The sequence below is a fragment of the Amphiura filiformis genome, chromosome 8 (assembly GCF_039555335.1).
Source record: "Amphiura filiformis chromosome 8, Afil_fr2py, whole genome shotgun sequence".
Classification (NCBI taxonomy): Eukaryota; Metazoa; Echinodermata; class Ophiuroidea; order Amphilepidida; family Amphiuridae; genus Amphiura; species Amphiura filiformis.
In genome coordinates, this window is record NC_092635.1 from 48,674,115 (window position 1) to 49,226,005 (window position 551,891).

The 551,891-nt window shown below is 37.1% G+C and overlaps 11 protein-coding genes across 15 annotated transcripts; 6 read left to right on the forward strand and 5 right to left on the reverse strand.

Moving 5' to 3' along the window:
* Positions 1–104,704: 104,704 nt before the first annotated feature.
* LOC140159143 (serine/threonine-protein kinase ULK3-like) lies at positions 104,705–299,298 on the reverse strand. The gene is made up of 15 exons (XM_072182503.1): positions 299,122–299,298; positions 295,756–295,896; positions 293,463–293,583; positions 292,201–292,305; positions 289,172–289,315; positions 287,709–287,791; positions 283,980–284,135; positions 218,625–218,730; positions 217,932–217,972; positions 215,886–216,237; positions 214,826–214,893; positions 213,543–213,618; positions 212,909–212,997; positions 211,892–211,958; positions 104,705–104,915 (listed from the first exon to the last, which is right to left on the reverse strand). The coding sequence occupies exons 1-15, from the start codon at positions 299,221–299,223 to the stop codon at positions 104,899–104,901; spliced, it is 1,668 nt and encodes a 555-aa protein (XP_072038604.1). The 5' UTR covers positions 299,224–299,298; the 3' UTR covers positions 104,705–104,898.
* On the forward strand, positions 267,407–275,515 carry LOC140159142 (uncharacterized). Its single transcript, XM_072182502.1, has 2 exons — positions 267,407–267,518; positions 272,650–275,515. The coding sequence occupies exons 1-2, from the start codon at positions 267,502–267,504 to the stop codon at positions 275,111–275,113; spliced, it is 2,481 nt and encodes an 826-aa protein (XP_072038603.1). The 5' UTR covers positions 267,407–267,501; the 3' UTR covers positions 275,114–275,515.
* Positions 299,299–299,365: 67 nt separating the features above from the next.
* Positions 299,366–315,900, forward strand: LOC140159144 (N6-Methyl-AMP deaminase-like). The gene is made up of 9 exons (XM_072182504.1): positions 299,366–299,424; positions 306,293–306,450; positions 308,779–308,924; positions 310,318–310,399; positions 311,323–311,449; positions 312,392–312,472; positions 314,186–314,321; positions 314,854–314,954; positions 315,608–315,900. Exons 2-9 carry the CDS (start codon positions 306,335–306,337, stop codon positions 315,797–315,799), a joined length of 981 nt encoding a protein of 326 aa, XP_072038605.1. The 5' UTR covers positions 299,366–299,424; positions 306,293–306,334; the 3' UTR covers positions 315,800–315,900.
* A 4,568-nt stretch (positions 315,901–320,468) lies between these two features.
* LOC140159145 (N6-Methyl-AMP deaminase-like) lies at positions 320,469–338,957 on the forward strand. The gene is made up of 9 exons (XM_072182505.1): positions 320,469–320,554; positions 328,497–328,654; positions 329,088–329,236; positions 329,775–329,856; positions 332,525–332,651; positions 333,672–333,752; positions 334,438–334,567; positions 335,305–335,405; positions 338,634–338,957. Exons 1-9 carry the CDS (start codon positions 320,492–320,494, stop codon positions 338,823–338,825), a joined length of 1,083 nt encoding a protein of 360 aa, XP_072038606.1. The 5' UTR covers positions 320,469–320,491; the 3' UTR covers positions 338,826–338,957.
* Positions 338,958–384,003: 45,046 nt separating this feature from the next.
* Positions 384,004–389,075, forward strand: LOC140159146 (cytochrome P450 2J4-like). The gene is made up of 3 exons (XM_072182506.1): positions 384,004–384,410; positions 386,905–387,858; positions 388,638–389,075. The coding sequence occupies exons 1-3, from the start codon at positions 384,059–384,061 to the stop codon at positions 388,823–388,825; spliced, it is 1,494 nt and encodes a 497-aa protein (XP_072038607.1). The 5' UTR covers positions 384,004–384,058; the 3' UTR covers positions 388,826–389,075.
* A 2,199-nt stretch (positions 389,076–391,274) lies between these two features.
* On the forward strand, positions 391,275–397,236 carry LOC140159147 (acid sphingomyelinase-like phosphodiesterase 3b). Its single transcript, XM_072182507.1, has 6 exons — positions 391,275–391,457; positions 392,446–392,644; positions 393,292–393,539; positions 394,449–394,612; positions 395,002–395,200; positions 396,600–397,236. The coding sequence occupies exons 1-6, from the start codon at positions 391,364–391,366 to the stop codon at positions 397,091–397,093; spliced, it is 1,398 nt and encodes a 465-aa protein (XP_072038608.1). The 5' UTR covers positions 391,275–391,363; the 3' UTR covers positions 397,094–397,236.
* Positions 397,237–403,865: 6,629 nt separating this feature from the next.
* Positions 403,866–410,375, reverse strand: LOC140158289 (uncharacterized). 2 transcript variants are annotated; one of them, XM_072181396.1, is made up of 6 exons: positions 410,104–410,375; positions 407,604–407,699; positions 406,741–406,923; positions 405,925–406,032; positions 404,822–405,121; positions 403,866–404,462 (listed from the first exon to the last, which is right to left on the reverse strand). In XM_072181396.1, exons 2-6 carry the CDS (start codon positions 407,625–407,627, stop codon positions 404,019–404,021), a joined length of 1,059 nt encoding a protein of 352 aa, XP_072037497.1. In that variant the 5' UTR covers positions 407,628–407,699; positions 410,104–410,375; the 3' UTR covers positions 403,866–404,018. The 2 variants fall into 2 exon arrangements, with proteins under 2 accessions (XP_072037497.1, XP_072037498.1); XM_072181397.1 differs by having other exon boundaries at positions 410,100–410,375.
* Positions 410,376–410,753: 378 nt separating this feature from the next.
* LOC140159148 (uncharacterized) lies at positions 410,754–431,096 on the forward strand. The gene is made up of 21 exons (XM_072182508.1): positions 410,754–410,943; positions 413,220–413,433; positions 415,254–415,445; positions 415,704–415,796; positions 417,081–417,263; positions 417,570–417,728; positions 419,207–419,393; positions 419,800–419,870; positions 420,430–420,679; positions 420,982–421,205; positions 421,885–422,111; positions 422,449–422,692; positions 423,206–423,386; positions 423,885–423,994; positions 425,376–425,559; positions 425,679–425,789; positions 427,890–428,089; positions 428,599–428,719; positions 429,337–429,479; positions 430,042–430,077; positions 430,767–431,096. Exons 1-21 carry the CDS (start codon positions 410,936–410,938, stop codon positions 430,893–430,895), a joined length of 3,267 nt encoding a protein of 1,088 aa, XP_072038609.1. The 5' UTR covers positions 410,754–410,935; the 3' UTR covers positions 430,896–431,096.
* A 1,000-nt stretch (positions 431,097–432,096) lies between these two features.
* Positions 432,097–485,305, reverse strand: LOC140159151 (uncharacterized). Of its 4 annotated transcripts, none has more exons than XM_072182511.1 (13): positions 485,190–485,305; positions 457,340–457,426; positions 454,913–455,014; positions 452,373–452,606; positions 451,168–451,500; positions 449,873–450,054; positions 447,531–447,840; positions 446,854–447,088; positions 442,162–442,505; positions 441,440–441,573; positions 440,141–440,275; positions 436,186–436,342; positions 432,097–434,458 (listed from the first exon to the last, which is right to left on the reverse strand). In XM_072182511.1, the coding sequence occupies exons 2-13, from the start codon at positions 457,416–457,418 to the stop codon at positions 434,436–434,438; spliced, it is 2,268 nt and encodes a 755-aa protein (XP_072038612.1). In that variant the 5' UTR covers positions 457,419–457,426; positions 485,190–485,305; the 3' UTR covers positions 432,097–434,435. The 4 variants fall into 4 exon arrangements, with proteins under 4 accessions (XP_072038612.1, XP_072038611.1, XP_072038615.1 ...); XM_072182510.1 differs by lacking the exon at positions 485,190–485,305 and adding an exon at positions 458,978–459,102; XM_072182514.1 differs by lacking the exon at positions 457,340–457,426.
* Positions 474,481–484,333, reverse strand: LOC140159150 (uncharacterized). The gene is made up of 8 exons (XM_072182509.1): positions 484,173–484,333; positions 483,282–483,371; positions 480,309–480,410; positions 478,081–478,311; positions 476,905–477,519; positions 476,108–476,202; positions 475,463–475,767; positions 474,481–475,207 (listed from the first exon to the last, which is right to left on the reverse strand). Exons 2-7 carry the CDS (start codon positions 483,361–483,363, stop codon positions 475,486–475,488), a joined length of 1,407 nt encoding a protein of 468 aa, XP_072038610.1. The 5' UTR covers positions 483,364–483,371; positions 484,173–484,333; the 3' UTR covers positions 474,481–475,207; positions 475,463–475,485.
* Positions 485,306–515,548: 30,243 nt separating the features above from the next.
* On the reverse strand, positions 515,549–518,793 carry LOC140158381 (uncharacterized). Its single transcript, XM_072181473.1, has 2 exons — positions 518,593–518,793; positions 515,549–517,656 (listed from the first exon to the last, which is right to left on the reverse strand). Exons 1-2 carry the CDS (start codon positions 518,791–518,793, stop codon positions 515,920–515,922), a joined length of 1,938 nt encoding a protein of 645 aa, XP_072037574.1. The 3' UTR covers positions 515,549–515,919.
* Between the last annotated feature and the right edge of the window lie 33,098 nt (positions 518,794–551,891).

A 551,891-nucleotide genomic window follows, 5' to 3' on the forward strand; every position in this document is an offset into this window, starting at 1 on the left:
CATGATCTCTCGATATATCTATAGCTATATATCCCGAGTCACGATAGGTAAAACGCTATCTACCCCTGATAGCACAGATAGCAAGCGTTCGTATAATGGCATCGACCTCTCTTATGTCACCGTAATATTTACCCCGCACTGGTGTAAATTTTTAATGGCACGAACATCTGACTTCTGTAGTACTCATTTTTGTTAACAAAATCTGAGATAAAAAAAGTTTCGAAACACAATATGCAGCTGTTGTGAAGACAGTTATTATATAATGCAAGTAGTACTCCAAAACATGCATCGATAGCGTTACCTTGGTTACCGCATACTTGCCGAATACTATAAAATGTAACTTTTCATTTGTTCGGAGTTTAAAAAAAAGATGGAGCAATCACAATATTACCAGTGTATCTTCTGTTTCGTTTTCTAAATCACCCACCCCAAATATATTTTTCATATTTTGAGCATTTAAGAAAATCGTAATGATCTACATAAATATACAAAATAAAAAACAATAAAAAAACACCCAATCAAAATTAATGCTCTATTATGCATTATGTACGACCTCCTTAATTCCAAAATGCAAAAACAAACACAAAAAGTATTCAAGATAAAGCCAAATCTTAAAGTGTATATTATTACTAAGGGTTATTTTTAGTGTTAAATATTGTGCTTTTATATTAAAATATAAACAGCAGGACTGTGTTAATAATGTTAATAAAAGCAGGAGGGCGAATTTTTACAGCGTGTGCACCCTTACTACATTTTATGTGAATTAATCAATGTGTTAGCTATGATGGTGTGTGGCTGTTTGTAATATTTAGCATCTTTAATCTGCAGGTCAGATATATCGATGTTGTTGTAATAATGTAAGATTAATTAACTTTTGTTGTAGGTACACTAATTGAAAAACATCAATTGATGAATTGCATGAGATTATATTGATTTATTCCATTTAAGATCCACATCCACTGTGGCAAATTTTACTTGGTCAACCCAGCTGCTGGAATAATTTGAACTGTTGAATTTGGTAGAATCTTTACCCAGTGGGGATGTGTTTTTCAAATGGAACAGCTCATTGCTTGAACAGAGGGAGTGTAGATATGAGTGAGATCAACTCTATCAACCCTCCCAAATAACAAAACACGGTGTAGATCTGCTTTGTTTGAAATTACTAACAAATGATATGCGTTTTACAGACTGATTAAAAAACTACCTTCCAAGTATCCGCCGTTCTATCAACAAAAACGCGTTTTGACAGTAAATAACAATTTTAAATCTTCGCAATTCAACGAGTGTGACATGGTAGAGAGAAGCATAAACCCAAATAACATAATGAATTAACAGTAAAAATTCCGATATTACATGTATTGTAAAAAGTACCAAATATACCGGCTGTACTGTACGCATGTCATAATAACTGGGTCTTGTTTAAAACAGGATTTCCAACTTAACAGTGTATGTATTCCGTCCTTTAAAAAATTATAATCGTTCTACATTTCAATTAATTGATTATGACATACACCCCGTGATAAATTTGTGGCTATTTTTTGCATTTTTCTCAAAAAGACAATAACACACTGATAACCAAAGTTATGTATATTATACGCTGGCGAAGTTACGAAATAATCGGATTAACTACCATAGCAATAGGTGAAAACAATTTTGAATATACCGCGCTGCACTGATACGTTCACGCGGTACCTCTGCATTGAACCATATCATGCTAATCACTTGCACCTGTAAGATTAGTATCATTGAAAAGACCAGTATTGTATTCAATCTATGATTGCACACATACAAAGGTGATGGGTTTAACCTGATTGTAGTGCAGCGCGATATGTTCAAAATTGTTTTCACCTATTGCTATGGTAGTTAATCCGATTAATTACGTAACTTCGCCAGCGTATAGGGGCAAGGAATCCAGTTACTGAAGACGAGTGGTACGTTAAATTTATGATAAGAAAAGAGGTACCGCTACATTTCTGAACCACTTGTCTTGAATCACTGAAACTTCAGTGAAGTAATTGGATTCCTTGCCCCTATAATATACATAACTTTTATTACCAGTGTTTAGTTATATTTTTGAGAAAAATGCAAAATTGGTCACAAAATGTATCAGTGGTGTAGTACCACCTTAAGAGTGATCCATGATCTTGAATGAAAAGGGGTAAAAAAATTAAATTGCTCTTCCGTGACCATCGTTTGGCTTGTTTCAGGGAGATGGAAAATATCACATAAGAATAGGAGGCAACTCAGTAAATCTATTTATTTATTTTTAATTTATCTAATTTTATGACAATTGGAATAATTATTATTATTGATCTCATGTTGATGCAATAAGAGACGACTTCCTGTGCGACTTGTAAAAACTAATTTAAGGTGGTACTACACCCACTAATAAATTTTGTGACCAATTTTGTATTTTTCTCAAAAATAACTACACACTGGTAACAAAAGTTATGTATATTATCATGATTATAAGGCAAGGAATCCAATTACGTCACTGGAATTTCAGTGATTCAAGACAAGTGGTTCATTATATATGTTTAGAAATGAGGTACACTCTATACCTCTTTTCTTATCATAAATAACGTACCGCTTGTCTTGGGTCACTGAAATTCCAGTGTAGTAACTCGATTCCTTGCCCTATAATATACATAACTTTTGTTACCAGTGTGTTATTATTTTTGAGAAAAATGCAAAAATAGTCACAATTTATCAAGGTGTAGTACCCCTTAAAGTATAGCTTATAAAAGTCAAGGAAAGAAGAAATTTCACCGTTTTAAAACAAAAAAAATTAAATGTAAAGAAGGAGTAAATAGCTCTATAGCTTTGCATTGACGTATGTACCTGTCGCTCAGTTAAGCTTCAGGTATAGGAGAACTATTATTAGCTAAAATTATTCCAACAAAGATCATTGATCTAAACGGCGTATTCCGTTTGTAATCCATACACCCCCTATGGAAGACATGACCTTAGTTTTCCACACAGGGAGTGTACATTTTAAATGGGGTTGCCTGAATGGATGACTCTATTTGAAATATACTGTATATACACCCCTGTATGGGATATTAAGGTCATGTCTTCCATAGGGGGGAGTGGATTATAACTGGAATGGCACATGATGTTGTCGACCTATTATGCCGGCGCGGCTGTTTTTGTCGCCAATGTTAAGGCATTTATGCAAACCATTATATTTATTTATATTATATGTTTCTAAATATATCGTTAGACTCCGTGTACATCCAGAAACAAATATATGTTTAACAAATAGGTAAATGCATAACCACAATTGCAAATTATACTTCTATTTGCTGATAGAATTCAGTACCGGATAAGCCTATGTAATCAACATTATGACAAGTGGCTTTTCATTCATAGCAAATTATTATATTCTATGTTGACATTTGGGACGTATTTATAGGTCTGGAGTCCGGATCAATAAGTTAGCAAATAGCTTTGGCTATGGACCACAATCGTCTCATCCCAATGACATAGTTCAATAACCTCAATTAAACAATCATTGGGCAAAATTTGACCTCAAGTTGCAGAGTATGAGTTTTTGTACACAAATTTTCAAAGGTCATTCAATGAATGTACAAATGTATTGGGGTTAACGAACTGTGCTCTGATAGATGAGCATGTTGTGGATCCTAGTATTTGGCAGACGACATAATTATAGAATGTATAAAACTTGCCCCTCAAAATACTATTGATAATTTCCAACGTGAACTAACAACTAAAATTGGTTGACATTTTTCAGGCACCAGTCATGACACACACGTGGCGTAAACTCTACCACAAAATTGATTTTACTGTATAAATATGAACATTGAAAATGTACAATTGTATAAAACTACCGACATGTCTGACTTGAGTTGAAATATCTTAACGATGTACATGCAGGTTTTTATTTTAGGCCGTGTAAAATGAATTTGTTGGTTCTCGTCCCCTTCTGCCTCAATTTCAGATTGATTTCTATATGTTTTCAGATTTTTCAGAAGAAATAAGACTTTGGAATGCTTAGGAAAACTTCATACATATAAATAAGTTTGATTAAGCACAAGGATCACTTTCAAGTATTTTTGTGGTATTATGACTATTATCCCTCAGAATCTACCATTTGACAACAATAGAAAAAGCCGCCTCGTTTTCCTCAAGCACTCATTTTGGAAAAGGGCGAAAACTATTAAGTTAGCTTAAGTTTTACATTGAAAAAAAGAATAAAAACACCTCCTCTCGTAGTTCGTAAACGTTTTTCGGACAAGAACCAACAGATTTATTTTATGTGGCCTTAACGATTGTTTCCACATTTTCTCTGCATGTTTTCAATATCAAGAGAGGTTGAAAATTACTTTATTTAATAAGAACAAGAGTAAGGTATGATCAGAGAAGATGTAATGACAAATACTATTTTTATGCATAAATTTGTAAAGAGGAAATGTACGGTCACATCTCCGTCACCTTGGTATGGTATGTACCTAAAATTCAATTGTCTTGTAAATAAAATATAAATGAATGAAATAAGTCTCCCGCCATTTTCACAGTTGTGCCGTCTGCTCACCGTCACTTTGAAAATTCTTTAGCCAAACCACCATGCAGCGGGTAGGCGAGCAAATGAAATAACCAATAATTTTCATGAATTTTCATAGAACTCAGCTCCGGTCGGTTTGGTCAGTCGTAGTTATTTTTCTCCTTGTGTTGGTTGTCCTACACGTATGCAAAATCGATTTTGTTCACCATTCCGTTTATTTGCTTAACACTTTTAGTTCACTTTAAACGCCCTGATGGTGGTATAGCTCTTCCCAAGAACTTTGAAATGATGAAGCGTTGTAAATGACAGGTTTACCTGCAAATGAGATCGAAGTCCATGGCACCTCTTTAGTATTTTGAAAATGCATGGTATTTTTATTGTGTGTAAGGGACCATCATCACCATGTTTCCACTTTTTTAATGTTCATTTCAAATTGTAACACCAAGCAGCAGCCCCAATGCTCTTGGGGCCGGGGGTGGGGGAGGACCTAGAATATGTTATAAATTGTGTATTCCGAAGTGTCTGATAGCGTGTCCATTGTCGGTCCATTGTCGCCCTCCTTTAACCATGTGCATGATCAGTGATGGAACATAAAGAGCACCATAATCTTCTATGCAGGGGCTCCACTATATTATCCTTCATGTGCAATTTTGTACCAGGTTTGAGCATTGTGGTATAGAACCAATCCAGATCGATTCGAATTAAAAAGTTCCGTTTACAACCTCCTTCGATTGAGATAGGCCTAGTAGGAGTATGGCATGTTTTCGCTCGATAGTGTCGATGAACTACGTATAAAACGGCTTTTATGTTAAAAGTCATCTAACTAAACATGGCTTGAATTTCGAACATACACATAATGGGCTATTCCATTTAAAATCCACACTACCCCTGTGGAAGATTTCAGAAGTATCTTCCACAGAGGGAGTATGAATTTCAAATGGAATGAACACATAGTACTACAGCTCCGTTTGAATTTCATACACCTCCTGAGAAAGTTTCAATCGGAATATTCCACAGAGTTGGTCAAAATGTGCTAATTCCATTTTAAATTCATACTCCCCGGTGGAAAATATTTCCAAAATCTTCCACAGATGGAGTGTGAGCTTTAAATGGATTAGCCCATCGTTTTCACGACAAATTATTATATTCAAACAAAAGGAATGTGAAAAAAGTAAAAAATACCCTATAGTTAAACCTCCGAAACGTTTTTTCATTAACGTCTCTGGTGTGAGCGTTTGGAGGGCATTTTGTGTGGGACATGAGAGCACATCAGACATATCGAATTACATTCTGATATCAAATAATTCTGATTTTTTGAAATTCGCGATATAATACACATTTTATGGCAAAATGTGTATTATATTCCCTTCCTAAGCCAATGGTATGTAGTCGATCCCAAAGAAAAAATTCATTTAGGAGGTGTTGTTATTTCAACAGTCCGACCATGCAGATGGGCACACATGAAACAATCGTATTGAACTTGAGAACAACCCATTAATTGGCTATTGTGGAGAATTATCATGATAATTACAATTATCAAAATATTATTGAAATAATTGCGATCAAAGCTGGCAAAATAAACAGACCAAAATGAATTTTGCATGCTTCGCTGGTTGTAATAATTACAAGGCATTTTGTTATTTCGAGCAGTCAAACGCACAATAAGTACAAGTCGTTTTGTTATTTTTAACAGTTAAATGTACAATAAGTACTATTTATCCAAAAATACTGAGTATAAAAAGTTCAAAAGATATACAATTACAATGAAGTAATATTTTGAGTGGTCTTTCGGGTGGGCGTTTGGTTACATGGTCACACTGATGGTCAGTTGTACTGGCTTTGGTCAGTTTCTATTATTATTTGTCATGTAAGACGCATCATCTTCTGGTTCAGCGGGGTTCAATAGCCTTTTTCTTATTGAAGTCTTGTCGGAGTTAATTAAATTACACGGATTGAGACAGAACTACGTATGTATACGTATGATGATGTGAAGATTTCAATTTGAGAAGCAAGGACCACAAGCAACCTTCAGAGTATGACTGTGATTACATAAAAACAGTCATCCAATAGCTGTCCAATAGTATACGATTGTCCGATTATTAAGTTGTTTTATACCTGGGAATAGAGATTTAAAAGTTGAATATAGCTATGACTGCATTTCATATCAAAACGTACTTCAGCACTAGTTGAATTTATGCAAGTAATTGCTCTCATTAAGCGGCTTTGAAAGTGATAGCATATACCATGTATACATAATATTCTACGTGTTGTACAAAATAATTTACTTAAAAGGGGAACCGTTCCAACTTTAAAGGACTGTCATTTATGGTTAACCAGATTCTGGTAAAACGACATTGGTGTGACTGTTGAAATACACCATGGTTTGTTTTTTCTTGACCTATGACATTTTTGAGCATTTTCATAGAAGTTTTCTTCGTTTTACACACACCACACACCCCATCCCACACCACTCATAGACCTACATTTACACTCCTACATCACATCCCCCATACCATACACACACCCCACGCAATCAAGCGAAACTTGACATAAGAAATCGACGTATCGTCTGTGAGTATATGTTTCTATTTGTGCATGAAACAAGTCCCGTATTAGCGTGCGCTTTCCGGTACCAGGATCTCAGCTCAAAAATATTTCGGCAGTTAGATTCGAAGCATACGGTATTCATTCATCTGCTCCTTGAGTCGCATGCACGTACATCCTCCAAACACACCCCTGTTTGTAAATACGTTCAAACGAGGACCTCGACTTTAGACGGATCTAACCGAGGACTTACACACCCGTTTTTAATCGACACACCGTGGACCTCACGCAAACACACCAGGCAACTTACTATCCAACTGAGACCCGTCCTATACCCGCTATGGGGGACCTATCTTATATGCTATCTTATATGCATATTTGCATCATTTACGTCATCCTGGGCATAGTTTCAAACCGAGGACGTCCTCGTTTGGAGGTATGTCCTCGTTTTACGGTGTGTATCCATATGTAGGTCCTCGTTTGACGGCATTTACAAACGCACACCCCACCTTCACACACACACACCCCTCACACACCCCACACAAAGTAAGTTTTAGTTCTGCTTAAAAAATAAGACTGCAATAATATTAATCATTCCACCGTAGTACAGACTCATGATTGATGATGATTGATTATGCTTAATAATTGTGAGTCCCACACGACGGTCAAATTATTTTATGATGATAGAACAAAAGAGGGACGCACAGCCTTAGGGCTGATGAACTGACCTCATGGCCCATCGTCAGCTCATCCTATTGAAAAATCCATCAGAATTTCCTGTCAAATGAATGAAATGATCATCATGATAACTCTTTATTAAAGTTGAGAAAACCACTAAAATTACCATTTTGAAAAAGGCGAAAAACATAATTTGCATTGACGCATCGCAAGATAATAGAGATATCTGATTATTGATGGGGTTTTCTACACGGGTAATAATGCGTGTAAATGGCCAACCCATATAAGTTTTACCTCTATTATAGTTATTATAGCTTGAAGTTCAACTGCGTTCATTAGTTTCAACGCAACGCTGATTTCGATTTCATACGTCTTAATTTCTTCTACTTGTATAGCCAAAACCTGACCACATTTGGCGGGTTTTTGAATGGACTTTCACACAATGAAATATAAACATCTCAAAAAAGTAACTGACCCCCCTTAAATAATGACTATTATCCAAAAACGGGTGATTGTATTACAAATCTGTAAAATGCGTTGGAAGCAGAATTAATTTTTGCACATTTTGACACCTCATTTGCAGCAATAGACTAAATATTGACGTCACAGCGTACATTTAAATCAATGTAGCCCAAGATTTGAAAGTTGCAGTAAATTTTATTGATGTGGCATTCAGTATAGGCTAATGGAAGGAAATCTGTGTAATGATATCTAAGTGTTTTTGTATTGTACAAAAATTGTATGTAAGTGCAACTTTCAAATCTGGACCTCACCACATTAAATTGACCGGTGTTTTATTGTTTCTGGGCTATCGTATCAAATGAGGCACACCGACACCGCCTGGCTAATAATTATTTGGTGGAGCAGGGACACTAAAATGAATACACGGGATCGATACACGTGAATTGCTATGCACGATTTTGATATCAGACGAAAATCTTCGAATACTGGGTTAGAAATTGATGAATATCTCCCGCAAATGAATTTTTCTCAAGAAACCAGATGTGGTCTCATACACACGAAAATACGTGTTGAACAGATATGATAGTCGCTAGAATGCGCTTTGAAAATTGGCCGTGCGCTTTGAAGTCAAAATCTGACCATTTTATATTGCGTTGGTCCTGTAATACCCTGTGTGGACTACAGCGTGTAGTACAGCTGCACTCACTGTAGGCAGTATAAAAGTCGATGACCATTTACCTCAATGGGGGATACAAGCTTATTCACGCACAACCAAGATCAATTACCCGGCTATTGTGAGTAGCCTTAGTTATGTCCCTCGACTAATTATTAGTTCTAAAGAGCTTTAAAGGTTTGAACCAAATGGCTAATCGTGGCTGTGGATTCAACCTACCATGGCGATTCCTGCCATGAAGATATAGGGTCGATGACACTGTGTGAGGTGTCAAAATGCGCAGAAATAAATTCTGCTTCCAACGCATTTTACAGATTTGTAATACAATAGCCCCTTTTTGAAAAATGGCCATTATTTAAGGGGGGTTAGTTACTTTTTTTTAATACCTGCATTTTCCAAACGCACTATTGGATCAACTTGGAATGACCCAGACTTTCAAATAAAGTCTGCTCATTTCATGTGGATCCATGGTTTGGAAGAGGCGGGCTTTTCAAAAACACACACACACAAAAAACCGGATGAAGAATTACAATTTATTTTGAAACAGCCTGTATAGCAATTAGTATTTTTGGTTCAATATTATGCCTTTAAAATAATGAAACTTTGCCCAATATTCCGGTGATTTTATGGGACTGTGTTTCTTTGTTTTTGTTTTTGCTTTGTTTTCGTGTGAAACGAGTGTCTGTTTTGTCTGTACATGAAAGGGGCGGGATAGCTCTGATGGTGTAGAACTAGACTCGCAATCCAAAAGTCGCTAGTTAGAATCACGCTTCAGTCAGATATTCTCTTCCACTTCTTTTTTTGATGATTGAACAGCCACAAACTTTAGTTGTGCTCCACTTTGTTCTAGTCCGTCAAGAGAGGACACACGAGTGTGTTAGCACGTGGGTTCTTTCTGACGGACTACTTTGTTCTGATATATAACTTTCGTTGACTGTTCAAAAGTCACATCGTTGCTGGGCAGGAAAACCCTTCTGTGTCATTGGCCCCTGAACATGTTTAAAGCAAAATCTCCTATTTAACCTTTTTGTAGTTTTCTTTTTTAAACATGTTTAAGGGCCACAAGTACGATATATCATGTTTTTCCTGCCCAATAACGATATAGCTCCAGGTTTATACACGCATATCCCATATCCAAAAGCGATCAACCGAGTATCACTCCAACGAAACATGTTCCGAATGCATATACTTTTATGGTCTCTATATTAGCTTCAGCTTTGATCAAATACCAAACTGAGCTTATATACTGCGCCAATAAAGTATCCTTACACTTGGAAAAATAATCATAATTCCATACCTGAACAATATTGGGGTAAATTTGTTTTTTTAATAGATGCACTATCTCATCCTGCACATTATGACACCACATTGAATCCAATGTGACCTCTAGAAGTAAAGTTACAAGCAATTGAATAGACGAGGGTCCAGTTTTAAAAGTGACAAACTGGCCTATACATGGCGCAAAAAGATTCCAACAAGCGAAACAAAGAGACAACACAATTTCTTTATTTAAAGAAGTTTTTATTTCAGTTTTTACTTCTCTATATTTTTCATAACTTTCATTTTATTTGTCAGTTCTTTTGTTTCAGTGTTCTTTTGTTCCTTTTGTTTAAAATTAAAGCCAAACGCATAAATTAGCCATTCACCACTCTCAAACCAGATGTCTAGTCTGTGGAGTTTTGAATAGGCCAGTTTGTCACTTTTAAAACTGGACCTTCGTCTAATCAAATGCTTGTAACTTTGCTTCTTGAAGTCACATTGATTCAATGTGGTGTCATAATGTGCAGGATTATGTAGTGCATCTATTAAAAAAACAAATTTACCCCAATATTGTTCAGTTTGGAAATTGTGATTATTTTTCCAAGTGTAAGGATACTTTATTGGCGCAGTATAGTATTATATTATACTGCTAACGTAGAAATCACGGGTTATAGAACTCGTGATGAAACACGGGTTTGGAGTTGTCTTTATGCTGTCACCCTTAATTTGTCTTGGCATTTTAAGAGCATCAAACACACAAGTTACCGTAGTGATAGCTCGGTAGTAGTATATAGTTTACATGTAGTCATATATTTTCTATCAGAGAAGAAAGGTCATCTCTAGTACACGGAGATATGAGTTTAATACATGACACCGTCAATGATCTGTACTACGCACTGGGTTGTACCGTCAATGAATCGGGGACGATCTTGGAACTAGAAAATTATGTTGTATTTATATTATGCTATATTATTCGATAAAATGTTTGCCTTCCCAGGTACAAAGTAATACAGTTTTCGTTTTGTTTATTATTACCAGATACTGTCTCTTACTTCCACAGGGGGGGCATGAGGGACAAATACCCCAGTCAGAATTCTTTCCCCTGTTGCCCCCCCAGTAAAAAAAACCAAATTACAAAAATTTCACCTTTTTGCGGTAATTTTATCCAAAATTTGTTGATTTTGCCCCCCCCCCTGAAATTCACTTTGCCCCCTCAAAGCCCCCCGGTAAAAAAATTCCTGGCGCCGCCACTGCTTACTTCGGGGAAAACTGATCTTAAAACAATTTTAAAACATCTACCTCTCATACAAAAACGAATTCTCTGTTATTATGATCACTTGGAGATCATACTTCATAAATCTGTTTCTTTCTCTTCACATACAATAAGCTATAAGCTTGGCTTGAACATTTTGCTGTGGACATTAGGACCGAAACGAGTGTCCGCCAGAATCAACTGCTTAAGGGGGTACAACACCCCTCGATAAATTTATGTCTATTTTTGCGTTTTTCTCAAAAACTGATATTACAGTGGTAACAAAAGTTATGTATATTATAGGGGCAAGGAATCCAAATACTACACTGGAATTTCAGTGATTCAAGACAAGCGGTTCGTTATTTATGATAAGAAATAAGGTACCGCTAGGATGTACCTCAATTCCTGTCATATATACTGACCCGCTTGTCTTGAGTAACTGGAATTTCAGTGTAGTAATTGCATTCCTTGCCCCAATAATATATATAACTTTTGTTACCAGTGTGTTATTATTTTTTAGAAAATGCAAAAATAGTCACAATTTACCACAGGGGTGTAGTACCCCTTAAACACTTGACAAATAAACAAAAGCACTCTTTTCGCAATAAGGTATTTCTGATTATACTGTGTTTTTTACGTCATGCACTACACACCATTTGAACGACTAAAACCAAATTATAGCAGAACATACGGTATATTGAAAATGGATTTTCGGAACTTTCTCGCATCGTGGAATGATAAAATATAATGTCAAATTACAGTGTTCGCTATATGAGATAAGCCGATGGTTTAAATCATGATAGTCCTACTTGACAGTTTTGAGACACTCGAAGTTTTAAAGGTTGTCCCTATATATATTACACACAACATACACCATCCCCGCATGCATGCTATCTTCAGTAGACAGCAATAAAATCAATGTGGCTTCCCAACATTTCATTAGGTCCCTATTTTCTTACATTTCACAATATTGTTATGAAAAAGTAGCACATATCCCAACATTATCACATATAGGAAATTATGTGATTTCAAAAGATTTATTTTAAGTTCCGTAGGTGTAGGGGTCTTAAGTTAGGTACCTCAAATAATGAAACACTAAATCGAAAAGTACGCATAACGAATTTAATTATGCATCTTTTGCGTTTCTCGGATAAAAATTGAGACAATCGCAGTTTTAACCCACTCCACGCGGGTGTTGACTGCAGACGACAAGTTTCAAAATTTCTTTCAAAATTCAAACATTTCAGAATTGTCCATTTTCATGACCATATTTAGCATCAGCATGAAAAATGCACTAAAATGAATACAAACAGTGTTTCTTGGTATAGCTCTTGATATTTTGAAAAAATCTAAAAACTTTTTTACATTCTATATACATTCGCATTCTATAGCCTACATTCGAAATCTACATTCGCAAAAAGGGGGCCAAAGCAATCAACCGCGACGAAAGTATCGTTTCTCTCGATCCACTGCTCTAAACCAAAACATCATCACTTCCTGAAAATGCCAACAAGCCGTTTCGCGGGAAAAGCAGTGGACCAAATCAATTGTGATCAAGCCATCAGCCCTGGTGGCGAAAGCTATTCGTGAGTACTCATTTTATGGATTTGTCAAGCAAAAATGTTTTAATTATGTATCTACAATCATAAAAATGCATCTATTTATTGGACTTTTTATGTTGAAGCCCATGGCCAGTATACACTGCAGGGCATTAAAGATCATCCTTGCCTGCACATATTGCACACAACATAGGCCTACATAATTCCCGCATGCTATCTTCAGTAGATAGCAATAAAATCAACGTGGTCTGACAACAAGATTAAGTGTTTGATTATTGTTTGTTTTGTTAGTTGGTGTCGAGATTTTTGCACGTTCCATGAATCCTTCCTTTACTGAACGTTCCGATTTGAATAAAATCAACTTTGTCTTACTTCAAATAAAAAATAAAAATCGCAAAACAAACTATACGTAAGACCTCATCACCGCTCTCATGCACTGACATTTTCAAGTACAAAGTCTAACTTCACGGTGTTGTAAATTGTTCCAATTAAGCCAGCTGAAGCGCCGTGCTCTCTTATTTACCTCCGTATACTGCCCATAGCCCAAACGAACCACGAACTTTAGCCAAGCAACTATACCTCTCAACAGTGTAATTTACCAAATGCCTTAGAGCCCTACTTAACCCGGACAAGACGTGATGATGACACACACCGTATTATATCGTCTGATGCAGATAAAGCTCTGCCTAGCCCGGTAGATCTGATGCTTGAACATGTTTAAATGCTAAGCGTTTGATGATCAACTTGTCCTGGATGTTTTCTGTATACGTGTTATCATGTACAGCCCCTACTTATATAAAGAGAATGACTTTTCAAACCAAGCATAATCATGACAAAAGGCTTTATATTTGATTTGTTCGGGTTGTGACAACCTTGGATAACCCAAGAAAGCCTCTATTGAAGCTTATTTCCATTGGGGTCCATTTGAACACCGGGACGGGTTGGGAACAGTCAGGGGTTAACACCCTACTCTTTTCGAAACTGACTGCGAGATACATGTACAGGTATGGCTCTCTGCACACGGGACCGACGGCTTAACGTCCCCTCCGAAGGACGGAGTACTTTCATGATTCATTTACCCAATTCTAAATGAACCATGGGGGAGAGCTGAAGTCTAAACTTAATCTACAGATGTTGCCAATTAATTTCAGACTTTTTTTTTTCCAAGTCAATATCCCAGCAAATCGCCACCGCCGGGAATCGAACCCGGGACCTCATGCACCAAAGGCAAGTAGACCATATAAAGTAGACCATACGATCTAACTTGACATTAGCCTTGACGTTTATTTTACAGCTATGTTTGCGGCTCGATAGGGAAATGTAAGTGATCAAATAATTTGTCGAAAATGAAGAGAACTCTTTCCTAACTGATTAAAGAGTTTAACTTCAACACTACACTATTTTTCGCTCACCTGGAACGTTTTCACTAGTTCGACTAGCGTCTTCAGCAGATGGTGATGCTGTGATGATATCTTTCCTAACTGTTTTAAAAGTCATCTTGCTTAAAATTGACGCTATATCTTATATTAACCATTAAAACGTATGTGGATAAGTTCAGTTATTAAAATAGTCTTTAATTAAATGAAATGATTCCCTCAAAAATTATTACGCATCTTTTTATAACTCTTTTATGCAACAGCATCATTGTTTTAGGTAAATGCCCCGTCATGAACTTTATTACATTGTTCAATAAACATGATGATAAAATGAAGAAGATTGACTTGGTAGCCATCAGCCCTATGGCTTGTATACAATATCACTAACCATTGACGTAAGTATATGGTAAGGCAGAAAAATAGCTTTTAATTGGTCTGTTATAAATGCCAACTGTTATTTGATGCCAGAAGCAATACTCGCTATATCATCGGCCATGACATCTATAGGCCTTAAGTTAGCTTTCCTCCTTACTAACTCCGATGATGGCTGCTCCAAGGACTAAATAATTGCGGGACGAAGGGCAATTTTACACATGGCTTCGAAGAGTATGAGTATATCAACACAAGATGATTCTTTAAAACTGTCCCATGATTGGATATAGGGAACACTTGAGGTTTCGACAAAAAACAATCACAGAGGCCTGCTTTCCAGCTAGAAGCATATGGAAAGGTTTCTATACAAAAACTATTCTCTTCTTATAAACCATCATTCGCACAGTTTCCACCTCGATACACCTGAGCACACATTTTCGCCCAAGAGCTCTCAAGCAGTGAAGTTGTCGCCGCACAGTCTTTGATTACACTACACGGTTGAGTGCATAGCAATGTAAGAGCTGTGGAGCTTCTAGCTGAAAATGGGCCTCTTTGATTGTTTTTTGTGTTCCCTTCATCCAATCAGAATTTTTTTTAAATATCAAACGAAACCTAACACTTCCCCCTAAAAACACTTTTCGTCACTAGATTCTTAGGATCGTTTTTATAGTAAAAGGGTTTCGTGAACTTACGGAAAAAGTGCTTTGTCATTCATTGGACTATACATCTCAGCTATCATAATATAGAAATAAGTGAAAGGCCCGCAACCGGCTTTCTTCTCAGAATCAATCTTTTAAAAAGCTGTAAGCAAATAAAAGTTTAATAACACATGGAAAGATACATTACAATAAACTGCAAATATTTTGGTAATAGGCCTAGTGGTCTTTAACTTAGTGTCAGCAAAAGTACTGTACGTAAATTCTAATTTCTTTGCACTTTCAAAAATTCACACGCGTACGATTGTTAAAGATTCACCAGTTTTGAGTATTGTGGTGACCCGGGTGTGGTGACCCATCGAAACACCGAGTTACGTCGACATAATTATTATTAGGTGATAACATAAATGTTACTATATGAGTTTTGATTGACTTCGTTCATACAAACATAATTTTATAGAGTCTGTTTGACTGACAGAAAATGTTATAGAACTCAATGTCAAATCACGTGCACTTTCTTGAATGTTTGCATCAAGTTCTTTCCTCAAAGCAACAAAATTCCTACACTGCAAATGTTCTCGAACACATGACGCTTCTCAGACGCGTCCGAGGTGTTCATAATTGTCTCTTTAGAACACTAGTGTATTTGAAAATATGATAAGCCTTGCACAGTAGTGTTCTTTTAGTATAATGTAGAACACACAGTATTGATCAGACGTGTCACAAGTGTTCTGAATGATTATATTGAATACTGGTGTTCAAAAATGGAACGCATGAGCAGATAGAGGCGTTGCAGAGCTGCGACGTGTCAGCGAGAAATACACGGTGCTCCTTTGAAGGAGGGATATAAGTAACAACAACAACAACAATGGTGATGCAACGTGGAAACGCTCCCGGGAAACGCTATTCCAAACTGTCTTTTTCAAGACAAATGGGATGATAGTGAGAGTAAATTCGAAGGATTTAGGGAAGAATGAAATTCAGGGCAACTTTGGGAGCGACTCGTAGTCCGTATATCTGTTGACAGCGATGAACAAGCATCGGAGAGACACAAGAGGGTGAGATGGCCGAGCGATTAATGCGTTGCGCTGTCGGCCGGGAGAAAACTCTCTGATTTCACCGGAATTCTTCGGAACACCGCCATTATCTTGTTTATACTTCCATGCATTTGTTTATTGTCGAGTAATGCGATTATGAAAATGTATAAATAAAGGTTGAACACCAGCATTCTGAAAATCAATGTTTGAACACGTGTCATGTGTTAAAAAACCGTTACATTTCTTTCATGTGTCCGAGGTGTTCATAGATAGTAATTTTGAACACCAGAGTTTAAAGGATTAGAACATGTTACACTAGTGTTCTGAGGTAATAACACCTGTGTTCTCTACATTAACACTAGTGTTCTCTAAATAAGTTGAACACGTGTCATGTGTTAAAAAACCGTTACATTAATGAACGTGTTCCATGTGTTCTGGCCAATTTACAGTGTACTGTGCAGTAGCCTATTTCTGTGAGGAATTTGCATGCTCATTACCTTTAACCCCTATGTGCTTAGTCGGTTATACCATGGAGGTATTTATATACCTCCATGGTTATACCAAATAGAATACTTTATGCGTGCCTAAATCTTGAGACTATCTCCAAACATTGTTATTGGTGCAAAAATACACGGTGTTTTGAATACATCTCGACAGTGTTACACCATGCACATTTTCATGCCAATACTGTCAAGAAATTGGCCATCGTGTGAACACGGTTCAGGAATGCAAATAAAGTTTTGGCATTTGTATGCAAATTATATGACGTATGTTGTTGTTTACTTGAATCCCACCTGTCATGCTCTGAAGATGAAACAAACTTCTATTTGGATTAACCCTCTCCACACGGGTGTCAACTGCAGACGATAAGTTTCAAATTTTCTTTAAAAATACAAAAATTCCAGAATTGTACATTTTCATGACCATATTTGGAATCATCATGAAAAATGCATTTAAATGAGTACAAACAAGCCTAGTATTGGTTCAGTGGTTCTTGAGATAGCTTTTAATATTGTGAAAAATGTTTTGAAACTTTGGCTTTTTATGTTGAAGCCATATGGCCAGCAAGCGAAGGTGTTAATAAATCAATTGCGATACGAATCACATGTAGAAAGTCTATAACATGATAAAGTCAAAGTGTCTCGTGATTCAATATTTTCCTTTCTCAATTCTCAACAACAGTGATTTGTTATGGAAGCTTCTAACACCAGTAAACTATCATTATTGTCATGTTTTATCATTAGATTTATAATAACACCATGCTCTGCAGTTAACTTGCACCTTAACCCCCTGAGCACTACTTGCCGATCTAACGTTGCCTCTGATTGGTCAATTACATGATATCTTCACTTTAATCACCAATCAGAATGGAGCTTTGCAAATAATTCACCCCAATTTTTTGCGTGGTGAAATTATTCTAACAATGTTGCTGATTGGTCCAATTGATAATGAAAACTTCTTTTTGGCCAATCGGCAGGTATAGTTCTCATGGGGTTAAAGTCAAGAAAGACCAACGACGATACATTTTTATTTTAGTGCTATCTTCGGTAGAAAGCACTAATGAATATTGTGTCTCTTTACAGTAAAAAGGACCCCGTAATCATGATAATGCATTACAGAGTTACATGATATTACCTGTGTTTCGACTACAGCATAATAATACGATTTTGATGTCGACAGCGGAAATTTATAAATTATAGATTTGCTGTTTTGTAACCGAATCTAATTTTTTTGAACATGTAACAAGCAAGCAAGCGACAATTCAAACACATATCGCAAGACACATAAACATGGTAAAGATAAGATAACCCAGGATATTCAAAAAGATCACATCTTTCATCTGTGACAGAAAGCTAATCTTTAAATCTAATTATTTCATCATAACAAATTTTCTGTCTTCTATAAAAATTATTATGGTAGATACCGTATTGCAAGTGCACCATTCCTATATCTGTGGCTGTAAGCCATTCAACTGTAATACTGCTTATATCTAGATTTCACTAACTTAAACAAAATAGATCTTTAAAGCTTCTGAACAGTTCAGATCAACAACCCAAGTTGTTACAAAGAATGACATTGGATATTGTGATGACACGAGTATTCTGTCTGGTATGGGCAGTAATGATATGACTTGGCGCTGCCTATTACTTAACATGCCATCAATAGTGATCATGATGATGATCGCTGTCCATTGGAATAATCCTCGATGCTCGGGAAAAAGTCAGGGGTGTGATTCAAAACTTATGAAATATCATGAAAGTAGTAGAAAATAATGAAAAACAGCGTGAAATTGGGCTAAAATGTCCCCAAACGGACTGAAAATCAATAAAATTGCGTAAATTTTGCCCCCCCCCCCATTCAGGAAAGCAGGAAAACACTGAAGAATCACATCCCTGAAAAGTAGACGTAGATTTCAGTATAAAATTATATCGTCTTGTTTTTGTTTTCTTTATTATTTTAATTTTTTAAGTAGAAGGACAACGATGTGGATGTTGAACACCAAGATTATTTCGGGGTTCACACTATTACTACAGCATTTGACAAAGTGTATAAGCCTAAGCCTAATCCATGCAATTGCAATACCACGAATGCGGATATTGAGACATTCCATAGAACTCTATAGTCCATCGCCATCTGGACACATATGGAATAACTTGTCTTACAGTTTAGATATGGATTCTGTTCCATTAAAATAGTTCTATACGAGGCCTCATGTTTATATATACCGTGTCTATTAGTTGTAACGTCCACAACAAACATATACATGTTCTTAACGTTATATACGTGTTATAAACATATTTTGGTTTTATTCAAAACGTACAAAAATAAAATAACATTTAAATGTTGGGTTATGCAAAGGTCATGAAAACATTTTTTAAACGTTTTATATGAAAATAAACCCCACTACAACAACATTTTCAAAGTCAAATAAGGTCATCATGGTCATGTCTTCCATAGGGGGTGTATGGATTTCAACTGGAACACTTTTGTGAAATCCAAAGATTTTTGAACCATGTAATAAGTAACTTGTCCCTTGCAGGCTTTGAAACACTCGATGTCTATAACGCCAGGTCTTTGCTTATATTCGTCAACATTTAGTCACGTTGCTGTCCATCGATGTCGTCTCATGAGATTTACATTGCTGACCATGCTGACATCGAGGGGCATTGAAGGGCATCTGTACAGACCATCCTCTCCAAGTGATACTGCAACCATTGACATGAGGCCAAACCATTCATTCATCTCAGGACAAACGTTGGACAAACAACGTATCCAATTTTAAAATTAAGACAACTTTTATAACACGCTCACAAACATCGCTGATGTTGAGAGTGGCTTTTATGTGCCCACGGGTTGATGGGATGACAAGATCTAAACAAATGGCCGTTTTCAGGTCGATGACCAAGAAGACGCTTAAACAATCAAAGTCAAGAAATGTGAAACTTTCACTTGATGCATAATGTCCGTTCTTTATTTATTCTACTACCTTTTCCTGCTCCTCCTTTTCCGCCTCATCTCTTCTTCTTTTTCGTCGACGTAGTCATCGTTACGAGCATAATTATCAAGTTCATCATCATCTTCATCATCAATCGTTGCCACCACTATATCCACCACCGCCATCACCCACACCCGCACCACCACCACTTGGCACCACCACCACTACCGTTACCACCATCGCCACTATACATCCACCACTACCACCACCATCACCATCACCACCACCACCAACCACTTTTCGTCGTGGTGGTCATCGTTATGAACATCAAGATCATCATCATCTTCGTCATCGTTGCCACCACTATATCCATTATCGCCATCACCCACACCGCACCACCACTACATCCAACACTACCACCACTACCATCATCACCACCACCAACCACATTTTCGTTGTCATGGTCATGATTATGAGCATCATTATCAAGATCATCATCATCAGCAGCAGCAGCATCGTTGCCACCACTATATCCACCACCGCCATCACCCATTCCACTACCACTACCACTACCACCACCACCACTACCACCACTACCACCACCCAACCACCACCACCCCACCACCACCACCACTACTACCACCATTACCATCATCACCGCCACCACCACACCACCACTATACCCAGGCCCCGGGACCCAGGCCTGACCCTACCACTACCACCACCAACACCACCACCACCCAACCACCACTATCACCACCACCAACAGCAATAACAACAACAACACAGCAACAACTACAGCAACAACGTCAAAAACGACGACAGCAAAGCAACAATTGGCGTAAGTTGTATTCTAGATATAGGATATAGGCACAGTTTGAGTTGACGTGACATTCATGACAAATCACAGCTGAGTAAATGGTTTGGAACTCAAGTCTTCCGGCAGTAAGTTTTAAAGTATCATGTAAAGCCTTTATGATCTTTTGAGGAGATCTCAGGCTCTTCTACATGTGTCTTTTCATGTCGCTTTTGGCGAAAAGAGAGTATGTGACAGCGTGTTCAAAATAGATCTCCGATCATCTCCGAGTTCATAACTTTTGTGCAGCTTTTGTTTTGTAAGAAAAATAATGTGCTATAGTCCAATTCAATCGTTTAAGCACAGTTTATAGAACAATTTTTAAATCAATTCTTAACTTCAGAAATGATTCCTAGATTCAACATTATTCAACAATTTAAATCATGTCAGTCATATAGCTTTAGACATGGCAGGTGATGGAGCAATGGACTATTCCAGAAAATAGATGCACACCCCCTATAGAGGAGTTCGGATTTCCGGACTTTTTGTCCAGTCGTGATTGTTGGAAATCCAGACTTTTAAATTGTCCAAAGGCGAAAAAAATCCAGCATAAATATAGTTCAAAACCAGAAATCTTCACTTTGAGAGCTCATTTTGGACATTTCCGTGATTTTTTCTTCATTTAATTGGATTTCCAGGCTTTTTCAAATGACATTTGCAACTGGAATTCCAGTCGTTTTCAGAGAGCAGACCTGGAAATCCAGACATTTCTTAGATTGAAAAGTTACTCCTAGGGGGTATGCACTTATTTTCTGGAATTGCCCAATATCAGAACAAAAGCACAGGCGAGATCTTAAATAAATCGGGACGTCTTCCGCCATAATCACATGAGTTAACTTCAAGAGTACATGGTATGAGGACATCTAAATCATGATGACAATGACTCTATTTCCGAATTCTGAGCTCCATCACGTATTTCATCTAAGAAGCGTACTATTGAAGATCTTTTGTGAGATATGCAACAAGTTAAACGAAGTACAAAGAATCACGCTTTATTCAGTCAATCAAAACAGATTTTTTTCCCCAAAAAAGCTATGTTGGAACTTGCACCTGCACGTGGAATCGGTGTAAATATAAATAATCATTATTGCCCATCTGTAAAACTTAATATTATAAATATAGAAGAATTCATATTGAGAATCTAACCCAATTTTCTTCGCCTATTTCTCCCATTCAGTAACATAACAAAGCATACGCGTGGGTCGCAATGGCTCCACGCGACAGTGAGCCGATAGTCCTTTTGAATATCTTTGCCCCGGGCATGATTTTGACAGAAAAATGATAAATATACTGGTGACAAAACTGGCCAGGTTTAGGTCAGAAAAGTATATTGGTAGCATTTGTTTGGTGTTGATTTGTGGATATTTGCTGATGGACCTAGTAAGAATTAATGGCAATATAAATTATTATAAATAACACATACAAATTGTTGAAATTCTTTAAAAGTTATAGGGTCATACGGGTTAAAAGCAGATTTTTGTAAAATTTAGTTTCAAATTAGCGGTTTTATTCACAACAAGTGTATTTGTTTGTTTACGAGATCAGTCTCAAGTACATGTATGAAGTAATGAATATTATTGCCCCATCTTCATAAAATATGTTAAAAAATTATTTATAAACATGATATTACATGAAGCCTGCCAATAGGAGTGGTGTTACATATTGCAAAGGATTCTGGGAAGGGTAAGATGTCTTTTCTCACTACTTGCTATCTACAGTAGACAGTAGACACAAGCATTACGCATACATATGATGATAATGCATGTGTTATCTTCAGCAGATAATACAAACTTGCAAATTAGTTACATCATGTGATTTGCTATCTACAGTAGATAGCATTAAATGATGAATATACAGTGCGCAAAAGAATTAAGTTACCACTGTACCAGTTATGTTCACCCAGACCCAGATATGTCAACATTTCAATATTTGGAACAAGCCAATAGCTGCATCATTTATAGCTCGAATTAAAGGCCTCATTCAATGAAATCGTTCAAGAAATAGAGGCACGACAATCCAAAAACCCAAGGAAGATGCAAATTCAAAAGTTGCAGTTTGCTGCATTACATGCCCTATTAATTTGTTCTCGAACAAGAGAACTAGCGCTGTACTGTGCTAATCGCGGATTAACACGTTAAAACTAGTGTCGTGATTTCATTGATTAGAACACAAAAGTGCAGTTTTGATTTCGTTTCTTAGGTTTTAGATCACACTTTCTTTAATCATGTTCATTCTCAACCAATTTCAACAAATAAGGTCTAAATTCTAAAGTACAGGTTTTAATTTGACACACTTGTCTTTGTTTAGGATATACAGGGGTGAACACAACTGTAACCTTAATTATTTTGCTTACTGTACATGTCTCGTATGCTTTATTTTCTACATTATTATGTTCTTAACACGACTTGTTTTCTGCAATAGACATCACTAGATATTGAAAATTGTTTTTATGAGGTGCTATCTACATTAGACTTTTGTGTGTATTTTCCCTGTATTTCTTGCTATCTACAGTAGAAAGCATGAAAAGTTGCCAATTATTTTCAACTGTTTGCGAAAAAATCACCGAAGGAAAATATTCACCAGTGGGTAGAAAATACAGCCAACAATGTGTGTATTTCTTTCCTTTACACAATAACCTCTCATTTTTATGATTTTAGGTTTAACATGTTTAAAATGGTTGAGTTTGTATACGAAGAGAAAAGACACCCGACAGCCCAACACTATCCAAAATTTTCATTTAAGGGCAACACAACAAATTCTATTTTTAACCTATTATTTTCGAGCCCGCAGCACAGACAGACACAGCAAAAAAATAATAAGTATGATTTACTTTGCAGCTCATTATTTCACTAAATTACCAATAATTGGTGAATTTGATCCATTGTTAAAATCATGGTTGAGGATATCAGATTAATAGAATGGAAGATAACGAGGACTATAAGTAACACATCAGGTCGTTCCGATCATCAGGTCCAGTTTTTATGTCTGTGAAGTTCAAGTCAAGCTTGAAGCTTTAATTGGACACGATTAACACCCTTGTCAATCAAAGTTAATGTGACACATATGACAATCAACTTTGGCCTAATATGGTGAAAGGGTGTATCTGTTAGGTGTGTCACTAGCATGTTACTTCTATTTGCCTTGGCTGAAGTTAACTTTTCTATTTGAGTCATTCCCATTGGAAAAGGTTGTATTGTAACATACGAAGAGTTAAAACTGTCGTTTGCCATAGGTTGGTTAACCCCCTGAGCACTACCTGCCGATATAACATTGCATCTGATTGGTCAATTACATGATATTTTCACTTTAATCACCAATCAGAATGGAGCTTTGCAAATAACTCATCCCAGTTTTTTTTGTGTGGTGAAATTATTCAAACAATGTTGCTGATTGGTCCAATTGATGATGACAACTTCTTTTTGGCCAATCGGCAGGTAGTTCTCATGGGTTTAACCGCACAACACCTCTACTTGTTTTTTATAATTACATTCTTTTCCCATGCGAGGGTCATTGAAAATGTTGACTAAAACTATGGACGAATCTGCAATTTCTCTACATAAAATGAGGCTTCAACTTTGTCACTGTTGTTTTCCTCGTTTTTTGCCAAATGTTTAATTTGAAAAAGTACATATAAGGACACGATATCCCGTACTTGTTTGCCTTTTAAAATTCGGTCGTGTGTTGGGATATTTTGCAATTTGGTTCAAAATCGTTTCAACGGATGTTTGGGACTTTCTTGTTTTAGTTTCATAAATGAAGACGATTCTTGTGTAATTTCTCTACACTGCCAACAAATATTTTACTCAACATTGAGTAAAAAGGTCACAACTCAACAATTGAGTAAAAAATTACTCAACATTGAGCTCATATAGGTCACAACTCAACAAATGAGTAAAAAATTACTCAACATTGAGCTCATGTTGAGTAATTTTTTACTCATTTGTTGAGTTGTGATCTATATGAGCTCAATATTGAGTAATATTTACTCAAATTTTTTACTAAACTGTTGAGTTGTGACCTTTTTACTCAATATTATTTGCAGTGTATAATGGCTATAAATTTGGCATATTCACCGTTCAGGTTGTTTACCTATCCCGTTTGCTTTTGTTGTTATTTGTCATGTTTATTGTGGCGATGAGTCAGTGATTTGGTTGAGCTGGGTCATCTATTAACTTTTTAATTAATCTTTTGATATTGGCAGGTGAATCTTCTTCTATTCACGTGTCACCAAGTGGAACAGGTCACGATAACGTAACGCAGTGGCTTACATAATTTTTCTTCCACTTTAAGGGCTCAGATAGCGTATTAATTTTTTTTTTAATTCACAATTAATATAATACAAATTTGATGGCAAATTATCACAAATTGATGTGTTTTACATTTAACAGTCCTCGTAGTAAACGTTCTAAATCTATAATGATATGTACTCTTCTTCTTCTTAGCGTGTCCAAGCGCAGGGTCAAATACGCCCGAGCCAATAGCTGACGCAGTGACGAGCAGAATCGTTGAATTCAGCTAGGTCCTCATGTGTGCAGTGTTGCCCCATCTGTGGACACATCAACAGGTGTTCCATAGTCTGTGGAACCGTTCCACACTCACAGGTAGTGTTTTGCCCTTCTGGTAGGTAGCCCCATTTCTGCAAAGCGACCTTGCACCTTCCGACCCCTGATCTTAGTCTGTTGAGACACCGCCACTCAGGCCATGTGGAATCAGCTCCAGGTGGTATAGCTGCTCACTGGGTTGCAGTCCCATAGCTGGTGAATTGGGAAATCTCTCTTTCCACAGGGTGAGTCTTTCCGCTTCCTTGGAGACTGTCCCAAGAGGATGAACTTTGCTTAGGAAGCTTCCCTGGATGTAAGGCGTTTGGGTGCAGCAGTCTGGTTGAACATGGGGTGCTTCATATCAGTGGTCTGACGCTCACGCTCTCGCATGCTGGTCACTTGTCGACGTACATCTGGAGGGGCTATAGCAGCTAAGGTGTAGAGACTCTCCGTTGGTGTCGATCGGAGGCATCCAGTGATAAGTCGGCAGCATGAGTTGAGTGCTGGGTCCACCTTCTTGGCATGAGTTGATCTTCCCCACACTGGGCAGGCATATTCAGCACTATAGTAGCATAAGGCCAAGGCTGTTGATCTGAGAGTGTCTGGTCGAGCTCCCCATCTGGATCCAGTGAGCTTGTTCAAAATGCTGTTTCGTGAACAAACTTTGCTCCTTGTCTTCTCAATGTGGGTCTTGTATGAGAGTGTGCGGTCGAGAGTAGCTCCCAGGGTGTTTCACAGTGCTCTAGTGTGGTTCCAGACCAGGTCACCTTCAGTTGACGTTTAGCTTCACGGTTGCGGAGGTGGAAAGCACACACCTGTGTCTTGGATGGATTGGCACGGAGGTAGTTTTCCTCATAGTATGGCGTGAGCTCATCCAGGGCTTTGGAGAGTCTCTGTTCCACAACAGTGACGTCGGTGTGTTGTGCACTGATGCCAAGATCGTCTGCATATATGAAGCGTTGGGTGTCTTCACTTCTCGGTTGATCATTGGTGTATATATTGAACAGGAGAGGTGCGAGAACACTGCCTTGGGGTAGCCCGTTCCTGAGTCTTCGCCACCGGCTCTTCTTGTCTCCAAGCTGAACAAAGAACATCCTGTTGTCAAGCATACATTCGATGAGCTCCGTCAGGTGGATATATTTGGTTAGCTCCAGGATTTTGCTGAGGAGGCATCTATGGTTGACGGTATCGTAGGCTGCTGACAGGTCAACGAAAACAACTCCGGTTACCAATCCTTCCTCAATGTGCTGGGTAAGGTTGAGAACTTGGCTTGTTGTTGACTTGCCAGGGCGGAAACCTGCTTGTTCTGGAATGAGTTGTTCGTCTACCACGGGTGCCAGTCTGTTGAGCAGGAGGCGTTCGAATAGCTTGTAGGTATGGCTGAGAAGCGATATTGGTCGATAACTCTTTGGGATGGATGGATCTTTCCCTGGCTTCAGCAGACCGATGATATGAGACTTCTTCCAGATCTTGGGGAGTCTGTGGCTGGTACGACAGGAGTTGTAGAGCTGTAAGAGCCATTTCTTTGCCTCTGGACCAAAGTTCTTCAGCTGCTCAGTTGCGATGTTGTCAAGGCCAATTGCTTTCCCTGGTTGGAGTTTCCTGCTTCCAGCTCCTGCATAGTAAAGGGCTTGGTGAAGCCGGGATCTCCGCTGTATTTCTTGCGGTCTAATTTGGTCTTCTTATGTTTCTTGCCACTTCTTCCATTCAGGAGTAGTTGGTGGGCAACCTGGTTGGGTGTGACTTTGGGCTGCTGTGGGGCTGTTGTAGGGTCGGGTCACCTTGGAGTTTGCGGATGGTGGACCATGCCTTCTTCCTGTTGCGGGTCATGTCTGTTGACTCTATGAGAGTATGCCAGGTCTTACTACGCTCATGGGAGATGGATTCCATAACTGCCTCACCCTTTGCTCTTGTTTCCTCGGCAAAAGGGTCAGCTTCAAACATGGTTACATACTCTTGGTATTCTTCTGCACATTCCTTGGAAAGGCCTGGTATGTATTCCTCCCTGCAGCCTCTTGGTATATGTCTACGAGCAGTCTTAGAAACTAGTTGGGCGAAGGTGTCATAGTTGTCTGGAGTTGGAGTAATTCTCTTCACCTTCTGATCTAGCTCTTTTGAGAATCCGTTCCAGTCTGCTTTCTTGTAATTGAAGCGTCGCTGAAAAGGCACTTTGTTTGGTGAGATTATGGTGTTAACATGGATCCCAATTGGCCGGTGTTGTGTTTGGGGAACTGGATCCAGTACAATCTTCTTGCACATGTCAAGGATGTTGTTGGTGACAATAGCTATACGGGTTGTATCCTCTCTTCCAACGGGCACTGTGGAACGAAGGAGGAAGTTTGGAATCATGAATAAGGCTCAGCTGGTGTTTGTCTATCCATTCCTCAACTGCGGCTCCATCGTTGTTGGTTTCTTTGTAACCCCATTGAGTGCTGTGGCTGTTGAAATCGCCGATGAAGATACATGGCTTGGTGTCAGTGTTAGAAGTGAAGAGAGGGAGCTTGAAGTCTTCTGCTGGTGGCTTGTAGACTGATGTTATTGTTACGTTACTGAGCTCAACGGTGAGGACTTCAATGTTGTTGTCGTCAGACATCATAGTGGCTTCAATCACAGTACCTTCTTTCACAAATATCGCACTCCCGTATTGACGATGCGGTCTTTCAACGACAAGGACCATACCTGGTATGGTTGGGCGGTGGTTAGTCGCTCCTCTATGGGTTTCCTGTAGGCACAGGACATCACAGTGGAGATTGTTGCACAATCCGCTGATGATATTTTGCTTGGCGGTAGAGAATCCTTCAACATTCAGTGATATAACTGTCAAAGCAGGCCTTAGAAAAGGTCTGCTTGGACTTCCTTTGGCGATTCTGGGCATGATGGAAAGCTTCTTGATGGTAAGTTGCGATATGATATGTGCTGAAAGTGTCTGAGATATGACCTTTTGTATTGAAGATGTGCATTTTTTCCCCAAAGACCTAAAATTTTAGATGTTTTGGGAATAAATGCATACTGTGCAAATGTTGCTATCCGATTTCTTAAACCAATTTTTGGGACCGTCAAGCAATGACTTAGTCGATGCCTAGTCTTTAACATTTTAAGAGATCATAACCCCCAAACCTGATTTTGTTTAATGCAAACATCACAATCAACTATGATTGAATTTTTATCTGATACATTTTTGTAAACGTAAATTATGGTGTCAAAATAACCTTTTGTGGTACAAATTTGACCAAGTCATAGAGCAAAATTTCCTCCCAAATATCGCATTGTGATATGTTGTTTATAACAGACAGTGAATAAAGATATTCTCCACAGCATAATTCATAATCAAATCTTATATATAGTCTGAACTCAATTTACTGTCAATAGCCTTTCTTAAAAAATAATTTAGAAACCGTGGTTTACCCAGAATTTGGTTAACCACGTGATCCATTCAATGTGCTTATCCAATTAAAGTCCGCGCTCCCCCCTGTGGAAGATTTTGGAAATATTTTCCACAGGGAGTATGAATTTTGGGTCGATCCTTCATGTAATTATTTCGTGTAAGCTAATCCTAACCCTAATCCTAACCCTAACCTAACCCTAATCCTAACCCTAAACTAACCCTAATCCTAACCTAGCCCTAACCCTAAACTAACCCTAATCCTAACCATAACCCTAACCCTAATCCTAAACTAACCCTAATTTCGTGTATAATTATACATGAAGGAGTAACCAAATTTTGAATGGAATGGACACATTTGGCAGCTCCATTTGAATGGATTTCATACACCCTTTGAGAAAGATTCAATCTGAATATTCCATAAAGGAAATGTGAGTTTCAAATATAGAGTTGGTTAATGTGCATTTTCCATTTGAAATTCATACTCACCCTGTCAATCTTCCACATGGGATATTGTCAAGGGAAGTAAAATAGTGATACTTATCTTCATATAAAATCAACTCCTAGATGCTATATCCATGACAGATACTAAATCGTTTCAACCGTATTTTGCAAAATCCTGGAATGTTTTCCCGGCATTTCAGTAATTCTAACAAATTTCCAACCATTCAACTTGAATGTTATAATTTTTATTGTCTTTTATCAACCTTTATATTTGTATACCTTTATATTTGCATTGGTAGGCATTTACGTAAGTTGAGTGTGTGAAAGAGGACACAGTTTGTGGGCCTTGTGCCTTTTCGCAGTTTTGCACCACACATTGTATTTATATGTTTTTGTGCAATAAAGGTATAAACTAATGCAAACTATACCATACATAATTCAAATCCCATAAATTTCCATTAAAATGTCGTGACTAAATATCTTTTAAAAACAATTCTTGTATACAATTAAATAAAAACTTTTTTCAATGACATACGTATTAAAGTAGTTGATTCCCTCGGATTATAGCTTTCGTCTATATACCAAATGTATCATCATTATAACTTTTCCAAGTCATGAAATATTATGTGTTTGAAAACAAGCAAAACACAAAATAAACCAAATTTCGCGACTTTTGTTTGAAAACAAATTTTCTGGCCTACAACCATTTTGTGTTCCCATCCAAACAATTTCAATAGCGAAACACAAGTCATCAAACGCCTCATTTGATTAAGAATTATCACCATCATTTATCAGATGTTCAAACCCCGCAAAATGTACATCCGTTGTCTGCCGATTCCTAACAATTAATTTAATATTGACATGGAAACACGGTCAGTTGGGTATTTTATTCCACTGTCTCATCCCGCGTTGGAGAATCTTTATTGACGCCTTTGTCATTGACGACAAGGGAGACTCCAATCTCCCATACGAGTAATTAAACAGAAACAAAAGACTACAAAAACAAAAAATACTTGTAATCTTCGATTCACACGGAAATGAACAACATTGTACGCGTGTAAATCAAGCGTGTCGCCCCAACCGACAAATGGTGGTGTGTTTAATTGATTGTTAAATAATTAAACAAAAGATGAATAAATATCGGCATGATATGAGAAGATAATGTTATTTGAAATGAGAAATAAAACTTGTTATGTTATTTTATGCTATAGAAGTAAAGCATGTTAAGATATGAAGTGACAAAAGGTCGAGACATTGAACCAAATAAAATAGATCTTGTTACATTACGCGTGTTGCGTGGTCGAGACCATGACTGCTGTCTACTGAAGATAGCACATGCAACATTGCACGTAGTGTCAATCTCAGATCTTTAACGATATGCTGTTATATTAATTTTGTAATGTTTAAAATGGTTGTTCTCTTCATATTGACGTAATAGGTACGTTAGATTTCAATTGGTATAATCATACCCTATATTTAAGAATTGTTAGTGTGAAATGTTTGTTTTCAATCATGTATCTAACTAATTTAAACTAACCGATTGCTTTTTCGTTGACGCAAGTTCGTGTATATTTTTTTTCTTGATACGCTTATACGTTTATTAAGTGAAGTAAATGGAACAAGAAATAGAAAAGGAGAAGGATATACAAAAATGAATTCTGCGAAATAACTTTGTATAATGTTTTTGACGTGAAAATCTTTGTTTAACTATAAATACTATTTCTTGTTTGTATGTATTTGCCTTGACGTAGTAAAATCAGTTGTTCCCGGTTCCCGCAAAGACCATAAATAACCGGACCAAACTTGGCTCAGCATGTTGAGAAATAATAATTAGTCCAGAAGGGTGGGAGAAAAACAAAGAAAGTAATACCCATATAGGCTTTTAAATATGTCAAAATCCTGGGTACACTTAAAAAACGAAATAACCGGTACAAATTTTAATGGAAATTACTCATAATACTATAGTATTCGCCCTTTTAACTGATATTTCGCAACTTAAATCCTTGTTCCAACTCCCAGAGGCGTATTTAACATGCCCAATTGATCTTCGATTATTGCCTATATTATTTTTGTCATACTCAATTGCGTGACCATACATAAAAGTCTATAGATGACCATTGGCGGTGGATTTGCTTTAGCATGGCTAAACATGATTGACTTTGGCGTTACTGATATTTAATGGTAGTGGTTCTTATACACTTTGTTGCATCAATGAAACGCTGATATGTATTTCACATATATATTTTGATGAGTGATTGTTCTACCAAAGCAGGTAAAGAGTGCAGGTACACTAACTCAACCAAATGATCTTTAAATTTTATTTTTTGACTTTTTGCTCAACTCTTAGCTTATTTTTCAAAAAACATTCACTCAGCTTTAAGGTATACCGGTAGCTTAGAGTAAGGTTATAACGTTAGGGTCAGTGGTGGCACCAGATGTTTTTTTTGGAGGAGGGGGGGCATCGGGAGCAAAAGTGAATTGAACAAATTTTGCCCAAACTTGCCGCAAGAGGTGGAAATGCTTTGCAATTTTGGGTACGGGGGCAAGGGTTATGACGAGGGAATTTGACGGGGCTTATAAACATATAATTTTACGCACAGATTCTTTACTCCTTGATGAAACAAATGCATGCCATTATCCAGTCAGTCATCTTGTAAATTGTAACAAAATGTCAAGACTGGTGTTACAAAAAAAAAAGCAAATAATTGTTTGTTTTTATATAAAAAGAATAACAGCGATGAAGATAAAATATCGAGCTTGTTTGTGATTGTAAAATAGAACGTACATAACGTATATATATAAAACAATATAGTCCTATGAGAGTGAGATTAAAAAAACAACAAGGAAAATACTTGTCCAAGAAAAGAAACGAATGAACATCACTTTTGTCTATACCTCTTGTTCATCTTCAATTACAAATCTTGGATAAATAGCTGCGTCTGTCTTACAGAGTGCACGTGTACTTTTCCCCCAGTGATAATGGTCCGATCAAACAAAATAAGGGTAATGTCGTGAAAAAATCATGTTTCTAATTTTTACATCAAGATAAAATGCGCAGCTTTTTGTTTACGCAAATAACATCAAAATGTGACTTTAGAATGTCAATTTATAGTTGAAAAAATACTGGGTGCTTAAACAATAAATAACAGACTGGTTTGAACTTCAAATCAGCTCATAACTCGAAAATAACTTTGCCGACATTGCTCTCGTTTTGCTTGAATGGGTCACATCTATTATAAGCAGCTATATATTGGAGACTAATCGTGCAATAGATGTATAAGATGTATGTAGAAAGCATCTGCAATATTAAAACTTATATTATGAACATTGCTTGAACCAGTAAAATAGCATCGGACCCGGAGCCAAATAGCAAATCGTCAATTCATGCGGAATATGATAGTACTTGGTCTCTGATGCCAGCCAGACGGTGTTGTCAATTTTAAAATAAATTTGGTCGGCGCGGCGCGTCAATTGCGATGATAAGACGCCCAATTTATAACCATTGGTAGCATATACCCAGCAAACACAAAAACGTTTTAAAAACGTTTAAAAAAAGTTATATTTTGGCTTTTGGTTTCGGTAAAAACGTTTTAAAAACATTAAAATGTCGGGTTATATAAAGGTCATGAAAACGTTTTAAAACGTTTGGTATGAAAACACACTACAACAATATTTTTATAATGTTTTCAAAATGTTATTCTAAACTATTTTTGCAAACATTTTTTCCAAATGTTCTTAAAATGTATTTTTCAAAACGTTTTAATAACATTTAAATGTCGGGTTATATAAAGGTCATGAAAACGTTTTTAAAACATTATTGCAAATATTTTGGGCAAACATTTTTCGCAAAATATGTTGTCAACCCCATAATAACATTCTGTTTAGAATATTTTGTATCAAGTTTTCAAAAATGTTTTTGGAACGTTATAAAAACGTTTTTATACCCTTTATATAACCCGACATTTAAACGTTTTCTATAAAACATTTTGTGTTTGCTGAGCAGTTGATTATCAAGAAATGTTTTTAAGGTTATGAAAACGTTTTATACTCTTAATATACCCTTTATATAACCCGACATTTAAACGTTTTCTGACAACCTTTTATAACCTTTTGCGAATGATGTCGAAAACGTTTTGTGTTTGATGGGTAGGCTACATCAGTGTGAGACAAATATTATCTTATATGTCCTGTATATAAGAGTCGTGTCTTGGCAAGATTTTTGCAATGTCTTGCAATTCCAGTCACTGTGTGAGATTAAGGCCATGTCTTCCACATAGGGTGTATGGATTTCAATTGAAGCTAGTATTATCATGATATGGCCCAATAGAAAACTTACAAATAGAAATATTCCGTTATGTCTTGACTGAAGACACATACGATCCATTGAGACATGTCTTCCTTCAAGTATTGTCTAAACCATGAGAAGACGCGAAATTAAGATATGTATCAACACTTGTCTTGCAAGGAGACACGTCTTTGTGTCTTCGTTTAGGAGATATCTTGTATTATGAGAGACATGACTATATCTTCCCGAGGAAGCATCTCAACCCAGACATATCTAGTTGCAAGTCACTTTAAGGGCTCTGGTATGAACGTGGACACTATTTTTTGTTGGACATGAGAGCACATCAGACATATCGAATTGCATTCTGAATACGAAGAATGTCCTATACTGATTTCAAATAATTTGTATTTTTTGAAATTCGCGATATAATACAAATTTTATGACAAATGATTAAAATTTGATATTCTTAAATTGTTGATATTAAACAGTCCTCGAAGTAAACTTTATAGATCTAATGATATGTACATAAAGTGTACCGTATGTATCTGGGATGAAAAGCCGACGATCAATTGAAAATTTGACATTTCCTATTGAAGATATACATTTTCCCCCAAAAGACCTTCGGCTTTTCATCCCAGCTACATACACTTTAAGTACATATCATTAGATTTATAAAGTTTACTTTGAGGACTATTAAATATCAAAAATATCCATTTTTAATCATTTGCCATAAAATGTGTATAATAGCCTATAACGAGAATTTAAAAAAAAAATATCAAAAAAAAAAAATTTGATATCAGAAAGACATTTTTTGTATTCAGAATGCAATTCGATAAGTCGATATGTCTGATGTACCTTGTTATTTTGGCTCTATAAAATGGACGTGATTGGACGATACCTTATACAGTTATTACTAATATTATTTCAGCATTTTGAGTAAAGAATAACAAAATTAAAGTTTGATGAAGATCGTTCATTTATGGCTTTAATAAACGTGACCAGCAATTTTATAACTTGATAAATATTCCTTTTTTAAACGTTAGCACCGATGAAATTTTAAAAGCAGCCCAATCCAGTGCTAAATAGCGAAGTTGGCAATACTCGAACCATTACACATTTCATCGCAGAAAAGGCGATATTCAGAGCTGATTGAGATTAAAATCTACGCGCTCAGTAGATATGATTACGTGCAAAAAGTCAGGACGGACAGCTGGAATTGGGCAGAAAACATAAAAACAGCACAAAATCAGTGCAATCAATAATAATCAAGAATGCAGAAGGGCTTATTCAGGCAATTTAGTTGACTAGAACGTATGGTGCGATGTTGATGCATTAAAGGGCAGGGAGGGGTGGGTGGTGAAGAAACGCTTTTGGAAATTTGATTAACACCGTGGGCACTGTACCGTACCAAATTCGACATTTAATAAGTGAAAGGGAAAGGGAAAGGTAGCCATGGTAATACAAGAAATTTGAATGGTTTAATTGTTTCGACATTTAAGTCTGTAAATTTAGATAAACTTTTAATACAGCAAGCTATTCAACGCAAAATGTTACAACCTACGCAAACGTGCCTACTCTATACGCAAAAATGCATCGTATACACGCATGGTTTGCAAATGCATGGCAGTGGAAGTCCTCAACAGATCGAATACCGGATTTGAAGAAAGAAAGCAAGAATTATATAGCAAGTACGAGTTTGAATGGTTTTATTTTTTCGACATTTAAGTCTGCAAATTTAGATACACTTTTAATACAACAACTTACATGCAATTCAATAAAAAAAAATTACAACCTACGCAAACGCGTCTGTTCAATGCGCAAAATGCATCCTTATACACGCATGGTTTGCAAATGCATGGCAGTGGAAGTCCTCAACAGATCAAATACCGGTATAAAGAAAGAAAGTAATTTACAATTACGAAAGCATGCAAGATTATAGCAGCGAAAAAGCAAACAGTTGAACAACCGAAATAACCATGCATCATTAGCAAGAACATGAAGAAAGAAAAGAAAAACTATAGAATAAGCGAATGATAGAAATAAATAAATAAATAAATAAATAAATAAATAAATAAATAAATAAATAAATAAATAAATAAATAAATAAATAAATAAATAAATAAATAAATAAATAAATAAATAAATAAATAAATAAATAAATAAAGAAAGAAAGAAAGAAAGAAAGAAAGAAAGAAAGAAAAAGAAAGAAAGAAAGAAAGAAAGAAAGAAAGAAAGAAAGAAAGAAAGAAAGAAAGAAAGAAAGAAATAAATAAATAAATAAATAAATAAATAAATAAAGAAATAAAGAAAGAAAGAAAGAAGAAAGAAAAAAGAAAGAAAAAAAGCAAGCAAGCAAGCAAGAAAGAAAGGAAGGAAGAAAGACAAAAGAAAACGAAAGAAAGAAAAGAAAAAGGAAGAAAGAACAAACGAAAGGAAGAAAAAAAGAAGGAAAAAAAACAAGGAGGAAAAAAGGAAAGAAGAAAATCTATATCTTTTGTTTCATATCAAACAACCCTATGCTAACAGAAAAATATATACCCACTGGTATTTTCACACACAAATCATCAAATAAAAGTATCATGAAATAGTAATAACACCACTATTTGACGTATATAAACTGATTAAACTTGACAAACATGATCTGAAAATAATATGAAAAGCGAACAACACGTATACCAACAAAGACATAAATATTGCATAGAGCATTATGAGAGAGATATAACGCGGGAATACCAGGCCACCAATAATCATGTGATCATCCGCAAACAGCTGGGGTTGAAAAGCTTTGATAAATGAAACTTGAAAGAAAGCATGAGAATAAGGGATATATCTCCCGAAATATCTATATTTTTAATGTCAGGCACACTGGTAAGCGGATCAAAGATTTGTTGACAAATTACAAATGACAAGAAATAGAATGAGAATTAAAAGCTATTGAATAATATTTTAATATTATAGCTTTGTTATAAGAGACTTCTGATATTAGACTATGCCATAGTCGAATTTTATTAAAAATATGTTATTATTAGTCATGATGAACCCATTTCGTTGAACTCAAAATTATACTGATGTTTATTAAAATTAAAGTATTCAATAGTAAAATGGTCATAAAGAGTTAAAAATATCAGACGATTAGTGACAATAAAAGTAATTGAATGCAACATTATCTTGCATAATTATAACGGCTCACTTTAATACTGAACAATTCTGATTTTGGAATCTACCAGTTTATTGATAGCGAACCCCGAAATTTTGGGAAGCTAACAAACAGAGGGAGTAGGGTGACTGATCAGATGTGAAAATCTATCAATTGTGCACACATTAATTAAATCAGAGTTTTAAGCTTAAATACAATATCCAGAGTACATGCACAATGGGCAAGTGGACTACGGGGTAGTCTATTCTGATAATGCCTCGAAATTCCCGATAAAGCTGAAATACATGCTAACTGATCAAATAAAAACACACGCCAGATGCCGTTTTCAAGACAAACGTGTTTTTAAAACGTTATAAAAGTGTTATAAACACGTTTTGGTTAAAACATTTTTAATAACATTCAAATGTTCAGTGGGTTATATTAAGCCCATAAAAACGTTTTTAATACGTTTTATGTGGAAAAACACTACAACAACATTCTAAACATGTTGTCAAAATGTTAATGTAAAATATTTTGTGGCGAACATTTTTGCAAAATATTTTGTCAACATTTGAATAACATTATGTTGGAATATTTTGCAAAATGTTTTTGAATGTGTTTAAAACGTTTAATACCATTTACCCACCCTTTATAACGCGACCCTTTCTGTAAAACGTTTTGTGTTTGCATAATTTGTTATGATTATTTTTTGTCGACAATTGATCCATGCTTGTCGACAATCGGGAAAATTGCTTTGTCGCCAATATTGTCGACAACTTGATACGCGATAACAGCCTTGTTGATACAAATTCAATTCCTATAACTCGAAATGTTGTGTCACAGTGATTGTCAACTTTATACTCGCGTTTTATATTATTTCTAAAAATAGCTGAACATTATATGAAAAATGATTTTAAAGGTGCTTCTGAAAGGGTGCGGCTCCTGGAGCCTCGTAAAACCCCTTTTCATATTATACGTCTTAACTTAATCTCGAATATGAAAATTTATTGTGATTCCATGTTTGTTAAGGGATCTGGAATGAGCGTTTTAAGCGTTTCGACAGTATATTTTGTGGGATATGAGAGCACATCATACATATCGAATTGCATTCTGAATACGAAGAATGTCTTTCTGATATCAAATAATTTTCATTTTTGAAATTCACGATATAATACAAATTTTATGACAAATTATTAAAATTTGATATTTTTCACATTTTGATAGGCCTATATAACAGTCCTCGAAGTAAATTTTATAAATCTAATGATATATTCTTAAAGTGTATGTAGCTGGGAGGAAAAGCCGACGACCAATTGAAAATTTTGACCTTTCATATTGAAGATATGGATTTTTCCCCCAAAGACCTTTTTTTTTTTGGTGTTTTGGGAAAAAATCCAAAAACTTTAAACTCGTTTGAAGGAATAATACACGTTTTGTGTAAAACTTCTTGGTAAAAGACGGGGAATGACGCTGAAAATAAAACAGTGTTCTTCCGGAATCACGTTGTGTTGTAGCGTGAGTCAATTCATGATTAAATTTAAACGGATTGACAAAAAAAGAAGAACCTAATAAGAAATCTGCAACCGCAGTAGGCCATGCCAGTTGAAATCCATACACCCCCTATAGAAGACATAACCTTAATCTCATGCAGTGGTAGTGTCAATTTCGAATGAGGCGACCCATTCAGTGTCGTCTGCTCCAAAATGGGTTATTCCAGTTGAAGTCTATACACCCCCTATGGAAGACATAACCTTAATCTCATACAGTGGTAGTGTCAATTTCGAATGGGGCGACCCATTCAGTGTCGTCTGCTCCAAAATGGGTTATTCCCCGGGATTCCAGTTGAAATCCATACACCCCTATGGAAGACATAACACAGGGAGTGTGAATTTCAAAGATGTCAAAACGGGGTTACCTGAACGAGCGACTCCATTTGAAATCTACACCCCACTGTCGGGATATTAAGGTCATATCTTCCAAAGGGGGTGTATGAATTTCAAACAGAATATCCCAATGTCCCTGCAGATATTGTCGCCGAATTTTGTCATAATTTGGTTTCTAGGTTTCTAGTGAATAACGTGATCAAGTGATAAATAAACAACTTCTCTTTCAGAGGGCACTTAGGGTGTGCGGAGCCCGTCAATACACATCACAGATTCCGTGGCTAGACGAGTATTATTCTTCCGTCTTTGGGCGATATATCTCCGCAGCATCAGCGGGAGTTGATGTATTTGATCCAATAATCATGCCCGATCATCCCAAGCCCCCAGAAGCATGCAAAGCTAAAAAATACGAGGGTCGTTCAAAATGTTCTGCAACAAACGTAAAAACTCCCAAATAATATCCTTGTCCTCTGATCCGTAATCCGTAAAAACTCGATAGTTAGCATATGTGCTTACTATCGAGCGCTTTTAAAACATGCAAACATGAAGTACCCCATCCACAAAAGTGTAAAGGGTTTTGAGCAAACCATCCAGTTATATACAAACAAGTAAACCTGCAAATTGTGTCTCAACCTAGCCCAGGCTTCTGGGCTGTATATGTACTCTGATACATGTATAATGATCTAAAGATCTACACTCACTTCCCGCTTTGCTCCCTGTTTGAGAGGCGTCGCGGTTTGTAAACGGGGCTAGTTCTAGCAGGCCTATATCAGTCCCATCTCAGTTGGTATTTACGCCAGACTTTGGTACAATTTCGTTTTTTCAAAAGCGCTCGATAGTAAGCACATATGGTAACTATCGAGTTTTTACGGTAGACCATTTTATTTAAAGGGACGTTCAGTAATCCGTCAAATTATTCCATACAACAAGTTCCCCCACATCATTTTCCATGATGTCATTTTGTACATTCTTCTCTTGGTTTTGTCTTCACAAATTCATTAACTTAAACTACAAAATAGAAAGGATATCAAACTCGAATTATGCCCCGTTTGAAATTCACACTCCCTGTGTGGAAGATCAATAGCATGTCTTCCATAGGGGATGTATGGATTTCAACTGGAATGGCCCATTGCATCACAAGGCAAATAGGCCCCCAAGACACAATTTCATTGTTAAAAATATCATTACCTTTCGCGACAATAGAGAGGTAAAAGCAGAACTTTTGAATGACCCTCGTTCGCGTCAGTTTGTTTTTACACACTCGTGCCTTACCACCCAGTATATAAATTCGGTGCGGCCGTGTGGCGGGTATTTAATATAGCCCCAGATCGTGAATATAGATATGTAATGATATGGAACCACACCTGATGCGTATAACGGTTATCATAACTTGAACTCACACACCTAGTGTCATCAAGAGTTCATCATCCTAGGGCATAGATGCAGCTATAGTATTGCAACTGTTTATCATCCATAGGGCATAATATAGCTTATAGTATTGCAACTGTTTCAATATCATCCATAGGGCAAAAATACTGAAACTGTTACAAAGTTAAGTTGAATATCTGAGACGTGAAGAAAAACACCTGAAATAATTCATGTCATTCGGTTTATAAGATAGAGATGTAGAGATGTTCATTGTCGTGCAATGCAATACAGTGCAGTACAATACTACGATACAATACAATACAATACAATACAATACAATACAATACAATACAATACAATATCATACAATACAATGTCGTGAAATACAATGTAATGCAATACAATACAATACAATACAATACAATACAATATAATACAATGCAATACAATGCAATATAATACAATACAATATAATACAATACAATGTCGTGAAATACAATGTAATCCAATACAATACAATATAATTCAATACAGTACAATGTAATGCAATACAATGCAATACAATACAGTACAATACAATACAATACAATGCAATACAATACAATACAATATAATACAATACAATATAATACAATACAATGTCGTGAAATACAATGTAATGCAATGCAATACAATACAATACAATATAATACAATATAATACAATACAATATAATACAATACAATGTCGTGAAATACAATGCAATGCAATACAATACAATACAATATAATACAATACAATATAATACAATATAATACAATATAATACAATACAATGTCGTGAAATACAATGTAATGCAATACAATACAATACAATACAATACAATATAATACAATACAATATAATACAATATAATACAATACAATATAATACAATATAATACAATACAATATAATACAATACAATGTCGTGAAATACAATGCAATGCAATACAATACAATACAATATAATACAATACAATACAATATAATACAATATAATACAATATAATATAATACAATACAATGTCGTGAAATACAATGCAATGCAATACAATACAATACAATACAATACAATACAATACAATATAATACAATATAATACAATACAATATAATACAATACAATGTCGTGAAATACAATGTAATGCAATACAATATAATTTAATGCAATGTGATGCAATAAATGAATCCCCATGTACAATATAATTCATTATTATGTTTTCAGGGTTATTAGGAGTTAAGAAAGCCTAATAATGATAATATTGGATGGCTTATTTCGCATGATACCATAACATATCGAATTCGTCATACAAATATCAAACTCGCCGTTGGCTCGTCCGATATTTGTATGACTCATCCGATATGTTATGGTATCATGCTCAGCCATCCAATATTATATCAATACAATGTCATGCAACATACAATGTAATATAGCTTAATATATTACAATGCAATACAAAATAATTTAATATAAGGCCTAATATAATAATACCAATACAAAACAATACAATGCAATAGGCCTGCGACTTGGTAACGTCAATGCAAGAGCTATGAAGAGCTATGAGTTTAAAGATATTGGACGAGACGTAAACTCATAGCTCGACCAATTATAAATATGGGCTCAATCGATCCAATTTTATATCAATATACGATTCAATACATTGATCATGCATGATCGTTTTAACGCTGGTGCGGATAATATGACCCTTCACATTGCTCTTAAAGCGGCATTTCGTGATCCACAGCCTCATCCCCACTTTTCTCAAAAAAAGCTAAGATTTTTATACTTTGGCTACATTATGTTTATGTACACAAAAGTTCTTGCCGATTAATTCGTTTGGCGAAAATAACTCGCAAACGCAAAATCGGAATCCTACACTGCAAAAATTGTGTCTTAGCTGAGGACACTATTTTAAGACGCGACTTTGAAGCCACTTTTTAGCCATGTCCTTATGCATGACTTGCATGGAGACATGTCTTGTGGAAAGACATGACTTTGAGCTATGTCATTATCCAAGACATGACTAGCTACAAGACATCAACAAAGTATGTAGCTAGCCTTAAGTCATGTCTTAATTATAGGATCAGAATGGGACATGTCTTACTTCACGTCCTAATTAAAGACACATTATTGAATAAGTGACTTCTAACAAGTCACCAATGCTTCGAGTCGTGTCTTATCGCAATTTCCTATGTCTCTAAACTAGACATGACTCATATGCATAAAGTCATGACTAACTACAAGATATGTGGTTATGATATGTGACTTGCACAAAGACACTAAATTATGTCTCCATGCTAGACACAATTTTTGCAGTGTATGAAATTGTTGAATAAAAATTGTGGATATCTACTGAAAATCTACCACTAAAGAGGATATGCTACTATCACGAAATACTCCTTTTTTTTTGTTTTATACTCAAATGTCATGTGTATTTTTGTCTTAAAACGCCACAATAATAGTATTGATATCACCAAAATAAGATGCATCGATATCAGCTACTCTCCAACAAACATGTTCAAACTGTCATCATTCAGTGTGCTGCAATAATGGCAGACGTAGACTTGATGATCTCGGATTGACGATAATACATAAAAGATACAAAATACACGACCCATATACTCAAAGGAATTGCATTGAAAACAAACATTTCAAAAAGTTTTTTAATCGGCAACTTTTCTCCAACCCCGTGGCTGTTATTTGTAAACGTGAGAACTGAATACGATGTCAGAAAGTCGTCTCAATGTTGTGCCAAGTGTTTGATGTTTCTACAAAACTATAACCCTTTTGGCATATTTGGCAAAAAATGGGACATTTAAAAAACACGGTCTGTGTTTAAAAGGTGGCAATGTTTGATGTTTCCAACTGCGACGCGAGACATTAATCCTAGAATAGGTTAATATAAAGAAATATTCTTTGGGAAATTAAATGGTGTGAACGTTGAAGATGAGAAATCTCAGGCATCTTCACAAAGGAGTATTTTATTATAATATAATTACGGTCGGTTGTTATTTAAAATTGGCACAATTTGACATCAAATAATAAACATATTTATAAATGGGTAAGTGGAAATCAGGTCACATAACTGAACATGTCGTTGCAGACATGCACAGTTTGGAGTCCACATACAGTTCATATAGTTGTAAGATAGGCCTTTACGACTGTAAAGCTTTCGTCAGGAGTAGCTCTGACTTCTTCAGGACCTAAGCCGCCTTTGCCTACTGATGGCTCTGCCAACCGTTCACTGAAGACTGCTCCTTGTCAACAGAGAACAAGCAGATCTCGTCTATCTGCTAAATGTGAAGGTTTGGTGGCTCTGAAAAGAACCGTTCACTGAAGACTGCCCGTTGTCTACAGAAAACAAGCAGATCTTGCCTATCTGCTAAATTTGAAGGTTTGGTGGATCTGAAAAGAGCCGTTCACTGAAGACTGCCCCATGTCAAATATGGTGTTAATATGTTGTTTGCTGATGATTTGTTGCTGCTTTTAGATGTCTTTCAAATATCTTTGAACAGTTTCAATTAACTTGTTAGATGTTATTTGTAGATCTTTTTTGATATTTGAACAATTTCCATGGATGTCCAGTTATTTTCATGGATGTCAAAACATTTGGATATTTTCATAGATCTTTGAAAAGCTTCAAAAACCCTTTAGATCTTCAAACTGTTTCAAGCCCGGTTTCAAGTTAGTTATAAAGACTATATGGTGTATAAACAACGACAACTTAATATCTATAGCAATGAAGATTTTTAAAGCGCAAAACAAAATGGTTTTAAAACCTAAGACAACCAACATGCTAACATACAAGAGCATTTGATGTTTCATATCGCACAAAGCTATAACCCTTTTGGCATATTTGGCAAAAATGGGACATTTAAAAACACAATCTGTGTTTAAAAGTGGGCAATGTTTGATGTTTCCAACTGCGACGCGAGACATTAATCCTAGAATAGGATAATATTGAAGCAGTGAATATTAAACGGTGTGAATGTTGAAGATGAGAAATCTCAGGCATCTTCACAAAGGAGTATTTTATTATAATATAATTACGGTCGGTTGTTATTTAAAATTGGCACAATTTGACATCAAATAATAAACATATTTATAAATGGGTAAGTGGAAATCAGGTCACATAACTGAACATGTCGTTGCAGACACAGTTTGGAGTCCACATACAGTTCATATATAGTTGTAAGATAAGCCTTTACGACTGTAAAGCTTTTGTCAGGAGTAGCTCTGACTTCTTCAAGACCTAAGCCACCCCTTGTCTACTGATGGCTCTGAAAAGAGCCGTTCACTGAAGACTGCCCCTTGTCAACAGAGAACAAGTAGATCTCGCCTATCTGCTGAATTTGAAGGTTTGGTGGCTCTAAAAAGAGCCGTTCACTGAATTGGTCTGCCACTTGTCTACAGAAAACAAGCAGACCTCGCCTATCTGCTAAATTTGATGGTTTGGTGGTTCTGAAAAGAGCCGTTCACTGAAGAGTGCCCCATGTCAAATATGGTGTTCATATGTTGTTTGCTGATGATTTGTTGCTGCTTTTAGATGTCTTTCAAATATCTTTGAACAGTTTCAATTAACTTGTTAGATGTTATTTGTAGATCTTTTTTGATATTTGAACAATTTCAACAGTTATTTTCATGGATGTCAAACATTTGGATATTTTCATAGATCCTTGAAAAGCTTCAAATAACCCTTTAGATCTTTAAACTGTTTCAAAGCCCGGTTACAAGTTGAAGACCATGGTGTATAAACAACGACGACAACAAGTCGATAAAAACAATATCTATAGATTTTTGAAGCGCATAATAAATGGGTTTTAAAAGCTAAGACAACCAACATGCTAACATACAAGAGCCAATTTATATATATTGATATATAGTGGAGGCCAACAAGGTTATACATTCTAACATTACATGGTACAAGTCAATTAATACTACTCAGTAGTAGGAACATCACCAATTTTAGTCGGGTCGTCGACCAATTTTCGTCACAACGTTCCTGCAGAGAGAGACCTGTCCTCCCACTTGTTTTTAGACGATCAGGCTATTCCAGTTAAAATCCATCCACCCAATATGGCAGACATGACATTAATTAATCTCTCACACAGGGGGTGAATTTTCCAAATGGAGTCATCCATTCAGGTAACCCCATTTGAAATACACACTCCCTGTGTAGAAGATTAAGGTCATGTCTTCCATAGGGGTATATTGCTTTAAACTGGAATAGCCCATTTCATGACATCATGCATGTAGTCAACCAATAACTGATTGGTGTACTCAGGTAACATGGCCTGGGTGACGATGTACTTAAATAAGGACATAAACATTATCTTTAAAAATACGATGTGTTTTTCTACCACCGTTGACGTCATCATGTCATGGTTAAATTTGGTACCAACCAGAAGAGTAAAGATCGATCATTAACCCATTGAATGTTCAGTTGTAGATTTAAAATTTTAAATGTAAATAAAAATGGATGAAAAATGAGCATACAAAAGTTAATAATCACAAGAAAATTACAGATATTACAGCCAGGACAAAAATGACAAATGGTTGACAATTGATAGAACACTTTATATAGAAACAATAATTGATTAGGATAAAAAAAAAGATTTTGTGGGACTTGCATGAGTCTAGCCTGGTCACATCAGGACTCGTGTGTGTCTTCACATGGAGCAACCATACCGTTTAAACAAACGAACAAGTGACTTTCAGGGCACTCACACTAGAATCCACAATATGCTCATCCACCAGGGGCACAGTTCTCTAACCCCAATACATTTGTACATTCATTGAATGACCTTTGAAAATTTGAGTACAAAAACTCATACTCTGCAACTTGAGGTCAAATTATGCACTATATGATTGTTGAATTGAGGTTATTGAACTATGTCATTGGGATGAGGCCATTGTGCTCCCTAGTGTCTTGATGAGCAATAATCCTGCAATTCCGCTTCGAAGCCATCGTATAAATGGCCTCGATACAAGTTCCTTAACCCTTTTCTGCGAAAGCAATGACATTTACTCGCCTCATTTGTCGCATACTCGCGTAACCATCTTAATATTTTTATCATTACCTGATCACAATCTACAGATGATTTCAAGTTCATCATCATATAGCAATCGTGATTTAAACGTCTGTAAGTCACATGTGAAATATCTCATGTTGAAATGCAATAGTCCGCGGCAAGTTTCTCCTGGGACACCAAACACACAGAAAAGATCTTGTAGCCTGCAGATACGCATGCATGCTGCATCGTTCTTTTTGACATGCAATCAGTTTGGTGAATGTCTCAATCCTAATATAGGATTGGCGAGAGCATGTTTTAGGCGAGTTACAATATGGGCGAGTTAGGTAAAGGCGAGTTAAAAAGGCGAGGTACCCCCCCCAGAGTCAGGCTATTTTTAGATATTCCCATGGGTAACACTATGAAGTCCTGGTGGCGAGTTACAGTAACACTATGAAGTCCCGGTGGCGAGTTACAGTAACACTATGAAGTCCCAGTGGCGAGTTACAGTAACACTATGAAGTCCCGGTGGCGAGTTACAGTAACACTATGAAGTCCCGGTGGCGAGTTACAGTAACACTATGAAGTCCCGGTGGCGAGTTACAGTAACACTATGATGAAGTCCCATTAGTGAGTTGATGGAATATTCATCGAGACTTTTATGTTTTGAATTGATAATTTGGTACGGCTAATGTTTGTGGATACATTGCCACCAAGAAAGTTAAAAAGTTGTGTGTTTTTAAAACAATTTTAGATATTTTAAATGCTTGGGAAAAGAAGATGAAACCAGCAAAGTTTTCTTGCACATGCATGCATGCAGACACATAGCTTATCTGGTTGTATAACAACCTTGACCATGCACAGCAGGAGCCCAGTGTGATATTTTCTGAAAATAACCATGTGTTTCTCAAACCCATGCAGACACATAGCTTATCTGGTTGTATAACAACCTTGACCATGCACAGCAGGAGCCCAGTGTGATATTTTCTGAAAATAACCATGTGTTTCTCAAACCACATGCCATCAGTGGCTGCAATGTATTCTGGGGTTACATTTAAACAACCTCTGAAGTATAATTATGGAACTGACATGAGTCAAAGAATACAAGTATCAATTTTTTTAAATAATCAGTTTTTGAATTTTGACCAAAACTGCATTTTTGGTTCAAAATCTTGGACTTTCCGGAAATTCACAACTCGCCACATGGACTTTCCGGAAATTCACAACTCGCCGCGTGGACTTTCCGGAAATTCACAACTCGCCATGTGGACCTTCTGGAAATTCACAACTCGCCGCGTAGACTTTCCGGAAATTCACAACTCGCCGCATGGACTTTCCGGAAATTCACAACTCGCCGCATGGACTTTCCGGAAATTCACAACTCGCCACATGGACTTTCCGGAAAACACTGCAGGGGGTAACTCGCCATTTTAACTCGCCTTTTTCTAACTCGCCTATTTTATAACTCGCCAATAACCTGTTCTCAGGATTGGCAGAGGTTTATACAAACATTCTTCTTTCTCTACAAAGATGTCCTGCCGTTCTAGATAAAGCTCATGTATTCAGCAGTGTGGGCAATTCCCAATAATGGTGTTTGTGATATTGTTGGGCAGGCAGAGGTAGATGAACCCGATATAAGACTAGATGAAATCAATTAAGTTGAACCAAAGAAACATAAATGTTGGTGACATTTGTATATTTGAAGTTGTTGCTGCTGCTAAGTAAATTTGTGTCAAATATTTCAGGAATAAAATAATATCTTGCCGGCGGTGAAAGAGAATACTAAATGAAAATGATTACATAACATGATGAACATCGGAAAAGTTATGAAGCAAAAATAAAACAAGAGGCGAAATGGAATGAAAAACAAAATTAGCGAGTGATTGGTTTCTAGCCAATGAGGCAGTGCGCTCAAGTTTTTGCGCGTTTGAAAAAAAAAATCCTCATTGGTAAAATACCAATCGCTTGTTGCTCAGCGATGGAGTATAAATCCAGCTTTATATTAAACTTAAGTGACCTTTTCGGTAAATCCCATAAGCCTCTGTGAGTACACCTGAAATGTCGTCACGCCGACTGCGCAGTACGATGTTTGCTTAACGATATTCGCATCGGCGCAGATCGGCGTGACGTCAAATGACGACATCTCAGGTGTATACGCAAAGGCTTATGGGATTTACCAAAAAGGTCACTGTCAAGAAAGAACTGAAAGAAAGACATCTTCGAATAACCTACAAACCTACTTAAATAAAAGTTTCGGTTCTATGAGATGACAATTGAAAAGTTTAATGTTGTAGTTCATGATCAAATATGAATTAATGACAAATTATGATGATGAGTGGAAGGACGATAACATGACGTACATGTAGTAAATGATGGTTGATGACGGAGTTAGTTTGCAGGAGTTCATTAGTTATCATAACAACGGCGACTAATATTGAAATTGGTAGAATGACAGAAAGATCAAGGCTATCATACAAAACGCCTTTGAACATGCTGCCTCATTTACTTCCATCGTCGGCATCATCATCGTATAAAGTCGATTTTAGTAGTCGTCATCACATGCCATAGTCCTCCACCTCTATAGAGGTTATCCGTGTTCTATAAGCTGCATATACTATCAGCGACTGCTATACCTTGTTTAGGACTTTCAAAAGAAGTACCTGCATGTGCAACCATAAATGTTTCAAAATAGCCCGCCAAAGTCATACAGGTAACTCCGAGGTCGTGCATTGAATTAGTTTGAATGAGGAATACTACGGGAACCAACGCCTTTTGTTAGAAGTCACGAATGAGTAAAGTGGATAACCTCTATTCGATAATTGGAATGGATCATCGTCGTTACCGTCCTCCCCGCATTGTCTTCCTCCTCTGCTTGATGTACCAACATCCTCATTATCTCTCTCTCTCTTTTGCCTTTGTGACTACTCATCGTCCATCTCCTCATCTTGAACAGGCAATAGAACCAAATTAGTTCGGTCTTTCGATCGACCTCCGATGTTTGGTCGATCATTATTTATAAAAATCAATTTGACTATTGTTAATTGTGATTACATATACAAATACAAACTTATCAGTAATTCCGATCGAAGCAGTATCGATGGTCGATCCAAAGATCGAACAAATTTGGTTCTGGTGCCTTACCAACATCATCATCATCATCTCTCTCCCCTTTTGCCTCTGTAAGGAACTTGCCCTCCTCTTCCACATCGTTACCTTGGTTTCCATCCTCCTCTCATTGTCATTACCGACATCATCATCATCTCTCTCTTTAATCCTTTAAGGAACTCAACGCCCTCTTTCTCCTCATCGTTACCGTCTTTCAGACTTAGTCCTCCTCATTGTTACCGCCCTCAGACTGCCCTCCGCTTCTTCTTCATCGTCTTGCTCCTTTGAATCAATACCAAATTTTTGTTTCAGGTATAGTTGTACAGTTCTTGTTTCAAAATCCACATTTCAAGGACAAATAAATGAAAAAAGAACGATTTAAAAAGAGGTCATCTAACGTTTATCATTCTATAAACTTCCGTTTCCATGGTTATTAAAATCTCATCAAAAGTCTAAAACGGTTTTCCCAATTCAAGTATTGTCAATGATGCGCATCGTTAGTCTTCTGCAGCTGTTTTCTGTGGTTCCCAAAGCTCATCGTTCCTAACAAGCCTGTATGTTCGTGATAACCACATGCAGTCTGGGCCCGAGTCTAGCGCATTGTATGCCATGCATGGGAACAATCACATAGTCCCACACAGTGTCCTGGGGGCACCTGCATACGAACCCCACTAGAGCTGGGACCCTCTGGTATCACTTGACGGGAATTCAACCGTGTATAAATGTGGATCTGGGTGGGCTCCTGTGTTCCTAACATTGAAACATGTCAACATCATGAAAAGAAGAAACATAGCTGATAGCTATGTGTTCAACTTCATGAACTTGAAGTTTAGGGGTACCTGTGAAGAGTGATGAGTTACCGCCTCCTATACATGGACATAATAATCATGTGGACGACCGAACTTGAGATGGAAGCCAGGATGAAGGAGACACGAATATTAAACACAGCACGTTGGCAACTAAAGGGGTACACAGACATGCTATGCAGAAATACCGTTCATTTTTTTAAAAAAGAAAGTGTAAAGCATCACATTCGACATCTTTGAAGGGGGAGGAGAGGGAGAGGGAGGAGGAGGAGAGGAAGAGAGGAAGAGCAGGATGAGAAAAAGTAGCAGGGAGGAGATGAGGAGGAGAGGAGAAGGAGCGAAGTGGAGCAGGGATGAGAAGAGGAGGAGGAGGGAGGAGGAGGAGGAGGAAGGTAACGATTCATCTTTGAGATTCAGTAAAATCAGTTATTATAAAAGCATTCAGGTTTTATCCCTTTTTGGCAGCATATTTTGTCTTGTTCAATCTTTCAAAGTACTGAAGTTGGACTTGTTTTCTGGGAAACTTTACCTGGTGTAAATGTTGTGTTTAAAAAAATTATGACAATTACAGATTATGATACACTGATCGGTTAGCTCGGGCAACTCCCAACTATGACGGTTTTTATTGGGACTGAAGAAAGGTCCTGAATCCAATCTCATAATTGTATTTCTTTCCTTTGTTCGTTCTTCGTGCTTTGTTTTGCTTAGTTTTGATCATGGATTTATTTGAGTTGAAATTAAAATAGATAAAGACAATTCAAACCACATGCGTGGTATCTTTGAATGTCACCGCTTTGAATCCTATAGATAAATGACCAAGTGGTGGTATAAAGGCATCTCCTACAGTGATCACTGCATGTCTGAAATTATTCACGCTTATTTCATTTATTCTGAGAACAACTCCGACAAGGGACATGTCCATAGCCCTTGTGGTTTGGACTAGCACTGGCTTCTGTGCTGTACTCTGATACCTGTATGATGATTTTCCAATTGTAGGATTTTCGCTACGCTCGGTGCTCCCTTCGGTCGCTATTCGAGAGGCGTCGCGGTTTGTGGAACGGGGCTAGTTCTAGTTTGGACATGTTGAATGATATACAAACGTTTAGAACCCAGGAGGTTTCCATCAAATTTTATGTAGCTCTCACCAAACGAAATTTTAAGTTTTGATCCATGTTGCACAACTCGAAATCTGGAGGAAAATTTGTTTACACTATGAGCCCAAATACCCTCATTCCCTATTGCAAGTTTCATTAACCTCAATTTAACACTCATAGCTCAAAATTTGACCTCAAGTTATTGAGTATGAGGTTTTGTATACCCAATATATCAAAGGTCATTCTTTGAATGTACGATGATTTTGGGGTCATAGAAGTTATAGAACTGTGCAACGGACAGATGAGAATATTGGCTGACTGACTGTTGCTGGTTGTCAAATTCCTCCTGTTTTGAACATAGAATTTTTAATTACATTACAGTATTGGCAAATTAAAGACAATTCTGTTAAGTTTTGATGTTTTGAAAAACAGATATTACATGTCAATAACTGTGAGATATGATTTCCATTACCATGGTAACAAGATAAAAACTTGAGCAGATGGTGTTATGGTGTAACCATAGTAATGTGTCTTCCACCGCCTCCTGGTTCTGGTTTTAGTTCAGGTTGACTTACGGCTCCTCACAATGTACTTTAAAATGCAAAACCGTTTAATGTCAAACGCACATTGCAGGCTTTGTTGCAATTCATTCTAAAACCTGGACATATGTGACGTGTCATATCAAATATATATATTGTCGCCGAATTTTGTCATAATTTGGTTTCTAGGTTTCTAGTGAATAACGTGATCAAGTGATAAATAAACAACTTCTCTTTCAGAGGGCACTTAGGGTGTGCGGAGCCCGTCAATACACATCACAGATTCCGTGGCTAGACGAGTATTATTCTTCCGTCTTTGGGCGATATATCTCCGCAGCATCAGCGGGAGTTGATGTATTTGATCCAATAATCATGCCCGATCATCCCAAGCCCCCAGAAGCATGCAAAGCTAAAAAATACGAGGGTCGTTCAAAATGTTCTGCAACAAACGTAAAAACTCCCAAATAATATCCTTGTCCTCTGATCCGTAATCCGTAAAAACTCGATAGTTAGCATATGTACTTACTATCGAGCGCTTTTAAAACATGCAAACATGAAGTACCCCATCCACAAAAGTGTAAAGGGTTTTGAGCAAACCATCCAGTTATATACAAACAAGTAAACCTGCAAATTGTGTCTCAACCTAGCCCAGGCTTCTGGGCTGTATATGTACTCTGATACATGTATAATGATCTAAAGATCTACGCTCACTGCCCGCTTTGCTCCCTGTTTGAGAGGCGTCGCGGTTTGTAAACGGGGCTAGTTCTAGCAGGCCTATATCAGTCCCATCTCAGTTGGTATTTACGCCAGACTTTGGTACAATTTCGTTTTTTCAAAAGCGCTCGATAGTAAGCACATATGGTAACTATCGAGTTTTTACGGTAGACCATTTTATTTAAAGGGACGTTCAGTAATCCGTCAAATTATTCCATACAACAAGTTCCCCCACATCATTTTCCATGATGTCATTTTGTACATTCTTCTCTTGGTTTTGTCTTCACAAATTCATTAACTTAAACTACAAAATAGAAAGGATATCAAACTCGAATTATGCCCCGTTTGAAATTCACACTCCTGTGTGGAAGATCAATGGCATGTCTTCCATAGGGGATGTATGGTTTTCAACTGGAATGGCCCATTGCATCACAAGGCAAATAGGCCCCCAAGACACAATTTCATTGTTACAAATATCATTACCTTTCGCGACAATAGAGAGGGTAAAAGCAGAACTTTTTGAATGACCCTCGTTCGCGTCAGTTTGTTTTTACACACTCGTGCCTTACCACCCAGTATATAAATTCGGTGCGGCCGTGTGGCGGGTATTTAATATAGCCCCAGATCGTGAATATAGATATGTAATGATATGGAACCACACCTGATGCGTATAACGGTTATCATAACTTGAACTCACACCCCTAGTGTCATCAAGAGTTCATCATCCTAGAACATAGATGCAGCTATAGTATTGCAACTGTTTATCATCCATAGGGCATAATATAGCTTATAGTATTGCAACTGTTTCAATATCATCCATAGGGCAAAAATACTGAAACTGTTACAAAGTTAAGTTGAATATCTGAGACGTGAAGAAAAACACCTGAAATAATTCATGTCATTCGGTTTATAAGATAGAGATGTAGAGATGTTCATTGTCGTGCAATGCAATACAGTGCAGTACAATACTACGATACAATACAATACAATACAATACAATACAATACAATATCATACAATACAATGTCGTGAAATACAATGTAATGCAATAAAATACAATACAATACAATATAATACAATACAATGCAATACAATACAATACAATATAATACAATACAATGTCGTGAAATACAATGTAATCCAATACAATACAATACAATATAATTCAATACAGTACACTGTAATGCAATACAATGCAATACAATACAGTACAATACAATACAATACAATATAATACAATACAATATAATACAATACAATGTCGTGAAATACAATGTAATGCAATACAATACAATACAATACAATATAATACAATATAATACAATACAATATAATACAATACAATGTCGTGAAATACAATGCAATGCAATACAATACAATATAATTCAATACAATATAATACAATATAATACAATACAATGTCGTGAAATACAATGTAATGCAATACAATACAATACAATACAATATAATACAATATAATACAATACAATATAATACAATACAATGTCGTGAAATACAATACAATGCAATACAATACAATATAATACAATACAATATAATACAATATAATACAATACAATGTCGTGAAATACAATGTAATGCAATACAATACAATACAATACAATACAATACAATATAATACAATATAATACAATATAATATAATACAATACAATGTCGTGAAATACAATGTAATGCAATACAATACAATACAATACAATACAATATAATACAATATAATACAATACAATATAATACAATACAATGTCGTGAAATACAATGCAATGCAATACAATACAATACAATACAATATAATACAATACAATACAATACAATACAATGTCGTGAAATACAATGTAATGCAATACAATATAATTTAATGCAATGTGATGCAATAAATGAATCCCCATGTACAATATAATTCATTATTATGTTTTCAGGGTTATTAGGAGTTAAGAAAGCCTAATAATGATAATATTGGATGGCTTATTTGAGGACACGGTGGCTCAGTGGTTACGGCCTTGGAATCATAATCTTAGAGCTTGCTCGACGTGCGTGGGTTCGAGGCCCCGTCCCACCACCGTGTTGCGCCCTTGGGCAAGGCGCTTTGCCTCGCTTGCCTCACCCCACCCAGGTGCAATGGGAAGCTGTTAGGGGTAGTCACAGTCGTCGTACTGATGAACCCTGCGCCATTTGTAGGCTGCAAACGTGGTTCCGACATATTCTAATGACGGCGGAATAAATGTAAAGCGCTTTGAGGCTGTTTACGGCATAAAGCGCTATGATAAATATCTACATTTTTTTATTTATTTTTTTTATTTCGCATGATACCATAACATATCGAATTCGTCATACAAATATCAAACTCGCCGTTGGCTCGTCCGATATTTTTATGACTCATCCGATATGTTATGGTATCATGCTCAACCATCCAATATTATATCAATACAATGTCATGCAACATACAATGTAATATAGCTTAATATATTACAATGCAATACAAAATAATTTAATATAAGGCCTAATATAATAATACCAATACAAAACAATACAATGCAATAGGCCTGCGACTTGGTAACGTCAATGCAAGAGCTATGAAGAGCTATGAGTTTAAAGATATTGGACTCGACTACGTCTCGTCCAATATTTTAAAACTCATAGCTCGACCAATTATAAATATGGGCTCAATCGATCCAATTTTATATCAATATACGATTCAATACATTGATCATGCATGATCGTTTTAACGCTGGTGCGGTTAATATGACCCTTCACATTGCTCTTAAAGGGGCATTTCGTGATCCACAGCCTCATCCCCACTTTTCTCAAAAAAAGCTAAGATTTTTATACTTTGGCTACATTATGTTTATGTACACAAAAGTTCTTGCCGATTAATTCGTTTGGCGAAAATAACTCGCAAACGCAAAATCGGAATCCTACACTGCAAAAATTGTGTCTTAGCTGAGGACACTATTTTAAGACGCGACTTTGAAGCCACTTTTTAGCCATGTCCTTATGCATGACTTGCATGGAGACATGTCTTGTGGAAAGACATGACTTTGAGCTATGTCCTTATCCAAGACATGACTAGCTACAAGACATCAACAAAGTATGTAGCTAGCCTTAAGTCATGTCTTAATTATAGGATCAGAATGGGACATGTCTTACTTCACGTCCTAATTAAAGACACATTATTGAATAAGTGACTTCTAACAAGTCACCAATGCTTCGAGTCGTGTCTTATCGCAATTTCCTATGTCTCTAAACTAGACATGACTCATATGCATAAAGTCATGACTAACTACAAGATATGTGGTTATGATATGTGACTTGCACAAAGACACTAAATTATGTCTCCATGCTAGACACAATTTTTGCAGTGTATGAAATTGTTGAATAAAAATTGTGGATATCTACTGAAAATCTACCACTAAAGAGGATATGCTACTATCACGAAATACTCCTTTTTTTGTTTGTTTTATACTCAAATGTCATGTGTATTTTTGTCTTAAAACGCCACAATAATAGTATTGATATCACCAAAATAAGATGCATCGATATCAGCTACTCTCCAACAAACATGTTCAAACTGTCATCATTCAGTGTGCTGCAATAATGGCAGACGTAGACTTGATGATCTCGGATTGACGATAATACATAAAAGATACAAAATACACGACCCATATACTCAAAGGAATTGCATTGAAAACAAACATTTCAAAAAGTTTTTAAATCGGCAACTTTTCTCCAACCCCGTGGCTGTTATTTGTAAACGTGAGAACTGAATACGATGTCAGAAAGTCGTCTCAATGTTGTGCCAAGTATTTGATGTTTCTACAAAACTATAACCCTTTTGGCATATTTGGCAAAAATGGGACATTTAAAAACACGGTCTGTGTTTAAAAGGTGGCAATGTTTGATGTTTCCAACTGCGACGCGAGACATTAATCCTAGAATAGGTTAATATAAAGAAATATTCTTTGGGAAATTAAATGGTGTGAACGTTGAAGATGAGAAATCTCAGGCATCTTCACAAAGGAGTATTTTATTATAATATAATTACGGTCGGTTGTTATTTAAAATTGGCACAATTTGACATCAAATAATAAACATATTTATAAATGGGTAAGTGGAAATCAGGTCACATAACTGAACATGTCGTTGCAGACATGCACAGTTTGGAGTCCACATACAGTTCATATAGTTGTAAGATAGGCCTTTACGACTGTAAAGCTTTCGTCAGGAGTAGCTCTGACTTCTTCAGGACCTAAGCCGCCTTTGCCTACTGATGGCTCTGCCAACCGTTCACTGAAGACTGCTCCTTGTCAACAGAGAACAAGCAGATCTCGTCTATCTGCTAAATGTGAAGGTTTGGTGGCTCTGAAAAGAACCGTTCACTGAAGACTGCCCGTTGTCTACAGAAAACAAGCAGATCTTGCCTATCTGCTAAATTTGAAGGTTTGGTGGATCTGAAAAGAGCCGTTCACTGAAGACTGCCCCATGTCAAATATGGTGTTAATATGTTGTTTGCTGATGATTTGTTGCTGCTTTTAGATGTCTTTCAAATATCTTTGAACAGTTTCAATTAACTTGTTAGATGTTATTTGTAGATCTTTTTTGATATTTGAACAATTTCCATTGATGTCCAGTTATTTTCATGGATGTCAAAACATTTGGATATTTTCATAGATCTTTGAAAAGCTTCAAAAAACCCTTTAGATCTTCAAACTGTTTCAAGCCCGGTTTCAAGTTAGTTATAAAGACTATGGTGTATAAACAACGACAACTTAATATCTATATAGCAATGAAGATTTTTAAAGCGCAAAACAAAATGGTTTTAAAACCTAAGACAACCAACATGCTAACATACAAGAGCATTTGATGTTTCATATCGCACAAAGCTATAACCCTTTTGGCATATTTGGCAAAAATGGGACATTTAAAACACAATCTGTGTTTAAAAGTGGGCAATGTTTGATGTTTCCAACTGCGACGCGAGACATTAATCCTAGAATAGGATAATATTGAAGCAGTGAATATTAAACGGTGTGAATGTTGAAGATGAGAAATCTCAGGCATCTTCACAAAGGAGTATTTTATTATTATATAATTACGGTCGGTTGTTATTTAAAATTGGCACAATTTGACATCAAATAATAAACATATTTATAAATGGGTAAGTGGAAATCAGGTCACATAACTGAACATGTCGTTGCAGACACAGTTTGGAGTCCACATACAGTTCATATAGTTGTAAGATAGGCCTTTACGACTGTAAAGCTTTTGTCAGGAGTAGCTCTGACTTCTTCAAGACCTAAGCCACCCCTTGTCTACTGATGGCTCTGAAAAGAGCCGTTCACTGAAGACTGCCCCTTGTCAACAGAGAACAAGTAGATCTCGCCTATCTGCTGAATTTGAAGGTTTGGTGTCTCTAAAAAGAGCCGTTCACTGAATTGGTCTGCCACTTGTCTACAGAAAACAAGCAGACCTCGCCTATCTGCTAAATTTGATGGTTTGGTGGTTCTGAAAAGAGCCGTTCACTGAAGACTGTCAAATATGGTGTTCATATGTTGTTTGCTGATGATTTGTTGCTGCTTTTAGATGTCTTTCAAATATCTTTGAACAGTTTCAATTAACTTGTTAGATGTTATTTGTAGATCTTTTTTGATATTTGAACAATTTCAACAGTTATTTTCATGGATGTCAAACATTTGGATATTTTCATAGATCCTTGAAAAGCTTCAAATAACCCTTTAGATCTTTAAACTGTTTCAAAGCCCGGTTACAAGTTGAAGACCATGGTGTATAAACAACGACGACAACAAGTCGATAAAAACAATATCTATAGATTTTTGAAGCGCATAATAAATGGGTTTTAAAAGCTAAGACAACCAACATGCTAAACATACAAGAGCCAATTTATATATATTGATATATAGTGGAGGCCAACAAGGTTATATATTCTAACATTACATGGTACAAGTCAATTAATACTACTCAGTAGTAGGCCTAGTAGGAACATCACCAATTTTAGTCGGGTCGTCGACCAATTTTCGTCACAACGTTCCTGCAGAGAGAGACCTGTCCTCCCACTTGTTTTTAGACGATCAGGCTATTCCAGTTGAAATCCATCCACCCAATATGGCAGACGTGACATTAATCTCTCACACAGGGGGTGAATTTTCCAAATGGAGTCATCCATTCAGGTAACCCCATTTGAAATACACACTCCCTGTGTAGAAGATTAAGGTCATGTCTTCCATAGGGGGTATTGCTTTAAACTGGAATAGCCCATTTCATGACATCATGCATGTAGTCAACCAATAACTGATTGGTGTACTCAGGTAACATGGCCTGCATGGGTGACGATGTACTTAAATAAGGACATAAACATTATCTTTAAAAATACGATGTGTTTTTCTACCACCGTTGACGTCATCATGTCATGGTTAAATTTGGTACCATCCAGAAGAGTAAAGATCGATCATTAACCCATTGAATGTTCAGTTGTAGATTTAAAATTTTAAATGTAAATAAAAATGGATGAAAAATGAGCATACAAAAGTTAATAATCACAAGAAAATTACAGATATTACAGCCAGGACAAAAATGACAAATGGTTGACAATTGATAGAACACTTTATATAGAAACAATAATTGATTAGGAAAAAAAAAAAAAAAGATTTTGTGGGACTTGCATGAGTCTAGCCTGGTCACATCAGGACTCGTGTGTGTCTTCACATGGAGCAACCATACCGTTTAAACAAACGAACAAGTGACTTTCAGGGCACTCACACTAGAATCCACAATATGCTCATCCACCAGGGGCACAGTTCTCTAACCCCAATACATTTGTACATTCATTGAATGACCTTTGAAAATTTGAGTACAAAAACTCATACTCTGCAACTTGAGGTCAAATTATGCACTATATGATTGTTGAATTGAGGTTATTGAACTATGTCATTGGGATGAGGCCATTGTGCTCCCTAGTGTCTTGATGAGCAATAATCCTGCAATTCCGCTTCGAAGCCATCGTATAAATGGCCTCGATACAAGTTCCTTAACCCTTTTCTGCGAAAGCAATGACATTTACTCGCCTCATTTGTCGCATACTCGCGTAACCATCTTAATATTTTTATCATTACCTGATCACAATCTACAGATGATTTCAAGTTCATCATCATATAGCAATCGTGATTTAAACGTCTGTAAGTCACATGTGAAATATCTCATGTTGAAATGCAATAGTCCGCGGCAAGTTTCTCCTGGGACACCAAACACACAGAAAAGATCTTGTAGCCTGCAGATACGCATGCATGCTGCATCGTTCTTTTTGACATGCAATCAGTTTGGTGAATGTCTCAATCCTAATATAGGATTGGCAGAGGTTTATACAAACATTCTTCTTTCTCTACAAAGATGTCCTGCCGTTCTAGATAAAGCTCATGTATTGAGCAGTGTGGGCAATTCCCAATAATGGTGTTTGTGATATTGTTGGGCAGGCAGAGGTAGATGAACCCGATATAAGACTAGATGAAATCAATTAAGTTGAACCAAAGAAACATAAATGTTGGTGACATTTGTATATTTGAAGTTGTTGCTGCTGCTAAGTAAATTTGTGTCAAATATTTCAGGAATAAAATAATATCTTGCCGGCGGTGAAAGAGAATACTAAATGAAAATGATTACATAACATGATGAACATCGGAAAAGTTATGAAGCAAAAATAAAACAAGAGGCGAAATGGAATGAAAAACAAAATTAGCGAGTGATTGGTTTCTAGCCAATGAGGCAGTGCGCTCAAGTTTTTGCGCGTTTGAGAAAAAAAATCCTCATTGGTAAAATACCAATCGCTTGTTGCTCAGCGATGGAGTATAAATCCAGCTTTATATTAAACTTAAGTGACCTTTTCGGTAAATCCCATAAGCCTCTGTGAGTACACCTGAAATGTCGTCACGCCGACTGCGCAGTACGATGTTTGCTTAACGATATTCGCATCGGCGCAGATCGGCGTGACGTCAAATGACGACATCTCAGGTGTATACGCAAAGGCTTATGGGATTTACCAAAAAGGTCACTGTCAAGAAAGAACTGAAAGAAAGACATCTTCGAATAACCTACAAACCTACTTAAATAAAAGTTTCGGTTCTATGAGATGACAATTGAAAAGTTTAATGTTGTAGTTCATGATCAAATATGAATTAATGACAAATTATGATGATGAGTGGAAGGACGATAACATGACGTACATGTAGTAAATGATGGTTGATGACGGAGTTAGTTTGCAGGAGTTCATTAGTTATCATAACAACGGCGACTAATATTGAAATTGGTAGAATGACAGAAAGATCAAGGCTATCATACAAAAACGCCTTTGAACATGCTGCCTCATTTACTTCCATCGTCGGCATCATCATCGTATAAAGTCGATTTTAGTAGTCGTCATCACATGCCATAGTCCTCCACCTCTATAGAGGTTATCCGTGTTCTATAAGCTGCATATACTATCAGCGACTGCTATACCTTGTTTAGGACTTTCAAAAGAAGTACCTGCATGTGCAACCATAAATGTTTCAAAATAGCCCGCCAAAGTCATACAGGTAACTCCGAGGTCGTGCATTGAATTAGTTTGAATGAGGAATACTACGGGAACCAACGCCTTTTGTTAGAAGTCACGAATGAGTAAAGTGGATAACCTCTATTCGATAATTGGAATGGATCATCGTCGTTACCGTCCTCCCCGCATTGTCTTCCTCCTCTGCTTGATGTACCAACATCCTCATTATCTCTCTCTCTCCTTTTGCCTTTGTGACTACTCATCGTCCATCTCCTCATCTTGAACAGGCAATAGAACCAAATTAGTTCGGTCTTTCGATCGACCTCCGATGTTTGGTCGATCATTATTTATAAAAATCAATTTGACTATTGTTAATTGTGATTACATATACAAATACAAACTTATCAGTAATTCCGATCGAAGCAGTATCGATGGTCGATCCAAAGATCGAACAAATTTGGTTCTGGTGCCTTACCAACATCATCATCATCATCTCTCTCCCTTTTGCCTCTGTAAGGAACTTGCCTCCTCTTCCACATCGTTACCTTGGTTTCCATCCTCCTCTCATTGTCATTACCGACATCATCATCATCTCTCTCTTTAATCCTTTAAGGAACTCAACGCCCTCTTTCTCCTCATCGTTACCGTCTTTCAGACTTAGTCCTCCTCATTGTTACCGCCCTCAGACTGCCCTCCGCTTCTTCTTCATCGTCTTGCTCCTTTGAATCAATACCAAATTTTTGTTTCAGGTATAGTTGTACAGTTCTTGTTTCAAAATCCACATTTCAAGGACAAATAAATGAAAAAAAGAACGATTTAAAAAAGAGGTCATCTAACGTTTATCATTCTATAAACTTCCGTTTCCATGGTTATTAAAATCTCATCAAAAGTCTAAAACGGTTTTCCCAATTCAAGTATTGTCAATGATGCGCATCGTTAGTCTTCTGCAGCTGTTTTCTGTGGTTCCCAAAGCTCATCGTTCCTAACAAGCCTGTATGTTCGTGATAACCACATGCAGTCTGGGCCCGAGTCTAGCGCATTGTATGCCATGCATGGGAACAATCACATAGTCCCACACAGTGTCCTGGGGGCACCTGCATACGAACCCCACTAGAGCTGGGACCCTCTGGTATCACTTGACGGGAATTCAACCGTGTATAAATGTGGATCTGGGTGGGCTCCTGTGTTCCTAACATTGAAACATGTCAACATCATGAAAAGAAGAAACATAGCTGATAGCTATGTGTTCAACTTCATGAACTTGAAGTTTAGGGGTACCTGTGAAGAGTGATGAGTTACCGCCTCCTATACATGGACATAATAATCATGTGGACGACCGAACTTGAGATGGAAGCCAGGATGAAGGAGACACGAATATTAAACACAGCACGTTGGCAACTAAAGGGGTACACAGACATGCTATGCAGAAATACCGTTCATTTTTTTAAAAAAGAAAGTGTAAAGCATCACATTCGACATCTTTGAAGGGGGAGGAGAGGGAGAGGGAGGAGGAGGAGAGGAAGAGAGGAAGAGCAGGATGAGAAAAAGTAGCAGGGAGGAGATGAGGAGGAGAGGAGAAGGAGCGAAGTGGAGCAGGGATGAGAAGAGGAGGAGGAGGGGAGGAGGAGGAGGAGGAAGGTAACGATTCATCTTTGAGATTCAGTAAAATCAGTTATTATAAAAGCATTCAGGTTTTATCCCCTTTTTTGGCAGCATATTTTGTCTTGTTCAATCTTTCAAAGTACTGAAGTTGGACTTGTTTTCTGGGAAACTTTACCTGGTGTAAATGTTGTGTTTAAAAAAATTATGACAATTACAGATTATGATACACTGATCGGTTAGCTCAGGCAACTCCCAACTATGACGGTTTTATTGGGACTGAAGAAAGGTCCTGAATCCAATCTCATAATTGTATTTCTTTCCTTTGTTCGTTCTTCGTGCTTTGTTTTGCTTAGTTTTGATCATGGATTTATTTGAGTTGAAATTAAAATAGATAAAGACAATTCAAACCACATGCGTGGTATCTTTGAATGTCACCGCTTTGAATCCCTATAGATAAATGACCAAGTGGTGGTATAAAGGCATCTCCTACAGTGATCACTGCATGTCTGAAATTATTCACGCTTATTTCATTTATTCTGAGAACAACTCCGACAAGGGACATGTCCATAGCCCTTGTGGTTTGGACTAGCACTGGCTTCTGTGCTGTACTCTGATACCTGTATGATGATTTTCCAATTGTAGGATTATCGCGACGCTCGGTGCTCCCTTCGGTCGCTATTCGAGAGGCGTCGCGGTTTGTGGAACGGGGCTAGTTCTAGTTTGGACATGTTGAATGATATACAAACGTTTAGAACCCAGGAGGTTTCCATCAAATTTTATGTAGCTCTCACCAAACGAAATTTTAAGTTTTGATCCATGTTGCACAACTCGAAATCTGGAGGAAAATTTGTTTACACTATGAGCCCAAATACCCTCATTCCCTATTGCAAGTTTCATTAACCTCAATTTAACACTCATAGCTCAAAATTTGACCTCAAGTTATTGAGTATGAGGTTTTGTATACCCAATATATCAAAGGTCATTCTTTGAATGTACGATGATTTTGGGGTCATAGAAGTTATAGAACTGTGCAACGGACAGATGAGAATATTGGCTGACTGACTGTTGCTGGTTGTCAAATTCCCTCCTGTTTTGAACATAGAATTTTTAATTACATTACAGTATTGGCAAATTAAAGACAATTCTGTTAAGTTTTGATGTTTTGAAAAACAGATATTACATGTCAATAACTGTGAGATATGATTTCCATTACCATGGTAACAAGATAAAAACTTGAGCAGATGGTGTTATGGTGTAACCATAGTAATGTGTCTTCCACCGCCTCCTGGTTCTGGTTTTAGTTCGGGTTGACTTACGGCTCCTCACAATGTACTTTAAAATGCAAAACCGTTTAATGTCAAACGCACATTGCAGGCTTTGTTGCAATTCATTCTAAAACCTGGACATATGTGACGTGTCATATCAAATATATATATTGTCGCCGAATTTTGTCATAATTTGGTTTCTAGGTTTCTAGTGAATAACGTGATCAAGTGATAAATAAACAACTTCTCTTTCAGAGGGCACTTAGGGTGTGCGGAGCCCGTCAATACACATCACAGATTCCGTGGCTAGACGAGTATTATTCTTCCGTCTTTGGGCGATATATCTCCGCAGCATCAGCGGGAGTTGATGTATTTGATCCAATAATCATGCCCGATCATCCCAAGCCCCCAGAAGCATGCAAAGCTAAAAATACGAGGGTCGTTCAAAATGTTCTGCAACAAACGTAAAACTCCCAAATAATATCCTTGTCCTCTGATCCGTAATCCGTAAAAACTCGATAGTTAGCATATGTACTTACTATCGAGCGCTTTTAAAACATGCAAACATGAAGTACCCCATCCACAAAAGTGTAAAGGGTTTTGAGCAAACCATCCAGTTATATACAAACAAGTAAACCTGCAAATTGTGTCTCAACCTAGCCCAGGCTTCTGGGCTGTATATGTACTCTGATACATGTATAATGATCTAAAGATCTACGCTCACTGCCCGCTTTGCTCCCTGTTTGAGAGGCGTCGCGGTTTGTAAACGGGGCTAGTTCTAGCAGGCCTATATCAGTCCCATCTCAGTTGGTATTTACGCCAGACTTTGGTACAATTTCGTTTTTTCAAAAGCGCTCGATAGTAAGCACATATGGTAACTATCGAGTTTTTACGGTAGACCATTTTATTTAAAGGGACGTTCAGTAATCCGTCAAATTATTCCATACAACAAGTTCCCCCACATCATTTTCCATGATGTCATTTTGTACATTCTTCTCTTGGTTTTGTCTTCACAAATTCATTAACTTAAACTACAAAATAGAAAGGATATCAAACTCGAATTATGCCCCGTTTGAAATTCACACTCCCTGTGTGGAAGATCAATGGCATGTCTTCCATAGGGGATGTATGGTTTTCAACTGGAATGGCCCATTGCATCACAAGGCAAATAGGCCCCCAAGACACAATTTCATTGTTACAAATATCATTACCTTTCGCGACAATAGAGAGGGTAAAAGCAGAACTTTTTGAATGACCCTCGTTCGCGTCAGTTTGTTTTTTACACACTCGTGCCTTACCACCCAGTATATAAATTCGGTGCGGCCGTGTGGCGGGTATTTAATATAGCCCCAGATCGTGAATATAGATATGTAATGATATGGAACCACACCTGATGCGTATAACGGTTATCATAACTTGAACTCACACACCTAGTGTCATCAAGAGTTCATCATCCTAGGGCATAGATGCAGCTATAGTATTGCAACTGTTTATCATCCATAGGGCATAATATAGCTTATAGTATTGCAACTGTTTCAATATCATCCATAGGGCAAAAATACTGAAACTGTTACAAAGTTAAGTTGAATATCTGAGACGTGAAGAAAAACACCTGAAATAATTCATGTCATTCGGTTTATAAGATAGAGATGTAGAGATGTTCATTGTCGTGCAATGCAATACAGTGCAGTACAATACTACGATACAATACAATACAATACAATACAATACAATACAATATCATACAATACAATGTCGTGAAATACAATGTAATGCAATAAAATACAATACAATACAATATAATACAATACAATGCAATACAATACAATACAATACAATATAATACAATACAATGTCGTGAAATACAATGTAATCCAATACAATACAATACAATATAATTCAATACAGTACACTGTAATGCAATACAATGCAATACAATACAGTACAATACAATACAATACAATATAATACAATACAATATAATACAATACAATGTCGTGAAATACAATGTAATGCAATACAATACAATACAATACAATATAATACAATATAATACAATACAATATAATACAATACAATGTCGTGAAATACAATGCAATGCAATACAATACAATATAATTCAATACAATATAATACAATATAATACAATACAATGTCGTGAAATACAATGTAATGCAATACAATACAATACAATACAATATAATACAATATAATACAATACAATATAATACAATACAATGTCGTGAAATACAATACAATGCAATACAATACAATATAATACAATACAATATAATACAATATAATACAATACAATGTCGTGAAATACAATGTAATGCAATACAATACAATACAATACAATACAATACAATATAATACAATATAATACAATATAATATAATACAATACAATGTCGTGAAATACAATGTAATGCAATACAATACAATACAATACAATACAATATAATACAATATAATACAATACAATATAATACAATACAATGTCGTGAAATACAATGCAATGCAATACAATACAATACAATACAATACAATATAATACAATACAATACAATACAATACAATGTCGTGAAATACAATGTAATGCAATACAATATAATTTAATGCAATGTGATGCAATAAATGAATCCCCATGTACAATATAATTCATTATTATGTTTTCAGGGTTATTAGGAGTTAAGAAAGCCTAATAATGATAATATTGGATGGCTTATTTGAGGACACGGTGGCTCAGTGGTTACGGCCTTGGAATCATAATCTTAGAGCTTGCTCGACGTGCGTGGGTTCGAGGCCCCGTCCCACCACCGTGTTGCGCCCTTGGGCAAGGCGCTTTGCTTCGCTTGCCTCACCCCACCCAGGTGCAATGGGAAGCTGTTAGGGGTAGTCACAGTCGTCGTACTGATGAACCCTGCGCCATTTGTAGGCTGCAAACGTGGTTCCGACATATTCTAATGACGGCGGAATAAATGTAAAGCGCTTTGAGGCTGTTTACGGCATAAAGCGCTATGATAAATATCTACATTTTTTTTATTTATTTTTTTTCATTTCGCATGATACCATAACATATCGAATTCGTCATACAAATATCAAACTCGCCGTTGGCTCGTCCGATATTTTTATGACTCATCCGATATGTTATGGTATCATGCTCAGCCATCCAATATTATATCAATACAATGTCATGCAACATACAATGTAATATAGCTTAATATATTACAATGCAATACAAAATAATTTAATATAAGGCCTAATATAATAATACCAATACAAAACAATACAATGCAATAGGCCTGCGACTTGGTAACGTCAATGCAAGAGCTATGAAGAGCTATGAGTTTAAAGATATTGGACTCGACTACGTCTCGTCCAATATTTTAAAACTCATAGCTCGACCAATTATAAATATGGGCTCAATCGATCCAATTTTATATCAATATACGATTCAATACATTGATCATGCATGATCGTTTTAACGCTGGTGCGGTTAATATGACCCTTCACATTGCTCTTAAAGGGCATTTCGTGATCCACAGCCTCATCCCCACTTTTCTCAAAAAAAGCTAAGATTTTTATACTTTGGCTACATTATGTTTATGTACACAAAAGTTCTTGCCGATTAATTCGTTTGGCGAAAATAACTCGCAAACGCAAAATCGGAATCCTACACTGCAAAAATTGTGTCTTAGCTGAGGACACTATTTTAAGACGCGACTTTGAAGCCACTTTTTAGCCATGTCCTTATGCATGACTTGCATGGAGACATGTCTTGTGGAAAGACATGACTTTGAGCTATGTCCTTATCCAAGACATGACTAGCTACAAGACATCAACAAAGTATGTAGCTAGCCTTAAGTCATGTCTTAATTATAGGATCAGAATGGGACATGTCTTACTTCACGTCCTAATTAAAGACACATTATTGAATAAGTGACTTCTAACAAGTCACCAATGCTTCGAGTCGTGTCTTATCGCAATTTCCTATGTCTCTAAACTAGACATGACTCATATGCATAAAGTCATGACTAACTACAAGATATGTGGTTATGATATGTGACTTGCACAAAGACACTAAATTATGTCTCCATGCTAGACACAATTTTTGCAGTGTATGAAATTGTTGAATAAAAATTGTGGATATCTACTGAAAATCTACCACTAAAGAGGATATGCTACTATCACGAAATACTCCTTTTTTTGTTTGTTTTATACTCAAATGTCATGTGTATTTTTGTCTTAAAACGCCACAATAATAGTATTGATATCACCAAAATAAGATGCATCGATATCAGCTACTCTCCAACAAACATGTTCAAACTGTCATCATTCAGTGTGCTGCAATAATGGCAGACGTAGACTTGATGATCTCGGATTGACGATAATACATAAAAGATACAAAATACACGACCCATATACTCAAAGGAATTGCATTGAAAACAAACATTTCAAAAAGTTTTTAAATCGGCAACTTTTCTCCAACCCCGTGGCTGTTATTTGTAAACGTGAGAACTGAATACGATGTCAGAAAGTCGTCTCAATGTTGTGCCAAGTATTTGATGTTTCTACAAAACTATAACCCTTTTGGCATATTTGGCAAAAATGGGACATTTAAAAACACGGTCTGTGTTTAAAAGGTGGCAATGTTTGATGTTTCCAACTGCGACGCGAGACATTAATCCTAGAATAGGTTAATATAAAGAAATATTCTTTGGGAAATTAAATGGTGTGAACGTTGAAGATGAGAAATCTCAGGCATCTTCACAAACATGACAAAGGAGTATTTTATTATAATATAATTACGGTCGGTTGTTATTTAAAATTGGCACAATTTGACATCAAATAATAAACATATTTATAAATGGGTAAGTGGAAATCAGGTCACATAACTGAACATGTCGTTGCAGACATGCACAGTTTGGAGTCCACATACAGTTCATATAGTTGTAAGATAGGCCTTTACGACTGTAAAGCTTTCGTCAGGAGTAGCTCTGACTTCTTCAGGACCTAAGCCGCCTTTGCCTACTGATGGCTCTGCCAACCGTTCACTGAAGACTGCTCCTTGTCAACAGAGAACAAGCAGATCTCGTCTATCTGCTAAATGTGAAGGTTTGGTGGCTCTGAAAAGAACCGTTCACTGAAGACTGCCCGTTGTCTACAGAAAACAAGCAGATCTTGCCTATCTGCTAAATTTGAAGGTTTGGTGGATCTGAAAAGAGCCGTTCACTGAAGACTGCCCCATGTCAAATATGGTGTTAATATGTTGTTTGCTGATGATTTGTTGCTGCTTTTAGATGTCTTTCAAATATCTTTGAACAGTTTCAATTAACTTGTTAGATGTTATTTGTAGATCTTTTTGATATTTGAAAAATTTCCATTGATGTCCAGTTATTTTCATGGATGTCAAAACATTTGGATATTTTCATAGATCTTTGAAAAGCTTCAAAAAACCCTTTAGATCTTCAAACTGTTTCAAGCCCGGTTTCAAGTTAGTTATAAAGACTATGGTGTATAAACAACGACAACTTAATATCTATATAGCAATGAAGATTTTTAAAGCGCAAAACAAAATGGTTTTAAAACCTAAGACAACCAACATGCTAACATACAAGAGCATTTGATGTTTCATATCGCACAAAGCTATAACCCTTTTGGCATATTTGGCAAAAAATGGGACATTTAAAAACACAATCTGTGTTTAAAAGTGGGCAATGTTTGATGTTTCCAACTGCGACGCGAGACATTAATCCTAGAATAGGATAATATTGAAGCAGTGAATATTAAACGGTGTGAATGTTGAAGATGAGAAATCTCAGGCATCTTCACAAAGGAGTATTTTATTATTATATAATTACGGTCGGTTGTTATTTAAAATTGGCACAATTTGACATCAAATAATAAACATATTTATAAATGGGTAAGTGGAAATCAGGTCACATAACTGAACATGTCGTTGCAGACACAGTTTGGAGTCCACATACAGTTCATATAGTTGTAAGATAGGCCTTTACGACTGTAAAGCTTTTGTCAGGAGTAGCTCTGACTTCTTCAAGACCTAAGCCACCCCTTGTCTACTGATGGCTCTGAAAAGAGCCGTTCACTGAAGACTGCCCCTTGTCAACAGAGAACAAGTAGATCTCGCCTATCTGCTGAATTTGAAGGTTTGGTGTCTCTCAAAAGAGCCGTTCACTGAATTGGTCTGCCACTTGTCTACAGAAAACAAGCAGACCTCGCCTATCTGCTAAATTTGATGGTTTGGTGGTTCTGAAAAGAGCCGTTCACTGAAGACTGTCAAATATGGTGTTCATATGTTGTTTGCTGATGATTTGTTGCTGCTTTTAGATGTCTTTCAAATATCTTTGAACAGTTTCAATTAACTTGTTAGATGTTATTTGTAGATCTTTTTTGATATTTGAACAATTTCAACAGTTATTTTCATGGATGTCAAACATTTGGATATTTTCATAGATCCTTGAAAAGCTTCAAATAACCCTTTAGATCTTTAAACTGTTTCAAAGCCCGGTTACAAGTTGAAGACCATGGTGTATAAACAACGACGACAACAAGTCGATAAAAACAATATCTATAGATTTTTGAAGCGCATAATAAATGGGTTTTAAAAGCTAAGACAACCAACATGCTAAACATACAAGAGCCAATTTATATATATTGATATATAGTGGAGGCCAACAAGGTTATATATTCTAACATTACATGGTACAAGTCAATTAATACTACTCAGTAGTAGGCCTAGTAGGAACATCACCAATTTTAGTCGGGTCGTCGACCAATTTTCGTCACAACGTTCCTGCAGAGAGAGACCTGTCCTCCCACTTGTTTTTAGACGATCAGGCTATTCCAGTTGAAATCCATCCACCCAATATGGCAGACGTGACATTAATCTCTCACACAGGGGGTGAATTTTCCAAATGGAGTCATCCATTCAGGTAACCCCATTTGAAATACACACTCCCTGTGTAGAAGATTAAGGTCATGTCTTCCATAGGGGGTATTGCTTTAAACTGGAATAGCCCATTTCATGACATCATGCATGTAGTCAACCAATAACTGATTGGTGTACTCAGGTAACATGGCCTGCATGGGTGACGATGTACTTAAATAAGGACATAAACATTATCTTTAAAAATACGATGTGTTTTTCTACCACCGTTGACGTCATCATGTCATGGTTAAATTTGGTACCATCCAGAAGAGTAAAGATCGATCATTAACCCATTGAATGTTCAGTTGTAGATTTAAAATTTTAAATGTAAATAAAAATGGATGAAAAATGAGCATACAAAAGTTAATAATCACAAGAAAATTACAGATATTACAGCCAGGACAAAAATGACAAATGGTTGACAATTGATAGAACACTTTATATAGAAACAATAATTGATTTAGGATTAAAAAAAAAAGATTTTGTGGGACTTGCATGAGTCTAGCCTGGTCACATTAGGACTCGTGTGTGTCTTCACATGGAGCAACCATACCGTTTAAACAAACGAACAAGTGACTTTCAGGGCACTCACACTAGAATCCACAATATGCTCATCCACCAGGGGCACAGTTCTCTAACCCCAATACATTTGTACATTCATTGAATGACCGTTGAAAATTTGAGTACAAAAACTCATACTCTGCAACTTGAGGTCAAATTATGCACTATGATTGTTGAATTGAGGTTATTGAACTATGTCATTGGGATGAGGCCATTGTGCTCCCTAGTGTCTTGATGAGCAATAATCCTGCAATTCCGCTTCGAAGCCATCGTATAAATGGCCTCGATACAAGTTCCCTAACCCTTTTCTGCGAAAGCAATGACATTTACTCACCTCATTTGTCGCATACTCGCGTAACCATCTTAATATTTTTATCATTATCTGATCACAATCTACAGATGATTTCAAGTTCATCATCATATAGCAATCGTGATTTAAACGTCTGTAAGTCACATGTGAAATATCTCATGTTGAAATGCAATAGTCCGCGGCAAGTTTCTCCTGGGACACCAAACACACAGAAAAGATCTTGTAGCCTGCAGATACGCATGCATGCTGCATCGTTCTTTTTGACATGCAATCAGTTTGGTGAATGTCTCAATCCTAATATAGGATTGGCAGAGGTTTATACAAACATTCTTCTTTCTCTACAAAGATGTCCTGCCGTTCTAGATAAAGCTCATGTATTGAGCAGTGTGGGCAATTCCCAAGAATGGTGTTTGTGATATTGTTGGGCAGGCAGAGGTAGATGAACCCGATATACGACTAGATGAAATCAATTAAGTTGAACCAAAGAAACATAAATGTTGGTGACATTTGTGCATTTGAAGTAAATTTGTGTCAAATATTTCAGGAATAAAATAATATCTTGCCGGCGGTGAAAGAGAATACTAAATGAAAATGATTACATAACATGATGAACATCGGAAAAGTTATGAAGCAAAAATAAAACAAGAGGCGAAATGGAATGAAAAACAAAATTAGCGAGTGATTGGTTTCTAGCCAATGAGGCAGTGCGCTCAAGTTTTTGCGCGTTTGAAAAAAAAAAATCCTTATTGGTAAAATACCAATCGCTTGTTGCTCAGCGATGGAGTATAAATCCAGCTTTATATTAAACTTAATTGACCTTTTCGGTAAACCCCATAAGCCTCTGTGAGTACACCTGAATACTAAATGAAAATGATTACATAACATGATGAACATCGGAAAAGTTATGAAGCAAAAATAAAACAAGAGGCGAAATGGAATGAAAAACAAAATTAGCGAGTGATTGGTTTCTAGCCAATGAGGCAGTGCGCTCAAGTTTATGCGCGTTTGAAAAAAAAAATCCTCATTGCTAAAATACCAATCGCTTGTTGCTCAGCGATGGAGTATAAATCCAGCTTTATATTAAACTTAATTGACCTTTTCGGTAAATCCCATAAGCCTCTGTGAGTACACCTGAAATGTCGTCATTTGACGTCACGCCGACTGCGCAGTACGATGTTTGCTTAACGATATTCGCATCGGCGCAGATCGGCGTGACGTCAAATGACGACATCTCATGTGTATACGCAAAGGCTTATGGGATTTACCAAAAAGGTCACTGTCAAGAAAGAACTGAAAGAAAGACATCTTCGAATAACCTACAAACCTACTTAAATAAAAGTTTCGGTTCTATGAGATGACAATTGAATAGTATAATGTTGTAGTTCATGAACAGAGATGAATTAATAATGACAATTATGATGATGAGTGGAAGGACGAAAACATGACGTACATGTAGTAAATGATGGTTGATGACGGAGTTAACTTGCAGGAGTTCATTAGTTATCATAACAACGGCGACTAATATTGCAATTGGTAGAATGACAGAAAGATCAAGGCTAGCATACAAAAACGCCTTTGAACATGCTGCCTCATTTACTTCCATCGTCGGCATCATCATCGTATGAAGTCGATTTTAGTAGTCGTCATCACACGCCATAGTCCTCCACCTCTATAGAGGTTATCCGTGTTCTATAAGCTGCATATACTATCAGCGACTGCTATACCTTGTTTAGGACTTTCAAAAGAAGTACCTGCATGTGCAACCATAACTGTTTCAAAATAGCCCGCCAAAGTCATACAGGTAACTCCGAGGTCGTGCATTGAATTAGTTTGAATGAGGAATACTACGGGAACCAACGCCTTTTGTTAGAAGTCACGCATCAGTTAAGTGGATAACCTCTATTCGATAATTGGAATGGATCATCGTCGTTACCGTCCTCCCCTCATCGTCTTCCTCCTCTGCTTGATGTACCAACATCCTCATTATCTCTCTCTCCTTTTGCCTTTGTGAGGAACTCATCGTCCACCTCCTCATCTTGAACAGGCAATAGAACCAAATTAGTTCGGTCTTTCGATCGACCACCGATGCTTGGTCGATCCTAATTATTTATAAAATCAATTAATTGACTATTGTTAATTGTGATTACATATACAAATACAAACTTATCAGTAATTCCGATCGAAGCAGCATCGATGGTCGATCCAAAGATCGAACAAATTTGGTTCTGGTGCCTTACCAACATCATCATCATCATCTCTCTCCCCTTTTGCCTCTGTAAGGACTTCCTCCTCTTCCACATCGTTACCTTGGTTTTCATCCTCCTCTCATTGTCATTACCGACATCATCATCATCTCTCTCTTTAATCCTTTAAGGAACTCAACGTCCTCTTTCTCCTTATCATTACCGTCCTCCAGACTTAGTCCTCCTCATTGTTACCGCCCTCCGCTTCTTCATCGTCTTGCTCCTTTGAATCATACCAAATTTTTGTTTCAGGTATAGTTGCACAGTTCTTGTTTCAAAATCCACATTTCAAGGACAAATAAATGAAAATAAGAACGATTTAAAAAAGAGGTCATCGAACGTTTATCATTCTATAAACTTCCGTTTCCATGGTTATTAAAATCTCATCAAAAGTCTAAAACGGTTTTCCCAATTCAAGTATTGTCAATGATGCGCATCGTTAGTCTTCTGCAGCTGGTTTCTGTGGTTCCCAAATCTCATCGTTCCTAACAAGCCTGTATGTTCATGATAACCACATGCAGTCTGGGCCCGAGTCTAGCGCATTGTATGCCATGCATGGGAACAATCACATAGTCCCACACAGTGTCCTGGGGGCACCTGCATACGAACCCCACTAGAGCTGGGACCCTCTGGTATCACTTGACGGGAATTCAACCGTGTATAAATGTGGATCTGGGTGGGCTCCTGTGTTCTTAACATTGAAACATGTCAACATCATGAAAAGAAGAAACATAGCTGATAGCTATGTGTTCAACTTCATGAACTTGAAGTTTAGGGGTACCTGTGAAGAGTGATGAGTTACCGCCTCCTATACATGGACATAATAATCATGTGGACGACCGAACTTGAGATGGAAGCCAGGATGAAGGAGACACGAATATTATTAAAACACAGCACGTTGGCAACTAAAGGGGCACATAGACATAGAAATACAGACATGACATGCAGAAATAGGCTTCATTTTTGAAAGAGAGTGTAAAGATAGCATCACATTCATCTTTGATGCGGGAGTGGAGGAGGAGGAGAAGAGGAGGAGGAGGAGGAGGAGGGGGAGGAGGAGGGGCAGAGTAGGAGTAGCAGGGAGGAGAAGAGGAGGGGATGAGATGGAAGGGAAGAGGAGCAGGGATGAGAAGAGGAGGATGAGGGGAGGATGAGGAGGAAGAGGAGGCTGGACACGTTTTCTAAGAAACTTAATCTGGTGTAAATGTGGTGTTAAAAATGATGACAATTAGAGAATGATACACTGATCGGTTACATTTGCTACTCCAAGAATGGCGGTTTTCATTGCGACTGAAGAAAGGTCCTGGATCCAATCTCATATTTCTTTCCTTTGTTCGTTCTTCGTGCTTTGTTTTGCTTAGTTTTGATCATGGATTTATTACCTAGCTGGGGGGTTTACACCCCCCAGCTAGGTATTGTAATCGTTCGGGTTCTTCCGCTGGCAACAAACCACTGTAATCTTCCCGTTTTCTTCCGCTGGCAACAAAGTGAAAATGCACATGTTTTTTTTTGTTACCCTTTGAGTATGAAACCGTGACTTGATGCTATGTAAGAATTATTTGACTAGTGAAGATATGGTTTGGTCTTTTTGAATCATTGTTTTATTAAAGGAATGAATGTGTTTGTTAGTTTGTTACTGTAATTTGTTATTTAACCTAAGGCACTTAATTAGTTGAAAAGGTAATTAATGACCTGTTGTTTCTGCAAGCCCAGGGAATGTATGTGTGGGAGGATTGATGGCTAATATGATTTTGGATGCAGTTAGTTGGAATTGAAAGGTTGTTGCAGAAAACTTGGATAATAGTGACAGTAGTTTGTGTAGGAAGCAATAGTTGAAATAATGGCATATGGGCACATGAACAAAGTGAATAACTTTAGGTGATTGCAAAGCCAAAGGTTTTCTTTAAGGTTGAATGTCAATGCAGTGGAAATAAGCAGTAATGGCATATTTATATAGGTTTTTTTTAATAGAAATGTGATTTTTGATATGAACCATGCAGGTGTGTTAAAGGCACTCCTTAACAGTAATTGTAGTATAAATTTATAGGTTTAATATTATGTTTACTATTAAAAGTACTAGTATTAGGCTCTGGCTTATCTTTTGATTTTGATTTTGCACCCGTATTTTACAGACTTTGGTGGTATGTTTGGAAACAGGGGATTAATGAGCCAGGCTTTAAAATGTTTAGCATTTATTTCTGTATGGTTATGTCCGACCTCTTTCTTTGTATTAATGAAAGTGTTCTCTGGCCTCTTTCTTTGTATTAATGAAAGTGTTCTCTGGCCTCTTTCTTTGTAATGAATGTGTTTTTGGCTTGATTAGTAATTCCAATGTTAGTACCGGTATATGAAACTATCAGATGTGTTTCCTTTGCAGTAGGAACTTTAATTCTTTCAGTGCCATTATCATGGCAGTTAATATCAAACTCTAGCTAGCATTTGTTTACAGGCTCTATGTTTTGCTTAAGTAAATGATTGTTGGGGATTTTCTTGTCTTCTGATGTTAGGGTTTTTGTTTTATACTTATATCTTAGAGTATGTATCTTATTTTGTTTGATTAAAAACATCTTGCATTAATATATATTTGAATTCCAGTTCCTAATTTGTGTGGTTTAAAACATTAACAATTGGTGTTCTTGTATTTTACAGGGAAATTAAACATGGTTTAAGATTATGCGCAACACAAAAATAGCTTGCAAATGGAATAGACCTACATGAATGCGGACATGAATTCATTTGTTTTCCTACCTTTTTTGTTTGTTTATGAAGTTGGGGAAAATAGTATAAAAGCCTTTAAAAGTCTAGTAATTGGTAACTGTAAAAGAAGGGCAGGAACCCTTCATGATACCTCCCGAGTCCACTGGGTATTATACTGTGTGCGTGGCAGCAGCACTATTGTGGTGCCACATTACATTTGATGTAGTATATATGTCATGGACTGTAACATTTGAGCTGTTTAAGGGGTCAATAGGTCAGGGTATACAAGTAATATTGTAAATAATTTTTATTGCACAACCTTATGCCCTACAACAAGTTAAAACTGCATTTCTAAAAGGTTTCAGTGTTAGATGAAAATTGGTCAGTGCATCGTGGTATGATAAAATTCCTTCTATAATCTGTGGATAAATGTTTATAATCTGTGAGTTAATGGTACCAGTACATTTTATTGTTATCATGGTTATCACCCATTTGCTGTTTTCTGTAATCATGGTGATCTTGAATGAGAAATACTAGCTAGTACTAACAAGGTAAGACTGATCATAGTTTAATTAATTTAATTCTATTTAGTGATAGTTACAGGACTATTCATGGGTATTGGAATAATTCTGGTAGACCCTGCGCACAAGTATATCCCTAACCCTAAGCAACCCCAATTATAACCCTAACCCTAATCCTCACCGTTTATAAACCTAACCCTAATCCTAACCCTAATTTAAATTTAAATTATAAGGGGCTGTCATTTTCTTTGGAAGGGGGGTCATGAATATACTGGGGAGTGGGGGTCATAGAATTTTAGACCAATTATAGGGGGTTATAATTTTTCAACACCCAAAATAGGGGGTATAGAATTATTAAGGGCTGGTGACTCAAACTTTTCGCGCGCTGTGCATGTATTCTTGCACACAATCTTTCATTATATAATGCAGATATTTTGCGCATATAGACGAATCCAAATACACGCATTCCTACACCTGACTAGCAGCCTTTAGTTGGGTAGCCGTCGGCTACAATGCACTCAAAATGTGAAATGATTCAGCCTTGGCGGAAATTTTAAACTGCATTCCATCACCCGTTTTACACCTTCCGCGAAAACACAGGCAGACAAAAGAATAACACAATACAGTTCCCTTCGACAAAACACACAGCATGGTCTATTCGCTGTTGAAGTGACATAATAATCGGATTAATACACGCGGTATCTATGCATTGATGTACTTGCGAACAAAAGGGCTATATGTATGAATAGATGCGACGGGATTACCTGCGGAATTATCTCCATTATATATATTATTAGCTATTATTCTATTAACCCTCCTCGTCCTTGCATCTTCTATAGGTGTTAGGCGGCTTTTATTTGCACAATTGGACGCTCAAAGCACCAGGTTGGTGCTAGCGGCTACCCAAAGATGTCCGACCAAATCCTGACCATGACTTGGCTACTTGGATTCGTCTATAGCGCGCCTTCTTTACACACACAATTAAATTTTAACGCACTCCACACACTTTCTTTGCTCTAAAAGTTTTGATGCGCTCCTCGCCTTTGTTCCGGCAATGAATAATTTGTCTTGAGTCTGTGTAGGTGGAAGGGGGGGTCATAAAATTTTCGACCCAACATAGGGGGGTCTAAAAAAATTGTGCCCGCAATAGGAGGGTCATAAAAATTTTTACTCCGGTCACCGACCCCCCCGACGAAGAAAATGACATCCCCCTAACCAAACCCTAAAACACAGGGTGCACAGGGTAAACCAGAATTATACCTGGGTAATAATAATAATTTCTATTCATGTTTTAGTCCAAGACACAATATGTTTATCAGCACCGTTCAACATCTTTATTAACCACTCCCGTTTACTAACTGCTCCTGTTTACTCTACTAGTGCACCTGCAGCTGTGAGAGCCCTGATGCTGTGAGAGCACTGGCATGATAGCGATACTGTTTGATGACCTAAGACCTCGGTGTAATTTTTTTTTTTTTTCCCCTCATACGAAGGATTCCACCTATCAAGTTTAAGCCCAATAGGGCAAAGTTTAAATTTAGCCCCTACATGACCTTTGACCTCAATTTTGTTTTGCGCATATATTCCCTCGTATCAAGGATTCCACCCACCAAGTTTGAGGCCGATAGGACAAAGTTTGAAATCCATGACCTTTGACCTTTGACCTCGGATGACCTCCATATAATGTTTTTCATGCTCCCCTCATACGAAGGTTTCGACCCACCAAGTTTGAGCCCGATCTGACCAAGTTTGAAATTTGACCCCTCCGTAATGACCTTTGACCTCAGTCGACCTCGATTTTATTTTGGGCATATATTCCCTCATATCAAGGATCCCACCCACCAAGTTTGGGCCCGATTGGACAAAGTTTGAAATTTTGACCTTTGACCTTGACCTCCGATGACCTTCGAAACTACCTGGTAAACAGCGCCCGCCCGGTACCCATCTATGTGTGCAATATCGGGACGATGCGTCGAAGTGCGGCGGAACGCATAGCTGGACAGACACACACACAGACAGACACACACACAGACAGACAACGGCTATTAGTGCACCTGCAGCTGTAATGGCCATGTAGCTATTAGGGCACCATCTGCATGAGAGACACACTTTTTGACCCCAGCTGACCTTTGAACTGGGATGACCTCGATGTAATTTTTCATGCTCGATCATATCAAGTCTAAGCACAATAGGGCAAAATTTAAATTTAGCCCCTAGATGACCTTTGACCTCGGCTGACCTCAATTTTGTTTCGCACATATATTCCCCTTATATCAAGGATTCCACCCACCAAGTTTGAGCCCGATAGGACAAAGTTTGAAATCCATGACCTTTGACCTCGGATGACCTCCATATAATGTTTTCATGCTTCTCTCATACGAAGGATTCCATCCACCAAGTTTGAGCCAGATCGGACAAAGTTTGCAATTTGACCCCTCCGTAATGACCTTTGACCTCGGTTGACCTCTATTTTATTTTGGGCATATATTCCCCTCGTATCAAGGATCCCACCCACCAAGTTTGGGCCCGATCGGACAATGTTTGAAATTTTGACCTTTGACCTTGACCTCCGATGACCTTCGAAACTACCCGGTAAACAGCGCCCGCCCGGTACCCATCTATGTCTGCAATATCGGAACGATGCGTCGAAGCGCGGCGAAATGCATAGCATTTTGAATAAAATAAACACACTATCTGTGGTCATCTTGTGACTCCCTACATTTTGGTCATCAAAAGTATTATGCCCCCCCCCCGTATTTTTCTTTCCTAAAATTTATGACCCCTGTATATTTGGGATCCTCCTTCCAAAGAAAATAATAGCCCCCTAAGGGGTATTTATGGGGCTCAAACTCAGTGACAACAAACCTCACAACCAGGGGGACATTTTGCAGGGGTCATGTCAAATCTTAGAATTGCTGCATTTTCTGGCAATATGTAGGGGTACGGAGCTCAAACTCAGTGACAATAAACTTGATGAGAAGAGTAACATTTTGGAATATTTTGCATGGATCAGGTCAAAGGTCAGCTGGGGTCAAATCTTCGAATTTCAATATCTGGACATCTGTGAGGGGTACTGGGCTCAATCTCGGTGACAACCTCATGACCTGGGGAACATATTGGAACATTTTGCACGAGTCAGCTCAAAAGACATCATTCTGGGGCCAAATCTTAGAATTGCGTTATCTGGACATCTGTAAGAGGTACAGGGCTCAAACTCAGTGACAACTCATGACCAGGGGTGAATTATGGAACATCTTGCAGGTGTCTGGTCAAAGGTCATCTGGGTCAAATCTTAGAATTGCATTTTCTGGACATCTGTGAGGAGTACAGGACTCAAAACTCGGTGACAACAAACCTCATCACAGGGGAACATTTTTGGAACATTTTGCAGGGGTCAGATACCTCCACAACACCAACATGCCCCAGCTAGGTTTGTGGTCTATGACCACCATTTGCCTCTAGTTTGAGTTGAAATTAAAATAGATAAAGACAATTCAAACCATATGCGTTGTATCTTTGAATTTCAGCGCTTTGAATCCCTATAGATAAATGCAGTGATCACTGCATGTTTGAAATCATTCACGCTTATTTCATTTCTTCTGAGAACAACTCCGACAAGGGACATGTCCATAGCCCGTGTGGTTTGGATATGTTGAATGATATACAACGTTTAGAACCCAGAGGTTTCCATCAAAATTTATTTAAGTTTTGATCCATGTTGCACAACACGAAAACTGGAGAAAGTTAAACTATGTGGGATAGAGGGCGGGTATTGAACTAAAGGATATTAACATCACTGCTCTTCTCCATCTGACTCATTGGCTCATTTGGTTGAGCATTGGTCCGGTGATCCGAAGGTCCCAGGTTCAAATCCTGGATGGTCAGTGAAATTTTTTCACTGGCTGTAATTTATGTATGTGTAGACTTGTGTTAAAAAAACCTTTCTCACATGGAGAAAACTTTGTTTAGTTTTAATCAACAGACTGACTGTTGCTTTTTGATGTCAAAGTACCTTATCACATATAATTTTAATTACATTACAGTATTGGCAAATTAAAGAGGATTCTGCAAGTTTTGATGTTTGAAAAACAGATATTACATGTCAATAACTGTGAGATATGATTTCCATTTCCATGGTAACAAGATAAAAACTTGAGCAGATGGTGTTATGGTGTAACTATGGTAACTTGTCTTCCACCGCCTCCTGGTTCTGGTAGTTCGGGTTGACTTACGGTTCCTCACAATGTACTTTTAAATGCAAAACCGTTTAATGTCAAACGCACATTGCAGGCTTTGTTGCAATTCATTTGAAAAACTGATCATATATATTTGAAGGAGTAAATGAGAGACTATATGGAGAGGTAGAGAAAGATATGGAGAAAGAAAGAGAGATACAGATAGAGAGGGAAGGGAGAGAGGGTAAGAGAAAGGGGGGAGAGGGAGAGGAGAAAATAATACATAAAGAGTTAACTAGAGAGAGAGACGGGAGAGGAAGAAAGGGAGAAGAGAAAAGAATACATAAACAAGAGCACCAATGGCGCTGTGGCTCTACGCTTTTTTGTGGGAAAGCAATTGTTCTTGGAGTCGAATGCGCAACAAGTTGGTAGTTTTATGGAAAGGTTGGGTAGGTCGATCAATTTTTAAACCTTCAGTTTGAAAAAATCCCCACAAATATTCAATACGGTCCTTGAAACTCGATGCGGGGTCAATCTTCCTCCGCCGCATTATTATTTTTTGCCGCATTAGAGTTGCAAAATCTGAAAATTTCATTATTGTGGAAATTACTACTGAACCAGCAAGAATAATTTGTTCTGCAAAATTTTAAAATCCCTTTTTTTAGTATTTGAAGCTTTCAACAACTATAGGAAGCCTTGACAACTATTAGAATTCATCTAAATTGACCTCAGACGACCCCGAAATGACCTCCCAAAATTTGGCTCTAAATGGTGACCTCAGATGACCCCGAAATGACCTTCCAAGATGACCCCCTGAGTGACCCTGGATAACTCCAGAATGCCTTTCCAACAAAAATTTGGCTCCAAATGTTGACTGTTCCGACCTTGTTTCATGCCCATACAACAGTTTGAATTTATTTGACCTCAGATGACCCCTGGGTGACCCCGGATGAGCCCAAAATGCCTTTCCAAAAATTTGGCTCCAAATGTTGACTGTACCCACCAAGTTTCATGCACATATGAAAGTTTATAGTAATTTGACCTCAGATGACCCCTGCATGACCCCAAAATGACCTTCCAAAAATTTGGTTCTAAATGTTGACTGTACCCACCAAGTTTCATGCCCATACGACAGTTTTTGCTAATTTGCCTTCAGATGACCCCTGGATGACCTCTGGTGACCGTGACCCACTAACCAATACAAACTTGTTCTGTGCGACCCCACAAAATTAGGCTCCAAATGTTGGCCGTACCCACCAATGCCCATACAACATTTTTAGCAATTTTACCTCAGATGACCCCTGGGTGACACCAGTTGACCCTGAAATGACCTTCCAAAATTTGACTCAGATGTTGACTGTACCCACCAAGTTTCAGGCCCATATGACAGTTTTTGCTAATTTGACCTCAGATGACCCTGGATGACCTCAGGTGACCTTGACCCACTAACCAATACAAACCTGGTCTGCCTGGGGTCAAGATGCACCCACCAAGTTCGAGGAACATGCAACCCCACAAAATTTGGTTCCAAATGTTGACTGTATCCAGTTTCATGTCCATACAACAGTTTTTAGTAATCTGACCTCAGATGACCCCTGGGTGACCTAAAATGACCTTCCCAAAATTTGATTCCAAATGTTGACTGTACCCACCAAGTTTCATGTCCATACGACAGTTTTAAGTAATTTGACCTCAGATGACCCCAAAATGACCTTCCCAAAATTTGACTCCAAATGTTGACTGTACCCACCAAGTTTCATGCCCATACGACAGTTTTAGTAATTTGACCTCAGATGACCTCTAGGTGACCCTGGATGACCTCAAAATGACCTTCCCAAAATTTGACTCCAAAGGTTGACTGTACCCACCAAGTTTCATGCCCATACGACAATTTTTAGTACCTTCCCAAAATTTGACTTTAAATGTTGACTGTACCCACCAAGTTTCATGCTCATACGAGTTTTTAGTAATTTGACCTCAGATGACCCCTGGGTGACCCCGGATGACCTTCCTAAAATTTGACTCCAAATCTTGACTGTACCCACCAAGTTTCATGCCCCTACAACAGTTTTTGCAAATTTGACCTCAGATGACCCCTGGATGACCTCAGGTGACCTTGACCCACTAACCAATACAAACTTATGCTGGGGTCAAGATGCACCTAGTACAGGGATTTTGGGTGGATCACCGCATCAGAAGGCATTTTACACATAAAATACACGTAACCCACACACAATGCAATTGAATAACAGGCCGGTACTGTACAGTGCCGCTGGTTACCAGTTGTTCTCATTTATGTAATCAGCAATTGGAGCCTACAAAATGTGGTACATTTATAGTGTACGGTACTAATATGTGATATCGGGAATTGACACAAATTTTACGGTAACAAAATCAGTCATACCCAGAAAGGATAAAATTCGAATTGAGAAAATAATGTACGTGTGACTTGTTGTACTAAAGATGCATCCACCCACCAAGTTTGAGGAACATGCTTCCCCTACTATGCTAGTCTGAGGTGCTCTGACGATAACACTCCGATCGCCATGCAATCTACGTTTAGCTTTAGTAGGCCAGTGGGACAACGGAATCACTACGTGAACGAGCTACTACTACACTAGTCTGAGAAAAGAGGCAGACACAGACAAACAGATTCTAGTGAATAAAATAGTATGATGATCAGTTGTAGCAACTACAAATTTCGAACGTTTGTCAGGGGGTCAAACCCCCACCATTTATTACTACACTAGTCTGAGAAAAGAGGCAGACACAGACAAACAGATTCTAGTGAATAAAATAGTATGATGATCAGTTGTAGCAACTACAAATTTCGAACGTTTGTCAGGGGTCAAACCCCACCATTTATATTCCCCCGCACTTTTTAGACAGACACCCTTTTGATCAAAAATTGAACCCCCATACTTATGCAGTGTTTGTGAGTGACCAAAGCTTTATACAGGGGAATACAGCATTACTTTATCAAATTCGGAAGACTGAACATCGGCGCTACCGCCGTGTCATACAGTCACTTTCTGCGCCATCAATCCATTTCAGAATCCGAATTGATGCAGAATTTATCCTCATCTATGAAACACTCATGATTTTCTTATTCATCTGAAACATTTGCGACATAATATTGGCAAAACTGCATCACTGCAATCATCTTTCGAAAAGATACGACTTTAGATTGTTTACAGCATTACTTTATCAAATTCGGAAGACTGAACATCGGCGCTACCGCCATTTCATACAGTCACTTCCGGGTCTATTTTATCACTATCTGCGCCATCAATCCATTTCAGAATCCGAATTGATGCAGAATTTATCCCCATCTATCAAACACTCATGATTTTCTTATTCATCTGAAACATTTGCGACATAATATTGGCAAAACTGCATCACTGCAATCATCTTTCGAAAAGATCCGACTTTAGATTTTTTATCATAAACACATGGGCATATGGCAAAGGGCTGAGATCCTGATCTCTACTCTCTACACAGCCGCTGTGGTTCAGATCGCTCCACTTCTAGTGTGAGCGAGCGGCCAAAGCGGCTGGTGTAGAACTGAAAATTGTATTCATTCATAAAACTCACGGCGCGTCGATTCTACTACGGGTGACGTCGTACGAATTGAAAACATCAGCAAATTAATTTTTGACATTTTCTTTCCAGATTTATAAAGAAAATATGAATGTTTTTCAACAGATCATCAAATTACTTTATTATATTTTTTTTTTTTGGTAGCGTTACACACACGCTTTATATATTGCTCCCACGCTTTTTAGAAACCCACCCTTTATTCCGCAAAATTTATTTCCCACCTTTTTACAGATTTTCAGAATTCCCAACCCACACTGTAGAAAGCGTGCCAGACAAACAATGATAATGAATAGCCATGTGACCTTCGCTGCCGAGACGTTGTTTTCAGGGTTGTCAAACCCGCGATTTGGTAACCCAATTAGGCGACTTTTGAAGATTTTCCCCGAGACAATTTCCTGCCCTATAGAATACAAAGGGCAAAGAAAAAAATTGGGCGACTTTTCGATTATTTGACCTGCGATTCGGGCTGAATGTTTTTGGCAACCCTGGTTATTTAGCGTTAATTTAACTAAATTACTACGCCGCTGGTCTCTAAATATTTTGAAGTGTTGTCCCATGGTAACAAAACTCCCGAGAACTCAATAAACAATCTGGACAAAGGAATCATCCAATCACGTTTCTATCCATGTGAGATCACCGCAAAAATTCATGATAAAAGGTCACTTTCCCAAAGAAAAATAGTGCAATCCGGCAATTCCCGCCATGATCTCACAACTTAAATTACTCAGACCAAAATAATCTCTAGCGCATACAGGGAACCAAGCAAAACGATAGAAATGACTTGTTTCTCAAGACGACTTTTGACTTTTCTCACTTCAAAATAAGTACTTTCCCCACCCCAAATCCACTTCTAAAGGAGTGCAATCGATTGCTAAATAACTAAGCAAACCTTGGAACGTAAATTCAAAGCCAAATATCATAAACAAAAGAAACCTTAGCATAAAAAGCAAGAACACAAGTGGCCAAAATATGTAGCAAAAATTTATTCCTCACTGAGTGCAATGAGTAAGGCTCACCTAGCTACGCTAAGAGCCAAAAAGCAACCTAAAGAGAGATAAAGAGAGAAAGCGACAGATAGAGGGGGAAGAAAGTGTAGGAAAGGTGGAAAGAAGGTGTGAGCGAAAGAGAGGGTAAAGAATACATAAGAGACCAAAGTAAAAAAGACAGAGAAAGAGAAAGGAGAAAATAGAGGAAGGGTGGTAAAAAGAGGTAGAGAAAAGAGAGGAGAATAAGAGAGGACAAGAGAGGAAAGGAGAGAAAGAAAAAGAAAGGATCAGGAAAAGAAAAGAGAGAAGAAGAGAGAAGAGGTGACAGAGAAAGAAGAAAGTGTGCATCACACACTTAATTTTAATAGTGCATGAACTTTAATATTTTCATTTAAACGCGAACTTACAGAAACACTTGACACCAGGAATTAATATCTGAAAAAGCCAGGAGCCAGGGAAAACAATCAAACAAACACACACCTACTCTCACTTAACATTTATTACTTTTTCCTGTTATATATCTCAACTTGGACATTTAGTTGCAGGTCTTCAAAGGTGATTATGGACGAAACAATACCTTGTGGCAATGTTTTAGAGCAAATTAATAGGGAGTGATCAGTATTGTTCAAGAAAAGCGTTGATGCCTATTGCATTAATACTGGCAAATTATCAAGTACCAGGAATTGCTTAATTGAACACCAGGGTAGTTCTTGGAAAAAAAAATTATACGGGGATGTGCCATGCAGACTTTTGGATGCTGCATTACTTTCTCTATAACTACTTTTTGTTGTTTTTGCAACCCATCAGTATACCCATTTTTCGCAAAAAGCACCCCAAATTGTCCAAATTGGGTGCTTTTAAGGGTATTTTTGTCCAAATGCCCAATTCCACTGAAAACCAACTCATCGATATACCAAAATTGCTGTAAAGGTCCTCTAAAACTGTGGCAAGTCCCTGTACACCTTCAACCAAGAACATAACCCTCCCAGACTGAGCTGTGTCTTAAGTTGTGTCCTCAGCCAAAGGCACATGCATGTTTCTGGTTCTATATTGTTGAAGAAGACACTACCCCCTGTGGAAGATTTTGAAAATATCTTCCAGGGGGTATGAATTTCAAATGGAATAAGCGCATTAGTGGAGGATTCAGATTGAATCTTTCTCAGTGTGTGTATTAGATTCAAATGGAGATGCCTTATGTGTTCATTCCATTTGAAATTCATACTCCCCCTGTGGATGATATTTCCAAAATCTTCCACAGGTGAAGTGTGGATTTGAAAAGGAATTAATTTAGTCACTGCATGAATTCTATTGTACACTGTGTTCGCAGTTCTTAACAATGTACTTCTAGTTCTACATCAAATATTGTCTTGGCTCATTTTCACAGCTCATATTTCGCTCCACATTCTCCTCACAGTCATAATGTACACTAGTGCTAATTAAATAAGATTTGGTTTTGAAACTATTGCAAAAACAATCCTTGTTTTATATCCAAAATGCAGCTACAAATTTAACAGCACTTTATTAGCCAAGTTTATTGCCTTGCAAAGTATAGTCATTGTGAGCGTCACAGTTAAAGGTATACTATCAGTGATTAGCAAAATCAGAATTTTTTTTATCAAAATCTGATTTTTGCACATTTTGTAAAATAATGTGTGTGCTAACCCAGCATACACAAAACCTTTTACATAAAACATTTTATTATCTGGTTATATGAGTATAAGTGTATAAAACGTTTTAATAATGTTCCAAAAATATTTTTGAAAGTTTGATGCAAAACTCAAACTAAAGCAAATGTTTTGAAAATGTTCTAAAAATGTCACGTGACCTGCTCCCACACAATGAGTGTAAAGTCGAAAGTTGATTTCGAGACGTTCCAATTGTTGAGTTGCGGTTCTTTGTTGCAATAGAACTAGATCTGGTTCCTCGAGGGGGTGCGTGCGAAGCGTGTATGGCCGCGAAGTGGTCAGCGAGGCGCGCCATAGGACTGGTGGATTTTGTAATGTCAGAGAGGGGTTGTCATGGTCCATACCAGGCACTGAACAAGTGCTATGTTGGAAGACAACTGTATAGCCAGTGGTATTTGTGAATGTGGACATAATATGCTGTACTCTGTGTTCAATTCTGTCCCCATTCACAAAGGGCATACCACTGCCAATACAGGTGTCTTCAAGCAAAGAACATCTCAAAACTGCCAGTGGTGGCACCACTGGAGGACTCTTGCTCTCAGTTGCCCCCCGTAAAAACCAAAAATTACAAAAATGTCCACTTTTGGCAGCAATTTTGCACAACATTTGTTGATTTTACCACCCCTGACATCACTTTGACCCCATGCCCCTCTCCCCCGAAAAAAAATCCTGGTGCCGCCACTGCTTTACGCTCATTTCGTGGGAGCAACTTTGCTTGCATTTGATGAGATAGTGCCTTTAAAGGAGTTGGAAGCCAATAACCATTCTAACCCAGGTGTTGAATTTCTTTACCCAGCTTGGCAAAGCCTATAGGGGAATTCATATTACAACTAGTGTTGTGTGATTCAACAACTAACATTACTATAAACAGTCAAAGAAATTACTTTTCATGCCACTGTAGGGCTGATCCAGTTGAAATCCATACACCCCCTATGGAAGACAGGATCTTAATCTCCCACACAGGGGGGTGTAGATTTTAAATAGAGTCACTCATTCAGGTAATACCATTTAAAATTCATACTCAGTTTGACGGAAGATTAAGGTTGTGTCTTCCATAGGGGGTGTGGACGACAACTAGAATAGCCTCTGTACTATTTTCAGTCTAAAATAGCATGCACAAACGACAAGAGCTATAATTAACTACATGGGAGGGAAGGTAAGGTAAACCAAAAGGGCCCCACTAAGCATGCCAATGACCTTTGACTAGTTTCAAATAGTTGCTCCGAGCTAATAAACATTGGATGGAGGAGGAGTAAAGAAGGTTTATGTCATTGGTTGTTGTTGTTACTGTTGTTACAAAATGCGACTGTTTGACTTCGACAAAGTGCCTCTTGCAATAGTGTGGGTTGAGAGTAACACTATGGACCACAATGGCATCATCCCAAATGGCATAGTTCAATAACCTCAATTAAACAATCATAGTGCAAAATTTGACCTCAGGTTTCCGAGTATGAGTTTTTGTACCCACATTTTCAAAGGTCATACAATGAATGTGTAAATGTATTGGGGTTAAAGAACTGTGCCTTGATAGATGAGCATGTTGTGGATCCTAGTGTAAGAAACCATCTTTTAGATTTTGGTTACGGTTAGTAAAACGCTTGTGGCACAACATGATGTGTGTGTGAAATAGGGGCGTAGTCATAGGTCAGGGGGCAGAGTGTGCCCTGCGGAAAATATTTTTTGATAAAATTAAAATAAAAAAAAGTGAGAATTTGATGATTGAATGCAAGGAGATAGTAAATGTACAGAATTATAAAGCACTTATCGACTGCTCAGTGCTGGAAGTGGGTAAGTGCAATAGCTGCCCTGTGAACATTTGGCAATTTACACACAGTATATTGTACTCATCTACACATGTCAGTTTCTTTGGTTTAAAATAAAAAGCCAGTTTCAGAACAAAACTGACCCCGACAGAAAAAAAGAAAAAAGGGCAGAAAAAAAGCAAAGAAGTACATCTATGGCAAATGGTTTTACAAAATAATCATTAGGGCTGTACTTGTAGCTTCAAACAGTAGTGTTTTTTTCGACTTTTTTCCATCAACTGCCTTTGAAATAGTAACTATTTCTACCGAACTATGAGAAATATTTCAAAGCGGCAATATGGTATGATCACTGACCTAAGCATGATTAGCCATGGCTGTAATTATAGTTGTAAACATGATTAAATGATGTCTTTGTGGTTAAACCATACTTAGATATGGTTGACCACAAGTGATTTGGTTAACCATAAACTCAAATCATGGAAGTATAGCCAACCATGGAACTATTATTTTACAAACAGGCTTAGATGTAGTTGACCACACTTGACCACACTAGGGAACCACACTACTCTGGTTGACCACATCACATGGACAATTAACCACAGTTCACCATGACTGACCATGACGAACCACTCTGACATCAATTTCAGTACATGTAAACAGATATTATTCCTTTGATTTTGTTCCCATTAAAATATCCAGCCAAATATTTTGTGGGTCGCTGGCTGCCCTGATATTTAAGATTTTCAGCCTTTTTGTTTTGTACTGTTTAGCCCATTTTTGTCAAAGTTGTCCCCCTTGAAAGTTGCTTGCCCCCCTCTGAAAAAGTCCTGGCTATTCAGTGGCGTACATTTCTTTTTGAAATATCTTGAAATATAGTGAATCTAGCACCTTTTGGCGACAGAATACATTTATGGGACAAATGTGTGTGAAGCGCGTGAAAATGTTTGCCATATTGAAGCTAAACTGATGAAATATGGTGTAAAAGTTGAATAAACCCAAGCGAAGTGCACAAAAATTTGCACTTTTAGGGCTAAAATGGCCAAATATGAGGTTAATTTGGTCAGAAACCCACATAGGTGTCATCATTGGGGGAATTTATCCCCCCGGATCTATGTCTATATATGTGGCTATGCCAGCACCTGTGAGGTACCCCATAATAAAGGTATCTGCTTGTGTAATGTGCTACAATACTCAGGGTAAACAAAGTCAGACTGCAGCATACACTATGAACCCAAAATGGCCTCAATTCAATGTCAGAGTTCATTAACTGCCATTCACTAATCAAGGCTCAATATTTGACCTCAAGTTAAAGACTATGAGTTTTATCCCCAACATATTCAAAGGTCATTCCTTGAATGTATAGACATTAGGGTTAAAGGACTGTGCCCTGATAGATGAGCTTATTTGGATATTATAGTGAAACTCTCATCATTGGAGTACTACCTGAAGCAAAGATCGCACTCATCAGTGGCTCAAAGGAGCAACAATTACACACTTGTATTGTACGACAAGCCTTGCAGCAACCCGGGCTATTCCAGTTGAAAAACATACACCCCCTATGGAAGACATGACCTTAATCCACCACATAGTGTGAATTTCAAATAGGGTTACCTAAATGGGTGACTGCATTTGAAATCTACACCCCCTGTGTGGGAGATTAAGGTTATGTCTTCCATAGGGGGTGTATGGATTTTAACTGGAACAGCCCAATGCACCTTGCATAGAATGCTATCATCATGTGCAACAATAGTCTCACTGGTAAGATGCTATTAGTTATTAGGAAGAGCTTACAGTATGGTACTATTACTGCCTTCACAAGTGACATGGCTGTATCTGCTTTGTAAGTTAATACCATATACTGCCCTTTACTTTGTGAGGACTAGTAAAAAGGGAAATGACGGTATCTACTGTATGTTTTACTTGAGAAGTCTAGCTTCAAAAATCCACACACCCTCTATTGAAGACATGACCTTAATCTGCCACATTACCTGAATGAGTGACTCCAATTTGAAATCTATACCCCTCTGTTAAGATTAAGGTCATGTCTTCCATAGGGGTGTAAGGATTTCTACTGGAATATCCCTATGTACCTTGCATAGAATTCTATCATCACCAATAGCTTCACATTGGGCTATTCCAGTTGAAATCCATACCCCCCTATGGAAGGCATGACCTAAATGAGATTCCACATCACAGGTTCATTCTGATGTTTTTTTGCTGCATCATGATATGTGTGTGAGTGCATAGAAAAGCGCAGCTTCAATCAATAGTTTTGTATGTGTTACTCTCTTGATTTGCTGCAGCGATGCCGGCCCCAATGATCAATCAAATAAACAAAGGGCTATTCCAGTTTAAATCCATACATCCCCTATAGAAGACATGACCTTAATTTCCAACATAGGAGTTCATAGGGGGTGTAGATTTCAAAGAGAGTCACCCATTCAGATAACTCCATTTGAAATTCACACTCTCTGTATGGATGATTAAAGGCTTAATGTACGATTTCCTTCAAATTTTAAATTTGTCATTATATACTCAAAATGCTGAAATAATACTAGTAATAATTATCGGGAATGGTTTCTGTTAATTTTGAGCTGAAATAACGAGGTAAAGTGAAAGAAACACTGCTTGTTATTTTGGCCGTTTAACACGCAGTTCTATGGGAGGACATAAAGTCATAATTCTTTGAATTATGACTTTATGTCGAACTTTACTCTGTTTACCTACAAACACAAGAAATTTGGCTGATTCCATTTAGGTGCAAGTTGTGACATGTGTAAACATTACAAACTAGATTTCGCAGTTCTCGGGGTGGGGCGGTTCTCGTGATAGGCCTATTTCTAATGACCCAACACCCGTTACCCATATACCTGCCCTGACCTTTTAAACTACTATGAAAAACTTGTAGCTGTGATGCTTAGGCCTACTTGGTAGTTAGGTAGGCCTACCCATAATCTGAAACCCATCATTCGCTTCTTCCAAGCCTTGTCCTGCTACCACATTGGAGGACCCGAAATTAGTATCTGGACGTGGATATAGGCCGTTACTAAAGTAATGACATCAATCGGGAGAAATAGGCCTATTGGTCCGATGAGATGCACCTGTTAGTGTTAGTCACACTGTAATGCTTTCCGATCGCGCACTGTACTCGCGCCCATTGATACTCCGCGATAGCACACCGCGAGCACGCGAATGTGCACAGCGCGAACGGGAACCACGCGAACGCGATAGCGCGAGGACGGACGGACGGACTGACGGACACGCCATAATTAGTATTAAGATATGCCAAAAAATCAGGTTTGAAAACAATTAACCAAATTCATATTATAAGATCGTACATTATGACTTTAAGGATGATATATGGATTTCAACTGGAATAGTTCATTATAGGTTCAAAGCTATCAAAATCTAGTAGAAATTGATGAAGCATGACACCGTGTAACACAATGGAAGTTCGGAAGTAACCACAACTGATCATGATGATCAAAAGTCTTGTTAAAATTGCATTTTGACTAAATATAGGCAACCTTTGCTCTATAAGGGAACAAACTAAAAGATCGATGACGTCCTATTAACGAAACTAGTTTCGTTTAGGGGGAGGGGTAAAAATACTTGATTACGTTTGTACAAAAACATCGGTCTGAAGAATGTGTCATATGTCAACATTTTCAACATCTCATTATTACGTTTCTGACAGGGAGGGAGGGGGTTGGCTGAGAAACGAAACTAGTTACGTTTAAAGGACGTCATTGATCTTTTGGTTTGTTCCCCAAGTGGTATATAGTTGACTCATCAAAATAGCAAATTTAAACATCAACAGAATATTTATGTGCGTGCAAAAAATGTCAACACTGATTTTCCGAAATACAACAGCTTTGAATGCGTAAATCTTGTGGTCAAATATGTATTTTTGTGTAGCAAGTATTAAAATTAAGTGCTATCCACTGAATGCAACATTATGTGTATTGCTATCTACTGTAGATAGCACTTTTATGTTGCAATTAATAACCAATGCTTTCTAAAGAAGAGAAGTTTCAATTTGTATTTTTGTGTAGCAAGTAATTCAATTTAAGTGCTAAACACTGAATATAACATTGCATATGTTGCTATCTACTGAAGATAGTACTTTTGTGTTGCAACTAATAAGCAATGCAATGCTATCTACTGAAGAGAACAGTTTCAAATTGTATGGTTGTGTAGCAAGTATTTAAATTGAGTGTTTAGCTACTGAATATAACATTGCCTGTTGCTATCTACTGAAGATAGCACTTAGCCTTTGTGTTGCAATTAATAAATGATGCTTACTACCGAAGAGAACAGTTTCAATTTGTATTTTTGTGTAGCAAATATTCAAATTAAATGCTATTTAAGGCGATTTAATACCCCGATTTTCATCAGTACCCATCTTCTTTTTTTTGTTGCAAATTTATAAAGTATATAAATATGTTCATCATCTCATGTCCTGAACTTATAAAATATCTCGACATAAAAAGTGGTTTAAAACCATTTTAGAAAATCATTTTAGCCCTATATATTTTTTTGTTTACTGTATCCTGGTAACTGAGATGTGTGTTTCATAACAAACCATAATTTATTCTATTGAACATGTCCAGTAGAATACATGAATAGAATACATTAAATCCTTTGTTATACTATCTATAGAAATATACTCACTGAATATAACACTGAATAAATTAAATAGGCCTAAATAATCTCTTCCACATAGACAATTTATTACTACACCATGTATGTATCTTCTATAATATGTTGTTAGGAAAAGAGATTAAAAAAGGCTATAAGGTCATCAAAGGTCAGGTTATAGGTCAATTGGTTCAGGTCAAATTCAGGCATCAATTATGAATACATGTGATAGTCTGTGATATCATACATGTCATAATGAGGCATCAATTTTGATATTTTGTCTGTTACTGGATATATAATGGAAATGTGTGAGGTGGATATACTAAAATACCTTGGGATGTAAATGGTGAGTACAATTTAGATTGCCTAGTTGAGTTGGATTGGGCAAATAAATATAAAATAGTTACCAAAATCACAAAAATGAAGCTTACGGAAAACTACCTAATATGGTGGTATAGGTGACAAAAAATACAATCTTTTCCAACATTGCTGTAGTGTGGTTGTGGTAACCTGTGACCTATGGCTTAATTAAGTTTCAGTGACATATTGTTGCAAGTTCAAAATACAAAATATCGCTCGACATTGAAAATAGAAGCATTTTAACCGGTTCGTTTTTTGATAGTTGTGGAGCACCAAGTTCATGAAGTCATAAAAGAAATCAGGGACCACTTATTCCCATTTTACATATCAACATTATTTCCCTAATGTGTTAGCAACACATATCCAAAATTTTAACGAAATCCGTTGATAGTAAGCTTTCCAAAATGAAGTGAATTTAAATCATCAGTGATGTACCTCCTTTTGGCTTCTATCTTCAAAAGCATGTAAGCTACATTGATACCGATGCCACCAATAAAACGAGAAGATTTGCCCCTTCATTTTGCATACCACTTTGTCCAATTTGTTTTTGTAATTTCTTCACAAAATGCAAAAAAATGCACAAAAAAATCAATGGGTGTAGTACCCCCTTAACTGAATATAACATTGTATGCATGTTGCTATCTACTGAAGATAGCACTTTTGTGTCGCAATTAATAAACAATGCTTTCTACCGAAGAGAACAGTTTCAATTTATATTTTCGTGTAGCAATTTTTCAAAATATATGCTATTTAACTGTGTAATAACATTGCATGTGTGTTGCTATCTACTGAAGATAGCACTTTTGGGTTGCAATTAACGATGCTTTTTACTGAAGAGCAGTTTCATTTTGTATATGTGTGTAGAAAGTATTCAATATAAGTGCAATCCACTGAATATAACAATGTATGTTGTTGCTATCTACTGAAGATAGCACTTTTGTGTTGCAACTAATAAATGATGCAATGCATTCTACTGAAGAGAACAGTTTCAATTTGTATAGCAAGTATTCAAATTAAGTGCACTTAACTCAATATATTAACATTGCATGTGTGTTGCTATCTACTGAAGACAGTACTTTTCAGCAGATTTTTTGATACATCCACACCCCATCCCTACATACACTTAAGGTATAGCAAGTATTCAAATTAAGTGCAATGAATCAACTAAATATAACATTACATGTGTTGCTATCTACTGAAGATAGCACTTTTTAGCAGATTTTATGATACATCCACACCCCACCCCTACACACACACAGAAGGAATACACCATCACAATATCTCCCTTTTGCTTTGCTTTTCACCCTGCAAAAATCTTTCAGGAAATTACAGATTCATGTAAAATGTCTCAATTTGTCTTTAAAAATGACTTTTAATACACAGCTTTTGGCTTAACCACTAGCAGGCTATGTTAGCACATCTATGACACTAACAAAGGCACCAAAATCTGAATTTTGATGATTTGTACAATCCTCCGGATGAGCAAATCACCGAATATACCTTTAAAGAACTGTTCCCTGATAGTAAGTTGTGGATCCTATTAGCTCTAAGCCACCAAAATAAATGTAAAAGGAAAAAAACCTACACAATGTTTTACTACCTGATCTTCTAAGTAACTTGGCAGAATGAAAAGGTCATGGCATTTTCTTCTTCACACTTATTTTATTATTCCTGTCGTCATTGGTTGTTGAGCGGAATAGTCATTTGGCTCGTCCATTTAAAATCTACCATCCCTCTGTGGAAGATTTAAGGGGGTACTACACCCCTGTGGTAAATTGGTGACTATTTTTGCATTTTCCTGAAAAAATAATAATACACTGGTAACAAAAGTTATGTAGATTATTGGGGCAAGGATCCCAATTATTACACTGAAATTTCAGTGACTCAAGACAAGCGGTTTAGTATATACGATTGGAAATGAGGTACATCCTAGCGGTACCTAATTTCTTATCATAAATAACGAACCGCTTGTCTTGGGTCACTGAAATTCCAGTGTAGTAATTGATTCCTTGCCCTATAATATACATAACTTTTGTTACCACTGTGTTATTAGTTTTTGAGAAAATGCAAAAATAGACACAAATGTATTGAAGGGTGTAGTACCCCCTTAAGAAAAGTCTTCCAAAGAGGGGTTAATGTTATTCAAATGGAATTGGTTATGATGCATTATTTTGAAACCCATACTACCCCCTGTATTATGGCTTTAAGTATATCATCCACAACTGAATTATTTAAAATGGAATTTACAAATTGTATATTCTATTTGAAACATACACCTATACACTTCTGTGGAAGTCTACAGGGGGAGTGCGATTTCAAACCGAATATCCCATTTTGGCATTCAAGGAGAGTGAGAAAAAAAAAAGCAATTCTTGCCACTCTTGTGGATCCCGCTTACTGTTACAAAACCACTCACTGCTTGGTAATGTCATACATTTTAATGAAATATCATAAAAGTGGAAATATTTACGCAACATTTATTTTCGCGCTTTTCAAACAACTACCGTGAAAATAACAACATGCAAGTATATTCCTTTTGTGTGTTAAGAAATTTCAATGTAAGGAAATTTAGAATCGTGGGGTTATAAACAAGGCGAAAAATTAATCGCGCAAAAATTTCCACTTTTATAGTATTGCGTACTTGGTACGAAAGTGATGGGTAGAATACTAAAAAGCTGTAAAATATCACTTGTATTTATTTTATAAATTATGTGTACACAAAATCAAGTTAATATACATTATGCTTCTGTATGCATACAAATATTTCACGATATGATATTACCAGCTTGCTCGGTGTTGTTCCATCTATTGCACTTACCCATTTCTGACATAAAATGGGACAACCTCACAAAATTTCTATTTGTTTGTGCATAGAAAATACCAATTTGCCTTTACTTTTGTAATTATTAGGAGTTTATTTCCCTGATAAGAAATTGAACTTTCAGAATTGTTTAATCGACAGGTATGTATTTTATGGCAGGCTTTGTGATTTTTTCCATTTGAGCACAACAGTAAATGTCCCCTTCATGCCAGAGGGTGTGAGATGGAACAGCAAAGCTCAGCAAAAATAACCAATGCAATGAAGTGATCTACTGCAAGTTACGTCATGCCGATCCACCGAATACTAATAATTGCTAATAATAGTTAGGCATCAATAATGGTTTCTGATTCTTTGAAATGTCACTTTTCCCATTTTAATACAGATATCTTAAAATTACTGTTTACTGCATGTAAATTATTATGAGTTCAGCAGAAATCAAATTCAAAGAAACTTGAAGAAACAAACACCTTAGGCTATTCCAGTTGAAATCCATACACCCCCTATGGAAGACATGACCTTAATCTTCTACACAGGGAGTGTAGATTTCAAATAGAGTCACCCATTCAGGTAACCCCATTTAAGATTCACTCTTGCATATCGGCCTCTAGGTAATTGTTGATCCTTTGATGTAGTTATACTAACTATTTAGTTCAGAAAATCTCTTAAAATCCCATTTGAAAATGACTTAATGGCCTCTTGTGCATCAATTCTATTATTTTATCATGACAAATAAAACAAGGCTATTATCTATGCCTTTTACGAACAAAAGTAAATAAATCAAGAAATACTTTGTTCTAAGAAAAGTAAGAAATAAACACCTCTTTCTTCATCCATCATAATTTAAATGCAAGCACACATCATTCATCCGTTCATTCATTTACTTGCCACAATCATCATCCCGCCCACCCACATTACGAATCAAAATGACATCATCTCCAATGGCTAAGTTCAATAACCTCCATCCAACAAGCATATCTCAAAAGTTGACCTCTAGTTTTGGAGTATGAGTTTTTTTAATACCCAGCACCTTCAAAGGTCATATGTATGTAGAAGCCGATTGGGGTTTATGAACTGGGTATTAATGGATGACCATGTTTGAAATCCTAGAGCCAAACTCGGGCCAATTTATTCGGAGCTGTTTAGGGTCCCTACGAATATTAACGCTGAAATATTATCAGAAGTGTACCTTGAAATTTGATCTAATATCTTCTGGCGGCACGGATTTGGTGGATTGCGATGTGATAAGAGAGAACCGCTAAGTCTCCAACGGCACAGTTCATTGACCTCTATACAACAAGCATAGCTCAATAGTTGACCTCAAGTAGTTTTGGTACCCAACACACACAAAGGTCATTTTTATGACTGTACAAAGATATGAAGATTAAAGAACTGTATCTTACAGATGAGCAAGTTTGAGATGACTAGTGAAACAGGATATTCTAGTTGAAATCCATACACCCCCTATGGAAGTCATGACCTTAATATTATTAGGCATGTCACAGTGGCTGCACAATAATTCTGCCACACTGTGCATGCAAGCATAACAGTAAATTGAAAAGCGCGCGCATCAAAGTTGTTCAATTTTGGCAAATATCCATGTCGAAAAATCAATTTCCTCATATGTGCTATTTATCACAATTGTTTGAATTTTTGATATATGGTGTGTGAAACCTTTCTGTGACTACCATCGGGTTTTTTTAAAATAAATATTGCTTCGTTTAAGAGCTATTACCTGTTTTTATGGATTGTTGAAGATCCCTCATAAATCAATAAATATAGGCCTTTTGAAAAATCAAGACCTACCACCATTTAGCTGAAATACTAATCTTTCTAAGCATGTAAATTATTTCCGTCGACAAAGAATGGCACACTTGAGGAAAACGAGTTAAAACAAACCATTTTTAAAGTGAGTTTAAAGGGAGTAATATTTCAAACCACAATAGCTCTAAGCCATTGTGTGTGTCCAAGGCCACACCATTTTTGTATACGCGGTATAGTCGAGTGGCTGTGCCTTTTACCGTTTGTCTTCCCATGTTAATCCAGATAACAAAATGTTAATTTAAAGTCTCATTGCAAATGAATTTTTATTTTTACTTTTCGGATTTGGCTTTGAGCAATGGTGACACATACCATATTTACAGAAAAAAATAAGATTCTATCCCAGACACCGTCAAAATGTCAAAGTTTGTATTTTTTGTATTATATTAAAGTAATTAACTGCAGATTCTTTACTCAACATCATAACAGGTTCATACTTGACAAATTTATGATGAATGAAAAGACTTTCATGAAATATTGAAAAAAAAACAAAAATTACTCATGCCTAATTTACATAATACATAATTAGCTGTAATTAGCTAATTTGCATAATTAATTACTTTTTGTGTATTTTTTGTTATCAATTGAAAGAACTTTGTATACATATGTAAGCGAAAAAACCGCACCCTGATATCATGTACGGTTTTCTATTGGCATCAATTTTGCATATTAATTAGCTGAACTTAGTCATTTTTTCAGCTTCAATTTGTCTGCAGATTGGCCGCAATTGCTAAAATAGTATATTTGGTTAATTTATTATAATTATTCAATGATAGATTTTTTAATTTTGTTTTCTTTGACGAAGTTAGAAAAGATAGGCAATTAACCTGTGATACTTAAATTAACGTTGCTTTTTCAAGCAAGAGTCCAAATAAACCTTCAAAATCTCGAAATGTGCCAATTTTGTCATTACAGCAATTTGTGGCAGATTTGCATTCCATTTATGAGCATCTTAAAATTGACACTACATCACAATGCATTGACCGATTTCAATTCGTTTTTTTGATTTTTGATGCTTTAATAAAGCTTATTCATGTAGAAACATTTAATAACGTGTTTTTGCTGCGCTTATTTTCGAGGTGATATACCTATATAATATCCCACACAGGGAGTGTAGATTTCAATAGAGGCACCCATTCAGGTAACCCCATTTGAAATTCATAGTCATATACTCCCTGTGTGGAAGATTAAGGTCATGTCTTCTTTCATAAGGGGTGTATGGTAGTTTAGAGCAAGCCTTGACACTTTGATGTGTTTGAGAAGGAAAAGGAAAAGGAGGAGGAGGAAAAGGAGAAGGAGGAAAAGGAGGAGGAGGAAAAGGAGGAGGAGGAGGAGGAGGAGAAACTACACAGTAACAATATACCCTGCATGCTATGCATGCGGGTATAAAACACAAGAATCAGTGATCGCACCTAAAAATTGCCAAAAAATGCGCCTAAAGTAGTGCAATTTTCAGTGATTTATTGTTCAAATGAGGCAGGGAAGGAGGATGTCCCCTTGTGATGATACCACTCAAAAGAATTTGACCACTTTTATGGCAGAACTCAAAATTTTTCTCTGACTCATGAGACTCATAGAGATGGATTGCTTCATGAATGCAATCTTACAATACAGCACTAAAGGGCTTATGTCAGGGAAAACAGCACTTGTTGAAAGGAATGAATGACATGCAAAATTATATTCCCAACATACACAAGCGACAGTATAATTTGTGTGGGTGGATGGAAATTGGTGTCAATCTTGGTTTCTGTTCATGTTACTTGAGTACCAAGATGAAAAGCTTATGCCAGTGGGAAGGGAAACCTCATTTTTTTCTTAAAACAATTTTTTATAATAGAGTACTTCTAAACCATGATGGACTTGTTGAGCATTGAATATGTGCTTCTAGGAAGTCAAAAATAGCACATTTCTGTGGAATTTGCCGATCGCAAGGTAAGAGGACGCAATTCTGTACAAATTTAATGTATTACACGGAGGTGTTATTTGAAAAGAGCATATTGTTCTGTAAAATGAGTGGATGTTTTTAACCCTGTCGACTACAGATGACAAGTTCCAAATTTTCTTCAAAAATTCAAAATTTTCAGAATTGTACATTTGCATGACCATATTTGGAATCAACATGAAAAATGCATGAAAATGAGTACAAACAAGCCAGTATTGGTTCAGTGGTTCTTGAGATAGCTCTTGCTATTTTGAGAAAATATTTCAAAAGTTGGGACTTTTTATGTTGTAGTCTTTGGCTAGCATGCAAAGCATTAGGGTAAAGCTAATAAATGGAGCGATAAATGGGTCATTGCTTGCTTGAAACCACAAATGAATAATATAAATGATGAAGAAACTAAATAATAATATTATTATTAATATGAATGATGAAGATGAAATAAAAAGATTTCAATAGTAAAATGGTGTGAAAAACAAAAAAGAGATGGAGGAAAGGAAAGGAAAAGAAAGAAGGAAAGAAAGAAAGAAAGAAAGAAAGAAAGAAAGAAAGAAAGAAAGAAAGAAAGAAAGAAAGAAAGAAAGAAAGAAAGAAAGAAAAAAGAAAGAAAGAAAGAAAGAAAGAAAGAAAGAAAGAAAGAAAGAAAGAAAGAAAGAAAGAAAGAAAGAAAGAAAAAAGACAGAAAGAACGACAGAAAAAAAGAAAGAAAAAAAGAAAGAAAGAAAAGAAAGAAAAAAGACAGAAAGTAAAAGCTAGTAAAGAAGGAAAGAAAGAAAGACAGAAAGGAAAGAAGGAAAGAAAGAAAGAAAGAAAGAAAGAAAGAAAGAAAGAAAGAAAGAAAGAAAGAAAGAAAGAAAGAAAGAAAGAAAGAAAGAAAGAAAGAAAGAAAGAAAGAAGGAAAGAAAGAAAAATGTTTTATGCCTAAAAATATTTTGTGTTTGCTTGGTTGTTGTGTAGTCACTGATTTGTTTGGAAAGAGGTTATCTTTTGTAGACTGTCATTGATATTACAAGTAGTACTTTGACTGACACCCAGTGTCCAAATTAAGAAAATAAATGGGGTTGTCCCACGGACAACCAGGTTATAATTTCTGGTTGTCCACCAAAGTTTTTGGTTGTCCGTAAGCTGCCACAATCTGAAACAACTACATGTGACCAATAAAGTGGAGTGAGTGTAGTCAATTTATGAACAATTACTCTTTTAAAAATATTTAACAATTCATCAGTTGTGTCAGGTTTGAGCAAACTAACATGCTGAAAAAGTGGCTTTTGGCTGTAGATCTTTGGTTGTCCGCCGGACAACTAGAGCATTATTTTTGGTTGTCCGGTGCATGTTTTGGTTTCCCGGGCGAACGGACAACCAAAATTTCAAACACTGCTGACACCTATACAAGGTTACCTGAGTAGTCTATCAAATGAGTTTCTTTCTTCAATCTTTTCTGAAACTCTTAAATAGCAAATGCAATACAACATTATTATTCAACAAATTATATTACACAGAAAAAGTATCTGTACACTTAAAATCAATTTCTTGCAGTTACCGCTGCTCATTGCAGCATGACGGATGAACGTTCACGTCACTTTGTTCATAATTTGCGTCTTTTTCATTAAAATTGCCAGAAGTTGAGGGAAATAATGTCACATCGTGCTGAATAAGGTATCAAATTACTCAGAACAAAATGCTTCATCTATCGACTGCTTTAATTGAAATTTAGCTTTCAGAAATTACTTTTGTTTTAAATATACAGATACTTTTTGTGCGCAGTATAGATACATCAATAAGACTTAAAAGGGCTATTCCAGTTGAAATCCATACACCCCTTGCTGAAAGCATGATCTTCATCTCCAACACAGGGAGTGTGACTTATAAATGGGGCTACCTGAATGGGTGCCTATACATTTGAAATTCACACACCCCGAGTGGAAGATTAAGGTTATGTCTTCTATAGCTGGTGTATGGATTTAAACTGGAATGGCCAACAACAATTCACAAGTTAGCACTGTTTCTGTTTTTTTCTTACTGTATATGAGATACTTTATTTCAATTGCACTTTTTAGACACCTTTGTTATAATTAGGCCTGTAAGTTTATCTACAAAATGTAATTACATGAATAGTTTGTCAACGCTTACTGTATAATCCTCTAATAGACTAATAAACGCCCCAGGGGCATGACATTTTTCGAAAAGGGGGTGTTTATTACAGTCATTTTATTACATCAATAATTCCAGGAAAAATCATCAGGTAAGCTTAACAATCACACCGAAATGACAAATGATGAACTTAAGGATCAATGACTTCCAGGTTTACGGTGTATGTAATACCAACGCCAATGTTACCGATCTTGTGTGGACTGTGGTAAGCTTACTTTCACAAGATAGCATGGAAATTGTTTGTTTCAGGGGGAGGTAGAAGGGTGTTTATTTAATTCAATTTTTCAAAAAGACTGAAGGGGCGTTTATTAGAGGGACGTTTATTAGAGGATATACAGTATATGGTTTTATCATGTGGTTTTATCCACTGCACTATGTACTTATGCATAACTCGCTAATTCAATGTCCAAAACAACTGAAAGTTTGGAAATAAGCACATTCACTTCTATGATATACATTATCAAATTTGTGATGTTAGTAATGTTAAAAATATTGTCTGATAGTTTCAGACCGGAATATAACTAGCATCTTGTATTTTTTGAGACATTTTTCAAGGTAATTCCTACTCTCAACATTGTCAATAATATTTTTAAAGGCTGATATCTCAATTTCCAATTTTTTAATACCATAACTTACAAACTCAATATCTTCGCTTAGGAATGTCCGATTTCATTGGGGAAAACGGTGCTGTGGAGCAAACTATCTCTATATTTAAGATATGTAAAAACCTCAAAATTGATAACCTGCCCAAAAGTGTCTGCCCTTTGATATGACACGTCACATATATCCTCGAATAGTCGCCCCCATTTTCCAAAAGGGGGGTGTTTATTAGAGGTCATTTTTAGAACGATATTCCCATTAAAAACATGATAAACTATGAACTTAGGAACAATGACTTCCGGTTCACTCCACGAAAAAAAAAAAAAGACTTCTGGTTCACTTCTGGATTTTTGATCAGACTTTCGCCAACTACTGATGCCATTTAGCGACAGTGTGTACACCTTGGTAAGCTTCCTACACAAGATAGCATGGGAATATCAGCATTTTTTAAACATCTTGATTGAAAAACATGGTGGGGGCGTTTAAATGAAGGGGGGGGGGCAACTATTCCAGGATATACAGTAATTGTTGATTATATGGTGGTAGACAAAACATTGCGTGCAGAAAATCTCTGAATGGGCCTTTAAGCCAGAATGGACTGAGCATCTTAAACAAATTTATGTTAAAACAAGAACTGTCTTTAAAAAAGACAACACCATAGATGAAGATCATGAAATTCTTTCAAACTAAAAATCTGAGTAACCAATCAAAATAGAGCATTTAGATCTCTTGGAACTTTTAAGCTTTATCTCCTGTCAACCCTACTGGCTATTCTTACCATATCTCTGATTGGCTAAATACAAGATATACCCCTCTTTGTAACCAATCAAAGTAGTTCTTAAGAGGGCATTTTGTGATCCACAGCCTCAACCCCCCACTTTTCTCAAAAAAAGTTGAGATTTTTGTACCACTTGAAACCTCTGGGTACATTATGTGTATGTACAAAAAATTTCTTGCAAATTAATTCATTTAGCAAACATATCGCCAAATTCGAATTTTGTTCTGGTGTACCAGAATGTCGTTCAACACATTAGCCTATGGAGCAGTGTAATGCACATAATCATACATAACTCTCAAACACAAAATTGGAATCAACTGAAATTTTGGGAATAAGCTTTTTTTCGTGAATATCTATTGAAAAATGTCATGAAAAGAGGATGCTATGGTCACAAAATCCTCATTTAAGAGACAGATAGTTTGGTCGGTAGCACCCATTATCATTGTCATTATTAGGGGCGTTACTTAGCCTAAATACAGCACTCTAAATCAAGGAACAATCAAGTTATCAATGATGTGCATGCCTTTCCTTTTTCAATTTCAACTCGGCTCTGCACCAAAAATACATAAATATAGCTATTACACACAAGCATGAAGCATTGAAAACTTGATCACACTTTCTGAGGCTACTGTATTCATTCATTCTTTCATTCATCCATACACATATGATAGTACTACTTGTCTGTGTAGCATATGATATAGGTGTGAAGTAAAGCGGTATCCATGTGTGTCATCGACCATTGGATGGTACTGCTTCTGGCATCGGTATAGTCAGCCGACATGGCCTGACAATGATTGTTCACTACTGCTATTCTCCGATGCACTCTGCTGCTGCTGGCTGATGTTGTTGCTCCCTTCATCACTGAATTGAACAGCCTGCAGTGTAAGATTAGGAGATAGAGGACAGCGGAGGAGAGGATGGGATGAATAGAGGGAGAGAGAGAGGGAGAGAGAGAGAGAGAGTGTGTCAGAGAGGAGAGGGGAAGAGAAAAATAGAGAAATAGAGAGAGAGAAAGGAAGAGGAAGAGAGATAGAGGTGGAGAGGAATAACAGAATCAAACAAGTTGTATTACTAAATTCAAAATATAAGCCTTAAGCATAATTGGTTGTTTGCTGTATAGAAATACATGCAACAATTATTTGACTTTGAAGAAAAACGCTCAATTTGGAGTTGGGTCACATGGGTTGATAGTGACAAAATATATCTCAGTGAACAGAGCACATCCAGATCTTGCAAAATATGCACCGGCGTCAGGGGCGTAACCAGACCTGACCTTCCGGGGGGGGGGGCAAGATTGAAAAATTTCCCAATTTTGACCAAAAGTTGTATTATTTATGTAAAGATCATGAGCGGCTTGCCAGCAAGTGATAAACGGTGGGGTCCAGGGGCCGCCATAGGGCCCTGGTGGGGTCCAGGGGCAAAGCCCCAAGGGGGTCAAGGGTGCGGAGCCCCTGAAGCTCATGGTTTTGGCATATTAGAAGCTAAAAATCCAGTGTTCAGAGTACAAAATTTCACAATGAAAGTAGTATAGATCTTCTTCCCTCTTTCTTTCCCTTTCTCTTCTCCTTCCCTTTTCTCTTCTCCTTCCCTTTTTCTTCCCTCTTTTTCTTTTCTTCTTTCCCTTTCTCTTCTTCCCTCTTTTTTCCCCTTTTTCTCTTCTCCTTCCCCTTTTTCCTTCCCTCTTTTTCTCTCCTTCCCCCTTTTCCCCTTCCCAATTTTTTGCTCTTCTTCCCAGTTTTTTGTGTCCGGGGCAGCTTGCCCCTGGCCCCCCTAATGGTTACGCCACTGACCGGCGTGTCCAGGATCTGTTCCTGCGGGGGCTCAGGGTAGACTATGCCATAGTCGATTTTTGATAAATAAAAATATGTTATTAATCATGATGAATGCATTCAGTTGAACTCGAAATTATACTGATATTTATTACATCAAAATACTAGTATAAAATGGTTATGAAAAATATATAATTATATTTTGACAGTAAAAGTAAAGTATACGTTAGGATTATATTATTGAATGTAACATATCATAATGGCATAACTATAATGGTACTTCAATACTGAACAATTCTAATTTTAGAATCTGCCAGTTTATTAATCGCGTAAGCCCGAGTTAAAAATCGACTATGTACTTTGAATTTTAAACGGGACTTTGAACGGGCAAACATACGTAATTTGAATACAGCCCCCTGGAAAGGGAAAGGACACTGCAGATGTACGTAAACAGGCAAAATTTTAATAAAGAACCCTGAAAAGGGAAAGGACGCTGCAGAATTACGTAAACAGGCAAAATTTTAATAAAGAACACTGAAAAGGGAAAGGACGTTGCAGAATTACGTAAACAGGCAAAATTTTAATAAAGAACACTGAAAAGGGAAAGGACGCTGCAGAATTACGTAAACAGGCAAAATTTTAATAAAGAACACTGAAAAGGGAAAGGACGCTGCAGAATTACGTAAACAGGCAAAATTTTAATAAAGAACACTGAAAAGGGAAAGGACGCTGCAGAATTACGTAAACAGGCAAAATTTTAATAAAGAACACTGAAAAGGGAAAGGACGCTGCAGATGTACGTAAACAGGCAAAATTTTAATAAAGAACACTGAAAAGGGAAAGGACGCTGCAGAATTACGTAAACAGGCAAAATTTTAATAAAGAACACTGAAAAGGGAAAGGACGCTGCAGAATTACGTAAACAGGCAAAATTTTAATAAAGAACACTGAAAAGGGAAAGGACGCTGCAGAATTACGTAAACAGGCACAATTTTAATAAAGAACACTGAAAAGGGAAAGGACGCTGCAGAATTACGTAAACAGGCAAAATTTTAATAAAGAACACTGAAAAGGGAAAGGACACTGCAGAATTACGTAAACAGGCAAAATTTTAATAAAGATCACTGAAAAGGGAAAGAACACTGAAAAAGTACATCAACAGACAATCAACAAACAAAATTTGAAAACATGCATAAGCCTGAAAGGGAAAGGACGCTGCTGACGTATGTTGACACAGTTTGTATACAGAACCCCGAATAGGGTAAGGACACTGCAGACATACGCACACGGCCCATTATTAAATAAAGAACCGAAGAAAAGCCAACAAAAAACACTAACAAGAGGACCCAATAATCAAGTGTAAATAGCCATACCCTGGCAAAGTGACACTCTATATGTTTGTAACAGACAATTTTTAAACACTAAGGCGATAACAAAAAAACAACCCTGTTCTACAGACCAACTGACCCAGATTTGGGGATTTTTTAAAATATTTTTTAGCTAAAATGAAATTATAAACAACTGGGTAGAAGATTTTTTTAAGGGTAATTTAGCATGTTTAGCCTCTTTCTTATGCTTATCAGGTGATACCAATAATTACACTAAATAAACATAGGAACTAGTGCAGTCGGATAAAAATATTTGTTCACTCCGATAAAACCATAATTGGCTCTACGGGTCATACCAAATGGGACTACACACCATAAAAACACTTTCAACACAGAGAGTACGAGCGTATATTTTATTGGCACAATCAATTTACAGCAACTTCTAATGCCCTATTTTTGTTTCGACTTGTGTCTCCACAAGAAAAACGATCTCCATAAGGTTGTTCTTGAACCCATAATTGGCTCCACAGGGTATTAGTGTTAAAACCACCAAATATTATTCATAAACACTATTAGGAAAAGCTATTATAACTTCTAGAGAATCAATTGCTATCTATTGCTGATAGCAATAAAAAAGTTTCTGACACAGCTATTAGTAAAACAGTGTGGAAAGACTGCTACAAGGCTACAGCTATTTGCTATCTACTACTGATAGCAAAATTGTGAAGGCTTTTTTTTTACAATCTCAAGATGGAATATTTTCTGGCATAGCTATTAATAAGACAGATTATAAAGGTTGCTATAACTTCTACAGCATCAAGGCTAAAGCTATTTGCTTTCTACTGCTGATAGCAAAATTGTGAAGACTGTTTTTATAATCTCAAAAGGGATATTTTCTGGCATAGCTATTAATAAGACAGATTATAAAGATTGCTATAACTTCTACAGCATCAAGGCTAAAGCTATTTGCTATCTACTGCTGCTGATAGCAAAATTGTGAAGACTGTTTTTTATAATCTCAAGATGGGATATTTTCAGGCATAGCTATTAATAAGACAGATTTAAAAGGTTGCTATAACTTTTACAGCATCAAGGCTAAAGCTATTTGCTTTCTACTGCTGATAGCAAAATTGTGAAGACTGTTTTTTATAATCTCAAGATTGGATATTTTCTGGCATAGCTATTAATAAGATATATTATAAAGGTTGCTATAACTTCTACAGCATCAAGGCTAAAGCTATTTGCTATCTACTGCTGATAGCAAAATTGTGAAGACTGTTTTTTATAATCTCAAGATGGGATATTTTCTGGTATAGCTATTAATAAGACAGATTATAAAGGTTGCTATAACTTCTACAGCATCAAGGCTAAATCCTTTGCTATCTACTGCTGATAGCAAAAAATTGCAAAGGCTATTCCTTTTAATCTCACAATAGAAGTATTACAATAACAATATCAAAGTCACAAACTGTTCTTAAAAGACTTCATACAGACTTTGTATATTGTTTACAACTTTGAACTTTTCCTGATGAAGCACATCATATCAAGTCATCTCTTTCAGCACTTCAGATAGCATGGAAAGGCTGCTATAACTTCTACAGGCTATGTAATGATACTTGTATCTACATTGTGAATATAGTTACTTGATTTGAACAGAAGGCATGACCACAAAATGTGCTTACAACTTTATATAAAAGCTTACATATTGTTTACAACTTTTGCTGACTACACCCATCATATCAAGTTAAAAAAAAAAAAACACGTTAAGAGTCCCACGTTACATCGCATGGTAAAAAGTTAAAAGAAACTGAACAAAAAGGTGTTGTTCAACGATGTTTTAATATAAAAATAATTCACTGACGTTTTGTACAAAAGTACTTTATCTTTCTTTCTCTCCTTCTTTCTTTCTTTCTTCCTCCTTTTTCTTTCCTCCTTTCTTTCGTTTTTCTTTCTTTCTTTCATAGGCCTTCTTCCATTATTTCCTTTCCTTTTTAGTTCTTTTTCCTTTCTTTATTTCTTTCTTCTCTTTTTTTTTTTTTTTCTTCTTTCTTTCTTTCTCTCCTCCCTTTCTTTCTTTTTTTTTTCTTTCTATACTTCTTTTCCTTTTTTCTTTTCTTTTTATTTCTTTTTCTTTTTTTTATTTCTTTCTTTTCTTTTCCTTTATTTCTTTCTTCTCTTTTCTTTTTCCTTTCCTTTCTTTCCTCCTTTCTTTCTTTCTTTCTCTTTTCTTTCTTTTTCATTCTTTTCTTCCTTCATTTTCATCTCTCTCTCTTCCTCTTTCTTTGCATTTCATTTAATATCTAGAGTTTGTATGTGATCGCTTATGCTCGCACAGTCGCGCTGCTTTAATTTGCGTTTTGCGCCACTAATTCTAGTACGCACCTTTTAACATTGCGTTTCTCATTTTTGTTTTCCGCGCTCGCAGACATTCTCTATTTCATCACTTTGATAAAGGCCCATTCTCCGTTAAAGCGTCCAAGTTTGGTCACAGGAATGACAAAATGCCAACCACAAAGAATTCATAAAATTCATTCAGAATCGTAAACTTTAATAGTTTAAGAACACAAAACAATGCATGGGTGATTTTTCAACAATATTTCATTTTTGAGCAATATTACTTGTACCTATTGGGGGTAACGTATCAGTGAAAACTGACCGACTTAATACCCATACTTGATCAGTCATCACCCAATGTAATAAAGTCTGGTATGGTATTTGGCTTCATTTATCACAGCGTTTTTTCCGAGGAGAGTAGAATTTAGGTAACGATATCTGTGAAGGCATGAACGTAACGTCAGGACTTTTGCCATTAATAGACCTGATTGTTTTTACTTTGAAACCATTGTGTTTTGTTCCATATATATAATATAACTATGGAGCCTGCTTGATCCATCACATATGAGAACATTCATCTAGCCAATTATTTTCACAGATTGTTATCCATTAGAAATATGGTAACGTATCTGTGAACAATATTGGCGACATAGTCTGAAAGACCTGTTGGAAAAATTTAATAATCTGTGTTGTGATGATTTATACTTTATAATTAGGGCATGATACCAGCTAATGAAAAGTACCTATAATCCATTATGTGCGCATGTTTAGAGAGCAGGGACACATTATACTGAACACACCTTGGCTGGCGACATGGAGGAAAACAATGGACATGCATAATCAGCTTTATTGTTTTATACTTTCTAGGCATGTTACAACCTCTAGCCTCACACATTTTAAAAAGCAACTCCTAAGTATAAGTTATATTAATAAAAGTTATTTCTTTCTGAAGAAACAAGTCTGAATACGACTTGACACTATGGGCGACACATATTTGGCATTTTGAACACTTTATCGGAGAATGTGCCTAAAGTACTTTTGTACGAAACGTTAGTGAATTATTTTTATATTAAAACATCGTTGAACAACACCTTTTTGTTCAGTTTCTTATATCAAGTTAGTGATCTCTTTCAATACTTGATGCCAAAACTTAATTGGTAACATCAGGGCCAGATTTACCTTTTTGGGGGCCCTGGGCCAGGCCAAAATTTGGAGGCCCCAAAAGCACTGTGAGAAAGGCATGTGCACTCAAGTGGCCAAGTGTTAGATTTTACTAGGCCATTTACGAGCGTAGACATTTTAGCCCAAATTGAAGCTGAATTTTGTTATAAACAGGCCAGTGGGCGCGAACACAAAATTTTTTTGTAATTTTTGTACCCTATTTTGGTCCAAAACATGGTGTTTTTCGGCTAAAATGGAAAATGCACACTGCAATTTTGGGGGCCAGGGCCCATCTGACCCTATGGTAAATCCGGCCCTGGGTAATGTAAAGATTTGTTTTCACATTGCTGTATACTGAAGACTCCAAAAATCAAAATTTTTGGCCAAGTTTAATGCAAATTGCCAAAGTTTTTACAACTTTTTCCAACATTTTTGGCAAATGTGGACAAATGACCCATCCATATACCAACTTTGACCTAGAAAAAGGGATCACTGATATACCAATTGACCAGAAATGCAACCTATGTTTGTGACACATCCCGAATGGTTATTTCTACTGAGTATCTCCCCTGATTAGCAATTTGGCGCACAAGTTAGAGCAAAATCTGTCCCATTACTGACCAGCATACAACATTAGTTCCATGCATTGTGATGTTGATGTTATATCATATTTTCCTGGTGTGTTTAGTTTGTTGATTTGATCAGTTGATTTTCCCTTGAACACTTTACTATACTGCTTCAACCTAGAAGTACAAAACAAATCTGTGGCATAGGGGGTCGTTGCTTTGCGTCACATGCACTGTGTGTTAAAACATGATGCATAAAGAGCGTGGTGCGTTCGGCAAGTACAAATCGCACAGCAGTTGGTGTGCCAAAGAAGCATTTACACACGCATTGCACCGAAATAATTATTCTCATACCTCCAGTTTCCGAGGTCTATTTACTTTGTACTTCTGAGTTGACGGACTATAGTGGCTTTTTTTGCTTGTGAGCTTACTTGTGACAAATCAGCAGGGGGCAGTCGCCGCTTTGGGCTATTCCAGTTGAAATCCATACACCTCCTATGGAAGACATGTCCTTAATCTTCCACACAGGGAGTGTGAATTTCAAATGGGGATACCTGAATGGGTGACTCCTTTTGAAATCTACACCCCCTGTGTGGAAAATTAAGGTCATGTCTTCTATAGGTGGGGGGTATGGATTTAAACTAGAATAGCCTTTTGTTTATTTGATTGATCATTGGGGTCAGCATCGCTGCAGCAAATCAAGAGAGTAACACATACAAAACTATTGATTGGAGCTGCGCTTTTCTATGCATGCGCACTCACACACATATCATAACATCATGTCTTACCACAACTGGGCCAGGGGCGTAGCCAGCTTTCTTGGTCGGGGGGAGGGGGGGAAAAATAAAATTTTGGGGGCACAGATGAAAAAAATACATATATACCGCTTTTTTTTTAGAGAGAGAGTCTTTGAGCTTCCAAAAAAAGCTAAATTGGGACTATGTGTACTAAATTTTGTATTTCACACTATTTTGGCCAAAGATCGGGGTGGATTTTGGTGGAAAAGGGGCTCCTTGCCCCTTTTCTTTTCCTTTGCCCTCCACATTTTCTCTCTCATTTTTTTTGTCAGAGGGGCACTTTTTTCGTTCATTTTGTATCAAGGGGTGAGCACTCTGCCCCCCCCCTCCCGCTGGCTAGGCTACTAAACTGGGCTATGCAGGAAACAGCCTGCTACTCCAAAGGGTCATTAGTTTGAAAAGGGATAAAGTTGTGGTTTAGGCAATTGAACCCATTGTTTTCAAATTAAAAATGGAAGACACTTGAAATAATTCATTTGGACGGCACAACACGGTCAAGTATGTAGCGCAACACAATTACTAGCGTGTTTATTTTTGGCTTTTTTCCAATGCGGCATGCATCACCTATACCTTATTACATTTGTGAAAGAATCAATAACCAAATAATTAAATCACAAGCACTGTATTGGGCAATTCCAGTTGAAATCCACACACCCCCTGTGGAAGACATGACCTTAATCTTCCACATAGGGAGTGTGAATTTTAAATGAGGTTTCCTGAATGGGTGACTCTATTTGAAATCTACACCCCCTGTGTGGGATAGTAATGTCATGTCTACCACAGGGGGCGTATGGATTTCAATTGGAATAGCCCATTTTTTTCTCTCCATTCTCTTGCTGCACAACCACTGCAGCAAAATAGAATTGCATATAAACTGACCATCACACCTTGGTCCAGTAAGCCAAAATTAATAGCTCCGTGCGAGAAAAAAGGGCGTTGGGTCAAGCCGTCAGGCCGACTGCCCTAAGTGATCTGTCAGGAAAGGATCAGCGCAACAAATCTGACTAAATTTGTAGCAAATTTTGGCCTATTCAATGGATTTGTACACAAAGTATAGAATGAACTGATTCACCTATGCAATTACCCTGTCACCTACTGCTTACATACACTGTGTAAAACTCAGTGATTTTATCAGGAAATCCAAAAATGACACAGATATGTCAAGAACCACTTGAGTAAGACTATGCATGTTTGTAGTTATATATATGCATCAAATTTGATCATTATACATAATATTACATTATGAAGTAAAAAATAAAATAAAACTGCAGTAAACAAAAAAAATAAACTGCTGTTGAAACCTGCATGCACTGGGTTATAAATCTATACCAGGAATATGACCAACGTGCTCTAGCATCAACATAACGGTATTGGGGTCAATCCCCTACGAGTTTGATCAATATAGTCACGCTTTTTAAGTACCCAAATTAGCACACAGTTGATCGAGGGATCTTTTTCTTATCCACATTTCCACCCTATACTTACACTGATTGTGTTAGATTAAGGGCAATGGGATGGCAGGAGCTATATTACGTTATAGCGATATCATGTGGGAAATGTTTATACATATTTTCATATCACCAGAAAACACCTTTAGCTGTCCATTGGTATCAAATAAACATCTCAAAAAAGTAACCAACCCCCCTTAAATAATGGCCATTATTCTAAAAGGGGCTATTGTATTACAAATCTGTAAAATGTGTTGGAAGCAGAATTTATTTCTGCACATTTTGACACCTCATTTGATACGATAGCCCAGAAAACAATAAAACACCGGTCAATTTAATGTAGTGAGGTCCAGATTTGAAAGTTGTACTTATACAATACAAAATACACAGATATCATTACACAGATTTCCTTCCATTATACTGAATACAATTTACTGCAACTTTCAAATCCTGGGTTACATTGATTTAAATGTACGCTGTGACGTCAATATTTAGTCAATTGCTACAAATAAGTTGTCAAAATGTGCAGAAATAAATTCTGCTTCCAACACATTTTTCAGATTTGTAATACAATCGCCCGTTTTTGAATAATGGTCATTATTTAAGTGGGGTTAGTTACTTTTTATGAGATGTTTATAACAGTATGGGACATTTTAAGGGACATTTATGGGACATAGCTGTACTATACGGTACAATAGATCAACCTACTTTGTACAGCTAAGTATACAATTTGTCTTTTTATCAAATTCATTAATCACAGTTTGGTGCGAATTCGTCCAAATCCAAACTTCCACATCTACCTTAGGCATAGGCCTACATTAACTCAATATGCTCATATTTTTTGATTCATCACTTTACCAAATTCATAACAAACAAGCCTTGGGATCTCCCTTATAGAACCGATTCATACCTCTTGTATGTCAGCTTTATTTAAGCTCAATGTGTTTAAGTGCAAATACCGCTATGACACGCTCCACTCCGATCTGCCTTAAACACAGATACTCTTTCTCTTCAGTAATCTGTGTACTGGGCTATTCCAGTTGAAATCCATACATCCCTATGGAAGACATAACCTTAATCTCCCACACAGGGAGTCTGAGTTTCAAATGGGTTTACCTAAATGAGTGACTCCATTTGAAATCTACACCCCCTGTGTGGGATATTGAGATCATGTCTTCCATAGGGGGTGTATGAATTTCAACTGGAAGAGCAAATTAACAGAAGTAGGTCTGGTATTTTGCTTTAAAGATTATATATCTTTCTGCACACTTTCAAATAAAAAGAAAGAAGAAAGAAGAAAGAAGAAAAAAAATAAAGATCATCAACCTAAGAAATAAAAGCGGTTTTTATAGTAGACTAAACATAATTGTACTCTCCTTATCGTCCGTCCGTGCAGAACCATGAAACCGGGAGGATACGTGTGTGAATGCATTTTGATGTGACATTTTGTTACTACTAGAATATAAAAAGTCTAAGGTTGAAATATGTGCACCATTTATTGAGCAAGCAGTCTATGATACAAGTTTGGAGTTGGTTTGCACCCTGACTATAACGCCATCTTCTGCAGTGACACCGACACAAGTGTGGGGAATTTAACTTGGACTTTTTCCGCTGGTTACTTTTCTAGTTAAACACAAAATTAAGGAAAATCCTATTATTTTAGGGAAATTTTTTATAATTTAAAGCATATTTTTTTGGGGGGTTTGGGGGTTGAAAAATTTGATCTGATGATTCAGCCATGTCCCCTATTAATGCTTCTGCTACCAAAAAAAAAAAAAAAAAAAAAAAAAGACCAAAATTTAAAATAAATATCGCAAATAATCTTAGCACCATACGAACATTGGCTCAGACTGGCTTAAGGTTATACGATGTATTGTTGGTTGAAGCAGCCAAAAAAAATGATTTTCATTATCTGAATCAATATATTATTGAAAAATAACACTTTGGTGTTTTGCAAAAGTTCATTCTACAAATCATATACTTTGAAAACCTGCTTAATTTATTGTTGTTAATGAGTTATGTACGTTTTACAAAAGTGTTGTTGTTTCAGCCCTCTTTACAACATAACTCAAAAACCACAGGACCTAAAAGTATATCTGTGATATTTGAATTCCCTTACATGCTCGCTATTAATTGAGCAATGCAATCTTTGCTAAAGCTCACTACCATTCGCAAGATGCTGTGAACTACATTTTTTTGTTGCTGCTTCGACCAACAATACATCGTATTACCTTAAGGTGGTACTACACCCCTTGATAAATTTGTGACTATTTTTGCATTTTTCTTTAAAACTAATAAAACACTGGTAACAAAAGTTATGTATATTATAGGGGCAAGGAATCCAGTTACTTCACTGGAATTTCAGTGACTCAAGACAAGTAGTTATTGATTTATTGATCAAATATTGGGTTTCCCTCATTTTTGACTGTAACTCCGCAACTTTTGTCTGTGCTGAAATAAAATTTTCAGTGCAATAGTTGTAGTCCTTGCCCCTATAATATACATATCTTACTTGTCACCAATGTGCTATAACTTTTGAGAAAAATGCAAAAATAGGCACTAAATTGGGCAGGGGTATAGTACCCCCTTAATAGCACACAGACCTTTTCAAAAAGTTAAGTACGCAGAATTGCAGCATTTTATTGAAACAAGATACTAATGAAGAAGCATTTGACTGGGGTTCACTTTTCCTCATCTCAATCAAAGATTTGTCATTATTCTGAGTGTTTTGCCTGCAATTTGATAGGTCTGACCTGGTACACAAATAGGAACAGATTTGATAGCAATTGCAGTAAGTTCAGCTCTTTTACATCAGCATGCTCAGGGGGTGCATGCAGGAACACTAACTATATGAAGCTAAAATTCAGTGTTATAGTTGAGACGGCATGTCCGAGACCAAGACCAAGACTGAGACCAAGACCAGGCAGTCCGAGACCAAGACCGTGTCCCGGGCTTCAAATTAATATGCATTATGGATTTAAATATCTCAATGACAGGTACACAATGGACCATACAATCATTTATTTACCACTAGGTTTTCAAATAAGGGGTCAAAATTTTAATTTTTAAAAAATTATAGATTAAAAAAATAGCAATAAGGGGTTCAATTTAGCAACCTTTAAATGGTACTAATTTTGTCTGCCAGAAAATAAAAGAATGCATCAAAGCAACCTACAAGTATGATCCCATAGAGCTCTGCTATACATGGAATCAATTTGTTCTCTCCCCCAGAACTTCCCATTTTATAATAAATTTAGAAATAGTAAATGCTAAAAACTCTTCTTCATGGAATTGGAACAGAAGCTGTAAGTAGATCAATGATTGTGAAGCATAATTTTGTTTACATCACTGTATTCAGGAAAATGGAAACAATGACAAAAATGCCATATGTAAAGTCATTTATTCATGATACATCACCTCATTTCATCAAATGGCACTCCCAGTACTTTGCACAGCTTCCATTTTGAAAATATACTGGCTATTTTTGGGGTGATAGTCAAGAAATAAACATATATTGCAAGATCTGGATATGTGCTCTGTTAGTTGCATTACATTTCATCAGTGGCGTAGCCAGTGCCCCCCCCCGCTCGTCATGGGCGTCGGTTCATGTAAGGCTGTCGGTAGACGGAAGGCGTTGTTGACAAAAAAAATTGGGTTAACAATAGACTATTTTCCACCCAGGGTGACAGAAAAATGAGGAGAATTGTAACGAAAATGATGAAAAATTGACAATTGCACATAAAAAGTATGTGTTTTTATGTTAGCAGCGCCTATTATCCTTTTTTTTTGCTCTTCACTTTTTCAAACCATGCTAAAAAATTTGGGTCAACAAATCACAACTTCCGTCGGTAAAAAATATTTCCGTCGGTACATTTACAAGTTGTGCCCCCTCGGTTCCAAAATCCTGGCTACGCCACTGCATTTCATCACTATCGACCCATGTTGCACTACAGTGGCGTGTCCAGGGGGGGGGGGCTTTGGGTGCTGAAGCCCCCCGCACTTTGTTAAAAATCATGTAAAATCAGCCGCTTTTTGGCTATTATAGCCATCAAGCCCCCACATAAATCTGAAAAAGGGCTGAGCCCCCAAGCAGGAAAAGATCCTGGACACGCCGGTGCACTAGATAGCAAATCAGTATTGAATTGGGAGAAATGCATCATGGGAAGTGTAAGCAACCTTCTCTGGTGTACTTCCAATTGATGTTATATCAAAAAGCTTTCAGACCATGGTAATACAAGTTATGGGTGATTGGCTAGACTCATTTTTCAAATCGGTTTGCTATTTTCTTAGAAATGCCTGCATCTAATATTTGATGAAAGTGATATCCATCTTAAAGAGATGATATGCAGAAAAACCAGGGAGGTAAATAACATGTTAACTGGGTGGGCATTTTGCCCACCCAGTAAATTCAACTTGCCCATTGCCCAAATGTGCCCACCCAGTAAATTATTTTGCCCACAAAAAATTTGGCACCATACAATAATTACCATCTAATTTTACTGCTTTTTTTCCTACGTAGGAGTAATGGTGAGTGATAATTAGTATAAGATTTCTAAATACCCAAAGTAAAATATAATATGGTATACAGTTTTTCTTGAAAGTTGCTACATGAGTATGCTAAAATTTAGCAGAAGATGCAGTTAGGGAGAGGGTAATGTACACTTTTTACATCAAAGCCAAAATGTACGCAAAACGAACAGGTCTACATTTCTGAAAATCCAAACGCCTGGATGCCATTAATTATCGCTGCCCACCCACTAAATTATTTTCCATTATTTGAGGGCAAAAATGAATTAAATCGCCCACCCAGTAAATTATCCTTATTTACCTCCCTGAGAAAAACAATTTAAAAAAACAACAACTTGTAATTACTTTGCATACCTGATTCAAAAGATGCTGAATTATTTACTTTCAAAGTTTAAAACCATCATTAATAATTACTGATATCGAATCCCTAAATCAAGTTAATACTCCACAATTCTGCCAGCATCAATCAAAACTCAAATTGGCCGAGTCAATAATATTAAACAGATGATGAGACAGAATTAGCTTACGCTCATCTCTGTATAATATTAGATTACTCTACCATGCAGCAGGCTATTAGCATTCATAATATTTACTTTGTTTTATTGATTTTCTTTTTTTAAACTGCTTGCTAAAACGAGAAGCCTAATGCATAAATCAAGGCTTAATTAACCTTGTGGACTATAAGACCAATTCTAAATAGATTACTACGAGGACTGGATCCCCAGGACTGGATCTAATTACAAGCTGAATAGCATCATCTTTAAATAGAATCCATCAGATGACAAGATGGGATACCAACAAGCCAAAGTGGGATGCAAAGAGATGAGCCCAGCTCAGAACAGTGGCGGCGGAAGCATTAAAAGTTAGGGGGCGTCGGGGGATGAGCATATTTTTTTCCGGTTTTACTGGGACTTTTTTTTTTTTTGGGTGTGTGTAGCATGCAAAAAAGTTCAATTTCAGACCATTTCTGACTGACCCTACTTGAAAAGTCCATCCTTTGTAAAACAGTGTTGTTTTTTGGTTGACCTAAAAAAATGTTGCAAAACTTAAAGACCCAGGTCTACATGTATGAGGGTTGACTAACCTGTTTTGTGTAGAAAAATGCATTAGGATATGGTTTTGATGGTACACAACAATTGCATCTGTTTTGGTAGAAGAGAAGTGGGTGGAGAGAGAGATGTTGTGGATCAAGGCATCACACATCTGCTGTGTCCTTGTGATTATCAAGCATATCTTCACTTCCGATCTAAATTTGGTATGTTTTGGATTGGATTTATGCATGGTATTGTCATTTCGATCTATTGCATATGGTGTATGACAGTGTATGCAGGTGTGTTGATGTTATACATGTGTAGGGGTTATTCCTCCCTTTTGCCATTTTCGGCTATTCCAGATGAAATCTTTACACCCTCTATTGAAGACATGACCTTAATCTTCCACACAGGGGTGTAGATTTCTAGTGGAGTCACCCATTCAGGTAACCCCATTTGAAATTCACACTCCCTGTGTGGAAGATTAGGGTCTTGTCTTCCATAGGGGTGTATGGATTTTAACTGTAATGGCTCATTACACACAGAGCACAGCACATCACACAACTGTTATCGTGCACAGGGGGTGTAGATTTCTAGTGGAGCCACCCATTCAGGTAACCCCATTTGAAATTCACACTCCCTGTGTGGAAGATTAAGGTCTTGTTTCCATAGGGGGTGTATGGATTTTAACTGTAATGGCTCATTACATGCAGAGCGCAGCACATCACACAACTATTATCGTGTTTTGGCACAGCGTTCTGTGTTTGCGTGTGGCTCAAAAGATGAAGGCACTAAAAAAAGCATTTACCTACAAGATGCCGGACATGTGATGTTACATTGATTAACTCTATAGTTACATATCATCTTTATGATCTTTGTGGGGACATTTTTAACATCCTCCACTAATTAGCATTTTAAGCAAATTATTATAAAATAGAGTTATGTATATGTATATATTATAACAGCTCTTTATCATTTAAGTAAATATTTAAAAAAAGGCATATTCCTTTAACCAGAAATTGCATATGGCTAAAACAGACAGAGATGTTTAAAACTTATATCAAATTAAAAATCATTAAGATATCTATTTTGCGTATGTCACAAAAATAGTTGCATAAAAGTTCATTGCATAAGTAATTCTGTTCTCATAAACATGACTTTCAGTAGAAAGGCCAGCCCCATGACATTTTCAAGTCATATTAGACAGACAAAGGTTTCAAATGGACAAATCATAATTATATCAAAATGTTCAGAAGATTCTGGAGTATCTTTTCTACTCTGTTGTCAAAATTGTAATGCGTGCCAGTGGCGTGCGCAGGATTTTTTTACTAAGGAAGCACATAAGCCTGTTCCCCCTGTGCCCAAAAAAGTTGACCCAATTTTTTTATGGTTTTAAAAAGTGAAGAGCAAAAAAAAAAAAAAAAAAAGATTATAGGCGCCAGCGACCAAAATCAAACAAATTTGACGTATTGGTTTCACAATTTTTTAAAACCTCCCAGGGTGGTCCCGGGTGCAGAGCCCCAGGAAGGTTCCCCTGAATTACCATTTCCCCCCGACTGACAGGTCAAACCCCCCTTTGCGCATACCACTAATGCGGGCATATATTCCGTTTCCTTGCAACAGTCATTTCTGGTATTGTAATTTTTTAACTAAATATGTCATATTTTAACTAGCTATTTCCCCATGACTATTTCTAAATAGGAGTACACACTTCATATTTGGTATGGAAAATACATGACACATTGATATTTAATATGAACAAAATCATCACTAATACAATACATTAATTTTGTGTGGGAAAGTGTAAAATTTTGATCAAAAAATCTAGTGTTTACATGGGAATTTTGTTGAAAAATGATTTGATGCATCATGAAAAGTATATAAATTTACTGAGATGGATGTTTGGATTACATAAGTCAATCACAACATTTTCTGTGACCTATAATTTTGGACCTATGACCCTTGAAATTCATTCAGGAGTGGGCACAAAATGAATCTTTTTCAAATTGTTATCAATTTCTTGCATTACTAAAGTTACACTTCATTGATATAAGGGACCATTCACAAACACTTGTAAGGGGGGCCTGATGCAAAAAAATGTCATCGCGAAAATTTTTCGGGCCCCTTTACAGACCTCAAAATTTTTAGGGCCCCCCCTTTTTGACATGAAAATTATGGGTCAACCCTATAGAAAAGCATATTATGAACTCAATTTTCCCAGGAAAAATTTCAGGGCCCCTCTTTTTGCATCAGCCCCCCAACAAGTGTTTGTGAACGGTCCCTAAACTATTAGGATAATTCAAATATCAGGCAGTTTCCATTCATAAAATATCTTATCACATACATGAAAGAATGTGAAGATTTTACAACAAATTCTATCCAGCCTGTGTTACCGTGCATTGTATACGAGTAAAAATCTCACACATGCCACCCCCATCAGTTGATCCTGAATTTTACCATTTTATAAGCGTACTACAATTATGTATGTGAAGTTAGATGAGATACTTGAACTTTGAATCCTGCTCGTAGTAGCGGTATTAAATGAATCTCGTCGGTAGCATATGCACCTGGAAGCATGAAGTGACAGTTAAGAAATAATAAGTGTACTAATAGACAGACAAGCCTGAAACAAAATACTAGAGCTATTTGACAAATGATTAACAGGCAAGATGCAACTGCCTACAACGACCAAACGGGCGACAACGGTTGCCTGGGATGCTGCTACAGCTCTCGTCTCCCAATGAGTAAAAATAGATATTGGTGGAGCGTCGTTGCACGCTATATAACTCACTAGCCATGCCAGTTGATTGATGGAGGGGTCTAAGTGATGATAGCAGCGCAAGAGCGTTTCACTTGGAATCCAGGTTTGTGTTAATTATGCAAACAATGATGTAGCGAGTTATAGCAGCAGAGAGGAAAAACGGATGATTTGGTAGTTGAATGTTATGATATCCCCCTAGGGTATTATACACTATGGACCACAATAGCCTCATCCCAATGGCATAGTCCAATAACCTCAATTACATAATCATAGTGCAAAATTTGACCTCAAGTTGAAGAGTATGAGTTTTTGTACCCAAATTTTCAAAGGTCATTCAATGAATGTACAAATGTATTGGGGTTTAAGAACTGTGCCCCTGATAGATGAGAATGTTGTGGATCCTAGTGATAGATCGTTAATGTCAGATGAATTATTGGATATTACAATAAACCCGTTTTTGACTAGCTAATAATGTTTGCTCGTTGATTATGTTTACTAACATTCAAGTTCAATCACTTCATTTTGATGCGGATTATTGTATTTCTTAGGGGCAATTGAAATTGTAATGCATGCGATGAAAATATTTCTCTGTAAAAGACCATGTTTTTATAATATGTTGCTTTACTTAAATTGTATTTAAGACATAATTATTTTGAAAATTCTCCCACAATTTTGAAATTGAATATACGATGCTAGCTGATTATTGTTTTACTATTTTTTCTCTCCAAAATTACATTTCAAATTAATCTGTGCATCTCATACAAACTCAAGGAACAGAAAAATGTAATGTTTTCCATTAAAGGTGGGTAACCTGATTGAAAATCTCATCCCCCACTTTACCTCATCAAAATGCTGATTTTGGTATCAGATGAAAGCTCATATTTTTCTCATAAACATATTGAAATTTGGCGTTCCAAATCGGTGTATTTCCGAAGAAATCATCAAAAAACTGCAGAATTAGTCAAAACTATGGTATCTTAATTAGGCAGTTTTTTGATGATATCTTGGGAAATACACTGAGTTGGAACTTCTAATTTCAATATGTTTATGAGAAAAATAGGGCCTTTCACTTGAAATCAATTATTACATGATCATGATGATTATCATTAATAAAAACACTGTAGACTACCAATATCACACTGTATAAATGTTGGTAATTCCATTAGGAATTAGTCACATTTACAAAAAACATTAACATTTTCTTTTTGCATGAGTGCTTGAAAGGGATGACATTTTATGTTATACATAAGTTTTAAAGAATTTGATTTTCCAAATATATCAGGTCACCTTCCTTTAACCCTTGTGATTCCTTTTGCGTCGATTGCAAAGGACAAGTTTAAAATTTTCTTTAAAAATTCATAAATATCAGAATTGGACATCATCATGACCATATTTGGAATCAGCATGAAAATGAGTACAAACAAGCCTAGAATTGGCTCAGTGTTTTTTATTTGATATTTTCAGAAAATATCTCAAAATTTAGACTTTTTATGTTGAAGCCCCTGGCTAGGGTTGGGATTTTCGGGTAATTTTGTGCCCGGGTACCCGACACATTTTTCGAAATTGCAAAAAAAATAAAATTCAAATGTTTTTTTTCCGGTTTTGTAGTGTGAATGCATTTTGATATCATTAATAGAGTATGACATGAATACAAACTATCAAGTTTCATATTAAAAACACAAAACATCATGCAATTAAAAAAAATTTTTGTTCATAAGTCAACCATGAATGATCCTAGCATATAGATCTAGGTCCAGGGACACTACAAACCCGAAAAAATAAATAACTTCAATTTCGGGTACCCGGGCATGGAATTTCCTTTTCCGGAACTCAAATTCCCGGGACTCAGTCCCAACCTTACCCCTGGCTAGTACGAGAACATTAAGTCCTCAAAATGGGTTGAAATCTTCAGATAAAAACGTAAAAACTAATATTTTGAGGTACTCTGAAATAGCATCATGCAAACACACATAACACACATTCAATTAAAAATGCATCCGATTTGCACCAGGTTTGATTCTGCAAATAAAGATGTCTGCAAAAAAAATTAAACCCCATGTTGCAATTCTATATTAGCTAGCTGAGAACTAAAGATGCTCCTACACATCTCGACACAAGAAAAAAACAGACATCTTTTCTCTCAGCACCGCAAACTTTTGACCCGCTCGCTATCCAGGCTACTTGCCTGCCTCTAAAGCCTAGATAGGGACTGCCCACTTTTATATTACAAGTGCAACTGTAACAGCATAAAGCCATACAAATGTTTATGCTACAATATTTTCATGTTTAATTTTTTTCACAGATTTGTAATCTAAATGTATAGGTGGTGGAAGGGGAAGAGGAGGGGAGGATGGATGATTGGGGACATGTCCCTCCTAAATTATTCCATAGGGGGTTGTACCCCCTTCAAAATCCTAATAGAAGAAAAAATAAACCAATTATAATTGCCCTGTGTATCTTCTTTGTTAGCCCCAAAACACTGTTTTTTGGCCAAAATATGGTAAAATTGCACAATTTTGAGCACTAGCCTATCAAATAATAAAGTTCACCTTCATTTGGGCTAAAAACGAAATATGCTCGTCCACAATTTTTGTCCGTGTGGGCAAATAACTTTCTCTACTTTGATAAAATGACTCTCAGAATAAAAATAATCTGCTTTTATCAATCAGCCGTAGAATGAAAGAAACAGTATTAAAGAGCACAGTAAGCTTGGCTACCTGCAGAGCCTATTACAAACCCCTGTTACCGATCAACTTCCCCATCATCTTGTAACTGAAACTGGCATAAAATACACACACGATAAATTAATAATTACAGTCTTGAAGCTGACACAACATACTGCAAAATAAAATATACACGTTCCATGTGTTTCCATCATATCAAATTTGCCTATGAACCATCACACAAAAATTGGTTTGTAAAATTAGTTCCATTTCAAGAATTGCCTTTAAGAAATGGGCTATATGTCCACACTCCACGTGTGGAAGATTTTGGAAATATCTTCCACAGAGGGAGTATGAATTTCATATGGAATTAGCACATTAACCAAATTGATTTGAAACTCACCCACCCTCTGTGGAAGATTCAGGTTGAATCTTTCTCAGAGGATGTATGAAATTCAAATGGAACTGGCTAATGTGTTAATAATTCCCTTACATCTGGTGAGCAACGGTTGGATGGAAGCTGGCAGATAGAAGCTCTGATAGATTCACTTACTAGTAATAGTGGTAGCAGCTCCTAACACAGATGATCATAGACCAAAGATGGCCTGAGCTCAAGAAGCCCAATTACAAGTGAAAGAAAAAGGCACCCAAAATCCTGTTATTTGGGTGCTACAAACTCGGTGGGGGGTACTCAGTACAAATGACCATGGGGTATATCAATGACCCCTTTTTCTAAGGTAAATTTGGTCCTTTTTCAAAATTGTTCGTAATTTTTTCTCTGGAAAATATCCCAATTTTGCCTCAATGTTAAGCCACAATTTTTGAAATTTCCTCAAAATTTTGGGAAAAGGTTATAAAAATAAAGACAATTTGTGTTAAATTTGGCCGACAATTTTGACTATTGGTATATCGATGGGTCCATAAGGCAATAACCTCTATCCTGATTTACAATGCTGGTCATAAGTGTTGGGATGGTTTTGATAGGGTAATGGGGTAATCAGAACCTCTGAACCAATACTGGGCATGTTTGAACTCTTTTGAATGCACCTTTTACATAGATTTCTAAAACACCAATGAAAATGGTAAAATTTTCATTTTTGATTGAAAATTTATGAAATTTGTACTGAAATGTTATGTATGAAAGTGTCTAGAAGGTTAACTCTCTCTATATGCGGGTGTCCCACGGCAGTTTCAAATTATCTGTAAAAATTCAAAAAATTCAGAAATGTACATTTGCATGACCATATTTGGAATCAGCATGAAAAATTCATTAAAATGAGTACAAACAAGCCCAGTATTGGTTCAGTGGTTCTTGATAAAGCTTGTGATATTTTGCAAAAATATGTCAAAACTTAGGACTTTTATCATGAAGCCTATGGTTAGCATGCAGAGACTCATTCTGTTACCACACCTCAGCATGCATCTGTTGTCACTGCACTGCCAGGTGCACTATTTTGGTACATGGAATAGGTGAAAATAAATCGAGAAGAAAATCTACATAGATATATTCTGGATCTAGAACTTGACTGGTCTTTGAACTCTATGTTAGTCTGATAAGTAGGACCTGTTTTTTTTCTAGTTATCAGATTATCTACTCAGAAGCTCTCAGACTGATCACTCAACAAAGATTAACTGCGAAAGTCATGTACTAACCACCACTGCTAACCACCCGCCCGCACAAAAAGGAGTGGGATGATTTCGATAATTATTTGGTTTCCCTTCTACTGTATGCTGGGTGATCATACACATATAAAAAACAGGTCCTACTGGTAAGACTACTCTACGTTATCATTGATGTCAAAAACATGAAGAATCAACATGAATAAATTTTGGGAACATTTCAGCCACCCCCAGATTGTGAAGATTTCTGGGCATTTGATTTTGTTTTTTCTTAAAAAGATTCTGAGCATGCCCTTTAAACCAATTTTAGTTCACAGACCCACAAAAATGTTGAAATTTCAGTTCATCAAGCCCTTATTTTGCTCCAAAATCAGTTCTTAGTTCCCAAAGTTTGGCGCGCCACGTCGCACACCCCTATCAAAATTTAAGTTGACTGCCCCCGGGCCATTAGGCTATTCCAGTTGAAATCCATACACCCCCTATGGAAGCCATGACCTTAACATCACACACAGGGGGTGTAGATTTCAAATGGAGTAATCCATTCAGGTAACTCTATTTGAAATTCACACTCCCTGTGTGGAAGATTAAGGTCATGTCTTCCACAGGGGGTGTATGGATTTCAATTGGAATAGCCTATTATTTACCAGACAAACATATTCTCAATATTTACATAACTTGTATTTATATAAATCAATATTAAAAATATAATTTTTTTGCTGGTAATAATGGTATGCTATTACTTAGGAGTAATTTGATTTAACTGATTCTAGTTAAAGTAGTTGAGTGTATTCTTGCACGGAATTATCATCTGAAAACACAAATTAATGACAATTGATCAATCCAAATAAGATTTTATTATGATTATGGCTTTTTATGAATTGCTAATTGTCTCGTCTCAAGTTAGTTGTATAATTCCCAGGAATAATGGTGCTTTTAACTTCATAAGATGTGGTTAAGGGATGCACCAGGGGGCATATGGCAATTTTTTTTCATCTGATTAGTGGGCAAAGTTTTTTTTTTTCCGTCTGGATACCATGCGCCTCTGGAAATCAAATGGTGTGCCCCTAATACTTTAAGATCCTAGGCGTGTTCAGACCATAACAGAATTCTCGAGTATCAAAGTACTCAAAAATTGGATTCCTAAGTTAAACCCGGAGCTGCATTAAGGTATTTTGCTGATAGCGATCGACAGGCAGAGGACATGCTAGGAATGAAAAGGGCTCAAAAGTTATCAAATTTGTCACACATGATTGTGGATTTGCGCCTTTTTCGTTCCCAGCATGCATCACTTTTGCCTATCGACCACTATCAGTAATATACCTTATACTGAAGACGGGGATCTTCGCATCTTGTCATGCCTGATGACATCAGCTTTGGAATAGCGAAATCCCCTAAATTCCTTGGAAATATAATATAATATATTTGGGGATAAATTAGGGGACAAACTTAGGGATTGGAATCATCAAGACACTTCACAAGGCGGATGTGCCCAAGTGTGGACATATACCTCCTATTACTCATCCCTTTTTAAGGGATTTTTTATTAAATACTGAACCATCACACTGTTGTTCCCGTAAGACAAATGCGGTTTTCATCAACATGTGTATTTATAACAAAATCCTTTTATTTATACAAAGAAATTAGACACTTCTGTGACCCAAATTTCACTTCATCTCAAAGCCAACTGAATAAAAAGTGTTCCACACAAAACAAACGTGATACTGCCTGTGATACCCGCTACTGTAAAAGTGCTCATTTTCGCGAGTTTAATTTTTCGCGGTTTGTCGATTTTGATTTATTTCGCTTTGTTCTTAATTTCACGATTTTGAGTTTTCCTACATAGACCTATGCATAAAAGAATATATTTGCGAGGTGTTTTTTTTGCGGTAGTTGCTAGAAATGCGAAAAGCGCGAAAATAAATGTAGCGTGAAAATGTCCACTTTTACAGTAATTTATCATTTGTTTATTTTCTTCTTTATACTGGGTCCATATTCAGGGGAAAATTTAAGTATTCCCCTGTTCTTCCATATTAGATCCCTAAGATCAAATGCAGATCCTTGGCAAATCAGGTATTGGAGTAAGCATGGTAAGTACATAGACCAGCTACTAGTATATGCCTTTAATATTGTGAATAACATTTACAAAAGATCACGTAACTAATAGCTACTGAAAAAGGTTGTTGACCAGTAGCATCGCAATCGAAGGAAGGGGTACAGTATCAATTCCAGTATCAATAGCCTCTCCATACTAGTGGCATATAGCCATAATTTTTTTCAGGGGGGTGAGGGGGATGTAAGGTGACTTCCAAGGGGGCAAATTTTAACGAAAATGGGCAAACAAAGCCTCAAAATCTCAAATACCATGACGGCCAGGCACAAGATAGAGGAGAGCAAGAGGTTGCTGAGTTGGACCAGCGGCATATAGCAGGGGGGGTGGCAGCTTCCCCCCTGTGAGAAGTCCTGTCTTCCTCCTCCCTGTGGGATGCTGGCCACCCTCTGATGTGCAAGAATTGTAGGCCTCTTTTTTACTAGTTTAGTCCATATTTGACCATTTCCCCCCTTAAAAGTTGTCTTACCCTCCAACCTTTGCCCACCTTCTGAAAAGTACTGGCTACACCACTGGGTTGGACGCTTCAAGGCTAACATGTGGAAATGGGGCTTGTCTGACAGGGGTGCGTGTGAGTGTGGAACAGAAAACCAAACAGCTGATCACATCGTCTCTAATTTAAATGCCCCTTCTTCTAGTATAAAGGACTGGCAAATGGAGCATCCGAGCAACTGGTATCACTGAAGTTGATGCATAAACAAGGGACTGTCCGTTCAGAAAGCATCCTGATGAGATCTAAATATCTCCCGGTTATTAGGTTTCACACCAGTGGCGTAGATTTCTTTTTGACATTGGGGGGGATGAAGTTAGAAAAAAATCTTGAAGTATTATACTCAATCCAGCACCCTTTGGCGACAGAATTAGTTTATGATATAAATGCGCGCGAAGCGTGCGAAAATGTTTGCTATTTTGAAGCTAAACTGATGAAATATGGTGTAAAAGTAGATTAAATGCTGTAAGCGTGCGTAAAATTTACACTTTTGGGGCTAAAATGGGCAAATATGAGGTTAATTTGGTCAGAAACCCATTATCAGGCGTCAACATTGGGGGGATGATTGTATGGACCATCCCCCTGGCAAAATATTGGGGATAAATCCCCCCATCCCCCGGATCTACGCCTATGTTTCACACTCAAAAAGAAGAACAAATTTGCAATCAAATATAGTGGGTATGACTGTGACATCATTGCCTTGTCCTTGCTCTATAGCAATAAAATACACTCCGACAACACTTTTGCTAACAAGGCAGAAACATGATATATTTCAAAGTGCTAAATTGTCTATATTTAAATACCTAAAAGTATTATTTCTGGCCTTTAACTAATGTAGTCACCATCACGTATTGTGGGTATGACATCATTACATTTCCAAGTAAATTCTACTTCATGATCATTTAAGTACTAAGGTGTTCTTGAAGCCCACTGCCCTGGCTGGCATGCAAGCTACTCTGCACTACCATGTAAATACACAGCATATGGCAATGTGGCATAGATTTCTTTTTGACATGGGGGAGGGGGTTGTATAGTGAATCTGAACACCTTTTAGTGACAGAATAAGCTTATGGTGCAAATGAAAATGTTGTCATATTGCCTGCCATATTGAAGCTAAAATGGTGAAATACTAGTATGATGCGAAAGTAGAACAAGTGTGCAAAAATTGGTACTTTTCAAGCTGTAATGGCCAAAAGTTAATTTGGTCAGAAAGCCTAGGGTATCAACATTGGAGGGGAGGAGGGTGATTGTGTGGACCAACCCCCCTTATCAAAATATTGGGGGGATTCATCCCCTCAGCATCTACGCCTACAATACAAGCATCTGGTTTGTTAACTACTAGCAGATACTACATATCACTTTGAACTAGCCCTGTTCACAAACCGTGATGTCTCTCGAATAGCGAGCGAAGCCAGCATCGAGCGTAGCGAGGAACTTTAGGAGCATGTGTGGCCATGTGGATAAGGCACTCGACTCATAATCCATAGGTTGCGAGTTCGAACCCCACTTGTGTCAACGTGTTGTGTCCTTGGGCAAGGCACTTTATCCTCATTGCCTACGGGTGGGGTATGGTGGGGATGGATGTTTGTATAGTTGTTTGTTTTGATGTTGCAATATTGGCGCTGATTAATCTGCTGCCTTCATTAATAGCATTGTTTCTGTTTAGATATGTTTAATGTAAATTCTAGCAATTTGACCTGCAGGTCACCATTAGAGTTTGAAATAAAACTTTACTTTAGTTAATAGATCATCATCATACAGGTATCAGAGTTCAGGCCAGAGCCTGTGCTACATATCACTTTGTGCTTGAACCAATTCATATAACTGTTATGTTATCTTCATACACTTCTATATCAAAGCAGCTAATCAGAAAAGCAGTAAGAAAAGTATGCAGAGTGCACATGCATTGATTGTGTTAATGACTCCATGTATTTAGCGCAGTGCTTTCACACGCGTTAGCGTAGGATTGATTAACTTTTTCGGGTGGGTTGATGCATTTATATTTGGTTCTATTTTCCAACATTTTAGTGATAATTTTATTATAAAAAGAGCAAAAATCTCATGCTCGTGTATGAAATAGGATAATAAATGTGTATTACTTGTTGCTCCAGAAATTTTACAAAATAATGCATTCGTACTGAGATGTTGATGCATCTAATGTACTCCCCCTAATGGGCATGTGCATTAGATGCATCAACTTCTCAGACTGCATGCATTATTTTGTACAATTTCACTCCCAACAAAGTGATACGCATTTATTAACCTACAAATCAACATACTCCTGGTATTTTTCTAACATTTGCTCTCAGGTTCTCACAGTCTATGAGTGTATGAATTATTCACATATACTGTGGTTTTACGTGGGATGGCAATAATACATGTCAATGTCCAAATCCAATATGATTGTCTTCAACCACCTAGCTAGCTGGTTTATTAAAAGTGTGTCTCTCTCTTCTCACTTGATCCAATTGTGGTTTGCCTACAAGACACCCAGGGCTATTCCAGTTGAAATACATGCAACCCTTATGGAAGACAGAACCCCAAAATTACGGAAACTTTTTGGCATCATAATTGCTAAATTGTTGGTCTAAAGTATATAAAAGTATACCGGTACATAGTTAGAATTGCAAACACTTCTGTGAGGTTAACTTGGGCAGAAATACTCATTTTTGGAGAAAATGCCCCCAAAATGGCTTTAACAACTAGATAGAAATATCTAGGACCCATTTTTTTACTGAAAATTTTTGACCATGCAACTTTGAGAAATTTACACCAAACTGCTAAATTTTGCCCAAAAATCACAATAAAGCCTGATTTTGGCACAAATTGCAAATAGTTTTGGTGTGAAGTTGATCAAAATTTAAAAAAAAATGAAAAAACGTAAAGTCCATGGAAAGCTAAAGCTATATTTGTTGTATGAGCTCTTGATGTAAATGAACTCAAGTACTCAACTTGCTACATCTTGAACAGTAGAGGGGGTGAGTACTCTGCATAAGTCTGTTAAGTCCAAGAAATTGAGCCTGGGCAAAAGACGATCTACTTTAGAAGAAGCAGGCTTAGCTGTTCAATAAAAAGAAAAAAACTGATGGGTACTTTCAAACCTATTTTGTATCATTCCGGAATAGAAATACACTGTTGCAATGTCTTTCGGTGAGAGCCTAGACACCGGAAAACGGGGGGTCTTTCAGCGAGAAGGCCCCCCAAAAAGTGGGGTTTTCCATGAGACTGGGGAATATCTTATCAAAAAAGGGGATCATTCAGTGAGACTGGGAAAAATTTTGGGTCAAAATATAGGTCTAACAGTTGATACAAAATTTTGAAAAAATTGAAGAAAAATAATGAAAACACAGGGTCATTCAGTGAGAGATTATCAGAAATTTTCCTAAACTTTTTGAAAAAAAGGGGGTCTTTTGAAAATAAAAAGGGGGTCATTGGGTGAGATGGAGAACAGTAAAACAAAAAATGGGGTCATTGGGTGAGAGGGAGCTGAAAAATTGGGGTCAATGTGGCTGCACATCCCCATCACCCATTTTTAGTGAGTGCCCCACTGGGCATTGGTCATTCAATCAAAAATTTATACTCATATTTCACTATGCAGATTTTTTTATCCGGACATGCTTGGTCCCATCATGGCTGGATAAAAGAGGTTGGACTGTATACCACAAACATATTCTACTGCCTGCTGATGGCAAAGCTTACTAACAAATTACTAAGGCAATGTCTACTCTGCAGAGGATGCTAGGTGATGCGTAGGCGATATCATGTTTTCATCGCATAGTAAGTGTGTCTATCAGAACTGACAACGCTCACAAGAAAATGTCAATTAATCCTATTGCTTTTCATTTACCTGTCATGTCAATTCTTTAAGCGTGTCATTCTTCAATACAGCATGATTTGCCCTATCCATTTATCTGATGTACAAAGTGGGAAACTCTCATATGTTTGGACCTTTCCTAGCAATATGCAAGAACGTTGGACAACATTCGGGCATTTCAGTAGAAATCCATACACCTCCTATGGAAGACTTGACTTTTAAGTATTAAAAATATTTAAATATTTAAATAGTTTTAAATATTTGAAAATATTTCAGTAAAAATCCATACACCTCTTATGGAAGACTTGACTGTAATATTCCACACAGGGTGCAGTGGCAGTGCCAGGAATTTTTTGTTGTAGAGGACATTGGAGGGGCAAAGTGAATTTTAGGGCAGGGGGGGGGAGCAAAGCAAAAATTGCCACAAAAAGGTTTTTTTTGTAATTTTAGGTTTTTACTGGGGGGCAACTGGGGAATGAGTTCTGGCTGGGGACATTTGCCGCGACTGACACAGGGTGTAGACTTCAAATGGACTTACACATTCAGGTAACCCCATTTGAAATCTACACCCCCTGTGTGGGAAATTACGGTCATATCTTCCATAAGGGGTGTATGGATTTCAACTGGAATAGCTCATTACTATAGTAATAATTTTGCCCACCTTACGAACAATTTCCCCACCTTCATTCCCAATTTCATAATTATCGCATGTAACATTTCTCTGCATGGTTGAGTTGGAGTCGTCTGCAGCCAACCCACCATGTAAGATAGTGATCTTTAAGCGGCTCATTACTTCCTAATGAATAGATAGCTAATTACACCTCATGCATTGTCTTTTGAATACAATAGACACTATGGACCACAATAGCCTCATCCCAATGGCATAGTTCAATAACCTCAATTAAACAATCAGAGTTCAAAATTTGACCTCATGTTGCAGAGTATGAGTTTTTGTACTCAGATTTTCAAAGGTCATCCAATTAATGTGCAAATGTATTGGGGTTATAGAACTGAGCCCTGATAGATGAGCATGTTGTGGATCTTAGTGAGATAGCAAGGTAGGCAGGCAGTGGAACAGCCACGCTGTCTATGTCTCCCCCTGTCTCCAGGTTTTCACAGACTTGGTGTGAATTTTGAAGCCTCGGTTGGACTGAGAACCTGACGTAGGTATAACACATTGTTTTGCACTGGTAAACATGATAAACACTAGTTTTGCGGTTAAGAATCTAGCTGTTTAATTTATTTGAATAATATCATAATTCACTGGTGTGTCCAGGATCTTTTCCTGCAGGGGGTTCAGAGGGCCTTTTTAGAGTTATGGCTAAAATGGCCAAAAAAATGGCTGATTTTACATGATTTTTTAACAAAGTGCGGGGGGGGGCTTCAGCACCTTCCATATGATTTTGCTAGCCACCACTGTTTTGTAAACAGAAGAGGATGGAAGCTGCCAGGGGGGACAGGGGCAAACCCATCCCAAAACTGTTTTCTTTGCCCCTCCCCAGTTTGACCAACCTCCCCTCCACAAATCAAGACAAAAAAAAATTCACAGGAAATGAGTGGGTGGTATTTCAAGAGAATGTGAATCGCTCGTAACATAAAGGCGATACTTCAAAGTGGCTTTAAATAGGAAGATTTTCAACATAGGAGGGGCTGACCAAATTAAATTTTGTTGATGACCCATGGGAGGGGGGTGCCTGAGCAGTGGCGTAACTAGGGTTGGTAGCGCCCGGGGCAAAAAAAATAAAATTGGCGCCCCTACCCTCCCCCCCCGAGAATATCTTAGACGCGGGCAGTGGCGTAGCTAGGGGCTAAGGATACAGTGCCCCCATTTGGAAACAACAAGCGCGCAAAATTTTGGACATATAAGGCCTATATACTACTTACTAGAAGTTGAATATCGGTCTTAACATGCTCTTTCAATTGATTTTGTGCTGAAATGCGGGCGAAAATTTTGACTTTCATCGCTATTGGAGGGGCGCAGAATCGATGCTGAATTGGTCAATTTGCTGCCCCCCCTGTAATTACGCCACTGTGCCTGAGGAGGTTTCCCTCATGGTCAAATTAATCAGGTGACCACATTTTTTTACTTTACCTGGAATTATTGTGCTGAAGTGTATTCCAGCTCCAACACCATAAGTATTGAGGGGCTGAGCCCCCCCCCCAGTTCCAAAACAAATGCTCAGACAACCAAGCAACATTACCAATGTATTTTCACATAATAGCCAACACTGGCTGAAATGAAAATTCAGTATAGATACCGCCTCCAAAGTATTAACATATCTCTTCCTGCATCCATCTCTTCTGCTGTAAATTATCAATTGTTCACTTGATTGTTTGGAGAAGCTTACTTTCTATGGGCAATTCCAGTTGAATTCCATACACCCCCTATAGAAGACATTATCTTAATCTCAAACAGGGGGTGTGAATTTGTAATGGAGTGCACCCATTCAGGTAACTCCATTTGAAATTCACACTGTGTAAGACTTATGTCTTCCATATGAGGGTGTATGGATTTCAACTGGAATAGCCCAATGTTAGTTCCCAAGTTTGTTTGGTAGCACTAGGATCCACAACATGCTCATCTATCAAGGCACAGTTCTTTAACCCCAATACGTTTGCACATTGATTGAATGACCTTTGAAAATTTAAGTACAAAAACTCATAGTCTGAAACTTGAGGTCAAATTTTGCACTATGATTGTTTAATTGAAGTTATTGAACTATGCCATTAGGATGAGGCCTTTTGTGTTCCATAGTGTAGGGACATGCAAGAATCTGAAAGTGGACCCATATTTATACCAATTTGCCAAGAATATTGGACCCATTCTTATTCTGAAATTTCGACTCCCAATTCAAAAATATTTTTTAATTTTTTAAAAACATTTATACAAAAATAAAGTTTAACACAGTGCAACAAGTTAAACTCAATTTACCCTAGCTAAGAAATGGGCGAATCCATGTTATTGTTTACTGGGTCAGAGGTCAATCATTGTCATGCAGATAAATTTGTATTGTTTGGCTCGACCCGGAACCAATGGATTTTTCAAGGGTTTCGGGCGTGATTAGTTGGTGATTTATTCACTGTTGGTTTTGTATTGGACACGACAACAACAAAAATCTTTGGCTACCGATTCTTAGAAATCAACAGCAACTTCATAAGACATAAACAACTGACTGATTGATGATAAAAATCAAGCTTTGGGAAGCTTAAAATGTGCACGCTTACTGCATCAATAACAAGGACACGCTGATTTTTCTACCTTGTTTCTGCTTACTGCACAACAATATAATCAGGATTCAGGTTCCGCATTTAATGCTGCGCTATGTATAATTGGTGGCGAGTTCGGCGCTGGCATGCAGTGCTAAAACTTGGATGTAAAAATATTGATACAGGTAGTAATATCAACATTTTGTGCACGCTTTTGTGAGCTAGCGAAGTCAGTATTCTATACAATCGTCAGGAAAATTCCCGGAAAATTACGGTAGACGAATCCCACTGAACAGCACAACATGCACGCAAAGCAGTCATCTTCAAGACTTCATGAAATTTGTGGTTGAGTAATTTCTGATTAGACGGAGAAATATCCGGGTGAGAATAAATTTATTTAATTTATGTATAATGCGGGAGTCGAAATTGTATTTAAATCCCGATTTAAATGCATCTAAATAATATTTAATGGTGTTTTCTTGCACACGAAAAGTGCTCCAAAACTTTGCAATAGTCCTGTGGCTTTACGCATAATATTAATGTTTGTTTACCAAGTGTGGTTCTATGAATAATTCATGAGGTGTAATTGTTATGTAGGGGCAGGGTTTTACAATGCACATGTAGCCATTATCCAAATAAGGCAAGGCGTAATAAAAGACACGCTCATTATGACGTCAGGGTCCTTGAGAATTTGACATGGGCGAATCAATCGATATCCCGATTGGCAAACAATGACTTCCCATTGCAAATCAATGGCGAATTTTTCCGGTGTCATCAGTATACATTTGAGCCATAGTTTTTACCCGCGAATTTGGACAAATATTACCAAAGTTACAGCAATTGTCGAATCAGTTTGGCAGCTCGGAATTCGGGATGGCAAAATTTAAGCAAATTAAACTATCGCTTTTGATTGCGTCGGTTCATTTAAGTAGGTTTTTTCAGCATCGGATATGTTTTTAGGGTAAAGTTGACAGTCGATTTTAATTTGGTGCGAATTCAGTTCAAGCAGTGCCAAGAAATATTGTCAGTTTTCTTGAAATTAATGTGGTTTTCATTCAAGGGATCCCTTTATAGTTAAAACTCAAAAATGTTGGGATCATTTGGCTTACGAATTTACGTATTAAAAGCTGGAAAATCATAAGTAGAGAATTTACAGATGGTCAATTTTATGTTCCTACTTGTAAATAACAAAATCAATAAAAATAGAATAAAAAGGGAAGATGTAAGACGCCCGGGGTAAGACGATGATAATGTCGGTCAACGATTACGTTTTGGGTTGGGAAATCCCTAATAATGATAATAGTTTTAAGTAGCAAAATATACGGTGTACAGATGATAATATTTAACGCCACTTGTAGCAAAATAGTTCACAAAGGCAATTTATTTTAGCCATAAAAAATCTGGAAAAATCCTTGTGCAATTTCCCGTCTCCCTCGTTCAAGTCAAAATGGGGTAAAGACAGCCCGTCCCCCTGGCGAATTTTATGATTATGCTTTGTGGTAAAATTTTAGACAATTTCTAGGTGTGATTTCACCTTTTTATGTTAATGCAAGCATATTTTAGGTGATAATTGTTAGTATAACATTAGCAGGCCAGGTTTTTGTGGCTTATTGAAAGGAAGGGTATCATGAGTATATTTACCCTTGGATATAATGGACGATTATGTCTAAGCTTACTCTGCATAAAACGTATATAATTTACATGACAGAGTCGGTAATGCATTAGTTTTGTTTGTTTGGTTGAATTTGGTTTGATTGTGGCATAATGCCTTACTTAAAAGGTAACCTAGTTTCATCCATAAAGTGGTCATATAGTGTAGGTCTAATTTTAGTCACGGGTTGTAGACAAAATGTATCGAAAAACAAGGATAGCCCGATATGTCCCTAGACGAGAATTGTTATTGAATACTTGGATTTTGGATTTGGATTGGAAATTTGATTGGACTGGAATTGTAATGTTCTTTTCTTTGGATTTGGATTGAAGTTGGATTTAAAAATTGGATGTGAATTTAAAATTGAAAAAAAAAAAATAATAATAATATATGCAATGCTCTTTTCTTAGGATTGAATTTGGATTGAAAATTGGTTTTTGGATTTGGATTGGAAATTTGATTGGACTGGAATTGTAATGTTCTTTTCTTTGGCTTTGGATTGAAGTTGGATTTAAAATTGGATGTGGATTGAAAATTGGAAAAAATAAATAAATAAATAAATAACATTGCAACGCTCTTTTCTTTGCATTGAATTTGGATTGAATTTTGGATTGGACTGGAATTGTAATATTTTTTTTTCTTTGGATTTGGATTGAATTTGGATTTAAAATTGGATTAAAAAATAAATAAATAAATAAATAAATAAATAATTGCAATGCTCTTTTCTTTGGATTGAATTTGGATTTGGATTGAAAATTGGATGTGGATTGAAAATGGAGAAGAAAAAAAAAATAAATAAAAAAAAAAAAATAAAATAAATAAATAAATAAATAAATAAATAAAAGGTATAATAAATAAATAAATAAATTTGGATTGATAAATATTTAAATAAAAAAAAAAAATAAATAAATAAATAAATAATAATAATGAAAGACCAGGGTTTATCATGTGTGTTACGGTCTGTGTGAGGGATTTTGATCATAGTTGCATACCTTTTTTAACCTTGCATCCCTTGTTAGGCTTTTATCACAGGCTCAACGGGAATGTGGACGAGCTCTTCGAGTCTTTATAGAACTTGATGGTATTAGTAATGTGAAGTTCAGAAGTTCAACGGTAGATTTTAGATCATAAAACTTGGTGAAGAAGGATCTTGGATAGTTTAATAATCTTGTGGTAAATCTCAGGTCAAATATTTGGATGGTGATTTAAGGAGGAGTAGTTATGAGTGCCGCAAGTACATGGGTAATCGGCCTGTTGGCCAGAAGGGGGTCAATTTAAAGTAAAGTAAAATAAATTGGATGGTCATGAAACCAATATAAAGATATCTAATTAGGAAAAATCGTTAAGCAGGGTCAAAGAACTAATTAATGTAGAAAGGATTTCATGAAAAACGGGGATAACAAATTCTTGAGGTCAAGTAAGTAAAAGCCGGATTATGTGAAAATTGGGAAAATGTGTTCCCTCATCCCTTGCATTTGTGATACAATGACAAGGATATATTGTGTCAAAGCATTTTTATTGTGGATTAAGGGTAATTAAGGCAAAGATTGCTTCAGTTTCTGGAATTAGTAATTAGTAAATGTCATATTTTGAAAGGGTTAAATTTGTATGAGAGTAGATCGCACAAATAAATTGTCATGCTTATCCACATAACACGATGGTTCATAAAAATGGTCAGGGAAAGAAATTAATACAAATTAAATATTCATCTGTCTCCTGATAACTTGTGTTGGATCACAAACAAAATCGAGGAGGTTTATTCAAGTTACACAGGGTAATTAGTATAGATGTGCTGGCAGGTTGGTTCCCATTTCTTTCTTTTTTTCTTTCTTTTATTTATATTGCAGGCGATACCAATGACACTTTGATGCTGGTGGTAAGAAACAAGCCTGGCCTGTATGTACATGTACACCTGGACACCCATATAATTGCTAGTGACTACTAGACTTTGTGTGAGGCGACAGTAGACTTTGACATGTACAGCGAAGCATATTGAAAATTTTGTGTCATCTGCGAAACTGAACTTGCGCACGAGCAATACAAGGAGAGCATGCATCTTTTACACAAATTGTACTGTCAGAAGTCTATTGAACCAAATAAGTTCTGAAGTTCGGAGTCCAGCTAACGAAAAAGTTAATACTTTAGGGCTTCTCTTGGTCTATATAATAGCATCGTTTGATCAACCGCAGTTGAACTTTGCATGGGAAATATTAATTTGATCATTCCTTCGATGTCGAGAAGTGGAAATTTGAAAGATGGGTTGTGCATGATTTAGCCATGACCGGCGCTTTGGTAAGGCAACTCAGGAACAAAGGGTCGCATGAACGTCGAGAGTGCTGAAATAGAATAAAAGAAAGCAAGACATCAGGCAGAATGCTGTTAGCCACATTGGTCCCATATTTCCGACGCTTAAATGGAATTAAACAACCCAATCACTGGGTTCCAGTATGTGCGGTTGTGCGTAAGTGTACTGGCTAGGTGTCTTACTCGGATTACAAGGTCTATTTCACTACACAACAGAATAACCCGATTTCTGCCTGAGATAGACGAAAAGATTTTTCAATTGCGATGTTGATAATCAAAAAGCTCAAATCAACTTCTTCAGACATTTGAAGAAAGAAGAATTAACTTAAAAGAGGCGTAAATTCATCCAACTTCGCATTGGTAGTGGACAACATATACAAAAACAATTTATACAATTTTGCAGAGTTGGACGAAAAGGGTCAACATGGGAAGTTCCATTGGACAAATGAATCTCATGGGACTTGGAATATCACTAATATCTGGGTTTCTAAAAATTGAATTGCATGGTACGTAAAATCTTACAAGAAACAATTTATACAGTTGTGAGCCCTCTGATATTATATTATGATGTGCTTTATGTTATGTAATAGTATGACTATAGGGGGGTTATATATCTCAACAACACATATATTCTGTTGTACATTTGAAATTAATAACATTGAGTCAATCGTGCTGGTTTTTGTTTGATTAAGTCTGTGTTAAAGGGAAGTAGGAATCAACTCCAGGTTGGCATGGGGTAGCTAGACTCTGGGGCCAAGTACTATGCCCTCATTTTTTCTAGTTTTTTTGTGAGGTTGCGAAGCCGGCTAGTTATCGCGTTGATTTCTTTCAATATCCTATTGTGAACATACAATATAGAGGTCAATGTATCTCGCAGCATATAGAGCCAGCACAATTAGTAGTGTTATTGTGGAGAATTATATGGATTACAGTCAATATCCAGCAAAGAAATTTTAGTGCTGTTTTATGCTAATGAACAATTAGTGGCACAGAGCCAAACGGTGATTTATATTTCAATGTGCCAACAATAAAATCCTTCATTGAGGCACCAGTTAGTTATCAGTAGCATTATCAAACATAGGCAGATATATCTGGTTCATCCATCACCATGTGGTTTCTGGTATTCAAGCAGACGCTCTCAAATGCGCTAGTCAAATTTAAACATGTGCCTCATTCCATTGTGTATCCTCCAGGAGTGTTAGAGGAGGTTTAGGTAATGGTATCCGTGCGGCAAAGTGAACAAACAAGTTTAGGGGGGGGGGGGGGGTTAACCAAGTTCCATATAAAATAAGTCCCTTGTGTGGGGTTTTGAATTATCTTTTCTGTATTTATTTATTATGATATATGTACATGTCATAGAATGCTAACATTAATACTTTATCCTTTGTAAGTTCAGGTCGATCACCTGTTGAGAGTCTCGAGAATTGTTCCACTCGGGAGCGTCTGACCTGTATGCACCAGTACCGTAATTTATTGTTGAGTTTCCAGCCATTATATATTGGATTTAATGATCCAAGGGTTCGGGGTCAAACGCTCAGAATTTGAGCTTGGTGGCGGCTACCGAATGCAAGTTTGGATCACGTGTTGGTTTATCCAAAACGAGATTTCTCTGCGCCTTTGGTCGTTGTATCGCTAGAGTCTTGGGTTGGGTATTGTTCGCTCGATTAGAGAATCTCCTATTATATATTGAGAGTCTCCAAAACGAGATTTCTCTGCGCCTTTGGTCGTTGTATCGCTAGAGTCTTGGGTTGGGTATTGTTCGCTCGATTAGAGAATCTCCTATTATATATTTTGCTATAGTACGGCTGAGAGTGTAGGTACTTGTTGCGGTCCTAAACAAAAGTCAATAAATGGTTGTGGTGTCTGATTGCCAACATGCATGCAATTTTTATCCGAGTGTTTTTCAATTTCTCTGTCTTAGGGTAATAAAGTTTAACACAGTGCAACAAGTTAAACTCAATTTACCCTAGCTAAGAAATGGGCGAATCCATGTTATTGTTTACTGGGTCAGAGGTCAATCATTGTCATGCAGATAAATTTGTATTGTTTGGCTCGACCGGGAACCAATGGATTTTTCATGGGTTTCGAGGCGTGATTAGTTGGTGATTTATTCACTGTTGGTTTTGTATTGGACACGACAACAACAAAAATCTTCCCACCCACCGCTCCCTGTGTGGACATGTGAGAAGGAAGTAAAATATAATTATGTGTGACAGTAATGAGATAATGACCTGTATAAATACAGATATATTTTATCTACTACATGGTAGTGTGTTAAATAGCTAATTAAAGCATTTAAGTGTCTGTAAGTTTAAAAAGAAAAATCAAGAATTATGGTCCCTGTAGATAAGGAGGGAGGAATAAAGAGTTGGCGCCAATCATTAAAATTACATGTGACTTGCAATTAATTTCCCTTTCTCAGTTCTTCAAAGATACAATGTACACTGTTTAATTAGATCATGTGTTCAATATGTTGCTACATAAATGTTTATATAATTATTCTGTATCAACCTTTTTAGGATGATAGTTCAAGAGGGAAAGTAAGTCGTCAAAACTATATAATTCTTAATATGTACAGGAATTGACAATCGTATTGTTACATGCAGGCACAGGTGTCATCAAAAACAGTAAAGTAGTCTTTTATAAGGTCAAAGACTTCACACAGTAAGCAAAAGAAAATAATGCTGGGTTTTGAATTATCTTTTCTGTATTTATTTATTATGATATATGTACATGTCATAGAATGCTAACATTAATACTTTATCCTTTGTAACTTCAGGTCGATCACCTGTTGAGAGTCTCGAGAATTGTTCCACTCGGGAGCGTCTGACCTGTATGCACCAGTACCGTAATTTATTGTTGAGTTTCCAGCCATTATATATTGGATTTAATGATCCAAGGGTTCGGGGTCAAACGCTCAGAATTTGAGCTTGGTGGCGGCTACCGAATGCAAGTTTGGATCACGTGTTGGTTTATCCAAAACGAGATTTCTCTGCGCCTTTGGTCGTTGTATCGCTAGAGTCTTGGGTTGGGTATTGTTCGCTCGATTAGAGAATCTCCTATTATATATTGTGCGTCTCCAAACGAGATTTCTCTGCGCCTTTGGTCGTTGTATCGCTAGAGTCTTGGGTTGGGTATTGTTCGCTCGATTAGAGAATCTCCTATTATATATTTTGCTATAGTACGGCTGAGAGTGTAGGTACTTAGTGCGGGTCCTAAACAAAAGTCAATAAATGGTTGTCGTGTCTGATTGCCAACATGCATGCAATTTTTGCGTCCGAGTGTTTTTCAATTTCTCTGTCTTAGGGTAATTGACATACATGTAGAAAAGAGGCTATTTTCATTATACCACAACTCCCGAAAATGAGACCCATATTTGCGGCACATCGCTGTATAGTCATTTGTACTGAGTGCCTATCTTCCATTCCCTTTCATGTTATAGTAACAGTATGTTATAAAGAGGGAGCAAGACTTCTCACAGCAGGCAGCTTTCCCCAATGGCTATGCCACTGCTCATGTTCATAAGTCACAGCCAAACTTCCAAACAATTGACAAGAATCAGTGACGTGTCCGGGGGGGGGGGGCTTTGGGTGCTGAAGCCCCCCCATGCAAAAATCAGCAATTTTTTAGCAAATTTAGCCATTAAGCCCCCCGCATAACTCTGAAAGCCCCTCTGAGCCCCCCACAGGAAAAGACCTTGTATACGTCAGTGAGAATTCATACTATACATATGATTTGGACATCCACACTGCTCCTTTCAATAACCAGTAAGTGTGTTATACACACAAAGTACAATTTTTAGCTTTACTTATCGTGTACAACACGTACAACTTGTTGCATATGAATTGGGAAATAACTTTATCACATATATCACCGCTTTCAGAGACTCGCTACCTGTCACAACGATGACTCATCGTTACAGATTACAAAAAACTAAATAAATAAATTCCAACCATCAAACAAGAAATCATTCACCAAACTTTTTAGCCCACTTTTCAACTCGGCTTTTCGGGGTGAGCTCGGTAAACAAATCATTGAAATTGACAACAGGGTTAGCCGTGGACAAAGGCACGCCGATCTAGACAGAGCGCTTGCTAAGCCCACTGTTAACTAATATAACAATGGGATTCACATGCGATCAATCACTGTATCTGTCATTCGTTATCTGCACCGCTCAAGCGTGGTAGCAAAACTGGCTCAGTATGCATGGGAATGAACTACTACTGGAAAAAACAAGCCATGGCATTTTAAAACAAATTTAAGCAATCTATGGAACTAAAAATAGGATGAATAAAATAAATTATATGGACATTTGTCATTTTTATTGTTATTTTATGTAGAAATAATTCTAGCAATGTTGGAGAAGATTCTAAATGAACAGCTTTATTTTGCTTGTCAAAAGTGAAAATAAGTTGTAAAGTGAAATATACATGTATTATATACCATTCATTTGATTCTCAAAGTAGTGTCATATATTTTGTGTTGCATAGATTCGGTTAGATTTTCAGTCCCGGGGGGTCACTCCCATTGTGGCCTGTACACCATCCGCGATAATAAAAGCGAGTAAAAAGGGTATTTTTCAGGTAGGCACGATCACGCGCGATCGTGTTTAGGGTGTCAAAAACATGAAAAATTGGAAAAAGGGTAGCAAAATTGCAATTGCTAATACGCGGAAATGAAATTTAGGGTATGAAATTTGATGCAAGGAATAAAATCCCTGTTTAGGATGTGAAAACAGGCGCGTGTTACCTCGCTTTTAGCCAAGGGTTAAATCCTTGTTTAGGGTGCTTTTCAAAAGTTGATTATCGCGGATGGTGTACAGGCCACAATGGGAGTGACCCCCGGTTTTCAGTACAGATACGGAAAATACATCCCTCATTAATTTTAGTTTTCTTCTCTGGGCTAATCCATTTAAAGACCACACTCCCCCTGTGGTAGATTTCGGTAATATCTTCTGCAGGGGGAGTATGAATTTCAAATGGAATTAGCAGCTCGATTTGAAAGTCACCCTCCCTCTGTGGTTGATCCAGGTTGAATCTTTCTCAGAGGATGGATAAAATTCAAATTGAGCTGCCTAATGTGTTCATTCCATTTGAAATTCATAATCCCCCTGTGGAAGCTCCCCCTGTGGAAGATATTCCATACTAATATTTCAACTAATATATATAATCGAAGACCAAATACAATTGTATTTCTTGTAAATTTTACAAGATATTACCATAAACGCACACACTTCCTTTGAGAAGCCTTGAAAGTTTTATAGAACTATTTTAAAATAGCACACTTTCCTTTGAGAAAAGTTTTGAAATGTTTTCCAACATTTTAATTTCAACATGTAGAAATGTTTTAAAATAGCACATGTAACTACCGAACTTCATTTGAGAAAAGTTTTGAAAGCTTTTAACTTAATTTTAGAACTGTTTTAATTTGTATGCACACACTTCTTTTGAGAAAATTTCTAGAATTGTTTCAAAATAGCAAATTTAACTACCTACTTAACCTTGTGAAAAGTTGTCATTTTGCGGACTGTTACACGCAAGAAACAAAAAAATCAATAATACAAGTAAGGGTCAAACACTTTGCAAAAAAGCTAAGTGCTTTGTTTTGTTTGTTGGTTTAGAACAACAAGCCAAGTGCTACACAGGATGGGGCTTGTGTGTATTTTTAGTCTACTTTTTCTTGTTTGTTTTTTATGCCACTACATTAATAACTAAAAAAACCCTGTAAAATGGCCCAGTGCAAGTAGGTAATCCTTGCTGACATACGTTTTTCCATACATTTGTTTTATTTGCCTTAAAACAAGTAGCTGACACTACAGGGTCAAGAAGTCTGTGTTTTTTCTGCCCGCCCTACTACGGGACATCTTAGCAGAAGGTCTGTCAAGGCCTTTTTATGTTCCAAGCGGCAAACAATGTTGGCGCTTTGATATAGGCCCCTATACTTGCTTCTATATCAACTTTGTACTTTTTACCGATTCATATAAATGAAATGAAACAAAGTAGAGATGCAGCAATTATACAAAATATCCAAACGCATGACAGAAGACAGATAGGAAGAATAGTATCAATAATTCAATACAACAGAAAATAAACAATAGTGCTGTTATAATACAACAAACTAGATTCACATGGGTCAAATAATGCATTACTTGCGATACAAATTTGAATGTTGATTGATATGAGTTATATCCGATTTATATAACAAAAATCACAATGAAACAAAAGTTTATCAGTCAAGCGTGACAATTTGATACTATGAGGAGTTTACTAAACTTGGTACAATATGCAGCTGGTCTTATACAGACAAGTGGTGATATAGAGGAGATAGGTTCCACACTGAAAGCAGTGCCGTCAACAAGGGGGGTGGGGGTTAAGGGTGTGTGTTACCCCCGGGCCCGGGGTCCTAGGGGCCTGTAAAAAATAAAGAAAGCATACCTTAATGGGCCATTAAAAGCAAACAAAAGATACCTCAGGGGCCCGTAAAAAGGGGTCTTGTGAATTGATTTACCCCCCACTCCCACCCCGGCCTGTAATGCCTCTCGGCGGCACTGCCTGAAAGATGCAGGGCATCATTCCAGGGGGTACTCAGGTTTGGTTTGGTTAGGGATGTGCCTCTGGGAATCTGAAACTGGACCAATCTAAAAATTAAAATCTGACTAATCATAGAAAGGGGATGAGAACCAAACAATTCCTTTATACGGCCTTAGGGGACAATCTGCGACAGATTTTCGAGCAAAAAGAGAGACATTCATAGCTCTTAATCAGTGCCCTTGTGATATGACATAAGTCCAGTCTATCTAGTGGCTAGGTAATAAACCATACACACACCCTCTGATCACCACAGGTCCTGAGACTGTCCCTTCCCCTGACGCCAAAATATTTTGTGACCGCAGCTAAAGCCCATGTGATATGACATTAGTCCAGTTAAAGACCCATCCAGTGATCCCATCGCAAGTGTAAAAAAATTAAAATTGTTTATAAATTGCTTAAAAGTGAAGGATAAGTTATTCAAATTGTCATTTGGTATTTTTGAAATGACAAATTTGGCAAAAAACAAAGAAAACAGCAGTACTGACGAAATTGAAGCCCCATTCAAACACATGTAACTAATTTAGATACTGTCAGTATCTAAATTACAGATTCATGTAAAATGTCTTATTTTGTCTTAAATACACAGCTTCGGCTGAACCACTCACAGGCTATGTTAGCACATCTATGACAATGACAAAGGTACCAAAATCTGAATTTTGATGATTTTTACGATCGCCGGATGAGCAAATCACGGAATGGGCCTTTAAGTCACAAACCATGCACAAACCCTCTGATCACCGCAGGTTCTGAGACAGCCCCCTTCAATCTCATTGCAAAATGTTTAGTGATCGCAGAGCCTTCATGATATGACATAAGTCCAGTTTAGTGACTAGGGCACACATTGCCTAAAACCTCTGATCCACAGGTCCTGAAACTGTCCCTTCCCTCTGGTCCATTCGATGAGAATGGTACATTAAGTAAGAATCAATCTGTGAGAATCATGCAGAGGGGAAGCATTTCCAACTTGTTGAACATCTGTCAGCTTGCAAGTTTAAGTTGATTTTTATCATAAAAAACCCTTACTGGTGACATTTTCAATGCTTTAAAAAAATATATATTTCTGCTAAGGGCATATTGATGCAGAACCACATGCATGGGAATGCTCTTCCCTAAAATCATGGAAGTAAGAAAAATAGACAATAAACATAAAGGCATTCAGTCCTCCAGCACAATGATTTAGCATTACCATCATTTAAACAGTCCTCCAGCTGCCTATAGCCCATTATCACTGACTTTTATTTTGTATATTTTGTTTATAAAGCATTGCGACAGAAACTTTTATAATAACGATATACTTTCAAATAAAACTGATGATGAATTGCCGTGGTGCATCTGTCTGTATAATAGAGATGGGATAAGAGGAGGGGGATGAGTTCATTCAGGAAGTATAAATACAAAGAATTTGAATGTTTGAGATAAAATCGGTTTGTGACATCCGGTTGCATGCGGCATAATAGCAATATGTCATAAATGTGATATATAATATAATTTGAACAAAAGACATTAGATTTGAATCTAGTGCTGGTATAGGTATACTGGAGCCATGATGTCATTAGGGGCTGTGCAGTCATTATGAGTGGGGGGAATATTGCCAAATTGCTTGCCAAAAATTACTTGCCCCCTCCCCCCTCTTGGCGTGCCAAAAGCAAGGCTTATATTAACCAGGCACCCAGGCTTTTTTTACCCTATGGTTATCCAGTTTTGGTTCTTGGTGTATCCAATATTTTACACTACAAACTATAAGACTAGGGGCCATCTTTGGGACCAGGAGCTCAGAGACCATACTTAATACAAGGCCTGGCCAAAACAAATTTACAAATTCTGGACAGTGACTATAAATAAACCAAAAAAAAAGGTGTCAAAGTTGGGTTGCATTTTTATTGGTGCACCCTGTACATCATTTTGTTAGAAGGCATCTTATATTAGTATCAAAGAGCTGAAATTCATATTGGAAGTAGGTGAAAAATTGGACCAAACCAACTGCCCAATTGCTATCTGACCATTCTTACTACAACATACTGTGCTATCTACTGAAGAATGGAGACTGCATTATTGGAAGCGTATCTTCTCTGATGTGGCACATCCCCATACAAAATTTGTTGATGGACCCCCTGGGATAACTATCCCACAGGTCATTTCAATGATCAATTTGTACTAAATTATTCATTAAATAATGAAGTAAGCCCTATTACACCAGTTAATCAGTGTCATACCATTACTTTCTAATTACAAAATATAATTTACATGCCTAGTTGTGACATGACCTGGTAACCTATTGACAGCGATGTGCACACTCAAGTTGGAACCAATTCTATTGCAGAAAATAATGAGCATTTTTATATCCCCCTACATCTTTTTGTTTGTTTGGTAGAAATTGACAAAAGACAATAACAATTGCATCATCTGAACCCCAAAATGAACAATGATTTTTATTGAAATAGCAAGATATTGAAATGGAATTTGAAATGTTTGAGTGGTCAGTGGTCACCTTTGGAACCGAATAGCGATCTATTTAAAATTTGATGAGTCAAACAATGAGCTACCCCCCTGGATGAATTTCAATTTGAATGAACACATTAGGCAGCTCCATTCAAATCTCACCCTCACTCAGTTGAAGATTCAGGTTGAATCTTTCTCAGAGGGTTTCAAATGAGATTCAAATGGAGCGGCTAATGTGTCCATTCCATTTGAAATTCACACTCCCTCTGTGGAAGATATTTTCAAAATCTTACACAGGGGTAGAATGGATTTCAACTGGAATAGCCCAAAGATATGATATTGAAGTAAAACAACATTATAAAAAATGCAGTATTTTAAGGACACCTAACTCACACTTGCGCAGACATTAATTACTGCACATAGTATTGTGAAAAATCTCAACATTTTGCTTTGGAGATGAGGAATATTATTCCGAGATCCAAGCAAAATGTGTTTTTTTTCACAATACCTGAAAAATAACCAATGCAAAGTCATTAACCTCATTCATAACCGTCACTTTTCACTTTTTTAATACCATCTGCGTCATATTTGAACACCCCACTTTTTGTCACTTTGTTATGCGCCTGCAATCATGCGATGTTCAAATAAGGCATAAATTGCTCAAACGCATAATGCATCAAAAAACCCAGTCATTGAGACATATACTTATGTAATACTTATGTCACAAGAAAAGAATTTGTAGGATGGGTCCTCATATATTTGTTGACTGACCAGGTCATATTTTAAGCTTACCTAGTAGCAACCCTTGTTATTTATATTGGAACAGTTGAGACTGCTGGCAGTCACATAATTGCCATTATTAGCTATTACTATATATCAAAAGGCTAAACAGGATGCCTAGGATATATAAATCACAAATGTCTGTATGATTTGTCTGTTGCAAGTGTCTGGTCTTCTCCTAAAACATGTTGAAATATTTGGATCAAGGAGGCTGGGTCTGGGGTTGAATTGGGGGTCACCTCGTTAGTCTGAGAGGTCATTAGTCTGAAAAACAACAATGTTACCATAACCTAACCCTAACAAAACCTAAGCCCTAACACTAACCCTGAACATAATCCTAAGTTCCTAACACCAACCCTAATCTAACCAAACCATGTGACCCTTTGGATCAATGCTCTCCCAATAATTGGATTCTCCTTTGTGAGTGACTAAACTTGGTTTCTAAAATTTTATTTCGTACATTGTGTTTGTTTATAAACAGTCGCCGTGTATGGAGACACACTTGGGTCCCGATTGGACAAAATGTTCAAGCCAGGCTAAAAAGCCTACATTTAAGGTGGTACTACTGTACACCCCTTGATAAATTTGTGACTATTTTTGCATTTTCTCAAAAAATAACAACACACTGGTAACAAAAGTTATGTATATTATAGGGGCAAGGATTCCGGTTACTACACTGGAATTTCAGTGACTCAAGACAAGCGGTATGTTATTTATGATAAGAAAAGAGTTACCATTAGAATGTACCTCATTTCTTAACATATATAATGAATCACTTGTCTTGAATCACTGAAATTTCAGTGAAGTAATTGGATTCCTTGCCCCTATAATATACATAACTTTTGTTACCAGTGTGTAGTTATGTTTTGAGAAAAATGCAAAATTAGTCACAAAATTTATCAGGGGTGTAGTACCACCTTTTAAGCATGAGCTAGCATGCTGGCCTAATATGGAAGCTATTGCACTAACCCACTTCTGGCACTGAGCAGTCGAAATGCGGAGGCATATTTGTAGGCATGTTTAAGACAAAAACACACAAATTCACCTTGGTTAATATCATGGTTATGGGCCAAAATTGTGAAGAAATAATAATTCACCAATTTTATTTTATTGTGTTTTTGTGTGAGAATTTATGTTCTTAAGTTATATTTAGAGGGGGAAGAAGGACGACTTTGTATTTCACCCCTTGAAAATTCTGCTGGGTATGTAAGAAACATTTATTCAATTCCACAATTTCATTACCACATAAATTTATACAAATTCCCAGATGCAAGCAAAACTATCTATTCAAAAGTTAAAAATGTCATATGGATTACAACAAGAGCCTAAAATGGAAGTCCTTAAATGTGAGATTTAAGTGGTCTGAGCTTTTTAGCATTTATCTTTATACATTTTATCATCACTCAATTTTTATCAAAGGCAAATAAAATCCTCATGGACTAAAAGATCAGCCACTAATTCAGCCTTGCAACTTTTACATTTTTTTCTTCAGAACAATGAAAAAAACTTGTGGTGGAATCAATTTCATTTAGAATAACCACAATAAGCGATTACCATAATGCAATTGGGCTTTTCTTGCTAATTGACTCATTAATACACCCATAAATAACCACAGGATTTGTTTCAAAATCTCTTTAAGCTTTTAGTGACTGGAGGTCTTGTTAGTTGATTCACATTAGGTGCCAGAGCTAATCCAAGAGAAAAAAATATTGAGGCCAAAGTTAATGATATGGTTAGATGTCCGAGTCCAATGAGATTTATTATTTACTGTCACAATTTGGTCAAGCTCTAATGGTTCTTTGTCTTCTGAAAATAAGAATGATGATGAACTATAAAAACTAGTTATGATGTGAACAGACCTTAAATTAAGCCATATCTCATGAAAAACTCCCAACATTTACCCTTTGTATGGATTTCATCTGGAATAGCACAGGGCCACTGAATTGCAGTAACCGTGATCACTGTTTTTTAATTTTTTTTATGACTAATCACTGTTAACACACAAAAAACACACAAAAAGACAACACCATCATTTGATGCTGATCTCAGTACAAATTTCTAATTTCACAGTCACGGACACGTAATTAGGAAGAAAGATCACTGGTATTGACCTAACGCCGGATATCCCTAGTCATTTCTCATTCCATAACATGTGTTATGTAGGCCTATTGTTTGTTTAGCTTGTCATTTACTAGCATTGTCCTATATAAGAAGGGAGGCGGGGTAATAGTTACACATGATAGGGCTAGCACAGAAGTATGATGAACATAATCACAGCTATGTGTGCACGGATGGGTTCATCTGTCACACATAGCCAATACCATGCAGAGTTTGGTGATTAAATGTTTGCATTACGATGGCATTAGATAGATCACAGATTTTGGCACAACATATACCGTATTAACATTTGCCTAATGGCATACCTGGGCTACTTTGACTTGGGGTAAATTTCATGTACAAATAGAGAGCTCCCTCCTCTAAAAATCCCAACAAGAATTAAGGGTATGTGACCTTATTTGCTGGTCGGATTTTTATGGGAGTAGTTTGTGTCTAAAATTCCATTTATCTCAAGGGAGCCCATGTAGGGCCATCAGGCGAACGTTTACGTTATGCGACATGCTCAATGGAAATTATATGTCCAGGCCCATATGCAGGGGGGTGCGACTGCACCTCCCCAAATTTGCAAAAGTATACAAAAAGTCAAAAAATTTCAGAATTTGCGAGCGTAGCGAGCAAAAAAATCATGTTTTTTACGTTTTTTGGTCATAAAAGGTCCAAATTTGGGGAAGAAAGTCCACTTTTCACAAAATCGCCCCCCCTTGGAAAAAAAGTCCACTTTTTCAAAATCAGCACCCCCCAAAATAAATCCTGCGTACAGGCCTGTATATGTCACATCTAAAGTTGAGTGCTTCCCCCTCCCACATGTGAAAAAGGGAAAACCATCAGGTTGAAAATGCTGAAAACTTTAACCCTTCTTTCAGGTGTGTGTCCAGGGCCCACAAGTATGTCAAATAACATAAAAAATCAGCCTAAATTGGGGCATATTTTAGCCACTTAGGCCCCATACTCCCAGCACCCAACATATCAATATCAGTGTGAGGAAATACCAGTGGCGCAGCCAGTGGGGGGGCTGGGTCTAGGTGTTGGGGCTGATACAGTAGCCCCCAAGTCATCACAGTCCATTGGTACATCACTGGATGTAGGTACACAATGTGTGTACCAATTGGCCAAAATGTGTTTTTTCCTTTTAAGCTGTGTTTTGGGAAACTCAAACTCAAAATTTGGGTCAACAATTTGGCATGAAACTCTGTTGGAAATGTGTTGAGCAATCAGGGAATCGAGACCTGTGGTCCCCTACTTTTTACAAGTACATTCTCAAGTATGAACCCCATCTTCTGAAAACTGCCACTGGGAAATACTGCTTTGTAATTATTGAAATCATACAAATCATCAGACAAAAAGAACAAATTATAATGTTAATACTCTACATGCTGGCCATAGGCTTCAACATAAAAAGTTTTTGAGTCCAAGTTTTGAGATATTTTCTTAAAATATCAAGAGCTATCTCAAGAACCACTAAAACAAGAGTTATCTCAAGAACCACTGAAACAATACCTAGGCTTGTTTGTACTCATTTTAATGCATTCTTCATGCTGAAATTTTTGAATTAAAAAACAAATTGAAATTTGTTGTCTGTAGTCGACACCACGCGCGTGGAGAGAGTTAAGAAGGACGAAGCAGGTGGTTGAAGGATGCCTTCACATCACACACAAAATAAGGAAATGTAATTACAAAAGCACAATACAAAAACCTAAAATAAATGACTTCCAACTCCTAAAAGCATCAATGCATAAATGAACAGGGAAACATAATTCTACAAACAAAGCAACATTATTCTAAATAAATGACAATTGGCAGATTCTTTGACATCATGACAGATGATGTTGCTCCCCTTGTATTGATACTTGTTGCATGCTTCAGTGATTAAATAAAAAAGTAAATCTGTATTATCATGCATAAGAATTAATTATCAGGGTTACTATAACGATGTAAAGGAACTTTCTAATTATCCAACTCCTCCAGACAGTGGCGGTGCCAGGAAATTGTTTCAGGGGGTCATTGGGGGGACAAAGAGAATTACAGGGGGGGAAAATCAACAAATTTTGCACAAAATTGCCATAAAAAGTGGAAATTTTTGTAATTTTCGGTTCTTACTAGTAGCAACATTTTGTGTAGGCATATGTGTATAAATATGAAATTTTTATTGTAGATGTTATATCTCATGTACAAGTACTGAAATATTGCTCTATAGTATTCAAAAGTTCTGAATTAATCTGAAGATTCTGAACAATTAATTCAAAATCCTTGTGTTAAAAGCCAACTCTATAGGATTTATGAAATAACTTGTGAAATAAAGATATATGCATACTTGCACAGCCTTGCCTTTTAAGCCTAAACACAAGGGTGGTTTTGTAATTGTTTGGTGACATTTATTTCAAATTCAAAATGACTTCAGAATTGCATTTTCTTTATCCTTTTTTAATTTTTTTTCATTCTATTAATAGTTTGGAAAATATCTTACACTTCCCACAATGCATTTCATTTCAATTTTCTGTACTGATTTGCTGTCAAATGCAACATGGGTCGATAGTGACAAAAAGTACCGTCAACGAACAGAGCACATCCAGATCTTGCAAACTATGTTTATTTCTTGACTATTGACCCATGTTTAGCCTGTCTATTCTCAACATGAAAACAAATGGAACCTGTACAAAGTAATGTAATGAGAATATGGCTTATGTTGCAAAGGATTCTGGGAAGGGCAAGATATCTTCTCTGATGAAAACTCAAGTGGCAGGTGTTCAAATTGGTAAATTCTCCACAAATGACATTTTGTTTTTGTATAAATTTATAGATTTTAGATTTTTTATAGATGTATGGTGGGAAATTTGATTTGAAAAATGTCATTGACTCCTAGAAATGAAAGAGACAACACATGATTTTGTTATTTATTAATGGAATTCCTGTGATGCGGTCCTGTCCATTTTACATGTTTTATTTATCATTTACATGAGGAGAACAGTTGTAGATAAAATAATCTTCATATGGTGCCTTCATTGACATTGTACTATTCCAGTTGAAATCTATACACCCCTTATGGAAGACATGACATTAATCTTCCACACAGGGAGTGTGAATTTCAAATGGGGTTATCTGAATGGGTGACTCCATTTCAAATCTAGACCCCTGTGTGGGAGATTATGGTAATATCTTCCATAGGTGGGAATGGATTTCAACTGGAATAGCCCAATTATTTAGCATATCAATTGCCAGGATACATTCAATTTCCGCAAATCATCAAAATATGATTTTATGATTTGTGACAGATAACACAATTTCTTGATTCACCAGCAAAAGACATTAGAACCCATGCATTTATAGAAATGCGAGATGGAGGTTTCAAACTAGTTGCATTTATTCAAACAATCGGCAGGGTCTCAGTTTAATAGGATTTGACAAGTGCCTGTCATTTTCATCAAAACTGCATGTCCACAATTTGACCCTGAAAACATAATAAACCAGACCTCTGCCTCTTCTGGGGGTCAGTCAATTCAAATAACTATTGTCATAGTCTTGATTTATTTGTCTGGTCTTGTTTTGAGTTCACAGAACTTATTCAAGCATTATTTTTTAGAATTAAGCATATGGCACAGGCATTAATTTTGCCTGTCCCAGGAGCAAACTGCCTGTCCGAAATGATGGGTGAATGAGTGGCTAGATGATACCCTGAGTCGATCAGCCATCTAAGAATGTTGTCACATTGGCAAAACATGATTAGTACAAAGAACAAAAAAGGGTTCTGGAAAGGTTAGAAAGAATCATTCTAGATCTGGAAAGGATTCTGGAAAGGCCAGAAAGGAAGGGGGCAAGAGGATGACAAAACTTCTCATAGGGCAGGGCCGTAGCAAGCGGGGCGGCCGGGGATGCCATGGCCGCCCCACTTTTTGAGAAATTTGTTAATTTTCTTTTATATCTCTATTTCAATTTGGGCATTTGGCCGCCCCACATTTGTGATGGCTGCCCCACATTTTTCAACCTTGCCACGGCCCTGTCATGGGGGGGGGGGCATGTCCCTCCTGAGCCACTGCTCAGTGGGAACACACTCTTAGCTGTCCTATACCAGTGGTAGCATAACATCAGGCAGTACAACCAGATGTTCACATGTGTTTGGATTTGTGGAACAAATCTTGCAAATGTCATTAAGACATTATGTTTGTGTCATTTCATGGAAGAGTAGCTATATAGATGATGTGTAACACCAATGATGACTTCAAGTTCCTGTTGCATGTAATACTGGCTCGCGGACAAGTGCCAACAAATATCAGTATTTTCACATGAGATACTGGTAAATACTAATAGAAATAGCAGGTTTGAAGCATTCTTTACCGGGACATCACATGTCAGCCGGTCAAAAAACTTTTGGCATGTTTTTTTTTTGGCTTTGCCTGGCTTTCATTAAAAAAGATTCAACCTTGTAAAATTATTTTTTGCAGGATCATTGCCAGCTCACTTTTTAAATATTTGGTATGTTTTTCTTTATTACATTATTCCCCTATGTCTTGTAGCATTTAAAAATGTCGACTTGGTGTTGGGCAAGTCCATTTAGAAATCTACTTACCCGACTTGATATTGTACTTTTCCTGCTCTCTGCACAAATTTATATGCCTTAAACCCCGGGCCTTGAACCTTTATGAAATTATGGTTTGGAAGTCACTAGACAAGGTGTAGCAAGCAGTATAGGCTATTTATTTTTAAGGAGTACCTTATAGGTTATGTACGAGTATCAATCTGCATAAGTTGTAACCAAATCAGTTTTTAAATCTAGATACTTGCTGCTGGGCTGACATGTTGGTGTTTTTGGCATGTTTTTTGTTTACCTGATGCCAAATTTTCGTTGCTCGTAAGTGTCGGGCAGAGGATTCTGCAAGGCCTGATATCCTGTATCAAATTGACACAGAACTGCACAAGTACTTCAGTCAGAGCCATAGCCAGCAGGGGGGAGGGGGAGGGTATGATGCACCATCCCCCAAATGCCAATCCGAATAAAAACATCCACTTTTTTTCTGTAAAACGTTAAATATCACCTCTAGGAAAATTTAAACTGTTTTATTGGGTAAAAACATTGAAATCGGTCCATTTTTGAAGCAAAAAGGTACACTCTTTAGCCCCCCTGCACATCCATTCCACCTACCCCCCCCCAAATCTTGGCTATGAGCCTGACTTTGGTTGTTCCACATCTGTCAACTTCAAAGCTACAGCTAAACCTCTCAGCTGCAGGCTAGGAAATGTTCTGGTGAAACTCACACAATTGATTATTATAAAAACTGAATAAAGGTCAGAACATGATCACATGTATTCAAAAACCATGTTTTTAAATTTCCACAAACTGACCCAATTCCTCATGAACTTATAAGCCTAGATACTAGGGTACAATATGAAAATCTGAACAGCTCAGGTACATGAATTGGGCTAATCTAGTGAAATCCATACACCCCCAATAGATGACATGACGTTATTTCTCCTACACAGGGACAGTGGCAGTGCCAGGTATTTGGGGGGGGGGGGGTATAAGTGAATTTCAGGGGAAAAATCAACAAATTTTGGGCAAAATTACCTCAAAATTGGAAATTTTCGTAAGAAAATTGCCTCAAAATTGGAAATTTTCGTAAGAAAATTGCCTCAAAATTGGAAATTTTCGTAAGAAAATTGCCTCAAAATTAAAAATTTTCATAAGAAAATTGCCTCAAAATTGGACATTTTCGTAAGAAAATTGCCTCAAAATTGGAAATTTTTGTAAATTTTATGGCGAAAGAGTTATGACTGGGGGATTTGCTGCTCCCCCACCACCGTGGCACTGCAACTGCAGTCAAAATTTGAATTTCAAATGGGGGTTACACTCTCAGAAAAAAAAGTTCAACTTAAAACCTTTTTTGTCCTGTATGCAGAACCCTAAGCAGTACCTTAAAAAGTTCTATAAAGAACCTTAAAGATTTAAATAGGCCTGGGGACATTCTTTGGGCCAAAATAGGGTAGAATTTCAAAATTGTTCCCCCTGCATGCACACTGACTGACCCATTCGATAACAAAATCCACCTTCATTTCGGGCTAAAATAGTCTGAAATTGAATTGAATTTTGTGTGCGATTCTTGTGCAAATGTCCTAATAAATATGGCAAAACTTGGCTTGTCCTCACTAAGTTTGAATGCTTCCGCCGCCACTGGGCAAAACTACTATTTCAATAAGCAATTGTGACCATTTCATTTGCAGAACTGAAGTTGTAAGGCTTGATGCAGAACTTTTTGAATGACCCTCATACTTTGATGCCTTGTGATAATGACAGATTGGGATCCAATACTGGGTCACAAGTTGTAAGGCTTGATGCAGAACTTTTTGAACGACCCTCATACTTGGATGCCTTGTGATAATGACAGATTGGGATCCAACACTGGGTCACAAGTTGTAAGGCTTGATGCAGAACTTTTGAAAGACCCTCACACTTGGATGCCTTGTGATAATGACAGATTGGGATCCAACACTGGGTCACAAGTTGTAAGGCTTGATGCAGAACTTTTTGAAAGCCCCTCACACTTGGATGCCTTGTGATAAGGGTCCCACACTGTTAATAGTCAATATTTGCAAAATTTCTATTTATTTGACATTCCTATTTGTTAGCGGGATTTAATAATCTTTACCAGGATTCAGTTTCTATTCAAATGGGCATGAATTCCACAACAACTGACATCAAAATCATTATTATTTGTCAACACGCTATCCTTTTCTTTATCCAAACTATGTGATTAATCACAGTCATTTATATCAATTGAATCAGCGCCTCAGTGCTACTAAGTACAGGTACACAAAGGAAAAAGCCATGGTCATTGCATGGACTTAAACCTGTAATACTGTACTATACAATCATGAAGTTTCAAATTTCACAAAAACCTCTAAAAAATGGCAAAAATGTATTTTTCAATGTTCTAACAAATCTTCATGGATTCTATCAAAACTTATCAAAATGAATATCTACTCCTGAGGCTGATTCTAACAAATTGGGGACACTATTTTGTCTGAGTTAATTTTTTTATGAAGGATGGTATGATTTTGAATAAGACAAGGTATGACATTATTTGGGATTGTGTCTTCAATTTTCAGACAACAGTCAACTTATCACAAACGAATTTTAGCTTGGCTTTAAGTTGTGGACTTCCTGCTAGTACTTAGTTCAAGTAGCATAGCCAGGACTTTTTCAAAAGGAGGAAAGGGGGGCAAGACAACTTTCAAGGGGGCTAAAAAGTACAAAATATATTAATAATAATAATGACACATTAAGGAGGGAGGGGCAAGGCTACTGTTAGATTTGCTAGTCAAAAAATTAGGTTGGCTATATAGTTTGAAAAAAGGGTTTGCTAGTCTGAAAGTTAGGGTTCAGGTTTAATAAATCAAGGGTAAGGATTATGGTTACAGTATTGGCTAACTTTTTGGACTAACAACCCTTTATTTGGGTAAACCTTTCAGAGTCCCGAGTATACTACCACATTGTGATACTACATATCATGTACCTAATTTCATCCACAACTTATGGTCCATGATCACAATGTTAAAACATAAAGGCCGCAAGCCCGGCAGGATTGAGGCTGCTGACTTCCATTTTTTTGTAAATACTTTCAACCAATTGACCTTTTCGGTAAATCCCATAAGCCTTTGTGAGTACACCTGAGAACTCGTCAGGCCCGTATGCAGGGCGCAGGGAGGTAAATAAGGATAATTTACTGGGTGGGCAATTTAATTTAATTTTGACCTCAAATAATGGAAAATAATTTACTGGGTGGGCACCGATAATTAATGGCATCAAGGCGTTTGGATTTTCGGAAATGTAGACCTGTTTATACATATAATTGGGCTTTGATGTAAAAAAGTAGACTTTACTCTCCCCCTAAATGCATCTTATGCCAATTTTTAGCATATTCATGTACAACTTTTCTTTTTTTTTTTTTTTTTTTTAAGAAAAATTGTATAACATTATATTTCACTTTGGGTATTTAGAAATCTTATACTAATTATCACTCACCTAAATTACTCCTACATTATAGGAAAAAGCAGTGAAATTAGATGTTAATTATTATAAATTATGGTGACCAATTTTTTGTGGGCAAAATAATTTACTGGGTGGGCATTTTTGGGCAATGGGCAAGTTGAATTTACTGGGTGGGCAAAATAATTTACTGGGTGGGCAAATGCCCACCCAGTTAACATGTTATTTACCTCCCTGTGCAGGGGGGTGCGACGCACCCCCCAAATTTGGAAAGTATACAAAAAGTCCCAAAATTTCAGAATTTGCGAGCGTATCAAGCAAAAAAAAATTAGATTTTTTACGCTTTTTTGGACAAAAAAGGTCCAAATTTTGGAAAGAAAGTTCACTTTTCACAAAATTGCCCCCCCCTTGGAAAAAAGTCCACTTTTTCAAAATCAGCACATCCCCAAATGAAATCCTGCGTACGGGTCTGATTTGATGTCACACCGATCTGCGCCAATGCGCACAACGTTTATCGAACATTATTACTGCACATTGCAAGTTAGTGTGACATCAAATGATGAGTTCTCAGGTGTACTCCCAAAGGCTTATGGGATTTACCAAAAAGGTCAATGGAGGTCCAATATAGAAGAGCCCTCACAATCCTAAATAGGGTTGCGGTCATGGACCACAAGTTGCAGATAAAATCAGATTTTTGCTGCATAGGGCTTATACGAGGGGCAGTCAGTATGTTTAAAGAGTGGACTCGTGACGTCATATGTGGATTGTTTTTATGGCATTTCTCAATGATTACATAAACACTGTACCTTTGTCTTTCAAACAACACATGTAAAAATTATATCATACACATGATTACGTAACAGCATTAGCATAAAATCAATATACTAGGGACACTGCCAAATCACGCAAAAAGGCGGGCCTTTTAAATTACAGCAAAGACACGTGTTTAAAATGTCCGAGAACAGAAAAAGTACAAGGGGCATAAGACTAGTTTTTGGCAGGAAAAAACACTAGGTCCTCAGTTTGCATTTGGTAAAATATGAGACTTGTCATTAAACTGTGGTGGAAATGGGACGCCTGGAAACTTCAACAACTTTATGGCTTGAATGGAAGCAAAATTATTCTGCAAAAATGGCGTTAATGAAAAAGCAGTTATTACAAATGACATTAATTATCTCCAAAATGAAACAGACTAAAATATAATGACTGGTCACATGTGAGAGCTAGTACTCAGTGCGATGATAACTGGTGCAAATCAAACAATAATCTCATGCATGCGTAGGTAGGATGACCGATACAACATGGTGGAAATGCACGAAAATGGCAAAATTCCATGTAAATAGAGCCTAAAATATTACAAAATGCTATGAAAATTTTAATTTTAATATTCATATGAATTTTTATGGATGATCTCAACCTGAAATGAACAGAAAAGTTTTAAAAATAAATTTCTTATTAAAACGATGGCCTCTCTCTCTGTACCACTACTTTTTGTATAAATGTAACAATGGTAGAATAACAGTTATATTTTAATCACGGATTCAAATATTTTCTTGGGAGACTCCCGTTTTATTTTTTGGAGATTAGTCAACTGAACTGGCCAAAAAAATTAAATTTCCACGTTTGCTATTTTTGGCAATATCAAGATTTGTATAGAAAGAAAAGCCTTGTTTTTTTCAAAAATAAGACATATTTGACCATGCATTATAAACAAACTAAAACCTTTACAGCCCAACAAACATGGTTTCATGAACTGGTAGTTTGTGTTCTATTACTCAGCATTCTCCATTCTTTGATTCCCGAGAAAATATAAAAAATACAACAATACCTCATTCAGCCTCTTATTTCCCTTATCAAAAACGCCTCAATTTCACCAGGTGACTCTAGACCATTGATTTTATGCTAATGCTGTTACGTATTAAATCATGTGTGTGATACAATTTTTGCATGTGTTGTTTGAAAGACAAAGGTACAGTGTTTATGTAATCATTGAGAAATGCCATGAAAACAATCCACATATGACGTCTCGAGTCCACTCTTAAAACATACTGACTGCCCCTCGTACCTCTGTCTGGATCTAGCATACATATGTCAACAAAAGTTTGTATTCAAATGTCATAAAACTAATTTCATGTAATTCATCACACCCCCATTAAATGTCATAACTAAGAATAATATTTCCCATGCACATTTGATGATAAAAGAAATGGTGTGCGAGTTTATCGTCTCTCTCTCGTAAGTTCATTCATTTATTTATTTCCACAATTCACATAGAAATACAAAATACGCATTAAAATACCATCAAAGAATCATGGAGGAGATGGCCGAAAGGCCAGTAAGGCCAGAGGTAGCCATCCCCTTTAACAGAAAAGTTACCAAACAGAAAATTCAACAGCAAATAATAAAAATTAAAAAAAATAAAATAAAAAAACACACAAAGAAACAAAAAAAACTACAATGCTCGTCAATTAATCATATTTTGAAATTAAGTGTCTTTTGTACACGCCCGAAATGTTTCACTGAATAAGACGCTCTTAAAGATTTTTGCAATGAGTTCCATAATATAGGACCAGCTGTACGGACAGCGTGATCGGTGAAAACCCTGCTATTTTTAGTCAAGTTATAGTTATTAGCGTTTCTTGTTTGGTAATCATGAATATTAGATCGTAGGGTAAATAAACTGTCAAATAAGCTCGGTAATTCATTAATACTGTACTTATACATAAAAACTCCCAATTCTAATTTATAGGTGTCATTGTTTGCTAAAATGTTATATTTGGCAAACAAGGGGGCTGTATGACTTCTGTAATGACTACTGGCAACTGTCCGTATCGCCCATTTTTGGAGTTTCACAATTTTATCCAAATATGTTTTACATGTGTTTCCCCAAATTAATATTCCATAGTTCAAATAAGGTTGAATAAAGGTACAATATAGAGTATAAAGAATGCGATCTGGTACAAAGAATTTGAGTTTGTTCATTACACCAATATTCCTTGAAATAGTTTTTGCTATACAGTTAATATGACACCTCCATGTTAAGTTTTCGTCTATGAGTACTCCCAGGAATTTGGTATTATCTACCCTTTCTAGAACGATTTCGTCTAAAATTATCTTAACATCTACATTACAGACAGTTGTTGTTGAATCAATATTTATCCAATTCTTGGACGCATATGTGGTGTTCCCAGAATCATATAATTGGTTTTACTGGCATTTACTGATAATTTGTTTGCTCTGAACCAATTACTGACTTCCTTTAGTTCATTGTTAATTAACCAAAATTTGCTTCTTATATCTTTATGCGAGTATAGTATTGTGGTGTCGTCTGCCAACAGATTAAAGCTCAGTACGTTAGATGTGTTAACAATATCGCTTATATAAAGTATAAATAGTAGAGGTCCCAATATGGAACCTTGAGGGACACCGCATATTATATCTTTCATTTTGGATTCACACGAGTTATAATATACATATTGTTTCCTGTTACTTAAGTAATTCCTAAACCAGTCCAGTACAATGCCTCGGTATCCGTAGTGTTCTCATTTGTGGGCTAATATGTTATGGTCTATAGTATCAAAAGCCTTTGAAAGGTCTAAAATACTCCAATAGTAGTTTCATCTTTTTCTACCGCATTATTAATTTTATCCACTAAATGTATAATGGCCATATAAGTAGAGTGATTGCTGCGGAAGCCAAATTGATTATCATTAAGTATTTTATGACTGTCAATATAAGCAATACATCTATTAAAAACCAATCTTTCAAGTATCTTTGAAAAACAAGGCAATACCGATACTGGGCGATAATTCAAAACACTTCAGCGCTTTCTTTTTTGTAGATTGGTATTACCTTTGCTACTTTTAATTTTTGAGGGACAATACCTGTTGTGATAGAAAGATTGAAAATTGAGGCAAGTGGCTTTACAATTTCGTTTGCTACCCTTTTGATAATGAAGTTTCCAATATTATCGCAACCAGCACTTTTGTTCTGATTGAATTTATCTATGATTTTAATAATTTCTGGTTCTATAATAGGTTTCATATACATGCTACTAGATACGGGATTATCTAGATAATCAAAATAGTCTTTTACCGATTTATGAATATTTGCTGCAAGTTTCGGACCTATGTTCACAAAATATTTATTAAAATGATCACATATTTCTTGGGGATCTAAAATAGTAGCAGTATTGTCATTATTGTCCGTCTTAAATTTATTTTTAGTTTGCTGATTTTTACCACGTCCAATAATACTATTAATTGTTTTCCACGTCTGTTTCATATTATTTTTTGCCCGCTCAAATTTGGTAAAAAATAGTTTCTTTTCGATTTATGTATCAAACCATGCAGTTTATTCCTATAGGTTTTAAATTTTTGGAGGCATTCCAGATTTGGATTCTGCAAATACTGTTTATATAAAGAATTTTTCATATTTATACAACGTAAAAGCCCTTTAGTTATCCACGGTGATCTTGGTTCTTTTTTTCTTTTACTTGAACATTTCTTCAATGGTACACATTCATCATATACATTGTTAAATATTTCAATAAACTTGTTATAATCATCATCTGCATTAACATTATCAAGAAATTCTTGCCATTTAACATTAGCCAATTTGTTCTTTAACTTATTAATATTGTAGTTATTGTGTACTCTTTTGTATGTTGCCTTTTTACACGGAATATCTGATACATCTAGATTTGTAGACAAGATAGTAGGGAAATGGTCACTTATATCAGTAACTAAAATAGCAGATTGTACAATATTTTCATTATTCGTTAATATGTTATCGATTAATGTAGCAGATGTTTCTGTTATTCTGGTCGGTTTGTAAATAGTTGGCATTAAGGAATAAGAGTAAATTAGATCTAAGTAGTCATGGATAGGTTTTTCATTTTCCACTTTCAGGAGATCTATATTGAAGTCACCCATAACGTAGGGCTAACTTTTTTTTCAGTGTTTATTTTTTGAAAGACAGGGTCTATATCTAATATAAATCCGTTTATCGCTGTATGAGCTCTGTACACCACACCAACAATAATATTGCGACTTTTTACATTTTCTATTTCAATGAAACATGACTCATAATTTGATGTTGCCTTACTCAAATCTTTACGTAGCTTATAAGTAAGTTTGTCGGAAATGTACATACCTGCGCCACCTTTCTCTTTTCCGACTCTATTAGTATATTCAAAATTATATCCAGGGATTTTGTAAAAGTCATGTGGTTTGTCTTTCAAGTGTGTTTCAGAAATGCCTATAATGGTGAAATCATGGTTAACAGATTTAACACATTCATTCATTTTATCGAAATTTTTAGACATGCTTCTAATATTAATGTTCATAAAATTTAATTTGCCCTCCTTAAGGAATGAACATTGACTAGGTGTGGTATAATTACATTCATGATTACAACTAACATTAACAACATCATCTTTGTCTCTAGAACTACTTCCAAATCGCAATGGATTAAAAATCATATCATCATATTTTTTAAGGTCTATATTTGGAATATGTGTTTCATTAATGAGTTGAGATATATCTGTGTTATTATCATCATCAATCTACTTCTACCAATTGAATACATTTATTACATGTCCATTCATTACATTTCAGGCGCCGAATTTCATTCGGTTTTAGATTAGTACATTTTTTGTGAACAAATCCCTTGCAATTTCTACATGTTATATTTTTATGACAATCTTTTACTATTTTTGAGCACGAAACACTGAATATGGGTGATGGGATGGGGATGTACGGCCACATTGATTCCTCCCCATTTTTCAACTCCCTCTCACCAAATGACCCCTTCTTTGTTTTAATGATGTTCTTCTCAACGCACGACCCCCATTTTGTTTTAGTGTCACCAAAAGAACCCCTTTTTTCAAGAACTGCAAACAAATTTCTAAAAGTGCGAAAGAAAATGTTTTCTAAAAAAATTTGAACAAATATGAACTCATTATTACAATAACAAATATGCAAATTAGACTCCCCCCACCAAAAACAAGTGGCAAGAGTTTCTGGCCATGGCCTACCTATCCTAGAAATCTGAAGTCAATTCGCTAATCCGTTCAAGAGATACAGCATTTGGACGGAGGTACGGACCAACGGCACAAGCTACGAGATGACGTTGCATAAATAGTATGTCTCACGGTGGACGCATAAGAAAACAAATTCTGTACATAACATCAAGAAATATTGTTGGACAAAATAATTCAAAGAACCGTGTGTATACTTCTTCCTTTAAGAGTAAGTAGCCCAGTATTTGAAACTGTATCCTGTTAGGTTGTAATCTCAATACAATGGATAAATGTCTTTAACCTTCCCTTGCACGCAAGCATAGCTATGGCTTATTTTAAGGTACCTCCAAAAATCTTTAACTTGCTACATCAAAGTACATCAACCCTTGTCTGTCTAATAATGCACCCAGCATGTATATGTGGTCATGTATCGCAGTGCCAGCCGTTCAAATCAGAGCATAATTTTATCTAAATTAAATTGATTTGTACGATTGTATTTGAACAGTGGAAATTATGATGGCAATAGGTTTGATTGATCAAATTACACCATCTAATAAGATAGAATCAATATTGGACCCATGATGTCCCCAGGTCTACGTCATCAATGCTGAGAGAAGGGGGCAAGGTAGACCGGTCATACGTCATAAAGCTGAGCTCGGTGCAAGGCAAAGGGGAACGCGTACTCTTAGGTTGGATTGTGTTCTATTTCCCTTGTTCATATTCTAGATGTGCTTTACAATCTTAAAACAAGTTCATATCAAATTGATCTGAAACTAAATAAAATATAAGCTTATCCAATTTTTCAAAATGTCCCTTGTTCATGATCTTGGTGCTATTTAGATCTGAAACAAAACTGAATTAAATATATAGTGCAAAATTCTTCTAAACAAATCCAAAATTTGATGTTACATACCTCGATCAATAACAGTTTTGTGCTAACATTTAGCACTTTCTCAAAATCAAAGCCAGATCAAGAATCCTATTTAAAATATTATGATCTTGATCTCATCATATTGATCTGAAATGGATCCAATTTGAGTAGAATTATATATAGGCCTAGATCAACAGTGGCGTAGCCAGGTTTTTGTGATGGGGAGGGGGGGGGGGCTGAGAATACTAGTCGGGGGGGCACAAGAATTTTTACCCTAATTTTTCCCTTTATTCCTCAGGGCACTCAAGTGAAGAAGAGCAGCACATTCTAGATTTTGGCAACATGTAGTAGTACCGGTATGGTTCTGTTCCTGGACTGCCGGTACACACACAACTGAGCAACGCTCTGCAGGGTCTATTGTTCTATTGTTTCCGATTAGAGCGCTGACATATTGGAAAATGTTGCCAATCAATATTCATGAGAGTGTACATTGAACGTCCAGTTTGCGAAATTGGGTGAGTTGTGTTTGGTAGGTGTGAAATACATCTGACTGGGCGTTTTAATTACATAACGAATAAAGGCATTGACATCATTGAATGGCTGCCCAGTGCTGTTATGTGTTTAGTTATTATATAGGCCTAATAATAATTATTAAATGTATTCATCATTCCTTTCTTTTCCCTTCTCTGTACTTATTCTTTCCTAGGCCTACACTTTATCACTCCCTCGCTCTCATTGTCCCCTCTCACCCTCCCTCTCTCATTCCCATCATTTTCCTTATATTTCTATTTATCTACTTGTCTTTATTATATCTTTTTATTTCTCCTTCCTCCAGCCCTCTTTTTATTTCTCCCCTCCTCCCCTCCCAAGACTTCTCACAGAGCTTAATCTGCCCCTCCCCAACCCCCTCCCCTCTTTGGGTACGCCACTATTTCTATACCAATCTCCTTCTTAAAATAAAATAAAATGGAAATTTCTTAAAAACAACCTTTATAGGCCTATACTTATACTTACATGGACAGGACTGGACATGGCAGCCTTCATACATTCTAATGTGTAATCGATCAGCAAGAGCATTCAATTTATTTAAATGAAATGCCTAACGTCAGGTGGGTGGTAAAGATGATTGCATCGACAGCTAAAGCCTCCTTTTAGACTTCAGACCCACACAAGCACACATTTGGGATACGTGAGTACAATGGTACCACTTTACACATGACTGCCCTTACACATGACTGTAGTGTGGTCACTTATTGATACTCGACTGTTGTGTAGAGCGTTAATATGATGCCGGATCAGTGACCAATTTAATGGCGGAACCACTTTATTCGAAACAATGGTACCACTTTTATGAATAGCCTGTCGCAACTTCTAATCGGCATCAAACGAACAAAAGATTATATAATCTATTGCGACTCTATTCTATTTAAAAGCTCTTTGCAACTGAGTATGGCTGATTCAAAAATTTTGTTGACTGTTGTGTACTGACGACCTGTGATGTATCAATGGTCCATGATTTCTGGTGGACTGGCCTCCAGTTGATTAGGGATGAGACAAGGGAAGCTACCAGTTGCAACTGTTATCACTATGTGCCAGAAATTAGGCTATTCTAGTTGTAATCCATACCCCTTATGTAAGACATGACCTTAATCTTCCACAAAGGGAGTGTGAATTTCAAATGGGGTTATCATTCTGAATGACTCCATTTGAAATCTACACCCTGTGTGGGAGATTAAGGTAACATCTTCTATAAAGGATGTATGGATTTTAACAGGAAAAGCCCATTGCAACCAAAGTTGATAAGTAAAATATTTAACTCTGGACTGGCAGTGAATTGTTGAAAATTTGTCATAGAAACAATACAATTTAATCTAAACACAGCATACGATGCATTCCACAGATCTTGTGAAGCAAATCAAAATATGCAAGATGATATTTGTGAGCCTATAAGATTGTGAGGACAACAATAAACAGCTACAGTTTTCCCAGGACTAAAACTGCCTTGTATATATTAGCTACATGTAAGGAATATCAGTAGCGTGTCCAGGGGGGGGCTTTGGGTGCTGAAGCCCCCCGCACTTTGTTAAAAATCATGTAAAATCAGCCGTTTTTTGGCGATTTTAGCCATTAAGCCCCTGCATAAATCTGAAAAAGGGGCTGAGCCCCCCGCAGGAAAAGATCCTGGACACGCCGGTGAATATGGCAAATGTATGATATAAAATTTGATCATCGATTGAGCCCATATTTATTGGTCGAGCTATGAGTTTTAAAATATTGGATGAGACGCACCTCGTTGGCCGCTTCGCGGCTATGCGTGCTTCATGCGCACCTTCCCCCTCGAGGAACTAGAACTAGTTTTAGGTTAGTGGTCAGGCCACATGTACCAATGTGGATCCATTTTATTGATTTATCATTCTAGGTTATGTATGATGTCAAATTGTGGCACCTATGGACTGGACCGTGTCACAAATGATAATGTAACGTGAGAAACAGTACCGCAGTTTGTCCGAAAATCTGAGATTTCTATCTCAACAGAAATGTCATAGTAGCAACCCTCTTCTTGTCTATCTACTCCTGATCATACTATAGCAAATGGTACGGCTACATGATATCCACGATTAGTGGTACGATGAAAGGTATGGAATTGGGATGTAACTGCCACATCCCACAGTGACATTGTCAGATGGGGTGTCATGCAAGAAGGTTGAAATACTTTTACCTGCCGTCTAAAGGTCCTGACAACCCAACCTAAATAGTATCATCTCCAATTGCAGAGTTCACAAAATATAATCAATGGTATACAACATAGCAGTGATAAATAGTTCGGTATGAGTTTGGTTACCTATAGAACTGAAGATGTGTCAAGTTCTCTTGGCTAATATATCTGGTATCTAATAGAATTGTGTTGTTGTAGTAATTCTATTTTGAGCTATCTTAAGGGCTGGGGTATGAACGTTTGGACAGTATTTATTTTGGGACATCAGAGCACATCAGACATATCGAATTGCATTCTGAATACGAAGAATGTCATTCTGATATCAAATAATTTTGATTTTTGAAATTACGCAATTTAATACACATTTTATGGCAAATCATTAAAATTGATATTTTTGATATTTAACAGTACTTGAAGTAAACTTTATAAATCTGATGATTTATACTTAAAGTGTATGTAGGTGGGATGAAAAGCCGATCAATTGAAAATTTTGACCTTTTCATTATTGAAGATATGGATTTTTTTTCCCAAAACACCAAAAAAAAATTGGTCTTTTGGGAAAAAATCCATATCTTCAATACTAAAGGTCAAAATTTTCAATTGATCGTCGGCTTTTCCTCCCTGCTACATACACTTTAAGAATATATATCATTAGATTTATATAATTTAATTCGAGGACTGTTATATATCAAAATTTGAAAAATATCAAATTTTTATAATTTGTCATAAAATTTGTATTATATTGTGATTTTCAAAAATGAAAATTATTTGATATCAGAAAGACATGCTTCAGATTCAGAATGCAATTCGATAGGTCTGAGGTGCTCTCATGTCCTACAAAAAATACTGTCGAAACGCAATAAACGCTCATTTTAGATCCCTTAAATCATCAAAAAACATGTTGTGATTCACCGTAACTTTGACCTTCGACTATTCAAATGTCAAAACTACCCAATCTTCTATCACAAGAAGCATTTTAATCTTGATAAATGACTTTATAATAACCTATAGTGTCATCATCAGTTTATCAAAAATGAAAGGCCTCTGTTTACCTCAAGTTATATACATGCCACTTCGTGCCAGCCACTTGTGCCGGCTGGAGGCAAGCGGTGTCATCGTAAAAGGGAATGGAATCCGTGGAATACGACATGATAATGATGTCATCTTCTCACCATCTCTGTTGGAATACCAAACATTGTGTATTCAGCAGGTGCTTAATAGGCTTCTACAGCAGGAGATGGGGCGGACGATGCGACTAAATGGAAGTAAACTATGTAATAGGACTAACTGGGTTGAACTCAAGTTCATGATGCTTGAACTACTTTGTAGGGCAAGGTCACCTGTCTCACAGTCAAAAGTCTTGATTTAATTTTAATAGATCGGTATTTTTTTGGGGGAGTTACTGGTCATAGACCAGGGGGTATCATGCATGACCAAAGCATGATCAAGCACTGTACGTACATATCCTGAATAGGGTAGGTCTATCTAAAACAAGGAAATCCTTTGAATAAAATGTAGCATGTTCTGACCTGTTGATTTTTGCCAGCCCATAGGGCTGGTACCTAATTCTGAGATGGGATTTGTGTACACTAAAGATTAGCTAAGATTATCGCCTTCTTCTATTGGTATGAATTTTTTTTTTACTTCTTGTGGTGGAAATGTTTTTGATGTCTGCTAATTCGATTTGCAAGGAAAAGAAGGTATGTTTTGCCGCTTCAACGAACAAAACGATTGAGTATTGCCAAAGTTATGTTTGAATTAATTATGACATAAAAAGTTATCATAGGTTAGGCCTACACATATAAACACAAACTTGTTCAGCAATCAGCATATCAAAAATATGACATATGACAATTAGTAATTAGCGGGGAATGATCACTGGAACAAGGTCATATCAGTGGACTACTGAGCATAGCATGATGTTTGGTTGCCTGTGAGTGCATATTTTTGATGTTGATAACAGATCTAATAATGTTGTAGAATCAAAATCTTCATTATATGGACCACATTGAAGTCAAAGTAATTATCTATCCTATCCTGTATCGTTTTATGGATAAAATTGACTCAAAATGTTATTGATGATATTATTGCTATCTTTAACATTAGTTTTGTCTTTTCAACGGAAAAATCCGATGGAAAATAAAGTTTTTAGGGTTAGCTATAATATTGAACAATATATCCCATATTTTGGCATGCACTTATAGAAAATAAATAAATTATTGTCTTACTTTATAAATTATAAATACTGTAAATGACACATAACTAAAGTGAGGCCACTTTCTATCTTTTTTATTTGATTCATAAAATTACATTCAACAAAATGATTGAAGACTGAGAAAACAAACAATGCAGACTATTACAGAATGGAGTAGGTAAGATGCCATGTCCATAGCTTTGCAGGAGTTTCGGACTAACAATCAACACGCTCAAAAAATACAGTTTAAAAGTGAAGATTGTAGTGAATGATCAGTCCTTTTATCATGTGCTTGCCACTATCTACTTTATAGTAAACTATACATTGCGAAATAATATAAAATCATTTTAAAATAAAATGTGCATGTAAGTTGAGTTTACATAGCGAATTAACTAACAACTGCAGTGTATTTCTTGATTTTAATAATAAGCATGGGTAAAAAGCAGTAAAGACAAAAATACAGAACAATTTGGAGTAATGAATTAAGAGTTGACAGGAGTTATAGGAGTTAATGCTTTTTTCTTTTTCAGTGTGCATGTTCTCAGCATTGATGGTTTGGTGAACTGTCATGTAACATGGATGTAAGCGTGATCCTAAAAAATGCCTTTCACGGTGACCCAATCTATTTACAAGACCTCTTCTGCATTGAGGCTGGCCTTCCCTTTTAAAGGGAATTTTTATTGATTTTGTTCCCTGATTGCTATGATGGTTTTTTAGGGTCAAGAAAATGACTGATATACTTGCTTCAAAAGGTAGAAATAATATCAGGGCAGCCAGCGTCCCATGGGGAATGGGGGAGGGGGCAAGGGGGTTGCAAGACTTCACACAAGGGGGTAACTCCCCCATAAATTTCATAGAATTTAGAATTTTATTTTCTCAAATGGAGAGAGCTATTGCTGTCATGTCAACAGGTTTAGAATGATTGCTATGTAGTGGTCAGTTATAGATTACGGTAACATTCTTCAGGGGTCTGCCAATTTAGCATTGTTTACAGCGTAAACACAGAAGTGGGATTCTGATTGGCTAATTGAATCATGTCATTATTACATCAGCACCTCATTCGCCAATCAAGCTGTGTAGCATTGTGTGACCTGGTTCTTTCTATAAGTGATAATCAGGTTGAACAGTTGGACACTGCTGAAGGACCTTGCGAAATACTACAGTTATCTATATTATATCACACACACTTCTTTTTCCAGCTGACCCGGATGGGGATCTTCCTGGTCGAGGGATCGGAGTATGAGTATGTGTCATGATTCTTTTGGGGTTCCTTTTCACAGATTTTGGTATATTACCTACCGGTAATGGGTGGATTTTTTTAAATCGCTTTTTTTCCCTTAAAAGTGAAAACCAATGTGCCCAATTGGGCACATTTGGGCAAAAGAATTTAAAAGCACCCAATTTGAGCAAATGTGGGTGCTTTTTGTGAAAAAAATTGGTATACTAATGGATTGAAAAAACAGCAAAAATTAAAGTAGGTATACAGTAAGTTAGCATCTGAAAGTCTCACTCATCCACGTACTACAAATGGTTTAGTCTGGGGAGGGGCAGATATTTGTGAAAGTTGACTTTTTTTGGTGATTTGGTGGAATCTGTGAGGATTTGGGGAAATTGTTGAGTGATCTTGGGCCAATTGTGATGATTTTAGCAGAATTTTAAGGATTTGGTACTTTGGACAGATATGAGGGGACTTTTTTACCTTGGTGGATTGGGGGTGTCCATCCTCTCTTGCCCCTTCACTAGCTATGGGCTGGTTCAACTGCTGATTACATTTTAGGCTTTCAAAATTAGGTCTGCCAACATGTTAAGAGGTTTTGCCGGAATGGGCTATTCCAGTTGAAATCTATACACCCCCTATGGAAAACATGACCTTAATCTCCCACGCAGTACAGGGAGCATGAATTTCAAATGGGGTTACCTGAATGCCTGACTCCACTTGAAATCTACACCCCCTGTGGGAGATTACAGTCATGTCTTCCATAGAGTGTATGGATAGCCCATTTTGGAGCAGAAAACTCTGAATGAATGATTCCATTTGGAATTTACACTCCCTATTTGGAAGATTAAGGGTGTGGGAGATTAAGGGGCTGTGTGGATTTCAACTGGAAGAGCCGAATGGGTCACATATGAAAACATATGACAGCAAATGTTGTCACAATGACCTATTCACAGCAATTTCTCAAATTCCCATCCCACGTCACCCCAAGAAATCTAACCGTGTAAACAAAACCATATTAAAAACATACCACTCTACATCTTTTGTGTGTGATTAAAATCTAATCATCACACTTATGGACACAAGTTTTGTATGACTGGGGACGTCCTTGATAGATGAGGGGAGGTAACCAATATGAATGAAAACATGCCATTTGATACATGGCAACCAGCTGGGGTAAGCGATGCCTGTACTTAAACGATGTACGCTAATTAATCATTGCGATTGTGTCTCTGCTCTGCTAGTTCTGTCACATCTACACTCCGAATAATTTTCTTTTGTGAGTATACATTTCGGTTTGTAGCATAACGCAAACAAGGAGAAAACAATTGCACAATCTCGATGCAATTTTTTAGGAAGCACACATTTGAAGAAAAACCATGGTGGGCAAAAAGGCTGTAAATGAAATATACTTTAACTGATATCACCAATTATGTATAAACATGCAATAATGATGTCCAAGTTATTTGCCGGGGGAGGGCATGTGATGTAAGCATGTGTGACCAAAAAAATGTGTGAAAAGGGGTGGTTTTTTTTGGTTAGATACGCTGCGCCGGTAAGGGGCAAAAATTGATGATTTTCATGAAAAGGGGTAGTTTTTAAAATCATCTGTAACAGATTTAGGGTATTGTTTTTGTCCGCTTTTCAAATCTGCTGACACTCCAATTTTTAAAGAAGCGTGCATTTGTGAAGTTGACTTTCATTGGCATGTCCGTGATGCTATTTTTATGACACTATGAATTCATCATATGTGATGCGATCAAGCAAAATCAGTCGGAACTCGCAAATATTGATTTTGAGATATAGCCAAACAAAGGTAATATTTCCTTTTCTTTCCTATTGTTTTGGAAACTCTGTAATTGCTCATATCTTTGGAACTGGTTGTTCAAATTCAATGGAGTTTTCTGCAAAATGCAGCTTTGTAAATGATTTTTACTAATTTGTAAGAAACTGAAAATTTAATATTTCCAAGTTCCGACTGATTTTGCTTGATCGCATCACATATGTGTCATACAAAGTGGATATCCATTTCAAAAATGGAATTGGCTCTAGGTATGCTGAAGTATACCAAAGTGGGTCATTTCATCTATCAAAATAGGGGTGAAGCTGTGAATTTAGACAAAAACTTGAAGAGGTTAAAATGAGACAAAATCTTGTTCAGGGGGTCAATTTTTGGGGGAAAGCACGCTAAAAACTTGCTTAGGGGGAAAACTTGTTTAGGGGGCATTTGAAAAAAATTTGGTCACGCATGCGTACACTGTCATATTTGAGTGGTCCCCAGGGCTATTTGACACACCAATAATATTCTCATTAAGATGTTTAAATGTTGATAAAACTTGTTTTTAGATCATAAGTTGATATGTCTTTTATATGTTTTGTTACTGAAGATAGCTTATGAGGGGGGGGGGGGCTATATCTACTGACAAAAAGCAATCAGTAAGTATACATGGTATATTAGGTCAGCTATCAACTGAAGACAACTTATTTTGTTGCTATATCTACTGGAAGTAAGCAATCAGTAAGTAACATGTTATATTAGGTTAGCTATCAACAGAAGTAGGTTACCAATTTTACTTTTTGCTGTCTACTGAAGATAGCTTAATTGTGGGGCTATACTGAAGAAAGCAATCAGTATAATATATACCTGGTATATTAGGCAAGCTATCAACTGAAGACAGCAGTATATTTAATTGAAGGTAGCCAATTTAATTTTTTGCTGTCTACTGAAGACAGCTTATTTTTGGAGCTTTATCTACTGACGTAAGCAATCAGTAAGTATACATGGTATATTAGGCCAGCTATCAACTGAAGACAGCAGTAAGTAGGGCATATACATAATATATATTGATATTCCTTATTTAGTGGCACTATCTACTGAAGATACTTTACTTAATTTTAGCTGGTCTACTGATGACAGCAGTATATTTGATTGTTTAAAAATTGCAGCATAGTGTTTTTATTATTTGTTATCAATTTTGATATCTCTCTAGTGAAGATGGTTTACTTAAAGCCTTAATGTACGATCTTTTAAAATTTTTAGATTTTCTTTTTTTCTTCTAAAATGATAATATGCAATCATTATGAAAGTTCCCAATACATTTGGACGCTTGAAAAACATTGGGAATTTGCAAAGAAACAACATCATAAACTTCACCTCTATCACTCAAACATCTCGCACTATTTGGATTAGGACAGCGAGAGCGGCCTCAGAGTTAGTCTCCCTGCGCCATTTTGTTACTCTCCTCCACATGTGGAGGGAGCGTAATCAAGCTAGTTTTGTACGAGACTACGGTTTATGATCGTGGCCGACATAAAGTCATAATCTAAAAAATTATGACTTTATGTCGGACTAACAGAAAATCGTCCCGCTTTACTACAAATAGGACGAATTTGACAGTTTGCTCATAGATTTAAGTTAGAACATGTGTAAGTATTACAAATATGCCAAAAAATCGGTTTTGAAAAAAATAAAGGTAAATTCTGAAAAAAGATCGTACATTATGACTTTAAGTTTGGCTGTCTACTGAAGAATGATTATTTTATATTTGCTGTCTACTGAACATAGCTTCTTTTATTTTTGCTGTCTACTGAAGATAGCTTTTTTTCTGCTATCTACTGAAGATAGCTTCTTTTGATGTGTATGAAAGATAGTTCTTTTTTTTTTGATGTCTACTGAAGATAAATCATTTTATTTTGCTGTCTACTAAAGATAGCTCATTTTATTTATGCCATCTACCAGTCAAAATTGATACGTAACTTTTCAAGGGAAAATTTTCTGGACACGTGACACCCATGGGCGCAGACATATTAGCATTATGGAATGTGACCCCGAGCACAGCAGGTGGTCTACCCATGTATTTGAATAGGAAGAATTCCTCATTTGATGCAAAATAAGTTACTTGTCGCAAGTTAATAATGTTATGGTAAGAGTTTCTGTAGATAAATATTTTTTTCCGTAGATAGATATTTTTGAAATTATGTTTTGATGATATTGTGAAGAAATTAAGCTTACATAACATGCAATAAATTTGCAATGCACAAATTTCTATCGAAATTGCGGCCAAAAATACTATTCCAATTCAAAATTACTAAGACTTAAATAGCGAGGTCACCGCCGGGGGTCAGAGATCAGGCTCGAGGTTACACTCACATTGATACGCATTGGTCACGTGTCCAGAAAATTTTCCCATGATAATTTACCTATTAATGTTGACTGTCTACTGAAAGTAGCTTTTTGACTTTTGCTGTGTATGAAAGATAGTTTTGCTGTTTACTGTAGATAAATCATTTTATTTTGTTGTCTATTGAAGATAGCTCATTTAATTTTTGCTGTGTAATAAAGATAGCTTATTCTATTTTTGCTGTCGACTTAAGATAGCTAATAGCTCATTTAGTTTTTGTCATCTACTAAAAACAGCTCATTCTACTTTTGCTGTGTATGAAAAATAGTTCATTTTATTTTGCTGTCTACTGAAGATGAATCATTTTATTTCTGCTGTCTACTGAAGATAGCTCATTTTATTGTTGCTACATACCGAAGATATTTTTTTTCTATTTTGCTGTCTACTGAAGATAGCTCACATTATTTTTGCTGTTACTTTTTCAAATTTTTATATCTGGGCCCCAGATGTTGCAAAGTTGTTTGCAAAATTTTACAAAATAAAAAAATGATATTAAGGCTCCAGTTAGCTGAAATGTTTTTTTTTTTAAATTGAAAAAAAAAAAGACACCTAGTTTTTAATACAAAAATTGATGCAAAAAAAAGGGGCCACTGACATTGTAATACCAGAGCCACAAACATGACACTCATATTTTGTAACATGTCCCTATATGGGTCATTTATACTTTGTGTCCCCCTATATTGTGTGGAGTCAACGAACTCCACTTCAATTGATAGAAACACCTGCAGCAAGTACACGCTATTCCAAATTCAAATGAATCTAATTAGAGTTGGGACTTTTTAAACTAGGTGAAAATGTATCGCGTTACCAGAAACTTACCACTAGCTACCCACACATTGGGCTGTGCCAGTTGAATTACATACACCCCCTTTGGAACACATGAACTTAATATCCCACACAAGGGGTGTATATTTCAAATGGAGTCACCCATTGTGGTAAATCCCATTTGAAATTCAAACTCCCTGTGTGGGAGATTAAGGTCATGTCTTCCATAGGGGGTGTATGGATTTTAACTGGAACAGCATGTGGTAAACCTAATCTTGTTGTTTACCAACCAGAAGAGGACTGAAACAATACTATTAATAATGTTATCTCATACTTGGTTGTTATTTAACATACTGAACTTACGTCATTTTTTTCAACACCACCACACAAAAATCATTACATCAAGTGTCCTATTGCGCTTTTATTTAATGCTGCGTAACACAACGCTTGCTCAGTGCCAAAAGTGGGTAAGTGTAATAGCTGCCATGTGTAGCTGCGACATGTAGATGAGTACAATATATTGTGTGTAAATTGCCAAATGTTCACAAGGCAGCTATTGCACTTACCCACTTCTGACACTTAGCAGTCGATAAGCTGAGCTATTTTTCACTAAGGTAAATCGACTTGTTTTTTTGCATTCATTTTGATGTATGTATGTGATGTGCTTAAGCAAAACGAGTCTGATGTTGACATGTCTAATATTAGGAATTTCTTACTTGATGAAAATATCATGTTTCTATCATCTATTTTAGAAAGTTATCCAAAGTTTAGTCATCACAAAAACAAAGGAATTACATAAGAAATTCCACTGCATTTCTATTTCTGTAAGGCCAAAAAAAAAAGGTTTGTCTCAAAGCTTACGCGTTTGTAAAATCGCACGATTTAACAAAAAAGAAATGCGATTTTTTTTTTTCAAAATATTATTTTTTTATTCGGCGAAAATCAGACTTTTTTCTCAAAATACCATGAAAAAAGTCGGGAATAAAAAAAAAAAAAATAAATAAAAAAAAAAAAAATCGCATTTTTGATTTGTTTTTAAATTTCTCATGAGCTTTGAGACAAACCTTTTTGGGGGGGGGGGGGGGCTGAAACAAGAATTTGCAACTTGCAGCGTGTTGTGCTTGACTATGTTGTAGCATTGGATGTGTTATTACATTTAGCACTAGACTTGTAATTTCCTCTCACTAGTGACGAGTGAAAAGACAAAATAACAGTGGCACTGCTTGCTGAAATAGCAAGGTTTAGTGTCATTAGGCTATTGCAGTTGATTTGCACACACACCCCCTATGGAAGACATGACCTTTATCTTCCACACAGGGAGTGTGAATTTTAAATAGGGTGCCTGAATGGGTGAGTCCATTTGAAATCTACATAGGGAAAGTATGGATTCAGCTGGAGTAGCCTACCAAATTTTGGGCTACTTTTAAAGATTTTCCCTGCGACTTTTGACTGTTTCACATCCCATAGAAATTAAATAGAGAAGATATCTTACACTTCCCATAATGTATTTCTTCAATTTCAAGTACCGATTTGCTATCAAGTGCAACATGGGTCGATAGTGACCAAAATTACCTCAATGAACAGAACACATCCAGATCTTCAAAATATTTTAATTTCTTGACTATCGACCCATGTTTAGCCAGTCTATTCTCAACATGAAAGCAAATGGAATTTGTACAAAGTAATAGGAGTGTCCTTTGCTGTAATGAGGTGATGCGTCATATTACAAAGGATTCTGGGAAGGGTAAGATATCTTCTTTGGAAACTAATAAAAACAGGTGACATTTCAAAATTGGTTGCCACTTGATCATATCACAAAAATTGGTTGCCACTTGATCATATCACAAAAATTGGTTGCCACTTGATCATATCACAAAAATTGATTGCCACTTGATCATATCACAAAAATTTGGTTGCCACTTGATCATATCACAAAAATTGGTTGCCACTTGATCATATCACAAAAATTGATTGCCACTTGATCATATCACAAAAATTTGGTTGCCACTTGATCATATCACAAAAATTGGTTGCCACTTGATCATATCACAAAAATTGGTTGCCACTTGATCATATCACAAAAATGGTTGCTACTTGATCATATCACAAAAATTGGTTGCCACTTGATCATATCACAAAAATTGGTTGCCACTTGATCATATCACAAAAATTGGTTGCCACTTGATCATATCACAAAAATTGGTTGCCACTTGATCATATCACAAAAATTGATTGCCACTTGATCATATCACAAAAATTTGGTTGCCACTTGATCATATCACAAAAATTGGTTGCCACTTGATCATATCACAAAATCACAAAAAATGGTTGCCACTTGATCATATCACAAAAATTGGTTGCCACTTGATCATATCACAAAAAATTGGTTGCCACTTGATCATATCACAAAAATTGGTTGCTACTTGATCATATCACAAAAATTAGTTGGCACTTGATCATATCACAAAAATTGATTGCCACTTGATCATATCACAAAAATTGATTGCCACTTGATCATATCACAAAAATTGGTTGCCACTTGATCATATCACAAAAATTGGTTGCTACTTGATCATATCACAAAAATTGGTTGCCACTTGATCATATCACAAAAATTGGTTGCTACTTGATCATATCACAAAAATTGGTTGCCACTTGATCATATCACAAAAAATGGTTGCCACTTGATCATATCACAAAAATTGGTTGCCACTTGATCATATCACAAAAATTGGTTGCTACTTGATCATATCACAAAAATTGGTTGCCAATTGATCATATCACAAAAATTGGTTGCCACTTGATCATATCACAAAAATTGGTTGCCACTTGATCATATCACAAAAATTGATTGCCACTTGATCATATCACAAAAATTTGGTTGCCACTTGATCATATCACAAAAATTGGTTGCCACTTGATCATATCACAAAAATTGGTTGCCACTTGATCATATCACAAAAATTGGTTGCTACTTGATCATATCACAAAAATTGGTTGCCACTTGATCATATCACAAAAAATTGGTTGCCACTTGATCATATCACAAAAATTGGTTGCTACTTGATCATATCACAAAAATTAGTTGGCACTTGATCATATCACAAAAATTGATTGCCACTTGATCATATCACAAAAATTGATTGCCACTTGATCATATCACAAAAATTGGTTGCCACTTGATCATATCACAAAAATTGGTTGCTACTTGATCATATCACAAAAATTGGTTGCCACTTGATCATATCACAAAAATTGGTTGCTACTTGATCATATCACAAAAATTGGTTGCCACTTGATCATATCACAAAAAATGGTTGCCACTTGATCATATCACAAAAATTGGTTGCCACTTGATCATATCACAACAATTGGTTGCTACTTGATCATATCACAAAAATTGGTTGCCACTTGATCATATCACAAAAATTGGTTGCCACTTGATCATATCACAAAAATTGGTTGCCACTTGATCATATCACAAAAATTGGTTGCCACTTGATCATATCACAAAAATTGGTTGCCACTTGATCATAACACAAAAATTGGTTGCTACTTGATCATATCACAAAAATTGGTTGCCACTTGATCATATCACAAAAATTGGTTGCCACTTGATCATATCACAAAAATTGGTTGCCACTTGATCATATCACAAATATTGGTTGCCACTTGTTCATATCACAAAAATTGGTTGCCACTTGATCATATCACAAAATTGGTTGCCACTTGATCATATCACAAAAATTGATTGCCACTTGATCATATCACAAAAATTGGTTGCCACTTGATCATATCACAAAAATTGGTTGCTACTTGATCATATCACAAATATTGGTTGTCACTTGTTCATATCACAAAAATTGGTTGCTACTTGATCATATCACAAAAATTGGTTGCCACTTGATCATATCACAAAAATGGTTGCCACTTGTTCATATCACAAAAATTGGTTGCCACTTGATCATATCACAAAAATTGATTGCCACTTGATCATATCACAAAAATTGGTTGCCACTTGATCATATCACAAAAATTGGTTGCTACTTGATCATATCACAAATATTGGTTGCCACTTGTTCATATCACAAAAATTGGTTGCTACTTGATCATATCACAAAAATTGGTTGCTACTTGATCATATCACAAAAATTGGTTGCCACTTGATCATATCACAAATATTGGTTGCCACTTGTTCATATCACAAAAATTGGTTGCTACTTGATCATATCACAAAAATTGGTTGCCACTTGATCATATCACAAAAATTGGTTGCCACTTGATCATATCACAAAAATTGATTGCCACTTGATCATATCACAAAAATTGGTTGCCACTTGATCATATCACAAAAATTGGTTGCCACTTGATCATAACACAAAAATTGGTTGCCACTTGATCATATCACAAAAATTGGTTGCTACTTGATCATATCACAAAAATTGGTTGCCACTTGATCATAACACAAAAATTGATTGCCACTTGATCATATCACAAAAATTGATTGCCACTTGATCATATCACAAAAATTGATTGCCACTTGATCATATCACAAAAAATACAGAAAAACAAATTAGTAAATCAAAGAGAGATAATTACTAAATTAATCAAATAATCTATTCGGTAAGTAAATATGAGTACAAATTGACATCAGATAAAATGGATGAATGGATAAAGGAATGGATGAATAAAAAACAAACAAATAAATGTGACATGATCAAGGAAAATCAGCCAGAACCCAGCAAACACAAAACGTTTTTAAAACACTTTAAACAGGTTATATTTTTTTGGTTTTTGGTTTTGGTAAAAACATTTTAATAACATTAAATGTCGGGTTATATAAAGGTCATGAAAACGTTTTAAAATGTTTTGTATGAAAACACACTCCAAAAATATTTTTAAACTGTTTTCAAAATGTTATTGAAAAATATTTTCTACAAACATTTTTTGCCAAAACTTTTTCAACACTAGTTAAATAATGTTATGTTAGAATGTTTGCAATAAGTTATCAAAAAATGTTTTTAAAAGGTACAAAAACGTGTTATACCCTTTATATACCTTTTATATAACTGGACATTTAAGCGCTTTCTGGCAACCTTTTCTAACCTTTTGCAAAACGTTTGTGTTTGCTGGGAAGTCGGAAATATTGATTTTGAGATATAGCCCAACTTCCTTGTTTCCTGTTGTTTTGGAAACTCGTTAACTGCTCAAATCTTTTGAACTGGTTGTCCAAATTCAATGAGCTTTTCTGCAAAATGTAGCTTTGCAAATGCTTTTTACAATCCCATAAGAAATTGACAATTGAATGTGTCCGACTACAGACTGATTTTACTTAATCACACCACAAATAAAGCCTAAATTACTAACTGGCCGACTAATCAACCAAAATACAAGAAAATATTATATAAAAAGATAAAGAGAATCTTACCAGCAATGGTAAATTACCAACTTGCTTGCATTCATTCACAATACTTCTTATATTCTGAGAAATAGAATGAGGAAAACATCCGCTTTTCCATGTTGCGTTGCCTAACTCAAATCTCTGTATCCACATGAATGTGTGTACCACAGGATGTGAACACCCACTCAAGGTTTAAATCATTTATTGGTACTTGGACCAGGTACTTGGAATATGGTGAAAACACATGCAATGGGTTATTCCATTCAAAATCCACACTACCCCTGTGGAAGATTTAGCTAAAGTCTTCCACAGAGCGAGTATAAGTTTTGAATAGAATAGACAATTGGGTAACTTCCATTTGAAATACTCACTCCAGTTGTGGAAGATATACCGTATTTCGTAAAATTGTCGCCCCCCTCAAATAAACGCCCCCACCACTTTTTTTCAACCAAGATGTTTCAAAAATTCTGATATTTCCATGCTATCTTGTGAAGTAAGCTTACCAAGTTGCTCACATGGTCGGTAATAGCAGCAATAAATGGCGAAAATCTGCATCAGAAACCCGGAAGTGAACCAAAAGTCAGTGTCAAAAGTTCATAGTTCGTCATTTTAGCGTGACTTTTAAGCTTACCTAATGATTTTAACGGGAATTGTCGTGCTAAAAATTACCTCTAATAAACCCCCCCCCCCCTTGGGAAAATGTAACGCCCCCGGGGGCGTTTATTTGACGAAATACCGTAGGTAAAGCCATAATACAGTGGGAGTATGGGTTTCAAAATGATTAATTCTGACCAATTACATTTGAAAAACATACTCCCCCAGTGGAAGATATTTCCAAAATCATCCACAGGGGAGGGGCGTGGATTTCAACTGGAATAGCCCAATGAATGACAGGATTTAGCAAGACAATATGGGCTATTCCTGTTGAAACCCATACACCTATGGAAGACATAACCATATTGGAAAGGAAAGAAGGAACAAAAAAGGAGAGAAGATGAACAAAGAAATTGCCTCGAAGTAAATTTTATAAATGTAACTATATGTACTTAAAGTGTATGTAGTGTAGCTGGGAGGATAAGCCGACCATCAATTGAAAATTTTGACCTTTCGTGTTGAAGATATACATTTTGTTCCCCCGAAACCAGGCCTGTACGGAGGTGGGTGCTGGGGGGTGCGATGCACCCCCCAAATTTGGAAAAGTATACAAAAAGTCCCACAATTTCAGAAGCGAGCGTAGCAAGCCAAAAAATCAGGTTTTTTATGCTTTTTTGGACAAAAATGCCCAAATTTTGGAAAGAAAGTCCACTTTTTACAAAATCACCCCCCCCTTAGAAAAAATGTCCACTTTTTCAAAATCAGCACCCCCCAAATGAAATCCTGCATACGGGCCTGCCCGAAACACCTAAAACGTTAGGTCTTAAAGGTGAAACAGAGAACATTCACTTTGAGGAATAGAGGTTATCCACTTTACTCATGTGTGACTTCTAACACAAAAGGTGCTGATTCCCGTAGTATTCCTCATTCAAACCAATTCAATACACAACCTCGGAGTTACCTGTATGACTTTGGCGAGCTATTTTGAAGCAGTCATGGTTGCACATGCAGGTACTTCTTTTGAAAGTCCTCTTATAGAACACGGATAACCTCTATGGTACACATTTTTGGATAATGAAGAAAAGCACTTACATTTCAGTTCAGGTTTAGAAACTGAATCACAAGTAATCCCCTAAGTCACATCGCTGGTTTATGATCAAACCATTTGATTAAACCAGAGATTAATACTCTGAAATCCTATACTTAATAGAAATCAATAATAATGAACCTGTTGCTGGATGGTGTTAATCTGTGCTAAACTCCATCCGCCCACACTAGAGGAGCTCTATTGTAAAACACAACATTCAGGCTCACTATGATCACACCCACACAATGGGCTATTACATTCGAAGTCTGTCATACCCCTGTGAAAGATTTAAAGACCCAATAAGTGATCCCTGCGCAATTGTGAAAAAATTAAAATTGTTTATAAATTGCTTAAAAGTGAAGGATAAGTCATTCAAATTGTCATTTGGTATTTTTGAAATGACAAATTTGGCAAAAAAACGAAGAAAACAGCAGTATTGACGAAGTTGAAGATTTCACACCACCAAATAGTATATATGGTTGTGCGCCCTTGAATTTCACTTCTCAGAAAAACCCATTGATTGTGAATTTAAGCATTAAAATGAGCAGAAATTTGCATAATTTTAGCCAAATTTGGATTGGTCATGATTAGTAATATTAATTCCTGCAAGTGTACCACAGATGGGAGAAATCGAATAACTTTTAATGATTTTAAGCAGCCTTTTCTTTACAGAAACACCGGCATGGTTTTGCCTGAAAAATAGGAAATTCCCAGACATCGTAGACTTTGAGGGCCAGTCGTAAAAAATAATGACGGTCAACCTATATTTTTTCCCAGCCAGAGGGATCAGGCAAGGGCTGATTTCAACCATCATAGCTGTCGCTTAAAACTGAGTCGCTCCTGTGAAGAAAAAAATGACGTTTTCTTAAGGCAAATTTAGCACATATCTCTATGGGACTCTGATTTGGTGGTGTGAGATCTGAATGGAGCTGTGTGTGTGAGTCTCAACTTTTGATTGAGCAAGTTAGCCCTGTGCCTAATTCGTGTTTGGATTCACCAAGAAGTGCATTGACTGAATTTATGTAATTAAAGGCTAAAATTGAAGAGAACTGCAACATTTGCTACTAATATACCAGTGCTAAGGTGAGTTTATGACCCAAAATGTGTGTTTGAGTGAAAAATTCCATTTCAGAGAGTGACTTAGGCCCATGCAATGTAATCATAATATTTTGTAAGCTTACATCATCAATGGCATGCAATGACTCAGTGCCAGATAGAGAAGACATTGCAGTATGGTGCTAGGGTACTGGTCGGAACTCATGAAATAGGCGCCTGGATCAGGTAAGCTTACGGTTTGTGTGTTGGTGGTTGGGGGGTAGGCTAAGCTTATGATTCCACTACTGGTAACCCAGGTAATGTTTACAATCATGATGGTATGCAATGACTCAGTGCCAGATGTAGAAGACATCAGTATATGGTGGCACGTGGGCTAGGGCACTGATTGGAGCTCATAAAATGTGTCCATGGATCAGGTAAGCTTATGGGGGGGGTAGACGTAAGATTTCACTAATAGGCCATATAATTCAACACTTATAATTCAGACATTGTGGTCATGTTCTTCTTTGTTTTTGTGTGTCTGCCTGGTTACTTGTCCCTCTTGACAGTGTAAATTGCTGAAAGCCTACTCTTGGTGAATTTTTAACATGGTAATCACAATGCTATCTTCAGTAGATAGCAGATGTCACAGACACAATGATTCTGCTTGAACAAATTTTTTTAACCAGCTTCTTGCTCAAATTATGCTAAAAATAAGTTAATTAGATTAAAATAGTCTGAAATTAAGGATAATCAGAAACATGTTGCATCATTCAGATTTCACACCACCAAATAGTATATATGGTTGTGCGCCTTGAATTTCACTTCTCAGAAAAACCCATTGATTGTGAATTTAAGCATTAAAATGAGCAGAAATTTGCATAATTTTAGCCAAATTTGGATTGGTCATGATTAGTAATATTAATTCCTGCAAGTGTACCACAGATGGGAGAAATCGAATAACTTTTAATGATTTTAAGCAGCCTTTTCTTTACAGAAACACCGGCATGGTTTTGCCTGAAAAATAGGAAATTCCCAGACATCGAGACTTTGAGGGCCAGTCGTAAAAAATAATGACGGTCAACCTATATTTTTTCCCAGCCAGAGGGATCAGGCAAGGGCTGATTTCAACCATCATAGCTGTCGCTTAAAACTGAGTCGCTCCTGTGAAGAAAAAAATGACGCTTTCTTAAGGCAAATTTAGCACATATCTCTATGGGACTCTGATTTGGTGGTGTGAGATCTGAAGCCCCATTCAAATACATGTAGCTAATTAAGATACTGTCAGTATCTAAATTACAGATTCGTGTAAAATGTCTTATTTTGTCTTAAATACACGGCTTTTGGCTGTACCACTATAGCAGGCTATGATAGCACATCTATGACAATGACAATGGTACCAAAATCTGAATTTTGATGATTACGATCATCTGGATGAGCAAATCACTGAATGGGCCTTTAAGACAAGTCTTCCACAGAGTGAGTATAATATTTCAAATGGAATTGGCTAGAGTTAATTATTTTGAAAAACATACTCCCCCTGTATGTAGCTTTACCTGTAAAGTGTATTGAGGCTTGTAGATTAATGTCTAGGCAATGTGCCTGTGCGTAGTGCATATAATAAATCATTGCGCTTCCCCCCTTTACCTATATCTTCTACAACTGGAGTGAGTATTTCAAATGGAAGTTACCAACCATCTATTCTGTCTGAAACCCATACTCCATCTGTGGAAGACTCATAGCTAAATCTTCCACAGGGGGATTGTGGATTAAAAATGAAACACCCCAATTTAACTACTTTGTGCATCCTCCCACGGGGATCTTAAGAAAATGCTAAGAAAAACATAATTTGCTATCGTGTTTAGCTCCTTGAGTGGTATACATCACCTACTTGTTGTAAGCCTAAGAGTTTCTGTGATATGACGAGATGCGTCTTTGTGCAATCAGACACCTATTATAGCTACCTAATTTCACCCACACAATTCTAATCAAAGTGTGGTACTTGATAAGGATAATTTGCATATATGTGATGCCATCAACTAAACATGTCACTTATTGAGAAAATATATATAGATATTTGTCCTTCCATTACTTATATTATGCTCTTTTTGTCAAAAACTTTTATTTAGACACTTCAAACTTTCATTTAGAATAAATACAATTGAATACATGAATACAAAACCCACCCAAGTCCATGGGAAGTGATTTTGAGAGAAAAACCTGTGTATCATTTTAATTCCTTCAGTAATATGGTAAGTTTTACGTGCAAATGAGTGGATTAACCTGTATTAGGTATGATGATTAGCGTTTCAGGGACTTCATGGGGTTCATTTTAAATTTTGGACTTTTTTAATCATATACAAAGACAACAATGTTAGAATGAGATTACCACTAGTAAGATAATACAAAATAAAGCACACAGGTATGTATAATGTTGATAAGCATTCTGCCATGTAATATAAACCACACACTTTCCTTTATTAAACCCATTTTTTTCCAATAGTCACTCTCTAGCAATGAATGTGTTACAAGTGGACTTTTATACATATTGGATTTCAATCAATGTGTTACAAGACTCAAATCATGGAATTGGGTGGTTCTTTCATATACATGCTGATTTTCACATGCTCAATAGACACAGAGGATGAATTTGAGTTGTTCTTTCATACATATGACAGGCCTATGTATAGCAACAATTTCCCATGCTTAACTCAATTTAGCCAACGTATGGACTTGGGTGGGTTTTGTATTATATATTCAATTACACATGCAAATGCCAAAATAATCTACAGGAGAATGTTTGGGTACTCTTCTGTCGTACATGCAGTCCCCGGGATGCTGTCCCAGGTTCACCGTTGGTACCATGTATCGAGAGCCATATCTGCACATGTAATCGCAGTCAGTTTCAAAAAGAGTAGGGTTTTCCCATTTGCTGTCCCAATCCCTCCTGGATGTCTGGACATTCAGGTAACCCCATTTGAACTTCACACTCCTTGTGTGGGTCATGTCTTCCATATGGGGTGTATAGATTTCAACTGGAACAACCCAATCCATCTCACCATCAGAAAAGAAATATAAACTTTACTAGTTACCAATTAACACTGTCCACCAGAGAAGATATCGAACACTTCCCACAATGCATTTCTCCTATTTCAATTTTCTGTACTTTAAGGGGGTACTACACCCCTGGCCAATTTTGTGCTTATTTTTGCATTTTTCTCAAAAATTATAGCGCATTGGTGACAAGTAAGATATGTATATTATAGGGGCAAAAAGACTACAACTACTGCACTGAAGATTCAGCAACTCAAGGCAAGTAGTTATTGATTTATTGATCAAATATTGGTTTTCCCTCTTTTTTAACTGTACCTCCACAACTATTTTCTGTGCAGTAGTTGCAGTCATTGCCCCTATAATATTCATATCTTACTTGTTACCAATGCGCTATAATTTTTGAGAAAAATGCAAAAATAGGCACAAAATTGGCCAGGGGTGTAGTACCCCCTTAATATTTACATCTAGTAACATGGGACGAAATGTACCTCAGGGATCAGAGCACATTGTGACATCCAGTCTAGCAAAATGTTTATTTCTTATCAACCCATGTTCAGCCAGTCTATTCTCAAACTGAAAACAAAGGGAACCAAAACAAAGTAATGAGAATGTCATATAATGAAATGAGGTTATGTATCATGTTGCAAAGGATTCTGGGAAGGGTAAGATATTTTCTCTGATTGTCCATGTCTCATGCAGCCCTGTAGTATGTACAAGTATGATAACGAGAGACCAGACTTGCATAAAAATATGCACAGATAGGTAAAAACTAAAAAATAGTTGATAAATATAATATTATCCTTTTTTAAAACCAAATATGGAAGAATAATAGCATCTTTTTTACTTTTGTTTCTAAAATTTTGTTACAGACTGAGAAAAGCACTTAATGTTACCTGGCAGCCGCACACCGCCAATAAGGAGCTGTACGGCAATCTCTCCCCAATCTCCGAAAGGCTGAAAACAAAAGGCTGAGATTTGCTGGACACTGTGCCACAAGTGAAACAGAGGCAGCTTCCAGAGTTTTACTGTGGCAGCCTACGCATGGTAAAAGATCAAGAGGACAACCACGGAAGGACTACATTAAGCAACTAATTGAGGATAGAGAGACAAGACATTAGGAACTGCATGCAGAACAGGGTTGTGTGGAGAGCCATCAGCGAGTCCGACTAGACAAGTCGACATAAGCAAAGTAAGCAAGTAAGCAACAGAGGGTGGCGTTAATCAGTGCCAAAGCATTGCTTTCCACATGGGAAATATATATCTCATTTGTTGGATGTAACTGGGACAAACTGGAGTCATGGCTTTTCATTCTACTCTTTTAGAAACTGTCTAACTTTTTGAAACTATGGTGACTTCATTTAGTGTCACATCATTTGATTTAAGTTGATCCCAAATTTGTTTCCAAGAAACCATCAGAGCTAAAAACATCGGCTGATGACGTGGAGAATTCTGCAAAAAAACATGGGCTGATGACGGAGAATTCTGTGAATGTACTCTCAGTAGATTAAAAAAGAAGCGTAAAAGTTTTAATTTTAAATTATTCAGAATTATACATACACCCACCTCATCAGTATAATGGTATGCAAAAAGTGGGGAATTAACTCCACGCAGGTGTCGACTGCAGACAACAAGTTTCAATTTTTTTTGAATATTCACAAATTTCAAAATTGTACATTTTCATGGCCATATTTGGAATCAGCATGAAAAATGCACTAAAATGCGTACAAACAAGCCTAGTATTGGTTCAGTGGCTCTTAAGATAACTTTGATATTTTGAAAAAAAATATCTCAAAACTTGGATTTTTCATGTTAAAACCTATGGCTAGCATGCAGGGCATTAACTATGGCTACCCCCGGATGCTTGCCCGGCTTGCTACAACCACATTATTCTTATCGATGCAAGATGTAAACAATTCCTGTTGCCGTGCCAATCACAAAGTTGATAAATGATTAATTCTCATCAGTATTTCTTCTTCTTGTTATAGTAATAATAATACAAGCCTATTTATTATGTACATATTCAACCCACGCGGCTCTCTTCAAAGTGGGTAAAAGGAGAGACTGGGCAATTCCAGTTGAAATCCATACACCCCCTGTGGAAGGCATGACCTTAATCTCCCACACAGGGGTTGTAGATTTCAAATGGAGTCACCCATTCAGATAACCCCATTTGAAATTCACCCTCCTTGTGTGGGAGATTTAGGGGGTATACTGGAATTGCCTATTTCCATATATGAGGGTTGTGTAAGCCCGTGTGGATGATGACATCAATACTTTCTAGAATTCATTAATTACCCATTTCTCGCCTACATAGGAGGCTATTCCATTTGAAATCCATGACCTTAATCTTTCAAATAGGGTTGCCTGAATGGGTAACTGATTTCAAATTCACACTCCCTATGTAGGAGATTAAGGTCATGTCTTCCATAGGGGGTGTATGGAATTCAACTGGAATAGCCCAAAACCACATCTAGGTGACCAGATCAACCAAAATGAGGACAGTGGGGATATTCGCAGGGGATATGCAATCCACTTTAATGTGGTTCTTCTATATAATCTGGAACAATATTGACTTGTGTAGTATGCTTTGATTTGGGGTGGAACATGCCTCAGAAATCTAAAATTGGACCAATTAGGATCCTTTTTTATACCACGATGCCCAGATTTTAGGCTAAATTTAACACAATTCAAAACATTCGAAATAATAACCCATTTATAGACCCTCTTCCGAGACATCATCAATCAATCGATATTGGGTCCAAATGGACCAATTAGGATCCATTTTTATACCGCGATGCTCAGATTTTAGGCTAAATTTAGCACAATTCAAAACATTTGAAAAAATAACCCATTTATAGATGCTCTTCCAAGACATCATCAATCATTCAATATTGGGTCCAGCATTCGAGTCATCCGCACCCAAACGCATATACCGCTCCAGTGCGCACGATCAACTTTGCATTATGCTAGGCGTTCTGCGCGAGATTGCCAGCTCGCAATACACATTTAGTTTGTCACGCCATATAAAGTATAAACAGAATTGCAAAACAAGGCTTGATTTTCGAATAGCATCACAGTTTTTTTATCTTTTGTATTTTGTAGTATCAAAACAAACTAAAACAAAGGTAACCAGTATAAAAACAGGTCCCGTTTAAACAATTATAATTGAATTCTATCATTGGGCTATTCCAATTGAAATCCATACACCCCCTATGGAAGACATGACCTTAATCTTCCACACAGTGAATTTCAAATGGGGTTACCTGAATGGGTGACTCCATTTGAAATTTATACTCCCTGTGTGCGAGATATAATGGTCATGTCTTTCAGGTGTGAATTGGAGGGGGGCAACAGGGGATCAGGTCCTCAGCCCAAAAGTATGTGAAAACTACTGCAAGCTCGCCGATATACTAGTACAGGGCCTGTCACATTTGTCACCAAAGTCAGTATTTATTAAGATGAACCCAATGCTGACTGCAACATCAATCCAATCCATGCAAGATTTAGTAAATTTTTTATAAAAAAAAGTCTTATAAAGTGTCAGTGGACCAGTAAAACATTTAAAATTGTGTAAATTGATTTGAGCCCTTTTTAAGGGTATGAGCGTTTGGACAGTATTTATTGTGGGACATTAGAGCACATCAGACATATCGAATTGCATTCTGAATACGAAGAATGGCCTTCTGATATCAAATAATTTTGATTTTTGAAATTGCAATGTAATACACATTTTATGGCAAATGATTAAAAATTGATATTTTTGATATTTAACAGTACTTGAAGTAAACTTTATAAATCTGATGATTTATACTTAAAGTGTATGTAGGTGGGATGAAAAGCAGACGATCAATTGAAAATTTTGACCTTTCGTATTGAAGATATGGATTTTTTTCCCAAAACACAAAAAAATGAGGTCTTTTGGGAAAAAAACCCATATCTTCAATACGAAAGGTCAAAATTTTCAATTGATCGTCGGCTTTTCCTCCCAGCTACATACACTTTAAGAATATGTCATTAGATTGATAAAATTTACTTCGTGGACTGTTATATATCAAAAATGTGAAAAATATCAAATTTTAATAATTTGTCATAAAATTTGTATTATATCGTTTTTTTCAAAAGATGACATCACCTGATATCAGAAAGACATTCCTCGTATTCAGAATGCAATTCGATATGTCTGATGTGCTCTCCTGTCCCACAAAAAATACTGTCGAAGCACTCAAAACGCTCATTCCAGATCCCTTAAGCAATGATATAAATAGTGTAAAAATGATGTACCAAATGGCTTCATTTGGCCCTTCATTTTGCAAATTTCCCAACCCAGAGACCCCCCTGCGTATATATAAAAACTGGCCATTTTCGATTCTGTATTGGACACCTGTGCACTTTATATTTTAAGCAATAACTTAACAATGAAAACTTGTCCATGAATGGCTTCAACTGGGCCATCATTGCACAAATTTTTGGCTTTTTCAAAATAATGTTTTACACAAAAATAAGGCCAAAATGGTTCACCAAATGGCTTCAATTAGGTCTTCATTTTGTGAAAATTTCTCACTTCTGAGGAGGGCACATCACCCCTGCGACGTGCAAGTGCGATGCAGGCCCGTACGCAGGGGGGTAAGACACACCGCCCAAATTTAGAAAAGTATAAAAAAAGTCCAAAAATGTCAGAATTTGCGAGCGTAGCGAGCCAAAAAATCAGGGTTTTTACGCTTTTTTGGACAAAAAAGGTCCAAATTTTAAGAAGAAAGTCCTCTTTTCACAAAATTTGGAAAAAAGGTCCACTTTTTCAAAATCAGCACCCCCCCATGAAATCCTGTGTACGGGCCTGGTGCGATGCTATGGCCCCAAAATTGGGCTCCCTTGGATTGTTTTAAATGAGTATGCTATGTAAATTGTTTTGTTGAAGATAGATCACTTCCTGCTATTGTTTCAAATGTACAAATTCATTTAATACAATGTTAGACAATTGAATTGAACTGTTTCAAATGAGTATATTAAAAATCATTTTGTTGAAGATAGATGACTTCCTCCGATTGTTTCACATGTACAAATTCATTTAATACAATGTTCGACAACTGAATTGAACTGTTTCAAATGAGTATATTAAAAATCATTTTGTTGAAGATAGACAACTTCCTTTGATTGTTTCACATGTTCACATGCAAAATACAATGTTAGACAATTGAATTGTTTCAAAGAATATACTATAAATCATTTTGTTTCAAATGTACAAATTCATTTAATACAAATTTGGACAATTGAATTGAACTGTTTCAAATTGAGTATACTATAAATCATTTTGTTGAAGACAGATCACTTCCTTCGATTGTTTCAAATGTACAAATTTATCTTTAGACAATTGAATTGATACAGTGGCGGCACCAGGAATTTTGTTGTGAATTTCAGGGGGGAAAATTGCTAAATTTTGCGCAAAATTGCTGCAAAAAGTGGAAATTTATGTGATTTTGGTTTTGCCTCAAAAGTGGGGGGGCAAACTAGGGGGCAAGAAAAATATTTGGGGAAAATGCCCCCCCCGTAGCGCCGCTGCTGAATTGATATATAAATCGTTTTGTTGAAGAGGCAGATTACTAAGTAAAAGTAACAACTCAACTCAAACTAAACTTGCTTATTTATTCCTAATAAAACAGAATGAGTCCATTGAACTATTCTGTTTGAAACAGTGATGTAGCGTCAGGGCACAGCGAGTACAGGCCCCCCCAATTGATTTGAAAATTTAGAAAATCCCATAGGATAATTGCTAAAAAATGGTGTGCGCCCACAAATCAATTATGGTTGGTGCCCCACCATAGGATGACTCAAGCCAGAGACTGGACTCAAGCTACACTACATTTCAGAACAGATTGACACCTTTGATGATAACCCCAGGCCTGTAACTAAGGGAAGGACGAGGGGCCGGATGAACCCCCCAATCGCCAAAAGGAAAAAAAGTCCTCTTTTTTATTCAAAAAGTCCCATTTGCGAGTGTAGCGATTGAAAATAAGAGGTTTTTTATGCCTTTTTGATCAAAAAGGTCCAAATTTTGAAAAAAGTCCACCTTTTCAAAATCTGCCCCAAGTTCACTTTTTCAAAATCAGCCCCCCAATAAATCCTGGTCACAGGCCTGGATAACCCGGAGGATGATAATAACTCCATTTTCATAATGGCCTCATTTAGTTTAGTTGGATCAAATTGTGTCAAAAACACCGAGTTTAAAAACAAGTAAAAGTTCAAAATCGTCAATGCGAGAAAATAATGTCCTCAAAATTACAGTAATCAGCAGGCCTAACTAGTCAGCATGCTAGTACAGACTACACTACGATTTCATACATTATCACTGTCAGTACAAAGCTCTTTGACCGCAATATGCTTATAGTCTTACATGTAGTACGACTTTTGTATGCCTTGGGTACAAATACTCATACTCCACAACTTTAGAATTATTATTATTGAATGGTTATTATTATTGAATGATTATTGGTTTATGGAACTTGGCAATGAGGCATGATGTTACTTTGGCTCTTTTATAGGCTACGGTATACCAATGTTATCAATCACAAAATCTATCAGCTGTGGAAGGAAACCCCCCAAAAAAGAAGAAAAGAACAAGAAAAAGTTGACAGCTTTGTTGGTTTTACATAATAAAATAGGAATTTCACACTTTTCTGGTCAAATTACAAATTTAATCACTTGGGAAGAAGTACTGATCAGACAAAAGGGTATAAAAATGGGACTGTTCAATAATTACACTAGGGGGGTGGAAATTTTAAGGGGATCCAAATTTTATTTTGGTCTTGCAGGGAGGAATCTGAATTATGAGGATGTATGTTAAGTTTCAAATGGAGAAAAAGGGGAATACAAGGGGGAATCTGAAAATGTTGAGTGGACCGGATATGAGGGGGAACACAAAATTTGTTGTACATTTTTATTTGTCAAAACTCCCACTAGGCTAATATTGACTGATCTCTAAAGAAATAAGGTTCAATATCATAAGGTATTGCAAAAGTGGACATTTTTTGCGCAATAAATTTTTCGGGATTTGATGATTTTTAACTTTTTCACTTGTTTTTAAATTCAAGATTATAAGCTTCTGTACAATGAGCTATACACACATGGGATATATTTGAGCATTGTCATTTTCGCCATAGCTGTTACGAACATGAAATTAAGCATGAAAATAAACATAGCGCAAAAAAAACCCCCACTTTTACACCAAATAAGACGCCAGGTGTTACAAATTAAATGACAGTCATTTTGGTAAGCTTAATAATTTGTTAAATAATCTTCTTTTTTTGTTATAAATGATAACAAATTGATCCATTTCTAAAAAAATGAATGAACAAATTGTTTTGGATCATCAAAAGATTTCATTATGTAAAAATATCTCATTACAAAGGATGAAAGTTTAAAAAAAAGAATGAACAAATTGTTTTGGATCATCAAAAGATTTCATTATGTAAAAATATCTCATTACAAAGGATGCCATGGCCGCCCCACTTTTTGAGAAATTTGTTATGTTTTTCTTTTATATCTCTATTTCAATCTGGGTTGGCCGCCCAACATTTGTGATGGCTGCCCCACATTTGTCAACCTTGCTACGGCCCTGATCTATTCAAACCATGTTCAAAACGGAATAAAGATTTCAAATTAAAAAGTATGTGATACCATTTATTTGTTCCACACATGTGTATGAATTTGGTGAATTCAAACTCGATGAAGATAGCTAGTATGGTGCAAGTGACAAGTATGTTTTTACATTTTAAGTATTAAAATACTTCACATGTTCAAGTCATTTTTAAATGGCTTGAACTGCATGGGCTCCCCCAACGAATTAACACTCTCGGAGAAGATATCCGACACTTCCCATGATGCATTGCTTCCATTTCAATTTTAAAACAAAATTAAAGGGAACCTGTACAAAGTAATAGTGTCATTTGGTGATATGTGTGGATTATTTATTCGTTAGCTCAAAACATTGTTATTGTAAATTAAATCTAATACTGAAACTAAAATTTGCAACTCATTTTGCTACTTGTACATGTACATCTGACGTTACACCACCATCAATTAGATGCTTGATGAAGTCTGATGTTTTCGGGTGCAACATAGCAAAGTGAGTTGCAAATTTTAGTTCCAGTTTTACATTTAATTTCCAAAAATAATGTCATTTGATGAGCTGAGGTGATGTATCAAGTTGCAAAGGATTCTGGGTAGGGTAAAATATCTCCTCTGTAACGCCCTCATTTGATACCCACATTCCTGTCATAAGTCATGGTAATAAATTGAAACATTTGTAGCGACAGATAAATACCGTAATGGGACAATACATCAATGACATGAGTTTACTTTTTTTCCCAGGGAGAGGGGGATGGGGAGGGTAGTGGATGAGGAATGGGAAGAGGAAGGGGTGAGGAGGGAGGTGAGCAACAATCATGACAGCAGGCCTGTTGGAAGGTAAAAAATAATGGTGAGGTGGCTGCCGGATGGGGGAGGGGAGTCTGGAGTTGACTCCAAGCAGGACTGGAAGGTGTGGGTCAGGGGGCAAAGCCCCCTAAGCTGTTGTATTTTTGTGATTCTATACACTTTAGGAGCCATTCTCAGCAAGATCATTTGTCAAAAAGAGTATGCATTTTTAATTAATTTTTTTTTCTTTCTTTTCTGAAAAGCAGGTGTGGCTCCGCGGCTCCGCACCAACTCTGATGGCCCTGGGTGGCAGTAGTGTGCAGGCACATAAAGATATGATCCCATTTTTATCTCCCTCACACCCAGTGATCACATTTTTGAATCCCCTTTCTATTAGTTATCAATATATTTTAATCTATTTTTCCCTAATATTGACATAATTTCATTTCTTTTTTTCTACTTTTGATGTTTTTTAAACAATTACAATTACTTCTTGATATTCCTCTACAAAAATGTGCAAAACTTTGTATTTTGCTCGGTTGTTATTCCTTATTTGTTTCAAGTCTCGCTGCATGACAAGCGTTCTGTGAGTGTCAATAGTCTCTCATTGAATGATCCCAAGTTTGAAATTGTTGACTGACCTTGTAAAAGAAAAGACCACCATCCCTTCCCCCATTAACTTATACCTATCCCCTTTCCACGCATGATAGTCCACCATACATGTAGTATTAAAAAGATTTGAACTTATTCCCAGCTATTTATATCTAGTTGGTTTCTGTACCTATTGAAGCATTTGTGACACGATCAAGGGAAATGAGTTGGATGTCGCTAATATTGATTTTGAGATATTGGCAAAGAAAGTGTTAAAATTCTTTTGTTTTATATTGTTTTCAGGGATTGATAAATTGACATAACTTCACACAGAAAAGCCGTATTAACTTGGGGTTTTCAGTTTCTGAAAGCTCTCAATGTCTTCTTTTTAAACATATGTAAAACTCATTTTCGACCAGGGTCGACATGTTACTCATTTTCCTTGATCATGTCACATTTTGGTGTAGGTGTGTGACATGAAGACATAGGCTATTGATCCTGCCAAGTTTACAGTTTGTTTGGCTTATAATTGGCAAAAATTATTCCTTAATTTTTGTTACTGTGAGCGTCAATAAAGTCCCAACCCATTCTCACGTAAATTCACATAAGCATGCACTAGTCATGCATTATGCAACACGTAACTTAGCGTAAGTGCTGCGCCCAACTGCGTGCACGCCATACTATATCAATACACAGATGTTATTTTTTGCCAATTATAAGCCGAACAAACTTTAATTGATAGTCAATTGCAAGTATTCAGCTGAGCATCTGCCTCCCACATAATTTCTCGTTGTAGCAGCATCAAATGTTACAGGTGAAATTGCTTTTACTTTTAATGAAAATAATGATTCCATAAAATCATCCTTTGCTCAAACAATAGATCCATTCTTCAATGCTTTTGTAAGCTTATCAAAGAAAAGAGAGATTTTCTTCAACTAATAGCTAATTAACAGCTATATGTGACACGATCAAGGGAAATGAGTCGGATGTCGCTAATATTGATTTTGAGATATTAGCAAAGAAAGTGTTAAAATTCTTTTGTTTTATATTGTTTTCAGCGATTGATAAATTGGCGTAATTTCAGAAAGTAGTAGTAACGGTTGCCTTTTCCAGAGGTCTATACTTTGAATTTGTATATAGCATTTATATATCTTTTATCTTATGTGTTCTTATGGTAGTAATAATCATGCCACTTCCAATGCCATAAAGTTCCTCAACTCAGTTCAATAACCTACATAGTTCGTAATAAGCGCCCTCAAGGAGTGCGAGGTTCTGTACCTAACACCTATGAGTAATTGAGTATAGAAGCATATTTCAAAAAAGGACTTGTGACTTGATGGATCATCATGTTTGAGTTCCTATCATTATACGGTACTAAAATTCAATCACTTGAATCCTGTGCGTAGGTGTTGAATTTCTAGATGACACAGAATAATTATATCATTCCGATCTTAACCGATTCAATTCAATTCATTAAAAATCTTTGAGTAACAACTCAGTCCTGAATATTTTACTCATTTCTACTGTCAATTTGTTTGCTCCCAATTTTTGTTATTTCTTATTTAATTTTATTAAGCACTGCAATGGCTATCAAAGAATTTGACAATTGTTTCTTTTATGATTTGTTAATTGGTTTAAAATTCTTCTTGCTTTCATGCTTGGCTATAAAAAATGGTGTTGTAACTGATCTGCACACACTATGGACCACAATGGCCTCATCCCAATGGCACAGTTCAATAACCTCAATTAAACAATTAGTGTGCAAAATTTGACTTCATGTGGCAGAGTATGAGTTTTTGTACTCAAATTTTTGAAGGTCATTCAATGAATGTACAAATGTATTGGAGTTAAAGAACTGTGCCCTGATAGATGAGCTTGTTGTGGATTCTAGTGACATTTCACTGATAATTAGATTTGAGCTAAACTAGTAGTGGCTCTTCTTTTGAAGAATATTTCAGTCAGTGAAAAGTTCAGTGTGCAATAGGTTACCTTGTACCGTTATTTTTGCAGGGTTAATTTTTTCATGAATTTAACTATCCTGAACAGTTGGGGTTTTGTTTGATTTAGGTTTGAAATGGCTACATATTGAAGCATGGGTTTGGAATTCGCAGTGGCGCACTGGTTAAGGTCTTTGCCTTTGGTGCGAGAGGTCCCGGTTCAATTCCTCGCAGGACAAAAAAAAAATGTAAAAATTAAACCCCCTGTGAAAAAATCCTGTTATACCATACACCCCCATGCATTATTGGTTCAAAACTATGCAGCTGCATAGTCTATTCATTGATATCAGTTTTATTTTGTAAAGAAGACAAATTTCTATAATCTTGTTTGATGGCTTTTAAACATAAATAGTCAAAATTAATATTTCAAAATATTAATTATGACTATTTATGTTTGAACCACGGATAACAAACATGTCAAAGCTGATGGGAAAGTGACCCTGGTATTAAAAAAAAGTACAGGTTTCTTTCAGTAATAAGCACTGCAATTTTATTTTATTTAAAATATCTCATGTTCAGTTATATGCAAAAGAAACAAAAACAATCATACCTCCAAAATATGTTGTAGCACATAATGACTTCATTGGTGCATTTTGCCATATTATCAAGGTGGGTCGGAGGGGAGCATGACATAGCAGTGTTTGCACTAAAATATGGAGACAAATAAAGCTGACATACATGAGTAATGGTTTAGGTTCTGTAATAGAGTTCCCATGGTTTGATATAATGGGTGTCATTTCTGCCCTATGTGTATAATTTTTCTCTGGAGGGGAGTAGGAAGATGCCCAAATGTTTAGTTTTGATATATTATTGGCCTTAACTCAAGAAACGCAAGACCTATGGTAATATAAATGTAATTATTGGCTTTCTAGACTCATTTTCCATAAGATCAATGCAAGAATCACTACAGATTTTAACTCTCTCCACAAGGGTGTCAACTGCAGATGACAAGTTTCAATTTTTTTTTAAATTCAAAATTGTACATTTTCATGACAATATTTGGAATCAGCATGAAAAATGCATTAAAATGAGTATAAAAAACTACAAAAGTAAAAAGTAGGAAACTACAAGTATATAAAATTGGGCGAGCTTTCGGCCATAGGCCTTTTTCATAGCCATGATATAATACTTGTGAAAACAAAACATGCACAAGGAATAAAGGTTGATAAACGCGCGTGCGGGTGAGGGACGAAAGCGCGAGCGGAAAAGCACAAAAAACGCAAGCGGGGAAACATAAAAAACGTGAGCGGGAAAGCACAAAAAACGCGAACGGGCCTAACGACGGAAAGCGGGAAAATCAACGTTCATTCCTGAAGGCGTAAGTGTTCCTAAATTGACAATTAGCTGCTGTTCATCTTTGCGGCGACTTGCCGTGTTACCGTGGCATTTTTTGAGTCCAGTAATTTGCCTGGCTGTGACCATTCGTTGAAAAATGTTTAGCAACTGGTTTGGTGATGTTCCCTCTGTTGGTATCTCTGAGATGTTCCCGAAAACGTTCTGATATCATTCGTCCAGTTTCACCGATGTACACTGAAGCGCATTTTCGACACGTAATGGCATATATGCAGTCCTTAGTGGTGCAAGTGAAGTCACCCTTGATGTTAAAGTTATCTTTGGGACCGTTGATTGTAGCAGTGTTATAGACAAACCGACAAGTTTTGCATCGCGGTCTCTTACATGCGGTCATGGAGGCATTATCATGCTTAGGAGTGACTAGGGAGTGGACGAGAGAGTCTCTGAGGTTTTGGTCTTTTCTGTACGCTTGTAGGGGAGGTGATGGGAAGATGGCATGAGTAGCTGGATCCGCGCGAATTAAGTGGAAGTTCTTCTGAACGATTTTGGCAACACGTGACGTTCAGAGGGTGATATGTGAGAACCAGCGGGACGCGATCGGTGTTGGTGGCAGGTGTAGGTTTGATAGCTTCTTCACGAGATATCTATCAACCTTACGCTTAGCATCTTTAGTGATGTGTTCCGGGTAGTCTCTTTCGTGGAAGAAGGTGCACATTTCAGAAGCTCGGTTCTCAAAATCTTCATCTTCACTGCAAAGACGGCGAAGTCGGAGAAGCTGAGATTGAGGGATAGAGTTTTTGCACGCCGAAGGATGTGATGAGGAGTAGGTAAGGTAGCTATGGGAATCGGTGGGTTTGTAGTAGACGCTGGTTCTGAGTTTGTTGTTGTCTTGGTTGACAAGGACTTGAATGTCGAGGAATGATACCGAGTTATTGGAGATTTCGAAGGTGAAATCTAAGGATGGATGAAATGATTTCACATAGTTGATGAATTTCTCCAGGACATCGCGAGAACATGACGAAAATCCGATGATGTCATCTATGTAGCGGCAGTAGAGATCTGGTTTGATACCGGTATACTGGGAGAAGATTTGATTGTCTATATAACCCATGAAGATGCAAGCCATGCTTGGGCCTAATTTAGTCCCCATGACGATCCCAGATTTCTGGATGAAGTGCTAGTTGTTAAACTCAAATGACGAAAGTTTAAGAACTAGTTCAGCAAGCCTAATCAGTGTAGTGGTGCTGGGTCTGTTGTTGGATGGGGTGCGATCCAGGAAGTATTTAAGAGCAACTAGAGCCTCATCGATGGGTATGACCGTGTTTACAAAGCGATTTAACATCCATAGTAAACAGAAGTCGGTTGGGTCCAGAAAATTCGAAATGATCGAAAATAGGAAGTGCATCATTGGTATCTTTGACATACGACGGCAGAGACTCCACGATCGGAGTGAGAACACTATCAAGATAACTTGATATCAGTTCAGTGGGGTAATTACACGTAGATACTACTGGTCTTCCTGGGGTGTTGGCTTTATGGATTTTGGGAAGCAGATAGCTCGTCCCTCACCCGCACGCGCGTTTATCAACGTTTATTCCTTGTGCATGTTTTGTTTTCACAAGTATTATATCATGGCTATGAAAAAGGCCTATGGCCGAAAGCTCGCCCAATTTTATATACTTCACGGTAGTTTCCTACTTTTGACTTTTGTATTCATCATCACACTGCCGACGCAGCTTTTTACTGTATAAAAAACTAGCCTAGTATTGGTTCAGTGGTTTTTGAGATAGCTCTTGATATTTTGCCCCATCTCCAGAAATTCACTTTCCACCCCCCATGACCCCCTGAAAAAATTCCTGGTGTCACCACTGCCTCCCCATATCCCTTGCAGCATGCTACGTACTACTGTGTCAAAAGCAAACGTCGATTGCAACAGTAGCTTTAATGTCATCACATTATTGACAAAGACAAATTTATGAAATATGACTGGACCCAACATCAATCATATTAAAAAGACTGTCACTGTTAAAGTCTGATTTCTTTTCCCCATAAACTATAGATGTAGTTAAGGGTGGTAACAAAACCATCAATCATTTGGTGCAAATTTTCACAAGTTATCCACTTCTATTTCATAGCCAATTAACTATACCAACAGTCCAACACATGAAAATATGATCAATCCATAAAGACCAATCAATGGGCAATTCCAGTTGAAATCCATACACCCCCTATGGAGGACAAACCATCCACACAGGGAGTGTGAATTTCAAATGGGGCTACCATGATTCAGTGTTGTCTGCTACAAAATGGGTTATACCAGTTGAAATCCTTACACCCCCTATGGAAGACATATCCTTAACCTTGCACACATGCATGGAGTGTGAATTCAAAATGGGGTTTACCTGAATGGCCCGGGGGGGGGGGGGGGGCACTCTCACACAAAAGTGCTACCCACCCGCGTCCGACCACCTCTGAAATGCACCCTAAATGGCGAATTTTCACATAACCAAATTGCACCCCTATAATGGCGAAACATATGCAAAATCCTACCCTAAATGGCGAAGCACATGCAAAAACAATACCCTAAATGGCGTCAACTGAGAAATATCTAATTTATACCCTAAGTGGCGTAAACAGGGAAATGAGCTTATTTGATACCCAAGGTGTCTTTTTAATGTTGCAGACCTATAGATACTAAAGAAAACATGCATAAAGGTAACAAGAATTGATTAAAAAGTGGTGATTTTTATCAAATTAGTGCAAACTCACTCAAACAATAATATTACAAACCCTAAACGTCTAAGGATTTGGCTGAAAAAGGACCCCTAAATGACGATGCCTTCTGAAAAAATACCCCTTTTTCAAAAAGACGTCGACGACGCTGTGTGGTGAAAAACATACCCTTTTAGACGTTTTTCTTGGACGCGGGTGTGTAGCAAGTCAAGTAGTGAGTGACCCCCCGGGCTGAATGGCTGACTCAATTTGAAATCTACAACCCCTTGTGTGGAATTTCAACTGGAATATAGCCCAATATTGAGTGCACTCAGGTCTTGAAATAAGGTGGATCCTTGGGCCAAAAGGATTTGAAAATCACTGCGGACCTGCAGACATGCTAAACTTGCAGGCCCGGAGAAATTCTATCACCAAACATGCCGAAGTCAGTATGGACTGAATATTGACTTTAACATCAATCCATAGCTAGTCTGATGTTGATTTGTGCGTCTGAAGTCTTATAAAGTGTCAGAAATGGGGACCAGCTGCAAGGGTAACATTAAAATTGTAAAATTTGAGTTCAAGCCCATAGATTTTGATTTGGGCCCTTGAATGATTTTGGCTTAATATTTCAAGCATTTGCATTAAAGGGATATTTCATGATTTTAGCATCCAACGGAAGTACTGAAAATGTTCTCTTGACCCCCAAGCTTCTTTTAAGGTCATGATGGGATACATAAAATATACATAAAAGAATGGTACAACATCCAGCAGCCATCAACCGCCGTATTTCTACTGGCAGAAATACCAGGCGTCTGTATAGTCAGTCTTCAAATTAATTCTACTACCTTGCGTTGTACTTTTGCATCCCATTTTGAAAGTTGTGGTGCAATTTACTGATGCAGAGCAATTTGAAGTGCAGTTTCAGACGATCAATATGTAAAGTCAGTACAATGTGGTATCGCAATTTTGCACCACAAGTTGTATTGCAAAAGGCGAAATTTGGGGTGCAAATTGCACTGCAATAGGGCTTATTTCGAGGTGGATTCACAGTTGCCTGGTGTCCACACCACACCAACCTGAACCGATCTGTGAACTCAATTTTGCACCACACTGTTAAAGTTGTATTGCAAAAGGCAAAATTTGGGGTGCAAATTGCACTGCAATAGGGCTTATTTCGAATGCTGTGCATAGTCTGCCTCATGAGGTGGATTCACAGTTGCCTGGTGTCCACACCACACCAACCTGAACCGATCTGTGAACTCAATTTTGCACCACACTGTTAAAGTTGTATTGCAAAAGGCAAAATTTGGGGTGCAAATTGCACTGCAATAGGGCTTATTTCGAACGCTGTGCATAGTCTACCTCATGAGGTGGATTCACAGTTGCCTGGTGTCCACACCACACCAACCTGAACCGATCTGTGAACTCAATTTTGCACCACACTGTTAAAGTTGTATTGCAAAAGGCAAAATTTGGGGTGCAAATTGCACTGCAATAGGGCTTATTTCGAACGCTGTGCATAGTCTACCTCATGAGGTGGATTCACAGTTGCCTGGTGTCCACGTCACATCACTACGAACCGATCTGTTTCCACATCTACTCTCACATCCCTGTTTCCACTAAGTACATTTAAAACCGGTAACATTCTAACCTAAACCGCATCACCCGCCAATCCAGAGGATGATTTAAGCACTACCCAGCACTCCACTGGGGTCAACTTGCGGTTAGCACAGCTGTGTGAGTGAACATGACACCACTGCTTGCCCACTGCATAGACATGCATGGTTAAATTTAAATTTGGACTGATATATTTACAATAAAAACACATTCAAAATGTTGGTCGATTTCACATTTTATGTTATCTACTGAAGGTGTGAATCATCCTTTGTGCATACATCACTTTTAATCTGAAATCCACCAAGTAATAATGACACACACGCAATTCTAAAACAACATCTTTTGCACAGAATTCAATGGGATTTGAAAAGTAAACTGATTATTCAGTAGCTCGTAGTTTAACCAAAGTTACGTAAATATTACCCAATTTTTGCACAGTGTAAATTTTGCTCACATTTATGTGTGATACCCATTGACATTAATCACTATGTGGTAAATCATATCTTCTTGGTCATAATTTTTTGTTAATTTATGAGATGCAGACACTATGCAGCCAGTTCACATACTAAATAATTTTACAATACTTGAGGGGGCTATAACTTAAAATTCAACACAATATTTTGAGTTGGGTTTTTTTTTTAGTATTTTTTAGTTGGCAGCTGCATATAGTAGTCAGAAAACAAAGAATAAGAAAGCAATCACAAACAAAAAATGCATTTTTGGTATGATAGAAAATGTCCAAACTTATTAAGATGATTTGAGGTTTAGATGTTGACTATCAATAGAGCACAATATTACACAAATTGACACATCAGCCCTTTGCCCTGTTATTTTGATTGCATTTTGGTGTACACAAAGGGGGCCGAGGGCCACACCACCCACTTTTGTCAGTCAGTTGAAGGAAATGCACCCAATTGGGGAAAATTTGGGGGTTACCGAAAATATTTGAATTGTAGGGGGAATCAAGACCCATGCCCCTGCCCCGCACTTTTGGAAACCTGCGTTAAGCCGCTGATTTTTACAAACAATTGTGGTGTTTTAGCAGGTACTTTTTCACACATCAGCTGTAGTCAGATGTGGTTGACCAATGGTGTGCTATCTATATGTTTTCATGTATATATACGCATCTAACATAAACTTCAAGAATTTTGTCAAAATTCTGCCATTAATAAGTGAAAAAAAAACCCCAGCTGAAACACATGTCGGAAGGTGTTTTAATCTCTTGATCCTTTATACCCATGTCAAAACAACTGCATGTCTATGTTATCAGTGAAATCAATGTGATACACCAGAGTTAAAAAGTTACGCTATACTAGATCTATAGAAAATGCATGGTCAATGTTGCAATGGCATCACCTATTATGAACAGTGCTAAACTACATGTTTGGTGTCCACACATGAGATACCAACCTTATTATGTGAGCTGATCGTGTGATAAAGGTGTGGCTTTAATAAAGACACATGTTGGGGGAGAGATTCAGACACACACAGATGACAGACAGATACACACCCACCCAGATGACAAACATACACTCCCCGACACAACAGATGACAGAGACACGGACACACAGATACAAACAGGTAACAGAGATTTGGACACACAGACACACACACCCCATAGAGACATGCACACACAGATGACAGAGACATGGACACACAGACACAAACAGGTAACAGAGACATGGACACACAGATACAAACAGGTAACAGAGACATGGACACACAGACACACGCAGATGATAGAGACATGCACACGCAGACACACACAGATGACAGAGACATGGACACACAGACACAAACAGACGACAGAGACATGGACACACAGACACAAACAGACGACAGAGACATGGACACACAGACACAAACAGATGACAGAGACATGGACACACAGACCCAAACAGAGGACAGAGACATGGACACACAGACACAAACAGATGACAGAGACATGGACACACAGACACAAACAGAGGACAGAGACATGGACACAAAGACACAAACAGATGACAGAGACATGGACACACAGACACAAACAGCGGACAGCGGACAGAGACATGGACACACAGACACAAACAGAGGACAGAGACATGAATACAAAGACACAAACAGATGACAGAGACATGGACACAAAGACACAAACAGAGGACAGAGACATGGACACACAGACACAAACAGAGGACAGAGACATGGACACACAGACACAAACAGAGGACAGAGACAAGGACACACAGACACAAACAGAGGACAGAGACATGGACACACAGACACAAACAGAGGACAGAGACATGGATGTAATATTTGTGAATGAAGGTACAAGGAGACGCATACTAGATTTAGAGGATATTACAATGGACACACAGACACAAACATCCCCCCGTATTACAAATACTTCCGGGGACCTGAAAAAAAAAAGATGTCCAAATGTATGCATGTCCTCAGTGTGTTGTCATGTCATGTGCTCAACAAATTTGATTCATGTTAACACTGCGAGAACGTTAAGCTATAGAGGGTGTAGTAGGGTATAAGACCTCATTTTTTGCCGTTTAACGAGGTTTCCATATCGAGGATGTGTGTTTAAGTCCTCGTTAAACGCGAAGTCCTTGGTGTGTTGTTATGTCGGAGTCCTCAGAAGTGATGGTAATGCATAATGTAGATGATAGAGACATGGACACACAGACACAAACAGTCATATGAAAGTACAAAAATATGAATGTAATTCTGTCTTTAGTTGACGCCTGACCTGTAATATGGGGAATATATTCAATGACAAGGTACAATCAAGGTAAATTTGAGGGGATTCTGTGCATGACTCTATAACCAACAAATCAGTGGCGTAGCCAGCACTTTTTTAGAGGGTGGGCAAAGAGGTGGCAAGCCAACTTTTAAGGGGGGAATTTGACGAAAATGGTCAAAAATAGGCTAAAAAGTACAATAAAAGGGCTACAAATCTTACATATCAGGGCAGCCATCATGTGGGTGGGGCAAGAGGGAGGCTACCACTTGGCTATGCCACTGCAACATGTAAATTTAGCATTTGAGAATGATTCAGAATTCATATATTTCATCGAAGGCAAACATTACCCAATGTCAATATTAAATCAACATTCAATTTGTGACTCAATAGCGGTACCATTTATATTCAGCTTTACCAGTTCTTTATACACAGCTTTGATGGATTAGATACATTTTGTCTGCAAACATACTTAGGGATAATAATAGTGGATCATTTATCATCAAAATGTGTCGTCTGCTGTCACCGTTTCTTTGTAGGTAGATTCATTTAACATAACAAATCATAACAAGTCACATTAACCCAAGTCATATTCACATGACATGCCAATTTGCCTTGGGGGCATTTTTGCTTTTGGTTTGAGTTGAGATGTGCGACTGAGATTTATATTTGACAAAAAGAGATCAAAATATACATATTTTGAAATAATTTTTGTCCCAAATGAAAATAAATTTGCATAAATTGGGGAAACATTTTGGGAAATGTTGCTACAAAACATTGAAATGGGAAAGCACTTAGAGAAGTTTTGGAAACTACCCATTCTTTCAACCAGTGTTCTGTATAGGGCTGTTGTTGACTAGAATTTTCATTGTTGACAATCGTCAAATCTCAAGATCAGACGTGCCGACAAAGCAATACATCAATAAAGTCCAAAGAAAATCTCGAATCAAGAACTTTACGAGAAAAACAAGGAAACAAAGTGGAGTAATAAAATCAAGAAGAGGCGGCTCCTTTGGTTAGGACACCTCCTGAGACTACCTGATGATACCTCAGCAAAGCAAACTCTTGAAGAACACAAACGACACATAAAATGACAAAGAGGGAAACCAAAACTATGTGGATATCAGCAATTCAAAAAGAGCTGAGAGAAATCAAAGAAGACTTAACCATAAAGAAAGTGACTGAACTTTCGAGAGAGAGAGACCTACTTCGAGAAACTTTATTGATGGCGCTATGTCAAACTGCTGACGAGAAGCGTTTATGATGATGACGATGTATGAAGTCCAAGTTCATAGACCACCCTTAAGTATCATTTATTTACATCAAAATATTACTGTCAGTTACACATAATGTAGCCACTTTGACGAAAATGGTCAAAATTAGCACCTCCCCTAAAAAATCATGCGTATGGGCCTGCGATCATGTGTCATCCAACTATAACTCTATCACTTATTACACAATATCTAATACTACTAATATGGGCTGCTTATCCACTGCAAGTTTTCGTGCCAAAAATATTCAAAAGGTCATTGTATTTCATGAAAAGGGTATCGAAGTGCAACAACATCAAGGTGAAGTTATTGACAATCACTCATCCTACAAATTAAGTCAATATACACAGTTACTATTGTGTTTTCAACTTTTTGTATGTTTTATACAATTTATGTGTATTTCTGTTCCGGGGATTTCTGGCAAAAAACTTTTGCTCACGTAAAATTACAGTATCAACAAGTAAATGACATGATGCTGTTTTCATACTTGGGAGGTAGTTTATGAATCAGTCTGCTATTCCAATGCAAAACGATGTATCTGATGGCAATAAGCAAAGCTGAATACTATCTTTTTACTTGGAAGGTAGTTTATGATTCAGTCTTCTCTCCCAATGTAAAACAGAGTACCTGATGGTAATTAGCAAAGCAGATATTACCTTTTTACTTGGAAGGCAGTTTGTTTCACACGATTTTCAGCAGGTGGGCATTATTTGCTTGAGCAATGGTTTGAGACGCATTCAAAATGATTTTACTTCGTAATGTATAATAATGTTTCTTTTTAGATTGCACCGTTGCTTTTGTGTAAAATACTTAATGACTGCCAATCTTCATTATTAGTACAGCACCTAAATGGAATATCTAGGTTTACATTTAATGTGCTTTTGTGTGTGTGCTACTTGCATTTTCTCATATATGTAGGCAACATGCCGGGGCAACATGGAATAATGAAATAATTCCAGCTCTAAATGCAAGCCTCTACATTGAATTATTATTTTTAGCTCAGTTATTATTTCTTTAGCTCAGTTAGTTAGAGCGTCCTGCTAGTAATACGAAGGTTGCCGGTTCCAATCCGGCCGGATGCACTGGCACAAACAGATAACAGACATGGACCGGGGGCACTCAGCTTAAATTTTGGGAACTGAAAACTGATTTTCGGGCAACATAAGGGCTTGATGAACTGAAATTTCAACATTATTTGGGGCTCTAGTGAACTGAAATTGCAAGCCTCTACATTGAATTATTATTTTTAGCTCAGTTATTATTTCTTAAGCTCAGTTAGTTAGAGCGTCCTGCTGGTAATACGAAGGTCGCCGGTTCCAATCCGGCCGGATGCACTGGTTTTTTTTTCAATGTTTATGTGCACTGGCCTACTCTGGGGAAAGATTAAAAATTTTGTTCAAGCCTCTACATTACAATCAAGTTCAATATTCCCTGGGACACATTGTTCACATTTTGCGCACATGGTTAAGTGAAACCATCCAAATAGTATAGTGCAAAATAATGAATGAATGACTGAAAAGTGGCAACTGGCCATGGGACACACAACGACACAACACACAGTTTACGAGTTTCCACGACTAACTGGGGACTAAAATGGCAGATTTTTGAGATTTTTTCAGACAACCAGGTCATCAATACTGCCCCCATTGTGTTCCTGGATGGAATAATGCCATTTTGGCATTTTCAGATAGAGGGGGTAATGGAACATAAGTAGCACCAACCGGTGACATCCACAGTTTTTGGAAGTCCCCGGTTGGTGGGGAAAAAATAAAAAAGTCCATGACTGCCAGTAAAAACAAAGGTACTCACATCCCCAGTTTTATTGGCCTCACCATAGACTATGTCATAGTCACTTTGAGAAATAAAAGGTATGTTATTAATCATGATAAATGCATTCACTTGAACTCAAAATTACTTACAGAGGTTTATCACAAGTATTCACTAAATAGTCATATAAAGGTTCATATCAGCCATAATGTAAGTATAGAATATGTACATGCAATTTTGCCCTGGTCAAATCATTTGAGGATACTCAAGCAACTTGAAGAATGTATAACACCTCGATCCGAAGAGCCAGGGGGGCAATCACGTTGCCGTGCCCAGGGGCCAGCAAAAGGTAATTCTGGCCCTGAAGCTATGCACAACATGCAATTCTTGAAAAACTTAGATTATAGTGGTGGGGGTGGGGGAGGTGTAACACATCGATCCGAAGAGCCAATCATGTTGCCGTGCCCTGGGGCCAGCAGGTAATTCAAGCCCTGATGCTATGCACTACATGCAATTGTTGAAAAAACTTAGGATACAGTGGTGGGGGTGGGGGTGTAACACTTCGATCCAAAGAGCCAGGGGCCCCAACATGTTGCAGTGCCCAGGTGCCAGCAAAAGGTAATTCCAGCCCTGATGCTATGCACTACATGCAATTCTTGAAAAAAACTTACGTTGCAGTAGGGTTGTAACACTTTGATTCGAAGAGCCACAGGGGCCAAACATGTTGCCAAGCCCAGGGGCCAGCAAAAGGTAATTCTGGCCCTGAGGCTATGCACTATACATGCAGACACCAATAGATGTCAGTGTCACTGCTGATATCTATCCTTTTTGTACCAAAATGTCTTACCTTCTTTGAATGATTTTGAGCCCATTTCTTCATTTAGTCTGTCCTGTTGCCATTGTATTCTTCTCACCTAAATCAAAGAAGACGGATAACTATCGGTGATAAAATCTTATCGTTATGAGTTCGGCAAACAGCCGAATCCGTATTCGTCTTTTGGTATATTTATGTTATTTTTTATTATTTTTGAATTAGTGAACAAGGGATCAACTACCCAAAGAGGGCAGCATATAAATTTTTTTAAACTATGGTCAGTGTGATAAGTAAGCAAAAGACGATGGCATACAGGGTTAGCTAATGGTGCAGCCCAGTGCAGTCAATGATGATCACTGTTAAAATATTGATATGCTGCCCTCTATAATAGGTACAGCGTCGCCAATGATCCCTTGTTTGCTAATTCAAAAATAATTCATGCGTAACATAAATGTACCAAAAGACAAATACAGATTCAGCTGTCTGCCGAACTCATGAATGTTATGTATCACACTTCTTAAGGGGGTACTACACCCCTGTGGTAAATTTGTGACTATTTTTGCATTTTTCTCAACAAATAATAACACACTGGTAACAAAAGTTATGTGTATTATTGGGGCAAGGAATCCAATTACTACACTGAAATTTCAGTGACTCAAGATAAGCGGTTCACTATATATGATAGGAAATGAGGTACATCTTAGCGGTACCTTATTTCTTATCATAAATATAATGAACCGCTTGTCTAGGGTCACTGAAATTCCAGTGTAGTAATTGGATTCCTTGCCCCTATAATATACATACATTTTGTTACCAGTGTGTTATTAGTTTTTGAGAAAAATGCAAAAATGGACACAAATTTATTGAGGGGTGTAGTACCCCCTTAATGACAACTGATTGAGTCAACCATTTAAAGGTATTTGCATTTGTTCCTTAGCAAGATGGTCAGAGCACCACTATGCTTTCTTTGAAAAAATCATAATCCCCCAAAATGGCTCAATTTCCAAAAATCCAGATAATTCCAGAAAAATTTAATCTCTGGTATCTTACCTCCAGATATCGCTTCAAATCTTCTGCTCTGGAAATATATCTCTGAATTTCAGAACTTAGTAAATCTCTTCTAGGTCCCTTGGGTTCCACTGCAGGAAGAAAAAATATATAAACAAGAAGATATTAAATGCTCACACTGATTTGTTTATGATTAAAAACAATGCAGTTGTTCTGAATTTTTTTTAAAATTTACTTGTTGATTTATTTATACTTATTTAAGGGAGTGTTATTGCATTGTCTATTTTGTAAATATTTGTGGAGCTTATTTCAAATTTGGCCAAATTAGTGTACAAATTCAGAAGTGCACCATACACTTTAACAGCTAAGCACGTAGAGCACATGTTCTGGGCACCGTACTGGAGGGAGTGCTGAATCAACCAATTTTTGTATGTCCATACATAATTGATCAATTCAGCTCACTCCAAGCAGTGAAAGTCAATAGTATAACACGCTTTTCAACAAGAATCATTATTAGAGGCCCAAATTCACGTTGACTATGACCAAATTTAGAAGTATTATTACACATTTTGTGTGCTTAGCATAAGTGCAATTAAAAAAAAAAGGGAGCACCGCTCAATATCCTGGCCTCGCCCCAGCTGACCACCCCGGCCCACTGGCTACACCACTGACTTACTTTGAAGTATAGGTAGTAGCTGTCCGATGGATACCTGATATAATTCTAATGCTAAATCATAATCCTCTCTGGCATCCTGAAAGTTAAAAGAAAATAAGCGTAAAAAATAAAATAAATAAGAAATACAGATTCCCAAATATTAGGAAACAGAATATCATGAATTCAGTTAACTTCATTATCAAGTTTAGGTTGTGACATGCCTCGGATAATCTGACAGTGGACCAATATTTATATCAATTTTCCAATAAAATATGACCCACTTTTAAACATGAGGTCCAGATATTTGCCCCAATTTAACATAATTTTTTACAAATTTCATTTTTTTGTGAAATTTGGGCTCCAGTCAGGTGAAATGGGCTATTCCATTTAAAATCCACACTGCCCCTGTGGAAGATTTTGGAAATATCTGCCACAGGGGGAGTAGTGATTTCAAATGGAATGAACACATTAGGTGGCCCCATTTGAATTGCATGCATGCTCTGTGAAAGATTCAACCTGAAACTTCTGTGAAAGATTCAACCTGAATCTTCCACTGAGGGAGGGGGAGGGGGAGTTTCAAATGGAGCTGCTAAAGTGTTCATTCTATTTAAAATTCATACTCCCCCTGTGGAAGATATTTCCAAAATCTTTCACAGGGGTAGTGTGGATTTCAACTGAACAGCCCAATGTGGGTATTTTTTCATATTTGCGGCACACCTCCTTATGGTAATTTGTACTGTGAATAGTGGCATGGCCAGGACTTGTCGGATTGAGGCAAAGCATCTTTCAAGGTGGGCAAACTTTCATGAAAACCATCCAAAATGGACCAATAAGTACAAAAAGTTCTAAATTTCTTAAATATTATGGCAACAGCATCCCATAGGGTAGGGAGCAGGGGGCAGCTCGCCCATTCAAATATGCTGCATTTTGAATGAATTTAAAATTTAAAATCTGGTTACAATGCTATATATCACTTGCTGAAAACAAAAGAATATGAGCACATTTTTTTGCCATCTCAAAATCAAAATTAGCAACATTAAACTTGTGTCATATTAATGTCACTGTATATTATTTTAATCAGCACTGTCTTATAATATTTTGCTGTAAACCTTTGATGAATGCGTACTACCATGACATTGAAGGCAAATGGCAGCTGATCAGAGACAAGTGTGTTTCAACACGCGAAAATGTACACTTAAAATACACTCTCATCAAAAGTTTGCAGGAAAAGACTATCACTTATATAAGTTCTCTTATATAAATAGATACCTTTGTAATAGCTAATTTATCAAATTCTTTTTTACCTCAAATTCAGCTTTGTGTACTCTCCTTAAGGCTTGTGCAAGTCTTTGGTCATCAGTTGCCATTTCATCTGTAATGATTTGGTAAAATATGACAAACCGCTTAAGATGGCTGTAACATAAAGTTTGTGAGTCAAAGTGGTTTGATAAAAATAAAATCTACATCAAATCTCACTACATTCAACCACTGGCGAGCTGTGGGATTTTCCTCTTTTTCACTGCAAGTTTTACCGCAAGAGCACAAGATCTCTTGTGCATACCTCTTGTGCAGCTTATCCTAGAGCTTTATATAGTTGACTCTCGCCTAAGGCACTTGATTAGGTCACACAACCTTGCCATAAAACTTCCAAGGTCCAATTTGGTCTTCTATAGAAGATTATTTCCCCATACTCTGCAGGCATTTGGAATACCCTGCCAGCACATATTGCCTCAAATCAGGATTTGCAGAGCTGCAAGCAAGAGGTTAATAGCTATGTATAGTCTGTCTTAAGTTGAGAGTAGTTAACGCCATGTTAGATTTCGTAGTGGCATATATATTCAAATTGTGCGCGCTAACTTAACCCCGCGGGGCATACACACACGTATAGAAGGGTGATTTATCCGTATGCTGGGGTTACAACCACGTAAACGCACTAATTCGAGTCTGCCACTATAAAATCCAATATGACGTAACTCTCAACTTGAGACGCGATACAGTATAGGCAACAACATGACAGTGTTGCCAAATTAGAAAACTGCTGTTAATGTAACGATCAGCAAGTTTGTTACATTATGTTCATAAAGCTCAGGTTTATTTTTTATCTTTTAGTAATTGTGAGAGATGTTGCTAGTCTCTTGGCTACATTTGGTGACTAACATTTTACCCGATTTCGTTAACCTTTATCTCTTTTTAACTCTTTTGTTTGTATCCATTCCTGCAGTAAATCCCTATTACTTACAAATGTGGGTACCGTTCGTAAGTAAGTTTAGTGAAATGTTACAAACGATTTCGAGACTTACGAAGCTTCGTAAAGTTTAGTGAAATGGACCCAAGTACATATGACCTAAGAGTGCAATTTCTTACCTAACTGAATTGATTTGGTGAGATCAACATCTGCTGTCCCATCATCCGATGATGGTTGCTGTGGAGACTGAGATTGTGCCGGACTGCTGCTACTCCTCTTGATAGCTCTCGTAGGACTACTACTATCACTTGTATTAGCACTATCATCACCATCCTCACTTGTAAAACTGCTATTAGCACCGGTGGTACTACTCTCAACGGCACTGTTGCTTCTTCTTGGGGTATTAGCACTTCTGTTATTGGTAGTCTCTGATGATTTATCTGATATTGAGGGATGGTATTTCACTTGAGGCATTTTCTTTGGTTTCATAAGAGATTTGAGTTCTTCTGCTCTTGCTAAGTAATCTTGTACCTGTTCATCAAAAATGCAAATTAACTTTTAAATATCTTGCATGAATGATTAAGAAATCACAGAACTTTTAATTAATGTATTTCTGAGAGTGCACAGGTCCCTTAAAAGAACAAAATAATTACAAACTTCATTGATTGCATAATATAATAATGAAAATTAACATTGAAATTTTTACTTAAAGGAGGATTTCGTGATCCTAGCATCCTCTTTTTATGACATTTTTCAGTAGATATCCACGAAAAAAGCTTATTTCCAAAATTTCAGTTGATTCCGATTTTGCGTTTGCGAGTTATGCATGATTATGTGTATTACACTGCTCCATAGACAATGTGTTGTAATTTCGTTCTGGTGCAACAGAACGAAATTCAAATTTGGCGATATTTTTGCTAAACGAATTAATCTGCAAGAAATATTTGGTACATAAACATTATGTAGCCAGAGGTATCCAGTGGTGTAAAAATCTCAACTTTTTTTGGGAAAAGTGGGGGGATGAGGCTGTGGATCACGAAATGCCCCTTTAAAAGGATATAGAGTAATTATTTTTGCCACCCAAAAAATATGTAAAACGAAGTTATTGATATTTTGATAGAATAGGTAAGTGTGGAAAAAAAACTGACACCGCTACTGAATTCAACTTGATATTGTTTTCTTCATATATTCTTTAAGTACAATTGCTAAGGTTGTGTGCAAATAGTTTTCAACCAATGTTAAGTCATCAACATATTTCCAGCATTTTATTTTGGATTGGCTATCATGGGCAGCATCATAATGACTTGAAAGCCTATGGGACCAATTTTTGTACCCTGTGGAAACCCAGCTTTCAAGAATTTGTCAATTTTCTTGATAATATCTTACATATTCTTGCCTATTTCTCACAAAGTTACACAACCATGGTATGTTTACATTTACTACATAATTTTAAAGCGCTGGAGTCCATTTCACTAAACTTTTAACTCTTCGTAACTCAAGTAACCGTTCGCAAAGCTACGAATACCCAGTACTAGACGTTACTTTACGAAGGGTCTCTGTAGTAAATCGCTATTACTTACGAAGAGTTCTATTCGTAAGTAAATTTAGTGAAATGGAACTTACGACTCTTCGTAAGTTACAAACTATTTTGAGACTTACGAAGCTTTGTAAAGTTGAGTGAAATGGACCTGTGGTTTCTGATGTTACCGCAGGATATGTTACCATCTACACCAAGATAAGCACAGCTAGGCCCTTTTAGTTTCTCAAAATATACAGAACAAAAATGTGAGTATTGAAAACTTTCTATGAATTTTAACCTAAATATCGTCACTGGGCGGGAAAATCTCATATGTACTTTTTGCCCTTGAACATGGATGAAGCAAACCATTCAATATAAAGTGTACACTTACAAGGCTTTATCCATTTTCAAGGGCCAGAAGTATTTCCTGCATGTACTTTTGGCCCTTGAACATGGATGAAGCAACCCGGGGAAGCAACCTCTTCAATATAAAGTCTACACCTACAAGGTTTTATCCAGGTTCAAGGGCCAAAAGTACATATGAGGTTTTTCCCCACCCCGTGACGATATGAATTTCTCCTTAAATTATTGGAAGGGACTAGGATACTTGGGCCCTACTAAAATGATTGGGGTGCCAGTCCCCAGCTCCCCGGATCCAGAGCCATTGTACTCTATACTGCCTATTAAACCAAACAAAAATATTTACCCTTGATCTTAATGCTTCTTTCCTTCTGTGATTTCTCTCATCTGTAATTTAATGATAAGATATACAACAAAGGTTAAGAAACAATATTATTTATGATGACAATTGATAAGGTGTTTGACTATGATGCAAGAGGTTGCAGGTTCAAATTCTGGACAAATTTTAGTTAGCTTGATATTCCCATGGACAAGGAACTTACTGCTAATTTGTCTCGTTGTATTCCGTACAAAACTTGGGGAGCTGATCCTGGTTGCGAAGGTTATTTGCGGAATGTCTAGGATGTGCGCTCTTGAAGCAGCAAGTCTCTGAATTGTTGTTTAATGGTTTATGGAATGATGCGGGCCATAGTGGTCAGCGACAACCTGTACAGTGTGCTGAGGCTTGTGGATCAACGTCTTGGCATTGTGTCTGTGCATAGTGCACTATAAATCACTGCATGCTTCTTTTTTTTAACAGGCTGATTCTAACTCATGTTTGTCATTCTTTTGTACGAAATCCGAAATAGGAATCCGCTAAAAATGAAAATATCATTGAAAAAAGCAGATTCCGAACATCTATTGTTGTATTTGCTTATACTAAACCCAAGTTATACTGATTTGAATAAAACCACCCATTTTTGCAACTGCACACGGTTTCATTATATTATGTGTGTTAAATTGTGTTAAAAACCTTTCTCATAATTAAACTATGACTTACATTGAATAGCTGGAAGAAAGTATTCTAGTGACTGACAGTACAGCCTGGCTGCTGAATTCCACTCCCCGGCATTGTCCCGTGTAACAGCTTCCTGAACCAATGCTTTCTGTGCAAATGAAAGACAAGAGAATTGGGGCGATCAGTGATTTAACTTAGTGCCACTCAAAAAAAAATGCAACTGGTAAGAAAAGCCTGAACCAGCACGAAAATTTGGGTACAAATTTCATTACAATGAGAACATTACATTTCATGCATTGGGAGAAGCAGAATGTTAAAAGGCATTATTTAGTATCACTTAATCCATTTGACATCACTGGCACCAACTGTTGGCATCACTGAATCCATTTTTGGTGCCAATTACATATAATAGTGCTGTTTTGGCATCATGGGATCTTTTTGGCACCATTGTATGGTGCCATTTTTGTATCAGGGTATTTTCCCCACAGGACAAATGGAGTCAGTGGTGCCAAAATGGTGGTGCTGATGCCAAACTGGCTTCACTGGCACCAATTCTAACATTTTAATTATTTCCAGTCAGCAGCACTAGCTTTGAAGTTCAGCATGTGCTGCGTTGGCTTAGCGTGGTTTCTTGTGTGTACATATGCGCCACTTTGATCGCGTGCGTAAAAGTATGTACACGCATCAAGTAACGCTAAGCTAACAAAGAACACACTGAACTTCAAAGCTAGTAGTGACACTGATTGGAGGAAGATAGACTAACTACAGGCACTGTGTGCGCAAACTTTTGAAACAATCAAGCTTAAAGATGCAAATTATTGTTCAATTTCAGGTTCTTGCAGACAAATGCCCAAAATACATGGCAATAAACCATGACAGATTTGCCATAGCGTTATGTATGGTATAATTTTGAGTTGGTAATCTTTAGGTATGATATCTTTGGCTACTTATTACTGATCAAATAAAATGATAATGCCAAAAACAACCAAACACAAATGTTCCTGATAAACATGTATAATATTTCAACATCTGATATAAATTATATCATGAAAACCCTTCATGATAACTTTGTACTTTGAATTGAACAAGCCTTTACATGTTTGTTTGCTTGGTAATGTAGAAATACTATTTCTGAACCAAACTAACTTTTTTAGCTTAATTAAAGAGCCCAACATGTACACTCAAGTTAATATAAAGAAAAAGAAAGTCCCAAGAGTCAGTGTATTTTCAAAATGGCACCCAAAATGGCCACCAAATGCAGGTAATCACTAATAAATGACCATATATGAATACTATTTCTGAACAAAACTAACTTTTTTAGCTCAATTAAAGAACCCAGCATAAATTCTAGTATAAAGAAAAAAAAATCACAAGAGTCAGTGTATTTTCAAAATGGCGCCCAAAATGGCGCCCAAAATGGCCGCCAAATACTGAAAAAAGACTATAAGTTATCATACATATATCGAGACTATATCTTTTTGGCTTAATTTAGGGCCTAATATGCTTCTAAAATAAGGTAAAGGTAAAAAACATCCCAGTCATCAGTGTACTTCTGTGATGGCCCCTAAAATGGCAGCGGAAATTGGCACCAATATTAAAAATTCTCAAATATTTAATAATGCTTATTCAGTCAAATATAAAGTCAAACTTGAGACATCTTTGATCCTGTATGACAAAAATAATTAAAATATATAGCAAGTTTTGTTTCCTCCCTATGTAATTCAGCTTTTCTAATAAATCTTGAATATAAAACATAATCCTGAAATGTTGAAAACGGACAGAGGTTTTTTTACAACCATAATTGAGATTTGTAACCCGCTCTCCTTCCAAAGCTCAACAAAGTGCATTCACATTGATATATAAGTTTGATCTTTGTGGTTTACCTTATTATCTTAACCTATTGTTGAGTTATTAATTAATGAATAACAAAACAAACACACCAAGAAATACCCTGAAAAAAATTATCTAAAAATAGAAGATATGAAAAGCAGAATCATCCTACGGAAGATTAGATTTATATGATCTAGCGACCACAGTGCACTTCTATGAGAACTTTAAACGTAGGCATTTTTATAGGCCTAAAGAGCCTTTAGAATAGTTATCAAAGAAGTGCTTCAAACATATATTCAGCTGCAACAAGGATCTACAGCACAGTATGACTGCCCTCTAACAGCTCCCCAATTTACACCTGGGTGGAGACAAGGGAGATAGTACCTTGCTCAAGCTAGGACACAACACTTCTCAGGCATACAGGTAAGTATCTGTAATCCTTGAGAAATTCATAGAGACTTTTCATGACTATATTGAGGGTACACAATGTATTGTTGGTCGAAGCAGTAAAAAAAAAAATTTGTGATCTAAATCAATATATTATTGAAAAATAACACTTTGATGTTTTGCACAAATTCATTTTACAAATTAATACTTTGAAAACTTACTTGATTTATTGCTGTAAATGAGTTATGTACGTTTTACAAAATTGTTGTTGTTTCAGCCCTCTTTATAACATAACTCAAGAACCACAAGACCTACAAAAGTATATCTGTGATATTTGAATTCTTCTATACACTCGCTATGAAATGATCAATGCAATTTTTGCCAAAGCTCACTACCATTCGCAAGATGCTGTGAACTACTAAATCGCAACAGTTTAAAATAGTTGCTAACCTTAAATGGGTGACTTTATTGATGAAGACACTCAGACCCGGTCCACACAAGTATTTTTTTATCATTGTGCAGAGATCCACTCACTTATTGCCAAAAAACCTGAAACCTTAAAAAGCCAGCGACAATGCCAGCGCAGTGAGTAAAACAAGCGGAGGAGCAACGGCTGGTGGTCCAGAGGGCTGCCTTAGCCCCCTGGAGGGGGTCCAGGGGCAGCACCCACAGAAGCTTCTGGATTTTCGACTTTTCAAAGCCAAATCTGTGACAGTGTGGGTAACATCCCCCTCAGCTAGACCCCCTTATAATTCCATATTTCAAAACTGGGTCCAATCAGGATAATCTTAAACTTTCCTCACATGACTTTCAAAATATTACCATAACAATAGCAATAATATAGACAAAAATATGAATCAAATTCTGGACTCGCCAACAAATTTTCTAGTAATGTTGCGACCCACTCACCGGGTCTTCATCAGACTGCGCAGAGACTTGACTGATGGTTTGGTCATGTGATGGTAATTGGTGAGGAAGTAGTTTCACAGTGGGGTCCCAGGCGTGTGGTAACAGGAAACGGAGGCCTCCCTTCTTATTGAGTTCTGGCTGCTTGGCTCTTTCCTGGATGGCTTCTTTCACTCCCCTCTCAAACCACCTCTCCTCCTTGTCAAAGATTATGATGTCGTCGGCATTGAATTGGTGGCCAGAGAGTTTTGAATGGGTGAATACTGCAGACCCGGACTGCAGAGTCCTGGTTTTTGTTAAATACTTCCTCGCCGAATACCATCACATGACCAAACCATCAGTCAAGTCTCTGCGCAGTCTGATGAAGACCCGGTGAATGGGTTGCAATGTTACTAGAAAATTTGTTGGTGAGTCCAGATTTGATTCATATGTGACATGATCAAGGGGAATGAGTCACATGTCGGCAATTTTCAATTCAGATTTTTTTACATCCTTTTCTAACAATGTACAAATGCCACATTTTGACGCAAACCCCATCAAAATCGGACATCTGGTTACCGAGTTATGAGCAAATTATCAATGGCTGAAAACAATATAAAACAAAAAAATTTGAACACTGTCTTTGCCAATATCTCAAAATCAATATTAGTGACATCCCACTCATTCCCGTTTATCATGTCACATATTTTTGTCTATTTTATACTACTGGATGACTCAAAACATTCATAATCTTAATACTAGCAATAATATCTTACAAAGTTATTTGAATACATTCTCCTGATACATTTACAGATCAACGGCAAGGCATATGAAGAGAACAGGGAATACTGGAACCACAGCGAGTAAACAAGTCATCACCAATGTCTCAGTGATTGCAGAATTTGATGCCACGTAAGTAAAAGCAAGCATGGGTGTCATTCCTGGGAGGGGGACACAGGGACTTTTTGGGAAAATGAGCCACTGTTTGTTCTTTTCAGCCTACTTTATATTGAGGGGGGGGGGCTTTGTTTGTATGTATGAAACATAAATGATGCATGCTGATGGAGATGATTTGATTATGAATTAGTTTATTGTCCCCAGTAAGCACAACCCATACCTCTTACCTAGGCTCCCCCTCTCCCCACCTATATAACCTCCTCTTCCCTAAGTGTCTCCTTCTCCCCCTCCCCCTACATTCGATATTTCCTCTATCTCGAACTCTCCCCCCCTCCTTCCCTTTCTACTTCCAATGCTCTCTCCCATCTGTTTCTCTTTATCCTCCCCCTACCCCCACCACACACACACCTTCCCCCCCCTCTCTCTCTTCTCTGGTATCAATAATTAATTCAGTTGAATAAAAGTCTAACCTAGTCTATATAAGTAATATATCTTCAATCGATCCCTGTGTATGTGATATACCCTTGACAAAACTGGAATTTTGGACACAAACTAAAAGTGTTCTCACAAAAAAATTTCACCAGCAAATAAGGGCACATACCCTTAATTCTTGTTGGGATTTTTAGAGGGAGCTCTCTAATTGTACATGAAATTTACTCCAAGGCAAAGGAGCACAGGTGCGGCATTAGGCGGACGTTTACGGTTCATAATTATGAATAGGCTTCAAGTGTCTATTGAGTAGGCTTCAAGTGCCTATTGGTTTTTAATTTGGGTTGAAATATTTCGATGATCTATATTTGTTCACAGAGAAATAAGCTATGGATTATTTGGAAATCGAACCCACGTTTTCAAATGTAGATTGACTTGTTCAAATTATCTGCTCGTGAATATTGCAGTGCGAAATTTAAACATTTCTTTTGTATACTTAGATCAGGTAACTTCAAACCAAGTGATAATCTCCTTCACACTATCATATAACAATCTGAAATGAAAACCGAATCCACTTGCTACAAATTTTAAGTTTCTAACAAAGGGTAGAAACAAAGATATCGATAATCATGTCAGTCAAGAGCTTAGGCAGAATAATAGGAATTTTAGGAAACCATGTGACCTAAACCTAAACTAAAACTCAATATTTGAAATGAGGGAATGTCTTCAGCAGTTCCCCAATGTGTTCCAACATTGATTAATGGGGAGAGGGGAAGGGTAAATCATTGTTTTAGATGCCACGTTTGTTCCCAAACACAATATATGAGGGTCATTCAAAAAGTTCTACCTCCATCATCACATCTCTGTTATCTTACATACTTTACTTATTTTATAGCCAGGATTTTAGAGTATAATCGTGAGTAATTTCAATTATCAGGTACGTAAGATAACAGAGTTAGGATGATGGAGGTAGAACTTTTTGATTGACCCTCATATGTCATTTCCATGATCATAGCAAATTCTGCACCGAATTTCGACAGAGCTTTATATACACTTGAGCTATTATAATATCTTTATCTTATATTTTCCAGGGGACAGGTTAGGAACCTTCACAAGTGATAGCATGATGGATAACAGGTCCTACAGTGTCTTCCTTGTCTGTCTTCTTATGTGCTGTGTTCATGTCTACTGCAAGCCTTGTCCAGGGAAAGTATATGCAAATAAAAACTGTAGTACATCTGCACCAAATACTCCATCAAATGAGTGTTCCCTGGAAAGTGATGACGAAATGAAAACAGATTTCTTGAAGACTCTGCAGGAGAAGCCAGATTTTGTCTTTTTACGACTTTACTTTGAACCCTCATTCAATGACACTAAATTTCAGTACCTTTCTCACACTTATGATCACATCAATCCTTTATTATGGTTCTGGGCACATGGAGAAAAGGGCCGTTTTCTGTTACAGTTACCCGTCACTTTTCAAAAAATGTCCCTTGGATCCCTCACTCCAGGTGTTAATAGTACCTCTGAGCTTGGTATCATTATATCAAATAAATCATGTCCTCACTTTAACGATCTCTGTGATCAAGTTAAACTGCAAGTAATATCCCAACATATTTTCAATGTCACTGAAGAAGTTGATTCATCAATTTTTGACCAAGACACTATCGTTTGTCAAGACAAAGCATTTGATGTGTACGGGCGGACATTTAATAATTTTCTCGCCACACATGGGTTTGACTATCTTGTAATGTACCAATCTGAAACAGAATGTTGGAGTTTTAATGGTGTTCCACTGGGTGCAGTTGTCAGCCCTCATTGGCTTTCAAAAACAGCAGTAGTATTTGCTGTTTTTATTATTATGTTTTATCTACTTAGTATTCAGTGGCTAATTCGCAAAAATCCCCCAATATCTAAGAAAAAGGCACACTCAGGTAGACAATTTCAGAACCCTACCTACAATGTCACTGCTATCAATGTGACATTTATAGGTAAACTAACAGAAATAAACGTAGGTATAAAACACTTACTGTTGCATACAAGAGGTACTTCTGTGAGGTTCATTCGAGGCTTTTTTTGGCTCTGTATTATTATCCTTATCATGTTTCCAAGTATTATAGTTCGGAACATTTTAGATTACTCTCATAACGAAAGTTCCAAGCGATGGCAAGCCTTCTTTAGAATGGACTATGTAAGCTGTAAACTCTACCATTGGTTAGAACTAATGCCTATTATAATAGCTCTATGGGGTTGCTTTGAGGTGTTTTATCTAAGGAATGGTAAACACTACCTGTTAAATATCCTAAAAAATAACCACATGGAAAAGAACTGGCCAGTGTTAAATTTGAGTATTTTTACACATGAGAACAGCAAAACCAAATTTGATGATAGTTGTGGAATGATTGGTAGAACAGGAATTCCAAGAGATTTTGCCATGCGTCAGTTAAACACAGTGCTTGATTTGCATCAGTTCAAAAAGCCTTACCATAACATAACACAGTACTGGGAAAACAAATATGTAGGTATTGTCTTATGTGTTTTCTATTGCATTGTTTTTCTACCACCTATGTGGATAATGTCCTTCCCTGGGCTTGATCCTCTCAGGCGACTCATGGTTAGGGTATTTCAGTTTATTTTCAATCTTCTCCGATCAATTGGCAAATTGGCAAAATGGGTTTATTCAAATCACATGTCCTTAAAAGACGAACTCAAGACTCTGTGGCCAAATGGTGTTGATGATATTCTAAACATCATAAGATTGGCAGCCTTATTTAACTTGTCTCTGCGATTTTTGGCATTTGTGTACTTGTTGGCAGAGGTTGCTGTCCATACTCTCTCTGGTCTAGTGCTCAATCCTTCAGCGGTTACTTCCTATTTCATACTGATATTATTTTTTGTTGGTTTTACGTTTGAAGCCATCACATCCATTCACGATACATATTACGACCTTCTTTGTACAATGGTTGATATAGTGTTTGATATGAAAGAAGAGGAACCTCTTGTAGAATTCATTCCTGCAGAATTATGGCACTGGGATACCAGTGGACAAAATCTTATCCTAGAGGAATTCTTTTGGGTCATAGCCGATATATGCAAACCATTGAGAATAGTTGTAGCTTATGCCTTCATGAAAATATTTCTGTTAGGATTATTTGTAGCAACAACCGTTTCTCTCTTAAATCAGGTCCACAGCAATAATGGAAGTCCCTGGCCTGATGTACTCGCATATGTTATCTCGTTTGGTGCCTCTGTTTCTGTTGCCATATTATTCAAAATGATGAGTTCCACAGCAGACAAACAACGCAAAAAAGAGATACTTTGTAGCCAAATTCGAAAGGAAATCGCAGAATATGTGTTGCACAATCAATTTGATGATAGAAGTTTACTTGATGCAGTAATAGAAAGTAATAATTATGGAACATTTGAAAGAGAACGAGCACATACAGTGGCAGAGTTATCGCAGACAAGAAGGCTTAAGGGGTTGCGTTACACCCGCGCCCAAAGTCTTAGGGGCCCCGTAAAAAAATCGAAGAAAAAAGGGGCCAGTAAAAACACAAAGAAAACTAGAAACGATGTGGTCTAAGAGCACAATAATAGCCATGGACCCCTTAATGACGTTTGACCCCAAATCTCTGAACACCCCATAGACACTGGCTAATGTCAATGCATGTGTGTGAGTGGCATCACTCAGCTATGTTGTTTGTGGCAGAAAAGGCATTTTGAAGGTATTTCGTCTTGGACAGGAAGTGATCCCTTAATGACCTTTGACCCCAAATCTGCAAACACCCATTAGACACTGGCTAAAATCAATGCACTGTGCATAAGTGGAATCACTCTTCTATGTTATTTGTGACCATCTCACTTCCCTGTTGTGACAGAAGAGGCATCTTGAAGGTATTCCGTCTCGAACCAGAAGTGATCTCTTAAATGACCGCTGATCCCAAATCTGTGAACACCCGATATACTACTACCTATTAAATCGTTTGCAAGTGGCATCACTCAGCTATGTTGTTTGTGGCAGAAGAGTCATTTTTCATTTTTGTTGGTCTTGGACTGGAAGTGACCCCTTAATGACCTTTGACCCTATATGTATAAAGCCTACAAATAAAGATTTGTATTGCCCTTTTTGACTGGACTGACCCTAAAATCTGAAGAAAAAAATAGGGTTGCATTTTTTGGTACAATTCTGGTTTACCCTGCTGTGCACCCTGTGTTTTAGGTACAATTCTGGTTTACCCTGCACACCCTGTGTTTTAGGGCTAAAGTTAAGGTTATACTTGTGCGCATGTGATGTAAATTCATGTTACACATGCATTATTTTTTAATTAGAGAACATGGGATCAATACTTTACCTATAGAGGGCAGCATATAATTTTTTTAACAGGTTTCATCATAGACCGTACTGCGTTGCACCGTTAGCTAACCCTGTATGTTGCCCTCTTTTGATTACTTTTTATGCTGTTGGTCCTGTGTCACAAACTGGGGTACCTTTGTGTTACATAGTAAAAAAATGAAATGTTTCAAACATTTTACCTACATGTATCTCATGTGGTTCATCCTCCTGAGCATTTTGACACCTTTTTTATGGAAATCGGTTAAAAAATGAGAGAGTGCGGGCAAAAACAATCACAAAGTAGGTGGGATTTAACCCCACCTCTTTTTTCCACATTTACAATCATTCTGAGCAAGTATTAGCCTTTTAAATGACCTTCTGTATTTATTTACTTGGTTTAGATGTCTGGGAGTTCATTTAATTAGACATTTTTCAAATTTTTAATGGGGGTTTTAGATCAAATTTATGATACAAATCCCTCCTCCTAATCCTCCTCCTCCTAATCCTCAACCACCCTAGGCACATTTCATGGCAAAAGTTTTAAGAAAATAACTATTTTAAAACAGGTGAAAAACATGAGTAATATAGAATAAATTAGCCTCAATTTAAGACCTAATTGAATCTTCTAAGTGAAGGAATACTCAAGAGACAGTGTTTTGAAATCCAAGCTGCACATCAAAATGTAACAAAACCACCTTTCTGGGTACTCCAGTATATGATGACGCCGGATCTGTTATCATCTGATCTCTGTTAAAAAATTGATATGCTTCCCTAAATTATGTAAAGCATTGATCCCTTGTTCTCTAATTCAAAAATAATGCATGCATAAAATGAATTTACCAAAAGCCGAATCTTGATTCGGCTGTCTGCCAAATTCATAACAGAATGCTCCGAGTTAAAAGGGGGATGAGGCTGTCAAGAAAGGTATATATTCATGTTTTATGTTAACTCATTTGATTAAACCAAGTAAAATAAATAACATGTATATCATCCCCAACCTCACCGATTTTCAGAGATTTTCAAATATTTTTGTCATTTTCTTATTTGCTCCATAACTTTGTTTCTGAAATGGTTGTGAAGCAAAAACATGTACAGAAGTTCTTGGTTACCTTTATAAACACATTGCAAATACTTTCTTCAAGCTAGGAATAGGGTTTTAGGGAAATAACAAAAATATTAGGGGCCGGCCCTCCCTGTTTTCATGATAGTTGAATGGTCCAATATTTACCACATGGTATTACATTTGAAAAGGTCTGGCCATTGAATACATGTACAAAGTGTACTGAGGCTTGTGGATCAACGTCTAGGTGTTGTGCCTGCGCATAGCCATATGCATAGCGCACTATAAATCACTGCACTTTATAAAAAAATATTATTATTATATTTTGGATAAACCCAACTCTCTCCAAGCTGGTGTAGACAGCAGACGAGAAGTTTTTCACAAATTTCAGAATTGTACATTTTCGTGACCATATTTGGAATCAGAATGAAAAATGCATTAAAATGAGTACAAACAAGCCTAGTATTGGTACAGTGGTTCTTAAGATAGCTCTTGATATTTTGAGAAAATATCTCAAAACAATGTTGAAGCTATATGGCTAGCATGCAGAGTACTATAGTATTAATGATAAGTGGCTTACAAAATCCAAACAAAACAACTTTCAGCCCAAAAAGGCTCACTGAGAAAATGATGGGCTTTCCATTGATACCAAACTTTCCATTGGGCTATTCCAGGTGATATCCACATTACCCCTGTGCAAGATTTTGAAAATACCTTCCACAGGAGGAGTAAGTCTATCAAATGTAATTGGTCAGCGTTAATCATTTTGAAACCCATACTCCCCCTGTATTATGGTGTTACCTATATCTTCTACAACTGGAGTGAATATTTCTAATGGAAGTTACCCAATTGTCAATCCTATTTGAATCTTATACTCCCTCTGTGGAAGACTTTAGCTAAATCTTGAAAGTAGTAACTGTGGCTAAATCTTGAAAGCTAAATCTTGAAAGTAGTAACTGTGGCTTACACTTACGCACTACCCACAGGGGTAGTGTGGATTTTAAATGGAATAGCCCAATTTACTGAAGCAAAAGTGGGCATGAGATTCACAGCAAATAGCAAAGTATTAATTAATTAAGAAATAAAGGGTAATGCATTATTCTTTACACCCAAATAATGTGTCTGATGCAGTAAAAACGTAAGTAATGGGTGAGGCGCAGCCGAACCCATTATCTAAACGTTTTTACTGCCAAGGACACATTATTTGGGTTTACATTGTACTTTAAAGGATAATGCTGCACACCCTTTATTTCTATTACCACAAAATAGTGTGATTTATAGAGAAAATATTGCTTTTTTTGCCCATATATTTGAAGTTGTTTACCTCAAGGTGGATCGAATACGCATAACCAAAGCGTAAGTGTAAGCCACAGTTACTACTTTCAAATGTAGCCTAAAAACCCATTTTTAACCCACTTTTTAACCATTGTTGATGATGTTGTTTCTTTTGCATGTTTTTGTTTTCTTGTAGTTTTTAGTAGTAGCTTAGTTTTCTGTAAAGTGCAATGATCATTATAAAAGCTGTTGTATGTATATGTAAGTTACAGCGAGGATTGAGGAAATATTGAACGCGTAACCAAGCGTAATGCGTTCGGTGTTATGTGTAATGGTGCTAATATACTGTATCGCAATTTGCTGTGCACTGTTATGCAAGAAGAATATAAAGTTTGTTGCCCTGGCCACGTTATTGTTAATTTAAAGTCTGTCACATGATGCATTTCAACAAATCACAGTGCGCGGTTTTGAATAATGGGTTGTGGAGGTAATAGAATACCAAATAAATTTGTTAAAGGTGAACCTCATTGAAAATAAAGTTATATATCAATGGAAAGCTTATGATGTCAGGATACCAAAAATTATTTTTTCCGATTTTTTGATGGCCAATAAAGCTGAAAAATAAAAAAATTAATGAATTTTGGTCTTTTTTAAAGCCCAAAAGCACCCAAATCAATCGTCTATGACCTTGGGAATGCTCGTGGACGTAAGCTCAGGGTTACGCAGTCACGTGAACCTACTCGGAAACATGTAAACAAGACTTGCTTCCTGTACTTTGCAAGCTGTCCGGCAAGTCTGATTTTCACAATAAAGCTTGAAATTAGAGGACTCTTCAAGTTGCTGGTTCCTTCTATATATATTAGAAATAATAGAATTATTGTCAGCACATAAATTTTCCGTAAATTTTGACAAAATCAGTCATAACTCGCTGGGTATAATTGGGTAATTGATTTTGAATTTCGCGCTGGGATCAGTTCCATGCGCAGTGCTTGCTGCTACCAGTATACCGCTCATGTCATGGACTGAATAAACAAATTAAATACTTGTTTGTGACATTCCCTATTCTATGTATTTTCGCAATAAAGCTTAAAATTAGAGGAATATTCAAGTTGCAAATAATAGAATTATTGTCAACACATAAATTTTCCGTAAATTTTGACAAAATCAGTCGAAACTGGATGGGTATAATTGGGTTATTGAGTTCGAATTTCGCGCTGTGATCAATTATTCCATGCGCAAATGCTTGCTGCGGCCGGTTTCCGGTCATGGCATAATATAAACATCAAATACTTGCTTATCAAGTGACATTCCCTGTTCTTGATTCATTATAAAATATCTGATTTCTAAAAAATATTGTCTTGCAGTAATCAAAAAAGATTTCATTAAATCCAGCTCATAAAAGGTTTTCATATCTAGCGCCGTGATCATTCCCGGTCGGATATCATTCATTATGGAAAATATTCTTTGCATGAATTCACAATATTGAAAGAAACATACTTTATAAATACAATTTAGGCTTAGTAGACCGAATATTTGATGGAATTCTGAAATCTAAATTATAATATTGTCATTTCTGTCACAATTCTTGATGATAGAACAATCGGTGTAGCCCTACTGAAAAAGAAAAACATCCATGTAAATTGTTGTATGGATGATGGTAGTAGCGACATACTGCAGAAATTGCAGGAGCTGATGTCTGCGAGGCGGGTATGACCAAACAGCGCTAGCGCTTAGCGTCGTATTCGGGAGAATCTGCTGTGTAGGACTATTAGCTGATTTGATCAATCGTTCCTTGATATGAACATTTACAGGAATAAATTTTGCTGATGAAGTAGCAATAAGTTGGAAATATCAGAATGTGAATATCAAATCGGTCATTTTGTCTGCAAGTACAGTACAGTCGCGGATACACTCGGCGACTGAGACTCGATCAGTCACTGAGTTCATCCACCATGGTTCATCCCGTACGTACGTATCTACGAGTTCGGCTATCATACATGACCGGTTGTAAAGCTAAGAAATAATTTTAAAAAATCCTGTACATGTACCTTATTCTATTCCCTCATTTTCTCATTGTGATAAGTTCATCTCAACTTGGTGGGACGATCTGAACTGGTAGCACTAGCAGTTATTTTTTGCAATCTGTTTTCATTCCGGTTCTTGGCTAATCTTACGCTCTTCGTGCTTTTACTGTAATATTCCCTATGCATATCGTGGATGGCTTGGGATGGCTTGGCCAACACTTTTTCCATTTTTATCTATACACTTTATTCAGGAACTTCTTTATTTGATCATGATGTTTCCTTCATTTTATTCTTATTTTATTGAAGATATTTTCCATGTAAAGTAAGTTGGCAATGACTGAATTCGTACATCGGCCCGATGCATGACACAGTAATGCATGGACATTGTGTTTACAATCAAACCCGAAGTAACTGTGTGTCCCGAGCTGGCGTCATCAACGAAAGCGCCCAATTTGAACGATTTCGTTTTGTAATTTAGGGGGGGGGTGCCAATATCCAATCTTTGCATGGAGATTTTGTCTAGCCTGGTACGTTAGGCAAATAAAAAATATTCTTTTCTGCTTCCTGACATCATAAGCTTTCCATTGATATATAACTTTATTTTCAATGAGGTTCACCTTTAAACTGAATATATGATTGATATTTGTATGGTAGGCCTACAGGTATGTGTAAATAACATTGCTGTATGCTGTTATTTTCTTCTTTAAAAAAATGTAAGTTTTTTGTATTTTCATGTATGCTCTCTTTGTATATATTTTGCATATATTATTGTCAACTTGAAATAAAGACTCTCACAGGCTACAAAGAAGGAAATAAGACTGCTTGTGTGGACCATGTTTGGAATTATACCATTTACTGTTACTAATTGATATTAAAGTAATAATGTCTGATTTGCATAAAGAATAGATTCCTATTAGCTCCTATCGGTTAATAGTTTTCACTGATCAGTGAGTGATCACATTCGCCACATTGTCCCCCTTTTAATTTCCAGCAAAACAAATGAGGTAAAAGGAATATAATTGCCTTTTCATTCCAGTGCATACAATACATGTATGTGTATTAGCTCCCCAATCGTATTATTATCATGATTATTGGTGGAGCTTCACGCAGCTGGGATGAATAGCAATACAGTTTATACGTCAAAACATAAGACGAATGGTGATATGCACACAGTTTATACATCACTCAGCTTCAATGATACACAGTTTACACACACATGTGATGTGATTAGCCATCACTCGGTCGATGAACTCCAAATAAAACCATGCAAAGATCTCGGAATTTAATATAAAAAAATTTACTGTAATTAAAGCACTTTTTGCTGCTTTTCATTTTCGATGAGTGCAAGGCATCATGGTCCTACCAAGCATGGTGAGTAAAATTTAATTTATTCATGGTCCACCAATTATTTGCAGTAGGCCTCGAACATGGTAAGAAGTTTGTTGTACTTTTCAAAGAGGATCCCTGACCCCGCACTCCGTGTATCCGTGGGTACTCATGCTTGTTGGCGAACTTTCAAAACACCCCATTTTACATCTCATTTCGCCAATTTTTCAGAGGAAAAACACCCCTTTTTTAATGATTCACAAATATTTTAGCCTATCAACAATGCCGCTATTTTGATTTAAATGCAAACAATATTTCAAATATACCTTTTTTACATTTTTTGACAGAAACACATAACATAAGTCCCAAACTGAGTAAGGTTTGCGTATTTTTGTTTCCCACAATAAGAATCCCAAGTTATATTATTATGAGCACGTCAGCACGATGAATAATTACACATTTGTTTCACTTGATTCATAGATGAAAAAATACCTTTTCTTTTACAATTTTGCATGTGTGTCTTGAAAAGTGCATTTCTGCAGCAGAAATCTCTCACATTTTTTTCGGACGAGCATGAGTACCCGTAGATAGAACCTGCATTACATGAAAAACTTTTCCAAATATGTTTGATAACTTTCTTTTAAAACATAACACTTATGTGCAACCTAAGCTTTTGTGCTTTTGCAGTAAAATTTGTTAAATTGTTTCCAAAAAGTTCAACAAGTTTTAATGATAAGCAAGCAATTTGCCACCAGGCATAGTTTTGCAATGGCACTTTTCCTGCTGCTATTAAAGTTCTCTTTTCTTGGGGAATGATAAATTAGGTCGGATAAGTGTCCTTGACTCTTTCATACACCAGAACTTGGTAATGTGTTCAGCCAAGCCCGGGGTCACTCCCATTGTGGCCTGTACACCATCCGCGATAATGAAAACAGCGTAAAAGGGTCGTTTTTAGTTGGGTAGACACGATCTGTGCGTATCGCGTTTAGGGTGTCAAAAACATGAAAAATTGGAAAAAGGGTAGCAAAATTGCAATTTCTAAATCTGCTGAAATGAAATTTAGGGTATGAAATTTGATGTTAGGAATGAAATCCCTGTTTAGGGTGTCGTTTTAGCCAAGGGTTAAATCCTTGTTTAGGGTGCTTTTCAAAAGTTGATTATCGCGGATGGTGTACAGGCCACAATGGGAGTGACCCCCGGGAGCCAAGCATAGGTCTCAATTCACTATGTTTTCATATTGTTGCGCAATTGGGTTGTGCAGTGGGGAATTCCAAACATTAAGGAAATTGTAGTTTGACTATGTTTATATTAATACAATCAAGGATTTTTCGAAAGTTTTCAAACTTGAACGTGTGCTGTGAGTATTGCGCAATAGGGGATTTCCAAGTGTTTAGAGTGATTGTAGCTCCAAGTCTATTCTTTCAGTATCACATTGTCGTATGTCTGCACATGATCGATGCCTGTTCTTTAGCGATGTCTCGCATTATGCTTTGATTGACGAGTCAATCATCAAAATCATTGGTTATTTTCTGTTCAAACTGATGAAAATTTGATTTATCCGATGGTTATAATCATTGCACTGATGATCTCAACCAACACGACGAACTCAAGATGGTGATGAAATGAGGATAGTCTACAATGCCAAACGTAAGCTAAGAAGTTTTGGGACCTGTTTTTGATATGAAATGGAACTTTCACAACAAGTGCAAGGTATGTGGAAGCTCGTGGAGTAAGTAGTAATCACTTCAAATCTCGCTTAGGCACAAAAAAAGAACTGAACTTAGTTTTAAAACTGAAAATTCTCATGCCTGACAGTCTATATTGTAGCTATAGGTTCCACAACTTGTAAGTTTCCCTCAATGCAAAAAACTACCACTTTTTGAAATAAATTAAAAAAAATTTTTACAAATTGTAAAAATTTAAAAGGTATGTGTAACCTAATTTGTTTTACACATTTGTATCACACATCATTGAGCTCGGTCACACTGGTTCATTATGTATGCAAAAAAAAAAAAGAGGCCTAGCCTACTTTTATACTGTATTGTTTGATACCTTTTCTTATTTTTTTTATTTCGTAAAATATTTCTCCTATTTATTTCTAAATGTGTTGGGAAGTTATGAGTTTTTGATCCTATAAAACAGGCTCAAAATGGAAAACAGAATTTTTTGAAAGTCAATTATGATCCTGTTCACGATTATGATTATGACATGGTAAAGAAGCAAGCATGCATCCACAAAGTTTGGCAAACCGGTAACTGCCTGTTCCCAAACAAAAACAAAGATGGGAGACCTGCCAATCTTGTGAAAAATTTTGAAATGAATTACAACTTTTTATAAAGAAGCATTTTCATAAAGCATTCTGTTGTGTACTTTAATTTAAGTTAAAATATTCTCCGAGTACAACACGATCATCATACGGGAGCATAAAAGCCTACGTGTAAAAAGTGGCGAGGGTCTTGAAAGCATAAATGTGCGATTTCAATAAAGAATACATTCTTATTTGTTTTCCACAATATATTAGTTTTCACTGATCACATTATGTCCCCTTTTTACAATAATTTCGAGCCAACAAATGAAGTAAAATGAAGAACATTGGTATTTTATTCCAGAGCCTATAATTATTATCAATGTGGTGTATTAGCTTGCCTGAAACCTGAAAATTCTCATGCCTGACAGTCTATATTGTAGCTATAGGATCCACAACTATTAAGTTCCCCTCTAATGCTAAAAATCAATCATCGATCATCATACAGGAGCACCCCAACCTACATGTAAAAAGTGGCGAGGGTCTTGAAAGCATTAATGTGTGATTTCAATAAAGAATACATTCTTATTTGTTTTCCACAATATATTAGTTTTCACTGATCACATTATGTCCCCTTTTTACAATAATTTCGAGCCAACAAATGAAGTAAAATGAAGAACATTGCTATTTTATTCCAGAGCCTATAATTATTATCAATGTGGTGTATTAGCTTGCCTGAAACCTGAAAATTCTCATGCCTGACAGTCTATATTGTAGCTATAGGATCCACAACTATTAAGTTCCCCTCTAATGCTAAAAATCAATCATCGATCATCATACAGGAGCACCCCAACCTACGTGTAAAAAGTGGCGAGGGTCTTGAAAGCATTAATGTGTGATTTCAATAAAGAATACATTCTTATTTGTTTTCCACAAAATATTAGTTTTCACTGATCACATTATGTCCCCTTTTTATAATAATTTCGAGCCAACAAATGAAGTAAAATGAAGAACATTGGTATTTTATTCCAGAACCTATAATTATTATCAATGTGGTGTATTAGCTTGCCATTCAGTATTGAGCTTCATGCAGCTGGGATGTATGAATAAAACCTAAGACAAATAGTGATATACACACAGTTTTATACATCACTGATTCAATGATACAAATGCACGAGACATCAGCCCTCACTTGATCAGTGAACTCGGAATAAAAATGGCGATCTCTGGGATTATTATAAAAACTTTAATTTTACTGGTAATTAAAGCACTTCAGGCTTAGTTTTTCACATGGTATACGATTGAGCATTACAATCATGCAAAAAAGTGAAATTCAAGAAAAATTGAGGGTGCTGCTGTGGAGCAAATCACACATTATGGCTTTAATTGATGGCTAGTGCTGTACATTCAACAAGCTAGTTAGGCTGTTTTTTACTGGGCACAAATTAATCCGGGGGGGGGGGGGGTGCCCAGTACAAATGACCATACGGGGATATGCCGCAAAATATGGGTAGCATTTTCAGCCTTTTGGTATATCAATGACCCCTTTTTCAAAGCCTATTTTGGTATATGAATGGGTCCTTTTTCAAAATTTTCTCAATTTTTTTAGGAAAATAGCCCAATTTTTCCTTAATCTAGCCAAAATTCGTCGGCTGTATTCCATAGTGTCGTATAGTGAGGCATCGCGAATAAACAACTTTTCGAGAAAATCGGGTTTGAAGAAATACCAATTTAAAATCGAGTTGTGTAAATCAGACATTCATCATATTTTGTAAATGATGTGAAATTTCAGTAGTTAACTAAATAGATTTTATTTCAGAAGTAGAAGTATCACAGACAGCTATAAAGTGCTCGATACCAATAAATGGTAGAGCTATTTTAAAATATAAACACACGATTTTATTACATTTCACTACACGGTGTTTCACACAAAAGCCAATCTTCAGGTGAAAGATCGCCTGAAGATCGCCTTTGCGTGAAACACCGTGTAGTGAAATGTAATAAAATCGTGTGTTTATATTTTATATTTTATTTCTGTATATTTTTCAAAGTAAATACATAATATTGTTATCAAACTGAAAACAATAAGTACAAAACTATGCCTCACTATGGATTCTGGAAAACACGCAAAACGCAATACCCTAACCTAATATTAACCTTACGCCACCTCGATCGCCGTGTAATCCCTATGGCGTTACTTTTCGTCGGCTTCATTCCATAGTGGCGTATAGGTCATGATACGTCACTATGACATGTAGCGAGGTGTACGCCACTATGACATAGAATGTTTTTCATTTTTGACGATATTTCTTAATTATCATAATGTGTATACAAAGTGGCGTATGGTCGATACGCCAGTATGGAATACAAAAAATGTCACTTTGTAACTATACACCACATTTAATTAATTAATTACTAATTAATTAGCTAATTATGACTGATGAGACTTAGAAAAAATGAAAGAGAACATCACTAACAACATATGTGCCAATTTTCAAAAAAATGACCAAAACGCCACTATGGAATACAGCCAGCAATTGTCACAATATTTCCAAAATTTGAGTACCCCGGAAATTAATGTGCCGATTAGATTTTCAAGCTCACATAAGACAATCATTTTCTGTCTTATTCCGATATTTGGCTCATTTTCAAAGAAATTGAAAGTACACATACCAATTGTTATTCTGGCATATGACCTTTACAGGCACCAATATTTTCTGTTTCATAAGGATTTCCCTTAGTGGGCCCCAAGGCCACATCCAATCAGGATTGAACTATGTTATTTTGGTTCATTTTTGGGGACATCTATACACATCAGGATTGATTTATTAATTTTTGAATATTCATTTACGGAATAAATCCAAATATTTGATCATATAGTCAGCTTTATTCCATAATAAACATTACTATATGTATTTAGTCTTATACTGTAATATTTATCATAAATTTGCATAACAATGTGAGGTCACTGAAAATGTACCCACATTTTTTTGCATATGACTTCAGATTGTACAGAAAGTGTAAGAATGTCTCTAGGTTGGTGCATGCTGCTGTTTTAAATAAAAAAATATGCGAACTAGCTCATAATCATAATAATGAATATGTAAATTAGACTTCCAAAAGAGTACCGAGTTTCTAACTGTGGTCAATCTGCCTATTCACTCAAGAGATACAGCATTGCTACAGAGTGAACAAATGGAATTTTAAACGAATTATGCAAACAAGCTCATTAATATTCATAAATATGCAAACAGCATTACACAAAAAACTATACAGTACATGAGGTCACCATACTCTAACCAAACAGCCTACACATTGGTGTAGGGGAATACAACAACAAATGTAGAAATCCAATACAGTATTCAAAATAAAAAAAATTTACACAAAACTATATTTGCATAAAAAGAAAGTCCTGAGCACTGGAAATGTAACAATTATTAATTTCTATGCATAGTGTGTATGCAGAAACCTTTGACCCCAGGGTGCGCAGCAACAAGAATAGTGCAAAAATAGGCCAATTTTGCCTATTTTAGGCATAGCAACCAGGGTGCGCATGCACCCGCTGGATAAAGCACTGGAGTGTACAATTGAATATGTCCCCTTTTCAATGGGGGTGAAAACACTTCACACAAAAGTCTTTTGTGGGCATGTGAAAATCAACCCAATTCAAGCATTCTGGAAAAATTATAAGTTCAACTTTTCCCATTTGAGATGACAGCAAGTCATATCTTATCTCTCAAGTTTCTAGTAAATTATGAGTTGAACATATTATAGCACAGATATAAAATATAAGTGGAAATTTGTATTGTACAGTTATTTTCGTGCTTAGGACAAAGAGGGACATTTAGGAATTTGTTATTTTTATGATTGCCAAACCTGCCCTACATGTATGTTTCCCATATGTGACCAGCTCCAACAAAACCGAGAACAAGTCTGCCAGACATGTTTTTGAGTTTTTGACCTTAAAGATGACATTCCCATAAAAAATAATCAAATTTTGGAATTCTTAATTTCATGTTACTTGACTGTGGGCCAAGTGGACTTTCAAATCCTTGAAAGTACTTATCAAAAAGAGGATTATTTAATCAATAAATAACAGTTGAACTATGATAATCCCAATTCAATCCTGTGTGAGGCAGGAAACTAATTGGCCCATTTCTCAGAATAGCAAGTTGGTAAAATATCAAGGTATCGTTTACAAAATTATCCATATCTTGAAAGTATAATATGGGTTATTCCAGATGTATTCTGCACCCCCCCCCCCTATGAAAGACAAAAAAAAAAATACAATTCCAGCTGGAATTGAGATGTGTCAGTCTAGAATTCCAGCAGTCATTTTTAGCAAAGATTCCAGCTGGAGGGTATGGAAGACATTGAGATTAGGTGAAACTCCGGCTGCTAAAATAAACGAAAAAACAAGAGTGGGGATTGTGAACGGCCATGATGTGCCTATGGAAAACATTCACATTTCTTAATATTCCGGCTGGAAAATGGTCAAAAATGCTCCAATTCCAGCAGAATCTTCACTTATGATCACCATCTCGATTAACCTATGAAAGACATTTACTTAATTCTGGCTGGAAACAAAAAATGTTCTAATCCCAGCTGGAACCCTCTGGAAGACATTTACATTTACGTGAATTCCGGCTGGCCATATTAGTAGGGATGCCCACTCTCAATACAGTTTCCACTAGAACGATTTTTCATTTACTGTGTGCGTGCACTCACACACGTATTGTCTATGGAGAAACTGATCGATACAAGAAATCCCAGGCATGTTAAATGGCGTACATACTTGTTTTGATCCAAATGTAGGCCTATATCAGGGTGTTTCAAGAAATTCCTGATTCCACCAGAAAACATTCACCAAACTTTTTCCTGTTTGGTCAGTAAATAGAGAGGACCTTCCTGCATGAAGAGATCAACTTTTTTAATGAAAAATTTAATGAGATGAGAACTACAACAGGTTGAAGTGACACCATTCCGTGCATCAGGTGTTCAAGCGCAATTATCTCCAAATTTGGAGTGAATCAGACAAGCAAACTTACATACTCATAAAATTTAACTATTTATGAAGACAAAATGTGTAGGATGTTAAGAAATTTAAGAATGTTTAAGCCTACATGCGCCCATCTCAAATCATGCACTTCCCGTGCACTTCTTACTACCATGTCCATTTCATAGGGAGTATAAAAACCGGGGACCATCATGGCTTCCATGCACACAGTGTATTGCTCAATGTAGTAAAGATAAACTTTGAGTTGGAGCAAATTTCTCAAAATTGGCAGTGATTAATGTTACCAAACTTATGCCATGATGAAATATAATAATTTTTGAAGATAAAATGTGCTGACCGTAAAAGATTGAACAATGTTTAAGACTACCGCCATTCATTTGAAATAATGCACTTATTGTTCATCTCCTCTATGGAGATATTTTCCATGGCGACCATCTATGATCATGCTTGCGGTTTCACCAAACAAACCATGGGTTTTGAGGTCTTATATTTTTTGTTGTATGTCAACAAAATCGATTAAATTTTCAGGATGATCTTATTTTCATGTTGTTATAAGCAAATATAATGTTCCAGATAACGCTAGTTAATAAATACATTAAGAAAAAGTACCTTAAAATTGCACTTTCTGTTAGTAATCCTTTTTGGACTTTAACTTTTTAAAATGTTCTAGCAGCCCTATATAAAACCGTAACACTCAAAAGGCCATATCTCTGGAATGAAACGTCCGATTAAGATTATTTAAACGCCAAAATATTTCTTTTATCAATTCCCAGCCAATAAGTTAGGTCTGAATCAATTTAAAAGTACTTCAATTTTTAGTGGACATGCCTAATATTAGACATATTACCACAATTCCGGCAGTGTCTTCCATGGGATTTTCCTGACATGTGAATTCGGCTGTCAATTTAGCCCAATTCGGAAGTGTCTTCCATGGGGGTGCGAATACATCTGGAATAGCCCATTGATACTATTTATATAATTTTGGTATCATTGTAAAGGTTGTTGTCCAGTACTTTCATTTTTATTCAAATCGTGAAATGTCAAAAATGCGACTTGTTCCTGGTTTTGTGAGAGCGGGTCACATATGTGACCCGTTACAGCGAAAGGTACCTTATGTCGGCTGCTACAAGTGTCTCTTTTTCCCCAATGTTGGCAGAAAATATCAAACAATAATGACAATCTGAAGTGGCGGTCATTTCAAATCATCTACAAGTCAACGAGGTTCAGGAATGTCTTCTCATTGTTAGTGGGTGGCTACATACCTATACAAATACAATACAATGCTTTTGTAACCCACCACTCACGCCACTTGAACAGGGATTAGCCATATCAAATAAAGACTAGAGCTGTATAACAAACAGTTCTATAGACAGGTACAAGCTTATTATCCTCTACAACAATAGGATTAATGATTGGTTTAGAATGCATTTGTTACTAGCAAAATAAGGCATATGTAGCTCCCGACTTAAGGTACCTTTCGCTGTAACGGGTCACATATATATTATAACATATTTTCACAAGGTGTTAATTTTGTGTAATTCGCGAAAAGAAAACCCTAGCAAAAATTACCACATATTCAATAATTGTAGGCCAATAATTTCATGTTTAATTTGTCATCTTATTCCATTTGACACAGGTCGTGAGGTAGAGAGTTTTATATGAACCTTCTACCTGGGATACTAGAATAAGACCTAAACATTGAAGATAGATCCAAGTTGTTGTCACTGCTTGGTCGATGAGGTATGATGATTTTCTAAATAGATTTTCTTCAACCATGTATGTGCATTATACTTGACATGAATTCTGTAATTTCATTGGCTTAAGGGGTGGGGTATGAATGTTTGGACACTATTTTTGTGGGACATGAGAGCACATCAGACATATCAAATTGAATTCTGAATACAAAGAAATTTGTGATATAATACACATTTTATGGCAAATGATAAAAATTGATATTTTTGATATTTAACGGTCCTCGAAGTAAACTTTATAAGTATAATGATATGTACTTAAAGTGTATGTATAGCTTGGATGAAAAGCTGACGACCAATATATATGAACCAATTATGAGTCCAAAAATATTTTCAAGGGTGTAAAACCTCTAAAAATTCATTCCCACAAAACAATATTTAGTATCTCTCATTTTTGTTGTCTATATTTTCATTTTTTCCTTCCAGAGGACAGATTTGCAATCTCAGCATGATGGGTGACAGGCTCTACAATGTTTTCCTTGTTGGCCTTCTTATGTGCTGCGTTGATATCAACTGTTTTAGTATTGAAGAAATTAAATGTGCTGATAGAGAAGTACATGCAAATACAAACTGTAGTATGGTCTGTATGGACAGGCATGTACCACAATGGCCATACACCGATTGTGTACAATGTTCCCTTAAAAGTGATGACAGTATGACAGAACACTTCTTGAAGATTCTGCAGAAGAAGCCAGATTTTATCTTTTTACAGCTTTCGTTTAATGACAGCGAGTCCAATTCTACTCATTTTCAGTACCCACTTTCTAACAGTAATGACCACATCAATCCTTATTTATGGTTCTGGGCAAATGGGGAAAGAGGCAATTTTCTGTTAAATTTACCTGCCACCTTTCGAGCAATGTCCTTTTTTTCATTCCTCAATTCGGGCATTCATACCTCCTCGCTCACTATTTCTAATGAATTATGTCCTGACTTTAACAAGCTTTGTGACGATGTTAAACTTAACATTTTAGCCCAACATATTTTCAATATCACTGAACCAATTGATTCACCAAGTTATGAAGACACTGTGCTCTGTCAAGATAAAGCATTTGACATGTATGGGAGGGCATTTAATAATTTTCTTGCCATACATGGGTTTGACTATCTTGTAATGTACCAATCTAAAACAGAATGTTGGAGTGTTAATAGCATTGTTCCTGATTCCACGCACATGCCCAGCCCTGGTTGGTTTTTAGTGCCAGTGTTTATCTTTGCAATTTTCATTCAAATGTTTTACCCACTTTGTTCCTTGTGGCTACTTCATGCAAATCTGCCAATTCATACTCCACATCCACACAGAGACAATGAAAACTGTATCACATTCATAGGGAAACATATGGAAATAAGCATTGGTATGAAACACTTACTGCTGCATATGACAACAACTCCAGTGAGGATTATGTGACCTATTTTGGGGCTCTGTATTCTTATCCTCATTGTATATCCCCGCATTACAGTTCGGAACATTTTAGATAACCCTAATGCAAGTTTCATGCGATGGCAAGCTTACTTTAGAATGAACTACATAGACTGTGTCCTCTACCACTGCCTAGAAATAGTGCCTATTATAATCGCTCTATGGTGTTGCTTTGACGTGTTTTATCTAAGGAATGGTAAACACTACCTATTAAATATCCTACAAAATAATGAAATGGATACAAATTGGCCTGTGATGAACTTGAGTATTTTTACACATGAGAACCGTGAAACCAAATTTGACGATAGTTGTGGAAAGATTGGTACAACAGGAGTTCCAAGAGATTTTGTGATGCGTCAGTTAAGCACAGTGCTTGATTTGCATCAGTTCAAAAAGCCTTACCATAACATAACACAGTACTGGGCAAACAAATATGTAGGTATTGTGTTGTGTGTTTTCTATTACATTGTTTTCCTACCGCCTATGTGGATAATGTCCTTCCCTGGACTTGACCCTCTCAGGAGACTCATTGTTAGGGTATTCCAGTTTTTGTTCAATCTTCTCTGGTCATTTTTCAAATTGGCCAAATGGGTTTGTTCAAATCACATGTCCTTAAAAGACGAACTCAAGAAACTGTGGCCACATGGTGTTAATGATATTCTAAACATCATAAGATTGGCAGCCTTGTTCAACTTGTCTGTTCGATGTTTTTCTTTTTTCTTTTTGTTGGCAGAGGTTGCTGCTCACATACTCTCTCTTATCATACTCTATTCTACAACAGTGATATTTCTGATACTTTTGATTGCATTTACATACAAAACTATCACCTCCATTCACGATACATATTACGATCTTCTTTGTACAATGATTGATATAACATGTGAAATGAACGAAGAACCAGAACTATGGCACACGGATACAAGTGGACAAAATCTTATTGCAGAACGATTCTTTTGGGACATAGCTGACATTTGCAAACCCTTGAAATTAGTTGTAGCAAGCGCCTTGATGAAAATATTTCTGGTTGGATTAGGAATAGGAACTGTCGTATCTTTCTTAAATCAGGTTCATAGCAATGAAGACCTACTTCAAAAATTGATTACTTTTGTTGCAGTCATTATTTTATCAGAATTACTTAAAATGATAGGTAGCAAAGCGGACAAGCGACGACAAAATGAGATCCTTTATAGCCAGATTCGAAAGGCAATCACAAGTTATGTGCAACAAAGGCAACAATTACCCGTAGTTGACAATGATGAGGAAGCAGTGCTTGATGCAACAGCACAATATAATTATGGAACAATATCTCTATCTATCTAGGCCATGTCAATCCACTGTTGGATGTAGCCCTCCTCATGATCACTCCATACCTTTCTATCTAATGCTACTCTCGCCCATGTTGTACCAATATATGATGCTATATCATCTCTCCACCTCCTCTTCTGTCTACCTCTTCTTCTTTTTCCCATTCTTGGTTGCCATTCTAACAATCTCTTTGTCCATCTGTTATCATTTCTTCTGGCAAGATGTCCAGCCCATCTCCATTTTGATTGTTTGATTTTTCTCAAAATGTCTGCAACACCGGTCAGCTGTCTGATGGTTGAGCACCTTACTTTGTCTCGCAGTGAGATGTTTAACATTTGCCGTTCCATTGCTCTTTGAGCGGATTGTAGTTTAGTTTCTAAGTATTTAGTTAATTAACATGTTTCAGAGCCATACGTCATTGTTGGAAGGACACACTGATTATATACTTTCCTTCTGAGTGACATGGGTATATTTTTGTTGCATAAGATTTCTTTATGTCTTCCAAAGCAACTCCATCCTGCTTTTATCCTTCTCAATATTTCTTCCTTTGAACAATCCTTTAACCTCAGTGTTTGGCCCAGATATTTATACTCCTCAACTCTTTCAATTTCCTGATCTTCAATAACGATCTTTTTATCTGTTGCCATATTTGTCATATATTTTGTTTTTCCTTTGTGCATTTTCAATCCCACCTTCTTGCTTTCTTTGTTCAAGTCATTAAGTTGTATTTCCATATCCTCCACTGTTGAGGTAGTAAGGGCAACATCATCTGCAAATCGGAGGTCTGTTAATTTTTCTCCATCATTATTGATTCCTCTTTCATCCAAATGTAGTTTTTTGAAGATAGCCTCCATAGCTGCAGTGAATATCTTTGGTGACAACATATCTCCTTGTCTAACTCCTCTGGATATCTTAACAATTTTAGAAACGTCAGTATCCAGATGGATTCGAGATGTTGCATCTGTGTATATATCCTCCAGAATACAAACATACCCTTCATTTATTCCTATTTCTCTCAGTGCTTGGAAGAGATCCTGATGTTCTCTGGAATCAAATGCTTTCTACGTAATCAATGAATTCAATACATAAGTCAAGTTGGTATTCGTTTGACTTTTCTATGAGTTGGTTTATGGTCGTGTGTCTTGAGCTCGCCACCAAAAAAAAGGTGGCGACGTTACATTTTGCCAAAGTCGACTCAAAACAAATGATGATATCTCTGTCAAGTAAGAAGTTATTATCATGCTTGTGGTCTCATTTTATTGCTAAATAAAATGCACTTTCAACCCTGTAAAAAGAAATACCTGAACTTTTTAAATACTGACACTGTGCTTCATAGAATTCAGAATGGGCAGGGTGGCGGTGGTGGGGGATGTGGTGGTGGGGGATGTGGTACACACAAACTCTATTGGATTTGTATTTTTAGTGCGTAATCTGCTTCTGTAAAGGCTGTAAATTGGATTTGGACTCTATTTAGCATCTAAACGACTCACGGCCTTACAGCTAAACAATTCTACTAATTGTTTCTAATCATTTATGATTGGTTTAGTGTAGAAAATACAAACTTTTCCATACAAAACTACCCGTTGTCATATTAAACACTGTAGTTAAGTAATGCAGATGTCTTCAAAATCTGAAAATAAAGTTTAACACAGTGCAACAAGTTAAACTCAATTTACCCTTGCTAAGAAATGGGCCAATTACAATGCACATGTAACCATTATCCAAATAAGGCAAGGCGTAATAAAAGGCGCGCTCATTATGACGTCATTATGACGTCAGGGTCCTTGAGAATTTGACATGGGCGAATCAATCGATATCCCGATTGGCAAACAATGACTTCCCATTGCAAATCAATGGCTAACTTTTCCGGTGTCATCGTATACATTTGAGCCATAGTTTTTACCCGCGAATTTGGACAAATATTACCAAAGTTACAGCAATTGTCGAATCAGTGTGGCAGCTCGAATTGGGATGACAAAATTTAAGCAAATTAAACTATCGTTTTTGATTAAATCGGTTCATTTAAGTAGGTTTTTTTTTAGCATCGGGTATGTTTTTAGGGTAAAGTTGACAGTCGTATTTTAATTTGGTGCCGAATTCAGTTCAAGCAGTGCCAAGAAATATTGTCAGTTTTCTTGAAATTAATGTGGTTATCATTCAAGGGATCCCTTTTATAGTTTAAACTCAAAAAATGTTGGGATCATTTGGCTTACGAATTTACGTATTAAAAGCTGGAAAGTCATAAGTAGAGGATTTACAGATGGTCAATTTTATGTTCCTACTTGTAAATAACAAAATGAATAAAAATAGAATAACAAAAGGGAAGATGTAAGACGATGATAATGTCGGTCAACGATTACGTGATTGGGTTGGGAAATCCTAATAATGATAATAGTTTTAAGTAGCAAAAGATACGATGTGCAGATGATAATATTTAGCATACGTGTAGCAAAATAGTTCACAAAGGCAATTTATTTTAGCCATAAAAATCTGGAAAAATCCGTGTGCAATTTCCCGTCTCCTCGTTCGTCAAAATGGGGTAAAGACAGCCCGTCACCCCCTGGCGAATTTAGCGTGATTAGGCGTTTGTGGTAAAATTTTAGACAATTTCTAGGTGTGATTTCACCTTTTTATGTTAATGCAAGCATATTTTGGGTGATAGTTGTTAGTATAACATTAGCAGGCCAGGTTTTTGTGGCTTATTGAAAGGAAGGGTATCATGAGTATATTTACCCTTGGATATTTACCTTCATAATGGACGATTATGTCTAAGCTTACTCTGCATAAAGCGTATATAATTTACATGACAGAGTCGGTAATGCATTAGTTTTGTTTGTTTGGTTGAATTTGGTTTGATTGTGGCATAATGCCTTATTTATAAGGTAACCTAGTTTCATTCATAAAGTGGTCATATAGTGTAGGTCTAATTTTAGTCACGGGTTGTAGACAAAATGTATCGATAAACACGGAGAGCCCAGATATGTCCCTAGACGAGAATGGTTATTGAATACTTGGATTTTGGATTTGGATTGGAAATTTGATTGGACTGGAATTGTAATGTTCTTTTCTTTGGATTTGGATTGAAGTTGGATTTAAAATTGGATGTTAATTTAGAATTGAAAAAATAAATAAATAAATAAAAAATAAATAAATAAATAAATAAATAAATATGCAAGGCTCTTTTCTTAGGATTGAATTTGGATTTAAAATTGGTTTTTGGATTTGGATTGGAAATTTGATTGGACTGGAATTGTAATGTTCTTTTCTTTGGATTGGATTGAATTTGGATTTAAAATTGGATGTGGATTGAAAATTGAAAAAAAAAATAAATAAATAAATAATTGCAAGGCTCTTTTCTTTGGATTGAATTTGGATTTGGATTGAAAATTGGATGTGGATTGAAAATGGAGAAAAAAAAAATAATTGCAATGCTCTTTTCTTTGGATTGGATTTGGATTGAAAATTGGATTTGGATTGAAAATGAAAAAAAAAAAAAATAATAATGAAAGACCAGGGTTTATCATGTGTGTTTCACGGTCTATGTGAGGATTTTGATCATAGTTGCATACCTTTTTTAAGTATTGGGAGAAATTGATATGAACGCATCCTTGTTAGGCTTTGATCACAGGCTCAACGGGAATGTGGACGAGCTCTTCGAGTCTTTATAGAACTTGATGGTATTAGTAATTTGAAGTTCAACGGAAGATTTTAGATCATAAAACTTGGTGAAGAAGGATCTTGGATACAAATGTAGTTTAATATTCTTGTGGTAATTCTCAGGTCATCAAATATTTGGATGGTGATTTAAGGAGGAGTAGTTATGAGTGCCGCAAATACATTGGCAATCTCCTGTTGGCCACAAGGGGTCAATTAAAAGTAAAGTAAAATAAATTGGATGGTCATGAAACCAATATAAAGATATCTGATTAGGAAAAATCGTTAAGCAGGGTCAAAGAGCTAATTAATGTAGCGAAGGATTTCATGAAAACGCAGGGGATAAAAATTCCTGAGGTCAAGTAAGTAAAAGCGGATTGTGTAAAAATTGGGAAAATGTGTTCCCTCATCCCTTGCATTTGTGATACAATGACAAGTATATATTGTGTCAAAGCATTTTTATTGTGGATTAAGGGTAATTAAGGCAAAGATTGCTTCAGTTTCTGGAATTAGTAATTAGTAAATGTCATATTTTGAAAGGGTTAAATTTGTATGAGAATAGATCGCACAAATAATTTGTCATGCTTATCCACATAACACGATGGTTCATAAAAATGGTCAGGGAAAGAAATTAATACAAATTAAATATTCATCTGTCTCCTGATTACTTGTGTTGGATCACAAACAAAATCTCAAGTTACACAGGGTAATTAGTATAGATGTGCTGGCAGGTTGTTTCCCATTTCTTTTTTTTTTCTTTTTTTTATATTGCAGGCGATACCAATGACACTTTGATGCTGGTGGTAAGAAACAAGCCTGACCTGTATGTACTTGTACACCTGGACACCCTTATAATTGCTAGTGACTACTAGACTTTGTGTGAGGCGACAGTAGACTTTGACATGCACAGCGAAGCATATTGAAAATTTTGTGTCATCTGCGAAACTGAACTTACGCACGAGCAATACAAGGTAGAACATGCATCTTTTACACATATTGTACTGTCAGAAGTCTATTGAACCAAATAAGTTCTGAAGTTCGGAGTCCAGCTAACGAAAAAGTTAATACTTTAGGGCTTCTCTGGTGTATATAATAGCATCGTTTGATCAACCACAGTTGAACTTTGCATGGGAAATATTAATTTGAGCATTCCTTCGATGTCGAGTAGTGGAAATTTGGAAGATAGGTTGTGCATGATTTAGCCATGACCGGCGCTTTGGTAAGGCAACTCAGGAACAAAGGGTCGCATGAACATCGAGAGTGCTGAAATAGAATAAAATAAAGCAAGACATCAGGCAGAATGCTGTTAGCCACATTGGTCCAATATTTTTGGCGCAAAATGGAACTAAACAACCCAATCACTGGGTTCCGTGTATGCGGTTGTGCGTAAGTGTACTGGCCAGTGCAATGGGTGCCCTACTCGGATCACAAGGTCTATTTTCACTACACAACAGAATAACCCGAATTCTGCCCAAGATACATGTAGACGAAAAGATTTTTCAATTGGTAACTAAAAGTATGAAAGAAAGTTAACCATTGCGATGTTGATCATCAAAAAGCTCAAATCAACATCTTCATTACCGATTCTTAGAAATCAACAGATTTTCAATTGGTAACTAAAAGTATGAAAGAAAGTTAACCATTGCGATGTTGATCATCAGAAAGCTCAAATCAACATCTTCATATATTTGAAGAAAGAGTCGTAAATTCATCCAACTTCGCATTGGTAGTGGACAACATATACAAAAATTTTATACAATTTTGCAGAGTTGGACCGAAAACTTTAGGGGACAACATGGGAATTTTCCATTGGACAAATGAATCTCATGGGACTTGGAATATCACTAATATCTGGATTTCTAAAATTGAATTGCATTGTAAGTAAAATTGTACAAGAAACAATTTATACAGTGGTGAGCCCTCTGATATTATATTGATGTGCTTTGCGTTACGTAATAGTATGACTATACGAGGGTAGAAGTGGTAGTACATCACGTCAGGTGCGGTTTATATCTCAACAACACATATATTCTGTTGCACATTTGAAATTAATAACATTTAGTCAATCATGCTGGTATTTGTTTGATTAAGTCTGTGTTAAAGGGAAGTAGGAATCAACTCCAGGTTGGCATGGGGTAGCTAGACTCTGGGGCCAAGTACTATGCCCTCATTTTTCTAGTTTTTTTGTGAGGTTGCTCAGCCGGCTAGTTATCGCGTTGATTTCTTTCAATATCCTATTGTGACTATACAATGTATCTACGCAGCATATAGAGCCAGCATAATTAGTAGTGTTATTGTGGAGAATTATATGGATTACAGTCAATATCCAGCAAAGAAATTATAGTGCTGTTTTATGCTAATCAGCAATTAGTGGCACAGAGCCAAACTGTGATTTATATTTCAATGTGCCAACAATAAAATCCTTCATTGAGGTTCCATTTAGTTATCAGTAGCATTATCAACATAGGCAGATATATCATCATGTAGTTTCTGGTTTTCAAACAGACGCTCTCAAATGCGCTAGTCAACTTTTAAATATGTGCCTCATTCCATTGTGTATCATCCAGGAGGCGTTAGAGGAGGTTTAGGTAATGATATCCGTGCAGCAAAGTGAACAAACAAGTTTAAGGGGAGGGGGAATTAACCAAGTTCCTTATAAAATAAGTCCCTTGTGTGGGGTTTTGAATTATCTTTTCTGTATTTATTTATTATGATATATGTATATGTCATAGAATGCTAACATTAAGACTTGATCCTTTGTAACTTCAGGTAGACCACCTGTTGAAGAGTCTCAGGAATTCCACTTGGGAGCGTGGGATCTGTATGCACCAGTACCGTAATTTATTGTTGAGTTTCCAGCCATGATATTTGATGAATGTTCCACGGGTTCGGGGTCAAACAGCTCAGAATTTAGCCTCGGTGGCGGCCACCCGAGTGCAAGTTTGGATCACATTTGGTTTAGCCATGATATTTGATTTAATGATCCACGGGTTCGGGGTCAAGCGCTCAGAATTTAGCCTCGGGTGGCGGCCACCAGAGTGCAAGTTTGGATCACATTTGATTTTGCTAAAACGAGATTTTCTGCGCCTTTGGTCGTTGTTTCGCTAGAGTCTTGGGTTGGGTAATTAAGCTCGATTAGAGAATCTCCTATTATATATTTGGCTATAATCGGCTGAGAATTTGTTTGTTTGTTTGTTTGTTTATTTGTTGTAGGTACTGGTGCGGGTCTTAAACAAAAGTCAATAAATGGTTGTCGTGTCTGATTGCCAACATGCATGCAAATTTTGCGTCCGAGTGTTTTTCAATTTCTCTGTCTTAGGGTAATAAAGTTTAACACAGTGCAACAAGTTAAACTCAATTTACCCTGCTAAGAAATGGGCCAATCCATGTTATTGTTTACGGGTCAGATGTCAATCATTGTCATGCAGATAAATTTGTATTGTTTGGCTCGACCGGGAACCAATGGGATTTACCGCCTTGGGGTTTCGGGCGTGATTAGGTAGTGATTTATTCACTGTTGGTTTTGTATTGGACACGACAACAACAAAAATCTTCCCACCCACCGCGCCCTGTGTGGACATGTGAGAAGTAAAATATAATTATGTGTGACAGTAATGAGATAATGACCTGTATAAATACAGATATATTTTATCTACTACATGGTAGTGTGTATAGCTAATTAAAGCATTTAACTGTCTGTAAGTTTAAAAGAAAAATCAAAATTATGGTCCCTGTAGATAAGGAGGGAGGAATAAAGAGTGGACGCCGATCATTAAAATTACATGTGACTTGCAATTAATTTCCCTTTCTCAGATCTTCAAAGATACAATGTACACTGTTTAATTAGATCATGTGTTCAATATGTTGCCACATAAAATTTATATAATTGTTCTGTATCAACCTTTTTTAGAATGATAGTTCAAGAGGGAAAGTAAGTCGTCAAAACTATATATATGTACAGGAATTGACAATCGTATTGTTACATACAGGCACAGGTGTCATCAAAAACAGTAAAGTAGTCTTTTATAAGGTCAAAGACTTCACACAGTAAGCAAAAGAAAATAATGCTGGGTTTTGAATTATCTTTTCTGTATTTATTTATTATGATATATGTATATGTCATAGAATGCTAACATTAAGACTTGATCCTTTGTAACTTCAGGTAGACCACCTGTTGAAGAGTCTCAGGAATTCCACTTGGGAGCGTGGGATCTGTATGCACCAGTACCGTAATTTATTGTTGAGTTTCCAGCCATGATATTTGATGAATGTTCCACGGGTTCGGGGTCAAACGCTCAGAATTTAGCCTCGGGTGGCGGCCACCCGAGTGCAAGTTTGGATCACATTTGGTTTAGCCATGATATTTGATTTAATGATCCACGGGTTCGGGGTCAAACGCTCAGAATTTAGCCTCGGTGGCGGCCACCAGAGTGCAAGTTTGGATCACATTTGATTTTGCTAAAGCGAGATTTTCTGCGCCTTTGGTCGTTGTTTCGCTAGAGTCTTGGGTTGGGTAATTAAACTCGATTAGAGAATCTCCTATTATATATTTGGCTATAATACGGCTGAGAATTTGTTTGTTTGTTTGTTTGTTTATTTGTTGTAGGTACTGGTGCGGGTCTTAAACAAAAGTCAATAAATGGTTGTCGTGTCTGATTGCCAACATGCATGCAAATTTTGCGTCCGAGTGTTTTTCAATTTCTCTGTCTTAGGGTAATTACTGTAAAATTTTAATTACTTATCCTATCATAGTATAGATTTTCTGAAGGGAAATTTGACGAGGAATCTAAATATGGACATATTTTTTCTGTATGGGTGAGGCGGAAACAGTTTAAGTTCAAAATATGTTAAATTGTAAAAAAATCTAACATACTTTGGGACACCCTATATTCCGAGATTACCAAACAGCTGTGATTTTGGTTTCTTCCGAAGTCAGTTGGCTCTCCATTTCCTCTAACCAAATGGATGTTGTTTACTTCCATTTTATTACTGTAAGTTGGTAATAAGCAATGCATTGAGTGACCCATTTTTTATCAAAATCTTTTTTATTCCACCCTGTATAACTTGCAGGTCACCCTGTATAATGAGTTGAAATGTATATATTGGAATTGCTGATGCCTTCAGCTTTCCAAACATGTATACTTTTGCTAGTTTAGGGTTGATGATTGTCGAGATAATCTAATTAGAAACCCGGTTGGTGTAAAATTTCATAATATTTGTCATGTAACGCTAAGGGTGGCGAGTTCAGGACACACGGCCTTATTGCAAGTAGGTGGTCCATGGTTGAGAAAACCTTCTCTAAAACCTGCCTGCTCTAGCTCGTGGTTGATGTTCATCCAGTTCTTTCTTTAGTCTATTTTGAAGAATTTTTGTGAAAATTTTGTACAGATGTGAGAGAAGATTAATGGGTCTGTAATTATTGATGTCTGCTTTGTCTCCCTTCTTGTGAAGAAGAATGATTTTTGCTTCCTTCCAAGATTGTGGGATGCATTTTTGATGATGATTTAGTTAAACAGTTTTGCTAGATGGCTTATTATACTTCACTTCCTCCCTCCTTGAGAATATCCTTTGTTATCTCATCTAGTCCTGGTGCCTTGTTTTTCAATATCACACAATCCTTAAATATTATTTCGTTTTGGAATACAAGTCTTACAGCTCTTTTGGATGGCTTCATCATCATAATAATAATAGTAATAGTGAGAATTTATAAAGCACTGGTCAGTACACATCGATAATTAAATTTTTTATAATAAAAATAGGAGGGTCATAATTTGTTCACACCCTATGCATGAATTATTAACACTTTCCCATGCTGCCTGCTCATTTGTTATACACTTACAATCAAAATTTTGGTGCCCATCAGGCATGTACATTTCTTGACTTTTTCAGACAAATTTGTTTCGGGTATATGTGCGAAAGGGTTGATCAAAAACATGGGGGGTCATACAAATCATGTGTATGAGATTATGTAATTGTTTATCACAAACAAACGCCGTGGCAGATTGCATCATAGTTGATTGCATCTTAAGGCCAGTTATGCAATGGCGGATTTAAGGCAAAAAAATTTGCCCAGTGAGCATTAGTTCAGCCCAATTTTACCGAGATATCTGCACGCACGAAAGTTGTTTGTTTCATACTATATCACATACAATTTGAAGTAAAAGTTGATAAATGTAGGTTCATTTCATGTGAAGCGTGCAAAAATACTATTTTATACCCTAGTCACTACTGAATATGGTCATTAGGACTGTTAAAAGGGCATTTTGTGATCCGCAACATCATCCCCCCACTTTTCTAAAAAAAAAAAAAGTTGAGATTTTAATATCACTGGAAACCTCTGGCTACATAATGATTATGTACAAAAAATTTCTTGCAGATTAATTCATACAGCAAAAATATTGTGAAATTTGAATTTCATTCTGGTATACCAGAACAAAATTACAACACATTGGCTATGGAGCAGTGTAATACACATGATCATGCATAACTCGCAAACGCAAAATCGGAATCACCTGAAATTTTGGGAATGAGCTGTTTTCATGGATATCTACTAAAAAATGTCATAAAAAGAGGATGCTTATAGCTTCACAAAATACTCCTTTAATGAAAATAGAGACAAATTTCATAGTTCTAGTCCAGCCCTTACTGTGGATGCTTCGAAATCTGTCAGATTTCTTTCTCAACACTGATGTTGTTGTGACGACCTTCTGTTTACAACTTGTTGCTAAGCAACACGGTTGCCAGTTGGTTTCTTCTTCAGAAGATCGTCAAACAAGTGAGTTAGGTCTCTGTTCATGGCGGTGCCTTGCTGCCTGATTTTCACTGCTTCTTAAATAATTGATCCATTGTTTGTATTATTTTATCTGCCTCTTTGCCTAAAATCTTAGCCTCCTCCCAGTCAATGATGTGGTCTTTTTTCGAGAACATGGTCTGTGATGGCTAGCTATCAAATTAAGAGCTTATTTCTTAACTCTCCCTGTTAAATTTCGGTATAAAAAGAGAGCGAGAGAGAAAGAGAGAGGGGAGAGAGAAGAGGGAGATGAGGAGAGAAAGAGAGGAGAGAACGCCTAAAAGAGAGCGAGTTTGAAATGATAAAATTTGTGCCTGATGTAAAACCAACTTAAAATGTCCACTTTTCGAACTCGAAATATGCGTGTAAGCACTGATTTTCATTGCCCAGAAGGAGGTATGAATAATTAATTCTGACATCATCACATGTTTTCAGAGATTATAGAGGCTTTTCAAGCACTACGCACACCGACATCGCCTGGCTAATAATTACTTGGTACAGCAGAGATACTAAAATAAATACCCGGGATCGATACACGTGAATGTGCTATGCACGATTTGATATTCAGATGATAAATCTTTGGATACCGGGGTAGAAAATGATGAATATCTCCCGTAATTTTTTTGTTCTAAAGAAGCCATATTTAGATCCTTGCACTTGAACATATGTGTTGAAAGGATATGATAGTCATTAGCTTGAGTATTGAGAAAGAAGCGTGCATCTTGAACTCAAAACTGACCAAAATTCTGATTTTATATTGCGTTGGTCCTGTATGGACTACAGCGCGTAGGCTGCACTCACTACTCCCGTGGAGGCAGTATAAAAGTCGATAACCATTGACCTCAATGGCGTATACAAACTTATTCACACACAGAGAAATAAATTACCCGGCTATTGTCAGTAGCCTTAGTCAGGTTCCTCGGCTCATTATGCGTCTCAAAGGTCGGAACAAAATGGCCATGCGTGGCTGTGGATTCAACCTACCATGGCGATTTCTGCCATGAAGATATCGCGGCGATGACACTGTGCTACGTACGATGACGGTGCACAGTGTATACCTTGGACTCTGTTTAAATAGTGATTTAGGGGCTCTGCAATAACTATGTGTACACCAGGGTGGTGAATTCTCAAAATGGTCTACCAAAAATTGCTTGCCCCCCCCTTTCGTGCCAAAAATGTCTTCCCCCCAATTTTACCCTCACACCTATTATATATAGGCCTGTGTGTGTTTGCGGTATGGTATATAGGTGTCGGCCTACGAGTGTCTTAATATAAAGATAATTTTCTCCCAATTTTACGTTGTTAATATGGAAATGTTAATGCGTAAAAACCGGTATCTCAGGCCTTTGGACGCACTAAAAACCAAGATATGGCTCATCAGGTTGTGGGTTCAAACCCAAGTAGACAGGTTGATTTCTTACTGGTTGCTTCTTTATATTAAGCAACTGAAATAAACTCAAGTACAATGTAGTGTGTACAGGTCCTGATGGCAAGTTGCTAGACCTCAAAAACACGGTGAATGGGAAAATTATCGAAGTGAGGTATGGTATCCATCTAAAAAGATGCTATAAATGGAGCAATAAAAATAGGGACGGTGGTCCCAATTAGGTCATAGTGAACACAATGTTCCCGCAGTGAATTTGGTTGCAAATGAATTTGCACTGATTATGTGAGACCATTTTTACATTTTAGCCTTTTTTCAGGATGATCTCTGTTGGAAGAACCACCCAGCCAATGGTAGGTTGACTCCCAGGCTACATCCGTATAAACATTCTATGGAGTAACCTGCATATATGTGGTCAAGCTTGTATCTTTACTCGGTCCAACCAAGACTCAAATCCATGATCTTATGGTTAAAAAGCAAGTGCGCTAGTGCATAGACTAAAAGAGAACTTGCCCATCATTCTGGTCTATAACATAAACGCACTTAACTTGGTGACAAAGCTCCTCCTTCTCTATAAGGCACCTGAAACCCTAAGGTTATCATCAGTGACAACATGAAGTCACTAGCAAATGCAGGCATCAATACATTTCCATGAAAAAAAAAACAGGAAAATTCTGAAAAAGCATATAAAATGTGGCAAAAAATACTCCTAAACAGGCTAAAAAATGAAAACGTCAAAATTTGGGCAACAATGAAAGCGAGGTCATGGGTCAAGAAGAGTATCATATGCTTATGAAATAACAAAATAATCATATGATACCCTTCTTGTCCTTGCTTTCACTACTCATCAGTAATATGTGATATTGTGTGATGTTAATGTTATACCCAGTAGCGCAGCATCATAGGGGCATGAGGCATGTGGCCCCCAATTGATCTGAAATTTTAAAAAATCCCATAGGAAAATTGCTGAAAAATGGCTTGCCCCCCCCAATCAGACCCGGTGCCCCCAATCATGGTCCCCCCAATATGATGACCCACGCTACGCCACTGGTTATACCCCATTAATGGCAGGAAGGTGCCAACTATAGGAATGGGCTATACATTTCCTGATTTGTTTTGTATTGTTTCTTGTGTAAGGGTTTAATTTTATGTTAATGCATACAATGCACATCATAGATGTATGTAATATTGTATAGTATATTTTTATACCAGAGCTTATTTTTGTATGTTAAACAAGATAATAACATTATGTTTGTTTATAATAATCATATGCAGTGTCTTCTGACCAACATGGACACTTTGGACAAGATTTTTGTATTGTTTCTTGTGAAAGGGTTTAATTTTATGTCAATGTATACAATGCACATCATATACATGTATGTATGTAATATTGTATATAGTATATTTTTACATAATTTTTGTATGTTAAACAAGATAATAATAATATTACATTTGCTTATAATAATCATATTGTTGTTATATATGTTAATGTTAATTATTAGCTAAAAAGCACACTAATGCAGTACCAACTGACCAGAAGGGGCACTTTGGACAGGGTTCAAAATAAGCAGGAGCCAGGGGCAATTTGAATCAATTAGGGGCAATTTTCAAAAGAAGATCTTACTTTGAGTCCTGATTTTGGTTGGATCTATAAGATTCAAAAAGTGTACATTGTATGTATCCTACAAGGAATTGATTTGGGCTAACTTCTCTCTATGAGAAGTTGGACCACACTTGTGTGGGATGGCCCCATAGTTTACTGGTGAGTAAAGTAGGAATGGGCTTGGGACATTCCCGGGAGGGTCCCATATCATACGGGTGAGTAATTTAGGCAAGGGCTCGGGGAATTCCCAGGAGGGCCCCGTATCTTACTGGTGAGGGGGGCACACTGTGTGTAGATGGGAACAGGCTCGATCAGAGGGCTCTGTATTTGCGGGGTAAGTTGAGACTATCTAGGTCAAAAATGGTGCCTGTTAAAAAAAGGGACATGGCCACAAATTTAATCTTAAATCCAATTACCATACTGACGCGAGTATAGTCCCACCTTCGAGTAAAGTCCCACCCCCAAATTTTCGAAAAATTTCAGAAATTAAAAAAAAAAAAAAAAAAAAAAGAGTGTCCCTGGACCTAGACCTAAATGCTAGGATCATTCATGGTTGATTAAAAAAAAAAAATTGTAGGCCTAATGTGTTTTGAATAAATTTGTACTCATGTCATACTCTATTAATGATTTCAAAATGCATACAAATTCAATGAACTCGATTTCTGCGTCTGCGTTTCATATCACCCCTGTGACTATGTTGAAAACATGTTCTATTTTATATTTTGAAATGATATCATATTAGTAATCACAACAAATGTCTGCAAATGATGATCTGAGTATCTAAGGCATTGCATGAAAAGTAACACCACCACGATGTTATAAAGAAAGTGTCCTATACATACAACACAATTACAGACACACTGTGCAGCTAGTATAGGAAAACGGACAATAAGTTGCAGCATTAAGCATTATGTCGTATTTTGCAGAAATTAAAAAAAAAAAACTTAAATCGACCGACTGACACAGGTGTTAGCACCTAAAGGGCAAGTCAACTTTTTTTTTTCTAAGCCTAAAGCTGTTACGCACCCGGCTCATTGCACAAGCATAATTCAGGTGGTGCTGTCAAAGGTATATTTGTCTCAAGTTGCAGCTTATTGGTATTAATTCATGTTATTTATAGGAGTGTACCATAGGCCTGTCGGAACCGCTGCAATAGGTGCACCCATGGCTGCACCGCTCTTTAGCCTAAAAAAAAATCTGATTTTCAAAAATGCTCCGGCTTTAAGGGCTAACACCCCCTTGAAGGTTTCTGTTCCTTCAAACCCCACTGGGTTTCACCACCAAACCCCCACTTTCGGCCACACCACGTTTAAATTTGTTCCCACAGGCCTGGTGTACCACATCATATCAGGAAGTCAAAATAAGTACATAACAAAACAACTAGTCAACCAGTTAACCCACCAAAATCTGTGCAAAATCACTTTCATTTTTTGAAGAGTTGCTTCATCATGACTGTTAATCTTCATTTTCGATGAGTGCAGTGGCGGCGCCAGGAATTTTTTTCGGGGAGGAGGCAAAGTGAATTTCAGGGGGGGCAAAATTGGCAAATTTTGAGCAAAATTGCCGGAAAAAGTGGGGGGGGGCAAGAAAAATATTTGGGGGTGGGCAATTCCCCTTGCCCCCCCCAGTAGCGCCAAATCACTGGATCATCATGATCCTACCTTAATTTTAATGTCAATCATGGTGAGTAAAATTTAATTTATTAATTTATTCATGGTCCACCAATTATTTGCAGTAGGCCTCGAACATGGTAAGTGCATGGTTTTTCGGTATTTTTCAATGAGGATTTCTGGCCCACGCACTCCATGTATCCGCAGGTACTCACTCTAATCGGCAAACTTGTAAAACAACCCCTTTTACATCTCATTTCATGAACTTTTCAGAGGAAAAACACCCCTTTTTTAACAAATTGCAATTTTTTTGCCCTCAAACAATTATGCCCCATTTTGGTTAAAATGCAAACAATATTTCAAAGATACCTTTTTTGACAGAAACATGTACCATAAGTCCCGAACTGAGTCAGGTTTGCGTTTTTTTGTTTCCCACAATAAGAATTTCAAGTAATATTATTACGAGCACGATGAATAATTACACATTTGTTTCACTTAATTCATAGATGAAAAATAACATTTATTTACAATTTTGCATGTGTGTTTTGAAAATATACCCCTTTTTTGTATGTTTTGAGAATTGCATTTCTGCAGCAGAAATCTCCCCATATTTCGCAAAATTTCTGACGAGCATGAGTACGTACTGCTGCTGAATTACTTTTCAATGTTTGATAACTTTCTTTAACATAATATTTTACATATATGCAATATAATATGTGAACCTTAGAATAACCTGACCTTAAAATTCATGAAATTGTTTCCAAAAAGTTCATCAAACTATATGCTAGAAATCAATATGGCATTTGCCACTAGGTATATAAACATCTCAAAAAAAGTAATTACCCCCCTTTAAATAATGGCCATTATTCAAAAACGGGCTATTGTATTACAAATCTGTAAAATAAAATGTGTTGGAAGCAGAATTTATTTCTGCGCATTTTGACACCTCAATTGTAGCAATTGTCTAAATATTGATGTTGCAACGTACATTTAAATCAGTGAGGTCCAGATTTGAAAGTTGCAGTAAATTCTATTGATTTTGTATTCAGTATATGGCTAATGAAATGAAATGATTAGTTTCCCGTCACATTTTTTGTCAGTGAAATATGAGGTCATGATTTTATTATTCATTATTTTGGAAAATTTCATTTTTGTCAAAACTTTAATTTACATGGCTATTTACCTAAAGTCTGCACAAAAAGTAACTCAGCTGGTATAAATACGCCTATAGATTCAGAACAAATAATTGTTTTCACAATATTTCAACATAGAGAGAAGGATGATTTATTTACACACATTTTGATACCCCATTCGCCAAATGTCGTTCAATATTAACAACACAGTAGTGCTTTTACAGAAAAATACCTGAATTTAAAAGATGCAGTTTACAGCGATCAATGGTTATAATGCCAGCACTGTAAACATGTAAAGCCCGCAATTATCTTCGCGCTTACTTCAAATCAATACAAATAACTGCAACTTTTAAATTGGGTATTTTTCTTTCAAAACACTGCTGTATTGTCAATATTGAACAAAATTGGACAAATGGGGTATCAAAATGCACGTAAATAAATCATCCTTCTTTTTATGTTGAAATATTGTGAAAACAATTATTAGTTCTGAATCTATAAGCGATATATAACAACTGTTACTTTTTGCAGACTTTATATTGTTGAAGAAAGACCATCTCAAAAGAGGTATTAATGCTTAGATCATCATTACAGACATTTTGCAACAGATTGAGAAAAGATTTGAATTTGTTTTGATTAAAATGAAAAGATTTGCAATTTTTTGTAATCACTAGAAACATGATGAGGCAGATGATGAGGTAATCCTTAAATTTCCATTATTTACCACATCCTCTACCCCTACAACTAAGAAAAACTGCTGATTATGATCAGCAGGGGATGTCAGACATTTTGAGAGTTTCAATTTTGACTATTTCCAACTCAATTTTCAAATAATTGACTTTTTTAATGAAAATAATGAAAGTTTTGGTCAAATTGAAAAGGTGATGCGGGCGGGTGACGGGAAACTAATAATTTCATTACACAGGCCTAATAGAAGGAAATCTGTGTAATGATATCTGAGTGTTTTTGTATTGTTGTAAGTGCAACTTTCAAATCTAGACCTCACTTTAACATTAAATTGACAGGTTTTTTTTTATTGTTTTCTGGGCTATCGTATCAAATGAGGTGTCAAAATGCACAGAAATAAATTCTGCTTCCAACACATTTTACAGATTTGTAATAAAATAGCCCATTTTTGAATAATGGCCATTATTTAAGGGGGGTAATTACTTTTTTTTGAGATGTTTACTATGAACAGCTCGTAAAATGCGAGAAATATTCGTTTTTTGTTACTGCGGGAGTATAGTCTTGCAATGGCACTATGGCTGTTGCCAAGTTCTCTTTTGTTGGGAATTGATAAATTAGGTCGTATAAGTGTCCTTGACTCTTTTATACACCAGAACTTCGGTAATGTGTTCATGCAGCCAAGCATAAGTCTCAATTCACTATCATGTTTTCATATTATTGCGCAATCAGGTTGTGCAGTGGGGAATTCCAAGCATTAAGGATATAATGGTGGTATAGTTTACATGTGTTTATATTCTATAAATACAACTAGATTTTTGAAAGTTTTCAAACTTGAACTTGTGTTGTAGAATTGGTATTGCGCAATAGGGGATTTCCAAGTGTTTAGAGTGATTGTAGCTCCACCCAAGTCTGCATATATTCTTTTTCACATTGCCGTATGTCTGCACATGATCAATGCCTGTTATTTAGCGATGTCTCGCATTATGCTTTGATTGACGAGTCAATCTTTAAAATCATTGGTTATTTTCTGTTCAAACTGATGAAAATTTGATTTATCCGATGGTTATAATCATTGCACTGATGCAGAAAGGATGATCTCAACCAACTCAACAAACTCAAGATGGCGATGAAATGAGGATGGTCTACAAATCCAAAAGTAACCTAAGAAGTTTTGAGACCTGTTTTTGATACAATATGGAACTTTCACAACAAGTGCAAGGTAAGTGGGGTAACTTTGAATGGTAATCACTTCAAATCTAACTTGGGCCAAAAACAGAAAAAGACTTCCCATTACTGTGTTTCTTACAGAGCCCCTGATTGGTTAATTACATGATATAATCATCTGAGTAACCAATCAAAATGGAGCTTTTAGATCTCTTGGTACTTTCAAGATTTATCCCCTGTCAGCCCTACTGACTATTCTTACCATATCTCTGATTGGCTCAATACATGATATAGTCCTCTTTGTAACCAATCAAAGTAGTTCTTAGAGGCCGAGTGCCCATGGGGTTAATAGTTATGGAGGTTATTGAATATCCAAATTAAAAATGTAGCCTCTATTCTAGCTATAGGATCCACAACTTCTCCCTAACGTAAATGCTTTTGAAATAAATCAAAAACATAGTTTACAAAATGTAATAATTTAAAAGGTATGTGTACAGGCCCGTAACCAGCCCTCCGAGTTAGGGGGTTCGTTTATGGTTATTAGAATGATTCAGTTACAGCAATATTATAACATTTTCAAACAAAATAGATTAGCATTTCTTTGCCATAAAATGTTAGCTTTTACTGTCAGATATATCCCTTTTATTTTTGAGCGAACAACTACGGCAAAGCAAAGAAAATTGGAATTTACTACCAGCGCACATGTTGCCAATACCTGTGTATACCTGTGTATATCACCGTCCCGCACGCCGTGACGTACTGTGTGTTATGAACATCGTGTATGCGTTCGACTAATAATTCCATCGTAATAATAAAGCGCTGAATCAGCCTTTAATTCAAAATCACGGATTTTGACAAAACTACAACACTTAGAGTCTTGATTTTTGCAGGGTATATTGGTTTAATAAAGTACAATTTAATCGTGTAAAAAAGGAATTTTAAAAATTCAGTGAGGCGTCTTCCTCAGCAAATGTTATAATATGGCTTAAGTATAGTGGTCGGGTATGCGGGCATGGTGCAGCATAAGCGCTTGCATAGGGGTTTGTCTGAGGGGTGATGTGCCCTCCTGAGAATACATATATGAAGAATTTTGAAAAATGAAGTTCCAATTGTAAGCATTTGGTGCACCATTTTTACATATTTTCAAGAATATATGGGTTCAATATATTATAGAAAACAGGTAAATTAGCTTGGTAAGTCAGTTTTGTTATTTCATGACAAATGATATCAATTATTTTCTTATTTTCCTACCTTATGTCTTCATCTCTGAATCTTTTTTGGAAACGAAATAAGTTTTAAAAAGTCTTCTAATCTAGATGATTACACAGAGCCAAATTACTGCACTATTTATTGCATTAATTAAGTCAGCATTCTATTTTCCACATACAGAAACCGGGCGCTGGGGGAATTTTCAAATCGTCCCACTCCCGCTATTATCTGATCCTGAAATGAGCGGGACATGCTAAATTGCCATCTCGCCCACATTTCCCATGTTCTCCTTTTTTCTGTGAAAATTTTAGGGGGTTCAATCAACCGAACCAGTCGAACCCATCTGGACCAATTATGATGTCACACATCATTGTGTTTGATCACAATGGTTCATTATGTAAATAAATAGGCCATTTTTAAAAGTTGCACCCAACTTTGAATAGGCCTACAATCGAGTGCAAAATTCCCTAGGACACTTGTTCATATTTCGCTCACATAGTTAAGAAAAACCGTCCATGTGAAGTTCACCAGGTGATATTTTAATTTGATTGGGCATTAGTCAGCTAGTTAGGCTGTTTTTTACTGGGCAGTTGGGCACAAATCAATGTGCTGATTAGATTTTCAAGCACCCATAAGACAAACATTTCTGTCTTATTCTGATATTTGGCTCATTTTCAAAGAAATTGAAAGTACATGTACCAGTTGTTATTCTGGCACATGACATTTACAGGCACCAATATTTTCTGTTTCATAGGGATTTCCCTTGGTGGGCCCCAGGAGGTGAACGCCGTGCATTCTCTAAATTCAGTAAATTTCCTTTGTCTGCCGTGCAATTGAATGGGATTATTTTGAAATTTAAAAATGCTTAAAATATCACAAACAAGTAGGCCTATCTTACTATAAATAGGCTAATATTGTGGGGGTGCGGGTATGAAAGTTAAAGGCTCCGTCAGTTTCGATCCAAACGTCGCCAAATTCATACGGGACATCGACAGCAATACTTCGATAATGAACCCCACAAAACTAACCTTCAAATTAATTAAATACAGTAAAATTTGATTATTACTGGGTGAGAGGCACTGTGACGGTTTTAAATTTGCCGTGTTGGTTAGGCTTCGATCACTCAGTGTGCAAATTGAATAGCGCGTACCAGTGATCATGATCACGGCAGCTGTGAAATTCAGTCCCGATTTACTTCTGTGTTCCGATTGTGTGGAAAGTGCCATACGGCTGAGCAGTTTTGCTGTCTCTCTATCATGTCATTCGCCACCTGGTGGGCCCCAAGGCCACATCCAATCAGGATTGAACTATGTTATTTTGGTTCATTTTCGGGGACATCTATACACATCAGGATTAATCTATTACTTTTTGAATATTCATTTACGGAATAAATCCAGATATTCATATAGTCAGCTTTATTCCATAATAAAGATTAATATATAATGTATTTAGTCTTATTCTGTAATAATTATCATAAATTTCCATAAAATGTGAGGTCACTAAAATGTACCCACATTTTTTCTATATGACTTCAGATTGTACAGAAAGTGTAAGAATTCCTCCACGTTGATGCGTGTTGTTGTTTTTTAAATAAAAGATATGTAAACTAGCTCTTTATCAAAATAAGGAAAATATATATCTCAAGTTTCTAGTAAATTATGAGTTGAACATATTATAGCACAGATATAAAATATAAGTGGAAAATTGTATTGTACAGTTATTTTCGTACTTAGGACCAAGAGGGACATTTAGGAATTTGTTATTTTTATGATTGCCAAACCTGCCCTACATGTATGTTTCCCATATGTGACTAGCTCCAACAAAACCGGGAACAAGTCGCCAGACATGTTTTTGAGTTTTTGACCTTAAAGATGACATTCCCATAAAAAATAATCAAATTTTGGAATTCTTAATTTCATGTTATTTGCCTGTGGGCCAAGTGGACTTTCAAATCCTTGAAAGTACTTATCAAAAAGAGGATTATTTAATCAATAAATAACAGTTGAACTATGATAATCCCCAAGGCCACATCCAATCAGGATTGAACTATGTTATTTTGGTTCATTTTCGGGGACATCTATACACATCAGGATTAATCTATTACTTTTTGAATATTCATTTACGGAATAAATCCAGATATTCATATAGTCAGCTTTATTCCATAATAAAGATTAATATATAATGTATTTAGTCTTATTCTGTAATAATTATCATAAATTTCCATAAAAATGTGAGGTCACTAAAAATGTACCCACATTTTTTCTATATGACTTCAGATTGTACAGAAAGTGTAAGAATTCCTCCACGTTGATGCGTGTTGTTGTTTTTTTAAATAAAAAGATATGTAAACTAGCTCTTTATCAAAATAAGGAAAATATATATCTCAAGTTTCTAGTAAATTATGAGTTGAACATATTATAGCACAGATATAAAATATAAGTGGAAAATTGTATTGTACAGTTATTTTCGTACTTAGGACCAAGAGGGACATTTAGGAATTTGTTATTTTTATGATTGCCAAACCTGCCCTACATGTATGTTTCCCATATGTGACTAGCTCCAACAAAACCGGGAACAAGTCGCCAGACATGTTTTTGAGTTTTTGACCTTAAAGATGACATTCCCATAAAAAATAATCAAATTTTGGAATTCTTAATTTCATGTTATTTGCCTGTGGGCCAAGTGGACTTTCAAATCCTTGAAAGTACTTATCAAAAAGAGGATTATTTAATCAATAAATAACAGTTGAACTATGATAATCCCAATTCAATCCTGTGTGAGGCAGGAAACTATAGTAAGAATTCCAATTGAATGAACGCAGCTTTTAACAGCTGCACTCGATCCAACCGCGATCGTATATTGCGTATTTCAAACTACAACGCGAACGAACGACCTTGGATACAATGCTATCCAATCACGAATGTGTTGGCATGCTTGATTCACTTCATTACTCACGCACAGTCGCTGCACGCTGGCGTGACATCGCGCAGTGTACGCAAAAATTGGCACGCTTTTGAAAGCTGCGTTCATTCAATTGGAATTCCCACTATAATTGGCCCATTTCTCAGAATAGCAAGTTGGTAAAATATCAAGGTATCGTTTACAAAATTATCCATACATGTATCTTGAAAGTATTGATGATATTTATATAATTTTGGTATCGTTGTAAAGGTTGTGGTCCAGTACTTTCTTTTTTATTTTTATTCAAATTGTGAAATGTCAAAAATGTGACTTGTTCCTGGTTTTGTGAGAGCGGGTCACACATATATATTATAACATATTTTCACAAGGTGTTAATTTTGTGTAATTCGCGAAAAGAAAACCCTAGCAAAAATTACCACATATTCAATAATTGTAGGCCAATAATTTCATGTTTAATTTGTCATCTTATTCCATTTGACACAGGTCGTGAGGTAGAGAGTTTTATATGAACCTTCTACCTGGGATACTAGAATAAGACCTAAACATTGAAGATAGATCCAAGTTGTTGTCACTGCCTGGTTCATGCAAAAGTTGATGAGGTATGTCAATTTTTTAAATAAATTTTCTTCAACTGTGTATATGTGTATTATACTTGATCCTTTAGGCCATTTTAATTAAATCCTTTGTCTCAAAGCTGCCACATGCGTTAGTAAAATTGTGCGCGTAGTCCTCTTTGAAAATCAAGAAATTAATTTTTTTATGTCTTTTTATCTTTTTTTTAAACAAAAAGGCAAAAATAAAACCCAATATTCATATTTGATCATAAGATTTTTTTAACTCACACATAAATAAAAACAAAATAAACATAAAAAAATACAATAAAAAACACTGCATTCAGCATTAGGTTTTCAATTTCTCACAAGCTTTGAGACACAGGATTTAATCAAGATGGCCTTAGTTGACATGGATTCTGTAATTTCAATGGCATAACTTGGATAAAAATCTGTATTACCTGTGTATTCCTAGTTAGTATTAAGGGATCTAAAATGAGCGTTTATTGCGTTTCGACAGTATTTTTTGTGGGACATGAGAGCACCTCAGACCTATCGAATTGCATTCTGAATACGGAGCATGTCTTTCTGATATCAAATAATTTTCATTTTTCGAAAATCACAATATAATACAAATTTTATGACAAATTATAAAAATATGATATTTTCAAATTTTTGATATATAACAGTCCTCGAAGTAAATTATATAAATCTAATGACATATTCTTAAAGTGTATGTAGCAGGGAGGAAAAGCCGACGGTCAATTGAAAATTTTGACCTTTCATATTGAAGATATGGATTTTTTTACCAAAAAGACCCAAATTTTTTTTGGTGTTTTGGGAAACAAATCCATATCTTCAATACGAAAGGTCAAAATTTTCAATTGATCGTCGGTTTTCATCCCACCTACATACACTTTAAGTATAAATCATCAGATTTATAAAGTTTACTTCAAGTACTGTTAAATATAAAAATATCAATTTTAATGATTTGCCATAAAATGTGTATTAAATTGCAATTTCAAAAATCAAAATTATTTAATATCAGAATGACATTCTTCGTATTTAGAATGCAATTCGATATGTCTGATGTGCTCTAATGTCCCACAATAAATACTGTCCAAACGTTCATACCCCAGCCCTTAATGACACAAGTTAGTCAGAAAATTACCTGCATAATCCTAACATGGGGTCATATCCCGGGGGTCATATGCCCTAAGCTGCGTGCAAACTTCATGTCCCGCTTCAAATGGGGCATGGCTACATTGTGGGCTGCACTGTTATTAAAAAGCCAAATGAGAAACTGGCCTATTTTACAGTAGGAAACTAAATTCCTAATATGAACAAGTAGAAAGGTAATAGAGTCAAATAGAATTCATGTTCACTAAAGCACAAAATTGTTACACCCTGTTTGTTCTCGGATCTCACAAAATACAGGAACATAATTGAGTTCTGGAGCGAGAGTCAGACCGAAAATATTTTCACATATTTTGTGAACAAACAAGTGGTATTAAACTAGTAGTTCAGGGTGTCCCAGCAAAAATGATCGGGTGAATAAATTTGAATATAAGTCGAGAACTGAGCATCAGAATAAAAAAACCAAAAAACACGGTGTTGCACATTTTCTTGTGCATAATATAAGCAAATTTTATTTGATTAGGTTGACTGGTTTCAAAGAAATGAGCGATTATATAATGCATGCATCAATGCAATCCATTCCAAATTTGATTAATGGGTGCAATATTATGTTAAGGTAAACCAATGTGATGTGGGGAAACAATTAAGTAATATACAGACTAGACAGTATGCGGGGGGGGGGGACAAAAACAGCAAATGTAGGCATTAGAAGTAGGCAAAGTTCGATTGCCAAAAATTACCAGTTCCAAGGCCAACAGAAGTGCTAAACCTCTGTGGCGCAGATTTCTTGTTGACATTGGGGGCATGGGATTGGAAAAAATTTCTTGAAGTATAATAGTGAATCCAGCACCTTTTGATGACAGAATAAGTTATTCTGCCATTTTTAAGCTAAACTGACGAAAAATCGTGCAAAAGTGGAATAAATGTGTGCAAAGCATGCAAAAATGTGCACTTTTGAGGCTAAATTTGCCAAATATGAGATAAATTTGGTCAGGAACCCACATACAGCCATCAACATGGAGGGGGGGGGGTGATTGTATGGACCATCCACTCTAGCAAAATATTGGGGAAATTTACCCCCCCCCCAGATCTACGCATATGCTAAACCTGCAAAAACAACAAGGATCAATGGGAATACAAAAGTGCACTAGGAATACAAAAGTGTACTAGAACAAGTGATGAAAATCACTGTGCATATAAACAGACACAATAAACCAAACAACCAATGTAGGCACAAAAACAGGCAAAGTTCGATGGCTAAAAATTGCCAATTCCAGAGCCCACAGAAGTGTTAGGAAAACAGTACAAAAAATTACACTGGAAGTGATGAAAATCAGTAAATCACTGTGCACATATAGCAGACAAAACAAAACCAAGCTTTTGGTTTTGTTTGTTTTGAATTTTTGAATTATAATGCCTATTTCTCAAATTATTCTCAAATTCATTCATCCGGAATTTTTTCTGGGACACCCTGTATAGTGGGGTACTTTAAAGTAGATATATTTTTTTAAACAAATTTTTAGTTTTATAAGACCCAAACATTAAATCCTATGGACTAGTTCATATATGCACAAAACATGTAACACCAGGTCTAACGTTGGACCTGGTCTGTGGAGGTTAGACTTAGGGAGAGACACCAGGTCTAACATTCGACATGGTCTATGGAGGTTAGACTTAGGGAGAGACAACAGGTCTAACATTAGACATGGTCTATGGAGGTTAGACTTAGGGAAAGACACCAGGTCTAACATTAGACATGGTCTATGGAGGTTAGACTTAGGGAAAGACACCAGGTCTAACATTAGACATGGTCTATGGAGGTTAGACTTAGGGAAAGACACCAGGTCTAACATTAGACATGGTCTATGGAGGTTAGACTTAGGGAGAGACACCAGGTCTAACATTAGACATGGTCTATGGAGGTTAGACTTAGGGAGAGACAACAGGTCTAACATTAGACATTAGGGTGCATCTCTTGCCCCTCATGTTTCACAAATTTCTTGTCCCTAGTCTCAAAATGTTCCATTGGTCAAAATATTACCCCATACCAAATTTAAAATTATTCCGAAGTCGTTTGGGGGGGCCTCCGTGACGTTGAAATTGTTGGTCAATTGCCATACCATATGCATAAGGCAGCTATTTTGTTTTGCATGATTAACATTAGAAATTACTGCTGCCTTATGTATTTTGCCCATGTAGTTAGGACTATTATGATTCAAGATGTTAAAAAAGCTAATGTCCCAAAATTTAACAAAAGGGAGCTATCTACAAGGACCAAGTTTATGTAAACATAAATGGCTGCCCTTTGCTGTCTTTTCTGTGCAATTGTGAAATTACTTAAATATTCATAACTTTCCTGTTTCCATGCCAACTTTGAACCGTTAGGCTGATAATTACTACTACAGACTATAGTGATCACACACTTGCATCTAGACCTTGCTGAATTTGATGAGACAACACACACACTACAGGACTGAGGTTCTTCAAATCTTGATTTGGATATCTCCGACTGGTACTGGCATGATCATTTACCTTATCGGCTTTATACATTGTCTTTGTTGTTGCCGTTTAAGCTATAGTGCTTCTCCTGTGTTGGTACTTAGTCAAATGTCACTGGAGAATGCAACTGCAAAGTGTACCATTTTGTTTGGTTGTACACTGCAATTTTCTTTTATGTAATATGATTTAACTGGCACTTTTGAAATTATATGATTCACATACTAACCTTTGTATAGGTCTATGAATATTTCCATGAGGTACATGTAGTTCTTGGATTGGAACATCAATTCAAGTTCAAGCAGATTATTGGGAACAAAAGTTATGCCATTCATCTGGCCTAGCATCTACAATGCTCTGGAATCTTAAACTTAACTTCTGAGTTTGCTCACTAATGCAATTCACAACTTCGCGAAATCATCTCTGCTGAGAGCTGCGGTCTGAAGATTTGAAGGACCTTAGCCTTCCATTCTTTTTAACATATAACATGATGCTGTCTCATCAAGTTGAGCAAGGTCTATAAATGTACAACTTGCAAGTGTGCGATCACTCTTCTGTAGTAGTATCAGCCTAAGGTCAAAGTTGGCACGAAAACAGCATAGATATGTATATCGAAGCAAATTCACAATTACACATTAAATACAGCAAAGGGCAGCCATTTATGTTTACATAAACTTGACCTCTGTAGATAGCTCCCTTATGTTTTATTTTTTTGAGTTAGACTATTTTAACATCTTGATTCATTAATAGTCCTGACTACATGAACAAAATACATAAGGCAGCAGTAATTTCTAATGTTAACCATGCAAAACAAAATAGCTGCTTTATGCATATGGTATAGCCATTGACCAACAATTTCAACGTCACGGAGGCCCCCTAAACGACTTGAATAATTTTAAATTTGGTATGGGGTAATATTTTGACCAATGGAACATTTTGAGACTAGGGACAAGAAATTTGGGTAACATGAGGGGCAAGAGATGCACCCTATTAGACATGGTCTATGGAGGTTAGACTTAGGGAGAGACACCAGGTCTAACATTAGACATGGTCTATGGAGGTTAGACTTAGGGAGAGACACCAGGTCTAACATTAGACATGGTCTATGGAGGTTAGACTTAGGGAGAGACACCAGGTCTAACATTAGACATGGTCTATGGAGGTTAGACTTAGGGAGAGACACCAGGTCTAACATTAGACATGGTCTATGGAGGTTAGACTTAGGGAGGGATCCTATTACTCTCTTCCTTTCCTCCTTTACTCCAAGCAAAGTCCAGAAGTTAAAGTTTAGCCATCTAATATTAAGTTACATGTATCTGCCCTTACTGGATCTACAATGATATAGAATAATGCACCAAAAATTAAAAACTCTGTAGAACTAATATCCACAGTTAGACCAAGTCTTATATGAACCATGAGTCAAAAATATTTTCAAAGGATTTTAAGTTCATGAAAAGTGTAAAAATGAAACATCTAAAAATAAATTCCCTCAAAATGATATTTAGTATCTCTCATTTGTATCTGTATTTTCCTTTTTTCCTTCCAGAGGACAGGTTTACAATCTCAGCAAGCAAATTGCAATGATGGGTGACAGGCTCTACAATGTTTTCCTTGTTGGTTTTCTTATGTGCTGTGTTGATATCAACTGTTTTGACATTACAGAAGACATATGTCCTGGGAAAGTATATGCAAATAAAAACTGTAGTAACACTAGTATGAATAAGCATGCACAAATGATGGTGCCAGCATGGCCAATATGGCCATGCGAGGACTGCCTAAACTGTTCCCTTTACAGTGATGACAACATGAAGGAACATTTCTCGAAGACTCTGCAGAAGAAGCCATATTTTATCTTTCTACAGCTAGACTTTAATGACCCCCCATTCAATGATACAGACTTTCAGTACCTTTCTCATACTTATAATCACATTGATCCTTTATTATGGTTCTGGGCACATGGAGAAAAAGGCCGTTTTCTGTTACATTTACCCACCACCTTTCAAGCAATGTCCCTTGGATCCCTCACTCCAGGTGTTTATACCGCCTATCTCAATATTTCTATGGAATCATGTCCTCACTTTAATAAACTTTGTGACAATGATAAACTTGAAGTTTTGGCGCAACATATTTTCAATGTCACTGAAGAAGTTGCTTCATCATGTTCTGAAGATTCATTACAATTTGATGAAGACACTATGGTTTGTCAAGATAAAGCAGTTGATGTGTTCGGCAGGGCATTTAATAATTTTCTCGCCACACATGGGTTCGACTATCTTGTAATGTACCAATCTGAAACAGAATGTTGGAATTTTAATGGTCAACCACTGGGTGCTGTTGTCAGCCCTTATTGGTTTTTAAAAACAGCGCTAATCTTTGCTATTTTCATTCTAATGTCGTACCCACTTTGTACCTTGTCCCTAATTCGTACAAATCTGCCAACACCTGTGGTGAAGGCTATTCAGACTCCACGTCCAAACAGAAACAATCAAATTATCATATTCATAGGGAAACATATGGAAATAGGCGTTGGTATAAAACACTTACTGTTGCATATGACAACAACTCCAGTGAGGATTATGCGAGGTATTTTGTGTCTCTCTATTCTCGTCCTCATTATATATCCCGGTATTACAGTTCGAAACATTTTTGATGACTCGAACGTAAGTTTCAAGCGATGGCAAGCCTTCTTTAGAATGGATTATGTAAACTGCGTCCTCTACACATGCTTGGAACAAATTCCTCTAGTAATCGCTCTATGGGGGTGCTTTGAGGTGTTTTATCTAAGGAATGGTAAACACTACCTTGAAAATATCCTGAAAAATAACCCAATGGAAAAAAAATGGCCAGTTATAAATTTGAGTATTTTTACACATGAGAACAGCGAAACCAGATTTGACGATAGTTGTGGAATGATTAGAGAGACAGGAGTTCCAAGAGATTTTGCCATGCGTCAGTTAAACACAGTGCTTGATTGGCGTCAGTTCAAAATACCTTACCATAACATAATACAGTACTGGGAAAACAAATCTAGGTATGTAGGTATTGTGTTGTGTGTTTGCTATTACATTATTTTCCTACCGCCTATGTGGATAATGTCCTTCCCTGGACTTGATCCTCTCAGGCGACTCATAGTTAGGGTATTTCAGGTTTTGTTCAATCTTCTCCGATCATTTGCCACATTTGCAAAATGGGTTTATTCAGATACCATGTCCTTAAAAGACGAACTCAAGAAACTGTGGCCATATGGTGTTGATGATATTCTAAACATCATAAGACTGGGAGTGTTATTCAACTTCTCTCTCCGATTTTTGGCATTTGTGTACTTGTTGGCAGAGGTTGCAGTCCATATCTTGTCTGGAATAGTACTCAATTCTGGAACAGTTACTGCAAATTTCATACTCGTGATATTTTTGATTGGTTTTACATACGAAACTATCACCTCCATTCCTGATACATATTACGCCCTTCTTTGTACAATGATTGATATAGTATTTGAAATGATAGACGAGCAAACTCTCATAGGTTTCATTCCTGCAGAATTATGGCACAGGGATACCAGTGGACAAAATCTTATTGCTGAACAATTCTTCTGGGACATAGCTGATATTTGCAAACCGTTGAGAATAGTTGTAGTTGATGCCATGATGAAAATATTTCTGGTCGGATTAGGAATAGGAACCACAGTTTCTCTATTAAATCAGGTTCATACAAATGAAGGCAACTGGCCTGACCTACTAACAAATATTATTTTTTTTGTTAGCGTTGTTATTTTACCAAAATTATTTGAAATGATGGGTTCCAAAGTGGACAAGCGACGACAAAATGAAATCCTTTGTAGCCAGATTCGAAAGGAAATCACAAGATATGTAGAACACATGCAAGAATTATGCGCAATTCAACTGAAAACGATTCGACAGACTTCAACTGACAACGATTCTATTGACAATGATGAGGAAACGAAGCTTGATACAACAGCACAAAATTATGGAACAATATCACAAAATTCTTAAATATTCCTTGGTTTTGGAGATGTTACAGCTTTTTTTTAGATAGATTCATCATAACTATAAAAAGGATGGGTGGCCTATCTGCTGTGTCATTTGCCTGAGTTTCACTTAAATTGTAAGATTGAAAATTTATAAAGCACTGGCAAACATCGATAACTGCAGCAGTAAATAACTTGTATACTGAATATACACTCACACATGCGTCACATTTCGTCCAATCAAACTAGACACAATGCCACCTACAGATAGCACTATTTTTTTGAGGATTTCCCTGAGATAGGGGGCAGGAATTTTGTTTGCTCTTGCACTAAAGGAAGATCATGTTCACATAAAATCGGCAACAGGATCGGCGCAAGTATATTTTTACGATTATTTTACCTGAAAATAGGAGGGTCATATTTTTTTTACACCAAAAATAGGGGGTTATAGAAAGTTATAAAATTAGCAAGCCATGCATTATTTGCACTTTCCATCCAAATTTTTGCACAATCTTTAATTAGTTACAATTAAAATTTTTGAGCGCTGCAGGAGAATTTGTTACACTTACAATCAAAATTGTTGCATGCTATACACACATTCTTTTTTTAAAATAAAATGCTAGAGTGTACAATAGCCCATGAGGAGTGACACAAATCAAGAACTTATATAGGTATACCTAGGCACTACAAAAAACAACAACATGGGCCAATCAGTGGTTCACAGCAGCTTAGGAACAACAAGAGTGAAGGGGTACAGTAACTTAAGCATCAGACACATGAAATAAGATGCTTATGCACTCTGCTCTTGAAAGATGGTGTGCCGTTGTCAGTTACGTCTCCGACTACTCCCATCTGTTAGGCTATTCCAAAGGTAAACTGCAGTGTGGATAAGGTCCTGCTAGTAGATATGGTTCTAGAACCTGGTACTGTGAGAACATGGCAAAGCATGGAGCGGGTAGCTCTTCTGACTACAAATGGCTTTGGTAGCAGTGCCTTCTGATCTGGTGGGCACAAGCTGGTGTGCATTTTGTAGAGGACTGTTGCTGCAGCAACTTGACATCTTTGATGGAATTATTTTTATTTTATTATTAGATCTTATTTTGCCTGGGGAACAAACTCAGTGGTCCACACTGATTTCCAGTCTGGCCCAGGGGTCAAACAAAATACATCAAAAATACAAATGAAATACATACAAAAGAATTACATACCATGGATTTAACAAATAACATCATATATGAACACACCAAGGAAGCACATCTGTGCAGGTCGGCTGCAGTGCAGCAATGTCGGCAGGCTTCAAAGACAGCCCGCAGACAGAGTCCGCACCGCAGCCGACCATCATGCAACAACCTGAATAATTTAATAATTTAATTGGTAATTGCACATCGCTTTGAAACGGCCTAGTGTATGAGGTAATGGTACTTTAACCTGGGTTGGCAATGAATTAAAAGAGAACACGCCTCTGTATGTAAATTTTAGCTTAGCCGACTCGCTCTTACTAAGTGGGATGACCAGATTACCTTGTGACCCTGCTCTAGTCAGGTGGTTGTGACTCAAGCAACTGTGTGGAATATATTGCACAGGGTGATGGGAGTAGGTTACAAAGGCTTTTGTACACCATTATATTTAGATGGAAATTACGGCGGCAATCCAGTTTATCCCATTTCAGGCTGTTGAGAAGTACTTCGGTGGGATATCTGCGTGGGAGCCCCAGAATGATCTTACCAGCTGCATGTTGAAGTTTATCAAGTCTACTGAGGGATGTCTTAGCAGCGTTGCCCCACACAGTATCGCAATAATCAAGTTGCGGAATGATGAGCGTTTTATACAAAAGAATGAGAGTTTCCTTGGGCAAGATGTTTCTCAGCCTTCTTAACAAACCATTACGTTTAGAAAGCGGAGCTTGAAATCTTCTCAATGTGAGAAGACCAAGTGAGGGACGGGTCCAGCCAAACACCTAAGTATTTGAACTTCTCAACATTCTCGATGACAGACTCATTGATGTAAACCTCAAGCTCCATGTCTTTACGAGCAAGTTTTTGGGCAGTACCTAAAATCATCCCTTTGGTTTTTTTAACATTTAGTGTGAGGAAGTTGTGGTTTAGCCACTCAGCAACGTGGGTGAGTTCATAGTTCAGAATGTCATTAATGGCCCTGATAGTTTTAGCTCTGACAAAAATAGCAGTGTCATCAGCATATAATGCTACCTTGGAGTCAGGATGGGTAATAACACTTGATAAATTATTGATGTACAGGGTAAGAGGAGGGGCCCCAGTATAGATCCTGCGGGACTCCAAAGTTTACTGGAGCAGGACTGGAAACCACATCACCAATTTTAGTGACTTGTTGGCGATCTCTAAGGTAGGATCCAAACCAGTCAAGTTCAGTGCCATGCACACCTATGCTATGAAGTTTGTTAATCAGGACGTTGTGGTGCACCGTATCAAACGCCTTCTTTAGGTCTAAAAAGATAGCACCAGTGGAAAAAACCAGAGTTAAAATTGTCGAGAAGGTAGTCGGTAACACCGAGAAGGCATGTTTGAGTAGAGTGCATGGCCCTGAAGCCTGACTGGTTAGGAGACAAAAGATTGCAATCTGTGATGTAGCTGTAAAGCTGGCCATGGACCAACTTTTCAAACACCTTCATACAGGCCGGGATGACTGATATTGGCCTATAATTGCTAGTGTCCATGTGGTCACCCTCTTTAAATATTGGAGAAACTCTGCTTTTCTTCCATGCGGAAGGTACGACACCGGTGGAGAGACTAAGATTCATGATGTAGGTTAGTGGCCTACATAATTGCACGTACCCAATTTTGAGGAGTTTTGGACTGATATTGTCCAGACCAGTGGCTTTCTTACTATCAATACCTTTGAGAAGCTTAAGAGCATCCTCCTCAGATATCTTAGAGAAAATAAAAGGACTCTCCTCCGGTATCGTCTCTTCAGTGCAAGGTAGATTGACATTCATAGGGGTTGGTTTGAACAAATGGCATCGGCTAGATTTTGACCTATGTTTGAGAAGAAAACATTGAAATGATTAGCAATTAAATTACCATCATTGACAATTTCATCACCTATTCTTATGCTGTTGATTGATTGTTGTTTAGAACCGGGAAGCACAGTTTTAACTGTTTTCCACAATTTATGTGAGTTTGTTCCAGCTTCATTGATTGAAGACTCAACGAAATTCCGCTTGAGCCTGGTAGCAAGATTGTTAGTTTTGTTTCTGAGGTACCTAAAAGCATCCCAGTCAACCTCAGAGCAGGTATTTTGGGCATGAGATTTTGCACGCACAAGGTCTTGTCTGCACGCAATATAATCATCATCAATCCACTGAGGAGGATTGTTTGGAATTTTAACCTGCCTAAACGGGGCGTGAACATCGCAGATGGGAATAAATAAACTTTCAAACATGCCCCATGCCAAGCCGGGGTCATCCGAGTCTTCAACCGTACCCCACGGAACCTGTTCTAAATCCTCAATAAAAGCAACATCATCAAAGCGGCGGTAAGATCTCGCTTTAATGATGCGAGAAAGGTCCTTTGATACGTTTAGGATTTTTTTTTTTTTTTATAATTAAGGAATGATCACTGATGGCAAGTGTAATAACCTCATTTTTAGCGTCATCTCAGGACGGGATGTCCAGAAGTGGTCTATACAAGTTTTACTGGTTTGAGTAATACGTGTGGGACTAGTAAATATTTGACTGAGTTGGTAAGTATTCATGATGTTAGAAAGTTTTTTTTTTTTCCCAGTCTTTGGGTTTTAAACCATCACAATTAAAGTCACCAAAACATATGATCTCTCCAGGTGTACGAGATGAGGTACTAATGGCATTCACTTCATCCATCACATACTCCAGGTTTTCGAAAAACTGGTTACAAACGTCAGGGGCATATACAATACCTGCCAGTATTGGGGGTGTTTTCGGAATGGAAAGATGTGATGTTCAGCTCTATAATTGCTTACTTGAAGGGCCTTCATCTAGATAGAATTTGTGAGTTAGTACAAGTAGGTTTGTTTATCCTACATGATCTTGAAGCGAACCTTGGAGGAGAAAGTGTGGGATTATATCGGGATGACAGACTACCGGTTCTCAAAAAAATGTACTGGATGAGACACAGATTGCATGTAAGGCAGTCATTTTCAGGTCATTTTGTAGCCAGGTACCCGAAACCACGACTGAAAATGCCTGCCTTAATCAAATGAGAAAAAAATTGCAAATAAATATTCAAGTTAAACAGTCTATGGATATCAGTTAAAACAAACCTAAAGGAAACAGGAGGAAGGGGAGAGGAGAGAGCTTGAGAAGGAGGGGAAAGAAAAATATTGGTATTGCCTTACTCTTTGTGTTGTAAAATGGAAATATGATATTGACAAAACTAATATTAACTTTAATAACTGTCGTCGTCGTGGTCCTATGGGTCATGACTGACCCTTTGTGACCCTGTTGATGATGGTATTCCAGCAGCTTCTGTCTTGAGCCAGACGGTGGGCTGCGACGAGAGAAAGGCCTGTTAATTGTTTAATTCCATCAGTCCATCTAAGCTTCTGTCTACCTCTTCTCGACTGCCTTCTATGTGACCTTGCATAATTATCTTCTCAATGCTGTCACCATCTCTTCTAGAAATGTGGCCAAAATCGCCAGTTTAAAACGATCTATTTTCTGGGACACGGAAGCATGGTCTCCAATTTGGTTTCTTACAAATTCGTTGGTCTTATGTTCTTTCCAAGATATTCTCAGCATCTTCCGCCAGCACCACATTTCAAACGCCATGATCTTTTTCTTATCTGTCATTCCAACCGCCCACGTTTCACAGCCATACAAGGCAATCGGAAAACCAGAGCATCCATAATATGAATCTTGGTAGCTTTAGAAATACCTCTGTCTTTCCATATATCTGTCAACGCAATTGCCGATGATCTTGCCATGGCTAGGCGTCTTCTGATTTCCTGGGAACTGCCCCCTGCATTGTCTATTAGTGATCCCAGAAAGTTGAAAGTGTCAACTTGTTCCACATCTTCTCCATTCACCTTCACTTGCTGATTTGTATCTCCTCCACAGATCATTATCTTTGTTTTCTTGACATTGAGATGCAGCCCAAATTCCTCACTATTTGCTTTTACTCTGTCTATAAGGTCCTGAAGCTCATCTGATGACTTTGCAATAAGGGTGGTGTCGTCAGCGTATCTGAGGTTGTTAATCTTTCGTCCTCCGACTGACACCTGACCTGTAACACCAACAAATGCTCTCCTCATGATGTACTCTGCATATATGTTGAAAAGGTACGGTGACAGAATGCATCCTTGACGAACGCCTTGGCCAATAGTGAACCACACAACTGAGCCTTTATGAAATAAGATAGGCCTACTATCATAAGAATATTTGATCGAAATATAGCGAGTTTAAAAATGATATAAGGAGATTAGCACTGGATACAAGTCCATTCGTGTTTATTCAAACAAAGTGTCTAAGGTAGAGTCTTTTGTCTTGAAGTGTGACCAATAACCCACTTGTCCAAACAAAAGGGAGAAATTCTGTTGCAGTCACTTATACACATGCCCTTCTTTTGATCGCCCATTAATACACATGTCTCAAGTTTAACCGACAAGACGCTGTTGGTGCAGTAACCAATCAGATGTTAGTGTTGAAGTAAATCTAAGCAAGAAATCCAATCGAATATGCGAAGTTGCCATATAGAAGTTGAAGTAAAATTTCAAACTTCATTTCGCAAACTCTCTTGTAACACATTCATACCTCAGTGACAAAACTCCACCTTCTCTGAAAGGCATATCCCTGTGCCATATCCATTTATTTGATTCATAACAATTCCTATACTTCATACATTTTAAGTCGCTGGTAACCAGTATTTCAAAAAAGGGTGTAGCTTTGAATTGATGTGATGGGATTCAATTTTTTTAAATATATATTTTGACCCACAGATCGTTCTACGGTTTCACGATTTAAATTACTATATGGCCCAAGATTGGCGAGAAGGCATTGAGACAAACAGCATGCATGTGAAATGTTCCAAAGGTTATGTTCGAGAATGAAAAGAACAGATTAACTTTATCATGTTTGTCTCCCTATGCACGAGTGCATATCTTTATGGCCTTTACAATATTTTCTTATGTTCTTGATTAGATATGAGGTATACATGTATATTAAAATAAAAAATAGTTATATTATCTAGCACAAATAAATTGTCTTCATTCAATTGCCTATACTGTGTGCATATTTGTGCTCTCTTTAATGCAAGTAGAAATAGCTTGTTAACTTTCAACATGGGAACACATTGTGAAGTATCTATATAGTGAAAAGATATAGTTCAGCGGCCAACAAAAAGTAATGTCTATAGTACTAGGCCCTATACGACAAACAAGATTTTCTTCCTGAATTGGCCGTATTTTTAGTGTAAGAAAATCAATCGCATTTAATATTGTGTTCATTCTATAAGTTTGGGCCCTATTTGACTCATTGGAACATTCGAAAAGACACCCCGCGACTGTCAAGGTAAAATGAATCAAGTATAGTGTTAAATGCAGGCATCAATACATTTCCATGTTCTGAAAAAGCATATAAAATGTGGCAAAAATGGTCCAAAATGGGCTGAAAAAATGAAAACACCCAAATTTGGGCAACAAAAAAGCAGCAAATTGCTACCACTTGAAAGCAAGGTCAAGGGTCAAGAAGAGTATCACATAATTATAAAATAATAACAACATAATCATGCAATACCCTTCTTGACCTCACTTTCACTACCCTATAATATGTAATATCGATGTGACATCATCAATGTTCACCCCATCAATGGCAGGGAAGTGCCATCTATAGGAATAGGAATGGTCTATACAGTCCTGATTTATTTTGTATTGTTTATTGTGTAGTAGGGTGAAATTTTATGTCAATGCATATAATGCACATCATATATGTAATATTGTATAGTATATTTTTATAGCATAGCTTATTTTTGTATGTTAAACAAGATAATAACATTATATGTTTGTTTATAATAATCATATGCAGTGTTTTCTGACCAACATGGACACTTTGGATAGGATTTTTGTATTGTTTTTTGTGTAAAGGTTTAATTTTATGTCAATGCATATAATGCACACATATGTATATTTTTACAGCATAGCTCATTTTTGTATGCTAAACAAGATAATAATATTATGTTTGCTTATAATAATCACATTGATGTTATATGTGCTAATGTTAATTATTAGCTAAAAGCACACTAATGCAGTACCAGAAGGGGCACTACGGACAGGGTTCAAAATAACCAAGAGCCAGGAGCAATTTGAATCCGGGGCAATTTTCAAAAGAAGATCTTATTTTGAGTCCTGATTTTGGTTGTATCTACCAAGGAAAATAAATTATTGTACAAAATTAAAACTTATAAAATTCAGGGTTATACATCTGGTGCTTTTACTTGCTTGGAAATGGCCCTGAATAGAATCATTCTGTTGTAGGCATGAAGTAAATGTATTATTGAATATTTATAAATACAATGTTATGAACATAAATATCATGAGTTTGACAGAGTGCTGAATACACAAAAATTGCTGATCAATGCAAATTTGCTGTCCTGGGTAAACAGCATCTGAAATATTTTGTACCATTCTATTGATACTTCTGAAAATTTGAGTACATTTATGATTATACCGTTCAGCAAATTACTTCAGCGGTGTTTGTCTGCTCTGTCTGATTATCGCGTAAAAAGAACTAGGTCACGCATTGCTACACAGCTTGACCAGCGAATGAGGTGCTGATGTGATGATGACATGATTCAATTAGCCAATCAGAACCACACTTCAGTATATGCCATAAACAGTGCCAAATTGGCAGAATACTGAAGTTCTCTGCTGAAAACTATAATCATTTGAAATGTATATTATAGAGGTGAATGTGCCCTATTTATTTACAATAAATTGGTATAAATGGCCACTTTCAGATTCTCTGATGAGGTACATGCCTACCCAATCTAAAATTGAGTCCCCCCCCCCCCCAAGTCCCCCTGGAAGTGTGGTGTTCAAATGGAAGAGCCCATTTCAGGAGAGGACCTGGTTATCGTCACTGGGCGGGAAAAGCCTCGTATGTACTTTTTGCCCTCGAACATGGATGAAGCAAACCATTCAATTAGGGATTCAATCATGTTTCACCGTTGTTCATCACCGTTTAACAACGATGCGGCAGCGTCGTCGTCTGCGTGGTTTACTTGGCGAGGGCAGCTTTAGCTGCCCGGCGAGTAAACTTTCGCGCAGACGCTACCGGACGCGAGTTGATAAACGGTGATGAACAACGATGAAACATGATTGAATCCCTTTCAACAACGAAAAGAAGCTAAAGATCGTATAATTCACATGATTATTTCATGAGGAATGTCAGTTAGTCATTGCCACTCAGCCTTCCAAAAACTTCGATGATTTTTCTGCTAAAATCAGCAATAAAACTGGGATAAAACTACAGAATAAAACTGCAATGTTTAGCCGCTGAAAAATACTGAATTTAATTAGTAAAGCTTGCATACGCACACAGGTTCCAAACATGGCCAATTTTACGGCGCTCTCGCGTAACGCCAGTAGTCTCGCTTCGCGTTCGCGTATACGCTATAGTAAAAGTGTGGATGCATCACGGATTAACAACGGTTGGCTCCTGTACAAAGGTATAGGAGGAGTTGTTGAATATAAAGTCTACGCCTACAAGTCTTTATCCATTTTCAAGGGCCAAAAGTAAATATGAGATGTTTCCTGCATGTACTTTTGGCCATTGAACATGGATTAAGCAACCTCTTCAATATAAAGTCTACACCTACAAGGCTTTATCCATGTTCAAGGGCCAAAAGTAATGAGGTTTTTCCCGCCCAGTGACGTTATGTACTTACTGCTTTTTGTAGTGATTCAGTGCATGGTACATGGTCTAAGTCAATGAACGGGTGTTGAAAGAAATCGCTAAATTCTATTCTCTCGGCTGGGTCTCTCTGTAATAGTCGTACTAGAAGGTCTCTGCACTTATCTGAGATGGGAATGTTGCTGGGAATCTGTAAGTATAAAAAGTTAAAAAAAACTGTCCAAGTGTTTGTGTCTCAACAACAGGTTCCCAAGCTGTTGTGGAATGCGTAAGTTGTATTCTTGAAAGTCAGGTTACCCATTGTGTCGTACGTCCTCAATCGAGAAAATATACAGACCAAAGCACCAACAGGCAAAGTCCCAGCATCACCCGTTAATAAGTGCCCACAGAGAAGAAAGAAACATAGTGCGTGCATTCGTGCAACTAGTCAAAGTCCCCGTGTATTGTATGATGTAAGTTCTCGCATATTCATGAGGGCCGATTGTTCAATCGTGCCGTGTCTAACAATTATGCCAGCGCTGTGTGCCTTCGCTTATAAGCGATAGAGTGTTGCATGCTTTCGCGATAGACCGTGAAAATACACGGTAATTGCGTAGCAGTCTCGCCTGTCGCATTTCATGGAACAATCGGCCCTCATTATTGGGTGATGACTTTGACTGGTTGCACGCGCTCTGTTTCTTTCTCCTCTGTGTAAGTGCCAATCAACCCATGAAATGTGAGTGACAAAACTGCTACCAGGGATGTAAATAGGGATGCAACATATCCATTTCCTGAAAATCCATCTGCTCCTTGGAAAGGTGACTGAGGGCTTGCGTGCGGTATTGAACATTTAGAGGGGTTTGTGTGGGGAATAGGCTGCAGTGTATCACCCCCTTTTTTTACATTTCCGGATTTTTTTTTGTTGCCAAATTTCCGGAATTCCAGTAATTTCTGGAAGATTTACATCCCTGTTCTACGCACATACCGCATATTTTTACGGCCTTTTGCATAAACTTGAAGGCACGCAATGCTGGGGTGATTTGATCAACTGTCATGAATATGTGAGAATTTACAGCATACAAAGCACATGGACTTTGCCTGTTTGTGAATGGTCTGTATATTTTCTTATATGTACTTATGTCCCTCCAATAGTGACGATGCCCGGGGGGGGGGCAAACTTGGGCTCCCTCCCCCTCAAAAAAAAAACAGAACAAAAAAAATCACTGAAAACTGTACTCTTTTGAGCAAATTTCGGGCAAATGTCTGTAATTTTTGCTCAGCAGATTTCCAGGAAAATTTCCTGGGGCTGCTACCACCCAGCTATTAAACCATGGTAATTTCTCAAACCTTTATTTTGAGCTCTCGACTACAAATATAATTGTACCCCTTTGGTTGGGGATCCCTGCTCAAAACATTTATCAAATTTTTGAAGCTTTTTGTTCTGATTTTTCCCTTACTTATGTTTTGATGTTTATTTTATATTCTAAAACTTAGGTGGTCCAATTTTTTTTATTATGGTTTGTACCATTCATTGAATCTGATTTCAAATTTTGAGTAAAATTATTCCAGCAGCTTGGATATTAGAGGCAAATGTGTGTATCATAATAGCCCATATAGAAGAGTATGAGGCTATAATCAGAGACAAAATTAAAAAAGACATATTTGCATCTGACCTCATCTGTCAATCAAACTTGGGCACGGTTTGTTTGTGAATATGTTGTGATGATCAAATTTCTAAACGTGGCAGCAAAACGTTGTGCCTCAAGGTTAATTTTGCACCTTCAAATATATATACAAACCGTCTCAAAAAGTTAGGTAAAAGGAAATGATGGCACCATGTCTTGAATAGTTGCTTTTTGCCTTGTAAAAGTACCAAATTGTTTGCTGTTTTTTGCGATTCATTTTCTCCCATCGGGACCTACCTTTTACGCTCTACTAACCAACGAAGGTTAGTGGGGAGTTTGATTGACAGTGACGTCAGACGCAAACTAGTCTTTGATCATACAACCTTTTTGTTCATGCCATATCTTAGACCTATAAATTGTACTAGGGATATGAGAAAAATATGAGTGTTCATATGCCAAAATCTCCATTGTAAAGGGAAGGGGATGAGGCGAGGCTGTCAATAGACCATTTCAAATCAAAGTTTTCTGAAGAGTAGACAGCTGTATATATGTTTATGATGACCCACTATATAATTTGGGTCATCATCATGCAGCTGTTGGGTGCAGCACATAAATTCATCGTTGGACAGGAAAAACCTCCTATGTGTTTGTGGCCCCTGAACATGTTTAAAACAAAACTGAAAACCAGTTAAATAAGAGGTTTTGCTTTAAGCATGTTCAGGGGCCAATGAAACACATGAGGTAATATGCCAGTTGGCATGGTTGTGCTGTGCATAAATGTTTATTGGTAGAAGCGTATTATGACGTGTACACACTTGGTACACATGGCCTAATTTTCCGAACGTTTCCTATGTTGATTTGAAAACGTCTTTAGGGTTACTCACCTTTATTTAAGTTTAACCCTTTCCATGCGGGTGTGGACTGCAGACGACAAGTTTTAAAAAAAATTCAAAATTCAAAAATTTCAAACCTGTAAATTTTCATGGCCATATACGGAATCAGCATGAAAAATGCATTGAAATGAGTACAAACAAACCTAGTATTGGTTTAGTGGTTCTTAAGATAGCTCTTGATATTTTGAGAAAATATCTCGGAACTTTTATTTACGTTGAAGTTTATGGCAGAGCAGAGCATTAAGATTTGTAATATCTTTGAGGTATTTATGGTGTATAATTAACTTGTTTTTATTTGTCATGTATTCTTTTGATTTAATTATTGTAAATTCCACTGGAATCGTGCTACCGTGTGAATAAAAAAACATAACTGAATTTGAATGTTTAATATCATGTTTTATCATTTTGTGTTCTACCTTTATAACACGGTATATACAATAATTGTACCAAATACACATAGACAGACTTTAAAAAAAAAAAGATTGTCACAGAAAACTATGCGCACAGCTTTTAAAATCAAAGTTTGCATAATTATTTCTTTTTTATGGTAAAACTTTGGCTGTAAAGCAAAAAAAAAAAAGTGATCAAAAATGCAAAAAAAGAGAAAAAAATGTATGTAGCATTTTTGTTGCAAGGAAAAAAAAAAAAATCTTCTGTGGCAACTTTTTCCCATTAACATCTGTATAGGCTATTCCAATTAAAATCCACACTCCCCTGTGGAAGATTTAGCTAGTCTTCCAGAGGGAGTATGAGTTTCGAATAGAATACAGAGTTGGGTAACTTCCATTTGAAATACTCACTCCAGTTGTGGAAGATATAGGTAAAACAATAATACAGAGGGAGTATGGGTTTCAAAATGATTAACCTTAACCAATTACATTTAAAAAACATACTCCCCCTTTGGAAGATATTTCCAAAATCTTTCATATGGGTAGTGTGAATTTCAACAGGAATAGCCCATTTTGATTTTGAACAGAAAACTTCAAAGTTTAAACAACCTCCTTGCAAAGGAGTGAATAAAAACTGTTAGCTTATTGGTCATTAAGTGCCAACTCAGAGCATGGGGTACATCATAAAATTTAGATTAAAAAAAATTTTTGACACTGGTAGATATCCATGAAAAATCAAAAACCTGCAAATCAGAGCCCGTAACTCCACTTCAATTTGCAGAAATGGCAGGTTTTAATTTTTTTTCAGAAATCTAAATCTTATGGTGTACATCATATACTGAGTTGGCTTTGAATGACGGTTTTGTATCATCATTACCGCTATAGGTTTGGAGCTCTTGATCTTTTCTGCTAATTCTGCATAGGACCTTGATGCGAATGGAGCTTGCCCAAACAGACATTCTGAAAAATAAAAAATATTTACAATAACATTAAAGGAAGTCTCTGGCAATCACAATACTATGCTTTATATGTATAAGAAATAATTATCGAGCACAAATCACATGGCATTATTTACAAATAACTCATAAAAACATGCGATATTCAAAATTCCTGGGCACCAACAGTCTGGCGCAATGACGTCATGGTTATTTGTGCTCAATTGTCATCAGCCTTCATTGTATACTGGGACGTCTTTGCACTACACAATTTCGGCGCCGGATATTTTGAATATCGTGTGTTGACAGACGGATGTTTTTGTTCGTTTTTATGGTCAATATGAGATTGTTTTAAACCATGAGATTCATGCTTGACAATTATTTTCTTACTTATAAAGCATGATGTTGTGATTGCCGGAGACATCTTTCAATGGACCATTCCATTTGAAATTCATATAACCCCTATATGGAAGACATGATCTTAATCTCACACACAGCAAGTGTAGATTTCAAATTGAGTCACCCTAAACCCTCATTTGAAATTCACACTCCCTGTGTGGAAGATTAAGGTCATGTCTTCCATCGGAGGTGTACAGATGTCAACTGGAATAGCCAGAGTTACGGCTGCACACCCAAGTTGGCTATAGTTGCAATCGCCAAATTAGTGGTTGTCAGTGTGGGGTGGGGGTGGGGGTGGGTTGAGGTGGTTTGGAGCAAAGTAATGGAAGGGCTCCAAAAATTGCCTCAAATATATAGGAAATATTTTGAAATCTTGTCTATTCTTATTGACAGATGAGGTGGAGGAGCAAAGCCTATAATTGGGGGCATTCCCCTTTGCTCCCGGGCTACCACTGGTTATAATTTTCCAAAATGTTCTAGTGATATTTGACTCAAACCATACGAGCATAACATTTTCAGAACCATCCCCTCATTTTGCACACTATGTGCAATGATCCTGTAACAATCCAGTTGAGGTAGATGGGATGAGGATTGGTGTGAAGAAAATCATTATCTGCAGAACTCTTAATGCCTGCAGAATATGAAAGAATTTATCTTCTGTGGGAGACTTGTTGGGATCTTGGACCTTGTTGGGATTTACACAGCAAGGTCACATGATCTGATCTGAAGGACAACTGTATGAAGAGAGTAGCTAGTGAAAGAGAATTGCATTATCATCGCTGGGCAGGAAAGGCCTCCAATGTACTTGTGGCCCTTGAACATGTTTAAAACAAAACTGCCAAGAGGTTACATAGGATGTTTTGCATTAAACATATTCAGGGGCCAATGACTCATAGGAGGATTTTCCTGCCCAACAACAATACCACACATGTACTGACAAGTTTGTCTTGTCCATTCCAACTTTTGAGCTGGGAATTATTTCCTGAACATGTTTATGAAATCTTACCATACATAATGACACCCACAGACCACAGGTCCACTTTGGCATCATATTTACTCTTGCATATGATTTCAGGTGCCATGTATAATGGAGAGCCTCTTAAAGTGTCGGCGTAAACTTCCTCACTCAACTGTTGCGCAAAACCAAAGTCTGTGGATATATAAGAGACAATGTTATTGTTATATAAATTTCATCATAAAACATGTAATCTGAGACAAATGTGTCAATTTCTTAACCCCGATGCTCCAGGTGTTTTTTTCGCAAGGAGGAAGGAAAGAAGGAAGGAATAAAGAAAGAAGAAGAAGAGAAAACTTTTTTTCACAGGTGAGGTTTTGAACCACAGAGTGGACCCAGTGGCGTACCGACTAGGGGTGGGGGAAAAGTTTGAAACACTGGGACAAAATTGATAACAATCTGTGATGTGCTTCAATTTTGCCAACCAAGGAAATTTTGATGGTAAACCACCACAAAATTAACAAGAACCGGACTACCTATACCGTCACACACATGTGTAAGATATTTGGGTCCTTCCTGTTAGTATGAACGAAAACAATTCTGTGTGATAAATATGCTTTGCGTCGCTCCTTTGACATAATCAGTACATTGCGACATGAAGTACCAATTAGTTTTGGGTGCATTTCAAGCAAAACACATACAACCCAATTTTATTGCTCCATGCGCGTATCAAGATGATGATCGAGTCCAGGTTCTTGGTTTAAATCTGTGCACATCATTGAAACTCACCTGCAACTTTGAGTACTGGATCACATGTGTCTGACAACAGCAGGTTCTCTGGTTTGATTCTGTGCACACCGCTGAATCTCACCTGCAACTTTGAGTACTGGATCACATGTGTCTGACAACAGCAGGTTCTCTGGTTTAATTCTGTGCACACCATTGAAACTCACCTGCAACTTTGAGTACTGGATCACATGTGTCTGACAACAGCAGGTTCTCTGGTTTAATTCTGTGTACACCATTGAAACTCACCTGCAACTTTGAGTACTGGATCACATGTGTCTGACAACAGCAGATTCTCTGGTTTAATTCTGTGTACACCACTGAAACTCACCTGCAACTTTGAGTACTGGATCACATGTGTCTGACAACAGCAGGTTCTCTGGTTTAATTCTGTGTACACCACTGAAACTCACCTGCAACTTTGAGTACTGGATCACATGTGTCTGACAACAGCAGGTTCTCTGGTTTAATTCTGTGTACACCACTGAAACTCACCTGCAACTTTGAGTACTGGATCACATGTGTCTGACAACAGCAGGTTCTCTGGTTTAATTCTGTGTACACCATTGAAACTCACCTGCAACTTTGAGTACTGGATCACATGTGTCTGACAACAGGAGGTTCTCTGGTTTAATTCTGTGCACACCGCTGAAACTCACCTGCAACTTTGAGTACTGGATCACATGTGTCTGACAACAGCAGGTTCTCTGGTTTAATTCTGTGTACATCATTGAAACTCACCTGCAACTTTGAGTACTGGATCACATGTGTCTGACAACAGCAGGTTCTCTGGTTTAATTCTGTGTACACCACTGAAACTCACCTGCAACTTTGAGTACTGGATCACATGTGTTTGACAACAGCAGGTTCTCTGGTTTAATTCTGTGTACACCATTGAAACTCACCTGCAACTTTGAGTACTGGATCACATGTGTCTGACAACAGCAGGTTCTCTGGTTTAATTCTGTGTACACCATTGAAACTCACCTGCAACTTTGAGTACGGATCACATGTGTCTGACAACAGCAGGTTCTCTGGTTTAATTCTGTGCACACCATTGAAACTCACCTGCAACTTTGAGTACTGGATCACATGTGTCTGACAACAGCAGGTTCTCTGGTTTAATTCTGTGTACACCACTGAAACTCACCTGCAACTTTGAGTACTGGATCACATGTGTCTGACAACAGCAGGTTCTCTGGTTTAATTCTGTGCACATCATTGAAACTCACCTGCAACTTTGAGTACTAGATCACATGTGTCTGACAACAGCAGGTTCTCTGGTTTAATTCTGTGTACACCACTGAAACTCACCTGCAACTTTGAGTACTGGATCACATGTGTCTGACAACAGCAGGTTCTCTGGTTTAATTCTGTGCACACCATTGAAACTCACCTGCAACTTTGAGTACTGGATCACATGTGTCTGACAACAGCAGATTCTCTGGTTTAATTCTGTGTACACCACTGAAACTCACCTGCAACTTTGAGTACTGGATCACATGTGTCTGACAACAGCAGGTTCTCTGGTTTAATTCTGTGTACACCACTGAATCTCACCTGCAACTTTGAGTACTGGATCACATGTGTCTGACAACAGGAGGTTCTCTGGTTTAATTCTGTGTACACCACTGAATCTCACCTGCAACTTTGAGTACTGGATCACATGTGTCTGACAACAGCAGGTTCTCTGGTTTAATTCTGTGTACACCACTGAATCTCACCTGCAACTTTGAGTACTGGATCACATGTGTCTGATAACAGGAGGTTCTCTGGTTTAATTCTGTGCACACCATTGAAACTCACCTGCAACTTTGAGTACTGGATCATGTGTCTGATAACAGGAGGTTCTCTGGTTTAATTCTGTGCACACCATTGAAACTCACCTGCAACTTTGAGTACTGGATCATGTGTCTGACAACAGGAGGTTCTCTGGTTTAATTCTATGCACACCATTGAAACTCACCTGCAACTTTGAGTACTGGATCACATGTGTCTGATAACAGGAGGTTCTCTGGTTTAATTCTGTGCACACCATTGAAACTCACCTGCAACTTTGAGTACTGGATCACATGTGTCTGACAACAGCAGGTTCTCTGGTTTAATTCTGTGTACACCACTGAAACTCACCTGCAACTTTGAGTACTGGATCACATGTGTCTGACAACAGCAGGTTCTCTGGTTTAATTCTGTGTACACCACTGAATCTCACCTGCAACTTTGAGTACTGGATCACATGTGTCTGACAACAGGAGGTTCTCTGGTTTAATTCTGTGTACACCACTGAAACTCACCTGCAACTTTGAGTACTGGATCATGTGTGTCCGACAACAGGAGGTTCTGTGGTTTGAGGTCCATGTGAGTTATGTTTTGAGAATGCAGAAATTGCAATGCACTAGCTGTAATTCAAATGAAATTTACAAGTTTACAAAACTTTCAGAAATCAATATACACAGCTTTAAAAATGATGAATTTATTGTACAAAAATACTATTGTGTAATAAATAAATGTTTCTTTTGTGTAATAAACACCTGGTATCATAAACACATCACAAAAAGTAATTACCCTCCTATAAGGCGAAGAAAAAAGAAAACCCTGTTGTACAGGCCCGACCGACCCAGATTTTGAACAAATTGGGGAAAAAATTTTCCTGTACAATTGAATGCCAACCCAAATTTTGGAAATTTCAGGATTTTTTTGTATTTCCTAAAATTGCAAATTACTTACAGATTTTGGTGATTTTTTGGGTCATTTCAAAACAAAAACAAAAAAAAAAAAAGGCCAACCGACCGACCTACTTGACAACCGTCCGCCCGCAGGACAGGGTTTCTTTTTTTCGTCGCCTAATATGAGACAATAACTCAAAATCTATGCATCAAATTATAAACCTGAAAAAGTAAAAAAAACCCATTTTAGTTCTGCAAATTGTGAAACCTCATTTGTCTGGATAGTCAAAATTTGTAGCCATGGTGACTTTTTGAACGAAAAAGGAAAAAAATTCAAAAATTGAACTGAAGAGCTACTCGTCCGTATACCAGTGTATTTTTTACATGACTGGTCAAAGCAAGGCCCATGCAGAAAAAAGTAGCAAATTGCACAGGGGAAATGGTCAATTGCATGGAGAAAAACAGCTAATTTCGCAGGGCATAGCATGGAAATACCCAATTGGATGAAATTTGTAAATTTTGCAGGGGATTACACGGAAAATGGCCAGTTTTGCAAGGATTTGCAGGGACATCACAAGTTTGAAGAATAGTGCTTGTGCAAGGTTTACATCAAAGTTGTGAGATCATTTTTTGGGCGCAATATACCAGAAAGCATCTATGAAATTGGTTAATTGTGTGGGAAAAAATCAAATTCTATTGTCCAGAGAACTAGCGCAAATTGCGCAGAGCTTCGCAAGATTTTCCCCTTGGGAGTATGAATTTCAAATATTGTTACCGAAATGAGTGACTCCATTTTAAATCTACATCCCTATGTGGGAGATTAAGGTCATGTCTTAAACGGGGGGTGTAATGGATTTCAACTGGAATAGCCCAAAGTGTTGGTATCTTACCTAACTGCTGCAAAAATCTTCTGACAAACCTCTCTGGCAAGGCCTGTTTCTTGCGTATAAAAACCGATAAATCACCGCCACTGCAGTACTCCATCACAAGGTAGATATAGTGATTGTCCCACTGAAATGAATAAACATAAAAATTGGTTGATATTTTCAGGTTGATAGTCCAAAAGGTCATGCATACACACCCTAACCCTGAACTATGCCATAACCCTAACCTATAATTTATGCCTTAATCCTAACATACCCTTATAAATGGAACCTAATCCAATTTTAAAACCTAACCATAACTCTAATCCTAACACTTACGCCAACAATTGGCCAGGGGTGTAGTACCACCTTAAACCCTAACTTTAACCCTTTCCAGATAATAACCCTTTGGACTATAATTAAAGACCGAATTAAAAAGACTAATTTGCGTCTGACGTCATGACAAAGGCATGCCGTGATTGGTTGCTGACCTGCGCAGTATGGCATTTTTGGTCTGATTGACAGGACGTCATACGCAAACTAGTCTTTTTAATTCGGTCTTCAATCATAATGCAGTTCCCCCCAAAGAAACTGGGGCATCGAGTAAAGCTACGCAAAGTCACAGCCTAAGAGAGGGAGTACTGGAGGGAGAGCTTGCAGCCCTTTGTAGGCCACATGGCCAAAGCCTGAGAGAGGGAGTGTTTGAGGTTGCGGGGGAAACATGCAGTCCTTGTGGGCAACATGACCAAAATAGGTTGAAGTAAACTTAGCAGCTTTCTTTCAATTTCTGATTAATCTGCTGATATACTGCCCAACACTCCTTGCAGGGTTTTGTGAGTTATGATTAATTTTTGAAATGTTCATGCAGTTGTTGCCCGAAGTCACTCCCATTGTGGCCTGTACGCCATCCGCGATAATCAACTTTTGAAAAGTGCCCTAAACATGGATTTAACCCTTGGCTAAAATGATACTCTAAACAGGTAACACGCACCTGTTTACACACCCTAACCAGGGATTTTATTCCTTGTATCGAATTTCATACCCTAAATTTCATTTTCGCGTATAGCAATTGCAATTTTGCTACCCTTTTTTCCAATTTTTTTCAATTTTCCAATCCAAGTTTTTGACACCCTAAACACGATAACCGCGCAGTGGCGTAACTCCTATGGGCTCTGGGGCGTGCCCCGGGCACCAGGCTAAGGGCACCCAAGCCTGGATAGCCTTTGACATGATAGTACTTTGTTATAGGAAAGAAGTGGAAACCTTTACCCACCATGCATTGCATTACTCTTCATTTGGGTGCCCTTCAACACAAAATTTTTCAGCTTAGCAACATATAAATTGTCATTTTAAAGACCTAAATTCAACTTGATTAAATACCCAAATTAGTGGTATTTATGCACATTTTCAACACCAAGATCGCAATTGTTTTAGGAAGAGGGGGGCATTTTGTATTCTTGCCTCTGGGCGCCATATGCTACGTCACTGCAGCTAGTGACGAGTCTCCAATGTAAAGACATTAGAGAATATGAAAACATTTTGTTTTATTAACATGAACTGCATTGAAACATGATATAAATTTAATCTGAAACACTTCGTAAGTTATTCGGTAGGTCTATGGCTTTCAATACTACAATTGATTAGCTCTGCACCATGTTGGTCAGGGGCACCCGAACTACTTTCGCCCCCGGGCACCCTGACCCAAAGTTACGCCACTGTATCCGCGTATCGTGCCTACCCACGAAAAACTACCCTTTTTACATGTTTTTAATATCGCGGATGGTGTAATGGCCACAATGGGAGTGACCCCCGGAGTTGTTGCTTCTGGTCAGTTGTTGATGTGATCATGAAACTATAAAAATTACTGTTGAATACATCTTTCTCAACCTAAAATGCTCAGCAATGTTAAATAGTAGGATTCTATGCAACCGATGAGGCACAAAATTACAGTCACATGATATTTGATACATCAAAACTAATCGTTAACAAAAAAAAATAATCATAACATGTCGGTTGCAACACATAGTGGCGTAGAGTGATTTTCCAAATTTCCATTTCACATAGTGGCGTAAAGGTTTAGAGCAAGCTATATCCTAAAATAGGTATTACAATGTACTTTTTAACTATTAAAGATATTTAATAGTTTGAACCTTTAACTTAAATTTCAAATGGAATCAGGCCACTGAGAGATAACAGTAGAGAAGTATTAACTCCGTTATTAATAGCATATCCTTCAAACATGTTTTGCTCGGAGACATATTTTGTCCTTCACAGTAAGTTTGACAAGAAATTCAAGGCATAGAATAGAGAGTACATTTACCACAAAATCTTTGAGCTGTACGATGTAGTCATGGCGGATCTTCTTGAGGATCCCTATTTCCTGCAGAAGATTCTCTGTTGTCTTCTTGTTTAGACTGCTTCTCAGGATGCATTTGACGGCAACAACCTCTCTCTGTTGACTCTATAAAAATGGTAAAAGCCATATAAATATCATCATAAAAAACATTTTCGATTTTTATAGGCCAAGTAAAAAAAACCCATATATATCGCCCAAACTTTTGGTGAGGGAGGCCCTTATTATTTGTTATTACCGTAACCATGCGGGCATAAGCCCACTCTCGGTTATAAGCCCACCCCCTATTTTTCAAAATATTTGAGAAACTAGGGTGCACTTGGGTATAAGCCCAGTACTAATTTTGACCAAATACTACCATCAAATCAATGGTGAATGAATAAATATGACATCTCTTGAACAAATCTTGTTGAATAATTTCATTTTAAGTTTGTTTTTCCTCTTTATTTTGAGGTTTTATTGAGCCAATTTATGCACAAATTTATAAACAACAGTGAGCTACAGTGAACGCAGGACTTTACCATAATGATATATGTGAGCAGCTAGGGTATTTCCCAAATCACCCAAACTGGTTTCAGCTTGCTGGAACTTGCGATCTTGCTAGACCACACGCTCGATGCTCCAGATATGCCCTTAAGCCCCATCCAGTAGACACGTCTTTGGACAGTTTATAACATCCTTAAGCCTCGCCCACTTGCTGAAATTGGCATTAAAATTTAATCACTTTGTAAGTAAACAAAACACCAACAAGAACATGTTTGATAAATTACTGAAAACCAAGTCATTGCGCTAGATTGCATCAAAATAAATTGATAGCATTGCAAGGTTGTCCTGTACCGTCTGATTTAATTTTTTAATTTTAGTCATTTTTCCATTTTTTCCATTTTTTGTTTGACCAAAAAAGCAAAAAGTACACAAAAATATTTATGACGGTAGCAGGTCTTTTTTTTAATTATCCTTTTTTACTGAAAAAGAATGTTAGCAAGAAAACAAGAAAAAGTCTGTCCCTGTGTTTGTTTACTCTAATAGCATCCCAATTGAATTTGTTTTAACAACCCCATTCATGCATTTCATAATTAAATATCGTAACATGTCAAAACACGACCATGAAAGGTCATGCACCTGGATTTGCTCCATTATCAATTGGCAATGTTTTGTTATTGCTTCAATGTTCAATCAAATGTTTTGCATATCAATGACTGATGCTCTAATTGGCTACTGATTTCCCGGACTGATTTACAGCATGCTTCTATGCTCCGCCCAGTGACCCTCCCGAGTATTGATTGGCTGAATAGCCTGGCTGCATGGTCTGAGCATGTGAATATGTGTTTACACATGTGCTTCTTGTCAATCACTATGCTCCACCCACTAAAACGTCAGTAATCCACCTGAGTGTTGATTGGCTGGGCTGCATGGTCTAAGCACGTGGCATTAGCTAAACCCTGGGCATTTATACCCGGGCCTCGTGGTCTTTCTACAGGGGCCTTCTCAGGTCTGGGAAAAAGTGGTCTGGGGAGCATAATTGAAAACATTTAATTGTACATGTACTGGTACATGCATAGCACAAATTTGAGCCGGGTTTTAGCTTTTAATACTGGCGTGGTGGGTGGGGGGGGGGGGGGGTTGTGGTCTGTGTATGACTGCTGATACAATGACACTGTGCATGTTTTGCTTGACTTGATAACTTTATTATGATCACCTTTTTTTAATTAAAAAAATCGGGCATAAATATTATACAAATTAAAATTTTTCATAAATACTAGCCCCTCCCCGGGTATAAGCCCACCCCCATTTTTTGAGTGAAATCACCCATCTAGGGGGGTGGGCTTATACCCGGGTGGTTACGGTATGTTATTTTTCAGTACCATTCATTGCAACGTGTTTGTCAACACATCATTAAAATGGGGAGCCCCTAATATTTTTGCTATTTCCTCAAAACCCTACCCCCTACAATGTAGGTCGAATAGAGTGACTTTGCAAGGTGTTTATTAATGATAACAAAGAACTTCTTAGTATGTCTTTTAAAAACAAAGTAAGGGAGCAAAGAAGAAAAATAACAAAAATATTTGAAAATCTCCAAAAATCGGCAAGGGTGGGGACGATATTTATTTTCTTTGGCCTTTATAGTACGCTTACTACGCTACGCATTCAACAAGCACAACGCCTAGATGTTGATCCACAAGCCTTATTACACTTTACAGTAGAGAACAAAGTTCTGTTTTCTAAAAGGCAAATTCTGTTTTGTAAATTGTGAATGAACCCCTTATTTTGAACAGTCCAAAATTTTGTTGAAGTGCAAACTAGTATAGCAACATTTTTGATGCAATCGCCCATTGTGATCGGCTGTATTTACTTCAAGAACTTAATCCATTGCTTTACACAGTATGATGCTTCAGGGAATCTGGCTAGATTTCCAATGCAACAGTCTCTAGCCTCGAATGTGAAGCTCATCAGCTGTGATAAATCAGTGCTCCCAAATGAAAAAACTTAGGCGCCAAATGAGTTGAACAATCGAAACTTTCGACCTACATACATGTTTATCCTACATTGACAGACATGCACACTCATTCAATTACATAATTCGTTTATTGGTACTGGCATATAAGCAGCCTTTGAAGTCGTAACTTGTTTACTGTGGGCCAGGAGTCTTGGCGATTAAAAGCTTCAACAGTTGGTTGCTATTTGCACCAGGGATTGAAGATTTAGTCGCATCAGAAAAAATCTTGTCGCCAATGTGACTAAAAAAAATGGTCGCACCGTACAGCACTGAACGCGGATCGCGGAAGTGAAGACAAGATGGTGACTTTTGGCGAAATTCAAACTTGTGTACCCGTACCATAAAAAATCATCTGAAGGACATGGAAATTATTTGAAATTTTTTATCTTGGTAATTCATGGAATCGATGCACTTGTTGATATCGTAGTTAGTAAGTTATTATTAATTCTTCTCAGGTCTTATATTGCTGACCAACCTACCGGGTCGAGGAACCCTGCGTTTTTTTCAATACAATTCCTCTAGCATTTCCATTCTCCACTCTGCACGAAGGCTAGAGGAATTCAGCTATACATGTATATATGCATGTGCAAGTGCATCAGATCAGTTTGCCTGCCAAAAAATATCTGCCCCCTGCTTGCCGAAAACTTCACGCTCACCCGGCCCCTTTGCTTTGGCTTGCTAAGAAATCTGTATGTACCCTCCTTTTAAAAATCTATGAGCTTATATCTCTACATGTAGTTCAGCATCACACGACTCAGGTCATGATGAACAATAATCATGTGATAATGATGTGACTTTACAAGGCTGTTGAATTTTGATCTGTTGCATCCAGGTACCTTTCGGAAAGCCTTGTAGACAGTTGCGTAGGTCCCACTGCCAAGCTTTTCGGTAAAAACAAAACCAGGTACATTCGGCTGCAACACAGTCATCCCTGCCATTCTGACAGAAGAAAAGAAACGGTAGTTTTCACCATAAAAATTGAAGCTTATAAATTAGGGAATTCCTCGTAGCAATTTTTGACACAGCTGGTTTGATAGCGCCACCTGGCGGTAAGAAAGAAAACGTAAACAACAACAATGGCGACTGCCTCTGATGGACATGTGTCTGAAGAAGAGTTTTGTAAACTTCTCCCAAAAGTGGTAAAGTAACCTTCTGATTGTCGTATTTTTTCAAAACTATTGAAATTTATTATTTAGTGAATAGGAAAGAGGATAAATCGTGTGAAATCTCATAAAGGTGAGATTTTGTGTAAGCTTACTTACAGTACACTCACTCCAGAGACAGGGTTATATCTGGTTCCATACAGCAATACGCAGTATTGCTGTCTGGTAAGCAGGTACGAATTGAGACGTCGTGAATTGAGACGTCGGAGCCGGTCAAACACAGAGGACTAGCCTACATCCCGTATCCTACTATCACTCAAACAAGCAAATCTCTTCACAAATTCACTCACCTTGCGATCCTACATCATCAGTTGAAACAAACATCTTAAGTTTCCAAAACAACTTTGTCATTCCTCAAAACTACAAGTAACTTCATTAATTAAAAATTGAAATCATACTATTACCCGTTATTGAAAATTTTGTTCGATTTATAAATGTGAACCAAAAGAACGCACGAGTCGAGTTCAGTTTACCAAAATGGTAGCTCCTGCCTCCTGGTCACCTCAGATATGACGTCAGTATCAAGCTGCTTATTAAACGGTGGATCGGATTGGTTGTACTCAACGCCTACGTTTTTGACCTTACAGGGGTCAGAGATATGCATATATTCATGTATGAAAACAGCGATGCGGATATAGTATCATCACGGAACTGATAATTGCGACATTTTCGATGTTTGTACCGGGAATTTCAGACACAGAGACTCCATGGAGATTTAAACAAATTAGTCCAAAGGTAACCAAAGGGTTGGGGATCGCATTTTTAACTATCACTAAATGTTTCGGAATTGAGGTCGGCTAAAAAGTAGATAGTTTCGGCGACCACCCCCAGAAGTGCCAAGTCATCCGCATCACAAATAAGAAGAAGCCTACATTGTATTCAACAACCATACACTATCCACAATCATACTCTCGAGGAGGTAGACTCAGCCAAATATCTTGGTGTTAATATCAGTAAGAACCTCAGCTGGAACCATCATATCAACTCTGTTTCAAATAAAGCAAATGCCACCAGAGCGTTCTTGCAACGTAACCTTCACCAGTGTCCCAGAAAGACCAAGGAGATGTGCTACAAGACCTTAAATGCGCCCTATCATCGAATACTCCAGCATAATATGGGATCCTTCAACATCATGCAATGTCCAAAAGCTGGAGATGGTACAACGGGCGCTTTACACGGTTTGTTTATGGGGACTACAGAACCACCAGTAGTGTTACTGCCATGTTAGACCAACTCCAGTGGCCCACCCTTCAGGAACGCCGTGCACAGACCAAAGTGGTGATGATGTTCCGGATAGTTGATCTAGTTGATGTTCCCCATACCTATCTGATTCCAACTATAGCACTGAGAGGACACTCAATGAGATACTTGATTCCCTCCGCCAGGACAGTTGTGTACCGGCAGTCATTCTTTCCGGACACCATTAGGCTATGGAATAACCTGCCTCAAGATCTCATCAACTGCACATCCGTAGCTGGATTCAAGCAAGGTGTGCAGACCATCAACTCCGTTAAGCCAGCCTGGTTTTTATCGCACAGTAGTTTGTAGAACCTTATCACCTGCACTGTATATATCTTCACTTGGCATGCACACAGCCATCACAGTACGTGATACGCCAGAGGCGGACTGTACTTTACGGAAGAGAGAGAGAGACTGTAATTGGTGTAGATGTCACATTTTGAACAGTGAGCGATAAGTGACCAATTTGATGCTCAGCACAAGTGACTATCTTTACTCAGGGTAAGACAGGGTCTAATTCTGGATAAAACCGGGCAACGTTATTTCTTTAGATCTGCTGCTCATTCAAATTGCATTGTATTGCATCGTAATTTCATTTGTGTCTATGCTAATTATGTTTACACAACATGAACTCACGTGTTTTCAAGCAAATTCGCCGATAATAGGTGATCAAAAGCGATCGGAATGTTACAAAAGTACAGATCGCATTCAGCTTACTTCATATGTGACACGATCTGGTCCATGGGGGCCAAAGGCGCAAATTTGAAACTGAGATAAAGGTAAAAATATGGAGTAAAAAACAATAAAATACATAAGAAAATAGACATCAAAAAACTTCATAACTTTAGAACCAAGTATGCTAGACCTTTGGTGTTTTCAGTAAATAATAGCCTATTGTATGTATAATGTAATAATTACAGTAACTCAATTTTCAAAAATGCCTCCTTTGGCCCCCATGGACCAGATCGTGTCATATGAGATGATCTTTGGAAAAATACGGCATAATTTGTCTTGGTGTTTGCGGAATGCCATGCAGTAAAATATTAATACGTTGCGGCAATTCATGATTGACAACTAACAATCGGCGTGTCCTTCAGTATCCTCCACTGTCAATTTCTTATCCACTCAGTAATCCTCACAAAAGCTTTGTGTTGATTACGTAATGTGTGGAGGAAAATTGCAATAAGTACAATGAAATAATGAGTAGGGCGGGCTCCGAGGCGGGTTTCTTCTTCATCTTACGTAACAGTATTGTTCTCCAAAAAAATCCGGAAGCTTGTCGTTTGGAGCTCTAGCTGAAATATGCAAGATAATGTAAGATAGTAAATGTAAACCTGTATTTTAGCTAGAGTATCTCGAGCTAACTCACTCACTGCCTGTTGTATAGTATTTTAATTAGGACTGATGATCAGCATGTGCGCAGTGGCAGCAGTGAGCAGCCAGGAGGATGTGAGTTCATAAGGGCAATGTCGGGGACTAAAGGTCACAGTCAATGTGAAGACATGAGGTCAGACCAACAGCAATTTTGTTCATTTATACATGTATAATGAATGGTTCCTGTTCTAACTAATTCCAGCGGACGGGCTGTGGCTAGTAAAGAATCGTCTTTGACTGAATTTTTTGTTGCGGTATCTGATTACCAAAAGCAAAATATGCCGCCTGTTTCTCTTCGGATTGGTGACATGGAGATTCTGCCGACTGAAAATGTTCGGAACTTAGGTGTTATTTTTGATTGTCAAATGACAATGACATCACACATCAGCTCACTTTGTTCAAGTTTGAATTACCAGCTTCGTAATATATCCCGTGTTAGACGCTTCTTGGATGTTGACACATGCCACCTTGTTGTTAGGAGTCTTATACTGTCTCGCATTGACTATGGAAGTGGGCTCCTTCTGGGTAGTAATACATCTGACATTCAAAGGTTGCAAAGAATCCAGAACTGGGCATCCAAACTCATTTGCCGCAGAACAAAACAGGACCACGCTACGCCTTGTTTACAAGAATTACATTGGCTTCGGATCAGAGAGAGGATCATTTTTAAGATCATGATGATTATTTTCAAATGCCTTAATGGATCAGCCCCCTCTTATATGGCGGATCTGCTCTCTCTGTATTGTCCAGCCAGAGCTGGCCTCCGATCCGCCTCTGATACAACACGTCTTTCTGAGATCAACAGCGTCAAATTGCTGAAAACTGCTACAAACAGGTCTTTTGTTCATTCAGCACCACATATTTGGAACAATCTGCCCATTACCATCAGGGAATCAAATACATTGTCTGCTGATGAATAGTTTGTTCCACAGTGGTCATAATTTTTATGTTCTTTGTATTTAATTAATCTGGTTTCATCTTTTGCCATGTTATTTTGTCATATGCGCTGCGCTCTTTATGTATGTAGCGCTATATAAATGCCTCAAATGTATGTACAGTATGTATGTATGCGCAGATAGCCAGCCCTCCACGTTCAACCACCCATACCATATTCTGGCTGGTCAGGAAGATATTTAATATTTCGAATTTATAATATATGCCTACCAGTTTGATCGTATTACCGATTTGCTAGAGAATATTACCATGTTTAATAAATTTGTATTTATCGTATAATAAAATGTGGCCAGATGTATATGTGTGTACATACATTTGTAGTGTGTGGATCACAAGAATAATACTCTTCTACGGACTTGGCTACTAAGCATGTCAGGAAGGATATTGACCTGTGTCAGTTATTATGTTAGACATGAGGTCCAACTTATGGCCAGGGACAGGCGATTTGCACGGAAAAAATAGCAAATTGCGCGGAATTGCGCGGAACTCGTTTTTCAGTGCAAATCATGTATCCCTGCCCATAGGGAAAAAAATAGCCAATTGCGCGGAAAAAAAGTTTTATGGCCCATGTCACTCTGTGCGATCATATGTGAGAGGCAATTCCTTGGGGCAGCATGACTCATGAGCATTTCCTGGTACTTTAACTTTGACTTTGAGAGTATACTTCACAACGCTTCTGTAGAAGCCAAGTGCGAAGGGATATTCAGATCCCGGGATTTTGGTAGTGATGTGCAAGTGTACCCTAGCTAGTAGCCGTATACCAATTTTTCAAGAAATTTGGACCAATCACTAATTAATATCTTATGCAAAATTCCTTCTTCGCAGTTTTTATTTTGGCGCAGTTTATGGCGCAAACAGGAAGTCAGCACCTCATTCCCCGATCAATCACGTGACGCAGGTGTGAATTTACATGAGCGTACGAAGTTAGATAAAAACTGCGAAGCGAAGGATCTTTGCAAAAGGCTGTATTGAAGACCATTTTTTTTGTAAAATTTAATGCAAATTGTCAGGCTAATTTCCAGCATAACTCATGAACTTCTAAAATTTTGCTTGCAGTTTTAGGCAACAAAATTGGGCTATTTTTCATAAAAAAATTTGAAAAAATTACCTACCCATATACCAAAATAGTTGGCCTCCAAAAAAGTGTACCGTACATAGTTTATTAAAGTAGAAAAGGGTCTTTTTCAGATCCAAGTAATCTGGTACTCACACAGAAATATTTCAGGAATTGGATCTGGAAAGATTTTTCTTTACTTTAAGGGGGTACTACACCCCTGCCCAATTTTGTACCTATTTTTGCATTTTTCTCAAAAAATATAGCGCATTGGGACAAGTAAGATATGTATATTATAGGGGCAAGGACTACAACTACTGCACTGGAAATTTTATTTCAGCACAGACAACAGTTGTGGAGTTACAGTCAAAAATGAGGAAAACCAATATTTGATCAATAAACCAATAACTACTTGCTTTGAGTTGCTGAATTTTCAGTACAGTAGTTGTAGTCCTTGCCCTATAATATGCATATCTTACTTTTCACCAATGTGCTATAATTTTCTAGAAAAATGCAAAAATAGGCACGAAATTTGCCAGGGGTGTTGTACCCCCTTAATGAACTATGAACAATCCTGGAGTGATGACTCTATTTCCAGAGAAAAAGGGTACTCAAAAGTTATTTGATCTTTTTGAGATGATGTAACCTGAAACCTAATGGCTTTTGCAATTCTCTTTCCTAACACTAAGGCTGAGAACAACAAATTAACACTGTACAAGAAAAGGCAGGGCATTGTTAGAGCACTTTTTTTCTGTGTGACTTTTTGTCAGAGGAGAAGTAGAAAGAGTTTTTCAGGCTAGAGCCCATGTAGACCCCGAATTTGACCAAAACAGCTATGAAAGGTCCTTGATTTTGACCAATTCTGCCCTAAAAAAGACCCCTAAATTGTTCATTCATGACATTTCTAACATATTTTTATGCAATTTTCAACTAGAAAGCCATTATAGACCCTTGATTTTGACTGTTTGCCGCTAAAGACCCACTTTTACCAGATTTTGCAGCTAAAGACCCACTTTTACCAGATTTTACACTGTTAGCTCAAAAAGACTCACCACCTCAAATATTCTGGGGTCATACCCACGAAAAGATGTTTGCTCCCCAAGGGCTAGAGATATTGGACAAAATCTGTTGATTGCTCCTAAACCAATTTCCAAAGGGTTATATGGTTTGTGTATTTTGAATATTCTGTGTATGTACAGGGGCGTCGCTAGGCCAATATGATTCGGGGGGTGTACAGTATGGTTTGCCGATGGAAATTTTTTGTAATTTGTTGACCCAAATTTTTTTAGCCACGACGGCTCTCAGAAATCTAAAAAGTGGGGGAGGGGGTAGGAGTCAAAAAATTTTCAAATTTTTTTTAACTAGTAACTACTATACAGTATATCTATTACGTTACAACAACACAATTTCGTAATACAGCAATCTGTTATATGGCTCTCATAATTTGCTGAAACTCACACATACCTTTGACTACATTTGCCATTTGCCGACAGTCACATGGTTTTCCCGACAGCAGTCACATTTTGCCGACAAAATTTTGTATTGGGGGGTGTCACCCCCCCCCTCCCCATACCCCCCCCTCTAGCGACGGCCCTGTGTATGTATCATAGACCCGGACTCATCTGTGGGAATAACTCAATTTTGATGAAAGTGTTAACTTCAGCCCTTTTGTCATGAATGTGCAGTAGGCCTATATTGACCTGTCTTTTTCTTGCCTTCAATGGTTTCCACTAAAAAGTATTAAGTACCGGTAATTTTAAATGTTAAATGAAAGAGTTACGTCATCACACGCCAAAAAAATATGTGATGGAAAAATCAAATTTAACTTTCAAAAGCCAATCCTCTTGAGAATGTCCATGGTTATTGGACAAGGGAGCACGGTGGCCGAGCGGAACGAGCTAGGACTTATAATCGGAAGGTTGCGGGTTCGAGCCCCGGCGACGTCATCGTGTTGTGCCCTTGAGTAAGGCACTTTATCTCGATTACTCCTCTCCACCCAGGTGTGAAATGGGAGCTGTTATGAATACTGTTCATTGGCGCCGCCCAAAGGTATGAGCATGCCTTGGGCATTGTATGGCAGCTGACATATATTCTAATGACGGCGGAATAAATGTAAAGCGCTTTGGTACATGTTCACATGTGAGAGGCGCTGTATAAATACCAACATTTATTTATTGAATGCTATTAAAGTGAAGTCTGTATTTGTTTATTCTTCATGAAAAGGAACTCCATGCTCACCTTAATGGCTCAATCAGTAATGAAACTATGACAAAGCTTTTGGCTAGGAAGGCCCATCTACCTCAAGATCAGCAACCAGACACCCAGGCTTTGCAGCAGTGGACAGACAAGGTTGAGAAAGGGAAAGATGTTAATCTTGTTTCGTAAGTATCATGTCAGTGGCAGCATCAGACATTATTGTTTTGCTGGTGATGGGCATAGCAGGAGGGCCAGAAGTTTGTTACATGCTATGAATATTTTATTGCTTTTCATCTATTTTTATCCAGACCCATTCGCATGCCTAAAATAATAATAATAATAATAATTTATTCTTATATAGCGCATTACATCAAAGACCACAAGGCGCTTTACAATTAAAACATGTGTACGTAAAAAAACAAAATTGAATTATAAATATACATCATTAAGAAATAAGAAACAAATGAAATAGGCACACGATGAACATTGCACAAAAGGGATTGCACGGAAAAAATGCATGCAAAAAGAGCAGAGAAACAACTAAGTGAAATGTTCAAAGTGACGGCATAAGCAATAAAGCAAAATACGTTTAACCAAACAACAATTTTGTATAAACAAAGGCAATATACTGCAAACAGATTAATATCAGAGATGAAATTAGAATCATAAAACACATATTTTTTAAAACGCCAAGCTGTACACTACATTGATAACACGTGAGTAGAAAACAACAAAAATGAAAATGAAGTATACAGCGAAGCAATTAAACACATGATCAATTCAATGCAATATCAAAAATGGCAAAACACAAAATCAAATTGAATATGAAAAATTCCAAACAAATGGATACTTTTAACATAAACAATACCAAAAGTGGCGAAGCAAACATATTTACACCAGGTATAATACTCAAATGAACAGAGCAATCACCATGATCACGAGAACAACCAAGAAAATAACTTGAGTTATACGAGGTGTATAGGCAAAATATTATGCGAAACATATTGCACACTTTTTTTAAACATAATGAATAACCAAAATTGCACAATAATGGTTATGTGTTATATCGTTATGAGTTTGACAGAGTGTCGAGTACACAAAAATCACTGTTCTGGGTAAATGTTGTTTGAAAGTTTTGGTACAATTCCGTCTGTCATTCTTCAAATTAAGAATATTTATAATCAATCATTTGAAATGATTATAGAAGTGAATGTAGTATATTAGTACAATACTTTTATGTTCTGAAACAATGAATATAATGGGTATTTACAGCTGCTTGTTAAATCCAAAAAGTTTTAAAACCACTGCATAAAGAGTTTTATGCGGGGACAAATACACATTCAATTAACATTGCCATACAGGTAGTACTCCTCCTTCATTTGGGGCTTACTGGTAATTCCAGTTGATATGGACTCTAAACTTTGTGTAAAAGTTTATTCATCCCTGTCATATTTAGCAACATTTTGGTTGAAATCAAGGATTTTAAAGTAGAAATAACAATTTTGGACTATATTTTGCTTTTAACTTTCATCTGGGATTTCCAATTTGTGTGAGTGCACACTAACATTATTATGTCAATGTCATAGTAATATCATGTGGAGAATGCTTGTACTTATTTTGGTATCACATTAATATAGAAAATTCAGGCTTTCCAGCTGTATTACTACAGACCAACCTGCTTTGTACAGCTAAGTATAGAATGTGTCTCTTTTGTCCAAATCCAAATTTCGATATATTGGGGAGTAAGATTTACCATACATTAACTCAATTTACTCAAAATTCTCGATTTGTCACTCTACCAAATCCATAGCAATGAGCTATTCCATTTAAAATCCACACTACCCCTGTGGAAGATTTTGGAAACATCCACTACAGTGGGAGAATGTTTTTCAAATGTAATTGATCAGTGTTAAGGGGGTACTACACCCATGTGGTAAATTTGTGACTATTTTTGCATTTTTCTCAAAAAATAATTACACACTGGTAACAAAAGTTATGTATATTATTGGGGCAAGAAATCCAATTACTACACTGAAATTTCAGTGACTCAAGACAAGCGGTTCAGTATATATGATAGGAAACGAGGTACATCCTAGCGGTACCTTATTTCTGATCATAAATAACAAACCGCTTGTCTAGGGTCACTGAAATTGAGTGAAGTAATTGGATTCCTTGCTATAATATACATAACTTTTGTTACCAGTGTGTTATTAGTTTTCTAGAAAATGCAAAAATAGACACAAATTTATAGAGAAGTGTAGTACCCCTTAATCATTTTGAAACCCACACTCCCCCCTGTATATGACTTTAAGTTTACCTATATCTTCCACAATTGGAGTGAGTATTTCAAATGGAAGTTACCCAATTGTCTATTTTATTTAAAACTCATACTCCCTCTGTGGGAGACTTTAGCTAAATCTTCCACAGGGGTAGTGTGGAAATTAAATGGAATAGCCCAATATGTTATGTTCCCCTACTCCTTCACCCAATAAATGTTCCCAAATATTTATCAGTTTTCAGATGTTTAAACTGAATCATCAGATTGTTGATGACACTGAAGCTGTTACCATGGTAACCAAAGATGTTGTAAGAGAGTTTGCAGAAGATGGAGTTAGTTACTTGGAGCTGAGGAGTACGCCTAGGGATGTGCCACAGACAGGTAGGGTTAATGGAAAAGATAAATTCGCAGTAGCAGAATGGTCAACTGAAGATCCGTCGGATATCGCTTTTTCAGTGGGAAATGAACTTTGCTGCTTGGATGGTGTCACAATGAGGTTAGCATTTATTCCGTAATGAAAAGCGTGTTCTGACGGATCTGCACGCGACCGGCCTCGTAGTCCCATAAATCATTTTGATGGTAAGGTAATAGAACTGATATTAGGTGATTGTCACACAGTCATTGATGGACTTCATGTATTGGAAATCCAAAAATCTTCCACACCTTTTCCCGGATTTTGGATAAAAATGGTTTGATCTGGAATGGTTCAAACTGTTAAATTTTGTTTGAATTCAAAATCTCCCACAGCAGTGGTATGAATATCAAAAATAACCCAATGTGCTGTGGATTATCAGACCTAAATCAGCTCATACTAAATACCTCAAAATTGGATACAAAAAATAAGTAGATGGGTGAGTGCCAGTGTCCACTTTAGGCTATTCCAGTTGAATTCCACACCCCCCATGCAGAGTCTTAGCTAGAAATTGAGGTTTGCCCGTCATTTGAATAAAATTGCCTGTCCCAATTTGACCTTTAAAACATTTACCAGACATCTATAGCCCATTGGGGGTTCAAATATGTGCTGATATGGCCTTGTTCTACAAATTGGGTTTACTAAAAAGGTCAATTAGCTTCTTAAAACATACAATTTATAATATAGCATCTGTCAAAGGCATTAATTTTGCCCGTCCCAGGAGTAAACTCCCCGTCTAAAATGGCGGCCAAACGGGTGGCTAGCTAAGACCTTGCCCCCATGGAAACAGGGCCTCAGATCCGACGAGAATCACAGAATCGATTCTCATAATGATTCTGGTAATTTGTTGCGAGAATCAACTTCTTTCATTAAATCATGCATGCAGTAAGTAAAGCGACTCAGATGGTTTTTGATTCTCGCAAACTGGCATGAAAAAAAAGGGGCCCTGGGAAGACATGACCTTGATCTTCCACACAGGGAGTATGAATTTCAAATGGGAGTGACTCCATTTGAAATAGACACCTCTACAAGTAGTATGGGAGATTTAATAAGATTAAGGGGTGTATGCATTTCAATTGGAATAGCGCATGCTGTGATAATACCTCATCCAGATCATGGAGCGATTACCAAATATGGTGCAATTTTACTAGTCTTATTGCAAGACTGCCCTACCCCAACCCTAAACCGTAACCCTAAACTACGTAAACGGGGACTGGACTCAACTCTAGCAGGTTGCACCCTATTTGGCAATTATACCCAGATCACAATAGAATGAAAGACAGGAAACATGCAAAACTTGCCAATTCAACAAGCGCCAATCATATTTTTTTCAATTATTCGATTTATGTTAATGTATTCTAGGTATGACAAAACGGAGCTACATTGAGACAGTACTGAATGCTTTTCAACAATGTCAGGAGGAGGGAATAGATATTATTGTCAGGTAAAAACATTAAGAGGCAAAAATGAGAATAGTGGAATTAGTAAATGCTACTGATCTCTGCAATGTGGAGGGCTAACCTCAGTCTTGCATTTCTTGCTTGCTGTAAATGCTACTAACCTCTGCAATGTGGAGGGCTAACCTCAGTCTTGCATTTCTTGCTTGCTGTAAATGCTACTAACCTCTGCAATGTGGAGGGCTAACATCAGTCCTGCATTTCTTGCTTGCTGTAAATGCTAGTACTAACCTCTGCAATGTGGAGGGCTAATCTCAGACCTGCATTTCTTTCTTGCTGTAAATGCTACTAACCTCTGCAATGTGGAGGGCTAACCTTAGTCCTGCATTTCTTGCTTGCTGTAAATGCTCCTAAACTCTGCAATGTGGAGGGCTAACCTCAGACTTGCATTTCTTGCTTGCTGTAATAATGGAATCAGTAAATGCTACTAACCTCTGCAATGTGGAGGGCTAACCTCAGTCCTGCAGTTCTTGCTTGCTGTAATAATGGAATCAGTAAATGCTACTAACCTCTGCTATGTGGAGGTCTAACCTCAGTCCTACATTTCTTGCTTGCTGTAATAATGGAATCAGTAAATGCTACTAACCTCTGCAATGTGGAGGGCTAACCCCAGTCCTGCATTTCGCATTTCTTGCTTGCTGTAATAAAGACATCAGTAAATATGCTACTAACATTGAGTGTCCTATGTGATTATGCCTGGCAATGATCTTATCATTATGTAATAAATATTATGCTAGATATAAATCTGTGCCATAAAAGAACAGCGTAAGAGATTGAGAGGGGGAAAATGAGAGAGAGATTAAGAGACATTTGGGGTGAGAAATAGAGAACAAAGTAATTTCTCAGTGTAAGGGTATTATAGACAGGGTTAAATGGATGATAGAGTATGATGTGTTTTCTTTGTCAACAGATTTATCTTGGCTATAGACAGAAGAAACAGTTTAGAAACAGCTGCAGAAACTATCAGATTAGCAGAGGAATACAAGGCTAAGAGTGGAGGCATTGTTGTAGGAGTTGACCTCAGTGGAGATCCTCTGGTATGAAACAAGCACAAATCCCACCCTACACCCCCACACACCATCCTTGGTAATTGTATTGATTGTAGCTCCATGTCTATTCCCCTGACCCTAGCCCCTGAGGCTCTGCCTGCCCTGTGTCCACTTTTATGTGAAGTGTATTATGATCTATGTCCTCAGTTGTAGGCATAGAAAACAGGCATTTGTAACATTGCACTCCACTAATGCACATGCTGTGCAGGACCGATAATTCAAGTGCAAACAGTATGTTTCCACACGCTCTTTTTATATGCAATTTTTGACCCTCAATTTGGTGTTTGTTGGACAAGATCAGTCAAAAGTAGACAACAAGACTATTTTTGTTGGGCAGGAAAAACCTGCTATGTGTCATTGGCCCCTGAACATGTTTAAAGCAAAACTGCCTACCCCCGGTATGTAACCTTATGACAGTTTTGTTTTAAACATGTTCAGGGGCCACAAGCACATAGGAGGGTTTTTCTGCTCAATGATGCTCTGTTGTTAGGCATGTTGAGTGTTAAGTTTATTTCCTGGCAATATGGTCCATTTAAAATGACAAAATTGTTTGGGGGTTGCCCGATCGTGGTAATTGGCCCACACTTAACACAAAGTAGGGGGTAGGGCCATTGGGCTCCTGTTCTGGAGCTACTGTATGTTTTGTTTTTTTCAATTTATTTGTAATTTAAAGAATAATGTCAACTATATATTTCCAAAAGTATATTCTTTGAATTTGACCTGTTGGCAATTTGAAGTTGTATCAGGCAACTTGAAAGTGTAGCTGCTAAGCTCCCAAATTTGGTACAGTTGTGCACTTAGTGCATGATAGTTTTTACACATGAAGCACATGGACCAAAGTGTATTTTAAGACGTGGAGGCATTTTGGATATGACCCCTAGTGACCACTAGAGGAGTCTATTTCCATTGACCATATTCATTCTTTTGCAGGTTGGTGATGCAAGGCAGTTTATTCCATTATTACAGCAAGCAAGAACTGCAGGACTGAGGTTAGCCCTCCACATTGCAGAGGTTAGTAGCATTTACTGATTCCATTATTAGGCAATAGAAAGAAATAAGTTTGATCTTTCGATCAACCATTGATGCTTGGTTGATCCTTATTATTTTATGAAATCAATTTATTAATTTTGATAACATATGAATCTTAGTATGTTTTGATATTGACCAATATAAATTTAGCATTAATTCTCATTAATCAGTTTTTAGTTCATTAATAACAAGCATCGAAGCAGATTGATGGTCGATCCAAAGATCGAACAAATTTGTTTCTCATGCCTTACAGCAAACAAGGAATGCAGGACTGAGGTCTCCCCTGCACATTGCAGAAGTTAGTAGTATTTTTGCAAGCCAAGTCCAACTCACAAGTCCTTTTGTCCAAGTCCCAAGTAAGTCAAGTCATTTTGAAAAAGTTGCAAGTCAAGTCAAATCACAAGTCATCAAATCACAAGTCAAGTCACAAGTAAGTCACAATTTGTCACAAGTCACTACAAGTCTATTCACCAGTTGGTCATGGTGTGATTTGTTGATGGGTATTCAATATGGCGGAAATCAAATTGAGTTTCGGAGTATAGTACTAATAAAGTCTGATGCACTAATTACTATAAAAGTGAAGCTTATTATAATTGTATACAATGGTCACATTGGTAGTTCAAGAACAAGTTAAATTGTAAATTATTCATGAATTCTACGGTACATCCATAAATTTCAAAGTAACCTCAGACTTGCGTTGGTGACAAGTCATTTTTGTCAAGTCCAAGTCCAAGTCATTTTGTCTAAATCACAAGTAAGTCAAGTCATTTTGCAAAAGTTGCAAGTCAAGTCACAAGTCCCAAAAATAGTGACTTGAGGCAGACTTGAGTCCAAGTCACACGACTCGAGTCTACATCTCTGTCATTTACAGCTCACAATTAGTAAATTCAAGCTCTGCACTTCACATATCGTCGCCTGGGTGACAAAACCTTGTATCTCACTTTTTGGTGATTTTGTAGCTAGCAAGCCAAATTTTTTCTATATCTATCTGCAATAATAAACCCACAGTTACATACAGGGTGTACAAAACACTGTTTATTGACAACGGAAGGCAGCCATTTGTGCTAATATTTCAAGACAGCAGTGTTCTTTTGCTCTCCTGAACATTCCACTTTTTGGAAACAAAAGGTTTTATCACCCCAGAGACGATATGTGCATCTACAGTCTGTGCAATTAGGTTAGAAATTTGATAAATAGTGCAATCGAAATGTACGCATACCAATGTGTGTGTGCAAGAACATGTTTGTGCATTTTAGTCAGTTCTGAATTTTATATAATAGTAGTTTTATTAGAATCAAGACAGGAATTGTTAGGAATAAAGTGGCGTAGCGTGAGTCATCCCATTGGGGGAGGCACCGACCATGATTGGGGGGCACTGGGCCTGATTGGTGTGTCCGTAACGCGGAGGTGGATCCAACCATGCCAACACTCTTGTGATTGGTTGTTATTTTCATTAGTATCCAAGGTAGTGGGTTTGTGTGGTATTTTGAAATACTATCACGGTCGGATCGCATACAGCGGTTGGCAACTATGTACATTAAATGAAATAGTTACAAAGAGATCAGGATGTCGAAACTAGGGTTTGGGCAAGGTGTGGCAACCTCTATTCACAATTTGCTCTAAAATCAGTGTTTTTTTCATACCATATTTTGCTCTAAAATCGGATTTGTTATCATACCATTTGTATTATCCTAGAGATGCCATCAAGCAGCAGAGAGTCTGGCATTACTGAACATCCCCACAGACAGGATAGGCCATGGGACATTCCTACATCGGGTTGAAGGGTCGCAAGAACTGGTGGCAGCAACACAACTTCACAGCATTCCTTTAGGTAAATATTTTGTGCTGTTATTTATTCCACAGAGCAAAATTGTTAGGATAGAGGAATGTTTGGGCGAATCATAATTGTTCAGACACAGGCATAGTGTACGAACAGCCAGGTGTTCCCCAACTGGAACTGACTGTGAGGTCTTTGTCATTCCCTGTTTGCCAGGGAGTTACTCTGATCGAAATTGGCTGTGAGGTCTTGGGTCATCCACTGCATCTGCCGCACAATTCAGTTTAATATCTGTCATATAAAATATGCACAGCTACAAGAAATACCGTAAAAATTCGCCTAATCACGCACTTGGGCTCCTTTGCCTTGGGGTACATGCAAATAGAGAGCTCCCTCCTCTGAAATCCCAACAAGAATTACGGTTCCATGCCCTTATTTGCTGGTGGGAATTTTACAGGCGGGTACTTTTAGGTTGTGCCTAAAATTCCACTTACGTCAAGTGAACCCATAGCGCCATCAGGCGAATCTTTACGGTATGTGCCTTCAAGTGCTAAATAAAATGAAACATTTGGCTTTTTACTTGCAGAATTATGTCAAACAGCCAACCATATTAGTAAGTCAGTGCCATCATATGATCAGCATCATTTCAAGTATTGGTATGACAAGGGACATCCGTGTGTTTTATGTGTGAGTACCATGTTTTCATTTTACATCACTTTATTCATTAATATGCATGATAAGGCAGATATGAAATGATACGGTCTAGATCAGTGCTCCAGAATGATTGTGGCACCATGGACTATTACAGACTTTATCAACAGTCAAAGCCCCTGTGCTTAATGCTGTGAATTCTCGCATATTCATGAGGGCTGAAAAAAGCTGAAAATGCTCAAAAGCACTGAAAAAACAGCGTAAAATTGGAGTAAAATGGCTCAAATTGGGTTGAAAATTAAAGAAAACACATAATTTTCAGAAAAAAAAAAAAGAGGAAATCAGCTGAAAAAAGTTTCAGGTCTGAATAGGAAACTTTATTTACTGAAGGTACCATGTCAAGAATGCCTAGAAAAGTTGCTTTTTGCCTTGTAAAAATACCATAATTTGTTGCCATTTTCAATGATTCCTTTTCTCCGATCAACCTTCCTTTTATGGGCTACTAAATCAATCATCAAAGGAGTTTGATCGACAGTGATGTCAGACGCAAACTTTTTAATTCCGTCTTGGATTATGTAACAACAAGTTCATGCGACATGTGCATGTGTTTCTAAAACAGGTTTTTCAGGTTGGAAGGGATGTGAAACATCAAATAATTTTTTTATTATGCTTGTATTTTCACTTAACAGACAGACGACAAAGGAGTTTTCCATACCACCCTAAGCAAAGAGTACCACCTTGCCATGACGACCTTTGACCTTAGCAGGGAGCAACTGTGGCAACTGTCTGAACGGAGCATAGACTACATATTTGCAGATGATGATGTCAAGCAAACTTTACATAAACATTGGAGCGATGGGAGGTCAAAACTACTGGTGTAATGGGTCAAATTTTGTATTCAAAACAACTCTTTAGACATTCTTATAAATTTGACACACTGAACTATATTATAGATCTTCAACTAGATCTAAAAAACATTTGAATTTATATCTTACACTTCCCATAATGCATTTCTCCATTTCAATATCTGTACGGATTTGCTCTCCAGTGCAACTTGGGTCGATAGTGATTAAATGTACATCAACGAAAAGAGCACATCCATCTCTTGCAAAATAGGTTTTTTCTTATTTTTCGACCCATGGTTGGCCAGTCCATTCTCAAAATAAAAATGAAGTCAATCTACATTTAAGTGTCATTTGATGAAATGAGGTGATTTATTGTGTTGCAAAGGATTCTGGGAGGGATAAGATATCTTCTGTGATACCAAGTTATGCAAAACTTTGTTAGCTACAGTTTGGTAACTCAATAGGTTTGTCTCTGAAATAAACTAAACTATGTGAAATGCAGGATTTTTTTTTACTGTGTTCTAGTCTACTTTTTCCTTGTTTTTGGCTGCTACCCAGCTATTTATTTTATTTTTCTGATAACTAATAAAAAGTGTATAAAAAAGGCCCAGTGGGTAAGGATATGCACTAGAATGGAATTCTCATACTTAAGCGAGAAAAATCTTCTTTTGCTTAAAACTTTCTCAAAATTGCATAAAGTTATTCAAAGTTTCACAAAATAGCTTAGCATTTTCTCAAAATTTCATGAAGTTAACTAAAAGTTTCATAAAATTGCTTAGTTTCAAAATTCCTCAAAATTGCTCCACTCTGCGTACAACTGCGTAATGTGAGAGTGGATTGCGATAAGTTGCTGAAAATCTTCCATTGTGGTCAGGCAATTTGAAGAACTTTGGGTCATTGTATGTAACATATAAAATCTTTGAAATGTCTAACATTTTTGGACAATTTGATCAACTTGGGCAATTTCCGCTGTGACATGTGGCCTAGTTCATGGAGAATAAGTTGAAGCAGTGATGTAGCCAGGACTTTTTCAGGGGGGGGACAAGGTAAATTTCCAGGGGGAAAACTGATGAAAATGGTAAAAATGGGCTAAAAATTACAAAAAGACTTCACACAGGGGGGCAGCTGCCCCTGCCCCCTAAGCAGAAATAAGGAAAAGGGAAGGAGTGGAAGACCAAAAGGTGACGCCAAAGAAGAAGAAAGACTGAAGAAATAGCATGACCACCATTTCAAAGACCCCTCTGAAATGACCTCCAATGGCTTTAAAAGTTATGGCCTTAGTTTTATAGTTGGGGGTCTAACTATAGCACTAAGACCCGGCTCAAATGATTGATCTTGTGGTCTTAGTTTTATAGAGGTGGTTTATAAACTATGAAACTAAGACCCCACTCTGAAATGACTTCAAATGGCTTTAAAAATGAGGTTTTATCAATTCAGGGGAAAGGGGTGTAACTATCAAACTAAGACCCCCGTCTCTAAAACTAAGACCCACTCTCAAATGACTTCCAATGGCTTTAAAAATGAGGTATTATCACTATGGGGGAAAGGGGTGTAACTATTAAACTAAAACCCCTGTCAAATGGTATTGTCTTAATTTTATAGTTGGAGGAGGTATAACTAACCCAGAAATGACCTCAAATGGCTTTAACAATAATTAGGGTCTTAGTTTGATAGCGGGGGGGGGGGTCTTACCAGGGCAGCGGAAAATAATTCCCTTTCTGGGAGCGTGAAGTGCTGTTTGGAATATTTTCTGCCAGCACGGATTCGGAGCCTTGAGTAAAACGGGTGGGGTCAGGGCGAAGCCCCAGCGGGGTCCAGGCAGGGCGGCCGTTATCTGAAACTTCTAATTACAAGCGCAAGCAGGGGTAAAATTTATACCAAACATCTGAAAATTCAAATATGAAAAAAAAATCAGTCCATTTGAGAAAGTAGGCCTACTATACGGTGTAGTACGATACGCCATTGAGGTATGTTTAAGATCTTTATACCGAAATACTTTAGGATTTGTACACAAGAACATTTGCAAATTATGAATTATGGATAATCCTGATGAATTAATTTACGGAATTTAGGTCTACTTTTTGAGAAAATTAGCGCCATATAAAAAGGCCAGATTTTCCCGTGTGGCATCACAGATATTGGAACACCTGTGGTGGCATCCGACTGCTAATCATGTTTTCATCTGATGTTTTGACCTCGTCTGTTCATGCGCACATAATCGTAAATATCACTCAAATCATTGTCGTGTTTTCATTTCAAATTTGTAGAGATATAGATCACATTCACAAGTTCTAGCAAACATAATTTTCAACACTAAAATTGTTAATATTGTACCGATTTTGCAAAATTTTTATACAACGTTGAGACTATATAGCGGATTTAGCAGTGAACCCTTGAAAAAAGCTGAAAAACAAGATGACAGTTAGACTCTACCGCATTTACTTTCTGGGATCCCAGCGGTGTCGTCTGGTCTGGAGCTCTTGTTGACGCAGCAGCGTTAGAGACTACAGTGGATCGAGCCATACAAAGTTTAAAATCAACAAATTAAAAGGCATCTTTTTATTTTCATATTTTGCTTACAAATATTCCTCGCGTTTAATTTTATTGATCAGCTATGAGCTATCCTCAAAAGCTCTCAAAGTTCGCAGAAATATATTTTACAAGAGGTGGTTTTCACAGAATATTTTCAGATCTGAAGGAAAGTGGTATTAAATGATTAGGATATTAAAAATATTTTTACCGTCTTGTTTTTTTTTTTGCGACTATGAATTTTTTTCTGGGAACGCCGGTACCACGATACAGGTGATTTCGTAGCCCTGGGTCTTACTATAAAACTAAGATCCCTTCAATTAATTTTATCTTGGGGTCTTAATTTTAGAGCTAGAGGGAGTGTAATCATAAAACTACAATGATATGAAGCGTGAGGCAAAGGAGCATTCCAATTTCAATGTAAAACTAAGACCTGCTATGAAAAGATCTCCAATGGTTTTAAAAATTATGGTCAAACTATCAAACTAATAACCCTGAAATGATTTTATTTGGGTGGATTAGTTGAATACATGAGTGTCTTTAACTCTGATAAAGGACCTTAGACCTAAGATCCAGTCTGAAGTGTCCCATGCAGCATCCCGGTGTGGTGGGGGAGCACTTGACACAAATGACCATACGGGTATGCCCCCCCTTTTGGATTTTGCAGCTCCGAAAGCCCCCTATATTTGACCAAATTAGAGTTCCGAAAAGCCCTTGATTTTTTATAATTTCAGCTATAAAAAAACCCAAATTGCTCATTCATCGTATTTCTGTTTTTTCAGGCGATTTTCAACCAGAAAGCCAAGAAAGACCCTTGATTTTGACTGTTCGCAGTTCCAGAAGTCCCAATTTTACTTGTTCGCAGCTCCAAAAGACCCCATTTTCCTGGGCCCCTTTTACCGGTACGCTCTCAGCTCCTGAAGACCCACTACCTCAAAATTCTAGGGGAACATACGCACCAAAAAATTTTTATGTGCCCCCACCCCCACCCCTGGGGTGTGATCAAACTAAGACTCATTCAGAAATAATCCCAACTAGGCATAGCCTCGGCTAGTCTTCAACGGCTAAAAATTAAGGTTGCAGATTATAGCCATAAGGGGCTAACCATAAATGTAAGGGTTCTGGGGGCTACCCCCACTTTTGGCAGTCGGGGGTACCCTGTGTGTACCCTGGGGCACTCGAATGATGAAAGTGACGTAGGGCCTATGTGCCTACCGAACTGAGTACAAGGGTCTATCGGTGGGGATTTTTGCCAAGAGTGAAAAGGGGTCATGGGGGCTCCAAGAAAATGGGTCATTCAGTGTGGGAATACAAAAAGTGGGTGTCATTAAAAGGGCATTTCGTGATCCACAGCCTCATCCCCCCACTTTTTTTCTCAAAAAAAGTTGAGATTTTTATATGACTGGAAACCTCTGGCTACATAATGTTTATGTACAAAATATTTCTTGCAGATTACTTCGTTTAGCAAAGATATCGTGAAATTTGAATTTCGTTCTGGTGCACCAGAACGAAATTACAACGCATTGTCTATGGAGCAGTGTAATACACATAATCATGCATAACTCGCGAACACAAAATCGGAATCAACTAAAATTTTGGGAATAAGTTTTTTTGGTGGATATCTACTGAAAAATGTCATAAAAAGAGGATGCTAGAATCACGAAATAATCCTTTAACAGTGAAAAAGGAACTTATTGCTGGGCAAAAATGTGCAACGTCAACGAGGGTCATTGGGTGTAAGCTGATGAAATGAAAAACTAGCATTCTAGTTCAGTTCTTTCAACAGTGCTCGAGGAAAGTAGGAGGCCTTTTTTTGGAGAGATGCTGAGGGATAAACCCCCTAGAGTTCCACATAAAGTCTTGGAAGTGATCCATCTCTAATAAACTTGTGTATAAAGTTTTCCTAAAAGTAGGCCCCCTACTATCATTCCCAAGTCTAAAATTTTTTGAAATAGACCTAAAATCTGCTCGGACAAATCCCAGAAATTGAGGAGGGAGGGGACGAGAACCAAAACATTAATTTTATACGACCTTACGGACGCGTCGGTACGGTCGGTAAATCCACACTGAATGACGACGTCAGCTCAGGCCTTCTATTAAAATATTTAGTCAATCTTGGCCGCCACCCCCCCCCCCCCCCCGAGATTTTTTTTGACAGCTGGTTTGATAGCGCCACCTAGATAAATGTAAACAACAAAAATGGCGACAACCTCAGATGAACATGTGTCTGAAGAAAAGTTTTGTAAACTTCTTCCAAAATTGGTAAATATACTTTCTGATTATCGTGTGTTTCTAAAAATATTTAAAATTATTACTTGAAGACTTAAAAGGGGAGTAAATTTGGTAAAATCTCGCATATATGAAGGTGAGATTTTGTGTAAGCTTAACTCAGTTAGTTATCACTGAGGCTGCTTATTGATTTTACTAGTATTCATGATGATCACACGTCACAATCATGCATGATCATGATTCATGATGCATCATTGCATGTATAAAGCAAACTCTAATTTACACAGTGCTTGTCAGCCAAATTGGCCCAAACCGGGGCCCAAACACAAAACAAATTCTAGATTGAAAATTAAAAGAAAAGATAGGTCAAGGAAAGCCTTTGCATCGGGGCCTGAGATTGGAATTCCAGTTTCCTTTCTCACGAAGTAAGGGCTAAGAGTAAAATTGTACAATTGTGTTTGGGAGTGGCCTTCTCTCTTTTCTCTTTTTCCTAGCTATTTTCTTCCATTTCTTGCTTTGTTTATCAAAGCTATCTAGGCCAGCAAGCATATATTAGCCTACACTGGCTATCCAGGCTTGTGCATTTGTATGAGCTTGGAGCGGTCCATGGTTTTCCATGGATTAGCATGTGTTCCTCACGGACCAACCTGGGTAAACAAACAAACAAACAAAGTATAATAGGAAACCTCATTTGTTGTCTATACTTCACTTGACCTATACCTGATCTCATGTACCAATTACCTTGTGTATTGGTACATGATTCGGCGGGTATACTTCAGCAATAGCGAATAAGTGGTTGTTTTTTACTCTTTTCAAAACGTCACATGTACACCAAATACAGCCCCGAAATGGTCTACTTTTAGCGTGCCTTAACTCCGAAACAGTTTAGTCAAAGTTAAAATGCGATCCCCAACCCTTTGCTTACCTTGGGCGAATTTGCAGTATTTTCCGCTAGCTCCGTGTTGGAAAATGTCCGGTACTGCCCGGTACAAACATAGAAATGGCCACATTTGCTTCAGTCCTGGTATGAATATTTCTTCCGTAATCCAATGGTTCCAACGTGGGCATCACGATGATAGTCTCCTACACAACCAGATTGTGTCGGCCTGGCGCTCGTCGATCCTAAAAGTGAGGACAGCGTGAGCTCTTACCTCGCGTAAAAGTCTGTTCGACAAAGGCAATAAGGATGATTGACAGCGCCGTTCATTGGGCGAGCCATTACGGCATGACAGCAGACAGGTTGCGCTGTTCTCTGACCTTGACTGTTAAATCACGTAGACATACCGTGACCTGGGTACATGTACAAAGCTGGGGATGCGACTGCGGCCGCCATTTTGACACGCGTATCTACTCTTCAGAAAAATTACTTTTGGTGACGTTTTATATCAAACAATTTTTCGATAACGGATTTCTACTAGGATTTCAATTTTTATTAATGAAGGTGCATGTAGTTTTGAGGAATAACACGGGATGTTTGAGTTTTATTTCAACTGGTGGTGTAGGAAGGTGAGTGAATTCGTGAATGAGGCGGGGATTGAGGTTTCGTTGCTTCAACGATCCGATAGTAGGATCTGAAACGTAGGCTAAAATGTCTAATGACGCCATGTTTACATGAAAACATTAGCTGTTGCGAGGTCAGTGTCGTTGAATTAGATTACCTAAATTCCTTTCAGGATATTCTGATTTCACTTATTTATGATGTGTACGAAAATTCACCATATAAACTCAAAAGTGTGAATGCAAGCTGTTATTGCTGACAATAGAAACATTGTTGCAAAGTCATTAAAAACAGGTATGTATTACAGACGTTCTTTGGCCAAAACGAGATACAGGCCAGTTAGGCAGTCTACACTTGACCCAAATTAAATTATTGTTGTTATGAGAGATCGCACATGGAATTTTAGAGCGATTTTAATAGCAGTTCCATGTTGTAGAAAAGCTGCTCTATCATGAGATGATGAGACTATGACAGCGTTCAAGCTTTGACTTACTTTTTGTGGCCAGAATGGTGAAAACATAAAAGTGAAAGATATCCTACTTAAGGGATCTAAAATGAGCGTTTATTGTGTTTCGACAGTATTATTTGTGGGACATGAGAGCACATCAGACCTATCGAATTGCATTCTGAATACGAAGCATGTCTTTCTGATATCAAATAATTTTCATTTTTTGAAAGTCACAATATAATACAAATTTTATGACAAATTATAAAAATTTGATATTTTTCAAATTTTTGATATATATATAGCAGTCCTCAAGTAAATTATATAAATCTAATGATATATTCTTAAAGTGTATGTAGCAGGGAGGAAAAGCCGACGGTCAATTGAAAATTTTGACCTTTTATATTGAAGATATGGATTTTTTTCCCAAAAAGACCTAATTTTTTTTTTTTTTTTTTTGAAAAAATCCATATCTTCAATTAGACCGAATAATCAGTCCCCAATACAAAATTCACTTGCTGACATTAACCTGTATGGGGACTGAATGGGTTTCAACGGCACATTGAATGGTAAACATTATGTCACTTTTGAGTTGCACTAGTACTCACTTGGATATATATAACACACTCCAAATTGTTGCTTGCATTACTAGAAAAGGTTTGCTGTACAATCGACGTCAAAAACCATTCTACATTCCTTGCACAAAAGGTATTTTTAAGCTTTCGTTTCGACACGGCATCTTCCGCATGTTCATATTTATTTGTGCTTGCCGAAGAGGTCAATGATTGCATTGACATAATGCATATTGATCAGTCCATTTTTCAAATAGGGGTGTTTTGCAATTTGATCACATTGATGGGCATGCTGACAACTTCATGAGGGGATAGCCAGAGAAGTAGTATGTCCCACCCCCCTGACGCGGTTGGTATTTCCCTTGTCAATTAGCAGATGACACAGGTCATACCGGGTCAACCATGATAAATTTTGACGGCCAAAACAACACAATGTGATTTATGATACTCTCGAAGAAAGTTCTGGCAAAAATTCACTTTTTCAGTGCACATCGAGAAGTTTGAAGTATTGCAGAAGAGTGAGAAGTAAGTTGTCATGACGTATAGGTCCACACAGTAAATTATAGAACATCATAAACGGGTGAAAAATAGCATGTAAAATGAGAAGGACAATATCGACCTCTTCGGCGAATAGCAAAGTAGCAGCGTTAGTACGGCACTAATCTTCAATACGAAAGGTCAAAATTTTCAATTGATCGTCGGCTTTTCATCCCACCTACACACACTTTAAGTATAAATCATCAGATTATAAAGTTTACTTCAAGTACTGTTAAATATCAAAAATATCAATTTTTAATGATTTGCCATAAAATGTGCATTAAATTGCAATTTCAAAAAATCAAAATTATTTGATATCAGAATGACATTCTTCGTATTCAGAATGCAATTCGATATGTCTGATGTGCCCTAATGTCCCAAAATAAATACTGTCCAAACGTTCATACCCCAGCCCTTAAGGTTGGTCTGAACCCTGGAATTATGAAAACTTTCGGGCCTCATAACTGCTAAATTATTAGTCTAAAGAATATAAAAGTAGACATTTTTAGAATGGAAATGACTTGATAAATTCATCTGTGAGGTCCAATTTGGGCCAAAATGCTCATTTTTGGAGAAAATCCTGGCCCAAATTTTTTCGTGCAACGTAACAAAAAAAATTGTTTGGCCAAAAATTGTTTTTTATTAATTTTTAAAAATTAGATAAAAATATCTAGGGACCGTTTTTTCATTTTTTTGAATTTTGACCAACTTCACCAAAAATATTTGAAATTTGGTAGAAAATCAGGTTTTTGTATGGTTTTTTTGAAAATTTTGCATTTTTTGACCATTTTTGGTGCGAATTTCTAAAAGTTGGTCAAAATTCAAAAAAATGAATAAATGGTCCCTAGATATTTTTATCTAGTTTTTAAAAATAAATAAAAAATTTTTTTTTGGCCAAACAGTTTTTTTGTTACGGTGCACAAAAAAATATAAAACAAAAAACCTGTTCTTTGGGATTTTCTCCAAAATGAGCATTTTGGCCCAAATTGGACCTCACAGATGAATTCAGCAAGTCATTTCCAGTCTAAAATGTATACTTTTATATTCTTTAGACTAATAATTTAGCAGTTATGAAGCCCGAAAGTTTCCATAATTCCAGGGTTAAGACCACCCTTAAAGGAACATTTTCTAGGGTGAAATTTTGTGTAGAAACTGAATCTGACATAAAAAATGCATAATTATCAACTTGAAAATTTTCCCCATAGCACTGTACAGGCATATTTCTGCCCGAAATCCTCAAATATGACTGAAATTTGCTCTAAAAAAAAATAAGTCCTTCAAAATGGGGATACTTAATAGGGCTAAATAAACATAAACTTGCTCTAGAGGGAGGTATTGGCAAGAGCAAGTTTGTGTTTGTTTAGCCTTAAACCTTGCAGTTTTGAAGGACTTATTTTTTTTAGAGAATCCATTAATTCTTAGGGGTGGGGGTAGCATATTGCAAGTTATTTTCTTTTCTGTAAATCTGGCTTACTTATTTATTATATTACCATTTAGCTATTGAAATACTGAGCAAAAAGACACTTAAAGCATCCCTATAGCTCATACCATTGTGGAGATATGGCCTTTTCAAATAGAAAATGAGGCGAATATCATACTTTTTTCCAAATCAATTGTCACCCAAACGCTCAAGTTTCTACTGCTGCTACGTAAATAAAGAAATATGTTGATCCCATTCAATGCTTTTAATATCACAATTGTACCCTTGTTACACAATTAGTATAGAAAATTAGGCTCTATTTAATATTGTTCATGTTCATACACTCACAGGAAATCTGCAAGTCAATTTTTTGTCACCCCAAAACGGCTATTTTCGGCCAAAATCTGACATAAAATTTAATTTTTCTTGAAATCTATGAAAGATAGGGAGTTTTAAGTGCCAACATCTAAAACTACATGATATTTTACCCTTGGAAACATATAAACAATCAAGAATTTTATTGTTTTCACCCCTAAATAATTTTTTCACACTTTTGTCCGCCAAACGTAAGTCAAAGCTTGAATGCTGTCCTATGCTGTTGTTTTGCAGTTGATGCATTAAAGGAGAATTTCATCATGATGATCCTAGCATCCACTTTTTATGACTTTTTTCAGTAGATATTTCAACGAAACAAGCTTATTCCCAAAATTTCAGTTTGCGAGTTTAATATTCATGAGTATGTCACGCCTCCATTAGGCCACTGTTGTAATTTCGTTCTGGTATACCAGAATGAAATTAAAATTTGACGATATTTTTGCTAAACGAATTAATCTGCAAGAAATGTAAACATAAACATCAAAATGTAGCCAGAGGTTTCCAGTGGTATAAAAATGTCAACTTTTTTTAGAAAAGTGGGGGGATGAGGCTGTGGATCATGAAATGCCCTTTTAAATCATGGCTGAACATTTTTGATGGAAGTAAATCTTTGACAAGGTGTAACTTTGCTACGGAAAGTGATAGGACAACAAAACGGTTTTCAGTTTTGGCTTTCTAATTTACCGAAGGGCTTTAATTTGATAGACAAAATGATGTGGTTTTATGGCAAATTTGAATTCCCCTTTTATACCTAGTGAATGAATGTGATGATGATCAGCTAAGCTGCCGTGGCTGTCATACATAGGCGGTGGGGGAGGGGGATGGGGGGACACATGCATCCCAACTCATTTCCCACATGCTTGCAGGTGCGAGGACAATCCCGGGGAACAATACAACAATAAATAATGACTTGTTTTGTGACATGCATCAGGTGGATTTTACGAGCGGTTAAAAGTTTTTCTTCTTCCGGCGTGAATATTCACATCTAGGTGCTAGTGATGACTAGTTTTGTAACTTTCAAACTTTCAAACTTAGTAGAAACGATAGCTCAAGCTGTACATTGTACAAAATATATATTTTGATATAGGCTTAAATATAAGTGCACAAATAGAACAACCATAAAGGCTAGGGATGTTTATGGTTCTGGTTGTATACTGTCTGAGACTATTACTAGTTTCAAATACTTCTCAACACTTGCTATGAAACCAGGCGAGAAGGGATGTATGGTGTATAGTCTTAAGGGCAGAGTAATGGGAGAGAACACAGACCTTTTCGAGCATCATTATTTTGGAATTGTATGTGCAAAGTATATAAAACTATACATTTTTGGAAAGGAAATGAGTCAAGGAATCCCATGGTGATGTCAGATTTGTTCAAAAATCTCGAGTTTTTGAAAAAATCACAAAAATGCACTTTTTTACCCCAATTTTTTTGTGACAACTTTTTAAAGAATCCGTTCGGAGTAAAAAAAAATTAGTTAGTTTTTCATAGAGAAGAGACATGAACTTAGGGAAGGTTTTTTATTTTTTGAAATTCGTCTTATTTTTGAAATATTGCAAAAACATGTGAAAAAAGCAATTTTGTCACTCTATGAAGCTTAAAATTGCACTATTGGTGTATATTTTTGTTCAAAACAAATATTTTGAAAAAATGAGAAAACCTTACGTAGACTTTGATGTGCTCTAAACGATAGTGCAAAAGGTTTACCTTTTACTTGCATATTTTTTGAGTTATCTTATCACAAAAATGGTACAATATTGTTAAAAATGAACTCTGAGAAATCGACGTTTTAGTAAAAAAATGTCAAAATTATGCACAAAACGTCCTTATATTTTAAAACGGCAAGACTTTCACGCTTGTAAAAGCTGTATCTGGTGTATGGTCTAAATATGCATCTTTTTGCACCAATGAATCTATAATGTCTGTTTTTAGTGCGCCTAAATCCAAAATAATAAAAAAAATCTAAGTGGATTTTTTACTGCAAATTTTTGTTTTGTTTACATCACATTTGCTGGCGTTAACAACATACCGAATGCGCCTTGACTCGTTGGACATACGCGCAGAGTTGCGCCGCGTCACGCGACGCGAATCGCGCGCGAAATTACAATATTTAGCATTCGCGCATTGCCGACTCATTATTTCCCGCCAATTTACTAAGCTGTCTTGAGCCATGTGACTTTTAGAGTTGAAAAGTGAAAAGAGTGAAATAAATCAAGCAAAAATACAAGTAAATATTAGGAAGTTGTATTTTTATCAGTTTCAAGTGAAAGAATACATCTTAGTGTTGATAAATATCAAGAAATCTCAAATTCGGGTGTGGACGAATGTGTCTCCCCTTACTCTGGCCTTAAATTTATATGTTCCAGCTGCGTGAAGCTCCACTCAATAATAATCGGCGAGCTAATAGACACATTGACAATATAATTATAAGCACTGGAATGAAATTTTGTCACATTTTTTATTTTGCATCAAAAAAGTCATTTGCAGAAATAATTCATTATTTTGCCATTTTATTGAAAACTTCCCATCTTTTTTCTACTTTTGATACCGTAGTCTTTTGTATTACAAGTACCAGCTGGATGCAGTGCAGTGTGCACAAAGGTTAACCCTAACCCAACTAGGACTCACTAAAGCTCACTATTAAAACCGCCCTGCGTGCACGGATTCCACGGGACTTGATGACGCAATCAGACGAAGTCATATATACCCAGCTTAATCGTTGGCGGGCCAACGTCACCTGTGTAGCTACATGCTGGGGATCTTCTGCGTGGCATGCGAGGGGTCCGAGGCTCGAATCCCGGGGGTGCCAAGTGACTTTCTTCTTCATCTTCTCTCCTTTTTCGTTTCCTTCTTTCCCTTCCGATAGCACAAAAACCACGGGTAGGGTTAGGGTTAATATATATGCCAGTAATGTAAATTAACCTGTCATTTTCTTGCCTAGTAAAAAACCAGTACCATTAGAAAGTGTGATATGTGTAAATAATAATAATTAGTTCAAAAAATAATAATAAAGAGTCGCCTCATCACACGCCAGAAAAAAACTGTCAAAGGCCATTCCTCTTGAGAATGACCATGGTTATTAAAATGTTATTAAATTGAAGTCTGTTTGTTTATTCTTCTGTGAAAAGGAACTCCATGCTCACCTTAATGGCTCTATCAGTAAAGAAACTATGACAAAGTTGTTGGCTAGGAAGGGCCATCTACCTCAAGATCAGCAACCAGACACTCAGGCTTTGCAGCAGTGGACAGACATGGTAGAAAATGGAAAAGCTATTAATCTTGACGCGTGAGTAATTACCAGTGACAGCACCGCACATATTTTGCTAACAGTGGGCATTGCGATGGATGGGGGAGGGTAAAATATCATAAATTTGCCCAAAATGTTGTATTTGTTTTATAATTATATAATAAAATAGTAGAATTTGCAGTCATTGTTGTTGTTGTCTTTTCTTCAAGAGGGGAGGGGAGAACTGAAAGCATGGGTTGAGCAACAGTGTAAAAGGTATCAAGGTGAACATGTCAAAGTCAAAATAATCACAAAACAGCATTTTCAACCGAAATATTATCTCTGCTAAGGTCACTTTTCAGATGAGAGCCTGGTAAAATGAAGAAATCGAAGTCTGTAGATAAATTTTAACACCATTAGAAGCTTTTCCCAAAAATGTTACACGAAAACCTAAAACTCATTATGTGACCGTTCCATTATCCCATTTCATCAGATGTTTCCAGATGTTTAAACTGATACATCAGATTGTTGATGACACTGAAGCTGTTGCCATGGTAACCAAAGATGTTGTGAGAGAGTTTGCAGAAGATGGAGTTTGTTACTTGGAGCTGAGGAGTACGCCTAGGGACGTGCCACGGACAGGTAGGGTAGATCTGAAAGGAATTTAACTAAAGAGATACAAAGCAATGTACAGCCCTTTAGATGAATCCGACGAGCCACATTCCTACACATAGCTGGGGGCTATCCATCCATTTTAGACGACGCCAGTATCGTAGGCATGCAGCGTTAACCGCTCCTGTGAAGCGGCGCAAGTGCTACGCGCTTCGATGCGCTTGCCATAGTGGGCGTCTTGGGTCGAAATCCAAAAGAACTAAGCTAGTTTGACACGGATGGCCCCCGCTATGGCCGACTTAATCCTGACCATCATTTAGCTCATCGGATTCGTCTGTATAGTTATTATGTATCGATCATATTCCAAGGTCTTCCATGGTAGCTTCAACACAGAACTGTCTCTTTAAATTTAACATATTTTCATCACTTGATTTGTGTTTAGAAAATATTAAAGAACATAACTAGCACAGTTATTGGACTCAGACTAATGTAACAGCTAAAACTTGCCAATTCAACAAACGGCAATCATATTTTTTTTAATTGTTTGAATGACATTAATGTATTCTAGGTATGACAAAACGGAGCTACATTGAGACAGTACTGAATGCTATTCAACAATGTCAGGAGGAGGGAATAGATATTATTGTCAGGTAAAAAAAATCTTTCATTTCAAATCTATGATTACTCACAGCTGTGTTGTATGTCTTCAAAGTGCTTAAACAGAGCAAAAGTAAGAGATGCCAGAAAAATGCCAGAAATTAGGACAAAAGGAAAAAGATTAAGTTGACTCAGTCAGGAGTACACTCTACTCTGTGTGTGGTGATCATGTGTTTCATCTTGCTCTGAAAAGTGGCATGCTGATTGGTTAGATTGGTTACAAGAAGACTTTTTATATTGATTGAGCCAATCAACATAGCATGGTAAAATATTTGGTGTTTAGGCTGTTGAGGCTTGAGCTTGAAATATCTATCTAATTGGTCACTCAGATGAATGTACATGAATTGCTTAATTACCCAATCAGAAACATTTTAAGAAAAGGGAGTATACAAATACAACATGGTTATTTTTGGGAAGTAGTGGAAAATACTGGTCCCTTGGTGTTGGATGATTGGGACTATTTCCCGACGCCGTACTTCCACTTTCCACTACTTCCCTAAAATAACCATGTTGTATTTGTTTTACTATACCTCATAAATATTTACTATGATAATTTGCTATAAAATGATAATTTGACCTTACCTTATCATCATGTCCATGGCAGCCACGTAGCCTCCGACCGAAGAAAACAAGTTTAATGTTGCACTTTGCCGTGCTTGTACATGTTGTACAATATTGTTCACAACAGTTTCCAAAAGTTTGCTAAGTTCATTCTAAATAATCACCAAAAAGTCAAATGTTCAACTTCAAATCCAACAGCAACAGTGATAAATCCAACAGTGATAAACCGAAGTCCAACAGTAAACATCCATTGCAAAAGTAGTAACACGTAAACAGTTTTAAAGTCATTGAAATGCAAGAAACATATATACAGTCTCCTTTTGATGCGTTTTTTTTTTACGCATGGTAGATATTTACTTGACAGTTATGGAAATTAAAGCTGGCAGTTGATGCCTTTTGATTCACTTGACGTGCGACATCGATATTCAAGCCGAGAGCTGGGGCTATGGGCGAGTTGGTCAAGTCGCTTAGAATTTGGTCTTCTTGGGAATCTGACAAAAGCTGCAACTCGAAAGTTGGCTCTGCATCTGTAGCCTTAGCCTGTTTATTAGAGGTGCTGGGAACAGACGTTGTGGGTCTAGTTGAGGTGCTAGGCGCGGAATTAGCATTAGCAAGACTAGGGTTAGGCCTGTGGCTAGGCCGCCTAGGCATGCTAGGCACTGAAGGCGAAGATAAGCTTACCGCACTGTTGTCTGTTGGACCCCCGCCGTAAGCCAGTGATGACAAGCTTTCACTCATCTTTCGCTTTTGGCTATTACCGGTGCGACTGTAGCTTCAAATGCTGGCTTCTGACTTGTGCCCTGTAATACTCATGATGTGCCTGGCTTCAAAGCCAGCTTGATCCAATGTGGTCACATTTGTTGCACAAAGACAATGGTTCGTATAAATTTGCGATGTTTTAGCTTCAATTGATATATTCCTCATCTTATTATACAGTGTGTTTTTGCCCATCGGCGCGTTGTCATACCAAACATTGTCATGATTGTCCTTCAATTGACATGCCTCTTTCGGTCGTTGCCATAAGGCGTTGCAACCAGGATTAAGATGGCTTATATATCTTTCAAATGCTTGCACAGGACAATTCTCTGGAAACTGTGGCGTTTCATACATGAGACCAGCGTGACTTTTTTCATCATCAACACGGTGATTTTTTGTCAGGCGATCTCTGATGCGTGTAACATAACAACGGTTGTTAGCATCCACTTTGATTTGGAACTCGTCTTTCTCCATCTCTCGCAGATTCTCACGGCCACGCTGACTCATAAAAAGCATGATGTCAATGAAGACTTTATTCAGGAGACCTCTTGGTGTGTTCTGATTCAAGGCATCACTTGCTCTGATTTTCTGCATATCTTATGGCTCAATTGGGTGCTTGTGATTGATGGCAGCTTTCCCTTCGTCTTTAAGCTTAACAACCATGGCAGCAAACATCTCATTTGCATCTTTAAATGCACTGTCATTCACAATGTCAAATTTCTTGAGCTTGGAAAATTGCTTCTGAAGCCCATACCTGATGGTTTGCATAGACTTCTTTGCATAAAAGTCTCCTTTCTGAGTACGAATCTCTGTGTAAAACTGCCGTAAAAATATGCACAAGTCCTCTTCTTTGAGCTGCTCAATTTCTGTAATATCATTCCCTTTGCTTGCACAGTACGATGAAAAAGTTACCACGGCTTTCTCAACGATTTTCTTCGTTTGTGTAGCATCTTTTCCATCCAAAATGTTTTGCAAATCCACTTCTGACAGCACTGCAAACCTTTCTGCAGCCGGCACCGCCATTGTCACAGTTTACACCGACAAAATTTTTCTGTTGTTGTCGTCTGATCTCTCAGCCTTAACTCAACTACCTATTTCAAAGTTCCGAATGTAGCGTAATGGCAATTTTGAACTTTGCACGTGGGCCTTAGTGGGGGATGATATGAGGTGTGGTAGTAGGGTGCGGGAGTACATTTTGGATAGCACATTTTTCCCCCCGTACTCGAACGCTGGCGTTATTAACCAATAAGATGTATGGATTACCTAATAAATATTTATGAGGTATAGTAATAGTACTTATGGAGTTTACAGGATGATAGCAGATAGTGTTTTCTTTGTCAACAGATTTATCTTGGCTATAGACAGAAGAAACAGTTTAGAAGCAGCTGCAGAAACTATCCAATTAGCAGAGGACTACAGGGCTAAGAGTGGAGGCATTGTTGTAGGAGTTGACCTCAGTGGAGATCCTAAGGTATGGCACATGCGCATGCACATGCACCCAAACCCCACCTCTACACACACACATAGTCACACCCACCTATTGGTATTCGCCTGAATCCGCATTCTATCGACATACCAAGGACGTTTCCCACCATTTTGTGTGTGTAGGTGTATGAGGTGAAATTTTACCTACAATCCCCGAAATATGTCTTTGTAACGCTTTAGGCATCTGGAATGAAATCAAAAGTGTATTTTTAATGTGGATAAAAATGTTCAATATTTGGAATTAGAAGAAAGCTGGGCCATCAATTAACACTTTTACCTTCCCCACCCCCCATCATTCAATGTTGCGACACTTTGGAGACACGCTGAACACATTTGCATGTTTCAACATTGCACAGGGGAGTGGGGGGACTTATTTTCCCCTAAAGACGCTTTAATGTTTCAAGACATATTTCGGGATTGTAGCAACTGTGGATGGTATAACTAATGTACGACAGAGGACATGTCTCGCAAATGCATTATACGTGCAATTGTGATCATTTGCAAATATCCTAGAACCAAGGACAGCCCGCTGTTGAAGAGAGGTCCATGGTTTAAATGTGAAATATCTTGAGAATTTCCTGTTATACCGTAATTCCTGGCAATATGGTCCATTTAAAATGACAGAAATAAAATTGGAAAACTTTGAGGTTTTTTGCCCAAAATAGTGAGTTTTCTGTGCTTTGTTTTTAGTTCTAAGTGCCATCAACAGGGCAGAGGGTAAATGTCCCCTCTCCATGCTGCTGCCAGTTTTCATATCTGACCCAGCATTTCAACATACCAAATTTGTCAATATTTTTTGAAAGGGCATGTCTCATAATCCCAGTCTATTGATGAACAATGAGCATGACGAGGTCTTGTAGGTGTGAATTTACACTGTCTAGATACTTGGACAAGAAAGGGTACTGTTACAAGTTGCCCGAAGCGTACACAACTTTGAACTGCCAACAGGTTTTTGACAGAATCAATGCCTAGCATGTATCAGTTCACCGTCTTTATTGTGTTGCAGGTTGGTGATGCAAGACAACTGATTCCATTATTACAGCAAGCAAGAACTGCAGGGCTGAGGTTAGCCCTCCACATTGCAGAGGTTAGTGGTATTCAATTAAGATTGAAATATTATTACATATCAAATGTACACCTGGATAAGCAATTCCCGCTAATTTGGAGTGCTGCTTTGTAATACAAGTCAGAAAAATATTTTGAAAATGCCGCTGCAAAGTTGACCAAAAGTTACAATGTGGCAAAAATAGATGTGCATCTTCCGTTGGCTTGCTTTTAGGCCACAGTTGTTCTCAATTTGATCCATTTTAGCATTCAAATTTCGGCACACATTTGTGCTGGTAAAGTCATTGAAGTAGTGGATATTTGGAACAGTTTGAACATTTTCTGGCTCGGTGGCCCAGTACACTTCTTGTCTCTGCTGGTTTGATTCTGTTCACTCCAAGCCGTATATACATGCTCCCCCTGTGGAAGATTTTGGAAATATCTTTCACAGGGGGAGTATGAATTTCAAATGGAATGAACACATTATGCAGCTCCATTTGAATTTCATACACCCAGTGAGGAAGATTCAACCTGAATCTTCCACAAAGAGAGGGCAAGTTTCAAATGGAGCTGCTAATGTGTTCATTCCATTTGAAATTCATACTCCCCCTGCCAGCTTGATCATTGTCAAAAAATCAGTTGCTCGTCACTCTGCGATGGCAGCCGCTATTTTATAAAGTCAGTGCTTAGGAATCACATTTATTATTGTACCATTTGCTTTACCCTAGATTCCCGATCAAGAAGCAGAGAGTCTGGCATTACTGAACATTCCCACAGACAGAATAGGCCATGGGACATTCCTACATCCTGAGGTGCAAGAACTGGTGGCAGCAACACAACTTCACAGCATTCCTTTAGGTAAATATTTTGTGGTTTTTTTTGTTTGTTAACCTCATGAGAACTACATAACATGCCGGTTGGCCAAAAAGAAGTTTTCATTATCAATTGGACCAATCAGCAACATTGTTAGAATAATTTCACCACACAAAAAAATTGGGGTGAATTATTTGCAAAGCTCCATTGTGATTGGTGATTAAAGTGAAGATATCATGTAATTGACCAATCAGAGGCAATGTTCGATCGGCAGGTAGTGCTCAGGGGTTAACACAGAGTAAAATATCTTTTGTGATTTAAATAATTAAACATGGGTGAAGCATAATTGTTCAAACACTTATCCCATGCTTCCAGGGCTTAGTATACAAACAGTCAGGTTGTACCCTGACTGGAACTGGTTATGAGGTCTTTGGCATTCACTACATTTGCCAGGGCGTACCCTGATAGGAACTGGCTATGAGGTTTTTGTCATTCACTGGGGTTACTTTGATTGGAACTGACTATGAGGTATTTGTTATCCAGTGCATTTGCCAGGGGTTATACTGATCAGAATTGGCTATGAGGTATTTGTCATCCAGTGCATTTGCCAGAGGTTTCACTGATCAGAACTGGCTATGAGGTCTTTGTCATCCTCTGTATCTGTCATACAATTCAAATGCATTTTAGTAATCATTTAATATGTCATAATGCAGACTTTGTGCTGCAAAACCAAATATGTGCCCTCAAGAGCTAAATGAATACGTTTATTTTGTCACTTACAGAATTATGCCAGACATCCAACTTTGTTGGTAAGACCGTAGCATCATTTGATGAACATCATTTCAAGTATTGGTTTGACAAGGGACATCCGTGTGTGATATGTGTGAGTACCATATTTTATAGACTTAAATCATAACAACCAGTATATGCACTGATATCTTATGACTGAGCATGTTAAGTGTAGCCTTCATACTACAAGGGGTATCTGTGTGTCATATGACAGGGTTCGAGGTTTGAGGACGGTTTCACTGCCAAATGTGTGAAAAAAATATTTAGGTGTGAAGAATACTTCTAAAAATGAGCATATAGTATTTCTAAGGTAAAAATGTCTGAATTTTCAATTTTTCTAACTTAGAATACTGTATCTTAAGGCCAGAGTAATGGAAGACAGACACATTCGTCCACGCCCGAATTTGAGATTTCTTGATATTTATCAACACTAAGATGTATTTTTTCACTTGAAACTGATAAAATACAACTTGTTAATATTTACACATATTTTTGCTTGATTTATTTCACTCTTTTCAACTCTAAAAAGTCACATGGCTCAAGACAGCTTAATAAATTGGCGGGAAATAATGAGTCAGAAATGCGCGAATGCGCAATATTGTGATTACGTGTGCGATTCGCGTCGCGTGATGCTGCGCAACTCTGCGCGTATGTCCAACGCAGTCAAGGCGCATTCGGTATGTTGCCGGCAAATGCGGTGTAAACAAAACAAAAATTTGCAGTCAAAATGCCACTTAGATTTTTTAATTATTTTGAATTTTGGCACACTAAAAGCAGACATTATATATTCATTGGTGCAAAAAGATGCATATTTAGACCATGTACCATATACAGCTTTTACAAGCGTGAAAGTCTTGCCGTTTTAAAATATAAGGACATTTTGTGCATAATTTTGAAATTTTTTTACTAAAACATTGATTTCTCATAGTTCACTTTTGACAATATTGCACGATTTTTGTGACAAGATAACTCGAAAATTATGCAAGCAAAAGGTAAACTTTTTGCACTATCGTTTAGAGTACATCAAAGTCTAGGGAAGGTTTTCTCATTTTTTCAAAATATTTTTTTAAAACAAAAATATACACCATTATTTTCAATTTTAGCTGAATAAAGTGACAAAATTGTTTTTTTCACGTGTTTATTTTAATATTTCGAAAAAAGAGGCGAATTAAAAAAAATAAAAAAACCTTCCCTAAGTTCATGTCTCTTCTTCATAAAAAGCTAACTGAATTTTTTTTACTCCGAACAGATTTTTTTCTAAGTTGTCACAAAAAAAATTGGGGTAAAAAAGTGAATTTTTGTGATTTTTTCAAAAACTGAGATTTTTGAACAAATCTGACGTCACCATGGGATTCCTTGACTCATTTCCTTTCCAAAAATGTATAGTTTTATATACTTTGAACATACAATTCAGAAATAATGAAGCTCGAAAAGGTCCATGTTCTCTCCCATTACTCTGCCCTTAAGTCGTTTTTGGGTTAAACATGGATTTATGGCCATTTTTTACTGAAAATGACCAGTTTTAGCTGAAAAAAAAATTCACCATTAATTTTTAATCCCTAATATTTTCTACTATATAGATAAATGTTGTCTTTCTCTGTTATTTTGTATTACCTGATGGTTTATTTGTTCAAATAAAACTGTTTTAAATTGATTTCATCGCTTACTTTGTATACCATACCCGGATAAAGTTGAACTTGAAAGTGAAAAAACGAAGCCCAAAAAAGGTCATTTTCGAGAGATTTGTATCTTAGTTTTTGATCTAAAGGGGCTAGAGACCTCATTAACCCCTCATTTTAATGATATTTCAATTTGCCACACACTGATAATAATTTTAACTTCCTTAAAAAAAGAGAAATTGAAGAAAATTGCAAAATGTTACCCATACCCCTAAGCGTGAAAAAAATATGGCAAATTGTAAAAAAAATTATTTCGGAAAATATGGAGGTACAGCTCTGAAAAGTTGATCGATTGTGCACTCTACCAATCCCCACAATCGATTAGATTTGTGGAATGATGCCATGTATACTTTTTTCAAAATTTCCATTTTGAGGTTCACACCATTTTTTTTTTTTTTTTACCCTTAAACCCAAAGGTCACACCCATAAAAGTTATTCCAGGAAGTGCAGTCAATGCCTTTCATGTTGTGCCCTCAAATATGTAATTATAAAGGGATGATCTGATGATAATACGACCACCGATGATGAAGAATCTTTCACACCGGGAGATGTAGTATGGGCAAAGCATGGTTGCTTCTGGTATCCAGCTAAAGTAATTTCCCCAACTGATGTACCTGAACATCTATCTGAAGTTCTATCCTGAGAAAACTGAATCAGAATCAAGTAATAGTCAAGTGGTATGGTGAAGAGAACTTTAGTTCTGTACCAGCTCATCACATCAACCATTTATAAAAAAAAAAAGTTGATGCAGCCCGTGCTGCTAGATCACACAATATTCAGTTGCGCTATCAACAAGCCATTTCTGATGTCAGGGGTGAATAAAGTGCTATGCTTCAGTATAAACATTTTAAGATTGTGTAAAGGTAATCAGTTATACATTAACACTTTAAGAACATAATTTCTTTATGAGTTTAGACATCAATAGATTTATTGTCTTGACACCAAACCTGACCGCTATATGTTTACTAAATATATAGGAATACAGGGGCCTCAGTACCAACATCATTTCATTTTCATACATGAGAACAGTGTTTAAGCAGTCTTTATAGTTTGTTTAACATATTTATAGATTCAAAACAACTTAACTGAAGTAATAATGCTCTGTAACTTTTTAAAAATACAGTTGTGTTCCAAGTAGACTCCCAGGATTCTTCGTAAAAACAACATGCGCTTAGAATTTGTTACATATCTTTAAAATGGTGATACCCTGTGTATTAAAAACTTCAGAAATGGACTCAGCACAAAATTCTAGTCCAGAAAACATGTATAATGTTATGATAACATGAACTTCATTTTCCCCCCATTTTGGCAGTAAAACCGTCCTCAAACCTCGAACCCTGTCATATGTGTAGTACTGCATTTTATAAACTGTAATCATAAAGACCATTATATGCTGGTATATGATATAAAGCAAAAATTGAGAGTGTGTCCTCTATCTCTGATACAAAAATATGTCTCCGGTTCTATAGCCAGTGCTGACAGCAGCGTGGTCTGAGCTGAATGGGCTAAGCTGTTCTTTTCATGATAATATTCTCAATCGGTTGAATATATCACATTTTTAATGTACGATTTAAAAACGTTACGGTGAAAATAATTTCATTATGGCATCTTATTTGTTTCTTTGTGCTTATTTCACTTAACAGACCGACGACAAAGGAGTTTTCCACACCACCCTAAGCAAAGAGTACCATCTTGCCATGACGACCTTTGACCTTAGCAGAGAGCAACTATGGCAACTTTCCGAACGGAGCATAGACTACATATTTGCAGATGATGATGTCAAGCAAACTTTACATAAACATTGGAGCGATGGGAGGTCAAAATTGCAGCTATGAAATTCGATGCAGTTTTGTATTCGTAACAACTCTACGGGTATTCCTGTTTTCACCACACAAAATGAAAATCTACACTAGTTTTGAGTGGTCATATGTTTTAAGTCTCTCCACATGGGTGTCAACTGAAAATTTTTTTTTTTAATTTTTAATTTAAAATTTAAAAATTTCAGAATTGTAAATTTTCATGACCATATTTGGACTCGGCATGAAAAATGCATAAAAATGAGTACAAACTACCCTTGTATTGGTTCTGTGGTTTTTGAGATAGCTCTTGATATTTTGAGAAAATATCTCAAAACTTTGGCCTTTTTATGTTTAGCATGCAGAGCATTAAACATTTTAAGTTAATATCAAGGTGTGGAACGTTTTGTTAGGTGCAGTGTAACTCACTTGTGTATTTAAAAAAGTAGAAAATTTTCCATATTGTTTGTAGATTGAATGTAAAATGGTGCAATTTACAAAACTGCAAAATTCAAATAGACTCAGCTGTGTGAAATTACTGGGCATTCGATGTTATAACTTTGAAGCAGGTTTTTGCCGCAGGTGGTGGAAAAAAACATGGTTTTACTGCAGTTTTGATTCCACTTGGCAAAAACAGTTTTTGCTGGCAAAAACTGAAATACTAATAAATGTTTCACTTTTTTCACCTCAAAACAAATTATTAGTAACAATAATAATTTTATCAGTGTAAGAAAGCCAGATTTTGTGATTACAAGTTAACATATTAATAAGTTCAAGTCATGGGTTTTCATTGCACACTAGTGCACTTAACTGAAATATGTCGTATCAAATTCAAAACCTTTACAAAGGACTTGATGAGACAAACAATATGTTGAATGCCAGTTTTTGTCACTTTCAGATTTTTGGCGACAAAACCAGAATCATGAGTATTGGCCTGAAATGAGTGTCATATCAACTGCTCAGTGCCAGAAGTGGGAAAGTACAATAGCTGCCATGTGTAGATGAGTACAATATACTGTGTGTAAATTGCCAAATGTTCACAGGGCAACTATTGCACTTACCCACTTCTGGCACTGAGCAGTCGATATTTCTGCTAAGAGTACTAAATTATGAGAGGCACCACTCCAATCGTAAACTAATCCACTACCGTAAAAACTTGATAGTTAGCATATGTGCTTACTATCAAGTGCTTTTAAAACATGCAAACATGAAGTGCCCCATCCACAAAAATTTGTAAAGGGTTTTGAGCAAATCATCAAAAAACATAGTTATGTACGAACAAGTAAACCTGCAAATTTGTGTCTGAACCCCATTAAAGTTTGTTTGGCTTAGGCACCACGTTCAATTTGGCCCTATAGAACTATCGGTGCCTGGTTTGATACTGATGACTCTTAACATCGCTCCCTGGAGATATAATAAATTGTATCAAGCATAATAATTAAGAGTTGCATAGTGTTATTGTTTTTCATTTGAATATGAAAAGTGTCATCAGTGCCTCTTCGGGCACCGATAGCGCTATAGGACCAAAAAAAATGTTGTGCCTTATATAAGGCGGAAATTATTCGGCTTTTGTTTTTACGGTAATTGCTCTTTCAAACTCTTATACTTCCATCATGTCTTTACTTCACCCATGAAGACAAATTAGTCCTTTTCTTTGTCTTTATGGGTTTTAAGTAAAGATGTGATGGAACAGTGGTGTGCGCAAAGGGGGGGGGGCACTTTTGTTGGTCATTCGGGGGAAATCAGTCATTCCGGTCGTTTACACTCCTAATCAGACTCCATTGGGGGGAACTGAACAACCTGCCCCCCACACACTTTCAATGTGCTGTGCACGCCACTGTGGTGGAAGTATAAAAGTGTGAAAGAGCAATCAGTGAGGGAATTCGGAGATGGTCAGAATTCTATGAGGGCGGAGTAAAAATTTTGGACATGTGTGCAAAAGTGGCAATTTGTTTGAGCAATAAAAAAAAAAAGAGTGAAAAATTATGGTATTTTCCTGCATTTTCTTCATAACTTTTAATAAAATGTCAATGGAATTGTTCAATTTGTTGTACCGTAACAAATTCTATAATAATTATGATGCCAACAGTGATTTTCTCTTCAATGTTAAATTTTTAGGTCTATTATGCACAGTGGTCCTATAAGTGGAGTTTAATTAAGCCTTTCCTCAGATTGCATGAGTGAAAGAAAACTGTGTTTAGGGTTCACAGAAGTAAAACGTCCCCTGTACATCATAAATCATAAGTTGATCAAATCAACCTCATAAAAGTTCAACTAATGATTTGTGATGTCCTTAGTTTTTGCTTCCAAATCATTTTTGTAAGGGGCGCTAAAAAGTTGTTTCAGTAGTCTCCTCCACAGCCGAGTTGATTCCGCTCACTAGAGACAAACCGACGGCGGAGGAGACTACGGTAAAAAAATGTTACGTAAATGCCTACTGCTGATTCAGTCCTAAAGCGCCTGGGAATCGATACTACTAATTGATGGTGTGACTCAAGCTCCAAATAATAATTCAAAAGCCGGCTGAATGAATTATAAAAACAAATCACTTTGGATCAGGGAAGTTAGTTCAGTTTGTTTGTATTGGAACTTTAGAAGACTAGACAATAAAACGAATGACCTTTTCAAGGGATCATTCATGAAATTGGGATCATACTAGCAGAGTTCTTAAAGTAAGTCTTACTTTCGGCGTAAGAATTTATGTAGGCCACAATGTTGAATGTAAACATTATTATTTCATAATTAATATTATTAATATGGCGCATAATTTCAGATAACATCCAACACTGGGATCCACTAAATGAGGGAATCGTCCAAGCTGTTACTACCAGGTCGTTGTTGCGCTGGATGTAACGAGCTCCTATGTGTTGTTGTTAACATAGGCCTACTTTAGGCACCACATAATTAACTCAGTGGTTTACTATTTTATTTATGTATTTTTGTTCTTCCAAAGTAGTTTGCCTGTATCTCGGTTTCAAAATTGCAGCCTTTTCAGATAGGCCCCATGCCACAGGGGAAATTGCCCAAAATTGTCAAAATAGATCAAATTTACACAAAATTGCATTAAATTGCCTAAACATTTTGCAAAGTTGCCTAAGCATTTTGCAAAGTTGCCCAAAGTTTTCATAAAGTTGCATAAAATTACTCAAAGCTACCCGAGTTAATGCAAAGTTGCACAAAATGGCACTGTTAGGAAAGTTTGTTTTTTGATGTATTTTATTTGTTTGTTTTATCCGCTATCTACTCAAGATAGTATTTATTTCTAAAATACAAAGAAAGTAAGTAAGAAAGGTTGACAATATTTTGTTATCTACTGATGATACCATTTGGAACCGTATGAAATAATAAAAAAAAATCATAGATTTAGCATGAGACACGTCAGAAATTTAATTTGGTATATTTTTTGTACTACATGTTTGTTTGCTTGTTTGTTTGTTATCTACTCCAGGTAGAATTTACGGTGTGATTTGCAAATCATTAAAGCATACTTACGGCCTGCATCATTTTCTCGGAACGCGCAAACAGCTTTATGGGCTTAATAACACAGAAAATATTTCACAAATTTAGAAAACGTCTGTTAGGAAAGTTTGTTTTGATGTTTTTGTTTGTTTGTTTATTTGTTTGCTAGTTAGTTTTTCCACTATCTACTCAAGATAGTATTTATTTCTAAAATACAAATAAATTGAAAAAGGTTGAATATATTTTGTTAGGCCTATCTACTGATGATAGCATTTTTAAACCTAATGAAATAATACCAAAAAAGACGGAAATCATAGACGTAGCATGAGACGAGTCAGTAAGATCATTTGGTATATTTTTTATATTTTTTTATATTTCATGTTTGTTTGTCTGTTTGTTTGTTTGTTGTTTTTTATCTACTCAAGATACCATTTACGGTGCGATTTGCAAATCACCCGTCGCGACATGCATCATCTGTGAACACGCGAGAGCCCACGTACGGCATGCATCATTTACGGCCTGCATCATTTTCTCTGAACGCGCAAACAGCTATCTTCTGAAGATAGCATTGCGGGCCTAATAAAACAACAGAAAATATTTCACAAATTTAGAAAAATAAACAATTAAATAAATAAATAAATAGCTAAAATATACGGAAAGAAAAAGAAAAGAAAGGAGGACAAAAAAGTAGGCCTAATTTGGATGGATTACGGGTACGGGGTGGTGGTTTAGGGTACGGGATGGGGTTAGTTACGACTACTAAGATGATAAAAATCGTAAGGATTCGGAAGGAAGGACAGAAGCTCAAATAAAATTATGAAACAACAAATAAATAAAATAAAATAAATAAATAAATAACATGCAAACGGGAAATCACAAGCTTAAGCAGGAAATATAAAAAAATGGAAACAAAATATGCAGGAAAAAGAAAGAAAGAAAGAAGCTAAAAGGGAAATGTAACTAGATATATTGCATCCTTAGTAAGGCTGCGAAGTCTAGCCGTGACCTTGAAATGACCTCTGATGACCTGGAAATGACCTTCACCACATATTTTGCATCATATCCACATAACGTATACTAATTTCCATGCAAATTGAACAAACTTTGCAATTTGACCCCTTTGACCTTTGGTTGACCTCTGGTGACCTTGAAATGACATCCATTATATTTTGAATCATATCAAGATCACATACACTAATTTTCATTTAACTTGGACAAACTTTAGAACTTGACCCCTTTTGACCTTTGGTTGACCTCTGCTGACCTTGACATGACCTCCAATATATTTTGAATCATATCAAGATCACATATACTAATTTTCATTTCAATCGGACAAACTTTAGAATTTTACCCCTTTTGACCCCAAAACAGACCCCTCCTCCATGTTTAAGCCAAATCTGATTACAATCGTATATGAACATAATGCTAGAGCCCTTTTGGCATTATTCGGATGATCACAGCACGTAATATGCAGACAATATTGAATTTTAAAGTGATTTTCAGTGATCAACCATTTTTGTCCCCTGTATGACCTTGAACTCAAAATCTGTGAGGACCCCATAGACACCAACTAATGTCAATGCATATGTGTCAGTCGCATCTCTGTACCATAGAATCTGTAGGAAAAGAAGCATTTTGAAGGTATTTGGTTATGTGCCGGAATTACCACCTTAATGACCTTTGACCCCAAATCTGTGAGGACCCCATAGGCACCGGCTATAGCCAAGGTCAATGTATAAATCTCATTACTGTACCACGTAATCTGTAGGAGAAGAAGCATTTTGGTAAAAATCACATTTTTAGCCAAAATTACTCATGCATGACGTTTGACCCCAAATGGGTCATGTCAAATTTAAAAGCTGGGGTAGTGGAGCTTGTGCCCAAGTTTGGTCATAATCGGTCAAATAATAAAGGAGCTAGAGCAAATTATGTTAAATGTTGACAGAAAGAAGAAGAACTAGATCTGGTTACAGATCTGGACCTAGCCGGGCCGGAAATGTCAGTCTTAACTTAAAGTTTGACCTTTGACCGGCTATTATGGACATCTCACACCATTAATGGTGCATCGCTGTAGCATGTAGGGGCTTAATCCGTCTTTAATAGGCTGAGATACAACTACTTTTCCGTAATTTTAAACATTTTTTTGCAAATTTGACGTTTTGACCTCCTTAATGACCTTTGACCCCAATATAAAAAAACCCTCATATACACCGAGAAAATGCATTGTTACAGTTTAAATTTAAAAAATCTACTATGCTTAGTTATGGAGATAAAAATTCTTGAAGTTACTTAGCTTAAAACCGGAAATGACGTCTAAATGACCTTTGACCAAAAAATAAAAATACCGTGCATACATCGGGTAACACTAATGCATATATGAAATTTATGTCACTCTGGTCTGGTTACGTTTTGAGATATAAAAAATGAACATATTTGATGATTTTTGGTTTTTGACCGGAAGCGACCCTTAATGACCTTTGACCCCGAAACTGTAGACACCCCAAAGACCCTGGTTGGTAGCAATGCATGTGTGCTAATGACAACACTCTGCTATGTAATTTGTAAAGACAGTGATTTTTTGAATATTTTTAGCTTTCAGACCGGAAATGACCCCTTAATGACCTTTGACCCAAATTCTGTGAATAATTTATAGGCACTGGATATAGCCGATGCATATGTGCAAGTGACGTCATTGTAGGATGTAACATGTAGGAGAAGAAGCATTTTGAAGATATTTGGTTTTATACCGGAAATGACCCCTTAATGACCTTTGACCCCAAATTTGTGAATATCCTATAGACACTGGATATAGCCGATGCATATGTGCAAGTGACGTCATTGTAGGATGTAACATGTAGGAGAAGAAGCATTTTGAAATTTGTTGCCAGAAGAAAGAAGAAGAAGAAGAAGAAAGATCCGATAGCATCACAAGACCTAGCCGGTGTCCCGGCTAGGTAAGAACTAGATATATTGCATCCTTAGTAAGGCTGCGAAGTCTAGCCGTGACCTTGAAATGACATCTGATGACCTTGAAATGACCTTCACCACATTTTGCATCATATCCACATAACATATACTAATTTTCATTCAAATTGAATAAACTTTGTAATTTGACCCCTTTTGACCTTTAGTTGACCTCTGGTGACCTTGAAATGACCTCCAATATATTTTGAATCATATCAAGATCACATACACTAATTTTCATTTAAATTGGACAAACTTTAGAACTTGACCCCTTTTGACCTTTGGTTGACCTCTGGTGACCTTGAAATGACCTCCAATATATTTTGAATCATATCAAGATCACATATACTAATTTTCATTTTAATCGGACAAACTTTAGAATTTTACCCCTTTGACCCCAAAACAGACCCTCCTCCATGTTTAAGCCAAATCTGATTACAATCGTATATGAACATAATGCTAGAGCCCTTTTGGCATTATTCGGATGATCACAGCACGTAATATGCAGAAAATATTGAATTTTAAAGTGATTTTCAGTAATCAACCATTTTTGTCCCTGTATGACCTTGAACTCAAAATCTGTGAGGACCCCATAGACACCAACTAATGTCAATGCATATGTGTCAGTCGCATCTCTGTACCATAGAATCTGTAGGAAAAGAAGCATTTTGAAGGTATTTGGTTATGTGCCGGAAATACCACCTTAATGACCTTTGACCCCAAATCTGTGAGGACCCCATAGGCCCCGGCTATAGCCAAGGTCAATGTATAAATCTCATTACTGTACCATGTAATCTGTAGGAGAAGAAGCATTTTTGGTAAAAATCAAATTTTTAGCCAAAATTACTCATGCATGACGTTTGACCCCAAATGGGTCATGTCAAATGTAAAGGCTGGGGTAGTGGAGCTTGTGCCCAAGTTTGGTCACAATCGGTCAAATAATAAAGGAGCTAGAGCAAATTATGTTAAATGTTGACAGAAGAAGAAGAAGAAGAAGAAGAAGAAGAAGAAAGAAACTACTGGGAAACAGGAGTCTAGCCGCCGCTCGGCTAGACTAACTAGATATATTGCATCCTTAGTAAGGCTGCGAAGTCTAGCCGTGACCTTGAAATGACCTCTGATGACCTGGAAATGACCTTCACCACATATTTTGCATCATATCCACATAACGTATACTAATTTCCATGCAAATTGTACAAACTTTGCAATTTGACCCCTTTTGACCTTTGGTTGACCTCTGGTGACATTGAAATGACATCCATTATATTTTGAATCATATCAAGATCACATACACTAATTTTCATTTAAATTGGACAAACTTTATAACTTGACCCCTTTTGACCTTTGGTTGACCTCTGGTGACCTTGAAATGACCTCCAATATATTTTGATTCATATCAAGATCACATATACTAATTTTCATTTCAATCGGACAAACTTTGGAATTTTACCCTTTTGACCCCAAAACAGACCCTCCTCCATATTTAAGCCAAATCTAGCATTATGAACATAATGCTAGAGCCCTTTTGGCATTATTCGGATGATCACAGCACGTAATATGCAGAAAATATTGAATTTTAAAGTGATTATCAGTAATCAACCATTTTTGTCCCCTGTATGACCTTGAACTCAAAATCTGTGAGGGACCCATCGACCCCAACTAATGCTCATGCATATGGGTCAGTCGCATCTCTGTACCATAGAATCTGTAGGAAAAGAAGCATTTTGAAGGTATTTGGTTATGTGCCGGAAATACCCCCTTAATGACCTTTGACCCCAAATCTGTGAGGACCCCATAGGCCCCGGCTATAGCCAAGGTCAATGTATAAATCTCATTACTGTACCACGTGATCTGTAGGAGAAGAAGCATTTTTGGTAAAAATCACATTTTTAGCCAAAATTACTCATGCATGACGTTTGACCCCAAATGGGTCATGTCAAATTTAACAGCTGGGGTAGTGGAGCTTGTGCCCAAGTTTGGTCATAATCGGTCAAATAATAAAGGAGCTAGAGCAAATTATGTTAAATGTTGACAGAAAGAAGAAGAACGAGATCTGATTGGTTGCGGTCACCTGCGACCGCGAGCACAGCCACCAGGCGGTTTTGTTGATAACCGGAAGTGATCCCTTAATAACCTTTGACCCCGCAAAATATTACATACTGCTCAGGATGTCATAAGGAATATTCCTGGTGAATTCCAGCTTAATCGGAATTTATAAATGGATTTTGATTTTTTTTAAATTTATGATTGACCTTTTAACCCCTTAATGACGTTTGACCTCAATGAAAAAAAAAACCTTATATACACCGACAAAATGCATTGTTCAAATTTTAATTAAAAAATTCTACTTTGTTTAGTTGTCGAGATAAAAATTCTTAAAGTTATTTAGCTAAAAACAGGAAGTGAACCCTTAATGACCTTTGACCCCCAAAATAAAAATACCGTGCATACATCAGGTAATACCAATTCATGTATGATGGTTATATTGCTCTGGTCTGTTTACATTTTGAGATAAAATTTTTTTAAATTTTTGATAATTTTGGTTTTTGACCGGAAGTAACCCCTTAATGACCTTTGACCCCAAAACTGTAGGCATCCTAAAGACCCTGGCTAGTAGCGATGCATATGTGCTACTGGCGACTCTCTGCTATGTAATTTGTAAAGACAGTGATTTTTTGAATATTTTTACAAATTTTTCATACTTTTACCGGAAGTGACCCCTTAATGACCTTTGATCCCAATTCTGTGAAGGACTTTTAGACACTGGTGATAGGCGATGCATGTGTGCAAGTGACGTCATGGTGCTATGTAAAATGTGGAAGAAGAAGCATTTTGAGTGAAAATCATGGTTTTGCCACTGACCGGAAGTGGATGACATTTGATCGGAAGTTGATCATGTGACATCTGTGGCACCACCCAATAGTCCTAGTGACCAACTATGATCAACATGGCTGAAAGCATGTGGCTACGATGGCTGATTTAATGATGTTGACATGATGTTGACAGAAAGAACGAGATCTGATTGCGTTCGCCTGCGACCGCGAGCATGCACAGCCAGCAGTGACAAATGAATCTGTGAGAACCGGAAGTGATCCCTTAATTACCTTTGACCCCGCAAAAATATTACACAGTGCTTAGGATGTCATAAGGAATATTCCTGGTGCATTTCAGCTTAATCGGAACTTATACATGGATTTTGATTTTTTTTTAAATTTATGATTGACCATTTGACCCCCTTAATGACCTTTGACCTCAATGGAAAAAAAACCTTATGTACACCGACAAAATGCATTGTTCCAATTTTAATAAAAAAATTCTACTTTGTTTGGTTGTTGAGATAAAAATTCTTAAAGTAATTTAGCTAAAAACAGGAAGTGACCCCTTAATGACCTTTGACCCCCAAAATAAAAATACCATGCATACATCAGGTAACACTAATTCATGTATGATGATTATATTACTCTGGTCTGTTTACATTTTGAGATAAAAAAATTTAAACTTTTTGATAATTTTGAGTTTTGACCGGAAGTAACCCCTTAATGACCTTTGACCCCAAAACTGTAGGCATCCTAAAGATCCTAGCTAGTAGCGATGCATGTGTGCTAATGGCGACTCTCTGCTATGTAATATGTAAAGACAGTGATTTTTTGAATATTTTTTACACATTTTTCAGACTTTTACCGGAAGTGACCCCTTAATGACCTTTGATCCCAATTCTGTGAAGGACTTTTAGACACTGGCTATAGGTGATGTATGTGTGCAAGTGACGTCACGATGCTATGTTATATGTGGGAGGAGTAGCATTTTTAGTGAAAATCACGGTTTTGGCCACTGACCGGAAGTGGATGACATTTGATCGGAAGTTGATCATGTGACATCTGTGGCACCACCCAATAGTCCTAGTGACCAACTATGATCAACATGGCTAAAAGCATGTGGCTACGATGGCTGATTTAATGATGTTGACATGATGTTGACAGAAAGAAGAAGAACTAGACTTAGCTGTGGTCTAAGACCACGAACACAGCCGTGTTTTGACGCCTTAATGACCTTTGACCTCAATATATATAAAACGCCCATAGACATTGGCTAATGTCAATGTATGGGTGCAAGTGGCACCACTTTGCTATGTTATTTGTGGCAGAAAGGGGCATTTTGAAGGTTTTTCGTCTCAGACCGGAAGTGACCCCTTAATGACCTTTGACCCCAAATGAAAAAATACCACATGTACAAAAGGTAAACACAATTCACGTGTGAATATACCATCACCCTCCAATGTTTTTCTTAGCAAATAAAACATTTTGAAGGTTTTCGTTTTATACCGGAAGTGACCCCTTAATGACCTTTGATTCCAAATTTGTGAGGACCCCATAGACACTGGGTAATAACAATGCATGTGTGCAAGTGGCGTCACTGTCATACGTAATTTGTGGAAGAAGAAGCATTTTAAAGGAATTTCGTTTTATACCGGAAGTAGCCCCTTAATGACATTTGACCCTAAATGAAAAAATACCACAAATGCACAGAGTAACTACAATTTATTTGTGAACATACCGTTACTGTCCTATGTTTTTCTTAGCAAATACAAAATTTTGAAGGTTTTTCGTTTTATACCGGAAGTGACCCCTTAATGACCTGTGACCCCAGATCTGTGAGGACCCCATAGACACTGGCTAATAACAATGCATGTGTGCAAGTGGTGTCACTCTCCTACGTAATCTGTGAGAGAAGAAGCATTTTGAGTTGAAATCACGTTTTTGACCCCTATGACCCCTGTTTGACCTTTGACCCCACGAGTTTCATGTGACATGTAGGGGTATGGTCAATGATCATTGTGACCAAGTTAGGCCAAAATCGGTGCAAGCATGTAAGTGCTAGAGCAAATGTAGTGGTCGGCAGAAGAAAGAAGAAGAAGAAAGAACCTGTAAGAAAAAAGACACAGCCGTGACTAACGTCACGGCTGTGTAACTAGACTAAGCTGTGGTCTAACCCACGAACACAGCCGTGTTGTTACCCCTAATGACCTTTGACCACAAAATATATGAAAACGGCCAAAGACATTGGCTAATGTCAATGCATGGGTGCATGTGGCACCACTTTGCTATGTTACTTGTGGCAGAAGGGGCATTTTGAAGGTTTTTCGTCTCAGACCGGAAGTGACCCCTTAATGACATTTGACCCCAAATAAAAAAATACCACATATGAATTGGGTACCCATAATTCATGTGTGAACATACCGTTACTGTCCTATGTTTTTCTTAGCAAATAAAAAAATTGAAGGTTTTTCGTTTTATACCGGAAGTGACCCCTTAATGACCTTTGACCCCAAATCTGTGAGGACCCCATAGACACTGGGTAATAACAATGCATGTATGCAAGTGGTGTTACTGTCCTACGTAATTTGTGGGAGAAGAAGCATTTAAAAGGTATTTCGTTTTGTACCGGAAGTGGCCCTTAATGACCTTTGACACTTAATAAAAAATACAACATATACACAGGGTAACTACAATGTATGTGTGAACATACCGTTACTGTCCTATGTTTTTCTTAGCAAATAAAACATTTTGAAGGTTTTTCGTTTTATACCGGAAGTAACCCCTTACTGACCTTTGACCCCAAATATCTGCGTACCCCATAGACCCGGGGAACTAACAATGCATGTGTGCAAGTGCTGTCACTGTCCTACGTAATTTGTCGGAGAAGAAGCATTTTAAAGGTATTTCGTTTTATACCGGAAGTGGCCCCTTAATGACCTTTGACCCTAAATAAAAAAATACCACATATACACAAGGTAACTACAATTTATGTGTGAACATACCGTTACTGTCCTATGTTTTTCTTAGCAAATAAAATTTTTTGATGATTTTTCGTTTTATACCGGAAGTGACCCTTTAATGACCTTTGACCCCAAATCTGTGAGGACCCCATAGACACGGGATAATAACAATTCATGTGTGCAAGTGGTGTCACCGTCCTATGTAATCTGTGAGAGAAGAAGCATTTTGAGTTGAAATCACGTTTTTGACCCTATGACCCCTGCGTGACCTTTGACCCCACGAGTTTCATATGACATGTAGGGGCATGGTCAATGATGGTTATGACCAAGTTAGGTCAAAATCGGTGTAAGCATGTAAGTGCTAGAGCAAATGAAGTGGTCGGCAGAAAGAAGAAGAAAGAAGAAAGAAAGAAGAAAGAACCTGTAAGAAAAAAGACACAGCCGTGACTAACGTCACGGCTGTGTAAGAACGCGGTAAAAAGAATGCACAGCGCCGATGGCGGCTGTGCAAGAACTAGATATATTGCATCCTTAGTAAGGCTGCGAAGTCTAGCCGTGACTTTGAAATGACATCTGATGACCTTGAAATGACCTTCACCACATTTTGCATCATATCCACATAACATATACTAATTTTCATTCAAATTGAATAAACTTTGTAATTTGACCCCTTTTGACCTTTAGTTGACCTCTGGTGACCTTGAAATGACCTCCAATATATTTTGAATCATATCAAGATCACATATACTAATTTTCATCTAAATTGGACAAATATTAGAATTTGACCCCTTTTGACCTTTCGTTGACCTCTGGTGACCTTGAAATGACCTCAAATATATTTTGAATCATATCAAGATCACATATACTAATTTTCATTTAAATTGGACAAACTTTAGAATTTTACCAATTTTGACCCCAAAACAGACCCCTCCTCCATGTTTAAGCCAAATCTGATTACAATCGTATATGAACATAATGCTAGAGCCCTTTTGGCATTATTCGGATGATCACAGCACGTAATATGCAGAAAATATTGAATTTTAAAGTGATTTTCAGTAATCAACCATTTTTGTCCCCTGTATGACCTTGAACTCAAAATCTGTGAGGACCCCATAGACACCAACTAATGTCAATGCATATGTGTCAGTCGCATCTCTGTACCATAGAATCTGTAGGAAAAGAAGCATTTTGAAGGTATTTGGTTATGTGCCGGAAATACCACCTTAATGACCTTTGACCCCAAATCTGTGAGGACCCCATAGGCACCGGCTATAGCCAAGGTCAATGTATAAATCTCATTATTGTACCACGTAATCTGTAGGAGAAGAAGCATTTTTGGTAAAAATCACATTTTTAGCCAAAATTACTCATGCATGACGTTTGACCCCAAATGGGTCATGTCAAATGTAAAGGCTGGGGTAGTGGAGCTTGTACCCAAGTTTGGTCATAATCGGTCAAATAATAAAGGAGCTAGAGCAACTTATATCAAATGTTGACAGAAAGAAGAAGAAGAACGAGATCTGATTGGTTGCGGTCACCTGCGACCGCGAGCACAGCCACCAGGCGGTTTTGTTGATAACCGGAAGTGATCCCTTAATAACCTTTGACCCCGCAAAATATTACATACTGCTCAGGATGTCATAAGGAATATTCCTGGTGAATTCCAGCTTAATCGGAATTTATAAATGGATTTTGATTTTTTTTTTTTTTTTTTTTTTTTTTTTTTACTCCTTTAATGACGTTTGACCTCAATGAAAAAAAAAAACCTTATGTACACCGACAAAATGCATTGTTCCAATTTTAATTAAAAATTCTACTTTGTTTAGTTGTCGAGATAAAAATTCTTAAAGGTATTTAGCTAAAAACAGGAAGTGACCCCTTAATGACCTTTGACCCCCAAAATAAAAATACCACGCATACATCAGGTAACACTAATTCATGTATGATGATTATATTACTCTGGTCTGTTTACATTTTGAGATAAAAAATTTTAAACTTTTTTGATAATTTTGATTTTTGACCGGAAGTAACCCCTTAATGACATTTGACCCCAAAACTGTAGGCATCCTAAAGACCCTAGCTAGTAGCGATGCATGTGTGCTAATGGCGACTCTCTGCTATGTAATATGTAAAGACAGTGATTTTTTTAATATTTTTACAAATTTTTCAGACTTTTACCGGAAGTGACCCGTTAATGACCTTTGATCCCAATTCTGTGAAGGACTTTTAGACACTGGCTATAGGTGATGTATGTGTGCAAGTGACGTCACGATGGTATGTTATATGTGGGAGGAGTAGCATTTTTAGTGAAAATCACGTTTTTGGCCACTGACCGGAAGTGGATGACATTTGATCGGAAGTTGATCATGTGACATATGTGGCACTACCCAATAGTCCCAGTGACCAACTATGATCAACATGGCTGAAAGCATGTGGCTACGATGGTTGATTTAATGATGTTGACAGAAAGAAGAAGAAGAAAGAAGAAGAACGCGGTAAAAAGAATGCACAGCGCCGATGGCGGCTGTGCAAGAAGAAGAAGAAGAAGAAGAAAGAAACTACTGGGATTCAAGAGTCTAGCCGCCGCTCGGCTAGACTAAGAAGAAGAAACTAGATATATTGCATCCTTAGTAAGGCTGCGAAGTCTAGCCGTGACCTTGAAATGACCTCTGATGACCTGGAAATGACCTTCACCACATATTTTGCATCATATCCACATAACGTATACTAATTTCCATGCAAATTGAACAAACTTGACCCCTTTTGACCTTTGGTTGACCTCTGGTGACCTTGAAATGACATCCATTATATTTTGAATCATATCAAGATCACATACACTAATTTTCATTTAACTTGGACAAACTTTAGAACTTGACCCCTTTGACCTTTGGTTGACCTCTGCTGACCTTGACATGACCTCCAATATATTTTGAATCATATCAAGATCACATATACTAATTAGTCTAGCCGAGCGGCGGCTAGACTCCTGTTTCTGGGCGATTTCTTTCTTCTTCTTACTTAGCCGGGACACCGGCTAGGTCTTGTGATGCTATCGGATCTTTCTTCTTCTTCTTTCTTCTGGCAACAAATTTCAAAATGCTTCTTCTCTTACATGTTACATCCTACAATGACGTCACTTGCACATATGCATCGGCTATATCCAGTGTCTATAGGATATTCACAAATTTGGGGTCAAAGGTCATTAAGGGTCATTTCCGGTATAAAATCAAATATCTTCAAAATGCTTCTTCTGCCACAAATTACATAGTACGATGATGTCACTTACACATATGCATCGGCTATTACAGGTACACAAAAGTTATTCTCCGATTTTGGGTCAAAGGTCATTAAGGGGGTCATTTCCGGTCTGAAAGCTAAAAATATTCAAAAAATCACTGTTTTTACAACTTACATATCAGAGTGTTGTCATTAGCACACATGCATTGCTAACAACCAGGGTCTTTGGGGTGTCTACAGTTTTGGGGTCAAAGGTCATTAAGAGGTCGCTTCCGGTCAAAAAACCAAAAATCATCAAATATGTTCTTTTTTTTTTTATCTCAAAACGTAACCAGACCAGAGTAACATAAACTTCATATATGCATAGTGTTACCCGATGTATGCACGGTATTTTTATTTTTTGGTCAAAGGTCATTTAGACGTCATTTCCGGTTTTAAGCTAAATAACTTCAAGAATTTTTATCTCCATAACTAAGCATAGTAGATTTTTTTATTTTAAACTGTAACAATGCATTTTCGTGGTGTATATGAGGTTTTTTTTATATTGGGGTCAAAGGTCAATAAGGAGGTTAAACCGTCAAATTTGCAAAAAAAATGTTTAAAATTACGGAAAAGTAGCTGTATCTCAGCCTTTGGAAGACGGATAAAGCCCCTACATGCTACAGTGATGCACCATTAACGGTGTGAGATGTCCATAAACTTTAAGACTGGCATTTCCGGCTCCGGCTAGGTCCAGATCTGTAACCAGATCTAGTTCTTCTTCTTCTTCTTCTTCTTCTGTCAACATTTAACATAATTTGCTCTAGCTCCTTTATTATTTGACCGATTTTGACCAAACTTGGGCACAAGCTCCACTACCCCAGCCTTTACATTTGACATGACCCATTTGGGGTCAAACGTCATGCATGAGTAATTTTGGGTAAAAATGTGATTTTTACCAAAAATGCTTCTTCTCCTACAGATTACATGGTACAGTAATGAGATTTATACATTGACCTTGGCTATAGCCGTGGCCTATGGGGTCCTCACAGATTTGGGGTCAAAGGTCATTAAGGGGGTATTTCCGGCACATAACCAAATACCTTCAAAATGCTTCTTTTCCTACAGATTCTATGGTACAGAGATGCGACTGACACATATGCATTGACATTAGTTGGTGTCTATGGGGTCCTCACAGATTTTGAGTTCAAGGTCAAACAGGGGACAAAAATGGTTGATTACTGAAAATCACTTTAAAATTCAATATTTTCTGCATATTACGTGCTGTGATCATCAGAATAATGCCAAAAGGGCTCTAGCATTATGTTCATGTACGATTGTAATCAGATTTGGCTTAAACATGGAGGAGGGGTCTGTTTTGGGGTCAAAAGGGGTAAAATTCTAAAGTTTGTCCAATTTAAATGAAAATTAGTATATGTGATCTTGATATGATTCAAAATATATTGGAGGTCATTTCAAGGTCACCAGAGGTCAACGAAAGGTCAAAAGGGGTCAAATTCTAATATTTGTCCAATTTAGATGAAAATTAGTATATGTGATCTTGATATGATTCAAAATATATTGGAGGTCATTTCAAGGTCACCAGAGGTCAACTAAAGGTCAAAAGGGTCAAATTACAAAGTTTATTCAATTTGAATGAAAATTAGTATATGTTATGTGGATATGATGCAAAATGTGGTGAAGGTCATTTCAAGGTCATCAGATGTCATTTCAAAGTCACGGCTAGACTTCGCAGCCTTACTAAGGATGCAATATATCTAGTTTTCATTTCAATCGGACAAACTTTAGAATTTTACCCCTTTTGACCCCAAAACAGACCCCTCCTCCATGTTTAAGCCAAATCTGATTACAATCGTATATGAACATAATGCTAGAGCCCTTTTGGCATTATTCGGATGATCACAGCACGTAATATGCAGACAATATTGAATTTTAAAGTGATTTTCAGTGATCAACCATTTTTGTTTTTTTTTTGACCTTGAACTCAAAATCTGTGAGGACCCCATAGACACCAACTAATGTCAATGCATATGTGTCAGTCGCATCTCTGTACCATAGAATCTGTAGGAAAAGAAGCATTTTGAAGGTATTTGGTTATGTGCCGGAATTACCACCTTAATGACCTTTGACCCCAAATCTGTGAGGACCCCATAGGCACCGGCTATAGCCAAGGTCAATGTATAAATCTCATTACTGTACCATGTAATCTGTAGGAGAAGAAGCATTTTTGGTAAAATCACATTTTTAGCCAAAATTACTCATGCATGACGTTTGACCCCAAAGGGGTCTGGTCAAATGTAAAGGCTGGGGTAGTAGAGCTTGTGCCCAAGTTTGGTCATAATCGGTCAAATAATAAAGGAGCTAGAGCAAATTATGTTAAATGTTGACAGAAAGAAGAAGAAGAACTAGATATATTGCATCCTTAGTAAGGCTGCGAAGTCTAGCCGTGACCTTGAAATGACATCTGATGACCTTGAAATGACCTTCACCACATTTTGCATCATATCCACATAACATATACTAATTTTCATTCAAATTGAATAAACTTTGTAATTTGACCCCTTTTGACCTTTAGTTGACCTCTGGTGACCTTGAAATGACCTCCAATATTTTTTTGAATCATATCAAGATCACATATACTAATTTTCATCTAAATTGGACAAACTTTACAATTTGACCCCTTTTGACCTTTCGTTGACCTCTGGTGACCTTGAAATGACCTCCAATATATTTTGAATCATAGCAAGATCACATATACTAATTTTCATCTAAATTGGACAAACTTTAGAATTTGACCCCTTTTGACCTTTGGTTGACCTCTGGTGCCCTTGAAATGACCTCCAATATATTTTGAATCATATCAAGATCACAAATACTAATTTTCATTAAAATTGGACAAACTTTAGAATTTTACCCTTTTTGACCCCAAAACAGACCCCTCCTCCATGTTTAAGCCAAATCTGATTACAATCGTATATGAACATAATGCTAGAGCCCTTTTGACATTATTCGGATGATCACAGCACGTAATATGCAGAAAATATTGAATTTTAAAGTGATTTTCAGTAATCAACCATTTTTGTCCCCTGTATGACCTTGAACTCAAAATCTGTGAGGACCCCATAGACACCAACTAATGTCAATGCATATGTGTCAGTCGCATCTCTGTACCATAGAATCTGTAGGAAAAGAAGCATTTTGAAGGTATTTGGTTATGTGCTGGAAATACCACCTTAATGACCTTTGACCCCAAATCTGTGAGGACCCCATAGGCCCCGGCTATAGCCAAGGTCAATGTATAAATCTCATTACTGTACCATGTAATCTGTAGGAGAAGAAGCATTTTTGGTAAAAATCACATTTTTACCCAAAATTACTCATGCATGACGTTTGACCCCAAATGGGTCATGTCAAATGTAAAGGCTGGGGTAGTGGAGCTTGTGCCCAAGTTTGGTCATAATCGGTCAAATAATAAAGGAGCTAGAGCAAATTATGTTAAATGTTGACAGAAGAAGAAGAAGAAGAAAGAAATCGCCCAGAAACAGGAGTCTAGCCGCCGCTCGGCTAGACTAAGAAGAAGAACTAGATATATTGCATCCTTAGTAAGGCTGCGAAGTCTAGCCGTGACCTTGAAATGACATCTGATGACCTTGAAATGACCTTCACCACATTTTGCATCATATCCACATAACATATACTAATTTTCATTCAAATTGAATAAACTTTGTAATTTGACCCCTTTTGACCTTTAGTTGACCTCTGGTGACCTTGAAATGACCTCCAATATATTTTGAATCATATCAAGATCACATATACTAATTTTCATCTAAATTGGACAAATATTAGAATTTGACCCCTTTTGACCTTTCGTTGACCTCTGGTGACCTTGAAATGACCTCCAATATATTTTGAATCATATCAAGATCACATATACTAATTTTCATTTAAATTGGACAAACTTTAGAATTTTACCCCTTTTGACCCCAAAACAGACCCCTCCTCCATGTTTAAGCCAAATCTGATTACAATCGTATATGAACATAATGCTAGAGCCCTTTTGGCATTATTCTGATGATCACAGCACGTAGGCCCTAATATGCAGAAAATATTGAATTGTAAAGTGATTTTCAGTAATCAACCATTTTTGTCCCCTGTTTGACCTTGAACTCAAAATCTGTGAGGACCCCATAGACACCAACTAATGTCAATGCATATGTGTCAGTCGCATCTCTGTACCATAGAATCTGTAGGAAAAGAAGCATTTTGAAGGTATTTGGTTATGTACCGGAAATACCACCTTAATGACCTTTGACCCCAAATCTGTGAGGACCCCATAGGCCCCGGCTATAGCCAAGGTCAATGTATAAATCTCATTACTGTACCATGTAATCTGTAGGAGAAGAAGCATTTTTGGTAAAAATCACATTTTTAGCCAAAATTACTCATGCATGACGTTTGACCCCAAATGGGTCATGTCAAATGTAAAGGCTGGGGTAGTGGAGCTTGTGCCCAAGTTTGGTCATAATCGGTCAAATAATAAAGGACCTAGAGCAAATTATGTTAAATGTTGACAGAAAGAAGAAGAAGAACTAGATATATTGCATCCTTAGTAAGGCTGCGAAGTCTAGCCGTGACCTTGAAATGACATCTGATGACCTTGAAATGACCTTCACCACATTTTGCATCATATCCAAATAACATATATATACTAATTTTCATTCAAATTGAATAAACTTTGTAATTTGACCCCTTTTGACCTTTAGTTGACCTCTGGTGACCTTGAAATGACCTCCAATATATTTTGAATCATATCAAGATCACATATACTAATTTTCATCTAAATTGGACAAATATTAGAATTTGACCCTTTTGACCTTTCGTTGACCTCTGGTGACCTTGAAATGACCTCCAATATATTTTGAATCATATCAAGATCACATATACTAATTTTCATTTAAATTGGACAAACTTTAGAATTTTACCCCTTTTGACCCCAAAACAGACCCCTCCTCCATGTTTAAGCCAAATCTGATTACAATCGTATATGAACATAATGCTAGAGCCCTTTTGGCATTATTCTGATGATCACAGCACGTAATATGCAGAAAATATTGAATTTTAAAGTGATTTTCAGTAATCAACCATTTTTGTCCCCTGTTTGACCTTGAACTCAAAATCTGTGAGGACCCCATAGACACCAACTAATGTCAATGCATATGTGTCAGTCGCATCTCTGTACCATAGAATCTGTAGGAAAAGAAGCATTTTGAAGGTATTTGGTTATGTGCTGGAAATACCACCTTAATGACCTTTGACCCCAAATCTGTGAGGACCCCATAGGCCCCGGCTATAGCCAAGGTCAATGTATAAATCTCATTACTGTACCATGTAATCTGTAGGAGAAGAAGCATTTTTGGTAAAAATCACATTTTTACCCAAAATTACTCATGCATGACGTTTGACCCCAAATGGGTCATGTCAAATGTAAAGGCTGGGGTAGTGGAGCTTGTGCCCAAGTTTGGTCATAATCGGTCAAATAATAAAGGAGCTAGAGCAAATTATGTTAAATGTTGACAGAAGAAGAAGAAGAAGAAGAAGAAGAAGAAGAAGAAGAAGAAGAAGAAGAAGAAGAAGAAGAAAGAAACTACTGGGAAACAGGAGTCTAGCCGCCGCTCGGCTAGACTAAGAAGAAGAAGAAGAAAGAAACTACTGGGAACAGGAGTCTAGCCGCCGCTCAGCTAGACTAAGAAGAAGAAGAAGAAGAAAGAAACTAGATATATTGCATCCCTGTAAGGCTGCGAAGTCTAGCCGTGACCTTGAAATGACCTTGAAATGACCATCACCACGTTTTGCATCATATCCACATAACATATACTAATTTTCATTCAAATTGAACAAACTTTGAAATTTGACCCCTTTTGACCTTTGGTTGACCTCTGGTGACCTTGAAATGACCCCCACAATATTTTGAATCATATCAAGATCACATATACTAATTTTCATTTAAATTGGACAAACTTTAGAATTTTACCCCTTTGACCCCAAAACAGACCCTCCTCCATGTTTAAGCCAAATCTGATTACAATCGTATATAAACATAATGCTAGAGCCCTTTTGGCATTACACAGCCGTGACGTTAGTCACGGCTGTGTCTTTTTTCTTACAGGTTCTTTCTTCTTTCTTTACACAGCCGTGACGTTAGTCACGGCTGTGTCTTTTTTCTTACAGGTTCTTTCTTCTTTCTTCTTCTTCTGCCGACCACTACATTTGCTCTAGCACTTACATACTTACACCGATTTTGACGTAACTTAGTCACAACCATCATTGACCATGCCCCTACATTTCACATGAAACTCGTGGGGTCAAAGGTCACGCAGGGGTCATAGGGGTCAAAAACGTGATTTCAACTCAAAATGCTTCTTCTTTCACAGATTACGTAGGACAGTGACACCACTTGCACACATGCATTGCCATTATCCAGTGTCTATGGGGTCCTCACAGATTTGGGGTCAAAGGTCATTAAGAGGTCACTTCCGGTATAAAACGAAAAACCTTCAAATTTTTTTATTTGCTAAGAAAAACATAGGACAGTAATGGTATGTTCACACATAAATTGTAGTTACCCTGTGTATATGTGGTATTTTTTTTATTTAGGGTCAAAGGTCATTAAGGGGCCACTTCCGGTACAAAACGAAATACCTTTAAAATGCTTCTTCTCCCACAAATTACGTAGGACAGTAACGCCACTTGCATAAGTGCATTATTATTACGCAGTGTCTATGGGGTCCTCACAGATTTGGGGTCAAAGGTCATTAAGGGGTCACTTCCGGTATAAAACGAAAAACCTTCAATTTTTTTTATTTGCTAAGAAAAACATAGGACAGTAACGGTATGTTCACAAATGAATTGCGGGTACCCAATTCATATGTGGTATTTTTTTTATTTGGGGTCAAATGTCATTAAGGGGTCACTTCCGGTGTAAAACGAAAAACCGTCAAAATGTTTTATTTTTGCTAAGAAAAACATAGGACAGTAACGGTATGTTCACACATGAATTGTGGGTACCCAATTCATATGTGGTATTTTTTTTATTTGGGGCCAAATGTCATTAAGGGGTCACTTCCGGTCTGAGACGAAAAACCTTCAAAATGCCTCTTCTGCCACCAGTAACATAGCAAAGTGGTGCCACATGCACCCATGCATTGACATTAGCCAATGTCTATGGCCGTTTTCATATATTTTGGGGTCAAAGGTCATTAGGGGTAACAACACGGCTGTGTTCGTGGGTTAGACCACAGCTTAGTCTAGTTCTTCTTTCTTTCTTCTTTCTTTCTTCTTTCTGCCGACCACTACATTTGCTCTAGCACTTACATGCTTACACCGATTTTGACCTAACTTTGTCACAACCATCATTGACCATGCCCCTACATGTCATATGAAACTCGTGGGGTCAAAGGTCACGCAGGGGTCATAGGGGTCAAAAACGTGATTTCAACTCAAAATGCTTCTTCTCTCACAGATTACGTAGGACAGTGACACCACTTGCACACATGCATTGTTATTATCTTGTGTCTATGGGGTCCTCACAGATTTGGTGTCAAAGGTCATTAAGGGGTCACTTCCGGTATAAAACGAAAAAACTTCAAATTTTTTATTTGCTAAGAAAAACATAGGACAGTAACGGTATGTTCACACATAAATTGTAGTTACCCTGTGTATATGTGGTATTTTTTAATTTAGGGTCAAAGGTCATTAAGGGCCACTTCCGGTATAAAACGAAATACCTTTAAAATGCTTCTTCTCCCACAAATTACGTAGAACAGTAACACCACTTGCATACATGCATTGTTATTAACTAGTGTCTATGGGGTCCTCACAGATTTGGGGTCAAAGTTCATTAAGGGGTCACTTCCGGTATAAAACGAAAAACCTTCAATTTTTTTTTTATTTGCTAAGAAAAACATAGGACAGTAACGGTATGTTCACACATGAATTGTGGGTACCCAATTCATATGTGGTATTTTTTATTTGGGGTCAAATGTCATTAAGGGGTCACTTCCGGTATAAAACGAAAAACCATCAAAATGTTTTATTTGCTTAGAAAAACATAGGACAGTAACGGTATGTTCACACATGAATGTGGGTACCCAATTCATATGTGGTATTTTTATATGGGGTCAAATGTCATTAAGGGGTCACTTCCGGTCTGAGACGAAAAACCTTCAAAATGCCCCTTCTGCCACAAGTAACATAGCAAAGTGGTGCTACATGCACCCATGCATTGACATTAGCCAATGTCTATGGCCGTTTTCATATATTTTGGGGTCAAAGGTCGTTAGGGATAACAACACGGCTGTGTTCGTGGGTTAGACCACAGCTTAGTCTAGTTATTCTTATGATCACAGCACTTAATATGCAGAAAATATTGAATTTTAAAGTGATTTTCAGTAATCAACCATTTTTGCCCCTTGTATGACCTTGAACTCAGAATCTGTGAGGACCCCATAGACACCAGCTAATGCCAATGAATATGTGTCAGTCGCATCTCCGTACCATATAATCTGTAGGAAAAGAAGCATTTTGAAGGTATTTGGTTATGTACCGGAAATACCCCTTAATGACCTTTGACCCCAAATCTGTGAGGACCCCATAGGCCCCGGCTATAGCCAAGGTCAATGTATAAATCTCATTACTGTACCACGTAATCTGTAGGAGAAGAAGCATTTTTGGTAAAAATCACATTTTTAGCCAAAATTACTCATGCATGACGTTTGACCCCAAATGGGTCATGTCAAATGTAAAGGCTGGGGTAGTGGAGCTTGTGCCCAAGTTTGGACATAATCGGTCAAATAATAAAGGAGCTAGAGCAAATTATGTTAAATGTTGACAGAAAGAAGAAGAAGAACTAGATATATTGCATCCTTAGTAAGGCTGCGAAGTCTAGCCGTGACCTTGAAATGACCTCTGATGACCTGGAAATGACCTTCACCATATATTTTGCATCATATCCACATAACGTATACTAATTTCCATGCAAATTGAACAAACTTTGCAATTTGACCCCTTTTGACCTTTGGTTGACCTCTGGTGACCTTGAAATGACATCCATTATATTTTGAATCATATCAAGATCACATACACTAATTTTCATTTAACTTGGACAAACTTTAGAACTTGACCCCTTTTGACCTTTGTTGACCTCTGCTGACCTTGACATGACCTCCAATATATTTTGAATCATATCAAGATCACATATACTAATTTTCATTTCAATCGGACAAACTTTAGAATTTTACCCCTTTTGACCCCAAAACAGACCCCTCCTCCATGTTTAAGCCAAATCTGATTACAATCGTATATGAACATAACGCTAGAGCCCTTTTGGCATTATTCGGATGATCACAGCACGTAATATGCAGACAATATTGAATTTTAAAGTGATTTTCAGTGATCAACCATTTTTGTCCCCTGTATGACCTTGAACTCAAAATCTGTGAGGACCCCATAGACACCAACTAATGTCAATGCATATGTGTCAGTCGCATCTCTGTACCATAGAATCTGTAGGAAAAGAAGCATTTTGAAGGTATTTGGTTATGTGCCGGAATTACCACCTTAATGACCTTTGACCCCAAATCTGTGAGGACCCCATAGGCACCGGCTATAGCCAAGGTCAATGTATAAATCTCATTACTGTACCATGTAATTTGTAGGAGAAGAAGCATTTTTGGTAAAAATCACATGTTTAGCCAAAATTACTCATGCATGACGTTTGACCCCAAAGGGGTCTGGTCAAATGTAAAGGCTGGGGTAGTGGAGCTTGTGCCCAAGTTTGGTCATAATCGGTCAAATAATAAAGGAGCTAGAGCAAATTATGTTAAATGTTGACAGAAGAAGAAGAAGAAGAAGAAGAAAGAAACTACCCGGAAACAGGAGTCTAGCCGCCGCTCGGCTAGACTAACTACTGGGAAACAGGAGTCTAGCCGCCGCTCGGCTAGACTAAGAAGAAGAAGAAGAAGAAAGCAACTACTGGGGTCCAAGAGTCTAGCCGCCGCTCGGCTAGACTAAGAAGAAGAAGAAGAAGAAGAAGAAGAAAGAAACTACTGGGAAACAGGAGTCTAGCCGCCGCTCGGCTAGACTAAGAAAGTGTAGATTTAAAAAATAATGGGAACGGGGTTAAATAAATAAATAAATAAATAACATAGAAACCGAAAATTACAAGCTAAGCAGCAAATATTTCAAAAAAAGGGAGGGGGGGGGCAAAATAGGCCCATGTAGAAGAAACTGAAAAGAAAGAAGCTAAAAAGGAAATGCAAGAAGGAACAGGTGTATAAAAATAAAAAATTTACCTTTTCAATGAGTCTACCTGTTCATTAATTCCTCCTGTTTGAGTGAACGCTCTCCCATTTACTCATCTAGCGGGGACCCACACGAAGCGCGGGTGTCCCGCTAGTCTAAATCAGTATGCAGACTCCGAGTATTAGACGTACAATATTGTATGTAACATATAATAATAATAGTAATAAATAAATACTGAACTTATATAACGCGCACAAATTTCCAAAGGATGCGAGGCGCGAGAAGAAGACAGAAGGAAGGAAACATCATATTTGGGGGAAGAGATGAGTTTTAAGGAGACTTTTAAAAGTCCCAGTGCTATGGGCCATTCTGATGACTATTGGCAGCTTATTCCAAAGACTGGGGCCAGCCAAAAAAAAGGCAGTATCCCCAGCCAGTTTGAAGGTTCTGGGGATAACAAGCGAGTTACCAGCCGATCGGAGATAGTATGAGGACTGGCGGATATGGAGCAATGAAGAGAGGTATTCAGGAGAATCCAGATTGACACATTTGTAAGTGTGGACAAGCGTACGAAATTTAATTCGTTCAGCCACAGGAAGCCAGTGAAGCTGGGCAAGTAATGGGGATGTGGAAGTGAATCTGGGCTTCTGGAAGATGAGGCGGGCAGATTTGTTCTGGATACCCTGCAGACGTTGAATGTTTTTCTGAGGGATGCCATTAAGGAGGGAGGAACAGTAATCAATCCTAGACAATATAAGGGCACGCACAATGTTATTACACGTGTTGATATATCTACGTTATTTAATACAGGGTGAGTCAAAAAAAGTGCAATAGAGAAAAGAAACCATTTTTATTTAAGAACCGATTTGAACCTTTTAGGTTTTAAAACATTTTATAAATGATACATCCATAAGTGACCGTTTGTGAAAAACCCAAGAAATTAGCATTTACCGTTTTATTTTTATGACCCATTTTATAGTGATACCCAATTTTAATGTTTGTCCAAGAAACGTCTGAAATTTGAATGTCAGCTCACTCTGTGTAAGGTACATTTGGAACAACTGCTATTTTCGTAACCTCATTGGCATTGAAATAAAAAGGAGCACCCAAATTATCTATGCCCGTGGAACGGTGGCATAGATATTGTATTTGTTCTGTTTAGTCTTCTCCTTATCTATGCCCGTGGAACGGTGGCATAGATATTGTATTTGTTGTGTTTAGTCTTCGGCTTCTTCTCCTCCTTCTTCTCAAGACCACTTTTTTGCACTCCTCTAGCTCAAGAACCACAGTAGCCTCGGGGCCCAAACTTAGTATAGTGATGGCCCATGACCCCTAGCATCATCCTAGGGTACCCCGACCCCAGAGGTCAAAGGTCATGGGCTACAGGGGGCAATATGTGTAAAATTTCAAACAGTTCTAGCTCAAGAACTATAGTGCCCTCAGGGTTCATACTTAATATAATGATGGCCCATGATCCCTAGAAGTAACTTATGGTAGCCTCGACCCCAGGGGTCAAAGGTCACAGGCTACAGGGGGTAATATGTGTAAATTTTTAAAACCGCTTTAGTTAAAAAACTATAGCGCCCTCAGGGTTCATGCTTCGTACAATGATGACTCATTACCCTTAGATATTTCCTGCAGTAACATCGACCCCAGAGGTCAAAGGTCATGGGCTACAGTGAGCAATATGTGTAAAATTTCAAACAGCTGTAGCTCAAGAACTACAGCGCCCTCAGGGTTCATATTTGGTACAATGATGACCCATGACCCTTGATGTATTCTATATTAGCCGCATCCCCCAGAGGCACCACTTTTTTGCACTCCTCTAGCTCAAGAACCACAGTAGCCTCGGGCCCCAAACTTAGTATAGTGATGGCCCATGACCCCTAGCATCATCCTAGGGTACCCCGACCCCAGAGGTCAAAGGTCATGGGCTACAGGGGGCAATATGTGTAAAATTTCAAACAGTTCTAGCTCAAGAACTATAGTGCCCTCAGGGTTCATACTTAATATAATGATGGCCCATGATCCCTAGAAGTAACTTATGGTAGCCTCGACCCCAGGGGTCAAAGGTCACAGGCTACAGGGGGTAATATGTGTAAATTTTTAAAACCGCTTTAGTTAAAAAACTACAGCGCCCACAGGGTTCATGCTTCGTACAATGATGACTCATTACCCTTAGATATTTCCTGCAGTAACATCGACCCCAGAGGTCAAAGGTCATGGGCTACAGTGAGCAATATGTGTAAAATTTCAAACAGCTGTAGCTCAAGAACTACAGCGCCCTCAGGGTTCATATTTGGTACAATGATGACCCATGACCCTTGATGTATTCTATATTAGCCGCATCCCCCAGAGGTCAAAGTCTAAAAACTTTAAAAAGCAAAATTGGTACGACATATTAACACAGTGTAGCGCAATAGGTAGTATTTTGTTAGCTACCTGTGTTTGCAATGATAACGGTCTGAATCGTACGTCAAGAAAACTGATCACTTGACAAAAACTCCCTTTAAAGGGAATGTGTAGGCATTTTGATTTTGGTTCCTTGGACCACTTCAAAAGGTTTTCATGATGGGACAAGGGGGTGCTTGGTTAAGGGGTGGGGTCACGGGCATAGATATTCGTGTTTGGTCAAACACAACTGTGGTTTCTAGTTATCTATGCCCGTGGAACGGTGGCATAGATATTGTCTTTGTTCTGTTTAGTCTTCTCCTTCTCCTTCTTCTTCTTCTTCTTCTTCTTCTCAAGATCACTTTTTGCACCCCTCTAGCTCAAGAACCAAAGCAGCCTCTGGGCCCAAACTTGGTATACTGATGGCCCATGGCCCTTAGCATCATCCTAGAGTACCTCGACCCCAGAGGTCAAAGGTCATGGGCTACAGGGGGCAATATGTGTAAAATTTCAAACAGCTCTAGCTCAAGAACTACAGCGCCCTCAGGGTTCATACTTAGTATAATGATGGCCCATGACCTCTAGAAGTAACTTATGGTAGCCACGACCCCAGAGGTCAAAGGTCACAGGCTACAGGGAGCAATATGTGTAATTTTTTTAAACCGCTTTAGCTAAAGAACTATAGCACCCTCAGGGTTCATGCTTGGTACAATGATGGCCCATGACCCTTAGATATTTCCTGAATTAACATCGACCCCAGAGGTCAAAGGTCATGGGCTACAGGGAGCAATATGTGTAAAATTTCAAACAGCTCTAGCTCAAGAACTACAGCGCCCTCAGGGTTCATACTTGGTACAATGATGGCCCATGACCCTAGATGTATTCTATGGTAGCCACAACCCCAGAGGTCAAAGTTCAAAGGCTTTAAAAAGCAAACTAGGTACAACCTATTAACACAGTGTAACGCAATAGGTAGCGTTTTGTTAGCTACCTGTGTTGGCAATGATAACGGCCCGAATCGTACGTCAAGGAAATTGATCACTTAACAAAAATATCCTTAAAAGGGAATGTGTAGGCATTTTGATATTGGTGCCTTGGACCACCTCAAAAGGCTGTCATTGTGGGACATGGAGTATGGTTGGTTAATGGGTGTTAGGAGGGTTAAGGGTTGTCACGGTTTGTAAGGGGGTGACCAAGGGGGTGGTCACCAGTTTTTTAGATTTGGCGCCCAATTGGGCGCTTTTTTAAATATTTTAAGTGCTATGATGATGATTCTTATATCAATTAAAGCTTATAAAAAGGGCTTCCATATAATGGTCACCAACTTTTGGATTTGGCGCCCAATTGGGAGCTTTTATATTTAAGGTGCTATGGGGATAATACTTATATCAATTAAAGTTTATAACAAGGGCTTCCACATGGTGGTCACCAACTTTTGGATTTGGCGCCCAATTGGGCGCTTTTTAATTTTAGGTGCTATGAGGATGATTGATACTTATAATATCAATTAAAGTTTATAACAAGGGCTTTCACATGTTGGTCAGTAACTTTTGCATGGGGAGTGCTTGGTTAAGGGGTGGGGTCACGGGCATAGATATTCGTGTTTGCTCAAACACAAGTGGTTTCTAGTTTTCCTTCTCCTCCTTCTCCTTCTTCTTCTTAAGACCACTTTTTGCACTCCTCTAGCTCAAGAACCACAGAAGCCTCGGGGCCCAAACTTGGTATAGTGATGGCCCATGACCCCTAGCATCATCCTAGGGTACCCCGACCCCAGAGGTCAAAGGTCATGGGCTACAGGGGGCAATATGTGTAAAATTTCAAACAGCTCTAGCTCAAGAATCATAGCGCCCTCAGGGTTCATACTTAGCTTAATGATGGCCCATGATCCTAGAAGTAACTTATGGTAGCCTCGACCCCAGAGGTCAAAGGTCACAGGCTACAGGGGCAACATATGTAAATTTTAAAACCGCTTTAGCTAAAGAACTATAGCGCCCTCAGGTTTCATGCTTGGTACAATGATGGCCCATGACCCTTAGATATTTCCTGAATTAACATCGACCCCAGAGGTCAAAGGTCATGGGCTACAGGGAGCAATATGTGTAAAATTTCAAATAGCTCTAGTTCAAGAACTAGAGCGCCCTCAGGGTTCATACTTGGTACAATGATGGCCCATGACCCCAGATGTATTCTGTGGTAGCCGCAACCCCAGAGGTCAAAGTTCAAAGGCTTTAAAAGTAAACTAGGTACAACCTATTAACACAGTGTAGCGCAATAGGTAGCGTTTTGTTAGCTACATGTGTTTGCAATGATAACGGCCCGAATCGTACGTCATGGAAATTGATCACTTGACAAAAATTCCCTTAAAAGGGAATGTGTAAGCATTTTGATATTGGTGCCTTGGACCACCTCAAAAGGCTGTCATTGTTGGACATGGCGTATGGTTGGTTAATGGGTGTTAGGAGGGTTAAGGGTTGTCACGGTTTGTAAGGGGGTGACCAAGGGGGTGGTCACCAGTTTTTTTAGATTTTGCGCCCAATTGGGCGCTTTTTTATTTTAAGTGCTATGAGGATGATACTTATATCAATTAAAGCTTATAACAAGGGCTTTCACATGATGGTCACTAACTTTTGCATTTGGCGCCCAATTGGGCGGTTTTTTTTTAGGTGCTATGATAACGATACTTATATCATTTAAAGCTTATACCAAGGGGTATAAGTTTTCGTTTTGTGAATAGGGGAAGGGGGCGTTGGGTGTGGTCACGGGCATAGATATTCGTGTTTGGTCAAACACAACTGTGGTTTCTAGTTGTTATTGTCCTTGGTCTTGTTTAAGAAAAAGAAACATTATTTGTTGTTATTTTTATTTTACATTTACTTTAAAGATGTTTATTCTCTATCAAAAACATACACATTTGTAGGCGGATTTTTTCAAATGTGGAGTGAATTATAAAACATCCAGTAATTGGACATATTGGGATTTTAAAAAAACTGGAGTTGGTGTCGAGTGAGGTATGAAGAACTTATAAGTAATGTTAGAATGTTTGTTTGAACAGAAAAAAGAAATTGAAATAACGCAAAAATCAACCTTATTAAGGTAAAGTCAGTTTCAGAGCTGGTACCTTTATCGTGCATTGTGTGCTCTCATTCAAAATACATGGTACCTCGTGGACAAATAATGAAATTGGGTATCGTAGCAAACGGACTCATAAAAATTAAACGGTAGATGTGATTGACTTCATTTTTTCACAACAGGTGACTATTGAGTGTGACATTTATAGAAACTTTCAATAATTGGAAAGTTCAACGTGGTTCTTACACAAATATCGATTCTTTGCTCTATTGCACTTTTTTTGACTCACCCTGTATTATTGCCATTCTATTTCCAGTAATGTTTTAAGTTCTAACGAATGTTTGATGACGTAAAATCGATAATATGTTACGTATAATATCTGGTAGAAATATATTATCGATTTTACGTCATCAAACATTCGTTAGAACTTAAACATTCTGGAAATAGAATGGCAATACATGTAGATTAAATAACGTAGATATGTTACATACAATATTGTACGTCTAATAAAAAGTCTGCATACTGCTTTACTCTAAATAGCGAAATATTGTGACTGACTACAGAGATTACGTCACTAATTATTTGACGTTATTTTTTATTACACGACTGAATTACATAGGCTTTTACGATACCAGCCATTTATGGTTAAATTTACTGCAGTATAATGGAGCCTAATTACTCACAATTGTGACATGATCAAGGGGAATGAGTCACATGTCGGCAATTTTCAATTAGAAGTTTTTTACATCATTTTCTGGCAGCTTATGAATGCTACATTTGGATGCAAACCCCATCAAAATCGGACATCTGGTTACCGAGTTATGAGCTAGAGATCAGTGGTTATGAGCAATTTATCAGTGGCTGAAAACAATATAAAACAAAAGAATTTGAACACTGTTTTTGCCAATATCTCAAAAACAATATTATAGCGACATCCGACTCATTCCGCTTGATCATGTCATAATTATGTTTGGCTGTAGTTTGCCGCAAACGAAAATGATGCATGATTTAACCAGGCGATTTAACCCTTTGCATTTTGAGATACGGTATCAAATCCATCAATATACCAAATTGACATGTTTTGCAGTATATGTAAATGGATTAGTCCTACTAATAAGACCGTTTCTATTTTAGTGTACCAGTTCCAAGAATGCTGTAAGCAGATTCAGCTCCAAGTATTGAATGCACGTATTCTTGTCCATTTCGTTTAAGATTTTCATCATCATTATAGACAACACTAATCCATTTTGAAGACCCCAATCCACAGCTTTGCAGCAAGCCACTCACCGGCCATCTTGTTTTCTGAAATGCATTTTTCCCAACACAATGACCAATCACAGTTCGCAAAGGAACACCATGTGACCATGGTTGGATACTTTGCCCAACTTTATTGGCGGGTAAGGGATGTTCTTTACCAAGGTTTGTTAACTTTTAACCAACATTGGTAATTTTGAACTCTGAATTCACCCAACCTGTGTAAATACCATATTGACCGGTTTGACCATCCATGTATTAAACTGTATTTTGCCCAACTTCAAGAATCTTAACCATTGTTGGACATTTTTTAACCAACTGTTTTCTGACCATTCATTTTTTATCCAATGTTCTAAGGGTGTAGCCGCTTAACCCTACAACTACGAAGGGGGTGGCGGCTAAGAATTTTTATCCGTCATAAAAAACGCACGCGTTTACGCCCAAACGACCTAGGCTAATCGTAGATCCATCCTTTGCGCTCATTTTAGCGATAAAAGTTTTACCCCAGCACCTTATACCTGGGGGTAGGACCGGTCATCAAAGATAACCATAGGGGGGGGGGGGGGAGGCCCACCCATTGGTTTCTACAGTAAAATGAATGATTTTCATCTCGTTCTTGTAACATTATTCAAAGTGCTATACTGACCTTTAACTTGTTAGTTAGGTTGAAATAGTCATTTCCTTTTATATTTAGGAGAAGATTCGTTGAAAATCGCATCTTTGTAGAATATTTAGCCGAAAATCAATTTTGTAAATAGCCAGAATTTTCCAAATCTGCATGGGCGCCCTCACATTATGACGTCATAGTGACATTATGTGGGGAATGTTTGTACTTATTTTGGTATCACTGAATAGAGGAGACCCATAACTATACATTCGTACCAAGTATAACGGTATATGACGTTTATAATTGAAATTAGGTGGGGTTGCAACCCCCTCCCCAATTTCGTAGTCCCTGTTTCAAAATATGGCTCAGTAGTTCTAGAGTTAATGTTGTATCATGATTTACGACATAAATTGCTCTGAACTTCTTTGTCTTCCTAGAAAAACCATGGTAACATTGATTTTTTGTTTTCTATCATGTCGTATATAATGTTGTATATAAGACAATAGAAAATACATTTCATTGTATATCCTATAGGTGAGTAGGCTACATGCATCTTGAATGATGTTCCCTGGATGATGTTACTGCAATCACCTAATAAGAAAAACAATGTAATCATGATAGCGGCGCAGTGCAACATACTGCAGTTACTGTCCGTTTTCCTATACACAATACACAGTGCTCTCACCATTGACGCGTGACCCCTACAAATGATGTATGTTGGGAGAATGGACACTTGCCTAGTTAACATCACTGTGTGAAAAATAACCAACCAATATTTTATTTATTCTCCAAAACTTCTAGCAAATATATTTCTCTAACATGACCTAAAATTACAGCTAGGTTAGATGTTCAGAAATGGTCGTACTTTTGTAAAATATGAGTGAGGGCAAGGCATAGCTAGCCAACTCCCCGTGTTATTTGAATGGAGATTTGACCGAAAATATTGGTATCGGACCGCTCACTTCTGAAGGATGCCACAAAAAACCGGTAAAAGCTACATTTAAATTATTCTAAATAGGTTCTAGAAAATAAAGTTTTGTAACATGTCCTAAATTTTTAGCTAATTTAGGTGTTTGGAGAGGGTCGTACTTTTGTGTTTTAGGAAGGACATGTAAACGACAGATAACACCAAAAATATGAAGAAATTATTTCTAAACCGTGTTAAGTCAAAAATCATTATGTTGCTCATTTTCAAGAATGCTGGTTTACAAAAAGCACGACATTGTCTGATTTCGTGAACAAAGCCACACATAACATTGTTTCCTTTCGTTTCCTTTATAATCGGTTACCCAACTGAAGCTATGAATACCAGCTTTATTGCGATATCGCACATGAAAACAGTCACTTGTGCACAACCAGAGAAGATCCGATTTAATCAGTTGAGCTGTTTCAATGAGTGTTATCTTGGTTTAATAGCTTTTAATGGGGTTAAGTCCTGCAAAGGTCGAGATGAATTCTACTGTAGACGTGACTGCATCATGACGTGGGTTCGAGCCCCTATTATGGTAGGGAAATGTGGCTGGGAGAATGTATGTATGGCGAAGAGTGGTGTGCCCACATACCATGAGAAACCCGGGAACAACTATTATGATAATTATTTAGTCCCACTTTAGGTGCTTGTAGACCTATTGTACTCTATTGCCAGGGACTTATGAAGGCATTAAAGTTTCTATGGTAAATGACATAACTGGTTTGATATTTAAATAGCCGGGCGGACCCCAACGGTCACGATTTGCTTCGGTGAACTCACTGATTCTTATTGTTTATGAAAGTGGGCGGCCTTCGACTGTACAGGTTGAGTGAATTCGCCAGCGAAGTGTTACGTGTAATCCGATTATCACCATGCCAACTGGATCACGCTTTTCAGTTCTGCACCACGATCGAAATGATCGCAACACACGTCTATGGCATGTACTACCAATTCCAAAAGGTGCGTGATCCAATTACCAGGGAGTTACGTAACCACTTCGCTGGCGAATAGCCAGCTACCATAGATGAACTCCTGGATGATGCAGCTTTAATTAGCATGAGGCCGCATTGATATGTAAATAGCGTATTGTTATTTAAATTTGCGCCCAGACAGTCATGTTATCCAGACGGAGAATGGCTGCATATGCCGGGCATGTCAATTTGCTGAGTGAAGGCTGATAATCACCTTTCTGTATAGGTAATAAGCTAGTATATTTCGTGTACCAGTTGGTTATAACAAAAATTAGTATCATATTAAATATATTAAATGTATAAACTTTGAAATTTACATGAATTTGAAGAGCAGAGCTTCGAAATGTAGCTAAGTCAGGTGATGTGAAATTCTGCTGCGTGACCCCTCTGCGTGGTAGAATTATATTCATAAAACATTGAATTTAACAGATATCATGGGTAGCCAACCACGATTTTTCAGCATTTAAAATATATGTTAATTAACAAAGATAAATAATAAAGAGTACAAATGGCAATTAACTAGTAAACAAGCCTGAAATCTTAAAATGTTGCCACGTGATTTCCCGAGCACATGATATGTTAACATGTGACCACTATTCAGATTTACCGTAAATATTTGGAGTATGCTTGCACATCATGCACATACACTGTGCATTTCTTTACTTCCGTATAAAATCAATAATTCATGCTGGGAGCCAAGTAACATTGTCTGCTCAGAGCAGAGTGGTATTTTATTTTACTTGAGAGCATAATAGAAATACATAAAGACGAATAAGGCGCCATGATGGAAGGTCAGGTCGGGTATCAAAGGTTATTATAACTTAAATACTACTTGTATTTCCCACCTTGCCTCTGTCACATATTTCCTTCATATTATTGACAGCAAGTCCTAATTTTGACTTTGCTATTGCAAAATGTCATTTCATATCAAATTAGTAGACTTTCTTTGAAAAACATATCACTGGTGCCTGATGGGAATACCCGTCCGCCATTTCATTAAACTGGATCGTTTTCGCCTGTTTTGTGCCCAGATGTATTGGGGGCGCGCTATACTCTCATTGAACAGGCAAAGTTCGCAAAACTAACAACGTTGTTATTTGCCAAACTCAATTAACATGATCCAAGGGGTCGAACATGAATTATTCATAACGAGCTATAACGGATCGATAACTGGCCTCACTTTCTAGCTAGTAAACCAGCTGAATTTTTCATAGATTTTGCGTTCCTAATAGAACAACCGTGAATTTAGTGTCACCCCCTTGCAGCTACGTAGTAAATGATGTGGCAGGAAAAGGCCTTGGCTATCGCACGAGTTTAACGTGCGATGTAAATATCACAATAGTTGTTTCAAGAAATGTAATGCGATCAATACAAGTCCGCGGTAAAACTGCAAGAAATGCGTAGAGCGAAAAGGCTCTCATACGCCGTGGACGCGAAGACACTGTCTTCTTAATTCGAAAACATGAAGTTTGACATCACTGGTGTTGAACACCAACGCTGCTTTTAGGCAAGAATCATTTTTAACGTGCGTTATTTAATACCGTCCGACGTAACGAATGAAGAGGTTTCGAATTTTCTTTCGCGTTATTCCGTAAAGAATTGGATCTAACATTGCGTTGCATGATTGCAGCAATAACAAACTGTTAACAAGGCCGGGGACAAAACATTTCGAACAAAAGAATTCTGTTATAATAACATAAATACTGTACGGTAACATGCAGATGGCCATAGCCGAGACTAACACAGTCAAACTTATCGCTGGTCTATTGTAGCGGCTATTCTGTTTACCGCGTTCTCTGATGACAGACTCTGTTGAATTACCACCAGCTCTTCTGGATTCCTCCTGTTTGACCTGAGCCCTCGAACGACATGCGTTCGTCTCTGGTGAAACAGTTCCAATTCGTGCGTTTCTATGAATTCGCTTCCAAAGCAAAATAAAGAATGCCACACTCAACCCCAAAACGATCAATACAGGTACTAGATAAACTGCTAGAAATGCGTAAAGCGAAAAGGCTCTCATGCGTCTTGGTGGACTCAGACACATTCTCCCGAAGTCGATATCCGCTGACTCGTCTAATGTCTTTGCTAAATTCCATGTGCTGTGTTCAATGACACTTATTAAAAAAGCTAACGTCCAGCAAATGATGATTGTGAGGCGAATACGAAATGTCGATTGCATTTTCAAATATCGTGGATAAGCAACAAGTACTAATAGAAATCGATCACTGATTGCAATAAGGGTAAATATGCTGGCATTAACAGTGATATGAAAAGACGCGTGAGCTAATCTACAGCCATATTCACCTAATGGGTTATAGCCGCGAAAAATATACACAGGAGATATGTAGAGAAGAACAAAACCGGTGCAAAGATCAACAACTGAGAGGTTCCAAATTAAAAGTTCACTGCGTTTATCACGTAGCGAGGGTAACTTCCAAAACGCCACAATTATGAAAATGTTACCACCCGTTACGAGGAACGAAAGAAGTGGTATGAAAACGGCGTAATAAACGTTTACTGTATATTGTAAGTCGTTGGTACTAATAGTAGATGCAAAAGAGGAATCGGAGTTCTCTAGCGTTATGTTATGTGCCGACATCCTGACCAAATTTGACAAACTTCCGTGAACAAATTGGTTAATTAAGGGCTGGGGTATGAGCGACCTTGAAGTTCCGGTATCTGGAGAGGGGAAGCAATGAGTTACCCCAAATCACAGCGGCAGGTAGTGACTGGGCCGCCGAGTGCTAATATATATTTATTTTGGAAGGTTCGTGTTTGTTTTAAATTTTGGGGCGTTTTTCCAAAATTTGATATTTTTGGTCATATTTCAAAAAAGCGACATGCCAAAGACAACTCTTTGGGCACATAGTTTGTTATTGTTATTGCAGTTCTTTTCCACATACCTACGTTAACATTCGATTGGGTGATTTACTAATATTATATATTTTATGACTGCAATTTGGCGTTTTCAATGCGTTTTACACGTATCATGAAATTAACGCAAATATCTAGTCACGCTGCTTTTAGACATTTTACCTGATCGTCGGCTTTTGCAGGCAACAGAATGCAGATTGGCTCACGATAGATGTCGTATTCCTCTATGTGGTTCACTCATTGATAAAATGAGTTTGCATTCCTTGTAACAACACACACATTGCCGTCTGGAAACCGGGTCTGGTACTGATTTTGGGACAGCCAATAGACTTCAGCGCCGTATCAAATCTCATAAAAACCACACGACTGACGACTATGTGTTTATGTTTCCCGCACGAAAGCTTGTGTCTACATCTATTACTATACTTCTTTGGAAACGTTGACCTTTGACCATTATTTGTATAACGCCCTGATATGACCTTGATATGTTCGCTTGATTGGGTACGTTATAGCATCCATTTCATTGAGGTGTTAGGACTTGGTCAGTACTATACTTGCAGGGATACAATAGTTTAACATGGTGTGTGAGCATGGTGAAAGACTCATTATTGATTAGGCGCGGACATATTAAAGGCACAGGTCCTTTGCGTGTATAGCAGAAAATTATAATAGAATGTGTGAATAGAATGTTTGGAATTTTGCAACTAAAATACTGCATTATGTATTTATTTATTTATTTAGGCCTATGCCTATTTATTTATTTACTGACTTATTTATTTATTTTATTTATTTGGTATATTAGTTAGTAGGCCTAGTTAGTAATATTCCATGATAGGCCTACGTCGGTTTATTATTGATTGTTGATAACTTGACAACTTGATTGATTGATCGATTGATAGTCATTTCACATTATATTCCTAGTTTATAGGCCAATTTGAATAACATCGTACATTAGATAAATAGACCTATCAGTATTGATTTATTCTATTCAGCAATATCAAGGATTACTATCAAACTTCTCATAGCTGATTGTAAGTTGGCTCAGTGGTAACGCAGTAGGTTTTACAACACCGAGGTCCCGGGTTCGATTCCCACCTCTGCCTATTTTTTGCAAGGCTGAGAAAAAATGAAATTTCTGGACTGCAAACTTATTTGGCGCGCGATCTGAGCTGGTCCTTTTCTGGTGGCTGTGTCTGTTACAGGCACACTCCCTCTGCATCCAAACCAGGTTCACGCTCATTACACCTCCCTTAAGCGACTCTAGCGTGAGCTCTTAAGTGCTGTCGTAATGTCAAGAGCTCACTGTTGACAAATCTATAGCTATGTCGGACGTTATCGACACTGCTTTATACTGCCACCAATACGTGTCTGTGCTATTCACCCACGGGTTTGGAATTTTAATGTAAATTACTTTTACTTCCCTGAAATGAACCTTATGTTTATTCTTGAAGAAATTCATTAGGTTTGTTTGATACAATTAACAGAATGTTCTTCTTGCCAAAACCAACTATATTTTACTGACCTGACAGTTTCGGCCACCTTGGTCGAAGGCCATCATCGGAGTGATGGTAGGCCTACTTGATCCTTCCTTCTGGTTGATTGGTCACCAGCGCCCAGAAGTGGATCGTATACGTGACTGAGAAAATGGGCCCCCTCATCTCTGTTCATGGTGTTTGGAGCTCTCTTTCTTATCCACATAGATTCTTTGATGCGGCGAGCCCCCAGATCACTTTCCTTGTCAAGAACTTTTGCGTCATCCCAATTGATAACATGATTATGTTGAACTGCGTGGTCTGCGATTGCTGATTTGGATTGTTTACTTTCCGACTGTTTCCTGGTTAATCATTAAATAATTTTTACTTCATCATGTAGCGGCGAATTCTTACTTTCTAATACATTAGACCCGATCAGAAAGTTTAAAGGGATATTGCAGACTCATCATTTTCGGCATCTTCCTGTTTTCTATTTTTAACCTCTTTTTTTCCTTTTTTTTTTTAAATAGCGCGGCATTAGGCCGAATGCCGATTTTTTAATTCACGCAGAGCACCCGTGCGCGTTTTAGGATTTTTTCGCTCTATCTACTGAACATAGCATATTGAATCTCATCCCGATTCATTGCATATTTCTACACTAGAAGTAATATTTTTAATTATTTTCTCTAAATTTTTACTTCATCATGTAGTGTTTTTTTTTCTTTCTAATACATCAGTTCCAATGAGAAAGTTTAAAGCGATATTACAAACTAATCATTTTCCGCATCTGCCTGTTTCTCTATTTTTACCTCTTTTTACCTCTTTCCCCCCCTTTTTTTTTTTTAAATAGCGCGGCATTAGGCCGAATGCCGATATTTTAATTCGCGCAGAGCACCCGTGCGCGTTTTAGAATTTTTCTGAATCTACTGAAAATAGCATTTTGAATTTTTTGTTTCTAATAAATCAGTCCCGATCAGAAAGTTTGAAGCGATATTACAGACTCATCACTTTCCGCATCTGCCTGTTTCTCTATTTTAACCTCCCTCCCCCTTTTTTTTAATAGCGCGGCATTAGGCCGAGTGCCGATATTTGAATTCGCGATGAGCACCCGTGCGCGTTTTAGGATTTTTATCGCTCTATCTACTGAAGATAGCATTTTGATTCTCATCCCGATTCATTGCATCTTTTTACTCTAGAAGTAATATTTTACATTATTTTCTAAATTTTTACTTCGTCATGGAGCGGTGAATTTTTTCTTTTTAATAAATCAGTCCGGATCAGAAAGTTTAAAGCGATATTACAGACTCATAATTTTCGGCATCTGCCTGTTTTCTATTTTTTACCTCTTCCCCTCCCCCTTTTTTTTTAAATAGCGCGGTATTAGGCCGAATGCCGATTTTTAAATTCGCGCAGAGCACCCGTGCGCGTTTTAGAATTTTTCTGAATCTACTGAAAATAGCATTTTAAATTTTTTGTTTCTAATAAATCAGTCCCGATCAGAAAGTTTGAAGCGATATTACAGACCCATCACTTTCCGCATCTGCCTGTTTCTCTATTTTAACCTCCCCCCCCCCCTTTTTTTTTTTTTAATAGCGCGGCATTAGGCCGAGTGCCGATATTTGAATTCGCGATGAGCACCCGTGCGCGTTTTAGGATTTTTATCGCTCTATCTACTGAAGATAGCATTTTGATTCTCATCCCGATTCATTGCATCTTTTTACTCTAGAAGTAATATTTTACATTATTTTCTCTAAATTTTTACTTCGTCATGGAGCGGTGAATTTTTTCTTTCTAATAAATCAGTCCGGATCAGAAAGTTTAAAGCGATATTACAGACTCATAATTTTCGGCATCTGCCTGTTTTCTATTTTTACCTCTTCCCCCCCTTTTTTTTTAAATAGCGCGGTATTAGGCCGAATGCCTAATTTTAAATTCGCGCAGAGCACCCGTGCGCGTTTTAGGAATTTGTCTAAATCTTTTGAAGATAGCATTTTGAATCTCATCCCGATTCATTGCATCTTTCTACCCTAGAAGAAATGTTTTACATTATTTTCTCTAAATTTTTACTTCATCGTGTAGCGGCAAATTTTTTTTCTTTCTAATACACCAGTGCCGATCAGAAAGTTTTAAAGCGATATTACAGATTCATCACTTTCCGCATCTGCCTTTTGTCCATTTTTACCTCTCCCCCCCTTTTTTTTTTTAATAGCGCGGCATTAGGCCGAATGCCGATTTTTTAAAAATTCGCGCAGAGCACCCGTGCGCGTTTTAGAATTTTTTCGCTCTATCTACTGAAGATAGCATTTTGATTCTCATCCCGATTTATTGCATCTTTCTACTCTAGAAGTAATGTTTTACATTATTTTCTCTAATTTTTACTTCAGCATGCAGCGGCGAATTTGTTCTTTTAACACATTACTCCCGATGAAAAGTTTAAAGCGATATTACAGAATCATCACTTTCCGCATCTGCCTGTTTTTTTTATTTTTACCTCTTCCCCCCTTTTTTTTTTTAAATAGCGCGGCATTAGGCCGAATGCCGATATTTTAATTCGCGCAAAGCACCCGTGCGCGTTTTAGAATTTTTCTGAATCTACTGAAAATAGCATTTTGACTCTCACCCCGATTCATTGCATCTTTCTACTCTAGAAGTAATGGGTTTTTTTTTTTTATTGTAAAAATATTACGAAATATTGTCAACCTTTCTTACTTACTTTCTTTGTATTTTAAAAATAAATACTATCTTAAGAAGATAGCGGAAAAAATCATCAAAAACAGATGTTTTCTAAATTTGTCTAATATTTTGTTGTTGTTTTATTAGGTCCGCACTGATATCTTCAGAAAATAGCTGTTTGCGCGTTGCGAGAAAATGATGCAGATCGTAGCCGTAAGTGGACTCGCGCATGTTCACAGAAGATGATGCATGTCGCAACGGGTGATTTGCAAATCGCACCGTAAATGGTATCTTGAGTGGATAAAAAAACAGCACGAAATATCAAAAAAAATATACCAAATGATCTATCTTACTCGTCTCATGCTAAGTCTATGATTTTCTTCTTATTTAGTATTATTTCATTAGGTTTAAAAATGCTATCATCATTAGATAGGCCTTCCAAAATATATTCAACCTTTCTCGATTTCTTTGTATTCTATAAATAAATACTATCTTGAGTAGATAGCGGAAAAACTAACAAATAAACAAACAAACAAAAAACATCAAAACAAACTGTCCTAACAGACGTTTTCTAAATTTGTGAAACATTTTCTGTGTTGTTTTATTAAGCCCGTAAAGCTGTTTGCGAGTTCCGAGAAAATGATGCAGACCGGATGATAATCAACAAGTTCCTTTCCTCGGCACACTTATCTTCAAAAAACAAGATGGATCATCAAACTTTTGGTACAAAGAGACACAACTGACCAGTATTTACCTTTCCACTATCATCACCCATTGCAGCACAAACTCAGTGTCATAAGAACATTAATGGACCGGAAAGACAAAGTAATCACAGAAGATGAAGACAAAAATCAGGAAGAAATCAAAATCAAAGAGGCCTTAATATTTTGTTATGCACAGTCGTGCTAACAGTCATTCGATACATGTTGAAATCAGCACAATTCAGAAATACACTTTTTTGCTATGAAAATATAAAGCAATAATTTTTTCCTTCAGAAATGTCAGTTAAAACATAGTGCTTGGATATACATTTTTTTTTAAATCCTGGTGTTTCCGAGAAAATGATGCAGGCCATAAGTGGGCTCACGCATATTCACAGAAGATGATGCATGTCGTAACGGGTGATTTGCAAATCGCACCGTAAATGGTATCTTGAGTAGATAAAAAAACAAACAAACAAACATGAAATATAAAAAAAAATATACCAGATGATCTTTCTGACTCGTGCTAAGTCTATGATTTCCTTCTTTTTGTTTGTTTGTATTATTTCATTAGGTTTAAAAATGCTATCATCAGTAGATGCCTATCAAAATATATTCAACCTTTCTCAATTTCTTTGTACCGGTATTTTATATAAATACTATCTTGAGTAGATAGCGTAAAAGTTAACAAGCAAACAAATAAACAAACAAACATAAAACATCGAAACAAACTTTCCTAAGAGACGTTTCTAAATTTTCTCGGAACGCGCAAACAGCTTTACGGGCTTAATAAAACAAACAGAAAATATTTCACAAATTTAGAAAACTGTTAGGAAAGTTTGTTTTGATATTTTTTGTTTGTTTATTTATTTGTTTGCTTGTTAGTTTTTTCGCCATCTACTCAAGATAGTATAAAATACAAAAGAAATTGAGAAAGGTTGAATAATATTTTGTTAGGCCTACAATCAAGGAAAAAAATAGTTGGCACACTTGCACTAAACAATTGAAATGCGTGCCCTATCAAAATTGGAGAGGCGAGTGAAACATACATGCAATATATGTGAAGTACAGACTACCCCCTATATCTCACCCTTCCCCACTCCCCATCTTTCAATGTTGGAGGGTCTTACGGGCCTTTTTCCTGTCACGGGTGAAAAATAGTCTATTGTTAACCCAATTTTTTTTTCAACAACGCCTTCCGTCTACCCATGGAAATAAGAGAATAAGCCGACGGCCTTACATGAACCGACGGCCATGACGAGCGGGGGGGGGGGGCTGCCCCCCGGTTGCAATGTTATGCATTTCAAATGAGTGCTCATGAATAATTTTTAGGACCAATGCAATATGGTACCAAGATTTTCAAACACCGTTTACTCAGAACAGCAATTTTGCGTATTCCACACTCTGCCGGGTTCATAATTATTTGTTTCAAAACATGATAGTATTGTAATATACTGCACATTTACTTCTATTGCAAATGATTGATCACCAACGTTCTCAATTTCTAAAAGGACCGATGGAATGGTATAAAAAAAATTCAAACGCAGTTTAAATAGAACAGTGATTTTGCGTATTCGGCACTCTGTCAAATTCATGACGGATTATTTTCAGGCAGTGTGCCTTTAAAATGAGAATTTGTCAATGTTCCACCAAATCTATATTTTACATGCAGCAGAGTCGAACTCCGCACCCTCAAAGTAACCTACAACACCTCTCGGACCTTTTAGGGTATTTTGTATATGGTTCAACCTTTTCTGCAGTCCTTTTGGTTAGGTGGGTCCCCTAGTAGCCAAGTAAGCAGAAAGGAAAACATTCAATATTTGATTTAATGAAACAATATCAATATAGCTTTTATTGGCCTTTTACACTATTTACATACCTCTTTAAGGTTGGTCTTAACCGAACCCTAGAATTATGGAAATTTTAGGCCTCATTGTTGGCTCTACTTCTAAAGTATATAAAAATATAGAACGGAAAAGAAAATTTGTGCAAAAATGTTCAGTTTCGTATAAAGTCGCGAAAGGGAGGCGGGGGGTGCATTCGGGGCAACATATCAAAACAATTCTTCAGTAAAATTGTTAAAAAACTAGATATGAACACTATAATTATTTTGAAGTGAGGTTTATCGAAGTAAAAAATGACAAATTTCCTAGATATTTATATCTAGTTAAAAAAATAAATAATAAAATGTTTTAAAGAAGTTTGTTATGTTGCCCACAAACATTGGCGAAATTTGACCTCACAGATGGATGCATGAATTCAGTCTTTTTCATTCCAAATATGTTTACATTCATACTTTAGACCAACAATTTAGCAGTTATGAGACCCAAAGGTTTCCATAATGCCAGGGTTAAGACCAACCTTAATACAGCCTTGTAATGCTTACATAACCATGAGGATATATCCGGGGAAATATCCGGGAATATATCATGTCAAGTGTACTCGTATGTGCTGGTAGGTCGCCCAGTATACTCTTAGTAATTATTTTTGCATTATTTAATATAGTTAGTACAGAATCTGTGCTCTGATTTTGTCATAATAAATCTTGGTTAATCATGACATTTATAGCTAATATTGATATCCAATCAGTCTTCTTCTGTGTACTGGTATTTTTACTTCTATCGTGGTGGCTACGAAGTCCTAAAGAACTTCCACCCGGACCATGGGGCTGGCCATTTCTTGGATATCTACCAAATCTTGCCATATCGGCATATCGTTCAGGACAACCACTGGCTCAACTACTCAATTTATTGGCCAAAAAGTATGGACCGGTGTTTAGCCTCAACCTTGCTGGGAAGTCGGTTATTGTTTTAAACAACTTCAAATATGTGAAGGAAGGTTTGAATAATCCCAGTATGAGTGACAGACCTCGTATTTTAGACAAGGTTGATGCCGATACCGGTGAAGGTGAGTGAAGATGAAAAAAAAAATAGTGTAGCACAAGTTGTAACAAAGAAAGTTGTACAATTTAGAAACTAATATTAGGCAATAATGTCACTTTTTGATTGTCATAAATTTTATTTGGACGTCAAGGTAATGTCATATGCTACTACATAACCCAGCAAACACAAAAACGTTTTTAAAACGTTTTAGATAAGTTATATTTTGGGTTTTGGTTTGGGTAAAAACGTTTTAATAACATTAAAATGTCGGGTTATATAAAGGTCATGAAATCGTTTTAAAACGTTTTGTATGAAAACACACTACAACAATGTTTTCAAAATGTTTTCGAAATGTCATTGTAAACTATTTTTGCAAACATTTTTGGCCAAATACTTTGTCAACACTTAAATAACATTATGTTAAAATATTTGCACCAGGCAAACACAGAAATGTTCTTAAAATGTTTTTTTACAAAACGTTTTAATAACATTTAAATGTCGGGTTATATAAAGGTCATGAAAACATTTTAAAAACGTTATTGTAAATATTTTTTCAACCCCAAAATAACATTCTGTTTAGAATGATTTGCACCAAGTTTTCAAAAAAATATTTGGAATGTTATTAAAACGTTTTTATACCATTTATATAACCCGACATTTAAATGTTTTCTGTAAAACATTTGTGTTTGCTGTGCAGTAAATTACCAACAAATGTTTTTTAATGTTATGAAAACATTTTATACCATTAATGTACCCTTTATATAACCCGACATTTAAACGTTTTCTGACAACCTTTCATAACCTTTTGCAAATGATGTCGAAAACGTTTTGTGTTTGCTGGGAAGCTTGTTTCAATTAGAATCGATGGTCTACAAGCGAAGATACGGGCCAATTGTGTAAAGTAGTCCTAAATAAAATAGCTTGGGCCACTTTTGTGTCTTTCTGTATAGCATTAATAGTGACTAAATTGAGTTGAATTATGAACTATCTGGTTAGTGCTCTTAAGATTGGTAATTTTAAACAACATGAACAATGGTGCATTTTAAGTGATATTTTAATTTATAAATTTGAAATAAACATCATATTATTTATTTACTAATGTTTGTTATGTGAAAGAAAAACATGAAAAACCTATTTGCCTTGACGATATTAAGCATGGCAGTTCATTTTACGCGGTACAATCTTGGTAATTATATGCGAATGTGGCAAAACGTGGCCCAAGTAAGTAAAATCGGCACAACCTTTGAACATGAATTGAAAGCAAGTAACGTTTTTCTGTTAGCCAATATATTCTACTGCATATCACATTCACGCTGTTATTTTTTGCTGAACCATGAAATGGTATCAGCCTATAAGAGTGTATGTTACTAGCTTACTTACTAGCTTACTTACTAAGTTACTAGCTTACTAACTAACCATTTGGTCTGAAATGGACATATCTCTAAATGCCACGAAGGTATGACCCCATGAGTGGTGTCATATGAAAGAGGAAAACATAAAGAATATAATAAAAATATTTCCAAACGTCGGAGGTCATCCAGGGGTCACAGGGGTCAAAAAAGGTCATTTTAACTGAAAATGCTCAGATTGAGCTTAAATTTAAATGTAATGATCCTTGTGACATTCTAAACATGTTTCAAACATTTAAAAATGTATTTAAGGTCATTAAGGGGTCATAAAGGGGTCAAAGGTCAAGGTTCTCAAAATGCTCCAATTGAGCTGAAATTTAAATGCAATGATCCTTATGATATTCTAAACATTTAAAAATATTTTAAGATTCATTTAAAGTCATTAAGGGGTCAAAGGTCAAGTTTTCCAAAATGCTCCGATTGAGCTGAAATTTAAACGCAATGATCCTTATGACATTCTAAACATGTTGAAAATATTTTCAAATTCATTTAAGGCCATTAAGGGGCAATAGAGGGGTCAAAGGTCAAGTTTTCAAAATGCCTCAATTGACCTGAAATTTAAATGCAATGATCTTTATGACATTCTTAACATGTTTTAAATATTTTAAAATTCATTTACGGTCATTAAGGGGTCATACAGAGGTCAAAAGTCAAGTTTTCAAAATGCCAGCTTCTCACGATCAAGGTATATTAAAACGGCAATTAATGAAACAGTCTTATTAAAATTAATACTATCCTGCACAGTATTGCTGCTTGATCAGATCGTCACAGTCATCCGCCTAACTTACCTCGTGCCCTTGCAAAGGGCACAGTTGCTCTAGTTTATTTTATATTCTTTACTTTTCCCGATTCATTAACACCATTCGGGTGGTCATACCTTCGTAGCATTTCGAGTTATGTCCATTACAGACTCCGCGTGACAGTGGTATAGGCCTACCACAATATACTGCCAAAGCCACATGGTTCAGCTATGGTGCGGTTATCGCTCTAGTTTTTTCTGAAAAGCGAAAATGCAATTGCTAATCATGAAAGTCGATTTACGCGATGCAAGCTTGATATGCGCAAAAATGTCAAAAGTGTTTAAATATTGTCCTCCCTGTTTCTTTGTAGGCTTAGCAGGGGCATCTGGAGAACCTTGGAAAGAGCAGAGACGATTAACACTGACAACTTTGCGCAGTTTTGGAGTAGGCAAGAGAAGCTTCGAAGAAAACATATCAGAGGAAGCCGAATGTTTAGCGAAAGAGATTAGCAATTTGAGAGGCAAGGCCTTTGACCCATGCCATTTCTTTAACAATGCTTCCTCGAACGTCATTTGCTCAGTAGTTTTTGGAAAGAGATTCGAGTATTCCAATCCCAGCTTTGAACGTCTGATGCACATGTTAAATGAAAATTTTAAACTCGCCGGCTCTGGTGGGTTGAATATGTTGATTCCATTTGCAATGTACCTACAATCATCTCACAGCGTAATGGCAAGAAATCGAATTAATATAATGGAATTTATAAGTGATCATGTGAACGAACATAAGAAAGTCCATATCCAAAATGAGCCGAGTGACTACGTCGATGTTTATCTTGATGAAATAAAACAGAGGCAGAAACTGCACACGCATTCTGCTGTTAATGATAAGAACCTACCCCACACTGTAAGATCTATCTTTGTAGCTGGCACGGAGACAACCTCTACTACGTTGCGTTGGGCGGTATTGTATCTGGTCCTCTTTCCAGAAGTTCAACATCGCATTCATCAAGAGATAGATTCAGTAGTGGGTAGAAATCGTCTACCAAGGCTAGCGGATAAAACAGAATTAGCATTCACTAGCGCAACGCTTCTTGAAGTCCAAAGAATCGCATCCATTGCACCTTTGGGAGTTCCACACTTTTGCGGCGAAGGAACCACTATCGGGCCATATACAATTCCCAAAGGGAGCATAGTCTTGCCTAATTTATGGGCCATCCATCACGACCCGGATTTGTGGGCCAATCCGGATGAATTCAATCCAGAGAGATTTCTAGACGAAGACGGAGAATTGCAAGAAAAAGAAGAACTGATACCGTTCTCAATAGGTAATTATGCAAGTACTTCCTAGTCCGACTATAGTAGGACCTCTTTTTTCTTATTTACCAGACTATGTTCAACTCAGACTATGATCACTTTCTCATATGGCGCAAGAAAGACGAGTCGCGAAACTTTCTTGAGCGTCAAACATGATCAGAGTTTGCATGAGTACAGTTGGTAACTAAGAAAAAAAAAACAGGTCCTATTCGTCGTACTAGTATTTCAGACACCCCACCCCACCACTGCCATGGGAATTATGGGGCACCGGTGGTGGTGATAACATACAGGGATTCACCGGTTGGTGCTCACTGCAGGGGTATGGGTGTGGAGCTAGTGTAATCGCCCGAACCTGCAATCCGGGGGATTGGATGGTAGAAACAACGGGAGAGTGGGGACATAATGCCCTTCATGTATCCCCAGGAGTCGGGGAATGTAATTAATCCGAAATTCCCCATATTCACAAGGATAGGAGGTTACGATTTCCATAGGAAACATCCTACACACCACCACTCACCCACACCCACATACATACAAGCAGACAAACAAAAGAATTACGGTGCAGTATAATTATAATTTTCATGCATCATGTTTGATATTTAAATGCCTGGTATTTGTTTTTAATATAATCGACATAAATTTCCAAATCAATTTACTAAACTATAACTATCGATTTGCGCAACAAACTTCACTTGTCCGAGCTTTAATTTTGTACCTGACAGCCTGTACGTTATATCCATCATCATAAAAAATATTTCTTTGATTTCTTATTTTTTATCTAATCATATAGGTCGTAGAGTTTGTATTGGAGACAACCTTGCCAAGATGGAGCTGTACATCTTCTTTACACACTTGCTGCACCAATTCACATTCAAGAAACCAGACAACTCACCACCTCCTTCACTGCAAGGCGACTCTGGTCTCAGCTATTCTCCAAAGCCATTCTTGGTGGAATTTGTTGTTCGTGACTGGTGTTAGTAGCATGTAAAAGAATTAAAATCCACCTCAGAACTCGCACCAAAATCAATTAAAAGAGAAACCCTATCGGTGTGAGTGCTGCCAGAAAAGGTCTTAAAGGTTCAGGGATTGGAACATGTTAGATGGAGCCAGAGGGCATTGGTTGTAATATTCATAAGAAACAATCTACAATCAAGGAAATTAATGTTGGCACACTCTGGCATAATAACTATAAATCGCTGCCCTCTCCCCCCAATTCAATGTTGATGAAACCAATTTTGACATTATACTAATTAGTTATAGGCCTATTAATTTCAATGATGATTTCCAACATATTGTCAAAGTGTGCCAACTGTATTTTTCTTTGATTGTAGAAATAATTTACGATCAGCAGCTGACCAACTCTGTTATAATTTGTAAACTAAACATTTGATTTTACGTCTTTAGTGGTTTTTAAATGTTATAAGGATACTAATGGTGTTGTTTGCATGTGTTTTCTTCTTATTTACCAAATAAAATAATACGTTGTTAACGTTCTTTGTCTTCAAAAAACAAAAAACAAAAACAAAAACAAAAACGCATTGGGCATGACACTTTTTAGACCTGCTACAGGAAACAAACTTGTATAGGCCCAATAGATATTATTATCAAAATCACCATCACCATCATCATCATCATCATCATCATCATCATCATCATCATCATCATCATCATCATCATCATCATCATCATCATCATCATAAAATAATACCGCATTGTGCGTTGCAGTTCTTTGTCTTAAAAAAAACCGCTTTGGCACCTTTTAGACCTGCTACAGGAAATAAACTTGTATTTGTGTAGGCCCAATAGTTATTATTATTAATATCATCATCATCATCATCATCATCATCATCATCATCATCATCATCATCATCATCATCATCATCATCATCATCGTTGTCATCATCATCATCATCATCATCATCATCATCATCATCATCATCATCATCATCACCATCATCATCATCAAGCAAAGCTTGCGACAGCCAAGACAAACCAAAGGCCTCGTAGTAGTGCCCAGTACCGTTTGTGGAAGTCTTATCTGAACGGGTATCCAGGATTTTCAAAAAGCAATGCCCTCGTGCACCCAAAGGATAAACGAGAACCCCCCTCCAGACAGCCGAAGCAGGAAACGAAATTCCACGGAAGAGCTGCCCAAAATCTTATAAAGGAGAACCCGGTCGTTTCAAGTGTTGTCTTCCAGATTAAAAGAACACAAGACTGAATCAGAAAAGGCTAGTGAGAAAACTTTCACCAGAGCGCAGAGCACCAGAAAGAAACATACATACATATTGGATATTGCAGAACACACAGCAACAAATAATTAATTGTTAATTGGGTGAAAGGAGGCCAAAGTCATCGAAGAAGAGGCAAACAAAACAACTTGCTGGCTCAAAGAGGTCATCTGGATAAGAAGTAGGCCTAGAGGCAACATATTGCGGCGTAATATGAACGGACCTTACTAACTTCCATAGTAAAAACTTGAAATAAAAGAAAATGAAGTTCCAATATAGAAGAGCCATCAACTTCAAGACATTAATAAAACAGCAATTCTGTGCAAAGTTGGGAAATTCCCGAGTTCAAAGGTCACGCATTAAAGGCCCATTCAGTGATTTGCTCATCCGGACGATCGTAAAAATCATCAAAATTCAGATTTTGGTACCTTTGTAATTGGCATAGATGTGCTAACATAGCCTGCTAGTGGTTCGGTCGAAAGCCGTGTATTTTAGACAAAATAAAGCATTTACATGAATCTGGACTTTTGATACTGACAGTACAAAAAGTCCGAGAGATCGAAAGAAGCTCACTCTCCACCGTACCAACACGCGTTGCGTATTGTTTCTACTATTTACATGACTTATTACATCAGTAGCTACTATTTTAAACAAAATACACAATTTTAACTGTTTTTCATATTTGAATTGACCGTTAGTTTGCCTCGGTGACCTTTAATTGCTTATTTTGTTTTCTACTACAAAAATTAAGCGTCTGTTTTAAATCAATTTAGACTCTACTTCCCCGGTGTTAGTAACACTGGACTAGGAAGTTTTTCCAGTCGATTGGTGGCGCACTGTACGAAAATCTCGATTTTCTCGAGTCGATCTGATTTGAGTTAGAAAACCTTTCTAAAACTTCTGTTTTTGACTAATTTGTCGATGTATTCAGGGAAAAGTGGTTTAATGAAATTCTGTAGACTTATTCTTTATTTTTAAGCAACTCTGACAAATTTCCATTTTTTTTAATGATCCTGTGAAATCACTGAAAGGGCCTTTAATTGTTACCTGCGGAATTCCCCGATTATTTATATTTATACCATGACATCATCCTTGAGTAATCAGCAGTATTTGACTTTAATGCTTCCAATGCTAACTTATTATTTGTACATTATACACGTTACACTGCAGTAGAGGCGTATTGAGCAACTTCACAAACAAACTTGAAACTTCCTGTTCGTGTTCTTCCATAATATTAGAACTCGCCATATTTTTTGGTAAAATAAATTGTCCCGATCATATAAAAATGCGGTGGATTTTGGTGGCAAAGTTGTTGTATATAGTGCTGTGTATAGATTATGCCAATGGGAAATCTACCATACAAAAAACTGACGATACGGGTAAGTGGTTTCCGTAAATGTTGTATTTCAGTAGGATATTGTTACTGTAGCAAAGCAGCATATGCCAATTTGCAAATCAAACTATGGACATTTTGATGATAATACTAGGTTTAAATTTCTCTAAACTTACTTTTTCCTGTTTTTGCAACCATATGCCTATACCAATTTTTAACCAAAAAAAATAAAAAATAAAAAAATAAAAAAATAAAAAATAAATAAATTAAATAAATAAATAAATAAACATACGCAAGGTTTAAAAAATAAAAATATAAAAGAATAATAAAACCCATGTCTATTAGGGGATGGATGGATTTCAACTGGAACAGCCGAGTAATAGCCAACTTTGACATATTTTCTCTAAGCCTATTCACGTGTTATGGTTTTACTCCCTATTTCAGAAAAATACAACACACATTTTTTTGGAATTAAAACAATAGTATCTTGTTTTGAAAAATTAAACTTAGCCCAATCCCAATCCTTTAATTAGTTCCAACTGGCAATAAAAGTCAAATTTTAATATTGGGACTTGGCACAAGTCTAAGCATAAGTTCAAAATCTTGATTATATTTTTATTTTAATATTTTATGTTATTTTTGACAATTGGTTATGGTGAATACAAGAAAATGTGTTTTCCAAAAGTTAGAATGCATAACTTGAAATTAGTCTTTATACAAGTCTTTGGGCTTGGTTGTCACAGCATACGAAAAACACCCTAAAAACGCATGTTTTTGGCCCTTATTTCCAAAAATTGACCAAACATTACAATTTAACTTTTATTGCCAGTTAGAACTAAATAAAAGATTAAAATTTAGCTGCGTTTCATTTGGCAAAACAGGATAATATTCTTTTAATTAAAAAACATAGTGCTGTATTTTTCTGGAATACGGGGTACGTGCAAGACTCCAAAGAGTCCTTTTTACACATTATATTTCTATTATCATACTTCTATGAGTCATTTATTGATCATGTCGGTAAAACTTTTTTGCAGGAACCTTTTGGCACGTGACAGACTTCCATTACGACATATTTTACGGTGACGGTGCCTACCCGGTATCCAGTTGCCGAACCACCGACCCACTCGGTAAATGGGGAAGTTATCATTGCGATTCACCTTGGGCTCTCATCAACTCATCAGTGTACGCCATGAAGGGATTCGCACCCGATCCGGATTTCATCGTATGGACAGGGTACGTCTTACTTCTTCTTGTGGTTAACCGTAATTTTTTTCTCTTCCATTTTTATCATAGAAAAAAGAACAATTAGGTTGAAACGATCGTTTAAAAAACAAAGACATGCATTTAATATCAAACATAGCAGACAAAAATATATGTTGGACTATGATATGCGGCGTGTGGTTGGTTAATATGTTTGAATAAACATTTTAAATTAATATTTTTACCAGGTTCGCCGTCGCAAATAATAAAATAGACAAGCAGAAAAAGTGATCCCGCCTGGGAATCGAACCCAGGACCTCAGGTTTACGAGACCTGTGCCTTAACCACTCGGTTGAGGCACAGGAGATTATAGGTTCGAATTTCAACCAGCCTAATCATCAAGCTCCCGTTGCCGGGTGGTAAAGGCACAGGTCTCGTAAACCTGAGGTCCTGGGTTCGATTCCCAGGCGGGATCACTTTTTCTGCTTGTCTCCTTTATCATTTGCTACGGCGAACCTGGTAAAAAAATAATGTTTATTTATATAATTCCCGTCGGTCATGCCACTATTTTCTGTGATGCAGTGTTTATATCATTGATTAATCTGAATGTCATTATAGAGAACAATATTAATGTCACAACATTACATCATAAATACTTCAAACATTCTTCTATCTTATAGAGACGATTATCCGCATGTCCCCGGCAATCGTAAATCAGAGGAGCTTCTCTTGAACGTCGTCTATAATCTCACCAATCTCCTGATGGATGTCTTCCCCGATACGGCGGTATTTCCTGTTCTTGGTAACCATGACTACAATCCGACCAATCAGATGCCGCCTCATCCGAACTCAATTTATCAAGAAATCAGTGAATATTGGGACTCGTGGTTAGGGAGATATACTGGTGTACTAGAATCTTTCCAAAATGGTAAACATCCTTTTTGCCTTCTGTTTTCATATCATTAATTTTGTTGTCATGTTTGTTGATGTGTTTCCCAAATTCATGTCAGGTTATTGTAATAAAAGTAGCTATGGAAGTTAATATAAGAAATACCTTATTATTGAGGTGTCAAAGCAGAATGTACATGTAAATAAATAGAAATTTTGAGAACGGCGATTTTTGGCAGAAATCGTGAATGACGCCAAAATAACCAAAACGATTCATGAATCATAAAGGCATACGTCAAATTACTGTTGTCTTGGTGTCCCTTGTATGGCTCGGATTGGCTCCTGGTGATAAATCCTATTGAGTTCTTATAATTGGCCCCTTCCAAGTTCCAACCATTGATAGCGTTTTGGCTCGGCTAACTCCAATCCAGGCTTGCTCCAATCAGGGCCGAAATTAGCGCAGCGGAAAACTGAAAGCGAGAACGATTGTGTAGCCTGGCTTCGCTAATTCCGACCTGATTGGAGTTAGCCGAGCCAAAAAGCCATCAACGGTTTCAAGGGGCCAATTATAAGAAACCTATATCTCTGATCAAACCTCTCAAATGATTCTTAACTTATTATCTATCAAACATAACACCGTTCTAATGTTGACTTACCGTAAAAACTCGATAGTTAGCGTATGTGCTTACTATCGATCGCTTTTAATACATGCAAACATGAAGACTCCATCCACAAAAGTGTAAAGGGTTTTGAGCAAATCATCGATACACACAGTTATGTACGAACAAGTAAACCTACAAATATGTGTCTCAACCCCATTAGCTCAGTTGGTAAAGCGCCGGACTTTGGTACAATTTCATGTTTTCAATACCACTCGATATTAAGCACATATGCCAACTATCGAGTTTTTACGGTATACTATGATATAGCATTTATTTGATATTTTCAGCTGCATATTACACCACTTTGGATCCGATATCAGGGTTTCGTATCGTTGGTATGAATACCGTTTATTATTACAAAGATGAAGAGACAAAGAACGACGCTGATCCTGCTAATCAGTTTCAATGGTTGGAGGAGACATTGACGGCAGCCAGAGCTAATGGTGAAAAGGTAGGACGCCATTCAGATATAAACAAAACTTCTTCTGTTTCAGTTAATACGCTCAATTGGAACCACGTCAATCTGCTAGTGTCTCATCATGCTTGTTTAGTGTTATATACATTCCTACAAATGCAGCCGAGTGCCGACGCAGCAGCAAGGGCAGCAATGAAATCAATAATATTACCTGAGATGAGAAGCAAGAGTGTATTCTCGAAAGTCGGCACTGGCTGTCATTCATACACACCATAAATTAACACGGAAACGGAAAATGGTAGTACGCCACACGAACCTCTAGATTCTTGATTAATATTAATTCATAGCATCGGTGGTGGATCTGAAAAGAGCCGTTCATTAGAATAATGTCCGTAATTGTGTTTTTATTTACCATGTTGACACAGGTACTGATCATCGGTCACGTGACACCGGGAGGGTTTGAAAGGCATGCTGGTCAATATTGGTTTACTGAGCACGAAGACGTTGAAGGTGTCCAGTACGATGTCCGATACTATCAGATTATCCAACAGTATTATGACGTCATCGCTGGACAGTTGTATGGACATCAGCATACTGATAGCTTTAAACTATTTTATAGCCAAAGTAAGTGATCATTATAAAAGTAAAAACCTTTAATAAACTGTGACCCGGAAAATAATACGGCTTAATTATTGTGATTACCACTCTTTAGGATGATAGGTTGTCTCAAGTTGATTCTCGAGGAGCTATAATCAAAGACGAAATTAAAAAGACTAGTTTGCGTCTGACGTGGCATGCTGACTAGACTATGCCATAGTCGAATTTTATTAAAAATATGTTATTATTAGTCATGATGAACCCATTTCGTTGAACTCAAAATTATACTGATGATGTTTATTAAAATTAAAGTATTCAATAGTAAAATGGTCATAAAGAGTTAAAAATATCAGATACTTAGTGACAATAAAAGTAACGGAATGCAACATTATCTTGCATAATTATAATGGCTCACTTTAATACTGAACAATTCTGATTTTGGAATCTACCAGTTTATTGATAGCGAACCCCGAAAATCCGACTATGGACTTTGAATTTTAAGCAGAACTTTACCCCCGGGACTTTGCTCTCTAAAAACACACAATCAAGCATACTTGTTTATACAGTCCATTAACCAGAAGTACTAAGCATGGTATATACAAGACGCGCTAGATATTTGATGAGAGATTAACTTTCGCGTCAACACAAAAGCGCCGCAAATACCACAGATAGTTGTGTACGGTGTAGTTAATGGTAATGGCGCGGGCCCGGAAGATTTAAACAATAGCGAGATATGGGCGACCAATCACAAGGCAGATACCGATTCGGCGTGCATCAAGTTCTGCCCTCTTTTCCTTAGCGAAGAACTTCCCCTCTGTCGACATCAGAGTCCCGTGTTAAAATCTTAACCGCAAGGCAAAGTCAGTAGTCCACTTGGGAAGCTAACAAACAGAGGGAGTGCGGTGACTGAAAAGATCAGATACAGATGTGAAAATCTATCAGTTGCACACAAATCAATATAAATCAGAGTTTTATGCTTAAATGTAATGGCCAGAGTTTGCAAAATGGGCAAGTGGACTACGGAGAAGTCTGCATGCTGACCTGCGCAGTACGGCATTTCGGTATGGTTGACAGGACGTCATACGCAATCTAGTCTTTCTTTTTTTAATTCGGACTCGAATAGTATTATGTGGGAGTCTTTACTTCTTCAGAATCACATGTCATCAACGAAATAGTAATGGTGACGGTTTCACCTATACCTGTATACTAAAACTCAAACTGGCCCTGGGTGTGACGGGTATTTCTAGATGGTTTATTGGGGTTCTGCTCTTATATTGCTGTACCCCTTAATTATGCTAATTTTGTATGAGCTAGTATGATGTTTTGGGCGAAAGTGATCAGCGAATTTCTGTTAAGTGTGCTGAGGCCTTATTTGACATCGCCCACTAGCACACCGGTTTATTTTGTATTTGATTTCTAACTTCAGATGGAGATCCTGTGAGCGCAGTCTTTGTATGTCCTGCAGTGACGCCATGGAATACAACTCTCGGAGGCGTTGGCGCTAATAATCCGGGTATCCGTCTGTTCAAATATAATAAAAATGACGGCACTCTTCTAGATTGGGAACAATTTTACCTGGATCTTTCAAAGGTTGTTGAAGAAGATGCGCCCGTGTGGGAGAGTCAATACCAAGCTTCTGAATCTTACAACCTCGACGACTTGTCGCCAACTTCCATGCACAAACTTGTCGAATCTTTTCAAGCAGACGATAGTCCAACTTTTGATCGCTATTACTTGCATAATTCGGTAAATTATGATGCCACCAAATGCACAGGAGAGTGTAAAGAGGCTCAACTGTGTGCAATTACTGAAGTGGATCGCGATGGATATACTATGTGTTTGGAGTCGAGTGCCTTTGCGATCAAGTTTAAAGTTACAATCTTGATATTCACTTTGTTGTGCGTCTTTTCTCTGTCATAATATCCAATTCATTAGATTGAAAATGTAAGGCAATTTTATTTTATCATTGTATACTGAAGATCATTTGTTTGTCAAAAATGTAGATATAAATAAATAACATGATGAATAATAATTCAGATAGGCAATTGATGATAATTATTGTGAGTCAGCATGGTCAGGGACATATGTCATGTTTGTTTGTGTTAGGTCCAAAGCATTAACTTTGTGAAACATTCTTTTTAGATTGGTTATTTGGCAAGTAAATTAGAGGCTATGGGTTTGATTTCATTTTCTTGCACAAGGTTTGTTTTAACCCCCTATGGACACTACTGGTAATATAACAGTATTTCTAATTGGTTGATATCTTGAAATGCTCATTTCAATAGCCAATTATGACTAGGCTTTAGACTATTTATGGTCAAACTTGCATTTGCAGATGATCTTATTAATACCCTCCTTGATTGGTTCAAAATTGAACACAACATTCATTTTGCCTAATCGGCAGATAGTTCTCATGGGGTTAAGCTTTAGTGGATTTGAGCACGTCCAGTTGTGTACGATGAAATAGGTATAGAATGCAGTATACGAAATGGGCATGTCGTTAAGTAGCATCTACACACTCAAACTTGTTTGTTTTGTACAAGAACTATGTTGACGTTATAGTGTTCCACAATGGTCTATTCCCGGACCATTTCTAGCAATTCGGTGCAATCTGCCCATGTACATAGTTCTAAAACGCTATACATGTATACCATATGACTCATGTATTTATATTTTTTTTATCATAACACCAATGACCATTTGGATGAACATATTTAGTAAATAAATGCTTGTGTTTAAATTAATAAAATAGAACTAGTCATTTTAATATATATATCGTTTTATAACTTACTTTATTTTGCAAAAATAAAAATAAAACAGACAAATAAAATAAAATAGTAGGCCTACAGTACAAATCCTTATATTTTCACCGATTTTGAAGCCAATTCTTCACCGATTTCAACCTAATGTAGTTTATAACACTCCTCGTATAGATTCCTCGATCTCCCGTATGAATTTGGCGATATTTGGATAAAAACTAACAGAGCCTTTTGCACACATGAAACTTAATGAGCAGTTGGGAATTTTAACATTGTTTAAGAGTCATTTGGTGAAAGATTATTGTTCAAAATGCCTGTAAAAGGGGGTCATTTGGTGACAGTGTCTTAAGGGCTGGGGTATGAACGTTCGGACAGTATTTATTTTGGGACATTAGAGCACATCAGACATATCGAATTGCATTCTGAATACGAAGAATATCATTCTGATATCAAATAATTTTGATTTTTTGAAATTCGCAATTTAATACACATTTTATGGCAAATCATTAAAAATTGATATTTTTGATATTTAACAGTACTTGAAGTAAACTTTGTATATCTGATGATTTATACTTAAAGTGTATGTAGGTGGGATGAAAAGCCGACGATCAATTGAAAATTTTGACCTTTCGTATTGAAGATATGGATTTTTTCCCAAAACACAAAAAAAAATTAGGTCTTTTGGGGAAAAAATCCATATCTTTAATACGAAAGGTCAAAATTTTCAATTGACCGTCGGCTTTTCCTCCCTGCTACATACACTTTAAGAATATATCATTAGATTTATATAATTTACTTCGAGGACTGTTATTTATCAAAAATGTGAGAAATATCAAATTTTAATAATTTGTCATAAAATTTGTATTATATTGTGATTTTCAAAAAATTAAAATTATTTGATATCAGAAAGACATGCTTCGTATTCAGAATGCAATTCGATAGGTCTGAGGTGCTCTCATGTCCCACAAAAAATACTGTCGAGACGCAATAAACGCTCATTTTAGATCCCTTAAAGAACTTGAGACGGGGTTATTTACAAATGCACGCTTTGTAACTATTGACAAAGGCGCTATTTAAATGGTCGTTGTTTTAATATTATTTATAAGAGCAATATTTGAACATCATGGAAACACGTGGTTACACATTACGATACATGAGATACATCGGTAAAAGTTAAATACGTTTCATCGAATTGATATAACACCAATTCATTACGTGCGAGTGAACCCTTAGAACTACCGAGCCCGTATTTTGTAACATGGACTGCGAGGGGGGGGCGAATCTTCAATTATAAACATATAATACCGTTATGTTTGGTACTAATAGAGTACCGAAGTGTGACGTCATAAAATTTTCTTTTTTGCATTTCAGCATTTTCATGACCATATTTCAGTAGAACATGATGAAAAACATCCACAGTCCAAATTTGGTGAGAATCGGATCATGAGGGCCCGAGATATGGCCGCATGAATACCTAATTAGCCCCCGGGGGGCACTTCAATATGAAATGGATATAGGTGTAGGGCTGGCACTTTCGCACTAAGGGGCATTCGGTGAGAGCAAAATGTAAAAAATATGGGGTCATTGGGTGAGAGCATGATTTTTGGCATTCGGTGAGAGCAAAATGTGAAAAATATGGGGTCATTGGGTGAGAACATGATCTTTTTTTAAATGGAATCTTTGGGTGAGAGCCGAAAAAGCGCCACAGAAACCTCGAAAATTGAGTATTTAGTTCTAAATGCCTTCAAATTTCCTTGTTTTTTCAAAATAAGTAACAAAATCCATGATAAATGAAAGTTGCTGTTCAAATTGGACTTGCAAGGGTCTTTGGGTGACAGATCAAATGGAAAAATAGGGGGTCTTTGGGTGACAGAGCATGGACAGAGCATGTGTTCGTAAAAAAATATGGGGTCTTTGGGTGACAGCGATGCTGAAAAAGGGGGTCTTAACAGCCCTACATACGCGTCACCTCCAAAGTTGGAGTGCCCCCCCCCCCGGGAATTAGCCCCATTGAAATCAGTGTAAATTGGCCTGGTTCATAACTGTCACGCATGCGTACAGCCCATTTATGTGAGTGGTCCCCCGGACTAAGCAAAAGATAATGTTACAAGAGGGAAATGAAAATCATGGATTTTACTGTAGAAACCTATGGTGGGCTTCACCAACCCCCTTTCCCTCTATGGTCATATTTGATGGTCGGTCAGACCCCCGGGTAAGGTGCTGGGGTAAAAATTTTATAACTAAAATGAGCGCAAAGGATGGATCTAAGATTTAAATAGCTGAAGTCGTTTGGGCGTAAAGACGCACATTTTTTTCATATGGATGCAAAACCTAATATGTATCAGTGGTGCAATTCGGTTTTTATTTGTTTCTTTAAATAGAGACACCAATATTTTAAAAGCTAAAACATATAGGCATTGTGTTACGAGTGGCGATTTATCATGTTTATTATTAGATATACCTGAAATAATTAGTAGGCCTAGATATTAAACTGATTAAGCCATCAACCGGCCCTGTGACCTACTGTTGCTGGACACTATATCGGAAAATACCTTTCTGTAACAAATTGCGCAACATTGGCTATACCTGAAATCATTAGTAGATATTAAATGATCAAAAATGATTAAGCCATCAATCTTGTGACCTGCTTTGTATTGCTGGACACTATTTTGGAAAAAACCATTCTGTGAAAATTGCGCAATGTTGGCTATAAAGGGAAATCCCGGTTTGACCTGTTATCTCTTTTCATCCAGGCTCCCATGCAATAACACAGTATCTGTCCATAAATAGCAATAGGAGATACTGCCTTCTTACTTGGTAGCTACGCAGATGGTTTTGAATCACGTCTGCTTCCAAAGTAAAATGCCGTATCTATACCTTCCTCGAGTCAGTAAAGTAAAATCAACTTTTTAGATTTTCTCAAAAACTGTTGTAATTTTTGCAGGAACCTGTTATGCTAGTTGGATTCCTTCCCGGGGATTCCTTGCACCATTTCCTTTCTGAAAATGTATACTTTTATATATTTCTCATTATTACCATGATTACATTTAGAGTTACAATGAAAACAATATCTGAATTACTGATTCAAGGAAGGTATACAGACTATATAAAGATAACTGTACAAATATTTTTTCAAAAATGTTTTTAAAAAATGGACCGATTTTGCCTCGTTAGAGCAAATTTACGCGAAGATCTGCACTTCTAAACACATTTTGTGTCAAATTCGGCAGCAAATTTGGAATATAATTAATAGTCCTATTAATAATTAATAGTAATTATAATTAATAATTATAATTCTAATAAATAGTGCTATTAATAATAGTCCTATTAAATTAATTAAATTTTATTATATAATTATAATTAAATTATACAATTAATTATAATTTAATAATATAGTCCTATTAATAATTTTAAAAATATTTATTTTAAAATGTGTCGAATGCTACTTTAAGTTGATACAGATAACAAGTAAATAGCAGTCGTATCATATCCTATTGACTGATGATATTTTGTACTTTGTTTCTTTTTATCTTATCTTTTTGCCGCTCTCTGCGAGACTATTGAGAAATTAGTTAATATTTATACTATAGATTACATACTACAAAATAGATACAACCGTTAGGTCATTCAGTTCATCGAATACTAATGGCAAGACTATGGGAATTACATTACACAATACAATTATTTGCAAGTTGATATTATAAAAAGAAAAGAAAATAGAATTATTATACAAGTGAATAATGGCAAGACTATGGGAATTGTATTACACAATACAAGTATTTACAAGTTGATAAAGAAAAAGAAAATAGAATTATTATACACGTAAATTATACACAGTGATGATTTACATGTAGGCCCTACATCATGCAGAGTAAGGTACTACAACCAAAAGCTACCAAATATTATGTTCGATGTTTGCATCGATCGCCGATGTGATGCTGCTTCAGCCCCGGCTTCAGCGCTTATTACTAATGAACTCTCACAGGGATGAAAACATGCACCGACATCATTTCCCGAAACTGCTTTAACATTCCTGAAAATGTGTATTTCCCTATACTTTGTACAGGGTAGATCCAAGCAAAGTTTCCTGAAATCTTGAAGAATTCCTGAAGATTTACATCCCTGCTATCAACTAAATAATTATATGGAATGCAAAGATTCATTAATATGTTATCACAATTAACAATAGTCGATTAATTGATTCAATACAAGCGCGATAGTTGACCGAAGACGAAAGATCGAACTATTAAATTTGGTTCTATTGCCTAATCAAAATGTAGAACACGATATATTATTTGAGTGAGTTAGGGATTCATTTCAGGGATAGGTATTTTTCTACTGGTGGGGTCAACGTGACCCTATAAAAACCACACTGGATGCTAATTACCCCTACAAAACAGAAAATACGTGAACACTACACTCTTAAAATGAACTTTTCACGAATGAAGAGAATCTATTCAAATTTGTCAAATAATTAGTTTGAGATCTTATCAATTTGAATAGTTATACTTGTTAAAAATCAAGGTGATATATATAGTACACACCTATTAATCAAAATTAAAAGTATACCTCATCAAAACGAATACCGTAAAACCCCGTCTACAAGCATATAGTGTGCTTCTGATGAAAGCTACATTAATCCAGTCGCCATTATGGAGTTTGAGCAAATAAATTACGGATCCAAGCATACAAACAAGTATTATTTTAAGACTGATCTAGTGTATTGGTATATATTAACGCTTGCTTCGAATTAATTAAGCATTTATAAAAAACACTATTATATGCTTGTAGACGGGGTTTTACGGTAGTTTATATACGGAATCGAAAATAAATGACTAAGAAATTAGATCGAGTGTACTATTATACTATAAGATAGACGATATATTGCAACTGAGTTTTGAACAATAATTTTTTTTAATACGCTCGTAGCTACAGGTGTCAGCAATATGTACATGCAATATCGACACAAATTTCTTATTTGTCACACAATACAACAAAAGCAGAGTTTGGCAAGTAACCAATATTGTATTGTATACACAATATATAAGGTTCAGGACTATAAATAGGCTATATAAGAACAAAGGACTGAATACATAAAAAGCGGGAGACTGCTTCAATGGCGGTATTGTTTCACAAACCATTGTGTTTTACATCTGATTTATTTATAGATAGTGCCATGATTTTGTTCCGTATGTTTGTATGGCGTATAAGTTTACTACAATGCAACTGCACCAAATTCTAACGACAAACTTGCAAAATCACAATTCTCTTTCTTTGGACCTATACCTTATTATTTATTATAAAATATAGTTGCCAATCCTGTAGGCCAAGTAAAAACTCAGCGGATCAAACGCTTTTTATATAGCACTCAGCACGAAAGCTGAAATAAATAAAAGCACTGCATGCGAATACAACGACAATTATATACATAAATATACTACAATAAGTGAATGTACAAGTCATAAAACATTATATGAATAACTGTGAATAATACTGAATAATAAGTTAGGACCGCCTAATGCGTCAACGGGAACATTAACACGCACCAGCACATGCAATACTGTATAGAGAGCAGATATAAATATCTAGGACTTGGTTTTTCATTCTTTTGAATTTTGATCAATTTCACCAAATTTTTTTGAAATTTGGGTGAAATGAATTTTTTTGCAAAATTGAAAATTTTTGACCATTTGTTGGTCAAACAAAAAAAATAATAATAATAAAAAGAACGGACATTTCTATCTAGTTTTTAAAAATTAATAAAAAACTTTTTTACTCAAGAATTGTTTTTTTGTTACGTTCCCCAAACAAAACAAATTGGGTAAAAAAAACCGTTTTGTTGGATTTTCCCCCAAAATGAACATTTTTGCCCAATCTTGATCATTCTAAATATGTATAATTTTACCAACAATTAAGCAATTATGAGGCCCAAAAGTTTCCATAATTCCAGGAACCGCAATACCTACTAAAATGTAAAGTATTCTGGCGAATTCTGTTTTAATGAAGCGAGTCTTAGAAAGCTGCTATAAAGCATTTTAAAACATTGTCATTCATTATACCACCACGGTATCCCAAGCCACATCAATCTATATATAGTCATCCATTGGTCTTGCCACTGGTGGCTCAACCTCTTTCCCCTGGTTTGTGTTGGGTCCAACAGCACTCCCCTGGTCTACATAATCATCTCGCGGTTTCTTTAACGTCACAGAAGCTTCAGGCTCCGAACCATCGCTACGTGGTCGCCCTCTCTTATCTTCAAGACTGACATCCATAACCCCGTTCCTAGCATCTTCGCTATCATCTTCAGAGCTATCTGTAAGTCGACCATGTCCAGTTGGAGGGTAAGCTGATGCCTCTGTTCCAGTAGGACTCGATGATCGATATTCGTCACGATCTGTACTGTGTCCATGTTGTTGACGATGGTTGCGGTATTCGCTGAGAGCTTGACGTAATACTTGCTCTTCGGTGGATTTGGCTACGGGATCTTCACAGGACTCTTGAACGCCGCTTTCTGTTCGTTCACGTAGTTTCTGTATCAAAAACACGCAAATCTGACATTATTGAATGCTAATGGTTTTAAATTGAGCTTGGTATTATATTGTTAGTATTTCTTCTTGATAACCTTACTAAGTATATAATCATGATAATAGGAGTTGCTGCTCTGCCCTTGCGACGACCAGTCTACAATTCATACAGCCATGGACAAGCCAGTATATGATCCAGATGAAGGATCATGTTACATCAAATGACATTGTTTAGTCAAGCTTTTCTAAAAATATCCTTTGTCTGAGGCAACTTGTTAAAAAGCTAAATTGAACGATGGTGAGATGTGACAAAACCCTGAGGGGAATATAACGTAATAATTCAATAAGAAAGATTCTAAACTTACAGGAGCTCTTCGTCTTCTCTGAAGCAACACCTGGTCATAATCTAAACTCTTCATTGATTTGGTAGTTGTGTTATAGGCAACAAAGAGTCTCATTGCAATACTGTAGCGTTCTGCTCCTTTGTCTTTGAGACCTTGTCTCAATTCACTGAAGTAAGCTTTGGTTAAACATCTTGGTATGTCTTTCTCTTGTATCTTCATTCTTGTTTCTTCGTAATATGGCTCTGGTAGAGGAGTACCATCCCGTTCTGTTACGTATTTGGTGTATTTCATTGATAATGTGCCTGGATCCCTCTTGCCAACCTGCCAGTGTAATAATAATAACCACATTGTCAAAAAACAATAAGCTAGGGAACTATTAGATCTAACCACTTCCATGATCTAACCCAGTGATCTTAAATGACAGAGATCATATTTGTAATGTATACCCTTTCTGCATAACACTTGCAAGTGCAATCGGAGAACCATTGGAGGTCCGGGTTCAACCATCACCTGATTGCTCTTTCAAACACTTATACTTCCAATCTTTACTTAACTCATGAAGGCAAATGTTTGTAATTTTCCCTTATCTTCTATGTATAATTCATAAGCTATCACGTTTTTAACGCTTTAAGAACATTTTTGTGCTTGCTGACCAGGGGTAGCGCGAACACAAAAAATCAAGGGGTCCAATTTAATTTTTCTGGACCCTTTGGTACCTGCAAAACCAACATTTAAGGGGTCCGGTGAGAATTTAAGGAGTCCATCTGTCCGAAATTCTAAACTGCAGAACTTGTCAAATATTCCAGTGAAATTATTAGTGTTGTTGGCCTATGGTGATTCAAAAGATTTACTGATCTTTTTATTTTTTTATTTTTAATTGATGATTTATGCCTCCGTGCATCGTGAAATTAAGGAGTCCATACAGTTTTTATCTGACCCTTTGGTCACATTCAACTTGAGATTTAAGGAGTCCAAAATGGGCAAAATCAAAAAATAAGGAGTCCCTGGACGCGCAAACTCCTTAAATGCGACCCCTGTTGCTGACGGGTAAGCATATGGATAATCATTATCATGGTGAAATATTAGTAAATCGTTGATATATAGATTAGGACAGAGTAACTTACCCATAATGCAACTTCTCCAGGGGTCATCTTGTGTGTTTTTGGTTCCGTTAGATGTAGCAATACGTAGATCTGGCCGTTGGTTGTATCTTCAAAGGTAATATGCAATCTCTGTTGAAGTCAAAATGTTAAATCAAATTAAATCAATCAAAATCAGTTACAAGTATCGTGATAATATACGACATTGATGCAAACACTCATATACCCCACCCAGTGACTTAGCCAAGGGGATAAAAGGGGTATATGTCGTCCTGTGAGAAGTCTTGCCCCCCACCCACCCCCGTGGACCACCCTAATATTTACCTCTTTTGTACTTTTTACCACTTTTGACAATTGTTGGCAAATCTTTTCCCCATGAAAGTTTACTTCCCCCTTTGACCCCCTTCTGAAAAGGTCATGGTTTAATGTACACTATACTTTGATCAGCTCGTAATCGGCGGAAATTGTTAGGCTTTTACCACTACGCCGAAAAAGTAGATCCACGTTAAGAGTGATATTGTTCATCTGGAAGATCTAAAATGTGCATGTTAAAGAAAGTAGACAAGTATAGGACTTGAATTAATAATTTGTGATTTTTCTGGCGAGGCGTCACAAGAAAATTCTCTAAATAAAATATATTGATATTAATCCGCGATGATAAAATTCCCGCCGATTACGAGCTGATCAAAGTATATACTGACCCCACTCACCCCTACATACACACCCCACCCTATACCTTACACACGTATGCGTCACCACCCCACCCCCATACCCCTCCACATCACACACACCCCACACGCGTGAAAAGAAACCAATTATGCTCAACAGCTTATTACTTACACTAGCTCGTAATGTCTCCAGTAGCTTAGCTACTGGCTTGATGAATTTGTTTTCAAATTGAGTAAGATGTCCTTCATATTTCTCGTCACACAACTGCAATAATGGATCCACTTGGACAAGCAAATAGTTGCATGGCGGAGTATAGTATTTGCCGAGATGCTCTTCAAGCATTTGAGTAAGAATCTACCAAAAGAAGAACGCACAATTTCGTGTTTATTATTATCATGGTTATCTTGTTCAGTAAAACATTGTTAAGTTTTTTGTTATAACATGTTGTCTTTTAAACTCTTAAAAGCTCTTAAGTAAGGTTACATGATTTTAAACAATGTTGTTTATAAGTTTCAACAACTTAGAAAGTAAAATTAAACAACTTGTTTAAAAATGTAAACAAATGTAACTTGAACTTTGAAACAGGTTGTTTAATTGGTAAACAAGTTGTTTAATTTTTAAACAAGGTTGAGCGATGCACCCGGTAAACAGCGGTTGTTTAAAATTTTCAACAACTTCTTTAATTTTGTTCTAACATAGTGTACAGGATTCGGACCAAGGGCTCACTTATTTCAAGCACGGTTTCAAGGCAATGACCCTAAAATACTTTGCCAAACAATCGTGTCTTGTTTGAAATAACGGAATTACACTATGCTTTGAAAAACTTCTCAAAGGACCTTTTCACCAAAATAACAAGTATTTGATAATCACCCTGGCCCTGTCCATGCAGCTGTGAATATTAAAAAAAAACACCCCCCCTCCCCCAAAAATAAGATTGTCTCACTGGCGCAGGCGCATACCTTAACCCCCAGCTTTAAACAATGAGCAGGACAATGAGAAACAATGGTATAACAACTAAGCTATTGTTTAATTACCTCTCTTTTCTCCTGATCTGACATTTCCCGTCTACCTCAAAACCACACGTACACAAAATGTAGGCTATTTATGTTTGGTTCGCTAGCTTGTTCCAACTGCAAAGATAACTAGACTTAGCTGTGGTCTAAGACCACGAACACAGCCGTGCTGTGACCCCTTATTGACCTTTGACCCAAAATATATGAAAGTCCCATAGACATTGGCTAGTGTCAATGTACATATGCATGTGGCATCACTATGCCATGTTACTTGTGGCAGTAGGGGCATTTTAAAGGTTTTTCGTCTCAGGCCGGAAGTGACCCCTTGATGACCTTTGACCCAAAATAAAAAAATATCACATATACACTGGGTAACCACAATTCATATATGAACATACCGTTACTGACCTTTGTTTTTCTTAGCTAATAAAAATTTTTTGAAGGTATTTCGTTTTATACCGGAAGTGACCCCTTAATGACCTTTGACCCCAAATCTGTGTACACCCCATATACACTGGGTAACACCAATGCATGTGTGCAAGTGGTATCACTGTCCTACGTAATTTGTGGAAGAAGATGCATTTTATAAGTATTTCGTTTTATACCGGAAGTGACCCTTAATGACCTTGACCCCAAATTAAAAAATACCACATATACACTGGGTAACCACAATTTATGTGTGCATATACCGTTACTGTCCTACGTTTTTCTTAGCTAATAAAAATTTTTGAAGATATTTCGTTTTATACCGGAAGTGACCCCTTAATGACCTTTGACCCCAAATCTGTGTACACCCCATATACACTAAGTAGCACCAATACATGTGTGCAAGTGGCATCACTGTCCTACGTAATTTGTGGAAGAAGATGCATTTTATAAGTATTTCGTTTTATACCGGAAGTGAACCCTTAATGACCTTTGACCCCAAATTAAAAAATACCACATATACACTGGGCAACCACAATTTATGTGTGCATATACCATTACTGTCCTACGTTTTTCTTAGCTAATAAAAATTTTTGAAGATATTTCGTTTTATACCGGAAGTGACCCTTGATGACCTTTGACCCCAAATCTGTGTACACCCTTTAGACACTAGGTAATTACAATACATGTGTGCAAGTGGCGTCACTGTCCTACGTAATTTGTGGGAGAAGATGCATTTTAAAAGTTATTTCGTTTTATACCGGAAGTGACCCCTTAATGACCTTTGACCCATATAAAAAAATATCACATATACACTAGGTAACTACAACTCAGATGTGAACATACCGTTACTGCCCTATAGTTTGTTTAGCTAATAAAAATTTTGAAGGTATTTCGTTTTATACCGGAAGTGACCCCTTAATGACCTTTGACCCCAAATATGTGTACACCACATAGACACTGGGTAATATCAATGCATGTGTGCTAGTAGCGTCGCTGTCCTACGTAAGTTGTGGGAGAAGATGCATTTTTAGTTGAAATCACGTTTTTGACCCCTATAACCTCTGCGTGACCTTTGACCCCATGAGTTTCATGTAACTTGTAGGTGCACGGTGAATGATCATTGTGACTAAGTTAGGTCAAAATCGATGCAAGCATGTGAGTGCTAGAGCAATGTAAAAATTGACAGAAGAAGAAGAAGAAGAAGAAGAAAGAACCTGTAAGAAAAAAGACACAGCCGTGACTAACGTCATGGCTGTGTAAAAACAGTGTTACATGCATACACTTAAGAATTGTTCCATGGTTGCATTTGCTGTCTACACTACAGACAAAAATGTTAAGATTTGCACTTTTAATATTTATTTCCCGATAAAGAAATGTGCAAAATAAGTTGCATTAATATTATTATTTGCTCTTAATCATAAGTTAATGAATATTATAGTAAGTCAAAAACAATACAAAACAATTCGTGGCGATAGGTCTACTTCTCGAGCTTTCTGTTTGTGGGGGTTCTGGGTTTATGCCAGTGGTGAATATTGTTTTGAAATAGTAGTAGACCTATGCATAGAACGGAATTTCCAATGCGATGCAATTTTGCAAAATGATATGATAAAGGCGCTAGATATTTACGCAGGTCAGCTAGGGCATGACCTTGTCTTCTTGTCTCAACTATAGGCCTATAGGCCTACCAATAATTCGGCATGATAAATGTTTGGTATATAAAATTGGTAATGTATAAACCTGTAAATAAACCTACATGTATATTCACATGTTCATAGAGACGATGAATAATGAACGACAAAAAATGGCTCATATTATTATATTCAATTCATGTGTTGTTGCCAAGGCCTTGTTTGTTTAACAATACGGCGGCCACGTTTTCGAGTCCCCGAGTCCTTTCATAGTTGAGTAATTTCTACGGGTCGAGTCCACTGTATATTTAGACAACACGTGGAAAATTTGAAAATCTGATCAGAGTTTCATTTTTGAAAGCCTGTTTAGTATATCACGTACTTACTACTTTCAATATAAATACATAATATATAGGCCTATAACGATTTACAGCTATAGCTATACGAATACTTTACGTACTTACACAGAGAAGATGCAATTCGAGATGCTTCAGCACACGGTCGCGCTTTCTTGAATATGGTCTAATAAATAAATACAACAGGTCCTCGTTAGCGTAGACTATAACAGGTTGTTGTGATGATTGTAGATAAATGTTGGCAAAAATTGGCACAGAGAGTTCAAACACTTTGATCAGATGACGCTAAATTAGGTATACACAAAACCACGTATGTGTATGACTACATATGATGAGAATATAATAGCAATTTATCTGTTATAAAAATTGAGATACCACCAAGACGCATTTGTTTACGATGACTTACAATGACGTCAACTAAGGTCGGACCGACGCTTTCATTCTTGTCTATGGATGGGTGAGTATAAAGTAGCTATTGAATTCCCATTCGTACATTTATATGATATGAATCCTTTATAAAGGAAATAACAAGGTAAAATCTGCTTTGAATGATATCTAGAATGTTTTAATTCTATTCATACTAGCCTATGCTATTGAATATAGAAGCTATAGTACAAAATATATATACCACAAACAGGTTTTACCTATGCAGCATAATCAACTCGCCCATTCATGGAGGTCGGGGAATTCCCAGCTATTTTTAGCTGATCAATTGAAACGACGACCCGGCGACCAACTCGGTGTGCTCGGCGACATACTGATGTATTATTTACCTTGTGTATTTACGAAGTGGTTTTTCCCAAATGAATCTTTTCATTGCAGAATTCTTACTGACACACAAGGTTCCTTGAGTTACGTGGCATGCATCATCATCATCCAAGTTAATTCACAAGATCAAATCAAATGGCCAGCTAGCGGCATGGCAACAGCATAATTGTGGATGGTCAGGTAAGCTTAAGCCGCGAATTTTGTGTACACGAGAATTAAGCTACGAGAAAGCAGGCGTGTTGGTTCCGAGGTAAAATTTGGTTCATACTGCTATACTTACGTATTTTCTTATAAAACATTAGCTCAATATCATACATTCGGTCCTTGCATACATAGACTCTGAAGGAAGTAGGTAATACACCCGGGAAGTATATATTATGTGTATCAGTTTTGGTATTGATATTTTCTGAACATGTGATTCAACAGTGATTGTTGAATACCCGGGGTTGAATAAGGGTGTGCTATGCAATAATTATCTGTCTGGGGAAATTTCTTCTACAAAGAACCCCATTGGTTTTCCATGGGGTTCTTTGTCCTAGAACAAAAAAAAAAAAAAGGTTCTGTAACCAAGAAAAAGGTCTTAGAAGAACCTTTAAGGAACCATTAAGAAAGAACCCTAAAACATGTCAACTGAGGTTAAGAACAGAAAAAAAAACCTTTGTGATGAGTCCCTGAATTAATTAATTAGAATGACATTCTAATTAATTAATTCAGGATCATCACAAAGTTTTGAAAAGTGAAAAGTAGTGTTAACCCTTTTTGGTACTAAAAATCATTTTCTCGGATAAAAGAGCTTTAAATCTTAAAGGTTGTTTATAGAACTTTTTAAGGTTCTTTATAGAACCGTGTCACCACTTGGGGTTCTGTATACGGGACAGAAAAAGGGTTCTAAGTTGCACCTTATTTTCTAAGAGTGTTACACTTCAAGTACATATCATTAGTTATTCAATTTGTTTCTCGGGTTGAGCGGTCACTGGGTTTAGCAGTTCTCATGATTTTGCATGGTGTCTTAGAGTTTGCTATTATAGGTTGTTAAAAAAGCCAAACTAGACATTGTGCTCACAGAGCACGGTCCTTTGCCAGTGATGTTGATCTTTTTATAACCTTTGACCTAGAGTTGCTCATGTGACATTTGGTATACCACCAGCCTATGGTTCATGGTGGTGACGATATTGTAGCCCTACTATGTAATTTACGGGAGCAGCAGCATTTTTGAAATTTTGGTAAACAAAGTAAGAAAGAAGAAGAATCGGATAGAAAAACAGCACCTAGCTCAACTAGGTAAATACACAGCTATGTCCTTAGAAGGCTTTATTAAGATTGTTTACCTATTCTTACGATAGGCCTAATGTATACTGTAAAGTACACATAATGTGAACTGATCAGGTCAATTCTACATGGCTCATTGAACCACAATGGGTTTGTAAGACCACTTAATATTATTTTATTTTTAGAGCCTTATATCATGTATATTCGCTACTTGCACGGTTCCGCCATTATGCATTATATCACTCATACATAAATTCTAGACATTTCATTGGTTGATTACCATTTGCCATTTTTACTATCACCCTCTCCGTGTGATAGTCTTTACCATCATGTGCTCTGGCGTAGTGCGCCTGCGCAAAGCCGTGCGCTGACTCTTGGACTCGCCGATTTAGTTATGGGGTGGACCCCGAAAATGTGAAATATATAACAGCAAAACATGGTATTATGTTGATGAAAAAATGTATTTCCTACCTTAAATAGTATTTTAGTAATAGAATTTATGCATGATTGATATAAAACAAATATTAACTGTCTTAAATTCGTGTAATGGTCGAAATATAATCACTCGGTGAAAGATGTATTGTTCCATTCCACTCGCCGTTCCGGCTCGTGGAATGGAACAATCCATCTTTCACCTCGTGATTATATTTCGACCATCACACTCACAGACAGTTAATATTTGTATACTATGTGCGGGAGAGCCTCGAACTGGCAGCATACATGAATGGGAATTGAACTAGTCATAACGTTCTGTGTAAGGTTACATAATTCTTCCTTTCATGTATGCTGCCAGTTCGAGGCTCTCCCGCACATAGTGCATAATGGCGGAACCGTGCAAGTAGCGAATAGTGAGACCCCCTAAGACCAATACCGTAAAATAAAATCATTAGATCTATCATCTTAGGTCTTACTTTAGGATCTTAGATTTTACTATTATAGGTCTCGGGTCTTATAACACTGTGGGCTCAGTAATAGCACAGTTCCAGGATCTGTGGTTTCTTTCAACAATGTTTATTGGATTTTTACCGTTTTGAATCTTGCGTATTTGTATTATTAAAACATATCAAGTTCTTACTTCAACACAATTTTGTTTAACAACATTTTTGGTCCAAGCATTTCAGAAAATCCTTGTCAGAAAATGCGATTTGTTAATTATCTTTTAATTAACAATCCTCATATACAAACAGAAAGTACACGTTAGAAGGCGGGAATTTCACAACATTCAAAATGGCAGCGCCGGAAAATCCCATGCTTATAACTATCCACAAATTACGTGAGCTGATAGCCAACAATGAATTGTTCATATTCATGGGAGAACACACATCTGCTCTTGCATCATTAGATGGTGATGAACCAAGATTGGACGCATGGTGGGACTACATTGACTTCAATGACGTCAAGGTAAAGAATACAATTGGTCAATTATTTTACATTTAACATAGGCTTAATGTACGATTTCCTTCAAATTTTAAATTTGTCATTATATACTCAAAATGTTGAAATAATACTAGTAATAATTATTGGGAATGGTTTCTGTCCATTTTGAGCTGAAATAACGAGGTAAACACTGCTTGTTATTTTGGCCGCTTAACACGCAGTTCTATTATAATAGCAGGACATAACGTCGTATTTTCTTGAATTATGACTTTTGCTCTGTTTACCTACAAACTCAACAAATTTGGCTGATTCCATTTAGGTGCAAGTTGTGACATGTGTAAACATTACAAATATGCCAAAAAATCAGATTTGAAAAAAATTAACCAAATTCATATTATAAGATCGTACATTATGACTTTAAGTAATGGTTATGAGCCCTGGGGGACTGCAAAATTGCGGGGGAGGGGGGATTATACTAATCCGGCTTTCGTCACTACGCGGACTCACGACAAAGTTAATAAACAAATGATGATGAAATACACATACTGCATATTAGCTTTCATGTAATTTTGTGAACGTATACCAATTGGTTTTGGAAAAAATGTTTAAAAATGATTGTCGGGAATTATGTCACTATATTGGTTTCCTTTCATAGGATGTATATTGCAGGGAGGAAGTAATAAGTACCATCCAGATCCTTAAGATTGGTTTTGGAAATTGGTTCAGGAATTATGCAGGGCCGGAGTTACCTTTTGCTGGCCCATGGACTATGGCCAGTGCCGCCGAGAGCTATTACGGGGCCGGGGTAAAATGAACGCCAGCACAGGGCCCCTTTTTACGGGCCCCTCTTTTCTTTGCTTTAATGGGACCCACTGAGTTATGTTTTCTTTATTTTTACGGGCCCCCTAGGGGGTAACGCACTCCCTTAACCCACCGGCGGCACTGACCATGGCAACATGATTGCACCTGGTTCGGATCGAAGTAGCTCGAATTATTACACCCACCCCAATCACTGTAAAAGTTTTTTTTCTCAACATGCTCAAGAAGTCTTGCTTGAAGTTTCTAATTTATTTTTAAGCTATAATGATTATTGTGGCCTGAAACCTCTCAAATTTTGCCCCACCCCTTTAGATCGTGGGTACTGGGCCCGGGCACGATTGTTCCTTGTGTGTTTAATCCGGCCCTGAAATTATGCCCGGGAATCATGTCACTGTTTTGGTTTCCTTTCATGAAAGGATATAGGTAGGAAGTAATAAGTAATAGGTCTATATATTACCGGTCAAATGTCTTTTATGTAGATTTTGGATTGAACTCATGTTACTTACATTTCATTGCAAACCTTTTTTTTTTTTAACATAATACACAATAATTAAGGTCTACAGAGTTAAAGGAGTATTTCATGATCCTAGCATCCTCTTTTTATGACATTTTTCAGTAGATATCCACGAAAAAAGCTTATTACCAAAATTTCAGTTGATTCCGATTTTTCGTTTGCGAGTTATGCACTATGATGATTATGTGTATTACACTGCTCGAAACAATGTGTTGTAATTTCGTTCTAGTATACCAGAATGAAATTCAAATTTCACTATATCTTTGCTAAACGAATTAATCTGCAAGAATTTTTTTTGTACATAAACATTATGTAACCAGATGTTTCCAGTGATATAAAAATCTCAACTTTGTTTGACTAAAGTGGGTGGATGATGAGGCTGTGGATCACGAAATGCCCTTTTCACAGACACATTGGAAGAAAATAAAAACTTGTTTTACATTTAATGTACTTTAAATATCAACGGATAAAAGGTTATGATTTGGTTGTGTTTATTTTATCCATGTAAAAGAAAACCAGGCAAGCAATAGGAGGTTTAGAGGGGAAATACATCGAATCGCAACCACAGAAACAGTCTCGAATACACAATGTACTGAGAACAGTTGGTACATTTCCTGTGATCCTTACAACTAATCTAGATCATCTTCTGGAACGGTTCTACTGGAAATCTGGCGCAGATGGGGACAAGATTAGAATAGATCAGGTTAGTAGGAATTTCAATGAAAACTGATTCAGACTATCACCTGTTCAATATATGTGCTGATGTGATATTAAAGATCGCGGATTGGTAGAACTTTGACTTTTACAATTATCATGATTATTATGTCGGGGTGTGCGAGATAAACATTTCATTATTCAGTGCCCTCCAAATAACAAAGATCTATCCAAAATAATATTAAAATAAGTTTATGTCCGTTCTCAAATCTGATGTATTGATTTTAATTTTTTCCACTTTAACAAGATTGACAAGGTACCATCAGATTTTCGTCAGTTGGAATGCAACAACATAGTGATTAAATGCTACGGCGATACAGACCTGCTAACCCATGTTTCTGTAAGTACAACAGGGGTGTCCGAAAGCTACGGCTACCTAGTTTTTGCCTCCGTTCCGGTTACATTTAACTCATGACAAAAGGATATTTTATATTCATAATTACGAAAAAGAATAAGTGATTGTTTGAATGACATAGCGCACGTTGCAACAAATTGTGTGTTTTAGAATGCATCGTGTTCACAAATAGAAGTATATAGCAGACAAGGCGATTTCATGTTCACCACCAAGACATGTCTTTTTGATACTCCCATTGGGCGCCCCATTCCTTTTTAAAAGGAATTTTAATTGATACAACCATTGTAACGATCCTCAACAATGAATTGTAAATGAATGCATAAATAAATAAATAAATATATAAATGAATGAATAAAACTACTACTAGTACGTGTATATAGAGTTTTTGGAATTAAATGTAATACTGAACTTACTTTTTGCACTTGCTACGTTGCGTCTGGAACCACCAGACTTCATTAACCAACTGACCCGCTGGACTGGTTACGTGACTATAGACGGCTAGGTATCGTCTTGATGGCCCGATCCCATACATGAGACAAGTTAAGTCCCTTCTCGGACATAGATCGGGCCATCAAGACGATACTTAGCCGTCTATAGTCACGTACCCAGTCCAGCGGGTCAGTTGCCTGATGAAGTCTGGTTGATCCAGACGCAACGTAGCAAAGTGCAAAAAGTAAGTTCCAGTAATTAGATTTATTTATATACCTCATATATAGATTCCTGTCATCTGATTGGTTGAAAGTGCAGTCATTGAATTAACTATGCCCGCAAAATGAACTATGGACCGGTCCATGGAAATGAACTATGGACCGGTCACGTGCGTCACGATCAAACTGCGCGTTTTTCCCAGCGTAAAATGATATTACGCACGCGTTAATGTTTTCACGCGTTATAATTACGCAGAAATCGCAGATTGTAATCTGTGTGCCGTTCGCTTAATTAATTTCGCTTCCCAAAATCGATGCTTTTAACCAAACAGATGACAAGAATCTTAAGATTTGGTATATAAAACAAATATTGACTGCTTTTTATTCGGGGCATGGTTAAAATTATAGGCCCGCGGTGATCTCAAAACCATGACTATGCCCTCGGCTACGCCTCGGGGCATAGTCATGGTTTTGAGATCACCTTGGGCCTATAATTTTAACCATGCCCCTCATCATAGCAGTCAATATTTGTATAATACTGGATGACTAAGAACATTCATTCAGTGCTAGTATATCAGCTTACATCTTAATGAAAAGCTCTTTGTTTCTTTTTGTCCAAAAGCTTGCGTCCAAGGATTTCTTCGAGGATCTATGTGGAGGTGACAGTAACCATGGTGACGCTACCAATGTGATAAAACAACGTCTTCGTGACATGTTCGATTCACATAGTGTCTTGTTCCTTGGATGCGACTTCAACCACCCCGTCTATCAACAATTGAACAAGAATTACGTCATCAATTCAAAGGTGTTTCTATTATTAAATAATTGTAATGTAAACAACCCCTTACAAATTATAACCGGAGCTTAATCCAACAAATTTCCTAAATAACTACAAAATGACGTTTAAAATGAGTGACAATTGACTGTTCCACCAAAAGCCAATAGGCACCGCCCGGAGGCACCGATCACAGCGATGATACCGACATTGTAAAATTGTAAATAAGAGGAACACACATTCTCATTTAAATTAAAAAACACACCAACAAACAGACAAACAAGCAACATCGTTTTGTCGTGCGTGACAAAGGTTTTATGTTTTACTTGATTACAGAGGCAACACTTCATGTTCCAAACCAGTTCAGAGCATCGTCAAGAAGACAGTACAAATCTGGTTAAAATTTGCGCGGATTTGCAAGTATGGGAGTTCGTACAGTATCTCGGCACTGGTGCAAGTGCGGCACTAAAAGATATATCAGCAGTCTCTGGCCAGGTAATAACAAGAGCGATAACCGCACCATAGCTGAACCATGTGGCTTCGGCAGTATATTGTGGTAGGCCTATACCACTGTCATCATTGCATTTAAATTTCAGCTCAATTGAAGCATTTTGAAAACTTGACATTTGACCCCTTTATTGCCCCTTAATGACCTTAAATGAATTTTAAAATATTTTAAACATGTTTAGAATGTCATAAGGATCATTGCGTTTAAATTTCAGCTCAATCGGAGCATTTTGGAAAACTTGACCTTTGACCCCTTTATGACCCCTTAATGACCTTAAATGAATCTTAAAATGTTTTTAAAATGTTTCGAATGTCATAAGGATCATTGCATATAAATTTCAGCTCGATTGGAGCATTTTGAAAAACTTGACCTTTGACCCCTTTATGACCCCTTAATGACCTTAAATGAATTTTAAAATATTTTTAAATGTTTACAATGTCATAAGGATCATTGCATTTAAATTTCAGCTCAATTGGAGCATTTTGAAAACCTTGACCTTTGACCCCTTTATGACCCCTTAATGAAATGAAATAAATGTTTAAATGTTTTAAACATGCTTAGAATGTCATAAGGATCATTGCATTTAAATTTGAGCTCAATCGGAGCATTTTCGGTTAAAATGACCTTTTTTTGACCCCTGTGACCCCAGGATGACCTCTGACGTTTGGAAATATTTTTATTATATTCTTTATGTTTTCCTCTTTCATATGACACCACTCATGGGGTCATACCTTCGTGGCATTTAGAGATATGTCCATTTCAGACCAAATGGTTAGTCAGTTAGTAAGCTAGTAAGTAAGTAAGCTAGTAAGTAAGTAAGCTAGTAAGTAAGTAAGCTAGTAACATTCACTCATATAGGCTGATACCATTTCATGGTTCAGCAAAAAATGGGTTGTTAATTAGAGCTGGTGTCGACAAGGCTGTTGTCGACAACGTTGTCGACAAAGCAATTTTCCCGATTGTCGACAAGCATGGATCAATTGTCGACAAAAATTAATCATTAAAATAATTAGAGAAAAACACACGTTATAAGTGCAGCTCTCTTGAAGCCATCAAAGAACATTATGTGACATGCTTGTTTGACTCGACATTTACCCATAAAAGGAGAAGGTTACACCACTGCCCCTGTCCCGGTCTACGTCAAGTATATCTTACAGGGAGAACGTATGCAGTGATTGCCTCTTCTGGTGCGAGAGGTCCCGATCTTATCACTTGCTTTGGAATATGCACGCGCACAACAACAAATTCCTACAAATCCAAAATCTTGTCTCGTTACTCTTAAACCTTACGTTTCTAAATTCATAAATTACATGATAATCGCTCAATTTGCAGGTGTTCGAACTATCTTGCTTCTTCTGGTGCGAGAGGTCACAATGTTATCCAGCAACAACTTCCTACAACGCAAACCCAAAATCATGTCTCTTTATTATTTAACCTTACCTTTCGATAATTGACCCATTTTCAGGTGATCGAACTATCTTTGTTACCCTCTCAACGCGAGGAGTACCTGAAACTTCAACTCCATCTGGAACAGCATGCAGTAGAGATAGCCTTCCACACGCCTACTATCACCAATGCTTTAACAACTGATGAATTACTGGAACGGAACTCGCGACCATCACTAGAAAAGATCTTCCGAAATGATCCATTTGGTAAGAGAGGTCGCATACATAATTAAGTATTAACAGAGGTTCAATATTACACCATCCCAATAGCCACTGGCTGGAAACGTTGCTTTCGGGCAGCTAAAATTATTGTAAAATTTCATGCCCGATTAACAGGTAGCAAGTTAGTCTCAATAACAGACCAGTACAGTAAGTACATCAGGCAGTAAAAGTTCCTGTCGAACTTTTATCTGTTACCTGGCTGACTGGCTATTGCGAGTGCCAAGGTCCTGCTTAAAACATTTGCAGGCCTGCATGAACTATACAGTTAAGTTAATCTGCAAACGTAGAGTTAAGACTTTGATCCGATCATGGATATGATCTGGCTTCTTTTTCTCCGATACTATATTCTTAGATATGCTAGTTCAGATGTTTCAAATGTCATTATTTTCAGGCATCTTCTCACCAACAAAAGTAGAAGAATCATTGCATGCTATGAAAGAACGCAGAGATAATCTTTGGAAGGTAAGTGTACTAGTAGTCGTCTTATGAACAGTTACCTGTATAATCGTGTTTCAAATTTATATTGATACTTAACTTACTGATACATGTGTGGGCAGATGTAGTGCCCGGGATGCAGTCAGTTCCTATCATGAGAACGTCTGGCTATTCGTGCTGGTGCTGCATGCTGGTATCCTGAGCATATTTGGAGAGTAGTGTCTAAACGCCAATGCAGTTTATTTAAAAACTTCTTGCGAGCCAAAGATATATCAATGTAGACATTTTTTGAATATTTATTAACACTTTGGAGCCAAAGGTATCAGCACGAAGAAAGTTAATCCTGAATTGCATGTCAAGTAAACAGTTGAGTTCATTACCAGATGTCTGACATGTCTGAGGCGTCAGACGTGTGTCCATTCAGTCGGTCTAAGAGGGTCAAATGTAGTTTACAGGGGAACCCCGGTCAGAGAATAATAATAATTGGTAAATTTTCAGCTTTTGTGCCTGATCAGTCTTAAAATATTTCGTACGGTTACATTCTTGGTCATTCCAATTTTTAAAAATATTTGTTTATCTTTTCTAGATTATTGACACCAATTCGAATGTCAAAGTTGTAGTAGCATTTCTGTACCAGAATACTGAAGCTGAAGTGGATCCAAACATACAGAAAAATGAAGTGATTCGCAAATTGGCGTTGCGTAAATATGCCAAAGTCCTCCTGCGTGCAAAGTCTGTTTTGAGCACTAAGAGCTCACTTGAGCTACGTATAGTGGATGGAAACAAGGAAGATAGAAGAAGATTTGGAAATGTCTTTGGTATTTTCAAACTCAATGGTAAGTCAATTGTCTACTTGCATATATCGAGTGGTGTTGACTGTTCTCAAACTTCTCGAACCACGACAGCCAGCATTCATGTCATATCCTCCTGCTCTGCATGCATGGTTGTTTCCAGTCCCCAATGTATTACACTCAATCTAATGTCCTGTTTTAGCACATATGCTTCTGCAACAATGTCCAGCAAAGCGTGTCCTCATATCTCTAATCTTCTAAGAAAGCTAAGGTGGTGTCGCCATGCATCTTGTTTTTTACTTTATTTTCTTTATAATAATTACCGATCAACAATTTTCTACACACAGACGGCGTTGATGAGGCATCTTGTTTTGCCCAACAAGCTCTCCGTGACAAAGCTGCGTCTCATCTTGTCATGTTCAACGGTGCAGAGGTCACGCGGCATCGTAGAATCTTAGAGACTAGCATCGGACGTGCATGGGATGCTGAGACTTCGCTCTTGAGACTAGCAGCGCTGATATTGAAGCACAATGGACATGATGGACACGAGGAGGGCAAAGGAGCCATTGATGTAACTTCTACAATTAATCATTTTAATTTAAACTTTGTTGCGTTGTGTTAGAGATATGTAATTATGAATGGGGACACAGAGAATTGAATTTTAAGAATTTGCATTCTAGAGTCATTGCCATATATTTGGTTAAAACCCTGATTTGTTGCTACTTCGTCCATACTCACTTTGTACAATTGGTAATTTTGACCAATTGCCACTCGATGTAATTGCAATTTGATCCACTTGCCGCCCGCTTGATCCAATTGCCACTTGGTACCCAATGCTCAAATAGCCATTTGCAATTGGACGAAGTAGTATTGGATGGAATGTGTATTTGGACCAAATGGCAATTAGACAAAGTGGTACTTGGCGAAATGGATAATGTGTCGACATGGTCGAGTTGAATTGGACCAAATTATGATGGCAATCACGTGGTGGTCATTGGACATCAGGCAGTAATTAGTCTAAGAGGGATCGGATCAAATGTCAACTGAATTCAACCTGAATAATAACAAGATATAATTACGGAGTATTTAGACCTAATGGCAAATAGCAAAGTTGTATTGGACGAAGTGGTTAGGAGACGAAGTGGTATTGGACGAAGTGGGTAGGGACGAAGTAAAAATACCATTATTCCCAGGTTATTTAAATTGCCGAAAATACACACATGATATTGATCCATTGATTCATTCTGCAGACGGAAGAACTGACGGCCATCAAGGACATGTATGATGTCCAAGTCATTACAAGTAGACCCGACTATGACCCGAGAACGCTGCAATTTCTTGGACGAGGAGCATTTGGTGAAGTCTACAAAGTCACTGATAAATCTGGGAAGAGTTATGCCATCAAGATGCTGAAGGAACTAGAAACATCCGATATACGCGCTCTGGAAAAATTTAAAAGAGAAACGGAATCGTTGAGGTACTTGAACAAATTTTGAAGAAAGAATTTGGCAATGTTGTTAAATGGGACCTGTGGGATCTTATTCCGGAAAAGAATCTGAAGCATACTGCAGCTGTACCTAAATATCATAAAAAATGCTTTCAGAATATGTTTAAATAAAAAGATAACATGGTATTTGCCAATTGCTATTTTCGCTATACATGAAATATATAAACTAAATAGTTATTTAAGAAACGGATGACAGTTTTGGCAACATTTTGATCATACAGTGTATTAGATCGCTGTATTTCACTGAATGTTTATGACATTTTAAGAAAACATTTTCACAAGGTGAAATATGTGTTGCAATTTACAGCAAAGTATGTCATCCAAACATCGTCAAACTGGAAGAAGTGATGAGAGAGGGACACCGTCTGTGCATCAAGTTGGAATTTGTAGACGGATGCGATCTACGACACATTATCGAGCCCAAGGATGGTCAACCCAGTCCCCAATCCAAGGAATTTGTGTTAGATGCAGCCAAGCAGATTGGAGCAGCTTTAGAGTATCTCCATCAGAGAGACTTGATACATGGTGACATCAAAGCCGACAATATTATGGTAATGTGTTCTGCACCACCTTTGTAAACAAACTACTCTAAACATAATATGATTAGGTACCGTGAGTCGAAATCCTCACATTCATGACATTGAATGTTTAGACCACATATGTACGCTCGGTGTTATTTGAGGTTTTGGACTAACAAGCATGTTGTGGATAGTATTGATAGGCGTTACCCTGCTTTCTTGGTCTCGTCTATACTCCTGCTTCTACTCAGGGGCGTAGCAAGGGCCCCATGGACAAGGAGAAGTGTGGGACTCTTTTAACATCTCCTTTATCAGCCCTTTTCATTTTCGCTTTTGTTCGGGGCCACTGAACCATGTGAACCCTAGGGGCCCCTGGACTTCGTCCACTCTGTCCACCCGCTTGCTACGCACCTACTTCTACTGAGAGCTTTAGTGAGGCAGGTAACATACTGTGGGGTATCATGTTGCACAAGAAGCTTGGGAGTAACTTATTGTTTACAAGCATGGGCTGCATTAATTAACAAATTATCGTATTCCATCTTATAGGTCACACAAGATCGTAAAACGTTCAAACTTGCCGACTTTGGTTTGGCACGTAACGCACCTAAGGACGTAACGCAGACACGAACTAGAGAAGGCTCTATGCGTTATATGGCACCAGAAGTAGCAACAGAAACTAGATCTGGCAAGGCGAGATACTCCAATAAAGCCGATGTCTACAGTTACGGTAAGACTGGTTTTGAGGGTTTTGACTAAAAGTGATAGGAAGAAGTAGTACGGCATTTTTGGTCTGGTTGTCAGAACGTCATACGTGAACTAGTCTAATTAGTTCGGTCTTCAATTATAACCAACCACAATGTATTGAGTCGGTCGAAAAATGTGGGGCGGCTATCACAAATATGGGGCGGCCAAATTACAAATCTATGCCCATATTGAAATAAAGATACAAAGAAAAACATAACAAATTTCTCAAAAAGTGGGGCGGTCATGTCATCCCCGGCCGCCTCGCTTGCTACGGCCTTGGTTTTGACATCCCTGTTACTTTACAAGAGAACTAAATCAAGAGTGGTTGAGCTCTGAAGAATCTGGTGGCAGTCATGGTAGTCAACAATTATTTAATGCTTCTGGAAACCATGATGCAGATATCCTCTATTGTCATTTCTTCCATTAATATCTGTCAATTTGTATGTCAAAATGAATTATTGAATATTATTTGCATATATAGGTCTGATGATGATAGAAGTCATTTCTGGTCACTATATCTTTGAAGAGTACATGGACCCCACGGTCATACTGTCAAAGAAGGTGAAGGGTACCATTGATCCACGCATTCCAGTAAGTAAACTTTGTACAGTATCGAAATGCACTGATCATGTAGAATAGTAAGCGCTATTAGTATGGTTTGTACGCCCTTGAAATTTCCCTGAAAAAAGAATCTACTGTATAGTCCAGTCAAAGTGGGTTTTGACTCACCACTAATTGCAACAGAATTTTTTCACTGCTATAGAATGTCAGAGATGTCCCCTGAACAGCATACAAAAAGTATACTAAAATATACTTGGCGGAAAGGTAGTTTTTGGCGGGAAAAGGTCATACAGGGGTCAAATTTCAAAATCGCTCCAATTATTTTAAAAACTATACCAAATTATTCCTCTAGTCATAAGGATTCAGAAAAAATATAGTTTGCCATATCTGTGATGTACGGTTCTTGAGTTATAACCGAAAAGGTCAAAGGTCAAATGTTGGGTTCAACAGAGGTCAAAAAACTAAAAATTGTCCGATTTTAACCAAAATGGTCTCAAATTGTTCAGCTTGCAAACATAATTCATTTAAAGAATATTTGCTCTGTTTAGGTTGTTTAATTACATGCGTAACATCGAAAACTAGGTCGGGGTCAATAGAGTTCAATGGTCAATGACCTCTTTTACCTTGCTACCTAGGTAACGAAACATCCAAGATATGGCAAACTATTCTTATTTTGGATTGTTTTTAAAGGACGAACACATTGAGACCATTTTTAAGGAGATCGGAGCATTTTTTCGAAGTTGACCCACGTGGAGCCCAACATTTGACCTTTGACCTTTTTGCTTATAACTTGAGAATGGTACATCACAGAATGTGACAAACTATACTTTTTCTGAATCCTTAAGACTAGAGGAATGCTTTGGTATAGTTTTTAAAAAGATTAAAGCAATTTTGAAATTTAACCCCTGTATGACCTTTTCCCGCCAAAAATTACCTTTCCACCAAATATATTTTAGTATATTTTTGGTATGATGTTCAGGGGACATCTCTAAAATGTATAAAACTGAAAAAAATTCTGTTGCAATTAGTGGTGAGTGACACCATTAATTTGTTTAGATTGACTGGACTAGTAACCCGAACGAATCTCGGGGAGCTGATCCTGGTTATGATGTTCAGTTGTGGAATGTCTATAGGATGTGCCTGAGTTCCTGAGTTGTTAAATGGATTATGGAATAATATGGGGCCGTAGTGGTCAGCACAACTTGTAAAGTGTGCAGAGGGTTGTGGATTAACGTCTAGGCGTTTTGCCTGTGCGTAGCTCACTATAAATCACTGCGCTTAAAAAAACTTATTATGGGACTCGCATGATCATACTGGTTGAATAATAAGAATAAGGGCCAGTCACTCATCCGCTTGTGCATCCACTCCGCCCTCTTGAAAAGCTTTAGTTCTTCACTGTCGTATTTTCTAGGTTGACTGTGAGGATAATCATGGTACAATCATGGTTCAAGTGTTATCCGGCTGTCTGAAGTACCAGACTAGAAGTCGCCTTGCTATGAAAGACGTCATCCAGATGCTTGATGGTAAAGAAGATGCCCTGAAACACACAAAGGGTGTGCAACTGCTGTGTTTGGGAACAGGGAAAGGAGTTACTGGTATGTCATTAAGTCAGTTTAAAAACGTTTAGTTTTGGAAGTTGTTGTATAGTGTTCTATAAACTTCAGTGATGCTCCGTAAACTTCCTTTATTAACTTATAAATCGGTCTTATTCTAGCTGCCGTGTATGGTGAGGCTAGTTCTTCAATGGTGATTCTTCATGACGGTAAACCCATCCTCCTGGTGGACATGGGACTAGGGGTCATCAAAGCGTACCAATCAGCTTTGGGTAAGTTTTTTATTTTGAAGAGTTGGGGGAACATCCCGGGGGAATATAAGGTTATTTGCTACATTTTCACTTTTTAGGATAGATAAAAGTCGAGGTAAAATTTATTTGAAAAGCACATGACTGTAGCTAGCGTTTCAACTCCAGGAAACTTGAAGGCATTATGTTTTTTACTAAAATCACGTATTTGGGTCGATATATAGGCTAATGTGATGGATGTATATTCAACCCATTAGAAATAATTACTGGGGTAGCACGTGCACATCAACAACAAACGCAGTGTCAACTTACATTCTTGGCTTTAGCCAATCAGTGATATCGTTGTTAGATGAATCTTTTGTTACCAACCGACCAATTATAATCTCCGGTATTTGGCATCTAGTTGGTATCCGGACCTATTTTGTTCTGCAATGTTGCGGATTTTTATGGGTTTATCTCCGGGGTTTATCTTTGATATTAAATTGTGTAACATAGCTGTAAATGATGAAATAGATTTTGTATTCCACACACTAATAAAAATTCCCTTTAAAAGGGAAAGCCAGCCTCAATGTAGAAGAGGTCTTGTAATTAGTTTTGGTCAATGTGAAAGGCATTTTTAGGATCTAGTCCAACATATAGGGCTATGATATAGACTGAATATTAGAGAGACCAGGTTGGCCTATATATATATACATACCAATTGGTGGACTACATGACAGTCCACCAAACCATCAACGATGAGAACATGCACACTGAAACAGCAGAAAACATTAATTTCTAATCTCATGTCAACTCTTTTAATTCATTACATGTACTCCAAATTGTTCTGGTCTGTTTGTTTTGTTGTTGTTGTTGTTGTTGTTGTCGTTGGTTTTTTTGTCTTTTCAGCTTTTTACCCACGATATCTCAATTTCCAATTTTGTAATACCAGAACTTACGAACTCAATATCTTCGCTTAGGAATGTCCGATTTCACTGCTTTCGATATATACACTGCCGGTTTGAGTTAACTTACATGTACATTTTATTTTAAAATAACTTAATTAATTCGCAATGTATAGTTTAAGCCTACTATATTATAATAGATAGTGGCCAGCACATTTATAAAGGACTGGTTACTCACTACAATCTTCACTCTTAAACTGTGTTTTTCTGAATGTGCTGATCATGTTGATTGCTAGTCGGAAACTCCTGCGAAACTATGGACATGGCATCTTACATACTCCATTCTATAACAGTCTGCCTAGTGCCTTGTGTGTTTTCTCTTCAATCATTTTGTTGAATGTAATTTTATGAATCAAATAGTTATGTGTCATTTTATTTATAATAAAGAAGTTATTAAATTAATAAAGTAAGACAATTTATTTATCTATAAGTGCATGTCAAATGGGGTACATTGTTCAATACTATATGCATAAATTATGCCCATATTATAGCTAGGCCCTAAAAACTTTATTTTGCATCGGATTTTTCCCGTTGAAAAGACAAAACTGATGTTTATGATAGCAACCATTTCATCAATAACATTTTGAGTCATTTTATCCATAAAACGACACAGGATATGATAGATAACTACTTTCACATCAATATGGTCCATATGATCACAGATTGTTGAGAATCTGTGATATGATCCGGGATATGATGAAGATTTTGATTCTATAGATCTGTTATCAACATGATATCACGCTGTTCAGTGGTCAAGGAGTAAGGACCCCGGTCAAGGACACTGATATGACATCATAGGTGATGTCAGATTTTCTTCTGCTGACCATATGATGCTATATATATTAACTATTATTGTTACATTTAGGCCTTTAAACTTTTAAAGTCATAATTAATTAGTTCAAACATAACTTTGGTAATACTCACTCGTTTTCGTTCGTTGAAACGGCAAAACATACTTACTTTTCCTAACAAATCGAATTAAAATATTTAAAAAAAAATTAAACCACAAAAAGTAAAAAAGAAAAATCATTCCAATACCACTAAAATATAATCTCTTGAGTAAACTGACCCCAAACCTGAAACAGGTACCAGCCCCGAATGGGCTGGCGAAAAGAATACATTTTGTCACTTTTAAATTATACATGATCACCATTACAAATCCAAATTCATTTTATATCAGGTGATACGTTTCCCAAAGACATTTTCATCACCCACAACCACAGTGATCACTCCGGCGAGCTTCCTCTTGGTGGGTATATTGCTGTACAATCACTTCGTCAGAACAATTTGCCTTTTAAGCTCAACATTCTATGTGGACCAGAAGTAGTGCCAAAACTACGAGATCATCGGATGGATGAGCTGTACAGTGCTTTACCAAAGGTCAGACAAGTATAATTACACTGCTTGATGATAATCAAGTGCAGTCAGGCCCGTAACCAGGATTTATTGGGGGGCATTTTGATAAAAATTGGACTTGGGTGCCGGATTTTGAAAATGTGGATTTTTTTCCTCGAAATTTGGACATTTTTCGCTCGTTATGCTCGCAAATGGGACTTTTTGGGTAAAAAAGGGGACCTTTTTGGGCATTTGGCAATTTGAGGGGGGGGGGGGGTCCACCCTCGCTCCCTGGTTATGGGTCTGAGCGCAGTTTCTTCTTATCAGCAAACATTCGCGCTATGACATTGGCTAAGTAAAACTAAATTGTTATGTCGTAACATAACCGGACCAACTCTAATGTTTTGAAGGAAAACACCCAAATTATCCATTTTAGATGTGTTTTTAAAAATATTGAAAAATGTACAATTTAGTCATTAAAAATTATTTCAAGTGCATTGGTCACACAGATGTACAGTTTCCTTGTAACTTGTAAATATTTCCATTCCATATAGGAACAACTATCGAAATTCGTAGAATGGACAAGTTGTCCGGCGGGAGATAAGATCTACTTGAACGAAGAGAGAACTATGTATCTCATTACTCACAGGAGTCAGCATGCGGAGACATGCTATGGTAAGAATAATCTGTTTGTTTGACTTTACTTTACTTTGATACATCTTCAAGCAAGCAAGGCTGTATATAATTGATCAAGTTTAGACGAAGCTGCAACTTATAGGTTATTTCAGTTGAAATCCATACATCCCTATTGAAGACACGACCTAAATCTTCCACACAGGGAGTGGGAATTTCAAATGAGATTACCTGAATGGGTGACTCCATTTGAAATTTGCACACCTTGCAATGCCTTGTGTGGGAGATTAAGACCATGTCTTCCATAGGGGGTGTATGGATTTCAACCGGAATAGCCCAATAAATCGGTGAATTGTACCGATACCAAAGAGATTTTAAAATCTGTTATGTACAGCTTTCTTGAGCGACACCCATATAGCCAAAAAAATTAAAACAAAGACAAACGTTTTGGAAAATTTCTTTTCAAAAATGGACTGCTCTTAAAAGGTATATTTATAAGCCAGTAAACATTCTCTTCCCAAACTATGAAATAATTCGGTATTTGTTACCTCGAAGTGAAAATTGCAGAGGGACGTGGACTTTTACTATAATAACGTATTCAGAGGTTCACCCTTACATTAGCGGTCACCTAATTTTCCTTTATGAAACATAAATTACAGGATTCAATTTATACATCGAAGACAAGAACATTCTTGGGTTCTCTGCTGACTCTGGCTTCAATCAAGCTGTCTATGACAAGACATTTGCCGCATCGACGGTAGTGGTTGATGCAAGAACAGGATCAACCAAGGAACATGCATCGGTAGGTTGAACTATCGTGTTTGAACTAAAATTCAAATGAAATGAAAATTCAAAATTTGCTTTTTAAATGTAAAGTTTGCTATATTTTAAAGTAATACATTTTTCATTGCATCGTAATTTTGTTACATAGTTACGACCTTAGGAACATCAGAATAGGCCCAAGTCCTGATAAAATACATAATATTATGTAATTATTAAAAGTGATGCAACCGTAGACTTTCGAAACCAAGCAGTGAGGGGGAGAGTACAGATGTATTATGCAAAATGTGGACTTTGACCATGCATGTATAATTGAAGACCGAATTAAAAGGACTAGTTTGCATCTGACGTCAGGGCAAAGGCGCGGCGTAATTGGTTACTGACCTGCGCAGTACAGCATTTTTGATCTGGTTGACAGGACGTCATATAAAGCAAACTAGTCTTTTTAATTCGGTCTTCAATTATAGATACTGCGTTGCCGGCTATGGCTATTATATGGCCATTTTGAATCCTGTGATCATGGCGATGTTTCAAATTTCATTTTGTTATTTTGTTTTTAATTCTATTTAATCTATTCCCAACAGTTTGATGAGGTGATTGAATTTGGTGCCAAGCTACAGGTAGGTTGTATGGTAAAATAAGAGACTATTTGCATGAGTGATATCATGAATACATTTCGAATAATATATAACCAAAGAAAATTAACTTTAGAAGACAACTAAGGTATAGTCGTGTTGGAACAAATGTTGTGCTCACATGCCGAAAATTGGGCTATTCCATTTAAAATCCACACTACCCATGTGGAAGATTTAGCTAAAGTCTTCCACAGAGGGAGTATGAGCTTTGAGTAGAATAGACAATTGAGTAACTTCCGTTTAAAATACTCACTCCAGGTGTGGAAGATATAGATAAAGCCTGAAGCCACAACACAAGGGGAGTGTGAGTTTCAAAATGATTAACCCTGACCAATTACATTTGAAAAGCATACTCCACCTGTGTAAGATATTTCCAAAATCTTCTACAGGGGGAATGTGCATTTCAACTGGAATAACCCAATGCCGACTTTGTCCTTGGCGTATATGTGCCAGACTCCTTGAAATAATTTGTTGTGGGGGCTCACCACTTCTCCCACACAATAATGTTTTACCTTCCTAGCACTGTATGCTAGTACCCATTTACACCTGGGTGGGGAGTGACAATAACACCTGTAACAGCAATTACAAGAACTACACAACCTTGAGACCTAGAATATAATATGTAATTATTCAGATTAAATGTAAATAAAACCAATCTATATTTTCCTTTTTAGAGCAAACCTCATCACGTTTACATCACTGGTTATGGACGCCAAGACGAGTGGCCAGAAGATAAGGATATGGCGACAGTATTGCCACTTACTCCAGGGGAGCTCTACACATTGTGGCCACTTCATGTTTAACTTTATACAGCTAGGCCTAATATTAAGGATACATTGTTGTACATGATGCAAGTCATAAAGGCAGGTTCCATCGGGAGGTCTTACTCTTTTATGTGATTTGTTCCCAAAAACCCACAACATATCGCCATTCGCCAGACCTACGTATAGGCCTAATTTTCAGATAAATTTAGGGCCTTTAAAGATATATATGTACAAATTCGCCTATTTGTAATATTTTGTATTCAGTTCTCAGTAAATTAATTGGACGTATTGGTTTAATTCTCAGAACTGAAAATATAACACTTATTTCCAAAATACTGGAATTGAACAATCTTCCAAAGTATACAATGATACCAAAACAGATTTGGTATTGAAACTTTGTACAGCTATATCAAAATGTCAAAAATCAAAATGCTGAAAAGTTCCTTGTTTTGTAAGAACGGTATACGCAGTGGCGGCGCCAGGGATGTGTGGTCACCCCAATGCGTTTTTGTCACTCCCTCCCCCGTCAGGATATAAAAATACATGCTAAAATCCTGCTATTTTGGGCAAAAAATGTCACGAAAACTAGGCATACCCAGATTTCACCCTGCCTTCCCCCTCTGATAACTCACACTGCCACCGGGAACAAATGCCGCCATTGGATATACCCTATACCTCCACTTTAAGTTTTAAGGTCCGTGGCCCGGGTCCGTGGGTACGGGAAGCACTTCAGTATGAAATTGATACGGGTGTCAGGCTAAAGTTGAATTTATACTCCATCGCTAAGCTACGAGCGATTGATATTTTGACCAATGAGGTAGCGCGCTTTTCCCAACATAACAAAAAGCTCGCCACCTCATTGGCTAGAAACAAATCGCTTGTCACTCAGCGACAGAGTATACTACATCCACCTTTAAATGTAATGGGCTTTTGATGAGAGAGAAATTGAAAAAAATGCGAGCTTTGGGTGAGAGATAGACTTAGCTTTGGACCTGCGTTTATGGGGGCATCTGGTGAGAATCAATATAAAGTCAATTTTGCTACAGAAGTCTGGAGTATTGAAATGCTAGTTCATGAAGACAAATCAGTTTGGATTGAGTTGTCTTAATGGGATTTGTCTTCATTCATGGGAAAGAGCAATTATAGTATTGTTCGCAATAAATTGGATCAACTGATATAGGCAAAGGAAGGAATTACTCAGTATATTACCACAAACTCTGTGATCGTATAGTTACCCCACACCACGGAATGGGTTTCTCTTTTATTAAGTGTATCAATATTGTAAAAGCATCTTTACAAAAACTCTACGTATATTGCACTGCAGAAACAGTGTTTAGCATTTAAACACTTTTCTAAACACATTCTTGCCTTCACTTTTTCAACGTGTTTAAATACTAAACATGTTTAGGGTATTGATGAATGACGTTTAGTCATTGAACACTGATGTTTAGGAATTTGATACGTAATGTTTCGTTTCTAAACATGTTTACAAAGTGAAGGCAAAAATGTGTTCACTTGCTACACACAGTTTTGGGAGTGTATTATAGGCCCTACGTTAGAACGTTTGGATCTATATGAAGCCATAACAAAAATGCAATATTCTATAATAATTTCCAATGCATCTCAATAATTTTCAACTACCTTGACTTAAAAGAGTACGGCTCCCAGATCCTATATAGTATACACTGTGTAAATAAATAATCATGATTATTAGACCTAAGTCTACTTTATTTAAAGTACAAGAACTTAATTAAAAAGGCGCCAACAAATTTGATGACGCCATTTTACTCCATATTAATGATTAATAATGAGATTGCGATTTGCAAATCGGTCATGCGTGACAGAGTCAATGGCGGCACCAGCCGAGAGGGACGCAGAGGAACTCCCCTATCGGGAAGCTTCCACTATCAGTCCTGATGAAGTCAGAACCACGTCTATCTGACGAAAGCTTGACCACTCACACAGTGACCGATTGCACCGGTACTGAGATAATTGACGGCGTTCTCGTAAAAACCACTAACTTAAGAAAATATTTTTTATGCTGAAAATAATAATAATTAAAAATGCTATAAATAGTTCTTTCATCATTACAAATAAGTTTCACAGAGTATGTATCTTTTGACATAATTGTCCGTTTTCGCTTTGATAGTACTTGTAACACAAACGAGAAGCCCCATTATTTAACAGATCTTTATTTTTTATGTTCATCGTAGTAATTTTAATTACTACGATGAACATAAAAATTAAGATCTGTTAAATAATCTTAAAAGATTTTAACAATTCCAAGTCATATTTTAATCATGACAGGAATAATTTATAATGGTATATAAATGATAAGGGGCTGTGCAATAATTATGAGCCCTGGGGAAGCGGTAAAATCGGAGACAAGACTATTTGACAGGCCAAAAGGGGGAGTAATGTTTGGCGCACATATGGCACATTTTAGATAAAACGCTTTAATTCAGTAAGCCTTCAGATTCAGAAACATTTTAATATGCAAATGCAAATTCCTGCTGGCCACACCTCATGTGTAAACGAAGAGGGGGAGGGCAAGCAATTTTTGGCACGCGGAGAAGGGGGAAAGAAATTTTTGGCACACCGTTTGGAAATTTTACCCCCTGGAGCTCATAGTTATTGCACAGCCCTTATAATTGTTAATAATTCTTCCCATTCAATCAATATAGGTTTATATGTATATACACCATCTTGAAAAGGATAAGATATTATTAAATAGGCTAATGAAAGTTGATTGCTGTTTTCTTGTGACCCACCCGCATCTCTTTTTTTTATAATAAATTTAGTCAAATCTTTCATTATTTTAATGAAAACGCCAGTTATCTGAAAATTGAGATGGAAATAATCAAAAAACCATCACCTCAACTTTAATATGACGCCATTATAATATAACAAATAAAGACAAAATATTGTGAATATATGAACTTAAAGAAATGAACGGTCTTCACAAAGACAGAATGATATGAATATTAAAAAATAAAGAAATGTCTACACAAACCCATCTTTACTTCAGCTACCAAATTAAATGTAAACTTTCATTTCAACTTATAATCCACCATTATAATATAACAATACAAATAAAGACAAAATGTTATGAATATTAAAAAATAAAAGAAAAGTCTACACAAACCCATCTTTACTTCAGCTAAAAAACTATAATGTCGATAAAAAATCGGACATTTTGATATATCAATTAGTAATTATAAATTCCCGTTGTCTTTCAGTGATACATATGAATAAAATTGTTAAAAAATTGGTTCCATAACTTCCTCGTTATTTTCATAATTATATGACACCTGCTTGGCAGTGCTTGCCTTCCTCAGTCCAAAGATCTTTAGAACCTTTGCTCACTCCGCTCCGTCCATGCAAGCCTAGACTGGATCCCTCCTCGTCGACGTGCGCATGTTATTTATGTCATGCATGAATCTAGAACGTTTACGAATGAGGACGTCGGTCTACTTGTAACCAGAGATTCTAACCCACCACCTTGTTGCCCACCACCGAATTCTGCACTTTTCCTACAGGGCTGGATCGAGAAGATTGTAGCATCATGGATCAGATATCTCATTGCTTGCTTTTGCTAGAATCTATAAAAGAAGAAAAAACAATGTCGAAAAATATTCATGAGAATGCTGAGCAACTTCACAAAGATGTTATAAACCTAGATACTCTAACTCAATAGGCCTACCTATCTGATTTTGTGCTGAATCGTACTTCGCAGCAAACACAAAACGTTTTACAAATAAAAATTCCATTAAAAAAGGAATGGGCGCCCAATGGGAGCTTTGATGTGTTGTGCTTAAACCCGGGGGGCACTCCCACTATGGAGGGACGCATATGTAGGGCTGTTAAGACCCCCCTTTTCACCATCGCTGTCACCCAAATACCCCATTACCAGCACATGCTCTGTCACCCAAAGACCCTATATTTTTCCTTTAGATCTGTCACCCAAAGACCTAGACCCTTATACTTCCATCTGAACAGCAAGTCGTCTATCACTGATTTTGTTAATTCTTTTGAAATTGCAAAGCTGTTTGAAGCCATTTAGAACTAGAAATTCAATTTTCGAGGCTTCTTTTGGCTCTCACATAAAGACCACATTTAAAAAAGGCATATTCTCAACATTTACATCCAAACAGTCTCTCTATCACCCAATGACCTCATATTTTGTACATTGCTCTCATCGAATGCCAAAAATCATGCTCTCACCCTTGCAATGACCCCATATTTTTAATATTTTGCTCTCGTCGGATGCCCCTTACTGCCTAGCCCTACACCTAGGCCTATATACATTTCCCCAGACAAACAAGTTGGTATGTCTATGTCCATTTCATATTGAAGTGCCACCCCAATGTATTGCCCTGCACTAGACGTACGCTCTAACTCTGCATCGCACCATATTATCAAAGAAATAGGCATAAAGACCTGGATCGTAATTCTATGGAATTTTCACACTATGCAGAGTCCATGTATGTTTCACTCGCACATATTAGACTCTTTGAAAAGAGTGATATTGTATTCAAATATGTGACTGTCCACTACGAATGAGCCGTAAACTCGGCAAATTGTATTCTGAGTTACAGTGTAAATTGTGCGTGAAGGTCGTATTCATAGGTATCTCAATTCGGTGCGACAAGCATCTCATCAAACCAATCAATAATCCTATTGCTGAAGAGGATAATAAGCTTCTACCTATTTCTATAGTAGCCTATCCTTAAATAGTTATTGTCTTCGCTTGCTTTGGCTAAATCCTGTTCAAGTGGTGGATAACAAAGCATTGTATTTTGTCTAGGTAATATGTATAACCAACAATTAACAATGATAGGACATTCCTAAACCTCGTTGACTTGGAGATGATTTGAAAAATGACCGCCAATTATGACTGTTTGATATAAATTATAACCAGACATGTGGAAAAAGAGACACATGTAGAACTGAAAAAAGGTGCTGTTGAAGGAACAGAGTTCAACAAACCATAACCCCGCTTCTGGATATCGTTTGAAGTCAAATGATATACCATTTTAATATGATATATATTTTCTGAACACGAAATAAAACAAAATTGACCGGACCGACTTTACGGCTGATTCGTGGTGTCCAGTCACATATTTGATTGCATACATACGCAGACATGACAGGTGATGAGTGCAGCCTACTATTAGTGCAGGGCAATACATTAAAAAATGTTTTCACCTTTCGCTAATTGACTAATCCTGTTACATCACTACTTCTACGGCGAATATTCAAGCCGCTAAAATGTTGATCTTACTCAACACATGACAAACGAAGTGACAAAGACACAAAACTGACTAACCTGCAAATTGCCATTTCTGCCCATAGCTCTCTTCGATGATATCGGAATCATCACGAGGAACCTTCTTGTACTCTTCTTCCACTATCACATAGAAAGTCGTCAGTTGTTGTTTTTCCTTTCCGCCTCTGGAGGTGGTGTTTTCGAACGTGGCGTAAATCTGAAAATGAATATACTGACGACATGAATACTGACGCAAGCCGAGTGAATATACATGTATAGAGCTGCGGGTTATAATTGGTTATACCGTGACATATCCGCAATTGTCCAAGGAATACTTGAATTTTGTCATTTTCCTTTTTTTTTCTTCAAATTCAAAGCATGCTTTTATACGATTATAGGCAATTTCTTATTCTTTTATAGGTTAATGAACCTGAGGTGTGTTTCACTTAACTTTTAGCACAAAATTTGTGTATCTTACGTAAAACTATTGTGAAAAGTTATGAGACGATTTTACAAGGTGTTTTAAATGTTGGTGAAACACATCCTATATTTATGCCCGGGGTTGGGGTATGAGTTTTATGGGGGAAATCCTATTTTTGGGGGGTCTTGAGGGGGATCTGACTTTTTACTTGAACTATGAGGGAGGAACGGGGAGGAATGTTAAGTTTCAAATGGAGAAGGTGGGAAGCAAGGGGGCGAATCCGAACATTTTGAGCTGTGAGTTTCATGAGATATACCACCTTTTCTCTTCTGGTAATTTCAGACTATTCAGTCAAAGAAATTTGAAGATATGGCAACGCTTATTTTTACCAGGCGATGCTTCTCACAACCTCTTGCCATATTTAAAGAAGCATAGTGCAGTTATCTTTATACCTGGTTAACAGGAAATTACTCCAGCAAAATCAATCGATAAAGTCTAGTCTATGCCCAAATATGGCACTTGCCAATCAATAATCACCCACTTGAAATCCCTTACTCGCTGCACTTACCAAAGTTATGGACAGATTATATGAGCTGTTTTTGCTGTTATCTGTCATTTACATATCAGGGAAGTACGAACATTTGCAGATGCCCCACCGTTCCGTTTTTAGCCTACATGTAATGTATATGGTCAATTCCAGCGAAAGCGGGACAAAATTCTCTCTATGTTAACTTTCCACTTTAAAATGTCATTAATAAAGGAAATCACGTTATTGATGGAGCATATCATGTCACGTCCAATGTGCTCTCTTTGGGCATATAGGCCTTTACTAGCAAGTCATACCAGGGGACAAGTTATGATAGCTTAAATGATTTGGCGTTACCCACGAATTCAAAGATAAAGCACCATATATGTCATTGAATGTCCTTCAATCAAAATGAAATTATTACCGTTAGAAAGACGTTTGCACGATCTCTCATCATATGTAAAACGATTGAATTCCACCAAAGTTTGTGGACTCTAGAGGCCATTAAGTCAATTTGGCTAATAATTTTGTTACCCGCGTATCAAAAATAAAATGATCGTTCTGAAAAATGTTAAGTGATATGCCATAAATGACTATATCATGAAACGAAGTTTCGTTCAATAATTCTGAGGTCCAAGTGATTATTTTATGCAAATACGTTTTACCCATAAAGTTCCATAAAATCAAATTTGACGTTACCCACGTATCAACTGTTACCCACGAGTCCAGCAAATATAATCGCCATAACTTAAATTAACATTTAATGACTTTGGACACTGAATTTAGTTTGACAAGCGCTTAAAATTGTAAATCGTAAAAATACGTTCACCGCTTTAAAAAGAATCTACGACGGTTTAAACTTTTGTTACCCACGAATCCCGAATAGATGCTAACCTTGAAAAATAAGGAGATTGTTTATTTTAAGTTTAAATCAGCACATATTCAAGCCATGGGTATGCTATAATTTTGACAGTACTTACAGTTTATACACCTAAGAAACGCAAACCCCAAACGGTACTATAGTACTTATAGCTTTACCCACGAATTCGGCGTTACCCACGAATCCAAGGATTTACTCGTAAATTATATGTTTCTTATGCATCTTAACATTTTGAAAACATGCGAAATAGGTTCCAAAACAGTCCTGTTTAATAGCGTCCTCTTGAAGGTATACTGAAGCTGCATCATGAAGTTTTGATTGATTATCCTAAATTACCATTTTTTGGTAAATGCAATTAGTTAGAGAAACGGGAATCATTGAAACACAATGGAGGAATAACCGCATGGTGGTTTCCAACCTTCTGTAATAGTTTCTATTTTGCCGCTTACCAATATATACCTTCAAATATGTGTTACCCACGAACATTTTGGTTACCCACGAATCCCTACTTAAATTATAGTTAACAATGTATTGATAGTGTTTTAGTTCATAGGAACTGTCAAACACGAGTTAATAGAATATTGCTGCATGAAAATATGGAATGATTTTACTAAAATAATAATATAAAACTGTTTGCTCTGTCTATTTGAATTTGGCAACTTCATTATTCTCAAAACTTTTATACCCAAAATGCCATAATGATCCATTCTAAATATTCCATGTAGTCTGTATTTTGATTAAAATTCATTTTAGTGCCATTGCAGCCTGAATTATTGACATACGGAAAAGTATTTTTTATTTTTATTTTAAAAAAATTAATAGGAATTGCTATTTTCCAGACGCTGTTACCCACGAATCCATCCGAGATCCTCATCCTGCACGAGATACAAAATCTAACTTTATATTTATATGAAGCATTTATTCTAATCTTTCGAAATAATACAGTAATGTTAAATGACAGCCACTTTGGAAAGAGTTCGAAGAATTGACACAATCTTAACTGTACACCTGGTTCTTTCTTAAAATTTGTAATAACCAACATATTTCTTTGTAGATATATGTAATAAAATTCTATTTTACGTTCAAAGTCTTCACCGGTTTCTAGTGTATATGAGTCACACATAAAATATTGAAAGATATTAAAGAAAGTGAAATTTTATGGCGTACAACAGGTGAAAAATGCTTGAATTCGTGGGTAACATGCATATGCGCATTTAACACTTTATTTGGTCTAGCAAGAAAAGTTATTTTTCAATCCGATGGCACTTCCACCTGATGATTCACTAGACATGATCGTCTCATTTGATAAGTCTAGAATTGAAAAGGAAAACATTTTCAAAATGGCCCCAGAGAGAATTTTGGCCCGCTTTGGCTGGAATTGACCATATACATTATTCTTGATTGACAGCAAGTACAAAAAATATCCGTCAAGTGGTTTTAAATAGCTGTAATGCCCTTCGGAAGAGAGCGGTCTACAAGTGAGTGATAGTCACTAAAAGTTACATTCGATTTACACAGGGAATTTTGCAGGCATGCCGTGCCCTTCCTTACTAAAACACCAAAGTGCGAATATTTCCAAATATCTAAATTAGCTAAAAATTTAGGACATGTTAAAAACTATACTTTCGAGAATTTCGGAGAGTACAAACAATATTGACCGGTTATTTTTAACACAGTGACGTTAACTAGACAATGGCCTATACCTCTAACATACACTGTTTGTAGAGGTCACACATCAATGTTGAGAGCACTGTGTATTATGTATAGGAAAATGAACAGTAACTGCAGTATGGTGTTTAAGCCTATATGTCTTATAATTATAAAACATAGGCCTGCATCTTTTAATAGTCAAAATATGAAATCACCCACCACTAATTGCAACAGATTCCATTTCACATGCGTCCATCTCCTAAAAGCTGGCACAAAAGCATATCAAAAGTCCCCCAAAAGCCAAGTATAGTGGAACAGTGCCTAATTTGCAAAAAATCCAAAATAACCCGGTATAGTATTATTTAATATGCTTTTCTGAAATGAATGGTGATTAAATGGATTCTGTTGCAATTAGTAGTTATTTAACCCCTTATTTTTCTCAATTTAACTGGCCTATAGGCTACCCACGAAAGCAACATTTATACGATGTGGTGTCCCGGTGTGGTGCTTGTTTGTTTGAGTGTTAGTTTGTTTATACCTTCTTTTTACCGCCTTCGGATGCTTTGGAAAGTTTCACTTGAGCCTGATCGAAGCTGAGCGTGGTTGATGTTTCCAGTTTCCACTGATAAGCGACTGAGCTTGGGTCATGACTGGTCGATAGATACATCGCGCCCTAGAAATATTAAAAACAATACCACAACTGATTAAACTTCCGTTTTAGGGTATTTTCAAACTGCCCGTCTTACTTGGGTCTGTCCTGTCCTGTCTTGTCTTGTACTGTTCAGCCTGTCCATACCCCATTAATTTATTTGGCACAATATGTTTGATTCCGATCTTGTCCTAATTATCTTTTAAGTGAGGGAATCATACGCTTCTCCTTTCATTCAGCCTTGTGTCAAAATATTTTATTTATTATATTTTTTTTTTATTGTTGTACTTTCAAGTATTATTATCTGATTTATTGATTCCGTTCAATTAATTTTCATTTATTCTTATTTCGGCCACATGATACATTCGTTGTACATATTAATGTTGTAGCGTAAGTTAAATTTCCATCTTGTTCAGATTGGGTGCCACAAGTTTCACGCTCTGCGTTTTTGCGGCATCCACATCTCTTCACTTTTCATGTTTTTATTGTGTTTCTATAAGTTAGCTCATTATGTTTTCCTTATCTTTAATTTCCATTTGTATAATTTTGTTGTGAATTGTGATGAAAACAAATAAACTTGAACTTGAACTTGAAGTTGACATATTTTTGAACAATAGGTGCATAAAATTCAGCAACATTATATCAATACGTGCACACTTCCGAGGGCTTCGCCCCGGGGCTTCGCCCCCTGGATCCCCAGGCTTTTATATACCCCGTATACCGAAAGACTCGCACTGAGCGCTTCGCATCTCGCCCAACGAGCTTCAACATCACCTCACATGAGTTATGGGGCCTCCCAATTTTGGCCTGGCGCAGGGCCCAAAACAGGTTAATGCGGGCCATTTTAGTTCTCAACACAGTATTTGTCAAAACTACACTTCTTTCAGATGAGATTCACCCGGTATATCCAGTATTTAAGGAAGAGAGCAGAAGTGTATCTAAATACTCAATCAATTATAGTATGTGCGAGTAAGAATTTTGTAATATACCAGTAAGTTCAACTAAAGTAAGACAATGTATGACATATAGGTAGGTGGTATATAGATAAATAGATAGGTAGGTAGGTAGGTAGGTAGGTAGGTAGGTAGATATATAAGTATAGGTAGGTAGGTTAACTAAATTAAAATAAATAGAAATAATAGGCTTAAGGTTATGTCGTATTTATATAGGCCAGTAGAAGTCCCTTACCTCTCCTTGAGAAATTTGCATGGAAACCGTCACATATTTTTTGTTTTCCGGAATTGGAAAGCAAAAACGACGCTTTTCGCCCTTCTTCTCAGAAGTTCCTTTAATGGCTTTGTTGGTTGAAATTTCCACTGGTGCTGTAAAAAAATGAACACAATAATATTCTGATATACTGCGCACACTATATAAAACAAATCGTTACACGTAAAAAATAGGCAAAAAAATTATAAGTCATTTGTAGAGATTCAGTATGTTCTACGTATTTTGATAACTTTATACAAGTTATTTTGAAGCCTTGTAGGGTGGTGTGTTCCCAAAAGATTATGTTTGTTTCTCTAAAGCTTCTACAACTGGTTGATGAAAATGGATTTATGAAACTATAAGAAAACTGTTCTTTCCCTTTAATAAATAATCTTTAAAGTTTAGTTGCAGTCAAGAATCCTTTTTGATAGTCCATCGAAGAACAAGTCTATTGTAATGTTGACAAATGTTTTTATGGGTTGGTTTTCATTTGCTCTGTATAGAATCAATTTCAAGGATCTTTTAGGGCTGTGTTATACATAATGTCCCATGTATGAAACAAAAAGGGTTCGAATTTATATTTATAACAAAAAGGTTCGAATTTATATTTATAAAAGCTTATAAATCTAAGACAGTGGCATGAGAGAAAATAATAATTATAGCTGCAGGTTGTAATGTTGCAATGATTTGCGGCTAATTTTTACCTTTAGAGGCTTCTGCAAGGACTTTACTCAGGATGCCGTCAACATGTTCGAATCCCGCTATGTTTTTCACACTGTACTTCTCGCTTGGCTTGTTTGCTATCTGGTCAAGTTCCGTGTTTCTGACTTGACCTCCAATTCCAATTGCGATCACTGTAATGCCCTCAGAGCGAGCTTTATCCGCTGGTTTTTGAGGTGGGTCACTCCCGGACGACTGACCATCTGTCAGGACAATACCGACTCGAGGTACCGAGTCGCTTAGAGGCCGAGCACCGTTGTCGATACTGAACATCGTGTCGGTCATGGCGGTAAGTGCTTGTCCTGTACGTGTACCACCCTGTTGGTACCTAAAGTAATAATAACAAACAATAACGGTTGTTCTGTGTTACTTAATATGGTTTGATATCTGTCCTGCTCTGTAAATATTTTCACGAATTTAGGGTCTAGGGTTAGGGTTAATAATATACGTATTCATTGGTAATTATACTAGTCAATCATAGTATATCGTATGTATTCACTTTCGTAATCAATATAGTATCATAAACAAACGCCTCTCTGGCAGAACGACTCGTAGCATAGTGGTATAGCCTGTGGACTATGGATCCATAGACTGTGGGTTCGAACCCCGGTTAAACTCTAGTAGAATTTTAATTCTAAAAAATATCTTTTTATTTGTCAAGGCCTAAAAAAATTGTTTGATTGGCGACCCTAGACTTTTTCCTTATTTTTTGCAATTAAAAAAAAAAAAAAAAAATTAAAAGATTTTACGCTTAAAATGTGTGTAAAAAAAAAAAAAAAAAAAAAATGCCGACCGACCTACCCTAATTTTTTTAATGTTATGCCAATCAAACAATTTTCTTTTTTAGGCCTAAGTAAGAGGAAATGATAATGGTAATAAACTTGTGTTATATCTGGCCCCATATACGGGGGCGTGTCGTTATTCCGAAGGGTCGTTACTCCGAATTTACAACAAGGATCATTATTCCGAAGGGTCATTACTCCAAATGTTCATTATTCCAAAGGGTCATTACTCCGAAGGGTCACTATTCCGAAGGGTCGCTATTCCAAAGGGTCGTTATTCCGAAGGGTCATTACTCCGAATTTAAAATAATAATAATAATAACTAGGCGGTTACCCGTATTTAGCGGTTCTCGGCTGGGCATGATTACTTGGCTGATTGTGGCTGTACCCAGCAAACACAAAAACGTTTTTAAAACGTTTTAAATAAGTTATATTTTGGGTTTTGGTTTAGGTAAAAACGTTTTAATAACATTAAAATGTCGGGTTATATAAAGGTCATGAAATCGTTTTACAACGTTTTGTATGAAAACACACTACAACAATATTTTTAAAATATTTTCGAAATGTCATTGTAAACTATTTTTGCAAACATTTTTGGCCAAATATTTTGTCAACACTTGAATAACATTATGTTAAAATATTTGCACCCAGCAAACACAGAAATGTTCTTAAAATGTTTTTTACAAAACGTTTTAATAACATTTAAATGTCGGTTGTATAAAGGTCGTGAAAACATTTTAAAAACGTTATTGTAAATATTTTGGGCAAACATTTTTGAAAAATATTTTTCAACCCCAAAATAACATTCTGTTTAGAATGATTTGTACCAAGTTTTCAAAAATGTTTTTGGAATGTTATTAAAACGTTTTTATACCCTTTATATAACCCGACATTTAAATGTTTTCTGTAAAACATTTGTGTTTGCTGTGCAGTAAATTACCAAAGTTATTTAATGTTATGAAAACGTTTTATACCATTAATGTACCCTTTATATAACCCGACATTTAAACGTTTTCTGACAACTTTTTATAACCTTTTGCGAATGATGTCGAAAACGTTTTGTGTTTGCTGGGGTAGTCACTGTACCCACCAAGTTTCATGCCCATCCGACAATTTTTACTTATTTGACCTCATGTGACCCCTAAATTACTTTTCCAAAATTTGGCTTGAAATAGTGACTGTACCCACCAAGTTTCATGCCCGTTCGTCAGTTTTTACTAAATTGACCTCAGATGACCCCTGGTGACCCCGAAATGACCTTTCAAAAATTTGGCTCTAAATGTTGACTGTATCCACCAAGTTTCATGCCCATACGACAGTTTTTAGTTATTTGACCTCTGGGTGACCCCAGATGACCCCAAAATGACTTTCAAAAAATTTGGTTCTAAACGTTTACCCACCAAGTTCCATCCCCATATGATAGTTTTAAGTTATTTGACCCCGGATGACCCCAAAATGACCTTCAAAAAATTAGGCTCTAAATGTTTACTGTACCCACCAAGTTTCATGCCCATACAACAGTTTTGCTAATTTGACCTCAGATAACCCTAGATGACCTTGGGTGACCTTGACCCACTAACCAATACAAACTTGTTCTGTATGGGGTCAAGCTGCACCCACCCACCAAGTTTGAGGAACGTGCGACCCCTATTTTCTCGGAGACTAGGGGTCGCACGTTCCTCAAACTTGGTGGGTGGGTGCATCTTGACCCCACGCAGATCAAGTTTGTATTGGTTAGTGGGTCAAGGTCACCCAAGGTCATCCAGGGGTCAAATTAATAAAAACTGTTTTTCTCAGAGACTGGGGGTCGCACGTTACTCAAACTTGACGGGTGGGTGCGTCTTGACCCGGACAGAACAAGTTTGTATTGGGTAGTGGGTCAAGGTCACCAGAGGTCATCTAGGGGTCAAATTAGTAAAACTGTCATATGGGCATGCAACATGGTGGGTAGGTGCATCCTGACCTAAGACGGAACAAGTTTGTATTGGTTAGTGGGTCAAGGTCACCCAGGGGGTCATCTGAGGTCAAATTAGTAAAAACTGTTTTCCGCCTATTTTCTCGGAGACTAGGGGTCGCACGTTCCTCAAACTTGGTGGGTGGGTGGGTGCATCTGGATCTCAGACAGAACAAGTTTGTTTCGGTTAGTGGGCCAAGATCACCCGAGGTCATCCAGGGGTCATCTGAGGTAAAATGAGTAAAAACTGTCGTATGGGCATGAAACTTGGTGGGTACAGTCAACTTTTAGAGTCAAATTTTTGGACGGTCATTTTGGGGTCATCCAGGGGTCATCTGAGGTCAAATTAGTAAAAAATATCGTATGGGCATGAAACTTGGTGGGTACAGTCAACTTTTAGAGTCAAATTTTTGGACGGTCATTTTGGGGTCATCCAAGGTCAAATTACTAAAAACTGTCGTATGGGCATGAAACGTGGTGGGTACAGTCAACATTTAGAGCCAAATTTTGGAAGGTCATTTCGAGGTCATCTGAGGTCAAATTAGTAAAAACTGTCCTATGGGCATAAAACTTGGTGAGTACAGTCACCATCAGCCAGGTAATCGCGACAGCCGAGAACCGCCAAATACGGGTAGAGTCAAATTTTTGGACGACCATTTTGGGGTCATCTGAGGTCAAATTAGTAAAACCTGTCGTATGGGCATGAAACTTGATGGGTACAGTCAACTTTTAGAGTCAAATTTTTGGACGGTCATTTTGGGGTCACCCAAGGTCAAATTACTGAAAACTGTCGTATGGGCATGAAACGTGGTGGGTACAGTCACATTTAGAGCCAAATTTTGGAAGGTCATTTCAAGGTCACAAGGGGTCATCTGAGGTCAAATTAGTAAAAACTGTCCTATGGGCATCAGTCACCATCAGCCAGGTAACCGCGACAGCCGAGAACCGCCAAATACGGGTAACCGCCTAGTATAGATAATAATGCTCGTTATTCCGAATTTAAAACTAGGCTCGTTATTCCGAATTTAAAATAAAGCTCGTTATTCTGATGGATCACATATCAGTGTAAGCGCTCTTTAGCAAAGTCCTAGTTCATTGAATTTACAACCGTATGACAAAAACAGGCGAAAATCGTAACTTTTTGCACAAGATTTGCAATTTAAAGAGAATAATTGACCATTGCTCATTCTAATGAGGCTAGTATATGGATAATATGAGTGTGCTCTTTCGTGTAATGACATAAAATTTGAAAAATATTGTAATAAGGAACGCTTAAGGTTTTGACTTTTAAAACCTACATTTTGGTCAAAATTGTGCTGGATAGGTCGTTTTCAACAGATTTACCACATTCGCCTTGCTATCAACATTGAATAGCATTATCTGTTGACCTAACGAGAAAAAGTATTTTTAGGGGGAAGTGTTAGCTTTCGTTGGATATAAAAAATTATTTCGAAAGGTCGTTACTCCGAATTTCGGAATAACGGTCCTTCGGAATAACGACCTTTAACGTAAATTCGGAGTAATGAGCCTTCGAAATAACGAACCTCATTTTAAATTCGGAGTAATGACCCTTCGGAATAACGAGCCTTCGGAATAACGACCCTTCGGAATAACGAACCTTATTATAAATTCGGAGTTAGTAATAACCCTTCGGAATAATGCACAGAGTAATGATCCTTCGGAATAACAAACATTGTTGTAGATTCGGAGTAATGACCCTTCGAAATAACGGTCCTTCGGAATAACGAACCTCATACCGTCAGTAAATTCGAAGTAATGAACTTTCGGAATAACGATAAAGAAATTACGCGTCCCGGAATGTTGAGGGGCCTACTTTATAATTATAATAATAGAGCGCTTTTAAGGCATATTTATGTTGTTGTTGTTGTTATTGTTATTATTATTATTATTATTATTATTAGTGTTATTATTATTAATACCTGATTTCGCTAATTGCAGTCTTCAATGAGTCATTAGTAGTATGTGTGTTCATGGGGAATTCAACCGTTGTTTGATCCGTGAACTGGATGACGCCAACCCTTACTTCTTCTGTTCCGATAGGTAAGGTGTCCACCAGGCGACGAATGAAGTCTTTGGCTTTTGAGAAGTCACTGGCACCGACGCTTCCGGATCCATCCACGACGATTGCTAAGTCCATCTTCGAAAGGTTGTGCTCTTGGAGACAGAAAACGAAGACATACATAAAATAACATTAAAGCAAAAACAAATAAGCCCTAAAGCATTGTAAAGGATTCAAATTGCACACTTTTACCATGATTGTACTTATCGTACAGGTGCGAGTGATTAGCATTTCTTTAACATCTAAGGTTCAATGCATAGGTACCGCGTGAACGATGTAGTGCATGGCGATATATTCAAAATTGTATTCATCTATTACTATGGTAGTTAATCCGATTAATTACGTCACTTCTACAGCGACACTCGAAGGTATATACCAAAATAGCGTGATCCGTAACCGAGAGAATTACGTAACCACTTCGATGCTGAATAGGCGTGTGTATTTCGCTGGTCGCAGTATCGAATCGCCGCTCATGAAAAAAGGCGGTTGACACGCTTGTAATACCAAACTTGAGGTGAACTAAAACATAATTATTACCTTCTACTTCAGGAAGCTTTTCAACTTGCAGCACGAATTCCGCTGCTTTCGTCGTGTAATCCCTATTTTTACAATTAATCTCTTCCCAGAACAGGGCTTGTTCTTTCACATCAGCTTCGCCAGGAATCTCCTTTTCTGTTGCTAATAGACAAATCCGAGCAGCTATGGCAGAATACAGGGGTGTATCACACTGGTCATACCCAAGTTCCTCCCACACTATACCAAATGCCGCTTTGATTTTGTCGTGGAATTCCTTCAATTTAGGATTCTTCGAAACGTCTTTAGTTTCCTCAAACTTCTCTTTAGAAACCTTAAACATGTTAAATTAACAAAACAGAAACACAAAGCTTTTTAATGAGGATGTTATCAAAGGCCATCTGGGCTCACAGTCCAGTTTTATACAGTTATTGCACAAGCAGCATCAAAAATTGGCTAGCTTTGAAAAAAATAATGGTACTGATGATCCCCAATATGTTTGTTTGTACTTCGTATATTAATCTTTTGAAACCACCAAAATACAATTTTAATATCCCTTGTATCGCGGTCATATAACTGTGCCTCAACATGCTGAAGGAGACAGCGCAATAAGCCCAATCGCCATTGTGACTTCCGGTTTTTGAGAGCACTTTTGGGACACTTTGACCTCTGACATATCGGGGAAATTGCTCTAATTATTATTTATTTATTTATTATTGTAACAATGTTATCATTAAAAATATTTAGATAATTAATTTATATAATAAATATATTTTTTGGATTTGTTTTTATTCTAGTAAAACTTTTTCAATTATATTTTGTATGCACAAAAACCAATTTTTCTGAATTTCGCGATAGGTCAAAGGACAAAGTGTCCTAAAAATGCAAAAACTGTCCCACAATGCATTGCAAACTTCTAATGCCGATTTGGCTTATTCCAAATCTCTGTACAAATCAAACATACACAATCAAGGAAATTAATGTTGGCACACGCTGGCATACTAAATGTAAATCGCCACCCCTCTCCCCCAGTTCAATGTTAGGCTAATGTTGATGAAAGTACTTTTTCCATTGGGTTCTCCAGTCTCCCCAACATTGATTAAGGGGGAATGGGGAAGAAAGTGGAAAGGAGAAGGTATGTACTTCTCATCAAACATAGTTATACTAATTTCACGGAACTATCAGCGCGGCAATGAAGAGTTCCAACATAATGGTGTGCCAACTATTAGGGCTAATTTTGTTGATTGTACATGCAACAACTGTCATGATACAAACAGAGCGTGAGACCACCTTGTCAGGTAAAATACATGGACCAAACCAATTTCATATCAACGGCTTTGGCCGCTAACAAAAAATCGGTGATCCAAGTATCAAAATAATTATTGTTTATAAATTGCATAAAAGTGAAGGATAAGTCATTCAGGTATCATTGAAATGAAAAATTTGGCAAAACACGAAAACAGCAGTATTGACAAACTTGAAGCCCCATTCTATTATAATGGTAATTTCTCTAGAGAAAAGACAGATTCGTGTTTACAAAATGGCTGCTATTGTCTTTAATACGCGGCGGCTTTCAGATTATATTGCCGGTTATGTTAGCACATCTATAGACGATTAAGACGAATCCAAATACACGCATTTCTACACCTGACTAGCAGCCTTTAGTTGGGTCCCCGTCGGCTACAATGCATCCAAAATGTGAAATGATTCGGCCTTGGCGGAAATTTTAAACTGCATTCCATCACCCGTTTTACACCTTCCGCCGCAAAAACACAGGTAGACAAAAGAAGTTTACAACACAATACAGTTTCAACAGTTGTGCAAATAAAAGCCGCTTTACACCTAGAGAAGGTCGAGGAGGGTTAATAGAATAATACAATAGAGATAATTCCGCAGGTAATCCCGTCGCATCTATTCATAGATGTACAAATGGATGAACAAAAGGACTATGTATGAATAGATGCGACAGGATTACCTCTATTGTATATAATCTTCTATTATTAACCCTCCTCGTCTTTGCATATTCTCTAGGTGCTAGGCGGCTTTTATTTGCACAATCGGGCGCTCAAAACACCAGGTTGGTGCAAGCGGGAAACCAAAGATGGCCGACCAAATCCTGACCATGACTTGGCTTGTTGGATTCGTCTATAGACGAGTTGATCTGTTATGTCACGTGGTTACAGTCAATTCTAAGATATAGCTCCACAGTTGCAGTTAAGCGGCAAAGTGGATTTCTGTCATGTTACCTCATTGTTTCGAAAATGATCATAAAACCTCCTTGACAGTTGTTACTAATATTATGTAATGATTTTGGCAAAGAATAAAACGTTTAAAACCTGACCGATATTTAAATGGCTTTAACTTACATGCCATATTCCACCGGTATCATCTTCGTCATAGTAGTTATTGCCGTCACCTGTTTCGACCCAAGCGATGCGGCGTAAGATTCCCTTATTAGGGGGAAAGATCTCATCGACTATTTCACAGGTACGGTGAACAACCTCCTGACCAGTAGCACCGGGAACCCTCGTCAAATCGACAGGTTCTTCTGTATAGAGATAAATAAATGTTCAGTTAATTTGTTAACTCCTTTCACTCTTTAAGAAATATACCGTGATAATACAGAATCAAACCAAAGATCTTCGAAGATTACTGTCCAACACTTTGGCACCAACGAATAACTTAATAAAAGTTAGTGCTTGCCAAACCAGATCAAACATATGTTGGCCTAATACGGCCAACCCCTTTAAACTCGTTACGCCAATAATATTTTTCAGTGTGTCAGTGAAGACAACAGAAAACCTGAAGTATTTCATATCTCAACTTGACAATATTGACCTCGAAGAACTCTCTAGGAAGGCTCACTTTATTAGCCAGCTGCATGCATGACAACGCTGCATGTTTAGATAGCCACACCAGGCGTTTTCGTGCAGGATAAGCATTCTGAAGGTTCTGAAGGTTCAGTGTGCAACCTTCAGATTTGTTTTCATTTCTCTTTGATGTTCGAACATGCATTTCAAGTATGCAAATTCATATGGAAAGGTTTGGCTACAGAAACGATTCTCTTATAAACCATCTATGCACAGTTTCCACCTCGATACACCTGAGCACACAATTTCGTCCAAAGAGCTTCCAAGCAATCAGTGAAATGTCTCTACGCTCTCTTTGATTACACTACACGGTTGAGTGCATAGCATCATAAGAGTTGTGTGAGCTTCTAGCTGAAAAATAGGCATCTGTGATTGGTTTTTGTCAAAACCTCAAATGTTCCCTTCATCCAATCAGAACTTTTTATTTATATTGAACGAAAGCTAACACTTCCCACTAAAAACACTTTTTTTTCATTAGGTCAACAGATAACACAATTCAATGTTTATAGCAAGGCGAATGTGGTAAATCTGTTGAAAACGACCTATCCAAGCACGACTTTTTGACCAAAAATATAGACTTATATATTGTCCATATACAAGCTTCATTTCAATGAGCAATGGCCAATTCTCTTTAAATTGCAAATCTTGTGCAAAAAGTTACTATTTTCGCCTGTTTTGTCATACGGTTGTAAATTCAATGAACTATGACTTTGCTAAAGAGCGCTTACAAATTGATATGGTTGTGTCTTTTGTACATAAATGCCATGGCTCGATTTTTGCATACGACATACCTGAACCTTCTTCTACTTCCTTGAAGGTGGTGTAGTGTTTTTTCCCAACGTGTACCCCAATGACGTTGTTCTCGTGTATCCAGTACGGAACCGACATAAGATGATTGTACAACGTGTCAGGGATATTTCTCAACTTCTTCCCTCGACGAGATGACGGCATCTGAATTGTCAAGATGATCCAGTCGTTATGTTCTTTGATCCTTGTGGCACCGAGAAAGCATATCAGCTCACTTGGCAAGTTGTCAAGTGTTTCATGCAGTTGCTTTTGCAAACGAAATATGTGCACATTGCCATCTTCTTTGAGTTGAACTTGTATCTCAATGCGAAAGTTTCCTGTGAGAAGAATAAATCGGAGCAAAATGAGAATTATGATTGAAATAAAGGTTTCCCAGGTGATCAAATTATAGGCACTTGTGTGGACGATATAATTATCTTGTTTTGCCTATCCATTCAGTGGCGTAACTAGACTTTCACGATCGAGGGACAGCTAGGGAAAATCTGCCACCATGAGGGGTGGGGGGATATTTCGATATATATACCGATCTTCCAATACAAGCAATTGGGAGGAAACGTTGGGGGGGGCTGGTTATGCATTATGCAATACACCCGTGCCTTGACATCCGGCTATAATTTTGTGTGGAATATTCAAATGTTGCATTTTTTAAAATGCATTTTGATGTGGTACATACAATGAATATGACTCCGTAGCCCGGCCTCGTAGACAGGTTTGTGAAAAGACTTTTGAAAAGACAAAAAGTTACAATTCACAAAATCAGCTTGTAAAGAACATGGTATTTCAATGGTGATACCCCCCTCCCGGGGTCTCTTCCTGGTTGAAAGTAGAAGGTATGTGCCACAGTTTTGGGGGTACTTTTCAGCGTTTTCGTTATAACGATGGTGGGTTTTCAGTGGAGACCACTGCGCCCAATTGGGCGCATTCGGTCAAAAGTGCCACTAAAAGAGCCAAATTATGGCAAATTTTGTACCGTTTTTGGGGGGTTTTTTTTGTGTGAAAAACTGGTATACTGATGAGTGGCAAAAACAGCAAAAAGTAGGTATAGAGAGAGTGAGCATCCGAAAGTCTGCGTGGCGCATCACCGTACAAAATGTTTCGAAGACCCTTTCTCCAAGCTTTTCCCTTCCCTGGCATCTTTTGAACAAAATGTGCAACAAACAAAGAGAGCAACAATTTTATTGAAGCATACCTGTTGGCAATGTTGGCAGATTCGATACGAACAAAGAGGATTTTGGCGGTGGTATTTTCTTCTCGATGTCTCTCCAATCCTTCACAAGATCTCTGCCTCCATCAGCTTTGTGCAGTAGCCACGGAATGTAGGTTACATGAAATCGACTGATGATGCCGTAGCTCTGAAGGAGGTCCAAGAATTCCTCGCCCGTTTTTGCTCCGTCCATCTTAGCAGGTGGAATACCACAACCTTCTGCGGATTTAAACAATAGTAGGCTTATTATAGTATAAATAGCTTTTTATGGTAATGGATCAAAATTGACATCGATCCAGTGACGTAGCCAGTGGGGCCGGGAACCAGTTCCCCCTACCCCCTTATGGGCCGTTGGTATATACATCACAGGCCCGGGGCGCCACTCACATAATATGCTGGTATAGTAAGAGACCTGTGCTAATGTCTGGCGACGAAATCTTTGGAACAAACGTTTGAAAGTGTTTTTGCCATGCCTGAGGGATATTGAAAAAAAATGCTTGGGCTGCCCTCTTCAAAGTGTTGGCCATTTTTGGTAGGGGACAATTAATGTCAAACAGGGGTCAAAATTATCAAATAAACCAAATTACTCGTCTGGTCATAAGGAATCCAAAAATGTATAGTTTGCCCTATCTGCGACCTTTAGTTAAGATGCTATATGGACAGGGTGCAATTTTACTAATTCGGTTAAGATTGTCCAACTTCAATGATTTTGGTGTCTGATAGTTATATGTTTTCTGACATGGCAAATTCAACTGAACAACTTAAAAACATCCAAATCAGCGTGATAGTGCCCTCCCCCTACATATACTACCATCTCAGCCCGGGATCTCAGCAGGGGGAAATGATTGCACCTCACGTGGCCCTTTGTTGCTGGGGGAAGGCCAGCTCTGTGCATCTACCGTGGAGAAATTCACCAGAATTGCCTCGCGCATTTTCAAGTAAACACCTTGATTTTTTGTTAAAATATAGTGCCGGTAAGAATTTAGTGAAAATAAGTTAAGTTCCCGGATAAACACCAAACTTTGCGTTGATATAGGGCTAAAATATATAAGCTGATTATCTATTTGTTTTCATGAATTGGAAAACATTCTTTGATGTATTACTGAGCTCAATCATCTGAAATTACTGGAGCGTGAGCCACCCAGGCTGGTAGCTCATCATATTATTTTATTAACAGAAGGTTTTCTCCAAATTCGTTTCCTAATGTTTCTCACACTTCTTGCACAATTCATTATGTTCCTAAGAAACCCCGTGTGAAACTTGGCTAAAATGATGTCCACCTGTTTTTTTCTATACCACCCCCATCTGCCCACCGGCCCCGTATGTGTAACCCCAATGGCGGAGGAAGCATCATGAATTTTACCGAGACATTTGTGCACGAACGCGCAAATCAATAATTATGCAAAATATTTTGGGCAAATATTTGTACAAAATATTTTGTCAACAGTTAAATAACATTCTGTTAGAATGTTTTGCATCACGTTTTCAACAACGTTTTATGAACGTTATTAAAAAAACGTTTTTATATACCCGTTAGGGGCTGTGCAATAATTATAAGCCCATCGGTTGTACAATTTCCCAATGGCGTGCCAAACAATGCCCCCTCTCGGCCTGCCAAAAATCGCTTGCCCTCCCCCCTCGGCCTGCCAAAAAATCTTTTCCCCTCCCCTTGCACTCTATCTCATTAAGTGAACACAGTAGATAGGCAAAACTATTCTTTTTCTGATTCTATTCAGCTACACAAACAATTTGCTACCATTTTTGCCCAAATCGGAGTTAGTTGAAATTTTGATCCATGTAGAACCAAAGTTGTCATTTAGCCTACAAATGAGGTTTTTGTAGGATAGCTTAATAACGACACGTCGTAGATAGCACAAATTATACATTTCGTTAATCCTTGTCATCAGACGAGTAATTTGATATATCTTTCAACAGAATCGACGCATTTTCAGTTTTTTTACCCCTGTGTGGCCTTTCGTGACTTCTCGCGAATAACGTACCCAACAATTCTCGCTATTCGCAATAAGGGCGCCGCCAGCGGTTTGCGATGTAATCGTGATGTATCATGGGAAAAGGTCGACATCAAGTCCGCGCAATACGAATATTACCATGCTATTACATAGGAACACGTGACAATATTTTTTAGTTTGTCAAAATAAAGGTGTTACACGCGAATCGATACTCAATAATACTTAATAATGTGATTTGAAATGTGCACAATTAATTTTTTCTCTATCGATTTGCGTGTAATACCGTTATATTGACAAACTAAAAAATATTGTCACGTGTTCCTATGTAATAGCATGGTAATATTCGTATTGCGCGGACTTGGATGTCGACCTTTTCCCATGATACATCACGATTTTCCCATGATACATCATGATTACATCGCAAACCGCTGGCGGCGCCCTTATTGCGAATAGCGAGAATTGGAGTCCACTACCCCTCCCCCGTATAGAAAATACAGGGAGGGAGGTGGTTGTATGTGGCTATGTGGCTATATACCAGCCTTTATGTGTTTTTACCTTGTTTAGCACGCTCCTTTACATCGTAAAACACGTCTTCATCTTTATCAAGCCTCTCGGAAATCTCTTTCAGATATTGTGACACTTTATCTTCGATAGGCCCTGAAATAAATAAATTATGATGGTGAATTGTCGAATTGCATTTTATGCTATGATTTTGTTACCATTACAATTATGGCATGATTATGTTAAACTTGGTAACTTGACCACAGATTGCACAAACTTATTGCACAAATATATCAAAAAATAAATACAAAGTACATACTACACTACAGGAACTCACATTACAGTCGACATTGCAATGTTCGGTTATGTGAAACGATCTGATACCAAAAACTGAATACAAAGAACATACTATAGACGAATCCAATTTCACGCATTCCTACACCTCAATGGCAGCTATCGCTGGGTCCCCGTCGGCTCTATCTCACCTAAAATGTGAAATGATGTGGCCTTTGAGGGTCTTTTAAACTGCATTCTATCACCAGTGTTACACGTAGACAAAAGATTAAGAATGGTGACAGTTTACAACACAAAAGAATCTAACATCGAATTTTAAGCGCGTTTAATCCACCCAATTGGGCACTCACAACGCCAGTTTGGTGCATGCGGGGACCCAAATATGACCGACCAAATCCTGACCATGACTTGGCTCGTTGGATTCGTCTATACACTACATGAACACATATATTGCAATTGCATTGCATTTCAATTTTTTTTAAATCAATTTAAATTTGTTAAATAACTACCGGTATAACAAACCTGATCCAACTATGCATGATACCTATATGCATGCCTACCTAACCTTCTTTCCTTACCTTCCTACTACTGTCTGTTCAATTAGCTTACATTCTTGTATTTTTAAGATATTTGAAAAAATAAAAAATTGTGGTCAAAGTCATCAAAGAAAATCAGGCTGCGTAACATTGCAATTAGTCTTTGAGCTTGATTGTCACAGCATACGAAAGTTGGTGAGTTTCATTTGACAAAACAGGATAATATCAAACAACCAATCACAGATGGGCCGCTAATCTTTACCACGCCCGCAATTAAGTGATATATTCGCTCATCGCGCATACAATCAATCATCGGTCCGTGAGTGACCAAACCGTTCCAGGTACGCCGTATACTTCCATTACAGTATAATTATGCAGTCTACATGTTTTCTGTTGACAAGGGCAGTCTTCAGTGAACGGCTCTTTTCAGAGCCACCAAAACCTTTAAAATTAGCAGATAGGTGAGATCTGCTTGTTCTCTGTTTTTGCAAGGGGCAATCTTCAGTGAACGGCTCTTTTCAGAGCCACCAGTATGCAAGGGGCGGCCTACATATCTCATTCTTAGGTACTTTGTCCTGAAGAAGTCAGAGCTACTCCTGACGAAAGCTTGACAGTTCTGAACTGGTCCGACGGTGAACCCGCTAAAAACCCACTAATTGTTATGAATCCCCGTCGTATAAAAGCCTATCCCACAATTAGGATAATATTTTTTAAATCCCAAAAAATGGTTGCTGTATTTTTCTTGGATTGGGAGTATAGTATAGTTCAGCGTGCCACCTGACGAAGATACATTTCCCGTGAATATGATGTTTCAAGGCGAGTGGGATGACAGGAGCCATTATTAATTCAGTTTTATTTAGCCATTTGACTAAACAACTGAAGTGTACTTCTACATGTTATAGGAAATTGTCGCATTTATTTTTCCATATGTCTTCTGGTTCTTGAGATTTCCTTTATATCGTCATACAACCCATTCCACCCCTCTTGTGTGCCAGCTCTATTTGTACATAGATTTTAGATTTTAAATCTATGATTTGTATCAATATTTGAGGTCATGCTCCCCTGTTATTAACTGCTTAAGGTTATACGAGATATTGTAGGTCGAAGCAGCCAAAAAAAAAAATCGATTTTCATTATGAATCAATATAATATTGAACACTTTGGTGTTATGCAAAAGTTCCTTCTACAAATCATATACTTTGAAAACCTGCTTAAGGGTAGACGAGGTATTGTTGGTCGAAGCAACCGAAAAATCGATTTTCATTATCTAGAACAATATATTATTTTAAAAATTAACACCTTGTTGTTGTTAATGAGTTATGTACGTTTTACAAAAGTGTCAGCCCTCTTTACAACATAACTCAAGAACCACAGGACCTACAAAAGTATATCTGTGATATTTGAATTCTTCTACACGCTCGCTATGAATTGAGCAATGCAATTTTTGCTAAAGCTCACTACCATTCTCAAGATGCTGTGAACTACAGTTTTTGTTGCTGCTTCGACCAACAATACATCGTATTACCTTAACACGGTACATTATGCGTATGATTCAGTGTTAGAGCAAAGCGAAAATTGCTTTGCGAAAATTGCTCTGAAGTTATACATTTAACAACGGCATTTTGAGTGACATTTTACATTTTCAATTTACCTCCTTTGACATCTTTGGAATTGCAGCAGTATTTTGGATCATGCTTTTCTGAAAATTCTGCTTTCCACTTCTTCTCCATTTTAGTTCCTGAAAAAAGAGAGGAAGGGGCAGGGGAGGAGGGAGATAGAGAGAAGAGAGAGGCAGAGAGACAATCGGCAATGAATATAATTAAAGAACTACAGGGTGTAACAATAAAATGTGTACAATTTTGAAAATAGAATGACACAAGTATGCCGCCTATTTTTTGGTTTGATATCAATATGTCTATCAAGATAATTTCTTTAGCCACCAGATAAGCTTTGTTTCAATAAAATCGTAGGTATACAAGTAAAGATATAGCCAATTATGTAACCTAGTCTTAAAACCGCTTGGGCCACTTTTGTCTATGTGACAGAAGTGACTGAATAGAGTTAAACCATGGACCAGTTGCACGGTGCTCTTATGATAAGTCAACTTAAACAATGGGGTATTCGAAGTGGTAGAAATGATTACATAATAGAATATCTCCTTGAGTTTTTGAAAGTCACAACTAAGCACTGACATAACAACTTCATTTACTAGATATCGTGGCTGCAGCTCAACACCTTCAACCCCAATTAACGTTGGAAGAGCGTATTTTTTTTGGTTGTGACATTCGGTAGCACATGGAGTCAAGCAGAAACCATCAGATTGTTTATAGCTCATTTTCCAAACTCACGTCTTCCTTCAAGGCATACAATAACATATAACTATGAGAAGTATATAAAAGTTGTTGACAGAAATGCTGGCAATAGTGGTCGCCCCAACAGCTAGAAGCCCAGCTGAACTTAATTTCAAATTTTTATTGTTTTGTACTTAATGGGTGCAAAAACTGTTCTCAATTTTACCAATGATATCTCAGGGATATGAGAAATTACTTTATTTATAAGATAATTCGAAAGAGATTTCATGACTTCATTTATAGATTTTAAAGAAATATCATATTATTATTAAGTTCATGTTAATTATATGAAGAAACACCACTTATAATTCTTTTGTGTGAGTTCTTTGATGTTCAATGCACGATAAACACAATCAACGCGGTTCAAACTTGATATACGCTAACATGGCAAAAGTGGCCCAACACGTTTTCTGGACGATTTAATTAATCGGACATAACTTTTGAACCCAAGCTAGTAAAATAAACCAACTAAACGTCTTCTTTTAGCCAAGATATCACTAATTCTATTGCATATTACATTTGTGCCATAACTCTTTTAGTTTTTTCCTGAGAAGTCAAAATGCAATTGTACAAAGTTTATTGTTACACCCTGTATAGGCAAGAGGCAAATGTTTGGAAAAGTCGGTTATTTTGACCGTATGTTCCTAAAATTTTGTTCGCACATGCATAAAAACTATGCGGTATGCGCGTTTTCAGTTACAGTATTTAAAAAGCTAGCGAAACCCACGATTTTTCGGAAAAATCGCGGAAAAGAGGAAAATTTTTTTCCTCTTTTCCGCTTGGCACAAATTAATATGTAATACTGAATGAGTTGAAATTAAAACAACAACAACAACAAAAAAACAAAAACAAAAAACAAAAAAACAACAACAATGAGTTCAATAAAAGAAATGACAATGTATTAATCTCAACTACCGATTTCCTGCTAGTATAATTACCTTCTTTCTGTCAAGGAGATAAATGTCCACACACACACAAAAGAAGAGTTTGAGATAAATGTCCGAATTTTGCCGTGTCTCTTAGGAACTGACTGGCTCTGGTTGGTTTATGGAGATTATTACACTAAGGTTTGATTTATATAATGGTTGTACACCCGGGGGTCACTCAACTGCTCACTCGAAAAATGCTACAAACCCACGTACCCCGAAAAAGGGTAACTTTTCGTCGTACGGTGGCGTCGCAGTTCAGTTTTTGGTTTTGTGTGTCAGTGGCGTAACCAGTGGGGTGGCCGGGGGGGGCAAGCTGCCCCCCCGGACACAAAAAAAAAAAATGGAAGAAGGGCAAAAAATAGGGAAGGGGAAAAAGGGGAAAAGGGGGAAGGAGAGAAAAAGAGGGAAGAAGAGGTGAAGGGGAAGAGAGAGGCGTGCCCCTGGACCTCACTGTTTAACGCATAAATACTACAACTTTTGATCAGAAATTGGGAGTTTTTTAATCTTGCACCCCGGAAGGTCAGGTCTGGGGGGGGGGGTAGGGGGTCTTCCGAAGGGGATGTTTTTGAGAAGGCATCTTATAATTGTTGGGTAATTGAACAGCCGAATGCATAGATGTTTAGATTTTGTAATTTTTAATGTGACTAAATACTAAATGAAATGTGAAATCTGATTAATATGTTTGCAGTGTACGTGTACGAAAAGTAGCGTGTTTTGGTCTTCCCATGGTTTCTCATAAATTTTAAGTTAAAAAATAACCAGTTTAGTTATAATTAGGGTATTTCACCGTTTAAGCATTTATATACAGATTGATTCTGGGTTCACGCCATTATTATATGCATTGCCTATGCTTTTCAAAGGTTGTCGGACGCGGTGAGTGTAGCGGATGAGAGTGACTCCCCCGGAGTTCTACGCCCCGTGTAGCATCATGAATGCAATCACAGGCAACCCTTGATATGAATAATTGAATATCTGTCTACGTTCATTGTATATTTATATGATTTATTGTTCATTTTCTGGTAATCATCCTTGTGAACTTTTGTTTTTAAGAATGAACTTTCAATTTAAATCAAAGTAGAGTAGAGATATTAAGTTAACTTGGAAATGTGATTTTTAGAAATCGATACGCTCATTGTGTCTATAATTTGTGACCAGCTCCCACAAAACCCGGAACAAGTCACCAGGTATGTTTTTGAGTTGTAGGCCAGTTTAGGGGTTTAAAGATGACATCCCCATAAAAATATTCAAATTTTGGAATTCTTTAATTTCAAAGTAGGCCTGTTTGACCTTGAGACTGAGTGGACTTTCAAATCCTTGAAAGTACTTATTAAGAAGATGTTTAACAGTTGAACTATATGATAACCCCTATTCAATCCTGTGTAAAGCAGAAAACTAATTAGCCGATTTCTTAGAATACCAATTTGGCAAAACTATTAAGGTATCATTCACAAAATTATCCATATCTTGAAAAGTATAGATGCTATGTATAGTAGTATCATTTTGAAGCTTATTCTCACGTGCTTACATTTTTATTCAAATCATGAAATATTAATTATCAATAAAATGACACATAACTAAAGCGAATCCACTTTCTATCTTTTTTATTTGATTCATAAAATTACATTCAACAAAATGATTCAGAGAAAATACACAATGCAGACTAATGCCATTTCCATAGCTTCGCAGGAGTTTCGGATTAACAACCAACACGTTAAAAAAGATACAGTTTAAAAGTGAAAATTGTAGTGAGTAATACATTTATAATGTGATTGCCACTATATAGTAAACTATACATTGCAAATTAATATAGAATTATAGCCAATTAACTAAAAAACTGCAGTGTATTTCTTAATATTATATATATAAGAAGCATGGGTAAAAGGCGGAAAAGACAAAAAGAGGTAATGTTTTTTGCTGTTTCAGTGTGCATGTTCTCATCATTGATGGTTTGGTGGACTGTAATGAAACATGATGGATGTAAGCGTGATCCTAAAATAATGCCTTTCACGGTGACCCAAACTAATTACAAGACCTCTTCTACATTGAGGCTGCTGCTTTCCCTTTTAAAGGAAATTTTTATAAGTAATTCATTTGTTGTTTTTACATCACTGATTGAAATTGACCAATATCAGCTTTATGTGTAAAAGAGACTTTTCATGGAAAATTGTGTCAGACCATGATTTCTGCAATGATTTGCTCGTCTCCTTTCCTATTTCCATGGTAGTGCAAAGTGTCATAATGTGTTAACATACTGTAAAACCCCGTCTACAAGCATATATGGTGTTTTTTATGAAAGCTAAACTAATTCGAAGCAAGCGTAAATATACCAATAAAATAGATTGGTCTTAAAATAATACTTGTTTGTATATGCTTGAATCCGTAATTTATTTGCTCAAACTCCATAATGGCGCCTGGATTAATGTAGCTTTCATCAGAAGCACTCTATATGCTTGTAGACGGGGTTTTACGGTATCCTAGTAGTGGTTAATAAGCCGAAAACCATGACATTTTACATGATATTTGAACGGGCTTCAACTTTGTCAATACTGCTGTGTTTCTTGTTTTTGCCAATTTTTTCATTTCAAAAATACCTAATGACAATTTCTTTGAGGAAATATTATTGATACACAATTTTCATTTTTGTGCAAGTTCACCGAATAATAATCCAAATTTAATTTAAGCACAGACTCTAGGAAGTAGACTTACATGAAAGTATATATTTTTGGAAAGGAAATCATGTAAGAAATTCAGCTGTATCTTCGAAATTTGGAAACCATGCATGGCCTACGTGCGAGTTCTTCCTAAAAATTCTATTTTTACCGTAAAGTGAATGAATCCACATTGTATAAGATATAGCTTAAGATTGATGTTGTGTGAATGGTTGTCATTCACTATTTTTGCTACACTTGGTCAATCATTCAGATAACTTTGTCAACACCTTTACATTGGTATATCATGGTATATGATTCCTTTTGAATGTTGTCTGTATCACAAGAGTCGATTTCAATAGTTTGTAATATGTCTCACATCCCTGGACCCTGGTAATTCAATATGGTGACGCTGCAGAATTGGTTTCTGTTTTTTTAAAGCTATCAGTCCAATGTTTAATTTTGTTATTTTTGCCAAAAAATTGTGAAATAATATTAGTAACAACTGTCTGCAGGAAGGCTTTCCTGCATTTTAAGCCGAAATAATGAAAGAACTTCCATTTAGCCGCTTTAGCTGTGGAGCTCTATGTGGGATTGAATGTTTAAATGTGTCCTACAAACAACGAATTTGACTGATTCCAATTAATTGGAAGTGTGTAAGCATGATTAATATACCAGCATTGAAAAACATTAACCAAATTCATCTAAAAAGATCGTACATTTATGGCTTTAAAGATGCACCGATGATTGTGTCCAATGCATAGAAACTTTAACCTACGAGGGGATATCCAAAAGTTTTTGACATCGCCCAGAATTGAAAGAGCTATACCGATGAAATTTTGTCAGTGTAATCACTGGTCCTTATGTACATTATGGTCCAAAAATGGTCTCATAAGTATGTTTACTTTCTTCACAGGTGGCGCTAGATGGGAAGTAGGTGCATAACCTTTCCATGATAAGATCCTCCACTTTCTTGAGTTTTTTCACTGTGGCCGCATCATCCGTTAGGCTGCGTTCACATAGAAGTATACTATTCGGGTATACGGTGCACGTTTTGCAGGTGCACGCGTATAGCTCAAATCGAGCAAGGCAATTTCATAGTACCGGGTCACATAAGGCTACGATCGCATAGAAGTATACTATTCGGGTATACGATGCACGTTTTGCCGGTGCACGCGTATAGCTTAAATCGAGCAAGGTAATTTCATAGTACCGGGTCACATAAGAGCTATTCGAAAAGGCCGTATACCTGCGTATAGTTTAGTATAGTGGGAATCGTGCGTGTTCGATTTTAGTGCAGCGTATACCGTCCTAATTTTAAAAACCTAAACCATATGTGGGTAAATTCATTTTTTTAATAGAAGCACTATCTAATTCTGCACATTATGACACCTCATTAAATGCAATGTGACATCAAGAAGTAAAGTTACAAGCATTTGATAAGACGAAGAAAATGGGTAAACTGACATACTCGCTATCCGCTATACGAAATACGCTCATTCGATCAGGCTGAGTTCACATAGTATACTCCTATATGAACTCAGCCTGATCGAATGAGCGTATTTCGTATAGCTAATACCGTATACCGTATACTTCTATGTGAACTCAGCCTTAGTGATGGACGTCCACTTCTTGGCTCATCTGTGAGGGACATGTGGCCAGTTTGGAAATTCCTTTTTCAAAAAGCAAAAGTGCCATATGATGGGCAATCATCACCGTAGATTGCTTTCATTTCATCATAGATTTTCTGAGCATTGTAGGCCTAACCCTTCAAATGCAGGAATATAATCACGCTGTGTGCCTCAATTTTCACCATCTTGCAGGTTATGCGCCTACTGCCCATCTAGCGCCACCTGTAAAGAAAGTAAACATACTTATGAGACCATTTTTGGACCATAATGTACATAAGGACCAGTGATTACACTGACAAAATTTCATCGGTATAGCTCTTTCACTTCTGGACGATGTCAAAAACTTTTGGATACCCCCTCGTATATGCAATTACTTACAAATACGAAATTTCAACATTTCTGTATAGACACGTGTATATACATCATGTACGTCCCCATTATAGCTAGAATCAACCATAAATTTGTGAAAAAAGCTAAGACAGTCACATAATTATAGGCCTAGTCAGTGGGTTGATAAAATTCATTTTGTCAATAATATAATAATAATAATAATTAACAACTTTAATAAAGCGCAAAATAACGGTTCCTAAGTGCTTAAACAACTTATACTACAACATGCACTACACAAAATGACATGAACATGATTAAGCAAGAAATGCAGAGTCAGTTATTTGAACAAGAATGTTTTGAGCTTATAGTTTTGAATTGATCAATGGAAACAGCAGAACGAATGGTGAAAGGGATCGTGTTAGGCCCTATGTCACAAGGGAAAACGCGGGAAGTCGCATAAAATCGCAAATTCGCATAAAAATGCCTACATTTCTGTAAAATCCCTTAAAAATGTCTAAAATCGCCAAAATTTTTATAAAATCGCCAAAATTTTTATAAAATCGCCAAAATTTTTATAAAATCGCCATAATTTTTATAAAATCGCAAAAACTTTCGCAAATTGTCAGAAACTTTTGTAAAATCGCCTAAATTTTTGTAAAGAAAAGAAAAGAATATGACAAATCACAATAGTGAAATATAAATATATTTAAAATTTTTTAAAATACATTAAATATTTACAAAAAAACACAAAGTTTATGGCGATTTCCCGTTTTTTCCCAAGTGACATGGGGCCTAGTATTCCAAAGCAAGGGTGCCGCCACTGCAAAGGCCCGGTCGCCAAAGGAAGATGTTTTGACGAGCGGTCCGGGTTTTAATGCGACCTTATGCAAGATACGAATGAACTGAACAGAATGCGCTGCCACAGGTGAGTTTGGTTGTCGATCCATGCTCATCCTCGCAGGTTCTTTCCGGGTGCTCCGGTTTTCCTCCTGTTTCTAAAAAGCTCTAAAACTCGGACCTCTTCCCATATCCCCGTCCCGCCATATTCGGTAGTAGGCAGACCTCTAATTTAGTTGCCTAGCTCTGAGTATTGGGCTTTGCATGGCTTCGGCCGAATAATTATAATGTTATGAAAAAGAACAGGCGTCAGTATTTTGCACTTACGAAACGTTATTTCTTTGTAAAATCCAGACATCTATCAAGCATTCAAAATCATTTAAACATTTACCAAGTCTATTGGAGATAAATTTGTTTTGATATATAGTTGTAAAAGAAATAATATAGAAACTTGAACTTCATGCATGTTTTCGCGTTACCTCGTGATTCAGACGTCATCATCAAGTCATGCGCGTCGTTCTTTTGTCAATTTTTTAGTTTCGAATTCAAATTCTTTTCAGCTTTTTTCGTGGGAACATATTTGATGATTCGACATAACAAAGGCATTAAAACAAAAAAATTTTTTTTATCTCTATATACATGATATATGGTTTATTGTTAGGCCTATAGTGAATGGTTCCATCCATCACGAACTGTTCCCTAAATGCTTTAAAAAAAAAGAAATATCAAGTAAATATTCTGTTTGAAAGCTCTTTAAACAGATATTTACTCACGCAATCAGGCCTATACAGATACGGATAATACACGAAGATTACACAATATACTGGAAACGGCAACGTGCAGCTTTCATGGATATCCGCTGCAAAAAAAAATTATAATATTGATCTCAACCTATTCTTTATTGTATAAACACATTTTCGTTACGATAATTCCAGAAACTGATAACTCTTAAATAGGCCTACTATTAAATATTACATATTTTACGTGATGTGCATAACAAAACATCGCCTAAAAAACATAACATAAAACACACGTGAACATCGTTCACAATGTTGGAACACACATGGAAAGTCTCCATTTAAAATATTGAAATAAAACACAGAAAGAAATTGTATTCTTCATGAACTATGTTAGAAGTAGCATATGTTTCAAGTGAATTGAATTATGCTTGTAAGCGATAATTCCCTTTTAAAGGGAATTGTTATTTAGGTCAGTCAACCTTTTATATAATTTTGGGAACTTCGGATTGAGAGAGTGCTACCATGATTACAAACTTCGTGTATTCAAATATTTTTGCAACGGGCCTATAACTATTCATATCTTACATGGTTCTGAACAGCTATAAAAGTACACTCTTAAACCGATGTATATGCTCCTCATTTTTGAATAGAAACTTGACAAGGGAAACTATTCAGATGGGAACATATAACAGATTTCTCTTCAACATGAACAGATTTATCTTCAGAATGAATCGGATATTCTTATCAAAATGACAAGAATTTCATCAAATTTGATAAGATTGCCTTGTCATTTAAAAAATAAATAGATTCTTGTCAAAATGACTCAACTTATCAAATTTGAGTAGTTTGTCTTGTCAAAATGACCAAAAACATCAAATTTGAATACTCGTTTGTCTTGCCAGCTGGGGCATAAATATAGAATCTTGTCAAAATGAAGTGGGTATTATTGTCAAAAAATGAGTTGGAGATCTTGTCAATTTGAATAGTTACTTGTTCAAATAAAACGGAAACTATTCATTTATAAGATTGTCGGTTCAAAGTGATAATATACCTAATCAAAATGAACAGTAGGCTATCTCACTATTAAAAAAATGAATGAGTACGAAATTAGAGTGTATAAGACCTAAGATATATCAAGACTTAAAACTGACTCGACAAAATCAATCGAAAAAAATAAGACCCAAAAAGCGAGACCCAAGCAATAATACCCAAATACTAAGACCCCCGAAAAAAAAAAAAGACCCATCACCCATAAACTCAAGATAACCTAGAGCGGTCACCGCACTATAGCTGAACCGGGTCTTATGAGGTATACCTTCTTGGTATTTCGAGATATAAAAAGGACCCAAAATATGAATATTTACGCGGGTCTATGTGTATGTTATCACACGAGTTGGGCGCAGCCCAATGAGTGTGATAACACACTTATACATTGGTTACAAACATATATCAACTTGTTCCCCCTCATTATCACTTATACATTGGTTACAAACATATATCAACTTGTGCCCCCTCATTATCACTGTAAGTGTCTGATAACACACTTATACATTGGTTACAAACATATATCAACTTGACAGGTGGTCTGATAACACACTTATACATTCATTTGGTTACAAACATATATCAACTTGACAGGTGGTCTGATAACACACTTATTGGTGTTATATTCACAGGTGGTCTGACAGTTCTGTGTGTTCCCTGTCGTGTGCTCCCAACGATTCTCATTGCTGGAGTGGATGGTATGATATCAGATATATTCCCTCCACTTTCAGCACATTCTTTGAGTGAATTTCCTCCGTTCATGTTATTTTTTACTTTTTCCCCTCTCTTTCATTTGACACCACTCGGGGTCATATACCTTCTTGGAATTTTGAGATATGAAAAGGACCTGAAATAAGAATATTGACCCCGGTCTTATGAGGAGTGTCACCCTCGTTAGGATTTTTTTATTTGCGGATATACATTACATGATCCATGTAGTTATGTAACAAGTCTGTGTACTAAGAAAAAATATTGCTAGTACCAAAAAAAAATCTAAAATCTTATAAATGCATCGTAAATATGCCTACTATACTTTGTGCATATGAAATGTAGAAAAAAATAACTAAACTTATTTATTTTAAGAACCAATATAAGGCGTAAATTGAATTGTTGACACCAGTGGTGGCGGAAGCACTAAAATTTAATATTTTTGACCGGTTTAATGACTGGGACATTTGCGAGCGCAGAGCGTGAAATGTTTTCAATGTCAGACTGAGACTATTTTTAGCACAAAATAAGAGACCGTTCACAAACACTTGTTAGGGGGGGACTGATGCAAAAAAATTTCATCGCGAAAACTTTTCGCCCCCCCCCCTTTACAGACCTCAAAATTAGCGGTACCCTTTTTGACATGAAATGATGGGTCAAGAAAAGCCCATAGAAAAGCATATAAACTCAATTTTCCCAGGAAAATTTGTGGTCATTTTTTCAGGCCCCCCGGGCCCCCTTAGGAGGGTCAAAATGTTCAGGGTCCCCTTTTTTGCATCAGCCCCCCTAACAAGTACTTGTGAACGGTCCCTAAAGGTGAATCTTGTATAGATGACTTCCCTGATCAGGGCGTGCGAAGCGAGCAAAATATTGCAATTTTCCCCTATTTTGGCTTAAAACGCGTTATTTGTTTGGGCTAAATAGGAACATGAACATGGGCAATGAGCCATTCCATGTCAACTCCAGGGATGTGCACCGCAGCACCTCTTCAATTTTTTTCTTTTTCTGTGTGGTGGTAGATATTAATGAGAAAGTAAAACCCTGAAAATTTTAGCTTCATACTCCATTTCGTTTTCCCGTGGCATCAATTTGAAATTTAGGGGGGGGTCAGCGTAAAAAATGTGTCGCAACGCGAAAGACGATGTTTGGAGGTCCAAAAATGTATCAAGGGAACCCCAACAACTTTGAAAAGTATGTATCCTGGGGTACTTTTTTGTGTAGAATTCAAATCTGGCATCAGAAAACTTATGACTCCTTTACTTTAAAAGATACAGGGCCCTCAAAATGCAACTTCGTCCATCCAGGACCAACTTCGGGGGGTCAGAACTCCAAAAGTAAAAATAATTTTAATGTCCATTTTTTGCCAGTCAGAGCCCTTTGGTAGGAGATTACTCCTATCCCATATTGAGCCTATTAGAATACTTTTAGCTGAGATATTACCCATGCAAAACTCCAATTGTACATTTTTTGTACATTTTGACCCCCCTGAAAACCAATGTCAGACATTTTGAACCACCATCAACTTCAGATATGTTGAAAATATGTTCTTGGACAACATTTTTGAGAGATATTGGCTTTGGGACTCGATGACTTTGCTTTAAAAACATCAGTTAGGTTTGCCTACTCATATATATGTCACGCCAACCACATCAACAAAATGGGTTGGTTGGTCAGTGGTCATCCACTCAAATTTTGCTGAAAATCATTTCTAGCATACCTCTATGAGCATAATGAGCACATGGAAAAAATGAATGCTCAACTCCAAGCGGTTTTAGAGATATGGCGTGTCAAACTTTGGCCCAGGCCCCCACTTTTTGCTCTCTCAAGTTACGTCGTTGAATTAGTAGCGTTTTGGAACACTCATATTTGACTTTGCAAAAAAGATATTATTAGGCATATCACCTCAAAAATAATCGCAGCAGAAACACGTTATTTAATGTTCCTACATTATTGAGCTGTATTATTAAAAGGAGTATTTCGTGATCCTAGCATCCTCTTTTTATGACATTTTTCAGTACAACAGGGATTATTCTCGACATGGACTTAAAAAAATCCACTTTTTTTCTTTAAATTAAAAAAGGGGAGAAAATGGAGAAAAAAATACATCTGCAAATTGCAACAGATTTTGATGATTTAGGCTACTAGGTCTAGAGTTCTGGCTATAAGACATAAGGTTCGGGTTTGAAATTATGATTTAGGGTTAGGGTTTAGATTTAGGCAGGCTAGCGACACTCCGGCACTTGTTGGAAGACATGAAGTACAGCAGACAGTTACATGTACAATGTGATTTTCTCATTTATAATTAGGATTACGTCATTGCCAGAATGCCAGAGCTTGTTTCATTTGTTCATTAGAATGATTGACAGCGGTGGGCGGACTTATACTCTAAAAATGTGATTCTCTAATAAATTATAGGTCACTAGGTCAATTCGGACCGTCTCTTCCTCAGATCTCTATGTAGGACTCTATGGTATCTTCTCATTACACGTTCGTAGTAAGACTTGGCCGGCGACGACGCTTGCGAATTGCATGTCTTCAACCGCTGTATAGCACGGTATAGGCAGTTTGCAGAGAGTGTCGCTTCTCTACCTTTATTTTCTCTGATTTAGGGTTATGTCATAGAGTTAGAGTGTAGGGTTATGATTTAGGTTAGGGTTTAGGTTTAGGGCTCAATGCTCTAGAGTTAGGATTACACCCCCCCCCTGTATAAAACATTGTTCCATGCATCTCACAGGTACATGTATGCATGGCTGCATATTGCCTGGCTATATAATAGGGCTATATAAACAATGACATGTATCTGTGTGTTGACACTGCACGAAAAGGTGTGAAGTGGCTAGAGTTCATGTTGGCTATTACATAACAAAGCTAATACTGATATAATGGGAAAGTCAATGACTTTGAAATTTTGTGGCAAATTTGCACTCATTTTAAATAATTGTCACTCTGACTGTGTGTGGTTTTTGTGGTAAATCCACAGGCCTTTTGCCAATGACTGGTAATGCGTCAATGTTTTCCGAGTCGTAACATTATGCGGCATGTTGAACCGTAAAATTGTGCGTATTTTCTACAGAATGACGAAGCACCTTTAAACGAGTCGTAACATTACGCGCATGTTGAACCGTAAAATTGTGCATATTTTCTACAGAATGGCGCAGCACCTTTAAGCGAGTCGTAACATTACGCGGCATGTTACCCCGTAAATTTGCGCGTATTTTCTACAGAATGACGCAGCACCTTTAAAAGAGTCGTAACATTACGCGGCATGTTGAACCGTAAAATTGTGCGTATTTTCTACAGAATGACGCAGCACCTTTGAACGAGTCGCAACATTACGCGGCATGTTGAGCCGTAAAATTGTGCGTGTTTTCTACAGAATGACGCAGCACCTTTTTTTAGTCGCAAACATTACGCGCGGCATGTTGAACCCTTAAATTGTGCGTATTTAGCAGATATGCTCATTATGCACTCGATTTCACATTGCTATGGCAAGCTATTATTCATCTAAATAGCATTTCTAAGGGGGGGGGGGGGGGGGGGTCAGAAACCTATAAGCTTACCAAATATTTGTGTTCAGCCCTGTCATACCCCTACACGATCCTAGTTTATAATACTCACATGCCTATAGCAGACTTCCAAATGTCCGTAAATCCATCATGAACATGGAATTTAACAGGCTTTTATAATGGTTATCCTATCTGATATCACGTCCATGTTCATACACTTTGTCATGGAGCTGAATTCGGCAGCCGCGACCTCCACAACCGTATCAAAATAAATTTTAATTTTCCAACTGAAAAATATTATGTCAGTCTGATTGCAAATAATTATAATCATGCATTATATTTGAAAGCAAAACAAAATCACCAAAATGCAGATTGTGCTTCAATTCAATGAGTTTAAATTCTGCACTATACGAGTTGCACAATTTTGCATTTCCGGTGTGGAAGCTTGCCCATTTCACCCCCCCTTCACTTGCTTTTAATACGCTACGCACACCATTAAATTCTTTAGAGTACGGTAATTGCAAAGATTTGTGCCAAGTCTACATATTTTACAATAAGCAATGAACTTTTTAGACTGCGACAAGCCTGTTTTAGGCTGATTACATGTCTGTCCTTTAAAAATATAAACTTTTTTTCATTTTTTATATGATCAAAATAAATTGCAATTTTTAGGTAATTTTTTGTTTTGATTTCAAATCTGGACATTTTTGAGTCCGTGTTGAAAATAAATTCTGTTGTACATATCCACGAAAAAAGCCTATTCCCAAAATTTCAGTTGATTCCGATTTTGCGTTTGTGAGTTATGCATGATTATGTGTATTACACTGCTCCATAGACAATGCGTTGTAATTTCGTTCTGGTGCACCAGAACGAAATTCAAATTTCACGATATCTTTGCAAAACGAATTAATCTGCAAGAAATATTTTGTACATAAACATTATGTAGCCAGAGGTTTCCAGTGATATAAAAATCTCAACTTTTTTTGAGAAAAGTGGGAGGATGAGGCTGTGGATCACGAAATGCCCCTTTAAAGCATCAAAAATCAAAAAACAGAATTGAAATCGGTCAATGCATTGTGACGTAGTGTCAATTTAAAGATGCTCGTAGATGGAATGAAATCCTGCCACAAAATGGCTGTAATGACAAAATTGGCACATTTTAAGATTTTGAAGGTATATTTGGACGCTTGCTTGAAAAAGCAGCGTTAATTTAAATATCACATGTTACTGATGTTAAATGCCTATCTTTCCTGACTTCGTTACAGAAAACAAAATTAAAAAATTTATCATTGAATAATTATAATAAATTAACCAAATATACTATTTTAGCAATTTCGGCCAATCTGCAGACAAATTAAATCTCAAAAAATGACTAAGTTCAGCTAATTAATATGCAAAATTGATGCCAATAGAAAACCGTACATGATATAAAGGTGCGGTTTTTTTTGCACACATATGTATACAAAGTTCTTTCAATTGATAACAAAAAATACACAAAAAGTAATTAATTATGCAAATTAGGTAATACAGCTAATTATGTATTTATGATATTATTATGCAAATTAGGCACGAGTAATTTTAGGGTTTTTTTCAATATTTAATGAACGTCTGTTCATTCATCATAAATTTTTTAAGTATGATCCTGTTATGAGGTTGAATAAATGAACTGCAGTTAATTATTTAAAAACAATACAAAAAAATAAAAAGTTTGATATTTTGACGGTGTCTGGAATATAATTTTCATTTTTACTGTAAACATGGTATGTGTCACCATTACTCAAAGCCAAGTCCGAAAAGTAAAAATTAAAATTCAGTTGCAATGAGACTTTAAATTAACATTTTGTCATCTGGATTAACATGGGAGGATAATCGGTAAAAGCAACAGCCATTTTACTGTACCGCGTATACAAAAATAGTATGGCCTTGGACACACACAATGGCTTAGAGCTATTGTGGTTTGGAAAATTACTCCCTAAAAATATCATTGATTAATGTTTTGCTTCAACTAGTTTTAGGGAAGTGTTTCATTCGTTGTCGACGGAATTAATTAAAATGCCAAGAAAGATTAGTATTTCAGCTAAATGGTGGTAGTTCCTTTACTTCAATAGGCCTATATTTACTGATTTATGAGCGATCTTCAAAAATCCATAAAAACAGGCAGTAGCTCTTAAACAAAACAATTTGTAATTTTTGAGGACCCGATGTTAGCCTCGGAAAGTACCATATATTAAAAATTTAAACAATTTGGATAAATGAAGCATATAAAGAAATTCATTTATCGACATGGATGTTTTCTAAAATTGGCCAAATTTGAAGCGCGCCCTTTTCAATTCACTGTTATGCTTGCATGCACAGTGTAGCAGAATTATTGTGCAGCCACTGTGACATACCTAAATTATTATGCTGAAAAGTACTAAATGGGGTGACTTTTACCCAGAAAAACATAATCTGGCCTCATAAACAGTGCGTCTTATCTACTTAAGAAGTTATGGGTCTCTCAAAACCTTGTTTCGTTTTGTCAAAATTTTATTTGTCAAAAACAAAACAAAAGAGGTTTTGAGAGACCCATAACTTCTTCAGTAGATAAGATACAATGTTTCTGAGTCAAGATTCTGCTTCTCTGGGTAAAAGTCACCCTAGGCATGCTAGGTGATACTTTTCAGCTTAATATCTTTTTCGCAAAGTCAAAATATGAGTGTTCCAAAACGCTATTAATTCAACGACGCAACTTGAGAGAGCAAAAAGTGGGGGCCTGGGCCAAAGTTTGACAAGCCATGTCTCCAAAACCGCTTGGAGTTGAGCATTCATTTTGTTCCATGTGTTCATATATGCTCATAGAGGTATGCTAGAAATGATTTTCAGCAAATTTGAGTGGATGACCACTGACCAACCAACCCATTTTGTTGATGTGGTTGGAATGACATATACCGTAGTAGGCAAACCTAACTGATGTTTTTAAAGCAAAGTCATCATGGTCATCGAGTCCCAAAGCCAATATCTCTCAGAAATGTTGTCCAAGAACATATTTTCAACATATCTGAAGTTGATGGTGGGGCAAAATATCTGACATTGGTTTTCAGGGGGTCAAAATGTACAAAAATGTACAATTGGAGTTTTGCATGGGTAATATCTCAGCTAAAAGTAGGCTCAATATGGGATAAGAGTAATGTCCTACCAAAGGGCTCTGACTGGCAAAAAATGGACATTAAAATTATTTTTACTTTTGGAGTTCTGTCTTCTTTAGGGTTTTTAGGGGGACGTCCGTCCCCTACGTCTCCCCGCTTCTTTCTGTAGCTCCTACCTATGGGTTCAAGTTAACATAATTTTGGTGCTACTTATATTAACTGATGATCAAATACCATATTGACATTTTGCAACATTTTTGGTATAGCAGAGTAAAGTGTTTCATAAGATTCCACGTTTTCGTTAGGGAACAACCCAAAAGTTCGATGAAGCCCTATCAACGAAAGTCCTTTCGTTAGGGAGGGAGGGGGTCAAAAAGTCCGATTACGTTTGTAAAAAAGTAGTTAAAACATTGATCAAAGTTGATCTTTTTTAAGGATTTAATATATAATTGTAAAATTTTAGTATTGTCTGAAGTACGATATTGACATTTTACAGTCGTTGCTTCAAAATGATTTCAAATCAATATAATGTGCAGTACTCGCAACCTACAACAAATAAGTTCATTTTTAAAGCACCTGTACCGCACTTTGATTCCTTTTTATTAGAAAATCCAGAAAGTCCTAATTAATTTTTTTCGTGCCAAAAAAGGTATAAAGAAAAGTATTTTATAATAAAATAAGAATATCTGTTTCTTCCATAAACGTGATCAATATCCTATTCGCACCTCCTCCACAACCCCATCCACCATAGCGACGGCCCTGTATCCTATGAATACGGGTTGGAATTTTCGATATTTGACACTTACGTTAGAAGGGAGGGGGTTAGCCTCCTAACGAAAGGACTTTCGTTTATAGGGCTTCATCGAACTTTTGGGTTTTTCCCTTACAAATACAGCATCTTGCAAGCGACAAGATATATTCACCATAACATGATATATAAGGAAAAATATTATGAGTAGGCTAGGCCTAATAAAGAAGTGTGAGTACCCTTGGCGTAGTGGGCAAGGAGGGGGACAACTTCCCCCTTGATAAGTCTTGCACCCTCTTGCCCTCGTGGGATACTGGCCGCCCTGATCAATTTCCCTTGCCCCCCCCCTTTGCTCACACCCCTCTGAAAAAGTCCTGGCTACACCAATGACCAGTGTGCACAAATACCACAACTATACGCCATCGTTACTTCAGCTGTATACAAAATCAAGGGAAATGAGTCGCATGTCGCTAATATTGATTTTGAGATATTGCCAAAGAAAGTTTTCAAATGCTTTTGTTTTACATTGTTTTCAGCAATTGATAAATTGATGTAACTTCGCAAAGGAAAGTCGTATCAACATAGGGGTTTCAGTTTCTGAAAGCTCTAAATGTCCTCTCATATGAACCTATGTAAAACTCATTTTCGACCAGGGTCGACATGTGACTCATTCCCCTTGACCATGTCACACATGTCGAGAATAATGTGACATTTTGATAACTCTATTATTTATAAATGTTTCCTTTCTATAATTCTACGAATAAAACTGGCTCCTCATTATTTTCTTCTACACATATTGGCTTACTCCCTCCATGATGTAGCATGTATATCCCATAGGCCTACATGATCACCAAACATGGATCGAGAAGATTGTGTCATCATGGATCAGCTATTATATCCTAATGATTGCCTTTGCTAGAATCTGAAAAAATAATGTAAAAACAAAATCACCAAATTGAAGCAAACAATATCATATAGGCCTATACACACGAACTACCATAAAATAATGCACAGATATTAAAAATATTTCACATTTTCGGGCTTTGTCAGGGCCGTCGCTACACCCCCAATTCATAATTTTGTACCCCCCCAACCACCAGTTTGCTTGTCAATTTTAAATATAAAATTAATAATGAATTCATATCTCATACTGTATTTAAATGCTAGATCATATTACCTTCTTCATGTTCTTGAATCTATTCAATTTGTTTCACGCCATTCTCCCCCTGATTCCTTTCCGCCTTCTTCTTCGTCACGATAATGCTCTCTCCTTAACTGAGCTTGTTTGTTCACATCAGATTCACCAGGAACATCTTCAATTTTTCTCGTGAAACATGTTGGTATTATGATCAGCCAATCAGATATGGAAGACACCGGTGGCGTATCACACTCATCGTACTCGAGTTCTACCCACTCTATGCTAAATGTCACTTCGGTTTGCGAAATGTCTGTAGTTCCCTTTGACTTCTGCCTTTTAGGAACCTTAATGAGCAAAAAGAACACACACCGTTCAATGCCGAATCATGAATTTGATAACCAAACTCGATAGTTAGTGCTCACTATCGAGCGCTTTGAAACATGCGTCAAACATGAAGAGCCCCATCCACAAAACTATAAAGGATTTTGAGCAAATCATCGATACACATAGTACCGGTAAACCTGCAAATGTGTGTCTCAACTCCATTAGCTCAGTTGGTAAAGCGCCGGATTTTGGTACAATTTCATGTTTTCAAGTTAGATCGGCTTTCTGTTTGGTTTAAGATGTTTATTGAGCTAACTGGTACTTTGTCGGCAGGTGACAACTTTTGGCCTTTGAACTTACATGCCATATTCCAACGGTGTTTTCCTGATCCCAATCAGCGTCACCGTCATAATCAGTTTCGACCCAGACAATTTGACGTAAGTTTGCTGGTGCTTCTGTATCAAGAAAATAAAAATACTAAAAATTATCAAAACTGGAAAAATATGGCCTGAAGGCTCCGGCTCGCCTTAAAAACAAAACAAAACAAAACCCCCAAAATGACCCAATGTCATGAAAAGAGACGAGGGGGCCCACTACGTTAGTCACGTGTATGATCCTCTCCTGACTGTAAATACACCCTCTACAGTCGGGATTCGTCCTACCGGAAGTAAGGATCGACCAACATCATTCTGGGCGAAACCGTCAAGTGAGTAAAATATTTTGGTTTTGTGCACAAGAAAATTATTTTACTGTATATCTACAAACCTGATGAATCTATTTAGTAAAACAAAGAAAAAAAAACCCAAACAAAACCCCAAACAAAAAACAACAAAACAACAACAACAAAACACAAAACAAAAAAAAAAAAAAAAAAAACAAACCCAAAAGCAAAATTTGGGTCGATCGGGCCTGTAGACCGTATTTTTTTCTCGAAGCCTAAAGCCTTGGGGAGGGGTTTCATTCATTGAGATCTGGAAATTTGCCCAAATATTATTGATTCAACACATTTTTTTATAGAAAAATACTAAAACTAATTCGAAGTTTGAAGAAAACTCATGACATGCTGCTAAATTTCGAGAGTCGAGAGAGAAAATGTGGTAATTCGGGAAGAGATTATCCAAAATTTGAAACAGGGGTTAAAACAGGGGTTAACATACCTGAAACTTCTTCTGCTTCCTTGAAGGTGACGTAGTCAATATTCCCAACGTGAACCCCGATGACGTTTTTCTTGTATATCCAGTTAGGAACCGACAGAAGATGACTGTACAACGTTTTAGGGATATTTCTCAACTTTTTCCCTCGACGAGATGACGGCAGCTGAATTGTCAAAATGATCAAGTCATTCCCTTCTTCGATCTCTGTGGCACCGAGAAAGCAGATCAGCTCACTTGGCAAGTTGTCAAACACAACGGTGGGGGCAGAGGTAGTTTCTTCGGGCGTGCGCTCCCAGGGTAGTAATAGAAAAAACGAAAGTGAAAAAAGGACGAAAAAGAGGGAAAGGTAGAGAGAAAAAGAGAGAGAAAGAAAGCAAACAATAGGAAAAAGAGACCCGATATTCTGTGAAAATAGCCAAGCTTGATTCTCCTTTTGCAAAAATGTTCTCACTCCGATTGGGAACCTCCACCCGGGCCCCCCATCAGGGGCGACGTCCCCCTGGGTACTTGAGTTCTGCGTGCACATCGGAAATGTTTCATACAGTTGCTTCTGCAAGTGAAGCACGTGACCACTCCGGTCTTCTGGGAGTTGAACCTCTATCTCAAGACGAAAATGTCCTGTGGAAAGAATAAAATTTATAATTTATAAATTAATCAAAGGAAAGACAAAACTAATTACAATTAACAAACCTAAATCAGCTTATATGGTGCGAGAGGTTGCGGGTTCGAACCCTGGCGGTGCCTAGTACGCACTTGTGGAAAAATTGAGTTAGTTTGAAATTCCCCTGGACAAGGAACTGACTGCTAATTTGTCTCGTTGTAACCCGTACGAAACTCGGGGAGCTGATCCTGGTTGCGAAGGATATTTTGTGGAATGTCTAGGGTGTGCGCTCTTAAAGCAGCAAAGTCCCTGAATTGTTGTTTAATGGTTTATGGAAATGATGTGAGGCCGTAGTGGTCAGCGCGGCGACAACATGTAAAGTGTGCTGAGGCTTGTGGATCAACGTCTAGGCGTTGTGCCTGTGCGTAGCGCACTATAAATCACTGCGCTTTTTTTTTTTATAACTTATAATTTAAGGACATCCGCTTGTTGGAATTGGTGACATCTTTTTAACAATATGCCCAGACATAAAGTGTAACAAATTTATTGAGGTACCGTACATCCCGGGAAGCACATACCTTTTGGCAATGCTGGTAGGTTCGATACGAACAAAGAGGAAGGCGGTGGTATTTTCTTTTCGATGTCTTTCCAATCTTTCACGACATCTCTTCCTCCATCAGCTTTGCGCAGTAACCATGGAATGTAGGTTACATGAAATCGACTGATGAGACCGTAGCTCTGAAGGAGGTCCAAGAATTCCTCGCCTGTTTTTGCTGCGTCAACCTCAGCCGCTGGAATACCACAACCTTCTGTGGATTTAATGCATACAGTATAATGCACTCTTGTTCCGGCAGTTAACAGTCGCCAAGTATAAGAAGAAAAGTTTAAGATTGTTTAACAATTGGCGTGATTTTGCGCTTAATCTGCAAAGTTTAACATATGTTAAAAGACTGTTAAACTCGAGCGTATAAAGGTGGTTATTTTTTGTTACGTTAAAAGGCGTTAAACTGTGTAATGTTTAGTGGAATTGTACTTTACCTGTTTAACGATACATCTCGCGCCACGGAATTTTAACCAATTATTGTTTAAAATGACAAAAGCAAATGGCGGCCACGAGTGAATGCTGGTCGTGCTGCTTATGGTCTCCTGAAACTTCGTTCAAATAGGTAGGTTTGAGTCAATCAGGTTGCACCAAACTCGAGATTCGTTTGATAAGTTATGCATAGACATTGTTGAAACATAAAGGGTGGATTTTGATGCGTTCATTTGCTAGATTTAACAATGTCATTGGGATTGACATTCTAGCGATACTGTACTGTACTGTTCTACGTGCACGGTACATGTATATCACCAATGTGTGTACCGCGATGTTCAGTTTTGGGCATACGCACAATAGCTTACAATGTAGACGAGATGCATTGAAGTTCGGTATGCTGGATACCGTATCGAGTGTGTGAATTTATTAGCGTTGATGTATTGTATTTTAGCATTGTATCGTAATGCATGCGAGAGAGAAAGGCTTACTAGATTTTAATTTTTTACTCGGATACATTGCCCGGATACATAGCGGGTTGAACTGATAAAAAAACCCAAAATACTTTATGCATGAAATTGTATTTTTGAACGAATCTCACAGTAATGTTGACCAAGATCTGATGACTTCAAATCTATCATGAATTATGTTTCAGTATAAAATTTTTTTAAAAAGAAAGAAAGAAAGTCCCAATCATAATTAAATCCAATACAACCATTGATTAAGCAGTTGTATTTCTTAAACAATCCTTAGATAAAATAGAACATATAAATCATTATCTGTTTAGAGTTATTAAGCAAATATTGATTAAAAGACCTTAAACAACCTAGTTGGTTAAGCACTTAAACTTGAAGCTGGTTAAAGTGCTATATGCATTTATTGGTTTAAAGTTTTAACCAACTATTGATTTGAGCCTTAAACAACAAGAAAATTAAGGGCCCTTAACCAATATTTCGACGAGAGGACCACGTAACTAACACGAGTTTAAGATTGATTAAGATTGTTTAAGACTTTTTTAATTGGCGAAATAAGAGTGTGGTAATGGATCAACGTTGAATTCTATATCTCAGATCTCACTATTTCGTTGCATCGATAATTCAGGCTGAGTGCTCTTAGGAAAAATGGTTTTCCAAGGGTCACTTTTTAATATATCTTTAAGAACCCCAAAAGGCTCCTTATAGAACCAATCATGCCTATGGGGTTCTTAAAGACCTACGGAGAACCTTTAATGGTTTTTTTGAAGAACCTTTAAAGGCACCCTTGGCACGGAGGACAGCCTAAAAACCCCTTGTAGTACCCATACTTTTTTTTTTTTCTAAGAGTGCATGATATAGTGCCATCCCAATGTATCTAGTTGTGTTTTCTTGATACCACAAAATGAGGATTTTGACATTTAATTTGACATATTTATTCAACTTTCAGGTAGACATTATTTGAATGAAAGTTGAAAAGGTGAAGCCCCTAAACATTAAGCCGGCACTCTATTATGGGAGACACAGTGGCGCAGCGGTACGGGCTCTGCCTCGCATTCGAAGGATTGCGTGTTCGGTGTCATCGTGTTGTGAACTTCAACTTGAGCAAGACGTTTTACCTCACTCTATCCAGGGGTGAAATGGGGGACCTGTTATGAATATTGTGCATTGAGCGCCACCCAAATATTATTGCATACACGGCAGCTGACATTCTAACGACGGCGGAATAAAATACACTTTGATACATGAAAGGCGCTGTATAAATGCCAACATTTTGTAAGATAGTTTTGTAACATTTTACCTTGTTTAGCACGCTCTTTAACATCGTAAAGTACGTCTTCATCCTTATCAAGCCTCTCGGAAATTACTGTTAGGTATTGAGACACTTTATCTTCAATAGGTCCTGAAATAAATAAAACACGCCACATTGTTGATAGTAAATGAGGATGATTAGTGTTAGGCCTAAATGCTATGTTATAATTGGGTTTTGTAAACTTGGTTACAGAATTTTGTGTTTCATTCCGTGTTACTGGAATGTCTGGTAGAAGCAGACAGACCGGGGAAAACGAGGGTTGGCAGATTTCTTTCATGCTTTGATGGTTGAGCAAGTGTCCCAAGTTATGCACACTGGTGACATTGAAAAAATCTCACGACCCCTCTGGTACGAGATACAAGACCCCCCTAAAATGACCCCCTGCCTCCCCCTTTCCAACAACAAAAAAGCTAGAAAATGGGTATTTTCAAGATGATCAAATATATAGAAAACCATTCACAATCAAAAATATACTCTGCAGGTATTAAGTTGACATATTAATCTTAACGGATATGAAAGAAAAAGTAAAAAATCTAATTGGGTTGTTCCATTTTTTTAGGAGGGGTGTTTTCCTATTTTTCACTTTTTGAGAAAAAGTGAAAAATTCGTTTTTTACCCACTTTTTGACGGAAAAAATAAAAACCTTCATACCTTTTAATTTTTTTAATTTTCACATGTAAACTAGTTTCATACAAGACTAATTAAATAAAGAAATAAAAATCATGGAGAGTATTTTAATTAACGAGATAGAAGCCCCGGGAGTGGACTACTTTTTCCATATTCTAGCATGCAGATGTTGTAAAGATATTGAGTTTAAATGGTTTTTTGAAGTCTTGATTGTGTATTTTTAATAAACAGAAATTGTTTTTCCTTTATAATGTCTAAGATGACAATCAAAGGTATTTTGAAGCCCGGGCTATTCCATTATAATACGGAGGTATCACCCTAGAACATCTCAAGTTTGCTTATAATGGGGCCTAAAAAGCTAGAAAATGAGTATTTTCACGATGATCAAATCTGAGACGAATATACCTAAAAAATTCGTTTTTTACCCACTTTTTGACGGAAAAAATAAAAACCTTCATACCTTTTAATTTTTTATATTTTCACATGTAAACTAGTTTCATACAAGACTAATTAAATAAAGAAATAAATTGCATGGAGAGTATTTTAATTTACGAGATATAAGCTCCGGAAGTGGACTACCTTTTCCATATTCATATTCATTTCCATATTCCAGTCAGAACTCTTTCCCCATTGGTGGACATGTAAGTAAGATGCAATGGTTGTCTCAATGATATGACTGCATATTTGTGCAAACAGCAATAGTGGAATAATGTTTACAAAACAATAAAATATTTTCCTATAAAAACACACAAATTGAAATAAGGAAATGTAATTTTTAAAGTCTCTTTGTACAGCGCCTTGATCTCTTTGATAAGGCGCTTCATAAATGCTGTCTAATAATAATAATAATTATCTGCTCAATATCAGCCATTTTACACAGTGGAATATAGTAAAAACCATGACACCCCAGTTTTCTACAAACACCCCTTTGAAATAATGGAATAACCCTGGCTAATATCACATATGTGACCCGGCAGCACAAACGAGCCGTAAATTCCCTAAATTGTATTCTGAGTTATGGTGTAAAATGTGTACGAAGGTCGTATTCATCGGTCACTTAAGCTGGCGCGACATCTGTCTTATTTGGATAGTCACAACACCAATCAATAATCCTATTATTGAAGTGGATAGTAAGCTTCTACCTTAGATGGCTATAGAACTTTTAATAGCTCTGGTCTTTGTTTGCTTTTGCTAAATCCTTTTCAAGTGGTGGGTTATTTGTATAGGTATGCATAACCAACAATTAACAATGAGAGAACCTTCTTAAACCTCGTTGACTTGGGGATGATTTGAAATGACCGCCAATTATGACTGTTTGATATTTATTGCCAGCAATGTGGAAAAAGAGACAAAAAAGAAACGAAAAAAGCTATAATTTTGTTGAAGGAGCAAAGTTTAACTAACCATAACTCCGCTTCTGGACATCGTTTGAAGTCAAATGATATACCATTTTTAAGTTTATGATGTTTATTTTTAAACACGAAATAAAACAAAATTGACCGGGGAGGAATTTACGGCTCATTTGCCGTGGACGGTCACATATTTGTGTCACCGTAGTCATGTGGCATAGAGAGATAAACAATATGTTGCAGTTTTGAATTGAAGTCATCACTATATGCAGTGATATGGAAGTAGAAGTGTAAGTAACAAAAATGCCTCATTTGACTAATGTTAAAAGTGCCCTGAATTGGTGGATATGTAAGTAAAATAGTAAAGAAGTCTCCATGATTTAGAATGCATTTTTGTAAACATCAAGAGTGGGGTAATTTATGACAAAAAAATAAAAAATAAAAAAAGATATGAAGGTTTTTATTTTTCCCTCAAAGATTGGGGAAAATTAGACATTTTCAACATTTTAAAAATACAAGAATATAGTCTCACCCCTCATGCTGAAAATGGAACATTCCAAACATTTTTAAAGCTTGCTGTGCATTTTTATATTGTAAAAATATGTAATATTACATGACAGAAAAAGTAAAGTGATAAACCATTGTGTTATATTCAAACATGTCATCTGAAATGTGTGCAAAATTCAATATTTTCAAATTTGTCAGGGGTTAGCAGAAGCCAATTTTAGGGCGGTTTTAGGGGGGTCTGGTATCTTTCTCAGGGGGGATATGAGAATTTTTCATCACCATTTTCATGAATAGGCCTACTTTAGGGAACCTAATGAAACTTCAAAATATGAGTAAAAAATGCTGACCCCTCTTTTCCTAGATTTTGCTATATTGTACTGTTTTCTGAGATATGTTAGTAGTGTTAAGGTCATGTTGTTTAGATTTCGACTGGAATGGCCCAAATTATTTTGAGTGACGATTTTACATTTCAACCTACCTCCTTTACCATCTTGTGAATTAATGCGGCAGTATTTTGGATTGTGCATTTCAGATTCATCTGCTATCAACTTCCTCTCCATGGTAATTCCTGAATAGAGAGAAGGGGAAGAGAGAGATATAATGCACATAGGCGTAGATCGCGGGGGGGGGGGATAAATACCCCCACTATTTTGTCAGGGGGATGGTCCATACAATCATCCCCCCAATGTTAAGGCCTGTATGTGGGTTTCTGACCAAATTTACCTTATATTTGGCCATTTTAGCCCCAAAAGTGCAAATTTTCGCGCGTATTTATTCCACTTTTGCACCATATTTCATAAATTTTAGCGTCAAAATGGCAATCTTATTCTGTCACCAAAAGTGCTGGATTCACTATACTTAAAGAATTTTGTTTTGCTAACTTACACCAATGCTTAAGCCAATCCGAAATTACGCCAATGCTATATCTTACGCCAATGCTAACTCACGCCAATGCTAACTTACGCCAATGCTAACTTACGCCAATGCTAACTTATACCAATACTAACTTACGCCAATGCTAACTTAAGCCAATGCTATCTTACGCCAATGCTATCTTACGCCAATGCTATCTTACGCCAATGCTAACTTATGCCAATGCTAACTTATAACTATACTAACTTACGTCAATTGCTATCATGCTAACTTAAGCCAATACTAACTTCTATTTTTACACAGTCGCCAGTTAAAACAATATAATACATAATACTGTTATTTGTCCGATATGCGCGTGTTGCCGAATCCTGTGTTCATAAAAGTATACGGTTTCAAATTTTCAACAAAATTTTATAAGACGAAAACGGCAATAACGCAATTCTATAATTTCGGATGGTCTTAATTTAATCATGGATATGAAATTTATGTTAATTACCTTTTTGTCTCCGTCACGCTGATGATCTATAGTACAAAATGTCGACACAAGAACAGAAACCGTTTTGAGGCACGTTTCCACTCAATCACGGTAAATTACAGGAGCTGTATGTAGTATCGATATTACAGTTTGGTTCGATTTATTCAATTTGTTGTACACCACGTTTTAGCATCATCGAATGTAGATATTTAATCAAAGACAAGTTATCACGCTTGATAGAAATTGTTATCTATACATTTGTATTGTTCATTGTTGTCTGTATGATTTATTGTTCAGTTTCTGTCGAATCATGCTAATGAACTTTTCGCGAATCTGAACTTTCACTTTGTACAAAAAAAAAAAAAAAAAAAAAAAACCTTTTGCGTTGACACTATTAGTTTAGTTGGAAGCAGGGACTATCATGCATCCTTTCTTTGGAAATCAACTTATCGACGTCTATAATTTTTCGTTAATTTTTTTTTCCAAACTGAGCATTTTTATCAAAATCTGACATCAGCATGGTCACAGATGCATTTGACAAACTTGTATTTGCCATTCGAAACATTTATTTATACAATTTAGCACACATGAGGCCAGGGTTAAACACATCACAAAAAGTAATTACCCCCCTTATTTCAAAACAATAACTCAACTAATATCTATCTATCTTTCATTTTCACCACAAAGTAATGGAAATTTTAATCCCCGACGTAGATATCGAAACTCTGATTAATTTACGATGTAGACTCTAATAACGCATTCTCGAATAAATTTCGATTTTCGAGTGATCAAATTTCATGGTATAAAACCTACAAGCAATAATTAACATTTCAGTGAATCTGCAAACCATACTCTAAATATCACAATAAAATTCGATATAAAGTTAGAGATAAAGAAGGCTCTAATAATTTCCTAGTACCGTGTGCCTCCTCCATTTCTGATGAAGTATCTGATGAAGTCTTATGTTCGCACTACTCTGCTTCGCTATTTACCCAGCTCAGTAAAAAAAATAGAACAAAAAAAAAAAAAAAAAATTACCTTTTTCAAAGCCCACTTTGAGATAAGTTACCGAATTTTTCGATCTCTGTTTTAGGAGCTGGAGATATAGCTGACTGGCTCTGTTTTAGTCCGAGGTTGAGACTGGAACGGCTAGCACTGGTTAGGTTATGGAAAATCACGCAATTAGGTTTGATTTATATAATGGTTATACACCCGGGGGTCACTAACTCAGTGAATTGCTACACCCCAAAGTGCAGAAAAGGTGTTACTTTAATCGTACGATGGCGTCGCCGTATATCTTATGTGCGTTACAGGCTTACCTGAACAGCCAATGCTATTATGTGTCCAGGATTTGTTATTTTTTAAGGCCCCCCCCCCCCCTCCCTAATGTTTGGAAATATTCAATGAACATGATGAAATGTGAAATCTACCTAATTTTTGTTTGTATTGTTATGGTTTTCTTCTTCTTTTTCGTCTTCTGCAGCATAAATCTATTGCTTTATAACATAAAAAGCTAGTTTTATATAGCTATATTTAGGGTATAAAACTAGCTTTTTAATTTAAACTTTTGGTCACATGTCGATAGTCCAAAGGGCATTAGCTTGAAACTCCAATAACTTAGTTATAACCCTAACATATAGGCCTAGGTTTTCAGACGCAGATGGGTAGACAACGTGGATGAGAGTGACTCCCCCGGGGTTGTAAGCTAATGTAGCATCTAGAACTGTAAACACATGTGCAATTAAAGTGATTAATGCTGATTAAAACAATATTTTCTCTCTAATCTGAGAGATGATGTCAATGCTACATGCACTTGCACAAATGTATTGCAACATTGGTAAAAAAGAAGAATATTTCGCAAACTGTAGATTAATATTGTAACGTTCAAAATTCTGTTTTATAACTGCTGTAATGTACTAATTGTACTTTATTAAACTAACACATACCCTGCAAAAATCGAGACTTCATGTGCTGTATAGTTTTGTTAAAATCCGAGATTTTGAATAAAACGCAGGAACCGACGTTTAATTATTACTATGGAAATTAGTCGAACGCGTAACCGATGTTAATAATTTTGACTATATTGTCCCGCACTACAAGCAGGATGCACTAATCACCTGTCTTGAATACAATACCGCTCTTTTCAAAGATACCAATCTTACAGGTGCGACTTAGTGATCGGCATGATGGTTCAATGTATTATAGGTACGAACGTTAGTGCAGGGCGATATAGTCAACTTAGGCCTAATTGTATTGCTATGGTAGTTAGGCCTAATGATATTACAGCGAATTTTCTACAGCGAATATACGTATAGTATAAGTGTTGCTCTGTGGTCATCACACACATCAAAGGACCGTACCGTAGAACAACCAACGGAATGACACGCATTGGCGATATCTACGCTGGTAGTAATTTCCAATTGCTTTATACTTCATTTGTTCGGCTCAAAATTAAAAGGAGACATATCTGACAGCAAACATTGGTAAAAGCTAACATTTCATGGAAAAGAAATGACTGATCTATTTTTATGGAAATGGTACAACATGGCTTAAAACATTCGAAATAATGGTTTCTGCAAGTTCAACTTATAGCTAACGGAATTCTTCCATTTTGAGCAATATGTTGCAATACGCCGGGTGTGGGGTGTGTGTGTGTATTAATTATGTTCAACAAAATATTGGAAGCACTAGACATTGTGCCCTAATCGCTACCGAACAACACCCCAAAAAGTTACCTAGTTAAACCGGTTACCTATACAGTTTACCTGTTACCCATGCGTAATTTGCTCCACAGCGACGCCCTAAATTTTTCTCAAATTTCTACTTTTTGTATGATTGTAAAGCACATGGTGTACTAAATCACCATGTGAAGTTAAGACTAGGCCTAGACCTAAAGTGCTTTAGGACTTATACAGTAAAATTTAGAGTTTTTTAGTGGTTTTCTAATATTGTATATCATTATTTCGGCTTAATATGATCAGAAAACCTCCTTGTTACTATAATATCAGGGATATGAAAGTTATCCCTGCTAATATTAGGTCTGTGTCAATTTTTGGCAAAGGTAACAACAATAACATTTGACCGAAATCATACACTATGGCTTCAACCGGGGTTACCAAGTTTTAACTTGGTAAAACCGGTTACCTAGTTAATCTGTTTTTTTCGGAGCTGGGGAGTGTGCATGGGTCACTGCGTTTTAGCAGTTTCGGGTACATATATATATATAGCTTTTTAAGGGATGGGGGTATGAACGTTTGGACAGTATTTATTGTGGAACATTAGAGCACATCAGACATATCGAATTGCATTCTGAATACGAAGAATGTCCTTCTGATATCAAATAATTTTGATTTTTGAAATTCGCAATGTAATACACATTTTATGGCAAATCATTAAAATTGATATTTTTGATATTTAACAGTACTCGAAGTAAACTTTATAAATCTGATGATTTATACCTGAAGTGTATGTAGGTGGGATGAAAAGCCGACGATCAATTGAAAATTTTGACTTTTCGTATTGAAGATATGGATTTTTTTCCCAAAACACCAAAAAAATTAGGTCTTTTTGGGAAAAAAAATCCATATATTCAATATGAAAGGTCAAAATTTTCAATTGATCGTCGGCTTTTCCTCCCAGCTGCATACACTTTAAGAATATATCATTAGATTTATAAAATTTTCTTCGAGGACTGTTATATATCAAAAATGTCAAAAATATCAAATTTTAACAATTCGTCATAAAATGTGTATTATATCGTGAATTTCAAAAAATGAAAATTATTTGATATCAGAAAGACATTTTGCGTATTCATAATGCAATTCGATATGTCTGATGTGCTCTCATGTCCCACAAAAATACTGTCGAAACGCTTAAAACGCTCATTCCAGATCCCTTTAGGAACTGCTACGGTCAAATGGCAATATAGTAGGGCTATACAGGAACCCTCTTAGTCAAAATTCAGCAAATGTTATTACCTGGGATATGAAACAACTGGTTTAACTTTACACAATCACGCGATTGCAAAACCCGCACGTAGGCCTACACAGCTGGCCCAAATTACCCCGGAAATTACCTACTCCACGTATGCATTATAAGCATCGACAAATTATATAAACTCAGCAACACGGATCTTACATTAGTTGACAAATTTATCCATATATAGACATAATCGAAATACATTATTATAATAATGGATTAAATATGAATCATTATTTTATACTCTTTATCGACACACCCAACAGTTATTCGAATGATCACATTAATGTTTTTGTGTAAAAGAAATTTTTTTTTTCAAACAACCGTAACTGCTTGTAATAAATGTGTCTTTTTTGCTTTTGTTGAAGGCATGTACGGAAGCATATTATTCAATACTTTGCTATCTACTCTAGATAGTTTTATAATCACACCTACTATCTACTGAAGATACTTTTATTCCCACACACTGATATCTGCTATATATAGGCCTACTGTCATACTCATAACCTGAGTCCAAAGGTGGCATTTTTGACAATTCGCAATAAATATTCGCAATAATTATTGAGTATAAAACTATCGACAGTAGATAGCTGGTGCAAAGTGTGAACATAAGACTATCTAGAGTAGATAGTGTGTGAGTAAAAACCTTTCTAAAGTAGATAGCAAAGTGTGAATAAAACTATCAACAGTAGATATCAGGTTATGAGTATGATGACATATCTAGAGTAGATATCAGGGTTTGAGAATAAAAGTATCTTCAGTAGATTGCAACATGCAAGTATAAAACTATCTTCAGTAGGTAATAAAGTGTGAGTATCAAACTATCTATAAAGTTATAGAACCGTGACGCCGAAGCATGAAACACCGATTGCATTAATAAGTAGGCCTACATAATCAAACTGGTGGTGTGATTATTGCGAATATTCGCAATAATTATTGCGAATATTCGCAATAACATTGCGAATATTCGCAATAACATTGCGAATATTCGCAATAACATTGCGAATATTCGCAATAATTATTGCGAATATTCGCAATAATATTTCTAATTTTTTTTTTTTTTTTTGGCACTAATATGCTTCCGTAGGCATGAGATCTTGTTGAAAATTTTTTATACCGTACTACTTTTTCTAGACATCATTTGCAATATTATTACGATGTGCAGTAGATTTGAAGCAATGTGGGGGTTGTGGTAGGGGGATTTGCCATTTGGTCTAATACCATTTCGTCTAATATCCATTTCGTCTACATCCATTTTCTCTAAACCCATTAGGTCTATAATATCCACTACGTCCAATAATCATTTGGTCCAATAATCATTTGGTCCGATAACCATTTCGTCTAATAACCAATAAGTCTAAAACCATTTAGTCTAACAACCATTTAGTCTAATACTAGACTATGCCATAGTCTATTTTTGATGTTAATCATGATGAAAGCATTCAGTTGAATTCGAAATTATACTGATATTAATTACATCAAAATACTAGTATAAAATTGTTATGAAAAAGTTTATATAATTATATTAGTGACAGTAAAAGTAAAGTGTACGTAGGCTTATATTATTGAATGCAACATATCATAATGTCATAATTGTATTGGCATTTCAATACTGAACAATTCTGATTTTAGAATCTGCCAGTTTATTAATCGCGAAATTCCATGTTAAAAATACTTGGGAAGCTAACAAACAGAGGGAGTAGGGTGACTGAAAAGAACAGATGTGAAAATCTATCAATTGTGCACACGTTAATTAAATCAGAGTTTTAAGCTTAAATACAATATCCAGAGTATGCACAATGGGCAGTGGACTACGGGGTAGTCTACACTTGGGAAGCTAACAAACAGAGGGAGTAGGGTGACTGAAAAGAACAGATGTGAAAATCTATCAATTGTGCACACGTTAATTAAATCAGAGTTTTAAGCTTAAATACAATATCCAGAGTATGCACAATGGGCAGTGGACTACGGGGTAGTCTAGTCTAATACCCATGTGGTCTATAACCAACAAGTCTAATACCCATTTGGTCTAATACCCATTTGGTCTACCAACCAAACAAGCTCAAACATTTAGTCTACTAACCAATTGAATACCTGAGTGGAAGAAGGGCCCAACTCCATCAAAACTGTTTTTGAGATATTAAGAAAAAACTTAATATTTGGAAAAGTTTTAAAGGCAGAATGTTTTCATCTTCAAGGGACCTTCAATACATGAACATACAATATTACATACATTCGAAATTATATATGATGTTTCCATGGCAACGGTACAGGTCTTAATAATATAGCTGGAGTTGGGCCCTTCTTTCACTAACATACTGCAAGTGCCAGTTCCGTAAGCAGATGTTATAAATGGCTCCAGACATTGGTTAATTATCCACAAGCATGTAATATGTTAGCAAGAAAGTTTATTGTAGTGAAAAGCCGCTTTCATGGATGAATAAAATTCCTCTTTAACCCAATATTTGTGGAAGAAGGGCCCAACTCCATGGAGTTGGGCCTTTCTTCCATGAAAACCATGATTAAGTGTACGTGGAAGACTATTTTAGAGACTGGATTTTTGGCTCATCTTTCACACACAAGGAAGAACTGCTGTCAATAAAATGCTGGGTCTAACTCATTATTGTAGAAAATTGGAGTAGGGCCCTTCTTCCACTCAGGTATTCAATTGGTCTACTAACCGATTGGTCTAATAACACGATTGAAGCTACATGTATAACGCTAATAGCTAATATAGACCAATTGCATTGCAGGGCTGTCAACCTTTTGGAATTGCTTGGCGTGAGACAGAGGCGTACCGTGATTTGCCGACTACAATGTTCATTTTGACCCGTGATTATTTGAGCCACGCGTCACGACCCTCTTGAATCTGAAAAGCAGGGGAGGGGGGGGGGGGCAACAAAGTATTTTGACGATGCGTGAGATTTTACTCATTTTCCAGCTTTTTGCGTGAGATTTACTACCTATAGGCGTGAGATTATACTACCTTGGCGTGAGACCGTGAGAAAGTGACCCAATGCGTGAGACTCACGGCCAATGCGTGAGAGTTGACAGCCCTGCCAATTGAATATAGACTAAATGGGAATTAGACGAAATAGTATTAGACCAAATGGCAATAGACCATGGTGGGTTTCCACTTGCAATCTATATAATAATACGTATCGTCTATCTGTCTGGGTATCTGTCTGTCCGCCTATTTTCTCGGAGACTAGGGGTCGCACGTTCCTCAAACTTGGTGGGTGGGTGCATCTTGACCCCTTATACATACAGATCAAGTTTGTATTGGTTAGTGGGTCAAGGTCACCCAAGCTCATCTAGGGGTCATCTGAGGACAAATTTGCAAAAACTGTCGTATGGGCATGAAACTCGGTGGGTACAGGCAACATTTAGAGCCAAATTTTTTGAAGGTCACTCTTTGGTTCTCTTCCCAAGATCATTTGCATCAAGGTTAAATGTCATTTTGGTTCACTTCCCAAGATCATTTGTATCAAGGTTAAATGTCATTTTGGTTCACTCTTTGGTTCTCTTCCCAAGATCATTTGCATCAAGGTTAAATGTCATTTTGGTTCACTCTTTGGTTCTCTTCCCAAGATCATTTGCATCAAGATTAAATGTCATTTTGGTTCACTCTTTGGTTCTCTTCCCAAGATCATTTGCATCAAGATTGAATGTCATTTTGGTTCATATTTTGGTTCACTTCCCAAGATCATTTGCATGAGGTTAAATGTCATTTTGGTTCATATTTTGGTTCACTTCCCAAGATCATTTGCATCAAGGTTAAATGTCATTTTGGTTCACTCTTTGGTTCTCTTCCCAAGATCATTTGCATCAAGATTGAATGTCATTTTGGTTCACTCTTTGGTTCACTTCCCAAGATCATTTGCATCAAGGTTAAATGTCATTTTGGTTCACTCTTTGGTTCACTTCCCAAGATCATTTGCATCAAGGTTAAATGTCATTTTGGTTCACTCTTTGGTTCTCTTCCCAAGATCATTTGCATCAAGATTGAATGTCATTTTGGTTCACTTCCCAAGATCATTTGCATCAAGGTTAAATGTCATTTTGGTTCACTTTTTGGTTCTCTTCCCAAGATCATTTGCATCAAGGTTAAATGTCATTTTGGTTCACTCTTTGGTTCTCTTCCCAAGATCATTTGCATCAAGATTAAATGTCATTTTGGTTCACTCTTTGGTTCACTTCCCAAGATCATTTGCATCAAGATTGAATGTCATTTTGGTTCACTCTTTGGTTCACTTCCCAAGATCATTTGCATCAAGGTTAAATGTCATTTTGGTTCACTCTTTGGTTCACTTCCCAAGATCATTTGCATCAAGATTAAATGTCATTTTGGTTCACTCTTTGGTTCTCTTCCCAAGATCATTTGCATCAAGATTGAATGTCATTTTGGTTCATATTTTGGTTCACTTCCCAAGATCATTTGCATGAGGTTAAATGTCATTTTGGTTCATATTTTGGTTCACTTCCCAAGATCATTTGCATCAAGGTTAAATGTCATTTTGGTTCACTCTTTGGTTCTCTTCCCAAGATCATTTGCATCAAGATTGAATGTCATTTTGGTTCACTCTTTGGTTCACTTCCCAAGATCATTTGCATCAGGTTAAATGTCATTTTGGTTCACTCTTTGGTTCACTTCCCAAGATCATTTGCATCAAGGTTAAATGTCATTTTGGTTCACTCTTTGGTTCTCTTCCCAAGATCATTTGCATCAAGATTGAATGTCATTTTGGTTCACTTCCCAAGATCATTTGCATCAAGGTTAAATGTCATTTTGGTTCACTTTTTGGTTCTCTTCCCAAGATCATTTGCATCAAGGTTAAATGTCATTTTGGTTCACTCTTTGGTTCTCTTCCCAAGATCATTTGCATCAAGATTAAATGTCATTTTGGTTCACTCTTTGGTTCACTTCCCAAGATCATTTGCATCAAGATTGAATGTCATTTTGGTTCACTCTTTGGTTCACTTCCCAAGATCATTTGCATCAAGATTAAATGTCATTTTGGTTCACTCTTTGGTTCTCTTCCCAAGATCATTTGCATCAAGATTAAATGTCATTTTGGTTCACTCTTTGGTTCTCTTCCCAAGATCATTTGCATCAAGATTAAATGTCATTTTGGTTCACTCTTTGGTTCTCTTCCCAAGATCATTTGCATCAAGATTGAATGTCATTTTGGTTCACTTCCCAAGATCATTTGCATCAAGTTTAAATGTCATTTTGGTTCACTTTTTGGTTCTCTTCCCAAGATCATTTGCATCAAGATTGAATGTCATTTTGGTTCACTTCCCAAGATCATTTGCATCAAGTTTAAATGTCATTTTGGTTCACTTTCCCAAGATCATTTGCATCAAGATTGAATGTCATTTTAGTTCACTCTTTGGTTCTCTTCCCAAGATCATTTGCATCAAGGTTAAATGTCATTTTGGTTCACTTCTCAAGATCATTTGCATCAAGTTAATGTCATTTTAGTTTACTTTTTGGTTCACTTCTCAAGACCATTTGCATCAAGGTTAAATGTAATTTTGGTTTACTTTTTGGTTCACTTCCCAAGATCATTAACAAGGTTAAATGTCATTTTAGTTCAGTTTTTGGTTCACTTCCCAAGATCATTTGCATTCAAGGTTAAATGTCATTTTGGTTCACTTTTTGGTTCACTTCCCAAGATCATTTGAATTCAAGGTTACTGTCATTTTGGTTCACTTTTTGGTTCTTTTCCCAAGATCACTTGCATCAGTTGGTTAAATGTTATTTTGATTCTTTTCCCAAGATCAAGTTAAATGTCATTTTGGTTCACTTTTTGGGTCACTTCCCAAGATGGGTTCATATTTTGGTTCACTTCCCAAGATCATTTGCATTCAAGGTTAAATGTCATTTTGGTTCACTCTTTGGTTCTCTTCCCAAGATCATTAACAAGGTTAAATGTCATTTTTGTTCACTTTTTGGTTCACTTCCCAAGGCAAGTCTTTCTGTATACGCTACACATATATAGGTGGACCTACTGATTAAATTAATAAATTGCCGCAGTTCAGTTTTATTCAGATTCACAAGTTCATTTGTGCATTTTGGGCAATTTACTCAAATTTTTGACCTGAAGCTCCAAATAGTCATAATTAGTCAACTAGTCGTGACTATTTGGTAAGTTGTGCAACCCTAGTAAATACTTAACTACCCAACAGAGGAATATTAATGTTGGAGCAAAACTTGTGTATATGTGGTCCTTGGAAATATGTTTAATGCAAGAGCAGGGTGTCCATGCACAATGCAAATCTCAACAATATAAAGTCATAGATAAAGCCTGCCAAATCTTGTCACCTTTTTAAAAGAAAACTACACAGGTCAACTGTCCGAAGGGTCATTATTTTGAAAACTCAAATAACTACATAAACCCCTAACCCTAAACTTCACCCTAAGCCTACCTATATAAGCCCTAATCCTAACCCTAATCTAACTGTATAACCAGTCGCTAATCCTAATATTTGCCCTACTCTTATCCCTAGCACTAACCCTAATGCTAACCCTAACCTTATTCATAACCTTAAATCCGTACCTAAAATACCCCAAACCCTAACTTCAACCCTTTTCGGACCAATGACCCTTCAGACTAAGATAGGTAGCGATGTCAAAATGCATATTATGAGAGTATTATGATTTACGAGCTGGTTACTGCTTTCCGTGATCGAATATTATCGATAGGTATGACCTACCCTTTGACCATGACTGACCTATGGATAGATGGGTGACATCAGCCTCGACCACACGGCTCATTTGGTAAATGTGTCATCTAAGACAGAACAAACACTAACCCTAACTCTAATTAGAATATTGTGATGTTCTGTCACAAATGAGACATCTACTGCTCACTGTGGACAATAGATGGCGGTACAAGAATAGTCACTGATTTTCGTGATCAAGCTGGTCACGCAATAATGACACGGACCAGACTGTGATCATGTAGCCGTACACATAACGCGAGCATATTATGACAACGCTACAAATCTCAAGGTTACAAGCAAGTAGGCCCTAGTGAATATAATTTGGATACATTATTATTTAAAACCTTTTCTTTACAGAAACACAATGAAAACCACTCACTTGGCATTTCTTTTAACAGAGGACTTTATTTATTTTTATCATAGCTATCTATGACAAGTATGAGTTGAATAGCTTTGCATGGTATACCAGGTGAGGGATAGATTGTAGTTTCCCCTTCATACTATTCTTTACTTGGTCAGTCCTAGCAGGCAGAAATGCAATCCAAATTGCAGTGGACATCCTCTATTGGCCCCTCTCAACACCAAACTTTACCTTGATTATGAGCCAAAATTGTATAAAACTCCACTTTTGAAATACTTTACACATAATTGTTTAGTGATTTTGGAAGTGATCAGTGGGAAGACTTTACTGTCCCTTGAAATATTTTGCACAATATATGTATACGTCACCGAGTATACCGGGCCGAAATGATATAGATGGGGAATTATCTTTGCTCCCCATTTTAGCTGCCACTGAGCATAGGCCTATACCAGGCCTAAATGATGCACCCTGGGAAGAGTTTTTATCTTTGCCTCCCCTGACTCTTGATATACGGTACCCCTGCTGCTTTGAAACCTACAAAGTCATCGAGATATCTTCTACAGTTGAAAACATACAAATTATAATGACCAAGTGATTGGTGATCAGTCACACATCTATACATACATAGGTGAACAAACATGCAAATTCATTATCATCTTGGAATGTACAGTTTTATCATCAAGGTCTAAGATAGGTAAGTAAACAAATGGTTTGCATCCATGAGAGTCTATATCTATGTACATTTTGTACACACTACATTATATACTGCGCACAAAGAGTATCATAAGACTCGAAAAAGGCAATTTATTACAGACACTAAAACTATATTACAAAATCAAGTCGTTGATAGATGGAGATTTTGCCTGCGTGTATTGATACCTCATTTGACATGATGCGACTTCATTCCCCTAAGTTATACCCATTTGAAAGACAAAAGTAGATTTTCGAAAATGACCAAATATTTCCTCGCTGCCTTCTGTAAGGGGCTCATTGCAGCGTGAAGCTTCATGATCACTGTGCTATATGTTGATAATTTCTGTGTTTTGAGGGCCAAATCTATGTAAATTTTGCAATTTTTGAAATGCCCTTTTCTTTCATTCAAATTGGTATAAGATGGGAAAATAAAGTCACATCATACTGAATGAGATCAATTATGCAGAACAAAATTCGCCATCTATCCTCCACTTTATTTAAGAATTTAGATAGGCCTATAGTGCTTTCTCCCACACAGGGGGTGTAGATTTCAAATAGAGTCACTCATTTAGGTATCCATTTAAAAGTCACCCTCCATGTGTGGAAGATTCATGTCATGTCTTCCATAGGGGTGTATGGATTTCAATTGGAATAGCCTATTAGGGCACAACCCAAAAGATCGATGAAACCCTATAAATGAAACTGAATCAGTTCACTGAAGATGCGCAACAGGTGTAGTTCGAAAGACTTTACATCTGCAGTCTCTCTCCTCTCTCTCTCTCTCTCTCTCTCTCTCTCTCTCTCTCTCTCTCCAAAAAATAATAATACCAGTTCAAAATTGGGCAACAGGATTTTTTTTCGTCTTTGCCCCCGAAATCTTACTATAATTTGCCTAATGTTGTATGTAGGGGTGTATGTATGTGTGGGGGTGTGTGTGTGTGGGGGGGGGGGTGTACGGGGGTTTTGTGTGGGGGGGAGGGTCAAAAGTTTTTACTCAACATTTTTTTCATTAGTAACTACCTTTACATTAATAATAGGCCTATTGAATAACAACAATAGCACAACTTGGAAACACGTTAATCTTTTATATGATTCTTGCAATTTGCCGACAATCTAATGGTTTTGCCGACAATAGTCAATTTTTGCGGACAAAATTATGAATTGGGGGGTGTCACACCCCCATACCATCCTCTAGCGGCGGCCCTGCTCACTTTCATTCAAGAAGGCTGTAAAATCACATCTGTATCCTCAACGGTCACGTTATTATGTTCTCATGCAATTTGCTGACATTGTTGTATATATTTTGTTTCACATTGCATTATTGTATTTGGTGTAAATGAAATGGCGCATTATAAATGCCTAATGTATGTATGTATATTGTTGCGATATATTAACATGGTTAGGCACCTACCACATCAGAAGCGAGTTTTCTTGTACTTCTACACATGTGATTTATGCACTTGGGTGTCGACGACATCCGCATATTCTGTACATCGGTGAAACTGAACGGCGTTTGGCGGATAGGTTCACCGAACATAGACGAGACGTCCTCATACGTGACACCGCCAAACCCGTCCTCAACATTTTAGAGGGATAGTCATACCATCACGGACCTTACAGTTACCGCTCTCACCCAAGTGCATAATACTCACAAACGGAAAGTCGAGGAACAACGCATCATATTTAATCTTGGCACACTTCAACCCAATGGGATGAACATTCAATTTAATGTCTTCAACCTCAATATTTAACTTTTCACATTACTTTCATCTTTTGCATTCAGTTTCCTTTCTTTTCTTTTCTTCTTTTCTTTTCTTCTTTTTCTTTTTTCTTGTCTTGTCTTCTTTTTTTCTTTTCTTTTCTCTTTTTCTTTTCTTTTCTTTTCTTTTCTTTTCTTTTCTTTTCTTTTCTTTTCTTTTCTTTTCTTTTCTTTTCTTTTCTTTTCTTTTCTTCTCTTCTCTTCATTTCTTGTCTTTTTTCTTTTCTTGTCTTTTCTTTTCTCTTTTCTTTTCAGGTTTCTTTTCTTTACTCTAATTTTTCTTTTCTCTTCTCTTCTTCTCTTCTTTTCTCTTTACTTTACTTTTCTTTCTTTATTTCCTTCATTTTTCTTTGCAGTAATTTTGATTTTGACCTTTTGCGTGTCTTCCCCTTTGCGTCGCGATAGACCTCGCGCATTTCAATCTATGTTTTCACGCACGACTCCGCGCGCGACTCCTCACGCGTTTCTGTGCTCTCCTCTTCCTTTGTTTTCCGGCACGCAAAAGGTCATCACTTGACAAAGGTCTATGACCGAAAATTCGTGTTTAATTTTGCTACGCAAATAAATCTATACAAATGTGGTTTGACACCAAATATTTCTGCTCTTGGACTCTTTTACTTACTAGTTATTGGTTAAGGTGTACTTTGACCTAAAATGACGTGTACTTTGACCTAAAATGACGTGATCGCTAGTCATACCCATAACAGGATGCTGACATATTAAATTTTGTTGTATGATTGTCAACTCAAGTAAGTTGGGTTATTTCTAAATGAGACATGATTAGGTAAGGGAACAAACCAAAATATCGATGACGTCCTATAAACGACAGTAGTTTCGTTTAGGGGGGAGGGGTAAAAATACTCGAATACGTTTGTAAAATAACATCGGTCTGAGGAATGTGTAATCATAATAAAATTATCATATTTCTAAGGATTCCTCATCAAAATTGTTTTTTAAAATTACATTGCAGCCGGTTTCAAAAATATCTATACAAAATATTGCAGTAATCATTCTCATGATTTGTATTAGTTAATTACATTAATGCAAACATTTAAAGGCGTTAAGAATTATATGTGACGACGACTTTAGCTTAAGCCAAAAAAAGGTTTGTCTCAAAGCTCGCGCGCACATTTTTTCTGGACAAATTCGGCGAAAATCATTTTTTTTTCTCAAAACACCATAAAAATACAAAGTCGGGCATATATCGGTTACCCGTTATTTGCATACTTATTAGCCACGCAAGGGAAAACAATAATCCAGTTTTGGAAAGAGATGGAACCGGAGTACCTACCTGCTGGTGTGGACCATATCAAACACATAAGACCTATTAGCATGAAGGGTTCGAACCCTGTACCTCAGATGAGTCACGCCACGGAGAAGGGGTAAAGAAAGGGCCACCTCTCTAACTTGAGTCTCCATCGCCAAAGAGACATGGAAATTCATTTCAAAATCAAAGAGCATCTTAAAAAAAACAAGAATCTAAGCTAAGTGAATGGATAGTAGTACTGTTTTCCCCGAAAAGATTCTATAATACCAGGAGTCGGGGAGCACCCACTTTACTGAACCGAACTATGAGAGGGACTTTTATAATGGTGAAACCTACGTATTACTGAAACGAAGTGTTTCGTGTTTGTTTGTTTGTATTGTATTTAAAATTGTTATTCTTTTACAGTTATTGCATTTAAAATACATAAACGCACGGCTACGCCAAACATAGTAATTACCAACTCGTAAGTCAAATCAAAGTGAACTATAATATAAAACAGTACTGCTAACTTAGGAGAACTATGAACTTTCTTCCTACATGTCCTACGATATTACAAACTTGACATTAAAGCCATATTATAACATTTTCAAACAAAATAGATTAGCATTTCTTTGCCATAAAATGTTAGCTTTTACTGTCAGATATATCCCCTTTTATTTTGAGCCGAACAACTACGACAAAGCAAAGAAAATTGGAATTTACTACCAGCACACATTTCGCCAATACGTACCACTCCTTCGGTCATGTTGTGGTACGACCCTTTGTTGTGTATATCACCGTCCCGCACGCCGTGTACGTACTGTGTGTTATGAACATCGTGTATGCGTTCGACTAATAATTCCATCGTAATAATAAAACTACAGCACCTAGAGTCTTGATTTTTGCAGGGTATATTGGTTTAAGGGAGGTGTAATGAGCGAACCGTGGTTTGTATTCCAGAGGGAGAGTGTCTGTAAGAGGCACAGCCATCTATAAAATGAATAACTTAGATCGCGCGCCAAATAAACTTACTGCAGACATTTTCCAAGTCTTTAAAAAAATAGCCATAGGTGGGAATCGAACCCGGCACCTTCCGGTTCTGAATCAACGGATAGTATCACTAAGCCAACTTTCTATCTGCACTAAAACCTGTGATATCAATTCTTGATAATGCTTAACGGAAAAAATCAATACTGATTAATGTACGATGTCATTCAAAATCAAATAGAAATCCCACAACTAAAGTAGCAATCGATAAATAAATAAATAAATAAATAAATAAATGTGTCCGTTCTCTCGAGCCCAAAAACGTCATTAAATAAATAAAATAAAATAAATAAATAAATAAATAAATAAATAAATAAATAAATAAATAAATAAATAAATAATACAAAAAGAAATTATAAATTAGTTTTTCTAGGCCCTAACGTTGGAAAAATAAAGCAGCATAAGAAAAGTGACAGACGCACGGTTTCGAACAAGCGACGCCCAGAACAGCAACTTAGAAACCACAACGCCTTAGACCGCTAGGCCATAGAATCACACAGTTTCTTCGAAGTCAAAGAAATGTATTAACCTTTAACGTTACGCAATATTGGCACACGACACGGGCACATGTCTGCGGGTAAAGATACTGCATGATAGAAGGCGCATAAATAATCTAAGGGTCTATCCCTGAAGTTAATGGTCATTGACATGTAACCAATTCTTTGTATACCAGTGTATATACCAGCTACAGTCAACATATAAAAAGAAGTATATTGTTAGGCGTAGACGCAATCATCAATGCGGGAAGTATAAAACCATAGTCGCCACTCGTGCACTTGTTTGAGTCCACGGGTATTCCGAAAACAGCCTTCAACCCTGAAATCAGAGGGCGGTTTTGGGTTGTTACATGCAAATACAAACTAAATATATAATGAAAAAACCCACCAAGAGGACTACGAGACTTATTCAGAGCCAATCTACATTCTGGTGTTAACAAAAGCCGACGATCAAAGAGAAATTATAAAAGGAGCAAGACCAGATATCAACATTCAAAATTACATTCAACAAAATGATTGAAGACTGAGAAAACACATAGTGCAGACTATTACAGAATGGAGTAGGTAAGATGCCATGTCCATAGCTTTGCAGGAGTTTCGGACTAACAATCAACACATTCAAAAAATACAGTTTAAAAGTGAAGATTGTAGTGAATGATCAGTCCTTTATCAATTTCTTGCCACTATCTTTATAGTAAACTATACATTGCGAAATAATATAAAATCATTTTAAAATAAAATGTGCATGTAAGTTGAGTTTACATAGCGAATTAACTAACAACTGCAGTGTATTTTTTGATTTTAATAATAAGCATGGGTAAAAAGCAGTAAAGACAAAAATACAGAACAATTTGGAGTAATGAATTAAAGAGTTGACAGGAGTTATAGGAGTTTTTTGATGTTTCAGTGTGCATGTTCTCACCATTGATGGTTTGGTGAACTGTCATGTAACATGGATGTAAGCGTGATCCTAAAAAATGCCTTTCACGGTGACCCAAATTATTTACAAGACCTCTTCTGCGTTGAGGCTGGCCTTCCCTTTTAAAGGGAATTTTTATCAATGTTTCTACCTGTTCAGTAATTCTTCCCGTTACAGTGAACGCTCCCATTTACTCATCTAGCGGGGACCCGAGCGAAGCGCGGGTATCCCGCTAGTCTTACTATAAATAGGGGAATGTTGTATCTATCTATCTATCTATCTATCTGGGTATGTCTATAAAGGCTCTGTCAGTTTCGATCCAAATGTCGCCAAATTCATACGGGAGATCGGGGAATATACTAAGACGGCAATGCACTTTATTTGGTTAAAAACGGTCAAGAATTGGCTGCAAACACAGTGAAAATATGGGTAAAAACGGGGTTTTTGTTATAAAAATATGTTGCAAGCCTACGCGTCACTGCAGCTGGCCGGCAGCGCGTCGGCGCCGCGTGCGTAATGCGCATTACGCCAATGCGCGCGTAAACGACGCAGAGCCACACGACGTGCGAGCCAGAGACCAGTGGACATGATAATACGGAAGTTGTGTTTGTTAAAAAGTAGGCCTATAGGCCTAAACAGCATGAAGCGGTACTATATAAATCTATAATAAAAGGAAATGAGGACAAAAAAGGTACGGGTAGGCCTATGTGGGTTATCAAAAGAAAATGAAAACGGGAATAAAATAGGCTAAAGAAGGAAAAAAAAAAACTAATCAGGAAATATAAATAAAAAAGCTAACTGAGAACAGAATTAAACAAATAATATAGGCCTAACATGGAAACGGGAAATCACAAGCTAAGCAGCAAAATTTTTTTTAAATGGAACAAAATTGGCCCGTGTAGAAGAAACTCAAAAGAAAGAAAGAAGCTAAAAAGGAAATGAAGGCCCAAGGAGGCCAGGTTTAGATAAATAAAATTTACCTTTTCAATGATTCCATCTGTTCAGTAATTGCTCCTGTTTTAGTGAACGCTCCCATTTACTCATCCAGCGGGGACCCGCGCGAAGCGCGGGTGTCCCACTAGTATTACTAAATCACCAAAACGAATTGTAACGTAGGTATGCAGAAAAGAGTTGTATTAGCAATAACAAAGTATGTGCAAAAAGATTTGTCTTTGGCATGTCGCTTTTTTGAAATATCACCAAAAATATCAAATTTTGGAAAAACGCCCAAAAATTTAAAACAAACACGAACCTTCCAAAATAAATATATATTAACACTCGGCGGCCAAGTCACTACCTGTCGCTGTGATTTGGGGTAACTCGTTGCTTCCCTTCTCCAGATACCTGTACTTCAAGGTCGCTCATACCCAATTTAATCGTGTAAAAAAAGGAATTTTAAAAATTCAGTGAGGGCGTCTTCCTCAGCAAATGTTATATGGCTTTAAGTATGGAATATTTCTTCACGAAGTGTTAAGACTAGTCTGAAAGGGGTCTGCATAAACCGCACGGGCTTAATATATATTGGGGTGGGTAAGGAGACTGATTTTGACTTTTGTGGGGGTATAATTTCTGAATTTGGACAACATTGTTGTAATACTATCAAATTAATTGAGGTTTGAGGTGAAATTGACTGAACCTAAATACCAATAACTGTTGGTCATCAGAACTGAAATGCACTTGTAATGTGTCAGTTTTGAAAGTGGGAGGAGTTTTAAAAAATATGACTCTTAAAAGTGGTACGTACTCAGAAAGTTGGACCCTGGGACCAAATGTTATGAACTAATACTGTACACACACAAACAAGAATTCCTGAAAAAAATTGGTGTCAGTTCCAATTTACAATGTAATTATTATTTGAATGTAATGTTAAAGATGGAATTGCATGAGAAGTTTTGCACTGCAGCACTGACAGGAACATTTAGTGGTAGTTCATTTATCATTAAATAATTATACACTTACATACGTGCTTTGGCGCAGCGTCAGCCTTCTATTCTAGCTAAAAACGTGTTTAAAAATAAAAAATATACAAATGAGGCAGATAATTTGCATTGCGACAAAAATCACATGGGATCTTAAGACTGTCCCTTACCACCATCCCACCAAGTTAAATCTCGATACGCCTCACCAGTTCCCAAAAATGGCAAAAAGCCTTTTTTTAAATAAACAAAATATGCAAATGAGGTGGCTAATTTGAATATTTTGCGACAAAAATCACGTGGGATCTTAAGACTGACCCTTTACCACCACCCTACCAAGTTACATCTTATATACCCCCTACCAGTTCCGAAAAATGCGAAAATGCGTTTTTAAAAATAGAAAAAAAGGAAATGAGGATGCTGATTGGCATATTTTGTGACAAATAGCATCTGATCTTAAGACTGCTCTTAACCATCACCCCACCAAATTACATTTCTATATGCCTCACCAGTTCCGAGAAATGGCCAAAAGCATTTCGACAAATAAAAAAATAGGCAAATGTGGTGACTAATTTGCATATCTTGCGACAAAAATCGCATCGGATCTTACGACTGCCGCTTACCACAACCTCATCAAGTTACATCCCTATAATACGCTTCACAAGTTCTTCGAAATGGCAAAAAAAAAAAAAACTTTTAAGTTAAATATGCAAATTAGCTACCTAATTTGCATATTTTGCGCCAAAATTGCATCAAGTCTTAGGGCAGCCACTTACCACCACCCTACCAAGTTACACCCCAATACACCTCACCAGCTCCAAGAAACTAACCTAGAAGCCAAAGGCATTTAAAAACAAAGTTCACACAATACAAATGTATAAGACCCCATTATAGCATAAGGCAATTTATAAGTCATTTTAAATGATTTTAAATGTGACGTATAAAATTTGTCTATAACACAGGGAGATATAAATGTAGGGATTTGGGTACTTTTTGTTCAATTTTCACAGAAATTGAAGGATTTTGTTTGTCTGTTTACCCCAAGGAATTATATTAATTAAATCACCTAATTTATAATTAATAAAGGACAAAGGAAGATAAAAGCAAAAGTATGCTTCAGTAACATCCCTGTTGTGTACAAACAATAACTCTATACGACAATGCAAATCAGGATCAATTCCCAGCAAACACAAAACGTTTTCGACATCATTCGCAAAAGGTTATAAAGGTTGTCAGAAAACGTTTAAATGTCGGGTTATAAAAAGGGTATATTAAGAGTATAAAACGTTTTTACAGAAAATGTTATAACCTTTGATAATCTACTGCTCAGTAAACAAAATGTTTTAAAAAAAGAATGTTATTTAAATGTCATGGTTATATAAAGGGTATAAAAACGTTTTATGACCTTTTGATAACTTGATACAAAACATTTAAACAGAATGTTATTTTAGGGTTGAAAAATATTTTAAGAAAATGTTTTGCTGGGTTCAAATATTTTCAATAACGTTTTAAAACGTTTTCATGACCTTTATAAACATTTTAAATATTTGTAAAAGGTTTTTTTTAGAACATTTCTGTGTTTATTAAAGTTAAAAGTAAATGTTATTTAAAATGTTTAAACAATTTTTGTGTTTGCTGGGTTCATGTACTAAGTGCACACCCAGCAAACACAAAAACGTTTTAAAAATGTTTTAAATAAGTTATATTTTGGCTTTTGGTTCAGGTAAACACGTTTTAATAACATTAAAATGTCGGGTTATATAAAGGTCATGATAACGTTTTAAAACGTTTTGTATGAAAACACACTACAACAATATTTTTTTTAATGTTTTCAAAAATGTTATTGTAAACTATTTTGCAAACATTTTGCCAAATATTGTGTCAATACTTAAATAACATTATGTTAAGATATTTGAACCCAGCAAACACAGAAATGTTCTTAAAATGTTTTTTCAAAACCATTTAATAACATTTAAATGTCGGGTTATATAAAGGCCATGAAAACGTTTTTAAAACGTTATTGAAAATATTTTGGGCAAACATTTTCGCAAAATATTTTTTCAACTCCCCAAAATAACATTCTGTTTAGAATGTTTTGCATCAAGTTTTCAAGAATGTTTTTGGAATGTTATCAACAGATTTTTATACCCTTTATATAACCCGACATTTAAACGTTTTCTGTAAAACATTTTGTTTGCTGAGCAGTAGATTATCAAAAATGTTTTTAAGGTTATGAAAACGTTTTATACTCTTAATATACCCTTTATATAACCCGACATTTAAACGTTTTCTGACAACCTTTTATAACCTTTTGCGAATGATGTCGAAAACGTTTTGTGTTTGCTGGGCAGGCAGAGGGAAGTGTTGATTTCTCAGCGGATGGAACAGCCATTTTTTTCAGAGGGAGTATGTAAATTAAATGGAACAGCTATTTTGGGGCCATTATTTCAGAGGGAGTATATATGCCAATGGGTATGTAATTTAACTACAACAGCCTTAAATTGATATCGATATTGATATTGACGTCACAGACTCGATTTGTCACGTGATCGTCAAACCTGTAGGAGAAGGTGTCAGTTCTTCAGGAACTGACACAAAAAACCCAGCGTGAGTTCATTGGACAACCAGGAATCCACGTAGTTGTTTTTGTACCGTAAGTTTATAACATTTGATCCCGCGGAGGGGGGTGTCAAATTTTTTGAGTACCTACACCTTTTAGGAGCTATTATAGCTCCTCCTCAGATTTTCAAAAAATTGCAAGTGCATTTCAGCTCTGACGTATGCCAATGAGAATATCACCTCAAACCCCAATACATTTGATAATATCAGAACAATGTTGCATAAAGTCCGAAATTATATCCTCCATAAAGCTCAAATTCAGCCATTTTAGGCAAATTCACTACATTATGAGCACCATAATGTAAACTCATGGAAAGCACATTTTCTATCAAACAATTATTTTGCACCATCTCCCGACACACCCCAATTAATATTGAGCCTGTATTGTCAGAAATAATTTATTTTAAAGCTGGTTACTTACAACATATTTGAGGGCAGATTTTGACAAAAGATCTTGTAGCCTTTATGGCGGATGTAGACCTAAATAACTTTCAAACAACAACTAAGAATTGTATATACAGGATCGCTATAGTGTGATCAGGTCGTAATCGGCGGGCCTAAGTTATACTGACATCGCGGATTAATATCAATATTTTTTATTTTTGATAATTGTCTTGTAAAATCTCGCCAGAAGTATCACAAAATATTAATTGAAATCCCTTTCTACCTTCTTTTAACTTATTTAAAACGTTTTTAAAACGTTTTTGTGTTTGCTGGGTTCATGGACTAAGTGCACACCCAGCAAACACAAAAACGTTTTTAAAATGTTTTAAATAAGTTATATTTTGGCTTTTGGTTCAGGTAAACACGTTTTAATAACATTAAAATGTCGGGTTATATAAAGGTCATGATAACGTTTTAAAACGTTTTGTATGAAAACACACTACAACAATATTTTTTAATGTTTTCAAAAATGTTATTGTAAACTATTTTTGCAAACATTTTTGCCAAATATTGTGTCAATACTTAAATAACATTATGTTAAGATATTTGAACCCAGCAAACACAGAAATGTTCTTAAAATGTTTTTTTCAAAACCATTTAATAACATTTAAATGTCGGGTTATATAAAGGTCATGAAAACGTTTTTAAAACGTTATTGAAAATATTTTGGGCAAACATTTTTCGCAAAATATTTTTCAACTCCCAAAATAACATTCTGTTTAGAATGTTTTGCATCAAGTTTTCAAGAATGTTTTTGGAATGTTATCAACAGATTTTTATACCCTTTATATAACCCGACATTTAAACGTTTTCTGTAAAACATTTTGTTTGCTGAGCAGTAGATTATCAAAAATGTTTTTAAGGTTATGAAAACGTTTTATACTCTTAATATACCCTTTATATAACCCGACATTTAAACGTTTTCTGACAACCTTTATAACCTTTTGCGAATGATGTCGAAAACGTTTTGTGTTTGCTGGGCAGGCAGAGGGAAATGTTGATTTCTCAGCGGATGGAACAGCCATTTTTTTCAGAGGGAGTATGTAAATTAAATGGAACAGCTATTTTGGGGCCATTATTTCAGAGGGAGTATATATGCCAATGGGTATGTAATTTAACTACAACAGCCTTAAATTGATATCGATATTGATATTGACGTCACAGACTCGATTTGTCACGTGATCGTCAAACCTGTAGGAGAAGGTGTCAGTTCTTCAGGAACTGACACAAAAAACCCAGCGTGAGTTCATTGGACAACCAGGAATCCACGTAGTTGTTTTTGTACCGTAAGTTTATAACATTTGATCCCGCGGAGGGGGGTGTCAAATTTTTTGAGTACCTACACCTTTTAGGAGCTATTATAGCTCCTCCTCAGATTTTCAAAAAATTGCAAGTGCATTTCAGCTCTGACGTATGCCAATGAGAATATCACCTCAAACCCCAATAAATTTGATAATATCAGAACAATGTTGCATAAAGTCCGAAATTATATCCTCCATAAAGCTCAAATTCAGCCATTTTAGGCAAATTCACTACATTATGAGCACCATAATGTAAACTCATGGAAAGCACATTTTCTATCAAACAATTATTTTGCACCATCTCCCGACACACCCCAATTAATATTGAGCCTGTATTGTCAGAAATAATTTATTTTAAAGCTGGTTACTTACAACATATTTGAGGGCAGATTTTGACAAAAGATCTCATTACTCGTTGACTGCCGATAAACGTCCCAATAAATCGGACTTAGTCACCGGTCAGTTCTCATGATAGATTTCCATGGCTAACGATGGTTAACTATGAAAACATGTTAAAGGACATCAAGAAAATTTTCTAAGTTATTTATTTTGAGCTCTTTCGAGTATCGACGAGTAATGGATATATTCTGTAGATTTAGACTTTGGAAAGTCATCCGACCCCAGGGCCCCCCTCCCAGGGGTCATTTGAGGTCAAATGACTAAAAACTGTCATATGGGCATGAAACTAGGTCATACGGGGCTCAAACTCGGTGGGTGGGTGTAGTTCTGTCCTGGCAAGAAGATGTCTATGTTCGTTAAGTCATCCGACCACGGGGCCCCTCTCCCAGGGTCATTTGAGGTCAAATGACTAAAAACTGTCATATGGGCATGAAACTAGGTCGTACGGGGCTCAAACTCGGTGGGTGGGTGTAGTTCTGTCCTGGCAAGAAGATGTTTATGTTCGTTAAGTCATCCGACCCCGGGGCTCCCTCCCAGGTATCATCTGAGGTCAAATGACTAAAAAGTGTCGTATGGGCATGAAACTTGGTAGGTACAGTCAACATTTAAAGCAACATTTTTGAAGGTCATTTTGGGGTCATCCAAGGTCACCACGGGTCATCTGAGGTCAAATTAGTAAAAACTCATATATGGGCATGAAACTTGGTAGGTACAGTCAACATTTAGAGTTATAAGTTTAGGTCATTTTGGGGTCATCCAATGTCACCCTGGGGTCATCTGAGGTCAAATTACTAAAAACTGTCATATGGGCATGAAACTTGGTGGGTACAGTCAACATTTAGAGACAAATTTTTGGAAGGTCATTTTGGGGTCACCAGGGGTCATCTGAGGTCAAATTAGTAAAAACTGTCATATGGGTATGTTATCATCAGCCTGGTAATCGCGCCCTACCGAGAACCGCCAAATATGGTAACCGCCTAGTCTATTTTAAAACTGATGCATCAATGACTATGTTCATCATGTCATATTGTATCATTCTCACATACATTAGGAAATGAATTTGGAGAATACCTTCTGTTAATAAAATACTATGCTGACCTCACGCTCCAGTAATTTGGAAAGAATGACTTCCAATTCATGAAAACAAATAGATAATCAGCATATCGGATTAAAAGCTTGAGGTATTTCAATTGCAAGGCCCATTACTTATACACCAACAACAACATAGACCTACAAGTGTACATCAGGGACCGTGTATAAAGCTTCGATTGTATGCGAGTTGCGCCGAGGGCGCGATGTTTGAATTTTATTATTTACTCATGTTGCTCTACAAAATATCAAAAAAACATCAAAGTATTCCAATATCTCTTTAAGTTATGACAAATTGTGTAAAATGTCTATCCTTTGTCGAAAATAATTTCTGTGTAGCATCGAGAATGATAATTTTGTGGAGATACAGAATGCTAGAACAAACAAAATTATATTTTTTCTGGAATGTGTACACCGTACGCTTGGTATTCCTACTGATTTCGATACTGAAATAATTCTTAAGATGATGTTCTTTGAAGATTTATGTTGGCATTTCTAGAGTCTGTCATTATACTAGCAAACATGTAGGCTCATTTCGCAATGTACAAGACAAGCCAAGCGCAGTGTGTACTGTGCTTGGATTCGTACTAGGGTCTATTGATCAACGTATTATTCATGCTTGCTCAACTGAGGATAATTTGTAAACCAGCAACTCGCATGGTACAATGGATGGAAGGCGTTTCCAGTCCCTCCATACAAGGTCCCTGATATAATGTAGCATGTGCACACATTATCATGTTGTGGATGGTGAATTAAGCTGGTCCGTACACATTCCCAAATATGCAGTGACTAGCCAATGTTCACTCATGATGGACGTACTGGGCCGATATTCATAAAGCCTTGCTAAATTAGCAACCAACTAGTGCTTAGCAAGATGCTAAATCCACTAGTTGATAGCTACGTAGCAATCAACTAATTTCTTATTCATAAAACCTTGCTAAACACTTTGCTAACTAGCTATCAACTAGAAATATTTAGCTGATAACTTATTTGGGTGTTTTGGGTGCTATGGCCTTCAACAGTTGTGTAACATCTAATACAATAGGCTTATATAATACATGTCTATTATACTTGAGCTCTGAACCACAGTCAAAATGATCAAAATGTAATGACTCATTGCTGATGGTCTTCATTGAGATTTCGTTAATAAAATTACATGTGTATTTTGTAAGCTATATATGCCTACAAGGTTGTTACGGCAAATTAAATTAAAAAAGATACTCTGAACAAGTAAAGTTCATATACATGTTAAGTCCTTGGTTTGTTGTAAAAACATACTATACATACTATATTGCTTCATCAAATAGAAAACAACATGCATCCACTTAACGCTGCTCATTTAGCTTCATGAGCAACACTGTGTAAATAATATTAGATAATTTAATAGCATATGATATATCTTGCTTGTTGTCCTGACAAAAGCCAAGCATGATTTATCTTTATCAAATTGACATATAATTTGTTATTGAAAATAAGTCATGCATCTTTACCAAAGAGAACATTGGTAACATGTCTCCAAAATATATATTTTACGTATCAAACAATTGAACAGAATTGCTTCGATTGAACATATCTGCTTAACTTAAGATTACTTGCTATATCATAATCATTTTTCTTGTGCAAATTTGGTTAAACAATACTGGCTTAGTTCAATGTTTATTCATTCACCCTAAATTTGTTGTGTGTTTTAAGACAGTTTCTTATGTGTAAAACACACTGAAGACCTCAGAAACAGAATATTCTGAGAACATTATTTTTCATAATTGACAACAGTTAATATGAAATTAAAACAATAAATCATGTCAAACTTAGTTCAAAATCATTAAGACTAGTTGTCAACTAGTGACTTAGCGCTGCCCCAGATCAACTCTAAGTTTTGGCAAAATTTTAGAATGTTGCTAACTCTAACTGGGTTTTATGAATAAGAATTAGCAATCAGCTAGGCTTAGCAGCTTGCTAAAGTCAATTTTAGCTGTCAACTAGGCCTAGCGTGGTTTTATGAATATCAGCCCTGGGCCGATATTCATAAAGCCTTGCTAAATTAGCAACCAACTAGTGCTTAGCAAGATGTTAAATCCACTAGTTGATAGCTACGTAGCAATCAACTAATTTCTTATTCATAAAACCTTGCTAAACACTTTGCTAACTAGCTATCAACTAGAAATATTTAGCTGATAACTTATTTGGGTGTTTTGGGTGATATGGCCTTCAACAGTTGTGTAACATCTAATACAATAGGCTTATATAATACATGTCTATTATACTTGAGCTCTGAACCACAGTCAAAATGATCAAAATGTAATGACTCATTGCTGATGGTCTTCATTGAGATTTCGTTAATAAAATTACATGTGTATTTTGTAAGCTATATAGGCCTACAAGGTTGTTACGGCAAATTAAATTAAAAAAGATACTCTGAACAAGTAAAGTTCATATACATGACTGTTAAGTCCTTGGTTTGTTGTAAAAACATACTATACATACTATATTGCTTCATCAAATAGAAAACAACATGCATCCACTTAACTATATCATAATCATTTTTCTTGTGCAAATTTGGTTAAACAATACTGGCTTAGTTCAATGTTTATTCATTCACCCTAAATTTGTTGTGTGTTTTTAAGACAGTTTCTTATGTGTAAAACACACTGAAGACCTCAGAAACAGAATATTCTGAGAACATTATTTTTCATAATTGACAACAGTTAATATGAAATTAAAACAATAAATCATGTCAAACTTAGTTCAAAATCATTAAGACTAGTTGTCAACTAGTGACTTAGCGCTGCCCCAGATCAACTCTAAGTTTTGGCAAAATTTTAGAATGTTGCTAACTCTAACTGGGTTTTATGAATAAGAATTAGCAATCAGCTAGGCTTAGCAGCTTGCTAAAGTCAATTTTAGCTGTCAACTAGGCCTAGCGTGGTTTTATGAATATCAGCCCTGATCATTATGTATGATGCAAACTCATAGGTGTTGTGCGTTTGGCAATTTGGGAGGGGTGGGTTCAAAATGACCCCATAGGATTATACGGTGGTCAAAATTTCAAATTGCTCAAATACCCCTTTCAAATAAATAAATAAATAAATAAATAAATAAATAAATAAATAAATAAATAAATAAATAAATAAATAAATAAATAAATAAATAAATAAATAAATAAATAAATAAATATATAAATAAACGAAAAAATTGAAAACATTGTAGCGTAGCATTAAAATCATAATAACCATTGCTGGCAGGCGGATTCGAACCAACGATATTGACAATACCAGTCTGATGCTCTACCAATGAGCTATGTATTACAGCATCTAGTGATGAGGGTCGATTTTTTAGCGTATACAGTCTTTGTATGTGATCATGCCGCCTCGTGAAATAAATAAATATAAAATCTCAATTTTTAATTTAAATTTACGTAGTAGTACGAATGTCAGCGGCGAATGTCAGGTTATTATTTCCCAGTCTTGAAAAAAAAATTGCAGGCAGAGGTGGGAATCGATCTCGGTACCTCCCGGTTAAAAAGCACTGTGCAAAACCACTAAGCCTACTAAATATCTGTTGTGAGATGCTTTACATTAATCTTTGATATTGCTTAATGGAACAAATCGCGGAATTAAATCAGTAATAAAAGAAGTATATTCTTATTTAGCGGCCAAATTGGATAAAAGGGGAAATATTTGTCCCTGCTCTAAAGAAAATATAGGTTAGAAAATTATCAAATAAATTTAAATTAAAAATTGAGATTTTATATTTATTTATTTCACGAGGCGGCATCACAGACAAACACTGTATGCGCTAAAAACTCGACCCTCATTACTAGATGATGGCATAGCTCAGTGTTAGAGCATCAGACTGGTAATGTCAATATCGTTGGTTCGAATCCGCCTGTCAGCAATGGTTATTATGATTTTAATGCTACGCTACAATTTGTTCAATTTTTTTTCGTTTATTTATTTATTTATTTATTTATTTAATAATTTGATATATTTGAAAGGGGTATTTGAGCAATTTGAAATTTTTACCCCCGTATAATCCTATGGGGTCATTTTGAACCCACCCCATCCCAAATTGCCAAACTTAACGCACAACACCTATGAGTTTAAATCATACATAATGATCAGTACGTCCATCATGAATGAGTGGTCACTGCATTCATTTGGGAATGTGTAGGGACTGCAGCTTGATTCAGCATCCACAACATGATAATGTGTGCAGATGCTACATTATACACTTGTAGGCCTATGTTGTTGTTGGTGTATAAGTAATGGGCCTTGCAATTGAAATGCCTCAAGCTTTTAATCCGATATTCAGATTATCTATTTGTTTTCATGAATTGGAAGACATTCTTTGATGTATTACTGAGCTCAATGATCTGAAATTACTGGAGTGTGAGGTCAGCATAGTATTTTATTAACAGAAAGTATAGAGGCCCTGCATGAAATTATCGATTGGCTCCAAACAAAGGATTTGAGCCGGTGTCCTTCACCGTAGTTATGGCGGAGTGCAGTCCATTCAATCAAATGTTGTCATCAACCTATTTGATTGCAATCATGCTTTTGTTGAATGCATTTGAGTAGTCCGCCATATTTACGGGATGATATGTCACATGCAAGGCATCTATTCTCCAAATTCATTTCCTAATGTATGTGAGAATGATACAATAATGACATGATGAACATAGTCATTGATGCATCAGTTTTAAAATAGACTAGACGGTTACCATATTTGGCGGTTCTCGGCTGGGCGCGATTACCAGGCTGATGGTGACATGCCCATACGACAGTTTTTACTAATTTGACCTCACATGACCCCTGGCGACCCCAAATGACCTTCCAAAAATTTGGCTCTAAATGTTGACTGTACCCACCAAGTTTCATGCTCATACGACAGTTTTTAGTAATTTGACCTCAGATGACCCCTGGGTGACCTTGGATGACCCCAAAATGACCTAAACTTATAACTCTAAATGTTGACTGTACCCACCAAGTTTCATGTCCATATATGAGTTTTTATTAATATGACCTCAGATGACCTGTGGTGACCTTGGATGACCCCAAAATGACCTTCAAAAAATGTTGTTTTAAATGTTGACTGTACCTACCAAGTTTCATGCCCATACGACACTTTTTAGTAATTTGACCTCAGATGACCCCTGGGAGGGGACCCCGGTGTCAGATGACTTTAAAACGAACATAAACATCTTCTTGCCAGGACAGAACTACACCCACCCACCGAGTTTGAGCCTCGTACGACCTAGTTTCATGCCCATATGACAGTTTTAGTCATTTGACCTCAAATGACCCCTTGAGGGGCCCCGGGGTCGGATGACTTAACGAACATAAACTTCTTCTTGCCAGGACAGAACTACACCCACCCACCGAGTTTGAGCCCCGTACGACCTACGACGGCCTCACATTAGCAGTCACAGACAAAACCTAAATCTACAGAATATATCCATTACTCGTCGATACTCGAAAGAGCTCAAAATAAATAACTTAGAAAATTTTCTTGATGTCCTTTAACATGTTTCCATAGTTAACCATCGTTAGCCATGGATATCTATGCTGTAGAACTGACCGGTGACTAAGTCCGATTTATTGGGACGTCTATCGACCACTCGACGAGTAATGTTGTAGCCTTTATGGCGGATGTAGACCTAAATAACTTTCAAACAACAACTAAGAATTGTATATACAGGATCGCTATAGTTTGATCAGGTCGTAATCGGCGGGCCTAAGTTATACTGACATCGCGGATTAATATCAATATTTTTTATTTTTGATAATTGTCTTGTAAAATCTCGCCAGAAGTATCACAAAATATTAATTGAAATCCCTTTCTACCTTCTTTAACATGCAAAATATAGACCATACTGTACATGTCAACTATATCACCCTTTTAACGTCGGTCTACTTTTCGGCGTTGTGGTAAAAGCCTAACAATTCCCGCCGATTACGAGCTGATCAGCAATTATTCAATCCCCTTTGTTTTTTATATAATTTACGCCAATCTTTTAGAACAACACCTGTATCCATGATAAAAATTATCAACAGAAACACTATACATGTGTATGGCAGGTTGATTTCAAAAATTAATTTGAATCTTGATCATCAACGGGTGTTTTGTTGTTCTTCGAATATAATGTAATATTACATCTTCAGTATCAGGCTAATTTTTATCATTGGTAGTAGCAAAATTGTCTCGATTCCGTCATTCAATGTAACGTCTCTCTGAAAGTGCTTAATTTTGAAAGAAGTCCATTGCAACTACCAGTCAGATCGTATATTAAAAAATACATCGCAGTGATTTATAGTGGGTTACGCACAGGCACAACGCCTAGACGTTGATCTACAAGTCTCTGCATACTTTACAGGTTGTCGTTTACCACTACGGCCCCATATCATTCCTCAAACTATTTGACACCAAAACAGGGAGTTGCAGCTAAGAAGCGCACACCCAAGACATTCCACAGTTGACCTTTGGAGTCAGAATCAGCTTTTCCGAGTTTCGTACGGGTTACAACAAGACAATTAGTAGTTAAGTTCCTTGTCCATGGTCCAAGGGAGGAAATTTTAAGCTACTTTGTCCAGGAGAATTTCAAGCTCAAACTCAAATTTTACACGAGAGCGCACTAGCCACCGACAGGGTTCGAACCCGCAACATCTCGCATCATTATAGTCGAACGTCTTATCGATTGAGCTATTGATAACAATAGTTTATGGTAAAATTATGTTCCTTTCAACGGTATAGTCTATAGATCTTCGTGATCGGTTAAGCAAAATGCCATTCCAGCATTCTTTCCATACCACGTATCGTGTTCACGTCGAGACGAGCATTGTATCGATAACGAAAAGGAACGACCTTGTTGGAGTTGCCACGTCGAAAGTCGCGTAGCTGTAGCCCTTCACTTTGCTTCACCGTCTGAAATGACGGCGGTTTTGTAGAAGGTGAACATTTGTTAACCGCCAGATATTCCGCCCTTAAGTAGCTAACAAACGAAACCATGTTGTTGAAGTATTCTTGGAAGGAATAAAGGCCTCTCTCCATAATTTCATTGCATTCCTCATACGTATACGTTGCCAATGAATCCAGTCTAGATAGCTTCTCTTCGTCATCACTGTAGATATCACGAACTGCCAACTTTACACACGAAACCATTTCAGCTGAACGTTGGGTTGAAGATGCTGTGTTTGGTCCGCCTGTAATTGCGAAAGGAATGAAGGAGTACCAATGCTGGTAATGAGTGATGACTGTGGAGCACTTGTTCTCATGATTAAGAAACGGTTTCATCGCCTTCAACAAAGTTTGCGTTCCTGTAAGATCCGCAATATTTGACGTGAATATGCGATCAAATCGGTACGATTCTATGTCGAGACGTGCTGATAAGTCGAGACAGTTGCCTATTATGACGGATAAGCGTTGAGCCCCAGCCTTAATGCTTGCGATAATCTGTTTGATCTGATCCGATATGAAGGAATGAAACATTACAACCATTGACTTGTTGTAATGGTGCTTCTTCACTTTCAGGTAATCCCATTCACCAAATGGCATCAGATACGATTCGATGCAATATACCAATCTACCAAACGTAAGGATTTCTTGGATAGTCACTTGGGACTTGAACATGTACCGGTAACCCGTCAATGTGGGATTGTCGTATTGAGGACTACGAGATCTTAAAATCGCACGAGAAATGAAATTTCCGTGTTTATCGTACTCCTCAAATGATGGTAGGAGCTCATTCCGTAAGCCCTTTCTGTACATCTTTATTCCTACATCAGCTTCTTGGTTTTCGTACAACATTTTCTGGCGTTGTTCTTGGAGATCAATGTAATTTGTATGACCTTTTTGACATTCTAACTCCAGCCAAGCTTTCCATACCTGGCGCATGAGACACATATCTGCTTCGGTAAGGTTTAGAACTTCTCCAGTAACCTCACCAAGATCATCAGCTGAAAGACCTAGTAGTGATCTTAAGCAATCTACCAGAAACATGTAGTCTTCTTTAGGCAAATGAAGAGAGTACCAGATGGTGGTGATTCTTTCTGCAATGTTGGGGTCATCAGAGTGTGTTGTCATCATGTACAGTTGAAGCACATTTCTAGCTTGCACATATGGATCGAAATCGTTGAGAACGGTGTAAAGGGTGCCTTTGAACCCGTTCGGTAAAGATGTAACTGTATGAATCCAGTTTCTGAGATTACCGCAGCCTGCAGACAGAATGGAATAGCTAGCTTCCAGTGGATCTTGTTTTGGTGTCTTCGTTGATTTTATATCTTCGCTGCATAATTCATTGCCAGGTAAATTCAACATATCAATAGCTAGTGCATTGCCAACATAATATGGAGATTGCACTACTTTCTCGGAGTGGCTATTAAATTTAACTTTGAGGGATGTAGCTGCTTCTTTGATTTCTTGTGTGCGTTCTTGACAACTTGGCTTATGGTCTTTCCAGTGCTGCCGTTGACATGTTTCTGCGCAGTACCAGGCATTGCAACATGCTGAACACTGGTAATAAATAAACAAAAACAAAGGATAAAGATAAGAAACTATTCGGAAGGAACCAGCTTAAATGGTGTCTATTGAATCTAGAACACAGTAGGCTATATGCCTGGTATGTCTACAGTTTGTCCGCTCTGAAGTACAAAGTGACAACGCGCGTGTATACAGCGCGTTGAATGTGCGTAGTGCTGCGTCTCTGCTGCAGGTATGTGTGCCTTCAAAGTCGGCACAATGTGTGCGTCCGCGTCGATACTTTGTACTTCAGAGTAGACAGACTGTAGTAATTCGTTTAATCGACAATCTGTACGTATAAACCGCGGATATGAATGAAGTCAAATTTTCACACCTCACTGTTGCTTTATTATGATAATTTCTTAGAAACAAAAAGGATCATTTTAGTAGTATGTTCATTAGCCTTGACTTCCTTTATTCTTAAATGGACAAATTCTGTGCATTTTCGTTGTCTCCTCGTTCATTTTAACACGTGCAAAATCTTCAAAACTGGCTAAATCCGCGATCTCGCTTCGACACAGGAGAGTGATTTTGAATAGATAGACGGGCGTACTATCACGGCGTTTGGAAATCGCAATCTCTCTATTATCATTTAAATCACTTCATGGACATTTCAATACAAAGTTACAACTAATACGTATGCTGGTTTTCATTTTACTATGGGAAGCGTCTAAATGTTCTACAAATGTATTTCAAACGATGCGATGTCAAAATGTGTCACGGGCTGTGGAAACGTTCCAGTTATGTGTTCTAAGAACTGTATATGAGCTGATGATTGTTCAAAACGTATTCAAACCTTTTGGAAACGTGCCTTCATGAACGTTACTGTGACAACCTTAAATGGGGACGGAAGGCCAAAATGCCGGCAAAATATTATATATATTTTTATATATTTTTACCAGTTTAAAAACTTGTACTTAAAATTCATACCATTAGTTGCCTAGACACTTCGAGGCATTTTGGATTTGAGCACTGCTTCGGTCTCCATTCTTCGCATTCTGGTGTGTGTCTCCACTGATCACGAAAACGACATATTTCGCTGCAGTACTTGGCTTCGCCGCACGAAAAACAAGGAACTTCCTTTTCGATTGGGTTTTCACATCGCCAACAACAACCAACCTTGACATCCATTGTCTGAGATAGAATGAGATTTAAACAATTTACATGTGTTAACATTCTTCAAAAATATATTGTTTTCAAAATATGGAATAAAAGGTTATTAAACATAATACATGTATTAAAGCATGTTCTTGTGGAAGGGTTTTTTGGGTAGGGGGCATGCAGTCAGACAACCTGTCACAATCTCATAATTTAAGAACCAAACAAAAACTTTATTAATTTCATGTATGGTTCATCCACCATGTTTGCTAGTATTGTTGTTTAATTGCTCTTAAGATTTTGTGGATATTGCATTGTATGGTCATTTTAAGACTGTAATATTAAGCCAAAGCCAAACAAAAATAACGTAGTGCGACGGGACGGAAATTTGATACATATTTTAATCTATATCATTTTAGCTGTTGGTATTTCAGATATTTCAGCTACAATGTCTTGCCATGGCAATGAAAATAAACGGGTGCGACAGGACGGATTGATATCTTGGTTTTTGTGAACATGTGACATTTGTGAATATTTTATCAACAGCTAATGGAGATCAATTTCATTTTCAGTGTAGATAAAAACTTCAATTACCCTTCTCTTATTGACAAAAAAAGTGGCAAGACCTAAATATTGGAAATTAGCGAAAACATTTTGGCAAAATATTTTGTCAACTCTTAATCACGTTAATATTATTATGTTAAAATGTTTTGTATTAAGTTTTAAAAATGTTATTAAAATAACTAAACATTTAATAGTTTTCTGTAAAACATTTGTGTTTGCTAGGCCACTGTTACCCGTCTGTCTTAGTTGGTTACACATTTTTATGATCGTAGGCTTGTGGGGGGAATTTCTGAAATGAATGGTGACATTACTGTGATAATTGAGAAATATGTTTGCTAAAAATAAAAATAGGTCTACATATAATAGGCTATAGGCCTATAATAAAATGTGAGCATGAATCAATGGTAGACATGTAGCAAATAACGAATTATTCCCGTTGGTCTACATGCATAAAAATAGATTTTACTAAAACACTATAACAAATTCAAAACCCGAAGCAAAATTATGACACTAAGGCAAGCGGGATGGCTGAATATTTGTCCAGTTTTAGCTATTTCACAATGTAACTGCAGTGTACTTCTAGAAAGCCAACAATCGCATTTATTTCCACAGGTCTTCTATCTAAATCTAAATCTAAACAAATACTCAATAAAATCGCAAAAGCGACATCTAATTGAGAAGAAAAATGGCCTACGACGAAAACACAAATACTTTTAGAGAATACAGATTAAACATTAAGTTACATTACATTATTACATAGTGCAGTTTTGAAGTGTTGAATACTACAAGACTCTAGAGCAGATGATGGTAGGTTATTCCATTCTGATATGGTATTTGGAAAGAAACTGTTTGTACACATTTGATGATACTTTCATGGACCGGAACTTCAGAGGATGATATTGTCTGGTGCTTGTGACGGTTTGCCTGTGAATATAATCAGGAATTGGAATTGCTATATCTTCTGATTGGATTTTATACATAGTTGCAAGACGGATATTTTTTCGGCGTTCTTGTAGTGTGGGCCAATTTAACTCATTTAGAATGCTAGTTACGGTACCTTCGGTTCTTTTATAGTTATTAACCACAAACCTAGCTGCTCTGCGCTGCACCATTTCTATTTTTTGGATATTAGATGTTGTATATGGATCCCATACAGCGCAGGCAAATTCTAAATGAGGACGAACAAGAGCTATGTACATTTGTTGTTTGATGGACTTGGGACAACGGTGTAAATTTCTACGTATAAACCATAGGGCTCTGTTCGCCTTGGCGACAATATTATTTATATGCAGTCACCATTTTAAATTATGAGATATTTCGACGCCCAAGTATGCATGATGAGTCACACCTTCAAGAATTTCATTTCCCATACTATAAGTACATACAATTGGATGACGCTTTGTGGTGACTCTAAGTGTTTTACATTTGGAGATATTGAAACTCATTTGCCATTTGTTTGACCATTTGTACAGTGATGTAAGGTCAGTTTGCAGGATGTCGTTATCATTAGGTGTTCTGATAACCCTATAAAGGAGGCAATCATCTGCAAAAAGACGAATACGGGTTGAACTGTCTATGTGGGAGGCAATGTCGTTTATGTAAACCAAAAACATCAAAGGGCCTAACACCGTACCCTGCGGGACACCAGATAGAACTTGGGCCGGTTGGGCTGATTCGCCATCAACGAAAAGGGGGCATGCAGTCAGACAACCTGTCACAATCTCATAATTTAAGAACCAAACAAAAACTTTATTAATTTCATGTATGGTTCATCCACCATGTTTGCTAGTATTGTTGTTTAATTGCTCTTAAGATTTTGTGGATATTGCATTGTATGGTCATTTTAAGACTGTAATATTAAGCCAAAGCCAAACAAAAATAACGTAGTGCGACGGGACGGAAATTTGATACATATTTTAATCTATATCATTTTAGCTGTTGGTATTTCAGATATTTCAGCTACAATGTCTTGCCATGGCAATGAAAATAAACGGGTGCGACAGGACGGATTGATATCTTGGTTTTTGTGAACATGTGACATTTGTGAATATTTTATCAACAGCTAATGGAGATCAATTTCATTTTCAGTGTAGATAAAACTTCAATTACCCTTCTCTTATTGACAAAAAAAAGTGGCAAGACCTAAATATTGGAAATTAGCGAAAACATTTTGGCAAAATATTTTGTCAACTCTTAATCACGTTAATATTATTATGTTAAAATGTTTTGTATTAAGTTTTAAAAATGTTATTAAAATAACTAAACATTTAATAGTTTTCTGTAAAACATTTGTGTTTGCTAGGCCACTGTTACCCGTCTGTCTTAGTTGGTTACACATTTTTATGATCGTAGGCTTGTGGGGGGAATTTCTGAAATGAATGGTGACATTACTGTGATAATTGAGAAATATGTTTGCTAAAAATAAAAATAGGTCTACATATATAATAGGCTATAGGCCTATAATAAAATGTGAGCATGAATCAATGGTAGACATGTAGCAAATAACGAATTATTCCCGTTGGTCTACATGCATAAAAATAGATTTTACTAAAACACTATAACAAATTCAAAACCCGAAGCAAAATTATGACACTAAGGCAAGCGGGATGGCTGAATATTTGTCCAGTTTTAGCTATTTCACAATGTAACTGCAGTGTACTTCTAGAAAGCCAACAATCGCATTTATTTCCACAGGTCTTCTATCTAAATCTAAATCTAAACAAATACTCAATAAAATCGCAAAAGCGACATCTAATTGAGAAGAAAAATGGCCTACGACGAAAACACAAATACTTTTAGAGAATACAGATTAAACATTAAGTTACATTACATTATTACATAGTGCAGTTTTGAAGTGTTGAATACTACAAGACTCTAGAGCAGATGATGGTAGGTTATTCCATTCTGATATGGTATTTGGAAAGAAACTGTTTGTACACATTTGATGATACTTTCATGGACCGGAACTTCAGAGGATGATATTGTCTGGTGCTTGTGACGGTTTGCCTGTGAATATAATCAGGAATTGGAATTGCTATATCTTCTGATTGGATTTTATACATAGTTGCAAGACGGATATTTTTTCGGCGTTCTTGTAGTGTGGGCCAATTTAACTCATTTAGAATGCTAGTTACGGTACCTTCGGTTCTTTTATAGTTATTAACCACAAACCTAGCCGCTCTGCGCTGCACCATTTCTATTTTTTGGATATTAGATGTTGTATATGGATCCCATACAGCGCAGGCAAATTCTAAATGAGGACGAACAAGAGCTATGTACATTTGTTGTTTGATGGACTTGGGACAACGGTGTAAATTTCTACGTATAAACCATAGGGCTCTGTTCGCCTTGGCGACAATATTATTTATATGCAGTCACCATTTTAAATTATGAGATATTTCGACGCCCAAGTATGCATGATGAGTCACACCTTCAAGAATTTCATTTCCCATACTATAAGTACATACAATTGGATGACGCTTTGTGGTGACTCTAAGTGTTTTACATTTGGAGATATTGAAACTCATTTGCCATTTGTTTGACCATTTGTACAGTGATGTAAGGTCAGTTTGCAGGATGTCGTTATCATTAGGTGTTCTGATAACCCTATAAAGGAGGCAATCATCTGCAAAAAGACGAATACGGGTTGAACTGTCTATGTGGGAGGCAATGTCGTTTATGTAAACCAAAAACATCAAAGGGCCTAACACCGTACCCTGCGGACACCAGATAGAACTTGGGCCGGTTGGGCTGATTCGCCATCAACGACAACTTTCTGCGTTCTATTCATTAACCAATTTTGTATCCATTTCCAGATTGAACCCTTATACCATAATGGTCTAGCTTCTTAAGCAGTCGTTGATGCGGGACGGTGTCGAAGGCCTTTTGAAAATCGAGAATTTGTAGATCTGTTTGCAAGCTATTATCAAGATTTCGTGCAAGGTCTTCTATGGTAATTATCAATTGAGATTCACAGCTATGGTTTGATCTAAATCCATGTTGAAAGTCAGAAAGAATATTGTATTTTTCTAAATGAGACATTATATGACGAAAGAGAATGTGCTCCATGATTTTGCATGTGACTGACGTGAGGGACACTGGCCTGTAATTGGCCGGATTGTTTTTGGCCCCTTTTAAAAATTGCCGTAATATTGGCAGTAAGCCAGTCACAGGGGATGTCACCTGTTTCAAGTGATTGGGAAAATATAAACTTGATAATGGGAGCCAGTTCCTGATTGAACTCTTTCAGTATATATGAAGATACTCCATCAGGTCCGGAGGCTTTCTTTGGATTTATGTCCTCAAGGAGTTTTCTCACTCCTTCTGTATCTATTGTCAAATTATTGATAGTGGGGAAAGGATCACCTTCCATTTTGGGTATTTCCGTGGTGTCTTCAATTGTAAAGACACTCGAATACTGGTAACTGAGGGCTTCTGCCTTACTTTTGCTGCTGGATATTTCAACTCCATCCACATTAAGTGTTGCAACTCCACAACTCTCACGCCGGATTGTTTTGACGTGGGACCAGAATCTTTTCCCAACAGTTGTACTCCCTGTGTTGGGCGATTCATCTACCAGACCCCTCAGATAATCATTTTTGGATCATTCTTGCGGTTACATATCAATTTGTATAAAGCGCTCTTTAGCAAAGTCATAGTTCATTGAATTTACAACCGTATGACAAAACAGGTGAAAATAGTTGATGAATATGGTAAGGAACACTTGAGGTTTCGACTTTTAAAACCTACATTTTGGTCAAAAATGTGCTTGGATAGGAAGTTTTCAACAGATTTACCACATTCGCCTTGCTATAACATTCAATTGCATTATCTGTTGACCTAATGGGGAAAATTGTTTTTAGGGGGCATTATTAGCTTTCGTTCGATATAAAAACAATTCTGATTGGATGAAGGGAACACTTGAGGTTTGAGAAAAACCAGTCATAGAGGCCTATTTTCCAGCTAGAAGCTCACACAGCTCTTATGATGCTATGCACTCAACCGTGAAGTGTAATGAAAGACTGTGTATGTAGAGACAATACACTGCTAGCTTGGACGAAATTGTTTGCTCAGGTGTATCGAGGAGGAAACTGTGCATAGATGGTTTATAAGTGAATCGTTTTTGCAGTCAAACCTTTTCATATGAGGCCAATAATATATCAAAAAGTTTTTGGTTTTCCCCTCCCGAGAAAACTGCACATGGGGCGGAAATGACATGCTTAGTGCCTTATGCTGGTTTCATACTACCCTGCCGCTTGCCGCTGAGCGGCGTGGCGCACGCGCATTGCAGACAACGGGACACAATTCAGGCTTGTCATTGGTTGAAACGCCCTGCCGCTTGCCGCAGCGGCAAGCGGCAGGAAAGTATGCTGGCGGCATTAGGATCTCCTTTGTTTGAAGTTTGAAATTTTGACCTCAGATGACCTTTGACTTCGGATGACCTTGATGTAATTTTTTTCATGCTCCCATCATAAGGATTCCACCCATCAATACGGCAAAGGTTAAATTTATCCCCTAGATGACCTTTGACCTCGGTTGACCTCAATTTTGTTTCGCACATATATTCCCCTAATATAAAGGATTCCACCCACCAAGTTTGAGCCCTATAGGACGAAGTTTGAAATCCATGACCTTTGACCTCGGATGACCTCCATATAATGTTTTTCATGCTCCCCTCCTACCAGGGATTCCACCCACCAAGTGTGAGCCCGAACGGACAAAGTTTGAAATTTGAACCCTCCGTAATGACCTTTGACCTCGGTTGACCTCGATTTTATTTCGCGCATATATTCCCTTGTATCAAGGATTCCACCCACCAAGTTTGGGCCTGATCGGACAAAGTTTGAAATTTTGACCTTTGACCTTGACCTCCGATGACCTTCAAAACCACATGGCCAACATGCTTTTCCCAATACCTATCTATAATGCGTCGAAGTGCAACGAAACGCATAGCCGGACAGACAGACAGATAGATAGACAGATAGAGACCGCTTATTATTTTATTAGTACCAGTGCACCTGCAGGTGTAATGGCCCTGTAGCTATTAGGGCACCATCTGCATGATAGACATACCTTTTGACCCCAGATGACCTTTGAACTCGGATGACCTCGATGTAATATTTCATGCTCCCTCATATCAAGTTTAAGCACAATAGGGCAAAGTTTAAATTTAGCCCCTAGATGACCTTTGGCCTCGGTTGACCTCAATTTTGTTTCGCACATATTTTCCCCTCCTATCAAGGATTCCACCCACCAAGTTTGAGCCCGATAGGACAAAGTTTGAAATCCATGACCTTTGACCTCGGATGACCTGCCTATGTTTTTCATGCTTCTCTCATACGAAGGATTCCACCAACCAAATTTGAGCCCGATCGGCGATCGGACAAAGTTTGCAATTTGACCTCGGTTGACCTCGATTTTATTTCGCGCATTATATTCCCCTCCTATCAAGGATTCCACCCACCAAGTTTGGGCCCGATCGGACAAAGTTTGAAATTTTGACCTTTGACCTTGACCTCCGATGACCTTCAAAAGCCAACATGCTTTTCCCAATACCTATCTATATCCCAAATTTCAGCACGATGCGTCGAAGCGCGGCGAAACGCATAGCCGGACAGACAGACAGATAGATAGATACACAGATAGACAGATAGAGACCGCTTATTATTTTATTAGTACTAGTGCACCTGCTGCTGTGAGAGAGCACTGACATGATAGCGATACTGTTTGACCCCAGATGACCTTTGACCTCGGATGACCTCGGTGTAATTTTTTATGCTCCCCTCATACGAAGGATTCCACCCACCAAGTTTAAGCCCAATAGGGCAAAGTTTAAATTTAGCCCCTACATGACCTTTGACCTCAATTTTGTTTTGCGCATAGATTCCCCTCGTATCAAGGATTCCACCCACGAAGTTTGAGCCCGATAGGACAAAGTTTGAAATCCATGACCTTTGACCTTTGACCTCGGATGACCTCCATATAATGTTTTTCATGCTCCCCTCATACGAAGGTTTCGACCCAAGTTTGAGCCCGATCGGACAAAGTTTGAAATTTGACCCTTCCGTAATGACCTTTGACCCCGGTTGACCTCGATTTTATTTCGCGTATTATATTCCCCTCCTATCAAGGATGGCACCCACCAAGTTTGGGCCCGATCGGACAAAGTTTGAAATTTTGACCTTTGACCGACCTCAATTTTGTTTCGCACATATATTCCCCTCATATCAAGGATTCCACCCACCAAGTTTGAGCCCGATAGGACAAAGTTTGAAATCCATGACCTTTGACCTCGGATGACCTCCATATAATGTTTTTCATGCTTCTCTCATACAAAGGATTCCATCCACCAAGTTTGAGCCAGATCGGACAAAGTTTGCAATTTGACCCCTCCGTAATGACCTTTGACCTCGGTTGACCTCGATTTTATTTTGGGCATATATTTCCCTCGTATCAAGGATCCCACCCACCAAGTTTGAGCCTGATCGGACAAAGTTTGAAATTTGACCCCTCCGTAATGACCTTTGACCTCGGTTGACCTCGATTTTATTTTGGGCATATATCTCAAGGACAATATTGTTCAAGGTTGCGCCGCAGGCTTACAAAGAGACAATATTGTTCAAGGTTGCGCCGCAGGCTTACAAAGAAACAATAGCAATCAAGCTTAAACTTTAAATTAGCACCCGATAGAGTGCAGGGCCTGAAGAATGAGGGAAATTATGGGGTAAATATTTAACGGAATAAACTGCATAATCATATTATTTGAATTTATTCCGTTAAAAATCTTATTTTAACTTATCAAATTATTAGTTTTTATATTCTATGGTGTCAAATATTTAATATGTGATCCTGTCTTCTGGAGTACAAGAGTATACTCTCACATGATACTTAATATGTGGTCCTAATACAGTATCTCATATTAGTTTTCATGTTCTCCTACCCACCATGGGATAGATACACAGATAGACAGATAGAGACCGATTATTATTTTATTAGTATAGATAGATAGATAGATAGATAGATAGATTAGTAGTATCTATCTATACTACTAAAATAATAGCCGTTGTCTGTGTGTCTGTCTGTCTATCTATCTATACTATAATAATCATAAAGCTCTGTTTGTCTGTCTGTGTGTCCGGCTATGCGTTTCGCCGTGCTTCGACGCATCGCGCTGAAATTTCGCATATAGATAGGTATCGGGAAAAGCATGTTGGCCATGTGGTTTTGAAGGTCATCGGAGGTCAAGGTCAAAGGTCAAAATTTCAAACTTTGTCCGATCGGGCCCAAACTTGGTGGGTGGAATCCTTGATAGGAGGGGACTATAATGCGCGAAATAAAATCGAGGTCAACCGAGGTCAAAGGTCATTACGGAGGGGTCAAATTTCAAACTTTGTCCGATCGGGCTCAAACGTGGTGGGTCGAAACCTTTGTATGAGGGGAGCATGAAAAACATTATATGGAGGTCATCCGAGGTCAAAGGTCAAAGGTCATGGATTTCAAACTTTGTCCTATCGGGTTCAAACGTGGTGGGTGCAATCCTTGATAGGAGGGGAATATATGCGCAAAACAAAATTGAGGTCAACCGAGGTCAAAGGTCATGTAGGGGCTAAATTTAAACTTTGCCCTATTGGGCTTAAACTTGATAGGTCAAAGGTCATCTGGGGTCAAACAGTATCGCTATCATGCCAGTGCACTCACAGCATCTGGGCTCTCACAGCCGCAGGTGCACTAGTACTACTAAAATAATAGCCGTTGTCTGTCTGTCTGTCTGTCTGTGTGTCTGTCCGGCTATGCGTTCCGCCGCGCTTCGACGCATCGAGCCGAAATTTTGGATATGGATAGGTGACGGAAAAAGCATGTTGACCGGGTGGTTTTCTAAGGGCCCCCTCAAGGTCAAAGGTCATCTAGGGGGGAAAATACCCCAACTGGATAGCAAAAGCAGCAGCAAGTGGATACAAAGATGTATAATGGGCAACTCTGGACATGTTTCATTCAGCTTTTGGCTGTTTGCCCAAATTGAAATGCACTGTAATGTCTACCCAGAATGCATTGCTGCAAAGCTACAGGTGCACTAGCATTAAGAAAATAATGAGCTCTGTGTGTTCGATGGCAATGCGTTTCTCCGCGCTTCGACGCATCATTCCCATATTTCGGACATAGATGGGTACCGGGCGTGCGCTGTTTACCGGGTAGTATTGAAGGTCATCGGAGATCAAGGTCAAAGGTCACGGATTTCAAACTTTGTCCGATCGGCCCAAACTTGGTGGGTGGGATCCTTGATAGGAGGGAAATATATGTCCAAAATAAAAGCGAGGTCAACAGAGGTCAAAGGTCATTACGGAGGGGTCAAATTGCAAACTTTGTCCGATGGGGCTCAAACTTGGTGGGTGGGATCCTTGATGCGAGGGGAATATATGCCCGAAATAAAATCGAGGTCAATCGAGGTCAAAGGTCATTACGGAGGGGGTCAAATTTCAGACTTTGTCCGATCGGGCTCAAACTTGGTGGGTGGGATCCTTGATACGAGGGGAATATATGACCGAAATAGAATCGAGGTCAACCGAGGTCAAAGGTCATTACGGAGGGGTCAAATTTCAAACTTTGTCCGATCAAGCTCAAATTTGGTGGATGGAATCCTTGATACGACGGGAATATATGCGCGAAATAAAGTTGAGGTCAACCGAGGTCAAAGGTCATTACGGAGGGGGGTCAAATTTCAAACTTTGTCCGATCGGGCTCAAACTTGGTGGGTGGAATCCTTGATACGAGGGAATATATGCCCGAAATAAAATCGAGGTCCACCGAGGTCAAAGGTCATTATGGAGGGGTCCAATTTCAAACTTTGCCCAATCGGGCTCAAACTTGGTGGGTGGAATCCTTCGTATGAGGGGAGCATGAAAAACATATGGAGGTCATCCGAGGTCAAAGGTCAAAGGTCATGGATTTCAAACTTTGTCTAATCGGGCTCAAACTTCATCATCTGAGTTCAAAGGTCATCTGGGGTCAAGAAGTATCTCTATCATCATCTGGGGTCAAAAAGTATCTCTATCATGCAGATGGTGCCCTTATTATAGCTACAGGGCTATCACAGCAGCAGGTGCACTAGTACTACTAAAATAATAGCCGTTGTCTGTGTGTCTGTCTGTCTGTCCGGCTATGCGTTCCGCCGCGCTTCGACGCATCGTTCCGATATTTCACACATAGATGGGTATCGGGCGTGCGCTGTTTACCGGGTGGTTTTGAAGGTCATCGGAGGTCAAGGTCAAAGGTCATAGGGGGAAAAATACCCCACGTGGATACAAAGCAGCAAGTGGATAAAAAGAATCCAATAGACAATCTACAACAAGTTTCAAGCTGCCCAAGCAGGTGAACAAGGTCATTCATTCATAGATTCCATTCAGCTTTTGGCTATCTGCCCAATTTGAAATGCACTGTAAATGTCTACCCAGAATGCATTGCTGCAATTAAGTTATAGTGTCTTCCCAGCATTGATTGCTGAAAATGATTTCTATAAGCGCCCATACCCCAATAAGCGCCCATACCCCAATAAGCGCCCACATACCCCAATAAGTGCCCACATACCCCAATAAGCGCCCATATATCCCCTAATAGCTAAAGGGCTATTACAGCTACAGGCGCACTAGTACTACTAAAATAATAAGCGGTCTCTGTCTGTCTATCTGTCTGTCCGGCTATGCGTTCCGCCGCCCTGCGACGCATCGATCCAATATTTGGGACATGGGTAGTTGCCGGGAAAAGCATGTTGACAGTTTGGTTTTGAAGGTCATCGGAGGTTAAGGTCAAAGGTCAAATTTTCAAACTTTGTCCGATCGGGCCCAAACTTGGTGGGTGGGATCCTTGATACGAGGGGAATATATGGGAGAAATAAAATCGAGGTCAACCGAGGTCAAAGGTCATTACAGAGGGGTCATATTTCAAACTTTGTCCGATCGGGCTCAAACTTGGTGGGTAGAATCCTTGATACGGGGGAATATAATGCGCAAAATTAAATCGAGGTCAAAGGTCACATAATAGCTACAGGGCCATTACAGCTGCAGGTGCACTAGTAGATAGATAATAATCATAAACGTTATCTGTCCGTCTGTCTATCTGTCCGGCTATGCGTTTCTCCGCGCTTAGACGCATCGTTCCGATATTTCAGACATAGGTGGGTACCGGGCGTGCGCTCTTTACCGTGTACTTTTGAAAGTCATCGGAGGTCAAGGTCAAAGGTCAAAATTTCAAACTTTGTCCGATCGGGCCCAAACTTGGTGGGTAGAATCCTTGATACGAGGGGAATATATGCGCGAAATAAAATCGAGGTCAACCGAGGTCAAAGGTCATTACGGAGGGGGTCAAATTTCAAACAATGTCCTATCGGGCTCAAACTTGGTGGGTGAAAAGCTTCGTATGAGGGGAGCATGAAAAACATTATATGGAGGTCATCCGAGGTCACAGGTCAAAGGTCATGGATTTCAAACTTTGTCCTATCGGACTCAAACTTGGTGGGTGGAATCCTTGCTATTAGGGGCATATATGTGCGAAACAAAATTGAGGTCAACCGAGGTCAAAGGTCATCTAGGACCTAAATTTAAACTTTGCAGCTGCAGGTGCACTAGTTTTATTAGTAAAGATAGATAGATATTAGAGAGACTGCGATGTTGCATACTTCTTGCGCCTAACGCTCGTTCATACCAAGTGATGAGGCTGTGTATCTCAGTTGAAGACATTGTATATACAACATAATGGGAACACAGTGGCGACTAACAAGATATTTAACGGTCTAGGGCTTATGTCCGGGGTCTAATATTATTTTAAATCAGCATATTTTTGATTATTAGCTATTATTAACCAGGGTTAGCATGTCGCTTAAAAGTTAATTGTATGTCAGGACTTCCCTAATATTATAGTTGCCAAAAACAAATATTTCGGTAGATTAAGGACAGGGCCGGATTTACCTTTTTGGGGGCGCCAGGCCAGGCCTAGTAGATTCTACTAGGACATTTGCGCGCGAAGTGCGTGAAAAATTTCAATTTTAGACTATTTTAGCCGAAATTGAAGCAGAATTTTGCTATATAGTAGGCCAGTGCGCGCGAAGCTCGCTAAATTTTGTACCTATTTTGGCCAAAAAAATGGTGTTTTTCGGCTAAAATGGGAGATGCACACTACACAGGGCAATTTTGGGGGCCCCCAAAATTTGGGGGCCCTGGGCCCGGGCCCATCTGGCCCTATGATAAATCCGGCCCTCCCCTGATTAAGGACCACTACACCCATATACCATGATTTTATTTCCAAAATGATACTTTTTCGTGGGGAAATTATTAGTAGCCTTGCATAAACCACGTGACGCTGTACAAAACTGTTATTTTGGGCGTTATAAGTGGACGCTTGAATATCAAAGATGCAAATCGGAAACACTATGATCTGCGTGTGTAAACGCACGCATGAATGAAGTCAAATTTTTACACCTCACTATTGCATTGTTTTAATATAACTAGTGCACCTGCAGCTGTGAGAGCCCTGATGCTGTGAGAGCACTGGTTGACCTCAATTTTGTTTGCGCATATATATTCCCCTCGTATCGAGGATTCTACCCACCAAGTTTGAGCCCGATAGGACAAAGTTTGAAATCCATGACATTTGACCTTTGACCTCGGATGACCTCCATATAATGTTTGTCATGCTCCCCTCATACAAAGGTTTCGACCCACCAAGTTTGACCCCGATCGGACAAAGTTTGAAATTTGACCCCTCCGTAATGACCTTTGACCTCGGTTGACCTCGATTTTATTTTGCGCATATATTCCCCTCGTATCAAGGATCCCACCCACCAAGTTTGAGCCCGATCGGACAAAGTTTGAAATTTTGACCTTTGACCTTGACCTCCGATGACCTTGAAAACTACCCGGTAAACAGCGCCCGCCCGGTACCCATATATGTCTGCAATATCGGAACCATGCGTCGAAGCGCGGCGAAACGCATAGCCGGACAGACACACAGACAGACAGACACACACACATCTAAGGGCTATTATTTTAGTAGTACTAGTGCACCTGCGGCCGATACCCAGCTATGTGTGAAATATCGGGATGATGCGTCGAAGTGCGGCGGAACGCATAGCCGGACAGACACACAGACAGACAGACAGACAACGGCTATTATTTTAGTAGTATAGATAGATGATTTTTTTAAAGGATCATATAGACAGACTTTCCTTCGTATCTTTAATAATATCCTTGACTGTCTTTGATATATATTAAAACGTACAAATATTGTGCATTTTCTGCGTTGTTTGCTGGTTCATTTCATACGTGCAGAATCTTCAATACTGTTTAAATAAGCGACCTCGTCCATCAGGAGAGTGATTTTGAATAGACGGGTATAGGTATACGTATGGTCACGGCGTATCGCAACCTCTTTATTTGAGTGCAAAACACCGCTTTCGACACGCCTTAATAAAGAATGAACATTATTTTTTTAACTGAACATGCTGATACTTACCAAAACAGGTTCGAAGCTCCTTGTCTAATTATAAGCACACAACAACCACTTCCTATGTGTCGTTCATATATTATGATATCAGAAGCTTCAGCAATAAATTGCCAAAATTATGGAACTCCGGCACGGTGTATTAGCGTATTTTAAAACAGCATTTTAAGAGGAAATGTTTCATGAGAAGGTTCCATATACAGATACGTTGAACTTATGACTAAATGTAATCGTGAGACAACGCTTTTCAATCAATCTTGCCGCTTGGATGATGAACTAAAGCAAGATCTGCCGGCAAGTTCAGGCCAATGAGGTAGAAAGGATAGAGTGCCCTGCTCGCCGAATCTGTGAAGCCGGTTTCGGTCCCGGTTTCGGCGCTGTATAAATACACAAAGTTGAACAAATCATGTATTAAAACGCATTAAATTTCCCAGTATACCATTGTTTTTATCAAAAATTGCTGAATTATAAAGGCAAGCACGCCTGAATCTGATATATCACCAGTGTTGTCACGCTAAACAACTCTACCACTATTCGAAATTTCGCCTTCAGTCGCCGTTCCTGTAGAGCCCTCATGGCAACGGGCGAATGAACTAGATTTAGGTGCGTGCTTGCCTTTGTTATTCAGCAATTTTTGATAAAAAATGGTACACAGTAAAGTTGAATATGCTAAAACAAGTAATTTATTTAATTTTATTAATCCATACATGCTAGAGTAAATTCAGTTCCCATTTTAGTTGCATTTGATGCTGATTTTGTTAGGTCCCTTCATTTCATAATGGCTTTTTCAGTGTGTGATTGTCAATGAAACGGCAACGTACCAGTTCGAGCTCACCGATCTATGTTTTTCTACGTCATTGGTTCAGGCTTTACTCACGGTTTCATGATTTGGCATTCCACAACCCTCGTACCATATTATGTTCACGCAATACTGCCATCCCAAATAATAACACGGTTGTGCACAATGATTGCGTATACTATTTCATGAGTTGGTGAATATCCGAGTTGTTGACGCAATGTAGAGCATATTATTACAGTGGAAGTGTTTAATTATTTTATGGCAAACATTGCGACATCGTGATTTCAGCACACTATATATTACACGTCCGGAGTACAGGTAGTACTGCCAATCGTAAATTAAATGTGCCATTTTTAGAGCTCATAATTTTTATCTGTTCTTATTATATATACATAATTGGCTGTTTATGAGAACCCATGCCTAACCCACAGCAAAAAGTCTTCGATGAGAAACAAGTTAAACGTACTAGTATTTTCAGTTATTAAAGCGCAAAGTTGCAAGAATTCACACTTATTGTGACCGCTTCAGATATCATCACAATGGATGTACAGCGTGGACATTGTTAGAGATGTGAAAAACGTATAGATGGTAGTCCTGTCTACTGCAAGTATTGTTGGATTGCGGTCTACTGCTCTCAAGTATGTAGTGTTTCTGATGTCTTCAGGCATAGTGTACCAGAATGTGAAGAGTGGGGACATAAACAATGCAGTAACTCTCAATGCGGAGAAATTGGGCCAGCAAGAAAGTTTCTTGAGGTAAGATATGCCACATGCATGCAGTGATTTGCATTAAAATGTCACAGTATGGGGTATAATTTCAAAAGTTCACCCAACCTCCCCGGTCTGGTGAATAACAATTTGTGATCCGAGATCAGTAGGCCAACCAAATATAGGAAGTGGGAATTTTGCAGTCGAAGGGGCAACTGTATTTGGCCTAGTCTGTGTTACAGACTGGAAAACTGATAGATACCCGCCAGCAACCAACCTGTGTAGGGGTATATAGCATGCTAAAATAACCGGCCAATATTAAAAGTACTCTTCTAAAATTCTAGAAAATATAGTTTTGTAACATGTCCTAAATTTTTAGCTAATTTAGATGTTTGGACATATTCGTACTTTGGTGTTTTAGGAAGGATATGTAAACGACAGATAACACCAAAAAATATGAAGAAATTATTTCCAAACCGTGTTAAGTCTGCAAACCACCATGCTTCTCATTTTCAAGAACGCTGGTTAACAAAAAGCAGAGTATTGTCTCATTTCGTAAACAAAAGCCCGCACAGAATTGTTCTCTAGCGTTCGCTTTATAATCGTTCACCCAACTGAAACTATAATACCAGCTCATTGCTCCATTGTACATGTAAAGCAGAAACATATGTTGTGTGTATTTAACCAGAGAAGATATGATTTAATCAGTTGAGCTGTTTTCAATGAGTGTTATCTTGGTTTAATAGCTTTTAATGGGGTTTAAGTCCTGCAAAGGTCGTGGTGAATTCTACTGTAGACATGACTGCATCATGGCACACATTTTCGTCCAAGAGCTCTCAAGCAAGCAGTGAATTGTCTCCGCACAGTCTTTGATTACACTACACGGTTGAGTGCATAGCAATGTAAAAGCTGTGGAGCTTCTAGCTGAAAAATGGGCCTCTTTGATTGGATTTTGTCGAAACCACAAGTGTTCCCTTCATCCAATCAGAATTTTTTTTATATCAAACGAAAGCTAACACTCCCCCCTAAAAACACTTTACGTCACTAGGTCAACAGATAACGCAATCAATATTATAGCAAGGCGAATGTGGAAAATCTGTTGAAAACTACATATCCAAGCACATTTTTTGACAAATATGTAGGCTTTAAAATTCAAAACCTCAAGTGTTCCTTACAATATTTTTCAAATTTTATGTCATTAAATGAAAAAGCACACTTATAATTATTGTCCATGTATATACTAGCGTCATTAGAATGAGCAATGGCCAATTCTCTTTAAATTGCAAATCTTGGGCAAAAATATACTATTTTCGCTTGTTTTGTCATACGGTTGTAAATTCAATGAAGAGCTTACAAAATTGATAGGTACGTATACGTAAAATGGGCTTCGAATTTTTGATCAATACCCCCCTCCCACTTTTCCCCACTTTAGATTCTTGAGGAGCACATTGGGCAAACAAATTTGGTTCAACAATTAACTACTTCCGTCGGCAAAATATTTCCGTCGGTAAATTTACAAGTTGTGCCCCCCCCCCCGGGTTACGAAAACCTAGGTAAGCCACTACCTCTTGGGCCTCCACGGTGAACCAACCCTGTTTACGTATATTATTGAAATTCTGACGGATTTATATGTCTCTTTTTTGCAGTGTTCTGGATGCGTTGGTACTTGGTACTGTGGTAAATCATGCCAAAAAGAAGATTGGCTAAACCATAAAAGCTCTTGCAAAGGTCATGAAGAAGAAGTGCGATTCGCAGCTCAACGAATACGTGCTACCATAGAGAGCAAACACAGAAAACCATTGCCACAACCTTTCTATGTCGGAAACGCAATTGCAATAGATATGCTGAATTTAAAGAACAATGAATACAACGCAACGGAAGTGTCTGCTAGTGATATACACCCAGCGCTAACCAAAGATTACTTCGTACTCTCAGTTGGGTGCGGTAATCTGCGAAATTTCATCCATACTGCTACTTGTTTACCAACCGAATTTCGGGGAAAGCTTCATACAACTTTGAACGACTTTGACCCATTCGTGCAGGCACGGAATGTCCTTTTTCTGTACATGATGATTGCATTTGCGAATAAACCGAATATTGGCTCAATCGTTACCACAATATGGTATTCACTACATCTGTCGAATGATCATTATGAATTCCTAACAGGTTGTCTTCGTAAGCTTAGTGAAATAACCTCAAAACGTCTATGTCAAGCCACGCAAGGCATCATTGATATTTCGGCGGGAGATTTGAATCTGATTAAGAAGGTGTGGGGAAAATGGCTCTCACTTCAATGCTGTCGTCGAAACCGAAACTACATCGATCTGCAACAACAACGTCAGAAATGGGTAGGAACTAGGAGTAATATGACTCCTCTACTAGAGAAATACAAGGAAGAGCTAAACGCCGAAGATGCTGAATCATTTGAAGAATGGCTAAGAGACGGGATTTTCCTTGTTACAGCAGAAGCCAGGAGGCAATATTTGGGATATGGAAACCCAACACTTACCGGTTTTGTGTTCTTTCAGTATTCAAATGTAAGTTTCGCGGGAGCCATGGATATTGATAGAAACATACGCGTAGATGTCAGCTCAATCTTCAAGCACCCAGAGCAGCTTGACTTCGTCTACTGTGTAGGCGCAGACCTCCATCCGTTTGGTACTTGGGATCATCTTTTAGTTCAGAAGTTTACGAAAAGAACATCTCTCATTGATATGTACCACATGTACATCAGTGACCAAATACAACAAGCCGTCTTGCGTTTGACAAATACAAAACAAAGCGTGTTGTTTGTCGTAACCGAATGTCGAGATCTTGACAAACGTGTGCCGCAACCAAAATATGATCACATTTTTACGTCCAACATAGCCGATTACGTAGGTACAAGAAATCTCCTTGATGGTTTTAAGCGGTTTCTAAATACAGAGAACAGATTCGCTACATTAGTTACCCAACATTGGAATTGGTACCTCACTATTGGTAGAGCTAATTTTGATAATCCGTTGAACCCGATGGATCTAGTGATGCGTTCATTGGATGGATCAGCCACTGACGTAATGCGACGGGCTGTTTTTGACACAGGAAAGCTCATACTACAGTGTGGGCCAAAAACAACTTTACCCAATTTAAAAGGTTCATATCTCAATATTGAAAAGTCTGCTGCAAATTGTTTTCACATATTCGTAAAGAACATCTTCTTTAGAGTATTTGGTGAAAAAACCATCCAAAATTGTATTAAATTAAAAACGTGACGCTAGTTTTAAATCAAAGAGTCAAAATTAACTTTGTCCACGCGAAGGCCTACTAGCTGTCGCGTCGCATCACTTGCAATGGCGAGTTCGATAAAGAATGAGAACCACTCAGTATACGCCCAAATTTGTTCAGCAATTTTATATAATACAATCAAATAAGTCAAACATGAACAATATAAATGTCAAGCTACGATATTTCGTCATGATATGCAGCTTTCACGCTGCAAAGATAAACACAATTCTCTTCAAATATGCGCAAAGCAATTGTAACCTCAGACCTGATTTTGTTACGAAATGTTATCTACAAGAAAGTTTGAAGTTATTGAAGTTATTGCGTTCGTGGTATGTTCGGCAAATTGTTGCGTTGACAACTGATTCTGGGGTTAGCTGCTAGTTCCCTTCGAACCACTGCAATATTTGCAGCTGTACTACCAGTTCTTGGATGTCCGCTCCGTGCTTTGCATTTATTCATCACACTTCCGAGGTTGTGAAAGTTGTTCGTATGTGGAGTTATGGTAGGTTTCGGTGGGATCTTACGTTCGGGAAACGAATCTGAAATTGACGCTGCACTACCAAAAAGCTTTCTGTTCTTAATTAAGTATACCTCTGCCATAAAAGTCATCTCTTGTGTTGTGAATTGCCTTATCTTGACACCTTGCAAACATATTTAGAAATAAGCCACGCAGTCTCAAAATGCACGAAGGCCTATTTAAAATTCAAAAATTGCGCCAGATAATTGTGTAATTTTTATGCTAATTGTTGGTCAATGACAGGAGTGAAGTTCGAGTACATGACAAGTAAATGGGGGATAAAATCGATTGTATTTCGTTCATGCATGTAAAACAATCATCACTTTTCAAAGACAAGCCAAACGTGTTTACCAATTACATGTATGCCTAACGCATATGTATGCCGTACTCTTAGCAATCGGAAACATACCATTGAATTACGTGTGGACAAAGTGATTTTTGACCCTCGGACGTAAAACTAGCACCATTTTGTTAATTTAGCTTCTTTTGATTTCATTTCTTCATCATATACTTTTAGAAATATATATATTTAGAATATGTAACAATATTATGCATAGCTCTTCTACAATTCGAGCTACCACCCTCTGAAATTGGGTAAAGTTGTTTTTGGCCCACACTGTAGTGCCAGGTCATTACCAAGAGTACATGAACAATATTGGCGACTTCGTTACTTTCTTAAAGGCCGATTTCATGGCCTGCAATCCGCACAACCAGGTCCCAACATTTCAAGATGTGACGAATTCTTCAGGAGCGGGTTTACGTATGAGGGACTTTCGTCGGGGACTCAACCAGGTTGTTCCTTTTCAATATCGACGGAACGTAAGACAAGTTAACATGCTTCGTGGGCAAATGGGTCGTATGGTGGAATGGTATATACCTGAACAATAGGAATTGATGGCATATTAAAAACAAAGCACTGCCAGTCCCTTTTTGTGTTTTACCACTGTTTAGCTGAAAGAAGGTGTAATAACTCAACCAACCATACAATTTATGACAGGCCAATGTACACAAATGTCGACACCAGATTTTTCTTTTATTGCGTGCCTCCGTATATCAGCCCATTTGGCACATGTAACTATCTTTTACTTTTACAAGAAACAAGTTTCAATATAGTTAATCAAACAATATACTAGAGTTACAAAATCCAATGATCTTACTAACATACTACAGTGTAACAAGATCTAAAATTTGACGGAATCTTCACTTCAAACATTGCCGTCTTCAAACGGTTTTTTGAATACCGGTAACAAGTTTGCTGCAATCGTAACACAACATTGGAACTGGCACCTTCATGCGGTAAAAACAAATTTCGATAATCCTTGGATCTGTTTGGGCGTTTAATGGATGCATCAGGAGCCTTGATCGATCATCAAATGCGCGTTATACTTAATACGAGAAAGAGAAAACATACACGGTCGAATGGGCATTATCAAGAGTGGCGAAGTGGCGCAGATACGGGCTCTGCCTATCAATCGGAGGATTGCGAGCTCGAGCTCCGGCGGCGGTACCATCGTGTTGTGCACTTGGGCATGGCGCTTTACCTCAATTGTCCATTGAGCGTTTGTGTTCCTCCGTCCCTAAACAAACCGTGTGGCAACAACCCGTGAAATGACGATCGCTGATTGGTTAATGAATTTCCAAATAAAAAGGTTTTCAATTGGCTATGGAACCCACATGGCTGATGAATTGCATCAATTAGGGCGTGACTTGTATAAACATCGTATTTTGTCATGTTTGTAGATAACCGCAAACGCAAAATGTACGCTAGCTTGCAGCCACTGAGGCGCCAATCGTCTGATATCGCCTTTCATGTCAGCGACTCGCAGCGCGTACTCACATACATTGTGTTGATTTATATCACGGCATAGCTGTCCATCAACTTGCCTTATTTGGCAACTCCATATTTTACTGAGTTAATTCAGCAAATCAGGAAAGACGTACTATGAGGTTGTCGCCAGACGGTTTGTTTCGTGACGAAGGAGCACAAATTAGCCCGGACCGAGACTACATTGAGCGCCGCCCAAACGGCCTAGCGCACGCGTACTACCATGACTACGGCGCAGCACTCTGATATCACACGGAGAGGCTGATGGTAAAAATGATCAATGGCAATTAACCAATGATGTCTAGATCTAATTTATGAGTGAAATAATATTTTATGTAATACGATGCGATAGTTTAGATGAGGCTAAAAAACCTAAACCAATAGTCGTTATGTAAAGGTACTTTCCCAGGGGGACACTTTAAGGGCTTCGTTAAATCAGAAAATCTATTTTAAAAATCATCAAAATTAGATTTTATATGTGTAAACAAGAAAATGAGCCATAACATTATACAAGCGATAAGACCCAACACAGTCTAAATAAGCATAAAAGGTCCCAGTTTAGTAAAAGTTGGACAAGGCTGTCCGTATGGACTCGGTGGTGTAGCCAACATGTTTCCAGAGGGGCAGGGCGAGGTGACTTTCAGAGGGGCGCAAATTTTACGCAAAATGATCAATAATCCAAAATGTCATGGTGGTCAGCTGCATCCCATATCATGACATGGGGAAACAGGGAGAGGGAGACTATATAATATGCTGGAGAATAATAGCAGCAAGATATATAATCACTAAATACTAAATACCACCACCACTGTTCTTATTCTACATAATAGCTGTTTATGAGAACATCATTGATGTCCTGGGGGAAGGAGGGAGTTGTTCGAAAAAATGTTCGGGAAAAAAAACCCGCAGACTACAGCGATTTTTGTATATCGATGGGCGGGTTTTCAGTGGAGACCGATGCGCCCAATTTGCGCATTTTGGGCAAAATTGCCCCTACAAGCGCCCAATATTGCAAATTTGGGTATTTTTTAATAATAATAATTGAAGAGACAATTATTTTTCAGTTGTTTTATCATGTATTTAATCATAATCATAATATGTCATACTATTTAACGTACAATATTAAGGGCTGGGGTATGAACGTTTGGACAGTATTTATTGTGGGACATTAGGGCACATCAGACCTATCGAATTGCATTCTGAATACGAAGAATGTCCTTCTGATATCAGATAATTTTGATTTTTTGAAATTCGCAATGTAATACACATTTTATGGCAAATCATTAAAAATTGATATTTTTGATATTTAACAGCACTTGAAGTAAACTTTATAAATCTGATGATTTATACTTAAAGTGTATGTAGGTAAGATGAAAAGCCGACGATCAATTGAAAATTTTGACCTTTCGTATCGAAAATATGAATTTTTTCCCAAAACACCAACAAAAAATAGGTCTTTTTGGGAAAAAATCCATATCTTCAATATAAAAGGTCAAAATTTTCAATTGATCGTCGGCTTTTTCCTCCCAGCTACATACACTTTAAGAATATATCATTAGATTTATAAAATTTATTTCGAGGACTGTTATATATCAAAAATTTGAAAAATATCAAATTTTAATAATTTGTCATAAAATTTGTATTATATCGTGAATTTCAAAAATGAAAATTATTTGATATCAGAAAGACATGCTTCGTATTCAGAATGGAATTCGATACGTCTGAGGTGCTCTCATGTCCCACAAAAAATACTGTCGAAACGCCATAAACGCTCATTCTAGATCCCTTAACTGCGCCTACAATATACAAAATATAACCCTGTATGTATTCTTTGTAATATAGAGATTGCCCCACAAACATCTTATCATATCAAAGCACAAGACGAGTCAAAAATGAGCAATAAAATTGATAAAGAAATAAGTTTATATTTAACTTGTATTGTCAATTTTGTCTCACACTCTGCAGCTATTTTTGACTCACCATATTTAATCTATTAAAATGATATGGAAATGAAAATTTGTACAAAATAAAACACGAGAACGCGTAGCTCATATTTGCGAATAATTCATACAGTGTATTTTCCACAATGTATATTTCAAAATTGCATAAATTTGCATAATGTTTGGACTTATATTTATCATCTGTTCCAACTCAAGTGACACCTCATCCTGCATGGGTAGGATTAGATCTGTGTTTAATGGAGGAGCATGGAAACTAGCATTGTAGCCGTATTATATTGATTTTTCAAAGTAGAATGCTAATATCTGTTACCATGGTTACAATACATCCAAAGGTCCAGGGAAATTAATGAGGTGTCACTGGAGCTGGAATAGATATACAGACTTGACATTTAATATGGAATATTTCTTCACGAAGTACGAAGACTAATCTGGAAGGGGTCTGCATAAACCGCATGAGCTAAATATTAATTGGGATGTGTCGGGAGATGGTGTACAATAATTGTTTGATTTGCCTAAAATGGCCGATTTAAGGTGGTTGAATTTGAGTTTTATGGGGGCCACAATTTCGGACTTTATGGAACATTGTTCTGTTATTATCAAATTTATTGGGGTTTTTGGTGATATTTCCTAAACTTCGACAGAAACTGGTATTCGTCAGAACTGAAATGCACTTGCAATGTACCAATTGTTTGAAAATGGGAGAAGCTAAAATGTGGCTCTTAAAAGGGTAAGTACTCAGAAAGTTTGAATGTCCGCCACTGTGGTCAACTGTAATAAACTTACGGTACAAAAACAACTGCGCGGATTCCTGGTTGTTCAATCAACTCACGCTGTTTATTTGTGTACAGTCAGTTTAAAACACTTGGCCCCAGGGGCCCATTCAAACTTTCTTAGTACGTACCAGGGGCGTAGCAAGCGGGAGGACAGGGTGGACGAAGTCCATGGGCCCCGAGGCTTCAGGGGCCTCGATCAAAAGCGAAAATACAGTGGGTTAGTTATAAAGCTGATAAAGGTGGTGTTAAAAGGGCCCCGCACTGCTCTTTGTCCACGGGCCCCCGAGGCTCTTGCTACGCTCCTGGTACGTACCACTTTTAAGAGCCATTTTTTAACATGCTCCTCCCACATTCAAAACTGGTATATGACAAGTGCATTTCAGATCTAATCAACACTTATTCAGTACATATCACCTCAAACTTTAATAAATTTTGTAATATCAGAACAATATTCAGAAATTCAGAAATCTTACCCGACACAAAACTCAAATTCAGTCTCCTTAAATCCGCCATTTTAGGCTAATGCACTACATTATGAGCACCCGTATTGTAAACTCAAGGAAATCACATTTTCTATCAAACAACTATTTTACACCATATCCCGACACACCCCAATTAAATTTTAGCCCGTGTGGTTTATGCACACCCCTTGCAGATTACTAGTCTTGGCACTTCTTGAAGAAATATTCCATATTAAATGTCAAGTCTGTAGTTAATTCAATCAACCAAATATTGTGAGAAGCAAATTCATAGGCTTAGGAACTGGGGCTCAGCCCCTGCAATAATTTTCGTGCCGGGGCTCGAATACCCTTCAGCCCCGGTTCCAGGTGAAGTGAAAAAATGTCATCATAGACCAGGAAAAATGGGTGTTTTTGACATATTTTTCGAAAAATTTTCTGACTCCGAGGGGGGAACCTCTTCTCGGGCACCCCCCAGAACGGGCCATCAACAAATGTTCATTTTGTCAAACCCCCATGTTGAAAATGTATGAACGGACCTTAAGCCACTGAAATTGTTACCGAAGGTTGTGGGTGACTCACGGGAGGCGGGATCCGCATTAAAACACATCCCTGGGATGCGTTTCGATATGATCCCCTCTCGTGCGCGTCATGAGCGCCCTACCCGCACACGTCACCGCGCCATGAGCACCCAACACGCACATGCACTGTTACGCACATACAAGAAACGCTCTCTCTACGCGATCACTTCCTGGAGTGCCGTGTAGACACTTTCTATATACTATAGTTGTGCATCCAAGAAGATTACATTGAAATGTTTTAATGTGGATCCCGCTTTCGTGTGAAGTCATCCTGTATGAATTTTTTCTAATGTTTAAACTCGTTTCCGAAAACTGTATATACACCACTTAAATAAATAAACAAACAAACAACAAAAATAGCAACATGATTGCTGAAAACCCCTATCTACACATGCTAGATTCTGAAAACCAAAAAATGGAAATTTTACATTGTCTATTCATGTGATTCGAGCAGGACATTTTGCATATAATATTTTCCTGTAACGTTTTTCTACACCTTTTTAGAGCGTAATATCGCAACGGTGCCCAAATATATGTGCCAAAATCGCCCTCTTCGCCCCGGGGTCCTCTCGCTATTCCGAAGGTTCGCCATTCCGAAGGTTCGCTATTCCGGAGGTTGGCTTTTCCCAACGTGTAATTTTACCATTCGCTATTCCGAATGTAATTAAAGGTTCGCTATTCCGAAAAAACAGTTCTCTATTCCGAAGGTTCTCTATTCCGAAAATTCCCAAAACACAAACAGGTTCTCTATTCCGAAAACTGAAAGGTTCTCTATTCCGAATATGAAAAAAGGTTCTCTATTCCGAATATTCAAATATGGGTTCTCTATTCCGAAAACGAATAAAGGTTCTTTATTCCGAAACAAGTCACCGTGTTCTCTACTCCGAATATGAAAAAAGGTTCTCTATTCCGAATATGTTATATGCAGTGAAATTCGTAACATCATGGCTAACCAAAAAACTTTACTTGGTTTCTTTTAGGGGCTTTTCCTCCGTCATCAAACACATCATTCTGTCAAGGCTAGCGCTAAAACTACAAAGGCCCCAGGGCCCATATGTGGTCACTAATGGGCCCTACCCCGTAGATTTATCCTTTGCCCATCTTCGCCCCAGATGTCAAAGGTCACGAGCCCCAGATTTCGGAATGGAGAACCCTTTTTTCATATTCGGAATAGAGAACCTTTTTTCATTTTCGGAGTAGAGAACACGGTGACTTATATCGGAATAAAGAACCTTCTTTCGTTTTCGGAATAGAGAACCCATTTTTTTATATTCAGAATAGAGAACCCTTTTTCATATTCGGAATAGAGAACTTTTTTGTTTTCGGAATAGAGAACCTTCGTAATAGATAACCTTTTTAATTTTCGGAATAGTGAACCTTCGGAATAGCGAACCTTCGGAATAGCGAACCTTCGGAATAGCGAAGTTCGTCCTTTGTCCCCACGCCCTCTTTGGCCTGTCTCAATATTGTCCGTCCCCCATAATTCACCTCCCGGGGTACAAACTACACCACCGTACACGTAATTAGCATATTGCACTACCCCTTATATTACACATCATACACTGCCTGAAACATAGAAACATTCAAAATTTCCATATATATACAAGCACGCATAACATATACGTATCAACAAGTTTTAGAAATCGCCCAGAAGTGAAAGAGCTATATCAATGAAATTTTGTCAGTGCAAAGACTGGTCCTTATGTACACTATGATGCAAAAATGGTCTCATAAGAATGTTTACTTTTTTTACAGGCGCTAGATGTCAGTACCTGCCTATGTAACCGCATAACCAGCAAAATGGAGAAAGTTGAGGCATGTAGCATGATTAAGTTCCATTTTAAGGGTTAGAGTGCCCAAAAAATCTGTGATGAAATAAAAATTCATTTTCCAAAAAGCAACTGACAATATCACAATCACCACCGAAGATAACTTTCATTTCATCATCGATTTTCTAGGCACTGCAACCCTTCAAATGCAGCAGGATCTTAATAACGCTGCTTGCCTCAATTTTCTCAATATTGCAGTTTATGCGCAGTAACTGGGGCAGCAGGTTATTAGCATCTAGTGTCGCCTGTAAAAAAAGTAAACATACTTATGAGACCATTTTTGCACCATAGTGTACATAAGAACCAGTGATTGCACTGACAAAATTTCATTGATATAGCTCTTTCACTTCTGGGCGATTTCTAAAACTTTTTGATACCCCCTCGATTATACATAACTACTCAAAGTCGAGTGAATTAGGGGTCCCATTACTAATGTCATTGTACTTAAAGTACTATTCACATAAATTTAGTAATTTTCAACACACAATTACAATACTGATTGTTGTCACATAAAATAACTGAATACTGATTGTTGTAGCACCAAAGTGTGTCACAAATACTAAAGCGATTGACAAATTAACGCAACTGTACATTTTTAACCACCAAATAGTTGGGCTATTAGTACCATGCCCGTAAATATAAAACGCATTTATATACAGCACTTGTCCTCTTCAAAATAATTAATAATATGCTAAATATAAATAACGTAATCATTGTTCTACACCGTAAGTAATAATAATAGTACGTAGGATTCACAGTAAAATGATATGAAATATGGGGAAAATTGACAGTATTTTATTGTTTTTGCCAAAGCAATATAGAAAAGAACATCCTTAAAACGATCTAGTCATTTTTGAAAAGAAACTTGTCAAATTTGCCTGGGACAACTAATCAGAGGTGGACAAAACAGATTTCTCTTCAAAATGAATAAGCTATTTTGATCAAAATGAATAGAAACTCATCAAATTTGACTAGTTTAAAACGACAAGGGCATTCTAATATTGTCAAAAACGACCCAACGTATCAAATTTGACTAGGATGATTTATCCGAAAGCTCTCCGAGGATGACATTACAGAATCATGTCAATACGGATAATCAGATCAAATAATGATTTGGAGATCTGGTCATTGTAATCTATATTCTCAATTAAGGGGTGGGGTATGAACCTTTGTACAGTATTTATTGTGGGACATTAGAGCACATCAGACAAATCGAATTGCATTCTGAATACGAAGAATGTCATTCGGATATCAAATAATTTTGATTTTTTGAAATTCGCAATTTAATACACATTTTATGGCAAATCATTAACAATTGATATTTTTGATATTTAACAGTACTTGAAGTAAACTTTATAAATCTGATGATTTATACTTAAAGTGTATGTAGGTGGGATGAAAAGCCGACGATCAATTGAAAATTTGACCTTTCGTATTGAAGATATGGATTTTTTTTCCCAAAACACCAAAAAAATTAGGTCTTTTTGGGAAAAAAATCCATATCTTCAACATGAAAGGTCAAAATTTTCAATTGACCGTCGGCTTTTCCTCCTGCTACATACACTTTAAGAATATATCATTAGATTTATATAATTTACTTCGAGGACTGTTATATATCAAAATTTGAAAAATATCAAATTTTTATAATTTGTCATAAAATTTGTATTATATTGTGATTTTCAAAAATGAAAATTATTTGATATCAGAAAGACATGCTTCGTATTCAGAATGCAATTCGATAGGTCTGAGGTGCTCTCATTTCCCACAAAAAAGACTGTCGAAACGCAATAAACGCTCATTTTAGATCCCTTAAGACAATGAAGCATTAACAAGGACTATAACGTCGCTGTTCTGACAAAACCTCGTAACTCTAATAGCTGCTAGGTGTTGAATATGTACGATACAATATATTATATTGTACATGTTTAACACATAGCAGCTATTGGATTTACGGAGTTTTGCCAGAAAAGCGACGACATTAATGTGTGTGAACATGTTATTTACAATATATCTCTTGTTTTAAGTTGAATGTGTTTCACCAATCCCAATCCCCTTTACCAATCATTTTCTGGTAAAACCAAGTTATATTCTCATTAACCAGCATGCAAATTTGTTACGAATTACGAACAAGCACTTTTAATGTAACTTATAAGTAACTAATGCTGATATAACGATACACACAATATTTAATGCTTAGTTTTCTTGGCTACTGATTCTAATTATGACACGTCTGTCTTCTGTTAACATGGTTCTTTCTAACAATTCTAGTAAATAATGTTGTTGCTTACTCACATTTTTCTGTGACGTTTCACCACTACATTAGTGTTTTCATCAGACTGGCAACTCATCACATCTGACTATTTCCTGTTGCCTATAAAAGGAAACAGTCAGATGTGATGAGTTGCCAGTCTGATGAAACCACTAGTGTAGTGGTGAAACGTCAATGAAAAATGTGAGTAATTAACAACATTTTTTACTGGAATTGTTAAAAAGAACCATGTTAACAGTTGAATCTAACATTCCAAATGAACTTGTTCAAACATTTGTGTCTTGTTTAGGATAAACAGGGGTGAAAATAAGTGGTACCTTAATTCATTTACTGTCTGTATTATACCAGGCTTCTTCTTGGTAGTGTAGGAAGTATGAAACTTTAAATTAGATTGCATTATATTTTTGTCAAAATACATCTCAAAATTTGTATAGCAATATGTACAATTGTGAACTAAATTATATATAGTGTCTTTAAGCAAATGTATTTTTCAAAGTTGAGATTGAGTTTTTAGTCACGCAGTAAGAAAAGTCCTTTTTTGCATTTTTTATGATTAAAGGTTATAATTGGTTTTAGTATCATAAATTGAGTTCGAATAATAGGAAAGGTCTCATGTAGTCTCAGCTATGGCCTTCAAAAATTCAATCAGGGGTCACATTCAAAAATGCTTAAAATATGTTTTACATCACATCCTCTATTCAGAAAAAGTATAGGTAGACAAAATATTTATAAGCAGAAATGTCAAAGGTCATATCTTCTCTACAGGGTCGAACAATGCTCGGATTTAAGAAAATGGTCTCTACTTGTTTGTTTTTGATGCCAACACAAATAAAGAAATAGTTTTACATATGCCTAGGATATTTGGATTTCGTCTAGGTAACAGGGCGAACGGGGTACATGCATGCCCATAGAACCCTGATGACCTTAACCTATTTTGGTAACTTAGTTACCTGCGTCTTTTGACCCGTATATGGAGCTCGTGATTGACCTTTGACATGCTTATAGCTTATAACTAACAGGCCATACTTTTCTGAAACCTCATGACTTTGATTTTAAACAATGATGTGAGATTTGACCCCTGTTTTTTAAAGCCCATGTCTCTTTTTGAGTGACTTGTATTTTTGCCACCAAAGAACGTGTTTTTTTCTGGTATTCTTCAACAAACCTCAATCACAAAAATAGCAAGACAGTTTAAAATCATATACCCTGTATCAGGACTAATTGGTTCAGCTTTCACATGGAAGTTGAAAGTCTATAGTGTCAATCTGATGGCAATAATTATACCATATTTCACCCTGATGTCATGTGGCAGTGACGTCAGTGCGCATTTCATTGGGCGCAGCCTCAAATCAGTATCGTTCGCTCACAGCGCTGGCATACACACACACATACACCCCCACACGCTCACCCCGTCGCATAAATGCGTGAGCGAAACAGCTGCTTCAACGAGTTTACGTCACTGCCACATCAGGGTGAAAATGATATAGTTAACACGTATTTTTGCCATTACATTGATACTATATAACACCCAATAAACACATTATTGCATAGTAATAAGGGACGCACCATTAGATTCTCAGGGTGGGGGTAGGAAGTTTTTCAAAAAAAAAAACTTCACCCACTACATGAGCAAAAAAAAAAAACTTTCCCCACCAACACTAAAAAAAAAACCTTCCCCACCTAACTGTGTATAATACATGACATTAAAAAAAAAACTTGCCGCCTTTGGCGGCGAAAAAACAACTACGCCGCCTTCGGCGGCGAAAAAAAATTTCTTCCCCCGACCCTAACTTCCTACCCCCCCTGAGTATCAAATGGTGCGTCCCTAAACATTAGACATTAGTTGTTCTACCCTCCGGCGTACAGCATACCATGCTACAAATCATGTTTAATCCGCAGAGAATACGCAGCGATTATAAAACACCGGATGTTAGGTAGCGATTACCGAATAGGGTGCAACTCTACTAGTCTTATTACAAGACTGCTTACCCAAACCCTAAACCCTAACCCTAAACTCCGTAAACGAGGACTGGACTCAAGTCTAGCAAGTTGCACCCTATTCTGTAATTGTACCGCAATGACATTTGACTGCATTAAAAAGCAATACTGTTGGTACATCAGGTACTGTTGCTTAATCCCCAAGTCCAGGCAGTAAAGGAATAAAGACGAATACTATTTTGCTGATAGGGTATGTCAAACGACAATATTTTTTACATTCTGATCAATCTACATATGTCAATCCAAATATGGTGGGTTGCCAAAATTGCTCAAGTGCCAATATAGCTGCTTAGTCTTGGTACGAGTATCAGCACACAACTGTATTAGAATAAACATAAAACGTGAGCAAAACCTGTGTCATCAATGCTAAAAATGTTGCAATCACCCGAATAAGAAGTATCAATTCTATTGTAGAGGACACAGCTCCATTATGTTAAGACATTGCCTTCTTTCATCATTATCTTTACGTGCCAGTAAAAGCTAGTAAAGTTCCAGATTGGGCGCAGCCAAGTATGATCAACATGATCAATGTGTTTAACTCCAAAAGTACACACTAGTTAAAAAGAACACGTAGCACAATCTGTTTCCTACATACGGTATTAGAGCAAATTGCGCTTGACTTAGTTCAGTGGCTACAAAAAAACAAATAAAATGTAACGCTTGTCACAATGCAGTTCATTCCAAATTTGCATGAGGAGATTTTTCAAATGAGTTCATTCTGATCAGACTGTGTGATGTCGTCGCTTTTACCTGCAATTCTTTATTCATTTTTGAGATCACCTTGGCCTTCTGCCATTCATTTTGAGATATCTTAATTGATTTATGTTTTTGAAATATTCCCTGAGTGCTAAAACAAATATTAGTATTTGTCCAACTTATTTATCCTATTGTCAAACATGTTTTCAGTGTTCAATCCCTCCCGCATAAAAATTGCGATGAGTATCTACATGTATAATTGGCTGTAGAAGTAGTGATGTAACAGGATCATTTCCATAGCTTGTTTACGTTGTTTACCTGTTTACATGGTAAATATAATTTTCTTAGTTTAAACAACTGGTTCATGAGTTATTTGGGTATCTAGATGAGAAATGGAATGGTCACATGAAATAAATATTAAATTAATTATAGCAATTCAAATTTTTGATGTCCCCTTGGTGTCCCCTTTTACACTTTTACAACTAACAAAACATAAATAAGGCGTTAAACGTTAGTTATGTACCATCACGTTATGTTAACTTTGACTGTGGTACTGAAAAATATGATCTTTCTTCTGATCATAATCTTAAAATCTTAATTTTGATGAAGACAAATGGGAGACGAGGCAATCGATCACACTCCTGTAAGAATGAATACATATGAAATCGCTGAATTGTAACAAACTTGGAATGAACTGCAATGTGATATACGTTATATCAGGGTAGTTATAGTAAATTCCATGGTATATAATCTTTCCTTAACTGATATGTAGCAAACAAATTGTGATACATGTTGTTTTTAATTGCATAATTCCGGTATGTACTTTTGGAGTCACAACAAATATAAAAGCATCAGGGGTAATTTTAATTGGAAACGCTGTTTGACTGATTCACATTATATGGTTTCATCAATTTCACTATTTTAACACTCTTTAGAATCACTGATATACAGCTAAGCTATCTCATCACCTTTTATCCTAATCCCAACCTCACCTATGATATCAAGTTCCATTGATGCGAAATTTGGCATACAAAAGTAATCTTAACATGCAGTTTGCACTCAAGGAACCAACCGTTATAAAGCTTTATACATGTTAAAGATAATCATTTGCCAGCACATACTCGTCTGATTCGGCAGGCTCGTCTGACTCACAAGATACCGATGTTCTTTCATCAATAGAATCATATGGTAGCAAATACACGTCTGAATCGTCTGACTCGTCTGACTCACAAGATACCGATATCGATGTTCGGTCATCAACCCCACCACCTGAGGTATAGGATGGCATACAACTTAGTAATCGCCCCATTGTGTTTGCACTAAGTGAACTACGCCGTATATTGAGGTTATTGAGTGACCCACATGATACCGATATGCTCTCATCAACCTCCCCTGAAATCTG

Excerpts from the sequence above, each read along its gene's own strand:
- LOC140159143 (XM_072182503.1), bottom strand. The coding sequence starts at position 299,223 with ATGGCAGGGATGACTGTGTTGCAGCCGAATGTACCTGGTTTTGTTTTT. Across the intron at positions 289,316-292,200 it reads TCCAGTACTCAAAGTTGCAG|ACTTTGGTTTTGCGCAACAG; the intron begins GTGAGTTTCAGT and ends ATATATCCACAG. Across the intron at positions 287,792-289,171 it reads TGTGGGTGTCATTATGTATG|AATGTCTGTTTGGGCAAGCT; the intron begins GTAAGATTTCAT and ends TTTATTTTTCAG.
- LOC140159144 (XM_072182504.1), top strand. The coding sequence starts at position 306,335 with ATGACAAAGCTTTTGGCTAGGAAGGCCCATCTACCTCAAGATCAGCAA. Across the intron at positions 310,400-311,322 it reads GGAATAGATATTATTGTCAG|ATTTATCTTGGCTATAGACA; the intron begins GTAAAAACATTA and ends CTTTGTCAACAG. Across the intron at positions 311,450-312,391 it reads ACCTCAGTGGAGATCCTCTG|GTTGGTGATGCAAGGCAGTT; the intron begins GTATGAAACAAG and ends ATTCTTTTGCAG.
- LOC140159145 (XM_072182505.1), top strand. The coding sequence starts at position 320,492 with ATGGCGACAACCTCAGATGAACATGTGTCTGAAGAAAAGTTTTGTAAA. Across the intron at positions 320,555-328,496 it reads GTAAACTTCTTCCAAAATTG|GAACTCCATGCTCACCTTAA; the intron begins GTAAATATACTT and ends TTCTGTGAAAAG. Across the intron at positions 328,655-329,087 it reads AAAGCTATTAATCTTGACGC|ATGTTTCCAGATGTTTAAAC; the intron begins GTGAGTAATTAC and ends CCATTTCATCAG.
- LOC140159146 (XM_072182506.1), top strand. The coding sequence starts at position 384,059 with ATGACATTTATAGCTAATATTGATATCCAATCAGTCTTCTTCTGTGTA. Across the intron at positions 384,411-386,904 it reads TGATGCCGATACCGGTGAAG|GCTTAGCAGGGGCATCTGGA; the intron begins GTGAGTGAAGAT and ends GTTTCTTTGTAG. Across the intron at positions 387,859-388,637 it reads ACTGATACCGTTCTCAATAG|GTCGTAGAGTTTGTATTGGA; the intron begins GTAATTATGCAA and ends CTAATCATATAG.
- LOC140159147 (XM_072182507.1), top strand. The coding sequence starts at position 391,364 with ATGCGGTGGATTTTGGTGGCAAAGTTGTTGTATATAGTGCTGTGTATA. Across the intron at positions 391,458-392,445 it reads ACAAAAAACTGACGATACGG|GAACCTTTTGGCACGTGACA; the intron begins GTAAGTGGTTTC and ends ACTTTTTTGCAG. Across the intron at positions 393,540-394,448 it reads ACTAGAATCTTTCCAAAATG|CTGCATATTACACCACTTTG; the intron begins GTAAACATCCTT and ends TGATATTTTCAG.
- LOC140158289 (XM_072181396.1), bottom strand. The coding sequence starts at position 407,627 with ATGTCAGATCAGGAGAAAAGAGAG. Across the intron at positions 406,924-407,603 it reads CAGATCAGGAGAAAAGAGAG|ATTCTTACTCAAATGCTTGA; the intron begins GTAATTAAACAA and ends TTCTTTTGGTAG. Across the intron at positions 404,463-404,821 it reads AGAGAAGACGAAGAGCTCCT|AAACTACGTGAACGAACAGA; the intron begins GTAAGTTTAGAA and ends TTTTTGATACAG.
- LOC140159148 (XM_072182508.1), top strand. Across the intron at positions 423,387-423,884 it reads AGCCGATGTCTACAGTTACG|GTCTGATGATGATAGAAGTC; the intron begins GTAAGACTGGTT and ends TTGCATATATAG. Across the intron at positions 428,090-428,598 it reads TGTACAGTGCTTTACCAAAG|GAACAACTATCGAAATTCGT; the intron begins GTCAGACAAGTA and ends CATTCCATATAG.
- LOC140159151 (XM_072182511.1), bottom strand. The coding sequence starts at position 457,418 with ATGGAGAAGAAGTGGAAAGCAGAATTTTCAGAAAAGCATGATCCAAAA. Across the intron at positions 451,501-452,372 it reads TCTGCCAACATTGCCAACAG|GAAACTTTCGCATTGAGATA; the intron begins GTATGCTTCAAT and ends TTCTTCTCACAG. Across the intron at positions 447,089-447,530 it reads AAAGCTTCCTGAAGTAGAAG|AGCACAACCTTTCGAAGATG; the intron begins GTAATAATTATG and ends TCTGTCTCCAAG.
- LOC140159150 (XM_072182509.1), bottom strand. The coding sequence starts at position 483,363 with ATGGAGAGGAAGTTGATAGCAGATGAATCTGAAATGCACAATCCAAAA. Across the intron at positions 480,411-483,281 it reads TTCACAAGATGGTAAAGGAG|GACCTATTGAAGATAAAGTG; the intron begins GTAGGTTGAAAT and ends TATTTATTTCAG. Across the intron at positions 476,203-476,904 it reads GGAAGCAGAAGAAGTTTCAG|AAGCACCAGCAAACTTACGT; the intron begins GTATGTTAACCC and ends TTCTTGATACAG.
- LOC140158381 (XM_072181473.1), bottom strand. The coding sequence starts at position 518,793 with ATGGATGTCAAGGTTGGTTGTTGTTGGCGATGTGAAAACCCAATCGAA. Across the intron at positions 517,657-518,592 it reads AAGTGTCTAGGCAACTAATG|TGTTCAGCATGTTGCAATGC; the intron begins GTATGAATTTTA and ends ATTTATTACCAG.